Source organism: Sus scrofa, chromosome 9 (genome assembly GCF_054392235.1).
Source record: "Sus scrofa isolate SSC_HxYL_T2T_F1_AM1 chromosome 9, Sscrofa_HxYL_maternal_Yorkshire_Landrace_v2.0, whole genome shotgun sequence".
NCBI lineage: Eukaryota > Metazoa > Chordata > Mammalia > Artiodactyla > Suidae > Sus > Sus scrofa.
In genome coordinates this window covers 137,867,259-138,437,660 of record NC_139391.1, presented here as the reverse complement: position 1 = coordinate 138,437,660, position 570,402 = coordinate 137,867,259, and the positions used below count along the sequence as shown (strand labels likewise).

The 570,402-nt window shown below is 49.2% G+C and overlaps 8 protein-coding genes, 8 long non-coding RNA genes and 1 other non-coding gene across 115 annotated transcripts; 10 read left to right on the top strand and 7 right to left on the bottom strand.

The window, feature by feature from the left end:
• Positions 1-94,528: 94,528 nt before the first annotated feature.
• LOC146400227 (uncharacterized) lies at positions 94,529-99,582 on the bottom strand. The gene is made up of 2 exons (XR_014816877.1): positions 97,712-99,582; positions 94,529-97,399 (listed from the first exon to the last, which is right to left on the bottom strand). It is a non-coding gene; the product is annotated as an uncharacterized LOC146400227 (long non-coding RNA).
• Positions 99,583-100,870: 1,288 nt separating this feature from the next.
• LOC102159171 (uncharacterized) lies at positions 100,871-235,861 on the bottom strand. Of its 6 annotated transcripts, XR_014816873.1 has the most exons (7): positions 235,681-235,861; positions 235,006-235,198; positions 162,016-162,110; positions 132,768-132,982; positions 103,452-103,755; positions 102,289-102,342; positions 100,871-101,625 (listed from the first exon to the last, which is right to left on the bottom strand). It is a non-coding gene; the product is annotated as an uncharacterized LOC102159171 (long non-coding RNA). The 6 variants fall into 6 exon arrangements; XR_002336078.2 differs by lacking the exon at positions 162,016-162,110; XR_014816876.1 differs by lacking the exons at positions 162,016-162,110; positions 235,006-235,198; positions 235,681-235,861 and adding an exon at positions 139,297-139,456.
• LOC146400226 (uncharacterized) lies at positions 139,586-144,060 on the top strand. Of its 5 annotated transcripts, XR_014816869.1 has the most exons (7): positions 139,586-139,812; positions 140,166-140,223; positions 140,583-140,674; positions 140,926-141,329; positions 141,527-141,592; positions 142,099-142,221; positions 143,001-144,060. It is a non-coding gene; the product is annotated as an uncharacterized LOC146400226 (long non-coding RNA). The 5 variants fall into 5 exon arrangements; XR_014816868.1 differs by lacking the exons at positions 140,926-141,329; positions 141,527-141,592 and having other exon boundaries at positions 139,586-139,693; positions 142,099-142,146; positions 143,726-143,829; XR_014816871.1 differs by lacking the exons at positions 139,586-139,812; positions 140,166-140,223; positions 140,583-140,674; positions 140,926-141,329; positions 141,527-141,592 and adding an exon at positions 142,320-142,368 and having other exon boundaries at positions 142,130-142,215; positions 143,726-143,840.
• On the top strand, positions 143,682-143,750 carry MIR205 (microRNA mir-205). Its single transcript, NR_038496.1, has one exon. It is a non-coding gene; the product is annotated as a microRNA mir-205 (primary transcript).
• Positions 235,862-258,089: 22,228 nt separating the features above from the next.
• LOC110255540 (uncharacterized) lies at positions 258,090-281,483 on the bottom strand. 2 transcript variants are annotated; one of them, XR_014816864.1, is made up of 6 exons: positions 272,566-273,091; positions 270,219-272,472; positions 268,654-268,743; positions 262,069-262,307; positions 261,461-261,627; positions 258,090-258,983 (listed from the first exon to the last, which is right to left on the bottom strand). It is a non-coding gene; the product is annotated as an uncharacterized LOC110255540 (long non-coding RNA). The 2 variants fall into 2 exon arrangements; XR_014816865.1 differs by lacking the exons at positions 258,090-258,983; positions 270,219-272,472; positions 272,566-273,091 and adding an exon at positions 281,322-281,483 and having other exon boundaries at positions 261,251-261,627.
• On the top strand, positions 279,480-307,661 carry CAMK1G (calcium/calmodulin dependent protein kinase IG). 3 transcript variants are annotated; one of them, XM_021102018.2, is made up of 14 exons: positions 279,480-279,538; positions 280,368-280,512; positions 288,744-288,864; positions 293,996-294,124; positions 297,261-297,335; positions 299,495-299,633; positions 300,336-300,459; positions 301,438-301,513; positions 303,059-303,171; positions 303,847-303,925; positions 305,337-305,424; positions 305,612-306,033; positions 306,543-306,670; positions 306,820-307,659. In XM_021102018.2, exons 2-13 carry the CDS (start codon positions 280,419-280,421, stop codon positions 306,631-306,633), a joined length of 1,551 nt encoding a protein of 516 aa, XP_020957677.2. In that variant the 5' UTR covers positions 279,480-279,538; positions 280,368-280,418; the 3' UTR covers positions 306,634-306,670; positions 306,820-307,659.
• On the bottom strand, positions 284,920-306,389 carry LOC110255539 (uncharacterized). 2 transcript variants are annotated; one of them, XR_002336075.2, is made up of 5 exons: positions 303,203-303,400; positions 293,969-294,095; positions 292,474-292,589; positions 286,019-286,094; positions 284,920-285,449 (listed from the first exon to the last, which is right to left on the bottom strand). It is a non-coding gene; the product is annotated as an uncharacterized LOC110255539 (long non-coding RNA). The 2 variants fall into 2 exon arrangements; XR_014816867.1 differs by lacking the exons at positions 284,920-285,449; positions 286,019-286,094; positions 292,474-292,589; positions 293,969-294,095 and adding exons at positions 301,762-301,939; positions 306,264-306,389.
• A 326-nt stretch (positions 307,662-307,987) lies between the features above and the next one.
• LAMB3 (laminin subunit beta 3) lies at positions 307,988-470,056 on the bottom strand. 27 transcript variants are annotated; one of them, XM_084978494.1, is made up of 26 exons: positions 469,700-470,056; positions 468,153-469,071; positions 360,773-360,848; positions 360,188-360,421; positions 344,815-344,882; positions 343,343-343,497; positions 333,040-333,154; positions 332,458-332,531; positions 327,861-328,052; positions 326,810-326,873; positions 326,225-326,421; positions 324,041-324,161; positions 322,979-323,167; positions 321,633-321,788; positions 321,136-321,332; positions 320,690-320,801; positions 319,311-319,689; positions 318,068-318,228; positions 317,734-317,954; positions 317,266-317,463; positions 316,822-316,966; positions 314,000-314,207; positions 313,502-313,643; positions 312,955-313,131; positions 311,460-311,613; positions 307,988-308,514 (listed from the first exon to the last, which is right to left on the bottom strand). In XM_084978494.1, the coding sequence occupies exons 5-26, from the start codon at positions 344,840-344,842 to the stop codon at positions 308,378-308,380; spliced, it is 3,522 nt and encodes a 1,173-aa protein (XP_084834620.1). In that variant the 5' UTR covers positions 344,843-344,882; positions 360,188-360,421; positions 360,773-360,848; positions 468,153-469,071; positions 469,700-470,056; the 3' UTR covers positions 307,988-308,377. The 27 variants fall into 27 exon arrangements, with proteins under 27 accessions (XP_084834620.1, XP_084834631.1, XP_084834630.1 ...); XM_084978505.1 differs by lacking the exon at positions 360,188-360,421 and having other exon boundaries at positions 360,761-360,848; positions 469,355-470,056; XM_084978504.1 differs by lacking the exon at positions 360,188-360,421 and having other exon boundaries at positions 469,355-470,056.
• LOC146400225 (uncharacterized) lies at positions 346,218-358,772 on the top strand. Its single transcript, XR_014816866.1, has 3 exons — positions 346,218-347,037; positions 350,840-351,494; positions 358,621-358,772. It is a non-coding gene; the product is annotated as an uncharacterized LOC146400225 (long non-coding RNA).
• Positions 361,690-363,824, top strand: LOC102158978 (uncharacterized). Its single transcript, XR_299088.4, has 2 exons — positions 361,690-361,885; positions 362,007-363,824. It is a non-coding gene; the product is annotated as an uncharacterized LOC102158978 (long non-coding RNA).
• Positions 370,843-371,817, top strand: G0S2 (G0/G1 switch 2). 2 transcript variants are annotated; one of them, XM_003357604.5, is made up of 2 exons: positions 370,843-370,987; positions 371,135-371,817. In XM_003357604.5, exon 2 carries the CDS (start codon positions 371,165-371,167, stop codon positions 371,474-371,476), a length of 312 nt encoding a protein of 103 aa, XP_003357652.2. In that variant the 5' UTR covers positions 370,843-370,987; positions 371,135-371,164; the 3' UTR covers positions 371,477-371,817.
• Positions 380,528-426,325, top strand: HSD11B1 (hydroxysteroid 11-beta dehydrogenase 1). 13 transcript variants are annotated; one of them, XM_021102238.2, is made up of 8 exons: positions 380,528-380,624; positions 391,477-391,585; positions 401,740-401,853; positions 402,613-402,743; positions 403,589-403,700; positions 403,804-403,989; positions 423,854-423,997; positions 425,694-426,304. In XM_021102238.2, the coding sequence occupies exons 3-8, from the start codon at positions 401,766-401,768 to the stop codon at positions 425,909-425,911; spliced, it is 879 nt and encodes a 292-aa protein (XP_020957897.1). In that variant the 5' UTR covers positions 380,528-380,624; positions 391,477-391,585; positions 401,740-401,765; the 3' UTR covers positions 425,912-426,304.
• Positions 392,327-470,056, bottom strand: C9H1orf74 (chromosome 9 C1orf74 homolog). Of its 6 annotated transcripts, none has more exons than XM_084978543.1 (3): positions 469,700-469,858; positions 468,153-469,071; positions 392,327-395,018 (listed from the first exon to the last, which is right to left on the bottom strand). In XM_084978543.1, exon 2 carries the CDS (start codon positions 468,974-468,976, stop codon positions 468,185-468,187), a length of 792 nt encoding a protein of 263 aa, XP_084834669.1. In that variant the 5' UTR covers positions 468,977-469,071; positions 469,700-469,858; the 3' UTR covers positions 392,327-395,018; positions 468,153-468,184. The 6 variants fall into 6 exon arrangements, with proteins under 6 accessions (XP_084834669.1, XP_020919551.1, XP_020919548.1 ...); XM_021063892.2 differs by lacking the exon at positions 392,327-395,018 and adding an exon at positions 407,163-407,891; XM_021063889.2 differs by lacking the exons at positions 392,327-395,018; positions 469,700-469,858 and adding exons at positions 464,352-464,649; positions 469,911-470,056.
• On the top strand, positions 443,531-467,755 carry TRAF3IP3 (TRAF3 interacting protein 3). 27 transcript variants are annotated; one of them, XR_014816862.1, is made up of 16 exons: positions 443,531-443,756; positions 447,132-447,531; positions 449,902-450,001; positions 450,139-450,202; positions 450,581-450,605; positions 450,842-450,871; positions 450,960-451,055; positions 457,035-457,106; positions 460,347-460,487; positions 460,607-460,744; positions 462,291-462,515; positions 463,087-463,149; positions 464,814-464,873; positions 465,923-466,056; positions 466,762-466,875; positions 467,489-467,755. XR_014816862.1 is itself a non-coding variant. In XM_084978530.1 (16 exons), exons 7-16 carry the CDS (start codon positions 450,996-450,998, stop codon positions 467,579-467,581), a joined length of 1,011 nt encoding a protein of 336 aa, XP_084834656.1. In that variant the 5' UTR covers positions 443,531-443,756; positions 447,322-447,531; positions 449,902-450,001; positions 450,139-450,202; positions 450,581-450,605; positions 450,842-450,871; positions 450,960-450,995; the 3' UTR covers positions 467,582-467,755. The 27 variants fall into 27 exon arrangements, 25 of the variants coding, with proteins under 25 accessions (XP_084834656.1, XP_020919542.2, XP_084834651.1 ...); XM_084978530.1 differs by having other exon boundaries at positions 447,322-447,531; positions 462,380-462,515; XM_021063883.2 differs by having other exon boundaries at positions 462,380-462,515.
• A 3,720-nt stretch (positions 470,057-473,776) lies between the features above and the next one.
• IRF6 (interferon regulatory factor 6) lies at positions 473,777-493,404 on the bottom strand. Of its 10 annotated transcripts, none has more exons than XM_013979999.3 (9): positions 489,934-493,404; positions 488,957-489,040; positions 488,097-488,278; positions 482,658-482,862; positions 481,348-481,476; positions 478,402-478,560; positions 476,994-477,386; positions 475,905-476,023; positions 473,777-475,247 (listed from the first exon to the last, which is right to left on the bottom strand). In XM_013979999.3, exons 3-9 carry the CDS (start codon positions 488,268-488,270, stop codon positions 475,023-475,025), a joined length of 1,404 nt encoding a protein of 467 aa, XP_013835453.1. In that variant the 5' UTR covers positions 488,271-488,278; positions 488,957-489,040; positions 489,934-493,404; the 3' UTR covers positions 473,777-475,022.
• Positions 493,405-516,601: 23,197 nt separating this feature from the next.
• On the top strand, positions 516,602-542,493 carry UTP25 (UTP25 small subunit processome component). Of its 7 annotated transcripts, XM_003130420.7 has the most exons (12): positions 516,602-516,776; positions 517,553-517,592; positions 518,275-518,533; positions 520,347-520,517; positions 522,212-522,300; positions 524,739-525,149; positions 526,877-527,096; positions 530,251-530,453; positions 531,748-531,930; positions 532,063-532,175; positions 533,210-533,455; positions 541,913-542,493. In XM_003130420.7, exons 1-12 carry the CDS (start codon positions 516,670-516,672, stop codon positions 542,154-542,156), a joined length of 2,286 nt encoding a protein of 761 aa, XP_003130468.7. In that variant the 5' UTR covers positions 516,602-516,669; the 3' UTR covers positions 542,157-542,493. The 7 variants fall into 7 exon arrangements, 6 of the variants coding, with proteins under 6 accessions (XP_003130468.7, XP_084834240.1, XP_084834241.1 ...); XR_014816606.1 differs by lacking the exon at positions 530,251-530,453; XM_084978114.1 differs by lacking the exon at positions 517,553-517,592.
• An 11,290-nt stretch (positions 542,494-553,783) lies between these two features.
• On the top strand, positions 553,784-563,233 carry LOC110255537 (uncharacterized). Its single transcript, XR_002336062.2, has 2 exons — positions 553,784-555,973; positions 557,446-563,233. It is a non-coding gene; the product is annotated as an uncharacterized LOC110255537 (long non-coding RNA).
• Positions 563,234-570,402: the final 7,169 nt, after the last annotated feature.

Here is a 570,402-nt window from a genome sequence, read left to right as displayed (position 1 = left end):
AAAGATTAAGTGGTTGCACAAAAGTCACCCACGACTGGCAGGGATTTGAATCCAGCTCTGATTCCTGGCATCCTGCTCTTTAGCACTCTGCTCTGGTAGCGTCTCTTTGGAAAGGAATGATCCTTTTCATCAGGCTTTCCTGTCCTGAGTCAATTACACTCCAGGCCAGCCCATCAATGCCCCCCTCCTGTTATTATTCCCACATCATGCAGCTCCCCATTTACAGAAGAGCTTTTCCCTGTCTATCTTCCATAAATAGATAATCGAATGCATTATGTATGGATTTTACTTTTTTTTTCTTTTTTTTTTGTCTGCAAGTCCTCACAGCAAGGATTGAACCTGTGCCTCAGCACCAACCTGAGCCACTGCTGTGACGTCGGATCCTTAACCCCCAAGGCACATGGAAACTCTGGATTTTACTATGTTAACCCTCATAGGAGAATCATATTTTTAACATTTTGGAGGACAGTAATGAGGACTAAAGGGGAAATGGTGTCGTGAGTGACGCAGAAGCTGACGCCGAGCATGGCCCCCTGAAGCTGGTCAGCAGAGCCCACGGGGTAGACTCCGGGGCTCTGGGCAGTTTGAAATGCGGCGCTGTCTTTGTGGCTGAGAAGGAACGCGAAGCCTTTACCGGATCCAATGGATTCTTCTCGGGTGGCGGGACGACACCTAACCGGGCAGAGCAGATGGACCCACAAGGCCTGAGCACGCCTGTTTCCGGATCTAAGAAGCATACAGAATTGGATAAGAGCGAACTGCAACCAGATTAACGACTCCAACAGGATTACAGGCTCCAGCCCGAGAGCATAAAGCAAGAGCATGTATCGCTGGTGTCACTCTTTCCCCTCTGCAGGTTCAAAGCCTATAGCCAAGTCCTCGCTGTCTTGTCCAGTTATCAGCTCTTCATCTTGCAAAAGAGTTGAATTCTTTTTTTTCACCTTTTCATGAAGTCAAAATTTGTTTGCCTACTGTGTGCCAGATTCTAGGGAAATAAAAGTGAACAAAACTAGAACTTAAATTCTGTCTATTCCTGTCACTTTCCTCAATCACTTTGTTCTTTTGATTCTGTGTGATTATTTCAGGAAGTTTCCGTAAGGAGAAAAGATAAAATGTGTCATCAATCCACCATATTTACTCCAAAGTCCAAAGGCCGGGCTAAGGGTTTACTCTTCTGTCTTGGATATACAAATATCTGTGAGAGGGCTTTGGGGTCACAGGACTAAACACAGCCTAACATCCCCAAATTAATGGACTAAAAGTAAGACTTATTGGAACATTAAAAATTATGATTATGATTTATAAAAATGCTGTTGGGGGAGTTCCTCTCATGGCTCAGTGGTAATAAACCCAACCAGCCTCCATGAGGACTTGGGTTTGATCCCTGGCCTCGCTCGGTGGGTTAAGGATCCAGTGTTGCCATGAGCTGTGTTGTAGGTTGCAGCCGTGGCTCGAATCCCATGTTGCTGTGGCTCTGGTGTAGGCCGGTGGCTACAGCTCCAATTAGACCCCTAGCCTGGGAACCTCCATATGCCAAGAGTAGGGCCCTAACAAACAAAAACAAACAAACAAATTAAAAAAATGAACTCCATCGTTGTTCTTTTTATGTATAAGAATTCTCCCCAACCTTACCCCAGATGTCCTGCTATTGCTTTGATATTTGAGGGTCTGTTGAAACATTCTCACTCCTGTGTGAATGAGTATCCTTGTTGTCTGCAGAGTAAAGTCAAAACTCCCTGGCATGGTAGGCACGGAATCCCAAACCCTCTATGACTTGACTGCAAACAACATTTGCGCCAGTCTCCCTCCAAACACTGACCACACCTCACAGTTCCTGCCACAGCAAACCCTGTGTTGCCTTTAAGCCTGCCCGAGCTGGTCCCTCAGCCTGAAATGCACTCCCCTCTCCCATCTTATAAGACCCCGGTTACCAGCTCAGCGTCACTTTCTCTCTGCAGCCATCCTTCCTTCATCCTGGTCAGAACCAATTCTTCATTCGTGTGCATGACAGGGACACATCTTCTTTCTTCTGTTTGGAATGTTCTTGGCTTGGCTTATTGTTGATGGTTAACATCGATTTCTCATTCCATTGTGTGAAAGCTTCTTGAAGGCAAATGGGAATTTAGTGCAGCAGGAGGGCACTAAATAAATACTTGTTTAAGCGAGGTTTTTTTTGTTTTGTTTTGTTTTTGTTTTTGTTTTTGTTTTGTCTTTTTGCTATTTCTTGGGCCGCTCCCACAGCATATGGAGGTTCCCAGGCTAGGGGTTGAAACGGAGCTGCAGCCGCCAGCCTACGCCAGAGCCACAGCAACGCGGGATCCGAGCCGAGTCTGCAACCTACACCACAGCTCAAGGCAACGCCGGATCGTTAACCCACTGAGCAAGGGCAGGGATCGAACCCTGCCTCATGGTTCCTAGTCGGATTCGTTAACCACTGCGCCACGACGGGAACTCCTAAGCGAGTTTTAAAGAGAGAAACATAACTAGAGCGGAAAAGGAGATGAGCCTGAGGTCAAATTCGGGAAATCTGGGAAGTTTGCCGTAGAGGATTTCATGCCACCCAGAAAGCAGTGACCCCAAATTGGACACCAAAATTGTTGGGCCATGATAATTTGGCAAACGCCCTATCGGCCTGGTCTGCAGGGTGAGAATGCGTCCATCCTTCTCTCCAGGGAACCATTGCCTCCTTTGGTGATAGGCCTGTTCAGAAGGAGCTGAGCCTCTCTCTTAAGTGCCCAAAACATTTTGTACAAAATTCCCTCTGAGAAACAACCACGCTGTGCTACAAAGGCTTCTTTACCTGTCTGCCTGTGCCACTGGACTATGACCTTTATTTTTTTTCAAATAATATCTCGATATTATTTGAATAATATTCAAATAACAGAAATAGGTTAGGCAGTATTCTTGGTCCATCACTGAGCTCTGCAGGATTCCTCCATGCCTTTGTGGTTGTTGCTAAGTTAAATCCTATGTGGCTGGTACTGTATTGGGTGCTAGGAATAAAGCACCTTTCCTGTTCTCAAAGAACTCAGAGCTAATGTCTTTTCTTCTGTGTCTCCAGCACTTAGCTTAGTGCCTGGCACATGGCGAAGGCTGCTTCTGAGGCATCCGTGTCCTCTGCCTGGCTCTTTAATGCTGGGGAGCCCCAGGATTTAGTTTTTTGGATGCTTATTGTCTTCACCGTCACACCTCTGAGAGCCTCCTCTAGTCCCAAGGGCTTAAATTCCAGCCTAAATACGTATTATCAGTCTCAATCCATACGCTAAACTCCAGGTGGATGCATCCAGCCTCCTCCGTGAAGTCTCTACCAGGATGTCTCATAAGCATCTCCCACTTCAAATGCTCCAAACGGAGTTCTGATCCACTTGCCCATCTGCCCCTGCCACGCCGGCCTCTCCCTCGGTTGTTCTACTTTTCTGTAGATCTTCCTGGTCTCTTGAGCTAAACTTCCTACACTCACCTTTGACGTCTCTCTTTTTCTAGCATCCCCCACCCCGATTAATCAGTCAGAAATACTGCTGATTTTACCTGATTACGTATCTATGGGTTTGTTCATTGGGTTCCCCACCAGGAATCATCTCAAGGAGGGTAGAAATTTTGCTCATCTTTTTTTCATTCCAGTATCCCTGGCACTTGGCATATGACAGATGCTCAATAAATATTTGTTGAATCAAATTTAAGCAAATATTTCTGGAAAGAAAGAAAAAAATGAATGCATGATACCTCAAACCTGCCCTCTAGATAAATAAATGTAGAGAACGACAGCCACTAGGCTTTCATTCAGCATGAGCTGACAAAGTTGTTTTCTGCTAATATTTTAGGGACCCTGAAACCAAACATGTGATGCTTCTATAATAAGAAGAAAACAAGAAGAAAGCTGTTTTTAAATTCTTTCATCTTACAAAGAAGAAACTGTCAGACGTATTCTGACCCAAAGAACGGCAGAAGTCATAAACGGATAAAACTTTTCTGATTGAATATTCTGTTCAAATATTGGCTTCTGCTGCAACATGAGATACTATCTATCCCAACAAAATCTGAATGTATTTTTTTCCAGAGATTGGAACCCACAGCTCTACCTATGTGTCTCTTTTTTCATGCAAGTGCTAATCAATGGCAGAATATTTTTAAAAATGTACGGAGGATGGAGTTCCCTTCGTGGCTCAGCGGTTAACAAAACCAACTAGGAACCATGAGGTTTCAGGTTCGATCCTTGGCCTTGCTCTGTGGGTTAAGGATCCCACGTTGCTGTGGCTGTGGTGTAGGCCGGTAGCTACGGCTCCGATTCGACCCTTAGCCTGGGAACCTCCATGTGCCGCAGGAGTGGCCCAAGAAATAGCAAAAAGACAAAAAAAAAAAAGAGAAAAAAGTACAGAGGAGCTACCAGTGTAATACCAGAGTTTCTTCCATGGGATCTGAACCAAAACTGGGTTACATGTGATATGCGAAAGGCTAAATTATAGCATTAAAACTTGTGCACACTCAAGTGTACCAGATGGAAAATCCACTACAATTCCTGGAATCCGGCCAGGTTATTTTGACTCTTGATCTAGGGAAGTGTTTCTGACAAATAAAATGGGTCCCAGAAGCTGGACCATGACAATGTTCTCATGCCCTACAGTGTGTATATGAATTTGTTCTCTACCCAACCTCACCAAAGAAGAGTGCAGTGCCTTTCCAGCACTGGCACAGTCGTATTTCAACAAGAGAAAGTGAATCATCATTACACATACAGATAATATTGCCATTTTAAGCCTCTGTATGGAATCACACCTGAGCCACGGATGGCCTCCCGCAGAGCGATTCAAGAGGAGGTTTAGCGGTAAATGTCAACTCCTGTTACCTAGAGGGCTGTACACAGATTCCATGGTGAGGAGTTGAAAGGCAACACATTTCTGGAGTAAAGTGAATTCTGCACACAGACAGAAGGCTCCAAAACCAAGGGGGAAAAAGCTGGGGGTTCCGCAGGTTCTCTGGGCTGCATTTGATACTTCAGGTCTTACCTTTCAATGCAAAATGAGTAATCGCCTACCTGAGTTTGTGCAGGCCAAGAGAGCTTTAACCAGTTGCATTCTCATCTCCCAGAGAGATCGTTCCTGGTACCTGTGACTATATGTTAGCGGCCGTCCTCTGAGAAGCAGGCACCAAGGTGAGATTACATACGATGAAGGAATTTTGTCAGAGAGAAAACAGGAAGGGAGCCAGGGAGCCTGCCAGAAGCATCAGACCACATAACAAGTCCGAGCCTCCCAAAGGAGCAGAGAGGAGCGAAGTATCCTAGACCAGCACGCAGTCTCAGGAAGATTCAGCAGGACCATCAGGGAGTCATCAAGTCACAATTTCAAAGAGTGCAGTATCTCCCAGGGTTCAGTCTCCTTTACTCTCACTGTCAAGCTCAGTGACTGGCTGGGAGCCACCGCAGGGACGTTGGTTGGATGCAGAGAAGGAGCTCAGCGTTTATGGAACCGATTGGAACCCTTGGTCAACTACCCTCCCTGGAGTTAGAGATTTACAAGGGACATTCTTGTGTTTGCTGCATGAGAATTCCATGGCATAAGGACCTTTCATCACAGGGCAGTAAAGAAAGTGCATCCTAAGTACATGGTAAGTGTTCATTCTCTCTTTCGGAGCAAGGAGCTGTCACTCCAAAGAACTATCTCCAGCTTCTGGCCCTAAAAGATACAGATACACTTCTCTCGAGTGACGACGTATCCTAAAGCACTAGTTACTGCAGGGTTAAGCGCCACAAACCTGTGACTTCTAAGCACCATCGTCGCCGTGGAGCTGGATCCCTGAGTCCACTATCTCCCAATCCATCCCCAGAGAGGTTTGGGATTAATCCATAAACTTTAACATGAAAAGGAATGAAATGTCACCCTATTTCTAAAGGCCGGAAGAATTTGTGAGAGTCTGGTTGTTTGAATCTCCCGGCCAATGAGAGATAATCTTAGCTCCTGCGGTACTTCTGCTTTTAAAATGGGAGCAGTAACTGGAATAGTGGGAAGAGAAAGGCCTGAGTGTCTAGAAAGGCTTCCTCAGAGGGGGGTTCCCCAGATGGCGGTGGGGGGGCGGGCAAGGAAGTGGCTTGTCTCCTCTGCTTCCTGCAGGATGCCAGACTAGAGGTCACAACTCTGCAATTTAGCATCATACTCCTCGTGGGCATTTGTAATGGGGGGGGGGAGGAACAGGAGGGAGGGAGGCACAGGTGAAAGGCAATAGGAGTGCATGGCAGGGGGCTGAGTACTTTTCCTTTTGACTCCCCAGGACACGTATTAAGAGGAAAGGGAATTGTCCAGCTCATCTCAGAAGGGCATCTGTACCTCTGGGGCCAGTTTCAAGCAGTAAAAGCTGACCAGCTACAAAGTCAGGGGAGACCTATGAAGCTATGAAAATGAGATACCTGGAGTTCCCGTCGTGGCACAGTGGTTAACAAATCTAAGAACCATGAGGTTTCGGGTTTGATCCCTGGCCTTGCTCAGTGGGTTAATGATCCGGCGTGGCTGTGAGCTGTGGTGTAGGTTACAGACGCAGCTCAGATCGCACGTTGCTGTGGGTCGGGCGTAGGCCGGGGGCTACAGCTCCGATTGGACCCCTAGTCTGGGAACCGCCATATGCCGCAGGAGCTGCCCACGGAATGGCAAAAAGACAAAAAAAAAAAAAAAAAAAAAAAAAAGAAAGAAAGAAAGAAAATGAGACCTGATGCCATTTGCCTGGACCTTCCTTCACCTGCAGGGAGGAAGGGCAGGAAGGATGAGCTAAAGGCAGGGAGATGATATCACAGCCTCTAGGCAACCAATCCCAGCTGGGGTCTCCCTGCTCTTCCTCAGGGGTCCTGGACTCCACACGCAGAGCCCACCTGTCTGACTGCAGGTTCTTGGATTGATTCCACCCAGAGCACCGAAGGGTTCCAGGCAGCGGGGCCAGGGAAGAACCCAAAAATAGTGAAACAGGCAGAGACTCGACAGTCGACAGTCGTCTTGGATGACAGCAAAGGATAAAGGAAGGCACAGTGGCCCCGCTCACAGCCGAGAGGTCGGATGAGATGGTCAATGCATCACCTGCTACTGCTGAAAGGTTGACCCAAATCCGCTTACGTTTTTTAATCATCTTGCATTTTAGATCTTTAAAGTACAAATATGGATTTCAAACATATCAAGGGAACAAATTAACTTAGAAAAATGGTAATGCTTTCCAAGGTTGCACCTGCCATGAAATTGCTCCAAGGTTGCATTTTCCCCAGGTCTCGGGTGTGTCATTAGGCCAGATTGATGACCCCCCGCCCCTGAACAGCTCCCCCAGTAGAGGGTTATTGTATGGAAATTAATGGAAGGTTGGGAACATTTTTTTTGCAGCTGCAGTGGTTGGAGTCAGTTTTGATTAAGCGATAGAAACCCAGCAGACAGGAGAGATCTCTTTGCTTTAGCTGCCTCCTTTATTAACTCTGGAGTCAAGCTTAGTCCTCGCAGCTTCTCCATGTGTGGGTGTCCTGCCGCCTTTTGGATGGCGGAGTTTACACTGACTCGTCGCTGTGTTTTTACACCGTTTCCCCACTCGATGTCCCCCCTCAGGACGCCTCGTTCATGGGAAACTTAAAACCAGTCTATTCATTCCTATTTTCTGTCTCCCTGCCTATGACCGTGTCACCACATCCCTCCCGCATCCCTGCTGTGGAAGATGCAGAAAGTGGTACTATTCCCTACCCTCCACCCTTCCAGCCTACTTATCCCCTTAAGAGAACCTACTGAAGCAGCCTAAACCAGCCATCAGAGTCCCGTGGCCTCGGGGGATTTCAAGGTGCAAATTAAGCCTTGGACAGGCTGCTCTGAGAGCTGACAAGTGAGGGCTGACAGTTTGCCTCTCCTCCGGTCTGTCAAGAGCTTTCAAATGTCCCAGGAAAACTGGAGCTCTGGCAGATTAGGAGTTGATCTGCTTGTCATGCAGGGTCAACGTCAGACGAAGGCAATCGAGGGCAACAGGACATGATGGGACCGGGAAGTAAAGGATGGTTTAGCTGCAAATTGCCTGCAGAGGGTTGGAGGAGGGTTGGAGGAAGGGCGCGGGACCGGTGACCTTCTCTAGGTCTTTCTGTCTCTAAATTCTAAGCCTTTGTGTCTTGCCCTGCTTTCCACCTTCATTCAAGCTTTCATTCCTTTTCTCTTCCAATTCATATTTACCGAGTACCTCTCTCTCTGTGCTAGGGGCTGAAGCTGGGGGGAAAATGGCTGAGAAAAATCTAAGTGGAGAAGACAGGCAGGCAAACAAACAAATACATCATAATTGGTACAGCACGGGTAAGCCTTCTAGCAGAAATCCACTGAAAAGCCATGGCTCAGCAGGTTCAGGATCTAGTGTTGTCATAGCTGTGGCTGTAGTGCAGGTTTGCTCCCTGGCCCGGGAACTTCCACATGCTTTTTTTTTTTTTTTTTTTTAATTAGAGACAGGCTTTTTATATTTGTTTATTTATTTGCATTTTAGGGCCATACCCAAGGCAAATGGAAATTCCCAGGCTAGAGGTCAAATCAGAGCTACAGCTGCCAGCCTACACCACAACCACAGCAACGATGGATCTGAGCCTCATCTGTGACCTACACCACAGCTCAAGGTAACACGGGATCCTTAACCCACTGAGCGAGACCAGGGATCGAACCCCACGTCCTTTGGGTACTATTTGGGTTTGCTACTGCTGAGCCATTGTGGGAACTCTGCAACAGACTTTCAAAAAATGCTTTGAGAGAATAACAGAGGAAGCAATGAAAGCTGGCTGAATGGGGAAAGGCAGAGGGCGGGTTCGAGAGGAGACCTCTTCAAGGGAGGAGACGTTGGAAGTGAGTCGTGGGAATCCACCTTCCAGAGAAGAGGTGGAGGAGACAGGGTTCTGGTTGGAGGGACCAGTAGGAGCACAGGTAAGAAAAGGAGGAGCACGAGCACAGGAAAACAGGTGGTTTCTTGTGGCCAAAAGAGAACCTGCAGGGACAAGTGACAGGGGGTGGGTCTGGACAGCGGAGTTGGAGCTGGACTGTCACTAGGGTAATAGACATGCCAAGGAACTAGGACGGCATCACTGCTGGAAAACGAGACCTTCTGGAGGTTTTAAAGCAAACACATTACATGATTATGCTGTTTTAGGAAGGACAGACCCACAGCTGCATGGAGGAGACGGTGACATGGGAAACCTCTGAGGATGCGGCCAGGCGGGGGGGTAGGGGGGGCAGCGGAGGCAGGGGAGGGGCGGGGGTCCCACAGTTGTCTGGTGAAGCCCCAAACTCACGCGTGCAGCAGCAGGCCTGTGCTAAGGCTTCCGTCTCTCTGAAAACCATCCCAAGGTCTTCTCCACGCTCATCAGCCAAGGACATGAGCTTTCTTTCTTTTCTTTTCTTTTTTAAGTTAACTTTAAAAAATTGCTGTCTTGTCGTTTAGGAAGTTCTCTGACACATTGAATCACATCTCCTGCCTCCAGCAAGTGAGGATGGGGTCAACCTGAAATAGACATTTGCCAGTGGTCAAGACTGGCCTGCTGGCCCCCGGGCTTGATTGATGCTTCCAGGACAGCCTTGGAGTGGGCTGCACGGCCCACACCATTGACCTCATGAATCTTTGCCTTAATCCAGGGAGAAAATTAGCTCCCACCTTTGAAGAGCGGCGTCCGCCCCGGAGCTACAGTCCCTCTGCTGAACAAGGGCAGGCCTGATCTTTCTTCCCTTGATTTCGTCGCACAGTGGCAGCTCCATTTGGGCCCTGGAATGATCCTGGCATTCCTCAAACCTGTCTCACCCCTCCAGGCGCCCACCCACTCTACCTCTTTATCGTCTAGCCTGGATCTAAGGCTCCACCTCTCACATTCCCTCTACCGAGAATAATTATGTGTCTGCTGTTGAGAGCCCTGGCTGTTATCAGGAAGAAGCAATAGCCAATTGGCCATTACGATCTCAAATTCCTCCTGCTGAAATCAGTGTGGGGATTAACGCTGGACAGCTCCAAAATGATATACGAGGAGCCAATCTCTCTTCCCCGCCTGGGGCAGCCACCTTCCACCTGGCACGGTAATCCTCAAAGCTCATTTGGGAATCCAGCTCATCTTGGTCCCTTTAATAGCCTTAAAGGGACAAGCTATTCCCCGGGGTTGGTAATTTATGATCCCGCTATCATCCTCTTGCAAGAAAAGGAGGGAGGTTCCATCTCAGGGCTGCCCCCTGCAGAGGGCTTCGCCTACAATCCCTGCTTCTTTTTTCATTTTTTCTTCCCATCTCTCCCTCCCACAAACATTGGAATACAAAGATGACGAAACTTGTCTAACCAGTGGTAGGTATTGTTATAAGAAGAAAGGTGTGATTATTTCAGCTCGTGAAGTGCGTGGGGTGCTTGTACTGTTTTAGTTGCTCTAAAAGTAAATAGTTCCTGCTGCTTGGAAAGGCTGGGGTCATGCCAGGTCATGAAACGTCATGTGCTGGAGAAGCTAATTCCCACGTAAAAAGCATGAAACGGCGTCACTTTGATGAAATGCTTTACAACTGAAGACTCCCAACCTCTATCCCACATTGAACACGTTATGTCTACACTATCCTAGCTTGGCAAAACCATCATGGATTCGGGGTAGCCCGCTGCTGTTAGGACTCCAGGACGGAGAAAGGATAATCTCAAGTACGTTCGCAACCCAAGAGGTCGTTCACATGGCTCACCTTTTCTTTGTTCCGTGCCCCCTCTGAACATAATTCTGAAGGGCTCAGGCATGTGTTTGGGGAGCCTTCCGCTGATGGCAAAAGTAGATGATCTAAACAGCGAGCACAGACAACCGATTTGCAAGAAGCATGGGGACACTGATCACAGGGACACAGATGAGCCAGGATATGAGCCTGCGATGGCAAACTGATAAAAGACAGCAGTCACAAAGAGGATTTCACATCATGAAAGCCAACGCAAGACGGTACCGTACCTGACATGTAAGAAAGCAGAGCATCCATCCCTCCTAAGAAAGAGCGACACCGGAGAAATTCCTGCCTCGGTAGCCGCTTCCACAGTCTCAGCCTCCATCAGACACTGAGATGCTAAATATCACGAAGACTTCTCTGAGCAAGACGACCCTGCAAGAGCTGCAGGATCAACTTTTAAGGACGCTTTAACGGGAGACGAGGATAGACTTGTTTGAAAATCTTGGGCGGGGGGGGGCGGGGGCAGAGCTGGAGCTATAAGCTTTCCTTTTCAAAAAATTCTCACATATATAGAATCATTTTCTATAATTTCAAGAGCCTCAAGAGATCCCTGAAGCCCCTACTGTAAGCTGCAGCCATGATGCCTGCCAGAGAAACGCATCCATTCATCATTCATTCAAGGACGTTACAGCAAGTGTCTACAAGGAGCCTGGTCCAGTGTTGGATGATATTAGGGCATAGAAAGAGGACAGGGGGAAGCAGCCTCTATGCCCTCCATAAAGTTACAGTTAGGTTTGAAAGGACCATGAGGAGGTGCCAGCTGCATCTAAGTAGAATGGCCTGTGGGAGGCGGGTGAATTCCACCCCCCTCCCCATGTTCATGTTCACAGACTAATGCATGCGGGAATGGGGACCTTCTCCACAGAAAAAGACCTCCTTTCTCAGGGCTGGAGATTCGGGGAGAAGTAGACATCTGAAATATTAGGAGAAAGAGCCTGAGGGAGACCAAACATTGGAGGAGCACGGGACCCACCCCCAGAAAGAAATCTACTCCGAGGGAAGAAAAAAATCCACTTGGAAGATGAGGTAGATTTACCAGCATGGGGCTGCGTGAAGAATAGGACCAGTTCTGCTACGTCACGAGCCTATTGATCGGGTCATTTCAGCCTCCTGGACACATGTATATTCCCCCCAAGTTAAAGTTTGTATATGAATGTGCATCTCTCAAACCTCAGAGGTCCAAGCAGCCCTGCTGCCGTTAACCTCTAGAAAAGGGGAAGGAGTCATTTCCCTTCCAGGGAGTGAGAGGCAAGAGCTGGAGACCTGGCACAGGATGGACAGTCAGCTAGCACCTGAGCAGGAGCAGCAGTAGGTAGGGTGGTAGCGCAAGTGAACTCTGCAGTCAAGATAGAAGGACCACCTGTACCACGGGGAGAAAGTTCCGTGGCTGAAGAAGGGATGCACGAGCCCAGGGGGCAGCATCCCAGGATGCACAAGATTGTGGCTGGAGGGCTTGGGAGTGGCAGCCCATGCGACTGGCCTGTACCAGCTGGTGGAGGGAGGTGGGTGGAAACGGGCATGGACCACAATGGCAGCGATTGCATGTTTGCAAAGCTGTGGCAAGAGCAAGGGCAGTGATGTGAGCAGTGGTACCAGAAGCCTGGTTCACGTGCTCACAGAGTACTACTGTGGGAAGAGAAATCTAAATGGATAGTGTTGAAATCCAGTCACTTTGTGTGTAGAGGCTTTTGAGCTGGGTATACATGTTGGTACCATTTTATTAGCCACACAGGCTGGTGAACAGGTGTTTAGATGACCCACGGAGGTCATAACTGATGTTCAAAATATCTACCAACCTGAGGGATATGGGCATCAACCAGGAAGAACAAACACCAGCCAGAGGACTAGAGTAGGGTTAAGGAGGCCCCTTAGTAATATTATTAATAACTTATTAATAAGTTAGAGCAGGGGTAGGGATGCCCTTTACTGACCTCATATGTGAGCCTTGTAAGTTAGAGCACGAGGAGTCTGAGGTAGCCCCAGAGTAGGGGCCAGTACAGCTGGGATGATGGTAGGGGCGGTTTACTTAGGGATTCAGAGCAATAGTCAGTTACGAACCATCATAGAGGTCTTACCATATTTTAACAACCTGTATAACCACCCTGGAATATAACCAGCCAAAGATCAACTCTGGACAAAGTTAACCAAGAATATTGAGCATCATGTCATTAAATGTCAGTTGAGAATCTAAAAGAGCCGAACTTGTAGAAACAGAATAAAGTGATGGGCACCAGGGGCTGGGGGTGGAGGAATTGGGGGGGGGGGCGGATGGTCGGAGGGAAGAAAGCTGGAATTAGAAGGTGAATATACGTTCTGGGATATGATGCATAGAATTGAGACTATAGGCAGCAATATTACATTACATCCTTGAAAGTTGCTAAGAGACTAGATCTTAAATGCTCTTACCACAAAAAGGAAATAATTACACGACCTGATGGAGCTGTTAGCGAATGCCACGGCCCTCATCACGTTGCAATACGTGTGTGTAACAGATCAACGCATTGCATGCCTTAAACAATTTTATATGTCAATATCTCAATTTTAAAGGAGGATAGCATGAAGGATTTTTAGGGGGTTAACAGAACTCTTTTGTATCCTGTTTATGGTGATGGTTATATAAATCTAGTCGTATGTTAAAATTCATGAAATTGTATGCTAAAAAACTCAGCTTTAGTGTATGATCACTGAAAAAAATAAAAGTAAATGATTCCCCCCTCAAAGGTCCTTGAGAGGCACAGTCAATACATGCTATAGGGTCTCATCAGGAAGAGAGCTCCCATTGGCTGCAGAAGACTGGAACAGACTGATGGTGAAAGGAACTCATGTTGAGCTAGACATTCCAGACCTGGGTCCTGGTCCAACCCAGCCCCTCCTCTAGTCCTGCCACCTCAGACATCCCTGTTCAAATGCAAAAAGATACATAGGGAAGTCTCTGGGCTAAGGAGACATGGATCCAACCATGAAGACAACCAATGCCGGCTAAGAAGCCTGAAACCTAAAGCCAGGCTGCCGAGGAAGATGATGTCACCCGGGGGCATGGGGTAAGAATGACAGAGGGAAGGCAGTCTTCAAGCTCCTCCATAATGTATTTCCTAAGCAGGTGTTTGGCCAGAGTTCTGAACGTTGTTATTGTCACGTGGCCAACGAGATAATGTCAACAGCAACCTTTAACAGCTTTTGGTAGGAATCATATAAGTCTAGGCAGGAGGAGACATAGCAGTGGTTTGATTTCTATCCGAGTGACTGCCACCTGCCATTAGGCAAAAAAGGAAAACACAGAAGAAAAGATAACAAGGCATCCTAGGAATACAAATCAACGAGATGACGATCGAAGGGCTTGTACGCAGCCTGGGAGAGGAACAGAGAGCGGGACAAAAAGAAAAAAAGAGTGGCCACATTCCCACAAACAACTGCTGCCACAGGTCAGAAGACTGCTGGACAGATGATAACCATTTGTTTTAGAACTGGAGTCAAGGAGGAAGTGGCAGAGCATATTTAATGCCCTGGAACGTGCCTTTCCCTCTCCAGAGGCTGGAAGGAAGACGTGTGATGCCAACAGCACTGCCTGAATGACAATGAGGGCGTGGCGTCAGGTCTGCACATTTTCCTGCCTGTGTGGCTTTACTGCTGGCAGCCACCTGACGGAACAGCCTCTCCAAAGGTCGCTTCCTCCCTGAAGCCACCCAGCACTCCCATACACAGCAAGATCTCCCTTCCGAGCAGCGACAGCACTTAGAGTCCAAGGTCCGCCTCCTGACACTTATCTGAACACTGACCTGTATTGTTCTTGTCTTTTGTTCCTTGCACTGGTTTCATTCCTCAGCTAAATTCTAAATGCCACCCTGGCATTGAATGGGACTTTTTCCGTTAGAGCTGAGGGTGCACCTGTCCCTCTTTTTAACAACACACATAGCACTTTGTATTCTGCTGGGCTCATACTTAGGAGGCATTTAATAACCCATTAGTGAAATTCACTTAATGGGACTTATTCATTCAGCAAGCATTTATTGAAGGCACACTATGATCCAGGCACTGGATCAAAGCAAGGGAGAAAGTAGGGCCTCTAGCACCTAGTGGCTACTCCGCAAATCTGCATTCTGATGCTGGGAAGCACAGGATGCTGGGAACGTACAGGGACTTCCTAACGCAGATCTCCTCCAAGTGGTGAAGCATGGGAAGCAGTAGATTTTCAGACGGTCATCGCGTTATGCCCCAAGAAGAAGTAACACCAGAAACCGTCACACCACCATGGAGACATTCAGAACCACAACTGTAAAACTAACTGTCCACCATATCAGCACCAAACTCAGTTTGCTTCACGTCGCTGACTTGCCTCAGCCTGGCCAAAAGTCTTCAGAGAGAGTCAAGAAACTATGACACCCTTAAAATAAGAATAATAACACTGTGAAGAAGAAATAATAAGAAAACGTTTGGCAGTTGACTAATGGACAGTCTCAAAAAAAGTAAAAAGTAAAAACTAAAAACAGGTGGAAAAGAACAAGAGACGTAGGCGCTGGTGTTGGTCATCTGGTATTGACTAAAAGGAGTTCCAGAAAGTTAGAGCTGAGAGACAGAGGGGAGGAGATGTCAAAAAAATAACAGAAGGCGATTTCCCAGAAATGAACAGACACATCAATTGCAAAATTTAAGTGTCAACAAAATCCTAAGCAGTTTAAATAAAAATGAAGACCCCAACTAGACAGACTTTTTTGAAATTTCAGACTACTAAGGCTAAGGAGAAATTAAACATTCCAAAAGAATGGAAGAACAAATAAACTAGGGCATTGGTAAAACAAGAATCAGACTGACACCAAGCTTCTCATCAGTAACACTGCATATGCTAGAAGACAACCGAGCACTGTTTAAATTACCTACTTTATTTCACTTTCGCACCAAACCTGTGAGATAGCTACCGGGAGACTCGTCTTCCCACTTCTGGTATTTCCATCCCTGTGGAGACAACTCCACGTAGATAACACTTCTGGACCCTCTCCACCCCGTCTCAGGTAGCAAGTGATGGCATCTGACTCGCGGCTTTGGAAGAGACATTGGACTTGTGTAATCTGGGGTGTTCTTCCACTTCCCTTTTCTTGGGAACGAGCTTCCCCAAGGAAGCGTGATTCTGCTCTGCCTCGACAGACAGTAAAGCAGCCAGTCGCGTCCTCCCAGTAAGTCAGCTTAGTTCCATAGTTCAGCACTGGGAAGCATCTGGGATGCTCTCTTGCTTGCAGACACACTGTATTTCATCTCTTGGGAGGCACCATCGGTGGGAAGGCCACACCAATACCTTGTGTACCGCAAAGAAGGAAAAACAGGCAGTTCAGCCATACAATCCTTTCTGTCGCTTTGACTTTTAATACTTACTGAATAAAATTGTTTCTTTTAGACATACGTTTGTGAACTATCACTCTTTTGTATACATAAGGAAGGAAAAGAAGTTGGCTATCGTATTTCTAAAAAACTTATATTCAGAGAGTAACTATTTTGACTTAGAGATTCTACATCCTTGATTTACAATATAACGTAATCCTCTTTGCTGCTGAGATCCAGATCAGCTCATTAATCCCGCCTTTTCTTCCAAGCTCTAGACATCTATTGCACAGACTGTGACTTTTCCACATTTTACCTTTTAGGAGGTGTCAGTGGAAGATTTTTAGATGACACCTAAGACCTATTCCTTCCTTAAAGGGTCCTTCATAGCTTATTGACAGAAACAGCAAGGGGTGCAGCAGCCTGGTCTTGCCATCAACCCAAGTTCACGTGTGCAGAGGCACTAACAGCTGTGTTGCGACTGCCTCCGCACCTGCAGCAGTGGTGAGACGTCTGGGAAGATGTTGAATGTGAAGAGCAGCCTCAGTTCAAAGACGTTAACAGTAAACCAAAAGCACCTCTTAGAATCAATCTCGAATCCAGCAGCAGCCGTGTTCTTTCATATACCATCTTGATCACTAATAAAAGGAATGTTTATCTTCTCATTTGCTTTAACATTGCGTGGTGTTTTCCAGTTTGGCCAACCCTCAGGTGGGAAGGTGGGCCACCATTTATTGGGTCTCCTGGAATCTCAGCAGTGCTATTATAATGATCCACCTTTTGCACATCCAAAAAAAAAAAAAAAATGAGGCTGAGCAAAGTTAAATAACTCACCCAAGGGTTCACAACTTAAGGGTAGGATTGGCGGGAACCCTGGTCTCCTAGGCGACAGAACTAAACAGCAAGCAAACTTCCTTGTGTAAGCTGCCCGATGAAGCGAGTTTTAGCAGATGGATAGGAACTGACCTGTGAGGAGGACACGCCAGAATGAAGAGGCTCAAAGATGGAAGAGCGTGGGGCCCTTTCAGGACCTCTAAGGATCCCTCGGGGCTGGCAGGCAGGAGGAGAGCGGGTGGGGTGTGTGATGGGAATGGTTGCCCTTTGCGAGGATGATGGGCAGTTTTGTAAAATCGGTCCTTTTTAATTTATGTAAACAATGCTGCCCTGGGAAGGCTTCGCTGCTCTGAGAGTCTAGAGGAAGCTTCCCTGCTCTCTGCTCCCATGGTAACGTGCACTCCATCTTTAACTTACCCCATTTTACTAGACTCCTGATTGAATTATCTCCCCCACCTCCTGTAAATAAGCTCTGGGAGCAGAGATTGAATCTGTCTGGGTCACTGTTTTATTCCTAGAATTCAGTGTGGGCCTGGCACAAAGTAGGTGCCCCCACACCGGTTGGTATACGAATACACAACTCAGTTTGTGGTAGGCAGGGGTTAGCCAGCAGATGTGGATGTCACCCAAACATGACAGGGAGCCACTGGAGAGGTGTAAGGTCTGGACCAACATACCCTGTGTTGCATTTTAGTAGAGCGTTATCTCTAGCTGTAGGGTCAAGAATGAATTGGACCTTCCTGTTGTGGCTTGGCGGTAACAAACCGGACTAGTCCCCTTGAGGATGAGGGTTCAATCCCTGGCCCCGCTCAGTGGATTAAGGATCCAACGTTGCCATGAGTTGTGGTGTAGGTCACAGACATGGCTGTGGCTGTGGCGTAGGTTGGTATGTACAGCTCTGATTCAACCCCTAGCCTGGGAACTTCCATGTGCCATAGATGTGGCCCTAAAAAGATCAAAAAATGAAGAAATAATGAATGAATTGGAAGGAACCGAGTAAAGGCAGGGAGGCAGTTAGGAGGCTGCCTCAGTGGTCCAGCCATGCAGTCCTACAGCAAGAAGATGGCAATGATGAGAAAGCATTGGCATTTCAGTAATGCACAGTTGAATTCATGAGAGACTTGCAGAAGAAGAAGACCGAGGCAAAAACCCAGCACACCACCATTCAGGAGGTGGTGGGGAAGAGGAATCAGAGAAGGAAGCCAAACGGAGAACTTTTTAGAGAAACAGGAAGAACAGGAGCGTATGGTGTCAGAGACACCAACGGAGAAAAGAACTTGGAGGAGGAGGATGTGGTCAAAGGATGACACTAGGGCAAGAACTGAAGTAAGGTTTCCGTGGGAGTCGAAGTAAGGGCTCAGAGCAGTTTGCACGCACTGGAGGCAGAGGCCATGGCAGTGGGCAGAGCCAGAGCTGGGGACCAAGCCTGCGTGAGATAGCATTTGAGGGAATTTTCTAGGAGCTTCAGGGCAAGGGAAGGAGGGGCTGGAAAGGGCAGGGAAGGAGGGAGTAATCCAGGGAGGATGGCTGTTGCTCTGTTGTAACTGAACACAATTGCACGTGTAAGCAAAGTGGGGGTGAGCAGCCATCACGTGGGGAGAGACTGAAGGCCTCGAGAAGGCGGTGTCTTTGATGAGGGCTTTGAGAAACTGGGAAGTCGAGGCAGGCCCGGTGGAGACTAAGTGTCAAGGACAAGGGACCGTCCAGGCTTTGGGTGCTGACCTCGTGGGAATGAAGGCAAAGGGACTGTCTCTTTGGGAAGGAAGTCTGGATGGACAGAAAGAGAGAAGGGGAGCGAGGGAAGCAGGGGAGAGGGAAGAGGAGTGAACCCCACTCTTGCCAATCACAGAAATCCCTCTTCCACAAGGAGCTGCAGATGAAGGCGTGATGGAAGGGCTGGAAATAGCCCCCCAAAGGGCTTTCCCCTGGGGTATGCAGAAGAAATCCCCTCCCCTGCCCTGGAAATACGCTCTGGGCGGTTCCCCAAGTCCTCAGCCTCACTAAGGCCATGGGTGGAGTCTCATAGAGAAGTGTGATGCGGGTTATTTTTCAAGACCTGTCAGAGCTTGAAAGCAGAAGGTAGAGGCTTTGGAGGGTCTGCAGCCCCATTCACTTGAACAGGTGTAGAGAGGCTATCTCCAATTTCGACAGATGGACCTGAGAGCAAACCCAGTGGGCTCTAACCAGATCCCACGATCAGGGCGTTTCTGTTGTAGTTCAGTGGGTTAAGAACCCCACAGAGGGTCCGTGGGGATGTGGGGTCGATCCCTGGCCTCCCTCAGTGGGTTAAGGATCCGGCATTGCTGCATGCTGTGGCATAAATCCTTGAGGCAGCTGGAATCATTTGCTGTGCCTGTGGCCTAGGCCGGCTGCTGCAGTCCCTGGCCTGGGAACGTCCCTATGCTGCAGATGCAGCCTTAATGAGAGAAAAAAGATTCCAAGATCAATACTCATAAGCCAGCCATCCACAGCCTATGCATAAGACCTGGTCATTAAATTATTTCCCATCCTAATCACACCAAACAGTTGTGATTCCCAGCACATGTTTGCGAAGCATTTGGTGTCGCGTGGGACCGACTGCTGTCAGGAGGAACGCATTCCAGGTGGGGGGCTCCCCTTTATTTCACCCGTGGCAGCCTTTCATGACATTCTCTAGCACGTAGCTGCATCCTTAGGCTGGGGCCCACTTCCCTCTAACCTCTGTCCTGGACTAATGGATCCCTTCTCAGCAGCAAATCATTCCTGCAGCCTGTATTCCCTCTCTTCTTCTCAGGACTTGCTCTGTGGGTATAATTGGCTGTATTCAGCTCCCTCCTGTCCATAACACCATAGATCACACAGGCAGAGATGGATCCCCAGTGAACCAGAACAGGCTTATGGCTTCAGGAAGGCATTAACATACGCATATTTTATTTCAACATCCTTGGGGTATAGGGCCGCCAAGGCTTGTGTCTTCCCAAACAGTCCACCTGGCTAAATAGTCAATGGCTAAATAGCACGGTGTCTAGGTTACATCTGGAAAAAAAAAAAAAAAATCAAAGACCACTTATAGAAGCAAACAAGGTGGAAATCTTCCCTTTCTGTGACCCCTTTCTTTGAGGGGTGGATGACATCTGAGCTTCTGCTGCAGAACGAGAACTCAATTAAAATAGTTGCTGCACATTGCGGCTGGAATCACTTTTGAATGTTCCCATCCTATAAACATATCGTATGGTGATATTAACGTGGAACCTGCTCGCTTTATTGCCTCAGTCCCTTCACAGTTCATTTGTTAACCAGATGCCCGGCATCCATCCCCTTTACCGCGCGTGCGTGTGTTTTATCACGCAGGATGCATTATCCATCCCGTCCAGAGCTCCTGGTGGAGGTTTTCCCTATCAAGCGTTTCCTTATGGTTCACAGCATATGGACGGCTTAGTCTGTCATCAATCCTCAGTGGACCATTTGTGTCCTTGATAATAATAACAGCATTAATGGATGTGTTCCCATTTCAGGATATATCATTATCTCGAGCTCATTTAATTAAACGGAACCCCGGCATTGTCTCTCGGCTCCCTATTGTCCATCATGCTCTTCTCCCACACCCCCAAAGAATGTGTCCCTGAGCCGGTGAGGCTCATTTTTTTTCTTTTTTTTCTTTTTTTTAACCTTTGAGAAGCATAGAGGGTCCTTGGGTGAGAGGTCAAGGAGAGCAGGATTGGTAATGAGAAGGGGTTGACAAGAGGGAAACAGGAAAAGACCACAAAAAGGACCAAAGATGGCTCTTATCAAGAGTTTATAAAGAAGATAAAGTTATAACGAGGCATCTACCTTCTAGCATCCACTCTCAGTATTTTGCTATTCTGGTTTTATCTAATTCCCTCCCCCATCTTTTTCCTTGAGTAAAGAAAATCCTAAACACCCCATCAAGATATCTATATGAGCAACTAGAGTCAATATCCTGGGATAAACCTTCATGGAAAAGAATATGAGAAAGAAAATATATAATTCTGACTCACTTTGCTATAGAGCAGGAATTAACACAACATTGTAAATCAAATTATACTTCAATAAAATTTTGAAAAATCTTTTAAAAAAAGAGGAGTTCCCATTGTGGCACAGCGGAAACAAATGCAACTAGGAACCATGAGGTTAGGAGTTCGATCCTTGGCCTTGCTCCATGGGTTAAGGATCCCGCATCACAGTGAGCTGTGGTGTAGGTCGCAGACGTGGCTCGGATCTGGCGTTACTGTGGCTCTGACGTAGGCCAGGCAGCAACAGCTCCAATTAGACCCCTAGCCCGGGAACCTCCATATGCCCTGGGTACAACCCAAAAAGACAAAAAAAAAAAAAAAAAAGTGCTCCATGGTCTTATAAAATGAGCACAGAGAGTCAAGTCACAACGCTGCCACCAGCCAGTTTTTTGACCTTGAAAAATGTTACTTCTTTTGGTTTTAATGTCCTCATGTATAAAAGGGCTGCAAGAGCAGACTTCTTACACAGTGCTTTAGAAGAAGTGATAAAATAACGTAAGTGTCCCCATCCCGTGGTTGGTATTCTATTCACACCCACTCTTTCTCTTTCTTCCTGCTTTTCAACCTGAATTTCCGCAGTGGCTGCTGTTAATATATACTGCAGGTGTGTCCTGCTCTAACAAAAAGTGTGTTTCTAAATAAAGGGTGTAAACGAGGTTGGAGAAATGAGTCATATTTTAAATGTGGTGCAGAGTTGACTTTTTCAAGTCCTGTGCTGCATTCTTCTGTAGAGCGAAAATCACCCACCCATCCCTCTACCCAGAACACGCATGCCTAGAGCATAGACGGCTGGACAAGAGCTGTTCCGAACCAGAGCTGTAGACCTCCTCTTCTGTGTGGTCCCTGAAATAACCATAAGGTCACTGTTAGGAGTTCCTGAGAGTTTACTCTGCATGTTGCGCCAGGGATCCTCGCATCCTCTGTGAGACAGAGGCCGTATTATCTCCTCTTACAGGTGAGGAAACTGAGACACGAAAAGGTCATACAGCACGTGCAAGGGCACACAGGGAGCAGCAAGCCCACGTTTAAATACAGACAGTCTGGCTCTCCGGAGTCACACCAGGAGAGGGGTTCACTCTAGAGGAAACCAAAATGACGTGCTTAAAAACTCTACGCTCCCTGGCCAAGGCTTCCTAGATTATATCTCAACATTGCCTTTCACTGCAGTTGCAGTCAGAATGGGGCTATGGCTGAAATCTGCCACCTGGCCCCTTATCCTGTCAGAGAAGCGAGATGGGTGGCGTTCGGGATTTCATCATAAAAGTGTTTAATTCCTCGGCGTTCCCACTATGGCACCACGGGATTGGTGGGGCTTGGGGAGCAGTGGAATGCAGGTTTGATCCCCAGCCCCGCACGCACAGTGGGTTAAAGATCCAGCACTGCCACAGCTGCAGCTTAGGTCACCACCTCGGCTTGGATCTGATCCCTGGCCAGAAATCCATATGCCTCAGGGCAGTCAAAAGAGGAGAAAAACAACAACAACAACAGCAACAACAAACTGTTTAATTCCTGAAGGTCTTCCTACAGACGCACTGAGACGAGCACCTGAGAGCAGCTGACATCTAAGGGAGCACAGAGTTTCACGAATCCCATTGATGGGGTCTTCAGGAACACACAGGCCCTGAATCTTGTGGATAAAATAAAATGCACCAGATTTTTTGCAGGGAACAGAACCATTCTTTTTTTTTTTTTAAAGAATCATCAAAAAGAGGAGAGTAGGAAGTTCCCACCATGGCTCAGTGGTAATGAACCCAGCTGGTATCGAGAGGACGCTGGTGCAATCCCTGGCCTCGCTCAGTGGGTTAAGGGTCCTGTGTTGCTGTGAGCTGCAGTATAGGTCATAGACGTGGCCTAGATCCTGCATTGCTGTGGCTGTGGGGTAGGCCGCCAGCTGCAGCTCCAATTCATTTGACCACTGGCCTGGGAATTTACATATGCTGCAGGGGGAGCCCTAAAAAACCCTTCTCCCCCCCACAAAAAAAAAAAAAAAAAAAAAAGAGAGAGAGAGAGAGAAGAGTAGAAGTGGTCAGAAGCATTTTCCAAGGTTTGGTGTATGGCTTATGTTTGAATCATGCTCTTCCAACCCTGTCTTTGCTGCTGGTTTTGCCCCAGGAGAAAAACAGATAAAGCTGGGATTGGGAGGCTGCTGGGGCTGAGAGGAAATCTTCTTTCCAGGGGCTCAATTCGAGGGACAGTTTTAATGACATCCCCACCGTCTAGGCGTTTTGGGTTTCCCATACATTGGGAGTGCTTTAACTTCCTTGGAGACCAGGAAGCTGAAAGTTGATTGAGAACCGGCTAACTTTGCACCGTTTCTTGGAGCCTCTTAATCACAAAGGCAGGTTCTCCAAGCATTTTTAATACTGTGCAACCTGGTAAATCTTTGCAGCTCCCTGGGCCCCATAGTGCCCTGGGGCCTGTTCTTATCTCACACTCTTCATGGAAAATGATGGCATGTCCTTTGTAGTAGACAGTTAGGACAAGTACTCAGGGTGACAGGAAAAAGAGAGAGACTTCGGCTGTTTGGATGGATGCTGGCATAAATAACTTCCTAAAGCTAAGGGTCATCTACTTTGGGGGAGGGATTAAATTTGTGGTAACATTGGGGTGTACCTGAAAAGACGAATTCCTAAGAGCAATGCTGATAAGATAGGTTAACCTTGGAATCAAGTTCTTATCTCTGTTTTCACATGGGACACGAACAAATATGTTCAACTATTAACACTGACCTCCCAAGGTTTCCATGATGATTAAAAGAAATGAGAACATAAAAACCAGAATTGGCACTTGTAGAACACTGGAAGTGAGAGTGTTTTTATTTTGTATTGTTTATTGTCTTTTTTTTTTTTTTTTTTTTTTTGGTCATGCTTGCTTTTTTAACAACACCTGATCCTTAACCCACTGCCCCACAAGGGAACTCCAAGGGTGTTTTTTAAACTCGGCACCCAGGCACCTCTTTTTTCCAGTCTGTTGAAACGATCCTGCAGGAGGTTGCACAGAAGAGACAATGAATGATCCGAGTCCCAGCTTCTGTCATTGAGTCTGAGATGTTCTTGCCGCCTTAGCGCTTTAGACAGGGGGAAGCTCCTCCAGTTTTCAGCTCGGACCCTACAGGCAACACCACCAAGAGGTGCAGAGAATTTTCTGCTTCATGGGTTGAGTTTTGACCCATAGGAGGCAAGTAAGGTCTCGCGCTTCCTCCCCCGCCAGAGACACAGGAATTTGCAAGGCTTTCCAGAAAGGCTGCCAGAGACCAAGCCATCAGCTACGCTTGTCACAAAGCCAAAGCCAGTTCAGGGACGCCTCCCCTTGGGTTTTCTCTTCCTCCTTCGCTGCCTCAGTTCCTTCCATCCTCAGGGGATGCTTCCCTTGAAATGCACTCCCTTATAAAGTGCTGTGTCCATCCTTAGTAGCCCCCAGGGCCCAGGGAACCCAGGCTGAGACAAAGGATAAAACTTAGACAGACATGGTTAATCACCAGCCAGGTTCTGGTCTGTTCTAGATGCTGGGGAGAAATTGATATTCCTTGAAACATTGTCTCAGCTTTGTGTTCATGGAGTTTCCCCATCTAGGCAGATGTAACTACAAATGGCCCCGAGGTGGGCCCTGAAGAGGAAGAACTCAGCTCTCTAGACCGTGTGATAAAGGTGCTTGATGCAGCCAAGGTCAGGAAAGGCAGCCCTGGGGGCTGTGGGCGAGCAGGGGTTAAGCAGGTGCAGGCTGACAGGGAGCAAAGAAGGGCAGGGGTGTGTGTGTGTGTGTGTGTGTGTGTGTGCGCGCACACACACGTGGGGAATGGAAGAGTGATGTGCCAGACGTGTTTACACGGGCTCTGTGGCTGAGCACTCAAGGGATGTCACCCGGAAAGCCATTTCAACAGGATAAATGCCAGGGCCCTGCCGTCGGCCTACTAAATCAGAGTCTTGAGTGGAGCCCAACAAAATGCTTAAGCCTCTTCCTTTTGCCCCGTAGCCAGGTTTGGAACCCACTGAATGAGACCCGCAGGGCCTGCCCTGAATAAGGTGGTTTTGTTCCTGCCGTGTCCTCTTCCTGCTGCCCGAGGCCACGCCTTTTTTGCGATTCCCCTCTAACCTCTTCCCTTCCACAATCCCAGTCCATCCTGCATGGGTGCGCTGGCGCGCGCGCGCGCACACACACACACACACACACTCCTACTACCCATTTCTTTGCTTGTCCCAGAAGCTCTCAGCCATGCTTCTCTCTGGGCCCGTCTCCACAGCCGTGCCCCATGCGGAGGGACTTCCTTGACCCCTTTTCCAGCAAAACTGACCTGATCCACTTTGTAAGCCCTCGGGAGCCTGCTATCTGCTCATGGAGAAAGTTTTCTCTGGCTGCACATCCGTCAGTGAACGCGCTTCCAGATCATCATAACACTAAGAGCTCACATCAGGATATGGCCCTGTCTGGTACCAGAGCTTAAAAAGATATTTTCAGCCTTGTATGTTTGTTCGTGTTCCTCACAGAACTTCCAGTGCGGTGCCACCCACTCTAAAGGGACGACCCTTCATCACTGACCAGTTATGTAGCAAACTCGCCACTCCGCCCAGGCAATGCACTGCCATCTTGCAGAAGGGGCTTTAGCGTTTTTAGGAAAGCAGAGGAAGGCTTGACATTGGGTTCACCTTAAGGCAAGTCTCCCTGTCTCCACTCCACCAAGCCTCGATGGGGTGGAGACAGGGAGACCGGTAATTTGGCAAGAGAAAACAATTAGCACTGCCTCATATGGGAGACGGGATCTTAGAGTGGCTAAGATCTCCGTGTCTGGGCTTTTGAGTGAGAGCCTTGAGTTCAAGGCCCAGTGCTCCTCCAAGGTATGGACCCTGCGGTCTGGGCTCGGCTATGTAACCTCTCTGACTCCAGCTTCCTCGACGGAAACTTGCGTTATGGGTGACCATTCATAAAGTAGATGGAGAGACTAAATGAGATGATACATTGAAACCACTTAACAAAGTTCCCAGCACGTGGTAAGCCCACTCCTTTCCTGCTCTTATTACGCCCCAGAAGCAACCGGCTTCCCTGCTGTGAGACAGGCCTTAGCGACTGGAAGGTGGGAAATGCGGGTGAAATGGCTCTGTTGGGCAGGAGAGGGGAGAGGAGGAGGAAGAACCGGGGAGCAAAGGGGGGAGGGGGACAAGCTCCCGGCTCACCCACGTGGCGGCTCTTCTGATTCCACAGGCCCAGCCAGGCCATTTTGCAGCCCCGCCAGAAGGAGTGGAAATTGAACTGCGATCTGGAGAGCCATCCGTTCTGACCATTAGTCAAACACCGGGAGCCAGTTAGACCTAATTGTCTTTGAAACATCCAAAGACCAGACACACTTTTGGAGGTCAGGCTGCGCTGCTGAAAAGGAGACAGAAGTACCTGGATGAAAATAAAGGCTTAATAGGTTCATATAGATGGTGAAAATTAGTTTTAGGGGTCTCCTTACGGTGGTTTCTTAATGATGTGAAACGTAATAATGGCTTCAGCCATAAAAAAGATGAATTACTTCTTTTTCCCAGCAAAATAATGAAACTTTGGTAAACATCCCAGGTTTATCACTTAATTTCCCCCCAGCTCACAGGGAGAGAGAGGGGGGAAAAGAGAGAGAGAGAGGGAGTCAAGCATATTCCCCAACCCAGCCCCCATTTTTAATATTCCAAGCTATTAGATTTCAATAACCCACTCCCTGGCAACGTGTGTCTCATTTCCCTGGACAGACCAAATAGGCAATAACAGCCTCTCGGTTAGAACACTAATGTTGTAATTTAGAACTTCTGTCAAGATGAAAGATCTTTGCTGGGATCCTCAGAGGACCCACAGCAACACTTCAACCCAGGCCCGGATAATGAAGTTTTCATTATTAAATAAAGATATTTTAGGAATGTCATAAACCATAAATCCACTCTCCTCTATTGCCCTGCCACCTTATTGTGTTTATTTCTAGAGAAAGCCCACCATCTTTCTACCGCCCCCTCACTCCTCCAGACCTGGCAGACCTTGCCTCTCAACCCCTTCGTCCCACTGTGACGCACTGAAGTTACCATGGTGACAGAGAGCGTCTTCTCCCACTGCAGACCCACGGAGGCGGTTGCGGAGGAGGTGAGTCCCAGTTCCCTCTCCTCGACTGCTCCTTCCTCCCCACCTTGTCCCACCACCCAGCTGAGAGACAGACTCCAGGCGGCTTTATCTCACTTCAAGGAAATGCTAACATGTGCCATCAGGTCTGGATGTTGTTTAAAATTATGGCCCAATCAATTTTGAACGTGAATTTAGCGCTGCTTGGAAGCATGAGACTCCGAGTCCCAGGGAAATGAGTCATCTAGTTATCCATTTGCCAGATGTTGGGGTGCATTTCTTCCAACCCCATCTAGCTCTAATACCCACCTCAAGAAGGCAACCCAACTGGCATGCTCATGCCCACCTCAGGCCCCCACACGCACCCCCCCCCCAAGGCTGCTGATCATCTTAGCAGACAGAATGAAGAATGGGGGACCCTTGTTTCCCAAATCCAAGTGGCCTTGACAAGGCTCAGAAGACAGAGGGAGCTCAGACACCTTGCGTCTCAGTGGGCTCTACAGGCAGAGAATCATGGTGTCTGAGGTTGGGGACTCACTTAGCCATGCCCTGCATACTGTCAGACTACACCTGGCAAGCCAGCTGTCTTAAAAACTTAGGAGCAATTTTCTAGTCTATATTGCGGGAGAGAAGCTCTCATTTGACCCTAACCAAAGGTCTCTTTGCTGTGAGTTAGGCCCCTATTTAAGAGAGATAAACATCTCCTGATAATAAAACATAAGACTTTGTTCACAGAAAGGGAGTATTAATACCCAAACAGGGCTTTCGTTTGGACCTGTATTTTTGTTTATACCCACAATCCAAACGGATGCAAAAGAACTATTAGACTATGCGAATCAAGGAAGAATTTGTAGCTATGTGCCACAACAAAGCTTGTGGTCCCATGCTTCCCAGCCATCTCTCTGAAGCGTCTTAGGGATTTAACGTTGGACAGAGTTAGCTCTAATATAAGCAGAAAACAAGCAAACAAACAAACAAAAAAAATCACATTTTTTTCCCTCTCCATTGTTCAATGGGCTTTAGGAACAGTTGGTCTCAGCAAACAAACAAACGAACAAACCCACTCCTTCCTGAAAACATCTGAGCGTCTAAATTATGACTTCCGTATTTTCTTTGAAAGTCTGTGCAGGAGTGTACACATCAGCTGGGGACATTCGGGGGGGGGGGGGGGGGGGAAGAGCACCACAAACCACAGCATCCTATCAGCCCTTGAGTTAATCGAAAACAAATTTCCCCTCCCAGCACTAAACAAATGAGGCGTTTTTGTGGGATAACACTCACGCCTGTCTGTAATGGGTTGCTAAGATTCCACTAATTAAAAAAAAAATCTCATTTGAAGGTAGTTAATGGTTTCTGCATTTCTACAAAGCGCTAGTCAGAGTACATTTCCTTGAACTTCAGAGTCTGTGCTGATTACTACTCAATTAGTTTTGATTCAATTCACTGAAGAAAAATGTCCATTTCATTAGTGTGAAGAAATAACCATTGGACACCAACTGTATTTCCCGGCATCGCTATGGCAACCAGGATGCCACAGCTTTGAGCTCCGAATGTTAATGCCTTCTCCGGGACTGTGTTTTGAAGTCAGCACGCAGCCATTAAGCCTTGCTGTGTGGGGGTGGCTGGCTGGTGCCACCTCGCTCCTGGGATTGGCAGCTGGGAAAGTCTAAGCGACTCCCAAGAAGGCTGCCTTGCTGCCACTCACGTCCCCTGCCACTCCCCTTCGATTGATTGCTGCTTCGCAAGTCCCTCGGGCCCCTTTTTACGTGACTTGCAAAAGTCTCGCTAGGAAGTGAAAAAAGCGGTCCATCTTCCAGATGTGTTTTTCTACAGGTTGCCTGTTTTGTGGACGGGTGACTGTTGTCTTGCGGGATTGACTCTTGAGCTCTTCATTATAGATTCCAGCCAGCCCAGGCCGGCCCCACTTTGACAGAGTGAGGGGAGGAGCTGGGAGCTATCCTGGCAATTCCGTCAGCCTGGCAGGCAACCTGGAGCACCCCGCCCCCTTAAAGGGACCTCGATTCCTAACCTGCACTCCCCAGGCCGAGGGAAGCAAAGGATGGGCAAACAGATGCTAGACGACTGTCGCAAAAGATATGAATCTGTTTGTCCGGGGTAGAAGGCAGAAACTTGCCAGCATGAAAAAGGGTAGATGCGACCATAACTTAAGTATTAATGAGGGCAGATAACCAAGTTAGATGGAAACAAAACTTTCATTTGGGAGACCGAATTTTCCAGGTTAAATGGATAATTACCTATACTTCCCCTTAAGCTCTGAGAGCATAATCCTAGACGTCAATTAATAATTAAGTGCTGTGTACGACGTTCAAGGCTCCGTGCCTCAGGATACAAAGATTAAAGCCAAGGGCGCAGACTCTCAAGGAGCAGTTTAGTCGGTGGAGAGCACACAAACTACTAACGAAAGCTATTTACTGAGACTGGATGTGTGCCTGGCAACGGGAGGGGGGAGATGTTAGCCCTTTTTTATAACCACGTCCACCAAGGCTCCCAAAAGTACCTGGCTAGTCAGTTACTAGCTTAATTACAGCAAGGAATTAGGGGGATTGGCTTCAGACACAAGTCTGTCCGGCTCCACAGTCACTTTCCATACTGCCCCGTGTACACGGGAAGAGCCAAGTGGGAAAATGCTTAGGCCCAGTGAGTGCTGCGACAGGAAACACCTGATCTGTCAGGAAAGCAGCAAAACCCTGTTGCATTTAATGAATTTAGCTTCCCTTTTAAGCAACACCAGCACATCCTAGCGCCTCCATGAACCAGATGTTCCCACAGAGTCCTTCCCAATCCACTCCTCCCGCAGACCACTCTGGGGCGGGGGCGGGGGCAGGACCCTGCTGCAGGAGCTGCCAAAGGCAAGCCCCAGACAGGAACAAGCGCACAATAAATTACCTTGTCCTCAGTGTCCCCATCGCCCATCCCCAGCCGCCCCCTGGGATTCTCTGCATCTGAGCTTCTTTGGAACCGTCATCATGTCCCCACCAAAAACACTGATCGAGGAGTTCCCGTCGTGGCTCGGTGGTTAAGGAATCCGACTGGGAACCATGAGGTTTCAGGCTCGATCCCTGGCCTTGCTCGGTGGGTTAAGGATCCAGCATGGCAGTGAGTTGTGGTGTAGGCTGCAGATCCCGGCTCGGATCCCGTGTTGCTCTGGCTGTGGCATAGGCCAGCGGCTACAGGTCTGATTAGACTCCTAGCCTGGGAACCTCCATATGCTGCAGAAGCGGCCCTAGAAAAGACAAAAAAAAAAAAAAAAAAAAACCCACTAATCAAGTTTTCACATACACAGTGTTCTGACCACCCCAATTTTTCTTGCCCCTCTGGCATGTGTGTAATTTTCATTCTCTTTTTGCAGTTGCTTGACATGATTTTCTGTCATCTTTATCCATCTTCAGACATGGCGTTCAAGACACTCAGAACTCAGGGTGGGTCCCCAGCCTTCTCTTTGCCTGTCCAGGGCAGTAACACTGGGTCTTGGTGACAGGGGATCTTGGTTCGGGAACGGACGGAATGCTGGTGGCCTCTTCCAAGCACAATCCAGAGCAGAGCGTATTGACGTCTGCAGTGTTTATAACCTAAAATCACACTGCAGATGAAACATGCCATCTGTAGACTGGCTTTGTTGCTCCAGGAGCGTTTGTCAAAATGCATTCTAAGGAAACCTAATCCCTTGGGATGGTAAAGTCTGTTAATAGAAAGGGGGAGGGAGGCAGCTTCTGTGGCCAATGATGTTTCCAAATGCTGGGATAAACAAAGTTCAACGGGTTGTTGTTGTTTTGTCTTTTGTCTTTTTAGGGTCGCACCTGCGGCACAAGGAGTTTCCCAGGCTAGGGGTCCAATCGGAGCTGTTACTGCCGGCCTACACCACAGCCACAGCAACGCGGGATCCAAGCCACGTCTGGGACCTACACCACAGCTCACGGCAACACCAGATCCTTAACCCACTGAGCGAGGCCAGGGATCGAACCTGCACCCATGACGGTTCCTTGTCAGACTGGCTTCCGATGCTCCAGGATGGGAACTGCCATCAGGGCTTTTCGCTAGAGCTCTAATACGCTAATGAACCGTAGGACTCTCTTGGAGGAAAGAATAGCAAGGGTTATCTACAGAACCATTTTAACCCAGGAGCTTGGAGAGGTTAGTGTTTTGCAAGTTCTGGAAAACCTAGGGGAGGGTCCACCTAGGAGCCTAATTTGCATAAAGCTATCAGAGGATGTGGCACAGGCCTCTGGAACTTTTTGCAGAAAGACTTCTAAGCTTTGTGGGAGAAATGTGTAGGCCTTTGGAACTGATACTTGAGCCCAGAACAGGGAAACCAAAGGATACCAAAGGATCCTAAAAAAAGAATACTAAAAAAGCCATAGTCAAAAATAGCTGCTCTCAAATTCCAGAAGGAGCGGCCCAGATGGGCTGGAAACAAACAAGCCAGGATGAGGTAGGATAGAGCTAAGTGGCTCGGAGGTATTGAAGTGCCAGGATTCTTGTTTCTAGAGAAAGCCTCTGTATAGAATTGGACATTTTGAAGTACGAAGGACAGAAACTGCTAATTGAACCATTTTGAGCAATGGACACATCAATCATCTCACCAAATAGGAGACTTTGGTGGCTCCTATCTTCAGAGCCTCTGGGATTCTCTTAGCTTGTACCACATTCGTTGCTTCTTGAATTTCCTATCATCTCTCTCCTTGATTTTTCCCTCTCGACTTATAGAGTAAGTAAGGATAAGTTATTAGAGTAAGAGGTGAAACTGACCGTATTAACGGCCTGGACCCAGCCAGAAGCCAGATTGGGACTTGAACCCAAGTGCCAGGACTTGAACCCGGCTTAAACCCAGATTGGGACTTGAACCCACGGTTTTAATTTAGAATCACTCACCCTGTGTCTGGACTCACTGAGGTTCAGAAGGAATTCAGCGAGAGACAAGGTGATAGGCAAGAAATCTTGTGAGAGATGCAAGCGGGGAGGCAAGGAGACTCTGCCCTGAGGATCCGGATCCGAAGGCTACAGTTTTATCAGCCAAGGGGAGTGGGGGTTGGAAAGCCCGCCTCTTCCTTTCTGGGAGTGGCAGCTCCTCCTTAGTATCTGGTAAGCTGTGTGTTCAAATTCACAGAAGGGTGGTCCTCAAACTTCCGCCCTTGGTCTGAATCTGAATGCAGGTCTCATCGCATCTCCCACCCAACGACCTGAGGCAATTCTCAAGCCTCCACTAAGGAAGCAAAGCTGCCTTGTGCTGATGGCTTTTTTGAGCAATTTATTTACTCACAGCGATCTCCCAAGGTCCCCTAAGTGTCCCTCTTTAAATATGGTCCTTTACATGTAATTTACATCCTTTACATGCAGTTGAACTTCTACAACCACCTGTGTCTGCTCCATCCCTATCAGAGGGATATGTGAGAGGTAGATTTTCTAAGTTCTTGAGTGTCTTGGTATAACTTATTTTACCCTCACGACTGATTGATAGTTGGCTAGGTCCAGATTGGAAATCTAGATTGAAACATGTGTTTCCTCAAGATGCTGAAGTCACTGTTGGCCTGTGGCGATGTTGCTGAGAAACCCAAAGCCAGTCTAATTCTTTTCCCTTACACACAATCTGTATTTTTTCCTGCATTGATTTGTTTGATCTTTAAAAAAAAAAAAATAGATATAATTGACCTATAACCTTGGGAGTTTCAGGCATGCCACATAATTGTTCAGTCTTTGTGTGTATTGTGAGATGATGACCACAGTAACTCTTGGGAACATCCAATGCCACATAGAAATTTTTGTTCCTTGTGATGAGAACTTTGGAGAACCACTCTTCCTAGCACCTTTCAAATATACAATCCAGTGTCATTAACTATAATCGCCATGCTGACACCGTACATGGCAGCCCCAGGACTTTGTTTCAGGGCTGCAAGATTGTAGCTTTGGGTCCCTTGCACCCATTTGCCCCGCCCTCCACCCCTGGCAGCCCCCTATCTGTTCTCTGCCTCTATGAACTTGTTTCTATATAAGGGAGGCCATACTCTATTGGTCTTTGTCGGACTTATTTCACTTAGCATCACGCTGTCACATACAGCAGGCTTGCCATCTTTTTATGGCTGAATACTATTCCATTATATATATTGGAAATTATATTATTACATATACTAATTATATATTACATATATATAATTATATATTAATTATATTATTACATATGTATAAATAGTTTCTTTATCCATTCACCTATTTATGGGTACTTAGGTTGCTTCCATGTCTTGGCTGGTGTGAATAATGCTGCAGTAAACATGGGGGTGCCTCTATTTTTCTGTAAGTGTTTTCCTTCAGGTAAATACCCAACAGTGAATTGCTGGATCAAAACGTAGTACCAGTTGTCACTTTTTTTGAGGACCCTCTATACTGTTTTCCATAGTGGCTGCACCGATTTATTTTCCCACCAGCAGTGCATAAGCGTTCCCCTTTCCCCACATCCTAACCAACACTTTTTATTTTTTGCCCTTTTGTTAATAGCCACTCCAGCAGGCCTAAGAGGATCTTCTTTTAACCTTAACCGGCTGAAGTTTCACAAGTGTGTATCTACTTTGGGGCTCATTGGAGCCTCATTGATCCCTTCCAATCTGAAAAATCAGTCTTTAGCTCAGTGAACCTTTTTTCTAGTGTAGCTTTGGTAATTTTCTCTCTCAATTTCCTGTATTATTTCTTCCTGTTTTTTTTTTTTTTTGTTTGTTTGTTTTTTTTTTTTTTTTTAGTGCTTAGAGCTTTGGGGTCAATTTCTTAGGTTACCTGTACCTTCTCAAATTTTCTTTGCTTCTCCCTAATTCTAGATTCTAGGCATGTCTTTAACTTATCTTCCCACCCTCCTACGGATTTTTTCTTTCATTAAATCTCCGGTTGTATTGTTCAGGGCAACACTACCTGCTGCTGTAATAAATAACCCCCAATGTCATGTACAGCTTGAGCAATACAGTCACTAATATGGCATTAACTGCATGGTGACTGAGGGTGACCAGACGTATTTGCGAGATCACTGCACAACGCATACAAATGTCGAATCCCTATATTGAGCACTGAAATGAATATAATATGGTGCACCAATTATGCTTTAATTAAAATAAACCAAACATATAAATGAACGAACCCCCCAAATTTCAGTGGCTTCCCGCATTAAACATTTGCTTCACTCATGTAACTCTTTAAATACTGGTGTCTCTGTTCATCACGTAGCTCCTCCCCTGAGGAAGATGCAAGGTGGAAAAAGGAACTGACGAAGAATGGATATGTGTGTGTTACAACGGAACCACTTTGCTCTACAGCAGCAACTAACAACATCGTGAAGCAGCTACACTTCAATAAAACTTGAAGAAAAGTAAAATTTTTAAAAATACATTTTAAGGGGAGTTCCTGTCATGGCGCAGTGGTTAACAAATCCGACTAGGAGCCATGAGGTTGCAGGTTCGATCCCTGGTCTTGCTCAGTGGGTTTAGGATCCGGCGTTGCCCTGAGCTGTGGTGTGGGTGGCAGATGCGGCTCGGATCCCGCATTGCTGTGGCTCTGGTGTAGGCCAGCGGTTACAGCTCTGATTCGACCCCTAGCCTGGGAACCTCCATATGAAGCAGGAGCAGCCTTAGAAGAGGCAAAAAGACAAAAATAAATAAATAAATAAATAGATAAAAATACATTTTAAGGCAGTTCCTGTTGTGGCTCAGCAGGAACAAACCCAACTAGTATCCATGAGGATGCAAGTTCGATCCCCGGCCTTGCTCAGTGGCTTAAGGATCCAGCTGTGGTGTAGGTCACAGACACAGCTCAGATCTGGAGTTGCTGAGGCTGTGGTGTAGGCTGGCAGCTCCAGCTCTGATTCGACCCCTAGCCTGGCAACTTCCATATGCCACAGGTGTGGCCCTAGAAAGCAAAATAAACACATTTTTAAAAAATAGTCAAGGATCCTGACTCCTTCCTTAGCCAGGCTCATCCATCACCCACTCAGCCTCACAGTCCTTTGTATACAGGCAGAAGAAGGGGCAAAAGCAAGAGAAGCTGATTGTCAACAGCCTTGACACGGAAATGTCACACAGGCACTTCCGCCCCCATCCTGTGGGTGAAATAGTGATTTGGTCTCACCTAGACGCAATCTGGAGGGAACTAGAAAGTGCAGTTTCTGATTAAACAACTGCTTCTCACGATAGCTACATATTTTGGAAGGAGTTTGTGCTTAGCTACTGACGGTTAGCAGCCTTGCTTCTCACATTTTCTCATTTCCATGAGATCACTATCTGCTAACCGGTCCTTCCACAGAGCACAACTTTGCTCTTTGTTCAGTCTTTCCTCTGGGATCAGCTGTTCTTTATTATCGTGGCTACTCTCCCTCGCGCCCCTGTTTCCTGGTCTGGCGATCCCTGGCTTGTTTAATGCTTTTGTTTTTATGACCACACTCACAGCAAAGGGAAGTTCTCACACCAGGGACTGAAGCCGAGCCACAGCTGCAACCTACGCCACAGCGGCAGCAATGCAGCATCCCTTATAACCCCCTGTGCAGGGCTGGAGAGGGAACCCTGGCCTCAGCAGTGACCCGAGCCACGGCAGGAGGATTCTTAACCCAGGACCCCACAGCGGAAAATCCTCTGTTTCTTTTTTACATGAAAGAATTGAGGAGAAAGCTGATTACTCTGAGGAGTTGGAGACGATTTCATTTACTGCATATTTGCAGATATGGTTCTTTCGACAGGACTCTTTCTTGATGCGAAAGCTGACAGCTTTGTTCATGGGTCAGCTTTTCCACCAGCATTTTCACTCTAAACTCTGCGAAACAGAAAAGTAGCGTCAGCAACCCTCAGGCTGCAAGCTCCACAGGTCCAGAATAAGAAAATCTCTACTCTGGGCCACCCCTCTCATTCGAGAGTTCCTTGGGGAGTTCCCACCGTGGTGTAGCAGAAATGAATCCGACTAGGATCCATGAGGATGCAGTTTCGATCCCTGGCCTCGCTCGGTGGGTTAAGGTTCCAGCAGTGCCATGAGATATGGTGTAGGTCACAGACGCAACTCAGATCCCGAGTTGCTGTGGCTATGGTGTAGGCCAGCAACTGTAACTCTGATTGGACACCTAGCCTGGGAATTTCCATATACTGCAGATATGGCCCTAAAAAGCAAAAGAAAGAAAGAAAAACAAACAAACAAACCAAAAAAACAACAACAAAAAATTCCTTGGGGAGTTTCCATTGTGGCTCAGCAGGTTAAGAACCCAACGTTGTCTCTGTGAGGATATGGGTATGATCCCTGGCCCCACTCAGTGGGTTAAGGATCCAGCATTGCTGTAAGTTGCAGCACAGGTCACAGATGTGGCTCAGGTCCAGTGTTGCCATGGCTGTGGCACAGGCCACAGCTGCAGCTCTGCTATGACCCCAAGCCTGAGAACTTCCAGATGCCACAGGTGCAGCCATAGAAAGAAAAAAAAAAAAAAAAGAGGACCTTGGCTGCCACGGAAAGTTCCCTCTTAGAAAAGAACACTGGCTATTTCCCTAGAAAGTAAATACGAGTTTACCTGTCAGTCTGTGCCTAGGAAAGGCAAGGAGAGAACGAATGCTGCTGGCATAGGATTCCACAAGTCCGTCTTGGGTGAACCTTCCTGTTAGCAGTGGTCCCTCCCTCTGCCCTCCTTACTCACCAACAGCAAACAGCATGCGTGTCCGGGTTCTAACTGCCAAGCCCACCTCGCCTGCACTGCAGCCTCATCCAGCAAATGACTCCCCCCCCACTCTTTCATCTGTTAACCTGCTGCCCGCCATCCCCTCCAATGGGCTGAAATCGCTCAGCTGGTGAGCCTACCAGCTGTCACTACCTTGCTTTTGCTATTAGGTGTTCATTTCTTTGTATACTTTCACGCTGGAAGTTTGATGAGATCTGACGAGGGGAAAGGTCTTAGCTTGCCATCCTAAGCAAGATGAGAAAAACCCTCGTAAATGTCCCTTGGCGAAAGTGCACCAAGTTTTAATGAAAAAGGAGCCCTATAAAAAAAATTAAAACTAGCAGCGGACAGGACTCTAAAAGAATTTGGTCAGCTTTTAGAGAAAATTCTCTCTCAATTTACATGGCCTGGCTCTCTATGTAGTCATTCTTTTTTTTTCAATATACTGAGACCTTACCCTCGACCACAGGCCAGGCCGGGCACCAGGGCAAAACCCAAATCGACATGGTCTCTGTGTCTCTCTCTTCACAAAACAGAGACTTTATGGGTGGAATTAGCATTTGAACTTCAAAAGCAAGTTCATTTTTCGCTCTTGAAAGAAGTTCAGGGCACTCTGGGAGCAGGTGGACAAGACACAGAGTAACCTGAGACACGAAGTGGAACTAGCCGAGTCAAGGCAGGGGGTGGCGTCAGAGAGGTCTCCCGGGAAAGGACACAGCATGTCAGCCTCGAAGAAGTGGCACCCACCTGCACGAACCAAGAGCCTCAGGTACGACCATGGACTGCACTGGAATGTCCCCCATCCATCAGGTGTGGCAACACCCTCAACTCAGGCATCCCCCACTCTTGGAAGAGCCAGCAGGAACTCTCCCCCAGATCTGGGTCCTTCCCTCCATTTGTTCCTTACAGCTTATATGTGCCACACTGACAGCCCTGGGCATCCTCTGGGAAATCTTTGGCCCCCTTCCTGTATCTCCCACCCTTCTAAACTCCCTGAAGCCAGGGGTTGTGTTTCAGTCACATTACCTGCCCAGGTGACGGGCAAGTGTTAGGTACACAATCAATATGTGTCGAGTGCTGAATGCGAAATGAAGTGGCAGAATGGTGACGCTACATTGATTGCCCTCGGTTGTACACAAGTCTGATGTGACTTGGTTTCAAAGACTGGGAGCTGAATGAAGAATTTACGTATTCACAGCTATAGGAACTTGGGCCGAGCATGTATGAAACATAAAGCTACAGAGAACATCCCTACAACTCCCGTGAAACTGCTGCTGCCTGCAATGATAACAAACCCTGAGATGACAAATTAGCAGGAATCAGGCAAGTCTTTCTTAGGGTACCGATGATGGTGCGAGCTTCACCTCACCTGTTTACTTTCCCCTGCAGGTTAAGTGGACATCTGAGAAGAAATAAATTCCCTCTGGATGTTGGAGGAGTCCTGTGCCAATGATGTAAATTTGCTTTAGATGGGACCAGGGAGGCAGGAGAATGAGAATTGGGATTGCTTCAATCAATGGAGACTAAATTACAGGTTCTTCTCCCTGCATAGCAGTGAGTTTATATCATTTTGTTCATAGAAATAGCTTTTGCTACAATGAGTATACTCGAGGTTTTGATGGAGCATGTCAGATGGAGCCTTGGCGTAAGTGAAGCAAGATATAAGATCCACTGCAGGGGAATAAGGGGCAAGAGACCAGTACATAACATGCAAAACACTAAAGAAAGATTGCATATTTGCAGGAAGTGTGAGAACATTGCCTCCTGGGTATTTAAGAGCACACCGAGTACAGCCAGGGCAGCAAACAACTGAGCTCAAAAATAACACAGAACGAAAGGGCAACCAAGTGAACAGGGTTGTAACTTTAAATGACTTAGTGGACACCGGGAGACCCTACTCTGCTGTAGCAATACTTGCTTTGTCATCACTGCTCACTCCTTTCGTACCCAAACCTGTATCTTGGACACAAAAAAGGCTGAGAGCCTTTAGCAAGCCGGATTCAACGATCCCTAGTCTAATATTTGCACTGTGGTGCTAATTTTTAATTTGGGTGAATAAAAAGCATCTTTTTTTCTTTTCTTTCCTTCTTGCCTTTTTTTTTTTTTTTTTTTTTTTTTTTTTTGGCCGCACCGGCAGCATGTGGAAGTTCCTGAGCCGGGGTCCCAACCCACAACAGTGACAATGCTGGATCCTTAAGCCAATGTGTCACAAGGGAACTCCGACAAAACGCATCTTTAAATTTTGAACCCTTTCTTTAATCACTGACACTGAATAATTATTAAACTTCCACAACTGAACATAATCCCTGTTATTAGGGAGACCTTATATCCCCGTTTGTTTGGGACACTTCCACTTTACATCTGATGCCCCAGATCCTGCACAGTTTAACATGTATCCGAGAATTTTTCATTTTTTAAACAAAGCATTAAGGTAAACTAAGATGAGTTTGGTAATTCTGTGCCTCTGGTTTCTGCCAGGATCTTGTCTAATAGGTAGTTAGCAGGTAGTAGTTTGTAGAGTGTGCATGCAGTTCTGTAAGGAGTTAGTATGTAGTGTATGGAGTTCTAATTAACATATGACTAATGATAACCCAACCGACTTTTCCCTCCGCTTTCACCAAGACATACACTACTGATACTTTCCTTCCAAGGACTGCATGAAGTCAGTCACTGATAAAAGGAAGCAGGTTCAGATTAGGTACCGGGGCAGTTAGCTTGTCTGGCTATGAGGGAAAAGTATTCAGTGTTGCTGCCCCTGCTGGCCAGTCAGTATACCTGCAGCCAGTGGTGCTATGACCAGGACCATGGCCAATGCCCCCGGCTGCAAGGTGCACGATGATATCAGGACTGATAAGTTTGAAATAAGTGAAACGTGTGCAGTGAATACAGACGTGACTGTCCTGCCACAGATCACAGGGAGAATAGTCTGAATGCATTTGTTCAGTGGTACTTATTTATTGTATGATATAAACCTACAATTACGTAATTTTGTTTCGTAAGGTTTAGTTTTATTTTGTCTTTTTCAAAGCAGTGATCTCAAAGGAGTGAACATTTAATGAAATCTTAAATACTAAATTTCTATTTCTTAAGAAACGTGGTGATAAAAATGTCAATTGCACAACATTTTGGTTTATTGTTATCGTTTACCTGACATCGCCAAAAGACACAAATATTCTGAAGAAGCATCAGCATCTACTTTATTTTATTTTATTTTGTCTTTTTAGGGCTGCACCCATGGCATATGGAGGTTCCCAGACTAGGGGTCCAATCGGAGCTGTAGCTGCCAGCCTACGCCAGAGCCACAGCAACTCAGGATCCGAGCCGCATCTTCGACCTACACCACAGCTCACGGCAACACCGGATCCTTAACCCACTGAGCGAGGCCAGGGATCGAACCTGAGTCCTCTTGGAAGCTAGTCGGGTTCGTTAACCACTGAGCCACAACAGGAAGTCCAGCATCTCCTTTAAATGTTAGTGATTATTTTTAAAAGACTATTCCCCAAAAAAGTCAATTTAGCAAGTTCAGCTGCAGAAGGTTCATTTATAACACTAGAATGCATGACTTTTCATTGGGATCAAATGAGTATTTGCCTAAATTAATTCCACTCTCGATTCCAAGTCTCTCCTGCATATGTGTAAAAGTGAAATGATAGCTATTAAAAGTATTGGCTCCATTAGCCATCGAACTTCACTAAGAGATAATGCCAGTTCTACTTTGGTGTCATGAGATTCTTCAAAGAGAAAAATCAGTTAATTCCAATAATGTCTTTTAAATCCAATTCATGACATCAAAGTAAAACTTTCCAAAGTTCATTCTGTCTTGGTAAAATATCTTACCATCAAAGTAAATGCTATTAAAAATCTGGATTAAAAAATCCAACCTTGAAGATAAAGTTGCTTGTATTGACAGTGCTAATATGACACAAATTTTGATGAAGCCCAATATGGTGGTTAAAAAAAACCCCAAACACGTGTTCTAACTAAATTAAGAACCCGCGGAGCAGGTTTGGAGGAAGAGTTCTGGTTGGAGTTGGTTGTAGTGCACGTACGATTCATGAACGTGCCCAGGCAAAGCTTTGATAGTCGTCTTGCCAAAACAGAAGCTGTATTTAAAATCAGCCAAAGGATAAACTTTTGCAACAAAATTCGTGTTGACTTTCTTAAAGAATGTTTCCGTTACAGCAGTGCATGCTTTCGCTCTTCACTGCCTGTCACCATCAGATTTTAGAAATGTTTTAATTTTAAAGAACTGCTTTGTAGATCCAGCCAAGCAACTGACGATAGTATTGAACCTTATTGTAAAACAGGCCTCTCAATGGAGGCTGCGTTTTGTTTGAAAAGAGTTGTAAATCTTTAATCAGATCTTCAACTGAGGGCACACCAAATAACTTCAGCCTTTGAAATGTACAGCAAATTATAATTATTGAAAGAAAATCTTGAAACCAGAAAGATGATGAATTGTAACCCCATAAAAGCAACAGAAGAAATGGATAAACTTAAATGATAAGAGATGAAAAGCACAAAATATTAAACTTTGAAATTCTATAATTATACTTGGGAATATCCTTACCTTTGGGGAAAATCTTCTAATGGAGATCCCTTAGATTTTTCTGAATAAATATATTGCAGATAACGTCTTTTTCCCCCCTTTCTTTTTACGGCCACACCCACAGGATATGGAGGCTCCCAGGCCCAGGACTGAATATGAGCCACAGCTGTAGCAATGCTGGGTCCTTTAACCAACTGTGCTGGGCCAGGAATCGAACCCACACCGCCATAGCAATCCGAGCCGCTGCAGTTACATTCTTAACCCCTACATCACGGAAGGAACTCCCAGATAACTTCTTGATAGGTTTTGTTTTGTAAAATTAGTCTTGAAGCAATGGAGGCAAAAGGACAGTCCATGCAAAAATATTTAGCAGAGAGTATTTATATATTTATATATTAAAAAACAGAATTAAGGATATCTTGCGTACAGCAGCATTTACTCCGAGCTTACCAGATACACACCTCAATACCTGAGGTATTTTCTCAACTAAAAATTATATAGTCTAAAAAAGAAGTTATAAACAATTAAAAATTTATCAACCATGAAATACAGCTTTGAAGGATACCGCAATCAGTTCTATGAAAAAATTACCAATAGGGCATAATTCAAAAGTTTGTTGTTCAGAAAAATATCTGTCATAGTATTAGACACTGATATAACCAAGAAGAAGTGAAATATGTAAAGACATACTGAGAATAATTATTTGCTTATGTTATTTCTACTGTTTATATAGTCACTATAAAGAAATTTTATTTTGTTTTAGTGCATAATGCACATTACTCTTATTTTTAGAAATTCTTATCTTTGAACATAATTGTCAAATAGCATTCATATCCACCCATCCAATAAATCCATTGGTGACATAATAAATAGACATCTCCAAAAGTTATATAAAATTAATTACCTAGTGTTTCCTTTCACCCCTCTGATTATATAATTACTTCGGAGATAAGTCTTGTTTCCCAGGGACCAAGTGGTAGGAAATTCAGAAAATAAGAGAGACACAATGAAATCACAGAAACATTTGCATTTTAAGCCAGAAAGAAACGAAAGAGATGATGCAATTCAGTCCCATCAAGTCCCAGTAGAAAATGTAATTTTATGGAAACTTTCAGTCTTCACTCCAGGAGTAAGTGCCTACTTTATAAAATGCATGTTTTGTCACCATGCAGATCTTGGTAAAAATGAATTTTTTTTTTTTTTGGTCTTTTTGCCTATTCTAGGGCTGTTCCAGCAGCATATGGAGGTTCCCAGGCTAGGGATCTAATCGGAGCTGTAGCCGCCAGCCTACACCACAGCCACAGCAATGCAGGATCCAAGCCACATCTGAGACCTACACCACAGCTCACGGCAATACTGGATCCTTAACCCACTGAGCGAGGCCAGGTATCGAACTCACAACCTCATGGTTCCTAGTCGGATTCGTTAACCACTGCACCAGGACGGGAACTCCACATCTTGTAAAAATGAATGTTAAAAATAGCCATTTGTAGGCTATATAAATGTTTTAAGTATCCCTAAATATGGTCTTTGAATAAAATTGATTATAAAAACTGGAATCCATCAGCATGTAAAACTTTCATGCAAAGTCTACCTTTTCTGTAGGTGGACAAGGACACATCAGTAAGATGACAGTCATGGGATTGGCTCAAGTGGGAAGAAAATCTTGATTGGGAGCTAAGAATTGATACCAAAAAGCCACATTTAAGATTTCTATTAAATTCAGAAGTAATAGCTATTTTCTTTTCTTTTCAGGCCACCCCATGGCACATAGAGTTCCTGGGCCAGGGATCAGATCCAAGCAACGCCAGGTCCTTAACCCACTGTGCCCAGCCAGGGATGGAACCTGTAAGCTGCATCTCAGCGTTCCAGAGATGTCTTGGATCCCGCTGTGCCACAGCTGGATCTCCAGAAATGATGGCTTTTTAAACATGTTTGTGAAATTTAGCAGTGGCTGTAAAAGTAATGGAATTAGTATTTTCAACTCCTCTTAATGTGTTACCTTGAACAGTGAGATTGTTTTATTAAACAGAACTTTTAAAAACATGCTGTCTTTAGGGTTTTCTTTTCATTAGCACATACCCTCATCTGTTCGTTTAAGAGGACTGCCCTCTCTGCAAACAGGCAGGTTTTTGAGGCTGCGTTTGATTGTGTGTTAATAAAGCATCAGAAAAAATCAGCATTTTTAAGAGCCATGGTAGGATCTGAAAGTAGACTCTCCTCTTTTCTGAATAAAGTCGAACTAGTTGACTGTTTTCTCTGACACACCTTGGAGTCAGGAGGAGTGCTCTGTGGATATGGAAGCTTTGAGACCTTTGGAAAACAACTGTCTTCTCATAGCCATTAAGCTCATCTACAAGGATATCTCTTGGTAAGGAAAAAAATATTAAGAGTCCACTGTGTACCGAATAATTTGCATACCTGATTTTACCAATTTCTATTGACAATACTCAGCTTAAAGATGAGGACATTTTTAGCTTAGGGAGGCTTAGTAGCCAGCCCAGATTCTTCTTTCTTTTTTTTTTTTTTTTTGTCTTTTTGCCTTTTCTAGGGCCACTCCCACGGCAGATGGAGGTTCCCAGGCTAGGGGTCGAATCGCAGCTGTAGCTGCTGGCCACAGCAACGCCAGATCCCAGCCGCGTCTGCGACCTACACCATAGCTCATGGCAACACGGGATCCTTAACCCACTGAGCAAGGCCAGGGATCGAACCCACAACCTCATGGTTCCCAGTCAGATTCGTTAACCACTGAGCCACGATGGGAACTCCAATACTCCCTTTTTTGTTTTACTACCCGGCTTTTTACCTACTGTCTTTCACGTCTTCCCATCACTTCAGTCTCAACTGGAAGGACAGGGGGTGCAGTGGAAGAGGAGGAAAGGAGCCCACATATTTGACAGCCTTCGTGAGTGTCAACAGCCCACGTTCACTGGACGGTCAGCTGAGGGTAAAGCCATGTCTGTGTGATTTACACCTGGATACTAAGCACCTCACTCCACACACGTGGCTTACAGAGCCCAAGGATATTTAAAAAGAATCAATCATTTTTGTTAAATGCTGAATTCATGCGTAAAAGTTTAGTTGGTGCGGAGAAAGAAAAGAAAGACTGAGAGTGGACATTTGGCCCTGTTGACTTAGTTAAACGAATGTTTCCACTGTTTTTTGCATTGATGTGTGTTGACTTCATCCACTCATTCCACGTCTGTTTATTTGCCGAGTCCTAGGCAGGAGGGTGTAACAGTGAGCAATGGCCCTGTCCTCATGGAGGTGACATGCTGATGGCCAAGTAATTTCGTAGTCAGTGTTGAGTCCTCAGAGCTGCCCCCTGACGTGGATGAGGTGGGTGTTAGCGGTAACCTGCTGGCTCTCTAAAATACTGCACAAATGTCTAACCCAGGCCATTTAGTTCGACAAAGTGCCTCAATGACAGAAATAACATAACCATCTGAGCATGCTTTTTATTCCAGATGTCCTTCTGTTCTCAACATAATGTGATACTTTAGGATCATTTTATCCATCAGCTTTCCTACCAGCAAAACATACGCACACCCCATCATCGTCACCCGTTCCCTTCCACACCCCCACAGTAGCGCTCAGTGCAGATCGGCCCTGCGGCGTCTTTCACGGGCTCATCATGTGCTGAACAACCGGGCCTTGGTTTCTATGATTTCCGGTCTTGCCAATAATCTCCATAAGCAGTTATTTCTACCCTGGATTTCCCGATGAGAAAACCGCAATTCAAGAGATGATTTAACCCAAGATCACAGCTGTGTTCAGGTGCGGATATATACCTGTCTTGGTCCTGCCCGTACTTCTCTACGTCATGACTTGAACAGAGCTTCCCCGACTCATTTCTCTTCCGCCTTTAACCCATTCTCCACACTCACCAAAGTTGTATTTCTTTTTTTTTTTTTTTTTTTTTTTTTTTTTTGTCTTTTTGCTATTTCTTGGGCCGCTCCTGCGGCACATGGAGGTTCCCAGGCTCGGGGTCGAATCGGAGCTGTAGCCACCGGCCTACGCCAGAGCCACAGCAACTCGGGATCTGAGCCGCGTCTGCAACCTACACCACAGCTCACGGCAACGCCGGATCGTTAACCCACTGAGCAAGGGCAGGGACCGAACCCGCAACCTCATGGTTCCTAGTCGGATTCATTAACCACTGCGCCACGACGGGAACTCCCAAAGTTGTATTTCTAAACACAGGTTGGACCATATAGCTACCTCACAAAGAATGAATGGATTGCCCCCGCTTTTAAGAGAAAATGTGCAAACCTCAACATAGAATAAAGGGTCCCTCTTGACTGTGCACAGACTCCTTTGCCAGCTTCTCCTGGGCACTGATTCCCAGGGCACAGCAGGCTGCTCGTGCACACACGTCACCTCCGCCCCATTCTTTTTCTCTCCCTAGTAAAACCCTTTCCCACCTATTCGTCCTTTCAAACCTGCCTCCAAGCGTTTCTCCTTTGGGAAGCCTTTCCTCGCTTTTCCAGAGTTGTTTCCTCTTCCAGGGATCCACTGCGCCATTATTTCAATCAGAAAGTCATTTGTCACATGGGTTTGTTTACTTGTTATCCCTTTTGTTTACTTGTCTTTCTTCCTCCAATCCCCACCCCCAACTATGCTATGGGATCCTTGAGGTCAGAGCCAAGTTCTCATTCATCTTTATCCCTAGAGCTTAGCCCTGGACCTGCGTCACACAGGAAAGTTCAAAAAATTTCTAAAGGAACAATAAGTGACTGCCCTCTCCTTCTGGGTCCTTCCCTCCTGAGCTCAAACCCAACAAAGCAGGAAAAGAAACACAGCTGAAGCATGGCCAGAAGGGCTCTCTGCAAAGTGCTCCTAGGTAGCAGCTACGGCCAGCCTTGTGACATTACCCAGCAGAAATGTAATTTACAGATTGTCTGGATGTGACTGGATAATGCAATAATTGACGAACTGATTGTCTAATGTAAAACAGTCTGGCTCTGAATAAGACACTCTCAGAGATGAAGCGAAAATGATGTCTACAGAACCGGGTGTGTAAACGCAAGCAGGGTATTAAGCACATTCCTTTTGATTCCTAAAGAGCCGAAATGAGAAGAGCTCTTTCCACCCCCCAGCCTCTCTCTCTCTCTCTCTTTTCACACTAACAAGCTTTGAGCAATTTGGAGGAAAGGTGTGAGATTGCTCTCACAGATAAATAATAACCAAAAAAATTATAATGTTGATGTGATTATACCTCACTGACTAAAGGGAATTAAAGATAGATTCTTTTTTATTAGTTTACTGATCCGGGGCATCCGACTCCTCATAACTGCTCAATATATCAAGCTAGTTAATCATTCTTGTCATTATCTTTAATGTCTTATTAGAGGGCTTCATTCATCTGGTTTTTATCTGTTTCATTGGAAGCAGTTTTAATCTCATTTCAGCAGCTCTGATAAGCCTGTTAGTTTGCACAAATTGGTTTTGGTGACAATGCGTAGATAGCAATAATGTGCGATTTCCAAATGGAAAAGAGAAATTTCTTCAGGTCCTAAAAAGCAGGTGGAGTGAGCAAAGGAGCTGCGAAGCGGGGGAGACGGTGGTCTTACTTTCCTAAAGGAGAAATGAAGCGGGGAGAAAACACAGTGAGGAGAAGGGGAGAAGATGAGGCAGGAAACTCAGATGCATTGCTGCAAGCGCCCCCCACCCCTTTCCCCCGGCCCCGCCCAGCCCCACCACTCAGGAGCGCCAGCGGCGATGGCTGCATCCGACCACTAGAGGGCCGACTTGAGTCAACGGTGGCCCACGGCCGCGGTGGAAGACTGATGCTTAGCAGCAGCGCTGTGCCCCCAGACCTGGGGCCCCCGCCTCTGAGATTCCACTCCGAGTCTGTTCCCAGTCCAACCAGAGGTCTTCCCTGGAAGCCCTTCTTGGGGTTCCCTTCCCGCTCTGGGGTACTTCATAGCAGCCTTTCGTTGTGCCATCTATCCAGCCAGGGGAGCAAAATTCCTCACACCCCCAACCCATCTCCACCCCCCGACCCCACCCCCACCCCCAGCCTTAGACTGGCCTGACTCTGGGCTGCTTAGAATAAAGGAGACAATAAGCCCGTCAGGCTCAGTGACTCAAAATTGCATGAAGTGTAGATGTTAAAGTAAATACAGCTTCCGCAGATTTCGAGTTACCTTCTGGGGGAGGAAAATCAATAACTTGCTGATCTGCGCAGCAAAGCTGGGAATGGATGTCTGATTTACGAAGGCAGCGTCTTGAATTTCCTGACTCCTGCTTCTCGGGTCCTGGCAGTAAAGCCAGGAAATGAGGCTTAGTCTATTACGGTCCTGGCCCCTTTCTGGGGAGTGTTGATGTGGGGGTGGATGTCTGGAAAGATTTAAAACCAAAATCACTCTCCAAATGGACTAAACTCTATCTGGTTTATACTTCACACAGACACACACAAAAATAATAATAATAAGGAAAGGAAGCGTTTCAAGAGGAATGTGTCTCATAATAGGCTTCGACATCACTTGTTTCGGAGGCAAACAAATACCAGCCAAATACAGACAGTCAATTATCTGGTGGTGTATGGGGTGGGAGGGTGCTGATAATATTCCAAAATCCCAAACTGCCAAACACTTTGCAGCTCCGTTTTCAGCCCTTCTGCTCTTCGAGGACCGTTTGGTGCATGTTTGTCTGATTCATTCTCACAACTCCAAATGTTGATACAAAGCCTGCTTGTGAAATTCTGAGGCTTTTTTTTTTTTTTTAAGAAACTCAGGAGGCTGCATTTCCCTCAAACCTAAGAAAAGGGTGAACCCTGTCTGTTTTAAAATCTGCAGCTCTCTATCAGACAATTGCAGGCAGCCTCAGCTAAGAAATTCTCCCAATCCTTCTATATCCCATGTTCTGATTTTCCTGCTTTAAAAGCATATCCAGCTTGTAACTACTCCACGGAGCAAAGAATTGAGGATGAAGTTTAATGCCTTGCTTCTGATCCGAGCCTCCAAGGCAAAAATAGACTCCCAAGACCACAGAGCAAAGAAACTGATTTCCTACAACTGCTTTGCGCTGACATGCTCGAGAGCTGAGCTCACACTCACCAATGAGTTGCCACTGGGCGATTGTTGCAAGTTTTTTGTTTGTTTGTTTTGTCTTTTTGCCTTTTCTAGGGCCGCACCCGTGGCACATGGAGGTTCCCAGGCTAGGGGTCTAATCGGAGCTGTAGCCACCGGCCTACGCCAGAGCTACAGCAATGCGGGATCCGAGCCGCGTCTGCCACTTACACCACAGCTCACTGTGATGCCGGGTCCTTAACCCACTGAGCAAGGTCAGGGATTGAACCGGCAACCTCATGGTTCTTAGTTGGATTCATTAACCACTGAGCCACGACGGGAACTCCTGTTGTAAGTTTTAATGTCTAGAACCCGCCCAACCAGCAGCTAGGTGTACATTTCTATCCTCTGTCAAGTTGTTCCTTCATAAGGGGGTGATGGCACAGGCCACCTGGATGCTTGCCTAGGGCCATGTGAAAAAAGTTTCCATTAACTACCCAACCCCAATGCGGGCATAGAAGTTGTTCTCCTGGCCTTTGGAAGCCAGGCTTGGCCAGGACAATCCAGGACCTAACACCACTAAGAGGTCACCAAAGAAAGTCATGGCGCCTGGGGTCAGGACTGCCAGTTCAGGAAGTTCCCATGGAGATTTAACTTATTCATGTGTGTCTTTATTCTTCCTCTAAACTATGCCATTGAAGTCTTTGGAACAAAATGCACTTCCCACCCGTGAGGTCCCCCAACAGCCAGTAGGCACCATCTGTATTTGGATGCGTTGCCTTGTGGCAGAGCCAAGCCTGCTCGAGGTGGGCAGAAGGACACCACACGCGGCTAGAGAGGAAGGGCTTCGTTCCTCTCCTTTTTCACGTCCTCACGCTGATAACCAGAAAACCACGTGTGGGAGCACGCATGGGCGTGTCAGATGCCGTGTGCACAGGAGTCAGGTCTGTTAATAGCCTGATCCAAGTGAGCAAGGGCTCTCGGAAAACAGGAGCCTGGAGAAGCAGACACGTGGCAAATGGTCCATCTGCCACGCCTAGCATCCAAATGTTACAGACCTGGTGTCAGGAGCGCAGATGTAACTGCCGACTGGGGTTCCTGCCAAACGTCTTCAAAACTTTCCCTGGTGCAGCTGACTCCTATTGAAAAGTTTCTCCCTCCTTCTCCCCGTTGAGATAGTGTCAGGTTTCTCTGAGCTGTGCGGAGAAGGAGAATACAAATAAAAGGGAGCTGCGTTTCCAGGCTCCACAGCCTGTGCCAGGGCAGTCGCAGAACAGTGTTTCGGTGCTTTGTCTGTGACCACGAACACCTCCTGGATGCTAGCTGGTGTCTGCGGACTCGGCTCCTCCACTGACAGCTAGTGTGGAAGCCACGGGGCAGCTCCGCAGGAAGAGCCTCCCGTTACCTCTGCTGCTGTTGTCCTCGAGAATTCCCTGGGGTTGCCTGGAGCTGGCGACATCCGGGGAAGCCGATGTTTTTGTTGTGTCCTTCTCTCACGGCCACCCCCTCGTCTAAGAATTTGGGTTTAGTGCAGGGTCTGGGCTCTAGAGGATAGAGGTCAGAATTTCCTCTCCCCCCTCTTTGCTGCACTGTCCTTGCTTAAGACTTCAACTGTCTTTCTCTAGGACCTGCTCCTTTCTCAGCATATCCTTGGTGTCTCCAACAGGTAGACACCAGGGGACAGTGTGAGGCTTCCCCCCAGGTGCCCAGTTTTAGTATAAAACAGCCTAGGCTCCATCGGGGACCTCCCCCAGCCCCTGAAGACAGACACAGACGGACCCCACACCTCCACATCCCAGGGCTCAAGGTACTCAGGAGTGTTTCTCCTCTTCCCATTGGATAATATCTATGGAGTCAGATTTAATATTTGGGAAGATGTATGCAACCCATATACAACCGGGACCAATTCACAGCCCACTCTACACCTAAAGTCGCGTTCAAAAAAACTCAATCTCTTCAGCTTTTGAGAGAATTTTAAAATTCAACGGTCACTCCAAAAAATGTCAAAGGAACCCAATTCATAGCTCCCAGTAAAAACGTCTTAAAAGGATCTTGCCCCATTTGTCTGATTCTCAGTCTCTCTTGCACATCCCCGTGGGTCTGAATCCTTCCCCTACAGAGTCCTGCGGGAACTCGTCTGTGTGCGTTCCTGCCTTTCCTCCTTCTCCCCTATTCTCTCATCTCTACTCTTTCATTCCCCCCATGAGTAAATCTCAGTTCTTTTATAGGCACCCCCACACCCTGCCGCGTCCTTGCGTCTCCTTTCTGCCTCTCAACACACGTCATTGGCATTCTGCATCTGCATCTGCATCATCGAAGTCCAAGAACTGAGAATCAGAGAGATGCAGGATCTGCCTCTCAGGGTAGAATTCTTTACAGAGAACGGAGGCTGGAGACCTGAGGATGCCACACCGACTCGAAGGGTTTGGGTCGGGAAGGGTCACTGCACCTCTCACGGTAATGCTTTTTGTCTCCAAAACGCAAAGATCAAGGTTGAACTTAAAGCACATGCCTCTCCCCACAGGTGCTAACCAACCGAGAAATAGGCACTCCAGGCATAGGGAGATCCAGATATCAATTTACCTGTTGGTGACACCGGATTGCCGAGTCTCAGACCTGTGGTCAAAACCAGGCTCCCTGCAGCTGTCGATTGCCCTTAGCTCCTGGGGCTCTGATGAGGGAGGTGGGGCCTGAAAGCAGCCCCCACCCCGCCGGCCTCCTAAAGGAGCCTCGTCTGCCAGAGGGCCCAAGAGACAGAAAACCATCTAGACCTTCCCGCGGGCTCAGGGTCGGAGGGGAGGGTGCGTGTTGGTGGTGAGAAGATCTGGAAGAGGTTGAGAAAATTACCTGCAACAATGATAAGCCAGAGTTTCTGCCTACAACAGGCTCATACTTTTATTGTCTTTCCTTGTGCACAAAGTATCAGAAAGAAAAATACGAGAGGGAAGAGTCGGAAACAGAGTACTAACTCTGATTCTGCCCCCACGCGTTCTGGCTTTCACGTTGGGCTTTGCCCCCAGAATTGCCACATGTTCCCAGCAGACCCTCCATCCCAACCTGGCCTTCAACGGTCCAAGCTCTCATTTGTCAGGAGAAGAGGACGCTGCCTTCAGAACAGTTTTATTAAAAAAAAACAAACAGCCTTGCTCTGAGGACCAAGCGTCGTGGAGAGGCTGGAAAGTGCAGAGGAGCTAGGAATACCCCCTGGAGCGCTGACTGCCTCTGTTCAAATCGTGGCCCCATCACTCAGCAGCTGTGTGGCGTCTGGCAAGTTATTTAACTTCTCGAATTTAACCTCTCAAACACTGTGGGAGTTCCCAGACGAAGGATTGAACCCTCGCCACAGCAAAGCCACAAGGGTGATGCTGGATCCTTAACCGGCTAGATCACCAGGGAACGCCAATTTCTTCATCTCTAAAATAGGGGATACTCACATTGTACACTGATTGGAGAATTAAATGACTTAGTGTATGCAAGACTCTGAGAGGAGTATCCAGCACATAGGAAAACCACGAAAGGCCTGGCAGCATTACGGTTTAGTAAATTCCAGCTCAGAAACCAACAGAACATTATAAGCTCATCACAACCATTTTATGACCCTTTCTAATAACATGGGCTTGCTCATGCTTAATTGTTAAATTTGAAAATTAGCATGAAAGTGTCTATGTGCCGCTTTGAACCATGTTTAAAAATAACAGAGCATAGAATGAATTTCAATAAGATGCAAGTCGACTATCTTTGATAGACTCTGAAAGATTTTAATTTTTCTTTGTGTTTCTATGCAAGAATTTTCTATAGTAGCAGAAACGAGTAGTAGTACTCGTTTTAGAGAAAAATGTTTGTTTGGATTTTTTAAATCCTTCTGCTGTCAGGGGCAGATGTAGTGAGCAAAGCATCTCTAACAAAATCTTGCTTTTCCAGTCAGGAGCTGGCAAACCTAAGACAGACAATAAATTCTATTTTTGATGGAAGAAAAACATTCCTTTGTCAGGCATAAATTACTCTATTCCTATCCCACCCCGCGAACGTTATAAACGTGTCTCTCCTTGGTAGGTGTTTCTCCTGAGGCTGCATTCCACCACTCCAAGGCAGGTGTCGAGGTGTGCTCTTCCTTTGAAGGTCCATCCATCCTGGAGACAGTTGTTGCTTAAAGCAAGAAGCCTTGTCAGCCCCGCCTGCCCCCATCACCCAATCCGCCACATCATATTTACCAAAGTATTGAGTATTGGATGACAGAATGTGCTAAAGGCCAAAGACGACAGCTAAGCCCACTCGTCTATTGCTGTTCCATTACCCCCTCGAGGTACAGTGCATTCCTTGAATAAGAGAACTGAATAATCCTAGCCCCACGTTGAAGCCTCAGCCTCCAGTTCTGTGACTCTCTAGAACACTCCTGGGATGGAAACTTCCACCTGGATGCTTCTCTTTGAGGTTTCTTGCCAGTTTCAGGGAGGGTGACTTTTTCCAGCATTGATGTGTTTCGATAGCCAGAAGCGCTCACCTGCTATGTGTGTTCCTGGATGCAAACTGTGAGCTTCAGCATCCAACCCAGGAGAAAAGGACCTCCCTGGGCACGTGGGAAGCTCTCAGGAATGGCACTGTCGTGAACTCGGTGGCTCGGAGCCCAGCCCCAGAGAAGATGGCTCAGTGGTAGGCCCTTTGCACACAAGCTCTTCTTTGTCTTACCCTTCTTGCTCCCCCATTTCTTGCTTTTTTATACTCCCTCTGGACTCATCAGAGTCATAGAATGTTATAGCTGGGAAATTGCGGAGTCCTGCCCAATACCACACAGCCAGTTAGAAATTAGTAGTCTTGTCAGAAGTCAGCCTCTGTCCACTGGTGCCAAACAGAAACACAGAGACAGAGTTTTGGGTGAAGGAGAAAAAAATTGTTTTGTTGCTCTGTCAGGCAAAGGAGGGTCACAGCAGGCTCATGCCCCAAAGGCTGTGCCCTCCTTCAGGAGAGATTAGGGAGTGGTTTGGGAGGAGAAAATAGGGCCACAGATAAGGATCAGAGTAGAGACAAATTTTCATTCTTCAGAGCTGGTGTGGAGTGGCCCCAGGACAGGTTCTGGGGGTCCTCCTCTCTGGTTGTCATTTCTTAGGGGTTTCAGTTCTGCAGACTCAAAGATATTGTCACGGATATCCCTTGAGGAGGAACCAGGACCCCGCCCCAAGGCTGCACTCTTGTTTCTAGAAGGCTCCTCCCGGGTCTCTGCGTCCCCTCCCCTCCCTGATTGGCAACTGAACTGTTAGCAACTTTGGAACTCAGGGAAGGTCCTGGAGCCTGAAGCTTCCTCCTGAGTCTACTGGGCCAGACAGAGACAACACAAAATAATCACCGAGGTGCAGAAAAGAGTCATTTGACTTTATCTCAAAGACATTTTCTGACCACCTGCCCTGGGATGCCAGGTGCTGTGGGAAGGCAGAAACAAAAAATAAACAGCAAGGGGGTTCCCGTCGTGGCACAGTGGAAACGAATCCAACAAGTATCCATGAAAATGCAGGCTCCACCCCTGGCCTCACTCAGCGGGTTAAGGATCTGCGGCTTCCATGAGCTGTGGTGTAGGTTGCAGACGCGGCTGGCATCTGGCATTGCTGTGGCTGTGGTAGGCCTGCAGCTGTAGCTCTGATTAGACCCCGAGTCTGGGAACTTCCATATGCTGCGGGTGCAGCCCTAAAAAGAAAAATCTAACAAACAAAAATAACAACAGCAGCACCACAATAACAATAGCAACAACAACAAAAACCAAGGACGCTGCTCTCATGTGACTTAAAATGTAACAGGGAAAAATGGAAGAATGAAGTAAGCAGCTTTTTTTGTTGTTGTTTTTGTTTTTGTTGTTGTTTTTGTTTTTGTTTGAAGTAAATGTTGAAAATTGATAAAAATTTTTACAGCTTTTTTTTTTTTTTTTTAAAGGCCTGGGCACAATACAAACATCAAACTGTAGTGAGACAGACCCTTGACCTTCCCAGCGACCTCCCCTTCCCCAACACCAACCCTCAAGATCAAGACCCTCGGGTGAGGCTGTAATGAGCAAAAGGCAGAGGAAGTGCATTTATCTTGGTTAATAATCTCAGTGATTGCAAGGATGCTAGGAGGAAGCTGGTGTTAATAGCACTGGGAGAGGTTCAATCTTCTACCTCCAAAGTCCCAACGCTCGCTTGCTGCAAATACAGGATGTGAAACCTACTTTGGCCCCAAAGCTAATGAATGTGCTACCACTGCACAGCCCTCCCCGCCTCTCCCACGGCCTCCCTTCCCTAGACTCATCTCCCAGCAAAGCCTCTACCCGTGGGTCCCATTTGGTGAGTAATTATGAAGATTTCTGAACGATGCCAGCCCCTCCTCCAAGCCTGACCTGGCTGCTTCACCATCCCAGAACAAACACACATTTGATCTATGAGGCTACTTTCCTGCCATGAAAGGACGTGTCTCCCAAGTGACCTCTTCCTTGGTCGGTGGAGAAAAAGTGTGATAAAAAGCAAAAGCCATGTCCTTTGAAGATAATTCATATATTGGCCAATAGATGCGATAAAGAAGCTAGAAATCCAGCCTAGGCTACAAACACCTCCACATTAAAGGCATCTGTGTTTAATAAAACTAATAAATCAAAGGCTGTTAGGTGGCGCCTCCTGGCTATGTTTTAGGGCTATAATTGGTGCAGGTGGATAATACAAGAATAAAAGGCACTGAGTCAGCAGAGAGAACACTACCCTCTGAGGGGCCCCTGCCGAGTATTTTTAGAATTCTCTCCATGATTTGTTTGGGGAAGTTTATCAGAAGTAGAGTCCCTTTCCTAGCAAAGTGCCCGGCTACCAATCCACACCCACAAATGGGGAGTATGCCCTCTCTTTGGGGATCTAGAAGCACAACGAAAAAACCAGAGAGGAAGGAAAAGGAAAGGTAGGAAGGGGGGGACCAAGTATATTGATTTGTTGGGCCTCTCCGAGGTGCATTCATGTGTATTTTCTGGTTTAATCCTCACAACTACCCCCATCAGATGCGACATCCCTTTATCAGGTGGGAACACACATATCAGTGAATTGATTTGTCCGAGGGCAGAGCTGGTTGCCTCCCAGGGAAGTTAAGGAAGCAGCTGAAGATGTTTGGAGTATCCCATCTTGAGGAGACAGGCGAAGAGAGCAGCTCTTAGCTACTTTAGGTCTAAGACTGCGCTTGAAGAATGGAAATGCTTTGCAAAGGACCAGAAGAGAACAAAGGATGCAGGTTTAGGGACAGGAGGAATCAGTTGGTAACAGTCGTCTCCTAGGGCTCTTGGACCAAAAGGAAGGGGTAGGAATTCCTGGCCGGGGGAAGTACCTGCCAGACAGCTTGTGCCAAGACGTTGTAGGAAGAACATTGGACAAGATCCCTGCCCAGGCACTGGTACATGCAAAAGCGTGACTTTGAGCAAGTAACAACCTCTCTGATCTTCAATTTGCTTTAGATAATGGAGATAGTAATGAGTAATTTGGGATATTTGGGGAAAGCAAATGATGTATATAAAAAGCTTGGTTAAAAAAAAAAAAAAAAAGGCTTGGTAGGAGTTACCTGGTGGCTCAGCAGGTTAAGGACCCAGCATTATCCCTGCTGTGACATCAGTTCAATCCCTGGCCCTGGAACTTCCACATGCCACAGGCATGGCCAGAAAATAAATAAATAAAATGCTCGGTAAACACTAAAGTGCTATCAAGTATGAGGACTGTTTGACTCCATCTTTCTGGAACTTTTCATGTGTAACACAGCCCAAAGACAGAAGGATGGATGAAATAACTTCCTACAGCTCTTTGTGACCAGAAGTCGATTATTCAGAGCTTGGGAGTCAAGGCACTTCTAGGGATCATTAGCTTTACAGTTCTCAGAACCCCTCAGCCTGAGACGGAGACCACTTATCCACCCCCTCCCCCGTGAAACGACCCAGGAACGTATTTGGCTCTGTCTCTGTTGCTGTATGGGAGCTAGGGAACAGGTCAAGGTCAGCCTCCTTTGCTAGGAAGGAAGATAATTTGGATGCAGAGTTAGAGGGTCATGATACTGATGATTTGGGGCTAGAAGCAGTTGGCCGCTGCTTCAGAGGCTATTTAATGCCATGAGACTTCAGACCCCATTTTATTTATTTATTATTTATCTATCTATCTATCTATCTACTTTTTATTTATTTTGCTGGTGGGAATGCAAAACAGTACAGTCGCTTTATTTTTTGTTTGTTCTAGTAGCTTTTTTAAAAAAAGTTGTATTGACGTGCAGTTGATTTACATGGTTGTGACAATTCCTGCTGTACAGCAAAGTGATCCAGTTACACGTGTACACAGTCCGCTCTCTTTCAGATTCTCTGCCCACGTAGATGGTCACAGAATACTGGGTAGAGTTCTCTGTGCTGTAGAGCAGCTCCCCGTCGGCCAATCATCCATAAACCTCAGTATGTACGTGCCAATGTCCCAAAGCCCTAGTCCATCCTTCCCCCAACCCAGGTCCCATTTTAGAGGGCAACTTACAAAAAAGGGAGAGATGGTGGCTTTAATTATTACAGCAGATTGATTAGTCAGGGACAGATGGCTCTTAAGGTCTATTCCCTACCTTTTCACTAACTTAACTAGATACAACCTAAGTTCACCTCTTAATCAATGTTGTGAACAGTTATCTTTTATTAAATGAGAGATACCATCCATCTTTAACAAGAAGTGGTAATACAACGTCAGTTTCATTCCTCACGTGATGTCTTTCTAGGATACGGAGAAGCATAAGCTAAAAAACTTGGGAGTTCCCATCGTGGCGCAGTGGTTAACGCATCTGACTAAGAACCATGAGGATGCAAGTTCAGTCCCTGGCCTTGCTCAGTGGGTTAAGGATCCGGCGTTGCCATGAGCTGTGGTGTAGGTTGCAGACACAGCTCGGATCCCAAGTTGCTGTGGCTGTGGCGTAGGCCCGTGGCTGCAGCTCTGATTCGACCCCTAGCCTGGGAACCTCCATATGAGGGAGCGGCCCTAGAAAAGGCAAAAAGACAACGACAACAAAACAAAACAGAAACTTGAAGAACTGTACAGATGTAGATGAATATAAAAATAGAAATTGATACAGCATGCTCCTTAGCATGATACCTTCATACTTAGCCTGATAAATTAGAGTGGCAAAGGAGCACGAGATCTCATCTGTCATTTGTTTTAACAGTGAGCAACTCCGAGTGCTTCATAACTACGTCCCTGTTCTCTCAAAACTCACATCAAAGCGCCTTCTGATTTTTAATAGCATAATAGCAACTTGGCTTTGTGAAAGAATTTGGGCATACTTTTGATACATGTCCCCACAGAAGTCACCAAAACTCCTTTATACGTCACCAGAAGTGACTGTATTTTTTAAGACCCTTGTGGATTCAAAGCTAAGTCAAGCGGCCTGGCATAGGAGACTTCAGCTCCCAGTACAGAAGCCCTGCAGAGAGAGTTCCGTCTTGCACAACCCGAGGGCATTCTAAGAGCCTTCTTCAGAGCCTGAAGTTAGAAGGGGCCGCCTTGCTCGGCCAGCCTCAGCCTCTTGCATACTGGTGGTCACTATCAAGGGCACACTTGTGCAAAGCCCCATCTTCCGTCTGGGATGGCACATACCTGCCTTACCCCTTCTTTCCCTTGGCTGCTTACTGTCAAGGTGAGGAGATGGGGCCATGTGTCAAGTCACAAAGGGCAGCCCGCGTTTGCCTGATTCAGTGCTACTTGAGTAGGATACATTTTGATGGTTATAAAAATTCCAAAGAGGGAAAACCTCTCCAACATAGGGGAGATGGAGGAAGTTCTGAACATTCTTTAGAATTCTTTGAGCTTCAGGGATCTGCCCAGGCTTTTGGTAGCCTAGGGCAAATGGGTGGCTTGTAGCATCGTGTTCTAAAGCCAATTATCCTCTCAGTGTTCTAAGCAATTTCCCAATTGCCTCTTGGACATCTGACACCAGTTTTAGCAACAGGAAATTTCAGTGCCGGCAAACGTATACGGCTTGGTACAGCCCTGGATTTTAAACTTGAACTTAATGGCCCAAATGTAATAAATCCCTGCCTTGCATTGGGAAGTTATTTCTACTTTTTACAGATAGTTTCCGTCCGGGGGCTATTTCATCTTCATAGGATTTCTGAGATCAAACAGAAATGATTAACCTCAATTTACATCTGAAGTAGCTGATGTCCACAAAAGTTATTCAAAGACCACATACAAGTCCTGAGCAGAGGCAGGCCTGAGACCCAGGGCCTCCCAACCCCCAACCTAGGTGGGGAGTCATCTGACATCAAGGCAACAGGATGCAATGAATGGTCATGTGTCAATGTCCACAGAACCTTGGAGAAAAAAAGAATTATACAAGTGCAACGTATTATGTCAATTAGTATAGGGGCGATTCCTTGAAGATGCATTTCCATCAGAAGCTCTCTTTAGGGGCTCCCCAAATAGGAGGTGGCTCTGTAAAGCCAGCTTTTCCTGTGATGCAGAAATCATAGCTGCCGCTCGGCCATGCAGCTCTTCCTCCGAACAGGGACCTGAATGCAATGAGAAATGACTCTCAACTCCCAAGGAGTCAGATCATGGACTGTACCCTTGCCTTACACCTGCTGCACCGAAAATGACGCCAAACTTTAACTTCGACTGGAGCTGATGGCTCTGGAAAGAGATGACACAGAAGGAATGGGTGGAGTCTTCCGGGGGTGACGGGGCCAAGGAGACAAGAACATTTACTGAATGTCTTCCCTGCGCCAGGCTGTTCTGCATGTATCCCACCTGCGCCCCGTGAATCAGCATGGACCAGTGTCCCCTTCTGACAGATGACGAAGCCTTCCAGAGGTTCACAGAGGTAGTCCAGGCCACGTGGATATTAAATGGTGGGCTCCCCACCAGCACTCAGATACACCTGATCAGAAGCCCAGGCTTTCTGCATTCTCAGTCCTAAGTCAAGGCAGCCACTGAAAGAGGCCGACAGAGAATGGAGGCAAGACTTAGAGAAAAATCTACCTCTGATCACACTGCTCCACCAGAGTTTAATGCAGGAGGCCAGGGCAAAGCGAAAAATGCCAGAGCCCCTGTTCGAAAAGTATTAAGAATTTTAAGACAGCAACAGCAGAGACTTAAACCAAACACAGGAACGTTCTGAGCTCTGGGCCCTCTTTAACTGCACAGCTTGTATGTCTCGGAAGCTGGCCCCCCTCCACAGAGTCTGGGGCGTAACAAACGTGAAAGCCAAGAGTCTTGGAGTTGGGGGGTGAATCTGGAAATATAGTCTCATGGGAGGAAAAATAGACCGTGTGGTCCTCAGGAGACCCCCCCCCTCCCTCCCATCATGGGCCTGCCCTTCACCCCCCCCACACACGCACCCCCCCCCCCCACACACACACACGGAAGTGCAAGCACTGCCTGGGGGAACTCACTGATCAAGCCTGATAAAAATTACATGGCAAGGCCCTGGGGGCAATTGTAATCCTTTTTCTAATCTCAGGAAGATTTGAAATAGCATCCCAGTGACACAGGGAATGAGAGAACATCACCCCTATTGCAGCTGTCACTTGTATCTGCAATCGGGTGAATTATAGAGATTAGCCACGTCTAAGAATTACTGCACTTTTTGCATGGTTCTGTGCATGGCCCTTCTTAAGGTGGACTTGCTCAGCTTTGCAGTCAGACCCTGGAGAAAGCTTAGGAAGTTCCGTGCTGCCACCCAGTGTTCAAAGCGCAGGTCCAAGAGAAGCCTGGACCTGCAAACATCCCAGGCTCTGTAGGCACTGGAGCCATCCTGAAATGCAAAGCAGGATATTGCAAAGGCCCCAGGCAAGCTTATTTCAGAGGTCACCTCCTACACCCCATCAAAGACATTAAAATGTACCCACATCCCACACTAAAGAAATCCATGTAGAACTATCTAAGACTTGAGTCGTTTTTGAGTTGCTTGACATGTTTTGTGGTGATTTAAACATTTATTTGGATTTTGCAGTTTTCTTTTTGGGTTACGGACTCGGTGTGGTGGCTCTGGGGGAGAATGAGAGCTCTTAAATATTTACTCTGAGTCAGAAATATCTGAAAAGCTCCTTGGGCTCTGCCTTTAATACCTGCTCCTGCGGGTGGGCATGAAGACAGAGGGACACCACGGAAGAGGGAAACCATGGAGATACTGGATCTGATCACCTCTGACGACCTGCATGCAGCAAATATCTGTCCTTTGCTTGTGTCTGAGTAAAGGCGTGGCCTCCATCTGTTGAATCTACCTCGAGGGGCCATGGATGAGGCAGGGCCAGAATCTAGCACACCCTAGGGTCAAGATTCCATTGTTAGAAGAGCTAAAACAAGGGGAGTTCCCTGGTGGTCTAGCGGTTAGGACTCAGCAATTCACTGCTGCAGCCCGGGCTCAATCTCTGGTTTGGGAACTGAACTCCCATATCAAGCCACTCCATGCCACGGCCAAACAAAAGGAAAAACCAAAATGGACCAAAACACAAAAACCCCTCGGTCAGGGATGCTGTCCAGGGCAATTCCCCAAAAAGACCCCACAAGGATGCGTTCAGCTCCTACATGGACATTCATGCTCCCGCGTCTCTGACTCTTAAGCCGTGGCAAATGACTTCCTGAGCTACACCCAATAATAAATGGTAAAGGCCCTGGCACAGTGCCTGCCACAGAGACAACATTCAAATATGAGGCCCCTGTTCCACTGGCTTTGTCCCCGGGGGGCCGGTGTGACCACAGAGGCGAGACCAGAGGAGGCAGAAATGACCAACTTTGTGTATGTAAATAAGGGCAAACTGGACCAAGGAAAGCCGTGACACTTTCAGACCAGGATGGAAATGAAAAGTGGTGGGCATTTAACCCATCCCCAGGCTCCTGGGCAGAAAGAGGTGAACCTACGTTAGTCACCTTCTGGCCTGAACCTTGCAATCCTGTACATTCACAGATTTAAGGTTTCTGTGGGTCTATGAAATAATCTCTTCCTTGTACCCCTTTTCCTTTTTTTTTGCTTTTTACTGCTGGACCTGCAGCATGTGGAAGTTCCCAGTCTAGGGAATCAGAGCTACAGCTCCCAGCCTACACCACAGCCTCAGCAACACGGGATCCGAGCCGCGTCTGTGACCTATACCACAGCTCACAGCCACGCCAGATCCTTAACCCGCTGAACGAGGCTAGGGATCGAACCCGAATCCTCATGGATCCTAGTCAGGTTCCTTAACCACTGAGCCACAAAGGGAACTCCTCCATTACCCGTTCTTTAAGCTCTTGAATTTTATCTTCAACCACACTGATCAAGACCCGATGTCCCCCATTAACTACCTGTAACTGCATTTTACCAGGTGGCCCAGCCTATAGAAAAGGGTTATGGGATCAGGTGATGCAGAGCGGGCTGAGCCTGTATCGCAGACTCAAGCTCCATCCAGAGCCCAGTCTTCTTGACAGCTTTCCCAGGCAGGGCTCTTTCAGGCTCTGCCTCAGTACTTACCTATTCAGAGAGGAAGCTGAAGCTTTTTTCTGAAACAGTCTGCTTCCTATAAGCAGTAAGGAAGTACACCTGCTAGAAGGTTCTTCCTTCTACTTTCCCTTTAAGATTTAAGCCAAGGGCAGCCTGAGGGGTGTGCAGTTGACACTTCTCTGCTGCTGGTGACCAGTGGGAGGCTACACAGCCTTTGGGGACAGCACAGTGAGCAGACCACCTGCCATGGAGAGATGGCACCAGCAGCCACCCCCACTGCTTCCCCTCTAAGACCTCCAAGGAGCCCAGGCTTCTGTGAAAGAAGTTAGTCTACTGGCTGCAAACCTCTTTCTTGCACTCCCGCCAGGGCTCAGTCCTGCTCCGAGGAGCTGGGCTCTTCTCTGTGGAGAGGTGATCCAAGCAGCACCCGCCAAACAGCTGAGCCCTGGACTCCTCAGAGTCCTGCGAGTGTTCGTCCACACACCAAATACCGAACCACTACCCAGTCCTGTGGGTGGTGTTTGGGGTTGTAAATGCGGGCGGGTGTGTGTCTAAATGCTGAAAGCTCAGTCCTGGGCTTCTGAAATCTAGAAGAAAAGACCATCCAATGTGAAGGAAAAACCACAGCTGGCTTTGAATTCTACACCATCTGCATTAAGAAAAAGAAAAAAAAAAGGTGGGAGGAGGAGGAGAAGGAAGAGGATGGGGGAGGAGAGAGGAGGGGGGGTGGGGGGGAAGTGGGGGCGAGAAAGGGAGGAGGAGAAGAAACGGGAGATGAAGAGGAAGACAGAGGGGGAGGGGCGGGGAGAAGGAGGCGGGGGAGGGGGGAGAAAGGGAAGGAGGGGGCCCCAGGTGGGGAGGGAGAGGGAAGGAGGAGAAGCAGAGGAAGGAACTCGGCCCTGAGTCCCTGCACCGGTTGGAAGGTGGGCTTCCCAGAGTAGACGGTAGTTTGGGGGAATCTCATGCACATGTTGGAGAGATTGTGGGCTGCCTCGCAGCAGGGCACGGAGCTCAGGCTGGGTTACGGAGGTGAAGCGACCAAAATTTACAAAAACAGAATATAAACACTCTGAAAATATCTCCATTTAGTTCTTAAAAAAAAAAAAAAAAAGCCAAAGTAGTCTCCAACATCCATTTCTCATTTTGCCGTGTCGTGGGATCCTATCCCGCATCAACAGGTGTAACTCCAAGCATCAGGACTTGAATGACTGCACACTGTAATTTGTGAACACCGAGGTCGGTTCCCGTTTTTTGTACATTCCAGTAACGATGCTATAACGTTCTTATCCACACATATTTGTACCCTGGCCTGGTATTTTCTTTTCTTTTTTTTTTTTTTTTTTTTTTGGCCTCATAGTTTCTGAGGGTGAGTTCCCAGCCATGTAATTGCTAGGCCAATGGGTGTGACTGCTTTTTAGGGCTTGAGATATAGGGGACAAAGGGCCCAGGGAACCTGAAGTCAGTTCACAGCCTCCCCTGCAGAGCAGATCATTTATCACCCAACATGCTCAGAACCCTGCCCGGGGTTTTAAGGTTAAAAGTCTGATGAGACTTTTAATCCTTTACCAAACCGATAGGTTGAAATCCCATAGTTGTTTTAACTCACATTCCTTTGACAACCAGTAATGTTAAATATTTTTCATAATTTTTTTTTCTATTTACCTTTTGTTTTCTTTTTTTAGGGCCACTCTAGCAGCATACAGAAGTTCATAAGACAGGGGTCGAATCGGAGCTGCAGCTGCCAACCTACATCACAGCTGCAGCAACACCAGATCGGAGCCACATCTGCGACCTACACCACAACCACAGCAACACCAGATCCTTCACCCCCTGAGTGAGGCCAGGGATCAAACTCACATCATCACAAATACTCGTCAGGTTCCTAATCCACTGAGCCACAACAGCCACAAACGTCTTTGTTTAATTACATGCCGTGGTGTGTCCTTTTTTTCTATGTCAAAGTGCTTGTAATTTCCTTGATATATGTCATAAATCTGTATGTTAACCCTGTGTCATAGTTACCACAAGTAATTTTCTCAGTTTGGTGCCTTTTATATTGAGTTTTTATTGCAAAGAGGTTTTCAAAAATATCTGTGGTTAAATCTGTCATTTCTGTTTTGTTTTTGTTTTTAGAGTATCTGCCTTTTGTTTCATGCTTCGTATCACGTACTGTGGCTTCAGGTCCTCATCCACTCTAATATTGTACAAACACTCTTGGGTGGGGCTCTTAATCCTAAAATATGTTTTGCCTAAAATATATGTCAAGACCATTTGCTAAAAGGATTCTGTTAAGGCAGCCACTTGAAACACCAGAAGACGCAGCCTCCTCCAGGGCTGTCGTGAGGCTGGGTCCAGAGGCTTGGCAGCCGTGTCTCTAATTGGGGGTTCGCTTGAGGTCCTAATTCATTGTGAGATTTTTAAACCAAGTGAAGAGGAGAGAGAGGCGCGACCGCCTCACTCTCTTCCGTGGAGATAAATATGACTCAGCTCTAGCTTTTTAACGGTGGAGCAAAATTTAATTTAATTTTCCTTGTCATTTATGTCCCCTGCTCTTTGGATCACTGAGCTGTGGGCAGAGATTTGATGAAATGGGGTCCAAGCCCGTAGGGTTCTTGACTCTGACTTTAGGCTACGGCCAAGGGGAATCAGGGAGTGAAGGGCTTCAGAAAGGAGATCTTAAAGAAGTTACTGCCGGAGTTCCCGTCATGGCGCAGTGGTTAACGAATCCGACTAGGAACCATAAGGTTGCGGGTTCGATCCTGGATCTGGCGTTGCTATGGCTGTAGCATAGGCCGGCAGCTCTAGCTCCTATTAGACCCCCAGCCAGGGAACCTCCATAGGACAGGGGTGCAGCCCTAAAAAGACAGAAAGAAAAAAAAAAAAAGAACAAGTTCCTGCCAGGGATGCAGGGAGCATCGCCCACACCTCCCCTGGAGGGGTGGCCCTGGACAGATTGGGCAAGTGTTTCCTGCTGAGTTCCGGCTGGCGCCAGGTGGAAGCAGGACACCCCTGCTGGTGCAGAGGGCACTCCACTCACCGGGCGGTGCCAGATGGCTTCGCTGTACTCCGCACGCCGGAAGATTTGGAAGAATGTACTTCCATTTCCCCCCAAATCTGAGTCCCAGCCTTTCCACTGAATGGGGAAATGACATGCTGAGCAGCCTCCCTTCTCTCTGGGGCTGCAAAGCTTAACCGGGAGCAGAGACTCTTCTGGGGTCAAGGCCCCACTGCCCAGGGTCTCCCTCATTAAAGGAGGAGGGTGGACTGCGCTCGCATCGCCGTTCCTTAGCTCCACAAGCGGGCACCGAGGGTCGTCCCCACCCCACTGATTATGCCCCCCTTTCCTCGAGTGCGTCCCCCATACTCAGCTACTGAGACCATCCTTCCCAAGGCTCAGCTCAAAAGCTGCCTCCAGCTTAAAGCCTTCTTCTACAGCTTTCCAGCCCCCCATCTTTCTTTCCTCTTCCTCCCCTCAGCTTCCTCTACCCCGCAGGATGGTCTACTGGCTCTGCAACCAAATGGACTTGGCTCTAAGTGGATTCTTTCCCCTAATCGCCTGGTACCTTTGGGACCTCTCATACACTGACATAACCGGTCTGAGCTTCAGCATCTCCCTGTGGAAGATGAAAATGTTCCAGCCTTCACAGGGTGTTATTTGGTGGGTTAAATGCGTTCACTCATGAGATGAATAAGAGCGGGTCTCCGGCTTGCAGGTGCTTTTATTAATTGGTAAAACCATACCACATGCCAATACCACTATCCTAAAAGGGATACAGAATGCTTCCTGGGTACAGAGGAAAAAGAGGTCTTATCAATCTGAAATGATGAGGAAAAGTAAGCAGAAGAGGGGGCCTCAGCCTCTTGAAAAGGGGTTAAGAGCCCGCCACGCAAAGCTCGTGGAAAGGACAGATCTGATTCAAGGAACTCTATGAGCCAAAGATGAAGGTGAGAAAGCAGGCTGTGTCCAGAGAATAGGAACTAGCAGGCTCCACCAGAACTACCTGAAAAAAATCAAAGGTTTCTGAGCATGGACCGATAACATTGCAGTATCTTTAGAAAGATCGACTCGGTGATTGTGTACCATACAGTTTAGGAGAGATGCACTGGTCAATTAAGAAGGTAATTCAATTCTCCATATTGAACAGAACAGCCTTCACTCTGGAGTCATTAGTATTGACCCAAATTGCAATTTGATTGGCTCTGAGAAAGTGGATGGACCTATCAAAGAGGACTTATTCTCAGGGACTCGGAACATGGGAGGGCCATCAAAGGAGACGGAAATGCCTAGAGGACCACTTTTATTTTTTATTTATTTATTTATTTATTTATTTTTTTAACGGCTGCACTCACAGCGTTGGGATGTTCCTGGGCCAGGGATCGAATCCAAGCCACAGCTGCAACCTACGCCACACCTATGGCAAGACTGGATCCTTAACCCACCACGCCACAGTGGGAACTCCAAAGACCACTTTTTGACATGCTGAAATGAAGATCTCAGGAAGAAGAACCATCCAGTAGGAATGAGAAGCAGGAGAATGGAGGGTAAGAAAATGATTGCGCCCAAGATAAAACTTGAGCGTTTATCCACATCAATGAGATACCGGTACTTGTGTGAATGGGCGAGATGCCCAGAGACAAAGGATAGGCATAGAAGAGGACCAAGAGCAGAACTTATCTCTACAATTTAGGAAGCAGGAACAGGAAGCAAGCCCCCAGGGTGAAACAAAATCACATTTACACGTGACGTTGTCTCTTCATTTGCAATATTCCCTATGAGTCCCTTTATTTAAATCACCATCATTCTTCAAGGTCTAACATAACTCTCACACAAAACAATTACTAATGGCTTGAATTAACTAAGCACGTGCTGGGTACCAGTCACCGCACGAAGCACTTTACATGTATGATCTCTTCCCCGTCATCATATGATGCAGGTACAGTACCCTTTCACATATGAGGAATTAGGAATCAGTGGGGTTTAGTCTTTGCCAAAGCTTGACAATTAATGAACAAAGCCAGGTTGCCTGCCTTCAAAATCAAGCTCTTAACTTCTTGGCTCTACTGCCAGTCACTAGTCTCCAGGATACCCGGGGTAAGATCCAAACATCTTTATTTTCTGAAGTTCTATGGGGGATCCTGGGAGCACCAACCTGAGAACACTGCCTTATACCGCAGTGGTTAATAGCATATCTGGGGAGTTCCCATCGTGGCACAGTGGTTAACGAATCCGACTAGGAACCATGAGGTTTCGGGTTCGGTCCCTGCCCTTGCTCAGTGGGTTAACGATCCGGCGTTGCCGTGAGCTGTGGTGTAGGTTGCAGACGCGGCTAGGATCTGGCATTGCTGTGGCTCTGGCATAGGCCGGTGGCTACAGCTCCGATTAGACCCCTAGCCTGGGAACCTCCATATGCCGTGGGAGCGGCCCAAGAAATAGCAACAACAACAACAAAAAAAAGACAAAAGACAAAAAAAAAAAAAAAAGCATATCTGACCTCCGTGCTGACAACATGTGAACTAATTGCACAACTCTTGGGTCTTAGTATCCTCGATGGAGATAAGGTTTGCCTTGCAGAGTCAATGGAAAGGGTATTTAAAGATCTCTGTGCTCCTAGTACTGTTGCAGGCACCTTCCTACCTCCCCTTGAGCTCCCTGCACGCCCTGAATCTATTCCAAATGTCTCCCAGTAAGTCCAAGTTCTCAGGCACCCCGTATCTATGGCATTCTTTTTCTAGTGCACTGCCCGTCCCCAGGGAAGCAGCATTTCACATTGACTTCCTGGCAATGGAGTATCAAAAGGGCTTGAGTCCTTGGGGGGAATAACCTGGTTATATGAGCTGTATAGCTGAGCCATGAGATGGGCCTGAGCCCCATTCCATTCTTCTTTCTGTCTGCCCTCCTGACATGCCTGCATACCTGTTCCCAGCGGGGTGCTGAGCAAGGGGCTGCAGGCTTACACCTCAGCTTCCAAAGACTTGAACTGGAAGGTTTCTGGTGCCTTGAACGGCAATACGGAATTGCCAAATGACCCAGCCATTCCTTTCCTGGTATATATCCAAACAAACACAAAAACACTAATTCAAAAAGATACACGCACCCCAATGTCCACTGCAGCCTTATTTACAACTGCCAAGATATAGAAGCAACCTAAGTGTCCCTCAGCAGATGAATGGATGAAGAAGATGTGGTATGTATATACACAACGGAATGCCACTCAGCCATAAAAAGAAGAATGAAACTTTGCCACCTGCAACAACATGGATGGACTTGGAGGACATTATGCTAAGTGAAATAAGTCAGACAAAGAAAGACAAATGCTGTGTGGTATCATATATGTGGCATCTAAAAATACAACATACTAGTGAATATAACAAGAAAGAAGCACACTCACAAATATAGAATGAGCTAGTGGTTACTACTGGGAAGAGGGAAGGTGGGAGAGGTCGTGTGGGGTGGGGGGTTGTTTTTTGTTTTGTTTTTTGCTTTTTAGGGCTGCACCTGCAGCATATGGAAGCTAAGAGTCGAATTGGAGCTACAGCTGCCGCCCTACACCTCAGCCACAGCAACTCAGGATCTGAGCTTCATCTGTGATCTCCACCACAGCTCACAGCAATGCTGGATCCTTAACCCACTGCGGGAAGCCAGGGTTCGAACCAGCATCCTCATGGATACTAGTCAGATTCATTTCCACTGAGCCCCAACGGGAACTCCGGGGTAGGGGATTAAGTGGTACAAACTCTTAGGTATAAAATAAGCTATGAGGATATATTGTACAACATGGGATAGAGAGCCAACATTTTATAATAACAGGAGTATAACCTTTGAAAATTTTATGAATCACTATATTGTACACCTGTGACATATAATATCATACATCAACTATACTTCAATTAAAAAATGGGGGGGGAGTTCCCATTGTGGCTCAGCAGTAATGAACCTCGACCAGTATCCATGAGGATCCAGGTTCAATCCCCGGCCTCACTCAGTGGGTCCGGGATCCGGCCTTGCCGTGAGCTGCGGTGTCGGCTGCAGACGAGGCTTGGATCCTGCATTGCGGCGGCTGTGGTGTAGGCCAGCAGCTACAGTTCCAATTCGACCCCTAGCCTGGGAACTTCCATTCGCCGCACGTGCAGCCCTAAAAAGCAAAAAAAAAATATTGAAGACTGTGCCATCTAAAGGCTTTTTCCCGCACCAGCACCACTCCTCCTCTTCCCATCCAAAGCGGATGCACTGGTTTTAATCATGTGTGGGGCCTGGCCCCCTGAAAGGAGCTGCATTCCTCAGGCAAACCCCCTATCAAGACCGTCTCTTGGATCGGACCCTCATCTGAGGCTGCCAAACCTCACTCCTGTGCTCCCCTTTCAGGAGGGGAAAGCATATGGCCTGTTAATTGTTGCCAAAACTGATCAGAAAACAGAAATCTGTCCTCATAAAAATTGCACAGTACCTGCCTCCCTTTCCTCGCTGACGATATAAATGGAGCTCGAGCTCGGGGAGCTGTTTCCTGAAGGAAATATTTTTCCTCCAGATCCAACTCCTCACTGTCATGTCTCACCTGCTCCCACGCCCTGATCACGGGGCGAGAGAACTATAAATAACTGAAATTATAATTTTATTAAGAATTGTGTTTTAGGGGGTTCCTATTGTGGCTCAGCGGTAACAAGCCCAACTAGTATCCATGAGGACGCGGGTTCGATCCCCAGCCCTGCTCAGTGGGTTAAGGATCCGGCGTTGCTGTGCACTGTGGTATAGGTGGTGGATGTGACTCAGATTCCACGTTGGCTGGCAGCTGCAGCTCTGATTCAACCCCTAGCCTGGAAACTTCCACATGCTCTGGGTGAGGCCCTAAAAAGACACACCCCAAAAAAGAAAAAGAATTGTGTTTTATACACAGTATTATCCAGATCTTCCCATTGAATTCCATTGATAATTTTCGAACCTTCCTTACAAAGGTGGAAAAGAAACCACAGTCCTTTTTTTAATTTTAATTACTCTCTGAATGAAATCTAAAAGTATTTTAATTATTAGATTTATGCCTCAAGATAAGTTCAGTGGTAATTACAGGATGCCTTTTTTAAAAAGTCTAATTCCAAATAATTAAATCTCGAACACTTTGGATCATTGTGATCATAATTAGAATAGAGGTGTCATATTTGAAACCAAAGTTTGGCTTTTTGTTTAACCTTTTTTTTGCTCCTCATCAAAAGGGAAGGCTTTGGAAAGAAATCTGTTTCAATCTCTCTAATGCTGGTTTAAAACAAAATCAAAGACATAATTGTCCGCAGGAATGCTTTTTCATTGCAATATTGGCAGAGGGAAGGCCAGCCTGGAGCTTTGGGCTCACTTGAGGTTCCAAGGCATGCTGACTTTTCCAGGGTCATTTGTCATCCTCGGACACAAGGAGAAGTCAGACAACCAGGCAAAAAGATGAAATAGATGCAGCTAGAATATCAAGGCAATCGAGGGACAGGTTCGGTGAAATAATCCATCTCTCTCATCCACAATTTGTCAACCAGTTTGGGAATAACTTTTTCTGAGTTCCGCTTCAATTTAAGATGAAGGAATGGAGTTCCCTGGTGGCCTGGTGGTTAAGGACTCGATGTTGTCCCTGCAGTAGCTCAAGTTGGAACCCTGCCCGGGAACTTCCACGTACCACAGCCAAAAAAAAAAAAGCAAAACAAAAAAAAGATGAAGGGATGAAGAAGGGCTGGGATGACTTTGAGGCTTTAGAGGAAGCTGCACACAGAGCAGAAAATCTAAAGCAAAATCCACAAAATAAGACTTCTCACTATGGCTGGGGGGGGTGAGGCTGGCAACAGTAATTTATTGAGAGAAAACGAGCTTATCCTTTCCCTGTGTTGATGAGCTGTAGAGAAGCCCCAGCTGGGATGGCTCAAGTGGCATTTGGGTTGAGCTTGCCACCCTGCCAACTGTTCCGTGCTCTGTCTGGGGATTTGGGAAGTGGTAAAAGCTGGGGTGGCTTTGCGGTTTCCAGGAGGAGCTGCAGGGTGGGGGCTTCAGGAAGGAGAGGAGACACACATCTTGAAAACGTAAATAAACCAACCCCAGAGGTCTTCCCCTGGCTGTGGGCAGAAAAGCGAGTCCTTGCTCACTGGAAAGCACTTGAAGGCCGGAAGGGTGAGCATGCAGGAGGAGGGAAGCAAACACAGCGACCCAGAGGAGGCCAGAGAGCAATCATAATGCTCAGAAAAGTGTCACATTAAACCTGCAGCTGCCGGCAGTTGGAAGGGAGAGAGTTCCAGACAATAGCTGAGGGAACAAGTTGAATCTTGCTTTCATTCCTGTGGTTAAAACAAGTCTGTGCGACCACGGGGAAAATTCCGTTCTCCTCAGACCTTAACCCCTGCTTACCTGGGCTGCAGACACTTTTTGTTGAAAGGCCCCTTAAAGTGAGAGCTGGCGAGGTGCAAATGCCCCGCCGCCCTCCGGCCCCAACCTTTCCTTCATGTTTGAATCCTTGCAGCTTGAAAACGAGCCCTTTTCCTTCCAGGAGCCTGGTTCCTGGGTCGGCTAAAGCATAAAGAATAAAGCAGGGTTCAGGAAAAGGACAGATGGCTTTGTTACTCTCTGCCGCCTGCCCCCGCCCCCGCCCCCCAAGGCACATGTATTTCCCAAACTTTTTTTTTAATTTAAACATTTTTTTTATTATAGTTGATTTACGTGTCCTGTCAATTTCTGCTGTAGAGCAAAGTGACCCAGTCACACACACATATATACATTCTTTTTCTCCCATTATCCTCCGTCATGCTCCATCACAGGTGACTAGATACAGTTCCCTGTGCTGTGCAGCAGGAGCTCATTGCTTATCCACTCCAAATGCAATAGTTTGCATCTACTAACCCCAAACGGCCAGTCCCTCCCACATTCCCCCAAACTTGAGGTCCATGGATAGCAAATGAAATTAATCTTGAGTTCAATAAATTTGTTGTTGTTTTGTCTTTTTAGGGCCACACCTGTGGCATATGGAGGTTCCCAGGCTAGGGGCCGAATCACAGCTACCCCTGCCAGCGTACACCACAGCCACAGCAACGCCAGATCCAAGCCAAGTCTGCAACCCACACCACAGCCCACAGCAACACCGAATCCTCAACCCACTGAACAAGGCCAGGGATCGAACCCACAACCTCATGGTTCCTCGTCAGATTCATTTCCGCTGGGTCGCAATGGGAACTCCTCGAGTTCAGTCAATGTTTATCGAATGCTTACTACGTCTCAGGCTCCAGACAAGGCATTTAAAGAGCCCAGTCAAGGTCGAGCTGGTTCAGAACTTCCAAGTCCGGAGACACGAGAAAGTCCAAGGGCGGCTACTTGCATATAGTGAACATTGTGCGCTGTGAACCTTGACCGTGGCCTACCTTTCCTTCTTCGGGTTTCCATGAGCCCAGCTGGCAAGGGGCCTGCCTGCTAGAGTCTTTCTCACCCATTACCCCAACATCGGCTCCTTCCTCCACCTCCCAGACAAACTGTAGGTCCCCTCACTCCGGTCACTCTCCTGTTGGAAGACAGAGAGTATCCACCATTGTCTTGGGTCCAGGGGAAGATGGAGAAAAGAAGTATCTTTTCTTAACGCCTTTGATTCCCAATTTGATCAGGGGTGGAAGGGGATGCAGGGAGGCTGGTTAGCACACCCAAGAGAGGCAGAATCCACCCAGAGAAGCGTGGGAGTTGGGATCAAGCGTGTGTCTCCACTGAGAGCCATGATGTAGTGCTGGGGAAGGAGGAGAGATGGTTGCCCCCTAACAGTCAAGGGAGATGATAACTTATTTACCGTCAAACGGGGAAAGACTTGTGACGTGACAGGTCTTATGTGCTCATCTTCGAAAAGCTTTCAGTAAACTCTCATATGTGTTTAGCAATATATACAGAGAGCTAGAGGCATAGATTAGTGCCCTCGGGGAGCTAACACAAGTAGTATGCTTACAAATTTTAACATCCAGTTCTCGGGGGGGGGGGGCGTGGGGTGGAGGGAGCCCTGATTTCTAGCTCTTGCTGATTCCCATGTTGCAAACACTCTCCCAATGGCTGATCTGAAATTAGCGACATGAGAAATGGGCAAGAAATATGGCACCGTCATTTCTCATTAACTAATATGAACTGGCTCAGAACACCAATGGCATATAGTCTAAAGCACTGATAGTCTAATACACTGATACAGGACACACAGCCAGAAGCCCCGGATCAACTGACTTATCGGCATCCAATGGAAGTACTTAAACCAGGACCCAGAGGGGAGCATGTTTTAGGGGTGGTACGAAAAAGGGGCAGTATCTGTATTTCCCCTGCAGCTTCCTTGGAAGCATGGAGGTCTATGGGGATTCCGAGGCTGCAGAGATGCTGGGGATTATCAAGACCCATCCCCGATTCCTGCCCTTAGAGACGGGGACCTGGCGTGTGCGGGCAGCAGTGATGTACACAGCCTCTGCTTCAAACATACCACTTTCATTGATGGGTCTAATTTCTCTGCTACTAAGCTGGAATACTGAGCAGGACTCTTGCATATAAAACTAGATTATTTTTAAAAAGCCAATCAATCAGAACTCATTGGAGCCCTCCAAGCACCCGTGGGAGACAAGTGACTCTTCAGACACTGATGGAGAGTCTGTGAAGGTGCCATCAGCGAGCGTGAAGGCACTGACTCTGTCTGAATTTGTTATTCAATGTCTTGCCCCAGACACAAGCTTTCTTGCAGAACAGAAACAAACCCATGAGTTAGCCAGGCTCTGCTTACCTTCGCATTTGAATCATTGTGAGAAATAAGCTCTCTCTAAGAAGAAAAAAAAAAAAATGCATTCCCATGTGAAGAACCTCAGCAGTAATTTTCTGGGTGGGAGAATTACCGCTGCATCTCTTGGGCAAATGTAATGGGACAGCAAGTCTTCGGTGTTGAGGGAGCTCCAGCTCCTTCCTGCCTGTAATTCATGATCCCTGAGACAATTATGAGCAATGAAAAGGCATAAGTCAAAGGAACAGCAAGTAAAGCTAGATTTAGGAAAATAACACATTACATTTAAATATCCATATATATTTAATCTGTGTTTAATAATGCAAGGAATGCATTAGTCAAGGCTTAGGCAGATTCCACTTCGACGTTAGTTACAGAACAGCCTGGCTCTCTAAAGTTTCCCAGCCTTGGCGCCAGAGGAATGAAAACTTCTGGAGGAATGAAGCGTGTCATTGCAAACCCGGGGGCACTGCAGACATGCAAATGGAAGGATTTCAGAGGTCACTGCAAAGTCGGGCTTGCTGCAGAGAAGAGAACTGGGGGTGAGCAGGAAAACTGGAAAGCTTCCGTCTCTGAACTAACTGGCCTACTCCCTTTGCCGCCCTCTGCAGGGCAGGGCAGGGAGTGAGAGGTAACCTCACACTGGAGCAGAAAGGCCAGAATCTCTATTCCAACTGCTATTTTTATCTCACATCTCCTCTCTTGTCCTTGGGCTTGAATCCGAGCCCAACCAGATGGAGAATGGCTGCGTGAACCCCTGGAGAAAGTCAGAACAAGTCCCCAGAGGACAATGCCCGGGCTCCGAGGCTCTTGCTGCCATCTGGAGGGGTGAAACAGGTGAGTGCACTCGAGGATGAAGGAGGATGCCTAGCCTCTAGTGCAAGCAGGCTCCTTCAGAAGCTGGAACGGGAACCAGTGGGAACATAGTGCAGTATTGGCCAAGGGATATCTGGCACCTGCAGAGAAATAAGGGGCTGGACTGCCAAGAAGTAGGACCAATCCTCCTGCTTTGATTTGACCATCACCCGATGCAACAATGACCAAGCCCCAAGTACTCTGAGCTTGTTCTGACTCCCTTATTCACTTTCCCCAGACACGAGAGCCTCACTCTATGCGCTAAGTCCCTCACAACCTCAACTAAGGCTGCCTCAGCAACAAAGTTACAGCCAGAAAGTATCTCGAAGACTAACCCGATCTTCTGATTTTACGGATAAGAAGACTGAAGCCCACAGAGGCGATGGACTCATCCAAGTTCACCTTTGCTTTCAGTAAGTGAAAAGGAGGATGAGAGCCCCCAAGCCTCTCACCCCGGGGATCCGTCCACATACTCCACCGCCCCTGCCCCTCGTAGCACTGTTATTGGCTTGGGGGATCGGCAGTAAAGGAAGGCAAATTAATCAAATGCCAGGCACTGTGCTAGGGCTTGAATATGTATTATCTCCGAAAGATCAAAGACCCACCTACTTCAACAAAAATCGACAGTTGAAAAGAAAGCTGGGCTCTGATTCGGGCTCAGCCGCTTTTCCACTGTATGGTAACAGGCAGGTCACTCTGCTTTTCTCGGTGCTGTTCCGCCCTGTCACCTCTAGAAGCGCCATATATCATCCCCCAGATCAGGGAATTTGTGCTAGTCTAGTACAAGCAGAAGGAAGAGGTGAGGAAAAGGAAAGCCAGATGGGGGAGGGGAAGGGCTGTGCCGCTCACAGATGCCGGGGTCAGGTGGGGGAAGGAGAATGGAGATGAAGGTCCAGATAGGACCCAGCCTTGAGTGAGCCATGGACACCTCCTTGTCTGTACCTGGGAACTGCTCATCCTAACTCCATTCCCCGGGAGGGTCATTCCATGCATTGGAACAATGGAAACCTATTCCCAGAAAAGAATTGTAGGAACTGCAAGGGCCATCCCTGCTCCCCACCCGCAACGGGTTATTTCCACCTTCCTTCCAAGAACTGGGTCCCTAAAGATTCAAATGATCCGAAATTTCCTCATCCCACACGGGGCCCCTCCTTTGGAGGGAAAGCGAATTACCTCTGCGTGTCTCTTTAGGTTAAGCACACCTTTGAGGAGCGTGCTCATTCTAGCAGTTGGCACTTGGGAAAAAAACCATGAGCTGTGACTCACTAGTCGTTCGAGCCAAGTATTTTGAATTTGCTCAGGGCAAGAAAATGGCCAGAGAGCAGGATGGGGAGGGGAGGGGAGGACCCACGTAGGGGAGGGCCGAGAACTTTCCAGCTCTGTTCCCGAAAAACGCAAGTAGAGGGAGACTCTCAGAACATATGCTGCTGTTCTTGTTGTGTCCCTGCCAGGAGCCTCCTAAGTCATTGTAAAAAGGCTGCTTTCTGCTTGCCTCGATCGTGTATCAGGGGCTTTAATAAATAATGGGAGGTTGTAGGACCAAAAGGCGGGAAACCCTAAAGGGAAAATGATGGAGGCATAATTTAACAAGTAAGTGAAAGAAGCCATGAAATCATAGTTAAATTATGCTGGCACTGGCAAAAAAAAAAGGATTCCTACTGCTAAGTGCTTTCAATAAAAGATTGAAATTTCTCTCCTGGCTGAACAGGCATCTCCCAATCCTAAGCACAGGAGTCTGTGGCCTGTGGCTCCATGTGGCTCCCTTAGTTATTGAGCTCAGGCGAGAGCTCTGAGGATGGGGCACTTCAACATGCTTCTCAGAACCGCCTTTTCCCCAGGATGAGTCCACAAGTCAGCATTTGATTCCCTGTCTATAATCCAACACTTGCTAGTGGCCTCAGGAGCCACTTTGCTATTCTAGGCCTATTTCTCCACAGACTCCCATTGGCACGTTGTAGGGGTCCTACCTCAGAGGAGGGGAACCCGAGGTTACCCAAGTTGTAACTTAAAAATAACTCTTTGGGAAGTTCCCCTTGTGGCTCAGTGGTAGTGAACCCAGCTAGTATCCATGAGGATGCGGTTTTGATCCCTGGCCTCACTCAGTGGGTTAAGGATCTGGGGTTGCCCTGAGCTGTGGTGTAGGTCACGGACGCAGCTCAGATCCCGTGTTGCTGTGGCTGTGGGGGAGGCTGGCAGCTGCAGCTCTGCTTTAACCCCTAGCCTGGAAACTTCCATATGCCATAGGTGTGGCCCTAAAAAAAGCAAAAAAAAAAAAAAAAAAACCCACAACTCTTTGTATGTACAGCTTTCTACTTTCTCAAGTCCCATCACGCCCATTAACACTTTGCATTTACTATAATGCCGCCGGTAGGGAGGCTGTATCTTGTTCATCTTTCTGTGTTCAGAACTCACAAAACTGCACATTTTACAAAATTGAGTTGGATGGATGCACAGATGCATGCATGCCTGGAGAGGTGGGCAAATGATGGGATTCCCATCTTATAGCTGAGACGCTCCAAGAGGTTAAGAGACATGCTCAAGACAGAACTAAATAGAGTAAGAGTTGTAACCAGCAGCCACGCTTTCAGAAAGTCAGCCCTGTGCTCTTTCAACACAACACGCTGTCTCTCTTCAAGGCCCCACAGTAAACTAGATCAGAGCAGCAGTCACACAAGCCAGGAGCAGACACATTTTTCCTCTGCTGGGATTGTATTTTTGACTGTGGCATAGACTGCTGTAGAGTATTTGAAGGACCTTGAGGGTCTTTCTATCTGAAGGAAGTTTCTAGAATCCTCTGGCAGAAGATCCACACAGAAGCCAGGCCACTTCACAGTAAGGCTCTCCCTTTCCTTGTTTCCAGGGATGTTTGCTCTGGTCTTGGCAGGAAAACTTGCTGCCATTCAATGTTTCAGACATGCTTGGGCCCCAAGCCCCAGTGGGAGAAGCATGTGTATCAACACGCCAGGGGAATAAAGTCATGACAGAGTAGATTTGTTTGGACAGGCCGGCTTAGCGGTCTGACGGGGTGTGCAAGACATCTAGGCTACCCTGCATTTGAAAAAGGCGTTACTTGGCAAACATATCAGGTAGCTGGGGGGATAAATGTACCCAGGCTCTCTGGATGCCCGAGACTATAGAGGTGGGTTGGAGCAACTGTCAAGACGGTGAAGGGATCTCTGAACCCGTCTCCAGTCAGCAGCAGCCCAGACAAGCTATGTTTGCGTAGGAGAATCTTCCAACCAGGAGAAGAGACAAGCAAATCACCTTGAAGGGCTGCCCTCACTAACGAGAAGCGGGGGTGCAGGAACAGACTGTGGCGTGGGCTTTGCGGTCAGAAAGAACCAGGTTCCTTAGGTAACTTACAACTCGCTACCTAGGTAATTTTAAGCAAGTTATCTAACCTCTTTGAGCCTCAATTTCTTCTTCGATTACACGGGAATATTTGAAACTATTGTATCCCTTAGTATTAAATTCAGTTAGAAGGAACAAAAATTCTAAAACCACAGTGACTTTAGATGTTAAAGAGAATAAAAATAACTGCCATGCAGGTAATTTTAGATGAGTAGGATGGTTCCAAACCATCAAGGCTCCAGGCTCCTTTTAGCAGATTGTTCCACCTTCCTGCAACACATGTTTACACCACATGGTTCAAAACGGCTTTGCAAGCTCTAGGCAGCCTGTCCCCCAAGTCCGCAGGCAGAAGGGGGGGGGGACCAGCCCGTCTTGAGGAATATTTCTCAGAAGTTCTCCATAGCCCTTCGCCTTATAGGCCACTGGCCAGAGCTTAGTCCCATGACCACATCTCAATGCAATGTGGGAGGTGGGAGATTTAGTTTTTATTTCTAGTGTCCATGGACCCAAACTGAGAGGTTTTGTTTCTTATTAAAAGAGGGAGTTCAGTCTTGGGGCCACAATCAATAAAGTGTCTCACGTCTAATTTACAGGAAAAACGGAGATGATGGCTGTAAATCATCTATGTCAGAGCCTAGCACATGGGTAGCATTTGGTAAATGCTAATGACTCTTGTGGTTAAGGTTGATGTATCTTTGATCAGGAATAGATTTCTGTGGGAGATCTTGGCGATGCCCAATACATGACTTCATCCCAGAGACACTGTGTAATCCTATCAATTTATCAGAGTGAAGATGCCGATGAAGTCAAACAGTGAACCTGGAGAATACTCAGAGGAGAGAAATGCAGATGAGTAAAGCATCGTTAAATGCACTTACAAGGGAGAAATTAAGGAAGCCATGGAGGTTTCAACCTGAAAGCAGGTGTGTTTCAACCTGAAAGCAGGTGTCTTTCAACCAGAAAGCAGCCAAGCTCCACTTTCCTCCACTGATGATACAAGCAAAGGAAGAGATATGAAACAAGGTCAAGGTTGGATGTCTGAGGTTCTCAGGTACATAGGTTTTCATGCAGGGGAGAGATGGAGGAGGTGAAGGGGGGTATGGTCAATGTAAAGAAGAATCACTTCACTGGCACCTTGTGCCTGGTCATCCAGCAGGTATTTCTTAGAAGGAGAAACCATGTCTTGCTGGAGGAACGTAGGAATGAAGAGCATATCGGTCAAGGTTCTTCTCCAGAAAGAGAGAGACTGATTGATTTTAAAGAACTGGCTCATAAAATTGCGGAGGCTGGCAAGTCCCAATCAGCACACTCCACCTACAGGCTGGAGTCCCGCAGAGGACTTGATGTTGTAGTTTGAGTCCAAAGGTGGTCTGCCACTGCCTGGGGACCTCTCTCCTCCCCTGAGGAAGACGGCATTTTTCTTAAGGTGTTCAACTGACCGGATGAGGATCAGCCACAGGATGGAGAGTAATCTACTTTATTCAAAGTCTCTGGAGTCTGTATGTTAAACTCATCAAAAAATACCTTCAGAGTTCCCACTGTGGCTCAGCAGGTAAGGAACCCAACTAGTATCCGTGAGGATGTGGGTTCGATCCCTGGCCTCGCTCAGTGGGCGAAGGATCTGGCATTGCTGCAAGCTGCAGCCTGGGTCACTGATGTGGCTCAGATCTGCTGTTGCTATGGCTGTGGTATAGGCTGGCAGCTGCAGCTTGGATTCAAACCCTAGGCTTGGAACTTCCATATGCTGCAGGTGGGGCCATAAAAACAAAAAAATAAATAAAAATACCTTCATAGCAACATCCCAGACGTGTTTGACCAGATATCTAGGTACCGTGGTCTAGCCAATTTGGCGCATAAAATTAACCATCACAGGGCGTTCCCTGGTGGTCTAGTGGTTAAGATTTGGCACTTTCACCACTGTGGCCTGAGTTCAATCCCTGGTCTGGGAACAGATCTTTCATCAAGCCACTGCATGCTATGGCCAAAAATAAATAAATAAACAAAAATGGGCATCACAAAGAACTTTAGAGTCTTATCCAGCAACATGTTCACTGTCAGTTGGGTAACACTGTTGGCTATGAGGTTCTTTTTGCTTAAAAATCCTTTGGTAGAGGAGTTCCTGTTATGGCTCAGTGGAAACGAATTGGACTGCATCCGAGGATGCAGGTTCGACCCCTGGCCTCTCACTGGGTTAAGGATCCAGTGTTGCTGGGAGCTGTGTTGTAGGTCACAGAAACAGCTCAGCTCCCTAATGGCCATGGCTGTGCTGTAGGCCAGCAGCTAAATCTCCAATTTGACCCCTAACCTGGGAACTTTCATATGCCCTGGCTGTGGCCTTAAAAAAGACAAAATAAATAAATAAAATTCTTTGGTAGACAAAACAAATAGATTACTCAAAGAAAGACCTTGACATACTTTAAAATACAAAAAAGGGCATCGATGAAGGAGTTAGGCTCAAGAAACAGGTAATGGGTTTTCGTTTCAGAGTTGAAAACAAATTAAAACCAAAGAGCAAGGCGGGGGCTAGAGGATTGTGCCTTCAGACTGGACAGCATGGAAGAGGTTGAAATGATAGGAAATGATGACAACTAGGAGGTGGCTGATGGAGAACACTGACCGATGACAAGTCTGTTATTGACCACAGGGGTTGATGGATGTTCCATAGAAATTAATTGCCTTTTTGCCCTCACTGCTCCCAGTGGAACCAAGGTAGCGGGAGGAGGAGGTGGAGTGAGTGGGCGAATACACTGAGGGTGTGAGCAGGTGTGTTTCTGTTTGAGACGGACTTCAATGAGAGAGGAAGAGCAGGAGAAGGGTAAGAATATCAGTCTTAGAGTTCTCATCATGGCTCATCGGGTTAAGAACCTGACATAATGTCCATGAGGATGGGGTTCAATCCCTGACCTCACTCACTGAGTTAAGGATCCAGCATTGCCACAAGCTGCAGTGTTGGTTGCAGATGCAGCTCAGATCCAGCATAGCTGTGGCATAGGCTGGCAGCTGCAGCTCTGATCTGACCCCTAGCCTGGGAACTTCCATATGCTACAGGTGAAGCCCTTAAAAAGGAAAAAAAAAAAAGAATACCAACATTTAAGAAAGTTGTAGTTTCTTTTTTTAGGGCCACACCTGCAGCATATGGAAGTTCCCAGGCCAGGGATTTAACTGGAGCCTATGCCACAGCCACAGCATCACCAGATCTGAGCTGCATCTGTGACCTATACCACAGCTTATAGGTATACGGCCAGGGATCCTTAACCCACTTAACAGGGCCAGGGATCGAACCTGTATCCTCATGGATATTAGTGAGGTTTGTTACCACTAGGCCACAATGGGAACTCCAAGTTTTATTTTCTTGAAATGAAAAATAACATGAAATTGAGGGAATCACAATGTCCGCCCTGACTTTCCATCACCAGAGAAGAAGAAGAGACCCACGGGTGATTCAAGCGGTTCTGTGCAGACGTTGATCACTCTCCTCCTCTCTGGCCACTCTTCTTGGAAGACCCAGCGTGGGTCACTCTCTTGGGCTGGAGCACTGCCTCGCCTGGCACATGGAGCAGAGACCAGCCCTGGCATTCAGAGCTCCAGGCCATATGGTCACCAAGGACTGCTTCAGCACAAACCCAGGTCCTGAGCAGAGTCCGAGAGGACTCCTCCCAAGCCCAGTCTTGGTCATGCTAGTGTAGCTTAGAAGACTCCAGAAGCTTCCATGGCCGAGTGAACTCAGTGCTGCTATCTCTGACTATCACGACATGGCCTTGACTTTCCGTTGCAGCCTTACCTACTGCTCTGCCCCCACCCATGTCCAGCACTCCAGCCAAACCTCCCTAGTTCTGACCCCAGGAAACTTCTCAGTGTTTGCCTGCTTCTGTGCTCTTCCTGGTTCTGTGTCTTCAGGCTGGAATTCTTCTTGCCCCTCAGCCCATCCACAGAGCTTTCCAAACCCAGTCCTGTGCTGCCTTCACTGTAAAGTCCTTTCTTTTTCATTTTGGTTGCCAGAAGAACAAATTCGTCATAAAAATACTCATACACATCAGGAAAATATAAAGCCAAAATTTCCTCCACACCGTAGCTCCTGCCATCACTACAAAGAATGACGGCCTGGCATCTCCCTAGTGCCAGGCATGAGGCTTTGATTGGCTTGATGAGCATTTAAAGCCCTCTAATACCTCCATTTATATAAATGGATAAGATCTCTCCAAACTCTGAAGTCCCCTGGTACTTAATATCCCTCTTAGGTACTTGTTCTGTATTGTATTATAGACATGGGTAAATTTATCTGAATTGACCTCCATACTCACACCTTTCCTCATTAAAAAGTAACTTATCTGAGGGTCTCCTCTTTCTCCCCTTTGCAGAGCTTAGGAGGACCGTTGGTTCCATTTTTGGTTTAGCTCATCAACCCTCTTTGAGCACCTGTCCTGGGCCCTATTCAGCTGAGACCGAGGAGGAAAAAGAAAACACAACCCAGGAACTTGCAGCTTCGGTGACCTTCCTCTTTACCAAATAACAGACATAAACACTTGTGCAACTGTTAGGTACTAACCACTTAGCGGCAACAGATTCTGGCTCTAAGGAGGCAGCACTCATTTAGACTAAAAATTGCTTGCCCAGAATACTAAGAGTACCCACAAAGCATCATCAAAGATGAACCAAAGACACTGAATTCAAAAATGGGGTGCGGGGAGGGAATGAGAAGGAAAGCGGGTGGGGGGAGGTTCGTACTGAAGTCCTCTAGAGGAGAGTGACTGAGGGGCTCCAACTGGAGCACCTGGGAGGTTATTTATGATGTCCTGAAGGCTGTCAGGAGCATTCTTCCGGAGAATTCTGCCTGCAAGGGGAAATCATTGAAAAAAGAGCCCTGCCACACAGGAACAGATAAAGCCTTTGGGCTTCTAGTTGAATCTTTCTGACCCTAGAGATGAATTTCTTTTTCTGTTGATCTTTCCTGGTCTTCAGTCATAGAATATTATTTATATTTTCAGCCAGTGTAGCATAAATATAGTGCAGAGGCTTTGATGTCAGAAAGACAAGAGGTCAGTGGCAAGTCTGAGGTCACTGGGTACCCGAGCAACAGAGAGCCTGAATTTCCTCATCTCTAAAATGGGAATAACAGTACACAACACATAGAGCTATGGTGAGATGACATTTAATTCCATGTGGGGAATGACTGAGCTCAGTAGGTGACACAAAGCCAGTGCTCAATGAACAGGATTTTTAGTGGTAGGCCCACCCCCTCTTAGTCCAGCACAACCATCTTCAAGAGAGGCAGAGTCCATCTCCTGCACCTCTGTGCTCCTAGACACTAACCAGATTCCCACATGCTAAGAGTATTCATTAACTCCCACTGAGTTTCCTGCCTCTGCTTGAAAAATACTTCTCCCAAAGGAGATGAAAATATTCAAGTTCCTACACCAGCTCATCGTGGCAGGAGACAAGTGGGAAGGGTGGACAAAAATAGCCTCCAAAGTTTCAAAAGGTGGTTTAAGAGCCAGGTAGGGGATGGAAAGAATGACCTTTGCCATTAGGCTCTGTGTGGGCACTTGAAATGCATTGCCCCACCCTCACCTTTTTACAGTTTTCTCGAGACAGGGTTAAATATGGAGAGAGACTTTACATTTTGGAAAGAAGGTATTTTGTGAAACATGGCCTCTTGTGCAGGAGGCCAGAGACACAGTTCATGAGCAAACATGGTTATGAGTAGTGATCTGAAATCCGGAGAGAGGGGATCTCAAATTTTCCCCCCGGATCCTGGGGTGGGGGTCGGGGAGGAATATTTCCACCAAAGAAGAGATGACTGCGGATGATCTGCTCCAGTTTCCTTGAGCCATGCAACGGCGTAGCTTCACACCAAGTCCCACTCTGTACACAAGACGAAACTTAGGGGAGATGAGATCAATATTGAAGCTCCATCAGATATCTCATCTCTTGAAGACCTATCTCATTTCCTTTAGTGGTGGAAACAGAGCTAAGCTCTGTCTTTCAAAAAGTTGTTTTGCATCTTTTGATGGAGGAGAATTAAATTGAATTAGATGGGTCTGGAGTGGTTATTATTGGACCCATTAGATTTGGCATAATGGACGTATATCTCGAGAAAACATTTACATAAGGAAATCAAAGCTTGACTCATTTTATCTGGTGCCATGACCTCTATTGGAGTCTGACAAGCAGAATTTAGCTGAATATTTCTTAAGATGGTACTCAGAACAGTAAAATGCATCCCTAACATATTTATCTAAATTATTTCCTTTTTCTCAAAGGAAAAACTTCCAAAAGAGAGAGGGGGAGAGGGGGAGAAGGAGAGGAGGAGGGGGGGAGAGAGAGAGAGGGGGAGAAAAGTGAGAGAGGTTTTTTCAAATATTTATAGGTATATTTTCCATTTGAGTCCTTATTTGAATTTTACTCTCATTTAGAATACAAATCTGACGACTCCATCATTAATGCCAGCTCTGGCAATGGTCCATGAAAAAACACCCATATAACACAAAATCTAGATGCAAAGAGGATTACGATGTCATATTTAAAAAAAGGCAGAAGAGAATTAAAATAAGAGACCTATCTAAAACTATCAAAAATGAAATTCTCTTTGGAACAAAATGGTCTCTTCCAGAAACGCAGCCATTTAAAATAAGATTAAAGAGATATTTTATAAGAACTACAGCAGAATACAAACCATCTCTCCAGGAATGAACTCAAGATGTGCATACAATGGAAAGCAAAAGCAAAAGAGGGCGTTTTGAGGTTATCACACGGAAGTTCTCCACTTTGCTCAGCAATATCTCAACCTACATTCCTACATCAATAACATCAGGGGTCCATGTTAATGAGGACAATTCCAGGGCCCCAGGAGTCCAGAATCAGAATCAGAGTGTAGAGAGGGGAGGCAGAGATTCTGCATTTTTGAACAAGCCCCCAAATGATTCTAAAACCCACTGGTTTTGAGAACCTCTGGTTTAGAGCATCTCTGAGAAGTACCGATGGACCAGGATAGAATTCAGAGCATCCGTCAGATCCTGAAACCCATCAACTCTTTTTTCGGCCGTCCTGCGTCTGAGCCCTTCTCATCTCTAACAACCCGAGTGATCTTAACCTTAGTCATTGAAGTCACAAGTCCTCCTCCCAGTTTTCCCATTTTTTTTTATTTTTATTTTATTTTATTTATTTTTTTGTCTTTTTGTCTTTTTGCTATTTCTTTGGGCCGCTCCCGCGGCATATGGAGGTTCCCAGGCTAGGGGTCTAATCGGAGCTGTAGCCACCGGCCTACGCCAGAGCCACAGCAACGCAGGATCTGAGCCACGTTTGCAACCTACACCACAGCTCACGGCAACGCTGGATCGTTAACCCACTGAGCAAGGGCAGGGACCGAACCCGCAACCTCATGGTTCCTAGTCGGATTCGTTAACCACTGCGCCACGACGGGAACTCCCCAGTTTTCCCATTTTTAAAATGGGACAATTTGCTTCATCACAGGTTGCCCTGAGCCTTGAGGAGGCCATGGTCTTATATAAAACTTACTCCTTCTTACCATTACTCTCCTTAAGCGGGCAAGAGTGGGATAATAAATGATAACTTTGTTAAACTACAAGCAAGACCACTGCTAGGAGAAAGAATACAGAGGTCTCAAACTAAAGTAGCCCAGAAAATAACTAGCCAGTAAACTTCAGCGTGATCATCTAACACGTGTCAAGAGTAAATAAGAATCAGTCGGTTGGCACACACTGACATGAAAAGAGTATTTACGGGAATGAAGAGGTAGAATTAAGTAGGGACAAAGCCATGGTGATGTGTGAAAGATCAGACCAGGGTGGCTTCTGGGAAATATGTGGTTTTGTTTCTCAGCGGCATCTGGATGATGTGGATTGGTGAGTGGGAACACAGGCAGGTGACTCTCTTTGTAGAAGCTCTGGGGACTGAAATCAGAGAGGAAAAAAGAATGTTCCAATGGCTTATGTCTGAGATGAAGCATGTCAGATGGAGGAAGTTGAGGCAGAAATGGCAATTAGAAATAGGATCAAAAAAAAAAAAAAAAAAAAAAAAAAGGACAATTCTGGGGCCAAAGTTTATTTCTAACTCTGAAGCAAATCATCAGAATGCCAAAAGAGATGGAATTTTAAAATATTTCCCTCATCACACATGATGCAAGTTTAATTACTGGAAACCACAGCCCCCGTTCTCCTTAAGGGGTTCAGGTTGCAGGGTGGGGGAGGGGGGAGAGAAGGAGGAGTTCTCCAATGGGAACTGCAAACACCAGGACCAAAAGTAGCTGCATTTCCAAAGAAAAGAGCTCTGGTTTCCTTTGCATAAACTCTTGGAGTTTAAATTTAAACTGAGAGACCCTCCCCTTAAAGCTCAGATACAAGGATGTTCTTCCTAGAAGTTCTGTCTGTGCCCAGCTTGTACTCATTCTGTTCCCTCGGCTGGGAATGCCCTTCCAGGAAGAACATTCATGGACGTCTCTGAGCTTCGAAGTCCTCATTATCCCAATCTAAGTGTCAACCCCTCCACTTCCTTCTTCTTCATCATTCCACCACTTCCTTCTCTCTGACTTGTGTTACTGTTAGGTATTTGCGTGTGAGTCTATGTTGAGAAGGTCCTTTGAGGTAAGGACTACTACCTATTCACTATGTGTCTCTCTGGATGACTTCTTCCATCTAGTTAGGATGCTCAAAACACCTCATGACGATAACCTTCTCATCCTATACCATTGCCGGACTTCAGGATGTTGTTCACTCTGAACTTATAGAACATGATTCACCAGACTCAGCAGAGGCAGAACTAGCCGTGGGATTCTCTGATCCTTACAGTAGGATCTAAAGAAGGCTGCTTCCATGCCAGCAAACCAGAGGATCGCAGGCAAGGGCTGCCTTCATCGGAGACTTCTGTTAGGAGGGACCATCTATCGTTGAAGGTTGACACCCTGGGACCCCTGTCTGGACTTGCTCTGCCGTCAGACTTGCCTTTTCTCACACAGCTGCATGTGGACAGGTCGGATGCCTCCGTTCCGTGTACATTGGCAGATCTGGCTGATATATGGAGTGTTCGCTATTGGCTGCTGTTGTAGGCGCTCCCTCCTGACTAAAGTCATAACGCAGATGACTCTTACTTAAGGAGAGTAAGAGCTACCAAAGGTCTGAACACGGCTGCTTTGGGCTCTAGGAGGAGCTGGTCAGGTGTGACTCCCGTTCGTTTGCTCGTTTTCACCCAGGAGTTCACTTTGAACATCCTAACGAGTGAGTCTCTATTGTTAGGGATTCTCAAGCAGGAAAACTCAACTCCAGCTTTTGGGCTTAGAGGACCCAAGGATTGTCTGGGCTGGAGGAGAGTTTGAGATCACTCAATCCAGCACCTCCTTTCAAGAAGAGACAAAGTCAGAGAAGGGAAGGGATTTCCCCAAAGGTACATAATCTCTTACTGGCAAAAGTAGGACTGGCGGTCTGAAGTTTTCAGCTCCTCCTGCAGGTCCTCCATCTTCAAGGGAACCAACGCTTCATTTTCCCATATAAAGTAACCCAGACCCCCCCTCCATCCTTCTCAGAGTGCAAGTTCCCAATTGGTACAAGTGGGTCGAGAGAACCCCTTCTATAAGAAGGTAGCGTGTGCAAGGGCAACTCACTGGAACGAGCAAACTCGCCCTGCCAAGCTGCTGTGCCCTCCCTGCTTCTGGGCGTGTGACCCTCTTCCCTGCACGCCAGCCCACCTCCCACCTCCTGGCTGTCTTCATGCATCACCTTCTAAGAGGGCAATTCTCCACGGTCCCTCCCCAAACCACACCCTGCATCACACACCTGTCGACCATCATATCCTCATAATTTCTGTGAATTGAGATTATGGTATTTATTTATCTAGTTATTATCTCACACCTGAATGTAAGCCCCTAGAGCTTAGGACCTTCTCTGTCTAGTTCTCTGCAGTGTCCCCAGTACCTAGAAGACTGCCTGGCACAGAGCTGGTACTTGGTTATTGCCTATGGTATCAATGAGTGAATGAATGAACTGAAAAGCCATGGCCCTCTGGCTGTCACTTACAGATACACAGAAAGAGACTGCCTACAGAGGGAGGGGGACATGATCTTTTATAGGGACCCCCACTGGGGAGGGGCACCCAGAATGTTAACCCTGCAGCCACATTCTCTTAGTCAACTACACATCAAAGCGGGAAAAGAGATACGCTTGGGCCATTTTGGCCATTTCATCTGATTTACTCAGAGAGCTGGTATGGAATTTCAGTCAGGCTGGCTGCACCTGTTGGTGCTACACACACACACGCACACACAGGGCGTGCACACACACAGGCACATTTGCACTCTCCTATGGCTCCCCACCTATTAGAGCCTCTACCAAAAGCTCTAAGCTAAAAATGACAGTGTTAAGTTTCTCAGAGGAATCCACCTCGCCATGGAACCCCAAAGAACAGAGAGGCTGTTGGGAAAAAGGAGACTCCAAAAACAATGTTTTCACTGGAAACACTTGCTTAGTTCAAGAACCAGCAAAGAAATGCTGAAAACACGGGGACTTCGTGACATCCTTTTTTTTTTTCATACAGTTATATCCCCTCCACATTAGAGATACATCTGGCATTCGGATGTAAACACCTTCCAAATTTAAAAAAAGAAATTGGTTTTTTTTTTAATAAAAAAATGCCTACAACGGGCAATTTGTTTCTCATGAAGCACTGCACATGTCCGACTAGCGCGGAGGATTTAAAAGGCAACAATTTCCAACTCCAGTGTCATTTCTGTCTTCCTGTTTAGCTCCAAGCTCAGTATGTGATCTTATAAGTTGGCAGGGGTAGCATTGCACCTATTAGCACTCGTCGACCAAAAGTAGATTGTTCAGGTTGCAATAAATGTTTTTTGAATTGGATTTAGGCTGGTGAGAAAATAAATTAAGTCAGAAATTCTTTGAGGCAAATTACATATTGAAATGAACAGTTTGATCCACAACCCCTCCACCACCGCCTCCCTCAAAAATAGACAGGGAAAAAAAAAAAAAAGAAAAAAGCAGAAGTCGTGTCTTTCTAGGCTGCGAGAATTTCTTCAGCTGTTACATCTGTGAACACTTTACAAGGCAATGTCTGCAGTTTGATTTTTTACAGCCCGTGTTTGATTGGAGCTTGCGTGACATCTGGGGCTGTATTTTTGGAGACATTTCCAAGCTAGTGATTTCCAGTTTTTAATCACCAGAGTATTTATTTCCTACCACAGCATAATTGCGCATGGCTTCACATTTCTTTTCTATGGTAGCGGTGCAAAATGAAAATCAGGGTGAATCAGGAACTTGATCTTGTATCTGTCAAGGCTCGATGGTTCTTTACCTGCTCTAGAGGCTAAAAGCCAACATGCCAACCTCACCGTGTTGGAGAAACTGAACACACGGCCGTTGTCAAGGACAAGATACTCTCAGTCATAAGAACAAAGGGAACAGCAAAGGTTAATGAGGGAAGAGGCCACACGCCCCAGACAAGCACACAGCATCCCGCGCCCCTGCTCAGACCTGGATCACGCTTGCAGCCACGGTGCCACGGGCGGAAGGGTGGGCTACGCAGAAATGATTTTCACCCCTTTCTACCGAGAAAGGAAGACGCCACAATGGAGCAGCCTGCTCCTCCACAAGGGAATGAATAAGCTCTTGCTTCTCATGGTGGGTTAATCTCGGCTAGTGTAAGAACCAGAAGGGAGGCGGCTCGCCTGTCTGCCAGCTCCCCAGGGCTTCTCCCACCCAGCATTAGGGGATTTGGGGGTTGGGTGGCTGGTTGCTATTGTTGAGTGCTTTTTCTATGCTTTGGCGGGCATCTATTTAAATTCAAGAGGTAGCAGCCACGAGCCCTGTATCTGAGAAGGTAAGTGATGTGCTCAGGGTCACACAGCTATTTTGTGGCACCGCTTTGTAAGATTCCTTTACATAAACCAAAGCAGGTGAGGTGAGGTGAACGAAAAAGCCGGTAAGTGAAGGCCGTGTGTGTATCAGCGCTGCGTGGCACACAGGGGCTCTGAGTGAAGGTGGTGGATGGTGGTTTTAGGGGGCCCCCCTACCCCCTCTTTACGGCTTCACTTTTCCCCAAGCCCTCCTTTCCTGCAAGCGAGCTCCGTCTGGGCAAGTCCTGAGCTCCTGGAATGCATCTCTGTCTTCCTTATCTGGGAGCTAATCACTAAATAGCAGGTGGCGAAGAGTCTGTTTTCACCTCCCTTGCCCCGCCCTCCTCTCTTTTACTCATTTCCTCAAGGCGAAGAATCTCTGAATCTTCGGCAGAAAACTCCCTGACGTGTCCACACCTGGAAGGTCACCTCTCTTTGTTTGCAGAGCAAGGAGCAGGGCAGATGGAGAGAAGAAGCCACTGTCTAGAGAGGGAAAGAGAGACGTCAGCCTTTAAATATTGAGACATACACGCTGTGAGGAAGGGTCCCATGCAGGTATCTTAAATCCACACTCATAGCTCCTCTATGTCCTCACTCACCTCTACTCCCAGCCAGTGTCTTACAAGACAGAGTAGTTACCGTGTGTCAGTTCAGTTATCAACACTCCATACAAATAGGCTGACAGAGGAACCAGGTAAATTACCTTTGCGGGCCTGTTTGAGGTTGAAGTAACAACTAGACAGCCTAGAGGCGCCCAGAGATTCGCTTCCTTTTTGCTCCTACAAATGTTAGAAACTGGCTCTTCAGGGACCCCGACATCAGCTTCCGGGTTTCCCTGAGTGTTAGGAAGTCCCAGCCTTTTTTTTTTTTTTTTTTTTTTTTCAAATGAGGCTCACCCACACGATGGATGGCAATCTGTTTTACTTTATTTTTATTTTTTAATTTTTTTTTGTCTTTTTGCTATTTCTTGGGCCACTCCCGCGGCATATGGAGGTTCCCAGGCTAGGGGTCTAATTGGAGTCGTAGCCACCGGCCTATGCCAGAGCCACAGCAACGCGGGATCCGATCCCACGTCTGCAACCTACACCACAGCTCACGGCAACGCCGGATCGTCAACCCACTGAGCAAGGGCAGGGACCGAACCCGCAACCTCATGGTTCCTAGTCGGATTCGTGAACCACTGCGCCACGATGGGAACGCCTTTTTTTAAGCTGTGCATTCTGTCCTCCTCATGAACTTTCCATCTGGCCTTTGGGGCGTCCACCAGGGCCGTCTCCCATCTTTAGCTACCATGCGTCTCTACACCCAGAGGCCAGGGTTTGTGGTCTCCTGAACCTTAAGCTCCTTAGGCGCCAAAATGAAACAAAATATTAGACACAAGGAAAAAAACATAGACACAGGGATATAAAATCGATTGACTGATTGATCATCTTTTTAGGACCACACCCACGGCATATTGAGGTTCCCAGGCTAGGGGTCAAATCGGAGCTACAGCTGCTGGCCTACACCACAGCCAGAGCAACACCAGATCTGAGTCTCGTCTGCAACCTACACCACGGCTCACGGCAACACCGGATCCTTAACCCACTGAGCCAGGCCAGGGATCGAACCAGCGTCCTCATGGGTCCTAGTCAGGTCCGTTTCTGCTGAGCCATGACAGGATCTCTAAGAACGTAAAATTTAAACCCATGGTTTCCAATCTGCCGGCCCCAGAACCCCACAGGGGTACCGTCAGTACCTATAATTATATATGAATCCTACTATTCAGTCAAGCCCTTCTGATAACTTCTAATGTCTTCATTTATTCATTCTACAAATATACATAAGGTGCCTCCTTGGTGCCAGGAACTGTGCTGGGTGCTGAGTATACAACAGACAGTGAACAAGGCAAATCAACTATGGTGTCATGGGGTTTCCAGCCCAGCGGTGAAGACACGCACAGAGAGTGTCAGAAACACCCAGGGAAAGTAGTAACTCAGATTTGGGATAGTCTACGGATAAGGTGGTGATTAATAGCATTCAAATGTCCTCCAAGGAATAGACAGTGTCTATTATCAAGGATTTGCTCTACCAATGCATTCCTCAAGTGTAAGTACCTTTAGCTGTAGGCCTATAAATTTTTTGAGGTTAAAACGTGCTCTCAGAGTTCCCATTGTGGCTCAGCAGTAATGAACCCAACTAGCATCCATGAGGATGCAGGTTCAATCCCTGGCCTTGCTCAGTGGGTTAAGGACCCAGCGTTGCTGTGAGCTGTGGGGTATGTCACAGACACCGCTCCGATCTGGTGTTGCTGTGGCTGCGGTGTAGGCCTGAGAACTTCCACATGCCACGGGAGTGGCCCTGAAAAGACAAAAAAAAAAAAGGCTTTCCATACAAAAAAAAGGTTGGACACTGCTGATGTAAATCAGCCTAAATGATGTCTTTTCTATCCCAGATGAACGAATTAAATAGCAAGAAGTGATATTTCACTAGCATTCCAGCCACTCTCCCCCGACTTGGGCGAGGTCGGAGGGAAAGTCTTGCGGCTGGTGTCGGTTCGCTGGGGAGCTGCGGGCCTGGAGCTGCGGGACGTGACTTGTTGCTCTATTAGACACGCTAGATAATCTCCTGAAACGAAGAAATAAAGCAAAGCTTAGATGAGAGGATTTTCTTGTCAAGAATTATGAATGCAAAACTAACCCAGAACATACAGCTGTATTTGAACAGGGGCCAGGCAAAGATAATGGACAGGAAGACTTGTTAAATGTGAGACCCCATTTAAACCCAAACCAGCCAGCACAGCTTGGCTCCCGGGGGCCTCTGCGTGTGTATTCAGAAGCAGACTTATCACAGGGTCATCAGTACGATATTTGATAACGTGGTGGGCGCCGGATCTACAAATGTCCATAAAATCATGGCCCTTCAAGGGGCTGTTTTTAGCAAAGAAAAGGTAAATGGGAATGATCCCTTGCCGGATTATTAAACCGTAGTTTAGGCTCTGTGACACTGGGCAGAACAGCGGCGAGAGGGGCAGACCAGGGTGTGCAGAGGGCAGGGGATTTAGAGTCAGGAGCCTGCATTGTAACCTGGTTCTACATCTAATTCGAATCTTACCTTTGACAAGTCACTTCCCCTCTCATCCTCAACTCAGTTTCCTGACCTATAAAAGGACAAAGGTCATTTCCAGTTCCAAGGGCTACGAGACCAGGCCCCATATCAGAAAGGATTTCTAGTTCCTATTGTAGCTCAGCAGGTTAAGAATCCGACTAGCATCCATGAGGACGTGGGTTTGATCCCCAGCCTCACTCAGTGGGTTAAGGATCCAGAGTTGCCGCAAGCTGACGCAGAGGCCCAGATGTGGCTCAGAGCAGCCTTGCTATGGTTGTGGCATAGGCTAGCAGCTACAGTTCTGATTCCACCCCTAGCCTGGGAACTTCCATAAGCCTCAGGTACGGCCGCAATTAGCCAAAAAAAAAAGAAAAAAAAAAAAAAATGAAAGAAAAGAAAAAAGACAGACAGACAGACAAGACTTTTGATAAGATCCCTTAACTGATTTGGTCACAGCATTCTTCCTATAGAACTTATCACAGCAGGAGAGAAATGCCACCAATTTATGGTAGACCTGGGTTAGAGGATAAGATACTTCCTGACAGGAGCTCCCTGGTAGAGCAGTTGGTTAAGGATCTGGTGTTGTCACCGTAAGCAGCTTGGGCCACTGCTGTGGAGCAGGTTCCATCCCTGGCCCAGGAGCTTCCACAGGCCACAGGCACAGCCAAACAGACTCCAGGGGTATTCACAGGTCTTCTCCAGGTGACCCCACAAGAAGACCTATTAAAAGAAGGAGATCAAAAAGCCAAAGGGTGGCGCTCCCACTTAACCCCATTCAGTGGGTTAAGAACCTGACTGCAGCAGCCTGGGTTGCAGAAGCAGGTTCCATCACTGGCCCGTCGCAGTGGGTTAAAGGAGCCAGTGACATAGGTCACAGCTGCAGCTTGGCGGATTCAATCCCTGGCCCGAGACCTTCATTTGCCATAGGTGTGGCCATTACAAAAAACCCACACACAGATGTGTGAGGACAGTTCTGGGGGCTGCCTGTAAAAAAAGGATCCTCTTCCTTGGCAGCTAAAGATGTACATGCATGAAGCATACATCTCCCCACACCCCTCTCCAGCCAGCACCCCACTCCCATCGTGGCCACCAAAAAAGAAAGAACACAGCGAAATCTTTGGCACAATTAGACCTCGCCCGTTTTCCGCCCTGGTCCTCCACTGAGGTCATCGCTTCATCTGCCGCCAGCTAGAGCCGTGGCTGTGCGCTAGCGCTGCTTCGTCTGACTCAGGCCCCGTGCTCTGTGGCAGCAAACCCAGCGGCCACCGTTCCCTGGTGATCCCTGGCCTAGTTCTTCCAAAAGGCTGCAGGGCAGTCACAGAGCCCTGGGGGTGAACGGACTTTCCCGGGTGAGTCATCAGCCTCTGGCCCAGCGACCTCCTCATCCCCTCTCGGAAAGTCTCAGTGTAGACGTGCTAGCAAAGACCCCCCACATTCTGCTCATTCCAGAAGGACTTTTAAAGAGTGAAAACCAGGTGTCTGACACCTCCAAGAAGTGTCACACAGGCCACGCCCTCCAAAATCAGCGCCTTGAGGAGACAGAGCATGGGGGGGGGTGATTTGCATTTTAAACTCAGACACACCCCAGTCAGACCAACCCCAGTAGGACACCAAACTTCTCATAGCTCCGCACACCTTTCTGATTTTTTAAATTTTTTTCTTTTTTCTTTCTTTTTGTGCTTTTTAGGGCCACACCTGCAACATAGGGAGGTTCCCAGGCTAGGGGTCAAATCGGAGCTGTAGCCACCAGCCTACACCACATCCACAGCAGCACGGGATCTGAGCCACATCTGTGGCCTACACCACAGCTCACAGCAACACCATATCCTTAACCCACTGAGCAAGGACAGGGATCGAACCCACAACCTCATGGTTTCTAGTAGGATTCTCTTCCGCTGCGCCACAACAGGAACTCCCATCTTGCTGTTTTTTAATGCTGATTGTGCTGCCTACTCTTTCTGAAGTGCCTTGCCCCACCCCACAGCCTTTATTCATTCACTGAGCAAAATCCTGCTTATTCTTAACACTCAGCTCAAATATCACCTCCTCCAGGAAGGCTTCCCGGAGCTTCCCAGTCCGCATAGATGTCCTCATGGTGCTTAGCCTAGTGCTCTACGTATAGCTCTGTCATTGCATCTACCATACTGTATAACTGCCATCTTCCTCTCCTAGATTTTGGATTTCTTGTCAACTAGAACCAATTCATCTTATCTTTTTTCTTTCCATATTAATCCATATTAGTCTAGGATGTTCATTGAATGAACACATGATCTGGTTCATCCACTTATCTGCAGTGCATTCTGGGCAATTTACTCCTCTGGGCCTCCAATTTCTCATTGGTAGATTGGAGCTAACAATCTCTCACCCACTGAGATGTTGTTCCGATGAGGAGGCAACATACGCAGCGGCCGACACCCTAGTGCTGACACCGAGGCTCAGCGAGTGCATGCACAGAGGCTGCACAGGGATGACGGAAAGGAAAGGCAAAGCAGCCAGTTCATTTCAGAGTGCTGCAGACTCCCCCAGTCAGTTTGCAGCCCCTTTCCCCAGGGATGTGTGGTCCCAACCTGTAGCTCCTTTTCCTGCAAGGAAGCCTAGAAATCTTTGCTTTTTGCTTTGCCTTAAATGAGAAAGAGCAGATCATTCCTGAGAGTTTCCTGGGAGTCCAGCATCTCGAGCTGGATTGAATGATTAGCACATTAGTTACTCCTATTATTTCTCCCTATAAGCCCAGACCTCCTACCTTTGACTCCAGTCCTTCAAGGGCTGATGTCAGGCTTTTGCCCAGGGAGCTTCTGAGGATTTATCTGCAAACTTTGGGGGAAGAAAAGAGGAAACAGCAGTGATTGGAGCCTCCTGGAAACTTGACAAGTGGCCAGACACTTGGAGGATTTGCTTGAGGGGTCCAGAAGTTCCCCAGAGAGGAGCTAAGGAAGCAGGGCAGCTTAGTGGAGGGCAGGGAAATGGCCTGGCAGCAGGTGCTGTGGCCTGGCCCCAGGACCATCCCCACGTGCCTCCAGTCCCCCCAAAACACACCATCACATGAACCCCGCACACTCCTCCCTCTGGGAACATGCAGGGCTCGCCACCCGTCAAATCCTCCCAGATCCTCTGGTGAATCAAGGCTGAATCAAGCCCTGTGAGTCAGCCAGTGCCCACGCGAGTCAGGGTTAACTGACTCAACAGTCATCAATTGAGCAAGTGCCAGTGCCAGGCTCTGCGCGAGGCACCACAGGCCAAGGCTTCCAGAACGTGCGTGAGAGCCTCTCCCCCAAGCCACCCCATGAGGGAGAAATGGTTCCCGTCAGAGCGTCGCTGAGGCAAGGGCTTGGCGTGCAGGTCCTGCCAGGGAAAGGGAGTCGTGCTGAACCGGGCATGAATCACGATCGCGCAGCTCACTCATCACGGACACACAAGAAGGTGCCGAACCACTCTCAGCGACCCACGAAATGGTGGTCCAAGCGGAACCTGGGTGTGAGGGCGAGGTGGCAGGGGGAGGGGAGGGAGGGGTCCAGGCCTGGGGGAAAGCAAAGGGAAGGAGGCCCTGCCACTCTTAAGCCTGCCCATGGCCAGACAGCCAGGAACCACTTGAGCACCTCCCCTACGGTAACCCCCCGAGTATCCCAGGGTCCCGGCAGTGAGGAGGACAGAGCTTCTTCAGGGAAAGCGATGGAGAGTGTCGGCGGGGCCTGGTCTGGATTTGGCGACAGGAGCTTCTGCGGAGGTTTTAAAACACCCCTGAAAATGCTTGGCGTCTTCTCGAGGCGAGGTGAGTTGACATCCCTCCCCCTGAAGCTGCACGGGCTTCTGACCTGTATGCAGCACATGAATGTGGCAGAAGGGGTGCTCTGTGGCATCCAAAGGCAGGTGGAAAGAGGCTTTGCAGCTGCCACCACACTTGCTGGACCCCTTGCCCTCTGAGCCTTGAACCCTGAGCCACTGTGTGAGACGGGCCTGAGGCTGCCGTGGTGTGAGGAGGCTCAAGGATGTGGAGCGGCCACGTGCGTGTGTTCTGCGGGCAGCCACACGGAGGTCCCGGCGCCCCGCCAGGATCACAGGTCGGCCTTGTGACTGGATGAGCCCCCGAGGATCCCAGCCCCCAGCCTCTGAGTCCTCCCAGCTGAGGCTTCGGACCCTGCGGAGCAGAGCTAAGCCATTCCCGCCCATGTGAACCCCTGGCCCACAGCATCCACGAGCAGAACGTAACGGTTGTTTTATGCCCCTACGTTTGGGCAATGGGTGGTGAGGGCCCGAGCTTAGATCCAATGGTCCTGGAGATGGGAGTGGATGGAGTTAAAAGAAGACAGAGGAAGGTGCAAACAGGAGGATGAGGTCATGAGAAAAGGACGGTGACCGGAAGGACGCTGTCTGCACTGTTTTCTTTCGGGGGGGGGGCGGGGGGGTGTGAAACAGGATCCGAATGTAATCACGTTTCACAGTTGATGCCGAGGCTTCTCTGGCAGGGGCCCAGCCTGGCAGTGGTCTTGCATCCCTCACACCTGCCAGTCCACAGCCTCACTTGTGCGCCCCCCTGCCCCCCCTTCCTGCCACTCTACTCAGGGGAGACAGGAACCTCCAGCCTCTCAGAGGGCCTCTCCCGGTGGGAAGCCAAACCACTTCGCAGTGGACAGCGCGGCTGCAGTGAACCCAGTTTGAAGGCTTGAAGTCGGGAATCCCTTCTTCACAGCAAGAGAGAGAGGTCACTTCCTGGTGGTTCAGACACGGGCAGACACATCTGCAGCTTCCTTCCCTGTATCATGTCCTTGGGTCTTTTGGAAGACGTGACAAGGATTGTGTCTCCCCACCACATTGCCCAGTTATCCCTGAAGAGAGACAGTCACCATCGAAAAAAGGCCCCAACGAGCGCGGAAAGTGCCACTTTCATCATCCCAGCTTCCAGGAGTTACCTGCAGCAAAGAGATCCTTACTCTGAGTTTCTGCTATTTCCATTGCTTGGGAAAAAGACCACTTTCTCTCCCCTCCACCTCCCCAGACTGCTAGGAATATTTATTCCTATGGAAACAGCTTCTCCTTAGAGCTCAAGTGCACCGAAGAAACACCTTTGACACCTCTTGCTCTAGGAGGAAAGGGGGGAGGCCCCTCAACAGCTCACCCAGCGGTCAGCATCCAAGACCTTGGAGTCCTTGCGGCCAGGCCGGGTCAGAACTCACTACAGTCAGGGTAGAAGTAGGGAGGCTTCCCAGACCTGCAGGACTCACCCGCTGACCTCCATTCGGACTTTCTGAACAGCCTCCGTTCCAAAGGTCCATGCATGTTGTCAGAGGCCTTTCCATCTGTCTTGGTTGGTTCTGATTTGAAGCTCCTCCTTCAACTTAGGGGCTGGATTAGACCTGAAGTTCAGCCTCTTTGACCTGGAAGGGACTTTAGAATCTCCTGGGTCAACCCCCAGCAAAGGAAAGTAACTCGTGCTTGGGCACACAGCAAAGGTTCTTTTGGGTCAGAGTTAGCACCAGAACTGGGGCCCCGGCTCCCAAGACAGGGCTCTTTGTACGGCACTCTCTGTGCTGTCAGACTACCCAACTGCCTGCTGCCTGGGGAGTATGGATTCAGAGAATCCACTTGAGCCCAACCAGTCACCAGATCCTGGGTTGCAAAGACCCTGTCTGCCAACCCCAGCTCCTTCCTCCTGCCCTCTCCACTCGGATCCCAGCCCTCCAAACCTCAAGGATATTTCAGAGGTAAGCAAAAGCCATCTGCCCAGGGCAGGGTTCTACTCTCAGAATGAAAACTCCTGGTCATTTCCGAAATTAAGACTTTTTCCATTCTCCTCCCCATCCTGGCTCTGACTTCCTGTCTGCTTTTCGAGTTCTTTAGCTGCATAAAACAATTCACGTGGCCGAGCTTCCACAGAGACTGTTTCCTATAAATGCAAACATGGGGTTTGGTCCATGTGCTGTTTGGGGATTTTTTTAATAAACCATATCCCCTGAACACATTTTCAAACAATGTGAAATACCAAGAAAAGGAGAACGTGGTTATTTGCAGACAGTGGAGAAACCACTTAGGCATAAATGTTATCGTAGAGAAAAAGTCCTACACTATAGCTGCTTGGGTGTCTGTTCTTCTCACTGGAACTGACTCCCCAGAGGTTTGCATCATGTCTATTTTCAATTCTGCATCCCTCACAACACCCAACATACCCCTTTTCACATGCAAGGGCCTCTGTAAATATTTGTTAAATTATTGTTCTTAATTTAGTGAGAGCCTCCAACGTAATAGGCAGAGGGATAGATGTTTTCATAGCTTTTAAAAAATTGATTCTCAGAGTTCCTGTTGTGGCTGAGCAGTAATGAATGGCTGACTAGTGTCCATGCGAATGCAGGTTCAATCCCTGGCCTCACTCAGTGGGTTAAGGATCTGGCGTTGCCATGAGCTGTGGTGTAGGTCAGACATGGCTGGGATCTGGCATTGCTCTGGCTGTGGCATACGCCAGCAGCTGCAACTACAATTCAACTCTGAGCCTGGGAACCTCCATGTGCTATGGGTACAGCCCCCCAAAAAAGACACCCCCCAAAAGCTGATGCTCATGACCACCTATCAGTTACTTATCACCACAAACCACCCTAAAAATCTGACTCCAATTCCAATGTGTGCGGGGTTTCCCACACCAACCAAGCAACTCTCAGCACCAGCTGGGTGTCCCCCAATTCAACGCACTGATGACACTCTCTACCTGGAGACAGCATCGCCTCCCACAAGAGTGCTCAGTCCCACCAGACTGCTCCCCACTTGAGACGTCCATCACAAGCTCAGGTTGTTGCCTATACTTCTGACGGCCTGGCTACAAACCAAAGGTTCCCGCCACCCCCTCCTTGGGTTTTAATTAACTTGCCAAAGTAGCTCACAGAACTCAGAGAAACATTTTGCTTGCTAGACCACTAGTTTATTTTTTACTTTTTATTTTTTTTATATTCAACGTTCCATTCACAGTGGATTTTTTTTTTCTTTTCAATACTCTCTTCATTTCTTTTTTTTTTTTTCACTAGTTTATTATAAAAGGCTATAATTCAGGCATAGCCAGAGGGAAGAGATGCCTAAGGCAAGGCACGGGAAAGGGGGGCAGACTCCCATGCCCTCTCCAGGAGCGCCTCTCCCCCACAATGCCAAGTGTTCACCAACTGGAAGCCTTCTGAACCCTATCCTTTTGATTGAATCATTGGCCATTAGCAACTGGTTCAACCTCTGGCCCACCCTCCTCCCCAGAGGTCAGGGGGTGGGACTGAAAGGTCCAACCCTCTAATCTGTGGTTGGCTCCACTGTCAATCAGCCCACATCCTTCTGGCTTTGCAAAAGTCACTTTATTAACATAACAAGAGACACCTTTGTAGCTCTTTATACTTGGGAAATTCCAGTGGTTTTAGGAGCTCTGCACCAGGAATGGGTCTAAGACCCAATACATATTCTTATTAGAAATCACAATACCCTAAAGCTCAGTAGCTTCACTCACCTTCCTTCTAGCACATCTTGTGGGTCCCCAGGGTGGCTTGCCAGAGCTGCTAGTCCTGGCTGGCTGCACTGGGCCAGTCTCTGGGGTGGTTAGGGGGAGGGCAGCTGGGGGAGGCTGATCTGAGATGGCCTAAGTGGAGGTGGGGCCTCTCCCTGCATGATTTTTCATTTCCCAGCCCGCTGGCCCAACCTTCTACCCGTGGTGAAGACGGCAGGGCTCCAAAAGAGCAAGCAGAAGCACATGCAGAGCCATCTGAGGTTTAGGCTCAGAACGGGGTGCACCTTCGCTGCAGCCACACTTTGACTTTTTGTCAGAGTCGGTCACAAGGCCAGCCCCAGACCCGAGGCCTGGGGAGAGCAGTCCTACCTCTCAGTGGAAGCAGCAACAAAGTCATGACGCAAAGCACGGAAGGATTAGGATTGCGGCCGCGTTTGTGATCAAGGCACCGTGTGAGTGCCGTGTTAAGATGAAGGGGGAAAAATGGAGAGAGGTTAAAAGATTTAACAAAAATGTTATAAAATTTCCTTGTGGTGACGGCTTCACAAATTTACTAAAAATCACTGAGCTGTGCACTTACAGTGGCTGACTTTTTATGGTATATAAACTATTCCTCAAAAAGCTGTTTAGGAGTTCCTATTGTGGCTCAGCAGAAACCAATCTGACTAGTAACCATGCGGACGCAGGTTCAATCCCTGGCCTCGCTCTGGTGGGTCAAGGACCCGGTGTTGCTGTGAGCTGTGGTGTAGGTCGCAGATGCAGCTCGGATCTGGCGTTGCTATTACTGTAGTATAGGCCAGTGGCTACAGCTCCAATTCAAACCCTAGTCTGGGAATCTCCATTATGCCATGGGTGCGGCCCTGAAAAAGACAAAACAAAACCAAAAAAACACATACACACACATACAAAACTGTTTAAAAAAGACTGGGAAAAAATTAAAATTTTACTGATGATCATTCAACTAATAATTGTCCAAATCTACATGTAAACACAGGTATTCTAGCACAAAACTCAGTGATCTTTCTAATGCACTGTATTCATCGCACCTAAAGTATTAGATTCTCAGAATCAGAGCATCTACCAACTGGATGTCTCCTACTAACATTTTGCTCATCCCTCTTTCCTTAAGCAGCTGAATGTGTAAGCCTTCTGAGGCAGGTGGGAGAATCCTCTTCCTGGGTTGAAAAACAGAAACAGCACTGCAAGAAACCTGAACCCTATGAAAAATACACCTCATCGTCTCATGTGCTTTGGGGATCCAGAGTAATCAGTATTGGAAAGAACGCGACCTACTGCTCTTTCTAGAATGCAAAGCTGGAGACAATTGTTTCGCTTAGTTCTTGACCATATTCTAAGTAGGCAGGACACTTAATGTGCTTAGATTCTGGTAGTAACACTGACGGCATTTGTCCTCTATTTTATAACTCGGTGTCCAAATCTAAGTGTTTCTTTGGGGGGGCAAACGCGTTGTATTCAAAGTGAACTTTTTTGGTGGATGAAAAGCTCTGCCGTGAGGACTCAAGGGATAACGACGGTTCAAGAAGAAAAGGTGGGCGGGACAGTGGGATCCTGCTCTCGCGAGCATTACGGGATCCGGGATCCGGGATCCAGGCGGACGATGAACACTTGACAAGGGGTGTGGTTTCGTCCTATCCTTTAGACGTGTTTCTGGAGAGAAGAAGAGGAAATCCCGAGGAGATGCATCCAAACTCTCCGTAAACAGAGCTTTGAAGAGCAAATTGAGCAGCTTTCGTCAATCACACACAGACCACATCAAAAGCTGCCTGGGGAGACTCACTCACCCGAGGTCAGGCAGGGTCAGGCACACGTTATCAAACGCTCTTTCAAGATATTAGGAGCCAGAATCAGAGCGAGGAAAGGAGGCAAAGAGGAGCATCAAACACAAGACCATGAAAGGAAAGGAAGCAAATAAGGCAGCGAACGCAGTGCGGCAGCAAAGAGGATGCGGAAGGAAGATGAAGGGAGAGGAGGAGCACAGGACGCCATCGGGGAGACGGCAGAAGGCAGAAGCACTAAGGAGAGCGCAGCAAAACAGAACAAAAGTAAATCAACAGCTAAAGAGGCAGAGAAAGGAACGCTCACAAGCAAAGGGGAGAAACAGCCTCTGTAGATACGGGGTGGCGAGGCCGTGTTGGCCGCCATCCGTCCCGAGGACTGGCACGCTACCCAGACTCCCGTGGAGAATGGGCCAGAGGAGACGCACTTGCTGCACAGAGAGGAGCATCACCAGGGCCCCTGCAAGGGGGTGGAATGGAAAACAAAGGAAACATGAACACTTCAAACGTCTTCCTCTCCAGCTCCCCAAATTACCTTTGAGCCACTATGAAGGGCTCTTTGATCATCCTGGCTGGCTTCGCTCAGGTCCTGAAAATCAGAGGGAAGAGTCATTAGTAACCCGCCCAGTGTCCACCCACGCCCCCACTGGAGTGATTTCATCTTTTATTATAACCAGGCGAGGGCCGTCATATATCAGCTCAGGCTATAAATCTGTCTTCTTCATAGATCAAGTTCGATTTTCCAACTAATTGGAGGGAAACAAATCCACTCCCGGCTCAGACCGAGCAAATTTCCCCGTCCTTGTAAAAGGGCCTGGGTCCGTCTTCATCAGGACATGAGGGTCCAGGTGCCTTGGTCTCCAGCGAGGAGCTGTGAGGAGCCCAAGGTCAGCACGAGGGTCCCAGATGTGAAAAAAGGAAGCCTTTGCAACACGGAGGCAGGGAGAGTAAAGGAGAGAGGCTTTCTCCGAAGCAAATTTTGCTCATTGTACATTTTCACCCCACAGAGAGCTATTGGAAATAACCACGCATTGAGAAGCAGGGTCTTAGAGATCGCCTGGCTCCTGGCGCTCTGGGCACATTTGTTGCCATAAGGCAAGATACTGGGAACGATTTGCTAGAGGTCCTAATCCTTAATTGCAGGGTTTAGATACAAGCTGAGAGAATGACGGTGCCAAAATTTATCGCGCCCATCATTTGACATGCATCATTTCATTTAATCCCCACAACAAACCCGTGCAGCAGACATTCTTTTTATTATCCCCATCTTACTGATCAGGAAACAGAAGCTCAGAGAGGTTATACAACGGAGTCAAAGTCCCAGAGTGAGAAAAGGCTGGAGCAGAGCTGTAATTCACCCCGCAGCTGGGCTTGCATGGCCAGCATCGCTCAAGAGGTGATGGAAGAGAACTTGGTTCTTGTTCCCTGGGAGGAGCGTGCAGGACGGAGAGGAAGTGGGCCCTTTAACAGCCTCGGCTGGTCAGGCAGGATTTCAAATAAGATGGTAACAGTCCCTGTCGCAAAATAGAGTTCCATTGATGGACGACAGGAACCTTTTTGGAGCTTTGGGATAAATGGTGCAGCCATTCACCAAGCAGAAGACAGCATTTCTAGAGGCTGCGATAAGTGTAGGGAGCTCTCTAAACTCTTCTATTTTCCTTTATAAAAGCAAAAGACCAGAAAATTAGCTGTACTTACAGGGCCATCGGCACCGAGCTGCAACATCTTTCGCGTGGGCCAACATGGCGAATGACTCCCCAGCATCACTGAGTGTCCAAAGGTCCACCTGCCACCCCCAGCTCCACCTTAGCACACACGAGCATGAACAGCCCACCCCACAGGGAGGCAGAGTCCAGAGCCCAGGCTATGCTGTCAGACAGGCCATCGGACGGAGGTATGTTCAGATCTTGTCTCTACCACTTGGTATCTGAGTAACTTCAAACATGTTTTCAACGTCTCCAAGCCAGTTTCCTCATCTGTAACATGGGGGCTCCAAAAATACCTGAGACCCAAGCAATGTTAGAGTAAAATTAAAAGATGAACGTAACATCTGGAACGATGCCTAGCATATAATAAGCGCTCTTAAAAAAAAAAAAAAAGCTATTATTATTATATTTTCTATCCCTACATCTTCCTTATCTGAAGCTAAAAGAGGAAGAGGCAGACCAAGCGAAATTGCTTACATAAAAGCCAGATAGAGCCTGGCTATTCCACCAGAGGCAATAATTATAAAGCTGCTTCAGAGCACAGAGAGTTCCAAGAACAGAATACACATTTGGAACAAGTTCATTAAAAAAAAAACTGCTTACTCATAAAAGCTGCTATCGTTATAGCCTGACAAATGGAAGACAGGACACCGATAAATAAGAAGCCAGCAGTAAACAAGCCAGCTACACCAAGCTCTACCAAGAAGTCGCTTCATTTCTCTCTTCTCATCCGCCAACTATTTCTTAACCTTTTATGGGATTATAATGACAAATTCGGATAGTTTTATGTGCCTGTTTACTAAGTTTTCCCCAAACTCCAAGGAGAAGGAAGATGCCTTGGACATCTCTGCCAAAACTCCAGGAATGGAATGAGGCAGCAGTGGTGCCCGGGAGCCTGCCCTCACGTCTTTGCCCAGCAGAGTCGATGCCAAGCTTTTCCCACCTCTTCAGCCAATCTAAACACTTCAAAACCCTCTGCCTCTCTGCTCCAGTGCTACCCCTCATGCCTTGTTGGTCCACACCAAGAACTGTCTCCTGGCCAGTCTGTGCCCTGCTGCCTCGGCCCAGCCTGAGTAGGTCACCTTCCTGGTAGTGGAATGAGTGCTGGATGGAAAGGCAGGAGGTTTATAATAACACAGCACGAGCCACTTGGTAGCTGGACACTGTCACTGAACTTCCCTGAGCCTCTGTTTTGTCATCTATGAAAACGGGGATAACAACTTCTCCCTCACAGCGTGTCTGTGATGCTTCAATAAATGCATGGTTGTGAACCTTCCCGAGAGAATGTCTGGCACTTGTGGCAGCTGTTGCAGCCAGTCAATGACCTTGACCAAGCCCCCCTAATACCTGAACTCTGTCCTATGAACCTGGGGGTGGGATGGCAATGGACATCCCAGTCGCCATGTGGTCACCCTCACAACACAGTAGAATCAGAGACTTCAAATCACTTTCAAAGAGTTTGTTGGTGGAGAGGTGACCTGAGGATACAGGGCAAAGAGAGCTGCGTGCTGTCACCCCTCCCCGGCACTCACTCTGTCCCTTCCCTGCTCCAGCCCCGACAGACTTGGCCATGTGCTTTTGCCAAAGAAAAATGCCAGAAACATTAGAAAGGAAGCAGGTTAGTGGTTTTACAGAGCCTGGGGCAAAACGAACTTTTGCCAGCATTTACCAGAAACCATGGCAAATCTTCTAAATTCTTATATAATGAAAGCCAGTGATTTTCATCTGTTTCTTTCCCAGCCAAACCCCACCTACTTGACTACTGTTTTTCTGGAGGTTAAAACAAAAACTATGTGTCACTTAGTTACACAAACCAACAACTCGTTTAGGCTTTGAACCTTTTCTTTCTTTTGTAAAAAGGGACTGAAAACTAAGTAGTACAGTATGGGAGCCACATCCTTCCGAAGCAAAAATCCCTGGAGCACTGGCTTTCTACAGGAGGCTGCTGGAGCGTGGAAACAGCTGGCTTAAATCTGAATATGCAAAAGCCAGGTTTTTAGGCATCTATGCAATTCTTCTAGAAATCTAGAAATTATTCTAGAAATGGAATGCCTACTATGTGCAAACCGCCATGCCAGGTGCTGAGATACCGAGACAGATCTGACTCGTGATTATTTCCTGTTCATTAGAAACACCTGATGGGGGAGTAAGTAAACAATGCAGACCCCCAGGTCCCACCACTAGATACTCTAATTCAGTTGAATTGGGGTAGGACCCAGGCCTGTCATTTTTTTTTTTTTTTTTCCCTCTGCAGGTGAATTTCCTGTGTAGTCCAGGTGGATAAACACAGGCTACAGGAAATGGTGCAGGTGGAGAAGAGTCAGGGTCCAGGCTGGAAAAGGGCAGGGGCCAGTCCTGGTGCATTTGATTTGTTCTTTCCTTTCATATTCCTTCATTCATACACATCAAGGACTGTGTTAGGTGCTGGGGATACGAAGGTGGCGAAGAGCTGGCTCCTGCCATCAGGGAGTGGACAGAAGAGAGACGGGTGCAGCTATTCTGTGTGTAGTTCTGTGATGAACTTGAACTCAGAGGCAGCTCTTGGACGACTCTGGGTGAGTCACAAAAGCCTTCTTGGAGGAGATGATGCCCTAACAACGTCCTGACAGATAAGCAAGAGTTAAGCAAACACAGGGGCAAAGAGAACATTCCCAGCAGAGGGAACTACCCCTGCAAAAGCCCCGAAGCAAAAGAGAGCTCAGTGAGGAGCTCCTGCTGTGGCACAGTGGGATCAGTGGCAGCTCTGCAGCACCAGGACCCAGGTTCCATCCCTGGCCAGGCACAATGGGTTAAAGGATCCAGCGTTTCATCCAAGTGAAGCTTGGATCTGATCCCTGTTCCAGAAATTCCAAATGCCATGAAGTGGCCAAAAATGGAAAAAAAAAAAAAAAAGAGAGAGAGCGCGAGTTTAACAGGATCCAGGGACCACAGCAGTTGTGCAGAACAGAGCTGGGAGCAGAGAGGGACCGACGTGCAAAGAGTGTCTCACAATTCAGACCACTGGGTCACCACTCCCTTGTCTCTGATCCCCGGCTCCCAGCTCAGGGCCTGATATGTGATAAACAAGTAACAACCATTAGGAGTTCCCATCGTGACTCAGTGGCTAACTAATCCAACTAGGAACCACGAGGTTGCAGGTTCGATCCCTGGCCTCGCTTAGTGGGTTAAGGATCCAGCGTTGCCATGAGCTGTGGTGTAGGTTGCAGACACAGCTCGGATCCCGCATTGCTGTGGCTGTGGTGAAGGCCAGTGGCTACAGCTTTGATTAGACCCCCTAGCCTGGGAACCTCCATATGCCGCAGGAGCGGCCCTAGAAAAGGCCAAAAAAAAAAAAAAAAGACAAAAATAAATAAATAAGTAACAACCATTAGTTAGATAAGTGGAGAACAAGCAGAGGGCTGAGGACAGAGCTCTGGGGGAACACAGACACTTCAGGGCTAATGACGAGAACCGGCGCACAGAGGCTCAATCACAGAGAGGAGAAACCAGGAGATCCGTGGTCCAGAAACCAAGGGAAGATGGTTTTCAGAAACGGGGGTGAGTGTCAAAGGCTGGAAACAAGCAAAGGAAATACGTACAAAAGGCCAGCTAACAATGAGGTGATCACTAGCAGGTTGGTAAGAACCAGGCACGTGGGCCAAGGGAGAAACATGATGACAGTGAACTTGGAGAGGAAAACCAGGGAAGCAGATTCATCTGTGAAGAGGCCTGACTGAAAGGGCAGGTGAGAGGCGAGATACTAGCGAGGGTATATGTGACTAATAGAAGGTTCGATTTCTTTTCTTTTTTTCATTTTACCTGAGTTAGACTTGAACATGTTTTTGTTTTGTTTTTAAACATGTTCAACTGAAAGGTCCTTTAAAAAAGCCTGGCCATGTGGGACAGCGTGCTGGGATGAAAAGAGCAGGCCTGCCTCTTGCTGTGTGACTCAGGGACTGCTGCATAACCTCTCTGAGCCTCAGTTTTCAGCTATAAAACACAGCCAACCACCCTTGACTTGAACACATGTTATCATAAGTGAATAAAAAGTGTCTAGTGATTGGCTCCTGTACATTTTCAAGTTCTTTTTTTTTTTCCATCTTTAATTGAAAGAGGAAGGGGGGTGGGGGAGATGGGCTGGGGTTTGGGACTTAAATGCTAAGCAATCGGGTTGTGACGGTCACTATACAACCACAAACGTAATAAAATTCATTGAGTTAAAAAATGCAAAACTATAACATTTCTAACGTAAAAAAAGAAAGAAGAGGTCCTCTTAAAAGTTGGTGGGTGGGGTTGGAAGCCTTGTATTCTTCTCTTAGGAGTTTAGTGGCTCTTGCAAGTTGCTAAACACCATGCATTCAGGTCAGTCTTCTCAATCAAATGGGCACACAAGTCCCTGCCTTATAAAGCTGGGACTTTTACATTCACTGAGAACAGAACAGTAGAAAACAATTGGAAAAATTAAAAGTGCCATTGATGGGCTATGACTACTGTCCAGTTTTATATCCATGCAATGCAGAAAGGGCAACCTCGAGGTGGGAAACCAGTATTTCCTTAGAGTCAGCTTGAATCATGGACTCATTATTAAAAGCTGTAAGACCTTAGGGAAGCTGAACACAGAGCGTCTGCATTCTGATCTCTAAAAGGCTTAAAATGCTTTTTAAGTGTATGAATTTTCTGAAGGTAGTAAATGTCAACAAACGTGACTTTCTTGTCTACCGGCTCTGGAAATTTTAAAAACACTCCAATCGCTGTGAAGGCGAGGGTTTGATCCCCGGCCCAGCACAGTGGGTTAAAGGATCTGACTGGCTCAGACTCCGTCTCTGGCATGGAAACTTCCGTATGCCATGGGTGTGGCCATTAAAAAAACAAAACAAAACAAAACAGAAAAACAATACTGTCTTCCATCTCCTTGGAGAAGTCTGGGTGGAATCTGGCTTGGACATCTGGAATCTGGCTTACAAAGGAAAGATAAGAAGATTCAAAGTTAAGCATGAGCAATGATCACTTGAACGCCCAAGAAGCAAAGGCAATCTGCTTCTAAATTAAGCTGCTGCTGAGGACTCTCTATGGCGATCTTTTTAGCCTTAACTACAGGCTATATATGTAACTAAAATCTTCATTCTACCAACTCTTGCCCCAAACCAAGAACACACCGCTTCATTTCTCTGATGTGACTACAAGATCCTTAGAGGAATAAGAACAGAGCCTTAATCATTCTTTTTTCTCCAGCTCCAAGTTCAGGGCACGCTCCACCCTTAAGAGTCCCTTTATTGGTTGGCTGATTTGAGTGGAAGAACGAGAGGAATCAAAAACTAATGACACCAACTATAGGCAATTACTTGCTATACAGCAACCAAGGATGGTAACAACAAGAAGCAATGGATAAGTAAATGACAGGGACCAAACTGTATTTGAATGTTGTTTTATAGGTTCTTGGGTCATCGAACACCACGGATGGAGATTCAGGGCCAAAGAAAATTGTGTTTATCATTGGATACTCTGATGTTCTCAAGGGCATTATGTTAAAGGGAATAATTGTCATATTTGTATTCTCTGTGTTACCTATCATGGTGACTTCATAAAGTGAGTCCTTCATAAGCACTAAAAAAAAAAAAGAAAAGAAAAGAAAAGAAGTCACTCCGAGTCACTGGACACTCGGGCGTCCAGTCTCCACGGCACTCTAAGCAGATACCATTGACAGAATGATTCAAGTTCATCAATAAGCCACCGTGTCTTCATCTAGAAAACAGAGACACTTCCGACGTGCCAAAGTGGGAGAGGGGAACAGAGTGAGGGTTTGCAAGGAGCTGGCCAGGCCACCAGGCTCAGGGTAGGAGATGAGCACATCAGGAAAGCTTTTAACGGATGGAAGCGCCTGGCAGCCCAGGCAAGGGAGCCCAGTGAGAGCAAAGTGTACGCAAGGGTAACAGCATGTGGACAGTCAGATTTTATAGCTAAAAAGAGAAAAAAAAAGCCTCAAGTGAATTTTCTCCACATTTCACTAAAATAATATGTTCCAAGCCTGAGAACTTTTTCCTCCTGTCTATGACCCCAAACTCATTTCTCCAACAGAGATCTGAGCTACCATAAATCCCACCGGGGGTCAAATTGGCTGACACACTTTTAACTACAAGAGAGCACAGCACAAATGGCGTCATTATTATCCCCAAGGGTTGCTCTCTGCCCTTGCTAGAGGACAAAAGAAAAAGTCATTTTTTTTAGCCTATAGAAATATATAGGATTTGTGAATTTTTGAGGGACAGACCCAAGAACTCAAAAGCACACAAATTGTGAAAGTAAGATATGACCAGGCTAAAAGGGAACCATTTTTCTGCCTTTAAAAAAAAAAATCTCTTTATCACCATCCCACCTAAGAACCTAAAGACACTGTTTCTAAGTAAAGTCAGTTCTGCCTCCAACCACCTGTGTCTGACAGCCCTCTATGTTCCTCTGGTTCTGTAACCACATCTCTCTTAGGGAGAGGGCACTCGGTCCCTCACTGAGTCCGTGCAGTCTCTCCTGGGCAGGTACAATGCAGCAAGGCAATTCTGACGTGACTACCCACAGTTAGCACAAACGTCACCAGTTCGGGCACAGCCTCCAATAAATCAATGTTATTTGCAGCAACATGGATGCACCCAGAGAGTGAGCGAAGTTAAGTCAGACAGAGAAAGACAGATATCAGGGAGTTCCCATGTGGCTCAGTGGGTTAAGAATCTAACATAGTCAGAGTTGCCGTCATGGCGCAGGGGTTAAGGAATCCAACTAGGAACCATGAGCTTGTGGGTTAGGTCCCTGGCCTTGCTCAGTGGGTTAAGGATCCAGCGTTGCCATGAGCTGTGGTGTAGGTTATAGACACAGCTCGGATCCCGCCTTGCTGTGGCTGTGGTGTAGGCTGGCGGCTACAGCTCCGATTCGACCCCTATAGCCTGGCAACCTCCGTATGCCGCAGGAAGCGGCCCTAGAAAGACAGAAGAAAAAAAAAAAAAAGAATCTAACATAGTCTCCCTGAGGATGCGGGTTTGATCCCTGGCCTCGCTCAGTGGATTAAGGATCCAGTGTTGCCGCAAGCTGCAGCATAGGTTGCAAATGCAGTTTAGATCTGGTGTTGCTGTGGCTGTGGTGTAGAGCCATAGGTGCAATTACGATTCGCCCCTATCCCAGGAACTTCCATATGCCACAGGCTGCTAGAAAAAAAGAAAGACAGACAAATATCATGAGATCCCTTATATCTGGAATCTAATTTAAAATGGCACAAATGAACTTATTTATAAAACAAACTCACAGATTTCAAAACCAATTTTACAGTTACCATAGGGGAAGGTGGCAGGGTGGGTGGGGGGGGAAATTGGGAGCATTGGAATGCATATACACACTATTATATAAAATAATTAACAAGAACCTACTGTACAGCACAGGGAAATCTATTCAATAGTGGTAATAACCTATATGGGAAGAAGACTGGAGATATAGATATATATATGTGTATTTGATTCACTTTGCCGTACACCTGAAATTAACACCACATTGTTAAGTCAACCATACTCCATTTTTTTTTTTTTTTTTAAAGAGCATGGTCTCCAACAAGACTGCCCTGAGTTCAGACAATAGCCATAGGTTCCAGGGTCCCCAGGCCACCTGCATGTCTGACCAAATGGCTACAAGTACAAGGGTTCCTGCAATTCCCTCAAGCTCAAATATTCAGAATGACTCATAGAACACAGGAAAGTGCTCTATGCATGATTAAAGTTTTATCATAAAAAAGACAACTCCCCAGGCCAGACAAATAAAAAGATGCACCGGACAAGGCTGGGCAGGGCCCTGAGTATGAAGTTCTGTGTCCTCCCTGATGGAAGCAGGAGGCACCACCCTGCTGATACATCAGTGCGTTCACCAACCCACAAGCTCCACCAAGCCTCAGTATCCAGAGTTTTCACCAGGGTTTCCTTCTGTAGGCATTATTCATGGAATCACTGGCCATGTGTTTAAACGTAATCTCCAGCTCCCCTCCACTCCTGAAGGTTGGGTCATTATCATGTTGCTTAAAGCCCAGGTACTCTAGTCACATGGCTGTCTTCCCAGCACGGTCACCCCCCCAATCTCGACAGTACCCAGGGCCTCACCGTGAATCACTTCATTTGCATAAACTCTAGTGTGGTCCCAAGGGCTCACCATGGATAGCAAAGACACTCCCATCATTTTGGAAATCCCCAGGGTTTCAAAGCTCCATCCCAGGAACCCAGGACAAAGACCAGACAAGTACTTTGTTATAAAAGAGCAGAGAGGATTCCAGCCTCTAAAACCACTCAGTGCTGACACTCTAGACCCAATGCTTGTTCACCTGCCGCCAACTTCAGTAAGTCAAACACTTCCTTTCTGGCATGTCAGTCTCTTCATCTCTGGTACCATCACGCCTGGCTAACCTCATCTCCACTATTCCCCATCACAAGATGCGCATCGTACTCCCCCTGGTCCATCTCAGTCTCCCCAGATAAGTCACGGAATGCTGAGATAGGCCTGGGAACCTGGACCAATAAGACCAGAAGAGGACCTAGGAGAGAACCCTCTCTAATATTTAAGAGTGAACAGAAGAAGAACAGCCTACAGGGAAGTCTGAAGACGCAGAAGAATTCAGCTGCTGCACGTACCCACGGAGGCCCAGGAAATGAGCTTGAAGGACTGACAGCGTCAGTCACTATAGGCAGGTCAAGGGAGATAATGGCTTCAAGGTTTCCATTGGGTTTGGCAGTAAAGTAGTCGTGGATGACCTTGCCAAGAGCGGTTTCAGGAGAGTGAACAGGGCAAGCGCCAGATTGCAGGAGGGAGAATAGAGAATGGGAACTAAAGAAGCAGTGAAGCAGATTCATACTCTCTTTATGGAGAAAGTAAGGGCTGGAAGGTGCCACAGGGCCCGAAAGGAACTGGATACTCAGGATGAAAGATTTGAACATGTTCAGGGGCTGAAAGGAAAAGGCCGAAAGCAAAAGGGACAGGGTGACTGTAGAGGGAAGAGAGAGGAACACGGATCAAGCCAGGATGCTAGACACTGGGAGAAAAGCGCTCCAGACGACAAGCGGCAGGACCAGCCTAGATGGTGATGCCCTCCTTGCATTGTAAGAGAAGTGAAGGAGGGAGGCGTGGAGGTTATCGGAGCTATTTGTAGGTGTGATGGCTGTACGTTAGGGGAGGCGGGGGAGTGCTCCATCTTTGGTTTCTACTTTCTCTGTGAGATAGGAAGAAATCTCACATGCCTAACTTGTACAAGTCAAATATTTGAGGAGAGGAGGAAAGTGAAGATGCCATGAAAAAACCAGTCTAGAGAACTAGAGAAAGAACTGGCAAGGAACCACAGAACGGTCATAGGGCAGCAATGGAGAGCCAGGAGAATCCAAATTACAAAGCCGTGGTGAAATTAACCAGCACATCTGGGCAGGTTTCTCTCCAAGATTTAGCAACACCAGTAGAGAAAGCTGGTAGCTCTTTAGGTCCAGGGGTGAGATTCTGCCAGCCACGTATGAAAGAAAGCCATGGAGCCATGCTGGTGGCTAGACAGAGGCTGAAGGAACACGAAGCTGGAGAGGGAATGAGGAGGGTCTTCCAGGTACAAAGAACAGAGAGAGAGAGAGAGAGAGAGACAGAGAGACAGAGAGACAGAGACAGAGACAGCAGTGATCCGGGGTCCCTACGTTAAAAGCTAGAAGTAGTGTGAATTATTAAGTAGAAGAGGCAGAAGCGGAGCAGGTGTGGTCAGACATTAGGATGTGACCTAGGAGATGACAAGGTCCAGAGTGGGGACATGATGTGGACGGCTCAAGTACAGCAGAACTCAAGGTCATTACATGCGAGAGGATCCAAAAGTGGGGAAGTGAGAGTATTGGGGCGTGCCCCCAAGAACACTGAGCCAAGCCAGGATGAGGCGAGGAGTCCCAATGCAGGGAGAGAATGGGGTGTCTTTGGTGAAAGGGGGAGGATGACTGAGAGACTGTCACGTGATAACCAACAAATACAGAGTGGAAATCACAAATCGGAGGCCCATGGGCCAAACATGGGCCAATCAGAACCAGGTTTTACCTGACAGGTGCAGAAATTTTTGCTTATTTGTTTTACGATGAATTACTTCCCATCATTTAAAAATCAGGAGAGTTCACATGAAAATCTGGATTCTTTAGAAGGTTGCTCTTAAGAACTAGGACGATCTAAGAATTGCCATGTGATCCAACAACCCCACTCCTGGGAATACATCCGGACCAAACTCTAATTCACAAAGACACAGGAGCTCCTGCTGTGGTTCAGCAGGTTAAGGATCTGACATTGTTCTGAGGATGGGGTTCAATCCCTGGCCTTGCTCAGTGGATTAATGATCTTGCGTTGCCACAAGCCTCAGTGTAAGTCACAGATGCAGCTCAGATCTTGGGTGGCTGTGGCTGGAACTGCAGCTCCAATTTGACTCCTGGCCTGGGAACTAAAAAAAGATATACGCACGCCTCCCCTTTGTTCATAGCAGCACTATCCACAATAGCCAATACATGGAAACAACCTAAATATCCATAAACAGATGGAGATATATATATATGTGTGTGTGTGTTTATAGACATTCAGGTTATTTCCTAAATATATATATACCACATCTTCTTAATCGATTCATACACACACACAGGAATATTACACAGCCATAGAAAAGAACAAAATAATGTCATTTTCAACATCGTGAATCAACTAGAGATTCTCATACTAAGTGAGGAAAGTCAGAAGGACAAATGCCATATGATATCACTACATATGGAATCTAAAATACGGCACAAATGAACCTATCTGCAAAACAGAAGGAGCCCCATGGACATAGAGAACAGACTTGTGGTTGCCAAGGAGGAGGTGGAAGGGAGAGGCCTGGACAGGGAGTTGAAGGTTAACAGATGCAACTATTACATTTAGAAAAGATAAAAACAAGGTCCCACTGTATAGCACAGGAAACTGTATCCAACCCCGGTTACCAAATCACCAAGAAAGGACTCAAACTCAGTTTCTCATTCCTGTTTTCCTCCACTTTGCCCACGGATCACAGAATCTGAGTAGGCAGAGCCTCTGCTGGCTTACACACCTGTTACCCAGAGCAAGAATCTTCTTTTTATTTCTCTTCCTTTCCAAACCCATAAGCCCTGTTTCTTATTCACTTGGGGGTGTACCATTGTTTTCTCACGTTTTCAGTTTCGTTGGCATACAGCTGATTTACAATGTTATAAAGATCCTCCTTCTGCCACCCCTGCCAGCGGTACACGTGGTCACCTTGGGGGCAGCGTGAGGCCCTGAAAACCAGGGGACAAGTGGCACACGGGGCAGATGCCTGAACACGCCAGGTCTAATTCCAAATGTCACCGGAACATGGCTCAAATACGCGGACAAAGGAATGGACACGCTTCTGCCTCCTCTTCCCTCACCATGTGGATGCCTGTTCCCATCCAGGACAACTCTGAGCAACACACTTCAGGCAAAACTGTAGGTCTTAAATGGATTTTTGTGAGCAGGCCAAAAACCCTGACCACCCCGTTAAAGGACCATTTTCAAGCGGATTGTGTTCTAGGTTCTAAACACCTCACTTGGAAACCTGAGGCACACAGCTCATCAGTATGAAGTCTGCCTATACAGTAAACCAGATTTGAGAAAACATAGGAGTTCTGATTTGTTTTTGTTCAAGAATCCTATCAGGGCATCCCCGTCGTGGCTCAGTGGTAACGAACCCGACCCGTATCTATGAGGACATGGGTTCGATCCCTGGCCTCACTCAGTGGGTTAAAGATCCCTTGTTGCTGTGAGCTGTGGTGTAGGTCACAGACTCAGCTCAGATCCTGTGTTGCTGTGGCATAGGTTGGCAGCTGATCTGACCCTTAGCTTGGGATCTTCCATATGCTGCAGGTGCATAAATAAATAAATAAAAAATAACTATCTTAAAAAAAAAAAAAAAGAGTCCTATCAATTAAGGCCTGTGGCTTAGGCCTATGGAGTCAACAAAGGCTCCCTTCTCTTTTTAAGCTAGAGAGCCTCTTCCCTGATGTTTGCGCATCTTACAAAAGAGCTGCTTGCCTGTCCCTTTCTGGACCTGACCCAGCCTCCTCCAGAAATGGCTTCGGAGGTGTCAGGACCCCGTGGACACAGAAGCCTGTGGCCTTCGCTGCAGACATTGGTCCCTAACTACAGGGTTATTGGAGTGTACGTGTGAACGCAGAACTCAGCGCGGAGAGAAGGCTGCCCAGGCGGCCCCGCACTCCACAGCATCGCAGGGCATGTGCCATGCCTCTCTGCACTGGCCTGTCTCTCTGCAGACCTCGCTGCGGAATCTTAACCCACTTGATCTGTGATCTTGGCACAGCTTTCTGTCCAGATTTCCAAAGGTCTCTTTTCCTCCTCTTTACCTCTTTGCTGTCCTCTCCTTCTCCAAAAAGAACAATAAAAGCAATCGGAGAATTCAGTTTCTCATCTTGTCTAGCTTCAGTCTAAACAAGAAAACATCTTATTGAAAAAGGGGGTGCAGGCGGGGGGGAAGAGAAAGGTGATATTTAATTTTATTGGGGGAGAACAGATCATGACTGGAGAATGCCCGGGGCTAAATGAGACCATCAAACCAAGAGCAGAGCAGCGAGCCGCGTGCACGAATATGAAGTAATATCTTTCCACGCTGAGGGAAGCTGACACTCAATTTCAGAAGCTTCAGGCGGGCGGCTCAGCTCGGAGTCCAGTGAAATCATAGCTGCCTCCTCGGAACCGTTTCCCACTGCTCCCACTCTCCACGGTGAAAGCTTAAAAATGCAAATGCAATGAGGCCAGCGAAAGAAAAATATCCAGGCTAACTGTGCTCTGGAAAAGTTAAAAAAAAAAAAAAAAAGAATAAGAAGAAAGAAAGAAAAGCCTATAGCTCAGAGGGCAATCTTAAAGTCAATGAAACAGCAGCGCTAAATGATGCTTCATTCTGATGGATAATGTGAATTGTGCTTCTCCCTCATGAGTTTAGAAGCATTTAAAGAAAAGGGGAAAATCACCCTCTTCAGGAGATTCATTTCTCTTCTGGAAAAAAAAAATTGTCTGATTTTACTGTCACTTTGGGTTTGATGAAGAGTAAAACCAGAGCTTATTCTAAATGTTTATGGCTGAAAATTACCAAGGTCGGGGGCTGGGGGAGAAAAAAATCCCTGAAGAGGTCAAGTCCCACCCCATTTGCTCAGGGAAATTCAAGCCTAGAGCATCCAAAAAGCCTATAAAAATATTTCTTCGGGGATACAGATTCTAATAATATGTGCAACATTTACTGAACACTGAGGGCCAAGGATGAGCTTAGCACTTTATGAGAATTATCTCATCTTCACAACCCCCTTCCCCACACATACCCACGCAGGAGGTCCTATTATGCTACCCATTTTACAGGTGAGGCAACTGAGGTTCGGGAGATTGACTAACTTGCTCAAGCTTTCATAGATAGAAAGAGACTGGGCAGGACAGAGTTCAAGTTCAGGTTATCAGCTCCAGAGCCTAAGTCTACACCATGCGGTGTAGCCCACAGCACTCTCTCAGGCCAGTTCATTTCAACGCAATTCAGGAAGTCTCCCCAAACAGTGACATTACTACAATTCAGCAAATTAAGTCTTATATTGAAATTTCTTTGAAGACTGCATTTCAAATATAAAGTCATCAGTATTTGATAAGCAGGCACTTACAACCCTAGGCTGAGGGACAAAATAGGGACAGCCAAAAAGATATGTGCCCCTCCTGTGCTTAGACTGTAATTGGAAGACTTTTTTTTTTTTTTTTGCTTTTTTCTATGGCTGCACCGGCAGCACACGTAGGTTCCCAGGCTGGGAGTCTAATCGGAGCTGTAGCTGCCAGCCTACACCACAGCCACAGCAACGCTGAATCCTTAACCCACTGAGCAAGGCCAGGGATCAACCCTGTGTCCTCAAGGATCTTAGTCCGGTTCATTAACTGCTGAGCCACAAAGAGAACTCCCTGGAAGCCCATTTCTATTAAACCATTTCACTCAAAAGAATAACCTACACTGATTTGGAACCTAAATTCTTCTTGGTGTAACTCAAGTACATTTTCCCACTTTATGATGAGATATTACAGCCAAGATGCCAACCTCACCACTTTCTCTAGTTCTTATGTAAAACCGCAGCTCATGAAACGATGCTCTACATTGCTAATTATTAGAGAAATGCAAACCAAAATACAATGAGGTATCACTTCACAACGGTCAGAATGGCTATCATCCAAAAGTCTACAAATAATATATGCTAGAGAGGGTGTGAAGAAAAGAAACCCTCCTTCACTGTTGGTGGGAATGTAAATTGGTATGGCCACTATGGAGAACAGAATAGAATATCTTTAAAATATTAAAAATAGATACACCATATAATCCAGCAATCCCACTCCTGGGCATAAATCTGGAGAAAACTCTAATTCAAAAAGATCCATGAACCTCGATGTTTACAGCAGCACTATTTACAACAGCCAAGACATGGAAACAACCTAAGTGTCCATCGACAGATGAATGGATGAAGAAGATGTGACTGATACACACACATAGAGGAATATTACTCAGCCATAAAAAAGAATGAAATGATGCCATCTGCAGCAACGTAGATGGACCTAGAGGTTATCACATTAAGTGAAGAAAGTCAAAGACAAATATCCTATGATATTACTTATATATTAAATCTAAAAAAATGATACAAATGAACTTATTAACCAAATAGAAATAGACTTGCAAACATAGAAAACAAATTTACAGTTACCAAAGGGGAAGGGAGGAGGGATAAATCTGGAATTGGGGGATGAACAGACACAGACTACTTTATATAAAACAGATAAACAAGGACCTACTATACAGCACAGGGAACTGTATTCAGTACCGTGTAATAACCTATAAAGGAAAAGAATCTGAAAAAAGAATGTATACATGTGTATGTGTATATAACGGAATCACTTTGCTATAACCTGAAACATTATAAATCAACTATGCCTAAAAAAAAATAAATAAAAATTATGTAAAGAGAACTGAAATCCGAAACTGTCAAGTACATGGAAGAATGAGAGCTGGCACACAAGATTAACGCAATCGTTAGGAAGACAGGCTGACACGATCTTGATCATTTGGGGCTGTATGTACCCTGCAACCCAGAATGTTTGTTCCCAGGTATTTTCTCTAGAGAAATGCTCGCACACGGGTACCAGAGGTCCCACGTGTGAACGTTCCTAGCGGCAAAATGTCCATAAAAACTGAAAGCTGGAAAGAGCCCAAAGGCCCATCAACAGCAGAAACAATAAATAAAGGGTGGCTTTACTCTCAAGGGAAGAGTCTGATCTACTGAAAATGAATTGATTACAACTGCACGCATGAATCAACATCATGAATCTTGTAAGCATAATGAGCTGAAGAAGGACGTAACAAATGAAAATATATTTTATACATACCATTCAAAAAGAGATGAAATTAAACTATGTGGTTTAATAGGTAGTAAGGTGCTTTTTTTTTTCTTTTTTTTTTTTTGGTCTTTTTAGGGCTGCACCCGAGGCACATGGAGGTTCCCAGGCTAGGGGTCAAATCGGAGCCGCAGCTGCCGGCCTACACCACAGCTCACAGCAATGTGGGATCCTTAACCCACTGAGCGAGGCCAGGGATCGAACCCGCAACCTCATGGTTACTAGTCGGGTTCGTCTGCACTGCGCCACAACAGGAACTCTGGTATCCATTTTTTAAATGTTCATTAAACAGTACATATGAAATGGATACCTGTTACATGTTTGTATGATTTATATGACTACTCTTGTGTATGTAATACAGTACTAAGTATACACTCTGACTCAATCTGGGTCATGGAGTTAAGCCTCTGTTTTCATGCGGTTACAGAAATTCCGAAATCATTGGCACTGATCCCTCCTCCTCATGAAATTCCCTCCAGAGGATGCCCCATGAGACCAACCAGCCCCTGCTTGGATACCCACAGTTACGGGGAACTCAGTACCTCTCACAATAGCCCATTGTGTCTTTGTTTTTCAGGGTTGATTTTGTAGGCAATGGAGCTTCTGATGTGTTCATCTGTCTGTTTATTAACTGCAGTAAGATTATACATAACAGAAAAATTCACCATCTTAACCATTTTTAGTGTCCAGTCTTCTGGCACTAAGGACACTCAGACTGCTGTACAACCATCACCAGCATCCACCTCCAGAACTTTTTCATCTTCCCAAACCGAAATTCTACCCTCTTTTAACCACTCCCCAGTTTCCCCTTCCCTGAGTCCCTGGCAACCTCCAGCCGACTGTCACTATGAATTTGGCTAGTCTAGGTACTTCATCTAAGCGGAGTCTCTCCACGTTTGCCCTGTTGTGACCAGCTGACGTCACACTGCGTGGTGTCTTCGAGGTTCACCTCAGGTTGCAGCGTGTGTCACAATTTCCTTTTTTAAAGCGGAGTTATGTATTTATCCATATTCACCCACAGGTGGATACTCAGGTTGCTCTTCCCTTTCGGCTATCGGGAAAAATGCTGCTCTGAACATGGATGGAAGCCCATTTCTTCTCAACTACTGGTAAGTTCTCCCTTATACTCAATTAAAATTTTTTCCTTGTAAACAACCTAAATATCCACCAACAGAGGAGTGGTTGAAGAAGATGTGGTACATACACACAGTGGAATACTACTCAGCCATCGGAAGGAAAGAAATAAGGGCATTTGCAGCAACATGGATGGACCTAGAAATTATCGTGCTAAGTGAAGTTAGTCAGACAGGGAGACACCAACATCAGATGCTACCACTTACATGTGGAATCTAAAAAAAGGACACAATGAACTTCTTTGAAGAACAGATACTGAATCGCAGACTTTGAAAAACTTATGGTTTCCAAAGAAAGACAGGTTGGGAGGTGAGGGGATGGACTGGGAGTTTGGGATGGAAATGCTATGAAATTAGGTTGTGATCATTGTACAACTATAAATGTAATAAAATTCATTGGGTTAAAGAAAAATAAATTGACCGAAAAAAGAAAAATAAATAAATAAATAAATATTTTCCTTGTAACTTTTGCCTATTGGTCATTCTATTACCTTAAGTTCTGGCAAGGCAAACCCTCTGCCTTTTACCCACAAGGAAACCTCAAATATTGGAAACCTCAACTTGGAGTTTCTGCTGCGGCACAGTGGGTTAAGAATCTGACTCTAGTGGCTCAGGTTGCTGCAGAGGCATAGGTTCGATCCCCAGCAATGGGTCAAAGGATACAGCATTGCCAAGTCACAGCCGTGGCTCAGATTCAGTCCCTCAATCCCTGGCCCAGGAACGTCCACATGCAGCCATTAAAAATAAATAAAGAAGCGAATAACCACATAAGACACCCTCGACATTTTAGTTACCTCTTCTTTAGCCCAGATGTCACAAGGTTCTTTGTTACCCCAATTACCTTTCATACGACGCACTCTCTAAGCTTCTCATCAACCTCACGTGCTTCTCTGGATACATCTTGAATGACAATAACTTTTACAGAAAACACATCCCACTATTGTTTCATCTTCTGTTTATTGCTCAATAAAAGGCCCTTCACCTAGAAAGCCCTCTCCTTTCCTCGGCAAAACCAGGTCCCCTAATTCAGTGGCTGTGCAATTGATTTTTCGAGCTTCGATACAGCAGATTAACATTTTACACTTGATAAGTCTCACCTGCTTGAATTTGGTTCAGACTCCAGGCTGTTGAGATCACTTTCATGTTCTCCCATATGATTCTATGTCATACAGAGAAACTGGAAACCCTATTTGTTACCACATTCCTTCAGCGCATTACCGTATATATTGAACACGACACGGTAACGGCGAAGGTAAAATCTTACTGACCTCTCCTTCCACGCTATTATTTGTTAACACGCTTTAAAACATAAATTCAACTGACTAGAAATTCACTTAACTGCAATATTGCTTAATATACCTACCACAGTCCTATCCACTAGGACCCCATGGAAGACTTTGTCAAATACGTTGCAGAAATCAAGCGGTGCTGGGTTTATGGACCACCGCAGACTGGCCAACGTAGTTGGTCCATATTGGGTCAGTTGATGGTAGCCGTGTCCATGCCAGCTGCCAGAGGTCACCTGATTCTCTTTGAAGCTTGCAGAAAGCATGAGATTCATGTACTGTCAGGGAGTTTTATCAGATGTAGTATCACGTTACCTGGGAGTTGGCTTCCAAAACTACTTTTTCTCTCTTTTTGAACATTAGAAGAATATTTTTCCATCTCTAGTATTTCTGGGAACTTTTCTTCATGATTGCTGAAAATGAGTTTTAAGATTTCATCTGCAAATGCCTCCAATACATGAGGTGCAACTGCCTGGACTTAGCAACTGTGATCTGACTCAAAGTGACTGGCTGCACGCTGGTATTTCCCACCCACCTCTAACTCCTACTTAACATACATCTCTTCTCTGACTTCCCCATTCTTTTCTTTCTTTCTTCTTTCTTCTTCTTTTTTTTTTTTTTTTTTTTTTAGTGCCATACCATGGCATATGGAAGTTCCCAGGCTAGGGGTCGAATCAGAGCTTCAGCTGCCAGCCACAGCCACAGCCACAGCAAATCTGAGCCATGTCTACGACCTACACTAGAGCTCACAGAAATGCTAGATCCTTAACCCACTGAGCAGGGCCACGAATCAAACCCACGACCTCATGGACACTAGTTGGGTTCGTTACCACTAAGCCACAAAGGGAACCCCTGACTTCCCGCTTCCAAATGAAGGCTGCACTTAAAGTCCCACTGGGCTTCCATCACCTCCCATTTATCCATTAGCACTACAATTTTCTCAGGCCATTGGCTCATCTATTCTTGGGAATTGGAATTTTCATTGTCCTTCTTGCAATTTCAAGCCCTTTTTCTTTGGTTAGCAAAATAAGATCTGCAGTCCCTAGCAGATAAGAAGGAAAAAATTGATATCCAAATACCAGAAATAGATATCCAATACATCAGATTTTGACTAGCTCTGCCATCACACAATGGAAAAGGTCTCCGCGTTAGCTGTGCAGCTACTATAAAAGCTGCCTTAAGAGAACTCAAGAAACCGGACTGCATCAAAATCAGACCTATAAATTAGCCCCCATTCACTGCCATTTTATTGATCTGGGGAATATCAAGCCTCAGTTTTTTTTGTTTGTTTGTTTTGGGTTTTTAGAACCGCACCTGTGGCACATGGAGGTTCCCAGGCTAGGGGTCCCATCGGAGCTATAGCTGCTGGCCAACACCACAGCCACAACAATGTGGGATCCAAGCCATGTCTGCAACCTACACCACAGCTCATGGCAACACTGGATCCTTAACCCACTGAGTGAGGCTAGGGATCGAACCTGCAACCTCATGGTTCCTAGTTGGGTTTGTTTCCACTGCGCCACGATGCGAACTCCCAAGCCTCAGTATCTTCGTCACTTAAATGAACTCAATGTTCAAAGAGACAGACGCGCTCCTGTCCCCGTGGACCGGGAAATTCTCAGGCGTGTGGAAAGACATCACACCATACGGCATAGAAGAACGTAGGGTGCTTAGCACCCATAATAGCAGAGCCCTAAATTTAATTATGCCCTCAGTCATCCTCCTCATGACATCCCAAAGCAACTGTACATTCCCCAGTGCCCCTGACTGAGACCCACTGAAAGGTGACCTTAGAGTCAGTCCCTTTAGCTCTGGATTTCTGGGCCTGTAATTCTTTGCAGACCAAGACGTTGAAGTTTTAAATCGTTAATAACTTTACGTTAGTCAATAACTTATTACGTTATTGAAAGTCATTTTCTGGATAAAACAGTCTGTTCATTTTCAGCAGACACACAACACTTTCACCCAATTTTTTTAAAGGAGCAGGAGCAACTAATTACAAATCTGGATGTTCAGGAAAACTAGGACACAATGCATCATTTCAGTCCATTCGATGAAGAGCCTAGATGAATAAGAATGTAGACCAATTCTTTTTTTTTTTTTTTTTTGTCTTTTTAGCTATTTCTTGGGCCGCTCCCGCAGCATATGGAGGTTCCCAGGCTAGGGGTCCAATCGGAGCTGTAGCCACCGGCCTACACCAGAGCCACAGCAACGCAGGATCTGAGCCGCGTCTGCAACCTACACCACAGCTCACGGCAACGCCAGATCGTTAACCCACTGAGCAAGGGCAGGGACCGAACCCGCAACCTCATGGTTCCTAGTTGGATTCGTTAACCACTGCGCCACGACGGGAACTCCCGAATGTAGACCAGTTCTTACCATAGGATCACAATAAAGAAAAGAGAGCTGCTAAGTCTATACGTCACTTTCCTTTGTTTTGAAGACGTGAAGCCCAACAAGCTTCTCACTTTCTACTGTACCTGAAAATTCTCCTGTAGATCAAAAGAATTTCTCCAAATCCAGGAGAATTATCTTCCTGCTTAGAACTTGTCTCAGAGCAAATAATTTGGTCCATCAACACTGTGCCTTACAAGGAGGCTTATTTTTTCATCCTTGCCCCTTACAATACTTTCCTGTCCCCAGCCCCCACCGTCACCACCCAAGGAGAGCCAGAGCCACGACCCGCTGGCCGCCGCCCTTCAACAGAACTGGCACAACTAACTACTCCAGGGCAATGCAGAGGTCTCCACAGCCAACATGTGCAGAAAGTGTTTTCCTCTCAAAAGAGGAGGCGACCCTCCTAGAGACATATCGGGCACCTTCCAAGGCTTCTGAGCTAGTCCAAGCAGAAAGAGGTGCTTATGAAACCGAAGTCGCCTCTTTCTTTTTCTTTTTTTTTTTCCTTTTATTTCCCCTTGGTAGAGGGTAAAAAATAGAGAAGGCGTGGTTTTCAAACAATGCATTCTGGCAGACTTCCTCCCCCTTCCCAACAGTTCTAGCATCTAGCATCAGCAAAACGTGTTATGTCACGTTTCCGTGTGGAGACAAAGACAGAAGAGATTCACTGTGCAATGGGTGGGGCTTTGAGACTCTTGGCTTCTCGTTCAGTATTGCTCTGTCCTTTCTTCCCGGATTTAGGGAAAAGACTGTGAAGGCTGGGGGCTGCACAGGAAAGAGTGAAGGGACAGAGCAGGTGAGCAGCTGGAATGGACAGAGCTACCTCAAAGGCACTGGAAGTTGCACCCAAACCTCCAGCTCATTTTCGTTTTTCTGCTCATTATCTGGCTGTAGAGAGTCAGCCCTGGGGCAGCTCCTCTCCCAGCAAATAGATTCAGGTCTCCAGCCTAGATTGGAACCGGGCTTTGGACAAAGGCTACATAATCCCATAACTTCTTCTGCCACATACAGAAGAAACAGGGCATCTTCGTCTTCTTTAAGGACCAAGCCAGCGAAACCATGTTTATACTGTAGCAGGTGGGATCCAGGTTAGATAACACAGTCACTGGCAATGAGTCCTGCAGCAAAGGGATGCTATGAAATGTCTCATCCAAAGTCTTCTCGCTCCTGGTGTCCAGCCTGGTGTTTTCAGGAGGCAGTAGCTGGTAACAGCTTAATTTGTCTTCCGTTTCTTTCTGCATTTCTTTCTTTTTTTTTTGGTCTTTTAGGGCCACACCCATGGCACATGGAGGTTCCCAGGCCAGGAGTCGAATAAGAGCTGTAGCCACCAGCCTACACCACAGCCACGCCAGATCCAAGGTGCATCTTCGACCTACACCGCAGCTCACTGCAACACTGGATCCTTAACCCACTGAACCTGCATCCTCATAGTTACAAGTCAGATTCCATTTCTTGATTTAACCAACATTTCTTCAGCAGCCGTCTCCCTGCTTGGACCTGGGGCGGGAGAGGGGAAGGGAAAACTTCTCCTTTGGCATCTAAGCTACACCAGTACGACCGCAATGAGAATGGACAAAAATGCTCGGAGTCAAGGCCGATAAGGTGATGGAGTTGACAAGTTTTGATGACAAATAGGATGGGAAGGGGAGGAAAAGAATCAGGGGTGACTCCTAAATTTCCAGCACGAGCAACTGGGTGAAAGGGGATGCCACTGATAGGAAAAAGGAGCACAGAGGTGTTTGAGGGAATGAGTTTGGGGCAAAATATGATGAGTTCAATTTTGACTTGTTGAGTTTGAATTGCACCTAAGAAACGCAGCTGCAGCTGGAGATGTTCAAGAGAAAGTCGGACACACAGGGCTTCTTCTGCTTAGGACCGAGATGCGGCAAAAGACACAAACATGGGAGGCAGAGCATAAGGTAATTTGTAAAATGAGAAGAAAGGAGGGATGGAGAAGGGAGGTGTATCTTTCCAGCCCTCAGAGAGATAAGAAGATACAAACAGAAATCTCACCATGCTTTGGAACTGATCACTAGCCTAGATTTCCAAAAAAGACGCTACATTAGCGAGGAAAACCCCATGAAGTCATTAAAGACAGCCTTGATTGGCCCAAACAGTCTGCATCTTTCAATAACAGCAAACGGATCCCTGGGCAGATGCGGCTGCACAAACCCTCCCTCTGCCCTCTGCCAGCCTGGCCAGCGATGGTATGACCTTCCAGATGACCTTTCCAATGACAGAAGATCCTAGGAAAAAGAAGGCTTTACCAGCAAAATCCCTGAGCTCTGCCAAACAGCACTACCAACCCCAGCTTCCCAGAATGGAGTCACAGGGTGGGATTTTACCAGCCCATTCAAAGAAATTTTTTTTTTTTTTTTTGCTTTTTAGGGCCACACCCGCAGCATGTGGAGGTTCCCAGGCTAGGGGTTGAATCAGAGCTACAGCTGCTGGCCTATAGCCACAGCCACATGGGATCTGAGCTGCATCTGTGACCTACACCACAGCTCATGGCAACACCGAATTGCTGACCTACTGAGCAAGGCCAGGGATCGAACCCACATCCTCATGGATCCTTGTCAGAGTCGTTTCTGCTGTGCCACGACAGGAACGCCTAAAAATTGCTATTAAAGGAAAGTTGACCGGGCTTTATCCCAAGAGCTTTAGCATCTGCCCAACCTTCCTTGGGTTTGCCTCCACCCATGAGGCAGCACCCCAAGAAGCAAAGAGCTTCTCCGCAAGCCTAGCAGAGAGGACCCCAGGGGAGCATGGTTTAAGGCACAGAACCTCTGTGGGTGCCCTTGGAAAGAAGGCCTTTAGCAGGGATGTGGGATGACATGGCAGGGGCTGGGCTGAGCACAGAGCAGGGAGAGGGCGGGTGCCATGGTACCCAACCAAAGCCAGGGCGGGATGGGGCCGCCTGCCAAGTGATGAATCTCCCTCAGGTCCAGATGCTTCGACGTCAAACCAAGCCCACCCCTTTGGGGCTAAAATCTGTTTATTCTTGGCTACGGAAGATTTCGGGCTTTCAAAAGAAGAGAGGAACTGAGAAATGAGAACATCCTGAGGTCTTATCAAATGACTCTTGAACTCTTCTGTCAACATAAAAAGCACCAGCTACACACGAATATCCTGTAACAGCCTCAACAGCACAAACACGCTTTCAGGTCACCAAGAAAAGTGTTTTGCAGAAGTGACACTAAAACCGACGAAAGAGGAGTTCCCGTCGTGGCGCAGTGGTTCACGAAGCCGACTAGGAACCATGAGGTTGTGGGTTCGGTCCCTGCCCTTGCTCAGTGGGTTAAGGATCTGGCATCACAGTGAGCTGTGGTGTAGGTCACAGACGCAGCTTGGATCCCACGCTGCTGTGGCCCTGGTGCAGGCCAGTAGCTACAGCTCCAATTAGACCCCCAGTCTGGGAACCTCCATGTGCCACGGGACCGGCCCTACAAAAAGGCAAAAAAAAAAAAGACAAAAAAAAAAGACAAAAAAAAAACAAAAAACAACGACAGAAAAAATAAGAAGGCTCATTTTTCAAGGCTGACTGAAGGCACACATCACATCCCAAGGGACCAAATTAAAAAATCACACCCAGAAAGGGGCTCCCTGGAACCTTTTCTAAGGACAGGTTTTTCTTCTCTTCCTTTTCCCTTTTATTTTTGGATTTTTAAATAAACCTTTTATTTTTTCACTTTAGAAGAGTTTCAGATTTACCTTCCTTTTTAATATCCCACAATTTAAAGGAAAATCAAAAATTGATTAATCAGTCCTGATAAAGGTGTTTTTAAGAACCACCACCAAGGCTATCTAACTTTGAAGAAACCTGGCCTTCAAGGAAAAGCTTAGTCTGACACGAGAAGCCAGCAGTAAACCTCACAGGGGTGTCAGTGGCCTCTGCGTCAGCTGAAGCCAAACGCCAGGTATTTTTACGGGTCAGAATTGATATAAAAATATTCCTTAGCTTTTAGCTCCTGACAGTTGGTTGGCAAGAACTCTGGCATGTTTTGGTTCACCCTCACCACTCGGCTAGGTCACCGGACTGTGACAGTGACAGGCCCGGAGGGGAAGAGAAACTAGGGCAATGGCTCTGGGGAAGGGCCACAGCTGGGACCAAGAGGTCCTCTAAGTCCAAGCCCAGCATTCCAGCCCCGATGCCGCAGAGATCAGGAGTCCAGCATGATGCAGCTAGAGACACCTGTTAGAGGAGCTCCCGACGTGACTCAGTGAGTTAAGGATCTGGCATTGCCGAGAGCTGTGGTGTAGGTCACAGAGGTGGCTTGGATCCCACCTCACTGTGGCTGTGGTGTGGGCCAGCAGCTGCAGCTCTGATTCAACCCCTAGCCTGGGAACTTCCATGTGCCACGAGTGTGGCCCTAAAAAGAAAAAGAGACAGAGAGAAAGGGAAACAGGTTAGAGAAAAAAAGAAGAAAGATAGAGAGGAGAGGGAGAGAGGGAGAGAAAGGAAGGAAGGAGAAAAGAAAGCAAAATGCCTAGTAAAGTCCTGCTCGTAAGGCGTCTGCAGGGAGCACGTCCTTCCTGGCAACACAAATCCCCCTTTGAAGGGCTGTTTCTCCAGCCATTTCCTACAGGAAATACATTCTGCAGAGCCAAGAGGCGCCCCCTCTGGGCCCTCCTCCGCCAAGCCCGAGGACAAGCCTCGCTGTCCCCACAGCTGGTTCCCCATCCAGGTGGCAATCAACGCACCCAAGCACAGGAAGTCACAAGAAGGGGATGTGGCCCACACCCCCAACCCCAGGTGACCAGGCCAGATAATACCAGGAAAGACGTTCAGTCCCCTGGGTCCCTTTGTCACCTAGCTCTTGGGGTCACAGAACTGAACAGACCTGTGCTTCTCAAACCTGGGGGTCTGTGAATCTGGGGGTGCAGATTCTGCTTCAGTAGGCTTCAAGGGAGGAACCCGAAATGCTGCCTTCCTAACCAGCTCCCGGGTGCTTCTGCTGCCTCAAGGACCACACTGCAACGGTCAGAGCTGGGATGGCCAAAGGGAACCTCTCTCTCTCAGTGCTCTTCAAACCAGGCTCCTGGGAAGTGCTAATAAGGTTCTGGAAAGATCAGGAGGAAACCAAGACCCTCTCTGTACCCCAGCTTCAACCAGGATGGCCTTGCTTCTCTGTTATAGAAATTGAAATTCTTCGTAAGATTTCATTTGATAAAAGGGTTCCTTTGTCTTCTAAATCTGAAAGCTACTGCTCCAATCCAACAAGCTTGCTTTACAGAAGAGGAAGTCAAGTGAGCGTGAGAGAGGATAACTGAGTCACATGAAGTGACACAGCTAATTGGTGGCCAAGCCACATCAGAGCCTTGGCCTCTTCTTCCCCACCCGACTCTTCACTCTCTTGGAGAGAAGGCTTTACAAAAGCCATGACTCAGCGGTTTCTCCTCTTTCTCTTAGGTTTACCCAGGTAAACCCACCAGAATCCCACAATGCTCTGCCTCTGCCCACCAGAGGCTGGCTCTTCAGAGCTGCCCTGCCAGCTCCACCTGACAAGTCAGGGCAGCCAGCAGAGGAGGGAAGAAGCTTCCCGGAGCAAGGTGAAAGAGAGCTGCATTCCCAGAGGCAAGAGGGGTAGGCTGTGGAATCGTTGCACAGATGGGCAGGCATGTGCCTGCAAGACTTCAGAATTCCTTGTCTCCAAGGAGGGGCCCAACTGACTCATCAGGGCACTTCCAGACAGCTTACTTCAAGCTGATTTGCAGCAGGCATGCTAGGGCAGCGGCAGAGCCCCAGCTGAAAAGGGAAGTTTGTCATAGACGGGAGCAAAGCGGGAGCTGGGGGAAGTGAGTGGAGGTCGAGGAACGTCTAGTACCAAATCTGGGAGCAGGAACCAACAGATACTCTGAGGCATGCAAGCTGGGGCCAGGGCATGAGTCAAGACAATGTGGTGCCTGGCCCCAAGATCCTACGATCTGGAGAGATTGTGAAGAAGCAAAGAACACATGTGAGACCCTTAGAGACCAGTACAGAACAAGACAACTAAAAGCTAGCCTGGAGGGTTCAGACTGTAACAGCCACAGCAGGTCAGCGCAAAAGAGATCACATGAGCTAGAGCGACTCGGGCGAGGGGTGGAGGGGAGGTGATGAAGGCCACAGAGCAGCAGAGAGGATGGGCAGAGGAAGGCAGGAAGAGAGAATTAAGTCACGGATGGTGACGGAGGTGGACAAAGGAATGAGCAGGTGCTAGAAGCAGCATCTGCAGGGGTGCAACGTGAATCACGTCTTCCAGAAAAGCAAGGCAGGGCCTGGGTGGCTTGGATCCTTAGCAGAACCACTGCCCATCCAATCCAGTTCGAAGCTGCCTCTGCCTCTCCACAGGGCTTTTCTAATTCTCAAGCTATTGGGCCGCTCCAGGAGCTCTGCAGCTCTACAGGCCACAGGAGAAATGCTGAGTTCCATTTTGTGGAGGTCTTGAGCCAAGTTCAAGGTCACATGTCAAAAACCATCAATATCCATGTGTTGTTTCTGGCTCCGGCTAAAGCCTCTCTATTCAAATCCTGGGATACACTCCGGGAATAGAATCAGGTCAGCCCCAGGAAGGACATCAACCCCAGAGATTCAGAGAGACAACATGCTTTGTCAGAAATATCAATTACAAGAGAGAAATCCAACACCATTTCTTTTCTACTCACGCCTGGCTCTGGTCGGACCCCAACCAAGCAGCACAAGTGAGTCTTGTGGGAAAATTGAGTCAGGGATGAGATTTTAACATCTGTATTTCTGAGGTAGATAAGTCCCCTGCTTCCAGAGGATGCCCAGCTCAGACTACAACCCTAAAGATGGAACTGCAAAGCCTCCTGCTTCCTGCCTCACCACTTCATCGCCCACCTCCACTGCCCCGTCTCCTGACCACTGCCCTGTGTTCAGCCCAAACGACTCAGCAGCCTGGCATTCTTCAAGCTCACTGGGATCCCCAAGGGTTACAGATAACAAGTCATGGAATCTGATTCCTTGACCCCTGCCTCTCTCTCTCTGACCCATCCTAGCATCATAACCTTCCTACTGCCCTTCCGCAACCTGCTCCGGGTCCTTTCCCAGGTCTCTCTACAACCTTCTGAGGAGTTAAGCTCTGCCTGAAGAGTCATCTAAGGCTGCTAGAGCTGTAAGGAGCCTCAGAGTCTGTCTTCGCCAGCTCCATCCCTTTGCCAAACAAGAAAACTAAGAGCTACAGATGGGAAGTGACTTGTCCAGGGTCACACAGATCCTTGGTAGCAGGGGTGGGCTGGAATCTTGGTCTTTTAACTCCCAGACCTCAAGACCTTTAATCACCTTATGGCAAGATGGCATCACTTCCCAAGAACCTACCCAGCCTCCACACAACCATATCCCTGAAGCCATTTGCAAGTGAAGACACATGTCTGATGGCCACATGGTCCATAAGGGATCCTGGTGGTGGGAAGAAGAGCCTGGCTCAGCTATTTGAGATTATTTTACTTCCCTTTAAGACTCAGCCAGCGATGATTAAGTTGCTGACCTAGATGGCACGCCGTTATTGCATAGTCACCCCCAAAAAGGAAGCAGAGGCATATTAAAGGGAAGTCTGTGTGAACTGCATCACTAAAGAGTGAAAGGCAGAGCAGAGCTTATTAACACCCTGGCTACATCTTGCAACAATTGTGTGATTAATTCAGATCACTCCCTGATGCTTCTTTTCAGACTTTCAAACCACTCATTGTCTGCAACCGTTTTGTCAAGCCCCAAGCAACAGAAATCCCACGCTCCCCACGTCTTCAGTTCTGCTGGAAAGAATCTGTGTGGGTCTGGCAGGCTGTCCCGAGTGAAATGAGCTCTCGGCTGAAAGCCCAGGACACCTGGGTTTATTTGTTATTTACTGAGTAACCTTGAGCCCGTAGGTTTACCTCTCTGAATTTCACCTGCGTGGGAGAATTAAGCTGGAGGCAGAGAAAGAAACAAGACAAACTCCCCAGGGGCCTTGCAGGGTAACGAGCCTGTGACACTGGCTAACGCCAACATCCTTCACTGCCTCCACTGAGAGCAGAATGAGAGCATGGGAAACTAATATTTATTAAGCATTCGCCTTGTGCCAAGGATTGTGCGGGGCTCCCGCCAGCCTGCAATGTGGGATCAGGTGAGTCTCAGCTGTGGAAAGAGTGATGAGAAATGCAAAGGAACTCAGTTTAGTGAACACAGAGCCGGGATTTAAATAAGGTTCTCCTACTCAAAAGACCTTACTTTCTGCGGCAGACGACAGTGCCTTCAGCCAAAGATGAGTTCGTATGAGAGGGCTGGGGGGAGGGGTGCAAATTGAGAGAGAGAGACAGAGAGAGACCCAAGGACACAAATCATTCAAATACCAACAGTCAAGGTTAAGGAAATGAATGATGAGGACTGGAAGGCAAGGGGTAAATTCACTGCCTTCTTGAAAGGACCTAAGACTCAAGGTCCAGCAAAGTAAGTAATACAGGGCTTCCAGCCCAGGACTAAGAGTTTGGTTTTGTTTGTTTGTTTTTAAGAGGAAGCTAAAATCCAGAATCTTATGCCAAACCACCTAATTTATATCCGTAGCACCTCACCCATGCCCAAGTTCCACCTAAGACCCCCTGTTTGCAAACCCCCAATGGTGAGAATAATCTTCTCAGCATCGGAGTGAGAAAGACAGAACCACTTCACTCTGGGACCCTGGGAAGGCCTCACCTCTGATTTCCATTTTGGAGAAAGTGAACTTTCTGGAATGTTCCGAGCTAGGCTACAAGGGCACTGTGATTCCACCAACCCCACTAAATTGCGGGGGCTCATACCAGTAATTCTTTTCTCCCCTTGGGGGAGCTGAGGAAGCCATGCATGCATGCCACTAAAGCCAGGAAGAGTAGCTTTTTTTTCTAATAAGCAACAAATTATTTGAGGGGGACTTGGTTGAAAACTCGTTCTACCTCTGTAGTTATATCCAATTAAACCATAATTACAGGGAGTCAGCACGCATCAGAGCTTAGTTGGAAAAGAACAGAAACACCACAATTCTTCAAAACGCTGGCCGGAGGGAAACCTGTAATTTCTGTAATTTCACCTACCGTCGTCCTGGCAGGACCTTCATGGGAAAGATACAGGCAGCTCTTGACTTTCCATCAGAGGACAATCCAGCCGGGGCCTCTCGGCCACTGTGTGGCGTTGGCTCACTTACGGTTCAGAAAAGGCAGGCGTACAGAGGTGTCTCTTATTTCCTCTCAAACAGGCTGAGAACTAAGGGCAGACACTCTCCAAACCCAAAAAGAACGAGGCCCTCGCCCTGTGGAGAAATCGGAAACACACATGGTGAAATCATCATCATTCTTTTATTTTTTCTCTTGAGGTGGGGATGAAGGGGACACCTAGATGCATATTAATGAATTGATAAGTAAAATCTACAAGGACACCCTTTGGAAGCATGTCTAAGTCCTTGCACAAAATCCCATTTGCATGTCCATTTTCCATTCTCACTCGGACCCATGGTCCAGGAAGGCACGTTGCAGGGTTAGGGTTAGGGTCTCCAGCTACAACACGCGGCGGAAGAGCTTCATTAAAGCTTGGAAGGTCTGCCATGCGCAATATTATAACAGCCCATTTTGCTAAATCATATTCTTCTCCCGAGAGTCCGTGGACGTGTCCGTTTCTGTTGAATCCTTTCCGCGCCTGCACGAACTCCAGGCTTCACTCTGAAGGGACCGTCTCACCGAGAACCTACCAGGGGCAAAGAGCCTCGGGGCTGTGCCGAGGCCAAGGGTGACTCTGCAGAAGCAACATGCGCTATAATTCCTCCTAATCCCCACCTCGTTTTTGTCGCAAAATACATGCCTGCGAGGGAGGGAAGTTTTAGTCAATTCATCACGCAGTCGTTACACCCTGACCCTGTGTGCGCGGCCTCGTGCTGGCTTCTGGGGGGAAGAAGAAAAGGACTAAGAGCCTGAATTTGTGACGGGAAGAGGAACAGCAAAAGCCTTGGCCCTGAGTCGGGAAAAATCGCTTCTCAGATCTTAATCCTAACTCTTCTTAATTAGGTTGCTTCACATGAGTTACGTAACCTCAGTTTCCACACCTGTAAAGTGTCTGTGTGTGAGCCTTACAGGCAACCCTGGCATCCGCATCGTAACAGGCGTTCACGGCGGGCAGAGTGTAATCAAAAGCACTAAGTAGGAGTTCCTGTTGTGGCTCAGTGGGTTATGAGCCCGACTAGCAACCATGAAGTAGCGGGTTTGATCCCTGGCCTCGCTCAGCGGGTTAAGGATCCGGCGTTGCTGTGGCTGTGGCATAGGCTGGCAACTAAAACTCTGATTAGACCCCTAGCCTGGGAACCTTCATATGCCACAGGCGCAGACCAAAAAAGCAAAAACAAACAAAAAGCACTGAGTAGAAAAAAACATGTGGACATTATCTCCTGGAAACCAGCAGCAGCCCAGTGAGGCTACAGCTTGGGTTGCAGGACCAGAAGGAGGCACCCTCTAGGGCCCACAGCCTCCCTCCCCTAAAGCGCTGAGGGCTACCAAGGAGCAAAGCAGACAGGAGAGCTGGCTCTGGGGAAGCATCGCGGAGAACCAGTGATGGGAGAGAGGTGGGGTCAGGGGTGTGCTGGGAAACGCTTAACAACCAGCTCTCAGCAGGACCCTGACTTGTAACCTGGTGTACATACTCCCACCTGTGGCTGATTTCCAGTTACCAACAAACAAATTTAGCAACCATATGGGAAACTATTTCCTGAAATGGTAACAACTGGCTCTCACAGCTGCAGTACATCTCTGGGTTGGGCTGAGGAAAAGTGGGGGATGCCAGCCAGGTCCTCGGCCCCAGAACCAGGTACACCCAGCAACTCCCGAGTCCATAAAACTGTACATTTTAACATTCTGGAATCTCAGTTGTGACAAACACAATGACTCCAAAATCCTATACATCGTTAGAGGAATATTCCCGTGCATTATCCAAGCATTACTATTATGCCCGTATTACAGACGAGCAAACAGTGACTCCGACTTGACTAAATTGCATAATTAGCAATGAATGGGGTCTGAGCCCTCACCCCACCCCAGAGGGAACCTAACACCTAGCTCCTTCCCAGTTCAGGAAGCCTGAGAGCCCTTCTCAAGCTCCTCCCCATCCTGAGTTTCCAATGATGCTGAATAGACTTAGGGCATCAGTCCTCCCAGCGTTTGGAAAGTGAATCCCACAGTGACCATTGCAGCTGGCGTTCTCTTCTTCCTTATCCCCCTCCCATCCAGTTCCCTACCCCAGTATCACAAACTCCAAACTCCTCGCCCACGTCTCTCCGACTCAGGAAGGGACGCAATCTCATCACCTCCAAACCATTTGCTTCAGTCCTGCTTCATGCTCCTGCTTATTAAATTGTAGGATTATCCCACTCTGCTGCCGCGGCAGGGCTCCTGGGCGGGTTTATTGCGCTGTTGCTCAGAACTGCTGAACTCAGCACCAGCACTGGCTTCTCCAGGACGGGGGCAAGACGGATGAGCTGGCACCTGCGAGCCTCCGAGGGCAGAGACCTGTGCTCCAAGCCCCAAAACGATTCCCCACCCGAAGGTCTGGTTTCTAATTATTTTGCAAGTATGAGAGAACCACGCTTGGCTTACTTCCCCCTCTAAGAGCGCAGAAAGTGTCGGAACCTTTCAAAGAAAAGTGTGCAACAATCCAGGCCTCCCCCGCTTTTTCTAGCTCATCCATTTTGCCCACCTAATCGCCTTTCTGTGACTCGTAGGCAAACCCGGCTAATCCTGCGCTTGTCATTAGCGGCAGAGACACGTGCGCACACACGCATGCGCACACCAACCCTGCCCGGTGCTGCGCTAAGCATTCTGATGGCCTCAAGTCCGCCCATCTCTCGTTACCTGCTCACGCGTCATTTTCTCCCCATTAAAACTTGCCCCTCTCCTGCCGCTCTACCTCTTTATTTAGCAAATTCTAACTGGCACCTCATGAAACATACCAAACACGCGGTGAGGTAGCCAGCAGAGATTGCCAAACTCGATTACCTGCGTAGATCCATCTTGCCTTGGTGCTGATGAGGAAGCTTGGCTTATATTTTTTTTACCTCCTAGGCAGGGTGGGCCCTTTCAGTTTCTTCCCATCCTTCACTCCAGACCCCCCAGGTAGTAAACCTGCGTCTGCCCAGTGACCCAGGGTGGAGCTTGGGCTCATTTATCTTTTAGGAAGAAGACTCGCTGCCCACCCCTGCTCAGCCCTGCCACCCGGAAGAGTCCCTGCACCAAATTCTCTCTTCTCCAGTTGGTGCACTTCCTCGAGCATTTTTTATCTCATCTGGTAGCACCTCCTTTGTGAAGCCTTCCTGATCTATAAGACGAGGGTGGAGGCTCCTCTCTCTTGGCTGCTGCAGTGTTCCGGCCCCTCTCTCCTGTAGCACATGTCCCCATGCTGGCCCCTTCACTGCACTGGAAAGTCCTTGTGTCCAGGGGCTGAATCTCAGACATCCATTTGTCACCTGCGTCTGGCACATAGTAGGTGCACAATGAAGCGTGTGTGACAATATGAACCAACAAAGACACTTTGTCTCCCCTCTGCATTCTCCAGACCCTCTAGTTCTTCAAACGATAAGGGCCAGGAGTCAGGGATGGGAGACCGTGCAAGCTGTCTCCAGCTCAGTGATTTTAGATTCCCCCGGTGTTTAACAACATGGACCGCTTCAGCTCATCAAAGCCTCTTCAGTTAAGAATCTTCCCCCCCCACCCCCGTCCCCTCTGCCTTCCTAAAGTGGTATTCAGATGGTAACATAAAAACATAAAATCTCAGGAGTTCCCTTTACGGCTCTTCAGGTTAAGAACCCGACAGAGTGTCCATGAGGATGCAGGTTCCATCCCTGGCCTCACTCAGTGGGTTAAGGATCCGGCTCATGAGCTGTGGTGGAGGCCGCAGATGCAGCTAGGATCTGGCATTGCTATGGGTGTGGCATAGGCCAGCGGCTGCAGCTCTGATTCAACCCCTAGCCTGGGAACCTCCATATGCCGCAGGTGCAGCCTTAATAAAATAAATAAATAAATAAATAAATAGTTCATGGTTTAGAAAGAAAGACCAGAAGTCAGTAACTAAAAGATGATGTGTGACAGAGGTGCGCACAGATCACAGGTCCTAGGTGCGGTATGGGGTGTGGCGTCAGGAAACAGGGCACAAAGGGCTGGCTAGAGAAAACCAGCACCAAACTCAACTCCTGGGGGACAACACGTGCACCAGGCAAGTCAACTAAGAAGATGCAGTGACGTGGGGGGGGGGGTGTACTGATGATGGCGGGAGGGGCCTCAGGCTGATGTGCCAACTTTGGCCCCAGCTGCTCAGACAGGTGTTCTTAGACCCCTGGTGGGTATATGCAGGAATAGCTAGTCCTTCCAAGTTGAGATGAGACAGCCTCTCTCAGGGGAGCTACACTGACTCCAGAGCTATCAGGTTTCTTTCCCGCCTGCCTCTGTTCTCTGTGGTCCACTTCTAAGAAGGTATTTCCATGGGGAACTGGTGATGGGAAAAGAAATTGCCCCTGATTCTACCCCATGAGACCCCAAAGAACACACGCAGACAGACCTCTTTCACAGGGCAAGTCCCCCTGTTCTTGAACACAGCTGTACTAGCCCTCCCACCATTCCCCGTCGTCACTTCTCCAGACTAAACAGCCCCTAGCTCTTAATCCTTTCTCAGAGTGACCTCTTTTCAAGTCCACTCATGTTCTGATCAATATTTTCTCACTTTCAGTCTCATATGGAACTTTCTGAAAATGTGAAGCCTGTAACAGAGCTGAGTATAATCTGAGCAGCAGAGAGTAGGAATATGACCTCCCCTGTTTTCTATCTCATATTTCTAGTAGCACAACCAAAGACAGAGTTTGCTCTTTTGGCAGCCACATCACAACATGGAGTCTCATAGTTTACCAAGCACAAACTCTAAGTCGTTTTTTTTTTTTTTTTTCTATTTATGCTGTTGCTAAATCACATCTTCTCCACCTACATTAGCGCAGTTACTTTCTGGGCCGAAGGACAGAACTAGGCAAGTGGCAGTGAGTTAGCATGCACTCCTCCTGCCTTTGGGCCCTGAGAAAGCTCTCAGGGAGAGGTCCTCCTGGCTCCTCCATACATGGAGCAGAGCTGGAGGCCTGGGACCAGTGGAAAGCAGGTCACAAAGGCTGCAATCCACAGGCAGCCCAAGGCCCAGCCCCCCACCTCCAGGCATAGGCCCTGATGTCCCCAGCAGGTTCCTAGGACTAAGCTGTCTCTTGGTGTCACTCTTTCCTTCCTGTTTCACCCGAGAGGCCAGCCCACTCCAAATGTTGTGCAACAAGGCTCTTTGAAACCTCAGTGGCTTCTCCCCTGTGGAAAGACCTACAGTTGACTCCACGGTCCTTCCTGGAGGAGCTCAGGCGAAGGGTGAGGCGTGGGAGACGCCGCCGCTACCAAATTAGATGAGCTGATAACCAGCATCTGACCTGATCGGGTGCTGGAACCCTTGGGAGACTTTACCATCTTTCCACAAAAACCAAAAGTGTGCCAGGCAGATACGGGGCTGGAGGTCAGGGCGGAGGCAAAGGTCATGTATTTTTAGGACCCAGCGAGGCGTGTGGGGATCAAAGACCCTCCGCAGCAGAGCAGCCCCGGCTCAGGCATGTTCAGGGAGGAGTCAGGATCAGGGGTACACAGTCCCACCGAAACACGCAGCCCCGGGGCGGAGAAAGTGAGCAAACATCAAAACAGCCAGCTCCTGAGCAAGGATGGGAGCCCTGTGCTCCCAGCCCAATCCCCCTGCCCTCCCCGCTGCATTCTCCCCTGCCCGAAAGCCACAGACCCTCTTGGGCGGGCAGGCGGGGCAACCCTCCATAGAGCCTGGGGACTGCCCCTTAGAGGTGCGGGACTAGAAATGTGCGGGCAGAGAAGACACGGGGGGCGCTTGCCTCTCAAGCTAACTTCGGAACAAAGACCCAGTCCAAGGGGCAAGGGGACAGGAGACAAGAACAAAGTCACCCTGATGTGTCTCCCAGCCCCCTTTCGACCCAGCTTCCAACAGCCCACAGGGCATCCTCCTGGCACCTCGTGAATCAAGCTGAGAGGAAGACAGAAAACACCGCTCATGAGAAAGGGCAAGTGAGAACCATTCATGTCTCTAGCTTACAATTTGGTGCCATTTCTCTGAACAAATTTAGAGGTCAAAGATAACCCCTGGAGGGAAAGAACCTGACCCGCAAGATTGTGCATATTTTCTGCCCTCGGTGCCCCTCGCTCCCCCTCGCTCCCCTCACCGCACATTTTGGGGCTGTGTATTCAGCGGCCAGTCACCTGCCTATAGTCCGACACGGGCCCAGGGCGAGCTTCTGAACCAGAGGCCGAGGGATCCTTGTCAGAGCTTTCATTCCAGCCAGGTCCTAACCAAGCCCCCATGCCCCTTCCTCTTTCCAGCATCTGCTCAGATGTCACCTTCTCTGTGGCACCTTCATCTCATAGACGAAAGTTCGCAGTTTCCTTCGGGGGAAGGCATCCATGGTGTTTTTCTCATTGGCCTGTTTTTTCCGCCCATCTGTGTCTGTGTGGATCTGAGTTGGGAGTTCAAGGGCCAGCCCAGCCCCTCACTCACCTGGTTCAGAGCAGATGCTGTCATGGAGAGAGGCAGGGAGGGGCAGGGTGCGTGAGTGAATGAATGAGTGAACAAATGAAACGCGGGGGGAGATGGACTGGGAACAGGGTCCCTAACCCACAAGCCTACATCATCTCATTCACCGCTGCTTCTCTCTCCACCTGACTCGCTGGGACATGGAAGCACCGGGGCTGCGATGAGGCAAACTGCGTCCAGCTGGCAAGGAAACCAGGCGGCCCGAGGTGTGGGGAGGAGCCCGTGTACTTAAGAGAGCCCGCACGGGGCACGCGCCCTCGCTCGTCCCCAGAGGAGACTTTCCTTCTCCCAGCAAGCGTGCGGGATGCTCCAGGCGTGCCAAGGCCCTCCGGGACCAGGGAGTTGGCCGCAGGCACCCACGGTAAACAGCCCTCTAATGACGGAGGGCTCGATGCGGGAGATTTCAGTCCCGACTCTACACCGGCTTCAAGAACTTGAAACAGACATTCCCCCCAGAGCCTCAGTTTTCCCATCTGTTTGGTAAGAGGCTGGGATTGGCTGAGGTCTAAAGGGCCCCTGAGCAGATAGAATTCGGGTTCCAGGAAAGGCTGTGGGTCAGGGCTGCAGCAGGAGACCCTACAGTCTGGGTTCACTAATTCCCTCCTTTTCCAGGAGGAGAAAGCGGTGCGGGGGGGCGGGGGGTGAGATCTACCCCCCCCCTCCCCGGCACACATCAGATTTGCCTTGAGAACGAATGGAAGTCAGGCTCGGATGCTAGTGGGAGAAACGCCACCTCTGAGGGCCTTCACCTGCCCTGCCCTCCAGGTGTGGCATGGGGAGGGGAATTAAAGTAATGAGTGGTTGATAATGCAGTCTCCTTTATGTTTCCCCAGGAGTTTGCTGGCTCCGTCTCCAGTTCCTTTTGTCTCTTCCCACATCCCCTCACTCAAGGTAGGCTTCTCCCCACCCCATGGAATGAAAGAGAAGCAGGTCACAAAGCCTCACAGGTTATACAAGCCGCTCCCCCTGACAAGGAGCAGGGCAAACTTGCTCTGCACTAAATGCCAGGACACCCCACTGGGTGGGCCTCTCCTCGGTCAGACCTATGGGTCCCTTGATGGGCTGGCAGATCTCTGCTGGATCCTGAAGTGCCCCTCTCAGAGCTAGGATCTCAGGGACATAGCTGAAAGCTCCAGGGGCCATCCAGTACACACACACACACACACACACACACACACGCACAAAACACGTGCACACACAGCCTCTCCTAGCCAAGGGAAGATCTGAGCTTTCTTTTCTTCCTTCCCCAGGTCTCTGGGAGCCTGGGCCTTCAGAGACAGCCCTCAGATCACCTGAGTCGCCCAAGGATGGAGACCTCCCCCCCATTTTCCAGAACAATAAGGTTAGATGCAGAAAGGCCTGGCCATTCCCAGCCACCACCCCCCGACTCCTCCCCAGGTGTGGGTGCTGAGAGGTGGAGCCACAGCCAGGCCTCTCCCCATTGGGCGGGCTCCACAGGTAACCTGAAGCTGTGCTGCCAGGTGCATAAATAAAGTGTGGGGCTATGGTACCACCTCCTTGAAAGGGGCCGAGTTCTTCCTCAGCCTCGCCTTGGAAAAACCAGCTTCTCTCCCTTTCATTGTCTGTTCCCAGCTCCTGTGCTGCAAGCTCATCTGAGCCCCCCACACTCCAAACTCTCTCTTTCCGGGTCCTTGAACTCCCCTCTCTGCCAATCCACTTTCCTCTGCCTTCGTACTCTTCACCATTAAGGGAGAGGGGCTGTCCGGGACCAGCCCCCACCGCCCCGCAGGACCCACTTCTGTTCTGCACGGGCCTGCTCAGCTGAACTCCCTCTACGGCAAGGGCTTCTTGTTTCTTACTCGCTGTCCTCCAATCTTCGGAAGGCAAGAGCAGTCCAAGGCTTGGAATTCCTTTCCTTCTCTCGCATGCACGAGTCTCCAGCCACCTCTTTGTTCTGAATTCTCTCATGAAAGTTCTTTCGAAACAAGCTCAAAGAAGGCCCTGCCCTCTGACGGTACAGACCCTGATACCTCCAGGTGAGTCTGAAATCTCCGGATCTGGGGGGCTGTGAGAAACCAAAGCCAAGAGGCTCCATTAGGAGGGTCACTGAGCACGAGAGAGAAGAGGGGGGATCTGGGGAAAAGCCACGTTCACTCAAAGTGGAGCGGCCGCTTCCTCCAAGGTGAAAAGAAGTGAACCTGCCGCATCTTTAACCAAATCCAGTCCGTTCTAGGTTTTCTTGGAGACTTCCAGTGATCCCAGGCAATAAATCTCACCGATAATGGGAACTGGCGGTGAGGTGGGTGCTAAGCAATTAAGTACCGTGATGGTCGTTCTGGTCTGCTTTCAGGGAAACGTACCCAGTTAGAGGGACAGGGGTTTGGCTGGCTTTTCAGCCCTGGGCTGGAGGGTGCGGCTAGAAGAGGAGCTTCAAGACCTGGTGATATTCTTGGGTTCTCGTGTCCAACACCCAGTCCTGAAGGCGGATGGGGGCACAGGAGAGGAGTCACTGGGTGAACTGACTCTACAGCCAAGTACACGTGTGGTTTGCTTCTCTGACCAAACCCCAGGTTGCCAGGGGCCAAGTTACAAGTCCCTGGGACATCCAGCTGGCCAAGGCTTAGTAGACAGAAGAATCTCGAACTTGAGGTCCAGCGTAGGTCAAGGCTGCTGATTCAGGCCCTAGTGCATCTTCTGTCTTGTAGCAAGCACAGGGCTAGAGGGGGAGGGCGGGTGAATGGGAAAGGGCTGCCCTGTCTGGGCTCTAATATCAGCGCTCCCTGTCGTTTGCACAATCTTTCACAGACACGGTCGTCGCTGGAGTGTCCGTCTTGGAGGTTAAGGACCCCAGAGGTGGGTGAGGCTCTCTGCACGTGCCCGTTGAGGATTTGAAGAATCTGGTGGACTGTACCCATTGGGAGGGTAAGAGTGGGGTAAGATAGGTCTGGAGGGAGAGGAATTGCCCCCTACGCTCTCCGAGTTGGGGTTGAAATCCAGAGAGAAAGCAAAGAATCCTTCTGACCCAGATCTATGGCCTCCCATCATCTCCTGGCATCGCTTATCAGCGCCAAACAGGTTGGTCCCTTTCTTCCTATGACTTTGTGAAATGGTTCAAAGGCGGTGCAAGGGGCCTGCATCTCCAGATGACTCACAAGTGGGGCACGTTTCTCCCTGGGGTGAAGAACCATAATTACAAAGGAGAGTGGGAGAGGATGGGCCAGCCCCCTTCTGCCCGGGGCCCCCCCACCCCACTCCACACACCCTGCGTTCACCTTGACCAAGGGAAGCCAGGCAATAGCTGGAACCCCTGAGCCCTTGATGAAGAGCTTTGGAGAGGCCCAGTGCCCGGGGCTTGTGGGCGGAGGAAGAAGCCATTAGAAGCCACTGCCTCTCTGTGTCGGGTCAGAACAAGCCCGGGAAGAAAGTATTCCAAACAACAGGGTGGAGCTGCCCTAACTCACCCCGTCTGCAAGTTGGTGCTGAGAACAGCCTTTTATGGGGCTTACTTGGAGCCCGGGGCAAGTCTGAGCACAGCGGGGAAGGGCGGAGAGGCAACCTCACAGCAACGGGGAAGGCGTTTCTTTTGGGAGGACAGAGAGCTCTCAGAGGAGTCCCATCCCTCGGTTTAGTTCAGCCTCTGGGAGCCACCGTATCGCCCCCTGCCCCGCCTCCAAGCCCCCGGATGATGTGGTTTCTTGTCCCTGCAGGTTGGGGAAGGATGTGGGGCCACTAGAAAGTGGCCACCCGAGGTGGATCCCTAGGAGCAACACCAAGGAGGCTTACCCTCCTCTGCCTACCCGGGGCCCAAAGAGCACGCCTGCCTCCGGCCAGGTGTTCTTCCCCCCAGTTCACACCCGCACACGGGCCGGCCGCGCAAAGCGCTGCTCAGGCTCTTTGGAGGGTGCGGGCTGGAGAGGAACTGCTCCGCCCCGCCTTCCAGGGCCCTGGTTCGAAGGCGCGGGAGACGCATTTTCCCAAAGCGGAAATCTCAGAACACCTGCCTCCCCAGCACGGGGGGAAGACGCCCAGCAGCCCAGCTGGGTAAAGGCAGAGACGTTTCCATGCGGATGTGGGTGGGATGGTCCCTCAAGGGTGAGAAACAGCAGAGGTCCCAGCCGGGCAGCGCCGGCCCACCCCGCGGCCCCGTCTGTGCCGCGGCCCCGTCTGTGCCGCAGACACAGGGAGGTTCCGGCGAGCTGGCTCTGGGCAGCTCCGGAGGGAAGTGGTCTCCGCCAGAGGGTGTGAGGACTCGGATCTTCCCCATTCCCCGCGACCGTGACTCCGATCGTGGAGGCTTTCGGCCAGGCAACCAACGACCTGGTGTATCGAGGCCAGGGTTGCCCCGTGGCCCAGACTCAGCACAAGACCTCGGAACAGTCCACGTGTTTCTCTTGTCCTTCATTCCACCGGAGTCTGTCTCATACCCAACCAGATTTCAGTGGAGTGAAGCTCAGGAGGCGTGGAGCTGACACCGCAGCAGAAGCGGCGACAAGAAGAGCTCTGTGATGCATGCGGTCGCCCGCCGACTCCCGGGCCTTCGACGTCACCGCCCCTTTGGGTTACAATGGAGACCTGAGCTCAACGACTGGCTCGGGTTCCCTCCCTACGTGGGTCCTCCAGGCAGGTGGCTGGAACTCTATTCCCAATCAGCAAGGAACCCTCTGCCCTGCCCCCCCCAGAGGACCCGCAGGACCTGCACAAGGGGGTTAAAAAACGACGAGGATTTAAAAGAGCATTTATATCGTAATAAAATAAATGTAAATATGATGGACGTGAAGGCAGCCTGCAGATATGCGAGACGCGGCCCAGGATCGACCACCGTAAGGGCGTAAATTGCGTAAAGGTTGATGCACTTAAACACATTTGACACATAAAAACGTCAGGTCCAGCATTAATCATGTACCAATCGTGACTGCCTTTAGGGGGTCTCTTCTCCCCAAGACATAGGCTTAAAACGCTCACCTTGATAGAAATCTGGTGGTCTGGGGGGGGCGACAAATAATGCTTCTCAGCTGTCAGGGTCTTTGATTTGCTTGGATAGATTTAGCACGGATTTCATCGGCGTTACAATCCTGGGTGATGTTTCTTTTTTTTTTTTTTTTTTTCCTCCACATTCTCTCCTTTAGGGAAGGAGAAGGTTGTGGGGAGGAGGAGGGCGGGCCCCCAACCCGAAGGAAGCCGCACCTGGTTACTGGGGAGATGTCTGAGCCTTTTTGTGAGTTGCTCCAGTAAACAGGGGCTCCTTCGGGGAGCCCGTGGCATAAAAAGGCGCCTCTGAACAAAGCCAGGTCTGACAAGCCTTCAGAAAAACCGGTTTTCACCTCCAGCATGTGCTCTGGGCAGCAAAAGTCAACAGATGCTGGTGGTCTGGCCGAGATTTTCTTAGGATCCCCGCTCTAAAGGAGACTCCAGCTTTGCAGATGGAGGCCTGTCACCTGGGTGTCCAAGCCCCCTCCCCCAGCCGGTGATCTGAGGGGAGGGGCCTCTACACACACACACACACACACACACACACACACACACACGACACTGCCCCTCAGGGATAAAGGGCTCTCAGACTCAGAGCAGAAGCCAAGAGAAATAAGCATTTCCCAGAACACGTTCCTGCCTCAAAACTCACAGGTTCAAAACCTCTTCCCTGTCGCCCTCACCCCTTTATGCTGAGGCCCAGAGACAACAACAAAAGGGCAAGGAGGCCAAGCCCTGGGCAGTTTTTGGAAACATGTTTACCCATAAAAATTATGCAGTGAATGAGGTTGGGGCCCGGGTCAGAGCACTCAGGGCTAATGAGCCCGCAAATGCCTTCCGGTCAAGGTTCTGAAAGAAAAGTCACAAATCAGACCATTTCCGTCTGCAGCTTGGTCGGGCCCTTCCACCGGGGATCTTTTGAGAGAGGGAGTGTGTGTGTGTGTGTGTGTGTGTGTGCGCACACACGTGTGCATGCACGCCTGTATGTGAGGGAGGCCTGGCTCAAGGGGGACCACAACTAGCAGAGGGCCAGCTGCCAAGCACCAGCCAGGGCACAGAGCTGTGGCTACGCAAGGGGCTACTTGATGCCACCCCAAAGCCATTTTCACAGCTGGGACACAGGGTCTGAACGGGCAGGATGGTTTATTTCTCATTCAGAAGGAGCCTGAGCCGGGCTGGGAGCAGCCTGCCGGGGAAGCCCGCCTGTGCCGGGAGCTGGTGGGAACTGCTCCATCCATCTGCCCCGTCCAACCCCCACTATTTTATGTCCCATATCTTCATTGCAAAGCATGGCTCACCACCAGAAAACAGAAAATGATTTAATCAAAATACCCTTGCAACAACAACAACAAATAATATCGCCCTGCTTGCTTTATTCATGATCTTTTATTGAGGCGAAAGGCAAATATCATTGAGCCAAACCCGAACAAATATATACAAGCGCTGGTAATTCCATATTTTGTGTTAATGGTGTACACGGTAGATACGACGCGAGAGGAGTAAATTACAATCCCATCAATAATACATCGCATCCAGGCTCCGGTTTCCCAGGCAGGAGAAAATGCATATTGGTAAAAGGCTCTCCAAATATTAAAAGCCACGCATATAATGAGAGAGTGTGTAGAAGTTACCCAGTCCCCCAGGACGGGAGTCTGGGCTTTGTCGTCAAGGTCCTTTATAAAAGAAACAGCGTGCGTTGACACATCCCACAGCTGGGGCTGCCTGAAGAAACCTGGTTCACGATCCCGGCAGATCTCTGGGTGAAGCTTCAGTCGCAGAACCACCTGGCACCCAGGCCACACGACTTAGGGAACTGCATCTATTTGGGCTCCCTGGGTCTGTGGTCAATGTCCAGGGTCTGTAGGGTGACCGACCAAGGTGGACAGGGGTCTGCAGAGAGGCCCCAGTGCAGCCGCAGTGCCAGAGGGAAAACAACGCGGCTCCCAGGCCCCCTCTCGCCCTGACCCTGACCCTGATCATGACCTGTGTGTGACCCTCCAAAAGAAAGGAGGGAGGAAGCACTGACGCCAGGACAGGAGCCAACTGCCTGCCAAAGATTAGAGGGTTATGCGGGACTTTTTTTTTTTTGCTTTTGCTTTTTAGGGCCTCACCTGCAGCATATGGAAGTTCCCAGGCTAGGAGTCAAATCGGAACTGCAGCTGCCAGCCACAGCCACAGCAACGCAGGATCCCAGCCACATCTGCAACCTACACCACAGCTCACGGCAACGCCAGATCCTTAACCCACTAAGCAAGGCCATGGATCAAACCCTCATCCTCATGGATTCTAGTTAGGCTTGTTACTGCTGAGCCACAAAGGAAACATCTATGCTGGAATTTTTTTTTTCCTGTCTTTTTTTAGGGCTGCACCAGCAGTGGCATATGGAGGTTCCCAGGCTAGGGGCCAAATCGGAGCTGTAGCCACCAGCCTACACCACAGCCACAGTAATGCAGGATCTGAGCCGCATCTGCAACCTACAGCATAGCTCATGGCAATGTCAGATCCCTAACCACTGGGTGAGGCCAGGGATCGAACCCACCTCCTCATGGATGCTAGTCTGGTTCATTAACCACTGAGCTATGACAGGAACTCCCCATGCTGGAATTTTTTTAAATGATTTTTATTTTTTCCATTATAGTTGGTTTACAGTGTTGTGTCAATTTTCCACTATAGCGCAAGGCGACCCAGTCACACACACATATAACATTCTTTTTCTCACATTATCCTCCATCAGGCTCCACCACAAGTGACCGAGTTTCCAGTGCTATGCTGGAATTTTAAATGTTCCCAGTTCTTCAAAGTCAGTGCCTCCAAATGCCCCTGCTCCTCTCCCCCAGAGAAGCACCTGACAGTCTTATTTGAGATGGAGGAGGAAGCCTTTCTGTCATGGAAATATCAGGCTCATGGACGAATTAGGTGACTGCTTACAAGAGGGCCCGTTCGTGTCACCGTCACATGCTGTGTCCCCATCTTTGACCTCCCCAATGAAGGAAATGATGGGGAATCAGATGGGCCACCTCTTTAATCAGACCCAGGAAGAAAGAGCATCCACAGAGGGCTGAGCGGCTGTCAGGGGCCTCCGGCCAAAGGGAGACAATGCAGGCAGGCAGCAGCCTCTGACCCCAGCTCAGAAATGTAAAGGCCGACCAGACACTAGAGCGTGAGTGGAAATAAAATCCTGCTGAAATGGAGGGAAGGACTAAGCTTTCTGGAGAGAGACACCCACACATCAAAGTAAACAATGCAAAATATTCCCTTTGTCTGGCAGCAAGGAACAGCATCTAGAACACTTGTCATAGCCTCCCCCACCTCCTCCCCACAGCAGTCCCCCCACTCCCTCCCCACCCCACCCCACCCCACCCCACCCCACAATTCCTTTTTCCCCTTTGGAGGGGTGAAGAAGGCGATTTTTTCCTCCATGCATGTCAGAGAGCAGGGCTGGGTGGGACACCTGGTGGTGAAAAGGGGAATTACATCCACATCAGATTTCAAGCATCACTATGGGCCAAAGGACACCTGTGCCCTGGGAGATCAGGGAAACCAACAAAGCAAGCCGCTCCCTGCAGCACGTGGTATTGAAGTGGACTTTACATGTAGTAGCCATTGGGTAGACCCTGACCTATGTCTCTGCTATGGCAGAATTTTTTGTGCCCGGGAATAAATATAAATCACTGGAATCTATAAATAAGCAAATAGACACCGTGATTTGTAAGATAACTCCTTCATCATTTAAACTTAAAGTCATGTTGAAAGTAGGTACCATCCCAGGGGCCTCATCTAGCTGAACAGCCAGGAGAAGTTCCCCGGAAGAGAATCTATAGATGAGGAACTCTCACCAAAGACAATCAAACACTGACTGCTCAGGGCTAATCCAGCTCCTTATTTGCAGCCAAGTGCATTGCTGGCAGCAGGCTGCAGTTTCTGAGTCAGTGTGTGAAGTGGTTAAGAGGGGTCAAATTAGATCTGGTGCCAATTTGATCTGGCCAGGGGACTCTGGGCCAGCCACTTAACCTCTCTCAGACTGACTTTCCCCATCTGTCAAGTGGAAGTAAAGATAATAACGGCAAGGACTTACTAGGGCCAGACACCGCACGCTTTGTGTATAGTAAATCATGGAATGTGCCCGATCACTTTATTCTGTGTGATTGATAGTTCAGTTTTATGATCATAAAGCTGAAACAGAGGGAAGGGACTGGCCCAAGGCCACCCAGTTTGTGGGCAACAGAGATGAGATCCAAACCTGGGCTCCCTGGCCCTGGGGTTCACACAGGGGTCTATCACTCTAGCCGATCACAAGCTCTTGTGTGAGGATGAGCTAGGACAATGCATGCAAAGTGCTCAGCGAGTGCCGAGTAGAATCTAAGGTCTCAAAAATACTATTTATTATTGTAACCGCAGTATCAAGACAAGTAACTTTGAGAAGCTTGTCTAGTGTCTGCTGACCAGGAATTAAGTAACTGCAGGCACGTGTTTGGCTGCCAGCAATCCAGCTCTGAGTTTGCCGTGCAATTTCCTCACAACCAGAGTCGTCTACTCCAGCTTCTGGCACAATCCTCTCTTCCTCCCGTCAACTTCATCGTAGGTGGATTTTCACTTTTTAGCTTCACGTTTGGTGCCCGTCTCCTACTGTAGGGACCTTGAGGATTTTTTTTTTTTTTCAAAACACGCAGAGCATAAACAAGTAACCATTTTTCCAGAATAAGTGCCATTTTGAATTTTCACTCCATGTTCCTGGGAGCAGGTGGAAAGTACAGGAGAGAGAAGCTGGTGATGAGCGGGATGAGAATGGCGGAGGCGCAAGACGCCGCGTTTGCCTTTTCCCAGAAACACGTCAAAAGTGCATGAAGAACAATTCACACAGAGCATCTGCTGAACGCTGGCAGAAGACCATAGACTTCCAAAAAGGGCAGGAAACCCTCCATGTAACGGAGTAGAACAAAAGGAAAAAGAGAGAGAAAAGAGAGGGGAAAGAAGGAATCAGGACGGGACCAGCAGAAGAGAATCTGCACCCTGGGAGGCCGCCTCACTGAGGCAGAGAGCAGCAGGGATGGAGGCGGAGCCCCAACGCCTTGGGGAAAGTGCAGCAGCCGGACTGAGGGCAGCAAAGCAGAGAGAGAGCCACACAGACCATATCCCAGGACACCACAGGCTGAGACACTTGGGCTGGAGCTGGGTGCTGAGACCAGTGCTCCAGAGGTCAGTTCTGGGGAGAGGACTACGGCTGGCTGTGTGGACACAGCCTGAGGGGGCCTGGGAGCCGTGCCCCACAGGTTAGAGTGCGGAGCGCCATAGCTGAGGGCGCGTGGGAGGAGGCCTGGGCCCGCAGGAGAAGCAAGGTCCCATCACTGGGGAAGGGAGAGAAGAAGGGGCACGACCACGAGAGGGCATCTTTCTCTGTGCACATGCAGGCTCTCGGATGTCAGAGAACCTCTTCTGTGGGCTACGGGGGCAGGAGCAGGTGCAAACAGCTGTAGCCATCTGGGACTCCAGAGGGTGGGTATGGCCCAGCACCACTAGGGGTTCATTAAGAGGAACCAAGAAAAATTACAAAATTCATTTGCAGAAACGCAAGCTGAGTTAAAGGCATTGAAGTGCAGAATGATTAATGCAGAGGAATGAGTAAGTGACTTGGAAGATAGAATAATGGAAATCGCCCCATCAGGACGGCAAATGAAAAAATATGAAAGCAATATATGGGATAAAATAAAGCAGGCCAGACTATGCATAATAGGGATTTCAGAAGGAGAAGAAAAATAAAATGAGATTGAAAATATATTTGAAGAAATTATGGCTGAAAACTTCCCAAATCAAAGGAAAACAGATATCAAGATACAGGAAGCACAGAGGGCCCCAAACAAGTTGAACCCAAACAGACTTACACCAAGGCATATTATAATAACAATGGCAGAAATTAAACATAAGGAGAGGATTCTAAAGGCAGCAAGAGGAAAACAAAGACTTAATTATAAGGGAACCCCTGTAAGGCTATCAGCTGGTTTCTCTATAGAAACACTACAGGACAGAACAGAGAAGCAAGATATATGCAAAGTTCTAGAAGGGAAAAAACTGCAGCCTAGAATACTCTACCCAGCAAGATTATCACTTAAAATAAAAGGAGAAATTAAGAATTTCTCCAACAAACACAAACTAAAAGAATGCAGCAATCCCAGACCCATTCTAAAAGAAATACTGAAAGGTCTCCTCTAAATAGGAAAGAAGGAAGAAGCTATAGACCAGAGGAAATCACAGTCAGAAAGCAATCTCTTAAATAAGCCAATAGATGGATCTAAAAGAAAAAAAAAAACAAACTATTTGTGAAAGCAGCGACAAACACATGGAACGGTAAGAGGATAAACGCGAAGATGTGAAAAAGCACATCAAAATCATAAAATGCGGGGAAAGGAGACTAAGAAAGTCTAGACTCTTTTTTTTTTTTTTTTTTAAGAATGTGCTTGAGTCTATATGTCTATTAGACTACAGCAAGCAAATATAGGAAGGGCTTAACATACTCGAAAAACAGGGCAACCATAAAGCCAAACCAAACAATACATTCACAAAAACCAGAAAGAAGAGGACACAGCATAAAATTAAACGAACTCATCTGACCAAAAGAAATAAATAGATAAAGGAACAAAGGAGAATCAACTGGAAAACAAGGTTTAAAATGGCAATAAATACATATTTATCAATAATTATCTTAAATGTCAATGGACCGAATGCTCCAATCTAAAGCTGTAGGGTGGCAGACTGGATAAAAAAAAAAAAAGCCCACAATATGTTGCCTACAAGAGACTCACCTTAGGGCAAAGGAGACATATGAATTGAAAGTGAGGGGATGGGAAAAGATATTTCATGCCAATGGAAAAGACAGGAAAGCAGGAGTTGCAATACTCATATCAGACAAAATAGACTTTAAAACAAAGGCCATAAAGAAAGATAAAGAAGGTAACTACTTCATGATAAAAGGGCATATACACAATGGAATACTACTCAGCCACAAAAAAAACACAAAATAATGCCATTTGCAGCAACATGGATGCAACTAGAGATTCTCATACTGAGCAAAGTAAGTCAGAAAGAGAAAGACAAACACCATATGCTATCACTTCTATGTGGAATCTAAATATGGTACAAAAAGGAGTTCCCGTCGTGGCGCAGTGGTTAACGAATCCGACTAGGAACTATGAGGTTGCGGGTTCAATCCCTGGCCTTGCTCCGTGGGTTAAGGATCCGGCATTGCTGTGAGCTGTGGTGTAGGTCACAGACGTGGCTCGGATCCCACGTTGCTGTGGCTCTGGCAAAGGCCAGTGGCTACAGCTCCGATTTGACCCCTAGCCTGGGAACCTCCGTATGCCGCAAGAGCAGCCCAAGAAATGGCTAAATAAATAAACAAACAAATATGGTACAAATGAACATACCTACAGAACAGAAACAGACTCACACACATGGAGATCAGACTTGTGGTTGCCAAGGGGACGGGGAGGGGGTGGGATGGATGGGGAGTCTGGGGTTAGTAGATGCAAACTATTACATTTAGAATGATAAGCAATGAGGCCCTGCTCCATAGTGCCAGGAACTGTATCCAATCACTTATGATAGAACATGATGGAAGATAACATGAGAAAAAGAATATATATGTATATATGACTGGGTCACTTTTCTGTACAGCAGAAATTGGCGGAACACTGTAAATCAACTATACTTTAATTTTTAAAATTTTGAAAAGATAAAAACTGGTGAAGAGCTAATAAAAAAAATTTTTTTGAGCTCCCAAAAAAAGTAGAACGTTTAAGAAATGAATCAAGAAAGAAATTGAGAAATAGCAAACAGGTCATCACCAAGGGGGCAGCAATAGCTCTGAGCTCAGTATCCTGAAGCCAGAGGCTAAAGTTTGAAGCGCACCTTCATTCTGACGCCTGGACTCAAAGTCCCATTAAAGAGCTTGCAGCTCTGACAGCGGGCATGCTATGCCCCCAGCTGGAGCTCGTGCCCCAAGGGTTTTCAGAGATGGACACAGGGCTATTATACCACTCAGCCCCACCAGCCACCTGGCTCTCCAATCACCACCCACTCCCAGAGCGCCCAGGGCCTCTCAAGGTAGAGGGTCCTGGCTAGAGACCCCTTACCTGGTAGGTGCCAGCACCAGGAGGTTCTCTCTGCAGCGGGACAAAGAGACCACAGGAAAAGCAGAAAGGTTTACAGAACGGTTTCCCTTTGTCGCATCACCTTACCCCAGACCATTTGCTTTCTAAGGAGAGGCTGGAACAGTGTCCCTGTCTGTAACTGAACCACATGACTTATGTTTCAGTACCACGCCATTGTGGCACATAGCGCAGCAACCCAAAGGAATATCCTCGCCCAAAGCCCCAGCCCCCTTGGCTCTGCCTTTTACCCGAATTGCATTATATCTACAGCACTTAGGTCCAGAGTCCTTCCTTTCTCAGTGACAGCAGCAAGTCTCCCGGGCCCCTCCAAAGGGCCTCTGTATAACATGTGTCGCCCTTTGGAGGTGAATGTTAAATATTGCTATGGATTCATAAGCCAGCAGTGCTCCTTTGACTTGAATGTGCACACAAGTCACCTGGGAATCTTGTCAAAATGCTCCAGCAGGTGTGCGGTGGGGCCTGAGAGGGTGCACCTTTATTAACTAGCTTCCAGGTGACACTGCCTGGGGCAGGCTTCCACACTGGACAGCCAAGAACTAGAGGGCTCGAGATTCAAAGCCAAGCCTCCCCACCCCACGCCTCTCGGTTCAGCACAGGGCCAAGACCCACATCTCAGCTTTCCTTTGCTCATTTGCCTCTGGTTTTTCTTTCAAGTCCCTGGAATCTTTGCCACTCCAGGGAGATGCAAGAGTCGCAGAGGGCAGGATGGTGGTCGGGGCTTCTCATGGCAGCTCAGATTCTGACATGTGATGAGGAAGGTGGGATCTTTTCTGGACATGAGACTGGCTCAGGCGATCCCAACTCAGAGACATCACATCAGTTGAGTAAGAGTATCCCCAATGCCTAGTGGATAAGGTGGATTACTATGAATAAAATCTTTGTGAACCAGGAACTATGATGGGGCGAAACCTCAGTTATCTTGTTTTGTGACCACTCCTCTGGAACTGGGAGCCATGAGTCGACTTTGGCTGCCAGAAAACTCAAAGCTAAACTTAGCAATTTTTAAGATGAAGGGAGAGAGAAGTCAGGTAATGTACCAGAGATCAAGATTCTGGACCAGACCTTGAACTGACTTCCTCCTCACCCCACCTCATACACAGAGGAGGGCTACTTTCAAAAAGCCACTCTAGTGCCTTGCTAAGAACCTTCTGCTCCCTTGCTGACATGTGGACTTTTCAACACACCGAAACCCCATGCCTCCATTTAGTTTTTTGTAAAATGGGAACCACAGAGCTGATAAAATTCAAAAATTAAATATTTAATCTCATATATATTTGTAAAATGTTACATTTAGCTACTTTCTCAGTGTTTACTGGAGGAGTGAATACCACAGAGAAGTGACAGTTCTGAGCTGTAATGTGCTGCCTCATGAGGTCACTGACTGGGTGCCAAGAACTCAGGCTGAAGCAGGACAGACTTGGGTTCCAATCCAGGGTCTGCAGGTTTAATAAAACTATCTGCCCTTTATCGGACAAAAAAAAAATTACAAAGCAAATCATGTTCCTCATCTCTGAAGGTCATTGCAGTACAAAAAGCACTCAGTTAATGAGAAATAGGAATAGTATTAGTATTATTATTATTATTTTACTTCTCACTGGTAGTAGGACACAGAGAATGAAAGACAGCAGGACCAGGAGAGCTGAGGCAAGACTGTGAGGTCACAGCCAGAGGAGATTAGAAACACAAAAAACCCAGAGGCCTCAACAAACTAGGAGTCTAAAACCCAATGGGCAGAGAGCCCTCTGTGCATTCCAAAGGGCAAATCACCCACTGGTCCAAATGGATGTTGGAGGGACACGTGAGCAGAGGGAAGACATGGTGACCAACAATCAGCAGTAGCTCCAAAGACCAAACACACAGAAAGGAGGGATTCAGGAAGAGGCATTTCCCACATTGAGTTGGAAATCCAGACAGGTTTGTGGGCAAGAAACACACTCACTACTGGAAACGAGCAACTGGAGGCTAAGAGCTGACCTTGCTAGAGGCAAGTGTCTGGACTCAAGAGTCCCTCTGCTTCCTATCAGGCAGAGACAGCTCAAAGCCTGAGATGAGGGCAGGGAAATAACAGAAGTAACAGCATCTGGCTGGATTGCAAAGAGAATATTAGGGCAGCGACTGACAGCAGATTCTGACACAGCGCCATTAACATATTCCTGACCCACATTCATTTTGTCAAAAGATGCTTTTCAAAATTGAGTCTTTATGGAGGAGACATGCACCTAGATCTGATTTGTGCGGGCAACAGAGCTGCATGCAAAATAAGAGGTTAGAGAGGACCTGTTCTACAGCACTCTGCATCGAGAAGCAAAGCGTCCTATTTTGTATTCAGATTCTGCTTTCTGAATAAACTGTCAAGTCCTTCTGCCAGATTTTTATGGATAATTAGAAGGTTGCAAGAAGCAGATGTTATGAAACTATCTATGACTAGTCCTTAATGGTGGATGACAAGAACCCAGCACCATTTCTTAATTACACAAGACATGGTGAGAAGCATTTAAAAAAAAAAAAATAGAGGGAGAACTTGTCAAAGGCTGACAAGGTATCAAACGATTAATCACCCACCTTGAACCTGAGCTCTTCTTTACTATTTATTCAAAACACAGATCCCACCTCCCTTTAGCTGAATCATTTTATAAGGTGTGCATTCTCCTGTGTTTCAATAACTAAAATATCATTCCAGGTCTTAATAACTAAAATATGAGCTCCTGCATAAAATCGGTGGATTTTCTGGTTAAAACTTCCCTGACGAGGAAATTTGCATTTTATTAAATATAGACACAGTTTGGCTACATCAGATCCTATTCAGTGAGATAAAAGGAAGACATAGCGCCTGGAAAACTGGGCTCTTGTCCCATGAAGGCGATGGCACAGCTCCCTTTTTCTGAGCTCTTGCTCTGTGGCAGGCGCAGTACAAGCTTTTGGCCATGCGTCATTGCATGCCATTCTCACAACAACTCTAAGTGGGCATTTTCTTAGCCCCATTTTTTAGAAAAAGAAAGTGGTAATAACACCAGGAACAATGATATCAACAGAAGCCACAACAGCTGCTAGCACGGGCAGTTGTCTAGCATTTACCTGTCCTTTCAGTCTGTGCTGCATACATCACCTCACTGAATAGGGCTAGCGCCGTAATGACTTGTGTGTGTGTGTGTGTGTGTGTGTCTTTTTAGGGTGGCACCTGTTTCATATGGAAGTTCCCACCCTAGGGGTAGAATCGGAGCTGTAGCTGCCGGCCTACATCACAGTCTCAGCAATGCCAGCTCTGAGCTGCATCTGAAACCTACACCACAGCTCACGGCAACACCGGATCCTTAACCCACTGAGTGAGAATACAGAGATCGAACCTGTATCCTCATGGATACTAGTTGGATTTGTTTCCTCGGAGCCACAGTAATGATTTTTATTTCCATTTAACGGAGGAAGCAACTAAGGTTCCAAAAAATTAAATAACACTTCCAAGGAATTATAAAGTCAAAATTTCTCACCTCAGTCTTCCTGACTCTTAATAGAGGATATTGAATCCCTGGGCTATGCTGCCATCCACTCGGCTGGGTGACTGTTGTGGGTTGAATTGTGCTCCCCCAAATTCACACTGTGGAGTCCTAACCCCAGTACCTCGGCGTGGGACTGTATCTAGAGACAGAGCCTTTACAGAGGTAACTCCCGTAACAGGAGGTCGTGTGGATGGATGTGTATTCTCCCAACACAATATGATTAGAGAAGAGAGGACCAGGACGGGCACGGGCGCAGAAGAGAAGGCACGTGAAGACTCAGGGAGAAGACGGCCTTGAGGAAACCAAGCCCGCCAATGCCTTGGTCTTGGACTTCTAGCCTCCAGAAGCGTGAGGAACAAATTTCTATTGTTTAAACCACTCTGTCGGTAGTACTGATTCTGGCAGTGCTAGCAAACGAATACAATGTCCTCATTAAAATACCTAACCTGGGAGTTCCCATCGTGGCGCAGCGGAAATGAGTCCGACTAGGAACCATGGGGTTGCAGGTTCGATCCCTGGCCTCACTCAGTAGGTTAAGGCTTGGCCTTTCCGTGAGCTGTGGTGTGGGTCACAGACACAGCTTGGATCTGATGTTGCTGTGGCTGTGGTGTGGTCAGCAGCTGTAGCTCTGATTGGACCCCCTAGCCTGGGAACCTCCATATGCCCCAAGTGTGGCCCTAAAAAGTAAAAAAAAAGAAAATCGTAACCTGTCACCTGAAGCTAATGTGACTTAGCTTATATTAGCTAAACTAACTGTGGCTCAACTATACTCCAACTGGATGGATAGACAGATAGATGGATAGATAGACGGATAGATGATAGATATACAGACAGACAGACTGAGCTGCCGCAAACCTGCTCTGGAGGCGCAGGTTTGATCCCGGGCACAGCGCAGTGGGTTAAAGGATTCAGAGCTGCCTCAGCTGCCTAGGTCAGAACCTGTGACTGGATTTAACCCCTGGCCTGGGAGTTTCCCTATGTCACAGGTACAGCTATAAAATGTTGTTGTACAACTATAAATGTAATAAAATTCATTGATTAATAAAAAAAAATTGAAAAAATAATAATGGATACTCTGAAGGGGCAGGATAGAGCTCATTAGACTTTCCATGGAGTCTTTTGTTCCCGAATCACAAATGAGGCCCCAAAACGCAAATTCTCCAGAAAAAGGCTGCCTATTGACCTCAAGTCACAACGAGCTGTAAGTGGTTAAATCAGTCCTTTTCCTCGAGCTGAGCTTATGAAGAGCCTGAAAGGGCAGAGGGAACAGGAAGGAACTCAGAGAAGAGACACAGAACAACTGAGGACAAGGACTGCTGCTCTCGGTTCCCCCGGGGCTGCGCCTGGCTCTTCGGCTCTGTGTTTCGGGGAGTCTGTTAGAGTTACCAAGTTCCTACTGAGAAAAGAAGAGAGACGGGGAGTACCAGCCTCTAGAGAAAAAGAGAAAAGTCCCTTTTAAGTGAAAAGGGCCTCCACCACGTCGAGAAGCTTTCTTAAGTTGGATAAACAAGACCACAGCCAAGAGTAGCTAGGCCGCGATGACAACTCACTGTGCTGGCTGCCATGGCAGGAGAACCCAAGTGCGTTTCATTCTGCCTCCATCTCCGACGGAGAGCCTATGAGGAGCAAGCCTTGGGGTGAGAAAAGCAGAGAAGGCTGTGGTCCCATCCTCACTCTCCAGGGTCCACCATGGAGGGAGACCCTCAGACTCATAAACAGGTCACAGGGTTCCAATGCAGCTGAGGCAAAGAATGGGGCTACAGAAGAGTAGAGGAAGGGGGTGCAGCACCCACATTCTACAGACAGAGAGCAGGAGAGAAAGGTGAGTCAGGGAAGCGTCCAGAGTGAGGGTGTCTCCAGCAAGGCCTGAAAACACAGGGTTAGCCACACAATAAATTATGCCATTGAGGGAGTTCTCATAGTGGCTCATTGGTAACAAACCTGACTAGTATCCATGAGGAAGCAGATTCAGTCCCTGGCCTCGCTCAGTGAGTTAAGGATTCGGCATTGTCATGAGCTGTGGTGTAGGTCAAAGGCTTGATTCAAATCCTGTGCTGGGGCATCGGCCAACAGCTGTAGCTCCTATTCGTTCCCTAGCCTGAGAGCTTCCATATGCCACACATGTGGCTGCAAGTCACAGATGTGACTGTGGCATAGGCCAGCAGCTGCAGCTCCGATTCAACCCCTGGCCTGAGAATCTCTATATACCATAAAAAGAAAAATTAAAAATACAGGTATTTCAGTAGGGTTTCTCCACAACCAGATAAGGAGACATGGATGTCATTTAAGGATTGCTCCTGGGAGAGTTCCCGTTGTGGCGCAGCAGAGACAAATCCAAGAACCATGAGGTTGCGGGTTCGACCCCTAGCCTTGCTCAGTGGGTTAAGGATCTGGCATTGCTGTGGCTGTGGTGTAGGCCAGTGTCTACAGCTCTGATTAGACCTCTAGCCTGGGAACCTCCATATGCCGCGGGTGCAGCCCTAGAAAGACAAAAAAGAAAAAGAAAAAAAAAGGATTGTTCCTGGGATCAATACCTGCAAAATAGAAAGGACAAAAACAGGACTGGGCAGAGGGAGAAGCTGAGATGTGATGCAGGTCCAACAAAGACCTCAGGCACTTCCCAGAAAGTTGTGGAGCTGGGATGACCCTTCAGAGTTATCCTGACTGGAGGTGAATGGGTTGAGTGTTACGCACTTACAGTGATAAGTCATTGCCTGTGGCATTTCTCCAGAAGGAGGCACGACCTTGGAGGAGGCAGTTTTCTCAAGTTGAGACAATCCCTCCCAAAGAGCCAGCAGCCGAGGGTCATCTTCAGCAACTGGTGGAATAAACTCTCTCTTCCCGAAGGGGGATCTGGGCAGCACAGCACAGCACAGCCCACCCCTTATGCGGCTTGGGTCCACTTTTTCACATAAGTTCTAGAAGAAGTTCCTCCTGGAGTCTAGTGAGCCCTTCTTTTGGAAGACACTGAGAAGAAGCCTGGTGGATGAACTGCACAGCCCCCACCACGCGCAGATGGCTTTAGAATGCCACCAACATCCTACGTCCCTCTTCCTCCACCATCCACCAGGATCACCCCACCTTCAGCTAGTGCCATTGCTACCCTTGGTGGCTTACTTGGTGGCATAACTCTAGCCCTATTCCTTAGCTTTTGGCCACTGCGCCCTCCTCCTGCCAGGGCTTTTGCACTTGCCCACCTCCTACGGTCAAGTGCTTAGCTAAGCTGCTCCATGGTGTTGCCGCCTTGGCATCTGTTTGGTTTGGCCAAGTGACCCGCAGTTATCCTAAGTCGACACGAGCCGTCTTGTGCAAGCACGTGCCCTCAGCAGTAGCCCACAGGGTCATAAGCAAACGTAGGTTCCTGATATTGTGATATTGTAATATTAATAGGACTTTCTCAACAGCCCTTGGGATGAACAGTCTCGCCTGCCTCCCAGCACTTGTACGTCTTATTCACTCTCTAGATAAGGAACACCCCCCCGCCCCGCTTTGTGGGGCTTACAAAAACCCTACTCTTTTGGTTTGGATTGACCAGTCCAGCCCTAGCCCAGGAATCCCAAAGCACCCCACCCACGAACCCTTAATAAAGACATGGACCCCAGTCTTGCCTCTCAGCGTCCTGCCTTGATCTCCCTGTGTAGCAACCTGAGACATGCTGTTTTCCATGAAAGCTGAGCAGGAGTCCTAAGGGGCCATTGCCAATAAATAGGGTGACAAGGAGGGAAACTGTGAGCCGCATCCCCAAATTCCTTTCCTCAGAAGTATGAAAAGGTGGAGTCAGAGTGATACCAGGACAGGAGGAAAAGACCCAGCCCAGCCCTCTTGTCACAGTTCCATGTGGAGAGAGCTCCCTGTGTGCACGTTTTTTACAATTATTCATTCAGTCACAGGAAATAAAGCTCCTTCCTGAGTTCTCTGAGTTGTTCTAGTAAATTATCAAACCGGAGGAGAGGGTGGTGGGAAGCTTCTTTTTTTTTAATTGGAATAACGGTTGATTTGCCATGTCGTGTTGCTCTTAGGTGTACAGCACAGTGATTCAGTTATATATATATATATATATATATATATATATATATATATATATATATATTCTTTTTCAGATTTATCCCCAATAAAGGTTATTACAAAATACTGAGAGGAGTTCCCAGTTCTGCGCAGCAGGTCCCTACTGTTTATCTGTTTTGCAAACAGTAGTGTGTCTTTTTGTCTTTTTTGTTGTTGTTGTTGTTGTTGCTATCTCTTGGGCCGCTTCCGCGGCATATGGAGGTTCCCAGGCTAGGGGTTGAATCGAAGCTGTAGCCACCGGCCTACGCCAGAGCCACAGCAACGCGGGATCCGAGCCGCGTCTGCAATCTACACCACAGCTCACGGCAACGCCGGATCGTTAACCCACTGAGCAAGGGCAGGGACCGAACCCGCGACCTCATGGTTCCTAGTCGGATTCGTTAACCACTGCGCCACGACGGGAACTCCCCGCAAACAGTAGTGTGTATATGTTAACCCCAAACTCCAATTTATCCCTCCCTCCTTTCCCCTTTGGTAACTATATGTTTGCTTTCTGTCTGTGGGTCTATTTCAGCTCTGTAAATCAGTTTATTTGCATCTTTTTTTTTTTTAGATTCCACGTATAAGTGATATCATATGATATTTGTCTTTGGTTTACTTCACTTGGTATGATAATCTGTAGGTCCACCCATGCTACTGCAAATGACATTATTTCATTCTTTTTTTATGGTTGCGTAGTATTCCGTTGTGTATATATACCACGTCTTTATCCATTCATCTGTTGATGGGCATTCAGATTGTTTCCATGTCTTAGTTATTGTGAATAGTGCTGCTATGAACACTGGGGTCCATGTATCTTTTCAAACTATGGTTTCCTCCATATATATGCCCAGGAGTGGGATTGCTGGATTATATGGTAGCTCTATTTTTAGTTTTTTAAGGACCCTCCATGCTATTCTCCATAGTGCCTCTATCTAATTACATTTGGTGGGAATCTTCTAATTTGTAATCAGCTGGGCAGAAGTGTGGGTAACCTGAGTACCCCACTTGTGACTGGTGTCTGAAGTGGGACAGTCTTGTGGGGTGGGGTCTATGCTAACTTTAGATAGTTCCTGTCTGAATTGAATTGGACTGCTGGACACCCAGATGAAGTCAGAGAACTGGTTGTTGGTATTAGGAAAAAACCACACAGGCCCTCCCACTGCCGTGCTCCTGTGGCTGTGTCCCCGTCCAGAAAGGCCCAGCCAGGCTGGAAGATGGGGTTTTCTACTGCTTTCCCAGCCCTCTTGGGGCCTGGCACCAGGATGGCCGGTAACAGAGGGGTCTGCATCCTCCCTCCCCTCACAGCTCCTTCCACCTGCGCCATGAGCACCCAGCCAGGCTGGGGGCCTCTCACTCTGCCTCCATCAGGACCAGATCCCAGGCCACAGTCCAGCTATCCCTTCTTCAGAAATGACATTCGATTTTCCACCTCCAGCTCTGACCATTCTGGAACTTGGTCTCTTCAGTGTCTGGCTAGTCTTCAAAGGCCTCGGCAAGTACAGATTCCCAGCCAAGCGTACCCTCTTCCTCCACAGCAATTCCCCCTCCCAACGTGCTGCATTCTTGTTGTTGGTTCATTAAATGCTTATTGCATTCTTCGTAGGTGCCAGGCACTGCTGTCGATGTTGGAGACACAACGTCAAAATAGGATCAGGACCCTACCTTCAAAGAGCTTATGATCCAGTGGAAAGTGGATCTGCCTGACCGCAAAGAAAGGGTTAAAGGGGAAAGAAGGGGTCTCAGGGTCCTGTGTGATACGTCTACCTGTCTCACTGCGTATAGAACATGGAAACGCTTGTGATGTGAATAAATAAGTGAATCAAACGACCTACTAGGACAAGGGCACAGCATCCGCAAGGCACCTCTCTCCTGGTGGATGCCTCTGTCTGCAATTTCAATGGGGGCTTTGAGATTCTCTGAAAACACTCTTCCTTTTCTCTGGGTTACTCAAAGGTAACAACTGACTTTTCCTTTTTAAGTTACCAGCTCTCTCTGCTCATAACATCACCATCAAGCTTTTAGAGACAGAAAAGCTAAAAACTACTCACTGCAAATGGCCACTGATGAGTCAGAAACCCTTAAAAGCTGTAATCAGGGGGCCGGTGTGATGCATACAGTTCTGCCTTAGGTAAGCTGGAGTCACCTACAGAAAAGGGTAATGAGCATTCCATCAGCGTGAAGGCTGTGCCACCCCCCCTTCCCAAGCACCTGGCTTCCCCGTTAATTTACCTGTGACATGTTGCTACACTTAATCGCGTTTGACAATTAGTAACATTTCAACACCTCTTTTAATGGAACAATTAAGAGAGTGCTTGTCTTGGTTGCAAGAAAATATATGAGCTGATTTTTCAGAGGAAAAGAAAAAAGACCAAACATAAACCCCCAGTGGTAATTCGGTTACAGACAGCTTTGAAGCAAGCCCTTTCTCGTTTCACATTTTGCAAGAATTATGTGCCAGCACGCCTTTCCATGTTTGTTTGTTTGTCGCTTGGTTTCCCTGAATGAGCATTTCTCTACCAGCCAGCTCTAGGCTGTTCGTGCAGCCACGTGATATTAATTACAAGGAAGAATGGATGCTAAACAGTTGCTGTTACTCATTCCTCACTCGTGTTGTTGCATCGATTGCTTGGGAAAGCAGATGCCCTGAAGGCAGTACTTCCCACAATCAATGCTGGGGGGAGGGTGGGGGGCAGGGAAGGCTCAGAAGAGGCTTTGAGCTTTTGTCCTGGCTCCCAGTTCCCTCCAAGTAAGAGACTACTGGGAAAGGTGGACCCATGAAGTCCCCTGGGAAAAACCTACATGACTGCAATTTTTATTATCCAACACCTCCCCCGTCACACACACACACGTTAATAACAAAGAAAAATTATGCTGCTCTGTTATTACAAAACTTACCTTATGACAGTTTACAACGTGAATATACAATATTGCCACTGCAGACAATTCTGTAAGAAGCATGTGCTTGAAGACTCATGAGAGCACAGAATTCATTGACACTGGCAAAGATGTGTGCATTTCATTTTCCAACACCATAACCGAGCAGAGCAAGGAAGTAAGTGGTCTCGGAAAAAAAGCGTGTTGGAAAAAGTCCCAAGAATATGGTCGACACCCGGGCTGAGTCCATTGCCCACCAGATTCAGGGCAGATCTCGCCTTCCCAGCCCACTCCCGGCATTGTCCTAGACCCACTGCATGCCCGCTACCCCTGACAGTGACCACTCCCTCCTGCCACTTCATGGCCACCTGCTCTTCCTCCCACCTGCAGGGTCCACACCTCTGCTTGCCCCAAACCCCCCCCGTTCCTCAAACACAGCTCCCAGACTGATCTTCATGAGGCTTCCTCGGACCCCCTCCCCCTTCCTCTTGGAGCCCCCATGCTTGGATCCTTCCTGCCTCACTCATTACCTACTGCTTTGTCTTACAGGCATCTGGACCATACCATTTGCGCATGGCTGAGTAGACTGTAAACTCTGAGGCCAGGAAGCATATGCGATTCTTCTTTAAATGATCCATACACCCCCGTACAGTACATGCTTATTTATATGATCAATGATCATTTTAACTGTCAGATATTCTTCAGTAAGTATCTTGATGAATTAAATTGTATTGAATTGTCAGAAAGAGAGTCTTTTTTTTTTTTTTTTATGGACACACCCATGGCCTATGGATATTCCCCGGCTAGAGACTGAACCCAAGCCTCTGCAGTGGTTCTTAACCCTCTACACGACAGCAGGCTTTCCTAGAGTCTGACTTTGACAAAATTATATTGACTTGATTGACACTTGCCTATTTCACCTGACCCAGCCTCCCCAAAGTGCCTGTACCGGGAGAAAGGCCAGGAGAGCCTTTCTGCTCCTCCAGCTTTGATGTCAACCCCCCTCCACCAGCTTAGGTTGATGCATCATCCACTCCGGAGTGGCAGGATGTTTGTAACCTGAGCACTGTCACAAAGGCCCCCGAGGGAGAGATGCAATCAGAAGAGCAATAACGACTTCCTGCAGAGCTGGAATGAACCAGCTCATCTCTCAGGTCGTGAGGGCGACCATCTTCTGAGATCCACCACAGATTGATCACAAGCCTTTCTCTGCTTTCCCCCCACACTGTTCCCTCTTGCCTGGTCCCTGCCCACCCCCAACACTGCAGCTTGTACCCAGGGCCCTGGTGGACTGTCTGAGCATCTAAACAGAACTTCCCCAGGCCCCCTCCCTCTCCTGGGCCCAGCCGGAAGGAGGCCAGTCGCCAGTCCCAAAAGATGAATTTATTTTGCTCCTGCCCTGAAAGCCTCATCATCGGCACCTTCCGCACACACACACCTGCGCACGGCTAAGTGCACATGCTAACGCCACACCTTGCTAACTGCATTCCCCTTGCTGGTTATTATTAAGGTCTTGCTTTCGGGACAGAGAGCGAATCAACCACATAATGATGAGGGAGACGAATGAAGCACATCACTGCAGCCACCGTGCCATGACAACGACTTACATAAATCAAAAGTTCGGTCATTGACCTATCAGATCGAGCGGTGAATAGGGATTTTTCAGTTACGGTGATTGTTTTGTGATAGATATTTTTAATAACTCTTGTACATAGATGTCCTGGAAACTAAAGATGTGTTTCCATAAGGGAAGCAGCAGAAGGCTGTGCAAAGAACGTGGCTGTGCGGTGAGCTGGAGCTGATGCGAACTCAGCCGCTGGGGAGAGAAGCCAGCTCCCTCCTCTGGCTTTCAAGTTCTTCCAGCACATACCCTGTGTAGAAGGGTCTTTGAATTCCTGAGGCCCCTTTCTCACCGTCTAGGTTCCGCATTCAGACAAAAGGCAGCAGGCTCCTCCCGCCTACCCCTGGCCAGAGGGAACTGAGCTGCTGTTTCCGGGCGCATCAGCCAGCCCTTGACCCTCTGGGGAAACATGAGTTTTTCCTCACTCTGTGAGTTGCTACAAGGTATCTTCTTCTTTCGACCCTTGGTGAGATGGTTTGTCCATGCCTGGGACTGAGTGCTGTCATCTCCAGCAATTTGTCTCAGGTTAGAGCACAAGCTGTTTGCACGTGAAACCATTTTGCCTTGTCGGTGACTCGTGGGTTGATACGTAGAAAGATTGAAGAATCGATTTCCTTTTGGACACATGGGATTCAAAATTTATTTTACTCCAGTTGCCCAATGGGGTAAACCTCAGGAAGTAGGATGTCCCTTGAATCATGCCCAGACTAAGGCAGCAAAAGCCTAGGGAGACTGAGATCACTAGATTCAGAAAGGGGATTGGGAACAAGATTCCTTTCAAGGGCAGTGGCTAGAAGCATGTGTGTACATGTATGTGTGTGTGTTTGCATGTGTATGTGTACCTGTGTGTATGTGTATTTCTAGGCATGTTTCTGTGTGTACGTATGCGTGTGTGTGTGTGTGCATATAAGTGTGTATTGCAGATATGTATGTGTCTGTGTAGATACATGTGTGTGTACGTGTGTATATGAGCATACGTATTGTGTATCTGCATATGTGTATGTACGTGTGCATCTACATTATATGCATATGGGTATGTTTCTGTGTGAATGTGCATGGGTATACACGTGTGAGTACATGCATGTATTGTGTACCTGCATATGTGCATTGTGTACATGTATACATGTGTGTGTTTCTGTGTGCGCATGTGTACGTGTGTATCTATATATGTGCATGTGTGTGTACACGTATACGTTTGTGTGTGTAGTGTACACATATCTGTGTGTGTGTATCTGCGTGTACGTGTATACATGTGTGTTTGTGTGTATGTTCCTGTGTATGGGTGTATCTGTATATGTGTATGTGTGAACGTATCTGTATTTATGCACACACACGGATGTTTCCGTGTGTGTCAGTGTGTACGTACGTGTGTGTGTGTGTGAAATGCAGGCATGATGTCTCCTGGTTTGAGTCCCTGGCTCAGATAATGGTTGCATCTGAGACTAAGAGGATGAGGACGCCGAAACGCAGGCCTCCCCAAACCACGGGCCTCCGCCTCCCTCTCCAAACAAGGAGCCCTTCACTTCAACCTCGGGGAGAAACTAATCTTCTCTGCTTGGAGAGAGACTGGCCACGCGTGAAGCGAGTTGGCGTTGGCTCCTTTAGAAACGAACAGATAAACAAACAAATGGGAGTTTGGAAGAAGGAGATGGTTTATGAATAAAACAATGTTTTATTAAGTTGCTATTAAATTTCAATTGAATAGTGCTTGGGACACAGAGGCACAGACATATTCCTGAAACTAATTGGTTTTCCACATCTGCCTTGCTTCCTAATTGGACTAATTACCGCACTGTAGGATAATGTTCGTGGTACTACAGAAAGCAAGAAACCTTGATTTACAGTGAGAGGAGCGGCAATTAGAGGGAATTAATTCATAAAGCAACATCTAAATAAATCATATTATGAGAAGACAGCAATGTAATTATTGTGACTGGTGGGTCCCTGGTGGGAGAACATCAAACTTAAACCTCAAACCTAGCAGCTGAATCCCCCCCGGATCCGTGTAGCGTCTCCCATTTCATCAAGCGTGTCCTCCCTCTTCTTTAAGGCCTAATTGAGGCGCCACGTCAAAAACAATATGGCCCGACACATCTCCTTTTTCGCAGCGGCGGAAAAAACAGCAAGTTCTCACCACCTCGTATTTGTCCTTTGTCAGAATTAAATATGAGCTCAGCACGACACGGGTAATGTGTTATGGCTGCGGTTTCAAAATGGGATTCTTTGCAAACTTAAGTGTCATTATGAATCTTTTCTTGACATCCAGTGGCATTTTTGGGGTTGTAGCTAAGAGGGCTCATTAGTAAGAATAGCATGCGAAACTCCGGTATTTCAATCACTCATCTCCCCCTTGCTGAGAAGGCATAGGCGCAGGTCCTGCTTTGTTGTAAGAGGACTGAAGGCCCCATGGCCTTCACACCAGCCCCCTCCCCTTGACGGTACACATGCTCTTTATTTTCCTTTGAGTTTTTTTGTTTTTGTGTTTTCAGTTTTCCTGTCCCTAAAATTCAGTGATTTCTGGAATTCTCCTACGGTGCAGCAGGTTAAGGTTCTAGGGTTGTAACTGCAGTGGCTTGGATTGATGCTGTGGCATGGGTTTGATTCCTGGCCCAGGAACTTCCATAGGCCACAGGTGTGGCCAAAATGAAGAAATAAAAATCAGTGATTTCCTCCTAGGAGGAAATGGCCCCCCGCGGTCTGCTCTAAACAGGGTCTCCCCACCCTTTCGCATGAAGGCACGTGTACAAAATAGTGTTTGTGTAACAGCAGGGAAACCAGAGAGGCTGTTTGTGACCAAAGACCATTTGGCTTTCTGGGTCCGGGCTCTGGCCATACCAGGGCCTCCCTCCTGCCTTGGCGACTGATGGAATCAGCATCTTGGCACCCCGCTGACCCAATGGTGCCATGGATACCCACTGGAAAATTCTTCTCCAGAGAAGCTACTCTCACTACTCCAGAGGCGCTTCCGGCAGCTCCGGTGGCCTGGAGGAGCCCCGTCCTGCAGCCCCGCTTCACGGGACAGCAGCTCATTACTCTCAGCAGGAAGCCCCAGCCCTCTGTCCACGAGGAGGCCTGCCTTTGCTGATCACTGTCTGCCAGTAGAGAGGCGGGGTCCACTCCGAGGAGAAAGTCGTAGGAAAATAACCTCCAACGTAACGATGCACCAGGCGAGGGCTCTGAACCTCCAGAGGAAGCGGAACTTACTCTATGCACGTTAAGCCAAGAAGTCAAAAGTTTAGGACTTTCTGCTGTGATGAAGGGGGTTCATGATCTCGCTTGTCTCTGCAGTGCTGCCAGGGCAACCCCCAGCCCAGCACAAAGGGTTAAGGGTTCAGCGCTGCCGCAGCTGGGGCACAGTTCACAGCTGCAGCTCAGACCCCATCCCTGGGGCCAGGAACTTCCATATGCCGTGAGTGCGAGGGAAAAAAAAAAGTCAAAAGCTTAGCAAGGGTCAGAGCATGGCTTTAAAAGAATATTGTTGACTTCCAAGACTACTTGTTAACAGCAAGTGCCTTTAGAATCAAGAAGACCTGAACTTAAACCTATTTCTGCGACGTTTAAGCTTGAACATAGCATTAAACTGCCTTACCAGTGTTCTCATCCTCAAAACGTGGATACTAATACTTGCTTCATGAGATTATTCCAAGGACTAAGTAATAAAGTCTTGAGCACCCTCCACCCTCCAAGGCCTAGACTGTTTCAAAAAAAAAAAAAATTACTGGGAGTCTCGATGGCCTCGCGGGTTAGGGCTCCTCTATTCTCATGGCTGTGGCTCTGGTCTCTGCTGTGTGGTGCAGGTTCAGTCCCTGGCCCAGGAACTTCCACCCGCTTCCTGTGTGGCAAAAAATTTAAAAATTTTAAAAGAGAGAGAGAGAGAACCTAAAATGAATGTTGCAATTCTCATTTTTAAAAATTACTCATTGTTTACTATTATTATTATTATTTATAATTACTGCCCCCATCCAACTCTTCTGTTCATTCCACTGTAACCTCGCCAAATCATCACCCATCTGAATTCCCCTAAGAAAAGAAATTTACTTTGCTTTGAGGCAGTCCATTCACTTTCCAAGCAGTCCCATAGATCCTAATTTCAACTTCTGGATCAACATTATGTCCGTTCGTCTGCGTCCTTTCAAAATGATGCCTTTTGCCCAAATTAACATGGCAACACCATTCTCTGATAGCCAAGGGAGCTACCTTTCCCTGTTAGGACTTGATCTTAGAAGAGCTTTCAGCTAGGGATCAATGTATTCTTCAGATCCAAAGCAACATCTACCCTGGTCTTGTGAGCATAACTCTACCTATATTTAGAAAAACAATTGTCAATAGAGAACAACCTGTCATTAAAGAAAAAAAAATGAGTTTATTTCTATTTATCTGCAAGCATTGCCTTAGGATGCAAATCTGAAAGCACAAATTTCCTTGTGATATAGGATTTCATGCTGGAGCCGTCTGGATTCCATGAGACTACATGGGTAATCAGCTAATATTAAAATTGAATGTGAACAAGTCTACGTGAAATGCAAGGCCTCAAACAATACAGAGAGCAGGGGATGCCCAGTGGAAGACCTGGATTCAAGGAGTTCCCGTTGTGGCTCAGTGGGTTAAGTATCTATCCGGCATTGCCAAAAGCTGTGGTGTAGGTTGCAGATGCAGCCTGGATCTAGTGTTGCCAGGGCCGTGGTGTAGGTCTGCAGCTGCAGCTCCAATTTGACCCCTGGCTCGGGAACTTCAATGTGCTACAGGTGCAACCATTGAAAAAAAAAAAAGAAGAAGAAGATCTGGATTTGTCTTTGTGGAACAAGGGTTCCAGCAACACCAGCAAGCTCATCAGGGTGAGGGGATTCTCGGGCAGAACTTCATTAGATGCACACGGGGGGCCTTCTCTCTACGTCTTGTGGCCGAAGAAGGGGCCAGAGGGCAGCTGAACCCCAGCAGAGACGCCCACCATCTCCCTCTGCTCATCGTTTTGTGGGGAGAGCGTGGGAGCAGCTTCATATTGGGAGATACACATTTGGAGCTCAAGTGTCTAATGGTCTAAGCTTAGGTGCTGACTGTTAAGGGGACACTGAAAGCCACAGGTGCCTGATGGCTGCGGTGCTTAGGGCCCTCAGGATCTGTGGGAAGCTAAGTTTTGTCACACCCCACCCTCCGTAGAAGGGGGAGCCCTTGATCCCAGCTAGTTCAGTATCAGGCAACCTGAGTGTCTGAGCTCAGGCATTGGCTCTTTCTCTTGTTTCTCCAGACTTTCCAGCTCTACATCCTAACAGCCACGTGATTCTAGGAAATTAACTTAGACTCTTTGAGTCCTCACTGTCTCATCAGTAAAAGGTGAGTGATAGCCACGCTTATCCCACAAGACTGTGGAGTAAGCAGTAAATGAGATGCTGCATACAAATGGCTCTTAGTCACCAGGAGAGATGCCCTGGGCTCTCAGGCTGTTTAGGACAACGCATCTGGGAACGTCTTCCCTTTTGGGAAGAGGAGGCTGGCAGGAAACCCTCCCATCTTTTTCTTTGATGTTCTATAGTCACATCACATTAAGCTGTGTCGAATCACCTTCTTATGATGGAGAAGAATTTACATAATATGATGTTGGAGGGCACGGTGCTGTCGACACATCACACAGTCCTCCATTCAAGAGCAAAGCTGCAGGGCCAATGACCCGCTCTTAACACAACTTTCACCCAATACACCCTGGAAAGATGAGGGCTGTTTCAGGCAAGCAGACAAGGATCCATCCTGATTTGCGACACTCAGTGCCATGGCCAGGAGACCTTGCAATTGGTTCCCCAGCTAGTATGGAAAAGTGTGGTGAGATAATGTCATGTCAAAAAGACACAAGCCAGGAGAGACAGATTTGTCCAAATTTGCTTGCCATTTCCTTCTCTTTCTATCTGTCTTGATCTCTAACCGTCTCCATCTCCATCTTTCTTTCCTTACGTTTCCTCACCCATGGAATCCGGCCACCAGGATTGGAGGAAGGCCAGGTCCATGCCGAGGTCTCTGGTGTGTTTCAGCCTTCGGCCCCTGTGCAGATCTCAGCCAACAGCCAGCATCAGCCCCTCCCCACGGGAGGAGGTGATGGCAGCTCCCCAACGTCAAGTCTTCCAGCCGAGACCCCAGATGCAGCAGAGCAGAAAAAAGTACAGGAAACCAGAGATTATTCTGTTTAGTATGTTTTAAATCTTGATTTATGTTTTAAATATTTAGACATTTAGTGTTCAGATTTCCACACACATTGTTACCCCAGGCCCTCAAAATGTAAGAATTGACAGATTGATCAGGAAAGAGACAAAAGGCAGGGAGTCTAGCTGCCGAGCTCCTGCAGGCACTCAAGTGACAAATGGTAAGGCCGTAATAGTGGTTAGGAGCTTTAAAAGGAGCAAACAGTAGTGAGAGACACGTTAGAAGTGTTGAGCCTAACCTGCCATGGGATGATAGGTTTGAGAACAGCTCCAGCGACTTTTAAGATTCCCCGGGTTGGTCCGTGGATACAGGAAGGGATGGTGGGAGAAGCAGTAGATCTGGAGAGGGGAGGGCACATAGTGAGTTTGGCTCCATGCACTTTGAGTGTGAGGTGCCGGCAGGCTGGGGAGGACTGTGGCTTGAGACTTGGCAAATATTCAGGCATGGATTTCACGCAATCCCCAGAAGCGGAGAGAAGGGCTGGGCAGCACCTCAGAGGAAGAAAAGCCAGATAACTTGCTGCATCAGTCAGGATAAGTTCAAGTAGCAACAGCCCCCAAACCTCAGGAGCTTACAGCCTCAAAGGCTTATTTCTCACTCACACACATGCACTGTGGGTCCCTTATGGTTCTGCTCTATGCTCTCTAACCAGGATCACTGCAGATGGAAGAGCATGTCTGGTGGGGTCGCAAAGGGGGAAAAGATCATGCGAATTCACACAATGGCTCTTAAGTCTCCTTGGAAATGACCTGCGACCTGCTGCGCACATTTTACTGGCAAAGCAAGTCACGTGGTCAGCTGGCCGTCAATGCAGGAAGGAAGAACTGCCTCTGCCGCTGCCTCTGCCAGGAGAGGCAGGGATTATTTCTGAAGCATGATATAATCAATGACAGGCCATTCCAGAAAAAAACATGTCTTCTTACCCTTATTTTTTCAACTCCACAGCTAGAGCTGTCTAGCCTGGGAGTCGGGGGCAGGACAGCTTTTCAAATAATTAACAGTAATTAACAAAGTTATGGGATGGGGGAGAGAGGAATTAAGGTGCAGATATTCCAAAGGGGAGCAGAAGCAGAGACAAACGTTTAGAGATGAAGCAGAGAATGCATTCTCTGGGAAGCATTTATTTATCATCTACTAAATCCCAAGTACCGGGAAAAAAATATTCCTATAGACCCACCGATACACCCAATAAAATTAAGAATTCATAGTCATAAGGAAAACAAACTTCTTTATTAAGCAATTTCTAATGGCTTTCTATCCAACTTGAGGAGAGAAATTTAAAAGTGATAATTTCAGGAGTTCCTATTGTGGCGCAGTGGTTAACGAATCCGACTAGGAACCATGAGGTTGTGGGTTCGATCCCTGGCCTTGGTCAGTGGGTTAAGGATCCAGCGTTGTCATGAGCAGTGGTGTAGGTTGCAGATGAGGCTTGATCCCGTGTTGCTGTGGCTCTGGCGTAGGCCAGCAGCTACAACTCTGATTAGACCCCTAGCCTGGGAACCTCCACATGCCACCCAGGGCGGCCCTAAAAGAAGACAAAAATAAATAAATAAAGTGATAATTTCATTTAATAATTTAAAGTGATAATTATTACGATCATTTTACAGATGAGGAGGGTGAGGTTCAGGTGTTTAATAGCCTTTCCAAAGTTACACAGCTGGCTGGGGTCAGAGGCTGGATTCCAACCCACTGCAAGTTCTAATCCCCCACTGAACCATCTCTCCTCAGCCTTCAGGGGTCTGCCCAGAGTGAGAAGGAATTCAGGCACAGAGTGTACAGAACAAAGGCTAGAAAAGAGGCTGGAGCTAGTTAATACGAGGCACCAGTTCATTTTGTGTGTGTGTGTGTGTGTGTGCGCGCGCGCGTGCATTTTAGGGCCACACCTACAGCATATGGAAGTTCCCAGGCTAGGGGGCAAATCAGAGCTGCAGCTGCTGGCCTACAGCACAGCCACAACCACGCCAGATCCAAGCCATATCTGTGACCTACACTGTCAAGAGACATGTTTCTACAATATTTTCTTAGCCTCTTTGCTGAAAACTCCATCTTGTCCTGCTTCACTTTACCCCATCTTCCTGTTTGAAAAACAGTCGCAGTGCTGGTGAATGACTTAAGCTTACGCACAGAGACCTAGGCATAAGCTATTCATAGGGTCAGCTGAATGAGGACCTAATGTGTTGGTGTAGGCACACCGGACCTGCGCAGATGGGCACAGCATGATATGTCGTCTTAAGAATAAAAGAAAGGAGCCTCATGGCCCTGAGAGGTTTATGAGAGGTTGTTAGCAGGATATGCGTTAGCAAGGAGAACCGAGGTGCACACCTAGCCACACCATCTGCAGCAGCACAGTGGTGATTCTCTAGATGCTGTGCATAGATAGTTGACGCCAAGCTTCCTCCATGCTAATGATTGTTAAATGCCTAAAGGTCAGAATGAAAGCTTAATCGGCAACCGGCTACGTGACTTTTTAAATAACTTAAAAAAACCTTTATCCTGAACCTACAACCCCCTCCTCACTCTTGTAATCCTCAAGAGCACAATAAAAGCAGTGTGGTTTCTTGAGGCTGTGCTCTTGGTCCCTGGGACCTTGAGTCCCCGGTTCCCACCTTTACTTAAGATAAATGTCTCTTGTCTTGTTTTATGTTAACTTTTTCCCTTAGATTTCACAGCACCCTTTCTCCAGCCCCAACCTGCTGAGCTGGTCTCGGCACTACACCACAGCTCATGGCAATGCCGATCCTTAGCCCACGGAGCAAGGCCAGGGACCGCGCCCGCATCCTCATGGATACTTGCTGGATTCGTAACCCACTGAGCCACAATGGGAACTCTCCAATTCACTTTAGACGGTATCAAAGAGAAAAGGCCCAGGCCCAAAATGGCATCACTTGTGCTGAAACCCATGACACAAAACCTGGAGTTAATACCTAACCTAACTGCAGTTTAGACCTTCACCAGACTGGGAATCTTAATCAACCAGCTTGGGATTTTCTGGTCAGTACCAATAAGGTAACCCGTGACGTGGCCCCTCTCCATCCCCCCAGAGGAAGAAGAGGCAGTAAATGTGATGAAACCCTTGTCTTTCCCTTTCCCCCAGGAAAAAGACACCCTGGCCTAAAAATAAGCCTTATTTTCTTTTGCTATCAGGTCCCCCACCCCAGCCTTCTTCCTAGAAAAACCTTCCACGTGTACAACCCCCTCTGCAGAGATCTCCTGACTCCAGCTTTGACGACTAAGATTTCCCCAAAGAAAGAAGAATACTGGAGTTCCCGTCATGGCCCAGTAGTCAATGAACCCGACTAGCCTCCATGAGGACGCAAGTTCGATCCCTGGCCTCTCTCAGTAGGTTAAGGATCAGGTGTTGCCATGAGCTGTGGTGTAGGTCACAGGCTTGGCTCCCACACTGCTGTAGCTCTGGTGTAGGCCGGTGGCTATGGCTCCAATTGGACCCCTAGCCTGGGAACCTCCATTTGCATGCAGCAGGTGTGGCCCTAAAAAGACAAAAAGACACAAAAAGAAAAATAAAGAATACACGTTTGTCCCAATCCTTATTCCTATCTGAAAACCTGTTTTTCTCCTTTTTACTATAAAACTCGAAATTCTTTCCAACGGTGAGCTCTGTCTTTAGGGCATGAGCCTGCTGTGACCCGCCTTTGCCTGGCAAAGCAATAAAGCTGTTTTTTTCTCCTTTACCCAAAACTCTGTCTCTCTGTTTAAATTTGGCTCTGGCAGAGAGAGGCCAAATTTCACTCACACATTGAGCAAAGCCACTGGACCCGGATTTTAAGTGTGGGTTCGGAGGGCAGTGGCAAATTGAGTTGGTAGAGAAATCACACCAGCTTTTGCGTTTCAACTGGGTAACCTTCTCTCCACGACTTACCTAATTCCCCAAGTGTGTTCAGACCACATCATGGGATACTTTGCATCCCTCTTCAAAATGCCGTATTCCGCCTTCTATCACACATGCAGCAGCCTCATCTCCCACCTGAGATGGTCAACTTCCTAAGGGCTGTGGCAGTGTCCTCTTCATCTTTGTGTCCCACCACCCGGCCTAGTAGCATCTCAGTGTGTCTGCCCAACTAAGGACTGTTTCCGAATAAGTCTCCCTATGGGCAAGGAGAGCTGCCCTCGATTGTATTTTGAAGAGGGGTTAAGGGGGCTCCTCCTGGGGTGGGTGTCATTGAAGAGAAGGAAAGATTATTTCCAGAACATTAAGGGTTGCAGTTATTTGAAGAATCAAAGACAGCCTTCTCTGTCTTTGCATTTAAAAGCAATGCCATTTACTTACAAATTATAGGGCTTTTGATGCAAATGAACTGCTTCTGGACAGTTTCCTCTCTCCCAGATTAGCTAAGAAATGTAGGAAAATTGACCAAGGATGCAGAATGCTGCATCTGACCTGAGGCCTATTAAAATAAAGCTCCTATTTAATTATTCCTATTTCTGAAGTAAGAGGCAATTAGAACCGTGAAGTGGCAGCAAGGGGTGGGCCCAGGATTTTGCCTTTATTCATGTGAATGCTGGGCCTGGAGGTGGCCCGCAGAGCACACTGGACCGGACAGTAGGGAAATTACTGAGTGCGGGGGCCTGTCCCAGGCCAGACCTGACCCAGACTTCCGGAAGAATTGTGGTAAATTACTGAGCCCCTTTGGCCTTCAGCTCCTCTGTTAAACAGGGGGACCTATCCCTGGCCTTGTCATGGGAAGACTGGTGAGAGAGTATTAATCTAGTGGCCGGTGTTTGACAATTCACAATTTATAAAGGGTTTTTGCATCCATTATCTCATTTGATCCTCAGAAGACACTGTGAAGTGGGAATTATCATTATTTGCATTTCCAACAGGAAAACTGGAGCTGCTGGAGGTTACGCAGGGCAAGTCACACGGTTAGTGATGGAAGGGTACTGCTTCTAACTTCAGATTCCAGCCCGCTGGCCTTTCTCCCTCGGAGATAGAACAGTGATGAGGAGTATAGGGGAGAAAAATCTGTTTTTCCTCTATCCATTTTCAGTTCTCCAGCAGGGACCCTGTACATGAGACTGGTCAAAGCCAAGTTAACCAGAGAGAAACAAAGAGGTTATTAACAGGTGCATTGCTCATGGACACAGCGGAGCATCCAGCTGTGAGTAACTTAAAGGGATGGTTCAAATTGGAGCCTACGCACCTTTCTTAGGCTAAGCGAAGGAAAAAAGGGTTTGGGGCTTTGGGGTCAAAGGGGAGATGGGAAGACCAGTTATAGGAAGGCGACCAGAGAAAGTACATAAACTTGTTGATTAGTAAAGTGTGATTGAGTAAGATTTGTTATGCAGATTTACATTGATGATAAGAATCTCCTGGGTTAGACCATGTGGAAAATAATCTTTTTTCAAAAAAAAAACTGTATCTATGTGTATGACTGAATCACTTTGCTGTACAGCAGAGACTGGCACAGCTTTGTAAATCAGCTCTTTTTAAAAAAAAAAAAGAATTGCAACATTGTAAATCAACTATTTTTTTTAAAAAAAGGAGAACTGCAACATTGTAAATCAACTATATTTTTAAAAAGAAGAATTGTTGAGTCCTCTTCTTCCTGGGATGGGCAAGAGAGACCTCTCTGCAAACGCCAATTTCCTTTGTAAAAGGAAAATTTGCACCCTCTTTGTCAGAGCTTTTCCTGAATCTGCTGATTCTCAATCACCTTTTAACTCAATCCATATGCCAAGGAAGTATATTTGAGGGTGGCACCTTCTGTCCCCTTCAGAAGATAAGCCATACCTAATAACAGTAGGCACCTAAGCACCAGGCAGGGCTCAAAGAACCCTGCAAATTCGTGTAGGCTTCCCAGCAACTCAATAAGGTAGATACTATTATTATTTTCACTTGACAGGTGAAGAGACTGAGATACCGAGAGGTCAAGGTCACATAGCTAATAGGTAGTGGAACTGAGATAAGAACTTAGGAGAACTGTTCTAGAACACATATTCTCATAGGTGGAGCAATGAATTACCTATTCCTGCGGCAGAGAGGAAGGAATACGTGTTGTTATAAGTATATGATAGTCCTTGAAAACTGAAAGCACATACATCGTTCCTGACACCCCCTCCTTCACCCGGAGACTTTTCCTTCTAACCATTATGTTAACCAGGATGTCTACCACATTCCCAATCATTTCTCTCAGCAAAGTTATTAGTTCTCCTTGTTTAAAGACTCTCATCCCAGAGTTCCCATTGCGGCACAGTGGAAACGAATCCGACTAGGAACCATGAGGTTGCGGGTTCAATCCCTGGCCTCGCTCAGTGGGCTAAGGATCCAGGCGTTGCCGTGAGCTGTGGTGTAGGCTGCAGACACAGCTCGGATCTGGTGTTGCTGTGGCTGTGGCACAGGCCAGCAGCTGTAGCTCTGATTCAACCCCTGGCCTGGGAACCTCCACATGCCGCAGATGCGGCTGTAAAAAGCAAAAAAAAAAAAAAAAAAAGACTCTCATCCTGTCTGCCTCCCTACCCACCCTACCCACATGCCCACAGAAGAGCCTAAAGTCCTCCTTGACCTTGATCCCCTCTTGCCCAGCTCTTGCTCTCCCTGCTTCACACCCCACCTTCCCAACTCACTGGAAATTTCCTTGAAGGGGCCACAATCGCTGCTTGCACATCAGGGCAACTTTCCTTCAGTTCTCTCTTCCTCATTATCTGCTGAACACTTTTTTTTTAGGGCTGAACCTGGGAATATGGAGGTTCCCAGGTTAGGGGTCGAATTGGGGCTGCAGCTGCCGGCCTACACCACAGCCACAGCAACACGGGATCTGAGCCGTCTGGAACATATACCACAGCTCAGGGCAACCCCGGATCCCCGACCCACAGAGTGACGCAAGGGATCGAACTCGCATCCTTATGGATACTAGTTGGATGCATTTCCGCTGAGCCACAATAGGAACTCCCAAACACCTTTTTTTATTTATTTATTTATTTATTTTTTGTCTTTGTTGTTGTTGTTGTTGTTGTTGCTATTTCTTGGGCCGCTCCCGCGGCATATGGAGGTTCCCAGGCTAGGGGTCCAATCAGAGCTGTAGCCACCGGCCTACGCCAGAGCCACAGCAACGTGGGATCCGAGCCGCGTCTGCAACCTACACCACAGCTCACGGCAACGCCGGATCGTTAACCCACTGAGCAAGGGGCAGGGACCGAACCCGCAACCTCATGGTTCCTAGTCGGATTCGTTAACCACTGCGCCACGACGGGAACTCCCAAACACCTTTTTTTTAAAGTTCCTTGCTCTTGCCCCAGTTTACTCGGAGGGCACCGCCCCAGTGCTCCCATGGCAACCTGAACATTTTCTTTTCTTGGGGCATCATTGTTTGAGCAAATTAACTGAGAGCTGCTCGCAGGAAAAGGTTATTTTTGTTTATCTCTGTTTTACCTAGGCACTTAGTAGAGAAAGGATTCAGAAAGAGTCTCCCTAAAATGTGTCACTTTGGCGTGTGGATTAAGTTGAGCTGAAGGCAGTTAAGGTCCAAAGATTCCAGAAGAGCTCTTTAGCTCTTCCTTAACTGCCCAAAAGAATTTAGATAGGGGTCCTGGTCCAGGAAGAGAGTTATCCCCAAAGATAAAAACAAAGAATAGGAGCTTCCTGTGATAAACTGGGGTTGGGGGGAAGCTAGGCAGGGCCTGGACATCAAATTCCTCTCTGTGTCCCATCGTCTCCTTCTGGCCTGGCAGGCATTGTTTACCAAACATTTACTTTTCCCATCGTCCTGTAAAGTGACGACCTCCCCTTAGAAGCCTCAGCCCCCCCACCTCCTTCCTAGCTCAGAATGGCATAGTCACTCAATTGTCTGCCTGCCTGTGGGTCTCACATTTGTATGGGGCTCCTGTACATACATAAGTAAATTTGTTTTTCTCCTGTTAATCTGTCTTATCTCCATACAATTATTAGACCAGGCAAAAGAACCTAGAAGGGCAGAGAGAATCTTTTTCTTTCCCCACAGATGATGACCCGAATAGGATTAACTCTACTGTCTAGACACGGCTCACTCTGAGGCTGCAGGGGACCTCTGACAGCAAGCCAGCAGAAGGCAAAAATTCTTTTATTGTCAGTCTCCCGACCCGCAAGGTACAATGGAAACAAGAATGGTGAGAATCTTCCTTTTTTTTCTTTTTTTTTTAATTTTTCTAAATTGAGCTTAGCAGGAGAAAATATTTGTGAAACTGATTTCTTAGGTATAGCAACACTGGTAAAGATTTGTCATGAGTACTCTTAGTTTTTATTGATCTTTCCCTCCCAGAGATGGTCATTTTTTTTCTTTGTTTCTGTCTCCGGTCATTTGTCAGAAGGAGGAAACCCATAGGGTAGAACACAGGCTAGAAGTCAGATGTCTGAGTCAGCCTCACAGGCTGCTGAGTTCATGATTCTCACCAGACCAGACCAGCGTCTGGGGAGACAAATTTTGCTGTGGGCTAATGTGCACATGGGAAAAGGCTGTCGCAAAGGGACGTCTTAGAAGCCAAAGCCGCAACGTTGGTGAGCATGGGTCAAGCACATAAAAGCTGTTAGATTGCTCACCACTTAACTCGCACACTCTCATGTTAGGATAAATTGGTCCTGGAGCAGGTTAGACTGACACTAGGTTATGCGCCAACCTCAAGAAAAATCTGTACAACAAAGTACTCTGTCCAACACACACAACCTTCAACCCCAGGGACACATTCCTCTTAGGTATTTGTTTGGCTAATTTAGTAGAAATGCAAAAGGCAATTCAAAGTTTACCTGTTCCTTCCAACCAATCCCCAAACCTTCCCTGTTTACCTCAAAAGGCTTGTAAATATTGGTCTTAGGAAACCAATAATGTGCCTTTGAGATGTAAATGTCAATCCTTATCTAGACCATTCCTAATTCCTAAAATTGAAGGAAAAAAAAAAGAAAAAAGTTGGGGCAAGGGAAGAGGCTTTTTAAAAATAAAACTTCAGAGTTCCTGCTGTGGTGCAGCAGAAAAGAATCCGACTAGGAACCATGAGGTTGAGGGTTTGATTCCCGGCATCACTCAGTGGATTAAGGATCTGGTGGCATAGGATGCAGATGCGGCTTGGTGCTGTTGTGGTGTAGGCCAGTGGCTATGGCTCCAATTCAACTCCTAGTCTGGGAACTTCCATATGCCCCAGGTTCGGCCCTAAAAAGTCAAAAAAAAAAAAAAAGAAAGAAAGAAAGAAGGAAAATAGTGAGATTTTCATTGTCAAAACCCATACCCATTCCACAGCTGCAATTTTAAATCAAAAAAGGTAACACTAAAACATTAACTGCTAAACATGTCTGAGTTTACCTACTTTTGACCTCTTATTACAAAAGAACAAAAGACATGTTGGTCTCTTAGTAAACATGTTTTGTGCCACACTGAGAAATTACTGTGCGATCTAAGCCTGTGTTTCTAGAAATTACCAAAAAAAATTATAAATTTGCCAAGCCATAGAATGCTAATATAAGACAGTTTACAACTGTTTGCGTCTTTATTTTCACTAGAAAGTAAGGATTTTTAGGGTTAAAAAGTCTAATATATGTAACTAAAATTACTAGAAATAAGGAAAATATAAGGAAAATAGCATGTGGTTTTGGCCAAGAAAGTATGAGGGCTGGAGATGCATTTTTGCTAAGGAAAAAGAAAGTAAATTTGTCCTAAAGTAAATGTGGTTATTTTAGAATGGGAAAGATAAGAATGAAGGACAAACTGCAGGTCCTAAAAGGTCGGAAAGAGGAAGAAAAAAAATAGAGTTTTATTTTATATAATCAAGCTGGCTACACTGAATTGTTATAAATGTAGATTTATAAAGATTTTAAAAGATTTTAAAAAGTAAGTTTTAATAACAATCGTGGAACTCATGTATATGGAATGACTGGCCAATGGGAACCTGCTCTAAGACACAGAGAACTGGACCCACTATTCTGTGATCCTCTCTGTGGGAAAAGACTCTGAAAGAGGGTGGATGTGTGTACGTGTATGACTGGGTCACTCCGTTGTACAGCAGACATTACCACAACCTTGTAAGTCAACTATACGTCAATAAACTTTAAAAAATGAAAAAAAAAACAATGGTGTGCTTTCGTCATTTCCTCTGTCATTGTTTTACTCTGATGCTTCTGCAAAAACGTTCCTGCAAAACTTCATCTTTAGAGGGTTCCATCTCTAGAAATGGAAAGGACTTTTACAAGTGTTTTTGTCTGAGACATTGCTGGTTCATTAGACCTTTGTTGGGGTTTTTTGTTTGTTTCGTTTTTTGCTTTTTAGGGTTGCACCCTCGGCATATGGAAATTCCCAGGCTAAGTGTCTGGTCGGAGCTATAGCTGCTGGCCTACACCACAGCCACAGCCACAGCCACGCCAGATCTGAGCCACATCTGTGACTTACACCACAGCTCAAGGCAACATGGGCTCTTTAACCCACTGAGCGAGGCCAGGGATCGAACCCACAACCTCATGGCTCCTAGTCGGATTCGTTTCCACTGCACCATGACAGGAACTCCAAAATAAACCTTTGTGAACAAAGATGAAACTATTGCTTTTTTCCCTGCCTAATCCCTCCGGAATTCAGAAACTCTCAGTGAATATTCTTATTTTCATGGCAATATAGTTATTTGCATAAGTTCACAAAGGATCTGGAGTTTAAGATACCATGGAGCCAATAAAGTCCATTGGAAAAATAAGCCTAGGACCTATTAACAGAGTTCCCAGATGAGGGAGGAGAGGCACTTCCTGAAATGCTCAGAAACCTCGAGATACTTGGGGACCTCAAAAAAAGAATTCACCCAGATCCACAGGCATTGCCAGTCAAGTCTGATGGCAAAACCCTTGCTTGTCTTCTTATCCTAAGGAGCCTTTTAAAAGACCAATCTGAGGTGCTTTATGAAAAGCTCCAGCAAAGCAGATATAAAAGAGCCTATATGGTCAAACATTACTCTTGCTGAACGTATGCATATAATCAAGCCACAGTTATTGAAACTAAATTTAATTTTCAAACAAATTAATCTTACTCTGGTTATCTCTGATAGAAACGTGGGTGATTCTAGAAGGAAAAAGTATGTTTCAATAGAAGCTATAACACAGAGTTGTGGAGAGCCGTTTCATCCGTTCATTGTCTTTAAGATTTGTTTTCTAGCTGTAAACTGGAAGAGACCCTGAATTCACACCCTTTCTGCCAATACTTGGTTATAACTCCTGAAACTAATGTCTCCAATTTTTCTCCCACTTTTTTTTTTTTTTTTTTTTTTGTCTTTTTGCTATTTCTTGGGCGGCTCCCGAGGCATATGGAGGTTCCCAGGCTAGGGATCCAATCGGCCTACGCCAGAGCCACAGCCATGCGGGATCCGAGCCGCGTCTGCAACCTACACCACAGCTCACGGCAACGCCGGATCGTTAACCCACTGAGCAAGGGCAGGGACTGAACCCGCAACCTCATGGTTCCTAGTCGGATTCGTTAACCACTGCGCCACGACGGGAACTCCTTCTCCCACCTTTTTAACCTGGAATCCTTGAGAACTCAAACTGCCCCTTTTCCAAAGCTAAAGCTGGACAACTTTTTACCAACTTTGGAGAAATCACAGCAGCTCGTGTATGGACCACCTTTGTTCCTATTTCTAATGGACACGCAGAATGATCACCAGATATAGTCAAACTGGAAACTACTAAGTATATCAGATTAACACTGGCTGCCCTCACTCCATCTGAAGATACCATGAGCTGGACATCTGGCAGTCTTCTCAACTGGCTGTCTTCAGAACTGTGAAACTGGAACTATAGTCTGCTCCAACCATTAGCTGTTGTTTTCTTTTGTTTTCATGTCAATGCCTCTTATTAAATACCTGACTGCCTGACTGCTTACACCACAGGCCTCACTTTTGAATCCAACCTGCAGCACTGCCTCCTAAAATGAGACACAAATGTTTAACTGAATAGGCTATTTTCAGACTTAGAGATGGGTTCAATAAAATGGAGCAATCTACCAACTCAACTTCTAGACTATGAAATTTCCTGGGTCAGTTTCAAAGGCAGGACTGAAGGATTTCAGAATGCGCCTTCCCAAAATGTGCCATTTTAGCAAGTGGATTATTTTGAGCTGAAGGCCAGGTTCAAAAGGCTCAGGAAGAGTTTCTACCTTTCCCCTTAACTTCCTAAAAAGAATTTAGATAGAGGGCCTGGTCCAGGAAGAGAGCTATCACCACAGACAACTACAAAGAATAAGGGCCAGGAGTCGTAAACTGGGACAGCCAAGTAGGGCCTGTCCTGGCGATCAAATTCCTCTCAGTGTCCCATTGTCTCTGTAAGGCATGGCAAGCATTTGTTTACCAAACATTTGCTATCCCACCTTCCTATAAATTGACTTCCTCCCTGTTGAGGCCTCAGGTATCCTCCCCCTCTCCTTAGCTCAGAAGGACACATAAGCCTCAACTGCCTGACCTCCTATGGGTCTCATATTCATCTGGGGCTCCCGTCCACAGGTAATTAAACGTTTTTCTCCTGTTAATATTTACCTCCATTTAATTACTAGACCAGCAAATGAACCTAGAAGATGAGAAGAAATTTTTCCCTTCCCCAACAGTAGATATTTGATGATGCTTTTCTGGGCCAATAGTGTTCTTCAACACTCCATTACAAGCTAGCTTATCAGTATCTTCCTTCCATGATAGAAATAGCTTTAGAGAGTTTTTTTTCCTGATTATTAAAGTATTTTCATTGTAAACATCTGCCATTGTTACAAGAAAATGCAAAGAAGCACATAAACATCACTGATAAGATCTTCTCCTTCGGCTAGTTTTCTACAATAGCAGCTAGCTGAGAGAGGAGAGTACCCGTGACAGGTTCATTCAACACGAACAGGGCCACGAGGAGGGGAGAGACCTAAACCACGGAGCAATGCCCTGGCAAGGCTTCTGTGAGTTAGACACTTCTCTGGATATGTTCCAGATCAGCAGGGAAAAGCATGAGGTTCCTGGCTGCTGAAGAACGTGGGCACCGGAGAGAGGACGGCAAAAGCTGTAGTAAGACTATAAAGGAAGAGGCTTTTTTGCTGCCTTCAGAGAGCAGAACCAGGACACAGGTAGAAAATTCGCAAGGAATCCATCTTTGGCTATTTAATCAACTTCCTAGTAACCAGAAAGATCTAGAAAAACAATACACTGCCTTCCGAGCTAGTAAGCAGCCTGGGTACAAACAGCTGCGGATGCTAAAGAAAAATTATTCATGGCGCTCATCAAAGATGGGAAGGCAGACGTTATTCGAGGGAGTGGGGACTGAAACAGGGTTTTAAAGCAGGGGAGAGAGAAGAGGTTCAACTCCAAATACGAGGAATAGTGGACATTTGGAGCCAAAGAGCAGGGAGGGAGTCAGAGGACCAAAAATTACTCATTGGAAATATCAGGGGGTAAGAGAGGGTCTGGCTGAACCACCCTGACAGGATTCCTGCTGAAGGCCTGCGAGGGTGATGCCAGAGTGACCAGACGTCACCGGAGGAACTGGTGGAGGATGAACGCGATCGCGCCTTGAGGGTGCAGGATTCTGGTTCAACTGACTTAGCAGACTTACTCTACAATTGGACAATGAAAAGCCGAACACAGAAACCCCAAATCAGAGCCTCGCTGAGAAGAGAGTTCGGAGGAGGCCAGTGAGAGTGCTGATGATGGAGACAATCTTTGTTACTGAGAGCGATGCACCGCTTTCCTCGGTCATTCAGTACGTCATTCCATCAATACTTACTGAGCACCTGCTACTTGGCAAATGATGTCTAGGTGCCGAGGAACCAAAGTCAAATGAGACCCAGTGGTCCACGTCCTCCTCCATCATGTGCAGATGCTGCTAAACGGGTGTGAGGGTAGACCAAAGCCCTTCTGAGATCCTGTCTAAATACAGCCTCCAAGGGGTCTTAGTTCTGGGAAGTCTGGTCCCAGCAAACCTCACAAATGGGTTCCAGCTTGAATGTGAGTGGAGCAGATGGGAGGGCTCCTTGGGAGATACTTCTCTCTCCTGTCCAAGGGGGCCTATTGTTTCACCTCTGGGGGAGGAGCTAAGGAGCGGCTGGCTGCCTTCCTAGTCAGGTTTAGGAAAATCCACTTTCCAAGGTGGTTTGAATTTCTACAGGGTTTTCTTTAAGATAAATCATGGGGCAAACTTGGCTCTTTAGTTCATAAAATAACCTGCAGCTGTGTTCTTCAAAATTGCAAGCTCTCCTCACATCCTGACAATTGGATTTGCCCTTGGAGGAGGCTGCCTGTTAGAGAAATCCAGCCTCACATACTCAACTCCCTGGACTTTTGCTTGCTCAGCGTAACCCTTTCACACAGCTACGTCACCCTCTCCCCAGCTCCTTGAGGCCTGCTCAGGACTCTTTTCCAACATTACAGCTGACCTGAGACACCTGCACAGAGACAGCTTCATGGAACATCTGTGTGGTCGTAGAGAAAAGACTTGTAAGTAACTGAATTTTTGGCTGATGAGAATTTGAGGCGCAGGTGAGGTGCCCCCCTCCCATGAATTGAATATTCAGTACTTTGTACCCTGGCAAAGATCCTCATCCAGCCTACAGTCTAGGAACTCAAAGAGCACCCCCATCATGGTCCCCTCTGCCCAGTTGCTGGAACCCCAGATCGGCTGTTTTATCCCAGCCCACTCGGGGCACCAGATCCCCCTCCTTTTTCCTTCTTTCCTGGTCTCTTCTCTTTTGCAAAACATTCTTGCATTGTCCTCAACTCAACAGTCTTATTCTATTCTTCTCTTCCATAAGACTGCTGAGTGCAATTGTTATGTCATCCTAAATAATTAGCATGCGTGCCCGTGCACACATTCACACACATACATTCACAGGCACACACAAGGGTAGTTTTCCTTTTGCTTTATGGCAGGGAGGGTTTAGGTTTTTGGTTTTGGTTCTTTTTTGCTTTTTTTTAGGACTGAACCCACAGCATATGGAAGTTCCCAGGCTAGGGGTCGAATCAGAGCTACAGCTGCCAGCCTACGCCACAGCCACAGCAACACAGGATCCGAGCCTTATCTGCAAACTATACCACAGCTCACGGCAACGCCGGATCCTTAACCCGCTGAGCGAAACCAGGGATCAGACCCGCAACCTCACGGATACTAACTAGTTGGATTCATTTGCACTGCACCACCATGGGAACTCCTGGGTTTGGTCTTTCTAAAGCTAAGTTGCTAGTAGGAAGAATGTTTGTATTTTATTCAAGAGAAGCTTACCTTCCTGTCCCTAAGAGAAATTGACTTTTAATGCAGCAAAGAAAAAGCCAAAAAGTAAGTTGAGTTGTTGACATTAAAAAAAAAAAAAAAAAAAAAGCAGGTAGGACATTAGTATTCTGCTTCATGTCCATGGATCCAGTCAGAGCAGCTTAATGACTCCTGGCTCAGAGATGGGTTGGGAGTGCTCCAAGATTGGCCAGAAGACAGCAGACGACACCAGGAAGCTGTAGAAGACACCGGAAGGAGTGATGCCTGTGCTGGATCCCACCCGAGTGTCCATCTCAGGGCCTTTCTCCCAACCACTGCTGCTGGTTTCCGTTTCCTGCCTGGATTGAATGGTCTGCTGCAGTTCTGTCCAAAGTCCCAGATCAGAAGTGGGGTGAGTTGCCTGAGTGCTATTTGCAGACAATTCCTTGAGGAGGTTGCTTCAAAGAGCAGAGGGAAGAGAGAGGTAAATGGCAGGTCTTCGTGATGGAAAGCCTCCTTCTGAAGCTGAGAGTTGAATTCCCATCAGCAGTATGGACATGAACATTTTTCTCTGCAAAAACGTGCGCCACCTAAAGGGCAAGTTGAGGCTAAAATCCAAGCTGGCACAGGGCTGCACTGATGCAGAGCGGGCATCTCTTCTCAGTCCCATAAAGGCACTGATGTCTTAGCTGTGTCATCACAACCTTCACGGCCACAGCCTGTTTCCGGCTTTGGAGAAGGCTGGAAACAGCAGGACCAAACCTTGCATCATGACCGTGTTCAGTCCTCCCCACCACCACCCTTCCTCCTCTTTCTAGACAGGAGGACTGAAGGCAGCTTTACAGGGAGAAGCCCCAGGGGCTGGGGTGTCTGGGGAATTTGTTTATCGTTTGGCGGCTGCCTCCTACCTGTGCGACTGTAAACAAGTCACCTGATCTCCTTGGATCTGGGTTTATTCTTTCCTAAAATGAAATCCATCACAGTCCTACCTACCTCGATGTGTACTGTGACAAAGAGCTTCCCTGCCCATCTCGTTCTCTGCCCCTCCCCCACCAGACTTCAAGTCAGTGAGGACTCTGTTCTTTGCTGTATCCCAGACTCTGCCCCTTCAAATGCTGCAGGGTATCTTCCCAGAGAAAACGTCCTTGGGGGCTCGCTGGTCTGGCCCTGGCGGTCACTGGCCCTGGGCCATTTGCCCCCTCCGCAGCATTCTTCCAGAGCGGGAGGGCAGAGGCAATACTTGCTGAACTTGGGCAAACAATTAACGGCTGGACCACGATGCTGCCTGCCTTTGTTCTCTCCATTCCTTCATCCGCTCCCTTCTGCTCAGGCCCTGACATGATTGAGGAAAGGCTGAGGTCCTCTTAGCCTGGGTGATGTCATCCTTACCCTGCAAATACGGTAGGTTCCTTTTGCCCTTCAACCCAGCATGGCTTGCAGGGCAAAGCCTCTGGTGAGATCATTTGCTCAAGGGTCTTCTGCAGCCAGGTGGGTGCTTCCAGAGCTTTCCACCGAGAAGCCCTGGGGACTGGAGATTTAGCAGATGATCAGGCACCAGGGCTTCCAATTTACGGTTCAGAGAAGGGAAACCCTATTAATCTGGGACCTTTTATTCCACTATAAATCCCAGCCATGTTTAACTCAGCCTCCATCAAGGTCCCCCCTATCTGCCAACGGCAGGGCTGTAATATAAAGCTTGTCAATTCAAGGAGAAATTAAGATCCTGCTTAGTATTCCGAGGGTGGTCCCCTTTGCTAGCTTCCTTTCTGAAGTTCCTCCTCGCGCCCATTGGTAGGAGAAGGAGCCCTAACTCAGGTAACTTAAGGTAACTTAGGGAAGACATAGGTAGGGAGGAACAGGACCGCTTTTTCTTTTAGAGCTAAGAACCGAGAGGCAGACGTTTAGTGACTTGCCCAAGGTCTTGTAGCAGGTAAGGGGTAGAGCATGGATTTAAATCCTGCCCTCTGAGTTCAAATGCTGTCTTGTTTCCAGTGATAGGCATCGGCTGCCCCAGAACCGAGCAGCCACACCCCACCCCTGCAGCACCGGAAGGAAGCTGCAGAGACCCTGGCGGCAGAGTTGCTTTGGGGAAAGCGCAGAGCGGAAAAAGGAATGCTGTGTTCTGAAGGGAACTTAATTGATCTGATTTATCTCAACACGGATAAGGAACGACCAAGGTCCTCTGAGCACAGGGAGTCCTCCCGGTTTACTGTCCTCTCCCTGAGGCAGGTATTAAAAAGGTATAAAAGATTGGATTTTTATCTCTTGATGCCTACCTGGTAGATTAATCTGTTTCCTGATCACACAGACTCTCCCCTCGGCCAGCCCAGGGAAGGGAGGGACCGAAGCCCTTTCCCAAGGTGGGGAGGAGGCCAGAGGCGAAGAGAGAGGATTTGGGGTGGTTCCTGTTTGTTCCTAAGCCAAGTGCCCATGTCCCATTCTAGGCTTCAGGGAAGGGAGTGGAACTAGTTCTCAGGGGTTTCAAAGAAGAATCGTGACTGACGGGCAAGTCTGAAGCCTGTCTGAGTTGGAGTGAGTCACAGGGGTGGGGGTGGGCGGTGACAGAGCTTTTTAACTCCTTCTAGGGAGATGTGTCTCACCAGCTATCCAAATCAAAGCTCTTCCAACCCTAAAGCAGATACAAATCACACTGGATTTTATTCAAAATGCAGGTTCCTAGGCCCATCGCCAAAGCCTCTGATTCAGCAGGGCGCGTTGGCGAACCAGTGCCAAGTCCCACTTTTACAAAGGTTGTTGAGCGTACTGAGAAGCACGAGTGAGGAACAGGGCAAAGCCGTGCCACACATCCGGGGGAACCCAACCCCAGCCTTGTCCTTATTGGTCCGATATCGTAATCAGCTGAACACAAACCTGTAATCGGATGGAGGGTGTTAAGTGGAGACCCTCCCCTGGTGAAATTCTATATTCTTTTATTTAACCAGTACTTTTGAGGTGCCTTCTAGGTACAAGACCCCATGTTAGGTGCTAAGGCTGCTAAGTCTAGGTCCAATTTGCCTGGAAGATAATTATTCAAACAAGCTGTAATAGTGACATACTAGGGATGTTAGACCAGGGAAGTACTGTAAGCAGAGAGGTAACGAAAGTCCAGTCGCAGCTTCCCTTTCATCAACGTCCTGTGGCCTGAATCATTCTGGGCAAGCCCTTGGTATGCGTGTCAGTCTCAGTTCTGTCATCTATAGTATGGGGTTTTTCTACAGCATCTAGAGTATCACACTTTTCCCTGACGAGTCCTTGAGATGGAGTCTGTGTCGCCTTTTGTAAAATGTCTATTTTCTCCCAAAGGTGAGAAGTATCACTGGGATTCCCCGTCTCCCTTCCCTTCTGAAGGTCCCGTCGTGCTGAAAGGTGCAAGGACTTGCTCGTGGCTTTGAGTTTCCCCCAGGTCGACGGTGCTCAAGTCCAGGCCTGGCTGACCCCCAGGAGGACAGAATTCACTAGCTGAGGCCTTTATACAAGACTCTCAGTCATGTGCACTCCTGGATGCGCCTCCAACTCCGTGGCCGTCGTCGCTCTATTGCTCTCGCCTGTTCCTTTTCAGTGCGGTTAACGGGGCAGACCATACGCTTCCCTTCTTTATGACTCCAAAGGGTGGGCCGAGTACCAGCAGCATTCATTTCCACTGGGTGCTTGTTAAATGTAGAATCATGGGCCCTAACCTACACCTCCTGAATCAGACTCCAAATTTTAGCACAATTCTCAGACGATCAATGTGCTTTAAAGTTTGGGGGTGCCTTGGCTTGGAACATAAGTTGATGTTTTTACCCAGCTGCGTAGTTCTTTCATTCTAGAAATGATGACGCTACACCTGTACTGCTGAATGCCCCAAACAGCAGGGGAAGCGTCTATGTGAAATCTTTGAATGAGACAGGTTACAGGTTAATAAGAAGTGGCAGTGACTGACGCACACCCCCCGCAGACAAATCTATGTGGTGGAATATAGGGACCTCTCTGACACAGAGGACAAAGGGCTGTGGGAAAATGAGGAGCGCGTGGTTGGCATGGGCAGAGGAGAAGAGACTCCACAGAGGGGGTGGTGCTTGGGCTCAGTGTTGAAGGATGAGTCAGAGCTGGACGGGTGGAGCCATGAGAGGATAACATTCCCAGCCAAGAGACAGAGATGGTGGACGTCAAAGCAAGAGGAGTCCCGTTCTGCGCTTGGCCGGGGGCCCGAGCCCCGCTCTCACCACGGGAAAGCCCGCCTCCCCTTGGTGCTCAGCCAGGAGTCACTACTGCGGGGCCCTGGGCAAACCATAACTCCTGTCTGGGCTCCAGCTTCATCTCCAACTTGTGGCTTGGATTACTACTAGGCAGTTTTCAAAATGTGAAGCCTTCCTTAAATCTTCAGCAATGGCCAAAGGGAAAGGAGAAGAGGCAGCACTCTGGGCCGTTAGAACACCTGTCAAGTGTTCTGCAGCCACGGATTCAAGTGTTCTGCAGCCACGGATTCAACCAACCAAGTCCAACAGTGGTTGGTGGGACCCAAGGATGCAGAGGGCTAAAGGTACCGCGCCATTCTACAGAAGGGGCTTGAGCATCCACAGATTCTGGTATCCTTGAGGATGGGGGGAGAGGCGGTGGTCTTGGAATCAATCCCCACGCCCCCCAGACACTAATGGATGACGGCATTTGTTTTCCAGGGGCTCCCTGGAAAGAAAGGAAGGAGTCAAAATGAGTGGGGCTTAACGTATTTAATAAGTGTGAAAACCACTAAAAGGGTGGCCTCTGAGGTGTCAGGCCAGCATTAACACCAAATGCTTATTCGCTTCTTTAACAACTCGCCATGTAACCACCCAGCTTGGACTTCCCCCCTTATACCCGGAATACTCCTCCCACCATGTCCTTGGGCTGTAAATTTCTTTTTATTTTTGTCTTTTGTCCTTTTTTAGGGCCGCACTAGCAGCATATGGAGGTTCCCAGGCTAGGGGTCAAATCCAAGCTACAGCTGCCAGCCTATACCACAGCCACATCTGTGACCCACACCACAGCTCATGGCAACGCCGGATCCTTAACCCACTGAGCAAGGCCAGGAATGGAACCCGAAACCTCGTGGTTCCTAGTCGGACTCGTTTCCACTGCACCACGATGGGAACTCCTTTCCTTTTTTTTAAATCAGGACTCCTTGGGAGTTCCCATTGTGGCTCAGCAGTAATGAACCCGACTAGTATCCATGAAGATATGGGTTTGATCCCTGGCCCTGCTTAGTAGGTTAAGGATCTGGCAATGCATGAGCTGTGGTGTAAGTTGCAGATGAGGCTTGGATCTGGCATTGCTATGGCTGTGTTGTAGGCTGGCAGCTGCAGCTCCCATTTAGCCCCTAGCCTGGGAACCTCCATAGGCCAAGGGTGCGGCCCTAAGTTAAAAAAAAAAAAAAAAAAGCAGAACCTCTTTCCTAAGTGAAATCATGTAAGGAAAACATAGTATGAAGAAGACATCAAAGGAATAAACAGATTTATGGGCAGATTAAATCTTCATTATTCAGCAATACTTTTTTATATGTGGGTCTCCTTGTTTTTATCACCATCCTGGCTCCAGCCCTTCTGTAGGTTCCCGGATTGAAGAAAAAAGCAGTGACTCCAACGAAGGGGTTCAAGCTGAGATGAAGGTCGTGGTTAAGTCCTCGAGCTAGAAAAGCAGAGAGCTTTCCTAGAGGAAGGTACAGTGGGGGGTTGGGAGCAGAGGCTTAAAGGAAGTTGGAAAAAGAAAAAAGCAGAGCCACAGATAAAAGACGCCAAAGAAACAAAAACAAGAAGACAGGAATAGAAAGAGAGCCCCCCAAAAGGCCAATTAAAGAGTCTGAAAGAAAATTCTAGGCAGCCTTGGTGTCTGCTGCACACACAGCCGCCTCTTAAAGAAAGTGGCCCCATGCATCCTTTCCCACTTGCTGTTACAGGCCAGACTGTGTCCCCCCAAAAGATACATTCAAGTCCTAACCCCATCACCTCGGGACACGACCTTATTTGGAAACAGAACTGCTCTCAATGTAATTCATTAAGATGAAGGCATCCTGGAGTAGGTGGGCCCTTAATCTAATGTGACTAATGTCCTTATGCAGATCAAAGACACAAAGACCGAGACGCAGGGAAGGAGCACTATGTACGACAGCAGAGACTGGAGCGTCGCAGCTGCCAGCCAAGGGTTGCTGGCCACCACCGGCAGCTAGGAAGAGGCAAGGAAGGCTCCTCCCTCTCTGACTTCAGAAAGGCACCCTGATCTTGGACATGCAGCCTCCACTATCGTGAGACAATAAACTGCTCCTCTTTTTAAGCCATTCAGCTTGCGGCACTTCACTAAGATGGCCCTAGGAAACCCGTACACCTGCTGTGGAACCGGCAGTAGATTTTGCTAGAGGAATTACCCCTGCTACCTAGAAGCCCAGCTGGGCACAGGTGTAGACACAGAGGGCTGGGTACCTCTGTGCCAACCCAGCATTCTGTCTAAGGGGCACTCTCTGTCTAGTTGTCCAGTTTATTGACAGCAAAGCAAGCCAATCACAACTTTTCCTTGGAGCCACAAAAATGTAGGGGAGTTCTTACCTTCCTGTGGCTTGGCCAGATGGCCCTCTCAGGGGAGCTGGGGCTCAGGATTCACTCAGAACTTTTGCTCTGACTAAGGACTCTTGGGAAGTGAATGGTGGGTGACAGGAGTGGCCACCTCTGCAGGCTGGAAGGCCCTGCGCTGCCCAGGATGTCTCCAAGGGGAGAAGCCTTTCACACTGAACTTGTCCACACATCTTACGTGGTGGGACTGCGCCACTATTGCCCGGTCCCACAGGGAGCCTCGTAAGAGACGGAGGCCAAGGCCATGTCCACAGATAGGTTTTCTCCTTCACTCCTTGACTTCTCCTCCACCACTGCCACACATCTTCCATGGAATGTTCTCAAGGATGTGTAAAAAATGTCCTTAACCAACTTATCCCCTCCAGTGAGAGAAGTCATCCTGTTTACGATTCTAGATTCTCCCAGATTCACGCCCTTTGCAGCACTTTTCAGAATGTAGCTCGGTCGTGATTGGTTTTATTTTTAACCTCTTCTGCTCGCAAACAATTTCCTTCATGGCAGAGCCCACCACCTTGCTCATCTTCGAAACCCTAAGTGCCCAGGAGGATGCCTGGCAGGTAGGAGTTCCTCACGCGCTGTCTGGCGAGCAAGCTAATGGATTAACTCGTGAGTTATTACTGCGGATCAGCATATGCTCTTTCACTGGGAGTCAGGTATCTATGACCTGGCACTTTCTGGAATTGTGAGGTATCAGTCATGAAAGCCACCTGCATGTGGTTCAAATAAGAGAGAGAGGGAAGGAAGCACATCAGAGGGGTCCCGAGTGAGCAGCCTCTGTGGCCCAAGGGTCTTTTATCCAGGGAAGTGACGAGGACCCAGGAAGTGACTAGACCCCTATGTGAGCCCATTACTGTGGGCTCTCCCCTGATCCTACTTTTTCCACTCTTACCCAAAGGCCATGGTGCTAAAAGAAGAGAAAAGAAACTGAGCTACGGAAAAGACCAAGTGCTGAGCTCCAGACAGAAGCTCCATAAAAAGACCAACAGGAGAGTACGAACTGCGAAGGGCACACTTGGCTTGAAGACCCCGTGCCGTGAATCACATCTTGTAAGGCAGGCCCTGGATGATGAGGCAGCGGAGCCGTGGTCTGAGCTCCGTTCCACTACTGTGTGCCTGCCGGCAGGTGGTCTAACCTCTCTGAGCCTCCATTAGCCCATCCCTAAGCTCAGTTAAGCATCCTCCTGCCCAGGTCCACTGGGGAGACTGTGAAACAACACACGCTAGACACCTTGAACTCTTCTAAAGAGGGGCCCTAGAGAAATTTAAAGCAAGAATTTTCTCTGCCTTCGAATGACTCCCAGAGCTCCAAGGACAGTTATTTTAGAAAGCCGACTGATGGATTAAAGTTTATGAACCTGAAAGAGTGTGTACCTTTCTCTATAAAGAGCAAGGCATTTCAGAGTGTTTTGCCTGCATTTGAAACTCAAACACTCACACTGGAGAAACCTATTAGTAAATAAAGCTTATCTTTTGTAAGATGGAAGCAGTGTATTTCTAAAACAGCACTGTTCAAAATTCTTTTGTTCTGAAATTTAAAATGAAAGCTAGACCTAATGTTTCACTGACCTCCTGTGGGCATAAGAAAGAAGTACATTCATTTCACAGAGCTGGATTTCCTGGCCTGGGCTAAGGAAGAACTTCTGAAATCGGCACACCTGATGGCAAGTCCAAGCTGCATTTACAAGCCTTCTGAGAATGAGTCTCCCCACACTATTTCCTCTTGCCCCAGGATCCTTCAGGCCCTTGAGGCAAGCTCTTCCGATAAGCTAACCTATACCTAAGTCCATTTCATAGATGCAAACAGTAGCAGAGCAGGCAGTGGGCCACAGGCAACATCTGGAGAATGACTGAAACACAGCTTCCTAAGCTTCACGCAGAGATTCTGATGCTGTGAGACTGGGGTGGACCTGGGAATCTGCATTATGTTCCTAAGCGCTTTTGATGATTTTGATGTAACACTTTCTTTGGATCTCACTTTGAAAAGGTCTGTCTTGGAACTTCCTGTTGAATGTGAAAAATAGATGTTAAACAAATAATCACACAAATAAACAACCAATTAACAACTGGCGGAGAGGGGGTTCCTGTTGTGGCTCATCGGTAATGAACCTGATGAGAATCCATGAGGACGAAGTTTTGATCTCGGGCCTCCCTTGGTGGGTTAAGGATCTGGCGCTGCCACGAGCTGTGGTGTAGGTCCCAGAGGTGGCTCACATCCCACGTTGCTGTGGCTGTGGTGTGGTGTAGGCTGGCAGCTGCCGCTCTGATTCCACCCCAAGCCTGGGAACTTGCAGCCCTAGGAAGCAAAAGAAAAACGAAAATGAAAACAAACCAACCAAAAAACCAATTGGTGGAGAACCTGAGAAGGAAAAAGCCAAAGCAGGATGTGAGGCCAGACACGCTGTAGCAGGTGGGGGGCGTAATTTGGCCTGAGGGGGTCAAGGCGCACTTTCCCGAGGAAGTAAAATTCCAAGTTCTGAAGCGAGCTGACGGAAGAACCGAAGAAAGAGGTGTCAGCAGGGAAACCACGTGAGCATGTTTTCTGTAAGTGGGAAGATGCTGGCCGGGGGGACGAGAGGCTAGTGTGGCTAGAACTCAGTAGGCCCCGGAGAGGACACAGAGTTCCCTTCTTCTGGAATGGCCTCTCCATCTCTCCTCCTCCAGAATACGCCCTCCCTCGCCCCCTCTCTCAGCCCTTGGCTCTTCTCCTGGTTCAGCTGGAGACCACCCTGTCCCAATGCCTTGCAACCTGCAGGTAGTTACGAATCCTACTGTACGATTTTGTGGGTTTATGTTTTTACTTTCTCTAAACCCTTTAGGGAAAGCAACCATAATCAGCTATAGCCTGTGCATCTATTACAATGCATGACATAAAACAGACACTGAATACACTTAAAAAATGATCATGAAACCCATGGAAAAAAAAAAATAGGATTGGAGATCTATCTGTATCGTCTATGTGGACGTGGTTGCACACAATGTCTCTCTCCAATGCACGCCTGGTACACACACCCCTGCCCATAGAGCAGGCTCTGAAAGTGGGGGGCAGCAGAAGGGACGGCCAAAACCTGGTCACGCTAGATCCTCCTGCGTGATTTTAATCCACTCAAAGGAAAGAAGTGAAGACTTCCAGGAGTTCCCTGGTGGCCAAAGAGTTAAGGATCTGGCATTGTCCCTGGCCCAGGAACTTCCCACCAGCCAGGCCAAAAACAAAACAAACCAAACAGAAAAAGAAGTAAAGACTTCTTAGCAATCAGGGCAGAAGAGACAGTTACATTTGTTCCTTCGCAAACTCTCACTAGTGTTACTAGGAAGGGATTTAAAGCCGAAACTCTCAAAGACAAAACAAAAAGGCACAAGCAACACTTTAGAAGCTGGAAAACACACCAAAAAAGCCTTAGTGACTTAGCAAATTTGAAAAAGTTAAAACCTAAGCTGGTAGTAGGGAAATCCAACAAGAGAAGCAGTTTATATCGAGGAAACTCCAAACGTTCAGGGGTTGGCGGCACGAGGCAATCCTGGAAGTCGGAATGAATCTGAACTAAAAACAGGGGGTTTGGTCTAACATCTGCTCAGAAGCAGCTACTCTTAGAAATACACCTTGACTGAAAACAGCAAATTATAAAAGAACTATGTATCATATGAAAGCACTGTTATAAATCAAGCTCAAAACAAGAAAAACTAAACATATACATTGTTGGTGGATATAGTCATAAGTGATGTGTATATCATACTATTTTTTTAAAGCAGAGCAGGACAAAATTCACGATGGTAATTACCTCTGGGTTAGATGGTAAAAGAGGCAAGGAGATGAGGAAGAGGAAGACAGATGTAGGTGCAAAAATATTTCAAAACCTAGTTCTTGATTTTTTAAAAAATACTTGGGGATATTCTTCGGTTTGACACCAGAATACAACAAATGATAGTTCCTTAAAGGTTAGTTGTAATGTGGAATCTGAAATCATTTCAATGAGCTTCATGTACTCCGTAATACGAAAATCCACTGTTTGCTTGAACTTTGAATAGTCCTCTTATCCATGCATGATTTTATAACAGTATGTGTTGGTTATTCGGAAAATATTAGTTCACTGCAGATCCTCCAACTGCTTTTGTTTGTTTGTTTTTTGTCCTTTTAGGGTCACACTGAGGCATACGGAGGTTCCCAGGCTGGGGGTCCAATCAGAGCTGCAGCCACCAGCCTACACTCCAGCCACAGCCACACCAGATCCGAGCCCCGTCCATGACCTACACACACAGCTCATGGCAACGCCAGATCTTTAACCCACTGAGTGAGGCCAGGGATCAAACCTGCATCCTCATGGATACTAGTTGGATTCATTATCGTGGAGCCACGACAGGAACTCCCCAGATCCTCCAAATGCTGACCTAGTTCATTATACAATATTCCCCCCCCCCCAAAAAAGTCACAACTGCTAATATTACCATCAATCTCATCAGAAAAATCTTTAAGAGCTAGGGATCTGTCAAGCTTACCATGGTAGATAGAGGTTTTTCAAAATTCCAATTTTCACTTGAAAGCTTAATTTTATCTTAGGCAAGAATATTGTCAGTTGTTCTCCTTGAAATGACTGGCCCACTTCATGCCTTTTTTTTAGAAAATATCTGCTAAATACCCAAGTGTGAATAATGATAGACTGCCTATCAGTCATTCTTTCAGGTAAAAATGATGTTCCTTGAAAAAAGCTGCTGGTTTAGCCCACAGTTCAAAGCACACAGAGCTTTTCCTCCGATGCTCATGGGACGCTGGCACACAGCAGAGGTGCCCTATCTATGCATCTTACTTTGTCACACAAAATATTTTGAAGAGCCAAATGAAGGGCTTAATGAAAACCAACCTGTTTTTTCCATCATCAACGTGTTCTGGTGAAAAATACGATTCCTCGTACAGTTTGGCGCCACTGCTTGAGTCCTGCTAAGGTGCCAGCATTTTACAAATCACTCCTTTTTCACAACCAGGGCAAATATCAACTCAGTACAAGGGGAAAACAGCATCTTAGGTGTTTTGTTTTTTTTTAGGGCCACAGTCAGGCACATGGAGGTTCTAAGGCTAGAGGTCAAATTGGAGCTGTAGCTGCCAGCCTACGCTACAGCCACGGCAACAGAGGATCCGAGCCACGTCTGCAACCTACACCAAAGCTCACAGCAACACCGGATCCTTAACGGACTGAGCGAAGCCAGGGATCGAACCTACATTCTCATGGAGGCTAGTCAGATTCGTTTCCGCTGAGTCACAACTGGGTCTCCAACATCTCAGTATTTGTTTTGAAAAGTGTTTTAACCTCACAGATCTCCTGAAAGAGTTTTAGGAACATCAGAGATTCAAACACCACGCTTTGAGAACCGCTGTCCTAAGCTATCCATCATGTAAAGAATCAGTTTCTCCCCCATGCATCCGGAATGGCGCCAGTTATGTACGACTCTGGGGAGAAGTCTGAAAATTTTTACTCAACTCCCATTCTTTATTTTGTGGTTCAAATGCAGAATCCCTTGTGAAAAAGACTTTGTGCATCTATCTCTTTAAAAAAAAATCAAATCAAAATGAATGACCTGAGGTAAATCGGGGCTGTTGGACCACAAGCCAGACGCCTGCCCCCAGAGGCTCCGTTGCACCTGCCACTCTCTCCTCCGCGTTCTCACCATGATCAGGACTGACCAGGAGACAAGTGAGGCTGCAGCATTCAGGACAGAGAACGTGTGATATAGATTCACCTTAGAGGTCATTTAACTAGAGGCTTAGACTGGAAATCAGATCTGGTGCTTATGCTGCAGGGTACAAGGTGGCATCAATGGCACAGGCTTTACCATGCCCGGTTCAAATCCCAATTCTGTGCCTTATCATCTGTGGGACCCTGACTGTCACTCAACTAAACTTGGGTCCACTCGCCCATGCGCAGTAAAACCCATCTCCTGACAGTGGGTTGTGGTGAAGGAAAATGCAGCTTTTACCATAAGGTGCCAGTACAAAGACATCGGGGGGCTCCAAAACCTTGAACTCCCCAAAGGTTTCAGCCAAGCATTTGCAAAGGCCAGGTGGGGGAGGGGAGTCCCCCTCTCCGGCTGGTTGATGGCGGGATGACAGAGCGGTGGCCCAGGGGTTCACATTATCAATCCTTAGGCGCCAGCAGGTCTGGGCAACACGTGCTCATGATCATCAAGTAGTTAATTTCTGCCACTTGGTGGAGGTTTTAGTATCGGAAAAACAATTCAGGAAACATGTATCAGATGTTATCATCTCGGCACTTCAGAGAGGAGCTTTGGCTGAGGATGTGGGGGAGGCTCTGTCCCAGGAAGGCCCCACGGGGTCGTGCTTGTTTACATGGCCAATGCATCCAACCTCTCTCCTCATCTGTAAAATGCTGACCATCGTATCTGTCCTCTCAGGGTAGGTATTTTAATAAATATTAAATATTTATTATTTTTAATAAAACATTTAAATATCAGTTTAATTAATTTTTTTCTTTTCTTTCTTTCTTTTTTTTTTTTTTTTGGCTTTTAGGGGAAAACCTGCGGCACATGGAGGTTCCCAGGCTAGGTGGCAAATCGGAGCTGTAGCCGCCGGCCTACACCACAGCCACAGCAACTTGGGATCTAAGCTCCATCTGCAACCTACACCACAGCTCATGGCAATGCCCTATCCTTAACCCACTGAGCAAGGCCAGGGATCGAACCTGCGTCCTCAAGGATCCTAGTCAGGTTCGTTCCCACTGAGCCACGACAGGAACTCCTTAATTAATATTATTAATAAAAATCTATTTTAAAACTTTATTTTACTAAATAAAACAATGACTTTCAAAATAATGGCCAGCTCTGACTTTGAACAGAGATCACCTCTTAGCATGAAAAGCACCAAGCACTGGTACGGTAACCTCAAGGAGGTTATGACTTAGCTGGAGCTTAACATACACGAAGTAAGAGGTGGCGACACCAGACTAAAGGGATCTTAGAAAAGAGTCTCCTCTTTTCAGCCACATCAGAACCCCCTTGGAACACATTTCCATCCCACATGGCCCCTGGGATGATTCTCCAGAAAGCCAGAAGGAAGGTTTACAAGGCAGAGCAGCAGAGACAGAGCACCGTCTCCACCATAAATGCAGATCGGGACTTCCACAGGCCTGCCCGCCCAAATAAGGCTCTCCCGGACCCTATACCAGCACGCTAGAGGTTAAGGGTCTTGTCCTGAAATCTCATGTTTAAAGGGAAAACCTAGTTTGAGTAGGTGACCACTAACCAGGGTTTAAGTGGTTTTACCAGTAGGATGACCTGAGGGAGCCGACTTCCGGAGGCTCCCGAGGGCTGGATGCGGGCCTCTACTCACATATGTTCAGGGGAAAGTCAGGAAAGGCCTTGGTACCATGGGGGACCCAGCTGGGCAGTGAGGCCCCAGCCTCCTGGGACACTTCCAGCACTGGAAGTTTCAGAACAAGGAACTGAAGGAGCCGATACCAGCAGGCGTCACCTCCTTCGTACCTCGTACCGAGGGAGTTTGTTTCTAAGCACAGAGAAGAGAGAAGCACTGCTAAGGGCAGAGCCTGGCTTCTCTGAGCCATGCAGTCCGACCCTTTGCGGTGGGACGGTGGACAGCCCTTCAAACCCTCCCAGCAGCAGCAGAGGATGGGAGCTCCGAGCCACGGATGGTGGAGGGAGCCGAGGGAGGGAAATGGGCCACGTGGACAGTGTGACTTTCACTCCCAGAGGTCACCAGGAGAGATGACACAGGCACTCCTGGAAGAGAACGGCGATTTAGAAAATCCTCTGCACCCCTGTTCCACCATCTGCTGCCGAGCAAGAGGAATGAAAATGCAGGGGAAACCTGTTGACAAGTTAATAACAGTGCTAAAGTCTCAAAGGGTAAGTGGAAAGCAGTCTGTCCTTCACGTGGAACAGAAAGGCGGGAGCGCAGTCTTATGGCACAGGTCGTGCTGGCTCTGAAACCTGCCACTGCGACCGGCGTGATGGTGCAGGCGTCTGGGAGGTGTCAAGATTATCTATGAAAATGTCTAGCTCTGTGCGTCCAACACAATTAGCATGTAACTCATAATGCTGAGTATCGTCATTCTATTATCACAGCCATTAGATTATTGTTAAACAGATAAACGGATGCTTTCAATGCCACGCGAATGTACTAGATGCCGAGAACACAATTACCATTCAATGAACGCTGCTGAAGATCACCAAAAGCACCACATACAAAGTAGACGAAAGGGAAACAGAGGAAGAGGAGCGGAGGAGGCGGACCTTCCCATCTCGGTCAGCAGGCGGGGGAGACCCTGCTCACCATCTATCTTTCCCTTATTTTCCGGCCCTGGGGAGACTGGCTGGTAGGACCATCTGTTTCAAGCTCTGGTATTCAACCGCAGGGATACCGTCCCAGGTTCGAACCCGCCTTTGGAACCCAGACACTTCGGAAACGAGATCTGCTAAATGGAGGTCAAACGGCCTGGCGCAGAATTTTTCTTCCTTCTGCTTTTGGAGGCAAATTCTGGTGCTCAGCCAAGCTTCCACTAAGACACGGCCATACAGTGGCAGGGTACATATAAATTCCATCCCAGGCTCAGCACCCCAAGAACAGGGTCAGAAGGGCATCGGTTTTAGGGCTCCTAGTTGAGTATTCAGCTGGATGGCTGAGGTGGGGTAGAGGAAGGGCCAGGAAAAGCAGCCAGCCGGGTCTCTGTCTCCCAGCCCAAAATACGCCTTTAGAAATCTGCAGTGGCTCCCCACTGCCAATTTCCACAGAACAAACTCCTTCGTCTCTTACGGAGTCTTACAGCTTTGCCCCATCCTTCTGATCTCACCTTGACGCACCCTCCCCAACTCTCCCTTTGCCCTGGGAACTTGCCCCTTGCTGAACACTCAAGCTTTGCGCATTCTGCTCCCTTCACGATGGCAGCCCTTCTTCCTTTTCTTCCAAAGCGTTTCCAGTATATCTGCCAAGCGCCAGCTGGGTGAACTGGCCCCTTGATGGCCCCTTTGCTTTTTGTTCCCTTTAGTATATTCACATGGCTCTGAAAGTATCTGTTTATCTAACAACAACGATACTTGGTATCATCAATTAAATGCTATTGTGTTCTAGGCATTTAGTACATTCACGTTGCATTGAAAGTATCTATTAACCTGTTTGATAAGAATCCAATAGTAATGACAATACAGTAATGATAATTAGCATCATTAATTGAGTGCTAATTGTGTTTGAGACATAGGCTAAAGATTTATGTATCTAATCTTGACACTTCACATAAGCCTGCCAATAGCAGGGACAGGATTCAATCCCAGGAGACAAAACTCAATGACATGGACTCTGCATTTCTCGTTTCTGATCCTTCAAATAAATGTTTGTAAAAGGAAGAAATAAGCACATCTGGGGAACTTTCACTCACGTTAATCGCCAGCACCAGCTGAATGTTTATCATTCGTGGGGAGCTATGCTTAGTATTCACTTGCTTTCATTTCATTTAATTTTTGCCAAAATACCAATGACATTGGCACTGTTACCATCAGCATCCATGATAGTACCTATCACATAATAGATGCTCAATAAATACATGTGGAATATGAGTTCATCTCCATTTAACGCTATGATAACTGAGGCTCAGAAATAATGAGTATTTGGAAGACACAGGATAAGAAGCTGTGCACTTGAGACTGGAATCCAGGCGTATTTGTTCCAGGCCCACAGTAGGAAGGCTGGCAGCAAAGGTCTCCTTCCTTGACACTAGTCTGAACGAAGAGCAGCCTTTGAGATTTCCTGATGGGCTACTGGGGTTTACTGAGGTGAACATTCTCCATAGTAGGCTTCAAAACCGAGGTATAGCAGAAATGGGCCCTGAGCTATTGGGGAAGCCTAACTTCTGGTCTTGCCTCTTGTGCCAAACAGCAAATTGCCTCCAGGAGTTTGATTTCAGCAGGCTCAAATGCCAAAAGAGAGAGAAGTAAAAAGTGTGTGTGAGTGTAAAGTTAGAACACTTTTTTTTTCTTCTGTCTTTTTAGGGCCGCACCCGCAGCACATGGAGGTTCCCAGGCTAGGGGTTGAATTGGAGCTGCAGCCGCCAGCCTACACCACAGCCATAGCAACACAGGATCCGAGACACATCTGAGACCAACACCCAACACCGCAGCTCAGGGCAATGCTGGAATCTTAACCCATTGAGTGAGGCCAGGGATGGGAACCTGTATCCTCAGGGATCCTAGTCAGACTAGTTACCCACTTTTGTTACCTGCTGAGCCACAATAGAACTGCTAGAACCCTTTGGATTCAGACAATTCCACCAGGGATTACAGTAATTAGCATGACAAAGGCCGTATAAAGGGCTCCTGTGGGCTCCCTGACTCTCAGGCAAGACAGACCACAGTGCAGGGAGTCAGCAGTCACCTTGCAACTCCCTCCATCAGGCAGACAGTCTGATTAAGCAGCCTCGCACCCTCCCTGGTCCCAGGCAGTTCTGGATCCCTAGAGAAGCTGCCATCATCTCTCTTGCTCTGATCTTATTAGGACCATAATTGTACATTTCCCTGCTCACGGGTGATGATGAAAGAGTATCGTTGTTTCCATAACGCGCGGTCCGGGGACTGAGGCTAGGGTTCCACACATGACTTCACACTGCAATGATGCGGCACAAAAAAGCCATCCTTCATCGTGTAAAAAACACTTTCCATACCGCAGTGTCTCTATTTACAACAGCCTCTGAGATATTCATGCGACAGATCATACATTTGCCTGAGTCAATATATCCCTGACACTGGGAAGCCTGCCATCCCTCCGTTCCATTTGGTTTGACAAAGCCTTTCTGTGTCGCCTGTGCTCTGGCTGACGGCATCACCGTCCCTCCTTCCCACCGGATGGACGACGTCCAGATGAATGAGTGCTTCATAAATTACTCTCTTGGGAGCAGAGCCCCCAGAACTCAGTCAGGCCTGCCCCGCAGTTGAGCAGACAGCAAGAAGGCGTGGCGTGAAGGGCAAAAGCTCCTAGAATTCCAGCTAGAAAAGCTCAGTCCAACATTCGAACTTAACAGAGAAGGAAACTGAGGCTGGGCGTGGCTGAGGAACGTGTCCAAGGTCAGATGGTTAATTATGAGTAGATATTGGGACTCCCAGAGAACTTGACCATTGGTTTTTTTGGTTTTTTTTAAACTATCCAGGAAAGATGGAGACTGGTGGGACCCACTTTAATCTCAGACAGAAAGGGGAATTCAGTTCACATCCTCTCTCCTTAGCACCCAGCAGATGCCCTGAAGGGAGCACAGAGTCACAGATAAAAGCCTCTGCCCTGGCAAGTCCCACTCTTCATCCGGTGGGTCAAGGAGCCAGGTGGCCATGGATTTCCCTTATGGCACAGCGGGTTAAGGATCCAGCATTGTCACTGCAGCCCCTTAGGTCACTGCCCTAGAGAGGGCTGGATCCCTGACTCTGGGAATTCCACATGCCTCGGGAGTGGCCAAAAAAAAAAAAAAAAAAAAAAAAGAAGGCAGGCGACCAAACAAAGACCAAACGAAGACCCCATAGACTAGATATGTGTGTCCTATGTGCCCTGCCAGCCCTGAATCGACCCCTTCTTCTCCCTGGAGCCCTGAACAGACCTGCCCCCTTGAGGAAGCCTCCCTTTCCCACTGCTCCCGTCCTACGTCCCTCGCGCGCAGGACTTCCAGGCGAGTGTCAGGGACCAGAAACCCTCCCATCCTTCCTCTGCCTCTCCCTCTGTGCTCCAGCCGAGCAACTGCCCAGGGCTACATGTTCTCCCCGCACAGCGTCTCTCCCCCTCGGTGCCTGGTAAATGTTTATTTAACAAGTGCCCTCCACGAAAAACCCCTGCTTTATGGAATTTACTTATTTCCCTGCACTAACTACCCCACCACGACCAGTTCCAAGGCACCCGCATGTCTTTGAACCTACGGACAAGAAGGGGAGTGGTACGTATACATCATATGGCATGTCCCCCACAGAGAAAAAAGAGACGGAGTAACCTCAGGAGCATAGAGATCAGCAAAAAGCAGCCAAAAGCAACAGGAAGTTGTGACTTTTGAGTATATGTTGCCTTGGCATTTCCTTTTATTGAAGTATAGTTGGTTTACAAGGTCGTGTTAGTTTCAGGTGTACAGCAAAGTGATTCAATTATATATATTATATGTTGTGTATATTTTATATATTATATATTTTATATATGTACATTTTGAATATACAATTCTTCAGATTCTTTTCCATTATAGTTTATTACAAGATATCAACTACATCTCCCTGGGCTGTGCTGTAGGACCTTGTTGTTTACATATTTCCTACATACTAGTTTGTATGTGCCAATCCTCAAATCCTCATTTATCGCCCCGCTTCGTCCTCTTTGGTAGCCATAAATTTGCTGTCTATGTCTGCGAGTCTGGTTTTGTTTTGTAAATAAGATCATTTGTGTCATCACTTTAGATGCCACATATAAGTGATATCATAGAATATTTGTCTTTCTCTGACTTGCTTCAGTTAGAATGATAATCTCTAGCCCCATCCATGTTGCGGCAATGGCATTATTTCACTACGGCTGAGTAATATTCCATTGGATATATGTACCACATCCTCTTTATCCACTCATCTCTTGGTAGGCATTTAGGTTGCTTCCAAGTCTTGGCTATTGTGAGTAGTGCTGCTCTGAACACTGGGGAGCATGTATCTTTTCAAATTAGAGTTTTCTCCAGATAGATGCCCAGGAGTGGGACTGCTGAATCCTATGTTATTACTTTTGTTTTTAATATAAGTTTTCAAATTTCGAGTTTTATGTAATCTAATTTGTAATAAAGGCAGTATGTAACGCTTGGCTGCAAATTTAATAACTGGCGCTCATGAGCTGGTCTAAGCTGGCTCCAGCACAGCGCTGCTTCTCTATCTTCCTTCCTGGGCACCTTGTGACCCCGTCAGTTCTGCCCTCTTTATCCTTCACCTGGACTATTTTAATAGCCTCCTCACCTGTCTCCCAGCTTCTGGCCCTCACTCCAAACTGTCCAGCTTCATCTTTCTTGTCTCCCTTGCTCCTAGATGGCAGCTCTCCCATGCCTCCAAATTAAGCATGAACTCTCTCTCTGAACAGTCAAGGGCCTGTCCAACAAGCGCCCCCAACATTCCTCTGTCGCCTTACTTCCCAAGGAGCGTGCCGCTGCTCCCATGGTACTTCAGAGGCTGGCAGGCCTGGGTTTGGAGCTGATTTTTGCCATTTATCAGTTGGATAACCTAGGGCGAGTGACTTAACTTCCCTGACATTTAGCTACCCCATGTGAAAAATGGAAAAACTCATAGAGTGGTTAGGAGAATTAATCAGATCACACATAATATTCCTAAGGCAGTGACCAACCCATTTTAGGCAGCCAATAAGAGCAATGACACCAGCTTCTATTTACAAGCTTCTCCTATCTGTAAACACTGGTTCTTTATTGCATTTTGTCTCATTGTTATCCCCACTAGGTAGATAAATAGAGATGTTTTGGCAGTCATCTCCGATAAATTCAGATTCACATCTCCTACATAACCGTTACCCTCCAGCCAATCTGTTTCATTTCCCGCTCTCCATTTGCATTCACCTTTCACCACATCAAAGCTTTTGCTCCTGCACTCTGCCTCTCAAAAACTCATTCATCCATTCAATAATAAGAAAGCAAAGAACCCAATTAATGGGCAAAAGAGTTTGAATAGCCATCCCCCCCCCAAAAAAGCAAGCTGTATAAATGGCCAAAAAGCACATGAAAAGATGCTCAATATCATCAGTAATTAGGGAAATGCAAATAAAAATCACAATGAGATATCACTTCACATCTAGCAGGATGTCTATGATTCAAAAGATGCACAACAACAAGGATATGGAGAAACTGGAATCTTCATCTGTTGCTGGTGGGAATGTAATAAGCGGCAGCCACTTTGGAAAAAAGTTTGGCAGTTTCTCAAAAAGTTGAACACAGAGGTAAAATATGAGCTGGTATTTCCCTTCCTAGGTCATACACCAAAGAGAATGCAAACATATGTCCATATTAAAAACTCATACATGAAAGTTCCTTACACCATTATTCATAGTAGCCACAAGTGAAAACACCTCAAATGTCCATCAACTAATAAGTGGGTAAACAAAATGGGGTACAACCATACAATGGAATATTATTTAGCCAAGAAAAAGAAATGGAATACTGACTCATGCTGCAACGTGGATGAACCTTGAAATTATGCTAAGTGAGAGAAGCCAGAAGCAAAAGACCATGTACTGTATAATTCCATTAATATACAATGTCCAGAATAGAGAAATCTACAGACATAAAATGTAGATCAGTGGTTGTCCAGGGCTGGGGAGTCTAGGAAATAGGAGCGACTGTTCATTAGCACTGTTTTTCCATTTTGTGATGGCAAAATGTTCTAACTTGCAGTGATGGTTGCTAACCTCTGTGAATATACTAAATTTCACTGCATTGTACACCTTAAATAGGTGAATTTTATAGTATTTGAAGTATATCTCAATAAAGACTTTTAAGTAATCTTTGAAGTAAACAGTTCTGTTTACAATTGCATCAAAAAGAACGAAAATTTCACCAAGGAGGGTAATGAGCTGTACACCAAAAATTGTAAGACAGTGAGGAAAGAAACTGAAAAAGACACAAATAAAATGGAGATATTCCAAACTCACAGACTGGAAGAATTGATATATTTACAATATTCATACTACCCAAAGCCATCTATAGATTCAGTGCCACCCTATCGAAATTCACAATACAAAAAAAGAAAAAAATCCTAAAATTTGTATAGAACTACAAGAGACCTCAAATGGCCAAAGTAATCTTGAGAAAAAAGAACAAAGCTGAAGGCATCACAATTATTAATTTTAAATCATGTTATCGAGTTATAATAATAAAAACAGTATAGTATTGGCATAAAAACATACACATAGATCAATTGAACCGCATTGACAGCCCAAAAATATACAGACATCTATATATATGGTTATTTAATATATGACAGGTGAGCAAAGACTATACAAAGGGGAAGCATAGTTTTTTCAATAAATGATGTTGGGAAAACTAGACAGCCACAGGCAAAAGAGTAAAACTGGAACTTTATCATATACCATGCACAAAAATCAACTCAAAATGGATTACAGACTTGAGTATAAGACCCAAAACCGTGAAACTCCTGGGGAAAAAATTATAGGAGGAAAGCTTCTTGACTTTGGTCTTGGCGATAATTTTTTTTGGATGACACCAAAAGCAAAAATAAACAAGTAGGACCACGGCAAATTGAAACACTCCCGCACAGCAAAGGAAACCATCAAAAAATGAAAAGGAAACCCACCAAATGAGAGAAAATATTTGGAAATCGTATATCTGATAAAGAGTTAATAAAGAACACATATTGCTTTTAAAAAATCTGATTCAAGACAGGCACAGGAACTAAATAGATCTTTTCTAAAGAAGACATAACAGATGGCCAACAACTACATGGAAAGCGCTCAATATCACTAATCGTCAGGGAAATGCAAATCAAAACTATAACGAGGTATCACCTCCCACTTTTTAGAAGAGATATTATCAAAAAGAATATAGAGAGCAAGTGACGTGATTGGTGAGGATGTGGAGCAAAGGAAACCCTTGTGCATTGTTGCTGGGACTGTAAACTGGTGAGGCCACCATGAAAAGAGTACAGAGGTTCTTCAAAAAACACAACCACCCCGTGGAGCGCCTACTGCGGCTCAGCCCGTTAAGAACTTCCCTATGCCGAAGGCCCTAAAAAAAGGTTCATTTATCCATCAAAGCGTATCACAGAGGGAAGCCCTTTCCTGGCACCTACCCTCCTGTCCTCAGTTGGCTGCAATTGCTCCTACCTCCTGAAGCACCAGAATTCACTGGGTGAGGTCTGCCTCCTATCCTATTTCTTTGTGTACCATTTTTACTATTAGGCTAAATAGCTTCATATTTTGTAAATGTGTAAAATGGAGCAGGCTCAATAGAATTCTTGCAAGATCACTCCCATTTGTATGCTTTTACATTTTTTCGTGCAGGGAAAAAAAGAGGATGGCATTTCAGCCCACCAGGAGGCGGTTGTGCCTGACCTGGGCCCGGTCATGAGGCATGTTGCACACACAAAAGTCACCCAGCAGCGTTTGTGCGTTCGTGTGGGCCGGTGGCTGGTGCATCTCTAATTGGGCAAAAGCGACTGCAGGGTGACGTCTGAGTTTTACACACTGGGTCGCAGGTGCGACATTAAAAGAAAAAAAAAGAGAAGTAGAGGCCCTCTTCCACCCGCCCCCAGGAAGAGTGAGCCCTAGTGCATCCCAGATGAACAGAGGATGGCTTTGGCACTCGGTGCTCCGTGGCGTAGAGGAAGCTGGTACAAATCCTGTGTTTAGGCTCCAAAATGATGACAAGCATGATGGGGCCCTGGAGAGAGAAGCGGGACCAGGAGGAGGCTTCATGAACCCCAGAGCTGCAGCACCGGGACAAAGGAGAAGTGGCAGTGGGAAGGGGTCCCGCCTGTCTAGGGCAAAGAGATGAGGAGGCCTCAGCAAACTGGGAGACTCCGCATCTTCTACGGAAATGTGAGCCTGTTCTGAAGAGAGCTGCCATGGAGGGCTCCCTGAAATCTAATTTAAGTCTTTTCCTCCAGCAAGGATCAGGCTGTGAAGACAGAGGCAATCCATTTTCACAGAGTGTGGCCCCAAGTGGGCAGCCGCTGCCAGTGTGTCCCTGCTGCCTCATTTGCTGGTCACTGACACTGAAGTAAAAATACATACCGACAGGCAAGCATGCACATGCGTGCACGAGCGAACATGCACACCCGAGCACGCCCAGCCCTCACCAACAGCTGGCACTCGTGGATGCTAAAGCTGTTGCATGAATGCAAGGGACGTGGATGCGTCCCTTGGTCTCCAGCCAGAGGTTAAAGACAAACCCACAGTGCGCTTCTTCCCCGAGAGAAAAAAAAAAAAAAACCTTTCGTACATCGCCACCTAATGGTGCTTTTACCTCATTACAGTCTTGGATCTGTTCCAGATCAGCAGGTGGATGGGACCAAGGGTAAGACTCTTAGTGAAAGAGGTAAACTTGGACTTCATCTTCCGTATGGACATCCCAGCTTGCCCACTTCGCTCACAGACTTGTGTGCAGTGCTGGTTACCTGCCTCAGGGCCCCATTCCCAGTCCTGGGCGTGTGACCGCGGCCTCTAGCAGTTCCTCCTGACTTCCCCGGCTCCACTTTAGCACAAGGCTCTGATGTCTTCTGACACACCCTCCCGAGGACTGCAGCCTCCAGCGGTTATCATCACTTTCCCAGATGCAGGATCAGGCTCCAAGCATAGATTTCATCTACAGCGCAATTTTTGCCCCGGGCTTACCTGCTACATCCACCTCCGCCTTTTTGTTTTTCTCCCCTGGTTTCTAGGGCTGCATCTGAGGCACATGGAAGTTCCCAGGCTGGGGTGAAATCAGAGCTGCAGCTGCCAGCCTACACCACAGCTGCAGCAATGCTGGATCCGAGCTGCGTCTGTGACCTCTACCACAGCTCATAGCAAGGCCGGATCCTTAACCCATGAAGCAAGGCCAGGGAGGGAACGCGCATCCGAGCAGTACTAGGTTTCGTTACTGCTGAGGGATGACAGGACCGCCCCCCTTCATCCCCGTTCTTTCTCTTCTCTTATCTTCCCTCTTCCTCTTCCCCCTCCATCTCTCTCTTGAATTCTTCCTCAGTAATTTCCTACACGTTCTTTTTTTAAAAAAATATATCCAGGATTTTTTTTTAGCTCAACTGCCACTCTTTCTTCTAATTTTATAAGTACTCCACCTAAACCATCAAGGCTCCCTTAAAGTCAGCCTGTGCAAAACTGACCTCATCACTTTACCCGTGTATTGAGTGGACGATCCATGAGGCCTTAAGTCCACCAAACGATTACAACATTAACCGCCCGATGTACGTGGTCCTGTCTGCCTTTGCCCGTTAAGAGCATAGCCGAGTGGAGCGGAGGATGCTGGACAAGCTCAAGATGCCCCGCATACGCTGGGCACAGGACAGACCAGTGGTCGCGGTAAGCGCTCTAGACACAGAACCCAGTCTCCTGACTGCGTTCAGCCTTCTTCACACTATGCCAGCTGCTCCTTCCTTCCGATCAGATGCCCCGCATCCTGCTCCCCCTCTGAGGTCATCCTCCCAAACCAACTCCACTCCTCGCCTGTCTCTGCCACATGGCCCGAGTCTGAGCTACTACAGACTCTCAGGATTTCTTGGTACACGGACGGTTCTGCACGCTCACATCCTGCCAGACCCCTTGTACAAACTCCTCCCCTTTAAGAGTTGATCGGCCTTGTCCAGATAATATACAGCATCCATCCCAATACCACCACCCCAGCCCAGAACAGGCATCCTCTCTCCCACACGTAATTCAGGGCAAAGCGTGACTCTTTCCTCCTCTATATTACCTGCTCACCGCACAAGCCCACGTTGATGCCAACTTTTGCTAACTTACTAGAACAGGTATTTTTATCATTCCATTTTCTGCCTAATATCAGGGATTATATATATATTTTTTCTTTTTCTGACTGCACCTGCGGGACATGGGAGTTCCCGGGCTAAGGATGAAACTGGAGCTGCAGCTGCTGGCCTGCACCACAGCCACTGAACCACCAGATCCAAGCCATATCTGAGACCTATGCTGAAGCCACTGATTGAGGCCAGGGATCGAATCTGCATCCTCACAGATACCATATCTGGTTCTTAACCTGCTGAGCCACAAGGGGAACTCCTAATATCAGGCACTGTAAATACCTAGTAGGGTCTCACCGCATACCTAAGTTGTGGCCACATCCGTTTCTACCCTCCCTCAATATCCTTTCAAACTGAGCTGAGAAAGAGCTTCAGAATCCCTTTTGGCAACTACTCCGACGGCTATAGCCAGCCAGCCACGGCTGGCATGTGAAATGAAACTCCTTTGAGCCCCCAGCTTTGTCATTAAACAACTGCATGGACAGGTCTAGTCTGTTGGACTTTGCTGAACAGCAAGGACAATGTTCCCACATACTTTTTTTTACCCAACCCCGGGCTCCAAGGAGGGCCTCTGCCCAAGTAAGTGCTCAAATTACAAAGCACATTTTTTTTTTTTTTTTTTTTTTGCCTTTTAGGCCTGCACCTGCGGCATATGGAGGTTCCCAGGCTGGGGGTCCAATCAGAGCTGTAGCTGCCGGCCTACACCACAGCCACAACAATGCCAGATCCAAGCCTCATCTGTGACCTACACCACAGCTCACGGCAACGCCAGATCCTTAACCCACTGAGTGAGGCCAGGGATCAAACCCATAACCTCATGGATGCGAGTCAGATTCGTTAACGGCTGAGCCACGACGGGAACTTTCACACACGGTACCACATTTAATTAATTCTCACGACAACCCTGGAGGGTAGGTACGATCACACTCCCAGTTCCGCCGAGACACAGAGCCTCGGAAGAAGCAGACAGTTTGTCACTGGCCCCCGTGGGGCTCAGCTCAGAGTCTGTGTCGGGTTTTGTGGACTCCAAGTACGAATTCTGAGGATGACACACAAGGGCGCTTGAGGGTTTGTACTGGCACCGGGTCACCCTCTTGCCAGGCCGGCTGTCCTAGAAGGGCTCTCGGGCCCGCGAGCACCGAATTCTTTGCCTTCTCCGTGTTTGAATCCACTGTCGCTGGCTCTTCTTTCTTCCTGGTAATGAAGCAAAACCTGGTGGGTTAATTAATCCTGCCTGGTGCTGGGCAGGAGTAATAGGATCAAGAAGAAAGCCTTTCCCTCCTGTGCTCTCAGGGGTGCCTGGCGGGAGCCCATGAGGAGATGGAACACAGCCTTCAGTCTGTTAATTGTTCCAGAGCAAATCATCCGTCAGAAGGAAACAGGAAAAAAGAAAAAAGAAAAAAAAAGACACCGCTGAATTCAGAGTCAGAACAATAAATAACATTCAGCACTATACCCTGGAGAAAAATAAAGCTGCTGGCATTCTGCTTCTCAGGGAAAACAAAAAATGCTCAGTGTTTGTGCAGACGTGTGGAACACACAGTGTGATGCAGTGGAAATATGGCAGCCTGGGTGGACTGGTGGTCTATTTTATCCACCCAGGGCCCACCGAACCCTACCCTCCACTCAGCACCCCGGCCCCAGACAGCTAGGGAAAAATGATCCTGCAAATAGCAAATGAATTTCCTAATAGCAAATCCCTTTGGGGGAAGAGGATAGAGGGGCCAATTGCCACCACCCCACACCAGTCTCCCTGCTTCAACCCCTATGCTCCCAAATCCACCCTAAGTGGCTCCCCAGAGCCTTAAGTATAAATCTGGGCCCTCTGCAGGTTTGCTGCCACACACCTCCTGCTTAGGCAGCACCCAAAGGCCCCTGGTGCCACACTCAGGACGCGGCTCCACTCTGAACCTCGGTCTCTTCTTTCCTCTCTCCGTCAAGTGTGCCTTTTTCTCTCCTGGCTAAATCCTCCTTAGTCCTCAAGGACCATCGACTGTCACCACTGCCTCTCCTCGAGCCTGTGCTGCCAGAGCCTCTGTGACACTCTCCGTCACCCCCAAAGCGACAATCCAGTGCCGTGGTCCTGCAAACAAGACACCCGAGTCTCATCAGCCAGATCTGAGTGTATTCTGGGCTGTGTTTTGCTTCTGTGATCTTGGGTGAGTTTCTTGACTGCTGGGTGCCTCCGTTCCCCGCTTATAACATGGGGAAGAGACAGTAACAGTCCCTACTTCATAGAGCTGTGTGAGATTAAATCATTTAATACGTGCAAATTACTTAGAAACTGTGTTCGTTGTAAGCTGTTACAGCCATTAATTATGTTTCCCTGCAATCATGTCAGGTCCATCTTCCTCTCTCAGCTGTGCCTTCATTGATGGAACGGTTCCTATCTCATCTGTTCCTTTATGCCTAGCACTTAGGGAACAGTCCCCAAATACCTGCTTCCCTTGTCCTGTAATTTAAGCATCCCTCCCCACTGCTTGTCTTGCAGTACTTTCCTAAGGGAAAAGTAGTTCCCTGCCTATTGATGGCACACATGACCATGTGACTTGTTTTGGCCAATGAGGTGTGAGTGGTGCTGATGGTGGACAATTTCAAAAAGAAGCTTCAAGAAACACTAGATGACATCACCAATTCCCCTCCCCACTCTGCCATAACAACTGCATGTCCCAGGTACAGGTTGCTCCTTCACCCAAGATCTGAGAAGCTGGCACATACCTTGGACCAGGACCACAGCTGACATGCAACTAGTACGTAACAAGAAGAAGAGCCAAGTGTTCGACTGTAAAAGCCACTGAGGTTCGGGGTTTGTTCCTTAACACGAGAACCCAGCCAAAGCTGACTAATTAGTCTCAACAAAGGTTTACTGAATAAATGGATGCACTGACCAAAGAATAAATGAGTGTGTTATGGTTTGTACAGTTCCTAGCAAGAATGATGGCTCTGTGTGGACATCGCCAAACCAACTAATTGAAGCAAATGCTTTCTAAATAGTAAATGTGTTTTCTCATATTTATTTATTTATTTTAGATAACTTTTTTTCCTTTGGTCTTTTTTTTTTTTTTTTTTTTTTTTTTTTTTTTTTTTGCCTTTTCTTGAGTCGCCACCACCGCATATGGAGGTATCCAGGCTAGGGGTCCAATCGGAGCTGTAGTCCCTGGCCTACACCAGAGCCTTAACCCACTGAGCAAGGCCAGGGATCAAACCCGAAACCTCATGGTTCCTAGTCGGATTCGTTAACTACTGAGCCACAATGGCAACTCCCTGATATTTACTTTGAATATAACTCTTTGTAATTAAAAAATGAGATAATGATTCGGTAGTCATTTGGAAACTTTCAGATATCTATTCCCCAGACCCAAATGAAAGTAAAACTGGCCATGGAAAGAATAGCATTTTTCAGGCAGTTAAGGTGTGTCAAGCCCTTTACATCTGCCAGTTCAGGAGAACCTTTCAAGAGTCCTAGTAATAAACTATATTTCCAGCTATGGAAAGAGAGGCTCAGAAACCACGGTCATCAGAGAGAACGAGCGATGATCCAAATGGGAATCCAGAGTGGTCTGCGTACCAAGCCCCTTCCCTGGCCACTAAGGGATGCTGTAACCATGAACTGGTTGAAGACCACCTGAGAAAACTGGCTATCCAATAACATTCCTCCTACAACCCAATATTCTTCAGTTTTTTCCTTGGGCACAGGACCCCCAAATTCAACAGAGATCCAAGGGACACAAGCTGAAAATGCAATACCCCTGGGGGGGATCAAGCAAACAGTCATTTACTCTCAGGAAATGGATCTGTTTGATCAGATTGTTTACATATCTCAAAATTAAAATCTGCCCAAAAAAAGCAAAAATGCTAGTTTGGGTACAATGGGGAAGAGAAGAAGTGGAAACAGTAGTCTCCACCCAGGTCTTTAAACCTCAACGCTTACCAAGCAGGTAAGATTGTAAGTGAAGACGGCTGGGTGGGCTGCTGGCCCACGTGCCTGGTCTAGAGGGGACAGTGGCTGGTCTGTTCCATCCATTGCTACTCAAGGAATGCCAGGCTGCAAAGAGCTGGAAACTTGGATTTAAGTGAAGTCTCCAAATGTTTGTTTTTTTTTTTTTTTTTTTGTCTTTTTTGTTGTTGTTGTTGTTGTTGTTGCTATTTCTTGGGCCGCTCCCGCGGCATATGGAGGTTCCCAGGCTAGGGGTTGAATCGGAGCTGTAGCCACCGGCCTACGCCAGAGCCACAGCAACGCAGGATCCGAGCCGCGTCTGCCACCTACACCACAGCTCACGGCAACGCCGGATCCTTAACCCACTGAGCAAGGGCAGGGACCGAACCCGCAACCTCATGGTTCCTAGTCGGATTCGTCAACCACTGCGCCACGACGGGAACTCCCAAATGTTTAAATGTTGGCAACAAATTCAGGTTGTTTTTGCAATTCTGTATATTCTACCCCCACCCCCAGGATGTCACATGAGTTCTGACCTCTGTGTCATCACTTTGTGGCACAGAGGACACTGGAGAGAAGTGGAACCTTGGAAGGGAGGGGAGAGTCTCAGAGTCTCACTCTCAGGAGGGAGGGGAGGGCAGAGGGTGGTACCGGGCACGCCCAGAAGGTAAGTGGGAGGTCCCAGAAAACAAACTTCTTTTAGCCCAGTTGGCTTGGCGGACTTAATGGTTTTTCCCCATTTCAACACCGCCTCAAGTAAAAACAAACTCTGATAAGAAAAAGCCATTTGTTCCCAAATAAACTTCATTACTCTGCTAAATATCTTTACTGGATTTCATTTGACCCCAGTCATTTTCAATTCAATACTGCACTCGGCCAACTTAACCTTTTAAAAGGAGTTTTATTGATGGTGTGCTATGCAGGCATTAACAGTTCTCAAAAAAAATTTTTTTTCTTCAATAGAAAGAATTAAATTGCTTTGCTTAGCGATCTTAATTATCTGGAATAATTAGCTCCAGTCAATTCTCCAACAAGAGCTCTCTGGAGAAATCAGTGTTTGGGGAAAGGGATAGAATGAGGGAGCCGAGCCTGGGACAAAAGTAAGCATTTGGCAGGTTATTTGGAAATATCTAATTAACCCCGAGAGTGAGGCTGACAATCAAAGCCACTTCCTTAGTGCTTAATTATTAAAGGCAAATAAGGAAAAGTCAATATGCAGAGAGCTAGTCTATCGGGCGCTGGCAGGCAGGAGCCACTTGGAGCCAAAGTATTCAGTTAGCCCCAAATACACAGCAGGTGTATGCACACGTTCCAAGCCCTTGTTCCTTTGGGACCTTCCTCCTACCCTCTCAGTTCAGAAACTCCTAGTGGCCCATCATGACATCTCCCCAGACCACCTGTCTCCCCAGCCAAAGCTGTTCCCTCCTCTTGCGTGCTCCCTTAGCTCTTTGTATGTAAAAATCATTCCACTGTGTAGTATTAGGTGCTTGTCTGCCCCCCTAAGTTGTAGGCTTTGCAAAGCTTGAGTAAGTGCTTATTCGCCTCTGTGTCCTCAGGTTCTGGTGTATTTGGAAGAGAGTAGGTGCTTGATAGATGGGGGCTGAATGAACCTCTGGATCACCAGCTTTTTGTGCCAAGTCTGGTACACAGCAGAAACTCAGTCAATTCTTGTTTCCTTCTTCCTTTCCTCCTTTTCCCCATCTCCTCCTTCCTTCCTTCTTGCCTTGCTTTCTTTCTATTTTATCTTACTCTGGAGCCCACAATTAAAAGTATTGATCCGAGAGCCGCGGGGCCCAAACAACAGTGTTCTCCTGTGTGAGTCTGTCATTTTGACTTGTGATTGACTTTCAATAAGCCGATGCAGATCACTGGTGTGGCTGAGAAATCCCAGGGCAAGGGCAGCTTGGGGTGACCTCCATGCAGAATCCCGCTGGGAGGGAAGAGTCTTGATTTGTAGTCACTACTCTTAGGCTTGTGGTGTTTGAAACTTCAGGCAGCAAGAGAAGAGTTGAAAGAAGCCTGGGAGTTCCCGTAATGGCACAGCGGAAACGAATCCCACTAGGAACCATGAGGTTGCGGGTTCAATCCCTAGCCATGCTCAGTGGGTTAAGGATCCAGCGTTGCCACGAGCTGTGGTGTAGGTCGCAGACGTGGCTCGGATCTGGCGTTGCTGTTGGTGTGGTGTAGGCCAGCAGCTGTAGCCCCGATTAAACCCCTAGCCTGATAACCTCCATATGCTGCGGGTACAGCCCTAAAAAAAAAAAAAAAAAAAAACTGAAACAAGCCTGGAGGAGGAGGAAGAGAGGGAGAGGAAACCTCGATGACAGCCAAGGCGTCTGCTGATGTAACACTGGGTAATTTGTCAAAACCAGCTCTGTATCTGCCTTGAAGACTATGAGACTCCTGGGGGCCATGCGGAGTGTTCAATTTAGATATTTGCCCTTGAACCCAGAGCCAGGCCAGGGCTGAGGGAGAATTAACTGGGTAAGCAAAGTAGAAGTGTCTTCCCAAAGGAGGGAACACCATGAAACAAAGGCACGAGGGTGAAGCAACGTGACGAGAAGAGAAATCCAGGCCAAGCAATTTGGCTGTGCACACAACAGGGCTGCTCCGCTAGAACACGCAGAGAGCAGGGGAGATGCCAGGCTGGTGAGGTCCAGAGGAGACACCCGTAGTCTGTGATGGTTTCTGGGTTGCATGTGGCCAAGAGTGGTGACTTCCACAGCTGACCAGCTCCTTAGTTTCAGTCTCAAGGTACGATGCCTGCCGGACGTTTACCTTTACGTGCATGTCCAAACAAGCACCCTGGATTTAATACGCACAGCAGTCAAGGCTTTCTACGTCCCCATCAGCCTCCTCCTCTTCCTAGTCCCCCTCCCAGCTGCACCATCATTTTCTCAGTTGTCCACTGCAAAATCTTGGACATCATCCTTGACCCCCTCTTACCCTCCTTCTCAACCAGCGAGTCCTAAGAACTTGATCTCCTAATGCTTCTTCTCCTTTCTTAATTTTTAATTTTTCTTTTTTTTTTTTTTTTTATTTTTAGGGCTGCACGTATGGCACATGGAAGTTCCCAGGCTAGGGGTCTAATCGGAGCCACAGCCGCCAGCCTACACCACAGCCACAGCAACGCAGGATCCTTAACACCCCGAGTGAGGCCAGGGACTGAACCCACATGCTCATGGTTACTAGTCGGGTTTGTAACCCACTGATCACAATGGGAACTCCATCCTAACGCTTCTTGAATCTCTGCCTTCTTCCCCTCTCCTACATCACTGCCTTCATCTCTTACCCTGAACCACAGCCACTCAGCAAGCCCCCTTACTTCCAGCCTAGCTCACCTCAATCCCAGCCTTCCTGCCCATCACTCTTCTGCCAGGGGGTCATCACTGGATGCCTAGAGTGTATGGGATGGCATCCAAACTCCCAGACACACATACAAGGACAACTGAGATCTGACCCTGCCCACCCTTCTCGCTGGCTCTCTGCCCATGACTGTACTGCATTTTCCACTTTGGTACATCCAAGTGGCAGGGAACCCTCCAGACATTCCACACCGTCCCTCCCCTCTGCGGCTTGCTCCTTCTCTCCCCTCTTCCTGACGCTCTTGCCACCTCTCCTCATCTGGCTCTTCCTCGCCTTGCCATGTTAAGTTCTGGCATCTTCTCTTCCAGAAGAACCTCCCTCCAAAGCCCAGGCTCCCCAGTCCCCCTCCTTGTTGAGCTCCGTCAGCTCCCGAGGCAGGCTTCTGCCCTTCAACTTTTATCATTATGCCACCATTATCAGATTACACGGATCTGCCTCTCCAGGCACTGACTTCCGGGAGGACAGTTGCCACCACGTCCCATACGTCACAGTGAGTCCAGATCTTGTGGTGGTGTTTGGCACTCAGCAGTCACACATATGTTTACTGAGCTGCACTCCAAGCTATGCCCCCTGACATGGATCTTCTGGCAAAAAGAAAAGCTCAGCCTGAGCCAAAGTGTGCCTGCTTCCGTACACAGCAAAGAAAGGTCAGGGGAGCAGCTGAGCGCTGCTGAGCGCTCTGGGAAGCTGTTGTTGTGGTCGCTGTCATTGTTGTTGTTGTTGTTGTTGTTGTTAAAAGTAAATTTGAAAAGTGAAAGGAGCACTTGCTATGGAGTCCAGACCTATCCGGTTGAGATCTTCGCTTTCTCGTTATTCTCTAACGCACCTTTGAGAGAGACATTTAATCTCTTTGGGCCTTACGTGACTTGTCTGTACAATGAGGACTTATTAGCTTAAATGGAAAATAAAAAGTTTGTAAAGCCCCTAGCACAGTAGCCGGTACAAAGTTAAGTGCCCTGTAAATGTTAGTTCTCCTTGTAGATTCCATTTTTCTAGAGAAATAGGAAATCCTAGTAGCCTGAAATAGACTGACGCCGGTTATCCGAAACATAAGCTCTTTTTGTTCTTTTGCATAACTTAAAAATGTATTTATCATGGCTCACTGTACTTAGGAGTACTAGCTGGCTTTCTCCTCCTAAGGAGCTATTATATGCCAGGTACTATGCAAGATTCCTCGAGGTAGAGTGTCTCCTTGGTCCTCACGGAGCGGGGGAATGACAGTAATTAACACGAACTGAGTCCTCACTGTACATTAAGCACTGTTCTGGGTCCTCTCAAAGTATTAACTCACTCGGGCTTCACAGTGATCTTATGAGGTAGGAAGTATAATCCCCATCTTACAGATGAGGAAACTGAGCCTTGGAGCTGAAAACAATTTGCCCAAGGTACATGTTACAAAGTAACGCTGGATCCTTAACCCCCTGAGCAGGGCCAGGGATTGTATCCTCACGGATACTAGTTGGATGCATTACTGATGAACCACAACGGGAACTCCAAAGTCCACTTTCTTACGCTGTTTGGGAAAACGTGGGAACTCTGACGGGCACATGGAGGAATGAGCAAGACGAAAATGGAGGAGGAGAAAGTGCCGCAGTGGGGCAGTGGGGCAGTGGGGCAGCCGACGCCTCTGAGAGCCAGGAAAGGGAGCACACAGGAGTGAACAGACCCAGAATTATTTTGTCCGAAGAAGAGGAGGCCGGGAAGAGAAGGAAATGGCAGTATTCAGCCCAAGGGTGATAATAAAAAGAAACATACAGAGAAAGTTCAAGAGGATAGAACGAGCTTATGCTGCAGGAAACAAATGACTGGATTTTGACAGGATGAAATTGCTGTTGTGATGCAGAATAGGTATTTTTCTCCCTGCTCTACTCCACCGCCTGGGATGGCACGTAGAGAAGATTGGTTAATACAAGAGAGCATTTAGTAATTTTAGTAATTTTCTCAGGTGGAGGGCAGAAAAATCATCTCACATGGTAGGCCGTAAAAGCTATGCTGAGAAGAAGCCCATGTGGCCTGAGAAGCCTCGAGTTGGCTGTTGACTGTGATCTTCTCACACTACTGCCCCGCCCAGAACGTTCACACACCTGCTCATACACGCATATTCACACACTCATATATAGCCACAATCACAAATGCTTACGCTTGCACTCACACACACACACACAGGCCTGTCTGGACAGGACGTAGCGAAGGCTGGGAGAACGGATGGGCACTAAGGCTGAGAGACCTAACGGGGGTGCGTTTAGCCCTGAACTCCCCACACCTCAACCTTCTGCATGACTTTGTCCATATACCTCCAAATCGTCCCCATCTGGAAGGAGCCCCTTCTGACAAGTCCTATCTGCAGATCTAAATGGAGTTGCAACATTTCGGAAGAGTTCTCAGGACACTGTCCAGAATTCTCTCCTTCATTCCGTCCTCAGGAAGGAAGTGGCATAAAACCCTCAGCCTGGAGGGGCATGGTGGTCTTGGGCACAGTGTTCTCAGTATCATCCAAGGGCACCAAGGGAGCTGGGAACAGCCTCCACTGCCCAAAGGGGTCTTAGCAACCATGTTTCTGGGGCTAGTTCCTCTGGCCAGAGCTAATGAGATTAGGGGCTGAAGTCTTGACACTGACGTCATAGCTCCTAGAAGCTGAAGGTAGAACCAGAAAGGCAGAGAAGCGCTGACACAGAATCCTACTGACTGTGAGACTTCCAAGCGAGGGACCACACATTGAGTGCTGAGGGTCCTGGCTCTCTCTGCTTCCCACCCCAGCTGAGACTTGTAGGTTGAGTGCTCCCTTAGATTTCAAGAGATACCACAGCCAACTCCCTGTGACCATCTAAAGCTAGCTAGCTTTGATTTCTTTTACTTGCCAACAAAAACACACACACCATTCTAATCCCATTCCAACACCCACTCCTGCCCACGCCTCCAGCAGCAGTGATCTTTTCAATCTCAGCACACCCACCCACACGCTTTCAATGGCTTTATTGTCTTCTTTGTATCATTTCTCTCTCGCCTTTAGTACTAGACCATGAGCACCTTGAAGGTGGAAGCTATTTCTTTCATCTTTATCATTTTCAAGCCCACACGCACAGTGCCTGCACACAATAGTTCTGGATAAGCATCTGTTGACCAAGTGAAAGAATGCATGACTGAACATGTGACTGAATAAATAAACAAGCTCTAGGGCTGCTAAGTATTTCTTCTGTTTTTCTCAAGGAATTCATAAGAGTGACCCCAGAGTCTAAACATCCCCAGATGTAAATCAATTCATCTTATTCCATTTTATTGATTCGTTGACAAACAACCATGTGCCGGACACAGCAGATACAGAGATGAGCAAGATGTGGTCTCTGCTTACGAATCTGTGGAGCAGCCCAAATCCACCGGGCTGTGGAGCAGGTGGGGGTGTAAATGAGGCCAAGGAGCACAGCTCCCCACCCCAGGACACAACCCTGCACACCCCACTGGGGGAGCAGTAGAAGGGGGGGAGCCACATGTTGCCCTTTCACCCCAATCTTGCAACAAGACCATATTAAAAGCCATTTTTCAAGGCTGAGCAAGATGTTTATGACCTGATAGGCGACGGCTGGCAAACTCATTTCATCATAAATACCACAGCAGATAATATACTTCAGGATAAATGATGCATCTGCCTATGCCGGGATGCTCGGAGTGAGGGATGCTCTCCCAATATGGGCTTCTTAAAGATAAACAAATTATGGGCTGTAATTACCCGACACTTGATTTTCTTTTTTATGTGCTTTTCTTCACCCTAATCACACTCAGGGTGGGAAGATGGAAGCTACGACTGGCACTTAAAGAGGGGAAGAAAAAGGGTCTGTTCCCTCATGGTGAGGCGGATGTCAGATAAATGCCTAAAGAAGGAGCTGCCATTTCCTTGGCTCTGGGAGGAAGGGAAAGACTCAGCAAGCAGGAAGATGCACAGAGAGCGGAGAAATCGAAGATGCCTAAGACAATTTCTCTGTCTCCCTCTGACACATACACATCCCTCTCTCTCTCTCTCTCTCTCTCTCTCTCTCTCTCACTCACACACACACACACACACACACACACACACACACACACAATGCAGATAAAGTTCTCCAGCTCCAAACTGCCTCCCCTGCAGAGCATAGGTTCAGATTCACTCATTCTCTCGCCTGCTGTGACTCCTGAACTTGACCCCTCCTCTCCTTTCTAGGTGCAGTCTTTCCTGTATCCCCTCCAAAAGTTTGCTTAACATTCAATTTTTTTTTTCTTCTTTTTAGGGCTGCACCTACAGCGTATGGAGTTTCCCAGGCTAGGGGTCGAATCAGAGCAGCAGTTGTAGGCCACAGCCATAGCAACACGGGATCCAAGCCACATCTTCGACCTACCCCATGGCTCATGGCAACGCGGAATCCTTAACCCACTGAGCGAGGCCGGGGATCGAACCCGCATCCTCACGGATCCTAGTTGGGTTTGTTAACCGCTGAGCCACAAAGGGAACTCCTGCTTAACCTTCAACTTTAAAATCACTTCAAATCCTTCACCTCCCAACAGACTCCTGACTGCTTTCATCAATTATTCCACCAAAATGTTTCCTCTATGGTTTCTGGGCATGCTGTTAAAATTCATACTTGAAAATGATAGCTCACCTTACAAAACAGACCACATCTATTGGGTTCATATCTTGTCCTGAGAGGTCAGAGAAATATTTCAAGGTGGGAAGGAAGTATGTCATTTAAAAGTAAATCAGGGGAGTTTCCCACTGTGGCTCAGTGGAAATGAACCCGACTAGTATTCATAAAGAGGTGGGTTTGATCTCTGGCCTCGCTCAGTGGGTTAGGAATCCGGCATTGCCATGTGCAGATGTGGCTTGGATCCTGAGTTGCCATGGCTAAGGTGTAGGCCGGCAGCTGCAGCTCTGATTTGACCCCCTAGCCTGGGAACTTCCATATGCCGCAAGTGCGGCCTAAAAAGCAAAAATAATAATGATAATAATTAAATCAGTCAACACACAAGAGGATCATGGTGTGATGCGGGAGAATCACCTCTGGTTTGGACGCCAGAAACTCTGGGTTCAATTAGGATCTTCGCCATTTCTTGTGTAAGTGCTAACTCCTCACTTCAGGTCGATTTTCACTTAAAATGGGAATCACCCATCTGGTAGGCTGCTTTGAGGCTCAGATACAACAATAGTTTCCAAAGTCCCTGTCACCTTCTGGGTGTTCTCTAACTATTAGTTCATCCCAGCTTCCGAGGTCTGGGTGACAAGGGCTACAAAACGCGCAGCATCCTGCGCCGTGCTGCTAAAGGTCTCCTCCCGTGAACGACCATCTCCGGAGGCAGGAAAGGCAGAAGTGGTTTCCTTAATTTATTGATGAGGACACTGGAGCACAGAGAGGTTAAGAGACTTGCCCAGGGCCACGTGGAGATTTAAAACCCAGATTCTTGAGTCTTTCTGAAGAAGGCATATTCACTTGGGAAGATCAGGTCAAAGGAGGTTCCCTCATGAAATCTTTACAAACCCTGACACTTCCGAGCAGAGCAGCAGCCCACACAGCTGGTGAGGGGGGAGTCCTGCAAAGGAGAGCTTGGCAAAGAGAAAAATCCAGCTGATACCTGATGCCAGGAATGCGATGGATGGGGTTAATGGTTTGGATCTTAACAAAATGAGCTGGGGATGGGAGAGAGGAGTATGTTGGAATCTAGTGGTAAATGTGTTAGTTTCCTAGGGCTGATGTAACAAATTACTGTAAACGGGTGGCTTAAAACAATATACCCTCCCACAGTTCTGGAGGCTAGAACTCTGCAATCAGGAGGTCAGCAAGGCCATGTTCTATTTGAAGGAAGAACCCTTCCTTGCTCCGCCCTCTATTTGAAGGCTCGAAGGAAGAACCCTTCCTTGCTCCGCCCTGGCTTCTGGATATTGCCAGCAATCCCTGGCATCCTTGGCTTGGAGATACATCATTTCTCTGCCTCCATCGTCACCTGGCTTCTCCCTGGGCTTGTCTGTCTCTGAGTTTCTCTTCTCCTTAGCAGGACAGCATCCTGTGGGATTAAGGGCCCGGCCTACTCCAGTATGGTTGCATCTTAACTGAGTTCGTCTATAACACACTTATTTCCAAACAAATTCACCTTCTGAGGTTCTAGGTGGGACATGAATTTGGGACGGGGTGGTCACTATTCAGAGCAGTTCCAGAAGGAGAGGAGGGCCAGGCAGAGAAGGGATTATGAGAGGCCCGCGGAGAAAACGGGAGAGAAGGGGGTGGGGGAGGGGAGATGGAAGCGGGGGGTGGGGGGGAGAAGAGAGGAGGAGAGGGGAGGAGGGGGAGCAGGAGCGGGAGGGGACCAGGACTAGGGGGTGGTGTGAGGGGAGGGGAGGCAAGAGGAAGCGAAGCTGGAGGAGAAAACACTAAAGAGACAAAAGATGAGGTGGGAAAGGCAGAGAAAAAGAACCAGGAGCTCCTGCCCACAAAGTGTGAGAAACAGAGGGGAACACTTTCTCTCCCTCTCCTTCTTTTTTTTTTGTCTTTTTTAGGGCCGCATCCGCAGCACACAGAAGTTCCCAGGCTAGGGGCTGAATCAGAGCTGTAGCCGCCGGCCTACACCACGGTCACAGCAACTCGGGATCCAAGCTGCGTCTCGACCTACAGCACAGCTCACGGCAACGCCGGATCCTTAACCCACGGAGCAGGGCCAGGGATCAAGTCTGCGTCCTCACGGATGCCAGTCAGGTTCATTTCCGCTGAGCCTCGATGGGATTTCTTTTAATTTTTTAAAAAATGTCTTTATTAAAGTATAGTTGATTTACAGTGTTGGAGAGGAATATTTCCGTGTTTAAAGAATTACCCCTAAATCTGCACCTTCTCTCTGACCGTATGTCCAGTGAGCAGCCCTAAGCTGTTCATGCGGCCTCAGCTGCACCGTGGAGAGTGATCCGAGCATTCTCTTTGGGGTCACTAAAGGACCCCTGGAAGAGAGAGCAGCCAGGTGGGCTCTGGGCTCCCTGATCCCTTTTACATTCTCAGCCACTCCCGTGACTCTGGCTCCAGGGGCTTCCAGTTTTGTTTTTTTCACGGAATGAATTTTATTACATTTATAGTTGTATAAACATCATTACAACCCAATTTTATAGCATTTCCATCCCAAGGGCTTCCAGTTTTCAAGGCAAGAACCTGGATAATGGTCAAAAAAATCTTTTTTTCCAAAAGCCAATTCCAGGGTGGTCTCCTGTTCATTCAGTTCCTACTGAGAAGTCATGAGCCACCCAGGAGATGTGATGACACTTTCTTAAGGAGCTCTGGCTCCTGGTCTCTGGCAAGCTGCCAGGCATCCCTCTGTACCTATTATTCATCCACACTGCTATTTTTCAGACCCCATATCCTGATTTCTGATATTTTCCAACTTCCTGGAATTTCCCAAAGGGAGACAGTCACTTCAGCATCAGCCAAAACAGACACCAGGCAAGAAGGATCATAAATTAACAACAGGAAGGTGGACTTGGGTCTGCCAGGGGACCACTGGTATGTGGATGTGCACACGAGTGTGTCTGTGTGTTTGTGTGTGTGTGTGTATTGTGTGTGGTTTTGCGTGTGTGCGCGCACACGCGCACGTGATGGCTATCGTGCAGACTCTCACAGAGAAAGAGGTGGAAGCAGAGGAAGCCCATCAATAGAGACCTAACAGTTTCCAAGCTTTGGGGCTCTAGAACCCGCTATCATCACACAATGCTCGTAATGGGAATTCGTATAGAACAGGCAGACTTTATAAACTAGAGTCTTCTCTTGCTTTTGTCTTCTCTTGCCAGACTGAAATTGAGGTTGGCTTTCAGGGTAGCAGTTCTCATTCCTTCCCCATCACAGAGAGCTCCACTTTAAAACAGATGAGCCATAAGCTTGCAGGTCTCCCCAAGGAAGTCTCCCAGCAGCCTGACTTGGCTGGCAGCGTGAATGGGGAGACGCAAGCCGACTCAGTGCCACCTTTGGCCGCTGAGCCATTCCTTTGGAGTAGCAAACAAAAAGAGCCATCTCCTCGCACTTTCTGCATTTCTGAAGCTTCTGAGCTTCTGGAATTCTCATCTTCTTCCTTCCCACAGCAGCAAATGTCATAAAGTATACACACCCATTCCAGGAACAACCACAGAAAAGGCAGAAGGCTAGGAGACATTTATCTGAGTTGGCTACTCAGTGCAGTTGATGTCATACTTGTTACAGTGGCTACCATTCATTTTTCCATGCCCTTACTTACTCTTTCATTATTTTTCTTTCCCACACTTAACACTGGACTATGCTAAGCACTGGAGGCACCAGGATGAAAAAACAAAACAAAACTTAGTCCCTAATTTTGATTCAGTGTTGGAACAATCAAGAAAAAAGAACCCTGGAAGCTGAGGTCTAGGGGGTCATAAATTAGAGGGATGGGTGCTTCTACCCAAGGGCCCATGAGGCTCGGGACGGCTCTGGGCGAAATCACACAAAACTGTTCGGAGTCCCTCCTCTGCCAGACCCCTAGCCCTCCCCGGGTCACCTACTACGACTTAACTCCTTCTCGCGAGCTGTAGCATTTCCACCAGTTCATGGTTCACACAGCTCAAGTCTCAAGCAGCTTAAGAAAAACCTAGAAAGGACTGGAAGCTTGGACATCTGAGCAAGGAAGTGGTTACTCCTGGTATCCTGACACAAAGGAGACTGATGATCTCAGGGTTCCAGGCTGAAAGAGAAAAAGCAGACGGCCCATGCACGTGAAACAGTAAGGTAAAACTGACATGGGTGCGAGCAGAATTAAATAAAGCCTGGGATGACACTGCGTGCCTGGAGTTTTCCCGCCGGGGTGTCCTTCAAAGTAAGAAATACCAGCCCTGTAGATTCTGACTTCCAACGCCTTTCTGTCTTTCACACGGAGATGTTCCCTGCAGCATCTTACCAGCCACGCTCTTACTTGAACACAGCGGAGACGAACTCCGTGGGCTTGTGGAGTTTGTGTGTTTTCTCGCCTACCTACTCCCTCCCTCCTCTTGCCCTGTTCCTCGGGGGAGGAAATGGCAAGGCTCCCCCGCAGCGGGCCTCTGGGCGGGCTCCGCCAGTGGCACCCCCAGTGGTACCCGGAGGAAGGGAGACATCAGGCTGTTTTTTCTGTTCTTGCTTTGCCTCAGGCCAGATCTCTGACGCTGGCTGCATCTCCTTAGCGCCACCTCCCACCAGACAGGCTGATTCAAGCTTACCTGTTCAGCCCAGCCTCTGGGATCCGAAAGCCAGCCACCTCCCACCGTGACTCCAGTCCTAGGAGTGGCAGCAACGTCTGCAACCCTTCATCTTCAGGCTGCCTCATCGCTCCTTGTTGGTCTCTTTGGCTTTTCATTACCCTGTGTTTTGGTCCTGATATTAACTTTCTCCCACTGAAAAGCCTGGAGTAGTTTCTGTTTTCCTATCTGAAATTGGATCTCTTTCTGATTGGTCTGAGTAGAAAACCAAATTATTAGAAGGATGTTGGGCCATTTGCAGAACTGCCAGGAATGAGAGATGGTTTAGAGCAGGACCCAGAACCACAGAAGCACTGCGACGCGTCCTCAACGGTTACCTCTGGAGCTAATGCCGCAAGCCCAGCACCACTGGCAACAGACACCAGCTCTACCCTCTGCTGCCTTGGAAACTAGCTCCCCGATAAAGTCCAAGTGGTTTCATCGGATTGACTGAGCACATCCCATTCTAGCCATAGGAGACTGAAAACTGAGTATCTGGCCTTCATAGCAGAGTCGAGATCTGCTTCTCAGTAAGTCTTTGGAGTTAAGACTTCTCAAATATGAGAAAGGAGATAATATGTGGGAGAGCCAAAGGGGGGGATATTTATGACAGGAATAAGACCAAGATTTGAAGGCCGAGTAGCAAGGTCAGCATGTAAAGAGAGTCTAGCGTGATTGGGTTGATGGCGGTCGGAAGACTAGAACTCCTTGTGGGAGCCTTTGTCTGTGGGCATGATCATGGGGCCTTCACATTAACACTGGACAGTCAGCATTTACAACCATATGTCACTGCCTCAGCACCAACCCTTTTATTCCTGTGAGGGCAGCCCTACTCATCCCCTCAGCTTCCGGCATCCCTTCCGTGGGAAGTGGGCACCTGTGGTTGACATATGCTGCTTCCAGCTTCCTGTCAAAGAACCTCTCTCTTCATTTCTTAAGATTTTATCCATCTCTATTTGGCAGGAGAGCAGATTTCATTATGGTCATTATCCATATGGACAAGCAGCCAAGATTTAATGTCTGTTGGTAAATAATTGCTTTCCTAACTAATAGCTCTTGATGGCCATCTAGAGGGAAGCGAGACCTTCTTATCCACCTGATTCCATCTGCTGACACTCAACACACACAAAAGCCAAGACCTGGAAGCCCACACACCCCTCGGACAGCCTTTCGAGCACCCGTAACCGGGATGGGGAAATGGAAGACTAACCCTCCACCCTCACAATCCAATCCACACTTCTCCTCCTCCACAGAGCCCCTCCCGATTCCAGCACGTGTGCTGTTTTCCTTCCCCTGACTTCCTACCGCGTCACATTACACCACTTAACATGGGACCGTGTCCTACTCTGGACTGCTGGTCATCTATTTTGCTTGCGTGCTTCTTGTTGATCTAGCAAGATTGCAGGCTCTCCAAGAGAGGATCAGGTGTGAGATTCCCTGTGATGAATCAGGGAGGCTGACAGAGGGACAGACTTAGGATCGGCTCAAGAAACTCACACTGGAGTGAGACGGGGGCAGAGGACACTGACTACAGAGGCAGAGTCTGGAGGCAGCTTCCCTCCAAGGTAGAGCTGAAGTGCAGTGTTCAAGGCTGTTGTCACCGCAGACGTGGTTCAGGTCAGTCACTGAAGGGAGATCCACTTATGGGGAGAGAGGACAAAAGACAGAGCATAGGGCGAAGAACACAAGTATCAGTCGGTATTCAGGACTCAGGCAGCCGGAGGCAGTCACCATCCGAGGAATGTCTATTGCCAGTCGGCCCTAAGCACTGGGGCGGGGTGAAATCCACCAGTCCTGTGCATCTAGGGAGAGACAAGACAGGACCTCCAAGCCACCAGGGTGGAACTCGAGTCAAGTAACCCGCTGTAGATAGGTGGGACTTGTAGGCAGAAGAGCCATCGAAATTCCAAATTGAGGTCGTTCAGACAGAAGACAGACCTGACTTCAGAGGCTGACCTTGCCCAGCTGACTTCAGGGGCTGACCTCGCAGCTCCTCTGTCCTCCTTCTGTACCGCAGACGGGACTTCTCCAAGTTTGAGAGCTGGCTCGCTCTCTCTCTTGATGTAAGCTCTGTGGCCAGTTCTTCTCTTTGTAACTGGTCCCAGATATCTGCCTAACCCTGTGAATTAACCCTTGATGCCCGAGGTTGCACTGTCAAAGACTCCAACTGCATTCCCCTTAGACTCAAGTCTGCAGTGGCAGAGGCTGTAGAAATCGTATCTTGGTTGGCACTTTTTAACCCCACAGTAACTGGAATTACGTTAAGTGCATTCTTGAGGCCCATCTGTTCCAACACAGCAAACCAACTCAGCTCCCTGAAGTGCACATGGGGGGGATGTGGAAAATTCCCTGCCAATAATGTCAGGCCAGATTCAGAATCCATCTAAGCCTCCCAGTTACCCTCTCTGTCACTCCCTCCTTGACCCTTCTCTTAAGATCAAGGAGAGCTGGGTATCTATCTACCACTTACAAGCCTGGGACCATGGATAAGTTAATCAACCTCTCCCAAAGAAGGAGATAATAAATCCTGTGGCTAAGAGGCCTCTGCCCCCATCACTGAGGGCCAATGGGCCAGCCTGCTCTTCCTCTTACCTTGCACATCAAACAGTAGGATCTGAGAACTGGTACTCAATGCACACTCAGTGACTTGAACACTTGACTGTGACGAAGGACATCAAGTTGTCAGCAAGGTCCCGTTTATAGCAAGTGGGAGGACCACCAGCAGACTGCTTCTGGGTACCAGGGATGCCAGCATTCGGTATTTGTGGGAAGCGCTAGTAGAATGTGGATTGCCAGACCATTTGCAAGGGTAGACACAAACTCTCTTGAAGGATGAATCACCATATAAATATGTAACATCATAGCAGCATTAAGGCATGAGTCATGCTCAAAGGATGGATGAAAGAATGGGGAAGGGAGCATCAAGGAGGCAGAATAATGTAGGAGCAAGAATCTTTCTGCTCAGGCTACTGGCCCACACTCTATTTCAAGGTTTTAGTATGTTTTTAATCATTTTGCTATTAATTGCACAAACCAAGAGCAAGTGCCTGGTGGAAGAAAGCAATGATTCAAGCATGAGAGTCATTTTCCTATTGATTTCCTTTCTCTTCATTTCCTCTTGACCTCAGTAGAGAAGGCATAAGTCTTACTATTCAAAGAAACCACATCTCAGGTCTTGCTCATGGACTTTAAAAAAGTGCTTAATATTTTCTTCTTATGTCCCAGGGAACTATGTTTCAGGGGTTTAATCAACTTTACAGCCCCTAAATATTTAGGATTTATGGGAAGCATTTAAACGCAGTGGGAAAAAAAAAATAAAAACAGAGGGTCCTAAATTTAGGGTAAATTTCTATTCTCGTTATGGGTGTTAATTTATGATTCAACAATGATTTCAAGGCTTTTCTTCAGATCCTCTGAGGCTTGTATTTTCTTATTAGTCAACCTGATTTTATTCTCAGTGTCAAATGAATCACACATTCAATCACCCAGAGCATAACGTCCACTGCCCCACACACAGAACCAGAGTCTTAGACTACAGAATTATGACCCGCCCCTGGGAAGAAGACCATGGTAGGCTTGTAGCATCTCATTCCCCCTGGTGATGAAAATGCCTCATCCTTCAAAAGACAGATTCTTGCAGGAGACCATGCTACTGGGAGTTAAGCCTCGAGGCCAGAGTGTCTGAGCTGCTCTAAGTAAGGCTCCTGGCTACCACAATATCACAAGGAGTTCTTCCAAAGCAATAAAGTGGTTTCCAGAAGCACTGATCTAATGCTCACTAAAGTGACTTTAATTTCTCGGTCTCTGTGGTCATGAATCCTTTGCTTCTGCTTCCAAGGGGGGAAAGGAGCTGTGATTTGGAGCTGGAGTGATTTGAATATATATATACAGTCTTTTTAGGGCTGCACCCTCAGCATATAGAGGATCCCAGGTTAGGGTCCGAATCAGAGCTATCGCCACCGGCCTACACCACAGCTGCAGCAACACCAGATCCGAGCCATATCTGTGACCTATATCACAGCTCAGGGCAACACTGGATCCTTAACCCACTGAGCGAGGCCAGGGATGGAACCTGCGTCCTCATGAATGCTAGTCAAATTCGTTTCCGCTGAGCCACGAGGGAACTCCCTAAAGCCTGCTCTTTAGTAATCGAGTGTCCTCACCCGCAGGTGAGAGATAAGAAGGGGGCTAGAACTGATCGGGGAGATGGGACTCAGTGCAGGATGTGGATGGCCGGGAAAATCTTGACTCCCCCACCTGATCGTCACTACTCCAGCCTGAGTCTACAGACACTCTGAAACACCTCTGCAGCTGTCATCTAAAGCATGGCAGTCTCAGGAGTTCCTGGAGTCTCAGGAGTTCCAGGAGCTCTGATGGCAGAATCAGAGATACAGCTGCCGATCTATGCCACAGCCACAGCAACGAAGGATCTGAGCCGCACCTGACCTACACCACAGCTCAGAGCAATGCCAGATCCTTAAGCCACTGAGGGAAGCCAGGGATCAAACCCACATGGGATACTAGTCAGGTTTGTAACCCGCTAGTGAAGTCTGAGCCACCCGATGTGGAGATTTCTGATCAGGCAAAGAGAGAAGAAAGTTTTCCAAAGCATATTTAAAAGACAGTACCTTAGCCCAAGGAACGAGAGAGAGAATTCTAGAACATCAACTAGCTGGATAAAGCAACTATTTTAGGCAGAATCATTCAGTGGTATGGCTCCAATCTGTTATTTAGGCTGAAAGATCCTATAAAAAAGAAAGAAACAACACTGATTCGGTACCTACTATGTGCCACACCCTATGATCGGATTTCCTCACATTTGATTTTATCCTATAAACAACATACCAAAATATTGTCTGATTTTTACAAAACAGAAACTGAAACTTAGAGATTAAGAGGATTAAGCCACACTCCTCAGCTAGTGAAGTGCAGAGCTAGAAAGCAAACCCAGGTCTATACTCTCCCTCAATTCAGGGGCATTTTACCCCAGCACTTCTGCCCTGGTCAGCATCTGCCTCTGGAAGACACGTGCATTGATGCTGATACATCCCTTCCCGGGCAGCAGCTGGTGATGGCGAGTGTGGTACACCTGCCTTCATCCTCTTTCTCTCTTCCAGCCCTTAACGGCACTTGGTACCTCACTGAAAAGAAAAGATTGAGCTGGCCACACTGGTTCTCGCCCCAGGCCCATCCGGGGGAGAGATGACTAGCACACTGCCCTCTCACCACCTTGGAACAAGGCACTTCCCACTCCCAGAGACCCCAGAATCTCTCTGGAGCCCCATGTGCTCTTGACGCCGCTGAGCTGCTCCTTGGAGGTGAGGCTGCCGAAGAGGAGGCGCCGAACCGGGACCCCAGTGGAAGTCCCCGCTAGACTGCTGCTGCTCCAGCTTAACTCCTCAGGAAAGCAAAGCCAGTAACTGTCCATCCTCCTTCCCTTCTAGGAGAGAACCTTGCAGAGAGCAGAGACTCTTCTTAGCTCGCAATAGCTCTGCTTCTTGTTGTTGTTGTTGTTCATTTATTTTCTTTTAGACTCAATGAATTTTATTATATTTATAGTTGTACAGCCGTCATCACAACCCAATTTTACAACTAGTTCTGCTTCTTATGATGAGCATGATCCACTGAGGTGCAAAGAAACTGCTAAGGCTAAGCTGCCGTTGAAATGCTTGAACGCTTGAGAAGCAGGAAAAAAAAGCCACTTGATGCTTTTAAGAAACCACTATTAGTCACACAGCCTCAGATAAGCCCAGGGAGACCCCAGTAAAGACAGATGATTCCGTTTGCAGCCCCCATGGTCCTTGGTTCATTGATTTATGATTCAAAGACTGGCGCCGGTGGCTCAGCCTCTTCCTCATCCTGATCAACATCCATCTAACCCACTGACTTCGAGACCTGCCGGTGGAAGAGCTGCCAGCCGTCGCGCACAGCAGTGCCAGGAAGACATCCTCTTCTCTCCCTCTCTCCGTCACTTAGCTTCTCTGGAAGAACATGGTTCATGCCACAGACTCGTGACGCACACGGCGGCCAGGAATAAAAACCTACCTTCTTCAGGAGTTCCCATCGTGGCGCAGTGGTTAACGAGTCCGACTAGGAACCATGAGGTTGCGGGTTCGGTCCCTGCCCTTGCTCAGTGGGTTAACGATCCGGCGTTGCCATGAGCTGTGGTGTAGGTCGCAGACGCGGCTCGGACCCCGCGTTGCTGTGGCTCTGGCGTAGGCCAGTGGCTACAGCTCCGATTAGACCCCTAGCCTGGGAACCTCCATATGCCGCGGGAGAGGCCCAAGAAATAGCAACAACTACAACAAAAGACAAAAAAAAAAAGAAAAAAAAAAAAACCTACCTTCTTCAAATCCAATCCAATCTGTCCCTCTCAGGCTGAGCTGGGGGGCGGGCGTGGGCCAAAGGAGCTAAAGGTGAGATGCAGAGCTGGTACAACAGGGGAGAAAGCAAAGTGTGGGGTCCCTCAGAAGATACGCTCAAGTCCTACCCCTGCCGATACCTGTGAACGTGACCTTCTTTGGGAACTGGGTCTTCATAGTTGAGCTCACACTAGGTTAGCGGGTGAGCCTTAACCCAGTGACTGGTGTTCTTGGAAGGAAAGGAAGATTTGGAGACACAGGGACAAGCACAAGAGGTCGATGGAGGCAGAACTTGGAATAACGCGGCTACAAAACAAGAAATGCCAAGGAATGCCGGCAACCCCCCAAAGCCAGGAAAAATCAGGGAAGGATTTGACCATAGGGTCTTCAGAGAAAGTCTGGCCCTGTGAACACTTTAATTTCAGACTTCCAGCTTCCAGAACGAGGAGAAAATAAACATCTGTTGTTTTAAGCCACTCAGTTTGTAGCGATTTGCTATGGCAGCGCCAGGAAACTAATATACACACCATAGGGGTAAGATGGCAAAGTGACATTGAAAAAGCAAATCATGAAAGAAGAAATGCAAATACAATTTCCAAATGTAAACAATGCTCAACCTCAATGGTAACGAAAGAAATACGGCTGAAAACAAGGATACACTCTTTTTATGTTTCAAATGGCAAAGACTAAAAAGAATTACAATGCCTGGAGTCAGCCAGAGAGAGGAATGACATCTATACGCTGCTATGGGGAATAAGCGGGAACAAATCTTCCAGAGAGAAACATGGTACTATATATCAGAAGCTGTAAAATCATCGTATTCAAGGAAATAATTAGGTAGGTGTGCAAAGATCTATGCAGAATACTATTTTCATCAAAGCATTGTTTATAAGAGCAACATAAAAAGGGAAAGAAATTTAAACTCCAAACAATGGGGAATTGTTAAATAATTTATGTTATGCTCACATGATAAAATTATTATGAAGCCATTAAAAAGGATGATGTTGATATATATATATTTTTTTTACCAGTCCTCATTTTGTTAGGTGTTGATTCTCAATTAGGCTATAAAATGATTCAGGGATGCGAGGCAAAGCAGGTCATGGTCAGGGAGGCGCAAGTACCCTCCACACTTCGCTGGTATCTGCGTGCGGCTCACGTCTGAGCTCCTTCTGAGAAGGACGGTCAGCAGGCCGTCAAAATCCCAGCAAACTCCCTTTCATTACCCCGACATACCTGCTGTAATACCAGCAGCAACCTCTTTGAGGCGCTCCACCAGGGTCTCTGGGGGTGAAATCTTGCATCTTAGCCTGCAGGGGGCTCCCGCTGTTCCTCCATCCGGGCATTTCACCTGCGCGGCAACAGCTGCCGCCATCTTGGCGGCCTGGGGCCTGCGCTCCACGTCGACCCACGTTCCTCAACGAGGAGGCTGCCAAGTGCGAAAAGCACAAAATAATCAGATACAATTGTGTGTGTGTGTGTGTGTGTGTGTTCAGAGACAGAGAAGGATACTTGGGACATATACACTAGGTTCATTGGCTGCCAGCCTCATGAATCATTTGTTTTCTCACTGTTCTAATTTTTCAAAAATGAAAATAAAGATCGACTACAAAGGAAGGAAATGGATGTGAGCGCCTTCTCTCCGTGTCGCCGGAGGGCAGCGTCGGGGCACAGCCGTCCCGCAACCCCGTTGCTGGGACTCCCTGCTCCTCTCAACTGCGGCGCTCTCCCTGGGAAACCCAGGCCGGCGGCACCGCGGGCGCTTTCGCACGCGGCAGCCCAGCTCCCTGGGGAAGCGTCCACTTTGCCCCCGCGGGGGGAGCCCCGGGAAGGAAGGGCCTCGGGCCCACGTGCGTCTCCAGGGCCCCGCGCTGAGCCCCACCCGCCCAGGCTGGTTGGATGGGCTCTCACCTCGGCTAGACCTCAGCCGGACTCGGCAATCGGGAGCAGTCAGCCTCCTCACTTTCCGGAGAAGGACACGAAAGGCCCAGAAAACCCAAAGGACTTGTCGGAGGCTACGTCAGAGGGGAAGCCGGACCTCCTGACGCCGAGACAGGTGTTGCCACTACATCCCAGGGCCTTTCCCGGAAGTAACCTTCCTCTGGGCCTGGGCCCAGCCCCGCCCACCCCGGCCCCAGCCCCGCCCACCCCCAAGCCCCGCCCACAACGGCCCCAGCCCCGCCCACCCCGCTTCTTTCTTCTCTTCCCCCCCCCCCCCCCCGCGTAGTTTAAGAGGAAACTGAGCGTTCCCCTCAGAACCTCCAGCGAGTCTGGTCCCCGACCCACCGGAGCCCTCCCTCCCACCTACCCGTCCCTCAGGCCCTTTGGCCCAGTCCCGGCTCTGCCCTTTGCACACCCCCGTCCCCGCCGCCGCCCCAGCCCTGGCCCACCTCAGCCGGTCCCTTCCAGCGTCCTTCGCCGCAGCCTCCACCCCAGTCAACTCCCAGGCCCAGCCTCCCACATCCAGGGGCCCGGAGAGAGTGGACTGCGTCCGGAGGGAGCCTCGGGCTCACCGTCCACCTCCCAATCCCGTGTCCCCCCAAATGCCTCCCCCAGATCTGGCGAGCGCTCAGCCTCCCCACCGGCCACAGCTCCCCCGTGTCTGCTTCGGCCCGACGGTGGCTGCTCCTGACCCCTCAGGTGCCACCGACGTCCCCCTGGGAGGCCCCCTTGCGCGGCGGTCCGGCCCCGAGGCAAGGCGGACCCCAGCCGGCCCGGCCCCTGTCCCCGGGGAGGGCCTGCTCGGCGCCTCCCGCACCCCAGGAGGCGTCATTTCCGTCTGCGGAGACGTGAGGGCTTCGGGTCTCAGAAGGCTCGGCGGGGCTCGGCTCAAGCCCGGTCCTACCCCCGCGGAGAGAAGCGGTCAGGGCTGACCCAGGAGCAGGGCCGAAAGCAAGCGCGATGGAGACGGAGTGGCGCTGGGACTGGGGTGTCTCCACCCGACCTCCGCAAAACCAAGTTCCTCGGGGGTCCTGGGGCGGAAGGGGGCTGCACCGACAGGGCTGAGCACGCTGCTGACGTCCGCCAGAGCAGCTCCACGCTTTACTTCTCTTCTGGACGTCAGACACCTTCAGACTGTATTTCAAAAATGGACACCAACGGGAGTTCCCGCTGTGGCGCAGCGGATGAAGAACCTGGCTGCAGTGGCTCGGCGCGCTGCAGAGGCATGGGTTTGATCCCTGGCATGGCACAGTGGGTTACAGGATCCAGCATTGCCACAGCTGCAACATAGGTGGCAATCCCTGGCCGGGGAACTTCCGTGTGATGCGGGGTGGGTCCATTAAAAAAAAAAATGGGCACCATTGTTAAAATCAAGGTTTAAAGAAACCACACTGAGCTGGGGCACCGAGGACTGAATGTAAGGACCAAGGTGGAGGGTCAGATTTCATGACCGGAACACGCAGCCATTCATTCATTCAACAAATGCTGAGTCACTACCGGGTCTCAGGCAGTGAGCCGGGGTCAGGCGGAGCTGACTTAGCACAGAGGCAGAACGGTCTGACATTCAGGTTAGGCCTGGTTCTGGAAATGGGGCGCCGGCCTTGCTTGTGATCCAGTTGTTTAAAAAGCCATCTCACATGGAGAGCTGAGGACCACGACCACCGTCTGTTTTGCTCACAAATGTGAGGCGTGGGTAGAGCCCCAGGGACAGTTCGTTTCTGCTCCATGCAGAGTCACGCTCACGTGTCTGGTGGTTGATGCTGGCAGTCAGCTGGGACCTCCGCTGGAGCTGTCAGCTGGAAGACTTAAACGCGGCCCAGACACCGACTTGCTTCCTTGCACTGCAGTGGCTGGGTTCCAAGAATGAGCCACCCAAGAGAGAGGGCGTGGAAATTGCCAGTTTCTTAAGGCCAGCACCCAGAAACTAGCATTTTGTTACTTACCCTATATTCTGTTGGTGAAAAACTCACAGAGCTTAGATTCAAGGCGAGGGGACAAAGACCCCATCCACCGGGGTCATGTTTCAAAACTGCCACAGTCTTCACATTGAGGGCAAATGGCCCCAGGTTGGGGGTGGGTGGGCTGTAAACCCAGCCGTCTCCTCCCCTTCCTTCGGTAAAGCACAGTGGTTAAAAAGGTGGGTTATCATATCATCACTCGTATGTGGAATCTCAGCTATGGTACAAATGAACCTATCTACAAAACAGAGACAGACGCATGGACAAGGAGAACAGACTTGTGGTTGCCAAGGAGGAGGGGGTTGGGGTGGGATGGAGGGGAGGTTGGGATTGGCAGCCGTCAGCTATGGTACACGGAGGGCACAAACAACAAGGTCCTGCTGGGAAGCACAGAGAACCATATTCAATGACCGATGAGAAACCATCATGGAAAAGCATATCTTTATTTTTTATTTTTATTTTTTGTCTTTTTGCCTTTTCTAGGGCCACTTCGCGGCATATGGAGATTCCCAGGCTAGGGGTCCAATCAGAGCCGTAGCCACTGGCCTATGCCAGAGCCACAGCAACGCAGGATCGGAGGCGAGTCTGCAACCTTCACCACAGCTCACGGCAACGCCAGATCCTTAACCCACTGAGCAAGGCCAGGGATCGAACCCGCAACCTCATGGTTCCTAGTTGGATTCGTCAACCACTGCGCCATGAGACGAACTCCTGGAAAAGCATATCTTTAAAAAGAATGTATTGGAGTCGCTTGGTGGCTCAGTGAGTTAAGGATCTGGCGTTGTCACTGCTATGGCTTGGTTCACTGCTGTGACACGGGTCAATCCTTGGCCCAGGAACTTTTTGTGTGCTGTGGGTGCAGCCAAAAAAAAAGAATGTATGTATGTATATAATTGAATCCCTTTGCTATAGGGCAGAAATTAACACAACATTGTAAATCCACTGTACTTCAACTTAAAAAATCGCTTCAGGAGTTCCTGTTGTGACTCAGTGGGTTAAGAACCCGACTAGTATCCACAAGGCCGCAGATATGACTCAGATCAGTGCTGCTGTGGCTGTGGTGTAGGCCAGGAGCTGCAGCTCTGATTCCACCCCCGGTCTGGGAACTTCCATGTGTCTCAGGTGTGGCCTTAAAAATAACATTTAAAAATTAAAGATTAGTTTCTATATTAAAAAGTGTGGGTCATGGCACTGTTCACCCCCGGCCACTTGTACTGACCAGGGGAGCAACATGGAACATGCTTATGTTCCGAGCTGTGGCAGCTCTTCGTAGACCAATGGTGCCCACCTTACCCAGTTCCAGGAATTACTGACAATCCAGGCTAAGCATGCTCAATTCTTTCCATTTCTTCATCTATTCTTTGACTGATTTCATTTCTAGGCCCCCCCTACGGAGCAGGTCAGCATCCCTGGGAAATGTCGGCCTCTCAATGTCCCTTGGAAAATGCCACCCTTCTGTCGGTACTCGCATCACCTACCAGCACCAAGTACCAAAGCACATCCCCCCTCCACTGAATGGCACAGTCTGGCATCTCCCTCAGTCTCCTGGTTCCATCAGCATAGCTCGAGTTGGCAGGAACCTAATGTCTTCTCTCCTGTGTTGCCGTTAAACTCTGGCCCCTCTTTCAGAACAATGCGACGCCACTGTCTTTAAGAGGAGAGCCTGGTGCTTAGGCAGCAGACAATTGAGACCAAAGAGGGGGATGTCACATTATCCACAGGAGGGAAAAGTCACAACACACATTACAATTTCCCTCTCACAGGGCCTTTAGCTAAAGGTTCCTGTTGCCAGCAGGCTGGAGATAGCCAAGCAGGGAAGAGCTAGGACCTGCACAGTGATTTTCATCAAGTTTAAAATGGACAACAGGGGAGTTCCTGTCGTGCCTCAGTGGTTAGTGAACCTGACTAGCATCCATGAAGACATGGGTTCGATCCCTGGCCTCGCTCAGTGGGTTAAAGATTCCGCATTGCTGTGGCTATGGTGTGGGCCAGCAGCCACAGCTCTGATTGGATCCCTAGCCTGGGAACCTCTGTATGCGCAGGTGCAGCCCTAAAAAGACAAAAAGACAAAAAAAATAATAAAATAAAATGGACAACAGTCTTGAGAGATGCCACCGTCTGATTTGACTTCTCCACCCAGACCAGCCCTCCTGGTTTGCAAGAGGGGAATCCGGCTCCTAAGCTGACAGGTGGTGGCACAAGTCTGGAGTTCCTTGGAAAACACCTAATTAAGCTCCAGAGTAAACTAGTCGTCAAGGTGTTTAATTGGCAGCATGTGAATATTAGGAGCTAATTAAGTTGTTCCCCCATACTTTAATTAATGTTGGTCATTCGGTCACTGCACGGCTGGTGCAAGTCCAAGGAGGACAGAAGGCCAGCATTTCACCCGTGTTCCCAGCTGTCCCAGCACCAAGGCAGAGCTGAGCAGAGGGGCAGTGCGTGGGGTTATGCAGCTCCTTCCACAGCCTGAGTCCCAGAAGCTACTTTGAATTCACTTAACGAACAGGTATTGAGGTCCTACTTCATGCCAGCCAGGCACAGAGGGCAGTGGATTCCAGCTAAGCCTGTGTTCACATCCCACCTCTGCCTCTTACTGGTTGTATCGCCACACACCACTGGGCCTTTCCAAAGTTCAATGTTCTCATTTGTAGGATAAAAACAAGAACTACCTATGTCAACTAGTTCTTGTTTTAAAATAAAAATCAGATATCCTCAATCCTGTGTTCAAAACCTCCAGCGATTTCCCAGCTCAGAAAAAAAGCCTAAGCCCTCTTGGTGAGCCCCTCCCCCCTCACCTCTCCACCATCTACCTCTTCCTTCTCCCTCTCCTTATTCCAACCTCCCCGCCCTTCCTAGGACTTGCCAAGTCCCCTCCTGCCTCAGGGCCTTTGCACTTGCTGCGTCTCTACCTACGTAACTGACCCTCAAACAACGCAGGGCTGAGGACCCCAACCCTCCCCACGGTGGAAAATCGAGTCTAACTTAAAACTGGCGCTCCATACACACAGTTCCTCCATGTGTGCTGACCCTCCCTCTGCGTCTGCCACTCTCTGCAGCCACAGCTCAGCATCCGTGGATTCAACCAGCTTCGGATCCATGTAAACAGCCACTACACTTTTGATTCTTTAAAAAATCTGTGTGGAAGTGGACCCGGCAGTTGAAACTTGGGTTGTTCAAAGGTCAACCTTAATATGCTTCTTGCCAGATATCCACATGGTTCACACCCCCCGTCTTGCTCCAATCACCATTTTCAGCAAGGCCTCCTCTGATCTTCCCATTTAAAAGTCTAAGTCTCCCCACCTAAAAAAAAAAGCTGGCGAGTACTCTCTCCCATATTTGCTTTATTTTCCCCCTTCTCATTTAATCCCATCTATAGAATATATTGTGCTTATTTATTTAGAATGCCTACCCATTTCATCATAAGAAGAAAATTCAATGAGAGCAGAAAACGTTTTGTCTGTTTTCCTCCAGCTGTGTTTCCCATGCCTAGATCAGCGCTTGGTCCATGATAGGCACTGGATCAGTATTTGTTGAATAAATGAATGAGCATCACCTGAGGTAAAGCAAGGTGCATGTTCATTGATTTCCTTCTCTTGATTCTGCAACGAGAACTGGTCCCTCTGCCTTTACAGACCTCGAAGCCATGAGGGAAATAACTCACCACACACACTTGCTGTGCAAATAATCTTCCACTCACATCCCAATGGCAGGAGCAGAGGGAGAGTGGACAATAGACCCCATGTGCCAAGACTGATTTGCTGCAAATCAGCCATGCACGGCATTTATCCAGCACCGGCTCTATGCCACGAGTTCTGCCATGTGCCATGGAGATTCAGACCAGGATGGCAGACCCCGCCCACCTTGTAAGAAGCTTGTAGTCTACAGCTCAGCAAATGTTCCTGCAAAGAGCCAAATTCTAAATATTTTTGGCTTCGTGGGTCATGCAGTCTCTAGTCACTACTCAACTTTGCCATCGCAGCCCCTAAGCAGCCCCAGAGAACAGGCCAGTGAATGGGTGGGCTGCCTTCCAATAAAACTCTATTTACGGACACTAATATATGAATTTCATATCACTTTCCTGAGTCACAAAATAGTATTCCTCTCTTGACTTCTTTTTTTTTTTTTTTTTTTTTTTTTTTGGCAACCATTTAAAAATGTAAAAACTATTCTTAGCTCACAGCCCGCCCCAAAACAGAAGAGCAGATTTGACCTGTGGGCTGTAGTTCTCCGACCCCTGGTCTAGACAGGGAAAGAGAAAAGAAAACACGGTTGCTTGTAACTAAGGTTTAAACGATGATGCTACAGACTAACTCTCCTAAACGTTTATGGAAGACGGAGGCACCTGGATATGGATGAGAGCGTCAGGAAGGGCTTTGGGGAGAAGGGGAGACGCGGGCCAGGCACTGAGACATTTCAGGGTCGGGGAGGCTAAGAGGAGGCCGCCTCTCTGGCGTGAAAATGAACGGCAGTGATAGTGACAGGGATGGAGCAGGATAACTACAGAGGTGGTTGCAGAAGTCCCAGTGAGGACCAGAGGTAGCGAGGGAAACAAAAAGAAATTTGGGGGATCACTGTGTAAGTTGGTAATCACTCAAGAAAGCCGTCAGAACCAGGCGGGTTTGCTTAACTACGAACCCACAAGGAAAAGCATGAGATATGCCTCGGGTCATTAAAATGGGGCCTGCATTCAAGTTCAGCCAGACAATGGCCCTTAGGACCAAGGGCAGGATTTTAAGGACTGCCTCTCTGCTGATTTGAAAAGCACATTGAGGGAGTTCCCGTCGTGGCGCAGTGGTTAACGAATCCGACTAGGAACCATGAGGTTGCGGGTTCGGTCCCTGCCCTTGCTCAGTGGGTTAACGATCCGGCGTTGCCGTGAGCTGTGGTGTAGGTTGCAGACGCGGCTCGGATCCCGCGTTCCTGTGGCTCTGGCGTAGGCTGGCGGCTACAGCTCCGATTAGACCCCTAGCCTGGGAAACTCCATATGCCGCGGGAGCGGCCCAAGAAATAGCAAAAAGACAAAAAAAAAAAAAAAAAAGCACATTGACAGTCCTAGTTTAATAGGATTTATAGTTAAAATAGTTTATATAGTTAACAGGACTTACAATTTTATTTATATATATACAGTTTTATATACAGTTGTATATATACAGTTATATATATATATGCACACTGTTTCATATATGTATACACACAGTTATAGTTGTAGTTATAGGGTCAAATACTCTCGTACCAGATACGAAGGAGGCGCCACGACTCAAGAAAGAGGAAGAGGCCGTCTTTTCCGACCCCGCTTCCCTTGGGTGATAAAACTGCAGCCTGCCTAATCCTCAGGGTGGAGCCTTCTTGCCCACCCCCTCGGATCTCTCACAAGCATCTTCTCTTAATAAATCGATTTCTTACCTACCACTTTGTCTCTCGCTGAATTCTTTTCGTGCTGAGGCACAAAGAACCTGAACCTCACTAAGGCCAGATACCGGGTGAGTGATTCTAATTTAAAAACTGTGGGTTCAAGTCCCACTCTGGATATAGGCTGGGTTCAAGTCCTGGCACATGGGTTCAAGTCCCAACCTGATTTCTGGCTAGGTTCAAGTCCTGTGTGCTGTCGGTTTCAATGGTATAATAACAGTAACAATAGCAACTGTACATTGAGTGTATAGGATGTAGCAGGCCTGGCTGTCAGGATTTTATAAGCATTGTTTAATTTAATCGTCATAGCAAGTGAATTTACCCCCCTTCGCAAAGGAGGAGACCAAGGCTCGGAGGGTTAATAATTTGCCCAAATATACAAAGTCAGCAGCAGAGCCAGATTCTCAGCCTAGGTTGTCTGCCTCCAAAGCCTACGCTCCCTCCCCCTAAATCCCACACTTTGATCTAAATTCCCTCCCATTTCCTGTGATCAGATGCTGCCACGTCCCTGGTGTGCCTGCATTCATGTAAATAACCATTTCCTAAATACACTCAATGAAAAATCAATTACATAGCAAAGTGGCTGAGGTTTGGATAAACAATCTAATTGTTCCCTCTGGGGCTGCTGACTGAGCAAGGCCTGCTGAGAGAAGAAAGACCGTTAACATTTATTAAGAGCTCTGCCTCAGGCACTGAATATGCATTCCCTTCCTCCCGGACCAGAAAGGGTCTGAGCCCCTGTGGCCAAGCCCTCAGTGCATCCCAGGGAAATGGCTGGTTTCTACCATGACGATGCAGCCGAGTGAGAACCCCATGATCCAAGGAGACCTCTAAGGCAGACAGGAGAACTTGAACCCTAGGGGTGCCTTCCGGGTGCCTTACTCAAAGGGACACACCTAGGTGCCTGATACATAAGGGTTTGGATGGAATTATATCCCTCGAGGAAAGCCACCCTACTTAAACCCCTAGTTGCCCTTCATGAATCTGTTCATTATACTTAAGACGCTCCACTTAGACTTTCTTTCTTTCGAGTCGGGACACTACACTGTCCTGGGTTAATATGCAAAGATTGCAAGAAGCCGTCTTCCATCAAACCTTATCAATCATTAACACCTTACCGTAAATTAGTTTTCAAGACTTTTCAACCAGGCAGGTAATTGAAATTGAACAGTTGGCTAGAGACCATGCAAGATCCAAGTTTAAGACGTAGCAAGGGAAGGTTGAAGATAGTAAAGTGACTTTTGGTGAGAAAGACCCTGGTATGCAAAAGGACTGAATTTGCATAAGCTCCTCCTCCTTCCTTTCCTCCATTTCTTTCTTTGTTGTTAGCTGTTACCATTATTTATTTCTGGTGAGCCAGGCAAGGTGTGTGGCTGGTGAAGAAATAAGATATAGGAGTTCCCATGGTAGCTCAGCAGAAACGATCTGACTAGCATCCATGAGGACACAGGTTCGATCCTGGCCTCCCTCAGTGGATTAAGGATCTGGCATTGCCGTGAGCTGTGGCTGCAGATGCAGCTCGGATCTAACGTTGCTGTGGCTGTGGCCTAGGCAAGTGGCTACAGCTCCGATTCAACCCCTAGTCTGGGAACTTCCATATGCTGCAGGTGTGGCCCTAAAAAGACAATAACAACAACAACAAAAAGAAGCAGAAAAAGAAAGAAATAAAATATAGTTCCTAACCTGAAATTCACAAAAAGCTGCAAGAGCATACAAAAAGCCCTGGGACACAAGAGCATACCTCTCAGTTCTGGAGTCAAGTGTTTCAAGGTCTGATCATCTGACTATGGAAGTCGTGGAGTGCTGAAGGAGCCCTGAACGGGAAGTGAAGGGGCAAAGGTGCTAACCCTGGATCTCCTGAGTGGATCTGCTGCGTGACCTCCCACGCGGACCTGCCCCTCCCTGGGTCTTGGTTGACTCATTCATTCATTCCTTCATTCGACTTTGTGCCAAGGCCATGCCAAGCTCTGCAGATGAGTATAGTGACAACATAACAGATATAATTCCTGTTCTCATTGGGCTTATAGTCTAATGGGGAAACAGACATGAAAGAAGTAATGTCACAGATAATTTCCCTACACAGTGATTAAGCTCGTCTAGACCAGACACTTTCAACTCTGGCTACAGATTAGAATCGACTGGGAAGGAAAGCTTGGGGGGAAAAAAAGATGCCTATTTGGGCATCATCTCCAAAGGTTATGATACAAACCCATAGGACTCAGGCATAAGTATTTTTATAAATCCCCCCAAATGATTCCAATATGCAACTAGGGTTGAGAACCACTGACATAAATAATTTCCTCTTTTTCTTTTTTTTTGTCTGTTTAGGGTTGCACCCATGGCATATGGAGGTTCCCAACCTAGGGATCAAATCAGAGCTACAGTTGCTGGCCTACACCACAGCCACAGCAATGCCAGCTCTGAGCTGCATCTGTGACCTGTACCACAGCTCACAGCAATGCCGGATTCTTTTTTTTTTTTTTTTTTTTTTGCTATTTCTTGGGCCGTTCCCGTGGCATATGGAGGTTCCCAGGCTAGGGGTCGAATGGGAGCTGTAGCCGCGGGCCTACACCAGAGCCACAGCAACGCGGGATCCGAGCCGAGTCTGCAACCTACACCACAGCTCATGGCAACGCCGGATCGTTAACCCACTGAGCAAGGGCAGGGACCGAACCCGCAACCTCAGGGTTCCTAATCGGATTCGTTAACCACTGCGCCACGACGGGAACTCCGGAAAAATACATTTTTTTCTCTCCTCCACTTTTGAAGGATAATTTCACAGAATTCTAGGTTGGTGGGTTTTTCCTTTCATCATTTTGGGTATTTCACTCCTCTCGCCTCTTTCTTGGATGATTTATGACAAGAAGTCCTCCTTAATTCTTATCCTTGTTTCTTGTTCTTTTATAAGAAGTTATTTCCCATCCCTCTAGCATCTCTCAAGAGTTTCTCTTTATATTTGGTTTTCTGCAGTTTGAATATGAGATGTCCAGGTATACATTTTTTGTTATTTATCTTCTTTGGTGTCCTCTAAGTGTCCTGAATCTGGGTGTTGGTGCTTGTCATTAATTTCGGAAAGTCCCCGGTCGTTATTATGCCGCGTATTTCTTCTAGTGCTTTATCTCTTTCTTCTCCTTTTGGCACATTCCAGTTACGTGTATGTTATACTTTTTGTTCCACCCAGATCAGTGATTCTCAAGTATGGTCCCTGGACCAGCAATATCAACATCACTTGGAAAGTCGTCAGGAGTGCAATTATCAGGCCCCACTCCAACCCAGATCCACTTATTCAGAAATTCTGGGGATGGGGGAACGTGAGTTTAAGCAAGCCCTAGAGATGATTCTTTATGCACTAAAGCAAGCAAAGGAGCACCAGGATATCTGAAAGGGGTGATAGGAAAGGGAAGAGCAACAGCTGGGAACGGGCAATGTGTCTCAGAATTTTGCCCTTAATATTCTTCCTCACATATCAGTGGTTCAGTTATTGGAGAATTTCATGGTTTAAAAGAGGGCTCAAGGAGGAGTTCCCGTCGTGGTGCAGTGGTTAACGAATCCGACTAGGAACCATGAGGTTGCGGGTTCGGTCCCTGCCCTTGCTCAGTGGGTTAACGATCCAGCGTTGCTGTGAGCTGTGGTGTAGGTTGCAGACTCGGCTCGGATCCTGCGTTGCTGTGGCTCTAGTGTAGGCCAGCGGCTACAGCTCTGATTCGACCCCCTAGCCTGGGAACCTCCATATGCCGCGGGAGCGGCCCAAGAAATAGCAAAAAAAGACAAAAAAAAAAAATTTAAATATATAAATAAATAAATACTAGAGGCCTCAAGGAAAACATGAGTCCAACTCCAAATGAAGTGCCACCCTCTTTGGCTCCTTTAACTTGGGTCCCAACTAGTGGATCCAAAATCAGGCTGCATATCACCCTGATTGCTCATTTAAAATGAATACTAGACCCACAGAACCAGAACCTCCCAGGTTTAAAGACCATGGAAAAAATACCTATAATATGATTCCTCGAATTTCTGACTCTGTTAGTCCATAACCTGGCAACAGGGGACCATGGCTAGAGCCCTATAACTGGACCTGTTACAGGGTCCAGTTATACTCTTCACGAAAGCTCAGTACTGCCCCCATTCCCCACCAATGCAGATATGGCTTGGGCCATATCTAAACAGCCTCTGCCTCACCCTCTCTCCTTCCCTCTATCTCTTCTTACTTTGGGTTGACCTGAAGTCTTTCACACCCCTCAGAGGTGGTCCAGAGCTCTAGAGCTGAATCCTGGGCCTCATGTGACACTCCCGCTCTCCTTTGATGCCATCGGACACTGGGCATCGCGCTCTCAGTACCCTGGCTGAGTGTCCTCAGTCTCCACTCCCACCAGGATGTGATGCTTTCTGTTCCTTCTACTCCACCCAGCCCTACTGAGCTTGGCCCATGGAAACATGGCCCACTCATAAGTTCTGATTAGTTATCTTAGTACCGCAAGTCCCTGTAGGACTGACCCAACCCTGCTCCCTAGGGGCACTGCTGGTCCACGTGCCTTTACTGACTGTATATCGTAAGACTGTTACCTGGCGCCATGCCCCAGTACACAGGCTGGTACCTTGCTCCCTTAGAAAGACTACCAGTGAGGGCTCTCCTCCTGCCTGCCTCCGGAATGTTCCAGTCATCAGCCATCCCAGACCCCTAGACCCTCCATCTCCTGGGACCCTGTCACTTACCTGGTGCCAACGAACTCTGGAATCACACAGAGTCCTGTGCCCCTTGGACATGGGCTGGGCTGGCTTGGCTAGGCATCTCCACATGTCGGGGGGGAAGGAACTGGACTCTGGATTCCAGCCTGTCCCTGTAGATGGACCCACTCTAGATCCCACGATTTGTCCAGCCCCTCTCTCCTTGCCTCACCAGAGTGAACAGGGAGGAACTCACTCCCAGGCTCAGCGGGTGAAGTGTGGGCACCTGAGAGGGAGGGTCTTCTTAAATTTGGCACCCTCAACTCCCCACTCATCTGGTCCCAGCCCTGCCTCCTGCTCCAGGGTTGCCCTGAATGTGTCAGGCAAGCCCCTAAACAAGACCAAAAATAGGACACTCAGTCCCAAGGCTTCCAAAAAGATATTAGCCAGTATGTATTATACAACCCTAGGTTACATACACAGAGAAAGCAGAGTCGCTGCCTGTAAGGAAGTCATAGCATGGTGGGGAAAGAAAACATGTAAATAAGAAGTGAGAACACAAAGTTGCCCGGGACAAGGGCTCAACAGAGGTATATGCGGAAGGGCAGAGGCCCCTGGGATGAATTACAATGAGAGACAGAAGAGAAGGCTTCAAGAGGAAGGCAGTAGTTTTCCACGACTTTGGAAAATGTTCAGACCACATCTAAGGGGAGAACGTGAGAAGCTGACAGCAGCTAGAAAACAGCATGAGTCAGGATGTGGTGTGTTCTGAGACTAGCAGGTGGCCAGCGTCATTAGAGGGTTAGAGATTTGGAAAGAATGAGGAAGATGAAGTGGGAGAGGGAGAGAACCAGGTTGTGCAGCGAGCCTCGAAGAGCTTATTAGGGAGTACTGGGCCTCCACCTACAGCACATGGGGCGTCTTGGAAGCTTTTAAGGCAGGGGAGGAAAATAATTAGATTTCAGCATCACAAATAAAAATATCAGAGGCTGAGGGCAGTGAACAAGATCAGCAAAGAGGGAACCGGTTAGGAAGCGGTGTTAAGGACAACTGCCAAGTACTGGATGATTTTCTAAGTCAGGTGCATCAAATTCCTGAGGGTGTTAGATGATGGGCTGGAGCCGTGGACAGCACCAGGGAGCTGGTCTTAACAGGCATCCATCAATCCCCAAGTATCCGGCAAAGCACTGACCTCTGCAGAAGGAGAACCTCCAGAGCCACCTGTCAGAGATGTACGCAAGACTGGCTTAATGGACTTGGTGACCCATTTCCCCGGATGTGCTCAAGCCTCTGCTGCTTTGACAGGCCTCCCTTGGGAAGAAAAATCTCCTTTCTCCAGCACAGGAGGCAAAACACCTACCTGATAGAGAGTTCTTCGGGTTTGGGATGAAACAGCTTCACTCTAGCAGGCCCTTAAAAAAGAAGCCAGACAACCTCCAAGCTCCTTCCCCAGCCTATCAGGCTGTGGTCTGAGGATTCCATGATTCACAGAGACAAACACTGGAGACTTTGGTTCTTGGAGGGTTCCTTGCTACAATGTGTCGGTGTCTGTAACACATAAATTCCGTGTCCTCTTATCAACAGTTCCCTTCTCTCCATCCATACTAGGAACCCCCAAGCCCAGCCTCCCGCTTCTCTCATTCTAGATCATTGCTAGAACCTTCTGCCTGGTCTTCCTGCTTTCATTTTGTCTCTACTTCTTAGTCCATTTTCCAGAAAGCGGCCAGAGGAGAATTTCCGAAATGCATCAATCGGCTCAAGGCATGTGCCTGCCTAAGACCCTTCCTGCTGCCTTCAGTGATGCTTTCGAGGGGCTCACTGGGCCCTTTATGTTGTGCTCCCACCCCCCTGACCTCTCCAGCTCTCACCAGCCCTCTCCCCATCCCCAAGCTCAGCAATAAACAACCTCTTCCAGCTCCCCAAACCCCTTGAACCTCTGCACAGACCATAAAACCCGTGAAACTCTGCACAGACCAGCCCCGTTGCCCAGAGCAGCTCTGGCCAATAGACAATCACCAGAACTTGAGCCACTTATGCCATCTTAAATATTCTAGCGTCCACATTGAAAAAAAAACAGAAAGAACCAGATGACCTTCTCATTAATAATAAATTTTATTTAACTCGGTCTAACCAAAATGTTATCTTTCAACATGTAATGAGGAGAGTAAAATGCTGAGATAATTCATGTTCTTTGTCAGACCAAGTCTTGGAAACCCGGTGTGTATTTTACACCTATAGCACATGTCGACTGGGACTCGCCACATTTGTTTAGTGCCTAATGGCTACAGAAGGCTGGTGGCCACTGTATTGGACAGCGCCATCAGGAGCATTCTGCACCTACTCCACCCAGGACACTGTGCCTGCTATTCAGGTCTCACCGGGAAGGGCACCGCCCCTGGTTGTGTCCAAGTGGCTTCCTCTGTGTGCCCACAGACTCTAACAGTATCTATGGTGACTCACACAGAAGGGCTAAAGCCCCGTGTCCTACAGACTTGCGGTTGCCAAGGGGGCGGGGGAGGGAGGGGGAGTTTGGGGTTGGTAGATGCCAACTATTACATTTAGAATGATAGCAGTGAGGTCCTGCTGTACAGCACAGGGAACTGTATCCAGTCTCTTGGGCTAGAACATGATGGAAGATAATATGAGGAAAAGAATGTATATGCATGACTGGGTCACTGCTGTACAGCAGAAACTGACATAACATGTAAATCAACTATACTTAATACAAAATTTTTAAAATAAAAATAAAGCCTGTGTTCTAACCTGAATCCAAGACCGTAGGCTCCAAGAGGAGAAGAACCCCGCTTGTCTGATGGAGCACTGAACGCCAAGGCTGAGCCCAGCAGCAAAGGTATCACATTGCATGCACCAAATCGGCAACTGTTGAAGGAAGGAGAGTAAGCTCATGTGTCCTCACCCATGCCTGGGAGATACTTAGACGCCTTAAAATTCCTTTAAAAATTGCCTTTTGCCTCATCCCCCCTTTCCACACCCTCTGCATGTCCACACGCATGTGTACACACACACACACGCACATTTGCCATAGGCTCTCAAACTCTCACACAAACTCACGCTCACACACACACATCCACACCCTCACAGGCACTGCATACTTTCACCCACATAAACTTGCACCCACACACATTGCAGAGAGATTGATGGGAGGCCCAGAGAAGTCTTTTCCTAGCTCCACGTCACCCAGCACAGCGAAGGCAGGACTGGACCGATATCCCAAAGTGAGCGTTCCCATGTGGACAACCCCACTGCCTCTCGCTGGACAAGCAGAACCACAAGAGGCACAAAGGTGTCTGGGCGCATCAGTGATGATCCCTGTTTACTGCCAGCCAGCGACCGATGCCAGAACCAACCATCAATTAGGCAGATTCCTGGGCTTTTATGAGGTTAGGACAAGTCTGCCTGGCTGCACGGCCTCTGAGAGAAACACTGCTAATTCCCAGGGCAAGCAGGGCTTTGCTGACACAGCACTGGGCATCCAGGGAATTAGGGTGGACTTGCCAAGACTTGGAGCCTTATCATCCTAGCAGACTGAGGGGCTGGACATCTCAACAGAGAATCAGATCATGACTAGTCTCCTAGAAGGAAAGTAGGACGTGTAGCCTGGGTTATGAGAGGTACGCATGATGTCTTAGAAAAGTAGAGTCTTAAAACCAGGGCACACAGTTGTGCTGTGTGACCTAATGAAAATAAAAGACCTCTCTGGGCCTAGGACCAAACTCTGCCATTCTCGGCCTTTTTAATTGCCCTTCTCCCACTTTATAAAAAAGCGTGTTTCCTTTATCCACTCCTAACTGTGTTATGGTGTACTCTGTAGGATGTTAAATCCTTCAGGGAACCAAACAGAAAGGACCATTAAAACATAATTTTGCACGGGTGTCCTTATTGATGAATGAAGGCATTATAACCCCACCTGAGGATGCCATTCCTTCCCTGTTTCATCCAGTCTTTATCCTCACAGAAGGGGCCTTGAATCACATGTACTACAGCATACGGACGGTGGGGTTGTTGGCCTTCTCGAGTGAGGTCATTTCTGCACGCCTTACTGCTTGGCAAAGGACCCATTGCTTTTGACAGGTTCCCCAGGAGAATGAAGAAACGACAACCTCGTAAGAAATAATAAAGACTAAAAAGGGCTTTCCCTCACCCTCCTTCTTAAAGAAAAGCAATCCTTTCCAACTATTCTCAGTGCTTAACCCCAGGATGAGACAAAACCAAAAAAGAAAAATATGACAAAACCTTTGAACGGACATACCGGCATAGGTTTGTAACTCTGATGCCTTTAAAACTCAACTGAAATGTTTTTAGGGCCACTGAAGTTGACACGTTGTACTGAATATAAGCCTCAGATAAAAATTTTATGTGCTTTCGTTTCAAAGCAGTGTGCATTATTCAATAGGTTATTAAAATCTATTCTATCAAATAATAGTGAGATTTGTATTCCAATCAACCCTGAAACTATAAAACGTTTAAATATTTTTCCTCATCCACATCCTATTAACTAAAAAAAAAGAAAATTAAAAGCTAGTTGGACAATCTAATTTTTAGCAATATATACCTTGCTGCTTCATTAAATGTATTTGGAGAGTTTATCTCAATGTCTAATGAAATTAAAGGAGTTGTTTCTGTGTTTTCATGCAAAATTTAGTTATTCCCAAAAATTAATTCAAAGGTCAGAAGTACACATTTACTAAAAAAAGAAAAAAAAAAAAACCATACCTTTTACTATGCTTTTTGTTTTATAAATAACTCAGAATTTGAGCAGCACATAAGACTGAATCATGACAAACTGATGAAAAACAGCATATAGATTTGTTCTTGTTTCTACAACTTTTCATGAAATAGATTAATTCTATTCTTCATGATCTTAATCTTGACCTTTTTTTTTTTTTTTTTTTTTTTGTCTTTTTGCCTTGTCTTGGGCCACTCCCGCGGCATATGGAGGTTCCCAGGCTAGGGGTCGAATCGGAGCTGTAGCCACCGGCCTACACCACAACCACAGCAACTGGAGATCCGAGCCACATCTGCGACCTACACCACAGGTCATGGCAACGCTGGATCCTTAACCCACTGAGCAAGGCCAGGGATTGAACCCACAACCTCATGGTTCCTAGTCAGATTTGTTAACCACTGTGCCACGACGGGAACTCCCAATCTTGACTTCTTTTAGTAAAATCTTTTTACAAGGTTAGAAGTAATACTTCTTATGATGATTTCCATAATATTCCCCCAAAACATTTTGTAATGTTGATTTGAATTAAAAATTTAAGTCAGGTTTTTTTTTCCTCAGAGAGGGTAGGTCTGGTTTGCAGACTGGCTTGACAAGGAAGACTGGCTTTGCTAAAAAGATTGTGCATTTTCCATAAATCGAATGGGCTAAAGCTGAGTTCTAAGGTTTTGACCAAAGGATTCTTAAGCATGTAGTAAAATAAAAGCATTTTATTTCTTAAAAATGCCTTGGGGAAAGTGGACTGAAATTAACAATATTTTAATTTTCCAATCCTTTTTTAAAAATAATTTGAATTAGACAAGGTGAAAAAAATAACAGATATAATTGGCAGTCTTTGAATACATTTTAGCAAACTCTTTTGGATATTCCCAGAAGCTGAGAAAGTGAACGGTTCGTATATGGATTATGAATCCCTTAGGAAGCTTTTTCTCTTTCAACAAAATTGAAGGAGGAAATAATTTTCGATGATGGGTCCCTCTGTGATTTGTAGCCTTTAGCCCAAAAAAGAGTTCAAACAATTCATGAAGTTATCAAAATAAAACATCTCCAGTTTTTATCAACTTATTCATGTTACCAAGTTTTGTCAATGTTCACAACTATAAAAAACAAAGATAATTTTCAAAAAGAATAGAATTGATTTGGCACACTTTCTCATTCTAGCAATAAGTAATATTTGTTATCTAATCAGGAGAGTCCCATTAATCTCATTAAGAAATGTAGTCCCAGGGGTTCCCGGTGCGGCTCAGCGGTAACAACTCAGCTAGGATCCCTGGCCTCACTCAGTGGGTTAAAGATCTGGCATTGCTGGAGTTCCCGTCGTGGCGCAGTGGTTAACGAATCTGACTAGAAACCATGAGGTTGCGGGTTCGATCCCTGCCCTTGCTCAGTGGGTTGAGGATCCCACATTGCTGTGGCTGTGGTGTAGGCCGGCAGCTACAGCTCCAATTAGACCACTAGCCTGGGAACCTCCATATGCCACGGGAGCGGCCCAAGAAATGGCAAAAAGACAAAAAAAAAAAAAAAAAAAAAAAAAAGATCTGGCATTGCTGAGAGATGTGGTGTAGGTCACAGATGTGACTCAGATCCCAAGTTGCTGTGGCTGTGGTGTAGCTCCTGCAGCTCCTATTCAGCCCCTAGCCTGAGAACTTCCACATGCCCTGGATGTGGCCCTAAAAAGCAAAAAAAAATAACATAAAATAAAATAAAAAACGCATTTTTACTATGTAATTTAGTATTGACAAAATTTATGTTATATTTACATTATTTGATTATTTGTACACTGATAATAGTTATAATGATCACTCATTCAAGAAGTAATTTTCACATCTAGAACTTTATGGAAATACATCATATTAAAAATTCTTACTATACACAACCATGTGCATATACTTAAAAATGGTTAAAGTGGTAAAGCTTACATTTTTTTACCATAACCGAAATACATTTGAAAAAAAATTTCTGATACATACATATTATATACCACAAACAGTATTATTTCAGAAATGAATATTCAGTAGTCAAGGAAGGATTATCAAGCATAAAAATGTACTACCTTAAAATAAAATTCTGTAGGAGATAGAATAGAGAGACAAGTTTAAGGAAGAAAATGAAATAAAATTTCCCAACATCAAAGGGACAGTTTTGCTTATAGACTTTTAAAATGCCCGATGATGGATATCAAACCACTATGGTATTTAGATTCCATTGAATACATTTAACAAGTGATAATGGGAAGTTCCCATCGTGGTGCAGCAGAAACAAATCCAACTAGTAACCATGAGGTTGCGGGTTCGATCCCTGGCCACGCTCAGTGGGTTAAGGGTCTGGCGTTGCCGTGAGCTGTGGTGTAGGTCACAGACATGACTTGGATCTGGCGTTGCTGTGGCTGTGATGTAGGTCACAGACACAGCTCAGATCCGGAGTTACTGTGGCTGCAGTGTAGGCGGGCAGCTAGAGCTCCGATTGGACCCCTAGCCTGGGAACCTCCAAATGCCGCGGGTGAGGCCCTAAAAGACAAAAAAGAAAGAAAGAAATCCAGTTGGGTCAGGTTTTCAGGGCATAGACTGGTTCATTCATTTAGGAAGGAGAGAAGGCAGGGACCTTTATTTATTGAACATTTGCCATGTGCCCAGCACTGAGCAGGAGGCTTTATGTACATAATCGTATTTCTTAATAAGAATAATTAAGTTGATGATATATTGTTATTAGTATTATTATTATGCTGAATACCTACTGTGTACCAGACGCTAAGCGGCAAACTTCACGTGAGCGATGGTAGTCAGTCCTTCCAATAATCCTATGAGGGAAGAATCATGAGCATTCCCATTTTACAGTTGAGAACAATGAGGCTCAAATAAATCAAAGCTAAGCAACTAAAAAGTGAGAAAGCCTAATCATGACACCAAAGTCCCCAGTTCTGACCTCGTCTCGTCATGTCCCCTTAAAATGAAGCGCTGAGAGGTTGAACAACTTGGGAAGATAGAAATTAAATCCCAGGTCAATCAGATTCGTTCCTTCCTTATTTTGTTCCAGAAAGTCACCCCAGCACTACCTGATAACTGCAAATATTCACATTTCTCTAGAATTCTTCAATTACGTATTCACCTGGCTTCTTTGCCAATTTTATAACGCAGACAGAATCGATTTTATTATAATAATAATTCTTTTATTAAAATTGATTTTTAAAATTATTATATCATTATTATCCCCCACTTTTTTTTTTCAAATGAGGAAACTAAAAGACCCAGACTCTTTCCTCAGACAGGCCCTGCCCCTCAGCATTGTGCAGACTCCTGATCAGGGCACATCTGACAGCTGTGAAAACTAAGCCAGGCAGCTGATGCAACAGCAGGGATCCCCAAAGCACCCAGGGCTCACACAGCTGAGCTGGGGTCGGAAGCCCTGCACACGCTTCCGGCTCATGGGTGTCACAGAAGGCGGGGCCTCCAAACTGACACGAGCCATCAGGGGGGACCTGTCTGTCCACAGTCTCACTCACAGTCTGAATCGGGGAGCCTCTGGGCCCTGGCCCAGGAGTGGAGGGAAACAGGATTGCCCGAAGGTCTTAAAAAGAGAGGCATCTGGGGTTCACGCCTCACCCCCACTCCCTAAAGAGGGGTACTCGGTTTGTTGCTTTGAAAAGGAAGGGTCTTTATTGGTTTCTGCAAAAGAGCCCATACTCACTAGCTATGCCCCAGGCAATGGCTGGTAGGGGGTGGCATTTAAAGCTAATATAACACCTGCACAAATCCAAATAGTGATTTGATCCGGAGAGAGCCGAGCTGTGGAGGAGAGTCGTATATGGACAGAAAGGCAGCCAGAGGAGACCCCTCTCGCAAAGACTTGGAAAACAGACTTGTGGTTGCTGAGGGCGAGGGGGAGGGAGTGGGATGGACTGGGAGTCTGGGATTAATAGATGCAAACCATTGCATTCGGAGCGGATAAGCGATGAGACGCTGCTGTAGCGCACAGGGAACGCTGTCTAGTCACTCGTGTGGAACATGATGGAGGATAATGTGAGAAGAAGAATGTGTGTGTGTGTGTGTGTGTGTGTGTGTGTGTGTGTGAGACAGGGTCACTTTGCTGTACAGTAGAAAATTGACAGAACACTGTAAACCAACTATAAAGGAAAAAATAAAAATCATTAAAAATTAAAAAATTAAAAAAAAAAAAAAAAGAGAGTAGGCCTCCTCTGTGCCTGCCTGCGGAGACTCCCAGAGTTCCCCTGCCGACCCCATTCCGCTGCTCCCGGGATTGGTGCATCCCAGGGAAAAATAAATGATCTCCTACTGGTGCTTTGGGGGGGAGGGGGTTCTTAAGGATTAGAAGAGAAGAAATAGCTTTTGTTTTCTTTTTTCCCAGTTGGCTAAACATGACATTCCACCCACAGGCTTAGAAAACAACTTGACTAGCAGTGTGAGCGATTAGACAGGACAACAGCCTGGGGTATTCTCTCACGGAAGGCGGGAGGTCCAGGCTGTCTTTTCTTCTCAAATGTGTGGCAATCATCAGAAAAGAGCAGCTGTCAAACTCGCCTCCTGGCCCAATGGGGCTGCCAGGCTGCTGCAATCTTTATTTAATTGGTTTATTAATCTTATAACGCAATACAAGCCTCCGTCTCTAGGCCTCCCTGGTTAACCAGGCCTGGATTTTGTAAATATGTTTAATTAAGCTCCAAAAGCCACGAGCTTTCTCTCCTCTTGGTTCCACTCTCCCACCAGGCCAGACCCCAGCCAGAACTGAAATAAATAAATGGCCTGGCTTCCCCATCCATCGGCTCCCTCTGGGGTGTGGTGATGGGAGGGCAGGACATTTGGAGAAAAGAAATGCCCTTCCCCGCCTCAGAGGTTGGCTGTGCTCCTTGATGGGAGGGCTGCTGTTCTTGCAAAAACAAGAATTAAGAACTCTAGAGGGAGAGAAGAGAAAAGAACACCATTCAAATTTGATACATAAATTTCTCCTTCTTCCTTACTTGTTGGGAAGGAGATCTAGTTCCCAAAGGGTGAGCCCTTCCCTAGGACTCTGAGAACTCCTGAAGACAATGCTCCCACCACGGAGAGGAGGGAGATGTAAATCCGGGGGGAGAAGGTGGGACTGTCCAGAGATGGGGCTGGGGGGGGGGTACATGATCCACACCTGTATATCAACAGCTGTGTGCGTGTCTGTCTCAGCCAATACACTGTGATTCCAGCAGGCAAGGACTAGCACCTAGCACAGGGCAAGACATGTAAGTTTTGAAGGAAAGTAAGTGGGTAGGTGAGGAAGTGGATGGCTGGGTGGTTGGTTAGCTGGATGGTTGGATGGTTGGATGAAGGGAAGGATGGATGGGTAGACGAACGGATGGATGGATCGATGATGTGACAAGGATTTGGATGAGGGACTCCGCTCATTATTTCACAGCTCCTGTGGCTCCAGAAAACCAAGCCGTTCTTCCATTGGAAGAATCTCTTTTCTAGGGGAGCTCTCAGAGAGCATGTTCAGAGACCAGCTTATGTGCAATCTGCACAGCTCACCACCAAAACAATACCAACAGGAAGAAAAAAAAAATCCCAATCTGTCTACCAGCTGTTTTGAAGACAAGATGCTAAACAACCCACTGCTTGGGTTATAGAGATTATCTTTATTTATTCATCTATTTGTTTTTATTGAATTGCGTCCACCAGGCTCCAAGCACCCATAATAAGCAAAACTGCAACATTTCAATCCACAATCTGGACATTTCTAAACATCTGGATATTTGGCATCCCGTTGACCCCCCCACTGGTTGTCTTGTGGCCATTTAGTCATAGCCCAGAGCAGCAGTAGGGCAAATGAGGAAGAAGAAATAAGAGTGCTTGAGTGATCGAATGTTCTAGAATGCCCATCAATGTCCAGATTGCAAATACCCTGACCCATGGTCAGACTATATCCCAACTTTCAATTTGAAAAATACGGTTGCACTAGATATAGGGGTAAAGGAGTGAGTTTGAGGGAGAAGGGAGAAAAAGTGGAAGAAAGGACAGAGAAGGAAAGACAGCAAGTGAGCTGAGCAGCTGGTTGGCAACACATCTCAGAGCAGTGAGTCGGGAGACAGCTAACTGCCCCACGGGGGGTTCCCCAGAGGGTGCTTCCTCCAGAGCCACGCAGACTTGCTTAGGCTGTTCTCCACACCCCAATTCCAAGACCCAGATGGAAATGGCCAGAGCACCAGGCTCTCCTGGAGTTTATCTTATCCCAGGTTTAGTCACACACCCTCTCTTCCTGTCCAGCAAGGTGGGCAGGAAAGGAGAGTTGACCGCCCCATTCTGCAGGGAAGAAGATTAAGGCTCTGGAGGAAACAGGAGCCATCCAGCGATGAGCTTAAAGGCAGAGGGAAAATGGAAGCTCCCTGCCTCCGGGGTCCGTTTACCAGAGGAGGAGCACAGAGAAGGCGTATCTGAACTCATCATTTCCTCACTGCCCACAGATGCATCCAAAAGAGGCTGGTCAGCAGGGTGAGCTGGAGACTGCTTAGAAGTCTGGAAAAGATAGGCACCACTTTAGCCATGACTCCTGAAACACAGACACACACACATATACACATGCACATGTGTGCCATATGTCCGAAAGATTCATTTTATTTTAAAGCCATAAAGAGAAAAACACCCTCTCTGCAAGGTCTCCATCCCTGCCTGCCAGGCTTCATCTCCTCTCAGCCATTCTGGGCTTGCTGGGGTGTGTTTTTGTTTTCTGTCCAGGGTGACTGATTACAGAAGAGCAAATTAGCTCCCACTGCTTTTAAGATGCATTTTCTCTCTTAAAGAGAGCATCGCTGCTCTCTCGCCCCTGCCCGCCTGCCGGTTGGCTGCGGGCACTGCAGCATTAGAATGACATTCTCGGAAGGGAAGAGGGCACAGGCTCTTGTAGACTCAGCAGCACCCTGCCTGGTGTGAGCCAGTCCTGAACCCAGGCTCCTCCTCCTGGCCCCAGGGCACCACTCTGGTTACTCCAGGCTATTTTTACCCATATTTGTACCTACATCTGTGAACCCAGCTGCCTAGGGTAGAGCAGGATGAACAAATAAAAGACAAAAAAAAAAAAAGTGCTTCTCTGTGGTCCTAAGTGGAGGCAGGATGGTAGGCAAGATGGCTTCTCTTTGTTTTGGGTGGGATTTGTTTATTTGTTTGTTTTTTCTTTTTAGGGCCACAGCTGTGGCATATGGAAGCTCCCGGGCTAGGGGTCAAATCAGAGCTGCTGCTGCCGCTACCGCTACAGCCATGCCAGATCTGAGCCGTGTCTGCAACCTATGCCACAGCTTGCGGCAATGCCACATCCTTAACCCACTGAGCACAGCCAGGCAAGACGGCCCGGTAAGGACCCTCACCGCTTTATGTGTGTCTCAAACCAGCATGGCCTCTCTCAGGTTGCTCTGATTCTGGAAGGCTTAGTTCAAGGTCATTATACCTAGAGTGCTGGCCTAGGAGGGCCAAGGTGGAATTTGCACTCTTCCTTTCTGTCTAGCCCTTCCTGCTGTTCTGCTCCTTTGGGGGTCCCAGCTGATAGATCCGAAGCACAGCATAGCTTTGCTCTAACTAATTGCCAACAGTTGGCTGCAGCTACATTCGTTATTCAAAAAGCCTCATTAATCTCCTAATGCTGGTGGAGCCACGGCTGCTAACAGTGCCTCTCACCTCCCAGCACCCAGTGCCTGGGGGGCATCTTGGCTCCTTCTGGCTGCACATCAGCAGAAAATAGCTTCCTTCAAAGCTCGACAAGTGCCTGGAGACAGGGATCCAGGCTGAGTTTGAACCTGGCTAAGCTTTGTCTCTGACTGGTGTGGTCCTAGGAGGCCTGACCCAATTCTAGGTCACCCATGGGTTACAGAGCCTTGGAACAATTCAGGTGGGGGTAAGAACGGATTACAGCCATACTCGGGGAGGGTTAGCTGCAAACTCTCAGCTGAGCTAAGCTGCCCTCACACAGACAAATTAAGGAACCTCTCCCTTTTTCTCTTGGATACCAGGACGAACTCTACCTTGAAAGACTTTGCCGGGGAGTTCCTGTTGTGGTTCAGCAGGTTAAGAACCCAACTAGTATCCATGAGGATGCAGGTTCCATCCCTGGCTTCGCTCAGTGGGTTAAGGGTCCCCCATGGCTGCGGCTGTGGTGTAGGCCGGCCGCTGCAGCTCTGATTTGACTTCCAGCCTGGAAACCTCCATGTGCCACCAGTGCGGCCCTAAAAAAAAAAAAAACAGACAGGCCTTGGAGAGTGTTTGGAGATATGAAGGAGGTGCGTTCTAGAAAGCTCGTGATGAAGAAATCCTTAAGAAGTTCAGAGCTTCATGCCAAGGCTTGTCAGAGGCTCAACTCGGGTTTCTCCTGTGGCTCAGAGAACATGATTTAAATGTTCTCCTGTCTTTCTCCTCGAAGTTCCGCTTCTGTGAGTCTGTCTTTCCAAGACTGTAAATGCCTAAGGGAAGGGACCTGTTATGTCTTTCACATGTACTTGCCGGCTCCCAGTACCCGGTCCTGACATCCCACCAGTCATTTCAGCTAGACTCACGCCTGGACTCAGAGGTAAAGGAGAGAGTGCACAGAGGGAGGGAGGGACAGAGGAGGGAGAGAGGGGAGGAAAGAGGGCAAGCGTGCTCTGGGGGCAGATCTCTGAGCAGCGAGAATACTAAGGATAAGATGCTTAATGAAGACTGATACCAGCCCATACATCCAGTCGCTACAGGGCTGGTCCAGATGGGTGAGCTGTCGCCAGCCCTGTGGCTGAGGTGGCACAGCTTAGGGCATTTTCCTCTTTCTTCTAACATTTTAATATGAAAAATTTCAGACAGAAATTTGAAAGCATTATATAGGGAATGCTAATTGCCTGATTAATATGGCAACATGGCAGGTATGTAGGTATCTTTTTTTTTTTTTTTTCCCCTGTTTCTGTTCTTTAAGTGGTCCAGACCCTCTGGCCTCCATCAATTCCATCAATATCACCAGCTGGCTTCCAGCTCCCTACCAAGTAGTTGTTAGAACAAGACTGCCCTCTGCTGACCACAGGCTCTCACTTCTCTAGGACAGCAAGCTGTGATTCTGTGCAGTCGGTAAATGACACCTCGGAGCCTCACTTCCTCCCTGGTGGAACGGACATCATCAAACTCTGCTCTTCCTGGGGGGGACGTGGGCCTGTAACGCGGGAAGTAAGAAAGAGAGCAGTAGACCCCATGGTTTCAGACACACCCACGTTTGCCTTCCTAAAGCAAAAATGAACCCATTCCCAAGTGATTTGTTGACTTCACGTAAAAACCCTGGGCCTCCATCTGTTTGATGTTAATTATCCTGAGCCAGCTGATGCTTAAATGTCTTTGCCAATGAGGAAGGTAAGACAGAACAGATCACCCCAAACAGTGGCCGCCCACAGGGGCAAAAATCCCTGTGTCACTGGGAGCTGAGAGAGCAGGATCTCTCCCCAGCCTTTGCCACCTGCTTTATTCAAGATGGGTTAGAGCCCTGGTTCTCAAACTTGACCTGTGTCAGAGACACCTGGGACACCTGTTAAAACCCAGATTGCTGGCCCCACCCTCAGTCTCTGACTCAGTATGTGTGGGGCGGAGCCTGAGAACTTGCCTTTCTGATGTCCCCAAGTCAGCCGACCAGACTGAGAACTCCTGGGCCAGGCTGTGCTGTGGTAAAAAGTCCTGGATCTCAGTGGCTTTGCATCATGAAAGTTTCCTTCTTGTCCATGCTGCTTTTGGAATAAGAGGCAGTACGACTCTGCTCCATGCAGTCACTGGCAGACCCAGGTTAACAGACGGCCCGTCATCCTACAGCTGCGTCTTCTGGAATATCTGACCATCTTCACGGCTCTGACGAAGGGAAAGAAAGTGAAGAATCACATTTGGGCTTTTAACTGTCTCAGCCCAGATGTGACGACACTAATCACATCCCCTCACATTTCACTGCCCACTGCTCCTCTCAGGGCCCTGCCCAGGCTCCAGGTGGAAGTCTTCTATGTGCCTAAAAGGAGAGGGAGGTGGGCTGGATGCTGGTGAACACGTACAGCAACCATGCCACCCAAGCACATCTCTTCTCACTCACAGGAACATGCGCAACCAGAGCAAAATTGGAACGGTGGTTACTGGGGACACACTTTCAGCCCCTTACATGTTGGTCCTAGAGCGGTAGTGATGACGATGATGACAACTATGATGATGGGGATGATACTGATGACAGTGATGTTGATGACAGGGATGATGATGACGATGATGGGGATGACGATGATGACAATGACGATGGAAATAATGTGATGACAATGATGATGATGACAATGATGATGATGGGGATGATGATGACAATGATGATGACAATGATGTGATGACAATGATGATGATGACGGTGAAGATGATGACAATGATGATGGGGATGATGATGACGATGATGATGACAATGACAATGATGACAATGATGATGGCAATGATGTGATGACAATGATGATGATGGGGATGATGATGATGGGGATGATGATGATGATGGGGATGATGATGATGGGGATGATGATGATGGGGATGATGATGATGACAATGATGATGGCAATGATGTTGATGATGATGATGGTGAAGATGATGACAATGATGATGGCAATGATGTGATGACAATGATGATGCGGATGATGACAATGATGATGATGGCAATGATAATGATGGTGAAGATGATGACAATGATGATGGCAATGATGTGATGACAATGATGATGCGGATGATGACAATGATGATGATGGCAATGATAATGATGGTGAAGATGATGACAATGATGATGGGGATGATGATGACAATGATGATGGGGATGACGATGATGACAACTATGATGATGGAGATGATACTGATGACAGTGATGTTGATGACAAGGATGATGATGACGATGATGGGGATGACGATGATGACAATGATGATGGCAATGATGTGATGATGATGATGATGGGGATGATGATGATGACAACGACGATGATGGGGATGATACTGATGACAATGATGATGCGGATGATGACAATGATGATGGCAATGATGTGATGACAATGATGATGATGGCAATGATGATGATGGTGAAGATGATGACAATGATGATGGCAGTGATGTGATGACAATGATGATGGGGATGATGACAATGATGATGACGGTGAGGATGATGACGGTGAGGATGATGACAATGATGATGGCAATGATGATGATGGCAATGATGATGATGGTGAAGATGATGACAATGATGATGGGGATGATACTGATGACAATGATGATGATGGGGTGATGATGATGACAATGATGATGGCAATGATACAGCGATCATGGCGATGGTGATCATGGCGACGATGATGACAGGCAATAATTACTGAGTGTCTACTACGTGCCAGGAACTATTCTAAGCGCTTTTGGCTTGTTCATTCATTTGTCTCTCACAACAATCCTATGCAGTTTTCCCACACCACACAGGCAGTGAGAGACACAGCCGGAAATGTAACCCAGCCAGTTCCCCACGAGATTCCATGTTTTGAACCCCTGTTCTGCTCCATCACTGTGCTGCTAATTTTACCTGAAAACAGCACAGGAAGAGGCTTTATGTTTTCAAGGGGCAGTCCTAGTGAGCAGTGACTAAAACAGCTTTTCAGTTTAGAGCATCTAAATGAAAAAAAGCCTTTCTCCCACTGACAATGATGGACTCTTAAAACGTCCCTTAGTGATGCTAGGGAAGACGGTTCCTTTATCGTGTTTTTTTAAAGAGTCACCCTCCACAAGAAATTGGGGAAGGAGGAACTAGAAAAAAAATACAGTTGGGAGAAGGAAAACCAGAAAGTTTGTTTTCCTCCTCATCACGGAATGGGTAGGACTTAGCTGCAGAAAAGGCCTCTGGCTGATCCAAGAATGGCCAGCAGAGGATGCTGGTCTAATGCCTTAAAGAACAAATTGTGAGCTTTGGAGTGGCCTTCGCTTGTCACTCTTGATATTCAGAGGGAGGGAAATGCTGCATCATCAAGAGGGATTTGTGTAACCCAAAATACAAGATACTCAATGGTCCTTGTTAGTGTCAAAAGGAGTCAGTCCTTGGCCTCAAAATGTCAGATTTCTTCCCTGGGGTTTACAATTTTCTCATTTCCTGTTTTTCTTAATAAAAGTTCAAAATCTCCCTGGCAATGATTTCAAAACACTACAGTTTTCAATGCAATCTGAAAATACTGGCTATTTAGATCAGACAGCTATCAAAGATCCAAGGTCAATTATTCTATCCATTTCTCTCCCTCTCTCTCTCCCTCCCTCTCACTCCCCCTGTCCCCACAAAACACACACACATTCACTCAACATTCACAATTTCTTTCTTTCTTTTTTTTTTTTAGGGCTGCAGGTGCAGCATATGGAAGTTCTCAGGCTAGGGGTCAAATCAGAGCTACAGCTGCCAGCCTATAGCATAGCCAGAGCAATGCAAGATCCAAGCAGCATCTGTAACCTACACCACAGCTCATGGCAATGCCGTATCTTTAACCGACTGAGCAAGGCCAGGAATTGAACCTGCATCCTCACAGATACTAGTTGGTTTTGTTTCTGCTGAGCCACAGTGGAAACTCCCAACATTCACAATTTCTGCTGACAGTTCAAACCCTTGTCCTCAACCTGGGTTTGACTGAGGAGACAGATGGCTGGAAATCAACTGAGTACTCAACCAGTTATTCAGCACTGAAGGACTGTGAAGAGTCTCGGCCTGCCCAGGTGCGTGCCTGGCATTCCCAAGGCACAGTGCCCTGGAGCAGTGACTAAAGCAATGCTTTCTGATGGAGTCTCCAGGTGGTCAAAGGCTTGGGAACATGTCTTTCTTTCTTGAGTCAGATGGCCCAGCAGTGGGAATTGTGCTTTGAAAAACAAGCAAGAACCCCTCACTTCTCTGCTAATTCTGATGTGTAAAGCATGTTGCAAACACAGCTTTCGGAGGGGACCCCCTGGGCTCTGACTACGGATTAAGTATGAAAAAGTATGGATTGAGGATTTCACACTGTCAGTAAGTCCACATCTTTTTTTTTTTTTTCAAATCCACGTGGAGGGAGAGCATCTTCTGTCGTTCCATTCCAGCTCATGTGCATGGCAGGCTGATCCTGGTCCTTCCTTATGGCAGCCCTGCCCAGCTGCATAAGGTTCCCACCTCCAGTTTGGTCCTCTCCATCCCTGTGAAGATGTGTTAGTTTGCTAGAGCTGCTGTAACAATGCACCACAAACCGAGTGGTTTGAACAACGGAAGCATACCGTCTCACTGTTCCGGAGGCTATATGTTCAAAATCCTAGTGTCGGTAGGGTTGATTCCCTTTGGAAGCAACGCGAGAGAGTCTGTTCCAGGCCTTTCTCCTGGTTTCTGCTGGTTTGCCAGCGATCCTTAGCGTTCCTTGGCTTAGAAAGACATTATCCCCATCTCTGCCTTCATTGTCACACGGTGTACCTTCTGTGCGCTTATCTGTACCCAAATTTCCCCTTTTTATGAGGGCACCAGCCATACTGGATGAGTCCTCATCCTGATGACTTCATCTTGACTAATTAAATCTGCAGCGACTTTATTTCCAGATAAGGTCACATTCCGAGTTATTGGAGGGTTAGGACTTCAGCATGTGAATTGGAGGGAAACACAATTCACCCCATAACAGGAGACTATACCCTCCCACAAGCACCAACCCATCTGCCAGGCCAGATGAGGATGCCCATGTCCAGGGTATAAAGAGAAAAAGAAATCGTTTATGAATCAGATTCTAGATCTAATTTGGTCAGCTCTCTAGCCTATCAGTATGGATCGGAAGTCTCGGAGTTCCCGTCGTGGCACAGTGGTTAACGAATCCGACTAAGAACCATGAGGTTGCGGGTTCGATCCCTGCCCTTGCTCAGTGGGTTAAGGATCTGGCGTTGCCGTGAGCTGTGGTGTAGGCCGCAGATGTGGCTTGGATCCCGTGTTGCTGTGGCTCTGGCGTGGGCTGGCAACTACAGCTCCAATTCGACCCCTAGCCTGGGAACCTCCATATGCCATGGGAGTGGCCCAAGAAATGGCAAAATGACAAAAAAAAAAAAAAAAAGATGGGAAGTCTCATTGAGTAAGAACCCAAATGTCCCTGTCTCTTCCACTCTCCCCCTCCAATTCACACCCAAACTAAAGCCTTCCTCAAAGTTGCCCCAAGCATTACTGTAAATCCTCGGAGAGGGGGGTGGGGGGTTCGTGTCTGCCCTTGAGCCAGTCCCATTGCTGGTGCCACGGCTGCTTGGCTGGGCTGCTGCTCTGAGATGCCTGGGGGGCTTCTCCACCTGCCTCTCTGGCCTCGCCTGCTTCTCCCTGGAGCCATGCAGGTCCTCCCTGGTCACCAGCATTGATCCACCATATGCACCAGCGCCGGTGTCACGACCTTCTCACTACCTACAATGCTGTGCGTGGCCCACTGGGGAATGAAGTGGAATCGGTGGAAATGGCTCTTTCTTTTTCATGGAAACACTGTTAAGAGGCTGTTTGTGCCCTAATGCTTGACAGCGTTTGTTGAAGGAACCCTTTCTTTTTTTAGTTAGAATCACATCGTTTTTCTGGAGAGCACATATTAGCACTGAGCCTACGGTGATTTCAAGTAACTGCCACCGGGCTATATTCCTCCCGTCTCACAAGGAGTGTCCACCCCAGGATCAGGCTCATCATGCCTCCAAAGGACTTCACCCAGCAGTCCCCTTGGCTTCCCTGCACGTTGGCTTCTCCAGAACAATCCTGGTTCACTAAGACCTTGCCCTGCCCCTTACATCCGATCTCTTCAGCACACATACATTCAGGTTCTTTCCAGAGTCTACTCAACTGCCTTGCAGAGACTTCTGGGAGGTCTACCTCATCAGTTTCCCGGATGAGCCCAGAAGCATCTTTCTCATACTCATCATTTCCTAAGAACCCATTAAGTTCTAATCATGTAGTAAGAACTAAGGCTACAGAGACAAATACGGCATGGTCCCTATTCTCAGAGAATTGGCAGTCGAGCTGGGGAGACAGTCATTGGAAAAATATTTTCAATCCAAAATCACATCTTGAGTGATAGAGGCACGTAGAGTGATGGGGTATCCTAGGGCTTTTCGTCCAGTCCAAAGATATCATCTCAAGGAGCTGAAGTCTGAGATGGCTTTTAAAGAAATAGAGGATGGATTATCCTAAGCAAAAAGAGAGCACCAACAAGAAAAGTCCATGAAGCAGGAAACGGCAGGTAGGTGCAGGAAGAGGAGTCAGATCTGTGCTGCACCATAGAGCCTGGATTCGACCCTGCAAGCAGTAGGGAATCACAGGCAGACTTTAAATAAGAGTGACATGTTCAGATGTGCATTACAGATCAATCACTCCGGCAGGGCTAGTGAAGAATGGGAATGGGAGAGAGACAAAACTGGAGGAAAAAGAGCAGTAGCGCTCTTATCATAATACAGACATGCAATGATAAAGTCAAACCACGAGGGGACAGGTAAGAAGGGGCAAATTCAAGAAATAGTTAGGAAATGAAATCCGTAAGACCAAAAGATTTACTGGATGTGGAAGGCTGAGCGAGGCTGGGGTGGGAGGGTCACATGTGACCCAGGCTTCCAGGTTGGATGACTAAGAGGATAACTCAGGAAACAGGTGGAAGAACAGGTGCAGAGAGATGTCAAGTTCAGTTTTCTGGCTTGACTTCACTGCACCCCATTCTTCACACTCCCAACTTCACCTTAGCCATATGCTGAACTTGAGGGAACCCGAGGACCCCTGGGGGAGACGTTCACTGCTGCCCGTAAGGAATTCACATTCTAATGGAGAAAAATAGACACGTATGATCTAAAGATGCCCAGGCTCAACTACCTATAATTCCACAGCCCATTGTCTACAATTCCAAAACCCCAAAAGCCCCGAAAACATGAAAGAAAAAAATTGAATACATTTGAAGTAAGTTCATTTGACAGCAAAAACTAAACACAGTTGACTTGTGCTCAGCGTTGGCCCATCAACTGTGGCCAAGGGCAGGTTCCCATGGACGTGATGGCTCCCGTTGGAGCAATGTGACAAGAAAATGAGCATTTCCCAGTAGAAAAGGGGTGGGAGTGTGTTCCCAGAAAGGGGAAAGGGGTCATAGGGTCCCACTATGACCATAAGAACCCAAAAACAGTCAAGATTACTCATTTACAAGTACTTACATACAAGATTACTTACAATAATTGCAAGGTTATCCCTCCCATCCTAGAACTGCAGAAACCTTCAGAGGCTCAGATTTATCTGAAGTCACTCAACAAGGACTCAAACCTAGAATGAAAACCGTTTCTATGAGACGAGAATTTGCACAGGCGCACTAGGACCTGAAACGGTCTTTATTCTAAGACTTAAGACGCGCCTCCGCTGCATGTTTTGGTGTCCTCATGATGATTAAACACCACCCGTGGATGTGTCGTCATACCTGAGCTCTAATCTGCCCTTCTCCAACCCATGTGTTGGGAGCAGAATCTCTCCTGGGACCCTTTTCCTGGCGCGAGAAACGGTGGAATTCTCCTCATGGGAAAAGAAAAGCCACAGGACAGTTGTTGAATTTTAGAGCTAGAAATAGGTTCTAAGGAAAACATGGACAGGCAGTAGGTGCATGGATGGTACATCTGCATCTCTGCAAGTTCCGTTTCCAAATTTTGTGCATAACATGTCTAATAGCCGAGGGTGGCAGGAGGCCAATTCTCTGGAGATCCCATCAGGTGTGGTTTGGAGGGCTGGCTATGGATGCCTGAAATTCCTTGTGGAGAAGAGAGGACAAAGCAGTGGTCCAGGCCTCTGGCTCGTTGACTTGTTGACTCACGGCATGATCCGTCCTCCAACCGAGAGCCCTTCAACCCTGTGCTCCCAGCTGCAGACTCAGCCCCATCCCAGCAGGGACAACAGGCCCACCTTCCATTAAGAAGACCCTTTGGTTCAGTGTTCCTGAGGCTCAGCAGCCAGCCTTTCTCGGGGTGAATGTGAGGTCTGTGATTGAGTCCCCACCTTATTCCTAAATTCCCCCCACCCACCACCCCAAACCCAAGTTTCAACCTGGATTCCTGTGTTGGGAGCCCTACATTAAAACTCCGCCCAGGGCCTAATGCCTCTGGGACAAGGACCCTCCCTTGCTTTTGTTTCTACCCCTCCCCTGGGCGTGGGGTCTCACCCTAATGTCTCCCACCACATCGCACCCCTGGGCTACCAGCCAGCCTGTCTTCCCGAGCCCTGATTTACACTTGTTGAATGAATTCAGAAATGACTAGCTGCTGTCTGCTAGGCACTTAAAGACCAAGTATCTACTCTAAGGACTCAGTATTCAGTGAAATAACTTAATCTAACAATTGAAATTTTGAATACAATGGAAACATGAATAAGGTATTGCCCAATGCTGGGGGGTGGGGGGGTGAATCGCTTCGCCACGGGGGTTTCCTAGAGGAGGCGAGAAGTGAGCTGTTCTTGAGGCACACGTAGTAACTTGCTCACCAGAAAAGGAGAGGACACTCAGGCAGGGGAAGTGGCACATGGCATGGCCGCTTTGGCACGCTGCTGCTCCTGGACCCCCCGCGGCTGCTGCCCGCACACTTCCCATCACACTTGTGATGGGAACTTGTGAGGCCCGCACTGCTGCTTATAGGGACAATGGAATGCTGGACCTACGGTCCATTGCCCATCAGCCCCCTCTCGAGATACCGAGCCCTGCCTGGCCCCAATCCTCCTATTCTCAGCCAGGTGACAGGCTGTGGTAAGGTCAATCTCACCTTACAGAGAAATATCCAAAATGCTTGACGCGGCCTTGTTTCAAAAAGCTTCCTAGGGTTGCTTCTTCCAAAGCTTCCTTGGGTTGGAAAGCGAACAGGGTCTGCCTTTAGTGCTGCTCTCTCCTCCTGTCCCTGGAACCTGCTATGCCTGCGTCCAGAAAAGAAGGGAAGAAATGCCTCCCCCGACTCCACAGCCCATGTTATAGGCCTGGGCCCCAAACAGGAGCCCTTCAGGAGGCTAATTTAGGGCCTCTGGATCCTAGGATCAGTCCATGATTTTCTAGTGCTACCAAGTATGCTGGCTTTGCCACCACTGCAAGAAAGCAATCTCTTGTTCTTTCTGTAATCCTGTAGTTTAGTTGCTTTCCCCAAGGTTCTGGAAAAAGCCTCGGCAGACCAGCTCCTCTCTGCTGCCTCCCACCGGTTGGAGGAGATGAAAACACGGAAAGCTGAGATCAAAACAATGCCTAAGCTGACGCGTCAATGCCAGCCTGCTCCCAGGCCCTGCGCTGCAGACCTGCTTCCAATACGAGGTGCAGGAACTAGCCTTGGACAGGAGTCTGTCGCGTCTGCTCCCAGAGCAGGGCTCAGAGGCGAGGCAGGCCATTGTTCTCCGCCCACAGATGTTGCCCCAGAGGCCTGGCGCCTGCTGTCCTCTCCCCAACAAGGCGGCTCTTTCAATCCATCTCCCAAGGTCAAATTTAGACCATGGTACTGAGAACAGTCAGGCAAGGGACTTGGTGTCTAAATCAAGCAATTGTCTTCTTTCTCGGGAGTAAATGATTTCTGCTGGCTTCCACTTATCATCAGTTCTCTTATTTAAATGTTCCATCTCAGGAACAATAAGAGATGAGAACAGTTTGGTGGTGAGGCTGCCAGCAGCCTCAGGAGCCCTCCTCCTCCTCCTGAAACCTTGGGTGGGGGAGGGAGAAGGGGTGCACCTGCCCTGAGCAGGTGTGCAGGGAGGGTCACGGGAGGGAGGAATTGCCTGTTGCCACTTCCCCGCGGGCCCGAGAGTAGGTGCGTCCCCAGAATACTGTCTAGCTCTTAGGCCCTGGCATTTTGGTTCTTCAAAGTCTTGGCTGCCACCCTCCCAAGCCTGTTTATTTAGGAAAGGTTTAGTCTTTCACTGCCCTCCCCACGTGACCAAGTCCATAACCAGGGCACACACGGGGCTTGCCTGGGTACGAGAGTGCCCTGGAGCTCAGCACGGCTCCTCTTCCTTGGAAAGAGTTATGCCAAGAGGGGAGAGGACCTGTCACCAGCCCCCCTTAGGGTTTTAAGCTGAGACCTCAGTGTGCACGGAGATCCTCTGGCCCAGGCTCAGCCTGCAGGCATGCACGCACACACACATGGAGACACACACCCGGACACACACCCAGACATGGCGACACACACCCACACACACAGACACACACAGAGACACAGACACACACGCGCGCGCCAGCCGTCCTTGAGATATACCACCCTTCTCCGGTCCCGTCTGCTGCCTCCACCAGCTCTCAGAACTGCCCTGCTCTCTGCATCGGTCCCTGCTGCACCCCAAGGTCATCTGACCCCCAAAGGGTCTACTTCCGAGTGCTAACCCCCAGCTCTTCCCACACATCATCCAATTTCAGTTTTAGGGCCCTCTTGTTGAGGAAAGTTCCTCGGGCCTGTTTTACGTGTGAGAAACAGATTCAGAAATGTCACGATGCTTGTCCGGGATCACACCACCAGTCACAGAGCACCCAACATTCACCCCTACGTCTGCCCTCATGTCTGACTCTTTTTCTTTCTTTTGAGGGGCATGAGGAAGGTCCCAGGCCAGGGGTCGAATCAGAGCTGCAGTTGCAGGCCTACCCCACAGCCACAGCAACGCCAGATCCAAGCTGCATCTGCGACCTGCACTGCAGCTCGAAGTGGTGCTGGATCCTCTAACCCACTGAGCGAGGCCAGGGATCGAACCCACTTCCTCAAGGATACTAGTTGGATTCTTAACCCACTGAGCCACAACGGGAACTCCTCATGTCTGACTCAGCCTCTTCACTGTGGCTCTCAACGAGCGGAACACATGACAGAATTTCAGGGTCTATCCAGGGAGGCACTTCTGAAGGTCAACGATGCATTCAGCAGACAAATTCCTCAAGAGGTGGATTCTTCCAGAATGCTTCTCTGGGCACCGTGGAGACTGTCTCTTGGGTCCTGTTGGGTCTTCTCCATGTTGGGGGGCGGGGGGGAGGCTCGGTTCTCACCCCCGGAATGACCCCTCCCCCTGAAAGAGGACAACAGAGGGAGGGGACAGGGAGAAGGGTCACCCCATGCCTGGCACACTGCCCACCCCCCAGAACAGGCCCCTGACAAATACCTGTTGGTTTTTTTCTTGTTTGTTTGTTTGTTTGTTTGCTTTTGAGGGCTGCACCTGCGGTGTATGGAAGATTCCAGGCCAGGGGTCAAATCGGAGCTGCAGCTGCCAGCCTACTCCACAGCCACAGCAACACAGGATCCAAGCCACATCTTCGACCTACACCAGCTCAGGGCAACACTGGGTCCTTAACCCACTGAGCAGGGCCAGGGATCGAACACGCATCCTCATGGATGCGAGTCGGGCTCCTTTCTGCTGCGCCACGGCAGGACGCCTACTTGTTAGATCTTAGAACAGTGAGAAAAGAGCAGCCCTCACCATCCATGGAACGCACATGGAGAGTTTCCAGGCGAAGTTTTTTTTTGAAGAAGAGCTGGTCTGAGAAAACCTGCCCAGAAAAACGTCGGTTCTCCCCGGCAGCTCCAGGGGCACACCAGCAGCAGGTCAGGGCCAAGGCTGTCACTAGAGGGCGGTGGCAGCTCGCTCTCCGGCGTGAGCGGCCCTGCCAGCTCCTCTCTCTGGAGAGGCCAAGAACAGCAGTCCTGCTGCATTGAAACGCTGCCCGAGGCGGGGACGGGACCTGGCTCTGAACCCTGATTGCAGCTGGGAATAAACGCCGCACGGCCGGTCAGGTTTCACATGCTTCCTTTCATGTCACTTGCCCCTGACGCCTCGTTAGCCCAATTAGACAAAGAACAGCAGGATCTTTGAGATTTCCACTCCTTCCAGTTTGTTTAGAAAGAAAAAGAAATGCCATGGGAACAAAGACTGGGTCAACTTAACCCCAGGCCAGGGCAGCTCTGGGCGCTGTTTGTCAACACAGCGAATTTCACCACATTCTTTAGTGCAATTCTCACCATCATAACTTTTCCTTAATAGGCCAGTCTCGTCATTTGTTCATTCCCCAGAGTGTGAGGAAGAAACAAAACAAGGAGATTAAAATCAAATCGGACAATCGGGTACTTTGTAAATAGCCTTGACACCAGTTTGGATCAGGCAAGTGATGCTCATGACGGCCCACCCACAACCCTTGGTCCTGACCCCTGCTGTCGTTCAAGGTCACACTGGTGACCTTGGAGGGTCCTGACGGATTCCTCCTGCTATGGGTACAGAAACACATGCAGATACTGATGGACACAGAGGAGAAAAGCACTGCAATCGGTGCTGGGGACCAGAAACAGGTTCCCACATAGCAACGCACAAGGTAACTGTCAAAAACCCTCAGCCCAGAGCAGCAGGCTTCATCCTGCCCCCTCACGGCTTCCTGGAACATGGCAATACCAGGAATGGGCTCCTTTGGGAATGCCACTCAAGGCAACAACGGTGGCAGATTTTTTTTTAGCACATAGATACACAGCAAGCACGTGGGGCGGGGATCAGGGGAAATGTGCGGATCCACCGCCCGCTCCCAGGGCAGAGCCCGATACAACTGAGTGCTCGCTGAACCTTGACCCAGGCGGAGAAGGATAGAAAGATGTGAGCGAAGGGTGCAAAGGATGGAGGAATTCCGGGACAGAGGAGAAGAAAGTTGGGTGTAACAGGCGGCTACCTTCCTCCCTACGTGGAGGGGCTGCAGGGAAGCAGCCAGAGATGCTGACTGCATGACCCGCCCAACACACAACTCTGCAGACTCTAAAACACAAATCCAAAGAGGCAACACAAACCAGAAGAAATGACGTGTTTGCTGTATTCTCCTGGACTCTGCGTGTGCCCACGTGGAGGCAGCCCAGGGTAGCCCAGCGCTAACGGACTGAGCGCCTCCACCTCCCACGGTTCATGGGGTCACATTCAGGGCACACCAGGAAGCTCTCCTTTTAGGTTTTGTTCAGCCCCTTGATTTTGCAGACCTTTGTGGAACGGGCTCTCTGCCGGGCACTATGGCGGTTTTAGAGGTGCCCGAGGCATGGTTCCCACCCACCCTTAGAGAGCGTGTCACTAACCGGCAGCCTTGACAAGTATCAGACCAATTCCCTCCCCCGTGGAGCAGGGCGGGCAGGCACCCCTGCAGAGATGGGCTTGGGGAAAACAGAGAGGGTGGCCCATGTCGCCTGTGGACCCAGAGAAGGGTGCGCAAGAGAGGTGACTTTTAAAGCTCCAGCGGAAATAAAAAGAGGAGCGCATCACTGGCTACAGGAACAATGCGGAGCCTGTCTATTCCTGGAAGCACCAAAAAGGCTGGTGTTTTATTTTTAAAACAAGCAAATAGTAAAGTAGCACCTACCGCCTTGATTCACGCCTCTGTGCCAGCCTGTCTCTGCTGTCCTGCCGTTTCCATCCCCGGTCCCCACTCCCTGCGCCCATTCCATTCCCTATTAACCAGCTGCAGGTGGAAATGGGTTACGACGTCAGTGGTACGTGTTCCTTGGCGGCCCCTCCCCCTCATTATCCTTCTCATCCCACCTGGAAGGCCTTGTCCTGCTTTCGCAGCAGCAAGTGGGGTTCCTCTCCCTCTTGTTCTCCTGGCCCAGCCCCAAGGCCCTTCTCTGTCTCTCCAGCAGGTATGGGTCCTTTCTACCCCAGGGCCTTTACACGTGCTGTTCTTGGGTCTCTCCAACTTTTCGTGTAGCTAATTCTTCTTTCTTCTGGTTCCCGTTTGAAAGTCACTTCCTCGGGGATTCCGCCCCGCTCACATACACTTTCCTAATGCCCTAAACCCGCTTCATAGCATTTATCACAGTTGTAATTGCCTGCATTGGTTAAAATCCGCAAGGGCTGCTAGAACGCAGACTCATCAGGGCGGAGACCGTGTCCACTGTTTACCACTAGAAGCTCGGAGCCTAGCTTAGCGCTCAGGACAGAGCCAGTGCTCACAGCAATCCGCTGCGCCAACGAACAAGTGGAAGCTGTTCTCCTTCCCTTTTCCACCCTGGCACCTCATTACGTCTTGTCGCTGGCCACCAAAAAAGCTAGTCTGAGATGGAATTAAGTGCGAAAGGCAGTGCAGATCATGGGGAGGCGAGAATGTGCCCTCCGACCGGGAAAGGACTGTTCTGTCCTGGGGACCACACCTGCCCCTTCTGCTCCACACCCCAACCATGGGAGGACCCCAGATTTTGTTTCGCGGGGGGAGGGCGTGACCACAGGGGAGCAGCGGAGGGGAGGACTGGGCCATTTCTCCTGCGGCCAACATCACCTGGGAACTAAGCTTGAGACGCTCACCCAGCGCGCTTGGTGGGGGCAGAGGGCGCTTCCCGATGGGCAATGGCGCCCCCTGCAGGCCACTCTCTTCTCTCCACTCCTGCCCCACCCCCCCACCCCCCCCCCCCCCCGCTTGGTTCTGGCCCGCATCCCCTCAGTGACTGCAAAGCTTTTCCATCTCTGATTTCTCCCAGGATCAGACTCACCACCACTGGGTTCCCACCGGCACCCTTGCTTGAGAACCTGCAGGGACGCTCTGCTGCCTTTGGGGGCGAGTCCAAAGCCCTGGCCGCTTCAACACCCTGCCCAGCCAATGTAGCCTCCCACGGCCGTGCACGCGATGTCCCAGCCCGCAGCTCGTGGGTCCCAAGCTCTGCGTTTTTCCTAATCTCGCTGCCACCACTGCACCTCCTAAATCTGGCCCCCCTCCTCCTTCAGGGCCAGGCTGACTCCATGAAATTTTCCCACAAAACCTTGCCTGACCTCTCCAGCCCACAGCCGTCTCCCCACGGCCTCATCTAGGTGACAGAAGGCGTTAATGTCACCTGGTTCCATCCCTGGCCCGGGAACTTCCACATGCCCAGGGTGAGGACAAAAAAAAAACCAAAAGACTGCCTCCTGAACTCGGCAAAAAGAGGCCACCCTTTCTCCCATGGCCCCCAGCATCTGCCCAACCTGCTTCTGTTTCCACAGCTGAGAATTCATCCCTGGCTCGCCAGGGTAAGCGTGTCCAGGTGGCTGGCAGGGGGGATGCGGGTGGGCTGGCACTGAGAGCGCCTTGCCCAATTCAAACTTGCCTCAGAACACAAAGTCCCCTGCATTCCAAAGTGACACACTCTGAGTTACACAGAACAGGACTGATTGATGCCAGGGCTTGGACAGTGGAAGTTCTGTGAGTGCAGATTCTGAGTCTGGCCTCTATCTGCCACCCTCAGTACAATAGTCAGTGCTTGATGAATATTTAAGGATGGGTGCACGTAGGTGTGTGCTGGGGATGGAGGGCAGCAGGGGCTTCAGAGAGGCAGAATTCAGCTCCCTACAGAGATAAACTTTCGAACATCTGTTAATACCAGTGGGCCTTATTTGACTCTCTCAGGCTGTGATCAACTCCCCAGGGCCAGCGGCCAAACAGGAAGAAGGCGTCTGCTCCTCAGGGATGCTACACCCAGAGAATCTGAGCGATGCCCGGGACGTTAGACTGCTAACAATTATATGCTGCTGTTCTTGTTATCAATCCTAATAAGAGTTAGCATTTATGTAACTTACTCTGTGTACCAACCACGCAACCATGAGCAAATCACATCTTATTTACTTGGCTCTCAAAGGCCTTTCTCTTCTGGTGGAAAGCCAGGTTCATCAGCAAACACTGACCGAGTGCGACCCTATGCCAGAGACAGGAAGGGGGTTAGGGAAAGGAGGCAGGAACAGAGGCAAAAATCACTGACCTAAGAACCTACGATTCAAGAGAGGAGATAGGAATGGAAACATAAACTAGAATTCAAGGCAGAAAAAATCAAGAACTGGAGTTCCTGTCGTGGCTCAGGGGTTAGCAAGCCTGACTAGCATCCATGAGGACGCAGGTTCGATCCCTGGCCTCGCTCACTGGGTTAAGGATCTGGTGTTGCCTTGAGCTGTGGTATAGGTTGAAGATGAGGCTCAGATCTGGCGTCGCTGTGGTTGTAGCATAGGCTGACAGCTGCAGCTCTGATTAGACCCCCTAGCCTGGGAACCTCCATATGCAGCAGGTGCAGCCCTTAAAAAAAAAAAAAAAAATCAAGAGCTAAGGAGCATTGCAGACAGAGTTTTGAGAACAGTGTGAAGGAATGGTTACTTCTGAGGGGCCAGGAAACCATGGACATCTTCATGGATGAGGTGGCATTCGATGTGGACTTTTAAAATCTATAGCATTGCCCAGGCAGAGGGCGAGGGAAGGGCCCTGTATCCTGATAGATGTGCCCAAGCAAAGCCAGGAGCTGGGGGAGTAAGTGGCAAGTCAGACATCGGTGTCTCCCAGGGTGTGGCTGGAATGTCAGCTGCAGGGCATCCAGGGGAGGGAGACAGTTTTAGACCAGATCTGGAATGCCTGCAGCGATGGGTTCAAGTGGACTTTATTCTATAGGTATTGGATATTTTTGAGGTGGAAGCAATTTTTCAGTGTGATAATTCTCGTGAAAATAAATGTTGGAGAGAGTATCACGTTAGCTCACATTTACTGACTTCCTAACAAGGGCCAGTCGTTGTTCTAAGTCATTTGCATTCTGCCTCGCTCCACCCTCTACTAGTGTACAAAGAGGGGTGATTACCTGCATTGAACCGATGAGAAAGCTGAGGCGCAGAAGAGTCAATCCATGTGTCCAAGGCCACACCCAGTTAGTAGCCCAGGTGTCTCTCAGCCTGGAGGTCCTCTCCAGAAGCCTCTCTTAAATATTTCAGGGGACTCCCTCACTCAGGGACCAAAGAGAGTCTAGTCTATTACAATAGCACCCGAGAGAGGGGCCGAAGGGGCTTGAATTAAGATCATAGAGATGAAAAGATGTAAGAGGCAGCACTCCCTGCCTGCCTTTTGTGGGGGGAAGGGACCATGTATATTCTTCAGTCTCCGCATGAAATCCTGGAGAGCTACACGAAAGTAATTAACGTGGCCGCTTGTCCAGGGAAGGGTAGTGGGGAAGGGGTGGGTGGGGAGAGGATGGGTGAAGCGATTCTGATGTATGTTTTTTTTTTTGTTTCGTTTTGTTCTGTTTTTACTGCTGCACCTGCAGCATATGGAAGTTCCAGGCTAGGGGTCGAATTGGAGCTGCAGCTGCCAGTCTATGCCACAGCCACAGCAACGCCAGATCCCAGCTGCATCTGCGACCTACACCACGGCTTTCGGCAATGCCAGATCCTTACCCCACAGAGTGGGGCCAGGGATCGAACCTGCGTCCTCACGGAGCCTATGGGGGGTTCTTAACCCACTGAGGCACAATGGGAACTTCTCAATGTATGGTTTTTAAACAGAGTTCTGACTTCTGACCCATATGACGATATCATTTATTCAATAAACACAAATGATACAAACTGGAAAGGCACGATATAAAAGCTAAGAGTTCCCAGGAAGAGGGAACGGTCTCCGGGTCCAGTGGGTTAGGACGGAGAAGAGGAGGCTGGATTTGGGGATCAGCATGCTTCGCTTCGAGAAGCAGGGGAGAGGAGACCTACCACAGACACCGGGTGCAACCCCCCAGCAGAGGGTCCTCCTGGAACATTCCAGCATTTCTCTTACCATTCTGTGAGGCATCGAGCCTGGAGGGCACCCAGGGCTCTGCAGTCCCTACTTTCAGCCGATGCACACGTCCTATCGCCCATGACAGTGTTTTAAACACACACACCAGCAGCCGAGTGTGAAGACGGACAGTGAGGCAGTCTCTGATTTTCTGTTCTCGCCCCTTTCCAGCCAATGGAAACCTTTCATCTGGTGTCTTGCTTTTGCCTTTTATTCTTCCTTTCTCGCTTTCCATCACAGACATCAATGCAAACAATTGCGCGCGTGCACACACACGCGCGCGCAGACACACACACACACACACGACATCAAAGAGCTCTTTTGCAAAAACATTTTTTTTGCTGGATCTGCTCAGAGGGAAGGAAAGGCAGAGGAAAGGAGAGAGAGAGGCAAGCCGCCCCAGCTCCTTTTCCTCCCCTTTAAGGCTGCCTGGTTACGGTCCTGGGAAAGAAAACCCCTGCATTCCTCCCCTTTAATTCGGTTTATTGTCGAAGCGCTGGAGCAGCTAATCCTCACAGACCTGTAGGAGCTGGAGTGGGAGGACCACAAGCACCATTCTCTCCGAGTCCCGGGGTAAGATGAACCTGCTTCGTTATTTGCTTTGGGGAGGTTTCCCTGCTGAGCGGGAGGCTGTGGCGCCAAGGGAGTGGGTCGGAAGAGCCGCCCTTGCAGGCAACTTGGGGGTTTATTCCGGACTCAGACGGTATCAAGGGGAAGTTGTAGCTGCCCAGGAAGATGAGTCTGGGTGGGACCTCTGCGTCTGGGTGGGACCTCTGCGGGGAGCCATCTGGCCATCCCTTCAGGGTTGCCTTGAGTGGGACCCGTTTGCACTTCTGGGCAGGGAAGGAGAACAAAATATCTGACCGTGCCCCCCCTGCAGTGCCTGCCTGCAGGCTGCTGGCCAGGGACAGTCTCGCAGGCTGTGAGCAGGGCGTCAGGACCTCCAGTGTGCCCGCAGCCCTCCCTCCTGCTCAGCCTTCACCTCTTTGACCCCATCTGTCCAATGGGACGATGCCCGTTCTGATTCTGCCTACCTGCCCTGGTTGCTGGGAGGACTAGGAGAGCCAGTGGGCAAAAAAGGAGGTTTGTAAACAGCCTGTGGCTCTGCAGAGCCCAGGAGGACGGATCAGCCTCAGGCCCTCCCGGCAGGGTCCGTGGCCCAGCTCCCGACCCTGCCCCCGACTGCGTGAGCATGCAGAGCTCAGCGGAGTCACCGCGGTCTGTCACGAGGTCCCTCCTTCACCTTCCCCAGGGGCATGTCTGTCTCCCTTCTGTCTTTCAACTTTCTTAGTCCGGTTCTCAGCTAAAATGGGTAAAGGAGGTCTGACTCCACCCCCCCCCCCCCATTCACACTGTGGCCCCTTCTCTCCACGTAACTTTGACGCACAAACATTAACCCTAGGGCTCCCGGAGGCGGCTGGCAGGGCTCTCGCTGCTGGCCTGGCTGTAGTGCATGGCTGCCCAGCTGCTTGCTCAGGAGCCAGACCGAGTGAGGAGGAGGAAGATCTCTGAGAAGGGTCGAGGGAGTCAAGCAGGTTCCGTCTTGGGTAAGGAGATGAGCTTTCCCAGATCAGAGGCTGGAGACAGTCGGGCCCCTGGCAATCCTACCAACTTCCGCTAAACTAGGGCCAAAGACAAGACCCAACACAAAGTGCTTGGTAATGCCTGATATGCGGCCCGCACTTAACAGGGAGCCCTGGGCTTTTAATTAGTCATCTTTCAGCCAAGCCCCTCGGGCTCGCAGGGCAAAGAGCATCTCTCCTCCACAAAGGTGGAGGAGGCCGCGGAGGCAGAGCTGAAGCCTGGTGGTCTGCAGCTGATGCGGTCGCGTTTGAACGCAGGTCTTCTGCCATCACCAGTGACCTTTCCGAGACACTCCAGACAGACAAGGCCCGGGTGTGGGTATGGGTGTTTGTATGTGTTGCAAGAGCACGCTATAAAGATGGGGCAAACTTCGGGAAAAGAGGTTGGAGGTGGCGCCAGCCAGAAGCCACTCCGGTGACAGAGGTATTTCTAGCTCCAGCCTCAGTATTGAGAAATCTGAGCTGTTCCTGGGATCCAGCCTTCCCCGGACCATCCGAGCCAGCCGGGCACCCCAGAGGGGCTATGTCGGTCGCTGGGATGGCATGAGCACATCCTAAGGATGAGGGCAGAGGTTTGTGGAATCCTGACACCCACCTCCAGGACAGAGGCAACAGGTCCTGTGGTCGGGGACAAGGAGACGGCTGTTGGGGTCTGACGGACAGGGGCCCGTGCTCTGCTCCGTCACTTCCTAGCTATGTGACGTGGGGCATTTTTCTTAACATGGCCAACCATAAGCACACCTCCGCCCATAAAGTGGGTTAACAATACCTACCTTGAAAGGCATGAAATGAGATAAGGCAGGTAAAGCGCCAAGCACAGGGATCACGCAGGGGAGCAGTGTGCAGCCAGCCGCAGAGACCTTAACGCCTGGGAGCAATTTTGCCCGGAACCAGAAAGGATCCCCCTCTCGGAGGAGAGCAGCTCCCTGGCTCCCGCACCCCGAGTCACACAGGCACACGTGCCCTGAGAGGGCTGGGGCCCGCCGCTGCTGCAGCCCGCCCGTGGCGGCGTGAATGAGCTGCAGCGTGAATGGGGTGGCGGGGGGGGGGCGCTGGCTGCAGCCGGGCTGGGCTGGGCTACAACCGCAGGCCCGTGGTCATGGTCACTGGCAAGGGGGCTGGGCTGAGTGGCTGCAGGCGTGAAAACACACGGGTGATGGTGACGGGGCGGGAGCTGCTGGGCTCTGGAGGTTTGTCACACCCGTGTCCTGGAGGGGGGGAGGCTGCTACCTCGGAGCTTCTGGCCGCAGCATCCTGAGCTCAGCCAGTCCCCGGGGAGAGACGCCTCCTCTCACCTTCCAGAAGGCACAGGAGAGAGCCAGCCCCACCCTGTACCCAGGAGGCATGTCCTGCATGGGAGTTAGGCTCGAAGGCAGACCCAAGGCTACACCCGTGGCCCTCCGACACTGCCTAGGAAGAGGGCCTGTGGAGACCAGCCCCTGGAGCCCCCACCCCCGGCAGGGGTGTTCCAGTGTTCCCGCGCATCTGTCTTCTTGGCTGAGTACCAGATGAAGTGGTTGCTTTGAATCTCGAGGCCGTGATGCCTGAGAAAGTCTAAGTCTTCTAACGCTTTGGAGTAACTCTGAGCTGCAGGTCACACTGGGAGCCGACCCGCTGAGGGACCAGCAGCTGCCCTGCCCTGCCGCGTGCTCCCGGCTCTTCTCATTGTTCAGTGTTCGTGTCCCCTCCCTCGGCCCAGGGTCTCATCCATGTGTCTATAAAGTGGGCCCCATGCACAGTCCTTTGGAGGTCGCGGGGTGCTGTCTTGCCCGTGGATATACTGGATGCCCACGGGAATCCCAGGACATGAACAGAGCGGGGTCATCAGACAGGCAGCGGAGCGAGGGGAGGGTAAGCAGCGCGCCCCGCGCTCTCAGGGCCTCGACCCCCAGCCACCGGCAGGAGCCCCTATTTCCTCTACAGTAAACCTCAAGCAGCATATGAATTCTGGCTGTCAGGGCAGCAGGAGGGATCTAGTTCAACTTAAATGTGGGCTCCAGCCTGACCTAAACGGCAGGAGGCAATTGAAAAACGACCTTCCTCGGTGATTTTGCGAATAGAAGCAGGTGTGCAGAGCCGGCCTTGGAGAGGCCAGGCTGGGGGAGGGCTGGGGATGGAGCCGGTGTTCCTTGGAAGCTCAGTCCAGCTGGAAGTCTCCAGGAGCCTTTAGGGTCCAGGGCCTGGGCTGCAGCCAGGCCCTGGGAATGGGTTCCCACACAGGCCTGGCCACGAGCCTGGGCCACCCCGAGGAGTGCCGGGCTGTGAGTGATGGCAGCAGGCTGCTGGAAGTTCATATCTTGCTCAAATATATAGTCACAAAACCTCAGAGAGGGCCTCGTTCCCACTTTCCCCAGTAAGCTCTGAGCAACCCTCGCTCCTCTGGATGCTAGAAGTTGTTGCTAAAGAAAAGAATTTACAAGCACAGTCTAGCAAAGGTGGGGCCCACCAGGTGAAAGGGCATTAAGCAGGTGTCTTTAGTAGCCCTGTGAGCGCTTCATAAGCTAACGTGGACCATGAATCTCTAGGAAGGGGCAGGCAGCAAATCCACGGTGCTTACAGAGTCCCTGGGACTAATATTCCAGAACCCTAATCTAGTGCGGCCTCCTCTTTCCACTAAGGAGGAAGATGGAAGCCCAGAGATGCACAGGGATCTGCCTGGGGCTGCACAGCTTCCTTGGTGCTGAGCCAAGACAGGAGCCAGAACTTGACCTCTTTCTGGGGTACCTCTCAATCCAGAGGACGATGAAGAGTCCCGTATAGGCCAGCGTCCAGGAAACAGGGGGCCTGGGCTAGAAACTGTCCCAGCTTTAGTCTTTTTGCCCCTTTACAGCCAAGGGTTTCTATGTGGCCGTGATTCCACACGCCCCACCTGGAGGCAGGAAGCACCTCCTTATGAAAGATGAACCAGCTGATACCCTCTCTCCCGACACCCCAACCCTTTCAGAGTCGTGCTCTTACCCAGAAGCAGACGACAGAGCAGTCCTAGGGTAGGCCGATTCCTCTGGGGTCTGTGCAAGGGTCACACCTGGTCCTGCAGAAAGGCGCTGAGGCCTGGTCACTACGCCTCCAAGTCAGTCCCACCTCCTTGCTCAGAAGCCTCCAGTGAGAGCACTGGCTCTTCCTACAGGCAGAGCTGAGAGCCATTGTCTGTGGGTTCAAGGCCGCAGAGCTACTACTCAGAGATTCTCCCCTTCTCTGGCCCCAGTGCCACTATTTTATTCATGTCCAGCTTAGGAACCTGCTGTGGGTTTGGGAAACATGCACTGGGTTGGATTGAGCTGAAAGCCTCCAGATTCAAACATGGTGCCCCTGAGATTCTGGGACATCTCGTCAGGTGGGGGTGTCACTCTGAAATAGCCCCACCGACTCGTTTTTTGGTTTTTTGGTTGTCGTTGTTGTTTTTTAGGGCCACGCCTGCAGCATGTGGACGTTCCCAGGCTAGGGACTGAATCAGAGCTGTAGCTGCCGGGCTACAGCACAGCCACAACACCAGATCCGAGCCGCATCTGTGACCTACACCACAACTCACTTCCCCCCTGGATCCTTAACTCCCTGAGGGAGGCCAGGGATCGAACCCAGTCCTCATGGTGGCTCAGTGGGTTAAGAACCTGGACTAGTATCCATAAGGATGCAGCTTCCATCCCTGGCCTCACTCGGTGGGTTAAGGATCTGGCGTTGCGTGAGCTGCGACGTCAATTGCAGATGCGGCTCGGATCCGGTGTTGCTGGGGCTGTGGTGTAGGCCAGCAGCTGTACCTCCAGTTCAACCCCTAGCCTGGGAACCTCCATATGCTACAGGTGCAGCCCTAAAGAGAAAGGGCGGGGAGGGGGGGAAGCACCTCAGAGCAGAGTCCTAAGTGGCTGTGCCTCCAAATAGGAGACTCTGGTTTAGGAGGCTGCGTGGACCAGGGCAGTGGACCAGGGCAGGCAGGAGTGGGAGTCCTGAGGGAGGGTCCAGGCCAGCGTGGGGTCCTGAGGTCACTTGGTGCCTCCAGGATATTGCGACGGCTATGAGGAGGTCCCTGAAGATACGTTCACCTGCATTCTGCCCCGGGGCCAGCACTGCCCCTGTGAGCAGATGGAGCCTGGGAAGGAGAGGAGCAGCTAGAGAAGCGTGCCTGCCTCCTGGGCTCGCGGCCCGAGCATCTCTCACCAGCATCTCATAAACAGCCCGGGGTCAGTGTCCATCCCAAGGCTGTGCAGCTTGCCTTCTGGAAGAACTTTTTTCTCGGTAGTTTCCCCCCAGTTAGGAAATTTTCTCCCAAGAGACCAGGAAGCCCATGACCACAGTACTGCGCAGGAACCAGGAGCCAGGCGTTGTCCCTGGGGGTTACTTTAGACCCAAATGAGAGCGACACTGGAGTTCCAAGGCCCCTCGGACTGTTTACTCTTCCTGGCTTAGAGACGTCCGGAGAGGAGGAAGAGGACTTTCAGGGAAGAAGCAGGATGCAAGAGCAGAACCCCACGCCCACCTCGGAGCCCCCTCTTCACCTCCCACCGCACAGGGCCTGGGCCCTTGAGGCTTCTCCAAGGTCAAGGAGAGGCAGGAATAAAGTAGGGTTTCAGATCGGGCCCCTGAGCTTTCCACGTGGCTCTGAAGATGGAGCTAAATTGTTAGGATGGCGTGTATGGCAGGAGGGGTGGGCGGGAAAGATGTTTTCTTCTAGCCGAGCTGAGGCTAAGAATACTATGTTTTTAAGCTATTTAAGAGCGATGGAACGAGGGAACAGTGAGTACCGGTCTGTTGCTAGGGTGGTGATGCTTTCTGGCGAGTGGGCCGTCATGCCACGGGGGGCTCCGGAAGAGGGAGTGACGCCCGCCCCACTGATGGGCCTGCACCCGAAAGGAGGCTCTTGATTGGCTCCTTACCTGGGAAAGCGGCACCGGCAGCCCTACTGTTTTCTGGAGGAAAGAGAGAGAGAGTCACACAAACTAACCTTGGGGATGGGCTCCTTTAACCCTCCAACCCTTTGCCCTCATCCCTATATCCCTTAAGACTTCTCAGCCAGGGCGTTCCCCTCGTGGCACGGCGCAAACACATCGGACTAGGAACCATGAGGTTGCAGGTTCCATCCCCGGCCTCGTTCAGTGGGTTAAGGATCCGACGTTGCATGAACTGCGGTGTAGGTCACAGACACGGCTCGAATCTGGTGTGGCAGCTGCCGCTCCAATTCGACCCCTAGCCTGGGAACCTCCATATGCCGTGGGTGCGACCCTAAAAAGACAAAAACAAAAAGACTTCTCAGCTGTAGTGAGTCAAGACAGTGAGAAGCATTCGGGCCAAGCCCAGACGCCAAACACTCTGATAGGTGGAAGCTGCTGGATTTGGGGCTAAGGATCTGCCGAAGAGTACCTGGCTAGAGATGGCCCTCTCTTCTAACATTTCGTCTTCCCTAAAGTAGTCTCTGACAGTCGAGTTTCATTTGTCTCCACCCTGTAGACAGCACACTTGAAGTTCAAGGTCAGCTCACCATTGCATTGCTGGCAACGCCTCCTCTGGCCAGTGCCTGGCGCCCTGAAATGCTGTGGTCCCTCTGGGCTTCCATCCTGCCAAAAGGAGAGAATCAAGATACAGGCCTGGAGCTAAAAGGATGCACCTGATCTATGCTCAGCTGTATCGAATGCTAAGGAAGGCTTGACAGGTCTCACACGTGCTTCTCGTAATAACAGCCACCAATTATCATACAGCCAGGCTGCGCATTTATACACACGACTACAACGTGCCAAGAAAACTCAGTTTCTTTATTTCCTATAAAATCTTCCCCATGAAGTCCCACCCTCACCAGGCAGCAAAAAGGGCCGTGGCAGCAAATTTTACATTTGACCTCGTCCACTCCATGCCACGCAGGGCCCCTTCAGGCCCCTTCCCCCTCTGAACCGTTGTATTTTATGCCTTCTGCCAAAATGCTTCTTCACCCACTGGAGGCTTGGCTGGCTCCTGCACTGACTTCCCATCTCAGTTTGGGTGTGACCTGCTCAGAAAGACCGCCCCTGACCTTCGTCTCAGGAAGACCCTCCCTGCAGCTCCCTGGTGGCTGAGTGGTTTAATGACTGGGCGTTGTCACCGCTGTGATTTGGGTTCCTGCTGCGGTGTGGGTTCAGCCCCTGGCCTGGGAACTTCCAAATGCCGTAGTTGTGGCCAAATTTTTAAAAATATTTTTTAAAAAGAAAGACCTTCCCTGACTGTCTCTATTACAAGCTCAAGTTTTGCACTTTCGTGGTTTCCTGGCGCCTTGTACTGTGTGTGTATTAGCTCACGTGCCCTTCGCCTGGCTCCTCCAGCCTGCTGGCCCCAGAAACGCAGGGCTGTCCCTGTACTGTCTGTCTGACCACTGAGTTATAAGCTGAGTTACCATAATGATCTTACCTTGCAATGTAGTGTAACAGGAACTCATTCATCTAAAAACATATTAAAAAACACTAAACAAGACACTAGGAGTTCCCGCCGTGGCTCAACAGAAATGAATCTGACTAGCATCCATTAAGATGCAGGTTCAGGAGTTCCCGTCGTGGCGCAGTGGTTAATGAATCCGACTAGGAACCTTGAGGTTGCGGGTTCGGTCCCTGCCCTTGCTCAGTGGGTTAACAATCCGGCGTTGCCGTGAGCTGTGGTGTAGGTTGCAGACGTGGCTCGGATCCCGCGTTGCTGTGGCTCTGGCGTAGGCTGGTGGCTACAGCTCTGATTCAACCCCTAGCCTGGGAACCTCCATATGCCGTGGGAGCGGCCCAAGAAATAGCAACAACAACAACAACAAAAGACAAAAAGACAAAAAAAAAAAAAAAAAAAGATGCAGGTTCAATCCCTGGCCTTGCTAAGTGGGTTAAGGATCCAGCGTTGCCATGAGCTGCAGTATAGGTCAGAGACGTGGCTCAGACCCTGAGTTGCTGTGGCTGTGATGTAGGCCAGCTTCCACAGCTCCAATTTGACCCCTAGCCTGGGAACCTCCATATGCTGCAGGTGCAGCCCTAAAAATACAAAAAAAAAAAAAAAAAAAAAAAAGACACTAGAACCAGGTATTGGGAGGCTGGAATGCAGCTGATACAGTGGGGGAGACACAGCTTCTGTTCTTAGTCTTGACTAAGAAAAATCTAGAATGCAAACGATTCGCTCTATAACCTGAGCTAGATAATTGCATCTTCGGACAGTCATTCTGGTCCATCCCTATAAAAGAGTCGAGATTTGCTCTATATACGTCACTAGAAGCTAAGGCCACCTCTCTGGTTTGCCATGTCCCAGGTCATCGATCAGAGTCCCAACAGGAAACCAAGGATATACATGGGTCAACAGGGAGAGTGTCCCAAAGGTGTCATTCAGAGAGACACCGTCCAGCACCTGGCACGTGGAGGGTGCTGGCTCGTGGAATGCATATGGTAACTGGATAACTCTGAAATAAAGTCAGGACACGATCCAGCTTAGACTTTAATGAATAACTATCTTCCCAGCACTGTGCTCGATGCCGTGGGAGTTACAGAGGAAACACAATGCTCATTCATCAAGTATTCATTTATTTAACCCGTAACAGTAGCGAGAAGTTAAGAATAGCAGTAACTGGGGGAGGCAGCCGAGCTGTGACAATGGAAAGAAGGTTGGCTGACTCAGTAGTTTGACTAAATGCCTCGGCCGCCACTTGATAGCATAAGGAACAGCTCAGATCCCTCCAAGGTGGACGGGCCCTTGTTAATCTACACACGTGTGCATTACTGCCCTTAAATAGACGTGTACACAGTGGAGTTTCAACTACTAGCTTCTAAACTCCTGGAGCCTAGGGCGAGCATGACGGGCATCGAGCAGATGCTCAGCGAAATTTGTCGTGAATTTAAAAAGCAAGCGGAGGCGTTCCGGTCGTGGCTCAGGGGTAATGAGCTCGACTCACATCCATCCCCGGCCTCGCTCAGTGGGTTAAGGATCCTCGTTGCCATGAGCTGTGGTTTAGAGCAGCAGCTGCAGCTCTGATTCAATCCCTAGCCTGAGGCCCTCCACATGCCACAGGTGCGGCCCTAAAAAGAAAAAAAAAAAAAAGTAGATAGATACAAAGAAAGTGGATAATTTTTTGCCAATTATCCAAGGTTAGCTCCTAATCCTTCCTTCTAGTTGTTACATGATGGATGTGAGTATTTTAGCTTCTTTTTCCACCTGTTCTCACCCGATTTGAGACATTAGCTGATCAGCCCCTTTCCTCCCTTCCTCAAACCAAGCACCCCTGGAAGCTTCAACTCTGGAGGCCATGGGTCGGAAGGAAGACGAGGACTGCAGTTCCTGGAAGAAACAGACCACCAACATCCGGAAAACCTTCATCTTCATGGAAGTGCTGGGATCGTGAGTCGGGGGCTGAGAGCGGGGGCTGGGCTCCCCGTGGTGGGTGGCTGGGAGGGAGTCAGCCTGGACCAGCAGCCAGTGATAGAGCCAGGCGGGGGCTGCCCCAAGAGCATCTCCACAGCCATCGGGGCGTAGAGCAGGGGCTTCAGGGGGCAGGTTAGGGACAGGCCCCTTGAGCTAATACAGAGGACAGTCCAGCTCTTTGCCCACGGGTCTGCATCCTCACCCCCAGCGCCCCCGCCCCGCTTGCGGATCTGTGACAGCTTGTGAGTTCTGCTCTGGCCGCAGGAGAGAGGCATTCTGGAGCACTTCGGGCGATCCAGTGGCCCTAGAACCCTCCTGGGCCAAGTCACCCGGCTGGCTTCCTCCTCTCTCCCCCAACCCCCCTCTCCCCGCCCGTGAACAGGTCAGACCCGCTGTCTGCTGTGGGTGGATTCGGGTGCAATGGGCACACACACCTGACTCCGCTCCCATCACCACCCTCCTCTCTGGTCTGTATTTAAATACCATGTTGGAAAAATAAAGTCACACTGTAGCCTCGCCTGCCTCCGGCCTGTCGGGGCCTCCCCTTGACAACGATTACACGGCCGGCAGAGCAGAGACGGCTTGTCTGGAGCTGACGCTCCACGTAGTCTGGCCTCTCCTCCTGGAGGGCGCAGCCTCTGACGAAGCCTGGCAGCGGCCCTGGGCCACCTGCTCCCGTGGCCTCGGATCCCCAGCTGGTCAGCTCATTAGCCCTGGCGAATTGGACCGGGACGCGAAGGGCCCTGAGTGCGCTGTCCCTTCGAGCAAGCTTGCCCTTTAGCCAACTCCGGCTGAGTTTGGCTCCCTCCGCCTGGCTGGGAGGCGGTGACCCCGGGCAGTGAGGCCGCCCGCCGTCTCCCTGGAGCCACAGAGTTGCTGGCTCGGGCCCGAGAGGAGGCCTCTGCGCCCTTCCATCCCCAGCAGGCAGGGTCTCAGGGCCGCCCTGATCATCAGAGCATCGGCCCTCGGAAAAGGGCCTTTGCCAAGATGGGGGGCGGCGAAAGACGGGGGTGAGGCAGGAGAGAGAGAGACAGCAGGCATCAGTGAATCGGAAATGATTTGCTAAACGTCCCAAAGCCCAAGAGGAGGAGGAAGAAGGAAGCCCAGGTTGACGAGAACCGTCCACGGTCTGCTCAGACGGGCGCCGAAGGACAGTCGGAAGCAGCGCTCGCTGCCCTCAGGGAGCTCAGTGGCCGGCCACCCGCTTGTAGGGGACGTTGGAGTCACCCGGGTAGCTTCTGCCTCTAACTGTCAGCTTCGAAAATGTTTAAGAACAGGTGACATAATAGAATGGGGACACCAATGTAACTCCCTCCTAGATTCAACGGTTCATGACATTTCACTGTATTTGTTTTACACACACACACACACACACACACACACACTTACTTCACTGGACAATTTGCAAACAATGTAAACGAGTTGCAAACATGATGACACATGGCATCTGCCTCCTTCGGCCTGCACCGCCCAGCACGATATATCCTCTTCTATATCCTCGACAGCTCGCCCAAGAAAATGAGTAACTCTCTAATATTTCAGTCAGGGGAATTTTTGAAAAGCACAGGTTCCGGGTCCCAGACTACTGAAACTGGAATTTAGCTGGGACCCAGCAGCCAGGAATCTATATTTTAACTGCTGCTGGTGGTCTTAAGGTGCCCAGCCCAGCACTGGTTGGAGGGGAGTGGGCAGACAAGACAGGGGGCCAGTCACAGCTGGTGCATCGGTCAAGGCCACAGCACAAAAGCTAAGAAGGCAGCTTGGGGATGTGCAGCATGGGGCCGAGCAGCTGCAGACCCCCGAGAGTCACCCAGGCGACGTGTCATGGAGAGAGGGCAGCTGGACAGAGCTGAGTCCCCTGCTCCAGAAGCACCAGATCCCATGACAGGCCCCTTTCCTCGAGTCCTCAGCCCTTCTGGAACAATCCACCAGGGAAAACAGGCTTTGGCTACATCTGCCCAGACACCGCCCATCATTCCAGGGCCCCGGGCAGCTGCGGGACGCTGGGCAAACCAGTCCATAGAGGGGACAGCACCCAAGCCTCAGGCCTCCTGCTTTCACTGCCCAGGCAGAGATTTTGCCCCTTGCTTCCCCACTTCTTCCTCCACCCCGCAGGCTCCCAGCAAGAGCAGAGAGCTATTCAGAGCAGAGAACACAAAGCAAGTTCTGTTACAGCCAATGCTCCCGGCTCTGAAGCCTCTGCCTGTCTCGCCTCCTGACCCAGGCAACCTTGGCTGCTTAAAACTAGCTCTCTGCCCCCAAACCTGACAGATGGCACAATTAAGTCTTCTACTTCCTCTCCCCTGCCCCCCCCCACACTGCGTAAAGCAGCCTGAGGCAGAAGAGCAGTAATGACCGCAGCACTGCGAAATCTTAGCAAATGTCACACGCTGCCACGGAAAGGATGCCCCAACAAGGCCTTAGTTTGATCTCGTTTTATGAGCCACTTGGACATCAGGGGACCATCCATGTGTGGCTCTAAAGATATAGGTGAAAGGGCAACTCTGAAAGTGGACCCTAGAAGGTCACAGGTGGAAGGGATTTTTGAGACCGTGGGGTTCAACTCTCATCTTACAAGAAAAGCAGGATCTTTTTTTTTTTTTTTTTTTTTTTTCCTTCTTAGGGCTACCCCCGAGGCATATGGAAGTTCCCAGGCTAGGGATCAAATTGGAACTATAGCTGCTAGCCTATGCCACAGCTCACAGCAATGTCGGATCCACAGCCTGCTGGATGAGGCCAGGGCTTGAACCCGAAACCTCATGGATAATAGTCGGATTTGTTTCCACTGCACCACAACAGGAACTCCGAAAGCAGGATCTGGAGATGAGTAGAACACACAGATAATCCCCATAGCCAGGGTCTCCCCTATAGCCATCCATCCATCCCACAAACCCTGAGTATTTTCCACGAGCAGCCAGGCACAGGCCCTGGCACCCGCCCACATGCTCTCCCCCTCACCCCCGCCTCCCACGGCAAACCAGGTGGGCTACTCCCGGCAGCCCCACCTCTGCCTGCTATTCAGCACCTCCGGGCTTTTTCTCATGCTTCTTCCCCAGCCGCACCGGAAACATCACTTCCAACTGTTTTTTTTTTTTCACTAGACTAACTCGCTGATCCCTTGAAACTGAGCCCAGCGTGTTCGTAATCTGAGCCACGAAGGATGTGCTTCTCAGCCATCCCAAGAAGTCACCAGCACACATCAGGGAGAAGCACCCTTTTCTCTAGCTGGTTGCCTAGAGCAAAAACGTCCTCCTAATTACTGCATGCAAATGTGCCGTGGCTGCGAGATGATGGCATCTGCCAGAACTGTACAGTGTATGACCTGCCCAGCTGTAGCGGAGGCCCTGGCAGGAGGATGCATTTTCTCTGGTTTCCTACTACATCCTGCTGATTTGTCTGTATCTGCCTCTCACACTAGATTCTAAGCTAGACCAACACGAATGCCAGCGCCTGACACAGAGAGCTTCTGTCCTCTGGACGGGCATTCACTGAATGCGCAATAACATTTTTCAAAGTGAATGTTAATTGCTTACTTGTCTGTGTTTGTCTTTCGTTTACAGGCTCCTTAAGAGCAGAAACACTTACCTCTTTATCTCTAGCATCTAAGACTCAGTAGGTGCTCAATGAATCTTGATTGGAGTGGATGAATGCATGAATCGAGCAAGCTCTGAAGGCTCCGATTAGCTCAGTTCTGAGTGCAGCTGGGGAAACAGGAAACTCAGACGCAGGGAACACCGAGTATTTTCTAAGGCAGATTCTGGGCGTCCTTGCACAAGCTTGATTGCCACTGGTCCTCATGCCAGAACACCCCGAGCGGGGGTAGGGGACGGTTCAGCTATTTCCTCCCTTCAACTCTGTCTCCTCGGTGTTCTCCCGAATGGGAGTCAACTCAGAACCGTAGTCACAACAACAACAGTATCTACCGCACACGGTTTATCAGGCGTCGGGAACGCCTCCGTGCACTTTACACACATTAATGCGTATGTTCTTCTTAACAACCTGTGAATCAGGTGCTACTGACATGCCGACTTTTCAGATGAAGAAACTGGGTATATAGAAGTGAGGTGGCTTGCTACCCGCCCCCGCCCCAAACTGAGGTTCTACCATGGGCCATCAGGCTGCAGCATCCATAGCAGGCTGACTGCTGTGCTGGCCCTGTCTCCAGGGGACCCCCTCAAGCCAAGAAGCCTGCAGTGCAGAAACCTACACTGCCTTCTTGCGGGGTTCCATCCTCTCCAGCTGCACACAGCCTGCCCCCCGCTGCAGGGTTCTTCTTCTGTCCCCACAGATCCCGTGGAGTGAGAGATGCGCAGCCCCCTTGCCCCTGACCACTGGTTCAGGGAGGTCAGCCCTATCTAAGAACCGACACCGGAGTTCCCGCTGTGACTCAGTGGGTTAAGAATCGGACTAGTAGCTGAGGATGCAGGTTTGACTCCCGGCCTTCCTCAGTGGGTTAAGATTTGGCATTGCTGTGAGCTGTAGTGTAGGCCGGCACCTGCAGCTCCGATTCGACCCCCTAGCCCGGGAACATCCCTGTGCCACAGGTGTGGCCCTAAAAAGGAAAAAATAAAATAAAATAATAAAATAAAATTAAAAAGTAATAAAATTAAAAAGTAGTAAAAGAAAGTAATAAAGTAAAATAAAATAAAATAAAATAAAACTGATACAGGAGTCTCTCCTCTCTCACTGAGCCCCGTCACCCAGTGCTACTTCCAGCTGCCACACAGTGAGCCACACAGCACTGCGGTGGGACAGCCAAGTACACTGACTCTGCAGTGGCCTCTCTTTAATGGGTTTGCCAAGTAGAGAAATCTCTAGAGCCGAAGCAGAGTTTCTGGGGATCCTTTGCACATTATGGATCTAGGACATAGCAGCCGCCTAGTCCCTGAGTCTGTAGGAGAATCTTTTTTTTTCCACGTGAGCGATGAAGGCAAGCACACGAGGGCCGTCAGATAGGGTCTGCCATGGAGACCGCTCCGCAGGCACCCGTGGTGACCGTGAAACGGCTTAGCAGCCCTGCCTTCCTTCCTGTACGCTTGGCACTTCTTCCAGCCAGGCTCTCTAGCCAGCCGGTACTAACCTGTTTCTCTCTGTGTCTTCTACTCAGAGGTGCTTTTTCAGAAGTCTTCCTGGTGAAGCAAAGGGTAACTGGGAAACTCTTTGCCCTCAAGTGCATCAAAAAGTCACCGGCCTTCCGGGACAGCAGCCTGGAGAATGAGATCGCCGTGTTGAAAAAGTGAGTGGGTCCTGGGGTTGGTTGAATAAAACTCTGGGATCGTAACATTCCCCTCACAAATGACCTTCACGACGGACTGGGGCTGGATTCCCACACCCAAAAGTATTACTCCCTTGATGGGACTGATGGGTCAGTTTGATCCATCAACTATATTAGCCAGACAGCTGTCTTGGCTGAGAGAGAGAGAGAGAGAGTGTGTGTGTGTGTGTGTGCACGCGCGCAATTGGTAGCAGAGCTGGGTTGTGCACACAGACCACAGGGTAATTAGCTCAAAGGACCAAAAATCAACTGAGAGCCAACACCCAAGAAGAATCGGTAATTAAGGAAGCAGCAAGATTTAGAAATTAGCCTCAATTTGTTCTAAAGCAAAAGTAGGCTCCGTACCCAACGGCCACGATGGAGGCAGCACTGACAAATCATCAAATGTTTACAGTGGGATTCATGCAACAAGCCCTCGGGGACCCCCTCCGAACCTAAAGAGTATTAGGCATCAGGACCACACGAATGAAGCCAACAGAATTCTTTCCCCTCAGGAGCCCACGTTTTGTGAGCAGAGACAGGTGCCATGGCAAATGCCAGTCCCTGTGGATGTGAGCCGCACTAGCAAAAGGCAGGCTTTGGAGGAGACAGAGATTCATGCTGCCGATATGTGTGTTTTTTATGAGCATGGATTTTAGGTGCATTTTCAAAGAAGAGAGACCTTGATGGATGAGTAGAACGTGGTGGCGGCAGGAGAGGAAGTACAGAAAGGGGAGTGTGGCCAAGAGAAGCGTAAGCTTTACCACAGAATCACAGCAGGGCAAGGGACGTTAGGGGCGAGTTAGAACTGGAAGTCCCTGAACTTAAAGTGATTACCATCAAGGGACAGGAGATGAAACTAAAATGGTGCATGAACATGATCTAAAGGGTCTTGGATGCCATGATGAAGAACGTGGGCTTTCTTCTGTGGGCAAAGTCATCAAAGGATTTTAAGTCAAAAACGCCATGATCTAGAGTTATAGTGTAGAGCCATCCCTCTTAAGCAGGGTGGTGGAGCATGGATTGGAGGATGCCGGCCCAGAGGACAGGAAACCAACTGCCAGACTTTCTCAGTAATCGCGGCAAGGGGTGAGGAGGCAGGGAAAGGTAGTAGCCAGATCATGCCAGGGCAGAAGACTGGAGGCAAGAGGCATTTCAGAGAGAGAGGCGATTGGGTTTGGGGCATGGCTGGTAAGAGTGTCACCAAGAAGAGCTTTAAAAAGACCCTGAGCTTGAGCAGGTCTGTGCCCAGGACTGTGGTTGCTAGCAAATGAAAAGGATGTGTAGGCTGAGAGGAAACAGAAATCGGTTACAGCAATCGATAGCAACCTCTCGACAGAGAGGGGTCTGGTAGGATGCTGGCGATGTAGGTCCAGGCTCCAAGGGGATTAGGGCAGAGAGAGATGAAGCTCCCTGAGAGCAAGGACTGGGATGGCTTTCTTATCACTGCATTGGACCCGCAGTCCCTAGCAGCATAGATGCCCATAAATATTTGTTCAGCAAGTCAATCATAGACAGATTGCTATTAGCATTGTCAGCTTCTAAATGGAGTTGAATCCATCAGGTTACCACTTCATGGGAACTGTATTTTTTTAATATCTTAAAGATGCCAGCTAGTATTGATTCTGCGTTTACTATTCCCCGAGCACCGTCCCAAGCATCTTACGTGCATTATCTCTTTTCATTCGGATATGATTCTATGGGAGAGATACACTTTACAGACAAGGAAAGTGAGGCTTAGAAGACCTGAGTGAGCCAGCCAGGGTTACCCAACTAGTAAGTCGTGAGTCGGATCTGAACTCCAGCCTAACAGATGTTGAGGCTAAGCTGTTAACCCCTGTGCTGCAGAGCCCTGAGTAAAACTTCCTAGTGGGTTTTCTCCTGAATGGGCATGCGCAGAATTGCTGCCTGGAAAGCCAGCCCCTCAGCTAATAGGATTATTCTTCTTGCCTCTTAGTAATCGCAGACAAAGGTAATCTAGGGCAGGGTTTCTCAACCTCAGTGCTATTGATATTTGATTTATATTTTTTAAAATTACATCTTCTTTCTCTTCTTTTAGCAGCTGTCCCTTTATTTATTTATTATTTATTTATTTATATTTATTAGTTATATATTGGCTGTGCCCATGGCATGCAGAAGTTCCCAGACTAGGGGTCAAACCCAAGCCACAGCAGTGACAGCGTTGAGTCCGTCATCACTGGGCCACCAGGGAACTCCATGCTATTGACGTTTTAGACCACACAATTCTTGCTTATGCTGAGGGCCATCCTGAGCATCCTAGGATGTTCAGCAGTATCCCTGCCTCTATCCGCTAAGTGCCAGTAGCACCTCCCCCCTCCCCAGGAGTGACACTCAAAAATGTCTCTAGATCCCTCTAGATTCCCTGGTAGTCTAGTGGTTAGGATTCAGTGCTTTCACCACTGCGGCCCAGGTTCAATCCCTGGTCTAGGAACTGAGGTCCCACATCAAGCTACTCCATGCCACAGCCCAAAACATTAAGTTAAATTAAAATATAAGTGAAAAGAAACAATTTAAAAACTTTAAAATGCCCCTACATACTGTCAGATGTCCCCTGAGAGACACAATAACCCCTGCTTGACAATCACCAATCTAAGGCATTCCACAAACTGACCCTCAGAAGAGCATCTGTGCTTCTTCCCACACTCTCGGGGACAGGTCCTCCCCCGTTACCCGTGAGGCGGCTGCACTGAGCCAAGTCCCTCCTGCTGAGGGGTGGCGCCACGTTTCCGAGGGACATCCAGACACCCATTTCGTAGAATAACCTAGTGATGGCTGCTCCTGTAGCTCCCCTCCGTTCTTTTAACTTTCTCTTTTGGTAAAGTTGAGATTCCTGGGTAACAGTGAAGTGTTTGTGCCCTGAAAACCGGGGGGTCAACTCTCCATTCACAGTTATGAATGGAAGGCCATTCTGGGCATCGTCCCTGGAGTTTCCCTGTGGCTGCCCTCTTATTAGAAAGGCTTCGCAAGGACCTTATCTTCCTAAACAATGTCATCGAAAGTCTCCCACAGAAACCAAAGTCCAGCTGGGCTAACTCTGCACTCTTGTCTGGACGACCTGAACCATGTCCTTCTCCCCATGACCTTGACTCTTCCTCAGGATCAAGCACGAGAACATCGTGACCTTGGAGGACATCTATGAGAGCTCCACTCACTACTACCTGGTCATGCAGCTGTAAGTGGAAGGTGACCTGCTTCCTGTCTTATGGGGCCTCAGAAGCCTAGAAGAGCTTGGTCAGTGGTGAGAGAAGCATGGTGATTAAAAGACAAATCAAGAATTCGTCCAAGAGGCTCTGAAATGCCAAGAGTTCTCTCTGGTTGTGGACGTGACCTGAGTGGACCGAGGGGTAAAACTAGGGTTGATAATTGCTTGGCATGTATCAGTAGAGCCTTGCCACTTGTTAAAATATTTCCTATCAGTCAGCAAAGAGCTGTGGCCCCTACCTGTCCATCCTTCCCCCCTGCCCCATTCCCCTCAGACTTTCTGGACTACCCCAGAGCCCTACAATTGAAGGGGGGTGCATAGCAGGGGTCTTCCAGAACCCTTCTCTGGCTTCCATGGCTTGAGTCCATTTTGACCAGTCCATGTCCACTGCAAAGGGTATTAAATAGTTTAACATCACCCCACGGTAAAATAACCATGAGAGGAGAAGACGCAGGTAGATAGATTCCAATTCAGTGTAAAAATGACTTTCTCAAAACAGAACCACCCAGTGTTAATAATCTGAGACTGCATGTGTGTCCGTGGGTAGGAGAGAAACGGTACCCATTAGAAAAGTCCCCACGTCATTGTCATATCCAAATAAGAGCTGTGCCCCAAAGCGACCACTCTGGGGCTGGTCAGTGCTCCTGAGGGCTCTCCCCCAGCCTTCGGCTCAGAAATGCTTCTGTGTATAAAGCGCGCGCACACACACATGCACACCTCACTCTGCCATCTCAGCAGTGCTGAATGCAATAGTTCTGACTGATAGGATGATTCCTCAGAAACGTTTTTTCCCCACCCCGAGACATACGGAGTTTCCAGGCCAGGGGTCAGATCTGAGCCATAGGTGCAGCAATGCTGGATCCTTATCCACTGGGCAGCGCCAGGGATCAAACCTGTGTCCCAGTGCTCCTAAGACGCCACCAATCCCACTGAAGCACAGCAGGAACTCCTGATTCCTCAGAGATTTTAATAACTAACTTAAGCTGTTAACTCCCAGGCTCACCTGAGACCCAGTCAGTAGTGGTAGCAAGACTCAAGGGAGTGAGATTGGAAGGTTCCGAAGCAGCACTAACAAGTGAGCAGGGACCATGTGGCACCTTAATGAGGCCAGTTCAACAGGATTAGGGCAGAATCATCCAGACGGCTATGGGGAGGTAGGAAGGTGAGCAGGTTAAGAGGTTACCAAAGTACTGCCAAGCCTTCTAGAGTGCCGGCCTCGGGACCCAGGATGCTGCGAGTCAGGCATTCATGGTGGTGTTCAAAGAGCATCTTTCTCATGGGCCTCCAGCTCCCCCAGCAGAGCCCAGAGCTTCAGGACAGAAGCCAAAGGAGTAGGATGGTATCTTGATTGGAGAAATTCTACTCCCTTACTGTGGCATGGTGCTGTCATGTGTGCATATACACAACTCATGTCACTTGTAGAAGCTATGGAGAGTCAGTTTCCCTAAGTATATAGAATTATTAAGAAAGGGACAAAAGAGGAAACAGTCTGTCTTAGGAGGGAAAGGAGAAGGAGAAGCCACTGATATATTCCAGTACTGACTAGAAAATGGGCAAAAATATAGGGGACATTCGAGACATGGGGGGTTGGACTTGATCTTAAAGCCTCCATGAATCTTCAGAGACCATACCCTGTGAGTCTCAAAACACTCCTGTGACGCCACCTCATGACGTCAGCGTTAGGTAGCTCAATTTCCAAAATGAGGAAAGAGATGCTGGCCTAAGCCCGGTTACACTCCTCTGCACACCTTCTCTTTCCTGCTCGTCTTATTGCAGCTTCACCTCTCCCTTTCTTTGTGGCTTCCTGTGTCCTAGGCCAGGAAAGAAGGCAGCTAAGAAGTGCGTCCACTAGACACAATTAGTGGCTTCCTGCAAAACCCTAGCTAGAGGCATCTTGCATTTTAAAGGAAGTTTCCAGGGAGAGCTCAATGGTTGGCCCAAAGAAAAGACTCTTTACTGATATCATTCCCGGTAACCAAAGGATGTGTTCTGGGACTGGAGTGGTTGTCCCCGCACCCCTGGAATCACGGCCTGTGGGCACCTGCCTGTTCTGACACAGCCGTGTCCCCATGGCTGCAGAGCAGACACATTCGCATCCCTTTGAGCTGAACTCGCCCCTGTGCCCACAGGGTTTCCGGTGGGGAGCTCTTTGACCGGATCCTGGAACGGGGTGTCTACACAGAGAGGGATGCCAGCCTTGTGATTCGGCAGGTCTTGGCAGCAGTGAAATACCTCCACGAGAACGGCATTGTCCACAGAGACTTAAAGGTGCCAAGGCCGGGGTGGGGTGGGGGTGGGGGTCCTCAGTGGGAAACAGGGGATGACGCTCCAGGAAGGGGCACGAGTAGCCCCACGGCTACAGAGCAAACCCATTCCCATCCCTTTGAATGGGAATGGGTTTGTTCTGTAGCCTCGGGCAGTCTAAGCTCTATAAAATGAGAGTGTTGACCTAGCTGATTCCCAAGGCCCCTTTCACCCTAGCTTCTAAAACAAATATTGGGTAACTGAACAATCACTGTTAATTTGCACCTCAACCTCTTCCTGAACTTTTCACTAGACCCTGCCCTTTTAGGTACCAAGATAACCAGCCACAAAGTCAAATTTAATACATACTTTTTGAGAACAAACATTGCACCAGGCATGTCCCAGACCTTTGAGAGATCAGAGAAAATGAACTAGGGTTGGTTTCTTCAAAACACGAAATGATCTTAAGGCAGCTGGGAATGAGAAGAAGGAAGGGTTAGTACATTAGTAGTGATACTGTAAAGCAAAGTCAAGGCCAAAGCAAAATATAAAGTGCTGGGTTATGGAGAGTGAGGGTGCAGGTAGGAGGGAGGAAGGAAGATGAGCCTGGTCTTGAGGTCAGGAGCCCAGGTGCAGCTTCCCAAGAAGTTATATGTCGGGAAAAGGCAAGATGCAAGTTTCCAGTGGGAACACCCCGCATGAAACGATATTTCGCTTCTCTTCTAGCCTGAAAACCTGCTGTACCTCACCCCTGAGGAGAATTCTAAGATCATGATTACCGACTTTGGTCTTTCCAAGATGGAGCAGAGTGGTGTCATGTCCACGGCCTGTGGAACCCCAGGCTATGTGGGTGAGTGTGCGGACGGAAGGGAGGTTGACCTGTTGGCCACTTTCCACCGCATGGGCATTATTCAAAGAGAAGGAGTCTTGTGAGGAGATGGCGTTTCATCTCGGGGTGATCCTGCTAGAACAGTCACTTATGAGGTGTAGGGCTGGGCAGTACCTCTGGAACTACCCCCCTGGGCCTGCCACTGCCCCTGTCAGAGTACTGGGGAGAGAAATCCTGGGATCCAGAGGAGAGAAAGCCCAAAACTCAGAACATCCACTCCCGCCCCTTCCCTCTCACCGGGTTGGGGCTGGGAGTGGGAAGCAGAGCCCTCACTCAACAGAGGCATCTTCTCATTCCGCAAAAGAAAGGATGAATCCCACTGGATACTGAGTCCCACTGGATGCCAGTCCCTACCATCTGGGATAAATACCGAAGACAGCTCTCCACTGCCCCAGGATGCCCAACCAGAGAAAGAGATGGCTCATAGTCTCGTGAGCTCTTGATCTGATGGGGCAGACCAAGCCCTGCCCTCAAGGGAAATAGACACTGATAGGAGAGTTATTACCTGCCCTCTGAAAGTTTCCAAATTAATGGGACTTCTGCCTTCAGGGAGATCCCTCGCCAGTGGCAGAGCGAGACAGCCCTGGCCTTGTAGATTTCCCCATGTGGAGGGAGACACAGAATCCCTGCCCTGGGATCCCCACTGGCTTCCAGAGAGTCCTGGGTCTGATGGGGGAAACAGAGCCCTGGAGATGCCCAGTCTGATGGGGGAGCCCTAGACCCTGTCATGGGACCTCCAGGTCTGGTGGAGGAAGAGTGAGTCTGCTGGGAAAGACACAGTCCCTGCCCTAAGTGGAATTTTCAATCTTATGGAGACAATGCCATCCCAGGGGCCACCCCAGTCCTCTCTCCTAAGCATCTTCTTGACCTTTGGCCCTCACCCTCAGCCCTCTGCTCTTGCCTCTGCTCAGTCTTGACTCTGCCTTTGGTTCGCTGCAGCTCCAGAAGTCTTGGCCCAGAAACCCTACAGCAAGGCCGTGGATTGCTGGTCCATTGGCGTCATCACTTACATATTGTGAGTAGAAGCTGGCATCAGTTCCATTCCTGAGAAATCTCAGAGTCTGCTCACCCTTTGCTCTCACCTCTCCACCTCCACTCCTCAAGCAGCACCCACCTCCAAAGCCTGTGCATGCACACATGTGCGTGCGCACGCGTGCACACACACACACTCATGCACACTGCTCCAAAAGTTCTTTCCCTGATCTTCACCAGGTCATAAAACCAGAGCTCGGGGAGTTACCATCCTGCTCAGTGGTAACGAACCTGACTAGGATCCATGAGGACACCGGTTCCATCCCTGGCCTTGCTCAGTGGGTTAAGGATCCGGCATTGCTGTGAGCAGTGGTGTAGGTCCCAGATGCTGTGGTTGTGGAGTAGACTGGCAGCTGCAGCTATGATTCAACTCCTAGCCTGGGAACCTCCATATACCCCAGCTACAGCCCTAAAAAGCAAAAAAAAAGCAGAGCTCAGTGTGAAGCCACTGTTTAGCCGCATGGCATTCCCGCTTCCTGCGCCCCCACCCTCACTTTCTGTATATAAATGTATTGCATCCCACTCTCTAGAATGAGCAGTGAAAGCGAGAGAAGCCAAGCTAACCTTGGAAGCCAAGCGGGCTCAATGTTCGCATCTCAGCTTTCTCTCCTGGCAACGGGAGGCGGAGGCCAAGTGATGGCCCGGGTGAACCAGCCGCCACTCTCTGCACACATCCGCAGGCTCCCCGCCAACCTCCATCCCTTCCCCACCACCTCTTCTCACCTATTGAAAACTCTGCTCTTGAGAAAATAACCTCCGACTTGTCATCTGCTTCTTATTGTCAATTCATTTCTCTATTTCCTCAACTTATGTCGAATAAGCCTTCATTCACCTACTCAAGAAATAGCCATGGACTATGTGCTCTGTGCCCATCAGTGGTCTGGGTACTCAAGAATGATAAACAGGGGTTCCTGTTGTGGCTCAGCGGGTTAAGAACCCAACATAGGGTCCGTGAGGATGCAGGTTCAATCCCTGGCCTCACTCAGTGGATTAGGAATCCAGCGTTGCTACAAGCTGGGGTGTAGGTCACAGGTGCAGCTCGAATCTGGTGTTGCCCTCGTGGCTGTGGCGTGGGCCACAGCTGCAGCTGCAATTCAACCCCTGGCCTGGGAACTTCCATGTGCCACAGGTGCGGCCATAAAAAAAAGAAGAAGAAGAAGGGAAAAAAGAAAGAAAAAGAGTGAGAAGCAAAAAAAAAAAAAAAAGCCTAAAAAAGAAAATCCCTCATGAAACTTAGGTTATCGTGGATGTTACATTAAAGTGGTCCTTCTTAGAGATATTTTATACATCGTCTAAGAGTCGGGAGAGGTGCATGGAGAGGATGTGAGGCCTTTCCGGGCTGCCTGTGCCGAGCTTTGGCTCCCTCATAAACATCTAATGGAAGCTGCATCGTTCCCGAATCAGAGGCAGATCCAGTCCCCACCCCGCCGCTGGCTGGGGACCCGTGCTGCCTGCCTGTGTGAGTAGTGGGAGGCTGGACGGGGGGAGAGGCTTGCTCAGCAGCGTATACCTTCCTGTTCCACTGCAGGCTGTGTGGGTACCCCCCCTTCTATGAAGAAACTGAGTCCAAGCTTTTTGAGAAGATCAAGGAGGGCTACTACGAGTTTGAGTCTCCGTTCTGGGATGACATTTCTGAGTCAGGTAAGACCGGTCAGTGTGAAGGACAAAATACCTGGCTGCAGGCAGAGGCCGCCAAGAGCAAAGGGCTTCACAAAGGCTGACAGTCCTGGCTCTCGACATTCCTTGGGGAAACTTGCAGAGCAGGCTGCCCGGGAAAGTGACGCAGTCTTCATCTGGGTCAAAGGCCAAGTCAGTTATTCGCATCTCAGCTTCCTGCTCTTGTCTTCCCGGAGGCAGAACTGAAGCATGCCTGGGAAAGGGGGGACGTAGTTTAGAAGAGGGCCAGGAGGGCAGCGCCAGGCACAGGGCTGCAGGCAGGAGTGGCAAGGCCAAGGCCGAGTGTCGCCTTTCACATATCAAGACCCATGTAGGGCTCATTAAGGGCTGGGATGAGCCAGCGCTCACGCGTGTGTCCACGCGCAGTGCTGGCCCCTGAAGGGCGCAAATGGGCACCCAAGCGGCTTCAGGCACGTTAGTGCCTCATGACCAGAGACGTATCTGCGGTGTGTGTGGGTGACATGGCTGCATGGAGCCTCTTTGGTGGTTTGGCTTTTTTCTCTCTCTTTCATGACTCTTAAAATTCCTCTTTGGAAGATGAGCTAAAGATGCTTTCACTGCCACCCACAGCCTGCAAGTGACTTCCATCCATCATAAAACCTGATCCTTAGCTGTCATGTCTTTGATTGCTCCCCACAGCCAAGGATTTTATTTGCCACTTGCTGGAGAAGGACCCGAAGGAGCGGTACACCTGTGAAAAGGCCTTGAGACACCCCTGGTGAGTGAGGAACGGGGTGCCCCTAAACCCTCACCTGTGGCTCCCCCAATACCACGCTGACTCGTTCACAGAGTGTCTGCCCTGAGCCGTTTACTGGGGTGACATCTAAGGAGCACAGACCTGTACACCAGGTCCAGCTAGAGATGCAAACAGCAGTTAAGTAAGTGGATTCGGACCCAGCGGTGGCAGTGGGTCATCTGGTCAAGGTCAGGGCAGATGCAGCTAATCAGGCAACTTTGCCCTGTCCGTAAAAGCATCATTTCACTCTGGGGTCAAAGCCCGTTCTAGGTGGAGTGCTTTGAGAACAACCACAAAGCAACCGATTGGTAAAGCAGGTAAGTCTCGTAACACTTCCTTTTTCCACGCTATGCCCCTGCTGGAGAATTTCCAAGCACCTCAAGTCCAACTACAGCAAGCCTAGGTTTTGCCAAATCTGGCCGGACCCAGTACCTCCAACTTCGTTTCTCAGGATCCTCGACACACCTTTTCTGTTCCAGAAAGACTAACAGCTGTATTTCTCTCCCTGTTCTCCGTCACTTTCCAAACTCTCTCCACGTGACACCTTGTGTCACACTAACTCCAGTGGCTTGGATGCCCCGCCTCTTGCTTTGGGTGTAGCATCTTTCAGGATCCAGAGCAGTTTCCGCCCTTCTCTGAAGCCCTGGCTCCTGCAGTCCAGACAGACCGCCCCCTCTCTCCTGATCAGGTCCACAGGTCCCCATGAATTACTCTAGGTCATGCCTGAAACAGGTTCTGAACCTACGCTGTGAGCCCCTGGTGACCAGGGCCCTGCCTGTTACTTCTCGGGGTCTCTGAGTACCTAGAAAGCGCGGTGCACAAGACGAGTGGCTGAGGGACACTTAGAGCTGGGGGGATGGGAGCGTGAGGGGACAGGAACAGGGCAGCCTGTATTGGGTGGCCTCACTGAGGAAGGCTTTTAGGAGGGGGCAGATTCTGAGCCAGGTTTGGAGCCAAAGAAGGATGACAGCCCAAATGCCCTCTAACAAGCTTGGTGTACTGCGCTCTGTAAGAAGCCCGATGGTAAATGTTTCAGACTCTGCTGGCAGATCGTTTCTATGGTAACTGCTCAATCTGCGTCGCTCGGCAGTAGAGCCCGTTCGCAAATCAGTGGGTGTGTCGGGGTCCCAGGAGACCTTATGTACGAAAACCAGCCATGAGGCGATTCGGCCCTCGGGCTGCAGGTTGCCAACCCAGCTCTAAAGCAAGTTTTTGGTTTCATCAAAGCAGAGGCCCCCTAGGACCTGCCCAGGGGGACAGAGGAGCCCCTCTCCTGCACTTGTCCTGGGGCGTCCACTCAGCTAAACTCGGACCCGCAGGCACAGCCCCCTGCCCAAGCCCTGGTGGCATCTCTGGAGCCACCCCTCGCCAGGTGTCCCCTCTGCATCCACAGGATTAACGGGAACACAGCCCTCCACCGGGACATCTACCCGTCCGTCAGCCTCCAGATCCAGAAGAACTTTGCCAAGAGCAAGTGGAGGGTGAGGTCCTCTCCGGGGGGGGGGGCAGTCTGTCTGCGCCCCAAGGCTGGGCTGGGGCAGCTGGGGTGGGGGCTCTCCTCGGGCTTTCCCAGCAGACGCGGGAGCTCCCTGGACCCTCTCTGGAATGAAAAGTGGGCTCATCAGGAGGCCACGGGGCAAAGGGAAAGCTGGCCCTGTGTCTCCACAGCAAGCCTTCAACGCGGCAGCTGTGGTGCACCACATGAGAAAGCTGCACATGAACCTGCACAGCCCGGGGGGCCGCCCGGAGGTGGAGAACAGACCGCCTGTGACTCGAGCCTCCGATGCCTCGAGACCCAGCACCCCTGAGATCACCATCACCGAGGCACCCGCCCTGGACCAGAGCGTGGCGCTCCCTGCCCTGCCCCGACTGCCCTGCCAGCACGGCCCCCGGCCCACTGCCCCCGGGGGCAGGTCCCTCAACTGCCTGGTCAATGGCTCCCTCCGCATCAGCAGCAGCCTGGTGCCCATGGAGCAGGGGCGCCTGGCCACTGGGCCGTGCGGCTGCTGCTCCAGCTGCCTGAGCGTCGAGACCAAGGGCAAGTCCTCCTACTGCTCCGAGCCCACGCTTCTCAAAAAGGCCAAAAAACAGTATGTATTTTCAGCCAAAGCCCGAGGGCCAACCCAGCCCCAGCCTGGGTCTGAAATTGGCCAAAGGGCCTCTCCCACTGGAGGCAGCTCTGGAGGAGGAAGAGCTCTGGGGTGGGGTGGGGTGGGGTGGGGTGTCAAGGGAAATGCCTCTGGTCCTGTGCCCACCCCTCAGTGGCTGTGTGATTTCTCGTTTGCTCATCTGTAAAATGGGTTGACGGGATTACACTTACCGGCTCAGCCTGCTCCAGAGGTCCTGTGAAAGTTTTATGACACACGGGGATTATAAATGCCTGTGGAGAACTGGGTAGGTGTTAGCAGTGAGCTTAGAGCCCCTGGGCTCCCAGGGCCGGTGTTCGGGGAGGAAGCAGGGAGGCTGCTTCCATAAAGGCTTGTACTTCCCGAACCTCTTAAAGGGGAAGGCTGGGCGGACGCCACAGGCACAGGGGACTGTCCAGGCCCTTCTTCCTTCCTCCGACTCTGCGTAGCCTGCTGCTCCGTTTCCCTTCCAGAAACTTCAAATCAGAGGTCATGGTGCCAGGGAAAGCGGGGGGCAGCTCCCACTGCCGAGTGGGGCAGACTGGAGTCTGTCTGATCATGTGATCCCTGGAGCTCGCCTCTGTGTCATTACACTTTTCAGGTGAGGAAACCAGAGGCCAGGAGGGCCAGGGCCCTGGGCTCAGGGAGCTTCCATGCCAGAAAGCCCGGTCCCAGGGTCTCAAGGATGGGGGCCCAAGGGGTAACCAGAGGCGGCGACCCCACCCCCACCCTGAACCCCTTGCCTCGCAGGAAAGATGTTCGGCTCTGCTCTGCCCTTCCAAGCCTGGAGTCCACCCTGCACGGGAGGAAGGGGAGCCAGCCGAGCGGCACCTGGTCGGAAGCAGCAGCCCACGGGGGCAGCCCCTCCGGGAAGGCGGCAGCGTGAGCCCCCAGCCCAGGCCCGGCTGAAGCTGAAGCGGTGGGCGGGAAGCAGTTGGGGCCGGGTCCCCAGGGCTCCCGGGCGGCCGGCTCTGCGCCCCCACCCGCGCCGCGGCTCCACGCAGCATCCAGAGAGCTCCTGCCCAGTCCGTGTTGTTCATCGTGAAAGGCTTTGCGGGCTGGCCAGGCTGCGCCACCTTCTCTCGAGCAAAGCCATACGGGGCATCACCCAGACTCCCCGCTCAGCACACACTGGCTGCGGCCTCTCCCGTCTCCACCCCCCTGGGCCTGCCCATCTGCATGAATGACAGGCAGCTTTGCGGCCTGCCTGTGAGCTCTCCAAGTTCAAATCCCCTCTCCCGGATTAGCGCCCCAGCCGGCCAGCCTACCCCACACCCCCGAACCGCCTGCCTCCCAGCCCCAGGCCCAGAGCAGGACCCCGTGTCCCGGATGAAGAAGAAAGAAGCCACGACCTGGTGCTGTGAGGAGTGGCTGTCCTGGCCAGCCCCCCCCCCTCGATTCAGCCCAAACTGGAAGGCCCCCTTTCAGCCAGTGATTCCAAGCCTGTGTCTGCTCTTCTTTCTCTCCCCGAAAATCCTGAACATGGGCCGTTGTTCTTGTCGGGCTCTGGTTCTCCTGCCTCCCTGGCTCCCCTGCCCCATCCTGCTTCATGCTCTGTGTTGTGCTGAATAAAATGGACATATTTTTCTCTATGAGGCTTCATTTGGTTCTTCTCTGAGTCGGAAGCTGTTGAGGGGCTCCTGGGCCTGCATGAGGTGAAGGTTCCAAGACGAAAACAGCCCCCCGCTCTCTCAAGGCTGGGATGCATCCGTCCCCGGCGCACAGGGGCCGCGTCTCGCTAGGTCAGAGTGACGAGCAGGCTAAGACTGAGCGGAGCGGGCCAGCCCATGTTCCATACGCCCCAGGCCTCGGGCTTGAGCAGAGGAGCCCCCAGGAGCCCCAGATGGGAGACGGAAATGAGGGGTAAAGGTGTACTTCGCGGGGAGACAGAGCAATTTCCCTCTTCGAACCCCCAGGCTCCTTTCCAGAGATTTTTATTGGCTTTTCACTGGGACATCATTTTTAGTTACGGTTTTGTGCTGGTCCGGGATTCAGCCTCCATGGAGAATGAAAGGCAAGGACACAGCCCAGCCAAGTTCCCCGCCCCCTCCCCGCCCCCGACCTAAGCGCTCCGGGTCACAATGACAGCCGCCTCCACCGTCGTTGTCCCTCAAGTGTAGCTGTGCCACCTGCTCAGGCTCAGCCGCAGCCCAGAGCAGGCCTAACGGCTGCACACCAACGGCGGTCCAGGCTGTGCCTTCGGCTGCATAAAGGTCTCCTGGGGCTGGAAGGTACTCCGACCCAGGCTGACGCCCCCAAGCAAAGAGAGCAGAGGAGCAGGGCCGTGGGCTGGACGCCGGCCGATGCATCACTTGCAGGTGGCGTAGTAGAGCACACGCTCGTTGATGTAGCTGCGGATCTGCTCCACGTGCTTCTCCAGCCCCGTCAGGTCCGCCGAGCGGAGCAAAATGGCCTGGCTCCCCCGAAGCAGCTCCGACTCCATGTCTGATGGCAGATGGAACAACCGGGGCAAGAAGAGGAGCTGGTGAGACACCTGGAAGCCTCCTACCCCTTCCTTCTCCACCGGGAGGAAGCACCTGCGCAAAATCACCTCCATCCCAAGAGGCATCTGGCCCATAAGGCAGCTCCCTCCAGCTTCAGGCCTCTCCAGCTCCTATCCCACTCGAGAGAAGCGCGGCAGGGGCCAGACCCAGGAAACCCTGACCCCAAGGGTCCCCACGCCCCTGCTCTTCTCTGCTCCAGGCAGAGGTGCCCCAGCCTGGTGAGAGGCCACTGGCACCAAGAGCAGAAACCCACTGCTGTTGGACTCAGCTGCCATCCTGCCGGTGATGTTCATGTGGGCACCAGGGCAAAAGAGCTGGCCGGCCGGAATTCTTCCCCACCTTCTTTCCCCAGAGTGCCACCCCAGCTGAACCCAGACCTCCGCCTCCGGTCCGTTCTACAAACCACCACCAGGTTATGAGCAGAGGAGGCGAAGGCCTCTGGGGGGTCTGGTCCAGCCTGTCCCTCCTGGCATCCTGTGCAGGAGCCTGTTCGTGAGAGCTGGTCCCCAGCCTTGGCCTGCACTTTCCAGGGTGAGGGCGGGGGAGCACTGCCTCCCAAGCCTCCGCCTTTGGGTGGTTCTTCTTGTGAAAAAGGCTCCCTGTTAAGCTGGAATCAGACCACATCTTTGCTTCCACGCACTGTCCTGGCCTGTCTCCTGGGGTGGAGGCTTGTGTTCTGTCCTTCACGTCTGCGGCCCCGTCTTCCCCAGATGCACCCTCCCTCGTTCCTTCACCCAGTCCTCCTCTGGTATAATCATCGGGCCCTCCTCCCGTCCCAGCACTGGTCACCCTCCCCACTCCCCTTGCCCCCCGCCCCCGTTTACAGCTGCTGTTCTGTTCCCGGGGCCCCATCCCCGAAGCATCCCTACACGTGTCCTCCTCGCAACTCTGCAATCAAAGGCAGACGCCTGCGAGCCGGTACATGCTCGCTCCACTGCTACATCCTAAGCCTTTTCTGGCTCTTAGGTACAAGACACACCAGTTACTACATTTTTTTTTTTCTTTTTACAGCCACACCTGCAGCATATGGAAGTTCCTAGGCTGGGGTCAAATCAGAGCTGCAGCCACAGCAACACCAGATCTGAGCTGCATCTGCAAACTTCGCTGCAGCTTGAGGCAACACCAGATCCTTAACCCCCTGACGGAGGCCAGGGATCAAACCCACATCCTCATGGATACTAGTCAGGTTTGTTACTCCTGAGCCACAATAGAAACTCCCCTAAATTTTTTTTTTGTCTTTTTTTTAGGCTGCACCCACAGCATATGGAGGTTCCCAGGCTAGGGATTGAATCAGAGCTGTAGCCCCTGGCCTACGCCACAGCCACAGCAACATGGGATCCAAGCCGCATCTGTGACCTACACCATAGCTCACGGCAATGCCAGATCCTTAATCCACTGAGCAAGGCCAGGGATCCAACCTGTGTCCTCATGGTTCCTAGTCAGATTCGTTTCTGCTGAGCCACAACAGAACTGTCCTCCCCCAAATATTTTTAGTATCAGTCTGAGCAATTACTTCCCTCATTTGCTTTGGCTGCTTTGTATTTATTAGCTCTTTTGGCAGGAGCAAGACACCTATGGGCTTATATCAAGCTTATAGTTACTCAAAACTCTTGGGTCTTTTTCAGGTGAGCAATAATTCGTATGCTTTTCATTGGGTCATAAAGCATCTTCGGCTACATCCGCCACTGAGAAGCCAGGCCTCGCCTGAGCTATGCTTGTGAGTTTAGGTCCACACAAGGCCAGTGTGAGAGAGGCCTTTCCTCCTTACTTAGTTTCCCCCTGTTGGTTTCAGCCCATCCTCTTGGTGTCCTGAAAGGGCCTTCGGATGCTGGTTCTGTTATCTGGCGTGTTGACTATCTATCATGCTCCGAGTGGATAAGCCAGTCCTTCATCTTCACACAGAACACAAGGGGCCCAGGCCAGTGTGCGCCCTGACCCAGCCCAGACACCTCCATGTAGGTCAGCCCCTCTCGCCTCCCCCTTCAGGGGTGACTGGCCGGGGCCTCAGAGCTACGCCCTGTCAACTCGCCAGCCCATCCTTCTCCAGAGTCCATCTGGCTAGCCAAACAGATTGTTGTCAAGAGCTTTCTCTAAAACCCAAAGAAACTCAGGTTGTGGCAGTCACAGGGCACACCAGGTCCGGGACCCCGTGGTCACATCTTAGAGACTGAGCCTGGAAATTTCGGTTCTCCATTCCCAGGAAGCCCGGAACCCTTTTGAAAGCTCCCTTCGTTAAGTCTGGGCATATGCAACCCCCTCGGATGGTTTCCTACTGCCCCCAGGGCCGAGTCTGCCCTCCTCACCCTGGCATGGGGCCAGCCGCAGGGACCAGCCACGTGGGCCCCACGCTGCTCCCTCCCACCCGTTCTGGTCCCCATCAAGCCTCCTCTCCAGCTGGTGGTCCTGCCTGCAGCCTCAGAACGGGCGCCCAACCTGCCTTCGCGTCCCCCCTCTTCCTTGCAGCCTCTCCCGGGCCTACACATCCTTCCGGTCCACTTCAGATTTTATCTTTTTTGAACGTTACCTTCCCTGAAGACTTCTCTCTGACCTTTCTCATCTACGCTCTGAAGCCCTGGCGCTCTGATGATTCGGGCTTTCACCCCAGACCTCCTGGTGCTGTTACATACGGGCTCATGAAGCTGGAGCCAATAAGAAAAACGGGCCCATGGGGACCGCAGGCTTCTCGAGGGCAGGCCTCGCCTGTGAGCATCCCCGGACCCCTCACCGCTCCGTTCGAGGCCTCACACTCCCTGGGTGCTCGGGAAATCCGGCTTGACCTCACTCCCTGAGCCCTGCTAGCTTCCACAAGAGCGGGCCTGGGAAGCCCTGAGTGAGAAGCCCGGCCTTCGGGGTGCCCCGCGCGCAAGCCCCAGGAAGCGCCCTCACCCTTCATCCTGTCCATCATGGCCACGGCCTCCCCGAAGAGCTCCTCCGCCTCCATCTTGACGCTCAGGATCCGGCCGCCCTGCTCGCCCAGCCTGGGGCTCCGGCCCAACCGGTCCTTCAGCTCCGCGTATTTTTGCTTTATTCTCTCAAATCCCTGAAAAAGGAAGGACGGTGGCAGCAGCAGCCGCAGCCTCCACCCTCATCCTGCAAAGTCCGAAAGACTTTGGCTAAAGGACTTGACATCACCCAGATGAGGCCACCGAGATGAAGCGGGCTCCTCCCACTGTCCCCAAGGGGTGGGTTCTGCCTGTTAACCCCTGGGCCTCGAACCGCACCTGAACTCCCACGTTTCCCTCCTCACCTCCAGGGCAGGGCCAGGCACCCAGCTGTCCCCACACAGTACCCTGGGCAGCTCGGCCCTGCAGACACCGAGGATGGCTCTTTGCTCTTCTCCCTGATCTAATTCTGACAGCGATGGGGCTCAGGCTGGGCTAAGTCAAGAGTGTCTGTCAGGAGTTCCTGTCGTGGAGCAGTGGTTAACGAATCTGACTAGGAACCATGAGGTTGTGGGTTCGATCCCTGGCCTCACTCAGTGGGTTATGGATCCAGTGTTGCCATGAGCTGTGGCGTAGGTCACAGATGCGGCTCAGATCCCGTGTTGCTGTGACTCTGGCGTAGGCTAGGTCCAATTAGACCCCTAGCCTGGGAACCTCCATATGCCCCGGGAGCAGCTCAAGAAAAGGCAAAAGGACAAAAAAAAAAAAAAAAAAAAAAAAAAAAAAAAAAAAAAAGAGTGTCTGTCAGAGAGTTCCTGCGGTTGTGCGACAGAACGGGTGGCATCTCTACAGCACCAGGACACAGGCTGGATCTCCCACTGGGTGCAGTGGGTTAAAGGATCTGGCATTGGTCACCACAGCTTGGATCTGATCCCTGGCCTGGGAACTCCATACACCGCAGGGCAGCCAAAAAAGAAAAGAAAAAAAAAAAAGATTAAAAAGAAAAAAAGATTTAAAAAAAAAGATGAAAAAGAAAGATGAAAAAAAAGATGAAAAAGAAAGATAAAAAAAAAGATTAAAAAGAAAGAGAAAAAAAAGATTAAAAAGAAAGAGAAAAAAAAGATTAAAAAGAAAGAGAGAGAAAAAAAAAAGAGTGTCTGTCTGGGCTGGGTAGCCATTACAGAGGACAGGCTCCAGATCAGGTGTCAAGACACCTGCTTTGCCCATGAGCTTGAGCCCTGGACAGTCACCCACTTCATCTGTGAAAGGAGAGGGACTGGACTAGCTCTTTCCAACATCCCTGAACCAGCTCCACCAGAGGCAGCCAGAGGGAGACTTCGGGGGCCTGGCCAGGTCTGCATTAAAACTGAAGCCCCTTCCGGATATTTTAGAATAACTTCTACCCTGAGTGCTTTGGAGCCTATAGTCCTATAAAGCGCACAGCGTCCTCTCCTGCTCCCGCTGGCTGTGCTTCCCAGGGCTAACTGCCGTCTCTGTACCTCCTGGGCACTCAGCGCCTGCTCGCTGGCCTCCTCTGCCAGCTGCCGGGCCTGGGCCGCCTGCGCCTGCTGCAGCCTGGCCTGGAGGCTAAGCTCCTCCATCCGCGCTCGGAGGCCACCCAGCTGCTCCATCCTGTCCATCACCAGTCTCTCTGCTGGCCCCAGCACCTGCTGAACCTTTGTGGAGAGAAACAGACCGGGGTTCAGGGTGGGTCTCCTAGGTGGTGGTCTTCATCCTTCTTTCCTCCAACTCGTCAGGGCACAAAAGCTCTCTCCAGTCAGGACGCTCCCCCATCCCCTCTCTGCCCCCGGCACCCACAGTCCTCCCCGCTCTTCCAGCTCTGCTGTCCCCCCACGCCTGCTGTAGCTCAGAGCTCACCCCGGCTTCAGCACCAGACGTGAGTCCAGAAAACCACAGGCTCAAGGCCAGGCCCCAGGCCGGTGGCCCGCCTTCCTGAGGACCCCAGCTTGGTTTGCACCCAGGTCCCTCTCTGGCATGCCCGATGCCTTGCGCCTGAGTCTATTCCTTCCCCACTCGACGCCTCACCTCGGCAACCCTGTCCTGGATGAGCTGCAGGGAGCGGCGGGTGCCGTGCATGGTGTCCTGTGCCTCCTGCAGCGCCACGGTGCCCTGCTGCAGGTTCCCCACCACATCCTCCAGCTGGCCCTCGGCGGCGTGCGCCCGGCTCCTGGGGCAAAGGGAGCACAGGGCAGGGGAGAAGGGGTGCCCAGTGAATGAAGAGACGTGCGGTCCAACTCACTCCCCAGTCCCGCAGAGCATCCTTCCCGGCCGAAAGGCGAGTAACAACTCGGGAGCTTTTCCATCCTCGGCCTCCACCAAGCAGGTAGGTCGGAGGCAGCCTCTGGGCTCCGTTCCTAACACGGAAGATGGGGCCGTGGCCAGCTGACCCTGGGCGCTGCCTATCACCTCCCTGCCCCCGGCACCACTCTGACTTGCAGAGGCTCCCCTCTTGCTTCTAGTCACAGAGTTAGGGTGCAAAACCTCAGCCTTGTCCTGGGAGAAGTTCAGGGCCCAGGGCCACACCTGGCCTGCTCAGCCTCGGCCTGGAGCCTGTGAGCCCGCGCGATGTCCTGCTTGGTCTGGGACAGCACCAGGTCCACGTTGGGGAGCCGGGCCGCGATGGCCTGGATCTCGTTCATCTTCCGCAGGACCGTGGCCGAGTCCGTGGGCAGCCACAGGGCCAGCACGGCCTCGCTGACCTCCTGGATGGTGGCCGCGTCAGTGTCAGGGTCTGGAAGACAAGCCGTCCGTCAGACTGGGGGAGCCCAGCCAGCCTCTCAAAGATCAGACGCCTCTCCAGCTGCGCGGTACCCGTGGGCAGCACCACCCTGGCATCTCTGCCCCTGCTGCCCAAGGAGCTTCTGCCCCCTCCAGGCACACTTGGGCGTCCTTGCCCTGAGAATTTCCAGGCTTGCTGCTGTGGGAGGATGGCTGCAGGCACAGCTGTGGCAACTAAGTGGCGCCACAGGAAACTGGGGAGGAGGAGGAGGTGCGAGACAGCTGGTACTGAACAATGTACAGACACCATCCGCCCTCAAGTGGGGAGACCAGCCAGGAACTGGAACCGCTTCCTTGGCATTCATCCCCTTCCCCGTGCCCCTCCTCTGGCCAGAGGGCTCATTTCTGCAAAGCTGGATCAAGACGGTCAGGGCTTTGTTGACACCTCACCTCTGAAAGGCCGGCCCAGGGCACCCAGTCCAGAATCGCAGCCTCCACCCTCTGCCCACACTCCTTATCCCCCTTCTTGGCTTCATCCTTCCCTCTAACATTTACCACCACCCACGTGCCCAACGCTTAATTCATTTAGCAGGTTTCCTGTCGTTTCCCCACCAGACGGCAAGCAACGTGAGGGCAGGCACCGGCTCTCATCCACAGCTAGCCCAGCCCCTGGCGCTTGGAGGCACTCCATCTGTGCGGTGAATGAATGACTGAAAGGGCTCCAGGCCCTGGGCTCGCCTCTGCTATCCCAGCAACCTGGGCAAGTCCGCTGGCTTCTCTGAACTCAGTGTCCTGGTCTGTGAAATGGGAATAACAACCCCCAATCCCAACGGAGGAAAGGAAGCAGTCACTGAGCATCAGACTGGACCTGGTCCCTACCTTCATGATGCTCAGAACTGAATGGAACAGGGAAGCACAGCCCTGAGTGACAGGCAGCAGGTGGCTGGAAAGCACAGGCTGCTTCCGACCCACCTGCCACCCCCGGACCGGGGATGATGCAGGTGGGGTGCCATCCAGCCTCACTCGGCTTCACTCGGGGGAACCTCCCTTATCTGTGAGTCTAGGCCCCAAACTCTGGCTGGTCCCTTCATCCCCAGTTGTCAGGCACTGTCTCTGCATCCAGGGGACACTCTCCCCCATCCTGGGGCTCCCTGGGAGGCTGAGTAGCTGGAGCACCTCAGCAGACTCTCCCCACATTCCTCCAACCTGCCACCTGCACTCACGAGGGGACTCTGGCCTCTTGGAGCAAAGACACCACAAGAGCAGCAGGAAGCATGACGGTCGTTACACCAGACCCTCAGCTCATGTTAACTGGGGCCCCAGCCAAGCAAATTCCCCGGCGGGGACAGAAGTCTAAGAATGTCAGTTCATATTCCTGAGGCACCTGGACTTTTACATCAGTTGCTTGATTCCTGGATAAACCTGTGAAATGCCATCTTCCTGGTGGGCATAAGCGAAAGGTGAGGCAAAGAGGAAAGCAACTTGCCCCAAGGCCTGCAGCCTTCCTGAGTCCTGTCCAGGGAGCCTCCCCATCCCCAGGTTGGCCAGGGAGGGACTGGGTTCGTTTATTCATTCAACCAACACTGGGCACTTTTCTGGGCCTGGCCTTACACTAGACTCCAGGGACACAAAGCACCAGACAACCATCTCTGGCCCCTCGGCGTTTCGGGTCTAGTGGAGAGACCAGCCGTACACTCATGGATGGATTCAACGGCCGCAGCAGGCTCAGGGCAGGGCCGAGAAGACCAGGCTGCAGAGGGCTTTGGGCAGGTGACGCCATCAGGTGGTCGGGAAAGGCCTCTCCAGGGAGACATTCAGACCCAGAGCGGGAGGCAGGGCAAGAATCAGCAGCTTGGAGACAGGGTTTCCAGGCAGAGCTCGAAGGCCTCCGAGGCTGGCAAGAGCCTGGCCTGTTCCAGGAGGGTTCGTGAGCAAAGGGATGAGGACAGAAGGGATGAGGACAGAGGCCACAGCCGGGGGTGACAGAGGCCGTGATGGGGAGCTGGGAGTGGACTGCAAGAACAAGAGGAAGCCAGGGAGGACTTCAGGTATGAGGGGGCTGTGACGCCACTTAACACATTTTTCTTTTTTTTTTTGTCTTTTTTGTCTTTTGTCTTTTTGTTGTTGTTGTTGTTGTTGCTATTTCTTGGGCCGCTCCCGTGGCATATGGAGGTTCCCAGGCCAGGGGTTGAATCGGAGCTGTAGCCACCAGCCTACGCCAGAGCCACAGCAACGCGGGATCCGAGCCGCGTCTGCGACCTACACCACAGCTCACGGCAACGCCGGATTGTTAACCCACGGAGCAAGGCCAGGGATTGAACCCGCAACCTCATGGTTCCTAGTCAGATTCGTTAACCACTGCGCCACGACGGGAACTCCTCTTAACACATTTTTCAAAGAGCTTTCAGGCTGTCCTGCAGAGAACGGGAGGTGAGGGGGCAGGAAGGAGGTGGGAGGACACCCAGGGGCCACGGCAGCTGGCCGGAGAGTGACGGGGCCGGCCGGGGGGCGTGGAGACCAGGGAAGGAGGCAGCTGATGGGTGAGTGGGCTCAGGGACAGGGGGTGGGGCGCTGGGGACAGGCAGCAGTCGGAACTTCGGCCCGGCGGAAGGTGGGTACGGGCTCACCTGAGAGGAAGTCCCGGACCTGCTGGACGAGGAACTGCGTGCGGCTGACATCTTCCTCCATCCGCGTGCGGCTGGCGCTCACCTGCGTCTCCAGGCGCCGAGCATCGGCCTGCACCTTCGAGGCGGCTTCCTCCACCGCCTGGATCTGCTGACACGCGCTCCGGCTCAGCAATAGCCAGAGCCCCAGGAGAGCCCCCCAGCGGCCCCCAAGGTTTCTGTGGGCACCTGCTACGCAAGATCGACCTGGGAACCATGTGTAACTAACTCGCTTTGGCCCTGGAAGAAAGGCTGTGAGATGCTGGCCTCAAACGCTCTCTCTCACTTGCTGTGGGGCTGCCTGGGAGTCACCTGACATCTCTGCGCTTTCGCCTCCTGGCGGCAAAACAGGAGCTCTGTCCCCTCTGCCTCTCCTAGGTGTGCCCACCCCACCTCAGGGGCACCTACCATCTGTCTGGTCTGCTGGAGCTGGACGTTGAAGCCCCGCAGCTGCTCGGCCACCTGCCCTGCCGTCCGGAAGGCGCCCCCTGCCCTGGGGAGAGCACCTTTGCACTGGGAGCCACAGGTGGTGCCATTGTCTCGGGGACACAGCTCGCCGGGGCATGCTCCTGCGGTGCAAGGCGTCTGCCTGGAGCCCCCACAGAGCTGTGGGGAGATGCAGGCGTCAAAGAGGGTCCCCAAGGCTCCTCTACAACCACTCCCATCCCACACCTGGGAAACCAACAGCCAGACATCTCCATGGCAACTGGGCACCAGAAATTTGTTTCCTTGGTAACTGCTGAGCATACCATGTGGGGCCAGGGGTCGGGATGGGTTCGGTAGGTTATGTCTCCTCGGTGGGACGTGTGGAGCAGCAGGGGGTGAGTGACAGGTTGGGGCCGGGGGCCAGGAAGTGGGGCTCCAGGACAGAGTCACCTTGTTGATGGCGGATGTCAGATCCGGCAAAGAGGCCATCTCCAGCTTCAGGGCCACGAGCTGGGGGCCACCGGCGCCTGCTTCTCGCACCACCTGCTGCACCAGCCCCTCTGCCTCTCTGCGGCTGTCCCTGAGCCGCAGCAGCAGGCGGGAGCTGTCCGAGACCTTCTGAGTGGCCTGGGATGAGCGCTGGTAGGCCGCGCTCAGCAGCCGGAAGGCTCCTGCGGGAAGAGGGGGAGTCCAGCTGACCCTGGCTCCGGAGGCCTGGAGCCGGAGAAGCAGCAGAGGCGAGACGAGGCGTGGCGTGGTGCGGGGTCTCGGGACCCCTCCCCACCTGAAGGATCGGCAGTGCTTATTTTTTCAGACTGCTCCTTCTTGCTCTGATACAGAACAAGGAGGCGATTGAGGTTTCTGTCCAGATTCTCCAGGTCTCCTGGGAGCAGAAAAGTCTTCTCCTCCGGGAGCAGATCCGGCTGCAGGGCCTGGAGTGTCTGCCTGAGGTGGAGAGAAGCTTCCACTAAGATACGGGGGGCGGGGGCTGTCTCCCCAGAACCAGCCATCCCCTCAGAGAAATCACCCCAGTCAGAAAAAAAGAGAGGTCTTCAGCCAAAGCCACAGGCTGAAGCGGCTTCTGCTGTGCAAAGGCTGACACAGCCTCCCTCCCTCTGTCCCTCCTGCTGCAGCGGATCCATCAAAATCTCGCCCTCCCCAGGCCTCCCAAGCCCTTCCTCCTGGGCCCCCTGCAGGCTGACCCTTCCTTCCTGCTGCAGCTGACGTCAGCCACGGCCTGCACCGCCCAGGCTCCCCCCAGAGCTCCCTTAGCTGCTGCCTGCTGGCCGCCTCCACCTGCAGGGTGTCCCCCGCCCAGGACCACTGAGCTCTCAGGGGTCCTCGCTCCCAGGCCTCTGCAGCTCCACGCACCCCATCCCCTCCCACCAGCCTCCCAATCTCCACATCCGGGCTTTGCTGGGCATGGACCGTCCTTCTGGAAGGTCCCTGCAGGCCTATGTGCCCAACCCACTGAAGGCTGCCAACACCCTACAGAGCTTTGGGACCAAGGTCAATTGCGCATACAGATGGCTGGATGGCTCTGGGCCCCGCAGTCAGCACACACTTGGGGAAGGCAAATGCATTGTGAAAACCTCCAGAACCAAACCTCACCGAAACAGCCCCTCCAGGGGCAGGAGGGGGCCCGGGGGTGGGACGCCTCCCACTCCAAAGGCAAAGGCGAGTTATTTTTAGAGGCCTGCCTCTCGGGTGCCCCCGGCCAGGTGACTAATCCAGACCTGACCCTCCCTCCCACAGGCAGTGCCGGGCACTTGAGAGAGCGGGGCTCGGGCTCGGGGCTGCGCTCCCCGCTCTGTCTCCTCACCCACCTATTTCCTCATCCACAAAACAAGTAACGACACCCTCCACACCGACCCCCGGGACAGGTGGGACAGATAAAAGAGAGGCGTCCGTGGAAAGGCTCTGTGGGCAGGAGGGCCGTGGGGGTGGCAGGAAGGGCCCTATGTGCTCATGTGGACCCGCGTGGCCTTTCTCGTCTGCCCCGAGGCTTGGCAGGGAGAGCGAGTAACCTGAGGGAGAAGATGGCCTTGGCCACCTGGGCCACCTCCCGCTCCGTGACCACGGCGCCACCGAGGACCGCTTGGATCTGCTCCATCTTGCTCTTGGCGTCCTGCATCTGGGAGGCCAGGCTGAGGTCCTCGAAGCCCAGCCCGGGCCGCAGGCTGGCGGTGGCGTTGCCGAGGCTGCGGAGGCGGAGCGCCCGCTCCTGGAGGCCAGCATCGTAGGTCTGGAAGCAGGGGTGGCAGGCCACGCACACCGGGTATCGGTCACAGTAGCCTCGCTGGCACTGGTCACAGCGTGGCCCGGTCAAGCCGGGGCGGCAGAGGCAACGGCCCGAGGCCTTGTCGCAGCCCGGCCCCTCGGTTCCCCGGAAGTCACAGTCACAGGCTAGGGCGGGAGAAATGACAGTCAGAGGCCAGGGCTCAGGAAGATCAGGTGTCTGGTGGTGAGAGCCTAGGCAGGAGTTCTGGGAGTTCCCAATGTGGCTCAGCAGAAACAAATCCAACCAGCATCCATGAGGACACGGGTTCGATCCCTGACCTCGCTCCGCAGGTTAAGGATTCAGTATTGCTGTGAGCTGTGGTGTAGGTTGCAGACAAGGCTCAGATCCTACATTGCTGCGGCTGTGGCGTAGGCCGGCAGCTGTAGCTCTGATTCCATCCCTAGCCTGGGAACCTCCATATGCTGCAGGTGCGGCCCTAAAAAGCAAAAAAAAAAAAAAAAAAAAAGGAGTTCTGTCCTCAGGGTCTGTCAGACTTAGAATAAGACTGTCAGGGCCGGAATGAAATCCCAGTACAGGAACAAGGCCAGCAAGCCCTCAGGCAGCGGCTCCTACGTCTAGTGCCAGGCACCGTTCTAAGGCTCACTTTCAGGGGTGCCCACTAACACCTGCGACCTTCCGTCACACCCACGCTGCAGCAGTTCGCACACTTGTTTTCCATTCTTCTAGCTGAAGTAGCTGAGGCAGCACACCCCTTTCTCAGATGAGGAAACTGAGGTGCAAAGAGGGGTGATGACACCCCAAGGGACAGAGCTGAGACCAGCCCCAGGTCTGCCTGCCCTTGTCACCACTTGTCTAACTGAGAGCCCCTGGGGACTCGCTTTCTCCACCCATGCCGGTGGGAGAGGGGAGGACAGTGCCTGGAGGTGGCTCCTGGGAAATGATCCTCAGGGAAGTGGGGACACAGCGGCCCTCCTGCCACGGCGACATGGGCCCGTGGGGGTGACCTGACGTCAGCCAGGGGCAGCGGTGGGGAGCGAGCGCTCCCACGGGTCACAGGGCTCACCGCTGTGTCCCAGTGGGGGAATGCCCTCCCGCACCGCAGGCTGCACACGCCCCCACGAGCCCAACCCCCCAGTCCCAGAGGCCCCTGCTCAGCGCTCGCACCTCGGCATCCCGTGGCCACGTCCTCGTAGGTCCTGTCGGGACACAGGCGGATGGCCGCAGTGCTGCAGGTCAGGCCACCAAACCCTTCCCGGCAGGGGCAATGCCCTGTGAACTGTGGGAGGAGAGCCCAGTCAGGGGGCTGAGTCTCCCCCGTGCCCCCCCAAATCAAGGGCTGCCGCTGGGATGCAAGTTCTGAGGTCCAAGCCCAGAACCTGGAGAGTGGCATAGCCCATAGCACACAGCACAAGCCCTGCAGAAGGTGTGCGAACGTGCCACTGCCAAAGGCTTAGAGCCGCAGACAGAGGGACACTTGGTGGCCTCGCCAGAGGAATGGGGACAGAAGCAGCCCAGCCCAACCTTGGAAAGGCCCAGAAGGGCAGGCAGAGAGGAGGCAGGTTGGCGGGCAGGACCCCTTCCCTGCCAAGGGGCCCCCAGGTCCCAAGTACCTGGTTGCACTGGGGGCTGAGGGAGTTGTGTGGGTCGCAGGCACACGGCTCGCAGCCCCGGCCGCTGGCCAGCTTCCAGTGGTGGGGAGCACACTGGTCACATTTGGGGCCCACCACGTGGGGCAGACACAGGCAGCGCCCACTCTCCTCATCACAGGGCATGTCCCGCCGGGCGCCCAGGACGCTGCAGTCACAGCCTGCACAGGAGGGAGCGCTGCTGGGCTGGGGGGAGGGGCCACCCCAACTCCCCCCAGGGAAAAGACCCAGGCAGGGCTGTCCCCTCCAGATAACCCTGCTGACTTAAGGTCACCCCACTTGCCCACCAGTCCCAGCACCTGGCTGTCTGGCCACCCACCTTCCAACCTGGGCCCGTGCTGCCACCTGCTGGAGGAGAGTGGCATAGCTCCCAGCACTCAGCACAGTGAGCAGGACCAGTGACACGTCTGGAGGCCCAAGGTCACCTGCCCCACGCCCTGGCAGCCGGGCCCCCTACTCACGGTGGCAGCCTTGCGGATTGGCGTAGGTGAGCCCTGTAAATCCTGGTTTGCAGAGATCACAGCGTTCCCCCTGCACATGCTCCTTGCACACACACTGCCCGGTCACGGGGTCACAGGGAGCACCCGGCACGGCTCCATCCGGATCACACTCGCAGGCTGTGAGACAAAGGCAGCCGTTGCAGGAGGGATAAAGAGAAAAGCAGAGAGTTAAGAGCACGTGCCAGAAGTCAGACTTCCTGGTTCGAAGCCTTGTCCCACCACTCACTGGCTTTTACAGCCTCACAGCCTGGGTCTGGTTATTGAAGCCTCTGTGCCCGGTTTCCTCATCTATAAAACAGAGAGAATCCTACAGCACTCACAGGAGGACTAGCTGCAGAGCTGCCAAGCTCAGCACCTGTTCAGCGCCATGAAGGTTTTCATGGGCTTTATTTACTGAACAACGACGCTGCGGCAAACACTGCGCTGGGCCCTCTGCCTGCTGCCCCGTGTAATCCTCGCGATAATCCTGAGAGGCTTATCCCTACTGAACAGATGAGGAAACTGAGGCTCAGAGATGTTCCAAGGACACACTCAAGGTCACACGGCAACTACGTGCTGGAGACAGAAGTCCGAGTCACAAGCCCTCCTCACTCTTGCCCTGAACAGACACCAACAGGAAGCGAGCCACCTTCCTGCCATCCCCACACTTGGGTCCTTGCGTGGCTCTCAAAACAGAGACTCTCCATTCACCTACGAAGTCTTTTCCAATAAACCCCGCCTGAATCTGAGGGCTCCCATCCCTTTGTTTTCTCTCCACTGGCCCTCGCACTGGAGGGGTGACTTATTTGTTCATTCAAGGAACATTCCTGGAACCTCAGTTATTTGCCTGTCGTTGTGCTAGAGCACCTGAGGATACAAGAATAATCCCTGCCGTAGTAGGGTTCTTGTTGGCAGTGGAAACAGAAAAATAAGGAGCAAACCACTTTATAACATCTATGTGGACAAAGTACTTCGTCCCTCTTTTCATGTGTGTATGCTTTACAGTACCAGTGTGTGTGCGCGCGCGTGCATGTGTGTGTTTCTTGACAGCAGGAACTGTATCTGATATTTATTTTTTCCTCTCCTATGCCCCCAAGTAAGGGCTATATAATAACTGATTGACTGAGTGATTGATGGTCCAGAGAGCTTAGGTGACTTGCTTAGAAGGGCACAGCTAAGTTAAGACAATTACCCGCAAGTCCTGAACACAACCAAGTCTTCATGCTTCCTGAGAGCATGTGTACCCCCAGGACATGTGCCTGTGGAGCCCAGAGCCGATGGAGAGTAAAGGACAGACGATGCTGTGGGTCCCCGGAGGCCCTACTCACGGATGCAGGTCTCCTGAATGGGAGCCCCAGGACGCCGGTTCCGGAAATAGTGCAGCTGACAACGCTCACAGTTCTTGCCCTCCGTGTGGTCCCGGCAGTTGTCACACACACCTCCCTGTGTCCCCTGGCTGGCGGCAAACACAGCGGGGTCGAAGTGACACGTCTCTGAGTGCCCGTTGCAGTCACACCCTGCAAAAGGAGAGTCCCTGGGCTATGTGACCAGTCCCATGCCGTCTACAAAGCATGTACCACGCTAGCGCCGACTCACGGCGTTCCGGCAACTCTGCAAGATGCTCAGGCCTGGGAAACAGGTACACGGGAGCCCAGGGAGATTTCTGTAGTTTATTCCAAGAAAGGAAAAGAGAGAAGTCGGGCCTCCTGACTAAACCAAGAATAATGTCCATCTTAGGCCAAAGAGAGAGCCCTCTGAATGGTCCATGCTAACCCTCCCCCACTGCCACCACAGATCTCCTGCTGGGTCACTGCCTCTCTGGGCGGGGGGACCCTTGTCACCCACATTTATGCAGAGAAGGACCCTCTCTCCAGGAGTATATCTGAAGTAGAAAGAATGACAACAGGGAACTAGATACATCCCACACAGGATAAGGTCACTGGAGAAGCCAGAAGAAGAGGGACCCAGGGATAGCACGGAAGGTGTGTGGCCTCAGACGCATGGACCAAGCCGTGGTCCCTCCAGGCCTGGTAGAGGAGAAGGGTCGGGGCAGTGGGAGGATGCAATCAAATGCCCTCTCCTTCCCCAAAGAGCAAGGCAAGCTTAAGTTACAGGATGCAATTGGGTTTGGTTAAAGAAAAAGACTCGGGAGTTCCCTTGTGGTGCAGTGGGTTCAGGATCCGGCGTTGTCACTGCAGCAGCTCCAGTCACTGCTATGGTGCAGGTTCAATCCCTGGCCCTGAACTTCATGCCACGGCCGTGGCCCAAAAAAATAATTGAAAAAATAGCAAATGAAGACTGGATTCTCCCTGTGTCCCAGGTGAGGTCACTAAGGCCCAGAGGGGCCAGCACCCACCCCCCACTGCAGACAGCTGGTCCCAGGCTCATACTTTGGCATTCGTGGGGGTCCTGGTCATGGGCAGGGCTCCAGGGCCGGTTATTATAGAAGGGCGCGCAGCGCTCACAGTTGGGGCCGGCTGTGTTGTGCTGGCAGACGCAGACCTCGTGGACCTAGGAGAAGGGCCATCGGTCACCAGGAATAATTATCACAGGAGAGTCCCAGGGACAGACCTGCCCTCTCCGCCCTGATCCTCCTGCCCAGCTCAGACCCCAGAAGCCAGCTCAGACTCCAGCTCCAGCCCTCACTCAGCTCCTGCGACACTCTCAGCTGCCTGCTTGCGGGGTGTGTATGTGTGTGCATGTGTGCACGCGCTACTCCTCCAGTTAGGTTTTTTTTTTTTTTTTTTGGCTTTTGTCTTTTTAGGGCCACACCCAGGGCATATGGAGGTTCCCAGGCTAGGGGTCGAATCAGAGCTACAGCTGCCTGCCTACACCACAGCCACAGCAACATGGGATCCAAACCGCATCTGCGACATACACTACAGCTCACGGCAATGCCAGATCCTAATCCACTGAGCAGCAAGGCCAGGGATCAAACCCGAGTCCTCATGGATAGTAGCCAGGCTCATTAACCCCCGAGCCAGGATGGGAGCTCCTCCAGTCAGGCTTTTAAAAGCTCCGCCTTGCACCTGGCCACGCCCATGCTGCCCAGTCCAAAGCAGCACCTTGCTGTGAGTGATTATAGAAGCTTGGGGGCCCTCCAGAGAGTTCCATTCCAACAATCTATGACTGCAGTTGTTTGGCTAATGAGACTGCAATGATGAATTGTTACTAGACTCATTAAGGTATAAAAATAGAATAGCTATTGTGTGCTAATTGTCTTCCAAATTAAGCTCAGCACCACCCGCAGGCTGGCATCCAGGCTGTGTGTCTGGTTTGCTCCACCTCGTCTCCCAGGGCTCCTAACAGCGCAGCCGCAGCCAGGCTGAACCACTGCTCCCTGGACAAGTCCCCATCTCCACCTTCTGGCCTCTCCCGATGTTTGTCTTCCCGCCTGGAGGTCCCTCTCTCTACACACCAGCAACCTCCCGCCAGCTGCAACGGCCCCTCCTTCCCTGACCCTCTCATTCCATGAATTTCAATCCTGGATGCACTTCAGAGTCAGCTGAGGAGCTTTAAAAAAAAAAAAAAAATACTGACGCTCAGACCAAATTCAGTCTGAATCTCAGGGACAGAGCCCAGGCCCTGGTGCTTTTCAAAGTGGTGATTCTACCGTGCAGCCAGACCGGAGAGCCGCTGAGGCTGGGCAGGCCCCTTCCTCCCCCACATGCCAGAGTACATTGTATTCCTCCTAGGTCAGCCTGTGCTCTGGTCTTCCGTTTATGGGCCCTAAGAGAGGGCACTTCCCAGGCGCTGATCTCCCTCTGGCCTCCTCTGCAGCCTGAGGCAAGAGCGGGGCCAGAAGCGGAAAGGAGAAAGCTGACCGATGCTGTGTCACCTGCATGTCCCCGGCAGGCCGCTTTATGTGATTTTGCCGTGTGCCTCTGTCCCTGGGGCAAAGGCTGCACTCCCAGGTGTGAAGAGGAGAACGGAAGGCCCAGAGAAAGGAAACTTGACAGCTCTCTCTGCTTCTCTCTCCCCTCCTGGCTCTCAAAGCTGGCTCTCCAGTTTGACTTCACAGCAAAGTCCCCGGTTGCTTGTTAAGCTGGACCTGCGGGCTTCCATCCATGATGCCTCAGACTCAGCTGGTCCGGGGTGGACCCAGCCTCTGGGTTAGACTCTGCTCTCGCTCTGCCCCCGTCTCACCTCCAGATGGGACTTTCGAGTCCCCAAACCCATGGCTCTCAACTTGGCAGGATGTGAGAATCATTTGGGAGCTTTGAATAAGAGTAATAAAACCAGAGTGACTGAGGATGGAGGTCTGAGCAGCTTTTTCAGTGCCCCAGAAAATGTCATGTGTAGACAGGGCTGAGAAGCGTGGCCCTCAGCTCCCCACAGCGTCCGCACATACATTTATCTGTGACTGAATAAAAATCTTCTCAAACCATAAAGCAGGTCGAAGGAGGTGCTTTACAATCTGATCTTTGAAAGAGTAATCCTTCAGGCTCTTTCCACCACTGCTAAAATACTCAAGACTCTCATCCCCAGAGCAGTGTGCTCCCTCCTTCGCAAGCCCCCGAGGGCCTTGGCCGGTCCTGGTTCTCCCTCCCCGCTCCCTTCCCCGGGGCTGTCACCTGCACAGAGGTGGAGGGGCCGGCAGCAGGGGCTCTGGGGTTGGGGGCGCAGCGGTCCGCGTGGCCGTGACAGAAGCAGCTCCCCTGCAGACGCAGCTGCGACACAGCATAGTAGGCGCTGGGCGGGTGACGGCCCCTCTGGGGCAGGGGGGCCAGCCTGGTGAAGTTGACTCTCAAGTTAGTGATCTCCCCCAGCTCTGGGGGCCGGAGAATCAAATAAGGAGGGCGGGCAGGCGGGGGAAGAAAAAAGAAAGGAGGTTAGAGGCAAAGAGAAGGCAGGATGCTAAGGAAAGGAATTCCGGTCTCACCCGCCCACCTGCCCTGCCATCTTGAGGCCATTCCGGGAACCCTCCTCCCCAGCCCCCAGCCCTCCCACAACAGAGAAGACCCCTCCACTCTGACTCCCGCCTCTGAGTCTCTGGGGCCATCACAGCCCCCTAGCAGGCAGGCGGGGCAAGCGTTAACTCCCCCCGGGCTGGCGGAGCCAGGACAGCCCATCTGGTTCCCGAGGTCCACCATCTGGGGGGCGAGCCGGCTTTGCTCCCCACCCGCAGTCCCACAGGCGGGAGGAGCGGCCACACTGACCTTGGATTTTTTGACTCTGACTTGCTTGGATCCCAGAGGCTAAATCCATAAGCTTGAGTTGGACCTGGAGAGCGACAGGAAGGGGGCGGTGACTGTGCCCCAAACACTGGAGGCTTCCTCGCTGTTCAGTGGCCCGTCCTCCTCAGACTGCGGCGAGGGCCTTCTTCTCTGGAGCCTGAGGGGCTCCCCAATCACCGTGGGGGAGCAAGGTGATCACTGGGCCCTGGATGCCTGAGTGTGTGTGTGTGTGTGTGTGTGTGTGTACACAACCTCTCCTCTCCAACTGAAAAGAGAGCTAGCCCAAGAATTTCCTGATTTCCCTGTGTCAACAAATTACAGTAAGACATGTAACATTCATATGAGGGTCCAGAGACCGGGGTGAGGGAGCGGGCCCAGAGCCCACGGGTGCTCGGATGGGGTAGGATCACCCCAATGTCAACTGTGCTTTTCCTTTTTGATTAAAAAACAAAAAAACAAGAAACCCACACTCACTGGATGTGGCTTCATCTGCACATCCCAGGAAGGGTTTCCACATCCAAACCTCCCGCGAGGCGGGAGAGGCCCGTGTTCTGACGCGGGGTCTGGGATGGGGTCAATGCGCACGGGGCATGGGGCACGGGGGTAACCAAGGAGCGGCCACGGCAGGGATGGCAGGGACGGAAAGAGACGCACAGCCCACGGCGGGGCTCCCCGAGCCTGAGCCAGAGAAAGCACAGCCCCCGCGAGGGCTTTCCAGGGAAAAGGCAGCGATGACAGGAATGAAAAGATCCCACCGTGGCTGGGAGGCTTCGGGAAGCGCGCGGGTCAGGTGTGCAGGGCACTCAGTGTGTTTCTGAAAAGTCCCTCCTGGGCAGCAAAGAGGGTGCGCAGGGGATGTTTGGGGGTGCCCAGAGGGGTCGTTATCGGGGAGCTCAGGAAGGACCGTAAGGCTTCCTTCCCTGGGGGAAGGGGACTGGTTCTCACGGATTCTCCCAAGTCTGGGTGGCCCTGCGAGCCATGGGATGTCAGAGACTTCTGCCGAGCCTGCTTTTTCAGGGTCCCCTCTGCCTACCTTGGCCCCATCCAGGCGCCCGTCAGGCCTCTGGGGCAGAGGCTGGCACCGAGCGTCCTGCCAGCTCTGAGGCTGGCCCTGGCGGACCCGCGGGAAGGCAGAGGTGCAGTCGGCAGCCAGGTACTGGTACACCCGCCAGGTCTTGCCGAAGTCGGAGGAGCGCTCGATCAGCAGGCCGGCAGGCATGGGCCCCTGCGGAGACACACAGCACGGGGGCCTGGGCGACCTCGCCAGGGGACAATCACCGAAAAGGCTCCTAAAGAGGTGCTGGTGGCCCGAGAGCCCCAGCGAGGATGCAGAAAGGGGGCCGCTTGGGGCAAGTGGGCTCAGGGGTACCCAGGCCTACCGCAGGCTCCAGGAGGTTGCCCCGGGGGAAGCACCGAAAGGAAGGAAGGCAACTCTGCTTCCTGAGACCCTCCTGAAGCAGCTCCCCAGCTCAGCCCACCAGCCAGGCGGCCACTGCACTTCCCACAGCCAACCCTTCTCATCCCCGCTCTCCATCTTCTCCTGCCTCCGTCCCTCCCCCAGCTCGCTCTCACGGCCACGGCCACAGTGCAGGCCCCGTCACGCCGGGCCTGGATTCCAGCCGGGACGCAAGCCCAGGCTCGGGCCGGGCTCCCCCCGCCAAGCTCCTCACTTCACTTCTCTCCCTGCAGGAGACCCTCGCTGCATCTGCGTCGGCCTAAACATAAAATGCAAGCCCCTGAGCAGGACACGAGGGTGTCTTTTTCTTCTTCCCTCTGTGAGTTCAGCCATTTCTCAGGGCCTTGAAGGTCGTTTGGCTGACAGTTCCCAGCTAGGAACACCCAACCAGACAGAGAGAACTTTCTAAAACAAAGTAGGCTACGACTCTCTGCTAGAAATCTTCCCAGGGCTTTCCGCTCCTCGTGTTTCTCCAGCTCTACTGAGACAGGGACGTGGGAACCCGTGTCTGTGTGTAAGGTGTATCAAGTAAGAACACGTGTCCGTGCCTGAAGTCTTCAAGTGCAGTGACTTGACACACACACAGCCTGTGACGCGACATCCCATCCTCTTCCGTTAGGACCTTTTGGGGTCATGTTGATATTGAAGGCCTACTCTCCGAACACCTTTCGGGTATACAGTACAATACAGTTCCTTGCGCTCACCGTGCTGTACATCAGATCTGCACAACTCGGTCCTCTTAGAGCTGGGAGTCACACCCTCTGATCCACAGCTCCCAATTCCCCAGCCCCAGGCCCGGCAACCACTGTTCTCGCCTCTCTTTCCCTGAGTTCTGTTTTTTCAGATTTCACATATAAGTGAAAACCTACAGAATGTGTCTTTTTCTATCTGCCTTATTTCACTTAGCATAATACCTCTAGGTCCATCCTTGCTGTCACAAAAGGCAGGATTTCCTCCATTTTTATGGCTGAATATTCCGCTGTGTGTATAGGTGTGTGTGTCGCATGCTCATTATCCATTCAGCCACTGATGGACACTCAGGTTGTTTCCACATCTTAGCCATTGTCAACAAGGCTGCAAATGAACATGGGAAGGCCCCTATCTCTTTAAGAAGGTGATTTCATTGCTTTCTGACATATGTGCATAAGTGGGATGGCTGGATCATATGGTAGTTCTATTTATAATTTTTTTTTTTTTTGTCTTTTTGCCTTTTCTAGGGCCGCTTCCTGCGGCACATGGAGGTTCCCAGGCTAGGGGTCGAATCGGAGCTGTAGTCACTGGCCTACGCCAGAGCCACAGCAACGCGGGATCCGAGCCGCATCTGCAACCTACACCACAGCTCACGGCCACGCCGGATCGTTAACCCACTGAGCAAGGGCAGGGATCGAACCCGCAACCTCATGGTTCTCAGTCGGATTCCTTAACCACTGCGCCACGACGGGAACTCTGTTTATAATTTCTGAGGGTCCTCCATACTGTTTCCGAAGTGGCTGCCCAAGTTTACCTTCCTGCCCAATGATGTACAAGGGTTTCCCTTTCTGTACATCCTCACCAATACTTATCGCTTATCTTTTTTAAAATTTTTTGTCTTTTTGCCTTTTTCTAGGGCCGCTTCCCGAGGTATATGGAGGTTCCCAGGCTAGGGGTCGAATCGGAGCTGTAGCTGCAGGCCTACCCAGAACCACAGCAACAAGGGATCCAAGCCACATCTGCGACCTACACCACAGCTCACCGCAACGCTGGATCCTTAACCCACGGAGTGAGGCCAGGGATTGACCCGAAACCTCATGGTTCCTAGCTGGATTCATTAACCACTGCGCCACGACGGGAACTCCTTCTGCTTATCTTTTTGATGATAGCCATTCTGACAGGTGTAAAGTGATGCCTCACTGTGGCTTTGATCTGCACTTCCCTGATGGTTAAGGATGCTGGGCATCTTTTCGTGTACCTTTGGCCATATGCACGTCTTCTTCGGGGAGTTACCCACTCAGCCCTCCGCCCGCTCTTCTTGGATACATCTGAGCTCCTTGCCACGGGGAAAGAGACCCTGCGCCACCGAGCCCGCCTGCCTCCTGCCAGCGTGTGCCTCCCCCTGTTCAGGCCCTTGGCCACACCACACTCACCCTCCTCAGAGCCTCCCCTCAAAGCGTCCTTTCTTCTGCCTGGAGAGCTCCTCCCCCCTCTCATCTTTTGTTCTCGGCTTAAACGCCACTTCCTCGCGGTGGGCTTTTTATACCTCCCTCACATGCGCTCTTCTGCCCACACTCTGCCCACCCCACCCCATTATTTCCTGTTCTAGGGTCTCATTTGTTGCCTTCGTAAATTCCACCCATTATGCATTTCTTGGTTTCTTGCTTTTTATTTTTGGCCCACGAGACCAGGGTTCCCCAACCTTGGCACTGGTAACATTCGGAGCTGAATAATTCCTCGCCGTGGGGTCTGTCCTGGTCATTGGGAGGTGGTCAGGGCATCCTTGGCCTCTACTCACCGGATGTCAATGGCAGGCCCACAGCTGCGACAGCCAAAACAAATCCACGAATTGCCAAATATGCCTTGGTTGAGAAGCACTGCAGTAAACCGCAGGCTCCCGTGTCTGTCTCATTCACCGTTAAACCCCCAGCATCTTGCACAGAGTCGGCATTTAGCACATTTGTGTTTGGGGGATTTGGTGGGGAGCTTTATTGGCTGTACCCATGGCATGTGAAAGTTCCCAGGCCAAGGTTCGAACCTGCGCCACAGCAGTGACCTGAGCCACAATAGTGGCGACACTAGATCCTTAACCACTAGGCCACGAGGGAAACTCTAGTACATCTGTTGAATGAACGGATGAATCTTTCTTCTACTTGCCCCTCCCCATTCAGATCCGCAAACTCATCTCTCATCAGCCTGAAGCCTTCCAGAGCCTCCCTCGCACCACCGTACACACATCTGGCCCCCCAGACCCTCTGTGCCTTCCTCTGCCCCCTCCCCAACTATATGCCTTCTTGCCTCTGGCCTCCTGGCCTGTGCGCTTTGCTGTTCTCCTTGCCTGGAATGAACCTGACGCTCCACCTGGCTGTTACTGGCCTAGGAAGTTTCATCTTCCCCGCGTGTACCCTGTGGCCCGCCTCCCCCCCAAGACAGCTCAAGCTGGACGGCCTCCTCCTGGGCTTCCCAGAACCGCTGCTCAGCAGATCAGAGCACACATCACACTCTCTTCCTGCTGGCTCCTTGTCTTCCCTGCCTCCACCACAGCAACTTGAGGATCAGGATCTAATTGTGTTTATCTTTTTAATAGCATAGAGTCAGTGTTTAATACGTATGTGGAAAGAAGGGACAAATGAATGAGCGAGGCCTGAAAAGAGCAATGAGACTACGAGTATCCTTCCAAACGAATGCTGCCCTTCAAAACTGTCAGCGTTACAGAGTGGGCATGTATGCAAATGACACGGGCATTCCTCAAAATACTCTCGACCTATTCGTGGGGCGAGGTTTTTAGAGCAACTTCCTCGGTCACGTAGGAAATTAGGTCCCCAGCTGCTTTACAGCCACAGCTCGTTTAATTCCCGAAAATGATACCCTCCTTCCTAATCCCCTAATCTTATCAACCAAACCTGATCCTTCAGTGTTGGACTCTATCTGGAGAAAGAATGAAATCAAATCTCTGAAAGGGATCAAAAAAAAAAAAAAAAAAAAAAAAAAAAAAAAAGACCTTTCACAAATGAGAGAAAACGTTCCCTCCAAAAGGCTTCTCTGAGAAGGCTGGTCTACGAGCAGAACCTGAGACGCAGGAACAGTGCGCGAGCAGACTGCTGCTTAAGTACATGTGGATGGGCCAGTCTTCACTGCTTGTTAAACTCAATCTCATCAGCAAAGGTATTAAAACAGAGTCGATAAAGAAAACACAACTGTAGAATAAGCGGCCAGGCTTAGGAGAATTGGTCTTGGCAGGGCTGAATTAATTAGACGGACTGCGGGTGGTGGGGGCAAAAGAGCCAAGATAGGGAGCCTGGAGGCGCCACTGTTCTCCATGAGGTGGGACTTCTGCTATAGGCTCAGGGTCCATGTCGCCCCAGCCTGGGGAAGTCCATGCCCCCCAGCCCGAGGAGACAAGGACGCTGTGCTCCCCATGCATCTGGGCCCACGTGGCCCAGTGTCCCCCTCTCCCATCCACCGCCACACCCAGGAAGCGCACCTTAAAATCCATCGTGATGGCTTGAAGCTGGAATTTGCTGTCCAGGTCCAGCTGCAGAGAGACAGGGTTCACATCTGGAGAGACAAAGAGGAATTTTACAGCAGAAGCTCCTGGGCTCCCGGAAGTCCAGAACTCTCTGATCCTGATGTTCCACTCGCCCTCTCGGAGGGAGTGGTGCCAGTGTGCTTCTACCCATAGCGCCCGCTCTCGATCCTACCTCTTCTTGGCCACATTTCCTTCTCACCATCACGAGTGGGAAGAGTTTCCCCTAAAACCTTAAAGAGTTTCAACTTCTCTGTGGGACACAGATCTGTTCCCAAAGCTCAGTCCCTTCAGCCCACTGTGACGAAGCAGAGGGAAATCAAGGCATTTCTCTCTCTTCTGGCCCTTTCGTTAACCTCCAATAAATTCTTCTACCTACAACGTCTGAAAGACCTCAAGTCCAAAGACAGAGGTCTGCGCACCCCTGGGTCCCACCACCATAAGAAATGCCTGGGAAACCCCAGGGCTCCCGGGCACCCTCCCCATCCCGCGGGAGCCTCCACATGTTTGGGCTCCCGGAGGGTGGGGGCAGGTCCTTACCGTTCTGCGACTGCCACCAGCGCATGGGGCCCGAGGACGAAATCACATTCTCCACTCGGTGACTGTTGTAATTGTGAGGCAACCTGGAGTCACACTTGCAGCATTTCATCTTCCACTGTGGGACAGGGAGATGCCAGGGACTCAGGGGTGGGGCCAGAGTGAATCCCCCCCCACACACCCCACTCGTATCCTGAGAGCCCAGAACATGCCCTCGTGGAAATCCTGATTCAGCGATTTCACCAATGCACTCTGAAGGATCAACCTCTTAAACAAGGCTAGCGGCCGTCTTTTAATGAGTCCTTCGTGCCCCCGCCCAACACACAACTAGTAAATAGTAAACGGATATGATTGGGAAAGAAGTATGGGGGGTAAAAAAAAATAATTTTCATACATGACAGTGCCTCAGAGAGGAATCTGAAAAGAATGCTAAGAACAAAAAGAAGAAACGATGAGAGACACATTAACTTAGCATCTACTACATGCGAGATGCAGGCTGGACAGTCTTCCATCTCCGCTCACTTCATCCTGGCAGCCCAAGGACAATCGAGTTTCTAAGGATCAGGGAAAGGGGCCTGGAAAAAAGACATGGGAATTTGGGGTTCCAGACCTAGCTCTGAACCCCACTTTCTAGGCTCAGTTTTCTCCTCTGTAAACTGGGTGGAGGTTGAAGTAAAGCCGCTCAGTCATTCAACAAATATTTACTGAGCACATACTGGGTACTAGACCCTGTTCTAGATTCCGGAGTTAGAGCAGTGAGGAAAACAAAAATCCTGCCATGTGGAAGCCAACACTCTAGTAACATTTAGAGGATCTCAAAAACCTGGGTCTGGCATCTCCTACCCACAGGAGAGATGCAGAAGGTTAGCCAGGAGTCTTCTTCCCACCCCACTTTCCAGCTCCCACCTCCGATCTCAAAATAAGAGAACCGTCACCCCTCCTGGTGCTCAGGGGTGTTCTCATCATGTCCCAAAGGGCTTTTTCGGTTTTTTTAATTTTTTTATTTTTTTTGTCTTTTCTAGGGCCACACCTGCAGCATATGGAGGTTCCCAGGCTAGGGGTCGAATTGGAGCTGTAGCCGCCGACCTACGCCAGAGCCACAGCAACGCGGGATCTGAGCCGCCTCTGCAACCTACACCACAGCTCACGGCAACGCCGGATCCTTAACCCACTGAGCAAGGCCAGTGCATTAACATTATTGCTAGACACCCCCATCCTAGGAGGGGAAAAAGAGGGGTGGGGTGGGGTGGGGAGTGACGAACATGGATATTAAGTGATCGGAGGCCCTATCACGTGCCAGGCGCTGCATCAGGAGCTTCAGTGCAACCTCTTTAAGCCGCCCAACCACCTACATGGTAACATGACTGCCATTTCACAGGCAAAAGAGCTGAGGCCCCAAGAGGCTTTCCTGTCGACGGACAGGCAGCAAGCACCAGCGCCAGACGGGCCCTCCCCACTGCCCCCACCCCCTCTTCTCTTCCTCCCTCCCTCTCTCACCCTCTCACTTTCATTGGGACACCACGCGGGTGCACAGACATGGTGGAAGCGCGGTAAAGGGTGATCGGTCCTGTCTCCTAAGGACCTGGTCTGACCCTGAGGCTGACCATGGGGGGAGGCCCAGGCAGAGAGAGCGCCTTGGACAGAAAGCTGGCTTGTCGGGCTAAGCCAGCCCCGTTAACACAGAGACTGCAGATGTGTCAGTGGCTAAAATAAATACCTGAGCACTTAAAATAATCCTTTCTGGGCAAAAGACACCGCTTGATGGAATCTGAGCCTCCTCCAGAATCCTATTTTGGTCCCTGGCAGCAGGCGTGCCCTCCTCCGCACTCTGCCCAGTCTCTCGGGGGCAAACTTTTCCACTGCCCAGCCTCCGCCTGCACGCAGCACATGGCCCTCGGGGAGACGCGGGCCAGCTGCCCCCAGAGCTCCCCCCAGCCTGCTGGGAACGGATCCTGGCCGGTTCCCTGGCCGAGAAAGTCCAGACACAAGGCTCGTTCTCCCTGGACCACGGGACCCAGGAGCTAGGACAACTCCACCTGGGAAATGCCCTTGCTGTCCCTGAGTGATGGACGATCGCGTAACGCTGCAAACGACTAAGTGAGAGAAGGTTTTGAATTACGTGGGGGAAATGCCTACATTATAATGTTTTTGGGGAAAAAAAAGTTGGACATAGGCTTGTATATAGGTGATCATCCCAAATATACATTCTTTACCAACTAGAGAGTGTGTGGAAGGGAACGGCCCAGCAGACGAGGCTGCAGCAAATGAAACAGCTGATGTGCAGCCATCTCGACCCACAAAAAACGGCAACTGCCCACTGTGTAACCTATGATCTCTGGAAAATGGGATGACAGCTAACTTTTTTTCGTGGATCTTTTCAATCATTTGATTTTTAAAGTTTTTACTGAAATAGAGCTGATTCGCAATGTTGTGTTAGTTTTAGGTACAGAGTGAAGAGATTCAGTTATACATACATATATATTCTTTATATATATTCTTTTATATATATTCTTTTTTTAACATTCTTATTTTCATAATTTTAAACCTTGCTACCTTGGATATGTGCTCACCTTTATATTCAGGCATTATTATAAAATAAGAAAAACTCAAAATGCCCAGGATGCTCTCGTGGCGTGTTACCCGGCCCCTTTCCCGTCTTCAGAAGCTGCCTGGGGTACCCACGCCTCCTCCACGCTCCTTCCACGTGTGCAGACACTCGGGGAGGGATCAGATGGCCTCATAAGCTTAACATCTAAGGGCTGCTTATCATAGTAACACCAGCTAATGGAAGGATTTATCTCAATCCTTGGAGATGGGCTAAGCCAACCGGCTTGGGACAGGTATTTTAAGTAGCTCTGCTTGTCAGCCAGCTAGAGGGAGAGAGGCCCCAAGAGGGCGGCTCAGGGCAGAAGCCCACGTGAAGACCAGTGCTCACTTCTCTCTCTCTCTCTCTGGGCCTCAGCTGCCCTGCTTTATCCTTGTGTGTTTACAGGTAGTGCATGCATGGATGTGTGGGTGTGTGGGCGTGTGTGGGCTTCTCAACGTGAGGCTCTTCCCCTTGTGTGGGTTACATGCCTCTGTCCCTCCCAGAGATGGAAACTCCCCGCTGCAGCTGCTGTCCCCTCCGGAGTCATCTGGCCACCACACCGCTGGCCGCGCTACCTCAGAGACACAGCGTTAGGATCCATTCGGCCTGTCAGGCCTCCAGCCAGTCTGGCTCCTGCTCCCTCTCCGCTTTCCATCTGGAAAGTCTGGGCCTCTTCCCTTACCCAGGAGCTTTCTAGAAGCTCAGTGGTCTGGCTAGATGACAAACCCTCCCGGAGAGCTATGGGAGGCCAAAGGAGAGAGCAAGAACCAGCAGGGGCCTGAGTGGCGGTGGAGAGGGCAGGAAAAGGACAGCAATGCACATGGAAGCTCTGTGTCCTTGCACAACATGGAGCTAATTCTGGGGAAAAACAGGAAAACAGGCTGTGGTTAGAGATGGCCCAGCTGTCTCCCACGAGCAAGCCAGAGACTGCCTGCACCCACCGAAGAAGTCAGGGTCATGGCTGCCAGCCAGGGTCAAAAGAAAGGAAGCCAGGATTAAAAAAAAAAAAAAAAAAAAAAACAGTTGTCTCCACTTGGGCCTCCTCCTTGGTAAAATGCAGGGGTGGGATATGAGATCACGAAGTTCCTTCTTGTTCTAACATGGCATTAGCATTCTCCCTACTCCAGCTTATCTGCTCAGAGGTTAAAGACATGCCAAGCAAGAATGCAAAAGAAACCAGAGACAAAAAGAAGGCACTGACTGCACTGGAGAAATACATTCCCAACAAAGCGGGCAGAAGAGGGAGCCCTCAAGGCCTTGGTCAGCAAGGCCGCCACTAGACCCCACTGTGATGCACAGGCCTCCCCGGTTCTATGTCAGTGGACGTTGCCAGCAAAGATCAGCGATGAAGTCTTCCGGGGTGGGGGTGGGTGGGCAGCGGAAAGCCAGCTCCGGTGCCATGAGGCACTTTCAATTTCATCTTCTTCCCATCATGAACCGACACCTTGACCCAAACCTTAACTCAACGCAACCTTTTTCTCCATCCAAACTAAGTTTACAAAGCTTAGTTTCTTTGCTTTTTAAATTTCTTTTTATGGCTGCACCTATGGCATATGGAGGTTCCCAGGCTAGGGCTCACATCAGAGCTGCAGCTGCCGGCCTATACCACAGCCACAGCAACACAGAATCCAAGCTGCATCTGCAACCTACACCAAAGCCTGCATCAACACCGAATCCTTAACCCACTGAGCAAGGCCAGGAATTGAACCCATAGCCTCATGGAAACTAGTTGGGTTCTTAACCCACTGAGCCACAATGGGAACTCCAGAAAGGTCGGTTTCTGAAGCTGATGACGGAGATGATGGATACTACACACCCCGAAGTGACAGGGCACGAGGCTCTGTCCTGAGCACTGTGCATCCGGTATCTCCTTTTGTCCTTCCAAAACCTCTGCAGGAGGCCTACTGTGTTAAATGCTGGGCATCCCCATTTGCCAGATTAGGAAAGCAAGTCTTAGCCCTGTCCGAATCCACAGGGCTGGGAAGACAGGAAGCAGGGGTTTCTCTCCTGGGTTCCCTGCCTCCAAACCTTCGCACCCTGTTCTGATTCAAGGGATAGAGCAGACCCTTGGTAACCATGGGACATTACAGGAACTAACACTGGTTTTCAGGATGTTCCCTCTCTTGTCTCCTAGTAAGGGTAGCCTCAACCCCAGCCCAGACCTCTCCAAAAACAGAAGTGTCCCCCTAGACCTGATTGCAGAGAGTGGACTTGCACGCCTGGACCTCTGAAAGCTCTGCCAGTGATGATGCCTCCTTGGCCCCCGAGAGGAAAAAGCAGGGTAGGTCTTGGAGACACCATCCGGAGACTTCTGGGGATCTGACCCAAGGGCGGTGGGGGTAAGAAGCCAGGCCAGCAAGACTGTGAGGCCACCCAGGTTTGTGTCCAGGCCCCCCCGTCTCACCTTTCCTCTCTCTTCTCTCCTTTTAACCCCCCAAGCCATGCTCTCCAGCCCACAACAAGTGGGACTCAAGAATCTCACATTCCACCGACTCCAGTTCGGCTCCCCTCTGAGAGCAACTCTGCCCAGTGTCCTTCCCCTTTCCTTCCAGCCTCTCAAAACTTGCTCATCCTGGGTCTTCCTCTTGTGGGACCCTCTTCAAAAGCCACAGCTAATTTTCTGATAAGCAAACCTTTGCAGAAATATAAACGATGAGAGACTGATGCGATGCCATTTTCAAGGATGTCTGCATTTTAAACTAGGAACTCAATGACGCTTCGTCCAAAAGAAAAAATCCACAACGGTAGCAACTTTGAAAGTGTCAGACCTGCTAAGAGCTTCTGGGAGATAGGAGGACAGATGTTTTGGTCAGAGACAGGCTCAAAGTGCTCGTGAGCAGAGGACAAGGACCTCAAGAGGAATAGGAACACATCCCCGGGTCCTCTGCCTACACATTGGCCACATCAAAGGTCAAGAAAGCAGAGGACTGTCCAACACAGGCAGGCAGTGTTTGTTGGCGTGTGTGCATACATGCATGCATGCATGCGTGTGTGTGTGTGTGTGTGTGTGTGTGTGTGTGTGTGTGTGTGTGTTGGGGAGGAGGGGACATCAACTGGCTACTGCTCCTAAGCTGGTTTCCAAGAGATAAAAACGACAGCTCTTCGGTTTACACGCTAATGAACCTGCGGAATGCACTGTGTAGGGCTGTCATTAAGGCAGCTGGGTAATTACGTTTCCCCAGAAAGGGAGGAGGACTGGTAAATACAGCATTTAGGGAAACAGACACAACACTGGGGGGGACACTGTCAGGAGCAGAAATCCGGGAAAGCTGTCAGGTGACACCCACAGGTTCCTAGGAGTGTGGGCCAGCCCAGAGATGACCGAAGGGCATGGCTCAGCCTCTGCCAGCGCCCACCTGACAGAGCCCGTCATGGACCCTCAGGGTCACACACAGCCCAGCCATCACTGAGAAGCTGGCGAGAAGTTAAAGCTGAGCAAACAAAGGCTGACCAACCCAACACCTGCATTTCATGAACGGGGAAACAGCGGTCTAGATGGAAGCCATGACCTTCCCAAGGTCACATTTCTATTCTGAGTGTCAGAGCCAGGACTAGAGTCTTCCCCTCCAGTCGGGTGACTTCCTGGCTGCCTCCAGATTGTCCAGCAGCCCGCTGCACAGCAGATGGGCAGCGGTCATCTTGGAGGCAGAGGCAGAGCCAGGGCTGGCCCAAGGGCAAGGGGAATTCGGGAACTCTGCGAGTGTGTGTCCTGATGCTGGCAGAGGTGCTCGGGGGCGTGATTCACAGATGGGGCAGCCTCTGTGGGCAGAGGTCCCTGGGTGGTGGATGGAACAGTGAGCCCCTCAGACACTGGGCCAGGGGTCCCTTGGCTCCTTCCTTTGTATGGCCCTCAAACAACTCGTCAAGTGAGTGCTGTCATCACTCCCATCTTCGAATGAGGGGCCGAGACTCGGGGAAGGCACAGAAGGGCATGAGGGTGGCGAGACATCGGGACATTCTCCTTCACCCCTTGGGCTCTAGGGAATAAAGGTGCAGTGACTTCACCCAGAGGAGACCTGGGAGCTGGAGAAGAGAGAACCAGGGGACAGGGCGGGACTGCAGCCTCAGCCACTTTGATAAAGACCAGCCTGGGTTCAAGCCCAGAGAGTTAATGGGCAGTCCCGGGCCCAGGAGGGCAAATTGGGCAGGGGTGGGAGGTACAAGTCCTAAATCCATCATAAGGACTGGAATACGGATCCAAGGCCCACAGGAGCAGACCAGTAAGACCGATAGGATTTAGCCAGTGAGACTAAATTAGGCAGAGAAGATGACACACCAACAAGCTAAGATTGACTCACAAAAGGAGCCAGAGATCAGGAGCTAGGAGGGACAGTTTTGGAGCTGGAAGGCGTCCCCACCACTCCCGAGGTTCCCTGGAGTTGGCAGGGGGCAGCAAGCCATCTGAAATGTCCAAGAGTCATCAATCCCCACGGCACTTGCATTCCTCCCACAGCGGTAGGCAGGCAGCAGGTGCTGGGAGGGCTTTACTGGGCTCAGGGCTCACTGTGTCACCGCACATGGAACTAGAACAGAGGCACTCCCTGGAGGCTTTGACTTAACGGAAGAGGAGCCGGGGGGGGGGGGCGGTGTGTGTGTGTGAAATGGCAGCACTAGATACACAGCCCTGCACCATGCCAGCTACACCCCTGCCTCTAACTACTCAGAAAACCCAATCCCTGTGTGTTTCCATTGAGGTCTGGGGGTCCCAGCACACACCCAAACCTTCCCAACGGCTCCTGGGGATAATGAGAGCCACCTCACGGAGTATCGTGAAAATTCATTGAGATAACTCATACCAAATTCTTAGTATAATGCCTGGGCCACATACTATGTGCTTAATAAATTAGAGTTACTATAGCATCATTTAATAAGGAAATAAACATGAAAACTGATATTGGAACACCTCTGAATCAAATCTGGATTCCTAATTTCCATCACACAGCTGCCTGGGCACCCGGTGAGGGGTGCAGCCGTACAGAGAAGGTGTTTTTCCCTTCAGTGTGGGCACCCAAAGGCCTCTAGGAGGAGGTTAGGCAGGGAAGGGGAGGGAAAGAGAGCAGGGCAGAGCGGAGGCAGGTGGCGGAGAGACGCTGGTCCTCAGCCGTCGGCTCCTCCCAGAGAAAGCGGCGGCAGAGCACGACCCTAGAGACCTTTCAGGTAACACAAAAGAGGAAAGCAAGATTTAGAGAGGGCTCATATCTCTTTTTTTGCTCTTTTCTTTTTTTTTACGGCCACACCCACAACATATGGAAGTGCCCAAGCCAGGGACTGAACCCAGGTCGCAGCTGCGGCAATGCCAGATCCTGTAACTCACTGAGCGGGGCCGGGGGTCGAACCTGAGCCTCCGCAGTGACCCGAGCCACTGCCGTTGGATTCTTAACCCACTGTGCCACAGCTGGAACTCTGAGAGGGGTACTACCTTGCCAAGATCGCACTATAAGTTAGGGGTGGACCTGAGACCCTGCTCTCAAAATGCCGTATCTTCCACTCTTCCAAGACGTTGTATGGATTCATTCCCTCTCACAGAAAAAGAAAAGAAATGTGTTCTCGACTTGCACAGCCACAAAATAGCTGATATTTCACCCTCCCCAGGGTTGTAAAGTCTAGACTTCTCTTTTGCAAGCACCCTGTTTTGCTCTTGAGGGGCTACTTAAGAGCAGGGGAGGTGGTTGGCTCCCTGGAGCATCTGAGAGAGGCAGAGGGCAGGCCAGGGTGGAGCCAAGAGCCCCAGGCCTAGAGGGAGGAGGCTGCCCAGACAGGGCCAGGGCCGGGGCCCAGAGAACAGGGGTCTCTGGTCTCTCCTTGCTTCCCGTCCTTGAAGGCAGGTCAGCCCGAGGAAAAGAATCAGTGGAGGACACCCTGGAATGCTGAGACATGGCTCAGTGGCCCAAGATCAGAGGTATATATGGGAAGGGGGCAGCTGAAATCATTCTGTTGCCTAGAAGGCCCAGTACTGCCAGGCCCCTGTCGCCTGTGGAGCAATCTGGGTCCACAGGGAGGACCGCCTGATGCTGGCCATCTTGCCCAATACTGTCCAGTGGGCTCTCCTACATCCAAGTGGGTAAGATGCAGCAAGCACAGCTGTCTCTGCTCAGCCCCTCCATAGCCACTACCTAGTATCATCTGTGGTTAAAAGGAGCCAAGACAGGAGTTCCCACTGTGGCACAGTGGGTTAAGAACCCCATTGCAGCAGCTCAGTCACTGCAGAGATGTGGATTCAATCCCTGGCCCAGCGTAGTGGGTTAACGGATCTAGCATCACCACAGCTATGGTGTAGGTTGCAGCTGTGGCTCATATTGAATCCCTGGCCCAGGAACTTTGATGTGCTGCAGGTGTGGCCATAAAAAAATAAATTTTTTAAAAAGGAGCCAAGAGAGGAGTTCCCTGGTGGCACAGTGGGTTAAGGCTTTGCCACAGCTACGGCACAGGTTCAATCCCTGGCCTGGGAACTTTCACGTACCACCACTGCAGCTGGGAGGAAAAAAAATGTATCCAAGAGAACACTGGGGACTAGAGGGCAATGAGGCCAGAGGCAGGATCAGACACACCTCCGTGGTCCTGAGCACAAGGACATTCTGGAAAGAGGACACTACAGAAACTCAGGTCTTCTTCATGGCAATCCATCGCTCTGACTCCCTCCCTCTCTCAGTCTCTCTTTTCCCCCCAAAAGATGCACTCGCTCGGGGAAAATCACTCCCTCACGCTCCCCTTTATCCAAACCTGTGTTTTGAGGGCAGAAAAATGGCCAAAAAAGTTAGGGAACTGGAAAACAAGAGGCCACGGAGTGACTTCACCTTGGTAACCGCAAAATGCAAGAAAAGACCCCCCTCTTGTGGAAAGGAAAAGAAAAGAAAACCTAAATTCCTGCCAGAAAAGTCTAGAAGCAATGTGAGTGAAAAGTCACAATGGCTCCTAACAACAACCAGTTACCCAGACGGGCGACGCTGATGGACCCACGTCAAAGTGTCCGGGTCCTGGATTCGCTCGGCTGTTTCCTTATCAGCTGAGCCACGAAACTGCCCTGCTGACCTCACGTCACTTCCGCCTTTATCTCACTGATCTGACGGAGGCGTGAGTGTCTCCCACGGCGCCCAGAGTAGTGGGACATGTAGGCCAAACGCGTGGAGGCTGAGAGGTAAGCAGGCTGGCTCTTTATGCATGACAAGTGCAAAACCTAGAAGGATAAACTCCCGCTGACCCTCGTAGAGGTTTTGCCAAGTCCAGCCACACCCAGACCCCAGCGCCGGCCAAAGATGGCGGCCAGAGCGTGGCCAAGGCCCAGCTCAGGTCCTCCTTCTGCAAGAACCAAGATCTGTACAACGCACCCCATCTGTGCTCCACCAGCCTTGAGGCTGTCCACCCAACAGGGCCACTTAGACTCCACACACCTGAAGGATCAATAGCTATCAGATTGCTTATTCCCAAGACGTGGAAAGCGGTCCCGGCCAGGCCCAAGGGCTGAGAAAAGACTCCAGCTTTCTCAAGCAAGGAGAAAAGAGCTATTCAGCTAGTTCTGAGTACATCTGTTCTTGCGAAACAAAGGTGAACATTCCTAAGTGGCAGAGGTCCGGCCTTCTGCTTTTCTCGAACCCCCATAGCGCATGGGGCTGGGCCTGTACCAAGCACCCTCCAACTATTCAAGGAACAAATGGCAGGCTCACCCACCCCCACCCAGCTCGCCTTCCTCCAGCCCCTGGAGGCCGTGGAGACAGAGCCTACCTCATCATACTGGGTGCAGTAGGTCTCAGGCTTGGTCAGTCCGCAGGTGGAGGAAGCTCGGAGAAACCGCGTCCTCCCAATGAGCAGGTCCCCAACAGGTGGATAGCAGGCCCCGCGGGAGCAGGCTTGCTGGGTACACAGGACACTGTTCAAGACTGAAACACAGGAGTTCCCATCATGGCTCAGCGGGTTAAGAGGCCAACATAGTGTCTGGGAGGACACAGGTTCGATCCCCGGCCTGGCTCAGTGGGTTAGGGATCCAGCATGGCCACAAGCTGTGAGGTAGGTCACAGATGTGGCTCCGATCCAGTGTGGCTATGGCCATGGCACAGGCCTTCACCTGCAGCTCTGATTCAACCCCTAGCCAGGGAACTTCCACGGGTTATAGGAGCAGCCATAAAAAGGCAAAAAAAAAAAAAAAAAAGACAAATCACAGGGGTCCTGAGGTGCAGCCTAGAAGAGAGGAGGGTCCAGCCAGCCACCCCAGTGTCCCTCGGAGAAGCAGAGGTCAGCTGCTAAGACTAGATCCTCTCCTCCACCCTCTTCGAGGTCCCACCAGCCAGCGGTGATAATAATTGCAATACTGATGCTGTTTGATAAAAAAGCTGATTCTTATATTTCATAGCCCACAACTTAAAAGAAAAAAGGAGAGGAGTTTCCATTGTGGCTCAGCAGCTTAAGAACCCAACATAGTGTCCAGAAGGATGCAGGTTTGATCCCTGGCCTTGCTCAGTGGGTTAAGGATCCAGCATTGCTCTGAGCTGCAGTGTAGGTCACAGATGGGGTTCAGATCCCATGTTGCTGTGCCTGTGGTGTAGGCCAGCAGCTGCAGCTCCGATTTGACCCCCAGCCTGGGAACCTCCATATGCTGCAGGGGCAGATGTAAAAAGAAAAACAAAAGAAAGAAAAAAGGAGAAACACGGGCAACCAAAACCCTCAGATGATCCTGAAATGCGGCTTCCACATGTGGCTTTTAGAATGAAACTGCAGACACATGCTCGGCCACCAGGACAAAGCACACAGCTCTTCCCATGTGTAGCCTGGTCTTTCCGCAGCCCAGAGGAGCACTGGCTGCCGGCCATTTGCCAGAGACTGGCAAAGCCTGCCTTTTGTCTGCTCCTTTATCCATAACAGGGCCCCCACCACACTTGCGGATATCCAGCTGCAATTCACTGGCAAATCAAGACCTCAAGCCGTGATGGACCTGCGACCAGCTCGGAGTGAAGGACAGGAAGTAAACCACCAGGCACTGGGTGCCACCAAGCACCCTCGGGGAGGAAGAAGAGGGCATCTGGGAGCCTCTCAAGATCAGCTCCTCGAAGGTCCCCAGGAAGAGAGAAGCCTCACAGGCATCTCAGTGTAGATGCTGGGTCCAAACCCAAGGACCGCAGGGTGGCAGGTGATGCCCACACTTCGGGAGACTTTGCCTCCTGGCTCCATGACGGGGCCTGGAAGGAGGGAGGGACACTTACCAAAGCACAAGAGAAGGAGCAGCCTCATCTTCAGCCACGGGGGTGACGAGGGCCACCCAGGACGTCACCTGGGACAGAACAAAGTAGCCCGGGTAAGCGGCTGCCAAGGCCCAGGGCGCACTAGCCCTTTTCTGCTTCTGGCCTCATGTTTTCTCAGAAGCCCGCACCTAGGGTCTTGATCCAGGATACTTCTGAGCAGCAGCTGCATCTGCAGCCAAAAGCTTGGAAAATGTCAGAGGTGTGGCCCCTGGTCCCAGCTGCCATGTGACTCCCAGGGTGCCCTGGGATAATGCCACCTCCTCCAGACTCCAGCTTCCCCCTCTGAAATAGAGGGAAGGGGGCTGACCCTGCCCTGCCCCACTCGCGCATAAGGACAATGTAAAAGCAGAAAAGGACCCGGCCCTTTGCAGGCGAGGAGCGTCAGAGCAGTCTGAGGCCTTGATGCCACCGGCCCCAAGAAAGAGGACTGGCCTTTCTCGGGGTTTGGCCCACCCAAGGCCCCAGGGTGAGTGGGTCAAGAGGCTGAAGGCCTGGAAAGGAGCCGTCTCTTGCCATTGGCAGGGTCTTCAGCACCAGCCAGGGCCACCCCGAGGGTGAGGCTGTGGGGGCCGCATGTCTGGGCTGACCAGGTGGTGGAATGGGATGCGGAGAGAGGCAGACGTGGTAGTCTTTAAAAGTCAGGGCAAAGATTTCATCTGAACTGGCCAAAACCCAAGAAGTCTCCAATTAAGGGCTGAGTCTGTACATGGCGGGGGCAGGGGCGGGAGCGCAGAGAAGGGATCCTGAGGAGGCTGCAGGTAATGCTTAAAGGGCCCAAGAGGCAGGCTGTGCCTCGCTGAGGCATGCCCCGAGTGCCCACCTCTGCCTTGGGTCAGATGCTCGTTCTGCTCCTATGAGATCCACAAATCCCTTTGGCTGGGATAGAGGGACTGGGGGGTTGGCAAGGCAGGAGCAGAGGAGAACCGGGTTGCTCCTGGCATCTTTAAATCATGCGTCCTAGTGCTTCAAAACCTTTTCTTCCAATCCCCTCCCAGAGGAGGCAGGGACCCGGGAAGAGACAGGTGGTCTGAGATCACACAGCCAATTGAGGCCCAAGAAGGAGACCCACCACCCGCTTTCTCCAACACCCTCTCTGCTCCCTACCCGGGGCTGGAACCATCCCCTTCTCGGCCCGGAAGTAGGCATTCTGAGCAGCTCTTAGAAGAGCTCTAGCCCACCCCGCCCTCCCCCTCCTCCTGCCTTTGTGCCCAGCCCCAGCTCTGAACCTGCTTTTCTTCTAAGTCACCAAGATGCTTCTCAGAAGTGAGACAGCAATCCAAACAGTGGCAGAAAAAGCTAGCCCTTGGCTCCGAGCTAGCTCAGCTGAGCTCCCAGGAAGAGGAGTCAATCAGGCCCTGCAGCTAGGTCCCAGGCACCCAGAAACACAACCCCTGTCCCACATCCTGCCCCAGCACCGGGCAGGTGAAGGCAGGTAACATACCTCACTCAGCGCCTGGGCGGTTCCTTCTCCAGATCACCTCTCTGAGAGCTGCCCTTGAACGTGGGGGTCTCCTCTCCTGGCTCCCAGTTTTTAAACAACGGCCTCACCTCTGGAGACTCCCTGGCTGGGCGTCACCCACTGCAGGGCGGGCCTCAGGAATCTGGCAGCCGGCACGCCCCTCTGCCGTCACTGCGCCCCCGCCCCCACCCAGGCAGGACCGGGCAGGTGCGTTGCTCCCAGAGACCTCGCGGCAAGCTCGGCAATGCCCGCCCGCCTGGGGGTCCCTTACAGGGAGGGGGAGGGGGGCTGCACCAGGCAAACGCAGGTGTCACTGCAGACCAGGATTCCTGGTGTGGGGAAGGGCCCTTGTGAGAGCCACTGCGCGTGACACTTCCCCGAGGCCCTCCTCCTCTGAGGTCAGCCTCCTCCAAGCCCTGGAGCACCCCTGGACAGAAGACCCAGCGGGGAACGCAAGCTTAAGGGCATGTCCATAGGGTGTCACAGCCCCAGACTAGTCCGAGCAGAATGAGCATCCAAGACCCTGGAAAGCACCAGACGCCCCCCCTCCGCCCGCCCCCAAGAGAAAACAGAAAAGTGGAAAATCCCTGCTTCTTGGGGTATTAAAGAGCCATGGTTCGTCAGGAAGGGGTCAAAGCCAACTCACCCAAGGGAAGCTTAGGAGGAACAAACAGGAATGTCTCCCCTCCGGCTTCCTCTCAGCCTTGGCAGGAAGCCCGAGACAGGTAAGTGCCTGTGAGTCACGGCCCTGCTCCGGGGAGGGCTGCTCGCCCAGCCCCTCCCGCCCTGGGCAAGCAGGTCCGCTGGAGGGCCCGAAAACACACCTGACCACAGGGGTGGCATGGAAGCCTCGGGCGTGACCCGCCACTTCCCCTGGCGCCCCGCCAGGCCTGAGAACACAGCTTCCTTTGTGGGCCCCCGGGCTCTGGGCTGAGCGCGCTGGGAGCGGCAGGCCCAGGCCCAGATCGAGACGCTGGTCTCGGAGGACCGCCGCGCCTCCCCTGCCCGGGCTAGGGTCAGAGGCTTTGAGAGAGATCCGGACACCCAGTCCAGATCTTGGCCCTGGAGAGCCCATGCTGGCTTTGCTCGGAACTACCCCTCGAGGTTTCAATTTCAAGGAGCCCCAACCAGCCGCTCCAGCCTGTCAGTGTCTCCTAAGCCAGGGCGTCTCTATCACTGGAGGGTTAAGTCCAAGCAGCCGGCTGGAGGACGCTTCAGGGGAAGATGTTGGGGTTTGTGGACTAAACGGTCACGTCTCACCCTCGGGTTCCAATGTAGCCCCAGAAGCTGACTTCACTGGGCAGGGGAAAGACTATGATTAGCAAATGGGCAATAAATCGTTTCAATGCATAACGGGTAGTCCAGTAAATGTTAGTGTCTTGACCCCTGTGAGCATTCCAGGGAAAGCTGCCTTAGCCAGCCGGGGTCAGCACAAGCAGCCTGGCTTCCTGGGCCCTGTCCCTGTAACAAGGACACAGAGACCCCCCCGCACCCCCAGAGAAAGGTCACTGCTCACACCCCTGGGCTTGGAGCCCACCCCCCACCCCGCTTCCCTCCACGTCTCCAACTCCCTGAACACAAGGCTTCTAGGAAGCCTGCCGCTTCGGGAGGTGCCCGCCCTGCCATCACCAGGGAGAGGATGTGACAAAGAACTCGCCAAGAGTTAACGCAGCAGAAGGAGCAGGTGTTGCAATCCCAGATCCACAGACGGGCGGGGCCCTCGAAATCCCCTCCCCCTCCCTGATGAGGCCAGGAGCCCAGGTGAATGGGTGTCTTAGGCCTCACAGGCTGGGGCAGGTCCCGCGTGTTTGGCTTCGCAGCGGGGAAAGGCTACTGCTCTGCGTGCTCCCCCACCCCGACCCCCGAGGTCCCCAAGTCCGGTTTTTGCTTCTGCAGACCCCAAGGAAGGCCCAGCCAGCCTCACTCCTCAGGCTCACTGAGCACTCCCTGTGGGGGGGTCTAATCCCCCCCAGACCGCAGGACCCCAGCACAGGCTTTGAACTTCAGAACCCAGTTTGTTCAGAGACAAGAAGCCCTAGAACAAAAGCAGAGGCTGGGGTTGGACCGAACCAAGCCTAAAGGTGACGTGGGGCGACACTCCAACACCCTCTCCTGCTCCCCACCGTGCTCCAGAGCTGGCCACCTCAGCTCCCCAGAGCCTAGAACCGATGCTCAGGAGCGTGGCCACCTGGGGCCCACCTCCTCTCACACCCACGTCAATCCATCCGGCAATTCTGCCGGCTCCCCCTTCCAAAGGCAGCCTGAATCCCCCTGCGTCCCCCTGGCCTGAGCCTCTCTTCCCAGGCTTCTGCAACAGCCCCAACTCCTAACGGTCTAGTCCCACACAGCAAGCTACATCACTGCCCGGCTCAGAGCCCTGCACCAGCTCCCACTTCAGTTGGGGTCCATGAGGCCCCTTGGGATCTGACACCGCCACTCCTCCTCCACCTCCACCACTACTCCCCAACCCCGCCACCCCATCCTCTGGCTCCAGCCACGTGGCTTCCTTGCTCTGCCTCCAAATTGCCAGGCTGCTTCCAAGTTAGGGAGCTGTTTTCTCTGCCTGGAAGGCCCATCCTCTCTCACCTCTTTGAACCCTTTTTTCAGATGCCACCCTCTCAAGGAGGGTATGGCATTTAAAATGACCACCAACCTCCCCCGCCCCAGCCTGCCCCCACTCCGAGCATATTCCCAACCCCACCTGCCTAGTTGTAGAGGGCTGGTTTTGTTTTGTTTCACAATCCTTACCACTTTCAGAGTTCCAGTCGTGGCTCAGTCGTTAACAAATCAGACTAGGAACCGTGAGGTTGCGGGTTCGATTCCCTGGCCTTGCTCAGTGAGTTAAGGATCCCGAGTTGCTGTGGCTGTGGTGTAGGCCAGTGGCTACAGCTCTGATTAGACCCCTAACCTGGGAACCTCCATATGCCACAGGTGCAGCCCTAGAAAAGACCAAAAAAAAAAAAAAAAAAGACAACCCCCCCCCACAATCCTTACCACTTTCTAACCAACTAGATAATCTACCTAATTGTCATGATTATTTTGTCCCCCCCCCCCGCCCACCGCCACTAGAATGTAACATTCAAGAAGGCAGAGACACTTGTCCATTTTATTGGCCACTGTTCTCCGAGTGCCTGCACACAGCAGGTGTTCGACATTTGTGAACGGAATGGATTCACACTGAAGTGGACATTGTTGACCTAATTTAAAGAGCTCCCCATGCCCTGTAGACATAGTTGCATTCTCAAAGGGGCAGTCTGGGCTTTTGGTCACCAGAGTGGGTGACTAATAGCGGCCATTCGTGCGTCAGTGAACTGCAGAGGGTGGGGTGAGGAAGGTCTCTTTGGAGGCGCCCACCCCCGAGTTACAAAAGTAGCGCCACGTCAGGGCAGGCAGTCTCCCACTCTGCCTGCTGGTCCCTGGTCCCTCAAAACGTCTCAGACAGGGGCTGAGGGTGGCCTGAGAAGCCACTGTCTCCATCATCCGTTTGTCAGGTTCTAACCATCCACGTTGCTAGGGAGACCAGCCAAGATCTGCTCAATGAGAGACCAAGGGATGTGGAGCGAGGAAGAGCGGGGAGGAGGGAGGGAGGAAGAGGAGGCTGCGAAGGCAAAGGAAATTGGCCCAGGCGGTGAATACCGAATCCCCCGGGTAGGAGGCTGGGGCGCCAGGTGACTAAGGCTCCGGCACCACCTGGCTGCAGTGAGTCATGGCTGAGTCCTCGGCTGTGAGACGGGGTGGGCTCGAGGATGGGCCCTGGGGATTTGCACGTGACTAAAGCTGGCGTGTCTCACTCCAGCACCACCGCTCGGCTGCCCAGACAATCGGTCACTCTTCCACAGGCTTCTCCAAGAACCAGAGAGAGGGGGCGGGGCCTTATGTTATGAGCAGAGGCAGGAACCCAGCCTCAGTCAGGGGCCAGGAGAAAGAACAGGAGCCTGGGCTGCTGTCGCTGGGTGACTCTATTCCAGAGTCCCTCTCCCCCCACCTTCAGCTTCCCACCTTGATGTCCATCTAACTGACAGCCGTGTGCATCAGCCAGGGCCCGAGGTCTGGGAGAAACCAGGCAGTCAGCCTAAATGGGCCACAGCTCACATTCTCCCGAGGGCTCACTCTGTGCCAGGCAACGCTCTAAGCCCTTAGATGTGGCACGTTTAACGCCCACGACGTCGCTGTGCACCAGACCCTTCATTCCTTCCTTGGCAGAGAAGGGAAAATGCGGTACCTCTTCTATAGCTTGGTCCCAGCTCGTAAGTGGTCATTTGAGCCCAGACTGGTTTGCTCAGCACTCGTGCTCTCAGCCATTACGTAAGCCTAAGAGGCCTAAACTCCCTGCCTGCACCCTTGGTAATCCCTGATAAGCGTCCACCAGACCCCACACTTCATGGTTCCCAAACCTAATCAAGACCCAGTATCTGAAAATGGGCCCCCTTGAAGCACTGATGTTGATGGGGGAGGCCCGGGGAGACACTGACGCTGTAGAAACATCCAGAAGAGACACCATTAGGTCCCTTCCTGTTTGTTTTCCAGGTAGATAACCTCTCTAGTGTGGGCACGGAGGGAGAAGAAGGTGTGGGCCTCAGCGGCTCCGGCTCATGCCAGCGGGGGTTCCCCCTCATACCAACAGGAAGCTGCTCTGGGTGAGGACGTGAGCAGCTTCCTAGAAGGGCTGGGAAGACAAGCAGAGTGAACGGACAAGCGTCACAGAGAGCCGACAAGATTAAACGAACCAGACTGAACACGATGACAGGATGACACAACGTCCCCCTCGCCGGAGGAAGGGGACTCCTCCCCCGAGGTCAGCCTCCTGGGTCAGTGGCCTCGGCTTCTTCTGTTCTACCTGCCACGGTGCATCCCCCAAGTGTCCCATTCTCTCCCTCCTGAGGGTGACAAGCCCAAAGGAGTCGAGCGCCGGCTCATGGCTGTCTCACGGCTCCCCAGAGAAGAGGGAGGAAGGTCTGGCGTTTTGGCCCCCTTCACGGCCCTTTCAAATTTCCGAGCTGCCTTGGCAGACAGGTGGGCTCAGATCACCCCCTCTGCACCTCCAGTCACTGCCTTCAGGGGACTAGGTTCCCGGGATCTCAGTCCAGCCTCTGCGACCTTTGGCCACAGCTTTGCCACGTGGAGCTGGCCATGTGGCCTGAGAGGAGAGACCTGAAGGCAGCAGGATGCGGCCACAGCAGAGGTCAGGAGCATGTGGGAATGGTGAGAGGGATGAGGGGTGGGGGACCTGCAGCATCATGAGGTGTGCAGTTCCTGCGCAGAGGGCGCCTCATGGGACTTTCAAATTCCAAATATCACCCCCTCAAAGGGTCACCCAAGAGACAAACTAAATTTCCTAATGATCAAATTGTTGTCTGAGATATCTGTCTTTCTCTTTCTGACTTATTTCATTCAGCATGAGACTCTCTAGTTGCATTCATGTCACTACAAATGGCATTATTTTGTCCTTTTCTACAGCTGAGTAGTATTCCATTGTGTATATGTACTGCATCTTCTTAATCCATTCACCTGTCGGTGGTCATTTAGGTTGTTTCCATGCCTTGGCTATTGTGAACAGTGCTGCAATAAGCACAGGGGTGCATGTATCTTTTTCAGTGAAAGTTTTGTCTGGATATATGCCCAGGAGCGGGGTTGCTGGATCATATGGTAGTTCTTCATTTAGTTGTCTGGGGAACCTCCATACTGTTTTCCATAGTGGTTGTACCAATTTACACTCCCACCAACAGTGAAGGAGGGTTTCATTTTCTCCACACCCTCTCCAGCATTTGTTGTTTGCTGACTTGTTAATTATAATGTCACTTATGTGTGGAATCTAGACAGGGCACAGATGATCCTACCCACGAAACAGAAACAGATGGTGGACATGGAGAGGGCAGACCTGTGTTTGCTGGGGGCGGGGGTGAGGGGGGCTGAAGGAGTTTGGGGTTAGTGGATGCAAACTGTTACATTTAGAAGGGATAAGTAATGGGGTCCTGCTGGACAGCCCGGGGAACTGTGTACAGTCTTTTGGGTTAGAACATGACGGAAGATAGCATGAAAAAAAAGAATGTGTGTGAGAGAGAGAGAGAGAGAGAGAGAGAGAGACTGGGTCACTTCGCTGCACAGAACATTGTAAATCAGCTATACTTTAATTAAAAAATAAAAAATTAATAAATAAAATAATGATACCCCCCCCCCCCAAAAAAAAATTGGCCTCTGAGGGCTGAGTCTGGAGAAATGAGCATCTTGCGGTTTGAGAGGGAGGGAGCGTGGGCACGTCTGGCTTCTTGTCTGGAATCGACCCCACCCAAAGGCTTTGAATCAGCACCTCCCTGCAGCGCTTGTGGCCACATAGGGTCCACGCACGGACCTGAACAGCTCTGAAAGCCCAGACCCAGCTCCAGCGCTGCTTCTTGGAGGAAGCATAAACTCATGAGAGCCCTCCTCTGGGGCTCGGTTTCCTCATTTGTAAATAAAGGTACTGGATTATACTGGTTCTCAACCCGGGCCGCCCTTGCAATTTCTTGCAAAACTTGCATAATCATATACTTAGGCTGGGCCCCAGCTAGAGATTTAACTGGCTGGCAGAGGGGCAGGGCCATTCAAAATGCTTTTCAAGCTCCCCTGCAGCCCCCTCCAGCTCTAGAATACACTGCTCTCAGGGGTGGGGGTTGAGGACAGCAGTGAAACGCCCAGACGTACAGAGGGAGAGAGACGAGGGTGCAAGTCTTGGTTTGGCACTCACCAGCCATGTGCCTTTGCACAACCAAAGCTCCTTGCATCCAGTGGGAATAATAAGAACCTACCTCACGGATCTTGGTAAAGATCAAGGGAGAAAATAATCCTCTCCACGAAGTGCCTGGCCAGGTGTGCTCCGTAAAAGTTCTGTCCCTACATGGGAGTCACACATGCGCGAGCAGCAGTCTTTGCAGCTGTACGTAACGAAAAGCAAATACCATTCCAACCAGAGTCTCACAGCTCGCTCACTGGGGCTGTGGGCTGGCTTGGGCTGCTCCCCCTCTCTCCCCCAGGGGAGCCCCAGGTCCCACGTTCCACTCTGTTCCTTAGGGCTGGATCTGGACCAGCAGGGAAGAGGGGGCGCTCAGGGGGCCACAGAACTCAGCTCCCTGAGAGCAGGGTGCTGCTTCCCACCTTCCTGGACAGGGAAGGACGGGGGTAGGGTGTTTACAGAGGGCAGAGGGCAGAGGGCAGAGGAGCAAGCTGGAGCCTGGCAGACTTACTGTTTTATGGCCTCCGAGAGTTAATAAGACCGGAGTCCAAGGCCTGATAAAGAGAGGAGTCAAAACTGGTCTGGACAGCAGTCTGTTACTTCCCTTGGGACAGCTGCCCAGAGAAGCTGAAGGTCACAGCGAAAAGACACTCTCCTTCCCCGGGGCCTCTGCTTACTTGGATGGATCTGGTCTACATCCTACCAGACAGGGGCGATGAGACCTTCTCCAGTCTAACTCCTTCCCGTTAAAACGTCATTCAACATCGACCCCCTTCTGATCTGAGATACGATAAAGAGGTTTAGGTAGCCCGAGGGACATGTTTATGAGATACGGTTTTCTAGGGGAGAAAATACAACAAATGTGCATGAAGTCCACTAACTCCAAAGAAAAAATAACACTCGTGTCCATCAACAGATGAATGGATAAAGAAGATGTGTGTGGGTGTATGCGGGGGTGGGTGTGTGTACATATATATTTATATAATGAAATACATATATATGTATAAACTGAGGTAATGCCATTTGCAACAACATGGATGGACTTGGAGATTATCATGGAGTAAGTCAGAGAAAGACAAACATTATATGATATTGCTTATATGTGGAATCTAAAAAACAGTACAAATGAACCTAATCACAAAGCAGAATCAGACCACAGACGTAGAAAACAGACTTACGCTATTAAAGGGTAAGGGGGAGGGATCAGTTGGGAGTGTGGGATTAACAGACAGATGTTCACTACCGTGTATTAAATAGATAATCAACAGGGTTTACTGTAGAGCGCCAGGAACTATTCAATATCTCGTGATAAACTGTAACAGAAAAGGATTGAAAAAAAGAATATGGATACACACACACACACACACCTGAATCACTTTGCTGTACACCAGAAACTACCACAATATTGTAAATCGATTATATTTAATTTCCTTTTTTTCCGAGATGCAAGTAGTTTATTTTTTTTACACCATGAGATCACTTTATTTTTTTATTATAGTTGATTTACAAGGTTCTGTCAATTTCTGCTGCACAGCAAAGTGACCCAGTTATGTATGTAAGAATATATATACGGAGTTCCCGTCGTGGCACAGCGGAAACGAATCTGACTAGGAACCACGAGGTTGCGGGTTTGATCCCTTGCCTTGCTCAGTGGGTTAAGGATCCGGCGTTGCCGTGAGCTGTGATGTAGGTTGCAGATGCGGCTTGGATCTCGCATTGCTGTGGCTGTGGCGTAGGCCAGCAGCTATAGCTCCCATCCGACCCGTAGCCTGGGAACCTCCGTATGCCACAGGTGCGGCCCTAAAAAGACCAAAGGGCGAAAAAAAAGAATATATATACATTTTTTTTCTGACATTATCTTCCATCATGTTCCATCACAAGTGATTAGATACGATTTCCTATGCCGTACAGCAGGATCTCATTGTTTATTCACTCCAAATGCAATGGTTTGCATCTACCAACCCCAAACTCCCAGTCCATCCCTCCCCCTCCCCCTTGGCAACCACAAGTCTGTTCTCCAGGTCCATGAGTTTGTTTCTTTTGTGTGTGTATTATTTTCAATGAAAGTTTTGTGTGGATATATGCCCAGGAGTGGGGTTGCTGGGTCATATGGTAGTTCTATATTTAGTTTTCTGAGGAACCTCCATACTGTTCTCCATAGTGGTTGTACCAATTTACATTCCCACCAACAGTGAAGGAGGGTTCCCTTTTCTCCACACCCTCCACAAATAAATATCTCCAGAATTTATTTGTAGATTTACTAAAGATGGCCATTCTGACCGGTATGAAGTGGTACCTCGTTGTAGTTTTGATTTGCATTTCTCTAATAATTAGTGATGTTGAGCATTTTTTTATGTGCCTATTGGCCATCTGTATGTCTTCTTTGGAGAAATGTCTATTCAGGTTGTCTGTCCATTTTTTGATTGGGTTGGTTTTTTGCTTTTTAGTTGCATGAATTGTTTGTGTATTTTGGAGATTAAGCCCTCATCAGTTGCATCATTTGAAAATATTTTCTCCCACTCTATAGGTTGTCTTTTTGGTTTTCTTATGGTTTCCTTTGCTGTGCAAAAGCTTGTAAGTTTGATTAGGTCCCAACGGTTTATTTTTGTTTTTATTTATATTGCTTTGGGAGACCGACCTAAGAAAACATTTGAACAACTGATGTCAGAGAATGTTTTGCCTGTGTCCTCTTCTAGGAGTTTGATGGTGTCTTGTCTTACGTTTAAGTCTTTCAGCCATTTTGAGTTTATTTTTGTGCGTGGTGTGAGGGTGTGTTCTAGTTTCATGGATTTACATGCAGTTGTCCAGCTTTCCCAGCACCGCTTGCTGAAGAGACTGTCTTTTGTCAAAGATTAACTGACCATGGGTGTCTGGGTTTATTTCTGGGTTCTCTATTCTGTTCCATGGGTCTGTATGTCTGTTTTCGTAAACTTCAGTTTCAATACGAAAACATAATTCTCAGAGAGCACAGGGAGAAAATATCCAAAAGGTTAATATCTCCCATTTCTATTTCTCCGTGGGCCCACATCTTCCACAATGAGTGTATTTTATTAAACTAAACAGTAAAAATAAAGCAAAAGTTCCAGGAGAGGGAGGGTGTTTTTTGTCCGCCAGTAAGTGATGAATCCGTCCTCTCTCTGCTCCCTCCGTGGCCCTGAACTCTGTCCACTAAACACGCAGACAGCCAGCGTTTTCTCCAATGTTGTAGATTGTCTAAGTTACCGTTTCCCCTTCTTAGGAAGTATTGCGGAGTTCCCGTCGTGGCACAGTGGTTAACGAATCCGACTAGGAGCCATGAGGTTGTGGGTTCGATCCCTGGCCTCGCTCAGTGGGTTAAGGATCTGGCATTGCTGTGAGCTGTGGTGTAGGTCGCAGACGCGGCTCAGATCCCGCATTGCTGTGGCTCTGGTGAAGGCCAGCAGCTGTAGTTCTGATTGAATCCCCAGTCTGGGAACCTCCATATGCCGCGGGTGCAGCCCTAGAAATGGCAAAAAGACAAAAAAAAAAAAAAAAGAGGTACTGCTCCCTGGGGCTGTTAGATTTATGTAAAGAAGGCACTTATCACTGGTCCTCAATACGTGTGTGAGAAAGTAGAGCAGCACCTAAACATCACATCCATAATATCTCATTGAAGCTTCACAGTAGCCCTTTAAGATGACTCTTTGAAAGATTTATTATTATGCCACTTTTTTACAGCCTCAGCATTATTTGGTGGCTTGTACAAGGTTTCAGAATGTTATTGACTGAACACGTTCCCCCCAGAAATCCATGCTGTGAAGCCCTAACTTCCAATACAATGGTATTAGGAGGTCAGAACCTTGGGCAATAATTAGGTTTAGATGAGGCCATGCGGATGGAATCCTCATGAAAGATTCAGTGCCCTTATAAGAAGAGGAAGAGACACCAGGGCTTTGGCTCCATCATGTGAAAATACGGCGCAAAGGCGGTCATGGGTTCTCCCCAGGACCCAATCTACTGGCCCCTTGACCTTGGACTCCTAGCCTCCAGAGCTGTGAATATGAATGTCCTGTTACTTAAGCCACTGTCCATGTTATTTTGGTTAGAGCAGCCCAAAGTGATGAGAACACAGAACTAGTGTTTAGTCAAGGGAGGCTAGGCTCTGCTGCAGTAATAAACTAACCACAACATCTCTACGGCTTCACACAACAAACCCCTATTTGCTGCTTGCACAGAGCACGATGCAAGAAAACGGTGAGAGAGGCCCTCTGTTCTGCACAGTCACCCAGGGACTCCTGGTCTGGTGTCTGCACCAGCCAGGACACGTGGCCTTAATGGCCTCAGCAGTAAGGTTAGAAGAGCATGAAGGAACTCCCCCGTTACTCAGGCTTCACAGTCATGCTGCTTACAACCTACCGGCCAGAACTACTCCCAGGGCTCCTAAGCGGTCCTCCTATGTGCTCAGAAGAGGAAAATGAGGTAGGACTTTGTGCATACATAGCACTGTCCACCACAACTAGTATATGTTGGGCCAATGGCAGATCTTTAAGCTTTTTCAAAATCCATGCTCTTTCCCCTATATGTAACCTCCGGAGATGGAGGGAATTTGTTTTTCATTAAAAAAAACAAAACTCAGGAGTTCCCACTGTGGCTCAGCAGGTTAAGAACCTAAATTGTATCCATGGGGATGTGGATTCCATCCCTGGCCTCATTCAGTGGGTTAAGGATCCGGTGTTGCCACAAGCTGCAGCATAAGTCACAGAGGTGACTCAGATCTGGGGTAGCTGTGGCTGTAGCGTAGGTCAGTAGCTGCAGCTCCAGCCCAACCCCTGGCCTAGGAACATATGCTGCAGATGCAGCCCTAAAAAGACAAAAGGAAAAAAAAAAAAATTCCTGTAGGATAATTTGTAGAATATGACACCTCAAAGAAACTGGTACGAAAGAGCCACGGTCAATGCTTTAGACTTGCAAAACCTAAAGGATTACACCCTGGAAAACCTTACACATAGACAGTGAGATTTCTGACGGTGCTGGCTACCCTTGAGGAGGAAAGCAACGGGTGGGGGGGGTGGAGGCAATTCATCGAGGAGAAGAATCGAGTATGTTGCAGGGTGACCAACTGCCCTCATCCTCGTTGGCCAGGACTCTTCTCACTGTAGCTCAGAAAGTTCCACCTTCCAGGACACTCTTTGGCCCCAGACAAATGCTTGGTCACCTGGTTGGACATGAGTACTTTCTCTCCCTGGCAATGTTTTTTTTTTGTTTGTTTGTTTGTTTTGCTGTCCCCATGGCACATGGAAGTTCCTGGGCCAGGGGCTGAATCCAAGCCACAGCTGCAACCTAAACCACCACTGCAGCAATACCGGATCCTAAAGCCAATGTGCTGGACCAGGAATCGAACCTGAGCCACCACAGAGACGATGCTGGATCTTCACCTGCTGTGCCACAGTGGGAACTCCCTCTCCCCGACAACTTTTGAAGGTGTCACCTGAAGCCGCTCAGGAAACTGCATGAAGATGCACAGTGATCTGAGAAAGTGAAGTTGGCCCTGAGTCAAAAAAAATAAATAAATAAAAATAAAAACAACAACAACAAAAAACCCTGGATGGAAACAGCACATGAGAACAAAACTCTCCTGCAGGAAAAAGTTCAGGAAGCTCCTGTGAGGACATCGGTCCCCAGCACAGCAGTCCTCTTCACGGCAAAGAGTATGGCACCACCCCTCCTGCTGCAGCCTGGGGTGCAAGAGGCTCTTCCCAGCCAGCACCCCAAGGACTCGCACTGAATCTATAGGTACATTAGCATCTGTCCCTTTTTCAAGTCAAATACCATTAAAACAAGTGGCCGCCATCGTGAATCTGTGCTATTTTTAAGACGGGTGTGTACACGCAAACGCATACACACCTGTACACACATGCCTTTGCACTTTTTCCAACTGTATTTCATCTTGTTAGCTTTGGTCTAGTGCTCCATTCGCAGAGTTGAATTTGGTAAAAGCACTTTGACCCATACCCTCTGCATCATCTCCTGGTTAAAGTCCAGAGTCCACAGACAGGGTCTGAAAAAACAGCTGCCTTTCTGGTCCTAATTCACACAGCCCCCCATTCCCTTGACCACAGTTCAGCTTGATTCATCTGGCTCTGACTGTCTACACTGCCCTTTCTACCTCTCACATACTTGGCTAAATCCTCAATCCAAGATTCAGATCAGATTCCTGGATAGTTGATGGCTTCTCTGCTGTTTTCTGCAAATTCTTCCCAAATTCTAGCCGAAGACCTTACTGATACAATTCAATTAGCAACCAGTTCTGTTTTGTAAATACATTGTATCTCAAATTTACATACTTACAGCTATTCAATGTTTAATTATTTTGTGACTTGCTCCCAAACCTCCACTGCAAACTCCTCGACGACAGGGGCAACGCTTGGCCACTCTTTTTATTCCTTAATGAGTGCCTCACCCATGGTTTGCATATAATTAATTGCTCAATAAACAGATATTGATTTATTGGTATGAATCCCTGGGCAAGGGGAAAAGCCACCAAAAAGTGTTGGAAGAAAATGATGCCACAAATATCACCCTATAACTCCCTCTCAAGACAACACAGAAATTCCAGAAAAAGAATTCTTCCCCTTAAGAATTAGAACCAGAGAAAATTCAGGATGAGTTGACCCATGAATCAGCAGACTTCCAAGGCTGTGCTTCTCCTCCCATCCACCATGGCTGATGCTTGGGGAGTAGAAAGGCCAGGAGTCAAACCGGCAGGACTTGTGGTATTTGGAACAGAAATACCTCCAAGGTCAGGCCATGGACCCAGATCCTCGTGGCACTCAAGCCCCAGCTTTTGGAGGCCTGAGAGGTGAGGCGGGGGATAAACTGGGTCCAGGGAGAGGAGGGCACAAATGGAGAGGGTCTTGGAAGCAAGAATTCCGAAACATGTTTTGAGGATTCTTGGTCACCCCCAGAGAATCGGGGGCGTGTGTGGGCAAAGGCCTGTCAGTCCCTGCCTGTCCTTAGGCTGATAAAGATAATGTGTCCCACCAGGAGTTTCAGGCCCAGCCCAGCCCTTGGCCAATGAGCACCAAGCCTATAGAGTAAGAACCCCTTCCCGTAGCCAAATGGGCCCAAGAGTCGCTGTTTGTCTAAGTCCATTGACTGAGGAACAGGTGTTCCAGGCACTAGCCTGAGCATTGAGGGGAGCTTCTCACCTACATTCCTCTGTGTGGCCAGTCTGTGGCTTTTCTGGCACTCTGGCCAGGGTTTCTGATAGGACCTCTTCTCCTGCCAGCTGCCATGGGGCCTGAGCTTGGGTCTGAATCCTCCCAGCAAACCAGTCTGCACATCCACACCCCTCTGCCTGCAGCTTCGGCCGGGTCCTCACCCTCAGAGCCTGGGCTTTTTTTTCCAGCTTCTCCTCACATCTCAGCAAACCCTTCTGACCTCTGACCAAGAAACACAAAAACATCCAGAACCGTACATTCACAAAATAAATATTTACAGAGCACCCACCCGCTGCCAGGCATCCGGTGACCCAGTAGCAAACAGGTCAGACACATCACTGTGCAGAGACAGACTGCTAATGTCATGGGACATTATCAGACATTAAACACAGAATTGCCAAACAATTCATTAAGTATGCAACCGGGGTGACCTCCACTTCCGTAGCCATCTGTCCCTCTTTCCTCCGCTCTCCCAATAACCACAATTCTGAGAATTCTAGAGAGATGCTAACAGAGAATGCACATTCATTCTAGTGGTTGCTTAGCCTCAAATACTCCTACCTGCCTTCTTACCATTCCTCCACGCTGCCCCGGTCTCTCCAGCAGATGGTGGCCCCAAACCCAAGCAAGCGGTCCTTTCTCCATTCTCCTGAGAACAAAGGACACAGCAGCTGAGTTTGAGAAATTACTGAAAATTTGAAGGTGACGCATGGAAATTACACCCTAAAGATAAGTATTAGCTTTCACCGTCTGCAGAATCCATCCAGCATCACAGCATGTTCCCACTGCCATCTCCCTCCTTAGCTCTAAGCCTTCGCCGGGTGGCTGGAGCCGGGGCCCTCCCTCCTTATAACCAGTCCGGAGTCCTCCCCTTTTGTGAGCTCACCTCTCCCATCTCGCTCCATGAAGACAGCTGATTACAGGCTAACAACCCAAGCGGGCCCATCTACACTGGGATTCCTCTACTCACTGCTACTTGCCACGCATCAGCCTGCATGCAGTCGTTCTTTCATTCCAGCAGTAATCACTGAACATGTGTTTTGTACCAAGCATTGTGCTAGGTTAGGACACAAAAAAGACAGCAGCAGCCCAGACAGACTAGAAAAACCCTGCCTTCGTGGAGGCGATAAACAGTAAGCAAGTAAATGAGAAATTAACTCTGACAATTACAGATTTCAATGCTTTTCAGATGATATGATAGAGAGGGGTCTCAAGATGCTGGGAGTGCCATTAGAAAGGACGGGAAGAGAGGTCTGTCTGGGGAGGTAACCTTGGGATGAGCTGAGAGCTTCAGCGCTGGACTTCCCACAGCAGGTGAGACATGGACTGAAGGTGCCAGCAAAGCAGACGGAACAGAATTTCTTTGAAAATTTTTATATCTAATATATTTTAAAAGACATGGAAATAGACATCTTGGACAAAATTAGAACGCTCTATGTCTCCCTTGCACATGTTTTAAAGTTTAATGTTGTTTATCTTGATTTATCCAGGCAGATGAGAGCACCCAGTCTTTTCAAGGATTAGAACCTCTAAAGTCTTACTCAGGCCCCAGGAGACACCAGAAAGGGGTGTTCCAGGAAGAAGAAGTGCAAGTGCAAAGGTCCTGGGGCAGAAAAGAGCTTGGCCTCTTCTAGAGCTAGGAAGAAGGGACGGCCACCGAGATAGGAGCTGAAACTGATGGGCAAGGTAGGCAAGGGCCTGGACTCAGAGATGGAGTATTTTCAACACTGGTTATAGCAGAGAATTCCCTGATTTTCTTTCTTTTTTTTTTTTTAAATTTCTGATGCCCTACACCTTGCTCCAACAGAATTAACTGGTCTCCAGTGGGATTATGAAAACCGGTATTTTTTAAAGTTCCTCAGGTGATTCCAGTTTGTAGCCGGGATGAAGAACCCCTGACACGGGGCCTCGCAACCAGTCAGAGAGACAGAAAAGTGAATGATGAAGAATACAGACCCCGGGATCGGACAATCTGGCTTTCAATCCCGTTTCTGCCACCGAGTGGTTGTGTGATCCAAGGCACACTACTTAAGCTTTCCGTTCCTCAGTTTCACCACCTGAAAAATGGGGGCAGCAGGGAACCCACTTTGTAGAGTTGTTTGCAGGATTAACAAGTTGAGACATCCAATGGTCTCAGAAAGCACGTATTAAGGATGCCATGACGTTTAGATTTAACCACTCTGTGTGCATGATAATGGCAGCTTGGCCCAGGCTGGAGGCACTGGGGGTGAAGAGGAGTCAACAGAGTTAATTTACATATTTGAAAGTAGAACAAACAGGACTTGCTGAAAAATTGGCTGACAGAGATGAGGAAAAGAAGGGAATAAAACGTGGTTTACGTGTTCGGGACTTTAGCAACTGGAGGGCAAATGGTAACATTTTGCCAAGTCAGAGAAGACTAGAAGAGGAACAAATTTTGAAGAAAAAAAAAATCCAGAATTTCATTTTTTATGTACTAAGTTAAAGATGCTCTTAGATATCCAAGCAGAGCTACCTATTAAACAGCTTAATATGTAATCCTGGAGCAGAGGAAAGACACATTTCAGAGTCATTAACACATGGGGGGCTGTCCAATACGGTAGCCACTAGGCACACTTACGAGGTTACTTAATTCAAATCTATGGTAATTAAATTAACAATTCAGTTCATCAGGTACTTTCGCCACATCTCAGGGTGGTGGCTAGCGGCCGCCACATTGGTCACACAGATCTGGAACATTTCCGTTGCTCCAGAGAGATGGACGGGATGGAGTCTCAGCCCATGGGAGCACAGGAGATCGTCTACGGAAGTGGTTCGCAATTCGGTCTCGCCCCAGGGATTCAGAATCAGTTCAGCTTGGGAGACTTCCAGGCAAGCGTAGTGCGTAAAACCTCTCGGGATAATTCCAAAGTGGAGCCAGGGCTGAGAACCACTGACCTAAGGGAATAATGCAGGTGGGGAAGCAGGACCATTATAGGGCCCTGGGGGCTCCAGCATTAATGAGAGTGACTCTCAAGCTTAGCTGAACGATGGAATCACCGCTAAGCTCTAAGTGTTACTGATGTCTGCGTCCTGCTTGGAGAGATTTCCGATTGAATTGGTCTGGAGTGCAGCCTGTTCTTCAGAAATTCTGAAAGCTCCCCAGTGATTCCACTGTGCACTCAAGGCTGAGAACCACTGACTGATAGAGAAAGATGTCGTGGAGGAGAGCTAGGAAGAAGAAACAAAAGCCATACGCTGAAAAACAGGAAATGGAGTTCCCCGGTTGCTCAGCAGGTTAAGGACCCAGCATTGTCACTGCTGTGGCCCAGGCTACTGCTGGGGTGTCAGTTTGATTCCTGACCAGGGGATTTTCACATGCTGTAGATACAGCCAAAAAAAAAAAAAAACCCCAAAAAACAAAAACAGGAGAGTGCAAAATGTCCCTGAAGGAAAGAGGGGAAAAAAATGTTTCTAGAAGGAAGAAATGTTTCTATCTGTTGAATACCAAATTTCAGTGTATTTAATAAGCATCCCGTTAGCTTGGGTGGGGGTGGGGGTGGGAATGGAAGCCAGTGGGTGTGGGTAAAAGAGCGAATGGTTGATTTTTTTAAATGGATACAGTGATTGTTGATAACTGTTAATAAACAGTTTCACTTGTAAAGAATTTTGGCAGCAGCTGGCTAGTGACTTGGGGTCGTGGACCAAGTTTTTTAAGATACAGATACTAGAGTGTGTTTGTATGCTGACGGGATGCTATAATAAAGAAGGCTAAAATGATTATTCAGAAAAGAGCAAGGAGCTGACAGGAAGCTGACTTCCTGTTCAAAATCCCTCCCCTCCCCGCTCCCTGCTTTCCAAGTCCTCAGGGCCGTTGCCCTTTCCTCAGTTCCGGTATTAGCCGTAGCCAGCGGTTCTCCAAGTTGAGCATGCGTCAGAATGACCTAAAGGACTCTTAAAAACCCAGACAGCTAGTCCTGCATCCAGACTTTCTGATTCAGTAGGTTTAGGGTAGGACGCAAGCATCTGCTTTTCTCACAAGTTCTCAGGCACTGTTACTACCGGAGGTCCTGGCAAGAACCTTTGAGAGCCACAGGTCTAAGGCCATCCTTTCTTTCATAAGTAGTCTTAGGAACAGGCATTCAACCCGGTGCTGGACAATGAAAGAAAGTCTCCAGAAAGATCCTAAGAGGAGTTCCCGTCGTGGCGCAGCGGAAACGAACCCGACTAGGAGCCATGAGAGTGTGGGTTTGATCCCTGGCCTCGCTCGGTGGGTTAAGGATCCAGCGCTGCCGTGAGCTGTGGTGTAGGTCACAGATGAAGCTCTGGTGTTGCTGTGGCTGTGGCGTAGGCCGGCAGCTGCATGTCTGAGTTGACCCCTATAGCCAGGGAACTTCCATATGCCCTGGGTATGGCCCTAAAAACAACCACCAAATAAAATCTTCATGGCCAGACCTAACCTCTCTCCAGAGGTTCCAGATTCATGATTCACATACAAGTGCCTGATGGCCATCTCCACACATGTCCCATAAACAGCCCAAACTTAACTCTCCCAAAGGGGACTCACTCTCTTTCTCACCAAATGTGTGCCTCTCTTCTCCAGACCTGGGAGTCACCTGCAACTCCTTTCTCTTCCAGGTCTGCCAGGTTCTCCTACAGTTTATCACTCAAACCTTTCCCTCCATCCCCACCGCCTCCTGCTGGAATTATTCTAACAATGCCCCACTTGCCACCTCTAGCTTGCTCCACTCGTAAGCATTCTTCACTCTGCCACAGCAACCTACTCAAGACGGCAACCTTGACGAACTGCTCGGCTGCTAAAATTCATGAATGTTTCCCATAGCCTAGAGCATAACCAGTGCAATAGAAGACAAACTGATAGCTATGGTTAAACACTGCAAGGAACTATGGGTTGTGCCAGCTCTGGGAACACTGCACTAAAGAAGAGAGAGTTCCTGCCCAAACAGAGCTTACAGTCCCGCAATGGAGACAGGCAAGAGTTAGGAAAGGGAAAGTGAAGTGGCTGTGTGGGCACAGGTAGCAAAAGGAACTAGCCTCATCTGAGCAGTAGGCCAGCCTCCCTGAGAACGTGGGAGGAATGGGACACTAGAAGGATGAGTCAGAGTTCTCAAGGTCAAGGGGAAAATGCAAAAGTGTCCCAAGGGGAGGGAACAACATGAGGAAGGAGCTGAAGTTACGAAAGAACTGCGGTGACACCTAGAACGCAAGGGTGGAGGGAAATTTTACATATATAACGAAACTGGTAAAACTGAGATGGACAAGATCAGGAATGAACTTGTAAGCCATGCTAAGAATCTGGGACATTATCCAAAAGGCACTCTGGGGATCCACTGAAGGGTTTTAAAGAGAAAGGTGACACAATCAAGTGTGCTTTTTTTAAAAATAAGATTACATTGGATTGGAGTGGATTGGACTGGATTGGACTGAATGGGTCAAGTCCTGAATCAGAGAGACCAGCCGTAAGACTCCTGTCACAGTCTAGGTGGGATGATGGGGGCTTAGACCAGGAAGGTGGCAGAGAGAATGGAAAGTAAATAACTTCAAGAGATATTTAAGAGGTAGTATGATGAGTCTCGGTGACTGTTTGCATATGACAGGCGAGAGAGAGAGAAGAGTAAAGGATGGCTCCCACATTTAGTACCTGAGCTACTAGGTAAACAGTAAAGCCTAGACTAAGAAAGCTAGTGGTGCCAGTTTATGGGGCAGAAATACTGAATTTGGCTTTAGACTTGGTAAGCTTGATACCTGCAAGATATGCAAGTGGAAATGTAATCTAGGCGGGGAGATAGATACATAGGTTTAGAGCTCAGATCTGTATGTCATCTACACAGAGGCGGTAATGGAAGGCTTGGGAATACACCCAAAGACAGCATGCAGCATAAGAAAAGAGGCTCCAGGACCAAGTCCTGAAAAATGCTGGTATTTAGGGGTTGGATAAAAAGCAAAAGGGGGAAGAAGAACTAAGGAATGCCCAGAATAGGACAGCAGGAAAAGGAGGAGAATATGAAATCATGGAAACCAAGAAGAATGTGTTTTTAGAAGAAGGGGATGGTTGACCGTCCCAGGCGCATCAATGATCATTTACACAGTCGTTCCTTTCCTGCTCCTACTATTTCCTCCTCTTTTCTCGCCATTTCCCCGCACTCATCCTTTGTGCTCTAATGCCAGCTTCATCTCGCTCCTCTTGGACCATGCGGTGTGTTCTTGTGCATCCTCCCTCTTCACGTGTGGTCCTTCTCTTTCCTGAGCCCCCAGCCCCAAAGCTTCTATTCCCTCCCCCATCACCTGGCAAACTTTATCCATCCTTCAATACCCTAAACTGCTCGGACATCATCTGCTCTCAGGCCTTCTTTGACCGCCTCCTCCCCAAACTGGATCAGTGCGTTTTTCATTGGATTGGTTTACCGGGTGTATACGCCCGTGATTGTGCTCACCCTGGTATATGCCCTCATAACTTACTTAATGTCTGGGTCCTCCATCCTCCGCTTGACTAGGAACTGCTTAAGGGCAGGGACAATTTTGTATTCTGCTTTTTTATAGCTATGCTTGGCACAGTACCTGATACATGGCTGGCTTCAACAGTTTCCGGACCTCACCGCTGCCTACATGTCACCTAAGGGAAACCCACCATCCTAGGCTAGGATAAAGGACCACGAGAATTGCTGCCATGGAGCACAAGGCGAAGACAACTGAAGAGGAACCAAATAATGACTGAGTCAACGGCTTCATTTGCACCAGACCCCTAAGCCGCTCACAGGGCCCTAGCTCAGGGCTCACCACATCGCCCTCAATTTACAGACTAGGACATGCAGGCTAGAAAGGTTAGGTCACTTGTCCAAGGTCAGACCCTGGTTAGAAGAGCCAGGACTTGAAGGAACCCGCATCTATTTGACTCCAGAGCCCTGTACTCTGAAGTCCAGTTAGCACTTAAGCTTGGAGGAGGTTCCTTGTGCAGATTCACACTTGTCAAGTACAGTTCTGGGCTGGGCTGTGTGGGCAGCAGGGTGACACTGCTCCCGGCCCATCCTGTCTGCTTGGGAAGCTAGTGGCTCTGCTTGGCCAGAAGCCACAAGGGACCAAAAAAAGGGAAAATGTCTGTGAAGGGTCCGTTCCATGGTATTGATGTGTCAAGGCCCTGGGGTCCTGGGAGCAGGGCGGAGGGATGCCTGAGAGTGAGCTGAGGGCTGCAATGTCAGACACAAAGCTGGGAGTGGAAGTGAAAGGTGAGGGAGGCAGAGGGGAGGTGCCAGGTCTTGGGCAATTTTAAGCCCAAGGCTCTGAGCCAAGGAAAGTCACTGTGCCTAAAACAACCTCCCAAGAGAGTCTTAACTCATTCATTTTGCAACTGTTATCCCAGTTCTGGCTTTCAGGTCCCTATAACTAGCCCTGATTGGACCCCTATTACATGTCCGCACCAGGAAAGGTGCAAGGATCTGGCCCTCTGCAGAGACAGGGCCGCAGGAAACGATGCGAGCGCTGAGGGAAACAAAACACAAGGCAGTGCCAACCTGCACGGTACAAGCCCCAAAGAAAGGTAGCTGGAATTCACAGAAAGGCGAGAGCAGGGTGTGCTGGCACAGCAGCGGTGGCTTCTTGGAGCACATGACCTGAAGGGAGGAAGTCGGAGTAGAAAGGGAACAGCACTTCAGGTAGGGAGAGAAAGGGGAGCAAAAGCGAGGCAGCGCAACGAGAATGAATGACTTCCTGGGCTGTAGGAACCCATCTGTGCAACAAAGGGTTCGCAGAAGTGGGCAGTGACTTTGGTAGCAAGGAGCTGGTAACAAAATAATAACATGAATAATGGAGGCTTATACACAACTAACCATCCAAAAGACCTCTGTCCCCTGTTCCCTCAAACCCCTCGGCACAGTTGTTGGAACAGCTGTACCCTCTTCTGTACTTACTCCTCGGACCACCGGTTGCCCCTGTGTGATTGCTTCTTCTGCTGATAGCTCTGAATGTTTTAACGTTTGGGAGAAATGGATTGATTGATTGATCGATCAATTGTCTTTTTAGGGCCACACCTGTGGTGTATGGAAGTTCCCAGCCTAGGGGTCCAATCAGAGCTGCAACTGCCAGCCTACACCACAGCCACAGCAATACAGGATCCAAGCCACGTCTGTGGCCTACACCACAGCTCAGGGCAACACTAGATCCTTAACCCAATGAGCAAGCCACACGGATACTAGTTGGGTTTGTTCCTGCTGAGCCATGATGGGAACTCCAGAGAGGAGGAATTTAGAAAGCAAAATAAACTAATTTTAAACTGACCACTCCTGCCTGCCTAGAAATGGCAAGAATTCCATGTTGGGATAGACTCAAGGGCTCCAGTCTGCCCAGAACTGCCCTAGCTGCAGTGCTGTAAGGCCTACATCTTGGAGAAACTCCTCAGCCCCAGGCAAACTGTGATGGTTTGGCCAGACTACGGCTGATCTGACCTTGATGGCTGCAACCTGTGTCTGACCAGCATGATGCAACACAGGGCTTTCCGCCCCTAAGGACACATCAGCACAGTCAAAGCAGGTGCTTAGTTTGCCAAGCCCTAGCCAAACTCCTACTCTACACACTGGGTTCTCTCTGCCACCCAGACAGAGAAACTGTGTCAGAAATTCTTAGGTGTGAGGTGACCCTGGATTCCTCAGCCCTCTGGTCCCACCATCTCGCACTCAGCCCCAGCAACCAGCTAACCCAGGAACACCAAATCCACCAGCGACCCCAATCCGTGCCGTGAGCCGCCCTCTCTGCCCAGCCCTGCCTAGCAAGCTGGTAGGGCCTGGGGGTCAAACTTGGGTTATCAGAGAGGGGAAGAGGGGACCCCACCCAAGGTGGTGATGTGTCCTACTGCGGCCAACCACATGAAGGGGGAACCCCAGATGAATGACAGCCTGCTGACCTTGGACCATGTGCAGTTTGCGTCTTCGAGTTACAGAAATACCGGAAATGCTTGCTGAAGAGTCAATTTCGGAGTTTTGGGTCCAAAGCTCCAAAGGGCTGACTCACCTTCAGAGCGGAAACCACGTGAAAGCCCCAATTTTGAGGTGCACGGCACAGCCTCTCCCAGAAGCCGCAATGTTTGAAAGTCTCCCAGATCTTGAGAAAGCTCATAGATCATTTCTGCCAGTTACTAGAGACTTCTCCAAAATCACAAGGAAGATTCAAAGAAAATGTCAAGACTCATATTCATCTGACTTGTTACATAATTGTCCTGCCTGACAAGGTTAAAAAGAATAATAGGCAGGGGACACAAGCCTCTAGGAATCATCCCTATTTGGCCCCTTGTCACCTCGACTGCTCGTGCACAGACGAAAATGTAGAATTTCAAAGAAGCTCTTTAGGTCACCTTGCCCAGTCCACACGCAGAAACGCTACTAACTGAACTACTAATAGCCAAAATGAAGGGCAGTTGTTATTACTGCCTTTTTAAAATTAAACTGGCTAGAAAATTGCCTCAGACCCCAAAGAAAGATTACTGCTACAATTTCTAACGACCCAAATATGTGCTCCCTGAAACAGCCTTCCCTGGGTTCCTGCCCGCAGAGCCCGGCCTGACGGACGTGCACAGGCTGTTGTAAGATTGCGTCACCGACCTCTGCAATTCTCCGTCCATCTGATTTCCCCTCCTCTCCCTGCTGGCTCCCTGGCTGTACTTGAAGAGGTCTCTCCTCTTCCCCTACTTGCTGACTCTGGGGTGTGGATAATCCAGGCTAAGCCAGAACACCCCCCGTAACGGTGGATGATGCTTAATCCTGGTTAATGTCAACCCTACCTTCCTCATGCTTCCAAGAACGCTCTCTATCCTTTAGCCTCTTACCCAAACTGTCTGCTCCCACCCTTCTGCTCCTAAACCGTTTCTATGCCAAGCTGAGCTGGTACAGCTGTGTGGCCCCAGATCTGGGGAAGCGGTGTGTAAATACCGAGGAGAGCATGAGATGTAGGCAAACTTTTATCCCTTCCATGCTCACCTCCTCCCAGGCCCCAACTGCACTTCCCAAACGGAACGAGGACAATTTGGATTTAATGGCAGATCCCTGAGACGCAGAAGCACACATACAAACGCACACACACGTAAACGCACATCTATGCATAAAGGGCACTCTCAACGAGTCTGTCCTACGACTCTAGCAATGCAAGCGCCTATTTTTCACCAGGAGGAGAAAGTCCAAGGACAAACTGCCTTCCACAGCCTGGAGACCCTTGCCTTCTACCTTCATCCCTACACGTGTGGGACGATGACAAACTTTCCGAATAAAAACTGACTTTTCAGTTGGGGACCACCCCGGGCGTCCTCATAAGGGGTCCTTCTCAGACTGCCCCCTGGCCCGAGGCAAGCTCTGGCCCACCCACACCGCCAACGGATGCGGACACCTGCCCGGGCCGCCGGTCCTCGTCCGCGCGCGCGTGCAGCCTGGCTCGCCCTCCCCCGCAGCCCCAGCGCCCTCGGGCACAGCTCTCGGCCGCCTCCCTCATGGTCCCTGGCCCGCTTCCACCCCCCCCCCCGCCCCCCTCTCCGCTTCCTCCCCCTGCTCTTCCTCCCCCTGCTCTTCCTCCCCGTCCCCTTCCTCCCCCTCCTCTCCGGCTCTCGCAGCAGCGGCCCCAGCGCCCGGAGCCCGGGAGGCGGGGCTCGGAGGGAAACTATAAAGTGCCCCGGGGCGCTGACCGGGGCCAGTTGCTGCGTCCTCAGGGCCAGTTGCTGCGTCTCCATCCCGAAGAGCCGCGGCTGCGGAGGCGGAGCAGGCGGAGGCGCGGGACCCACGCCCTCGGCGATTGCCGGCTGTGCCAGCGCTGCCTCCCGCTCGCGCGGGCCTTCAGGTGAAGCCAGCGGCGAAGGACGCGGGGTTTCGGGCGGGCTGCCGGGTCTGCGGGCCTCCTCCGAGGGAGCCGCGGGCGGGCGGCGCAGGAGGCGGCAGCCGTCCCCGGTGGCTAACGGGCCCCTTCCCTGCTCCGCTGCCCCCGCAGGTCACCCCGGCCCGAGAGCCCGGAGCCGAGATGGAAACGATCCAGGAGCTGATGCCTCTGGCCAAGGAGCTGATGGCCCACAAGCCCAGCCGCAAGCTGGTGAAGCTGTACCTGCTGGGCGGCCTGCTGGCCTTTCTCGGCGCGGTGCTCGGCCTGATGGAGACCGTGTGCAGCCCCTTCACGGCCGCCGGCCGCCTGCGGGACCGGGAGGCCGCCGTGGCCGAGCTGCGGGCCGCCCGGGAGCGAAAGGCGCCCCCGGAGCCGGCCCAGCTGGAGAAGGACAAGCGGCGGCAGACGGGCCGGGGCTGCCGGGCCCTCTCCCACCGGCTGCACGCCTCCTAGGAACCCTGCGGGGCCGCGGAGGGTGGCGGAGAGACGGCGAGGAGGGCGAGCCAGAGCGTCGCCTTCCGTTTGGACTTGCTTCTGAGAAGCCCCTGAGTGCTAGAACTGAACTGACACTCGGATCCACCCTAAGGCGTTTGGGATTGAGTTTTGCTGCTGTGCAGCACCGCGGAAGGCCCAGTCCAGAACGAGGCACCTGAGCGGAGTTACCTGGCCCTTTGCACTAGGCCGAGAAGTGCTGTCTACGTTATTATTGTTATACTGTGATGATGAGAATGATTTCAGTGGGTGTTCAGTGAACACCCTTGTGCATTTTGAAATAAAAACCGTTTTGTACTTTATCTCAGCCTCGGATTCCAGAGCAGCACGGTTCCCTGGGGCGGGCAGTAGGGGGCCGGGCATGCTGCTGAAGGGGGTCGCCTGAAGATCAGGCCATACCTGCTTCCCTGCCCAGGGCTCCCATGTGGATGCTACATGCTTACAAGTCTGTGGAGGATTTGTTTTTGCTTTGTGTTACCAGTGGGACGAGAGGAACGTATTTCTAAGTCCCACTGGACTCACCATTTGAAGAGCAGAGGATCGATCAACTTCTGGGCTAGAGTGAGTGAGAGACACTGATGAATTCTAGGGGAGAAAACTTATTTGCCATCTCACACCTGCACAACCAGAGGCTCCCATGACTGATGCCTCTTTCTTGCTAACTGCATTTTAGTGGGGAGGGGGGCGGGGGGGCGGGAACTGGCTAGCTGGCAGGCAAAGAGGGAAAACAGCCTCCCAAGAACATTTAACTGGGTTATCTGGCTCTACCCAGCCTTCCTCCTCACAAAGTCAAATCACAGTAAGAAACTCTAAGTTGGAGAAAAGACTGGTTATCCCAGGCCTGAGTCCTCTTCCTCCAGGGACAGCGCTTGCTCTGTAGTAACAGCTAGTCCAGTGCTCAGCTCCGGAAATTTTAAGCAATGGCTCTTAAAGAGGTGGCAAGGGACATGGGCCTGATGCCACTCTCCTCTCCATTTTAATACGTCTTCTGCCCTGTCCAGGTACAGATGTGTCACTCTCGCCATCAAGAGCCATGCATTTTCGCTAAACGTAACGATGCCCAGACTCGCTCCACCACCACCCTCTTCCGCAATAAACCCTTCCGTTTTATTTCTGCCAGCTCAAATCCTACCCAGTGTTCCTGGCCCGGAGCAAGTGCTGTCTCTGCCCCCAATCGATCCTTATCACTCCACATGAAAGCGGGGTCAGGAGAGGGTGAGATTTATCAAGGGGAAAGAAGACTATCAGTGGAAACACTGTCCTCCTAGTTTCCCAAATGGGAAACTTGACCTTATATTAAGGTGACACAGCCTCACCTGAAGCGTCCAGAAATCTCAGGAGTTCACCCACACTCATTCCTCCAGTTCTCCTTCGCAAGTGCCTTGTCTGTTAGGTTTATTATTCTCCCACCACCTGGTCCAGCTGTCAACATGTCAGACCACCTCCTGCACTCTCCAGCACACTGGCCCCCAAACATCCACTGCCAGGCTGGGGTACCCTCCCTTCAGTGCCGTTCTTCCTCCACTCAAAACCCATCAGAGCCTCAACTCCCGTGCCAGGTTTTCCTGCGTCTCCACGACCTGCTCGCCTCTCAGCCCTCCCTCTAGACTTCTCAGGCTGCTCAGATGAACCCCAGGACCCTCCTAGTCCCCATCTGGTCATTTGTTTCCCTTTGTCACAGTCACACTTGTGGTATACGGAAGTTCCCAGGCCAGGGCATCAGAGCTGCAACGCCACCAGCTGTAGGCTCCACCTATGCCACAGCCACATCAACAAGGGATCCAAGCAGCATCTGTTGTGGCTTGTGGCAACACTGGATCCTTAACCCACTGCACAAGGCCAGGGATTGAGCACAGAGACAACGTAAGGCCCTTAACCCACTGAGCCACAATGGGAACTCCCCTTCTGTTTGCTACACTTTTGTGCACATTACTCTTCGCAATGGAATGCCTGCCCACCCAGGAGCTCCACACCTTCCAATATCATATACCTCAAATTCCCCAAGAGAGGTGTGATTTCAAATATTCTGCCTCTTTGTCAAACTATCTATCAAATCATGTCCTCCAGTTTTTGGTTTAGAAGGTAACGCTTACATTTTTTGGTTTGCCTAAATATATTTATCTTTTTCACATTTGCCTAAATACAGGGGAAAGGCCCATACATTTTTAGCTTCAAGGTTTTGCCCCATGCCTATACATGTTCAAACTACCCAAACCAGTCAAATCCAAGCTATGGAAATCTTTTCTGTCCCCACTGATCTCATTTCTCTGAATTCTTGCCGGTCAGTCTGGGTCTCACACTGGATCATACAGTAATAGGCATTTTTCCCCGGTGTTGTTGTTGTTGTTGTTGTTTTGGCCATCCCTGCATCATGCATAAGTTCCTTGGCCAGGGATCAAACCCGCACCACAGTAGTAATAATGCCAAATCCTAACCACTAGGCCACCAGGGAACTCCTTCCTAGTTGTTTTATGGAGCCGGTTATCTCTCTCACGGTATAAGATCTTCTTGACATCTTTCTCTTTAATAGTGAATGAAATTGTCAAGTCCTAGGCAATTAGTAAGTTCTTGATACATACTTGCTTTCTCAATTAATCTACTTATAAGTGAAAGCAGCGGTTCTCAATGGGAAGGGGAGATATTTGAAAATGTCTGAAGGCATTACTGCTTGTCTGATAGTGAAGGAAGGACTTCTGATGGTATCAAGTGGGTTGAAGCTAAGGATGCCATTAAACATCTTTTGTGTATGTGTGTCTTTTGTCTTTTTTTTAGGGCCACTCCCATGGCATATGGAGGTTCCCAGGCTAGGGGTCGAATCAGAGCTGTAGCCGCCAGCCTACGCCACAGCCACAGCAACGAAGGATCTGAGCTGAATCTGCGACCTACACCACAGTTCACGGCAACACAGGATCCATAACCCACTGAGCAAGGTCAGGGATCGAACCCGCAACCTCATGGTTCCTAGTTGGATTTGTTTCTGCTGCACCACGATGAAACTGCCCATTGAACATCTTATAATGCACAGGGCTATCACTTACAACAAAGAATTCTCCCGTTCAAAAGTTCAGTAGGGCCAAGACTGAGAACCCTGGGTTAAAGGAAAATAGTATGCTTAATAGTTTCGTCATCAAGATTTTGAGGCAGTCTAGAAAGACTATGTCTGGTTCTGATCAAACCTAAGTCCCTCTCCCAGCACAGGAACAGAAACGGTCCTTGGTTCTATCCTGTTTGACGATTTTATCAGCAGCCTCAGCAAAGTGACAGAAGGTATACTTACCTGTTCTATTTGTGAGGCAGAGTTAAGATGGTCAGGATTCAAAAGCACTTAACAGGTTAGAACCATGCACTGAGGCTAAGCAACTGAAACTGAATAGGGAAGAAGATACAGCACAGATTTTAGGTCCAAAAAAATCAGTTGAATGACCACAAAATTATGAAGGTGTATGCTAGTGGTAGATCATATGAAGGTATTTTCACTGATTACAAGCCCAGTATAACCCAACAAGAGTTTGTGACAGGGCTGCTAAAATAAACTAACACCTTATTTATAGAAGTAGAAAGTCCAAAAGAAGGGAAGAGGAGGTAGGGTTTTTTGGGGGGGAGGGTTGTTTGTTTTTTAAATTTTATTTATTTATTTAGTCTTTTAAGGGCCACTCCCACGGCATATGGAGGTTCCCAGGCTCAGGGTTGAATCAGAGCTACAGCTGCTGGCCTACACCACAGCCACAGCAACACCAGATCTGAACCACGTCTGCGACCTACACCAAAGCTCGCAGCAATGCCAGATCCTTAACCCAGTGAGTGAGGCCAGGGATTGAACCTGCGTCCTCATGGATACTCAGGTTTGTTACCGCTGGGCCGCCACGGGAACTCTGGGAAGAGGTAGGTTTTGTTTTATTTTGCAGCCTGGCAGGTGGGACACCAAGTAAGTCAGAGTGCCTGGATTTGCTTGGCTTTAACTCCTCTGTTTGCTATAGCTCTAAGACCTCAGACCAGTTTACGTATAAACTCGATCCCTCAAGTTACTTCAGTTCTCTCCTCATCTATAAAACAGCACCTTCTGGGAGTTCCCGTGGTGGCGCAATGGTAACGAACCCAGCATGAGGATGAAGGTTCGATCCCCGGTCTCGCTCAGTGGGTCAAGGGTCCGGTGTTGCTGTGAGCTTCGGTGTAAGTTGCAGATACGGCTTGGACCCCGCGTTGCTGTGGCTGTGGTGTAGGCCAGCACCTACAGCTCCGATTCGATCCCTAGCCTGGGAATCTCCATGTGCCACAGGTGTGGCCCTAAAAAGACATATATACATATGTGTGTGTGTGTGTGTGTGCGTGTGCGTGTGTGTGTGTGTGTGTGTGTGTGTGTGTGTGTGTGTATATCTCGCCTCCAAATATTTGAAGGGCCGCTATATTGTCCAACAAAGTCCAACAAAATACACTTATTTTATGTGGCTTGAAAATGCAGAACTAAAACTAGCAAGTAGGAATACAAGAAAACAGATCTTAGATCATTAAGAAATCATAATAACAAGTCAAAACGTAATGAGTTGCCTTGTAATATACAGTAAACGCCCCTCTTTACTAAAAGCGCCCAAGCAAAGGATGTCAGGGACGGTGTAAAACTAGAAAGGAGATTTCTGGACCTGGAGGGAGGTCACTTATACCATCTCTGAGGTCCCCTCCAATTACAGGATGCGAGGATGATGCTGTTTGGCATGACCACCAAGCAGGGAATATATTTCTCCATTCCAGCCACTTCTCTAGAACCCACCACCTTCTCTGTATGTTCAATGCTTCCTTGTTCCTTTTCCTAGTATTGTGACAAATATTTTCCTTCTTGCTGGATGACTGTTAGAAGCAATAAATTTAATTTTAGAAATAAACTATTTCCTGATTAAATTTACTCAACCAATGGCTTTGTCTCTTAGAAAATACCTCAAGCTCAAGGCTGAACCTAATGGGTCTCACGGTTCATCATGGTGAATCATTTACCATCACCTTGCTCTTTAAAAACACCACAAAACTCTGATCGATGAACATGCATTGGTGTATAATTTTGTGCTGTATCAGATACCAACTTGTCCTGTGAGAACATTAAAAAGTTTCACACGTTCTCAGAAAAAGTGTGTTATAGAATCATGGTAGCCAGAACCAATACTAAATGCATTGGCTCAATCCACAACAACTCGCCTCAGGGAACACACTTTTACAAGCCAACCAATCAAGGACAGCCCCTTACTGCTGAGGATCATTTAACCAGGAACAGACTCACTCCATAAATATATTTCGAAGTGCCAGCCAATCAACAAATAAATATGCTTCTCCAGAGGTTGTCAGCCAATTTATGTCCAGGAGGGTACACCAAACTCTGAACTTCAAAACTTTCCCCAAACCGAAAGATACACGTACTGGGTTCCTTGTGTCCAAACTCTATTTGTCCTTCAGATCTGCTGCTAGGTAAGTCAGTCTCAACAGCAACCTGACTTTGATGAGTTTGACTGAGTTCTCACTGTATCGGTAATTTGTAACCAGGTTATGTCTTTGGATAAAATCATTAGACCTCGGTTTCTGTGTAATTAGAAATTTTTGTTTACAGATGTACATTCTGGTAAATAGTTACACCTAGGCCTTTGTGTAAGGTCATTAGACATTTTGTCTGGAGGGAATACCACTGAGTAAATGGACATAGGTCCAGTAAAAATTCATTAGATTTTTTTTTTTAGAGGTATACTATTTGATAACTGCCTTTTCCATTGAACCCCTGCTGCTCGTTCTGCTTTGGCTTTTATGATCTCTATGATAAAGTTTTATGCGTTGCCCCGGAATGCCTTATTTCTGATACACGAATAAGGAAGTGTTCCATACGAAATGGCCCAATAAGCCACCAATCCATCCAGGCTCGTCCTAAGGGCGACCAGTTTAGGAAGAGGTAAATGATCAAACGTGGCTTTAAAACTTTCATGAGCAAAGTCTCTGACCCATCAGTGTGTGAAAGAAGGTCACTTTCAGTCTATATTCTGAGGGTCAAAAATTGTCATGTCATTGGTTGCACGGCCCTTTCCTAACCTTTGTTTGGAAAGGGCACTCGAGATACCATTTGCAGGCACACTTTCTCACTAAGTGGCCTCCGGTGCCTTTCTTCAGTTCTTCTACATCAAATCTGCACACTCCTCAGGGAAGAACGCCTGCTCCCTGCATAAAGTTGCACAATAATTCTAACCCTTGCAAAAAAACTTTGATAAAAGGCAGAAACTTTGAATTTAGAATAACAATGGCCATCATGGGGGAACGCCTGACCTGTCAAAAATTGATACATTAATTCATTTAAAAGGCACCTAAAATAAATCAATACATCGAAGAGCCATCCCAGGAATCTAAAGAATCAGTAGTTAGCTTCTTTGGTTGTTATGCTGATGCCTAAAAAACAACATTCTAACTCTAGCCCGGTCTCTTGAAAAGACTCTAATAACTACCTTCTGAAACCTACCCTCATTTCATTTCTCTTCCTTCCACTCATCTTGACCTGACCTTCTACAGGAGCTGCCCTTTTTTTCAGAGTTTTCTTTGGAAAAGAGGCAATTACTTGTAAATTTGCTAAATCAGGAGGCAGCTCTAGGAGTTCCCGTCATGTTGCAGTGGTTAACGAATCCGACCAGGAACCATGAGGTTGCGGGTTCGATCCCTGCCCTTGCTCGATGGGTTAACCATCCAGCGTTGCCCTGAGCTGTGGTGTAGGTCGCAGACGCGGCTTGGATCCCGCGTTGCTGTGGCTCTGGCGTAGGCCGGTGGCTACAGCTCCGATTGGACCTCTAGCCTGGGAACCTCCATATGCCGCGGGAGCGGCCCAAGAAATGGCAAAAAGACCAAAAAAAAAAAAAAAAAGGCAGCTCTAAAGAATTTAAATTTAAACCCTAGTCTGGAGCCATGCCAAGAGTTACCATTAAAAGTTCCCCTAAATGTTAAGGCAAGGTAAATAGAATTTTCTTTTTTTTTTTAGCATAATTTAGGTACTTATTATTCTGGCCTACAGATCTTTGCCAACTAGTTCTGTTAATTATTCTCCCTCCAGCTGGAGAAAATTTTAATATTGCAGCTATATAAAATGAAAAAAAAGTGCCTTAAGAAGGCAAGAAAAAATGGAAAATACAGTACAGAAGATGATTCCAGAAGCTTGCCTTTTATTTATTTATTTACTTTTTTTGTCTTTTTGTCTTTTGTTGTTGTTGTTGCTATTTCTTGGGCCGCTCCCGCGGCATATGGAGGTTCCCAGGCCAGGGGTTGAATCGGAGCTGTAGCCACTGGCCTACGCCAGAGCCACAGCAACGCGGGATCCAAGCCGCGTCTGTGACCTACACCACAGCTCACGGCAACGCCGGATCCTTAACCCACTGAGCAAGGGCAGGGACCGAACCCGCAACCTCATGGTTCCTAGTCGGATTCGTTAACCACTGCGCCACGACGGGAACTCCAGAAGCTTGCCTTTTAAAGTTCCATTAGAGAAATTTCAAAATTATAAACTAAAAATGAAAATAGACATCAGGAAACTTTCAAAGAGCATTCTGGAGTAGACCCCCAACAGTTGAAGCAAAGGAGACTTGTCTTTTCACTTTTTCCCCCCTTTCAATGAGCTTAAATATGAATTAAGGAATTTAATGAGAAAAAACATTCCTTGAAATCCAAGGCTGGCAGTTTAGAAACTATCCAATGTGTGACTAAGCATTTTCAGAGAGCCCTAGAAAGGAAATAAGCTGGTCTATGGCCATACCACCCTGCATGCACCCAATCTCATCTGATCTCAGAAGTTAAGCAGAGTCGGGCCTGGTTAGAAAGTAAATAAGCTAGAAATCAATTGAGCATATGGTTCTCCAGATGAAACAACTGGCTCCTAAAGGAAAGCAAGACAAAAAGTCTTCCCTCTAAGAACTGGGAGCCTGTAGATAGAGATTCATGCAGATGTTGCAAGTATAAGGGTTGCTGGAAGAACTAATGTTCCATTTTGGCCAAGAGACAGAAAGATGACTATAAAAATCTGTCCAAGGGAGACCTCAGACCTGAACCATTCCAGACCTTCCCGATTTTGTCCCCAGTCTCAGAGAGAGCAATGTGCGACCTCGTCAATGACAAACCTCACCAGGGCAATATGCGGGTCCTAGTTTGGCTCGCAGCTCTATTCCCAGCTCCTGCCCCAGTGCCGGCAAGGAGCAGGTGCTTATTAAATATCTGTTGAATAGAGAATAAATAAATGGATAAAGAGAGTGAGCTTTTTTGTTGACACATTGTGTCTGTGCCTTAGTTCAAAAGAACGGAAGCCCCTGAATGGGGATGTGACCTCCATTATTAACTGGTGGGAATCAGGCTGGAATTACTGTCTCTACCCCATGTGGCTCCTGGCTCCCTCTGCCGTCCACCCCACTCTCACACCGCTGTGATCATTCTAATGACTTTTAAGTCACCCAGATGATTCTCTACGGAGGGGACACATGGCCCCACAGAGTACTTCAGACGGCTTGTCCTTCCTGGTGGGAAAGGCAAATCCATCCAAACCCAATCCTTGTTTTAGTACTTTCCATTGAGGCAAAGCCAGGAATCTGAGAGCGAGCGCTCGCTAAGGGTGCGATGGGGGTTCTGCCTGGCGAGCCTCTGGCATGTTTAGATCTAGCAACCCTTAGGAAATGGACAAGTCTCCAAGGCAACCAGGACCATTTCCAAGCACTCCCACCAGGAGGGGCCACTGGGGCCCTCTGTCCTTTGGGGAGGCCTGAGGCCTGAGGCCCAGGACTAGGCCACTCAGGTTTCCCTTTGGGGCTCATCTGCCAGCACCTCCTGGCTGCAAGCTCCGTTCTAACATAAAGGCCTTCTTCCTTGGTCCCAGTTTCACCTTCTTGTATCAGGTGGCAGACCAGTTGGTTCCAGTCCTGAATCAGGTTTTCTGACTCCTCCCCGAAACCAACCAACTTTTGAGCAGGAAACCCTGCCCCTCCCCAAAGATTGGGAAACTTCGGAGGAAGAAAGAGATGAGACAGAAGGGGAAGCAGAGGAGGAAGGAGAGGGAGAAAAGACGCAAAAAGAAAAAGGAGATCAATAAAAAGAAGTCAAATTTGGTTGAAACCCCAAGGTAAGACTTTTTTAAATCACAATAATATAGAATAGCATCACCATTTGGGTCAGGAGTAGTCCAGGGAGATCCTTAAAAAACCACCATTGAAATAATGCATCTATGTGGAAGAAACTGCAGGGCTGGGCTGAAAGGGTTTTCAATGTCAAATGCTGGTCAAAAAAAAAAAAGAGAGAGAGAGAGAGACAGAGAGAGAGAGAGAGAGAGAAATGCCCGATGAGCTTTACAGTGTGTAGGAGGGAAGATACGATAAGACACAGACGGAACCAGATGTCTGTTACTGGCACTGAGTACATTCTGATCATTTGGGGACAGAAAGTTGGAACAAACAGTTGCAAAAATAGTTTAAAAAATGTCTGCGTATTCTTTTGATATCGTACAAAGATTGCAGGTCGTAAGCATTTTTATGAAGCGGCTTTAAAGTGATGAAAAAGCACAAACAGGCTGTTTCTTGAGAGTTGCTAAGGGTGCTGCTATCTGCGTTTTGCAGCCAATCATCAGCTACTTTAATATGTTTAATATTGAGATCTGGAGCTTTGAGGAGGCAAATGTTATCTCAAGGAGTCTTGTTCAAGGGACCAAGGGAGGCCTAAAGTTGTCAATCCAAATTCTTCCCGTGCTCTTCGCCTATTCCTGAATTCCTGTGCAGCTTGGGATACTGGCCTTCTGAGCTTTAAAAGGACCTGTGCCGACAGAATTCTTTTAGAATTCTTTTAGGTTCTCCATTAGTGAAAAGCTGACAGGAACAGGAAACTCCATTCCCCCCCGCCACCCCGCTCCCCCCATTTACCAAAACACTCACTTGCCATCAATAGACAGAACCATCCGGAAAATTGCAGTTTAATGGTCCCGTCACTTGGGGGGATTAAAATAGCTCAGCTCATGCTTTGGAAAGTGCCTATAGACAATGATGGTGTGTTTTCACAGCACTTGGCTTTGAAGAGTTCTGCTCCCTCAACTTTTCCAATAGAGCTTAACAGTTCAAAGGGCCACACTTGAAGTGGTTTGTTTTTTTTCTTTTCGGGGCCAGTATTTCTCTCTGGATTTTGTGGGAGTAAATCACAGTCGGAAGCTGAAAGGAGGACGGGAGAGGTGAGGCGAGATGGAAGAACCTCACTTCGGCTTGCCTGCCAAAATTTGAAAGGAATTGCCTTCCCCTCTTTTGTATGATATGAAAAGCAAATCCAAAAATCCCAGCTCTTCATACTAATTTCTAGTACAGCTAAAAAAGCTCTGGGCATCCAGTTTCTGAGTTGGAACACCTCTTAAGGGTAATCTAATTTAATTCCTCTTGCTTGCCAGGTGAGGGAATTGAAGCCAAGACAGGGGCAGGGCCTTGTCCAAGATCACAGATGTGTCAGAGGTGGAGGGAAGACTGGAACTCAGTCATTTTGGCTCCACCCAGGGGCCTTTCAAGAAACCATCCAAACTTTATACGAAGTGCCCCAGACATGGCATTTTAACTGACTCAAGAAAATAAAATATTCAGTTAAAAGATGCTGAAGTAGCCCTCGCCTGGCAGAACGGAAGGGAGAAGCGTTTCCTAATTGCTCAGCTGTTCTGGCATCTGTTTTGAAACTGGTAGGGAACTAGAATCGAAGAAGGATTTCAGGCAGGTTGTCATGAGAGAACCAGAATTCTTTACATTCCTACCCTTGATCCAGCATTTTATACATCTCATCTCTTTATCTAATTACATAGTATCCTCATTTTACAGAGAATATTTTTTTATTATTTTTTGCCTTAATTTTTTTTAGGGCCACACCCACAGCATATGGAAGTTCCCAGGCTAGGGGTCAAATCAGAGCTATAGCTGCTGACCTACACCACAGTCACAGCAACATGGGATCAGAGCCACCTCTGCAACCTACGCTGCTCAAGGCAACACTGAGTGAGGCCAGGGATCGAACCCGCATCCTCATGGATCCTAGTCACAACGGAAACTCCACACTTTTTTTAATTTGCTCAGATTCATAGAGAGAATGAGGTATTATTATTTCCACATTTTTCTCTAATAGGCCTGGTATCATGCTCTGGAGTAGCGTGGATATTTATAGTCAGGTTGTTGCAGAAACTGCAAAACAGTTTCAAAGCTGAGACAAACAGCACTCAGAGATATGGAAAAGCAAGGTTTATTCAGCACCTGTGCAGGCTCAGAGGAGTCACCTCCAGAGTCTGAGCACCAGGTCTTTGTTCTCAGTAACTTTTATACACTACAAGGTCTGGATTTTCCCATGTAAGCATCCCGGACCTCCCCCATCCCCAAGCAGACCGTGTTCCTCCCTAAGAAACTGAGCCAGCAAGGTTACAGAAGCGGAACTGATGAGCAATGCTGGGTACCTGATTAGCAGGGCTTCTGGCTTGGACAGAGGGCACACGGTTGTTACATTATTACAAGAAGGGTGGTCTAGTGACGAGCATAGCTGGAAAGGCTTGCAGCTGCCTTCTTAGCCAAGGGGGGGTTGTTCTTTAGTTAAAACTCCATTTCAATGTGACTGTGTCAGTCTGACTCAGGCCACTCCCCCACATGGACCCTGCTCCAGCCATTTCAATCTACTTGAGGTCACTCTGACATCTCAAAGCTATTTCTAGACTCTTTACCTAAACACACACAGTTCCTTCTGCTTGGGACCGCCTTCCCCCAATTTCGTCTCCTTATCTTATACTTACTTTTCAAAACTTAGCCCCAGGGTCATTTCCTCCCAGAAGGCTTTTCCACTGCCCTGGCCAACTTGGATGCCCCACTCCAGACTCTGGTAGCACCCCATGCACATTAGTGTTACACTATTGTGGGCTTTGCTTTCACTATGGCTATTATTAGCAACAGTGATGCTGTTATTACGCTGTTATGAACTTTGATTTACTTGCCTACCTTCCTTATATTTAACTATAATATCCTTGAAGAAACATGTCAAATATCATTCAGCTTTTATATCCCTGGTGCTGTGCACAGTTTGGGCATACATTAGTGCTCAACAAACATTTGGGAGAAAGGGATAAATGAACAAATGAAAGAGTTCTCCTCCTTTTCTTCCATTCAAATGATTTAATAGGAGTTCCTGTTGTGGTTCACCAGAAAAGAACCCAACTAGTATACGTGAGGACTCGGGTTCGATCCCTGGCCTCACTCAGTGGGCTAAGGACATGATACTATACCTAGAAAATCCTAAAGATGCTACCAGAAAGCTGTTTGAGTTCATCAATGAATTTAGCAAAGTCGCAGGACACAAAATTAATACACAGAAATTGACTGCTTTTCTATATACAAACAACGAAGGATCAGAAAGAGAATTTAGGGAAACAATCCCATTTACCATTGCATCAAAAAGAATAAAATACTTAGGAATAAACCTACCTAAAGAGACAAAATATCTGTACTCTGAAAATTATAAGATGCTGATGAAAGAAATTAAAGATGACACAAATAGACGGAAAGTTTGGAAGATTCAATATTGTCAAAATGACTCTACTAACAAAGGTAATCTACAGAGTCAATGAAATGCAATCCCTATCAAGTTAGCAAGGACATTTTTCACAGAACTAGACCAAAATATTTTAAAGTCTGTTTGGGAGCACAAAAGACCCAGAATAGCCAAAGCCATCCTGAGAAAGAAAAATGGAGCTGGAGGAATCAGGCTCCCTGATTGCAGACCATACTACAAAGCTATAGTCATCAAACCTGTATGGTACTGGCACAAAGTCAGAGATATAGATCAGTGGAACAGGATAGAAAGCCCAGAATTAAACCCACACACCTACAGTCAACTAATCTTTGACAAAGGAGGCAAGAATACACAATGGAGAAAAGATAGCCTCTTCAAGAAGTGGTGCTGGGAAAACTGGACAGTCACATGTAGAAGAAAGAAATTAGAACCCTTCCTAACACCATACACAAAAATAAACTCAAAATGGATTAAAGACCTAAATATAAGACCAGACACTATAAAAATCTTAGAGGAAAACAGGCCAAGCACTCTCTGGCATAAACTACAGCAACATCTTCTCAGACCCATCTCCTAGAGTAATGAAAATGAAAACAAAAATAAACAAATGGGACCTAATTAAACTTAAAAGTTTCTGCACAGCAAAGAAAACCCTAAATGAAACAAAAAAACAACCTACAGAATAGGAGAAAATATTTGCAAATGAAGCAACGGATGGGGGATTAATCTCCAAAATTTGTAAACACCTCCTACAGCTCAATACCAAAAAAAACACAACCCCATCAAAAAATGGGCAGAAGAACTAAAAATACAATTCTCCAAAGATGACATATAGATGGCCAAAAAAACAAATGAAAAGATGTTCAACATCACTAATTATTAGGAATGCAAATCAAAACTACTATGAGGTACCACCTTACACTGGCCAGAATGGCCATCATCAAAAAGTCTACAGACAATAAATGCTGGAGGGGGTTTGGAGAAAAGGGAACCCTATTACACTGTTGGTAGGAATGTAAATTGGTGCAACCACTGTGGAAAACAGTATGGTGATTCCTCAGAAAAACTAAAAATAGAATTACCATTTGATCTAGCAATCCCCACTCTTGGGCATCTATCCAGAGACAACCATGACTCGAAAAAATATATGTACTCCAATATTTATTGCAGCACTATTTGCAATAGCCAAGACATGGAAACAATCTAAATGTCCCTTGACAGAGGAGTGGATAAAGAAGATGTGGTACATATATACAATGGAATATTACTCAGCCGTAAAAGTAAAGAAATAATGGCATTTGCCGCAACATGGATGGACCTAAAAATTATCATCCTAAGTGAAGTTAGACACTGAGACACCAATGTCATATGCTATCGCTTACATGTGGACTCTAAAAAGAGGACACAATGAACTTCTTTGAAGAACGGATACTAAACCACAGACTTTGAAAAACTTGTGGTTTTCAAATGAGACAGGTTGGGGGGTGGAGGGAGGGGCTGGGGGTTTGAGATGGAAACGCTATAAAATTGGGTTGTGATGGGCGTTGTACAACTACATATGTAATAAAATCCACTGAGTAAAAATTTTTTTAAAAGAATTGACTCAAAGATCTAAAAAAAAAAAAAAGCAAAGGGAAAAAAGACTATAGACATGGATATTTGGGGGTACCCCAAGGATAATGCTGACATCCCTCTGGATTATCCTGCAGTGGAGTCACTCAGCTGACAAGCTCTGCTCTCACACAAAACTTCCAACAGCCACAGAATGGACTCCAAGGATGGCCATACATAAAACGAAAGCCTCTGACATTGACAGCAGAGACCCCAATTTAGGTAATCCAGCAAGAGCAGCAAGAAATCACTAGCACCAGCCCTGGCAACAGCAATATCCCCCCAGGGATTAAGGCAGGCAGTGTATCCATCAGTGAAGATTGGGAAGTCAGGGTTTTTAAAAGGTGGAAGAGAACAGAAAGGAGCTTTTTAAAATAGAAATACAACTGGAAATTTAAAAATTAAAATGAATCACTGAAAGATAAAATCAACAAAATCTCCCAGAAAGTATGACAGATCAGTTAAGAGATGAAACATAGGACAAAAGCGAGAAGCTTACAGGATCCATCCAGGAGCTCTGAATTCTTCTAATAAAAATTCCAAAAGAGGAGTTCCCGTCGTGGCACAGTGGGTGACAAATCCGACTAGGAACCATGAGGTTGTGGGTTCGATCCCTGGCCTTGCTCAGTGGGTTAAGGATCCGGCATTGCTGTGAGCTGTGGTGTGGGTCGCAGACGCAGCTCAGATCCCACGTTGCTGCGGCTCTGGTGTAGGCCGGTGGCTACAGCTCCGATTCGACCCCTAGCCTGGGAAACGCCATATGCCACGGGAGCAGCCCAAGAAATGGCAAAAAGACAAAAAAAAAAAAAAAATCCAAAAGAAAGCACAGAGAAAATGGGATGGAATACATGAACCAAGTAGGTAATTTTTCCAAAATTTCCCATAATGAAAGGTTTGAATTTCCACACTGAAAGGACCTAGTGGGTCCTCAACACAAGAACAAACAACAGCAAAAACTCCCCAAATGTTAGGACCCCAGGGGGAAAAAGAATCTGGAAAGTTCTACAGAAAAGAAAAGCACTTCACAAACCAAGGATCAGAAATCTAGACAGAAACTGAACTTCCACGTATCAACACAGGAAGCTACAAGCTAAAAGGCGATACACCAGTGTCTTCCCATTCCAGCAGAAAGTAATCTCCAACCTTGAAATCCTTACCCGGCCAAACAGTGAACAGGGTAAAGTAAGGACAAGCAGGCAGAGCTGAACGCTGGGCTGTACGCGGCCCAGGTCCATGGATTCAAGCCCACTAAAGATGTTCGATGAAAATAGCTCTCCTGCAGCCAAGGTCCCTGCAAAAGTTCCCCCACCATCCACCAGGAACCTAACCAGGAGAAAAAGGTCGGAGTTGCCAGGCGGACGGCAAAGAGAGGCCCCAGCTACCAGCCTATCGAGCTCCCCGTCCAGACTGGAACAGGAGGGAAGATGGATAGATCATCCAATGAATGCAACCAATTTATTTAAGTTACATTGCCCTTCACGTCAGAGGACGTGGACCACTCAGTAAGCAAGCAAACAAAACCGGGGTGGTTATTAACTTATTAACACCCAGAGGAGGGGAAAAAAATAGAAGAAATGCAATCATAGTATATTACATTGCTGAGCTATAAAAAATGATTCATAATAATGAACGCTGATGGCTGATTTAATTAAAATTGTGGTTTAATAGTGTTAGGAATCTAGAAGAGAATGAATACGTGTGGGTGTGTGTGTGTGTGTGTTTAAAGCAAAAGTTCTAATTTTCCTTAGTAGGAAATCAATTAACAATCTCTAAAACTGCAAAATCAAGAAATAGCAATACATGTTTTAAAATACTGAGTTTGAGGAGTTCCCACTATGGTGCGGTGGGTTCAGAACCTGACTACAGCAGCTCCTGTCACTGTGGATTAAAAGGATCCAGCATTGCTGTGGCAATAGGTTGCAGCTGCAGGTCAGAGTCAATCCCTGGTCCAGGAATGTCTATTGCCGCAGGTGTGGCCATAAAATAAATACAAATTTAAAAATAAAATACCGAGTTGATTCCCAGAGGAAAGAAATAAGATTTTAAAGTGAGGGTGACTCTGAAGGGGACGAGGAGAAAGGACAGCAAGAGGTGCCGTCATCATTACAAGCCTTCTGACACCGTGCGATGCGGTAACCCTCCTTAGGTATTATATTAATAATACAAAAATTACAAGGAGGAAAAAGGAAGGGAGAGGGAGGGTGGAAGGAAGAAAATGGTTCGGTCATAACAGCATTCACGGATTACACTCTACCAGTGAACATGGTGATCGCCAGAGCCATTACATTAAGTCTCAAACAAGCTACATTTAAAGTATTTACCTAATTACCCAGAGGGAGTTCACCAGTCTGTCTAAAGGTTACTGCACAACCGCCTGGAAGAGCTTCGCAAAAATACAGATTCCTGGGTCCCGCACTCGATGGTTCCGAGTCAACGTGCGCTGGCGGGGCCTGGAAATGTGCCCTTAGTTCCCCAGATGATTGCTTAGCACAGCAGGTTCAGGAACCGCTGAACTAGAGCGGAAATTGTGAGTGTGGATAGGGAGGGGCGAGGGAAGGCGGCTTTTGTGATCCCACATTTCTGCGCACATGTCGGTGTGGTGTGCGTCTGTCTTCTTCCCTCCAGCCCGCCTTCCTCGTCTTTTATCCTGACCCGTAAGTCCCCCTCACCGCCGCCAGAAATGAAGATGCCCATCCCCGGGATTTTAACCCCAGCAAGGCGGCGCTTTCTCGCCCGGCCCCGGGGCTCCCTCTGCTGGCAGAAACCTGTTAAAACTCTTCAACCTGGATTCCGCGCCGTGTTCCTCTAAGGCCATTTTCCCAGGCTGTTTATCAAGCCCTCAAATTTCAGGAAGCTCCCATCAGACAGAAAGGGAAAAATCCAACCAGCCCAGGAAAAACTTTCCTGCCCTACAAATGGGAATACATAAATAAATATCAGGAAGGGCGCAGCCTGAGGCAGAAATAACAATAAACTGTACATACTGCGGCCACATCTGAAGAAAAGGCGAGCTGAAGGAGTTCTGCTCCCCACCTTCTTACCCCCCACCCCCGAGAGAGATGGACGGACAGATGCGCCTCGAAATCGAAGGAAGGAAACAGCTTAGGCGAAAAGCTCACTGAACGGGAAAGCGGAACACGGGAACACGGGCGTGCTCCCCTTCCCTTACTTCCTGGAGTCTTCTGGAGCCACGGGCCGGATCCCACAAGCCAGCCCCTCCAAGCGACTTGGTCTACAGGCTCCGTTAGATCTTTTCCCACAAGCTGAAAACATGCTCAGCCCAGCACAGCGTCCGGCACAGAGAATATGCTGGGAAGTATCGGAATGAAAACTCATTGCTACGCTAAAGATCAGAGCCTCTTTCGGACCTGCATGCCTTCCACGCTCCTCGGGCGCCCCCACCCCCACGCTCACACCGAAGATGCTTCTCTCCGCGTGACACCGCTCTTCAACCCACAGCCTTCTGGCTCCAGTGCCTTCAGCACTCTGGCCGACCTCCAGGGCCTCCTGCGTCCAGACCCCGTGTGTTTCTGTCACTTCTCATCCTCCTGGCCTCTCAGAAGCTTCCAAGCTGTGACCTCACCCATGTCATTGAGACCACCCTCCCCCCGCCCTCAGGATCTCCTGCCCCCAAGGCTTCTCTTTGTGCCCCTGCCTCAGCCCCCTTTTGTAAGAGCCCCCTGTGCCCTTCACCCCCTCCCTGGGGGTATCATCTGCTGTGATTTCAACTTAATAGGATTTCATTCTCCCAGATCTATCTCTCTAGCCTAGACCTCTCTCCCAGCTTTCAAATACCAGCAGACATCTTTATCGGTATATATAGGAGTCACGTTCCCTTAAATGACTTGGAAAATGCTTCCTAGCACCTACTGTGTGCCACACACAGCACTAAGTACTGGAGGTTCACTGGGGTAGACCAAGCATCTGGTCTCCCAGAGCCAAGTGCGATGGGGAAAAATGGGCAGAGGAGTAACTGTGAGTACAAAGGGATGGGAGCTGGAGTTCCTGCCGTGCTCAGTGGTAACAAACCCAACTAGAATCCATGAGGACACAGGTTCAATCCCTGGCCTTGCTCAGTGGGTTAAGGATCCGGCATTGCTGTGAGCTGTGGTGTAGGTCGCAGACATGGCTCGGATCCCACGTTGCTGTGGCTCTGGTGTAGGCTGGCAGCTGCAGCTCCAATTCGACCCCTAGCCTGATAACCTCCATGTGCCACAGGTGCGGCCCTTAAAAAAAAAAAAAAAAAAGTGATGGCAGCTATGATGAGAAAAACACCCAGTGTTTGCAGAGCACCTTACATGTCTAAGGGAGAGCCGGGAGGGTGACTGCAGAGGGAACAGGAACAGGGTCAAGTGGCAAGAGGTTCCTGGGAAAGGATTTCAAAACTCATAAAGAGCTTGTAAAGCTAAAAATAATGAGGCTGGACTTTATCCTAAGAATAATAAGGAACCATTGAAGAACGGGATGGGTCAGAGCCCACAGGGCACTGCCACGGTGTTGGCAGCAGTCAAGTCTTCAGGTGGATGGTAAGCCAATAAGGCTTTCACTTCATTACTATGTCTCATAAATTATGTACGGCTTCATATATTCTTTTGTACATGTCAAACCTTTTTTTAAAAAAAATAAGGACACGGATTGGAGAAAGAAAAGAAAGAAAAGTTCACCGATGCAGAAGATAGCAGTGGCCTGAGTTAGGACAGTCATAGTGGCGGGGGGATTAGGAAAGGGTTCTAGAGACATCTAGGAGGTGCAGTTGACTGGGCTTGGTGGGTAAGGGGATGCGGAGAGCTGGACAGGGAGCAGTAAAGGCCTTCCAAAGCTCTGGAACATTAAATGGGTGGAGGGCGAAGCCCTTGAATGATCACAGAGTCACTGGAGAACAGCTTAACAGTCTCTTAAAAAGTTAAATATAAATCTGCCATACAACCCAGCAAAGCCACACAAAGGCTTTCACGCCAGTGTTCACAGCAGCGCTGTCCATAATAGTGAAAAAAGGGGAAATCCCAAATGCCCGTGAATTTGTGAATGGATAAACAAAACGTGGTATATCCATACAATGGAATATGATTAGGCAATAAATAGGAAAAAATTCCGATGCATACTACAGTATGGATGAACCTCAGAAGCATGATAAGCCGAAGAAGTCAGGCACAAAAGATCATGTGTTTCCACTGCTATGAAAGACAGAAAGTAGATTATCGGTTGCCGAAGCCTGGGAGTGAGGACGGGGGTAACTGTAAATGGGTCAGAGGAATCTTTGCGGGGGAGGGGGTGACAGAAATGTTTTAAATTTGGATTGTGGTTTCCCAGCTCTACAAATTTATTAAAAATCACTGAATTCAGCATGTTGAGTGTGAGGTGTTTAGGAGGCATTAAAAGGGAGAGGTTGGGTAAACAGGTGCTTATGTCCCCTAAAGCTTAGACGACAATGCAGACCAGGAGATGGAGGTTTTTAAGACTCGTCCACGTAAAGAGAGCAGTTGGAGCCATGAGAGTGAAGGCAACTGCCCGGAGAAGAGACAGAGACAGGCTCAAGGCCAACTCCAACGCTCAAGGAGTCCAGAAAGAATGGAGAGCCTCTAAAGCACACCCAGAGGGGAGTTCCTGCTGTGGTGCAGTGGGTTAAGAGTCCACTGCGGCGGCTTGGGTTGCTGTGGAGGCGCAGGTTAAATCCCCAGCCTGGCACTGCGGGTTAAAGGATCCCGCGTTGCCACAGCTGTGGCTCGGATGCAATCCCTGGCCTGGGAACTCGCATATGCCTCGGGTGCAGCCATAACTACATTTTTTTTTTAAAGCAGCAGCAGGCAGAGACGTAAGAAAGCCCAGAGAACACAGGGCCGGAGTTCAGGGAAGAGGATGCGCGGGGGCGGGGGAGCGAGGCGAGCGGAAAGGGCTCCTGGAAGTCAGGTGGGTGAACAGAACCCCGCAGTGCAAGGCAGGCTGGGCAATCCGGCGGGCGTGCGGGGGGCGCGGGTCCAGCGCTGCGAGGACGCGGCTGCGCCCAGCAGGGCGCGGAGGTGAGCGCTGAGGGCGGCCCGGGGCTGCGGGAGCCCGAGGAAGGCAGCGGACCCGCGCTTTCCGCGTCAGGCCGCCGGGGAGCGCAAGGGGCGGTGCGCAGGCCGAGCTCGGGGATGGGGCTCGAGAGGCCGCGGGGCGCAGAGGCTTCCGGTCTGGAAGCGAGAAGGGCCGGAACTCCGGACGCAGGCGCGGGCAGGCCCTTGGCCTTGAAGGACGCGGCTCCCGCTTTCGGCGGCGGCGGCGGCGGCGGCGGCGGCGGCGGCGGCGGACCCCGCCCGCTGGAAATGCAGTCGACCCCCCCACCCCCGGGGGGGAATTGCCCGCAGGTCCCAGCTCCGCCGGCACTTCCACGCCTCCTGCCGTTTTCTCACGCAGGACGGTCTGCAGACGCCCCCCCCCCCGCCCCCGACACACACACACACTTCTGCACCGTGTCCGGGTTCACGCGGATGCTTCTTCATCTGCCTGGAGCACTTCTGCTCTTGCTCCCGCGTGGGTCAAGGCTGACTCCCCCGAAGCCGTCCTACTTGCCCATCCCCACGAGGAAAGGGCTGCTCCCTTCCTCCAGCCCCACTGTTGCAGAAACCACAAAAACCGTCGCAGTGGAAGGAGACAAACGGCACTCGGAGATATGGAAAAGCAAGGTTTATTCAGCACCTGTGCAGGCTCAGAGGAGTCACCTCCAGAGTCTGAGCACCAGGTCTTGGTTCTCAGTAACCTTTATACACTACAAGGTCTGGATTTTCCCATGTAAGCATCCCGGACCTCCCCCATCCCCAAGCAGACCGTGTTCCTCCCTAAGAAACTGAGCCAGCAAGGTTACAGAAGCGGAACTGATGACCAATGCTGGGTACCTGATTAGCAGGGCTTCTGGCTTGGACAGAGGGCACACGGTTGTTACATTATTACAAGAAGGGTGGCATAGTGACAGCATAGCTGGAAAGGCTTGCAGCTGCCTTCTTAGCCAAGGCGGGGGGGGGGGGGGGGGGGGGGAGTTGTTCTTTAGTTAAAACTCCTTTTCATTCCCCCCTCTTGATGTTTTGGGTGCATCTGCACCCTTTAGAGATCACCATCAGTCATAACCCTTTGGCAGCCTCTGATAAACAGCAGGTGGAAGGCTGTTTTTCTTCTAACCATGGTTCTTATAAAACCTTTTATAATACTTATCAGGAGAGGTACAAGGCAGGGAATAAGCAGGCACCCTGCGAGTATAACCATGACTATTCCGACCATTGTCTTAATTCCTTCCAATCAAGAGAACCATTTACCAAAGAGACTGTCTGCATCCCATCCTTTCCAAGTTTGTATAGGTACATGGGCTGGTTTAGTCATGTGGTCAGCAATTTCCTTTACCACCTTTTCGGTGTCATCTATTGGTAGGCAGCAATTACTTAAGTTAAATTTTCCACAAACCCCTCCTTCAGAAGCAAGTAAATAATCCAAGGCCAAGCGATTTTGGTAGATTGCACTGTGCATTTTAGTTTGTTGTTGGGCCAATATAGTCAAGGCCCTTGCAGTGTCATTTGTTATAAGTTCCAAAACCGCCTGTAGTCTGATGATGCTGTTCAGCATATAGATAGGGGTGCGATATCCCCAAGAGCCATCCTCTGCCCAGGTGGCAGGCCCATAATATTGAATTATCCGTTCTGGGGGCCATTCATCATCTTTCCAGTTTCCAATTTGGAGAGCCCTCCGGTCTCTCTGGGCTCCCTGTGCCCTATATATAGGAACTCCCAGTTGTTCCCCTAGTGATGGTGGGAGCAGGAAGAAGGAAGGTCTGATTGTTCCCAGGACACAGGCCCCAGCCCAATTCGGGGGGAGTATGGAATAGGCCATTTTTCCGCAAATCCAATATAATCCCTTTGGTGCCCGCCACTGCATATTAGTACTGATATCTTCCCATGCTTGTCGAAGGTGGGAAAAGTTAGACAGGAGATTAGGCTTGGGCTCTGAGCGATTGGAGGATAACCACCATTGAGTCTTTTGGGCAGTCAGATTATAATACCTTAGGCCTAAACATGTTAGGCTTCCAACTGAAACATTAAACCGTCCTCCCCGCCTCGCAAGACAATTTCTCCCTATGATAGCAGTTCTGAGGAGCCCTACCTCACTGGTGAGTTGGGGGTATGCAGTCTCATTATGAGGCTCTAATGGGTCCAGTTTTCTGGCTTGTCAAGGCCAGTGGTCTCCTGTGTTCATTCCCCCGCATACGTAACAAGAGGAGACTTTGAGAGTTTGTGCAATAGTTTCTGCCAGGGCTAAGAACAAGTTCTTAGTTGTGGCCAGAATGGGAATAAAAGGAATGAAAGACCCTGTGAGAGGCAGCTTGGAGTGCAAACGTGATTCTCTGGAAATGTAGCACAGCTCCAGGGTCAAGGCCTCTTCCGTCAATGCGAATGCTTATTTTGAAACCCTCCTTCCATTTGGGCTCACTGGAATTGAAAATAGTGAAGTTAACTGGGTTACAAGCCTTAGTCTGGCAGTCTGGAGGGGCTGTACCCTTTTGAAGGGCAGCTGTTTTGTCTCCCTTATTCCAGGTTGCCCAGGCCACATAACTCCAGTAAGTGCATTTCTGGCAACCGCTCCAGGTGGTCCCCCAGCACATATATTTATGCTGGAGCCTGTATTCTCTTTCCCATGAGGGGCTTCCACATGGTCTAGTAGAAGTCCATGACCCATTCATAGCTTCACAGGCATCAAAAAGTATTGATACTGGCAACGTGGGGTTGGTAATTTGGGTCCCATTAATTAGCTGCCCTGATTTATGAGAGCGCCGGACTTCTAACCATTCCTCAGTTGGTGAGTATCGTGGATCAAAGCAAGTATATTGGTCCCCTGTTGACAGATAGAATAAGTGGTCCTGTTGTGAGTACAACTTCCATGAATTTCTCCGCAACAGGAGAAATGAGTGGAGCAAAGCAAAGTCCATGTAACCCCTTAATTTGATCGGGTTACTCGAATGCACAGGTCACATGAGGACATGGATCCTGGCAGAACCAAAGGGGACCAGATTAACAGCAACAGGCAGCAAACATACATGTTGGTCATAAGATAACAGTATATAACAGTAAGAAAGTGTCCTCTGGAAGGAAGGTAAGGCAGTTTATTTTACTAGGCTGCCGATTCCTCAAGCTTCAGCCGTGCGTTGACTGACCAGCTTCCGGTGTGGTCAGGGCAGGGCTTTGAGACTGTTGTCTCCTCCTCCGTATTGTCAGGCGAAGAGGTCTCTCCGGATTGGGGGCAGTCTCCCACTCTCCACGGTCGTCAGCTGGGCCAGCCGGTTTAACTCTGGAATGATGGATCCAAGCATCTATTCCTGTTACTTTAAGAGCAGTGGGGGTGGTTAGAATTACAGTATAGGGGCCCTTCCATACCGGCCTCAAAGGCTCCTTTTTCCAGTCCTTTATCCACACCTGGTCCCCCGGCTTGTGGGGGTGAACTGTTATACCTAAGGACACAGGTATTCTGTCTGTGACCCCATTTATGTATCTGAGAAATAGTGAGCCCCAGTCCTTGTAATTGTTTAGGTCATTCCGAGTCTCCCAACTCCCTGGTGTTTCCTTTTAAACTGATTAGTGGAGGCGGCCTCCCATATATTTTAAATGGCAAGAATCCTATTCCCTCTCGGGGTGAGCATCTCACTTTTAGGAGGGCCACCGGCACCATGTCTACCCAGGGCAAGCCAGTTTCCTGACATAACGTTGCCAGTGTCTGTTTGAGGGTCCGGTTCATGCGTTCTACTTTCCCTGAACTTTGAGGGCAATAAGCAGAATGTAGTTTCCGTCAGATCTGTAAAGCTTTTGCCACCTGTTGTACCGTTTCGGCCACAAATGCTGGTCCATTACCTGACCCGATGGTCAGAGGCATTCCATATCTGGGAATAATGTCTCTCAGGAGTGCCTTGTTTACTTCCCTTGTCTTTTCAGTTCGGGTAGGGAAGGCTTTTACCCATCCTGAAAAAGTACAGATAAAAACTAGCAAATATTTGTACCCCTCACTAGGGGTGACCTCAGTGAAGTCCACTTCCATATCCTCAAGTGGGGACAGTCCACAGTGTTGTGCCCCAGCTGGTGTTGGGCCCCTGGCAGGCATTATTCTGCAAACAGGTTATGCATCTTTGGGAGACAGAGGAGCAGAGTGCAGGAAGATGAGAAATGAGATAGTACCGGCCCAGTAGGGTCTCCAAGGCAGTTTTGCCCATGTGGGTTAGCTCGTGTTGTTGGTGGACTAGTTTGTAGGCCAGCTGTTCTGGAACATAAACTCGGTGGTCCTGTGTGACCCACCATCCCGTCTTAGTTTTAGTTCCCCCTTCCTCCCTTATCCATTTTTCTTTCTCTGGAGAATATCTGGGGACAGCTGGCACTTCTGGGGCCAGCAAGACCTTGTTTGTCTGGCTGTTGTCCCCGGGCTGCCTGTCTGGCAGCTGCATAGCACTACGGTTTCCTTTTGTCACTGGGTCATCCCCCTTTTGGTGGCCTTTACAGTGGGTAACTGCAACTTCTTTAGGTTCCCATACTGCCTCTAGGAGCTTTAAGATTTCAGTCTGGCTTTTTAATCCCTTTTTCTTTAGCAGTGAGGAGTCCTCTTTCTTTGTATAAGGCTCCATGGACATGTAAAGTTGCAAAGGCGTACAGTGAGTCGGTAGAGATATTAACTTGCCGGTCTCGGCTGAGCTCCAGTGCTCTGATTAAGGCCCATAATTCTGCTCTCTGTGCTGACCATCCTTGAGGAAGCACCTCTGCTTCTATCACTTTTAAGTCAGATACCACAGCATATCCTGCCATCCTTTTCCCATCCTCCATAAAGCTGCTGCCATCAGTATATAAAACCAGAATCAGGATTTTGGAGTGGTTTATCAGTCGAGTCAGGCCTGCTGGAAAACACCTCATCTAGTACCTCCAGGCAGTTATGGTCTGGGGGCCCCGCTTCATCTGGTAGAAAAGTGGCTGGGTTCAGAGTTCGTACAACCTCCAGTTTCACCCATGGATTTTCACATAGTAACCCTTGATATTGAGTCATTCGTGCATGTGTGAGCCAATGGTGGCCCCTGGTATCCATTAGGGTTACAACTGAGTGTGGGACTTTAACATTGAGGTTTTGTCCCAGAGTCAACTTGTCAGCCTCTCTCACCAACAAGGTGGTAGCTGCCAGTGCTCAGAGGCAGGGAGGCCATCCGGCCGCAACTGAGTCAATTTGTTTAGACAGATATGCCACTGGCTTCTGCCAAGGCCCAAATTCTTGAGTTAAGACTCCCAAAGCCATCCCATTTTTCTCATGAACAAAAAGGTTAAATTCTCTAGTTACATCAGGAAGTTCCAAGGCTGGAGCCTCAGTGAGTTTGGTTTTGATTGTCTGAAATGTTGTCTCCTGGCTTGGTCCCCATTCAAGGGGAGCCTTTTTTTCTCCTTTTAGAGCCTCATACAGAGGCCTGGCCAAGTCTGAAAACCCAGGGATCCATATCCAGCAGAATCCTGCTGCCCCTAGGAACTCACGAACCTTCCGGCGGGTGGTAGGGACAGGAATGGCACAAACTGCCTGCTTTCTTTCGGTCCCCAGCATTCCTCGGCCCTGCAAATGTTGAAGCCCAGATACTTGACTTGTTTTTTACAGATTTGTGCCTTTTTCTTTGATACCCGATACCTTGCCTCCATCAGTAGGGAAAGGAGAGCTCTTGTTCCCTCTAGGCACTGAGCCTCCGTGGTGCCAGCTAGTAAGAGGTCGTCAACATACTGTAGCAAAACACAGCCCAGTTTTTGTCCAGGAGATTCAGCCAGGTCAGCGGCTACAGCGCCGCTAGAAAGAGTGGGAGAGTTTTTGAATCCTCGTGGGAGTTTAGTCCAGGTGAGCTGTTCCTTTGTCCCTGTATGTGGATTCTCCCATTTAAGAGCAAACAAGGGCTGACTGGCAGGCGCCACCCGGAGGCAGAAAAAGGCGTCTTTTAAGTCCAGGCAAGTAAACCACTCAGCAGTGGAGGGGATTTGCTCTAACAGAGTATAAGGGTTAGGGACGGACGGGTGTGATGTGACTGTTGCTTCATTTATGGCTCTCAAGTCCTGTACTGGGTGGTAGTCCTGTGTTCCTGGTTTTTTCACGGGCAGTAAAGGGGTGTTCCAAGGGGACGGACATTTTATTAACAGTCCGTGCTGAAGCAGCCTATCCAGGTGAACCTGTATTCCCAGTCAAGCTTCTCTGGGAATTGAGTATTGCTGTAGCTTTACCGGTTGAGCTCCGGGTTTTAGATCAATCAAGACAGGAGCGTGGCGTTTTCCAAGTCCTGGTGGGTTTCCTTCAGCCCAAACCAATGGGTATTTAGTCTCTAGTTCTGGGGGAATGGTCCCCATTTCTGAAGGGGAAGAGTACAAGCGCCATTCCTCTTCTCTTTTTACAGCAAGAGCCATGATTAAAGGAGAGTGGGGTTCTGTCAATTTGAGTTGGGACGATCCATCAGTAGAAAAGGAAATTTGTGCCCCCATTTTAGCCAGCAGGTCTCTTCCCATCAGGGGGACTGGGCAGTCAGGCAGGTAAAGAAATTCATGTATTACTTCATGGCCTCCTAACCGACATCGTCGAGGACCGCAGAAGGGCCTGTGGGTTTGGTTACCTGTGCCCCAACAATGGTGGTTTCTTTCCCAGAGAGGGGAGCCATAGGTTGTGTAACCACAGAAAGTTCGGCACCTGTGTCAACCATAAAGTCTATGGGGTGGCCCCCTACTTGAATTCTGACCATAGGCTCTCAGGGGCCCCGTTGGAGAGGGCCTGGTCCCCCCTAATCAGACTCAGCTAGGCCGATCAGGTTGGTGCTGAATGGCTCAGATCGATACCGGCTATGTGGGGCCTTGGTCTTTTTCTCAGGTCGGTTGGGGCATTCATTTTTCCAATGTCCCTTTTCTTTGCAGTAAGCACATTGGTCATGTTCCAGGGAACTCCTTTTCCCTGGCCTTGGGCCTTGTCCCCTACAGGGTGGTCCCACTGGGGGCACCGGTTTCGACAGGGCGGCTGCCAGATGAGTCACTTTTTGTTTCATTCTCTTTTCTGCATCACGGCCGGCCACCTGGTCTCGGTTAACAAAAACCTTGTTGGCTATTTCCAACAGTTTAGGGGCATTCTCTCCTGCAAATCCTAATTTCTGTAGCTTTTTACGGATATCTGATTGGGCTTGTCCCACAAAGGCAGCATTTATCATCCGTTGGTTCTCAGGGGCCTCGGGATCAAAAGGGGTGTAGGTTCGGAAAGCCTCACATAGTCTCTCATAGAATTTGGCTGGGCTTTCATTCGGCTCTTGTAGTACCTCACTGGTCTTAGCTATGTTAGTAGGTCTTTTAGCCCCAGCTTTTGCCCCCTTTAGGAAGGCCTGCCGGTACCTCTCTGGGTTACGTTTCCCTTCTTCAGTGTCATAGTCCCAGTGGGGGTTTTTTTCTGGGAAGGCTTCCCTCACCCAGTTTGCCAAGTCTGCTCGACCCCCACCCCCACATTGGCCTGAAGCCATTTTTTGGGCTTCTGTTACAATTCGCCAGCGCTCTTCGGTGTCAAACAGAGTAAAAAGGAGTTGCCGGCAGTCTATCCAGGTGGGACAGTGTGTCTGGAAAATGAATTCTAAGAGATCAATCGGCGCCTGAGGCGTTTCAGAATATGAGGGAGTATGGTGTTTCCAGTTGAGGAGATCAACAGTGGAAAAGGCTGGTAATAAAAAAAAAAAACTCCCCCCTCTTGTATGGTCCCATCGGGGGTGTCTTGCCGTGGTCCCCGTGTCTCCCGTAAGGGCATTTGCAATGCTGGAGTGGCTGCTTCCTGAGCTGACCGGAGACGCCTGCTCCTAGGTTCGGGAGAATCTGGCTGCGGGGGTGATATCGCCTCGGGAACTTCAGAAGCAGAAGCAGGAGGAGAAATAGAAGGCGGTGGGCTATCTGGCATCTGGGGACCTTCGGCTCCTGGAGGTGGGGCCGGCAGCACATAAGGTGGTGGCATAGGGGGCGAGTCCTCAGGTTCCCCTTGATAAATAGGTGGCACCTTCTTTTGAGACAAGGTTTTCTTCTTGGACTGGGCTACTAGCACCCTACATGGTCCCTGGTTTGTGGTGCAGAACCGAACCCATGGGGGCCTCAAATAGGCAATTTCCAACCATTGGTCAATGTACGGAAAGGGGTCTGGGTGTCCAGGGTCTCCTGTTATAACATTATATACTGCTGCAACTGTGAACACACCTAAGGTCCCTTCCGGAGGCCAGCCAACACCAAAGGAGGGCCACTCTAGGGTACAGAGGGTATCCAGTTTTCCAGGACTCAGCTTAACACCATAATCTCTAGAAAATCCTTTCTTAAAATTCTTAACCATACACTCTAAGACAGTGGGCTTGGAAGCTGATTTACCCATTGTGTGAAGTCCCACCCTGTGCTGGTGACGTAAGACAAACAGCAAGGACAAGGCCTTAGGTAACAATCGCTTCGTCCGCCTGACGGCTCCCCCAGAGGAGATATTTCAGGCGCCTCTTGGCATAGGTGGGACTGTATAGACCCCAACGTCAGGATCCCCCCGAAGAGGGCCACCAGAAGCCGTATGAGGTCTCCGCGGAACTGCAGGTTAGGACTCACTCTGGCTCCGCAGTCCAAAGACGGGGGATCACGGGCTCCCGTTCTCTCCAGTCACACACACACACACACACACACACACACACACACACACACACACACACACACACACACCAGAATTGACAAGCCTCCCGATCCCAAGGGAGCAAATCCAATAAAAGGACCGGAGTAGGGGAAGAAACCCTTAGTAATTAAATGGTTTCCTGGCGCCGTTGGTCACTTGCAGAATTCTGGGTTTGCTCTGTGACCGGGTAATGTTTATGGTTTGGTTACCTGGTTTGAAGTTGCAAAAGGTACCAACGGTGTATCTTAAGATCTTTCTTTGAGGATTGTTCCTTAATGAATTCTTGCTGCAGACATAACCACGGTGGTTATTTCTGTATTTCTGAGTATATTCATTCCGTGATAAAGTCTGAATTACTAAGGGTTTCTCCCCCTACTCTGGTCCTTTTATTGTTACTAGATTAGCTATTAGCTGAATATGGGTTTTCAGGCTGGCTTTGCTTCAGGTGCTTGTTCTTTCTTCTTCTCCATCAGAAACTCTCTTCCCAGCATCATCTCTGGGTCCTTTTATTGTTACCAGATCAGCTATTAGCTGAATATGGGTTTTTCAGGCTGGCTTTGCTTCAGGTGCTTGTTCTTTCTTCTTCTCCATCAGAAACTCTCTTCCCAGCATCATCTCCATAGTTCCTGGTCCCTGTAGCACTTATGAGACCTACGTTAATAGCCTAGAGCCTCTTTTCTTGGCACTCACCAGTTCTTCTTTGTTTGCTGTTAAAGTAATAAGTGCACATTCCATTGCACTTGTCTGAGAGTCTTGACCGGTCATGGGTTTCCCGCCATCTGGGTTCTGGCTGGCTTGCATTCCCCTTTGATGTTGTAATATTGTTCACTGAACTTGAGTGTGGGGTTTATAGGGCTTGTTTGCTTTCTTTTCTTTTTTTCCCAAGATGTGCCCTTTCTCTCTCAAGCTTATTTTTCTGATTTGTGCTGTTATTTTTAATTGCTTCCGACTGGGAGGTGGGGCTGAGAGTGAGGTTTGCTTGACTTTGGCTCTCTTTGCTGTTACTCACACTTGCCCGCACACACTGCCGCTGCCTTTTGATATACCACCCTTGAAAGGCCGTTGATTCCTGGCGTAAATGGCGTTCAGAGGAAGATGGGCTCGGGGCAGGGACGCTGAGGAATCTGGTCCTGTACAGTCTTGAGCTTGGCCATCTGGAAGTCTCTTCTTGCTCAATGAAATGGAGTAAACATTGTCCATTATGAAATCTACCACGCAGGCTGCCAGGGACGAATGGATCCCACCCAAAGCCAATCGCTGCTCTGACAGGGAAATTGGCTAGCTCTGCCTGAGACTACTCCAGCCTCCTCCGTCCCTGATGTCACAATTCAGAGGCTGCTGCCTGCCTAGGAGGTTGTAGAAAGCTCTGTAGGTTCTCTCTGTGTGTCCTACAGGGCTCCTCGGGCCAGGTCCCTGTCTGATGGCTTTTATGAAAAAATATCTCCTCCCTATTCTGGGGATCTTCTTGGCCTACTACTACTATTCCGCAAATGAGGAATTCAGACCAGGTGAGTACCGATGTGTCTAATTTTGGAGGGATGGATTTAAAAGCCCAGGGATGGCTAGAGTGTTTCTGAGGATCGAAAATGAGTTCGTGATCCCCAGACTTGCTGGGCAAGAGGGGACCCGAGGGTGAAACTGTATTTTTATAGCTTCCAGCCAGAGGCTGGGTAACTGGGGTGTGGGGAGGGATAGTCATGGTGCTAAAAGATTGCCAAATGGTCTCTGTTTTATTTGGCACCTTTAGTCAAAAGCCGTTTCAGATCGCCTACAAAAATGAGGGTAATTCCAAAATTTACAACGTGTACAGATAATTGGGCTCTATGGAGAGACAGAGCAGTGGGAAAAGAGATAGCATGCTGGAGTTGATGACTAAGAGAAGCGAGAGAAAATCCCTGGAATCACTGTGAGCACATGTGTTTTGATGACTTTTTGAATTTTATTTCAATTGAGCAATTGGATGAGCCCAGAAATGTCTGGAACTCCAGGGTTCTAGCTGAATCCTCTGTCCACAGGGTTTTTGTTTTTTGTTTTTTGTTTTTTAAAAGACAGCAGGAAAGGCTTGGTTTTGAACAACCAACCCAAACTCCCATTTCAGAGCATGTTTATGAAAGACTCGAACTATTCCTTCATTGATTTACATGGTTTGAGATGAGTTGATCTGGGCTCATAGCCTTGAGACATTGAGACAAGGCTGCCCACCCCCAGAGCAGGGGAAGGACTTCTGCGGCCGAGTGTGGTCCTCACTTCCTTGTGGGGTTTCCCAGAGATGCTTCGAGGAAAGAAAGTGATTGTCACAGGGGCCAGCAAGGGGATCGGAAGAGAGATGGCCTATCATCTGGCGAGGATGGGAGCCCATGTGGTGGTGACAGCGAGGTCAGAAGAAACTCTCAAGAAGGTGAGGGTCCTGCACCCACAACTCCGTGTACCCATATGTGCCCAGACGTATCCTCTTTTTAAGCCTCAAGAGTTTTTTATTTTAATTTTCATACTATAGCCCATAGTCCAGTAATCCTACTTTCTACTACCATTAATTTCTCCCTTAGAATGTCCTCTCTCCCCTACTCCTCAGCTTCTAAATTCAAATCATATCCACAGTGTCCTGGTTCACCCAGATGTATTCTTACCTATACTCACAGAATCTGGCATATTTACATACCGATGGGCACAGGATTCAAACACCCACAGGAATATAAAAATAGGCATTAAGTGTTCTTCCCAGGCACACGTACACAGACACAAAGTTCTTGGGCTCTAAATGCTCCCAGGCATGCCAACTCATGCAAATTTAAACATGGAGTCACAGACATACCGACAGGTGCTCAGATCCCAACCTTCTAGCAATTACTCATGAATTCAATTCTTGTACCCAGGCAGACACATGCCCTCCTATATCCTCAGGGCTCACAAACCCAAAGATACACAGATACTCACAAACCTGGGGTTACCTACACAGAAACTAGCATCCCTACCAATAATGTGTTCAGAAACTCCAGAGCACAAATCATGGGCTCCAACCCCAGCACAACCCCAGCTTTGTTCCAGAGAGCATTTAAAACAGGACAAATATTTGTGTTGGGTTGCATTTAACACACACACACACACCCACAGGCACACACTCCTACCCATTTCTTATCAAAACAGGGCTGTGAGTAACCGCTCATGTAAACCCCCATCACGTCAGAGACGGTGCCCCAAAGGTCTTCGGCAAAGACTGGGAGCACGGCCACTGTACCCCCACAGGTGGTGTCCCACTGCCTGGAGCTTGGCGCGTCTTCAGCACACTACGTTGCTGGCACCATGGAGGACATGACCTTCGCAGAGCAATTTGTTGCCAAAGCTGGAAAGCTCCTGGGTGAGACAGCTTCTGGACTTTTCCCTGGGGGTCACAGGGCGCTTGGTGGCCGGGAGGCGGAGCAAGCTCAGATGGCTTCTCTCAACGCAGCCGTCTCTTGCAGGGGGCCTGGACATGCTCATTCTCAACCACATCACCCACGCCTCCATGACTCCGTTTAGTGACGACATCCACCTCGTGCGCAGAAGCATGGAGGTCAACTTCCTCAGCTACGTGGTCCTCAGCGTGGCCGCCTTGCCCATGCTGAAGCAGAGCAACGGGAGCATCGTGGTGGTCTCGTCCCAGGCGGGTGAGTGGGGCAAGGGCGGGGGTGGAGGGAGGAGAGGCAGACGTGCAGGGAGGGGAGGGGCTCAGGATGAATTTGCATTTTTATCAGTCTCTGTGCTGGGAAGTAACCGGATAGAAACTGCAAAGGTTAAACACCCGCTGATAAACAACTTGCCCCTGGGCGTGGGCAGCCAGATAAGCCAGTCAGAGTGAGGAGCAGGCACGCTAAGTAAAAGAGGCAGGGTTAGGGACACAGGAGGCCGTAACCAGGAGGACTTCTTCAAGGTAAAGGGACCCTCAGATTTCTGGAAGTAACAGAGGCAGAGCAGTGGGTCAGAGCACTCTCCTCAAGACTGTTGGTTTGTGCTCATCAAACGGGGGTTCAGAGGGTTACCTAGAGGCTGCTGGAAGGACAGCCTGTCCTGAGACTCAGGGAGAGACCTGGTCCCCACAGATAAGAGAATTTTGCTTCCTCCATGACCAAGAGGTGCAGCCTGAAGAAAATGGTTGATGCAAAAGTAAAACTGACAGGTGAAATGTCTTAACAGCATACAGTTGTCTGATAAGGGGGTTAAGCCAAGGCAAAATGAAAGGAACACTGAAAACAAACACCATATTATAAGAGACCTGTCCATACTGGGTGTGTTCTCCAAAATCTGAACTTGCTTCATCAAAAGTCCATTTTAATCAACGAATGGGGTCAGGAGAGAATGTGCGCAGAGAGCAGTTCATGAGCGAACTCTGCAGAGTGGTTCTCCTAGGCTTTGGATGGTGGCGGCATTCGAAGTTATCACGAGTGAAAAAAAGCCAGAGAGTTTCCAGCTTGGAGGATTCCTAGACCCATTTTATAACGGGTCCAGGAGAGAAGTCCCACACATGCTTGTTGATTCAGCGGTGATAAGGATGTGGCCAGAGACATAAATCCCAGGGTCAAAATTAGCCATCTACATGTGGTTCCCAGCAGTGTTAAAACAAATTACCTAGAGGATTTTGCAATTTCTTAAGGACTTCAAAACCATTGGTTAATACTGTAAATGAGAACAGCATCAATGTTGTAAAGAGTTCTACTTCCTGGACGAGAACGGCCTGCCTGGGGACGGGATGAAAGGGCAGTGTGTCTGTGCTACCCGCCAAACAGAGTGATTGATATGCATCCCTGTGCTTCCTGGACAACACAGACTCCCCACCCCTCCCCAGACACAGCGTCTCTCTGGGCTGAAAGGAAGGGAGAGCTTCCGGATGCATACTGAGTGAGAGGGTGCTGGGCACATGCCCAACCCATCCTAGGACACTGGCCAAAACACTCACATCAGTCATGGTGTAGGTGGCTTTACGGTCTCAGCTGATTAATAGCAGGTCCACTCTAGGCCAAGGCTGTGCTTCATCTTTGGTTGGAGAGTTTAACTTTCTACAATGTACACACAGCCTAAATGTTCCCCGAAGGAACGGAATTCCTATAGAAGTTCAAGGGCATGATGAAATTCTGATAACCTCTGTTTCCACACCTCTTCTACACCTACCAAATGTCATCTCACAATTTCCGTGGACTCTGGGAGGTAGAAATCTGGTCAGACCACTCTCCTTCGTGTCTGTTGTTTATATTGCCAAGAGTCCGGCCAGTCTGAAACCTGTCTGTGAATTTGTAAAGCACAAACACTTTGCTTTCTCTCCCTAATGAAACAATGTGTCTGCTCTAGGCTGTATTCTTTTTTTTTTTTTTAATTGAAGTATAGTTAATTTACATAGGCTATAGTCTTTCAAGCAGTCAGCAAGCAAATTCATCAATCCTTTCTCCTGAAAAATCTGAATTCCACAAACATGGGATGCTAAACCTCAAACTCATGCGAAGGTCAGCCAAAGAGTCCTGGGATGGCTTTTGAATCATTCCTTCCAGGGACTGCATTAAGTTGTCATTGAATTACAGTGATCAGCCCTTGTTTTCTTTTTTTTTTTTTTTTTTTTTTTTTTGGTCTTTTTGCCATTTCTTGGGCTGCTCCTGCAGCATAAGGAGGTTCCCGGGCTAGGGGTCGAATAGGAGCTGTAGTCGCCGGCCTACACCAGAGCCACAGCAACGCGGGATCCGAGCCGCGTCTGCAACCTACACCACCGCTCATGGCAACGCCGGATTGTTAACCCACTGAGCAAGGGCAGGGACCGAACCCGCAACCTCATGGTTCCTAGTCGGATTCGTTAACCACTGTGCCATGACAGGAACTCCAGCCCTTGTTTTCATGCCCAGTGTATTTTCAGGCCATGCGTTACCTGGAAGTCCCATGCTTTTAATATGTTCTTTAAAGTCTCAGCTATGTCTTTCGCATCAGCAGAGACAGTGTTGCTGGCTCTGGGAATTCCCTTACCGTCCACCTCCATCCACCCCTCAGCACCCTTTAGGGCACCTACAGCGGCTGAATGGGTAATTTATCCCTCACCCAACAGTCCTAATTTTTCTAAGAAAGAAAAATCTTTACCCTTAAATCTAATTACCTCAGAAATAACGTTCAGGGACCACAATTTCCAAGGTGAGTGGAAGTGTTTCTGCAGGTGGATATACGTGTGTGCAGGGGGCGGGGGCGGGTCCTCCAGGTCTGGACTGTTTGGAGGCACGTGGGGAGAACTGTAAGGAGGCGAGGTGTGAGTGTGAGTGTGTGTGTGTGTGTGTGTGTGTGTGTGTGTAGATATGTCATCTACAGGGCCTGGAAGAAGGCCCAAAAGGAGAATCAACAGCCTGGGTATAAAAATGTCAGTTTCACTGTTGCCTAAATTCAAGAGACTGTGCGGGGGAAGCACGTGGAGGAATGAAACGCGTTGCTGGACTTAACACTGGAGTTCAGTGTTGGTTCTGCCCCTCAAGAGGGGTGAAGGGAGACTTGAGAGGCGAAGAGAAACCGCTCTTCCGACGGCAGTGACGACTCGGTGCGGACTGAGAACACGTCAGTGCTATCCCCGGACCACTCCTCCGGTTCACTCCCTTGAAAGGGCTGGGCGGGCAGAGCTCCCTAACCTGTTAGACCATTCTTCTCGTTCAAGACCTCTTCCTGCTGAAAACAGCAGGTTCCACCATCATGCATGCCCCTACGTTTACTTACCAAGGAGTCGGAAAAGACTTAGAACAAATACATTCTATGTGGAAATACACAAACAGAAAACCAGGTCTCAAAAGAATATAAAAAACGCCAGAATGAGACTCAATACAGATACTGTGCTTAAGTTTCTAATTTGGCTCTTGAGTTTCTTAACAAAAAGAAAAAGAATAGGATCAGTATATAGACAAGATTATATTCAAAAGACAGAAGCACTGCAGGAAGCAAATAATTTCTGAAATAAACCTCTCATAAAAGATTATAAACTGAGGGCACAAAATGATGGAACGAGCGATGCCTCCAACAACTTTTTAAAAATGTTTCCGTGATTATAAAACCTATACATATACACATGGATTATGAAAACTGGGAAGATGAAGAGAAGCATAAAGCTGAAAATAAAAATTGTGGAGAATTTCCTTCTAGACAGATATAGAATAATTATTTTCCAGCTGCCAGGTATTTAGGTTATGTTACTGAGCAGAAGTCAGGTCTGCTCACCTGCTGTGCAGCAGAGCCAATCTGCTGACCCCCAGGTGGTGGTGAAGGAACATACAGCATTTACCGCAGGGCACCATGTAAGGAGAACTGACAGCTCATGTGGAAAAGACTCAAACTCTCTACTGGCTTGGGGGCAAGGGTTTTGGCTTTGCGGCAAGACAGGTTGGGGAGAGAGTCATGGGACGCATGGTCAGCTCGTGGACCTTCTTCTGATTGGCTGCGTTGAGATGACAGGGTGATGTTTCGAGAATCTCCGTCAACCTTCTTGTTCCAGCCAGTCTGAAGTCTACATGCTTGTGGTCAGCAGAGTCACCATCCTCCCCCTGAGTCGGGGGCTTAGTTCCTGCAGAACAACTCAGAGATGTGCATCACATTATTATTTATATTCCTTCAGGAGGAACCAGGGGTCCTGTGACTCTTGACCTAATTAGTAACTGCTCGAGTCTGCTCTTTGGAACTCAGGGAAGACCTAAGAGACGAAAGCTTGTTTTTTTCTACAAGCAAGAAAGGGGAGACATGCAGAGGCTTTTGTACCTGGGAAGGCGCCTCAGGGTCTTGCTTGTTTTCAATCCCCCCTTTTCTTTGATGCTGCCCAATCTCAAGGGGAATGGGGGTGCAATAAGAAAGGATATCAAGTTGTGGATGGAGAGATGAATCATAAACTCAGCAGGGAAACTCAGTTTTAGAAGGACTTGGTTTCCTCAGTGTATTTTAAAAATGCTAAAACAAGAGTTCCCATTGTGGCTCAGCAGTAACGAACCCGACTAGTATCCATGAGGACACAGATTTGATCCCTGGCCTCACTCAGGCAGGCATTTTGGCGAGCTGCACTGTAGGTCACAGGTGAGACTCAGCTCTGGCGTTGCTGTGGCTGTGGTGTAGGCTGGCAGCTGCAACTCCAGTTGGACCCGTAGCCAGGGAAACTCCATATGCTGCAGGTGCAGGTGCAGCCCGAAAAAGACACACACACACACACACGCACACGCACACGCATACACACACACACACACCTAAAACAAGTATCTTGCACATAAATCTGTGGCTTAGTCGATAAATTCTTAGTACTAGATTTACTGGATAAAATGATGGAACAATTTTTAAGGCTATTGGTACCATTTTCCAACTTGCTAGATAAAATAAAAAAATAAAGAACCTGACTTTTTCAATAGACAAAAATAAAAACCAATTTGAATGAATATGAGCATCATGTTCCACTGCCACCCTGAATATACAGATGAGTTTTCATCTCACACCTACTCTGCAGAGTTAGCTAAGTTTTCAGCAAGTGATAATTTTCTAAGTAAAGGAAAAAGGCACTTAGTGGTTATAATTTGAATTCTTCGCTGACTTGTGAAACGGAGCATGAGGTTCCTGTCCTCTAAGGGCAACAGTATTCTGTTTTTTCGTTACACTTATATTCTTATTTCCTATAACAGCACCTGGCACATAGTAGATATTTAATAACAGTCAGATAATGAATGAATGAATTTCATATTTGTGTGTTTGTACGTCATTTAAATTTTTTATTCTATGAAGTTGTTTTTCTATGTCCTTGCCCAATGAGATATTAGCAAAGCTTTTCTCACAATAAATACAGCAAATCCATGTCACATGTAGCTTCTTGTTGCAAACTTTGACAGACATATCTATGAAGCACCGTTAAATTTAAAGTTAACAAAGTGAAAAGTGGATTTGAATGGTGCGACTAGATAGCTTTAGATGACTGGGGCTGACCCAAGGAGGATTCCTGTTGAAATAAGCACTGATTGCATAGGAGAAGTCCGTTTAAGGTACTTTCAAGATGAAAAACGGATAGGAAGAAAGATGCATAACTTTACATCTCAGAAATTATTCTATAGATAAACTTGCACAGATGTTCCCCAAATTTGTTCATTCATTTATTCAAAAAATCTGAATGGAGGGTCCACTCTGAGCCAGGCACAATTCCAGATGCCAGGGCTATGACAGTGAGCAAGAACGTCAGGCAAAGAACCTGACACCACGAGCCCATGTTCCAGTGCAAGCCGATGTCACTGCATTGTTCACATTCTCTGAAAGCAATGTGAATAGCCACCACTAGGGACAGTTTCCTAAATTGTAGTGAGATACTATATAGATTTTTATGCATAGTGACTACAAAAATTCTAAATTCGAGAAGCAGCGACAGCCTGACTTGGAATAGCAAGACTGAAATGAGGGTGTCCACACAAGGGGCAGCTGTTGTAGCCTAGTGTAAATCCTGGTGGAAAGTCTAAGAGCCCAAGTGGCTGAGGAGGCTGCCCATGTGGCACTTAGCATGGGGTGTCAGAGCCTAAGTGCACTGGAGAGGGTGTCCACATAGAGGCCCAGATGCGGCCCAAGAAAAATCATACATGTGGGCACTCACCAAATATGCTGACAGTAACAGAAACTAGGTTCTCACTTTCAGAATCACAAATATGAAAATGAAGAAAATTTGATTGAACTCTGTGATGCTGAATTGGAATTGGAGGTGTTGTGTGACTCAACAGTTTTTAATATACATGGATAGATATGGAAATAAAGATACAGGTGTCTATATATGTGTGCATATATTCCCTAGCTCTGTCATCTGAGAGGCCCTGAGAGCACAGTCAGCACCCAGATCTTGGTTTATAAATATCATTCTCCACCAAAAGAAACCACCACTTCTCAGAGAAATGGTTGATTCCAGGGAAGTGGCCAGAAAGGTAGAAGATGAACCTGAAAATTTTGTTATGCCTCTAAGTGAGGAATAATGGGAGCATGTTACTAGAACACAGAAACTTTTTATGAGCTCCGACTAGCCAAATCTGGGACCACTGGGAGAGTCAAGTGAATAATAATGATAATAACAGATTATAAACCATGACATGCAGAAAGAAGCCATAATGATATAAATACATGGATGAATAAATGCAGGGATGAGAAGTTTCTTCCACAAGGTAAAAAACCAAATGCTAAATATAGAAGGAGCAACTAAATAAGTAAAATCACCCTTTGGCCACTGTCATAGTAATAAGTCATCCAGGAAGCATCAATGGGTGGTAAACTAAGTGGGTAAAAGTTTACTAAAAATCCCACTACATAGTCTCAAAGTACCACCTACTCAGCAACAAAAAACGAACAACTTGATTCAAAAATGGGCAAAGGACTTGAAAAGACACTTCTCCAAAGAAGATACACAAATGGCCCACGGGTATGTGAAAAGGCTCTCAACATCACTAATTATCAAAGAAATGCAAATTGAAAAGAAGGTATCACCTCACAACTGTTAGGATGGCCAACATCAAGAACAAAAATGAAAAATAACAACTGTTGACAGAATAGGAAGACCCTGGACCTTGCGCCCTGTTGGCAGGACTTCAGAATGGTGCAGCTGCTGCAGAAAATAAATGGACGTTCCTCAAAAAATTAAAAACAGGATTACCATATGACTCAGAAATTATACTCCTGGGTATATACTCAAAAGAATTGAAAGCAAAGTCGTTTTTCCTTCTTTCTTTTTTTAAATTGAAATGGAGTTGATTTACAGTCTTATACTGAAGTCAGGTGCACAACCTAGTGATTCAGTATTTTTAGAAATCTGAGTGTTGAAGAGATATGTGTACCTTCATGTTCATGGTAGCCTTATTCACAATGGCTAAAACATAGAAGCAACCCAAGTGCCCATCCACAGATAATAGATAAGCAAGTTGAACTGTGGTACATACAATTCAGCCTTAAAAAGTAAGGAAATTCTGATGAATGCTACAACATGGATAAACCTTAAGGACATTATGCTAAGTGAGCCAGTCACAAAAAGACAAATACTACATGATTAAATTCATATGTTACTAAGAACAGCCCATATCCTAGAGAGAACATAGAATGATGGTTGCCAGAGACTCCAGGGAAAGGAGGATGGGGAGTTATTGTTTAATAGGTACAGAGGTTCAGTTTTGCAAGATGAAAAGAGCTCTGGGGATGAATGATGGTGATGGTTGCACAACAATATGAATGTATTTAATGCCACTGAACTGTAGGCTTAAAATGGATTAAGGTAGTTTTTTTTTTTTAATGCTATTCAACAAAATACTTATTGACTACTAGGGAAAAAGAGCAATTTTACGGTGGACAGACAGACACCACCTGAATCAAAGGATCGAAGTTAGTTGCGAGTAATGAAATAAATTGAAATCATGTATCATCTGGTGAGATGCAGTGTGAAGAGAATTACTTGCGTGATCCTGCCAAAAATACATGCCTGAATCAAATCATGAGAAATCCATACTCAGGGGCACTCATCAGCAGTGGGCTAGGAAATGTTTACCAACTAGCTCTCTAGACGGCAAACATCAAGAAATACAATGCATAAATAATTTCATGACAGCCATATTGACGTGAGACCAACCTGCTGGCAAAATTCATGAAAACTGCCAAATCAAGTCTCACGATCCAGGATAAGCCCACTCAGCATTACCATCTTGAACAAAATGACTAGCAGTAAGTACTCTTTGGCTTTATCAATGTCATGAAAGTAAGTCTAGGAAAGACAAGGGTATGTTCCAGCATAAAGGAAGCTGGAGTTGTGATAACTAAATGCAACATGTGATCTTCAGTTGAATCCTTTGCTCTAAAGAGTATCATTGGGACATGTGACAAGCTTGAATGGGACTGTGGACTAGATGAGAGAGATACATCCACGTTCCTGGAGTAAGTTGAACGGTGACCCTCAAAAGATATGTCTATATCCTAACTCCCTGAACCTGTGTAGGTGGCCTTATTTGGAAAAAAAAAAAAAGTTCTTTGCAGCTGTAATTGCATTTATATCATTCAGGATGACCTAGGTGGGCCCTAAATCCAATGACAAGTGTCCTTGTAAGAGACAGAAGACAAAGACAGAAGCAGACAAGAAGAAGGCTGTGTGAAGATGAAGGCAGAGTCTGCAGTGATGCAGCTATAGAGAATGCTGACAGCCACTAGAAGCTAGAGGAGGCAAGAGAAGATGCTCCTTGCCCTCAAGCCTTTGGAGAGAGTACAGCCCCGCCAACACCTTGATTACAGGCTTCTGGCCTTCTGAACCATGGGAAAATACATCTGTTGTCTTAAATCTTTTGGCTGATGATAATTTATTCCACAGGTCTAGGGAACAAATAAATAACTTTCCTCATTTGGATGGTTATGTAGGAGAATGTCCCTATGCATAGGAAATGCATGCTAATAAGATCAGGAGTGCTGGGATAGCAGGTCAGTGATTGCCTCAACTGTAGCATTTTCTCTCCAACAGTTCAGGGAAGGGGGAAGGGAAAAGGCCACTTGTACTCTTCTTGCAACTCCTCCTTTGGTTTGAAATTATTTCAGAAGAAAAAAAAGAAATCCTCATCCTAGGGCTCTAGGAACTTGGAGGAGGTGAGGGTGGATTTCATGGGGCTTTTCCATGGGTTCCTCAGGGATTTCCTGCAGGGGACCCCCTTAGCATAAGCAACACTTCCTCTAGCTCACTCCTTTAAGCTTCCTCCTCAGCTCCAGGGCTTCAATCAGTCCAGCCTTCTTGACCCAGTCCACCCACCATCCCTTGGGAAGGTGACCTCAGGCCAGTCCCCCACCATCCCTCCAGGTCTCTGGAAAGCATGCTGTGTGTGGATATATTTGATCCCACAATGCACTCAGCTTTGCTCTCAAGCTAGGGCAGTTCCAGCCCTGCCTCCTGCCTTTAGACTTCCAGGAGTGAGTCAAATACCAATCCCCAAACTCCAGAGGAACCTTGGTAAAGGGCTCCAAATAATCCTCTTGAAGCTCCTCTGATGTGGCTCAAGGTGAAGGGAATGTAAATCCTTCCCCTGACCTTGGTGGATGAACCTGACCCTTGGTGGATGAAACTGACCACAGTGGATGAACTGGACCCTTGGTGGATGAGACCGACCCCTAGAGGATTAACCTGACCTTTGGTGGATGAACCTGTCCCCTGAGGGATGAACCTAGCCCTTGGTGGAGAAACAGACCCCTGGTGGATGAACTTACAGTCCACTGACAACTCTCCTCTCCAAGCCTAGCTGTTTAGGCAGCTTTGTGGGAGATTTGGCAATTCTGGTGGAGCTGCATTAGGCCCACCCTTCAACAGTGGGGGGGCCTTAAAATCTGTTTTTTTCTTCTTTCCTTGGGAGATGTGCTGAGGCTCTAAAGCAATGGGAGGAGCTACGTTCCCCAGGCCCTGGACCTGCACAGAAATGCTCTTGCCAAAATCACCTGATGCAATTTAGAAACAGGTTCTATCTTCTCTCTGCAGGATTTTGTGCTGTCTCAACACCACACTCCTCCCTTGTCTTCCACCAAAACACTTCCCTGGGTTTCCTCCAACTGTTCTTACTGCCCCCTTCTCTCTAGTGGGTTTCCTTGGGATTCTTTTCAGCTTAAGCCCTCATCTCTTTTCACCCAACGTGCTCTGCCTGGGCAGTGCCAGCCATCCCCACTGCTTCAGTTATTCTTGAATTGTGAACTGTCTCAATGCTTATAATGACACTTCAGATCCAAAAGCCTGGAGTAAAGACATGGATTTATCTTTAGACTCCAACTCAACTCAAACAACCAAAGAGTTTAGACCATGAGGGTCCTAGCTAAAAAAAAAAAAAAAAAAAAAAAAAAATTATTTTTAGAATGAGCTAGAAAAAGTGGGCAGGAGCCAGGATGGGTTCCCAGCCTCAAAGCCCTTGAGCCCTAATGAACCTCAAATTGATGAACCTTCTGCTCAATAGAAGATGTGGCACATTTTCCTGGGGCCACTGTGAAAATCTAAAGGCACATAGGAATGAAGCTTTTCAATCCTGTGCACTTTCTTCCTAGCTCTCAATTAAAGCAGTTTGAAGTCTGCCTTTGAAATGGAAAGAATTCCAAAGTCCCAGCAAAGCAGCTGGGGATGGAGGGTGTGGAGTGGATGAACAAAGGCAGTGAGGCCTGCTTTTGACCTCTTCAGCTCAGCTAACAAGCTCCAGTGCACAACTGATCTGCCAGCCCTCTGGCTCTTGCTGTTTCTACAGTGGCTAAGTCCTTGTGTTTCTGGGACAGAGCTAATTGCAGTCTGTCCTATTTATTACCAAGTCTGCACTCTTGACGAAACCCACGTCCCATATTTTGCTTCAGAAAATATGGTCACCATATCTGTTTCTTTGTGGCATAAAGTTTCCAGAAGATAAATCTAACTGCCATATGTCTATTCTGTTGTGATGGCCCCATGCTCCCCATGCTTTTAGTTTTACATAAACTAAAACTTATCCTTGGGCACTCGGGCTTCTAATCCCTTCACTTTCATGACTGCTTCCTGCATATTAGAACAGTCCATTTATTTACTTATTCATGTGATTTAATTAGGTTGGTTTTCTGGCATATTTTTTTACGAACAGCAGAAGTCGAACAAGTGGACCTGGTAGGGTGCAATTAGTAAACAAATTTATTCTTTCCTTCAGACTGTTCCATGGTGAGTCCTTCCCTGAACCTGGATGTGACCAAGGGCAGGTGGCAATTTCCCTAGGGTTATACAAGATCCTCTGCTTCCAGTCTCAGGACGGGTCTCACTTCAGTAATGAAAATGTCCAGGAGTTCCCATTGTGGCTTAGCGGGTTACGAACCCAACTAGTAACCATGAGCATGCAGGTTCAAGCCCTGGCCCCGCTCAGTGGGTCAAGGATCTGGTGTGAGCTTCTGTGTAGGTCGCAGATGCAGCTTGGATCCCACATTCCTGTGACAGTGGTGTAGGCCGGAAGCTGTAGCTCCGATTTGACCCCTAGCCTGGAAACTTCCATATGTAGGTGCTGCCCTAAAAAAAAAAAAAGAAAAAGAAAAAAAATTTAATTAAATTAAACTACAAGTCCAGTCCTTTGTAATTTAACTTGAACTAAAGCTTCTCTGCTCACCCAGCTTGAACCTGCTACTGGAGGAAACCTGGGCGAGGAATGAGAGATGTGTCCAGCCTTTCCTCTTGCTCCCCGTCTTGACCCACCAGGCTCCCTCTAGCCCTTCCTCTAAAAGGAAGGGGAGAAGGCAGGGAAGATGAGGTCAGGGTAGAAAAGCTCTTACTTGGCGGGTGCCCAGCCATTGCAGCACTGGTCTCCTCCAGACACAGCGTTTTCTGAGAGCTCGTGCTCTCTGCGCTGGGAGGATGACCACACTTGACCGTGGCGTTGGGTGCTTTCATGGCTTCTTTGGAGGTCCACGCTGGGACAGTGATGGCTCTTCCTGTGAGCTGGGCAGCAGCTGCTTATATTACCTCCTTCAGACCCCAGGAATACAGGGCAAGTACAGACAAATGCATCCAGCCCTTAGGCTGACCTTTTGGGCAGGATCTGAAATGACTCCAGGGCAAAAGGGATGAGCCCGGGGACAAGGCCTAAAGGATGGTGGGCAGAATGTCGGCTGGACTTCAGGCCCCCCACAGGGACACAATTTACACTAGCTCTGCGGTGGCCTTGCCCAAAACCAGCACCTCTCTCTGGGTCAAACCCAAGCCCTTGGAGTTCCCGTCGTGGCGCAGTGGTTAACGAATCCGACTAGGAACCATGAGGTTGCGGGTTCGATCCCTGCCCTTGCTCAGTGGGTTAAGGATCCGGCGTTGCCGTGAGCTGTGGTGTAGGCTGCAGACGTGGCTCGGATCCCACGTTGCTGTGGCTCTGGCGTAGGCCGGTGGCTACAGCTCCGATTAGACCCCTAGCCTGGGTACCTCCATATGCCGCTGGAGCGGCCCAAGAAATGGCAAAAAAAAAAAAAAAAAAAAAAAAAAGCCAAGCCCTTAGCACACCTCAAACTCCTGGGGACCCAGATCTCACAGGACTAACCTCTTCTTCTCGGAAGATCGTGAGACCCTGCTCGTGGCCTTGCCCTGAGACCTGTCCTCTCTGACTGCTTCACCTTCGGCCCTTTCTAACCCCTCAGGATGGTTAAGGGTCTACGTGCTGCAAATTGGATTTTGTTTTTAGGATTGGGAGGGGCGGTGTCTGTGTTACCACACACCCTGTGTAAGGTGCACAGGTCATCTGGAGCTCCCTTCAGAACACAGAGGCTCTTGCTAATTACTGTATCAGCAGCCTTTGACCCTCCGCTGAAATTAGAATGGGAAAAGTCAAATCCTAACCTCCTGTCCCACATTATTTATTCTATTTTGACCAGGGCCCCTTAGCTCACAGATGCATTTTGAAAAACAAAAGTCCACCTTTTTAGAGGTGCTTTGCCCTTTTCAGCTCTCTGAAACTTCTAAATATATTTTATCTACAGCAGCATGCAAGCTTCCTCACACAAGCTAATTAGCATGATGTGGGAAAATGTTTAAGAACAAGACGGAGAAGGGAAAACAGACTTTAATGAAATGCACCAAGACTGTTCTGGAATACTGGGAACCTAGGAGGTGTCTTTCCTCTTTCCTCTTTTTTCTGTTTTTTCATGTGTTTCAGCTTTCCTTCATGGAGCCTAGAGTGCTTTACGATCCTTTATCTGCAATTCTAAAATCCAAAAAGTTGAGGGGGTGAGGGTGAGCACTGAAAACCAAGGGTTTTTCTCACAATTAATTCTATATAGTTAATTTCACTTGAACTAAATTGAGGCTACGTAAAGCCTTGATCTCAGTGTGAAACTTCAGATATTTCAGTGCAGAAATAATAATGTGTTTGCTTACAGGATGCCTCCCCAGACCACACTGGGAGTGTTGTGTAATATCCGGTACACGTCCCACACTGTCTCCTAGATTCCAAAACTATTCTATAACACATCAGGCCCTAAGGGTTTCAGATAAGTGCTTATAAGCCTATAATTTTATAGAGGAGAAAATATGGTAAACTTTGTTATTATTTTACTCATTCTACTGGTTTGTCACTGTAACTAACTCTAGTCTTTGTTCAAGACCCAACCCCCCCCCCCGCCCCGGTCCTGCCAGCCCTTTCTTTCATCAAAGCCTAGTTCAGGAGTTCCCATCGTGGCCCAGTGGTTAACAAATCCGACTAGGAACCATGAGGTTGCGGGTTCGGTCCCTGCCCTTGCTCAGTGGGTTAATGATCCGGCGTTGCCGTGAGCTGTGGTGTAGGTTGCAGACGCGGCTCGGATCCCGCGTTGCCGTGGCTCTGGCGTAGGCCAGTGGCTATAGTTCATTCGCCCCCTAGCCTGGGAACTTCCATATGCCTCGGGAGCGGCCCAAAGAAATAGCAAAAAAAAAAAAAAAAAAAAAGCCTAGTTCAGAACTTACCTCCTGCAGGTGAAGTTTCCTAGTTAGTCCGGTATCTTTCTTCCCTGGAATATTCACTTGAGATATGGGACATGTATCTTCCCTGATCATACCAGTTGGGCTTTTGTTTTTCTTTCTTTTTATGGCAGCACCAGTAGCATATGGTAGTTCTCAGTCTAGGCGTCACATCAGAGCTGCAGCTGAGGCCTACACCACAGCCGTAGCAACACAGGATCCGAGCCACATCTGCAACCTACACCATGGATTATGGCAACGCCAGATCCATAACCCACTGAGCAAGGCCAGGGATAGAACCCACATTCTCATGGACACTTGTCAGATTCTTAACCCACTGAACCAAAATGGGAACTCCCTAGTTTGGGCTTTAATGAGACATAACAACTCATAATTTGTTGTGTGTGTCTTTTTGTCTTTTTTTAGGGCCACACCCATGGCACATGAAAGTTCCCAGGCTAGGGGTCCAATCGGAGCGGTGGCCACTGGCCTATGCCAGAGCCACAGCAACATGAGATCTGAGCCATGACTGCGACCTACACCACAGCTCATGGAAACGCCAGATCCTTAACCCACTGAGCAAGGCCAGGGATCGAACCTGTGTCCTCGTGGATGCTAGTCAGGTTCCTTAACCGCTGAGCTACGAGGGGAACTCCACAACTGATAACTTAGTGACACTGACCCAACTGTCATTGTGAAACTTCAGCTCCTCCAAAGACCCTTCGCCTCCACTTCTGGGAATTTCCAGGTCAGCTTCAATAAGCTTATGCCGCCAGGCATTTCCTGCTCCCATATCCACTCTTAAAACCATCATAAATATAGTTTATGGCGAAAGACCCTCTTCCCTCCTGAACGCTTCGGCACAGCCCTCCACCAGAACACCAACTAGAAGAATCTCCCCACATGGTCCTTATGGGAATTAAATCTGAGAATTGAAAGGTTTTCAGAACAGTGGAAGGTCACAGAATTTGAGAGATGAAATATAGTTATAATGGATGCCACTTCAGCTATAGCCTTCAGCTGAAAAACGGACAGTTCCCATAGGTAGTTCGGTTACAGGGTACCTCATGCATAATTTTCAGAATAAAGATGAATAACTTTCAGTAGTCTGTTCCGTCTCAAACCTGGTCTAATAATTCAGCATTTTTCTTCACCACGTAGAATGTTTTTTGAAACCACACTTCTATCTGATGAATTTTTCAAAGACTCTTCTGCCATGTCTGGCTCCTTCCTAACACCCTCTCTCTTCTTCTTCTTTCTTTTTCTCTCACTTCTCACCTTCTTCTCAGGAACAATAACAACATCCCTCTCCTTTTCTCCTCCAAAACACCTGAGAATCCTTTTTTGTACTCTGAGCATTGTAATTAAGAATAGAAAATGGGATACACCAAGCTCCATTAAGGGGACAGAAACCACAGGTACAGGAATACAGACTGTGGGGCCATGTGGTCCCTTGCTTCTGCATTTCTACCACTACCAGGACAGAGCCATTATAAAACGCCCATACCTTCATTATCACCTAGAAGGGCACAGTGGGCTGAAGGATGGCCCCCAAAAGATATATCCACCTGGAACCTGTGAATGTGAGCTCATATGGAAAAGGGTCTTTGCAGATGTAATTAAGGATCTCAAGATGAAATCATCCTGGATAATCTGGGCAAGCCTAAATCCAATGAAAAGTGTCTTAAGAAGAAGAGCAAAAGACACACACAAAATTGTGACGATGGAGGCAGAGATTGGAGTGATGTGTCTACAAGTCAAGGAACACCAAGATATAAGAGCAGGTATCAGAAGCTTGAAGAGAAAGAAAGGATTCTCCAATAAAAGCCATTTATGGCAAACCCACAGCCAATATAATACTCAATGGAGAAAAGCTGAAAGCCTTCCTGCTCCAAACTGGAACAAGAAAAGGATGCTCACTCTCACCACTGTTATTCAACACAGTATAGGAAGTCCTAGCCACAGCAATCAGACAGACAAAAGAAGTAGGTGTCCACACTGGAAGAGAAGAGGTAAAACTGTCACTCATGTCGTACAGACGACATGCTACTGTATATAGGAAACCTTAAGGACTCCACACAAAAACTACTCAAAGTGATCAACGAATTCAGCAAAAGTAGCAGGATACAAGATTAACATTCAGAACTTGGTTGCATTTCTGTATTCTAACAAAGAAATATTAGAAAAGGAATATTAAAAAAACAATACTTTTTAAAATCACATCCAAAAGGAGCTCTAGGAGTTCCCGTCATGTTGCAGTGGTTAACGAATCCGACCAGGAACCATGAGGTCGCGGGTTCGGTCCCTGCCCTTGCTCAGTGAGTTAACGATCCGGCGTTGCCGTGAGCTGTGGTGTAGGTTGCAGTCGCGGCTCGGATCCCACGTTGCTGTGGCTCTGGCGTAGGTCGGCGGCTATAGCTCCGATTCGACCCCTAGCCTGGGAACCTTCATGTGCCGCGGGAGCAGCCCAAGAAATAGCAACAACAACAAAAGACAAAAAGACAAAAAAAAAAAAAAAAAAGAATAGATAAGCAATGAGGTCCTGCTGTATAGCATCGGGAACTACATCCAGTCTCTTGCGATAGAACATGATAGAAGATAATATGAGAAAAAGAAAACAACAACAACAACAAAAGACAAAAAGAGACCAAAAAAAAAAAAATGTGAATGCTGATTTAACTCCTGGTTTTCCAACTCATCAGCTATGCAACGTTAGGTAATTAGCTAGCCTTTGGACTTTAAACTAGCGTGTCAGAGCTAAATAAATGTTAGCTCTTACTTAGCTAACATTTTAGGATTAGTTTGTCTGTTCCATGTGGCTGCCTGTCCCTGCGTACTTGACCTTTTCCCTGACTGGAAAAGTGACCCCAGTCCCTATTTTATGTGACCTTTTAGTGCAGATTTCAACAGCAGCTAATTAGAATCCTGGTGCTGCTTATTTCAGTTTCTTCAGAGAGAGACCATGATACGTGTTCAAGCCGCTGTGCATAGTAACTAAGACTGGCCTGACCTTCTCTGGACGGAAAGGAAAATCTTTTGGAAGGGGATGCGTGTAGGAAGAGAGTGGAGAGCATTTCTAGCACACCGAAGCTTTTTACGTCATGGAGGCTCAAATCTACTTCTTTCTTTTTTTTCTTTGTCTTTCTGCCATTTCTAGGGCTGCTCCTGTGGCATATGGAGGTTCCCAGGCTAGGGGTCAAATCAGAGCTGTAACTGCCAGCCTACGCCAGAGCCACAGCAACGAGGGATCCAAGCCACGTCTGCAACCTACACCACAGCTCACGGCAACGCCGGATCCTTAACCCACTGAGCAAGGCCAGGGATCGAACCCACAACCTCATGGTTCCTAGTCGGATTCATTAACCACTGAGTCACCACGGGAACTCCCATATTTATTTCTTGCTCTATAGCATATGCCTTTGAGTTCATGCTTTAAAAAGTATCTTTTACCTTGAGGTTATATATTCATCCATATTTTATTATTTTATTTTTCACATATGCTCTCTAATATAATTTGAATTTATTTATTAGAATGGCATTTTTCTCTTCTCCAAGTAGCTAGCTATTTGTTCCAATGTGATTTTTTTGAACAGTTCATACTTTTCTCACCAATTTGAAATGCTAATACTAACAATAATAGCATTTATTAAATGCTGCCTATCTGCCAGCTTGTGCCAAGTCTATTACATGGATTATTTCAGTTTAGGAATATTATTATCCACATATTAAAGCTAAGGAATGGCTTACTTGGGATTCACACCCAGGTCATCTGACTCTAGAGTGCATACTTTTAATCATTCTTATATTCTTATAAACAATTTGGATTTATTTTTGGCTTAAACAATAAGGAAAATCACTGACATAACTGGAAGTCCAGATGCAGGGCGGGCTTCGCAGTTGACTTGGCTCAAGTTCAGTGTCCCTGTGATGCTCTTGGCTCTGCCCTCTTCCACGTGTGGCTTCATCCTCAGGCTGCCCATGAGATAGCGGTAGGAATTTTAGCCCCCATATCCATGCAGAAAAATGTCCAGCAGAAGAGAAACGGGATATCTACTTTCAGAAACTCTCCCAAGAGGGCAAAGAACTTTCCCAGACACTCCAACAGAATTTCCCTTGAGTCTCATTGGTCCAAAATGGGCCCAATGCCTATTTCTGTATCAGTTATGGGCAAGGAGCATGGTATTAAATAAATTATACAAGCCCGCTATGAGAGTTAGAGATGGTATCAGCTTTCCTTTGGCACCTGGGCTACATAAAGGTGAGAGGGAATATCAGCATGGATTAGGTCAGCTCTCTGACACAGAAAACCTAAGAGCACCATGGGCATAATAAGTTAAAAGGTAAATCAAGTCTAGAAGCGGGCAGTATAGGGCCAGGATGGCAGCTCCTTGGTCACCTGGGTTCCTTCCTTTCCTCCAAATGCTCTGCCATTCCCATCATGTGGCTTCTACTTCATGGACCATAATAATTTTGGAGCCCCAGCCCTCATATCCACCTTCAGGAACCAAGACAGAGGAGGGGTTGAAAAGGGAGAGACTGATTTTTTATTCGAAGGACATATCCCAGAAATCACATGACACACTTCTGCGTACAACTTAGGGGACAGTACTTAAGTCATTTGGCAACATCTGGCTGAACGAAGCTGAGAAATGTGGGCTTTATTCCAGATAACCACGAGCCCAGCTACAAACCAGGGTCCTCCTACTAGGGAAGAGAGGCTGAATACATACGGGGAGAATACTGCGTTCTCTGCAACAGGTGGAAACATGACTTCAACTGGGGCTCTACCACAGAGGAAGGAAAGGGAACTACATCCTGGTGAGGCAACGACAATGCATCCCGAAGCCCTGCTTGGGTCTTTGGTCCAGCCTTAGACGTGTCTGTAGCCCAGCAATATCAGAAACGCTGGCTGGACACAAACTCTGATTGTCACACACCCATTCCTGGAACTTGACTGAAGAGTTATTTCAAGCCAAACTTTATGATTGAGGTTAAGGATGGAGTGGTTACCTACAGAGACGTGTTTGAATAAAAAACTACTCTCCGTCCGAGAATAAGATATGGGACCCATGCACAGGAGGAAAGGCAATCAATGGAGATCAATTCTAAATGACCCAGATTTTAGAAGTATGAGACAAGGACTTTAAAGTAGCTGCTTTAACACCGCTCTGCAAAGAGCATAAGGTCTCAGGACACTCCTGTGCCCCCCTCTTTGAAAGGGCATAAGAAATATGTTATGAAAACTGTAATTGTAATGTATACATGTAAGGATAACCTGACCCCCTTGCTGTACAGTGGGAAAATAAAATTAAAAAAAATAAAAAAAAAAAAAAAAAAAAAAAGAAATATGTTATGCTATCAGGCTTATGTCCACATAGCCTCCCAAAAGCTGAGTGAGAATTAACCAGGCTGATAAAAGAAAAAAAAAGGGGGGGGGAGGGTAGAAAAGCAAAGAAGGGGGTTTTCACTTCCGGTGCACAGAAAGTAAACCAATGATAGGTGGCTGTGTAGGTAGAGAGCGCTTGCCAAACCCCTGGATTCCAGCGCTCTTGGGACAGAAGCAGAAGAGTTAGCAGCTGTGGAATTACATGGTTCTTTTGTAATCCCGCTTATTTGCTGCCCTTTCTAAAAATCTAACTAATCCAGAGTTCCCGTGGTGGCGCAGTAGGTCAAGAATCAAACGGCAGCTGCCTGGGTCACTACAGAGGCACAGGCTCAATCTTCAGCCTGTCACAGTGTGTGAAAGGATCCAGTGTTGCCACAGCTGCAGCGTAGGTCACAGTGGCAGCTCAGATATACTCCCTGGCCCAGGAACTCTCATATGCCAGGGGTGTGGCCATAAAATTTTTTAAAAAATATTTAACCCCTTTTCAACGAACGCTTTCCTCCTGCCACTCAGTCTCTTCAAAGGGAATTTCTTTGATACCACAGTAATTTTTGTCTTCGAGAACTTCAACACGGCATCATCTCTTTAGGGAGTAAAGAGAAACTAAGGCTCAGGATGTGAAAGGACTCCACAAGGGTTACAAAGACCTCTACAGACAAAGCCCAAACCAGCTCTGTCCGAGCTCAAGTGGGTCCCCTTGTTAACGCATTTCTTTTTCATTTAGGGAAAATGGCGAATCCACTTGTTGCTCCCTATTCTGCAAGCAAGTTTGCTCTGGACGGGTTCTTCTCCTCTATCAGGAAAGAATATTCAGTGACCAAGGTCAACGTGTCAATCACGCTCTGTATCCTCGGTCTCATAGACACAGGTAAGGTCAACAGACTGGAATAAATGGCCTGTGGATCGAGTGTCTCACCATTGTGAGGTCAACGGGGGGCCAGACTCCCCGACATCATCGTGGGTCATGCACTGAAAGCCTGTGAGAGCACTAGGCCCCCTTTCATGAAGCCTCTGTCACTAGTGGAGCCCCTGAATGCTCTGACCTTTCCTTCCTCCCGTTCTGACCGCCACGCGTGGGCTGAGTGACAGCTCATTCATCACCTGACCCTCTTCTGAACACCTACGTCCTCGCGAACACTCAAGAGCTATTACTTCCTTATATGAGACCTACCAAACACGAGTTCAGGTTTCTTCATAATACCGCCAGTAGCAAGACACACAGGTATCATGAACCCTTGGATATAATGCACTGAGAAGGACACAGTGTCACGGTCGGGGTGGTCCTGCCCAGAATGTGTCGCCTCGCTCCAGTTATGAGAACAATGGGCAAAACCAAATTGGGGAGCATTCCACAGACCTATGGAACAGGACTCTGCAAAGTGCCAAGGCCAGGGAGACAAGGAAAGCCAGAGGAAGTGTCAGAGATGCGAGGGAACCTCAGAAGAAGCTAGTACTAAGCATACTCCCGGATGAGACCTTGGGACATGAAAAGGACATCAGTGAAAAAATCAAGTCTGCAGTGTAGTCGGTGATACTGTTCCAACCATAGCGTATCTAGCGTTGATAATTGTACAGGGGTTACGTGTGACCTTGTGATAAGGGGAAGCAAAGGTGAAGGATATAAGGAAAAACTTTGCACATTTTTTTTTTTTTTACTTTTCTATAGGTCCGAATGCAAGGTGATCTAAAACATGTGGCAGGAAGGATAAGAAAACTTTAAGAGTAACTGAGGGAGTTCCCGTCGTGGTGCAGCGGAAACGAATCCGAGTAGGAACCATGAGGTTTCGGGTTGGATCCCTGGCCTTGCTCTGCGGGTTAAGGATCCGGCATTGCTGTGAGCTGTGGTGTAGGCCGGCAGCTGTAGCTCCGATTTGACCCCAGCCTGGGAACTCCATGTGCCACGGGTGCAGCCCTAAAAAGCTAAATAAATAAAATAGATAATTTTTTTTTAAAAAAAGAGTAGCTGAGCAATTGAATAGATGGAGAGAGAGGCAAAGACAAAGACACACAGTGAAACAAGCAAGGGATAGAGAGAGAGAGAGAAGCTGGGCAAGAAGGAGGCGGATTTGGGGAAGGAGGGAGCAGGAACAATAGTTTCCTTCCAAGGGAAAGCGGTGGGTGCTGACAAGGGGGCGAAGGCCTGGGATCGTGCCATCTCTTCCTTTTCCAAGTTGCAGTCATGATCACATGGCATGTTGGTTTTGCCCACTGGCACCTCCATGAGCTACTGGGTCCCTGTGTGACTTCTGTCCTCGTTCTGCTCCTCTGTATTTCCAACCAGAACACCCCAAAGAGGAGGAGGAGGACTCAAATCTCTCCACTAGCGACTCTAGCTGCCCCCATAAATCTCCATCCAGAAAGGCCGGCCCCATGTGAACACTACGCCTCTCTTTGCCCAGCGGGCTTACATACCCAGTCTTCCCCACGTATTCCCAACAGGGTCCTGCGGGCCTTGCGGAGCGAGCACTTGGCAAACAGCCTCTGAAAGCCTGGTGTCTGCAGGCCTTCCACCGTGTAGAGCCTACTTGCTTGGGTAACCCCACTCTTCTCCTGTCATTCTACAGACACGGCCATGACAGCAGTGGCTGGGATACTCAACGTACAACCATCTCCAAAGGAAGAATGTGCCCTGGAAATTATCAAAGGGGCAGCTTTGCGCCAAGAGGAAGTGTATTATGACAGCTCAATCTTGACTTCTCTCCTGCTGGGAAATCCAGGGAGGAAGATCCTGGAATTTCTGTCCTTACGACATTATAATATGGAAAGGTTTACAAACAACTAGGCCCTTGTTTAGGGCTGGGCATGATAAGGGGGCTTGCAGGTATTCTGCCTGATATTTATCTGAGCTCCATGATGAAGGCATCTCCCCAGAGAGATAAATGAGTGTCCCCACGGGGCTGCAAGTCACACATCGCATCTCACAAGCTGAAGTTCTTCTAACACTTGTACAGTGGAAACGCAATTATAATGAATGTCATGAACCCGCGGTTTTGAAATTCATAGTAAGTGTAGGTATAATTACAAGGTAGTTACGTCACATTACCTCACGGGTAATGATGTTATGAGGCTTAACCAATACTAACGATAGTAAAGGTCACACAGACCTTATCAATCCACACCTGGTGGCTGTAACTTCGGTTCATTCAGTACAGTTCCATTAAAATCGTAACCTGTACATGTGGATTTTTTCAATGTACATTTCTTGTTTGGTTTGTGTGTGTGTGTGTGTGTTTGGTTTTGGCCACGCCCACGTCATGCAGAAGTTCCCAGGCCAGGGATTAAATCGCACCATCACCACCGTGACAATGCCAGACCCGTAACCTGCCGGAACACGAGGTAACTCCAGCATTTCTTTCTTTTTTTTTTTTTTTTTTTTGTCTTTTTGCCATTTCTAGGGCTGTTCCTGTGGCATATGGAGGTTCCCAGGCTGGGGGTCGAATGGGAGCTGTAGCCGCCGGCCTACGCCACAGCCACAGCAACGCGGGAACCGAGCCACGTCTGCAGCTTACACCACAGCTCACGGCAGTGCTGGATCCTTAACCCACTGAGCAAGGCCAGGGATCAAACCCACAACCTCATGGTTCCTAGTCGGATTCGTTAACCACTGAGCCACAACGGGAATGCCAGCATTTCTTATTTTGTGATCTGAATCTTTTGTCTGCTCTTGAGTTGAAGAAATCACCCTACTCTTTGTTTAGTGAACATAACGTCTTGGCTCTTTTGTATCCTTCAGATCCTCTGTATTACTTCATATTTGCCCCTCTGGGCATGAATCCTAGGGCAAACCCATAGAAGTGGAGGTCCCTGGAAACATGAGCCATAGAACCTACACCGATTTATTGTACTCCGAGTGCACTGAGCTTCTACACTTTACACGTGAATGCTCCGCAGCATTTTAGAGGTTTGTAGAGGAAGGAGTGGAGTTCAAATCCAGATTTAGTCATTCATTCACTCAACAAATATCTGTCAAACACTTACCAGGCATCACGTGACTACAGCCAAAGAGGAACCAAAACATTAACAGCTCAGCAAAGCTGTATATTAGCCAGATCCCCAACAGATAAGAGATGGCAAACTGGATAATTTGAGTAGAGTTTAATAAAATGGAGTGTGGGCAAGGCTGCAGGGAATCGCCAGAGGTAATGCAGTGTCTTAGGGCTAATTGTAGCTAATTGCAACCCTAGGCCCACCATAGGGACAAGAGGAGAGAACTGTTAAGAAAGCTCAGATAGGGAGTTCCCATTGTGGCTCCAAAGGTTACGAATCTGACTAGTGTCCATGACGATGCAGGTTTGATCCCTGGCCCTGCTCAGTGGGTAGAATGTTGCATGACAGGAGCAATGACATTCAGTTCAAGGGCGCAACCAGATAATCAAGGACCGTGAGGAGGGATCTGGGGAAATAAATACCCCAGCCTCGCTCTCTTCCCTCTCACTGATTTCTTTTTTTTTTTTTTTTGAAATGAACCCATGTCAAAGATTTTATTTACCTCATTAATTTATGAGGGAAACTGCTAAGATGTTACAATCAGCTTAAAGAAGCATTCATTCAAAGTGGCTTGGCAGGCTAATGATCCAGCAGTTGTCACTCCAGCCACTGCCAAGGCATAGGTTTGATCCCTGGCCTGGGAATTTCTGCATACCACTCCCCCTGTCCAAAAAAAAGTTCATCTCACTGATTTCTTACTGGTATTTTCTACTAGGTGAACAAAGGGCCAGAGTGCAGATTGACATAAACCACAGAGGGCAGCTTCCCCATGCACAGAGCAGTGATGGAAAAGGATAGAAAGAGTGTTTGGAGGGACGAGTGGAGTATATCCAGCACAAACCCGACACCCCCAAATGTAGAGTTTCCATGGGAAGTGATGTTGGGACACAAGACATGGGCCTGGACCTGCAGTGGCAATTTCCTTTTCTCGCCTCCTAGTCTAAATGGCTGGACAGGAGTTCCCGTCGTGGCTCAGTGGTTATCGGATCCAGCTAGGAACCATGAGGTTTCGGGTTCGATCCCTGGCCTTGCTCAGCGGGTTAAGGATCCAGCGTTGCCATGAGCTGTGGTGTAGGTCGCAGATGCGGCTCAGATCCCCGCGTTGTTGTCGCTCTGGCGTAGGTCGGCGGCAACATTTCCGATTAGACCCCTAGCCTGGGAGCCTCCATATGCCATGGGAGTGGCCCTAGAAATGGCAAAAAAAAAAAAAAAAAAAGACAATAAATAAATAAATAAATGGCTGGACAGCTGAACAAACTGGAGTTCATTGAGCTGCCAGCCACATGGACAAGGAGCTGGATCTGGGAGTGTGAATATGGCTGGATTTTTCTTAGAAAGAGGTCCTTCCCAGGCTATATGCCCACTGCAAGGGAGCAGGAGAGACCTCACTGCACCTGTGCGTGAGAAGTTAGACCAAAATCACACAGCATCACACACACACACACACACACACACACACACACACACACACACAATGTGGTCTAGGGGATGTCTTGCTTTCTGAGCAATCAGATTGACACCCCTCAGTCTCCTGTAGAAATGAGGCTCCCCCTGCAGAGACTTTGGTGACGAGGCAGAGTGCAGTCATTCCTTTACTGGAGAGTGGGGACAACATCAGAAGCTAGTTAGAATTCGCCTGGGCGGAGGGTAAACCTCCTACTGGATGAGGCTTTCCTCCGAACCCACCATCCCCGAGTGGATGATCCCGGAAACTAGGTCTGAGAACCAAAAGCAACTGGCACACTCATCGCTTGCTGTCTTCACGGGCCTGGCCATTACCATTCCCTCGTCTTCAGCAGCACGGCTGTACTGTTCCAAGCAGCTCTGTCCAGGAAGACAAATGCTGCAAACCCCTGCACAAATGCTCGGCTTTTTAACGGACAACATCAACAGATTCTTTAAGATTTTTGGGAAGCCTCGCGTCCCATCCCTCCCTTCACGTGCTCACCAGTCCCAAATGCTGGCCTCGGGATCCTTTCCCAATTCTAATCAAGCCAGCACACTGAAGGCCCACCCACACTAGACTCGTAAATACTCTGACTTTGCCTCCTCCCATCATGAAAGGCTGCTAAGACGCCATCGAGGGAGTGCGGCCTCTTGCCTGAGTTAGCAATAAACTCAGCTCTGTGTCTCACCAATAGGTGGTTGTAGCGATCTTTTCAGGGGGCCCTTTCCGAGAGGCTCTCTCAAAGGCCCTCGAAGTCTTCCCCACCTGGCTCTCCTACCGCTCAGCTCTCTGCCCTCCTCTCCAGAGCCAAGCTCCAGTATCAGTGGTACCAGCAGCATAATGGCCCTTGTTAGTGAACAAGATCCTGGCCTGCCTAGCTCACTCTATCATGAGCTCAAAAGTATGTGTGCAGGAGTTCCTGCTGTGGCTCTGTGGCTTAAGAACCCGACATAGTCTCCATGAAGATGCGGGTTTGATCCCTGGCCTCACTCAGTGGGTTGAGGATCTGGCATTGGAACAAGCTGCGGCACAGGTCACAGATGTGGCTTGGATCCAGCGCTGCTGTGGCTGTGGTGTAGGCTTCAGCTGCAGCTCCGATTAAACCCCATTGCCTGGGAACCTCTGAATGCTGCCAGCGCAGCCATTAAAAAAAAAAAAAAAAAAATACATGCAATGAATGTCTTTTTTCACACTGCATGTGAAATTCAGATGTTTGTTGTTGATTCCTCACCCACAATGACAGAAGAGCTCAGCATTTCTTTGTGGAGTCCAAAGGCAAGGCCACCCCCCCGCTGAATGTATAGAAGGAGCAGTGGCACCTTCTCCTTACATTTCAGGGCGGGGAAGGAAGGCTGGGTTTACATTCGACAGGTGGACACCATTTCCCTCCAGGCTTCCCTGGGGCCAGGTCTCTTTCAAAGTCCCTCCTCCTGGCTCCACCTCTCCTGACTCCGACCCCCAGGGTGTTCAGCCCCCACCCTCCTTCTGCTCCCTCATCTATCATGCTGGGTGGACTCTGACTCCAACTTGAGGTCACTAAGCAGCAATATTTTTAACAAAAATATTCTCTTACCACCAGAAATTGTACTAAAGCTTAGAAAAACTGAAAAGTCACCAAACATTACATTTGCGAGTAGGGCTAACGCTAACCAACAAAACTGTAGGCCACTTTACTATCTGCCTGTAGGACGTCCAAACTTTGAAATCACCCTATCATGATAACAAGGGGTGACGTGGATGTGCACGAACTCACATGGAAGGACCCTTGAGACATACTGTTAAGAGTATTAGACAAGCTGCTTGCAACTAAGTGCAACACAATGCCATTTATGTGCAGACGGGCTTGGGTGAGTGTGCGTGAGTGCGGAGCGGGAGGGCTAGTGTGCACGGAGCACTAGTCTCAGCCCTGAGACCAAATCAGGACTGGCTGGAGGAGCAGACCTGTGACTCATAACGGCGGGGCTATGGGTTGAAAGGTGTCCCTAAAAGACAAGTTGCAGTCAATCTCCAGAACCTCAGGGAAAGGTTCACTTCACTCGTGAGTCTGCAGTCCGGGCAGGGCTCAGAGGGGACAGCTCATTCCTGCTCCGCTCGGCACAGCTGGGCTGGCTCAGAGCCCGCATCTGCAGGCTCCACCACGCAGGCGGCTTGTGACCTGACTAGCTGGAGCCGGGACAGCCAGGGGCTACTCAGGCATCTCCAGCTTTCTGTCGTTTCTCAGGACAGCAGCTTTAGGGCCGCCGGGCTTCTTACCCTGTGCCCCATGTAAGAAAGCGCCTGTTGCGAGAGACTCCAAAGGCACCTGTCCTGAGAGACAGAGGCAGGCAGTCGCTGTATTGCGTTGCATGACCGCCCAGAGACTGTCAGTGAAGCAGCTGTGACGATCCACCCATTCCAAGGAGAGGACAGACACCCCACCTCTTGATACAGGAGTGTCAGCATCATGCGGGAAGTCCCTGGCCTCAGCCCACGTGTCAGCGAGCCCTGAGTCCACCTTCATGTCTGCTTGCACTGCATTCCCCTGTGAGTAACAGAAAAACCCCTGACAGTGGCTGAATCAAGTAGAGGTTTCTTTTTCTCCCAGGACAAAAAGTCAGGGTGGGGGAGACCAGCACCTCTGGCAACCAGGCTCCCTCTCAATTTCCAACTAGCCATCCTCCACCTTGTCACTGTGGCGTCATAAGGCAGTTCCTCCACTTTTAGCATCAAACAGAGAGAGCGGGGGTGGGGGGGTGTGAAAGGCCGAAGGTGTACACCCGCTGACCTGCCCACCATGAAGGCCCCGGCCAGGACTTCAGCTCACATTCCATGGGCCAGAGTCATGTCTTGGGACCACCCCTCCCGTCAAGAGAAGTTAAGAAGGGGAATTTTCAGGAGTTGCCATTGTGGCTCAATGGGTTAAGAACCAACATAATGTCCATGGGGACGTGGGTTCAATCCCTAGCCTTGCTCAGTGGGTTAAGGATCCGGTGTTGCCGTGAGCTGTGGCTTAGGTCACAGATGCAGCTGGGATCCAGTGTTGCTATGCCTGTGGCAAAGGCTGGCACCTGTAGCTCTGATTCCACCCCTAGCCTGGGAACTTCCATATGCCATGGGTGCAGCCCTAAAAAGAAAAAGAGATAGAAAGAGATGGAATTTTCAGCTGAGCACATTTCCTCCCCAAACAAATATGGGCTTCTGCCAGGAGCCACGAGTGTTGGTCACGAACATAAATCACCTCAAAAGTAAGCCTGAGATACAGTCAGAGCAGAAGGACACAATCCCGAGGATGCCAGGCTCCTGGCGAAGGTGACAGGATCCACTCCCACGGGCCGTCTGCAAGGTCCCCACTGGTCACAGCTCCCTCCGCGTGGAGAACGCCCTGGGCCTCCCACCTCTTCCAAGTCCCTTTGAGAAACAGTGAATCTTCTCCTCAGTAAACAACTGATGAAAGGCCCTAGACATCAGGTAGCAGGGCGCCCTGAGGTGACCTCAGAGGCGGTGACAGTCATCCGGCTGTTTCTGAGAGCTCCTCTCCAGGACGTCCCACCTTGCCACCCGGAAACTGTCCACACAGGCTGGGCCCCTCTCCTTGGTTGAACTGCTCTGGGCCAGCATATCAGCCCTCCTCTGGGGTCCACGACAAGCTCCAAAGATTCTCCAGAGCAGTGGTCTCCGAAACTTCGGATCCCACACTTCAGCATTAAGAAGTGATTGGCATATGCATTTCTGATAGATACGGTTACTATTTATATAATATATGCACTACTATTTACTAACATAAACCATGCAAAAATAGAAACCTTCAAAAGACAAGTTTAAAAAATAAAGAGAAATCTAATATTTTTCTCCCCACACCCCAGGAGTTCCTCCAACGCGGCCCCTTTGGAGATTACGGCTCTAAAGTTGGGCAAGAGAAAGAAGTCGGCATATGTTACACTGTTCACCAGTCCTCTGGGAAATGAATTGCAGGCCAAACCTTCCCTGGCTCAGAGCGAGTTCCCTGAGGGCACTACATGTTGAGGAGAACACACTGCCCTTCTGGCAGGGCCTGCTGCTCAGGGAATTTGCCAAGACCCCACGTTCTGCCTCACGGGCGCCCAGGCCAGAGCACTGGGCCACATCCGCTCCTCCAACTCCAGAAGCATCCCTTCGTTTCTCCAGGGAGGTTCGCCACCCACACTAACCTGCAGCATGACGGGAAGAGGGAAACGCGTCCGTGCTCACGCTTTCTCAGAATGTTTCCAGCAGCTCTAGCTCAGTGTCAGCCTCTGGGCAGCTCTGGGTCTCCAGCCCACCCCAGAGGCCCACCAGTTCGTGAAGGATGCCAAGGAAAGTTAGGGGAGCCCCCCCCCACTCCACCCTCCCCCTCTGTCACCCCCCCAGCCACTCTTAACACCTCTTGAGTGGTTTTCTAGTAAGACTTAGAAAATGTCTAAATTCTCTAGTTTTTAAAGGCGGGGGAGTTAGGGGACGGGGTAAGTGTGAAAAGACAGATGAGAGAGAATTTTCCAAAAGGTACAAGAGGACTTAGAACTCCAACACCCACAGTCAAAAAAGCCAGGAGAAGCAGACAAATCCGCACAGATCCAACACACAGGATGAGCAGCGGCCCGGAGTCAGGGCAGTGCCACAGGAGGGAGGGGCAATGGATCCTAGAAAACCGACAGGACGGCAGGAACACCGGCTGAATGGGGAGGCTTGGGAGCGGGGTTTCTGGGAAGGAAGATAAGGATGCAGAAGCCAGGGGAGTGGCGGCGGGGCGAGGGGGCATCTTGGACCTGGAGCCAGAGGGTAGAAACAGGGGACAGGTCAAAAGACCACACCAGCCACGGCTGAGGACTGAAGGACCCAAGACACGGCAGCGTGGGCCGACTGGGGACAGTTGGGTCGGGGTGCTCCGGGACCTCCCTCACTGTCCTCGGCAGTCCTGTGCCACCCTGAACCCCCGGCCACGGAGTGGATGCAAAAGCTACCGCATCCCAGGACCCAAGAGCCAAGCAGTGCTCTCCAAAGGCTTGTCCTTTCCCCAGAGCTCCCTTTCTGCCGCCAGGGGTGGCAGCGCCACCCAGTGGCTGATGGCGGCGGTGGGGCGGACCGTCTTCACCGCAATTACCTCCCGCAACCGGTGCCGGGTTCTGCTCAAGGGCTACCGCCCCCTCGTCACCTGGCGCCTGCCAAGGCGTCCCCTCTCGGGGCGGATGAACAGACGGGGAGGAGGCGGGGCGGCCCTCTAGCATCCGGTAGGGCCGCCCTGGCCCCTGCGGCCTAGGACACAGGGGCCTTTAGCGGCGGGGAGCCAGAGCTGCTCAGCAGCGACAGCTAGTGGTCACCCGCCAAAGCAAGGTGCTCTGCGCCTCCCGGGAGAGGGAGAGCAGCGTCAGGGCCGGCGGAAATCAAGGCACGCTTCCAAAGCCATCCTTGAGTAAGACGGAACAGAGAACAAAGCCTAACCGCTTTCGTCGGGTGTGCAAGGACCCTGGCCACCTCCCCTGACACATCAAGGCCACCAGCCCTGCTTTTGATTCCCAGGGGCCGGGAACTGCCGGTCCTCTTGGAGGCACTGTCCCCGCCTGCCTTTGCCCCCACCACCTCTTCTGCCCACAGTGCTCCTCTCTCCCCACAGTTGGCTTAACCCCTGCTCATCCTTCAAGACCCGGCTCGACATGACCTCCTCCAGGAAAACTCTCCTCCCTTCCACCAAGGCCCACCCTTCAAGGCTGGGGTGGGTGCTCCCCACGACGCCTCGATGAATTCCTGTATTTGTCTACCACCTGACTTTACCACACTCTAAAGTTACCTTTAAAAATGTCTTATGTAACCACGGCAAGGGACTTACTATATTTTACTCATTGTGGCACCCATAGTACTGAGCACAGATCTTAGCAGGTACAAGGTATTTCACGAACGTCTAGGAAAGTAAAGGGAATACAGGGAAAGACTTTGGAGGAAGCTGAGACCCGTGGAGTCAAAACAACGTTGCATTTCAAAAGCAAGGCATAGATGGACCTAAATGCCATTTCTCCGGATCCCTGGCCACTATCCCAGACCATCCTGGTCTTGCCCCTTTGCTAACACCCAGCCACACCAACCCATCATGCCACCACGCTGTTAGGCCCCCACCTCTCTGCGCTCTCCTGACTCTGCAGCAGTGCCCTAAACCCAGCCCTGTGTCCTCCTGCCTGCTTCCTGCAAAGCTTTCTCATCAGGACTAAGCCACTTCTTCATGAGACTGCCCCAACCAACCCACTCCTGAGATTTTTATCCTCAAGGAAATATTTTATTTCATTTTATTTTATTTATTTATTTTTTGTCTTTTTGTCTTTTGTTGTTGTTGTTGCTATTTCTTGGGCCGCTCCCGCGGCATATGGAGGTTCCCAGGCTAGGGGTCGAATCAGAGCTGTAGCCACCAGCCTACGCCAGAGCCACAGCAACGCGGGATCCGAGCCGCGTCTGCAACCTACACCACAGCTCACGGCAACGCCGGATCGTTAACCCACTGAGCAAGGGCAGGGACCGAACCCGCGACCTCATGGTTCCTAGGCGGATTCGTTAACCACTGCACCACGACGGGAACTCCACAAGGAAATATTTTAAAAGAAGAAAACACATAACTGCAGGCATAAGATGCTCACCTGCAGCAGTGTAGTAAAAGCTAAAAATTAGAAATGACCAAAATCTCCATGTAAATAAGACTAAGTTCTTCCATGTAATTGCCATATGAATCAAATTATCAATCACTTCACACAAAAAAACAAAAGAGTATAAATAGGTTGGGATGATTTTTTTTGTTGTTTTTTTTTAATTATTATAGTTGATTTACAATGTGCCAATTTCTGCTGTACAGCAAAGTGACCCAGTCATACAAATATATACGTTCCCTTTCTTATATTCTCTTCCATCCTGGTCTATCCCAAGAGACTGGATGGAGTTCCCCATGCTGTACAGCAGGACCTCATTGCTTCTCCATTCTAAATGGAACAGTTTGATGGCTTTTTTACCTCTCTTATTAGCACACACTTCCATGTACCTACTCTGTTCAGGTACTGTTCTACTATGTGAATATGAACTCATTGAATCATCAAAACAGCCCTACTGAGGTGGGTGCTATTATGGTTCCCATTATTTATTTCAGAACATATTTGATTAGGTCCAGCATAATAGAGAAGTAAATGCCCTTCCAGACAATCATTTGGGAGGAACTCTGTGAGGCACCTCAAATATTCTTCTTCCACCTAGAGGAGTATAACACACTTAAAATAACCCAATCAGTTGACCTGAGTGAGTTTCAAGTTATATATTTTAACTTTTGCCATCAGCCCATGGATGAAGAGGTTCCACTTGTTTATTAATTTTTTGAAGTGATAATTTAAATTATTTTTTAGGCGTACTCTGGTGGCCTAGCAATGAAGGCTCTGGCATTGTCATTGCTGTGGCTCCGGTCACTGCTGTAGCACGGGTTCAATCTCTGGCCCAGGAGCTTCCGCATGCTGTGGCTGTGGCTAAATGAATAAATAAATGCTTCTATTTAATCCTTTGGAAATACTTATGAAATTACATCAGATAAAATTATATCAGACCAAAATGCACTGAAACCACGCCTTCATAGGCACACAACCGCAGCTCCCAGACAGGATCCACTTTGTCCACCATGAATGGGTCACAAGGGCAGGCGCTCCAAATGGCAGACACTGCTTACAATAACAGAGCTAGCTACCGTTTACTGAGTGCCACGTGTTAGATCATGCGGTCCTCTAATAATCCCTAGGGCAGGGATTATCTTTACAGCTGTTTTATGAGGAAACAGATGTAAAGAGATTCGACAACTTACTAAACTGCAGAGTTTCCCGTCGTAGCTCAGCAGTAACGAACCCGAGCAGCATTCATAAGGATGCAGGTTTGATCCCTGGCCTCGCTCAGTGAGTTAAAGGACCCGGTGTTGCCATGAGCTGTGCTGCAGGTCACAGACGCAGCTCCGAGCTGGTGTTGCTGTGACTGTGGTGCAGGCCAGCAGCTGCAGCTCCAATTGGACCTCTAGCCCAGGAACGTCCATATGCTGCACCTGCAGCCCTAAACAGCAAAATAATAATAATAATAACAATGATAATCTACAAAACTGAAACAGGCCATAAAGGTAAAGCCAGGCCCCCAACTCAGGCAGGCCTACCTCCCAGTGCCCCTGAGCTCTGTGGCCCTAGGCTGCCACTCAGGCAAAATGCTTCAGAGTGAGCAACAGCCCTGGAGAGAAGGAGTCAGAAGTGATAGGTAAGGCAGCCTCCTTCCAAAACTGAAGGTTAACACAGCTCTGAATCTATCACTGCAATTAGAGAACATCAGTATAACTCATAGTTAGGTTTCCTCTGTCTATTAAATGGTAATAACCAGTGGTTAAGAATTATACTGAGCACGGCTAGGGAGAGGTAGCTGCCATTCAATATTAAGGAAATTATTAAACAGATCATGGTACACTGATATTACAAAAGAGCATGACAACACTAAAAGGTAAAAACATGAAGACTACAAAACAGTACCAAGTGGGAAGCAAACACTTGATCACAGATTCACGACACAAAACCTTTAAAAAAAAAAAAAAAGACATGTGCATACAGATAAAAACTAGAAGTCAATGTGAAAAATGTGAACCCCATCTGTGTTTGGGTGGTAAGATGAGGTCTTTTTCCATTTTAAAAATTCTTTTAAGTGCACCCGATTGTCATTTTTAGAAAGCTGAAAAAAGAAAAGAAAATCTGAATGCTTTTCTCCACCAAGCTGCCTCGGTTATTAGTCTTCAGAGCCGCTGGAATGTCCTCTGCAGAGCAGGCTGACAGCCATCTAATGCATCAGTGCTTTGTGAAGGCAGCTTGGGTTCTACTTTACTGCATCAATTCCTATATTCCCTGTTACGGCTAATAGATTGCGCTGAATATAAACAGATCAGAAAATAAGGGGAGAAACATGTAAGACATACAGAAAAGGCTCCAGAGGATGTTACAGTCTGGAATGTGAGGCCAGCTGTGAAATAACTGGGATCGTTTCACCAAAGCTGTGGCAAAAAAAAAATGAGTTTGACCTAGGAAGGAAAACTGCCAGTTTCAGAAGGAACGTAACATTATGAAATAAACTCATTTTACTAGAGAGCAAACATCTCTGGAATTACACTGTTAGTGAAAACAGTTATTGTTGAGGCTTTCAGAATTCTTGGCTTAAGTATAGGTACTGGTTCTGATGACCTAGGCTATCATGAAAAAACAATATATAAATGAAGTAAAGTAAGATTTGAAAGAACAGAAGCTTCATATCTTTATTTTTGTTAAATGATTTTTAGTAGCTCAGTAATGTACACAAGTACATTGTTTTTAAATAAATAATATGGACTTTTAGTGATAAACTGGGGGTTCTCAGAGTCCTTTTTTTTTTTTTAATTTTTATGCTGCACTTGCCAGGGGTTGAATCGGAGCTGCAGGTGCAGCCTACCCCACAGCCAAGGTCCGAGCCACACCTGTGATCGAAGCCAGCCGCAGCTTGGGGCCACACCAGAGCCTTAACCCACTCCTCAGAGTCCTATTATTGGACAATTCACACTTGTGGAGAGAAGGAGAGAAGGGCAGAGCTTTAACTGAACTCTAAAAAGCAATAACTTTTGAAAAGAGGTATGGTCTACCTAGAGGACAAGTCATGATGCTATCTGACTTAGAGATAAGCCTTACTCTGCCTTCTGGCAGGCCCAAGGGGACCCAATCTGAAATGAAGTCCAGACGAGGGAAACTAAATGGCTCTGAAGATTAACATGTAGTTTTTCCTTTTAGTCCAAACAGAGATGGGTGCCTGGGAAATCCTCCTTGTCTGGCCAACCTTCCTCTTGCTTTTCTGTCTGTCCTCTCTCTCTCTCTCTCTCTCTCTCTCTCTCACACACACACACACACACACACACACACACACTGTCTCCATCTGTGGGCCCTTCAAGGTCAAAGGCAGTGAGACCATCCTTCTTAGAAGCCTCAGATGAAAAGTAACTTGTCGTTTGCTCAGTGGGACCCACAAGAATGGATCCAGGGTTAGCTGAGCCTTGGGGTTAAGTCTTTCGAAGATTCTCAGCGTCTATACTACAGATGAATCTCATGACAGTTCCGATCATCTCTTCCAGCGTAACTGTGAGGCTTTATTACAATAAAAGCTCCTCTATCAACAATGACGACACAAAGTAACCACAGAGAAGAGGAGGGTTGAGAACTCCGTCCCACCAGGAATGTGAAGCTGTAACTCCGCTGAGAGAGGCAACCTTGCAAAGGGAGGTGTTAAGAAAATATTTATCTTCCTCCTGATAAGGTTAGACTGTATCACCTCTGAGCGTAAGTATTTGTCCTTAGGAGGTGTGTACGGACAACTGATTAAACAGCTACCAGCCAGACACCTGGAAGACTAAAGAGGCCAGTCTGCAAGTCTGCACTGGGGAGAACCTGAGCAGGAACAGACTTAAGTATGTCCCCCTGAGCTGCTCTGCAGGACTTGCAGTCCCAAGCTCCCCTCACCACCTATCCCTGCTACTTCCGCAAAATGTGGGTTGCCAGGGCCACCTGGTCCTATCCTGTCGATCCTGCCGAATGTCTGTGACCTTACTGTAAGACGAATAACCTGGACTTGAGGAATGCTTTGCGGAGGGAACACTGGAGGGAGTGGAGGGAGAGATTCCAGGCAAGAACAACTGCTTACGGGCAATGTCGCCTTTCCCGAAAAACGAATGTGGAGGAGTTCCCGTCGCGGCGCAGCAGAAACAAATCCGACTAGGAACCGTGAGGTTTCAGGTTCGACCTCTCGCCTCGCTCAGTGGGTTAAGGATCCAGCACTGCTGTGGGCTGTGGTGTAGGTTGCAGACTCGGCTTGGATCCTGCATGGCTGCGGCGTAAGCTGGCAGCTGTAGCTCCGAATCGACCCCTAGCCTGGGAGCCTCCACATGCCAAGAGCGCAGCACTGAAAAGCAAAAAATAAAAAATAAAAAATAAATGGAGTCATCCAGCAGAGGAGAAAAAGGAGAAACAAGATCAGAACTAGCAGCTCCCATAGGGGGACCTCCATATAGGGTTAACTGCTCAGTGCTGCTTTCTGGAGTGTGTAGGAGACGTCATATTAGCATACGGTTTAAAGATTTTTCTTTCATAACTGGGTTCCCTTTCAATACCCCAACCCCACCATAAAATCTGAGAGCCCTACGTGCCCTCACATGATGTCGTGAAAGGCAAAGCAACAGTGTTGCCTGGCCTGTGCTATCCGAGCATGGGAGCCGAAGGCAGGCTCAGCATCTATTAAGGAGACTGTGCTCCAAAGGTCAAGACATTACTATCCACAAAAAGACCTGGAAATAGTGAGAAGAAGCACAGACTGCTGGCCAGTAAACGCCAGGTGACCGCCTCAGCAGGGACCTGATGGATGTCCTCTCCTTTGCTAACGTACACTAGACAAAGGGGACCCTCTCGGAGAGGCGGACAATTAGACTATGTATCTCTAATTGAGTCTAATTTGGTAAATCAGAGTTTCTATTTTTTCTCTTTCTTTCTTTCTTTCTTTTTTTTTTTTGGCACCACCCCTGGCATGCAGAAGTTCCTGGGCCAGGGATCAAACCCACACCACAGCTGCAGCAATGCCAGATGCCAGGTCCTTAACCTACTGAGCCACCTGGGAACTCCTAAATCAGTTTCCTAAGTCCATCTTATCCAGATTTTCAAAACACGAGCACAGTTACACAAATAACTCTAAATTTATTTTCATTTCCACCGAATTATATTTCCTCTCCATGTATCCATGCGTCACGGTTACAGATGTGCTTTCTCTTTTTTAAACTGATTTGGAGAATAGCTAATAGTTTATGGTACTGATTTTGTTTTCCATTGGTATGCCTACCTCCCCCCACATACACACGCAAGATCCAGTTATCAATTCTACTCTAAATTCTAACTAATTCTATTGCTTTCTCTCTTTATCTTCCTTTTATTCCCACTTCCTTTCCTTGATATTCCTGATCAATTTTTTAGAAATAGCTAATTTTTTTTTAAGGGCTGCACCCACATATGGCATATGGAAGTTTCCAGGCTAGGGGTGGAATCACAGCTACAGCTGCCGGCCTACATCTCAGCAACATGACATCCGAGCCTTGCCTGCGACCTACACCACAGCTCATGACAACACCAGATCCTTAACCCACTGAGTGAGGCCAGGGATCGAACCCACATCCTCATGGATGCTAGTTGGATTCGTTACTGCTGAGCCACAACAGAAACTCCATAAATAGCTAATGTTTTAAACTTTCTTATTTAAGTAATGAAAACTCCATAAATAGCTAATTTTTTAAACTTTCTTAAGTAACGAAAATATTTTATATTATAAATATAGAAATATTTAATACTATGCCTTAGCCATACCGCTCAGATTTTGTTATATTTTCATTAGCATTGTTTTCAAATCTTTTTTTTACAGTCACACCTGCAGCATATGGAAGTTCCTGGGCCAAAGGGCGAATCAGAGCTGCAGTTGCTGGTCTTCACCACAGCCATGCAATACCAGATCCAAGCCACACCTGGTACCCATGCCACAGCTTGTGGCAATGCCAGATCCTTAACTCACTGAGCCAGGGACAATGCTGGGTCCTTAACCCACTGAACCACAACGGGAACTTCTCAAATCACTCTTCTTTTTTTGTTTTTCATTTTTTTCAAATCACTCTTAACTACAGATTTGGTTTTCTCTATATTTCAAGAGTAAACAAGATTTCTTTTCCAACAGGTTAAAGTGCTTATTTCTTCCAACTTTTGCTAATTATTTCTTTTTTTTTTTTTTTTTTTTTTTTTGTCTTTTTGCTATTTCTTTGGGCCGCTCCCGCGGCATATGGAAGTTCCCAGGCTAGGGGTCGAATCAGAGCTGTAGCCACTGGCCTACGCCAGAGCCACAGCAACGCAGGATCCGAGCCGCATCTGCAACCTACACCACAGCTCACGGCAACGCCGGATCGTTAACCCACTGAGCAAGGGCAGGGATCGAACCCGCAACCTCATAGTTCCTAGTCAGATTCGTTAACCACTGCGCCACAACGGGAACTCCTGCTAATTATTTCTAATTTAACTGTACTATGGTCAGAAAATCCTGCTGTAAGGGATAAAATGTTTTAGTATTTTCTTTTTTTAAAATGAGTTTGCTTGGGAGTTCCCGTCATGGCACAGCGGAAATGAATCCGACTAGGAACCATGAGGTTTCAGGTTAGATCCCTGGCCTTGCTGTGAGCTGTGGTGTAGGTCGCAGATGCAGCTCAGACCTGGCGTTGCTGTGGCTGTGGTGTAGGCTGGCAGTTGAAGCTCCAATTAGACCCCTAGCCTGGGAACCTCCATATGTCAAGAGTGCGGCCCTAAAAAAAAAAAAAAAAAAAAAAAAGCAAACTAAAATAAGTTTGCTTTAGGATCAACATGGTCAATTTTTTGACACTTCATGGGCATTCAAAAAGACGTACATTCTCTGTTTTCAGAGTCCCCCTGCCCTTTCTCTCCACTCTCCATATAGATAGGTATGCCAACCTTATTAACTGTATTTTCCTCAGGACATAGTGCTAAGAGCTCAAGCTCTGATGTCAAGCAAACTTGCGTCACCTTGAGCTCACCTTTCCAAACCCCAGTTAAAGTAGATGTGGTAGCCCAGTGAATGCATAGCTCTGGGGAGTTCCCTGGTGGTCCAGTGGTTAGGATTTGGCACTTTTACCACTATGGCTTGCATCCAATCCCTAGCCTGGGAACTGAGATCCCACAATAAGCTGCTGGAAACTGCAGCCAAAAAAAAAAAAAAGAAGACTGCACAGCTCTAGAAGGGATTTCATTCTCTGTACACATTTCTGATTTTTAATGGAGCCCAAATAACCCTGGTCCCCGGGAACTCCTATTACAATCGTCTGTCCTCTCTTAGGCTCTAGGGTCCTGAACCCCCAGAGCCCTCTCACACTTCTGCGCCTATAACGGACTCATATCCTGCCATCGTGGGCGCCCCGACCCCTCTGTCCTCCGCTCATTCTCATCTCCGAGTGTCGAGCTCCAGGCCCAGGCCCTTGCGCTCCGGTCCCTCATCCTGAGAGAATGTCGTCGGAGGGTCCGGCCCCGGCCCTTTGCCTGCCTCCTCCTTGTTCTTTGTCCCCCCAGAGAATGGAGGCGGTGCGGGCAACGGCCAAGGCTGCGCCGCGCTCCCCACACGCGCGTCGTTGTTACAGCAGTTATTTCAAAGGCTCACCACGTGCCTCACATGGGACGTCTGGGGCTTCATGGGAACCGTGTCAGTCACCCACTCAGACACCGAGGGGCCATTCAGACGCGGTGGATTGCACAAGGCCACACAGGGGCTCGGCCAGCTTGTCCTCGTCCGGCTCCTGGCCACCACGGGATCCTGAACTTCTTGGGGATTTCCTGCCTATAATATGTGTAAGTTTCCTTTTAAGGCACAAACAAATTCCTTTCCGTTTTCCCCCAGATTTCCTAGTTCAATGAAATACTTTTTTCAGCTTCTGCCCACTGTTGCTCCCTTTGCCCCCCAGCCCCCACCTGTCCCCTCGGCCGACTCCCGGCCCACTCCCTGAGAAAGGAGCGAATTCGGAGCTGGTCTCACGTCAGAAGTCTGGAGGATACCAGACTTTAGAAGAGCAGAGACCCTTCACCACAGCAGGACTGCAAAGAGGGAGCTAAAGGAAAGAGCAAATCCTCCCCAGAGAACGAGCCGATATACCTGAAAACCTACACAGGGGACACCTCTTCTGGGTCAAAAGGCATTTTTCTTCCCCACACAGAGACTGCAAGGTTTGAGTCTGACCAGTGACCCATCCTGGTGTCATCCTGGAAAGGATTTTGACTCGAAATTGTCCAAGAGCGCAGACCGATCGAGTAGCAAGGGAGAGGGTGGCAGTGGTGCCCGGGGGTGGGAGGAGTCCCGAGCTCGGGCCTGTGAGCCTCAAGGGGTCAGGGGCCCCTCAGATCGCGCCAGCGAGCAGGAGAGGAACTGGGGTGAGCAAGTGCCGTGGCTGTGGCTGCTTCCTGTTTCAGCAAGGCAGCTGCGTAAAAGGCGAGAGAACCTCGAAGGGAAATGCTGAGGGGCCCAGAGCCACGGACTGAGATCACCCCACCCGAGGCCAGAGCCGAGGTCTGCCCGTAGCCGGGATGCTTTCCTGAGCTGCTGGCGCTGCAGCCGGGGACCCGAGGTAACGGACAAGGAGGAGGCATTTGCGTCCAGGTTGGGGGCCCCCGACGCTGGGTGGGGCAGAAGAGGCTCTGGCTGCCAGCCTCCCCGGGCTGTAAGGAGAGGCCCTGGAGTGGACGGTGTAGGTTAGGAGTGTGGGGCTGGGTAACCTGGAAAGTGCCCTGTGTTGGTCTCCAGGGGCACAGCGTCCGGGGCTCTCTGCTCCATCCATCGGATTACACTGGCGGTGAGGCAGTGACCTGGGGTTCAGGCTCCCCAGTGACGGGGCAGACATTTTACAGCTCCCTTCACAGCAGGGACCCAACAGCACGAAGCTGCCTTTGCAGCCGCTGGGCGCCAGCCCTTCTCTCCCAGCTCACACTGAGAGCTCTGGACTAGGCAGGCCAGTCCATTCATTCATGCAGGAGGCCATGCATCACACACACAGCCAGGAAGTAGAAGCAGAGACCTGGAAAGGCAGCGACAGAGAACTGTCAGGCGAGGACAGTGTCCTGATCCCCTGGCAGTGAGGACAGCCCCCGTGCCCCATCCCCCAGCCAGTACCACGTCGTCCCAGGGCTGCAACTGGGCCCTGCCATGCCGCAAGAGCTGCCTGGGCAGTGGCCCAGTGACCTTTTTTGAACCCCACAGGGGCCAGTTCCTTTTTTCCTACAGCCCATCTCGGTCAGTCAGCCGTCCCACGTGGCATCTTGTGTTTAAGCAAATCAGGAAAGCTGAGTATGATCCCACCTAGCTGTGCCATGCCAAATCCCACCTGCTGTGAGGGCCTGGGGGTCTGGAAAGGCTCCCTTCTTGAAAGAGCCTTTTCTACTGCAACTCCCAGCCTGGGCAACAAGTGCCAATGTCTGTGCCCGGGAAGCAGGGCAGGGCAGCCATGTGTTCCAGCGAATCAGTGTAGGCACGGCCGGCACACTTTGCTCTGCACACAGCCCTCCCCTCTTCACAGTGGGAGGTTGAAGGATTCTTCACAATCAAGAGGCCTGCCTCCTCTACAGAGCCTGAGGGTGGCCTGGAACCAAACAGGGAGGCGACCCAGCACCCCACATCTTAAAGGTGGGATGCAGGCAGCCTGGACACCCGTCCTTCACCCCGCTCTCCTTTCCTTTCTGCTGGGCCTAATGTTGCTGGCGGGTGTGCCCAGACCAGAGGGGCCTTTCTCCCTGCAGCCCGCACCCAGAAGTCAGAGGAACAGAGCAGCAGTAAATATGATTTCAGCCCCGGGGCCAGCATCCCCTCCACGCGGTCAGCAGGACTCCTTCAAAGAGAGAGTGGTCGGGGGGCTGGAGGATGAGGCACTCTTGGTCCTAGAGTGCTGGTTTGCTTCGGCCCCTTGTCTTATAGCACTGAGTCCTCAATATCCAAGATCGGTAGCGCTGGGATAGTAAAAACCATACTATTATAAAAAGCTAATGTTTATTACATGCTACGGCCCAGAGGCTTGATGTGTATTTTTCTTTAATCCTCAGAACCTTGTGAGTTAGGCTGCCACTTTATAAGTGAGGAAACAGAGATGCAGAGACGTGTAATAGCTGGTTCAAAAGCATGTGGGTAGCCGCTGACAGAGCCAGGACAGGAGTCCACAGAGTCTGAATCCAGGGTCGGGGTTCCCCGCTTCCCACATCTACAGCAGAGCAGCTGAGACACGGAGTGTACCTGCTTGTGCAGTCATTCCTGATTTAATCTGAATGAGCCTCTCCCATCCTTTCCTAAGTGTTTAAATGATGAAAGTAGCAGGTGGGAAGTGAGCAGGTGTAAGTGCAGGAGTGAGGAGAAAGCCTAAAGAAAGGGCAGGGGCACCAGCGGTGGACCAGGCACTGTCCCTGTCACAGCCCCGCCGAGAGCAGAGGGTGGCCCTCTAAGCCTGGAGAGTCAGGTGCTGGAGAGCGGACGGGGCCTGACTGCATACGACCCCCGTCAGCGTGCGAGACTGCCTCACCCCTGGGCGGGCAGAAAGGGCACACGGGCTGCTACCTGTTGAGTCTGTTTGACCCATAAATAAACCCAAGGGGCCAGAGCCGGCAAATGCCTGCTGGTTGGTGAAGCTGAGACACCCTTCTCTGACCCACCCAGGAAGTGGGTTCCCCGAGTGGGGGCACAAAGAGAAGCGGCAGCTGGAAGGGAGAGTCCTTCTTCCCTCATCAGTCTCTGGTCTGACCCCAGGGATCAGTGGAGGCAGGCGTCAGGGTTTCCTGGGCTCAGAATCCAGCTCAGCCAGGTCCAGCCCCAACTCAGCCAAGCTACCAAGGGTTCTAGGAGAATCAACACATTTGCAGAAGGGAGGGGAGAGAGAGGAGGGGGAGAAGGCAAGAGAGAGAATGGCACAGAGACAGGAGAGGGGATGAGATTTGGGCTAAGTAGGGTAAGGCCCTGTTGAGGGGCAGCAAGTGGGGCCTCTACATCGAGCCTGGTTCCCTGGGGACTTCTGGTTACTGTTTTTTGTTTGCTTGCTTTTGTTTCACTTTCATTGGCAGCAGTCTCCTGCAGGTATAATCCAAGTGGGTGCTGGCTTCCATGGACAATCTGCACCTCGGCTGAGGAAAGCAGACTTGGCCCCTAACAGGGAGGTGATTTAAAAAAAAAAAAAAAATGGAATCTTCCATCTTGGAGAGATACTGAGCTGAAAGCTCGGAAGTGGGTTTGGCCAGTGATGGGCAAGTCTCAGGTGCTTAGCCAATGCAGATTTGATCTGCACCTGAGAGTCAGAGCCCAGTCCTGGGCCAGGAGTGCCTAGGGACCACTGTCAGGACCCCATGACTGCAGGCAGGAGTGTCGGGGTTCCCTCTTACACCACGCTCAGGACCACGCCCAGGACCAGGCTACCTGCTAAGGGCTAAGCAGAGGCCAGTGGGTGCAGGTCATAGGACCAGTTACACCTTGCAGGGTGTGGTTATTCCTCTAGGCCTCGAGAAAAGTCACCCGCCTATTTCAGTACAGGTGAGCCAAGAGAGCAGTAAAAATGCTGGCTTTCCTTTCAGACTGGGGAACAGGGAGCCTAGTGAACTGATTCTCTAGAAGTTCTTGTAAAAGGAACACACCCCAATCGGCTATCCGAGAGGCTATAAGCTTTTAGTGATTTTTATCCATGATTTTTCATGTTCCCCTAACTAAAAGAAGTGTGAGAAGTTTGGTCAAGGAAGACATGGCAGCCAGAGGGCTCTTGCCACTTTGTAGGAGAAACACAGCCAGAGAAGAGCAGAAATCAGTCCAGAGTCAGGACCCAGGAGTCATGAGTCCCAGTGTGACGTCATCTCCTCCTCAGTTGTCAGCCCCCACATACGGGACGCTGTGCTATTTCTGCCCCCTCGTCCAGGGAGATGGTCATTTTTCTGCCCATCTCCTGACCCCTCCCCTTCGCCTCCCTCTTGGCCCTTGGCAGACCCGCGCAGCTATTCCAGGAACGGGAAGCCAACACAACAGGTGCTCAGGAGGTCATCATGCTCAGCCCAGACCCCAGGCCTGCCCCTGGCTTGGCCCGGTGGGCTGAGAGCTACGAGGCCAAGTGCGAGCGCCGGCAGGAGACCCGTGAGAGCCGCCGCCGCCGCCCCAACGTGACCACTTGCCGCCAGGTGGGGAAGGCGCTGAGGACCCAGCAGAGGGAGCAGTTCCAGAAAGCACGACAGCAGCAGTTTTTCAGACTGAGGCACCTGGAGGTGGAGGAGAAAGGCCAGGCAAAGCGCTCGCAGACCAGGCAGCCAGGTTCCTCCAGGGCAGGACAGGCACCTGACCTCAAGGAGCCCTGGCCTTGGGCCAACAGGATCTCTTCCCCTGGACAGCAGGTGGGCCGTGTCGATGGACATACTGCTCTGGAGGGGGTGGGGTGGGCTACTGAGGCAGTGGGTGGGCTCCAGGTCACTAAAAAGTGATTTAAATTGAGTCCCTTCTTCCTCAGTCATAAGTAAGTCTCCCTTAGGCACTTATTCAGATATTTCTGTGGTTGGGTTTTTTTGGTTGAATGTTTGTTTGTTTTTGTTTTGTTTTAAACTTGCTTTTTTAGGAGAAGAAAAAAAAATTTTTTTTTTTTTTTGGTCATTTTGCCATTTTTTAGGCCACTTCCGCGGCATATGGAGGTACCTAGGCTAGGGGTCAAATTGGAGCTGCAGCCGCCGGCCTACACCACAGCCGCAGCAACCAGGGATCCGAGCCATGTCTGTGACCTACACCACAGCTCACAGCAATGCCGGATCCTTAACCCACTGAGCAAGGCCAGGGATCGAACCCGCAACCTCATGGTTCCTAGTCGGATTCGTTTACCACTGAACCGTGACGGGAACTCCAGGAGAAGAAAAATTTTTTAAACAACCCCATTGCTAATTCCTAGTATCAGTTCAAGTCTAGTCTGTCTCAACAAATCTAGTGCATTCAATCAGCCATTGTTCCACAGGTCTTACTGTGGGCCAGGTACACAGGCCCGTCTTCTTGCTGCTCCCTGGAAACACATGCACACAACCACACTCACACACAATCACAGATACAACCACCCCCACACACAAACACACACACACACACACAACCACCCCCCCCCACACACACACACACACTCCTCCTCTCCATTTCTCTGTAAGGCTGTTGCACCACCACCGTCTCGCTTTGGTGTGGGCCATATATCAATTCTACTAAATTCATTCATCTAAAGCCACATCTGGTCCAGAAAGCCCCAGCTTCCTATGCTTCTCCAGGCCACCTCTGCTCTCTGCGGTCCTTATGAGATTATAAATCTTCTAAGATCGTGTGACTCTTAGAGGGCCCAACAGTCTGGCCTGAAGAGGAGCCGTGTTGGCAAAAATCAGGGTATGCTGAAATGAGCTCAGCCAGCAAACCATCGGTGTCCTCCTCTCCATGCTGGGAGCACACAGACGGCAGGGCGGGGTCCCAGATCGCTGGAGGTGCCTCGTATTGCGCTGCACCCAGAGCAGGTGCCCAGTCAGGCCCTCTTAACCAGTGCCTCTGCTCTCCAAAACTGTAAAATAAAACCAACTGTGCACTTTCTTGAGCCTAACTGTACAATAAAACCAACTGTGCACTTTCTAAGGCAGGAAGGTTTCAGAATGCTTTTGTTGAAAAAATAATTTTAGGGAGAAAAACAACAGAAATCACAGTTACCTAAAGAACTCCTCCTGGGCCGATCAGGCATTTAAGGTTTCTTTTTTTCTTTTTTCTCACAGCCTCACAGAGACAACACCAAGTCCTTAACTCACTGAGTCACAATGGGAACTGCTGTCATTTAAGGTTTCTTGAGATTGAGTTAGTCTTCAAAGTTAGTTGCCATAGGCATTTCTTACTTAGCCTTTGTCGTGGCACGGCGGAAAGGAATCCAACTAGGAACCATGAGGTTTCGGGTCAATCCCTGGCCTCGCTCAGTGGGTTAAGGATCCAGCGTTGCCGTGAGCTGTGGTGTAAGTCACAGATGTGGCTCGGATCGGTGTTGCTGTGGCTGTGGTGTCGGCCGGCAGCTGTAGCTCTGATTAGACCCCTAGCCTGGGGACCTCCATATGCTGCGGGTGCGGCCCTAAAAAGACAAAACAAGACAAAACAAACAAACAAAAAATATACATATGTATGTATGTTACAAACAGAATTGTCGAGTTCATAGGAAGAAAATGACCAAAGAGCAGAGTAAAACCGTGCCAGCTCCTCCCACACCCTCCCCCGAGCAGGGAAAGGCTGCTCCCTTTCCCTGCTCTTCACACAAAAGCTCGGCACTGTTCCAGCCCTTTCTGAGAGGAGGGAGGCATCTCTGGAGGGCGGAGGGCACTTTGGAGGTCATCTCCTCCCAGCTCCGCACTGGACAGGAGACCGAGACCCAGAAAAGGCAGGCCTGATCCCGGGCCCTCCGGCCCCTCTGACCAGCTCTTGCCACGGGCCACGCCAGCGGCTGAGAGCGGCTAAGGTAGAGGGGGGTCGAGAGAGAGAGAGAGAGAGAGAGAGAGAGAGAGAGAGAGAGAGAGGCGGCCAACCCAGCCCCCCGCTGCCCATTCCCACCCTCCAGGACAGGGGAGGCAGGGCGGGGACCAGCTCAGAGCTGCGAGGGGGTCCTTTGGTGTTCTGGACCCAGCGCTTGGTCGCTGGGTCAGCTTTCTGCAGTCACATGCAGAATCCTGTCCCGGAGGCCCTGCCTAGGCTTTCAGCCTCCCCCACTTGCTTCCCAGGTGTCCGGGACCAGCGCCGAGGTCTTGCCAGCCCAGCGGCATCCTCCCTCGGGCGCCCGGAGAGACTCTGCCGTCCAGAAGCTGCCCAAACAGCACCGCGGTAAGAGCAGCGCCCTGTCCCTCGCTGGGGCCTGCAGAGATCTGGCCTCAGAGTCCCAGCTCGCTGGCAGCGGAGAGTCCCTGCCCTCAGCACTGCCCGGCCCCCGGCTCTGAAGCGCCTTATCCCCTATCTCTCAGGCACTCAGACGAAGGCAGAAGAAACACAGCCAACGACTAAGAACGATGCCAGCCAGCAAACCAAGTGAGTGCCTTTCCGTTCCCGACCCCACCTCCTGCAGAGCCTGCCCATCCCTCTCTCCTAAGCTTTCACCTGAACAGCCTCACCTGGAAGCTGGCAAGAAACACAGTGAACTCCCCTGGCCACCTGAGTTAAAAAAACGGGGAGTTCCTTGGTGGCCTAGCAGTTAGGGATCCCGCACTGTCACTACCTTGGGGCAGGTTTGGGCCTGGCCGGGTTACCTCCGCATGCAGTGGGCACGGCCAAGACAGAGGAGAAGGAAGACCTTCCCCATCCTACGGGCTCTTCAGAAGAGGCCGGAGGCAGGATCGACCCACTGCCTCGTGACATGCTCATTTCTCTGAGCCGCTGCCAGTTTTGTTCTCATCTCCTCTCTTCCAGTTACGGAGTTGCGGTCCTGGATAAGGTAAGACGAGGCGTTGGATCGGATGGCACCTAAGCTCCTCCAAGCGCTGGCATTCTGGAATTCCGCGGTAAATGCAGCGGGGGTGGACGGGCACCCCCCTCCTGAACAAGCAGAGACATGGGGCCTGGGGGGACCCTGAGCCAAGGCAGAAAGTTTACTCGGCCCAAGCCAATGGCGGCTCTGGTTCCAGTTCCAGGATTGCAGAGTCCCCACACACTCCTTTTCTTTCTCTCCAGGAAATCATCCAGCTTTCTGAGTACCTCAAAGTAAGTGCCCTGAGAACTCGCCCTCAGCTCCTCACCCACCCGCTCCCTCCTCCTCTGGGTTCTCTTACCCCCGCATTCTGCCCCCCAGGAGGCCCTGCACAGGGAGCTGGTTCTGAAACAGAAGATGGTGATTCTCCAGGACCTGCTCTCCACTCTGATTCAGGCTTCTGACAGCTCTTGGAAGGTAAGGGAATGAAATCTTTGTCTGAACGAGGCTCCTGGGCCTCCGTGTGTCCCCGCTTCATCCTTCTTTGCAAACCACCCAGCAAGGGAAGAGGCTCTCTCACTCCTGAAGAGGCCGGGGGTGATAAGACACGTCACAGTCCGTATGTGGAGATGAGTCCAGGGCCACCAACGGAGGGCCATGCCGCTACACACCCAGGGAAGGCCCAGAACCAAAAGGAGAACGTGTCCGTTTGGGAAAAAAAAAGTTAGATCCAGTTCAGAGCACCGATACTACGACTGACTCCGGGAAAGGTGCACTAGTTTCGTAGGGGGCGCGCCCCAGCGTTCACTCCAAGCCGTCAGGGACCCACGCCTCGGGCCAGACGCGGACGTCGAAGGGGAGGCACCTTAAAGATCACCCAGGCTACTGCTCGTAGTCCCCCTCGGGGAAACGGAGAGTCAGACGGGTCGGGGACTCATCCGAAGTCACGCTGCTAAAGTTCAGGCCTCCCGATTTTAGTCCATCCATTCAACGAACAGCTGCAGAGCAGGGTCTCTGCCCGGAGCCCTGGAAGTCATGAGACAGGGTTCCTGCTTTGAGAGAGCTTCTGGGTTTGTCAGGGAGACACATACCCAAGCAACGCAGAGATGAGAGAGAGAAAAAAAGATGTTTTCAAGATATAGCAGAATACAAGGAGAAATGAATGACTCCAGACGGGGGAGAATCAGGGAACTACGGAATGGTTATACTAATACCTTCCAGGCAAGTGTGCAAACGGGAACCATGCTCTCGGCAGAGGAGAAAACGCAAAGACCCAGAGGCAGCGCATAGTCCAGTGCAACAGGGTTCCCGCTTTTCAATCTCAGGGTCCCTTTATAGTCTTTCAAAAAGTTATTAAAACCCAAAGAACTTTTTTCTTTTGCTTTGTTGGCCACATCTACAGCATGAGGAAACGCCCGGGCTGGGGATCAAACCCAGGCCCCAAGAGCGACAAGGCCAAGTCCTTAACTGCCAGGCCACCGAGGAACTCCCCCAAAGAATTTTTATATTTACCATTTAGAAATGAATATGTATTAATTTTAAAATAACAATAGTAAATCCATTACATGTGAACCTAAACTATGTATTTTTATGAAAAGAAAAAAGTTTTTTTTTAAGTAGTGAGAGGAGTGCCATTGTTTTATGCTTTTGCAAAACTCTTTACTGTCTGAACGGAAGACAGCTAAAGTCTCATATTTGGGTCTGCGTTCAGTCTGTTAATACACTGTTTGGGTTGAAGCATCTGAGGAAAATCCACCCTCACAGAGCCATGAAGCTGGAAAGGGAAGGCCCTGTGATCCTGGATATTCCCAGGAGCCCTTGAACCCCAGGCTGGAATGTTCAGGGAGCTATAAGCAGTTTGATGCCACCAAAGCAGAACGCTCTAAGCATCTTTGATGCACAGAGAGAACACGCAACCTTACGGGCCTCTGTGCACAACTGACCTTACCACCCAGGGGGCTGTGCTTAGAGAGACAGGACGGGAGGGGGTGGAACAAAACAGAACTTTGCAGGGATGTAAAACAGGCTTCTGGGGTCCTCCCTCCGCACGTCGGTCCCGGTACCCAGCTTGAGGTGTCTATGTTTGGGGCTGCTGCTCATGAAGGAGTTGTTTCCCTGGCAGACTGGGAGCCAGAAGCAGACAGCTGGGCGTGCCAGGTGGTTTCCGGTGCTGAACGGAACTGAGATGGTCTCACCCGTTTATGCAGCTGACATCTGCTAAGTTCCAACTGTGCTACAGGGACGGAGAGGACTCTTGAGGAGTTCCCCCATCAGCCAGGAAGAGAGAGCCAAGCGATAAATAACTCTACTGCACTGTCCTAAAGCCGGCAGAGCACTTCCCACAAAGGGACACAGAGAAAGGAGGAAGGAGCAGCCGTTCAGCCCGAGGTGGAACAGGGGAGGCGCCAAAGGAGAGGAGCACGTTAGCTGGGCCTGGAAGGACCGAGGAGGAGTTCTGCGGCGTGGAAGCAGCACGAAGAGGGCAAGACGGGCAGGAAAGGCAAAGGGTGTTGAGGGTCCCGCAGTCGGAATGATTACAGCCTGTGTGTAACACACTCCTGAGTGTCGCAGAGCCTGATGGAGCTGAAGGGATCGAGTCAGGGCACCTCCAACAGTGACACAAAGGGCCTCAGACAGGTCTCAGGAATTAAGGCACCCAAACACTTCCTGTTGAATGTGGGATCTCAAACTTAAATATTTACACAGATTCCCTTGTAAAGGAAATTCCTATATATCACGGACCCCTGAGAATGCAGGCCGCCCTGGTTTGAAAAGCACTGCTGCAGGCAACGAGCAGGGCAGGAATGGGACCAGGCTCTCCTCGGCCTGAAAGTCAAGCTGGTCTCGTCGAGGTACGAAGACGGCTGTGGACGGAGGGGGAAGCGCTTGGTCAGATCTGTGTTTTTAAAGGTTCTCTGACAACAGTGAGGACCCTGGCTCTGAGTGGACAGGTGGTGGCGAAAGCTCTTGTATCCCAGGTGAGACCGATCAGAGCTTGCGTGACAGCCAGTGTGGAGCGAATGGGGCGGAAGATGTAAGAGACACTTCTGCGCCGGACTCGGAGGGCAGCTCGGCTCCAGCTCCAGCTCAGGAGCAGGTCCCCCGCTGGGGCTGTGCCTCTCTCCCTCCCCTGTGCTCCTCCCTCACACCCGCCCTTCTCGTCTTCTTCCTCTCCAACAACCCCCCAGCTTCCTGTTTTTAAGAAAAACAGGCTCAGAGTTTTCAGTTAACGTCTCTTGCTTCCCCCAAAACAAGACGATTCGACCCCGTACCCTTCCCGTGGAAACCTCAACCTCAATGGAAAGACGGTCTCAGGCAGCAGTATTTGGGAAAAGGAATTGGAAGATGTGGCCAGAACACAGATGCTAATACTCAGCCAAGTTCAGGCCTTCTTTTGTCCTCCATCTGGCCTCCATGATTTGACTCTCCAACCTCTCTGGCAGAGAAGCTCACTGCAAACTCTGCTGAAAGCCAGGGGTCCACTCCCTCTATTGTCTCCACCTCCGTGCTGACTTTGGCCTTTGGGGTGTGATGGGCCTGGGGCAATGCAGAGGCTCCTAAGCCGGGTCCAAGCTTCAATGCAGAAACAGTTCCGGCAGTAGAGAAAGCCAGCCCTCAGGACGGGGCAACGGAAAACCCAGAGCAGGGCACACTTGGCTCTGAAGTCTTGCAAAGTGGAAATGAGATCTCGAGATGACAGTGCAGCAGGGGATTGGCTGCAAGCCCTAAGCAACCTATGCTGGAGAGAGGCGAGCCGTGGGCTGGCGCATCTGCGGTGAGGTGGGTGCATTTCTGGAGAGCAGGTCAGAGGCGGGGAGAGCCAGGCAGAAGCAGGAGCTGAAGCCCTTAGACCGGCACCAGGTGTGTATGGCCTCCACCTGCTCCTCTTACAACCGGGGTCCTGTGCTCACTAAGCCTTGGGTTCCCGGGATGCAACTGCCAAAAAAAGAGTCCACAATAGGCCTGAAAAAGTGCCTCTCCCCCTGCCGTACCACCGGGCTTCTTGGGGGAAGCTGGGGCCCAGACCAGGAAGCTTCATGCGCCATGTGCAACAAGTGGCTGCACTTTCCTGCCTGCCTTGGGGAGTCTGGGAAGGAAGAGCTGTGGACCAGAGATGTTTTCTAGGCCCAGACGTGGGTGGCCCTTCATCCCCACTGAAGGGGCTATCCTGAATTGTCTTCTATCACAACATGAATGGAAAAGTAATATGGGGTGTGGCTAAAACCCAAAAACAGCTGGAAGAGGCAAAACTATGGGATTGCAACCATCCAAGTAAGGAGAACGGGGCTGCCCCTAAGGGCAGGCGTCTGAGGGGAGGGTAAGAACGTTGCCTTGAGCTTGCCTGTTTCTTCCCAAACCAGAGCAAGAGAAACCCTCAAACTCAGTGGGTCTGGCTGCATCCTGCATGGTCAGAGTTTTTATGCAAAGGAAAACACACAGACCTGAACCAGGGGCTGGGGTGCCGAGGGAGGCGATTTAGGGACCCATGGATCAACAATGAACAGGCTACTCAGGGGAGCAGCTCTTCCCAGTTACTCCACCTCTTTGTCCACCTCTGCATCTGTCTGGGCTTGTTGCAGCTGCCAAGTCCCTGACTCTCGGCTCTCGCATGAGACATTAGGAAAAACAGTAATAGCAAGAGGCACTTTGAAAAATTATTTTTGGCAACGCTGTTAGCTTTTGCAAGGCGCAGCTGAGTAACACAGGAAGCAGAAGGGTGGGGGCACCCCCTGGCTCCCATGGTTCGAAGAATCGGCCAAACAAGATCACAACAGGAGCTGGGAGATACCACTTCCTGCCTCTTTCCCCTCCCCGGTCATGCCCGGAAACTCACAGTGGGGTATGAGCCTCAGAACAGTCTCCTTTGCCCCCGGGGCATCTCAGACCAGAAACCACAGAAGGGTTGGAAACGTCCAAGCAGCCTGACAAAGGGGCCGTGGCTCTCAGGCCTGGGGAGAAATGCAATTCCTGCACCTCTCAGGTGTCCCATCGGGCCTGGTTGGCAGAGGCAGAGAAAGGACATGAAGACCGATGACGGCTAAAGAGACCGTCCGTCTGTTTTCTGGGAAACTAGCTCCCACCCTTGCAGCCTCCCTGTCCTCCACCTACACACACACACACACACACACACACACACACACACACACACGACCTTCGATCCAAACCCCTACAGCCTCCCTGTCCTCCACCTCCCCACACACACACACACACACACACACACACACACACACACACACACGACCTTCGATCCAAACCCCTACAGCCTCCCTGTCCTCCACCTCCACACACACACACACACACACACACACACACACACACACACACGACCTTCGATCCAAACCCCTACTTGGGAAACTGTCTACAAGACCAGAGCAGCAAGGGAGCTGCCAGCTACGCAGCAGAGAGGCCAAACCTGAGACACAGACGCAGCCTTGCTGCCTTCCTCCGCCCTCGCCACCCTCTCGGAGGATCCAAAATGCCACTGGAGCGACCCAGCTCGTGGATGAACAGAATGTGCCTTTCTGGGAAGTCCTCTTACTGCTACTGCCACCAACACACACACACACCCCTGCCTTAATGTCCCTCCTTCCTGCTTTCTTAAACAACTTCTCCTCTTGAATCATGGGGGGATGGAAGGGCGGCAAGGAGGGGACTGATTCCACTTGCCAAGGCTGCTGTAAGAAAGTATCACAGACTGGGTGGCTTAACCAACAGAAATGTATTTTCTTACAGTTACTGGAGGATGGAAGCGTGAGATGGAGGTGTGGACAGGGTGGGTTTCCTCTGAGGCCCATCTCCTTGGCGTGCAGACGGCTGCCTTCTCCCTGGGTCCCACACAGTCCTCCCTCTGCGTGTCCTGGCGTCTGCGTCTCCTCTTCTCATGAGGACACAGTTGTACTGGATTAGGGCCCACCCCAGGGACCCCGTTTTAACTTAATTACTCCTTTAAAGACCCTGTGTCCAAACGCAGTGCATTCTGAGGTTCTGGGGGCTAGGAGGTCACCACGCGAACTCTGGAGGGAGGTGAGGAGGTATAACAGGGGGTAAGGGAGGGAATGTATGTTCCTCCTGGGAGAAGAGACCCCTTTGGTCTTATTGGCCTTTAGAGGTCAAGGTCCATGTACAGGACGGAGAGGAGGTGAGGAGTACAGAGGTGCCCAGACAGACAGGGGAGAGGTGATGAAGGGAGGAGAGGAGAGCTTAGACGCTTTCCTTCCACGGACTCCTGCTATGATACCCTGCGCCACGTGATAGAAAAACCTCAAGGGACACGGACGACTGTGGGGACCAGGACGATTCTTCCGTCTCCTATTCCAGAGAGACAGTCTTTGTCGTCTTTCCCTATCCCCTAAAACACCACAGATCATATTCCAGGCAGCAGGCTGGGAATACAGAACAAAAGTCCTTGCATGCTACATTTTGGCCAAACTCACTAACCCATCCCTTCTGCTCCAGGGCCAGCTTAATGAAGACAAATTGAAGGGCAAACTGAGATCCTTAGAAAACCAGCTGTACACCTGTACCCAGGTAAGCATTCTGAAGGACACATCTAGCTCAGGAAACGAGAATTAAATAGGAGAGAACATTTGAACCTCAATCCTACTCTCTAGAAATGTCGCTACTAGGAATTAATGCACCTATTCCTACCCACCCGAACCTGGCTTCATCATTTTTCACTTTAGCCTCCAATTTACCAAACACGATCTCCATCCTCCCCCGCCTTTCTCCCCATGTCTTTCCCTTTGCACCTTGAAAAAAGGAAGCCCAGCACCAAGCACTCTGCCAGCTCCAGGGGAACATTGAGAATTCCTGGGAACGCAGGGAGAAGCCCTTGGCAAAGAGTCAGCCCACCTGGAGAGAACTTCACCGGTCCCAGTTTTTGAACAGATGAGTTAGATATTACAATGAGGACTCGCAAAATGACTTTCATCCCATGAGCAACTTTTTTTTTTTTTTTTTTTTGGCTTTTTAGGGCCACACCCACAGCACATGGAGGTTCCCAGGCTAGGGGTCTAATTGGAGCTACAGCTGCCAGCCTACACCACAGCCACAGCAACACAGGATCCAAGCCATGTCTGCAACCTACACCACAGCTCACGGCAATGCCAGATCCGTAACCCACTGAGCAAGGCCAGGGATCGAACCCACAACCTCATGGTTCCTAGTCGGATTTGTTTCTGCTGCGCCATGACAGGAACTCCCCATGGGCAACATTTACCTGGCAGCAATTCCTGGGAGAAAGTAAGAGACTGTGCCTCCTAGCTCCTCTGAGGTGTTGTTATCCAGCTCTGGGAATCTCTTGCTTGGCCTGATCTCGAATTATATGAAATGGAAGGAAGTCAGCTTTTACACTCAAGAAGTGATGGATTTCTGACAGGTGAGGAGAAACATCAAATAAGAGAATGAGGAGTTCCCATCGTGGTGCAGTGAAAACGAATCCAACTAGTAACCATGAGGTTGTGGGTTTGATCCCTGGCCTTGCTCAGTGGGTTAAGGATCCGGCGTTGCCATGAGCTGTGGCGCAGGTTGCAGATGAGGCCCGGATCCAGCGTTGCTGTGGCTGTGGTGTAGGCCAGTAGCTACAGCTCCGGTTAGACTCCTAGCCTCCATATGCCGCAGGCACAGCCCAAAAAGGCCAAAAAGAAGAAAAAAAAAAAAAAAAGGAGAGAGAGAGAGAATGAGGTGGACCTGCCAGACTGCTCCTACTTGATGTCAGGGAGGTAAAGCGGCCACGTAGTACAAATTTTGCTGATTACGTAATTTATATAATCTGTGGGTTTGCTGACTCACAACTCCTTTTTTCCGTCATGACCGACTTTGTCAGACTCTTATGACCAAATAATGCCAACCAGACTCATAAGAGACCGACGTATAATCCAGAATGCCAGTCCACTCATTTTCTACGGGGGATACGGCTGGCCAGTGACCAGCATGGTTAAATCCAATAACTTAGACATGCCATGTATGGTCTCAACCAGTAACTCCTGTTTCTGATTTCTAATGAGAGTTCCTGGGACATAAGACCGACTCAACATTTAAATCCAAATTTTCAGATGGTTCCAAAGCTAAAAGGAAACGATTCCACATTGGTCCCTAAATGTGCATTAGTTAGACTATCTCTTAACCAGTCGGGAAATCGATGGTAAAAGCTTCGTGCTTTCCCCCAAACCACAGGGGGAAAAATGAAAAGCATGGGAAGGGTGAGAACTCCAGGGAATTTGCAAAGTTGCTCTTGTATATTTTTTATTTTTTATCTTGAAGCCAGGAGAAATTCTAAAAATGCAAGTGTATTAATTTTTTAAAACTGAGTTTGCTGAAGCTTGTTCGGATCCATGAAGCTATACATATAATTTTATTTTTAAAAAAACACTCCCTGCCTGAAAGGAGTTTACAATCCCTTAAAAGAGACGGGTGAGTCAGTATATTAGAAAGATAGAGATGGGCAGGGGATACCTTGCAACACTGTCTAATCCATAAAGAGTTGGGGGATATGGAGCTCCCCTTGTGGCACAATGGGATCAGTGTGGTGTCTTGGGCGCGTGGGGACGTGGGTTCAATCCCTGGCCCAGCACAGTGGATTAAGGACCTGGCTTAGGTCGCAACTGCTGCTCAGATCTCATCTCTGGCCCGGGAGCTCCATATGCTGTGGGGCAACCAAAAAAAAAAAAAAAGAATTGAGGGATCATGTGGTTAACCATATTTATCAGAATTTATGTGATTCTCGGGCTGTATCTTTTACCCTGGTGAAAGGGTCAGGATGCCCTAGGGAGAAGCAGCTCTATGGGCAAAGGCAGAGGCTGAAAAGCACAGTGCTGGGGTGATGGCCCCGTGGAATCAAAGTCTGGGCTTTTAAGTAGGAGCTGTACCAAGGAGTTTGGACCTGATCCTTAAGACACTGAGAGGTTTAAGCAGATTGTGACAGGATCCAATTTGAGTTTTAGAGAGAATGCTCTAGCTGCACGACTGAGAAGGGTTTGATAAGAAGCATGGCCTGAAAATAGGGAGACTATACAATCCATAGGATACTGTTATTCGCGTCCGACTAAGGAGGCAGAAGGAGAGAGAGAGAGGCGTGTGCTGTTCAGGAGGTCCACAAAGCTCAATGGCCAACTGATTCCTTGGAGAGAAATCACGGATGATTCCCTGGTTTAGGGTGTGGGAGACTAGGTGATGATGCTGGTCACTGAGACGGGAGCAGGTTTAGAAAGACCATTTCCCAGGAGTGCCCAGGAAACAAATCCCAACTAGTATCCATGAGGACGCAGGTTCAATCCCCGGCCTCGATCAGTGGGTTAAGGATCCGGGGTTGCCATGAGCTGTGATGTAGGTCACAGACACAGCTTGGATCCTGTATTGCTGTGGCTGTGGCACAGACCAGCGGCTGTAGTTCCCATTCAACCCCTAGCCTGGGAACCTCCATTTGCCTCTGGTGTGGCCCTAAAACCACCACCTCCCCCCCCTCCAAAAAAAAGAAAAGAAAGGTGATTTCCCTCTGGAATACTGACTTTCAGGACCCTAGGGAAGGCCTAGGGGCCGATGCCCAGGGCCGATGCCCAGCGTGCCCAGGGCAGTTTGTTATCCCCCCTCACCTCTCACATCACCTGAGGGGCTCTCCCTGCCCACCTCCAACCTGGGAGAAGGGCCACCAGGTTACCAGCATCTCTGCCCTGTGGGCAAGGACTGACTTCTTTTCCCTTCTGCATCCCTGCTCAGGGTTTGGCACACAGACGCTCAATGTGTATTTGTTGAATTGAATCACATTTGCAGAACTACTCCCCCAGGGGAATGAAGAAGGTGATATTAGAGATGGAAGACCAGAAACACAGCTATGAGCAGAAGGCCAAGGAGTCACTGCAGAAAGTGCTGGAGGAGAAAATGAGTGCAGAACAGCAGCTGCAGAGCACACAGGTGAGGGTGCCGGGCAGTCCCTGGGGCTGGGAGCCCTGGAGTGGTCTGGGCGCCAGGGGAGCCCGCTGCACAACCACCGGAACTCCCATGGCACCACCCTCCCCTCTCATCTCCCACAGCGGTCCCTGGCTCTGGCCGAGCAGAAGTGTGAAGAGTGGAGGAGCCAGTACGAGGCTCTGAAGGAGGACTGGAGGACCCTGGGGACCCAGCACAGAGAGCTGGAGAGCCAGCTTCACGTGCTGCAGTCCAAACTGCAGGTACAGGCCCTGGGGGTGGGGATGTGGGGGGGGGAAAAGCAGGGTTTGGGGGCTGGGGCAAATCTAATTTTGACTTTAGCAAGGATGTCTGTCTGCACTGCTCATGCAAGTGACCTCAGTGTTCATGCAAAGGGCTGGGCTGGAATCGTCATCAGCTGCTGTCACACTCCAACCCCTTCACTACACCCCATCCCAACAGAGCATCCAGTTCAGAAATGCCCGCCACTAGCACAGAACAAATGTCACCAACTTACTGACAGGTGGAGTAGCAACTAACGCATCCTGCCAGTGTGGTTTTTTTAAGCCAGTACAACAGACACTTGGCATTCTCATCATTTCCGACCTGTGGTACCTTGGAGCAGTTACCCTCCTAAGCCTCAGTCTCATCTTGAAAACAAAAATAATAATAGCATCTCTATCAGGATTGTTGTGAGGATTGAGCGAGGCGATCCATGCAAAGCCCATGCCTCACACACACCAGCCCTCAATAGGGCTACTGTTTATCATAAATTTTACTTACTGGATTTGGAATTTTGAGGACCCATCTCAAAAGCTTCTTTTTACACTTTTACTGAAGCAGGGCTCTGAGCAGCCCGTGGGGTGGGTCTCATCATCCCAGGACAGAACCTCGCTAGTCACTGAATCGCAGCCACATCTCTCCTGCTATTCTGCCCTCTTCCTCATCTCATCTTACCTACAAGGCAACTCTCACGGAGGCTCTTTTCTTTCTTTCTTTTTTTTTTTTTTTTTTTTTTTCCTGCTATTTCTTGGGCTGCTCCTGCAGCATATGGAGGTTCCCAGGCTAGGGGTCTAATCGGAGCCGTAGCCACCAGCCTACTCCAGAGCCACAGCAATGCAGGATCTGAGCCGAATCTGCAACCTACACCACAGCTCACGGCAACGCCAGATCGTTAACCCACTGAGCAAGGTCAGGGACCGAACCTGCAATCTCATGGTTCCTAGTCGGATTCGTTAACCACTGCGCCACGACGGGAACTCCGGAGGCTCTTTTCTTTTTCACCTTAATTCTTTGCAAAAAAATGACTCTACCAAAAAAAACCAAATTTTTTGAGCGTGTGAGAAGAAGTAAAGACCAAATGGAGACGTCTAAAAGAGTGATCATTTGGCATTCCTTCATTTGGGCATTTACCCAAATGAATCCCTTGTGAAGAACAAAAATCTACTGCATTGGAGTTCCTGCTGTGGCTCAGCGGGTTAAGAACCTGACACACCATCTGTGAAAATGTGGGTTTGATCCCTGGCCTCGATCAGTGGGTTAAGGATCAGGTGTGGCCTCGAGTTGCAGCGTAGGTCACAGACGCTGCTCAGATCTGGCATCGCTGTGGCTGTGGTGTAGGCTGGCAGCGGCAGCCCCCATTCGACCCCTAGCCCAGGAATTTCCATATGTCACAGGTGCAGCCGTCAAAAGAAGACAAAATACCTAGTGCAGTATTTGATGTGTGAGGAATAGAGCACAGCAAAGGGTTTTTTTTTTTTAACTTTTCCTGTTTTTTCGTAAGACTCCTCTACCTCCAAAATTCTACAGTTTTCTACAGGGTCCCTCTTCCTCGGGGGCTGCCCCTATCTCCACCCCAGCGCTGACCTGCCTGTGCCGGTCCCTCCTTCTCCTCCCAGGGGGCAGACAGTAGAGATCTGCAGATGAACCAGGCCCTGCGACTCTTGGAGAACGAGCACCAAGAGCTGCAGGCCAAGATTGCGCGCCTGCAGGGGGACAGAGACCTGTGCAGCTCGGACACCCAGCACCTACAAGGTACCCTTCCCCTTGGGGGCCTGTGGCCGAGGCCTGTCCTTCCGGAGGAAGAAAGCTGGGTGGAAAGGCTTTAGCCTTTCACCTGTTTGACTTTATCACTTCATTCTACCTTGAGGAAAAGGCAAGGCTGCTTTAATCATTCAAGACTGAAAATGAATTTCGCCACACTAGAGGATCTCGTAGTATCAGCTCTTTTCCAGCCCATCCCTCTAAGCCGGGGCACAGGTGCTCTTGCAGCAGTCATGGGTCAAGGCCACGACCCTAACTGGAAAGGGAAAGGTCAGGCGAAACGCCAGGCACAGCACAGGTTTCCCAGTCACAGCCTCTGTCTGCTGAGAGCACAGGCAACCCTTACTCCAACCCGCTGCTGCTGCAGATGCAATGCAAGGTAGTGGGCTTCTGGTTTACCTCTTCAGAAGGGGACAAGAAGGAAAATGAGCACCATCCACTTGACACACGTCTATCAGAGGCCCTGGGCAAGACGGCCCCTACTCCCAATTTCCATCCTCAGGGGCAAGTTCATTATGTCTTAGACTCTTCCATTTTAGCTTTTGCCTTATTTCATTTTCAGATCAGCTACAGAAGTCAGAGGAAGAGAAACTCGCCCTGGTGACTAAAGTACAGCAGCTGCAGAGTAAGTCTCCTTTCTAGATTCTGAAAGTAGCACAGGTAGCTTTTTTGTGTTCCCCACAAAAGGCAACCCAAGGGCTGGGGGCACTGGTCCTTGGCACATCCTCCAAGTGCACAGCTGCATCTTCAGAACTTCTTCTGTGCCGTGGGGTCACTGCCATCGCTCTTCGCAAGTGCCACACTGGCCTCTGGTTTCTCTTGCTTGTTATTACTCTTCTCCTCCACGCCAATGACAACCAGCTGTATTTCCCCCAAAACTGCAGATTCCAAAAAAGTGTTAGGCTTTCTCGGGAATTCTTATTTTATAAATTCTTATTATGTTCCGTATTATGTCACAGAGACCTCTGTCACTAGGAATGGTTCGGTAAATAAGCTCACACTACAGAAGCCTCAGTCTGCTTCAGAACCACATGCTGAGGCCAAAGAGGAAAGGGGACTTTTCAAAGGAAAGGAGGCAATTTCTGAAAGGCTGGAGAATCTGGCTCTATCAATGGCACAGCCAGTTGCCCACCACCCTAACTTCTGACACCCTGACTGAGAAGTCACGTCAGCAGCAGTGGATGTGAGAACAAGGCAAGCACAGGGGAAGGACAAAGACCAGCAGAGGCTGGCCTCGTCCACTGCAGGAGCGGGATGGGCAGGAAGTCACTTCAAAATCACGCCTTTTGTTTATTCCGAACATACGGAGCCCTTGCCAGGTGCCAGGCACCACACACACACACACGATACAGTAAGGAAGAGAGCCCGCACGGCTTCCTCCCTAATGAAGCCTACATGCAACCTAAGCAGCCAGTACAGTGGAGTATGGGGTTCCCAGGAACAAGGACCTGCAGGTATTAATAACAGCTACAGAGAAAAACCAAAGCAGGTTAAAGAGAGAAGAGCTGCTTTTTCACACAGGGTCATCTAGGAAAGTCTTTCTTCTACGGTAATTCTTAAGTGGACACTTAAAGAAAGACGTGGTAGGTGAGCTCCTGCTGCACAGCACAGGGACCCCCGTCTAATCACCTGTGATGGAACAGGATGGAGGATAATGTGAGAGAAAGAATGTATATACTACGTACGACTGGGTCACTCTGCTGTACCGCAGAAAATGACAGAACATTGTAAATCAACTATAATGGAAAAAATAGAAAATCTTAAAAAAAGACATGGTAGGAAGAAACACAAGGATGGCACATTTGTAACAAAGCAGCACAAACTGGGTGACTTAAAGAACAAGCATTTATTTTCTCATGGTTCTGGAGGCGAGAAGTCCCAGATCCAGGGCCGGCGGTGTGGGGGCGCTTCCTCCCGAGGGCTCCAGGGGAAGGGTCCGTTCTGGGCCACGTCCCCTGCGGACGGCTGTCTTCTCCCCTCTTCGCATCTTCCAGCTAGCCACCTCTGCGCCCAAACTCTCCCTTCTCTGAGGATGCCAGTCGTGTCAGGTTAGGGCCCATCCTAATGCCCCAGTCCACCTTCTCCGGGGAGGACCCATCTCCAAACAGGGTCACGTTTTGAAGGCCTGGGGGTTAGGACGACAACATGTGAATCGGGGAAGGGGGGTGACAATTCAGCCAACTAGAGGTGGGGACACGGTTAAGAAGTACGCTTTCAAGCAGAGTTCTGAAAAGACACTCTTCACAGTCGGCACGCCAGCACAGGCAAGCTCCTTGTGTTTCCCGACAGGTCTTCTTCAGAGTCAATCCTTACAGCTCCAGGAACAGGAGAAACGCTTGACAAAGAAAGGTCAGCAAATTTATTTCCACAAATTCTGAGACAGTGCCCTTTCCTTGCCTTTCTAGAGGCCGTGGGAGGGGCCACAGGACCCCTTGGAGTCCCATCCGCTTCCGAAGCTGTTGGGTCAGGGCGCTAAGGGAGTGTTTTAAGGACCCACCACTGGCTCGGAGAACACTTTAGCTAGTGAGCCTTCTATCCTGAGAAGTATATAAACTTTGAAAAAGGATTTCTACTCCCTCCAACAAACGTGTCTGTGGAACATTTCAATAAATGGATTTTGAACTCAGGATTTTATGTCAGTTTTTACATTTGACTTTCCAAACCATATCCAGCACCCCAAGTATAACCAACCCATCACACGCAACAGTCACCTCACTCTCAGCCCTCAGGGTCTGCTGCCTTGGCATCCCAAGGATTCTTCATATACCTGGAGTGGGCAAACACGCCTCACTTATCCAGAGCACAGGGCCTTCTGTTTTCTCATCACAGTCACTGGGTGAAAGATAAGGCAGAAGTGATCATGCCCACACAGGATGGATTGGAAAATGAAGGTCTGTGGTCACGTGAATTAAGAGTACAGCTATGACAACACTCCAGGATTTCTGACTCCTAGTCCTGTGCTCTTTTCACCAAGATTCAAACTGCCATGTAGCTGAAAACATCTTTAACTACATGGAGATGAATTCTAGGCTATGACTGCCATTCTCGTATTTTGAAATGAGAACACAAGGAAAAGCAGCGATACTGAAGCATCCAGCAAACCCACCAGACTAAAAGATGGGGCATGCGACCAAAGAAATTAAATTAATAGGTATTTCCCAAAAGGATCCGGCATTTAACAGTTAAGATGCCCACCTTGCCCTCGAGGGGCTCAAATTCCAGCTTTCTGTCCAGGCTGAGCAGGGTCCCCATGGGAGTCTTTAAAAGTCACGAGAACTGCATTCCGCACAGCCCGACAGGGACAGGCCCTTCTCTGTCCCCCTAGGGGTTCTCAGTGGCGGGGCCCTTGCTCAGAGGTGCGGGCCTCACCGTCACGGAGAACCTGGCCCCTTTTTTAGATCAGGCTCTGGAGTGGAGTCCAAAGCCCTCCCAGAACGAAGTGGAGCCTGAGGGTCCAGGGAAGGAGAAAGACTGGGATTTCAGAGACCAGCTCCAAGAGAAAACGTTGCAGCTCCTGGCCAAGGAAAAGGAGGTGAGATGGTGACCTCAGGCAGTGGGGGGCTCATCCTACCACCGTGACAGGGCAACTGCTAGGGGGTAGCCAGACAGCAGGCCTCTCCTGGCCTAAGCTGGGGCTGGATATTCACGGGCCTGGATCATTTGTTCCTAGGCCGTCCTTATTTATCCCAACCCTTCCTCAAGGTTTTACTCGAGAGTTAGCTTTTGGAACGTCAACCAAAACTCAGAAACACGTTGAATAAAACACATTTACTCCACGAACTCTGTCCTACATTGAGTATCTTAAAACTTTATTACAGAGTCTTTCAAGTAACAAAACTCTTCCTGGCTACAGACACAGCAACACACACACCTGCAGAGGCAGAGTCACGTGCAACTAGCTCCCGCCAGAGATGTGCGCTAGGATCACATCCAGGTGGCTTGTGCAACAGGAACCTCACTTTGGGGTGTACACAACACCTGCACACACAACTGGCCCACAAAAGCACCTGCATGTAGACTACATCACAGATGCATTATCATCAGGCATTTAAACGAACACGTTATCGATAAACTAGTAAGAGAGTCGCAAGGCCAAGCGAAAGCTTGAGAACAGCTGGGAAGGAAGGGTGGTAAAAGCGCCCAGTGAGTAACAGGGTCACGGACCCAGGGCTCCATCCCCTCCCTGGGCTCCGTCCCCAGCAGAACTGGTGGTGACCTTGGTGGCCTCTCCCCGCAGTGCAGGGACCTGCATTCGGAACTAGACAACCTCAGTGACGAGTACCTCTCCTGCCTGCGCAAGCTGCAGCGCTGTCGAGAAGAGCTGAGCCTGGGCCAGCGGCCACCTCCCACAGTAAGAGGGGCAGTCCTCCCGCAGTGCTGGGGTGGTGGTGGGGGGGAACAAAGCCGCCTTGCGCCTGATCTTGCCAATAGGATTGATCGGCCCGTGCCAACAGCTACCCAGCCTGCCCCGTTCAGCGTGGTTTACACTGAACAGACAGGACAGCAACCACGGGAGGAAAACTCCAGCTCCTGTCTCCAGGCCTAATTTTCATGGGGTTCTGGAGTCCGAAGAGAAAATCTTACTATTAGCATGAACGCACGCCCGTTGTAGCAACAGGGACAGAGTGAGGAGAGCAAAGGTGCCGAGGAAAAGAAACACAGAATCATCTAATTTTTCTGAGTGATTTTCCGCTTTTGATTATTTGTACCAGTATTTATGTACCTTTCCCCGCTGGCTGTGGCTCCCTGGGCCAGTGACCTTGGCTTAGAGGCCAGGGACCCCTAGTAAAGTGGTTTGATCCTCTGGGAGTAACAAAGTGAGAAACGGGTATAACATGCTTTTTCTCCTCCACCAACCCAAGGCTTGCCACAGGGCTGGAACAGGAAGAAGGAAGGTCATTTCCGCCTGTGTCTTCTCTGACCAGCCCACGGCCTTTCTCTCCTCTCCCCCTCCCTCCTCACAGAGACAGTGTGGTCGATGGCTCCCCGCGCTGATGGTACTGACTGCTATGGCACTGGCAGTGTTCCTGGCCCACAAGGACAGCCTGATGATCTGAATAACTGGTGACAGCTGCCGGGGCTGAAAATCAGAGGCAAGAAACGCCACAAAAAGACTCAGAAGGCTTGAGTACCTTTAAAGGTTTGGGTTTGTCCAATTCAACTGAGATTTCTGACTTTATTGTTTTTCTACTCTGCTGTAACAACAAACAAATAAACTTCACCTGACAGTCTTTGTTCCTCAGAACTCTCAGCTCTTTGCTGAGTGACACATCACTCAGAGAGAAGACACTTAAGCCACCCGGTCTACTCTCCCTGGCCCAGGTCCGTTGGAGGTAAACCAACAAGCAGCAAAGCCCGGCCCTTTGATCCCTGGCAGACACTCCGCACACAGGGCAGGGATGGGTACACTTCCACACGCGGGCACGTTACTCGTCCTCCGGCACCTTCCCTCCTTCTCCACAATCCTTCCCTCTATCTTCCATCCAGTGAAAAAAACAACAGACATCTCAGCTAAATCCAGAGGACCCCTTAGCACAGAAATGGAAAATGTATTACAGCATTCTTCCCCAGTGTCTGGTACTTGAGATCATACCTATTTGCCGTCCTTAACAAGAGCTGATCACTTACCGAGCACCTTCTATGCGAGGAAAGAGTTACAGTCAGAGGGCCACAGCAGGCAGGGTGACCACCTCGGAGGAGATGCTGAGGTCAGCAAAGTCATTCTGAGTCCTACATCGAGTTCTAAGGTCCTTCTCCCAAGTATTTAGAATGTCCCTCAGGGCCGGGAACAAGCTCTCTGGGACGCTAAAGGAATAGAGCAAGACTGGTGGTTGACTGTGTCGCCAAGAGATCCGGGCAGTGAATACCCGTAGTGGAGTCAGGGCTAAGCAATTGTCACCTCCCTGGCTCACGTGAAAGGTATAGGGGACAGGATAGCCCAGGAGGATCCCAAACACAGTACAGAGATTCCAGTCTGAGGAACAGAGCCTGCTGCTGGAGACTGCCAGGGACAGGTCCGTCTTCAGTCCCTGCAAATGAGCGATGATCTCAGCCAGGAGGGCCTTCAAGTCCTGAAGCTGGTCCAGGGAGCAGACGGAAGGGTGAGGCTGAGCGCTGGAAACATCCACAAAGGCTACGGAACCAAGCAGCACCTGCTCCAAGTGCTGACACACACGCTCAGGACAGACAATCAGGCTGTCTTCTCCAATCTCAAGAATGTGAAGCCCCCGGGTCGGGAAGCCCAGGCCCTGCAGCTGCTCCAGATAGCTCTGGAGCTCTGCTGCCCCTGCACAGTTGCAATCATAGAGCAGAGCTGGCTTAAGTCCCCTGGCCACAGCCAGCACCTCTCCGGCTAGATGAAGGCACACGGCTCGGGGTGGGCCCCGGCTCCTCCCCATGCCCAGGGTCTGCTGAGCAGCTGCCACCAGCAGCTGAAGACTCAGTGTTGACATGGACTCTGGAAGCAACAGTAAGCATGGCCTCCTTAACTAGTCACAGTTCCCTCCCCTGGGCTGCATCTCTGAGCTCCAGACACTTGAAGAAGGGCCTAAAAACAAAGCAGTAGCAGGGGATTATTAGCACCAGCCAGTGACATACCAGGAAACCTGACAATAGCCTTCCCTTAAGTCTTACAGCATCTTCCAGAGGTCACTTCCCCTCCCTCTGCTTTGGAATGCTAACCCAGCCCAGATAAAACGGCATCACCAATGGCACCCTGATTTTTTGGTGACTTAGTCTCTCTTAGTTCCAAATTCAACTGTCTCTCTGGCCTTAAGGTTATATTTACACTCTCTCTGGCTTCCCTCCTAAATTTTCCTGTTGTAATTTACCTTCTCTGATTCACACCTGAAGGAGGTCGGGGCCGAAAAGAAGCAGAGCATTCTCTGGCAAAATTCAGAGCATTTCACCTAAAACTGTCCTCTGAGACAGAGTAGGTTCCACATGTACTCTTTTCATTGCCAACTCCTCTTTCTCTTCCGGCCAAGAATAGTTGTAAGAATAGCGGTCTGATTAAACGATACACACTAGAATGTGGACTACCAAACATCTCATGTTGAGACACAAAGTAAATAAGTTAAATTGGCTGGAACTGCAAGAGGCTTGTCTTGCAACTTCTGCAGGCCCCGCCTCCCCCTACTGGTGGACAGTCACTGGCCCTCGGACGACAGGCTCACCTCAACCCCCACGCCCTTTCCTGGGCACAGTACAGGGATTTAGTAAATGAGGCAGAGGTCTCCCTTGCACACACAGACGTCCTTCTACTTCCCCTGCAGATTCGCGGGCTCAGGAACCCCTTCCAGTTTCCTGCCCGCTGCCCGGAAGGCCGCGAGACCCTGTGCTCCGCCGCGAAGCTAGAAGTCCCGCCCGCAAGGGGAGGTCCCTTACCGCCCGCAGGGGCCGGGGAGGCGAGGTCTGCCTGCTGCGCATGCCCAGCACATGCCCTGTCCCGCCGCTTTCCGTAACGTCACCCGGTCCTCTCGCGCTCCCCGCGTAGGAACCACCGGCAGGCCGCGCGGCTGCATACCGGAAGTGCTGGTGCCTGAGGTCCGGCCCCTTCCGGCCCGGCTGATCCCGGCCCCGCCCCCCTGCGCCGGAAGAGGAAGGGAAGGGAGTGGACGGAAGGAGGCGGGACCGGTTGAAGCCGCCAGCTCTTCGCTTGTGTGTTGTTTTTAAGTCCAGTGTCCCGTTTGACCAGGGAGGCAGAAGCGGGGCACGCCGAGCAGAAACACCTTTGATTTGTGTCTGGAGAAGGACGCTTTCCCCTGCAAACGAAATATCTCAAGGCAAGCGACGTGTTTTGCGTGATACTTTCACCTGTGGGTGGTGCTGCAAAGTTTTTTTTGTTTTTGCTTTGACCTGCCTAAATCCTAAATTTGAGAGGCTGAGGTCTGAGAAGTGGGTGGAGAAGTGTCCTGGCCAAGGTTTGCTTTTTGTCTTTTTGCCTTTTCCAGGGCCTCTTCTGAGGCGTATGGAGGTTCCCAGGCTAGGGGTCTAGTTGGAGCTGTAGCCGCCGGCCTGCACCAGAGCCACAGCAACGCGGGATCCGAGCAGCGTCTGCGACCTACATACACCACAGCTCACGACAGCGCCGGATCCTTAACCCACTGAGCAAGGCCAGGGTCGAACCCGCAACCTCGTGGTTCCTAGTCGGGTTCGTTAACCACTGCGCCACGACGGGAACTCCAGGTTTGCCATTTCTAAGCACGGTGTGAAGGCATGAGTCTTCACCCTGGACACATGTGTACTAGGCCTGCTTTAGGTGCTGGAGGTACTTACTGCAGTGTACATAACAGACAAAAACCCCTCCTTCCTGGAGCTCAGTTTGGTCGAATTCTGTTTGCTGACTTCAAAGTGAGAAATAAGAGGCAGAGATGCAGACACTTTTTTTTGTTGTTGTTGTCTTTTTAGGGCTGCACCCGTGGCATATGGAAGTTCCCAGGCTATGGGTGGAATCATAGTTATAGCTGCCAGCCTCCCCCACAGCCACAGCAATGTGGGATCTGAGCGGTGTCTTTGACCTACACCACAGCTCACAGTAACGCTGGATCCTTAACCCACTGAGCGAGGCCAGGGTTCGAACCCATGTTTTCATGGATACTAGTCGGGTTTATGAACCGCTGAGCCACAACGGAACCCCCTAAACACTTTTCAATCAAATCATCAGGTAAAAACAGTTATTTCACTGAAAGTTTAACTTCTTTACCAGCATTATGACCCATCTCACAGAGGGAAAGAATTTCTTGAAAAAATTTGTCTCTGAATAAATGGCCGAAGTTCATTGATAGATAATAAATAGGCAAAGGCTAAGGGAACTGCAGGCGCCTACACAGGCTCCATCTTAGTAGTATCTGCAGACTGTGTAGAGACCCCTGAGGAATAAAGGTGGGGCCAGCCTGCAAGGAGGGCAAGCTTGTAGGGGCTCCCATTCTAACCCTGGTTCTTAACTCAGAGGGACTCAGAAGCAGAGACTAGAAGCTAATTTTAGGACTTTTTTCCTTCCCCATATTTATTTTAATTTCTCACAGTAGTTAGCAGTCAGTCCCTAAAATGACTTAGTTCATTTATTCTAACCATAAATATCTGAGAACACACTAGGTACCAGACACTGTGCTAAGAGCTGGCAGCAAAGTCCAAGACAAACAGTCCCTATCTTCAGCAAGTTTACAAACTTGAAGTAGTCAGGCAGGACACGAATGCTGAACAATTGCAAGGGAATTGATTATTCTGAAAGAGGAAGTATAGGGTGCTATGGGAACATATAGCCAGGGACCTAACTATATGGGTGAGAGGCCAGCCTAGATCCAAGCCTTGCCCTCCCCATTTATGCCTACAACTAATCTAGTTCAGTGGGGTGGACAGTGACAAAAACAAAAAGCTGGTGACACACCTAACTCCCTTCCCAGCCCTAAGCAAGGTGAAGGCAAGGAAGTTAAAAACACCAAGGGAGTGAGTGGTGTCGCCACCAAAGGGGAGAGCCGACTGAGTCTCCAAGAAAGGATACCTGGCATCAGGACCAGAGAGGGAGCCCTGCGTGCACTCTGCCAGTGTTCTGAAAAGGACGGGGATGGGGGAAAGAAGAAACTGCTATTTTTTTTTTTTTTTTTTGTCTTTTTGCCATTTCTTGGGCCGCTCCTGCGGCATATGGAGGTTCCCAGGCTAGGGGTCGAATCAGAGCTGTAGCTGCCAGCCTACACCAGAGCCACAGCAATGCAGGATCTGAGCTACGTCTGCGACCTACACCACAGCTCACGGCAACGCCGGATCGTTAACCCACTGAGCAAGGGCAGCGATCGAACCTGCAACCTCATGGTTCCTCGTCAGATTCGTTAACCACTGCACCACAACGAGAACTCCGAAACTGTGCTATTAAGACCGCATAACCACTCATCCGTTCCTCTGAGCATAAACTTGTCACTACAGTCACATACTAAGAGTTCAATCCTTTTTGGCACTTATTATCTGAGCCCCCATCCAGATGAACAGCCTGGCTGTTAGCCTCTCCCAGAATAAGGAAGAGGGACCAGTCTAGACCCAGCAGTTGCCCTCTCAGTTTATTTGCTGTGAGTTCTTTCTTTGAGCTCTGCAGAAACAGAGGCAGCCAGACATCAAGACCAAATCCCTCACTTCACACACTCAACAAAATGCCCCCCATATATAGTTTCTATACCTTGCATGTGTCCTGGTCTCTAGAAGCCCAACTTTTGCTCATAGCTAAGCACCCAGATTTCCCTTGGTCATACTTTAGTAACAGCAGATCCTCCTAGGTCCCCTGGAGATCCTAAAACCACAGCTTAAGCATTCTAAATGAGTAAGTCACACAGCCACCTGTGACTGAGGGGAGCTTATGGTCTTTGAAATAAAGCTGGCCCAACTTTTCAGCCAGCTCAACTTCAGCCTCAGGGGGGCGGTGGCTTGGTTTAAGGGTAGCAGACCGAAGTGGACTTTCTTAATATGGCATGGTACAAATAGATACCAGTATTCTGGAGGATCAGGGCCTGCACCCAGATTACCATCTTGTTTTCTACTTAGGTCTTGGAGTTTAAATTACGTATAATTTCATCTTTTTTAAATGAGTAAAAGAGTCAGATAAAAGCAAAGTTAACAGATGAGACCAGTTTGCGGTAGTCATGGCTGCAGTGTTCTACGCTACTCTTCACCTTAACTGTTCACACCCAGCTACCTCCACAGGAAGGGAGACAAGCAGGTGTGTGCTAGGTGAGCCTTTTCCAGAAAAGCACTGCCCTGCCCTTCTTCACTCTGACCTTAACACATTAAACACCCCTTTTTTCCCAAGTGCAGAAAAATCCAAATGAGAAGACTGAAAAAAATCTCCATACCACAAGGAACTCTCCTTGCCTCCTCTGTAGTCAGAGGAGTCGGTCTGGGATACCCAGCTCACTCAGGTCTTCCTCAAAGACGCGGGCAAAAAAGGAGTTTCTGCTGTGGCTCAGTGGGTTAAGAATCCGACTGCAGCAGCATGGGTCACAGCAGAGGTGTGGGTTCCATCCCAGGCCCAGCGTAATGGGTTAAAGATCTGGCATTGCCACCGCTCAGGCCCAGGAACTTTCATGTGCTTGGGATGTGGCCATAAGTTAAAAAAAGAAGAGGGAGAAGGAAAAAAAAGAGATCTACCCTCTCGGAAAGCCATCACCGAGTCATGGACTCTCATCTAAACACACACACACACACACACACACACACACACACACACACACACACACACACACACACACTAGTACAGACATACCTCATTTTATTGCGTTATTTGTGCTTTATTGCACTTTGCAGATACTGTGTTTTTTACACATTGAAGGTCTGCAGTGACCCTGCATCAGCAAGCCTATTGGCGTCATTTTTCCAACAGCATTTGCTCACTTGCTGTCTCTAGAACATTTTGGTATTTCTCACAATATTTAAAACTTTTTCATTATCTTTTTGTATGGCCATCAGTGATCTTTGATGTTACTATTGCAAAAAGATTATGACTCTCTGAAGGCTCAGAGGAAGGTTAGCATCTTTTAGCAATTACAGTAACTTAATTAGGGCATGCACATTTGTATTTTCAGCGGTAATGCTATTACACACTCAACAGACTACAGTGTAATGTAAACCTAACTTTTATACACACTGGGAAACCAAAACAATTTGACTTGCTTTACTGCAATATTCACTTAATTGTAGTAGTTTGGAACGGGCCCCTCAGTATCTCCAAGGTATGCCTGCATGTAAATGGTGGTAGGTTGAACACCCGACAACCAATTCTACAGGCGCCCTAAGCCTTCTATGTTAACAGCTTCCCTTTAGAAGCTCGATTTATGAGCTTTTACTCTACAGGCTGGGTGACTTTCAGACTTTGGCACCTATTTCTATTTAGATATCAAGTTTGGTTCCTAAGCAACCAGCCGGGGCCCCTCCCTCCTCCTTTGCCCATCCGGGAGCCAGCTGACTGTACTAGTAGAACAGGTCAAACGAAGATCAATCCTGGGCAAATCAGTGCCTGAGGGGACTTCAATGAAAGCAAGGAAAAAAAAAAGCAGTGCAAGATCAAGGCAGAAGGGTTCCGTTCCAGGCAGTGTTGCCATGTACAAGTAGAATGAAGTCATCAAGGCAGAGCTTTAAACCTGGTGTTATTTAAGTATCATTCCAACTCCTTCCCTTCACAGTAATGAATCTGAAGCACAGAAGTTAAATGATTCGGTTCAAGGTCACACTGTTGGAAACAAGGCGGCAGCTTGAACCCTGGTATCCAAACTCCCAGGCCAGCTCTCCTTCTACTATGTTACTCTACTCTCAGGAGGTTTAAAAGAGGAAAGGGAAAGCATGGAGGGTGATTTTTCCATAAATTAAATCAATTTTAAAGCCAGGCATATTTGGAGAGTCAGAGTACTAATATGGTTAGAAGAAAGGTTTAAAAGTTGGGTAAATCTGAATAATAAAAAATATCAATATGTACAATATTGTAAAAAAAAAAAAAAAGAAGGAAGATGGCATTCGTGATTACTGGGCTGGCAGGGCAGGGGGCATTTGCATGCTAGGGGTGGGCTGCATGGGCTGCCAGCTTTCCTGGGTTTGGAGGATGCGGTACAGCTGCTTCAGCTGGGCGACGATGTTATCCTTGATGTCGGGAGTTGAGATCTGCAGGCGGACGCTGCCACTGTCAAAGGATCGTGTAAAATCACCAGAAAACATCTCATAGATCATTCGCGCCACCACGGGAATGACCTGTTCAGACAGAGAGCACACAGGTATCTGCTGAGAAGAAGGTATTTTAAACAGCAGGAGGGGCCCAAGATGGAAGAACCAGAGAGGCCATGGGGAAGCCCCACCTACCCACCCCACTCTAGTGTCTAGATATAGAACATGCCTTCATTTCGCTGGACCATCCTGCCAAGACGCACTTTAGAATTCAGTTCAGATGAAGGTAAAGAACCTAGAAGGAGCATCTCATCACATGCCTAAATAAAGAACTGCTTGTTTGGCAAGACTTTTACCCAAATCGCATCTATTGCCTATCTTGTTGCACGAATCCATGGCTAAACCCACATGTTCTTGCTGCCACTTCCCAGGATAAGTTCTTCTAAGTAGTTCAAAAAGTTTTTCCGAAAGAACTGGAAAGGGCCATATCTTGTTAGATTTCAGGAAGACTCTGATGTCAGTAAGAGAATAAAGTCTCCAAGAGTCAGTCGCTCACTTTGAGGACCCTGTATTCTCCAGCCTGGGCCAACTGTACAGTGTACAAAGCTTGAGTCACTCCTCCATCTGATGGGATTAAACCTACCCAGGCAGATGGAGCCTTGCTCAGAGCTCAACCCCACAGCCCTGGCGGCTTGAGCATTGATAAAAAGGCCAAGAGATGTTGACGCATTATTATCCCCTCACCTGAACCAAGATGAGTTTCCTTTCCAGGGGTTTTCCATCTGGCCATTCTTCCCCAAAGCATAAGTAGATCTCAAATGGTGGCTGCTTCTCTATCTGTCCTTTCTGGTGGGCGATAAGATCTGCAGAACAGGAAGAGGAGTGTCATATCCTGGGTTATTCCAGATCCTCTAGCAGGCACCATCTTTTGTGCTGTCCAATATAGCAGCCCACGAGACACAACATGTGGCTATTAAATTTATTTACTTATTTATTCGTCCTTCTGTCTTTCTAGGGCCACAGCCACGGCATATGGAGGTTCCCAGGCTAGGGGTCGAATCAGAGCTGTTGCTGCCAGCTTACTCCAGAGCCACAGCAATGCCACATCTGAGCCACCTCTGCGACCTCCACCACAGCTCATGGCAACGCCGGATCCTTCACCCACTGAGCGAGGCCAGGGATCGAACCCGCAACCTCATGGTTCCTAGTCAAATTCGTTTCCTCTGCGCCACGACGGGAACTCCTGACTATTAAATTCAAATGAATTACAATTAAATAGTTCTTCGCACTTACGAAGGCAATAGCCACATGTGGCCAGTAGTTACCACACTGAACAGCTTAAATCTAGACACTGTCATCATTTCGGAGGGCTCTATTGGATATCATTTAAAGTGGAACTGGGGTTTAGACCACACGGGAGGATTCACGTCTCAGTGCTCTCCCTAAATATCTCTGCGGGAGTTTGTCACTCACATCTGCCCCAAATGAGAAGGGTATGTGTTTTGCTGCTGCTGCTGAACAGGGTCACCTTCCAAAGTGAAAGGTAAGCTGGGAGATTTGGGGAGCAATGACAAGGCTCTCCCTCTTCTGTCAAGAAAGGAGCCACAACCAACCTAAAACTGGCTTCAGAGACATAGCTTTGGAGTAGAACACCATCTTTGTTGCCCAGTTCACTTTTATTTTTTCAGAATCAAGGTTCTCTTCTACCTGGACTTCCTCCAGAAGAAATGTTTTGGTTAAGATCTTTGCAGAGCCAGGAAAGGGGGCCAGGAAGGAGGACGTCACACTTGCAGGGAGCAGTTCCCACCATCCATCTTCTGCAAAAAGACTCACCGCTAAGGAACGTTTCCAGACAAAACAGTTTGACCTTCTTTTGCCTCTCAATCAGGTTGGGGGCAACCAGCGATGGGGCACATGGCCCAGACCAGTACACCTTGCACTGGCACAGCCTGATGGCATAAATGGCGTGGCCGCTGACCTCCAGGATCAGTCCTCTGTCCATGACATCTAGCAGCTTGCTGGTGAACAGCTTCTGCTTCTCGTTGGTGATGTGCTCCGGACCTGGGAACTTGACCTGCTCCAGGCTGACAGGACCAAAGAGCTCCTCCTGGTCAGGCATGGGGCCCAGGTCCCCGTAGAAGAGCCGGCAGCCCTGGGGGTTGCTCACGGTCATGGTCTGCCCATACTCCTTCCCACGGTACTGAAATTTGATGTCCAGGTCCGTCACTGCAAGGCGAGAGAGGACAGTGAGAGTCCTGCTCTGGCGCTCTGCCTGCCCTTCCCTAAGACTCATGCAAGTCCATCAAGATCAAGCCACCTTTCGATCAGCTTCAGGAAGGCCACTGCAAAGTTATCCTTCCTGCAATAAAGGGCCACATCAACATATCCCTGGAATAGTCACTCAAAAGGCTGCCTTGAAGCAAACAGTTCAAAGTCCAGCTATACTATCTCAGTGCAGTCACCACACCCTAACAGCTGGAATTTTCCCACCGAAGTACTGGGTCCTGGTCTCCCCATTTCATACTGAGTCTTTACATCAATAGGCATTGGAAGGAGCTAAAAACTAAGGCTTCTGCTTTGTGTATCATTTTTGACTCAAACCAGAGGAACAAGAAGAAATACCAAGCCGTCTTTCTGATAATTACACAGATGAACACCCACTGTTGAACTATTCTAATAATACATTATAGAAGGACATCGTTCATAGCAAGGAAAATGTTCACTCGCCAAGTGAACCCTATAGGTATCATCAAAGCTATCAGCCTCTTGGACCAAATACTGGTACTCACCCCTGCTCCCCCCACCCCCCGGCCCCCCGACCATGTGCAGTGTGAAAGGGAGATGGGCAATGACACATCCTCCACTGAGATCAATTTGTGCCCAATTCACAAAGAGATTTTCCCTGGGTCCTAAAAACCCTCCAAATCCACCGCCTTTAACTTCCCTCTGCTACCCCTAGCCTTGTCCCCAAATCCCCTAGCCAAGCTGATACACCCAGGCCTTCCACCGGGGAGTACCCTAGAGTGGCACAGCAACCAATCAGAGCATGCCCAGGGCGAGTGCGTCTGCAAGAGTGTTTCTTTCCTTCTTCCCTGGTGACTCATCGGCCAGCCAGGAACCAGACACGGAGGCTGCCTGGAGGCCTGTTCTATACATAGCAAAGAAAAGGCGGCAGAAGGTGGACAGGAAATGACCTGTAATAGGAGCTGAAGATCCAGAGAAAAAACCAAGGCCCACTCACTTGGGAGAGAGCTGATCCACAGCTCTGGAGAGCTATAGAAAGGCTGGATAGGTGCCTGCGGTACTTCCATCTCCAGAGGTTCCGTTTTGGGCCACACTGCTTCAGGGCTACAGTTGCCCACACTGCAGTTGCCCACACTGGCTGGTGCTATGGGAGAACCTAGAAGACAAGGATGTGGGTGAGCCGGCACGGCACCACCCAGGCATATCCGCTGCTATAGGCTCTAAAACCTAAATGGTCAACTGATAAGAGTCCAACACTGGATCATGACTCAGTGCCTCAGCCCACCAAGAAGTCCCCCAACAAATACCAAAAGAAATAAGGTTCATTCCCCTGCTTCTACTGCCTAATCTTCTTAGTTCTCTGGTAAATTCATAATTCTGAAAACATGCATTTGCTGACATGTGAGTTTTCCTGGAGTTAAATTAGAATAGGCATGAACGAGAGATTCTCTGTTGACCCAACATTTGAACAGAAGTGAACGCAACTGAATTAGTTGATTAGCTTTAGGGGTCAAATCAGAGCTGCCGCTGCTGGCCTACACCACAGCCACAGCAACTCGGGATCCGAGTCGCATCTGCAAGCTTGAGGACAGGGATCGAACCCGCATCCTCATGAACACTGTGTCAGGTTCTTAACCCACTGAGCACAATGGGAACTCCTAGAAATTCCTTTAAAAACAAGTATCTTTACATGCATAAAACAGCTGGAAGATACTGAAGAACTTGGAAAGCTCTGTCTCCTCCGGGGAAGGAGCCGGGATGTTCGGAGACAGGATGGACGGAAAACCTTTCAGTTGATTTGCTTTTTGTACCACTACGAACTGTACACCAGCTAAGAGTATTATTTATTCAAAAGTACCCAATTTCAGCTTTTAAAAGGAAGCATGAAAAGTGCATCCTATTTCTCCGCTATTGTCAAAGCTGGCTCAGTCCAAAATCTACAGATTTTTCCTCCTAGCCTCACCTTTCCGGCACCTATTCTTCAACAGCTTTTCTTCCTCAACTCCACAATGACAGAGGTGAAGTGTGAAGTCTCTTTGCCCCTTTGTGCACAAGTCTGCTTAAATCCAAGTACCCGCCTTATTTTTGTTTTCAATACATGTTCACATTGTTTCCATAAAGGATCCAAGGTGGCCCATAGCATAAGGCCGTACAACAGTAGCGTTAATCAAATTTGAAAAGAAATAGGAAATTGGGATCCTAGAAATAGGTCGCATGCTGTTAACGGGTGAGAATAACAGAATGAGTCAGCCAAGGATTTGAAAAAGGATCTCACGTTTCCAAATGCCTTAAAATTTCACTAACTGGGAACGCAGTTTGTGGTAATATTGACTTGAGAGAGCGCTATGATATTTGTCTTTACTCACTGCTTGGTCACAAAGTTATAAATGACAGGCTAAGTGACAGGACAAGTAGATAGATGATTAAGAGTCATTTCCTGATATGCAAGGGGTAGGGACATTGCCTAGAGTAAGTACTCCAAAATCCTAAAAGAGTCGTCTTCTTTTTTTGCTGCACCTGAAACATGCAGAAGCTCCTGACCCGGGGATTGAATCTGTGCCACTGTAGTGACATCACCAGATCTTTAACCCACTGAGCCACAGGGAACTCCTGGAGTCATCTTGACATATTAAATTTTCTAGATGGCACAAGTATCTCACTTGACCCTTAGCAGCTAGATGGAACTTAGAAAGGCAGTGAAAAGCTGCTCAACTGAAATATGTCCTATGAGCAGGAGCATGTCAGTGGATAGTGCAAGTGCAGAGGCTGAAAGAGCAATTCACCTGTGTTTGAGCATCCTCAGAATGTGCAATGGGAGATGCAGTACCCGCTCTGCCACATAGTAATCCTCCAACCTCTACACTCATTTTTCCTGGGGAGCTGAATTCAAAAAGTCTATCAAAAAGGGGGGGGTGCCTGTCATGGCTCATCAGTTAACAAATCTGACTAGCATCCAGAGGACGCAGGTTCAATCCCTGGCCTTGCTCAGTGGGTTACAGACCCGACATTACAGTGAGCTATGGTGTAGGTCAAGGATGCAGCTCGGATCCTGTGGGACTGTGGCTGTGGTGTAGGCCAGCACCTACAGCTCTGATTCGACCCTAGCCTGGGAACCTCCATATGCCACAGGCGGGGCCCTAAAACGCAAAAAAAAAAAAAAAAAAAAAAAAAAAGATTAAAGTCTCTAATAGATACATTCTACTAGAGCCCAGTATTAAGTGCTGCAGATGCTGCAAATTTTCCATGATATAGCCTTGGGAGAGCAGGCCCTGTTAAGGAACTGATGGAAAATTTATACCGAGGGAAATAGTGGAAGAGTCTACCTATAATTCATTAAGATGATGTCTGCGCTCAGCCTGAAGGAAATCAGCAAAATGTAAAACAGCTAATGTTGGAGTTCCCGTTGTGGCTCAGTATCCTGACTCGTATCCATGAGAACATGGGTTCAATCCCTGGTCTTGCTCAGTGGGTTAAGGATCCGGCATTGCCGAAAGCTATGGTCGGTGTAGGTCACAGATGCAGCCTGGATCCTGCGTTGCTGTGGCTGTGGGGTAGGCCGGCAACTGCAGCTCCAGTTCGACCCCTAGCCTGGGAACCTCCATATGCCGCAGGTGTGGCTCTAAAAAAATTTAACAATAAAAATTAAAAAAAAAAAAAACCTAATGTATTTATAAGTGGGTTTAAGAATGAATTTAATTTTTTAATTTTTCTGAATCATCAAGATTCAGACGGTGTTCTCTGTACCTAGAAACCACCCCACCGGGACAGCTGGGCCTGTGGGGTTCCTTGCCTATGACCCCTCTACCTGCTAACAGACTGGCAGCTTGGCCACAGGGCCCGGCCACTCCTCCCAGTGCAGTGGTGCCTGAGGGGTCGGCAGTTGCGAAATCAAAGCCCCTAGCATCCTCCTCATCCCTCTGTCCCACCCAGCACCCCCACTCACCATTGATGTTCAGGAAGGGGAAGGTGTCCTGGATGGGAACGTGGTGCTGTGACTGGTCCAGCTCATCTTCCTCATCCTCATCATCCACATCATTATCCTTCTCATCCCAGGGAGCAGAGCCAGTGGATCCTACCCAAGAAACAGATGCACAGGCCTGCAAGTGAGCTGCTCAGGTGGCGCTGTCATCCCTGCCATTGACCAGCACAGGGCTCCTCGGGCTCAGTGTGCACCCTCAATGCCCTAGCCAAAGAGTGGGAGCCAAGGGGGTTCACCCCACTTCCAACTCCTCCTACAGAGCCTGAAATCGAGCGCTCGCCCCCTCCCCTACCCAGGAGCGGCAGACCCTTCTTCTTTCTTCGGGAAATCTTTTCATTCCTACTCTACACCTCTTTCTACATAGCAGACCACAGCCCCTCTCATTTGTAAGCCTAACGTGAGGACAGACCCTTCCCTCGTGGCAGGGCCTCACCACATTCATTGGAGGTGAAGTCTAAATTTTCTGGCTTAGGCGTTCCCGTCGTGGCTCAGTGGTTAACGAACCTGACTAGCATCCATGAGGACACAGGTTCGATCCCTGGCCTCGCTCAGTGGGTTAAGGATCCAGCGTTGCCGTGACCTGTGATGTAGGTCACAGAGGTGGCTGGGATCCCACATTGCTGTGGCTGTGGTGTCGGCCAGCAGCTACAGCTCCAATTTGACCCCTAGCCTGGGAACCTCCACATGCCACAGGTGCGGCCCTAAAGAGACAAAAAGACTAATTAATTAATTAATTTTCTGGCTTAGTCTGCACTAAATAGAAGGTGATACTCTCTTAGCAAAGGCATCCTACAATTTAAGTGATCACCCGCCCATCATTTATAAAGAGAACCTAATAGCTTTTACGATGTCATGTCAATTGATTCTTAAAAATAGCCTCTGAAGTAGGCAAGATGAGAGCCCAGATTTTACAGTGGAGGAAATGAGGCTCAAAAGGTCATATGACTTGACTCAGTGTCTCACAAGCAGGGAAGTGAAAGAACTAGGTATAGAACTTAAACCTCCTGAGTTTTAATTCCTCCTTCTTCCGAACTCTCTGGCCTCTCTTCGCAGCGTGGAGTCGCGAGAGAAGCTGTTTTTACCGAGCCCTGTGCTCCCTCCACTTTCTCACGCTGCCCTGTTCCACCAAGTGAGCAGCAAGACTCTGCTGAGTCTTGATCGTTTGTTCTCTGGGTCCTTCCTGGGAAAGGCCTTTCCAGTCTTAAACTTTGTAAGCGAGGCAATTTTCAAGTCAACTGTGTCTTTCAGGGTCCAGCCCGGCAGCTGCGCCTCACCTGGGTTGACGACGGAGCCCTGGGGCTGGGGGATGTCGCACACTTGATAGATCTTCACGGGGTTCATGGGCACCTCCTTGGTGCCGTCGTACATCAGGTTGAACTCCCTGCTCTTGTTGAGCGCACAGCGGAGCTGGGCCTTCCATTTCGCTGGGTCGGGGTCATCAACCCCCTCCTGGTACTTCCCCGTCTCCACAGCCCAGGCCTGGAAGACAGGAAACTGCCCTGAGTGCTTTGGCGGCCGACCAGAAACACTGCAAAGTGGGCCCAGCCGTTCAGACGCACACGCACCCCCGCCCGACCGCCCATCATCCCGACCCCAGTGTCCACGAACGCAGCCGGAGAGTCCTCCCTGAGGCCAGGGCAAGGCAGGGCCTGAGAGAAATTCAGCCAAACGCAAACACAGTCTTTCGAAAAGAGGCGCCTCATCTCAAGTGTCGCTGCCAGTACCACCTGTCAAGACCACAGTGGCCATAAGAAAGGGTCAACCACGAAGTCGGAGCTCCTGCCGAGGCGCAGTGAGTGAGGAATCCCACTGCAGTGGCTCGGGTCACTGCAGAGGCTCGGATTTGAACCCTAGTCCAGCGCAGTGCGTTAAAAGATCCGGCGTTGATGCAGCTGCAGCACAGGCTGCAGCTAAAGGCTGATTCAGTCCCTGGCCCGGGAACTTCAATATGCCCTTATTTATTTATTAAAAATAAATAAAGAGGAGTTCCAGGTGTGATGCAGTGGATTAAAATCCAACTACAGTGGCTCAGGTGACTGCAAAGGCACAGGTTCTCTCTCCAGCCTGGCTCAGTGGGTTAAAAGGATCTAACCTTGCTGCACCTCTGGCTCTGACTCAATCCCTGGCCCAGGAACTTTCATGTGCTACGGGTATCACCATAAAAATAATAATAATAATAAAGTAAAATTTTTTTAAAAAAAGAAAGAAGGAGTTCCCCTCGTGGCTCAGTGGTTAACGAATCTTCCTAGGAACCATGAGGTTGCGGGTTCAATCCCTGGCCTTGCTCAGTGGGTTAAGGATCCAGCGTTGCCGTGAGCTGTGATGTAGGTCACAGATGTGGCTCAGATCTCACGTTGCTGTGGCTCTGGCGTAGGCCGGCAGCTACAGCTCTGATTGGACCCCTAGCCTGGGAACCTCCATATGCCATGGGAGCGGCCCCAGAAAAAGGCAGAAAAAAAGACAAAAAATAAAAATAAAAAAGAAGAGGAGTTCCCATCATGGCTCAGGAGAATCAAATCTGACTAGCATCCATGAGGACACAGGTTCAATCCCTGGTCTCACTCAGTGGATTAAGGATCTGGCGTTGCCGTGAGCTGTGGTGTAGGTCACAGACTAAGCTCAAATCCTGCGTTGCTGTGGCTGTATTGTAGGCCAGTGGCTACAGCTCCAATTTGACCCCTAGCCTTGGAATCTCCATATGCCAAGGACGTGGCCCTAAAAAGACTAAATAGATAAATAAATAAAAGAAAAGAAAAACAAAAGAAAAAGTCTGGAACAAATATACACTGAAATATCAATGGTAACTTTGGAGAGCAGGATTTCAGTTAATTTTTTTTTTTTTACTTGTTTTTGACATGAATTATTTACATAATACGAAGGAAGAGGGAGATGGCGTACGATATGAAGTGTTTGGCCTTGCTGTTCCCCCTGGCTTGTCTTCAGTCCGATGCACAAATAACTATAGACCAAGTGCCTTTAGGATAACAGCTTGCAGGAGGGTAGGAAGCACGCTGTGGGGGGTGAGCCTGCCTCGGCTTGAGGCTGAGGGTCTCAAGGACCAACAACCACCCCCACCCCCACCCCCTGCCCACCTTCCCTGCTTCCCCAGACTTCGACATGAGAAACATTAGGCTGGAAACACCACTGGCTAAAACCACTGGGGCCCCGGCTCCCTGGTTTTCACTTTCTGGATCTAACAGGCATTTGTTTCTGCTCACAAGACGGCCACGCTCCCCCGCTGCCAACGTATATGCGTCCGTCCATCTCGAAGCTTTCTTCAAAGGTGTGTCGTGATACAGGTGATACAGAAAATGCAGATGTCGTGATGTGGAGTTAACAGAGGACGCTCAGGATCAGGACGTGCTCGGCAGCCTGTGCAAGCCGGCATGGTGTGGGCCTCCTTCGGTCCCAGCTCCGGCCTCTGCTCCTGGCTACAGACTTCTCCCTCAAGCCGAAATGGAACTTTTTGTCCCCTCATCCATTGAGACCTCTGGTCACCCTCAGGCACGCCCTGCAAAGCCTCACAATCATGAGGAAGATTCTTCTAATCTAAATCCTTCTCCTGGCGTTCCCATCACGGCTCAGTGGTAATGAACCCAACTAGTACCCATGAGGACGTGGGTTTGATCCCTGGCCTCGCTCAGTGGGTTAGGCTGTACTGTGTTAGGTCGCAAGCACGGCTCCGATCTGGTGTTCCTGTGGCTGTGGCAGCTCCAATTTGTCCCCTCGCCTGGGAACTTCCATCTGCCGCCGCCGGTGCCGACATAAAAAGACAATGAATCGATCCATCAGTCCTCCTCCAATTCACTGACTTCTTCCTCCATCTTCTCAGACACGGGGTCTCCTCTCCTTGTTGTTGTCGTTGCTGTTGTTGTCCGTGCCCGGGGCATGCATGTGGAAGTTCTCAGGCCAGGGATCAAACTCACTCCACGGCTGCTGTGACAATGCTGATCCTTAACCCACTGGGCCGCACGGGAACTCTTACTTGTTTATCAGTATGGAATGAAGAAGTTTGAGACAGCTGCTGCCTCCAGTAATTCAGCAAGCGCCCTTCCATCCAACGCCCCATAGGGATTTCAGCCTCACTGGTCCCTGGTGCTGGCTGCTGCTTCCCCACGGTTTTTTCCTGTTTCTTTGATCTTCTGTGCTCAGTCCTCTTCTGGTCCCACCCAGCAGCTGGGGCTGTGTTGACTTTGGCATGGGGCTGCAGATTGCTGTGGCTCCCTAAATCCCTGCCCCTCCAAGGAAAGGGGCCAGACCAACACAGAACCATAGCCCCAGGCTTCCTGCTCCCAACCCAGCAGTCCCCATCCCACTTAGACAGTGCCAAGGACCCGCGGCTGACGCAAGAGGCTGGTACCCAGCCCACGGCAGTCGTGGGGCTTTAAGAACATTCTTGGTTCAAACCCATTCGGACTTCTGCTTCTGAGATTTTGGTCACTGGGCAGGTCTCTATTTCTCTTCCTAAAATGGACACAGTCCCTGCATTTTTGTGGTAATTTACGAGTCCCTTCCCATACATTGTGTCACTCAGTTCTCACAACAATCCCGTGAGGCAGGCAAGACTGGTTTTATCCCCATTTTACTGAAGGGGAAGCTAAAGCCCAAAGAGCCTTGTTTGATTGATGGTAGTAGGATCTGAAGCCAGGTCTTCTGATTCCTGGTCGGAAGGGGCAGTATGATAATGAGGGGGCCGGGGGGGCAGTCAGGCCTGGGTTCAAATCCCGGCCCCATCGCTTATTGACCGTGTGATTTGGGTTACCGAGCCCCTCTGAGACTCAGCTTTTGCATCTGCAACGTGAGGGTAACGCCTCCCTTAGAGCATTGTCAGGACTCAGCGAGATGACGGCTATGGAGCGGGCACCCACACAATGCCCCCCCTCCCCCGCCCCCCCCACCCCCAATCCTACCAAAGGCCTGTCTGAGCTCGGATCTGTGAAAGTGCTCTCACTCTCCTCCTGACACCCAGGGCCCTCCCTTAGCATTCTGCAAACAGATACGCAGATGTAAATTAGACAGAGCAGCTTCCCACAGGCACCCCTTCCTCAAGCTCTAAGCACCCAGATCGCTCTCATGAGTGGGGCTTTCAGGAACCAGCCTCTTGCCCCCTGGCCAGCACCACCAGACACTTGAACAGCATATCCAGTTTCAGACCAAGATCACAGAGAGAGACGGGCTGGGCCCGGGCAGGCCCTCCCCCTCTGATGCCAGCTCCAACACCGGGTGCTGGTTTATCGGTGTTTTCCTTCTCTCTTTTCTATCACTGTTGAATTTTTACATCAGAAGCGTTCAGTCACTCTCTGTCCTCTAAGGCCAGTTTCTCCCCACCTCTCATCGCTGCACCTGGTGTAACAGCTGGGTAGAAATAACTCTAAGACAGCTCTCCACTGAGGCATGAGCTCACCATTCCTGATCTGATCTCGGCAAGACCCTGGGGCATCAATCTTGAGACGCCTGACTTCGGCTTATCGTCAGGGAAGACGTGGGGAAACGCACTTTGTGTCTTGAGGTTAGAGGAACTAAAGCTACTCGTGAGATGGACAACTGACCAGAACAGAGAAGCTGGTCCGGAGCAGAGGTACAGGTTCCGGGCTTACAAACCACCTGACACCCCTTCCCACCATCAGCTTCCCACCTACTTCTGTCTTAGACTTTGTTTTCACTTACATTTCATAAAATGCCATGTGATTAAATTTTGTTGTCAGTTAACCAAAATAACTCTCAAATCAAAGCTATTCTCTCTCTCTCTCTCTTTTTTTTTTTTTTTTTTTTTGGCCTTTTTAGGGCCACACCCAAGGCATATGGAAATTCCCGGGCTAGGGTTGAAATCGCAGTTGTAGCTGCCAGCCTACACCATAGTCACAGCAATGCGGGGTCCGAGCTGCATCTGTGACCACAGCTCATGGCAACACTGGATCCTTAACCCACTAAACAGGGCCAGGGATCAATCCCTCATCCTCATGGATACTGGCCGGGTTCATTACCACTAAGCCGAAATGGGAACTACCAGAGCTGTTATTTAGTTAAGAAAACATACTTTGCACGGGGAACTATATCCAACCACTTGTGACAGAACATGATGGAAGATAATGTGAGAGAAAGAATGCATGTGCATACGTACAACTGGTTCACTTTGCTGTACAGCAGGCAGTGACAGATTTTAATAAATCAACTTTAATAAAATTTTTTTTTTAAAAAAGAAAACATACGTTAAGTAGAGGCTGTGGATGGAGCAAAATATTTTAATATCAAAAGAAAAACTTGCAGAGGGCCCCTGACACCCAGCCTGCTAAGACTCAGCAGTTCTGCCCTGGAATGAAGAGCCAGTCCCAGGCCGAAGCACCGATCTCCACGGCAGGAGCCCTGAGTAAATGCAGGGTCCATTGCTGGCGGACCCTCGTGAATCTAGGAGTAACCACAACACACACGCACTTACAGGAGTTTAGCCAATCACACCTGGGATCCTGTGGGCAGAGAGTTGAGTACTGTGGACCAGTGGGGAAGACTATACGGGCTCAACCATTACAGACGTGCCCCGACATGAGAAATGACTGTGCCTGCCCCCCCCATCATAAACATTCTCTCTGTCACATCAGCATTGTGGATCTGGTACGTTCTTCATGCCAACACTGAAAACAGAACGGAACCAAACGCCAGAGAGGTCTGAGGGAGCTGGAAAACAACTGGAGTCAGACAGTAAAAGCAGACTTTACCTTGAAAATGGTATTTTCCTCCTCCTGTTGGGGGCTATGCCGGGTGGCATGTTTCCAGGGAATCTGGAAGCGTTTGGAGTCTCTGTGCAGCCAGATGAGCCCAGGGTACAGGCCACTGTCCACTTGGGCTACCAGCCAGGGCTTCAGCCGAACTCTTCGGGGGTGGAGGGCCATGATCTGGGCTGGGGGGAGGAGGAAGAAGTGAGGAGAATTAGGCCAGCCCCCGGGAAAGGTTCCCAGCCCCTGTTCCCGTATGCTGGAGCTACAGTTTCATTAGAGTACAGCACAGAAACTAAATATGGGAATAAACTGTGCCAGGTGGAGAGGAAAAGAAAAGAGGTTAAAAGGTTCCTTTGATTCTTATTCCAAAGCCATTTATACTTCATGCTCCAGCCAAGTCAGACTTATCATGAAAGTAGATCGAATTTCTTCTATTTAAATCCCGAAGCAGAAAAATAAAAAGATGATGTCATTCCTGCTGGGACTGCGTCTTTCCTGAAGCAAGGGCTTTGGAAGAGAAGAAAAGTTACTCTTTCCAGTCTCATCTCGGGAGAGGGAAGGAAGAAGTATGGAAACAGCAAAAGGATATGGATGCTCCTTGAGTAAGAACTTGAAGCGCACTCTTTTCTGTTCCGTTCCTTTTGACCAAGCCCACAGCTCCCAGGGCATGGATCAAACCCGAGCCACAGCAGCCACCCAAGCTGCAACAGTGACAACGCCAGGTCCTTAACCCACTGGACCCCAGAGGAACTCCCAAAGCACACTCTCTTTTTAAATGAAGGGGCATGGGGGCACTTTAGTGCACCTGTGGGGAGAGAGGTAGGCAAGGGCCAGGTCCTGGTTCCAAAGTCCTCACTTACAGAGATGAGCGCGCAGGTGGATCCACGGGGATCTGAGTGCTGGGCCTCGAGTCAGTCTTCTTTTCTCTGGGCCACCCAAAGTTTCTGCACCAGGAAAAAAAAAAAAAAAAAAAAAAGGAGGCGGGTGGGGGAGGTCTGAGCTGGTCATCCACAGGACACTCCAGTGTCTGGGAGAAGGCTTGAAGCCCTGGAGCCACTTTCCCTGTAACTGAGTCTGGTAAAGCTCAGAAGCCCAAGAATAAATCAAATGCCACAGTTCCTAAGCCTGAGCCCTAAAAACACTTGGAAGACAAGCTCAGTACTGAGAGGACGGCCTCCTCGCCTGGGTCTGTTTATCGCCCCAGAGAAGCCGGGTTAAAGGGACGGGTGGCAGGAGGCAGCCTGGGTAAAGTCTGCAATTGATTCTCATAAGAACACAAGGGGCTGGCACCGCAGGTGACAGCAGAGCCAGCACTCAGAGCAGCAAACAAAGGCCCGCCCAGACTGGGTGCCTGAAGGAAAAACCAGTCACTGGAGAACTGTTTGCTGGGGATGTTGTGTTTAGCTTTTGCTGTTCTTATTTCACTTTGTTTTTGCTTCCAGTGACAAAGAGACGCCTGCAAAAGAACGTTCACCCAACAAATATTTGTTCGTCAGCTCCCGTGGGCAAGCACGATGTCAGTTACTAAACATGATGTTTTCATCAGACTCCCTGAAGAAATCCACACTGGAATTGCTCAAACCCCACAAAGCCCTGAGAAAAAGAGGATAAATAAGGGACCTTCACACCCAGAGAGTGTCCCACCTGGATCATGACTCAGACACCAAACCAGCTGAGTAAGCCGAGCCTCCCCCGCCAGAGGAGCTTCGCTGAGGGGGTGGCACCAATCCATTGCCACTTACCCCACTAACCCCCCAGCCAGGCCCCCAACAAATAGGAAAGCTCAGACCCAACTTGGCCACTGGCCCTTTAAGAACAAGGCAGGACCTGCTCTTACCTGAGCCTTCTGACCCAGTTACGGAGACCTGCAACTGAAACCTTCCCCCGGGAGCCCGGCTAACCGTGGGCAGGTCACCGTGGGCAGGTGAGGTGGCACTGGGTGTTCTCAGCCTGGGTTTAGGTCGCTTTTGTAGGGCAGCAAATCAAGCCGTCAAACCAAGAGCATTTTTCCCTTATAAGGACGAGGGCGTGCGGATTCTCCCCAGGGCAAGTTCTAGCCTCCTCTTCCTTAGTCCCGGCCTGCCCGAGCTTAGGGGGATGGGGAGAGGGAAAGGAAAAAAATGGAAAATGGGCCACAAACTGGGCCCCCTAGGTGAAGGGCTTTTGAGATTTTTTTTTTTCTTTTAAGGGACGCACCTGCGACATATGGAAAGTTCCTGGGCTAGGGGTCACATTGGAGCTGCAGCTACTGGCCTACACCACAGCCACAGCAACACCAGCACCGAGTCCAAGCTGCGTCTGCAACCTACGCCACAGCCTGCAGCAACACCAGATCCTTAACCCACTGAGCAAGGCCAGGGTTCTAACCTGCACCCTCAGAGATACTACGTCAGGTTCTTAACCCACTGAGCCACAACAGAAACTCCGCTTTTGAGGATTTTTAATTCTGTGCTGGTCAGTCCTGTGTTGGGGCCTGGCAGACACATGAAGTCCACCTCTTGACGGATCATGGGCTTTGAAGAAAAGGGTTTATCCGCGTTGCTCCACAACACATCAAGAAAAAATTAAAGCAATCAGGCCAACACAAGGAACTGCACTGAGTGATGGGGACAGAGAAGCAGCCACCCATGGAGACGGATGATTAAGATCTAGGGACCTGCGTTCTTAGCCTTCTCCCAAGATGGCAGGACCCGGGAGAAACCCTGCCCCGGCCTCCTCCACACCCCACCTCCTTCAAGGCGAACCCTCCCTACCTTCTGAACCTCAGCCAGCGGCGCCTCCACCTGCCACCCAGTAACTAAGGCTATAAAAACAGGCAGCGAGGGGAAAATTGGAAGCAACCAAAATATCAGAGAAAAATGGCTCAAGAGACATTCATAACCTGCAATATCAAACAGCCATGAACATCGGAGCATCCTGATGAATTTTTATTGGATTTGGGGAAATGTTTAAATGGGCAGTTAAGGGGGGAAGGCAGCATACAACATTGACTGTAGAGAAGCGTCTCCATCTTGTAACATAACGTAGGCACTTGCACACATATGCACAGAGACTTTAAAAAGGGAAAGAAACAACACAGCGGTGCCGTAAATGCTTAATGGTTACCTGGCGGTAAGATTATGGCTGAATTTTATACTTGCCTATATACTTTTATAGATGACACATTTTCCTACAGTGGCATGTTTCAATTCACAATTTAAAAACAAAACACAAAACACTCCAAGCAGTATTTTTTTTTTTTTTTTTTTTGGCCACACCTGTGGCATGTGGAAGTTCTCGGGCCAGGGACTGAACCCTCGCCACAGGTGCAACCTGTGCAAGTAGCATTTTTTAACCACAAGAAGCCGGGACATGTCTCGCCCAATAGAAGGTATAAAAGCTAATAAAAACCATGGTAACAACACTCCTCTATGTCCACATAAACTTTATAGTTTTATGTGTTCCTCTACTTAACATGTCTGATTTCATCCTCGTGATTTAGAAGTGACATTATTACAATCCCAATTTTAGAGCTAAGTTAACCGGGGCATAGAAAATTGTTTTATTCAGAGCCTGGACCCAAAGCTTCAGAGGCAAGAGCGCGCTGTGCCGAATCCTGCCACTACGCCCGGCCTTCCAAGGCTCTCTTCTTCTGTACAGAAAGAGAGTAAACCAAAAACATCAGCAAAGATCCAAGCCACATGTGGGGGGGGGGGGTCAATGAAGTGGTGAGGGAGGAGACCCACTAACCATGACCCCACCTTCAAACACTCCTAAACCAGAGCTCCCTTTCAAAACACTCTTGCCACCCAAATCCCAATGCTCACAGAACCTCAGCCTCCTGGAACTCAGCTCTGTCTCTTAAAAGTCAAAGCCAGTGTCTCCAACAGGTATTGAACCACCCAAAGAAGAAAGACGCTAACCCATTAACTCCCACTGGGCCCTGAGCAGGGACATTTTTCAGGGCATGAACCACCCTCTCTCACACCCCCATTCCAAGGAACAGGTCCCCTATAAACACTGCCACCTCTGCAGCCCCTGCCCAGACTGGCTTCCAGGAACATAGCCACCCCACAGCCGCAATTCAGCTGTCAACGGTTTTGCTTAGAGTAAAACACAGGCTAGGTGGTGGGCCTGCTTTTTCCCTTCCTCCTGGAGCGCCCCGAAATGCCATCTTCCAAGTTCCCCGGTCTTTCCTGTTTGGTTTAGCCTCTTTCGGGGTAAGCTCTGGACCTCTAGCCGTAATTCCCACGCCCTTTCTCCCTGCTCAGCTGAAGTTGGGGGCGGGAGACAGGGAGCTGGAGGATACTGGGTGCTGCTGTCCTGCATTATACGTATATCCAACCCCAAAGTACTCTCCAGGGTGGGCAGCCGCCCAGGCCCTTCCCTGGCTTCCACTTTTGGCATCCACCAAGACAGCGGGGTTGGGGCAGAGATGACCCCTTGACCACAGAGCAGACTCCCTGTAAACAGTGGCACCCGGGGCTGCTTTCCAGCCAGGCCTGAAGGCTTTCCCCACGTCTCCACGCCCTCCCTCCAGCCCTTTCAGGCCAAGAGGGCCTCACCCCCAGAGCAACCACACCCAGCGCCACCCTCTCCAGCACCTAGAGTGACGACTTGTAATCCACGGACGCCTCCCAGACCCGGGACCCGGGGCCTGACTGCGCTAAACAAATTCCAGGAGTGAAAACTAACTAGTTAAAAGTTACTGGCCGCCCCTACCCCCAATTTCCCGGGAGCGCGCACCACGATCCAGGGCCAGCCGGCCTGGGAAATCCCTTCTTTGGGACCCAGGGCCGGCGGGCAGCGGCTGGTAGGACCAAAGCTAAGGAGGAGCCTTGGCTGCCCGACGGAGGGTGGGCAGGGGCAGAGAGCAGCGCACCCCAGTAGGGCGGGGGGTGGGGGAGGGAGTCGACAGAAGGGGGGGGGAGGTCTGGAAGGGCCCAGCGCTCCCAGGCTAGGACGGTCCCAAAGCCACCTGGAGCACAGAGACCGGCCCCCTGCCCCAGAGGGTATCCCCAAACAAATAGACGTCCTTACGCAAGCTTTCCTCACCCCACGAACTCTGGAGGGGACACTTCTCCACCAGCGGGCGTGTCCTCCTTCGCGCAATCTACTCGCCAGAAGTTGGCGTCCCCACCTTTTCTCAATCCGCCGGCCAGAAGCGGACGTCCCTCCGAAACAAGTCCCCACTTAAGACCACCCGTCGCCACCGCGCTCTTCGACAGGTCGGGCGAGCAACACCTGGCTCCGCGCAGGTAGGACTGCGGGTTCCGCTCCCCGTCGCGCACCGGCCCTTACCTGCCCGGCCCAGGTGCGCCGCGCTCACGTCAGCGCCCCGCCCGGGGACGCCGCAGCCCCTCCGCCGTCCGGCCACGCCTCCCGGGTGTGGTCACGCCCCCCTGCGCTGCCGATTGGCGGGTTGCGAGAAATATGATACCAGGTGTTCCTGGGCCACCCAGGCCCGCCCAGCCCCTTCCCCACCGCCCTCCCCCGCTTCTAACGCGCGCTGAGAAAGTCCCCGGCTCAGATCTAGACCTGACCCTTGGGATCGGTGGTCTTGTGAAGTGGAAGCGACCGGAAGGTCCGATCTAAGTCGAGAAAGTGCCTCCCCTCCTCCACGCCCCATAATCACTCTGCAGTACAGAGACAGTTATAACCACAAGGAAGAGTTTAGAGAGATGCGCGGTCGGCCTGTGCGGAGTAGGTGCGGAGAAGAGACTCAAGATTCTTGGTGCCTTTGAGGAAAGCGCCCAGGGAATTCTGCCTCTGCATTGCCTCTTACTCCTGTGACCCTGGGTTTCAGTTTCCTCATCCAGTCAGTGAGAAAAATAGTCCTGCCTTTTCCAAACACTGTCTGGTAATGATTAAAAGCATGGCCTTTGGAGCCAACTCCTGGGGTTCAAACCCGAATTCATCAGTTACTACGGCCTTGGGGAAGTTTTTTAAGCTCTCTGGGCCTCAATTTCTTATCCATAGAATGAGGTAAATAACAGTACCCACCTTGAAGGGCAAACAATTATTTCATATAAACTGCTTGGAACAATACTTGGCATTTCCCGAGTGCAGTATAAATGCTCACAATTTTTATCAGTGTAATAATAAAAAGTGCTATATAAAGAGTACCTCAAAAAAATAAAATAAAATGACATCTCCTACTAATTACCGGAAGTTCAAGCTATGTCCCCTAAGGGGTGCTTGATGAAAGCTCCCTCACTGGAGTTCCTGTCATGGTGCAGTGGTTAACGAATCCGACTGGGAACCATGAGGTTGCGGGTTCGATCCCTGGCCTTGCCCAGTGGGTTGGAGATCTGGCGTTGCCGTGAGCTGTGGGTGTTGCTGTGGCTCTGACGTAGGCCAGTGGCTACAGCGCCCATTCGACCCTAGCCTGGGAACCCCCATATAATGGGGGAGCGGCCCTGGAAATGGTAAAAAGACAAAAAAAAAAAGAGAGAGAGAAAGAAAGAAAAAAGAAATAAAGAACGTTCCCTCACATTTCCCCCTGAAGTGAACCCCAGTCCATATAGAGCAAGATGCTGTCAAGCAGTGACCTGTCGCAGGTGAGAAGGGGTATAGGCGAGGTGCTTAGGTTTTGGAGTTGAAAGCAATGAGTGAGAGGCCGTAAGGGAGTAATGCTATAGACTGAATCGTTCCCTTCTCCCCCATTCAGATGCTGAAGTCCTGTAACCCCCAGTATCTCGGAATGTGATCTTGGAGAGAGGGACTTTTCAGAGGTAATCAAGCTAAAACAAGGTCATTGGGATGGGCCCTAATTAAGTCCTCAAAAGGAACCAGCCTTACAGATACCTTGATTTTGGACTTCTAGCCTCCAGAACTGTGAGACAGTAAATTTCTATTGTTTAAACCACCCGGTCTGTGTGCTACTTTGTTCCAGTAGCCCTTGCAAACGAATGTAAATGGGTTGGAAAACTCCGGATTGGTAACCCTGTGGATTTGATTCCTCGTCCCAGTTCAGCCTCGGGACATAGCCAGCAAAGACCTGAGCAGGCAGCCAGGCCCAGAGCCTGACCCACCAGCCTCTGTCTCAGCCACTGCTTATGGCCACTCTTCCCTGCAATTCACAGAGGGGAAGGGACAAGCTGTCCCATCAGCACAGCCAGCCTATTGCTGCTGATAAGCTCATCAGACAAGCAGCATCTTCCATCTGGCCCAGAGCTGGGCTCCTGAGACCAAGTGAACCATCCACTGCAGGTGTGTATGAGGTGGGGGGGGGGGGGGAGACCATCAGGAGAGTGTCACTGGAGAGGAGCCAAAGACCCAGTGGCGTTCATGTATGAGCCCCACACATTCACTTTTGCACTAATGAAATCCCCATAACTAAGGTGATTTCTTAAGCATCTTCTTTGGAAGACATATATGTTAGAACCAGAAAATCTGAGATGCAAGAGCCCTTCAAATCCTCTAGTCTGGGGTGAAACTGGCTTAGAGATGTTTGTTTAACCCACACAGTTTTTGACACACCAGGAGATTCCACATAAACATCCAGATTCCCTTAAGAGTCAAACGCTCTGAACAGTCTGGGTCAGCAGTTCCATCAGGCCACAGCTGCCCATGGAGAGGGGGTCTACGCTCAACAGGACAACCCACCCTCTTGGATTCACTCATTCACTTTAACTGCCTGATCCTGTAGGCATATGAGTTTGCAACCTCAAGTCCAAATACCTCTTTTTTAAAGGTGAGAAAACTGAAGCTCAGGGAGGTCAAATGATTTGCTCAGGGTCACGTAGCAAATTAGCCACAAAGCCAAGGCTAGAACCCAAGCCCAGGGCTCTTGCCACTTTGGACCCCGTTCAGCACCCCAGCCAGAGTCTCTTCTGACTGTGCCACTCTGGCTGTTCATTCTTTTTTTTTAAGTCTCCCATGTATGGAGACACTTCCGACACTATGGTGAACAAAGTCCCAACTCGCCAGCCACTCTCCTGAAGAATCAACGAGAGAGGATAAAGCGGGAGGAATTAGGGTTAAACAACAAGAGAAACTCCCTGCCTCTTCAAAGGAGGAGAGCTGGCACCAGGCCACCCTGATGTTTTGAGACACACCTCATCAGCTTGGTCTGAGAACTAAGAACAGCATCCTGTGAGCCCCTGCAGTGGCTCCAAAGGAATTAGTTCTGTGTTCTCAAAAGAGCTGTCTCGGGATGCAGACATCCCCAGTGCGGCTTGAGCCTGCAGTAATTCCCAGTGTTTCGATCAGGTGGGGCATTGCTGACTCACTTGTGAGTCCAAGTTTCAGGCAGTGGGATGTAGGTTTCAGCACAGGAGCCCTGATTCACAACCACGGGGCATCAGGGAATTCCCTCTCTGGTTCTGCGGCCACTGACTTGGTGAGGAGGGGTCCCTCTCACCACCCTGAGGCTTTAGCCTCTATTATCAGACGCATTTGGGTCACGTAACAATAAATCCCGCTCTCTTTCTGGCAGAGTAGAGGGCATGGCAGCTGGAACCTTGCCAATGGCTTGATACTGTGGAGAGTTTAGTGTCCCTGTTACCAGTGATAGCACATAACCTCTGAGAAGGGGCTGCATGTCTGAGGGGCTGCTAAAGAAGGGTGGGGACGTCAAGCTAAACAATTCAGTTCTGTGCTTTGTCAGAGGAACTCAGACCCCAGCCAGCCTCTGGAAGAGCATTCTGGCGCTCATCAGGGCAACCCCTGGTCCCTCCTGCGCTCTGCTTTATCTCTGGATCCATCAAGTGTTTCAAGGTACTAGGACTGCAGATGAGCCTAACATGTTGCCTTAACCACAGTCTAAATTTTTTTTTTTCTTTTTATGGTTGTACCTATGGCATATGGAAGTTCTCAGGCCAGGGGTCCAATCAAAGCCGCAGCTGCAGCCCATGCCACAGCCATGGCAACACCAGATCAGAGTCACATCTGCGACCTACACTGCAGCTTGCAGCAATGCCAGATCCTTAACCCACTGAGGGAGACCAGGGATCGAACCCACATCCTCATAAAGACAATGTTGGGTCCTTAACTGGAGGAGCCACGACAGGAACTCGGACAGTCTGAATTGTGATGCATACTGGTTGTTGCCTTTGCTGCTATGGGGTCATCATCCTAATTTCAAATACGTTGCCCTGTTGGGACAGAGCAGTGCCCTAATTTGACTTCATGGTCAGATGGCCTAGCCTGCGACCATCTGCAGCTGTGAAATGAGACCGCGGGCATGAAAGCGCTCTGAAATGGGACAGGGCTGTCCGGATGGGAGAGCTCGTTACTGCCGTCATCTGCCCTTTGTGTCCTCCTGGAAATCATTCTCTTCGGGCCCCAGCCAGTCCTTGAGGGCAGCCAGGCAAGGCCAGAGGGGATCTCTTATCAGCCGGGAGCTCCTGGCACACGGCTGGGTGCAGGGTGAATTCCACGAGCCCCGCACAATGTGTTGACTTCAGAAAAATGACTTATCTGGGGAAACAGAATCTTTGGGGAGCAGCGTGGGGAGAAACTGGACTTGTGTTCCATGAGAGCGATTGACCAAATGTGTTTTGTCTCTTCTCTCCCCCCCCGGTAAAATGACAATGAAGGGGAAAAAAGATATTAACACGCAAGGTTAAGAAAGGACAAAAGCATACGGGCAGGGAGATAAGAAGAGATGAGAGATTTCAACAGACAATATTAGGAGATGAAATATTATTTCAACACAAAAAAAGGAGTGGGGAGGGCTGATGTTTTGATTACAAAGCGTTCAATACTGGAGCTTGTGCTGTGGTATAGGGGACTAAGAATCTGGCTGCGGTGGCTCCAGGCTGCTGCGGAGACACAGGTTCGATCTCCAGCCTGATGCAGTGGGTTAAAGGATCCCGTGTTGCTGTAGCTACAGCGCAGGTTGCAGCTGTGGTTTGGATTTGATCCCTGGCCTGGGAACTTCCATATACTGTGGCTGTGGCCATAAAATAAATCAAAACAAAACAAAACAAAAAGCCTTCAGTACTATTTGGTTTTCAAAGCAGATATGCATACTATTTAAGAAAAGTATTATCATAGGAGTTCCCGTCGTGGCTCAGTGGTTAACGAATCCAACTAGGAACCCATGAGGTTGCGGGTTCTATCCCTGCCCTTGCTCAGTGGATTAAGGATCTGGCATTGCTGTGGCTGTGGTGTAGGCCTGCGGCTACAGCTCTGATTAGACCCCTAGCTTGGGAACCTCCATATGCCGCAGGAGTGGCCCTAGAAAAGGCAAAAAGACAAAAAAAGAAAAAAAGAAAGAAAGAAAAATATTATCATGACCTGGGGTCGGGGGGCACAGGGCCATGCCCTTCGCATGTGGAAGTTCCCAGGCCAGGGATCAAAACCCTTGCCACAGCAGTGACAGCACTGGATCCTTAACCCAATAGGCCATCAGGGAACTCCCTATTTTTTTTTAAAGAAAAGGTGCTGGGGAGTCAGGAGAGAGCTGGGTGTCAGGGTGTTCTTTGGTACTCAGTGATAGCGGAACTTGTCACTGTCACTGTCTGAGCCTGAGCTCGTTCATCTGAAAGAGCTGAACAAATTCCGCAATCACCTTCTCATTCTAACAGTTCCGAGTTCTTTGAGCAAATTCTAGAGGCAGCACTGATGTCCTTAGAAGAACAACCCATGCTTTGGAATTAGTCCAAACTTGTCCCAAGTGTCCCCTCTCTGAGTTCCTAGCTCTGTGAGCTGGCTGGGCCTTCGCGTGCCCATCTCATGCATGAGGACACTGCCTATTTCTCGGGACTGACCAAAGGATGAAATGAAATACGTAAAGCAAGCGAGTAAAGCCGAAAATGTTCTTTTTTTCTCCACGGCAGCACCCTCCCGGCCCCTTTACACAAAGATCTGGCACAGTTCTGGGCACCGGGCATTCATGTCATAAAGACCTGAAGGAAGCAGAAGTGAGTTGCTGTGTATTTATTCTTGGGGCAGCGAGGATGTGACATGCCTCATTTCTCTTGATGGGATCCAGGGCAAGGGCCAAGCAGCGGCCTCAGCGCCTGGTGAAGAATTCCTCTGAGCAGATGTCGCTGACGAAAGGACAGACGAAGGAGGGCACAAACGAGGGATTCTTTGACCAAGCACCAGCCCCACCTCCACCCCCACCCCCCACTGTGGGCCCCTTCTCGTCACCTGGGCCGCACCCCAAGCCTCGGCCTGGATTAGGCTCCTACTCAGTAACCGGTGGCTCCTCGGGAGGTAAAGATGGTGTCCACGGGGACGGCCACGCTTCTGAGGGCTCTGGACTGGCCTCTAGTTTCCATGCTGAGTTCTCCACATCCCTTCACCCACTAGCTGAACAGCATTCAGAAAGCTCATCCAAGCTGGACCCCTCCCTAGACATCTATCGCCTGACCCTCACCTCTGTCCCCACGGCCTGAATCCCCGTTTGTCTGGGACGCGAGGCCTACAAGCTGACTAAGTGCCGTGGAGGGTTAGCCCAGCCCAGGAAGGAAGGGAAGGTGTACGTGCAGATAAGAGGGTTCAGTGTTGATGGCCTGAAACCCCCGGCCGGGAGCGCATCAGAGTCAAGAGCAGAACAGGTTCAGATCTTTTCTAAGGAGGAACCAAACCAGAGCCCTGGGTCCACAACCCACACGAGACCCAAGCATCGTTCCTTCACTCATCCTTCCGGAAATATTTACTCAGCGCCTCCTATATGCCAGACAAGATCCCTGCCCTCAGGAGCTTACTGCCTCCTAGCGTGGTCTTCTATTCCTCCTGAAGCCCGCTGTTTAAACTTCCACGTGTGTATCCTTCTGCTCTCGTGATGGTCCTGCCCCCCAGCTTCCACCCCCACCCGAAGCTATCCTATAGCCTTTTGCGAGCCCTGACAGGTTAACTCTCCTACTGTGATTTCAGAAACATTCTCTGAGAGTTCAGCGGGTTAAGAACCTGACATAGAATCTGTGAGGATGCGAGTTCAATCCCTGGCCTCACTCAGGGGTTAAGGATCCGGCGTTGCCGCAAGCTTCAGTGTAGATCGCAGATGTGGCTCAGCTCTGGTGTTGCCATGGCTGTGGCTGTGGTGTAGGCCGGCAGCTGCAGTTCTGATTTGACCCCTAGCCTGGGAACTTCCATATGCCACAGGTGTAGCCATAAAAAGAAAAAACAAGAAGGATGGAGAGAAGGGGGAAAAGGGCCAAGCAGGGAGACGAGTTGGAAGGCTCCTTGCTGGTCCTCAACTCTCTGTCTAATCACCCCTCTTACTATTCCACTACCCAGCATCCCTAAAAGACTCCTCATCCCTGAACACACGGGGCGGCTGCTAACCTATCATCTTGATGGAGTGCCGCCACTTGAAATAATAACTGGAATAATAGCAGATACTTATCCAGCACCAATAATTCCATTCAAATAGCTTTTTTAAAGTATTGTCTCATTTCACTTCCACTTCTTTTTTTAGTTGTCTTTTATTTTTCATAATTTTTCAATTTTTTACTAAAGTCCAGTTGATTTAGTGTTGTGCCAATTTGTACAGCAAAGTGATTCAGTCATATATATACATACGTACGCATGTACATACACACATATACACATTCTTTTTTAAAAATACCATTTTCCATCACGGTCTGTCCCGGGAGATGGGATCTAGTTCCCTGTGCTCTCCAGTCGGACCTTATCGTCCATCCAAGCTAAACCTAACTGCTTGCTTCCTCTGACCCCAGAGTCCCAGTCCATCCCTACCCCCTTGGCAAACACAGGTCTGTTCTCCATGCACTTCGACATTATTTCATTCAATGCTGACAGTTTGTCCCCATTTGTAGGGAAAGCTGAGGTTCTTTACAAGTTGTCACTGAGTCCACAACAAGATGGAGAACAATCCCAAGTGGTCCCTTTGGCCTCCAGTGAACCATTTGCCGCTCTGAGGGTCTCCAGCCTATGTGACCCTCTGGGCATATTTCTTTACAGGAAATCCGCACAATGGGGGAGGAAGCTGTTTAAGATGAGCTTTAAAGCTCAATATCAAAACAGAACAAAAAGTCATTTTGGGTAAAGAGACTAGCATTGCAAGTGTTCATAGGTACCACATGGGGTGGTCGGGAAACTAGTTTCCCGGAGGGTAGAATTTATAGGATGAATTAGGCAGGAGACAGATCGGAAGGCCTTGAATGTCATATTCAGCTGGACTTTCTTGGAGTTCCCATCGTGGCTCGCGGAAACGAATCTGATTAGCATCCATAAGGACGCAGGTTCAATCCCTGGCCTTGCTCAGTGGGTTGAGGGTCTGGAATTGCTGTGGCTGTGGTGTAGGCCAGCAGCTACAGCTCCGATTTAACCCCTAGCCTGGGAACCCCCATATGCCGCAGGTGTGGCCCTAAAAAGACAAAAAAAAAAAAAAGCTGGACTTTCTCCTATTTGAGGAGGAAGTGAGGGAGCATTGAAGGGTTTTAGGTGAACAAACAAATACACAAAAATACTGTTTAGGTTCGAGCAGGGTAAGAGTGTCTGGGAATGCTGAGACTACCTGGGGAGCGTGCTCTCCTTTGAAAGGAAGCAGTCAGCAGGCTGATGGCTGCTGTGCAGAAACAGGCCCAGTTTTGCCACTAGGAATTCTAGATTTCTGTGTAAAAATCTTCCAACTTTTTATGTTTGCAACAAGTTTGTTCTAGTTTTAGTTGCATGAGCCATATAAAACCTCCCATAGGAGTTGCCCTTTGGGGGCTTCTGCCTAGAATGAAAATAAGCTCCAGGAGGACAGCGAATTTCTCTTCTTTCCACTGTGTTCTCAGCACTCGCTACAGGGCCTGGCACACCGTAGACACGTTTGCTAAATGAATATGTGTGGGTTAGTTATTAGCATTCCTATGTTACTCTTGAGGAAACTGAGGTTCACAGAGAATAATAGATGACATTGGGAAATGGCCATACTCAGGTTCAAGTTCAAATCTCTGAACTTGGAAATAGACAAAATGTCTTGCAAGAGAGATGGACTAAGATGGAATAAGAGTAGACAAGTAAAGAAGGGCCTTCATTAGACCCTCACATGACCTCCTGTCCGCTATCCACACCCTGCGGACAGTCCCAAGGCCCTGTGTGGGGCTCACCTACCTGGTTTTAACTCCCCTGGGAAGCTTCTGATCCCACACGCTGGGACCGTTTTCTCTTTCTTATCTTGTTCAGACCTAGGAATCAGGGAAGAGGTGCCCCACTCACCACCTGTTCCTCCCCAGCACAGTGACACCTGCAAAACGTTGAGCTGCTAAAAGTGGCGGTTTCTCCTGGACCTTTCAAATCCAAAGAAGGACCCATCAGATCTTGCAGGCCAGGGGCCTAGCTGATTAAATCCCTAGGGATACCAGGTAGCTTCAAAGCGTTTTCTGCTCTAGTTTACCATTTACAAACATTATTAGCAGAGCAGGGCATGGCTGCCGCATAAGTAGTAGAAATGAAAGGAGGTGGGAAAATAGTAGAGCCAGGGAAAGGGGATTTGGGGAAATAGAATATCAGTGTTTGCCGTTTCTCAGATAAGAGTCAGGGGAGTTCCTGTTGCAGCTCATCAGGTTATGAACCCGACTAGTATCCACGAGGATGCAGGTTCGATCCCTGGCCTTGATCAGTGGGTTAAGGATCTGGTGTTGCCATGGGCTGCAGTGCAGGTCACTGATGCGGCTCGGATCCGAGTTGCTGTGGCTGTGGTGTAGGCTGGCAGCTGCAACTCCAGTTCGACCTCTAGCCTGGGAAATTCCATATGCCACAGGTGCAGCCCTAAAAAGCAAAATAACATAACATAACATAACACAACATAAATAAAAGTCAGGATTTGTGCTAAGATCTACTGATGACATAAATTCAACGCTTCATTCCTTCCTTCCTCCCTTCCTCAAATCAGACAGTAGGTTTGTTAGTCAGTCAAGAAACATCTATTGTTCAGTGCTCAACACACTCCCAAATGGCAGGTTATGATTTGAATGATGCCCATGAATTGTCATGTTTTATTCATATACTCACATACTTTTAACTCATTAAGAAAGGACTAGAAAGGAAGGAAACACTTGCATGTTTTTACCAACTCCTACGATTCACAGGGGATAGTTGTTCTTCTGCCATACGATTCTAAGAGTAGTTGACCAATTTCTGGACTTTTTCCCAAACCTCGTATTTCAAGGAGCAGTCGTGGCTCAGCACTCTGCCTTCAGTACCGGAGCCCCCTGTGCTGGCATCGCGGGCCAGCCAATTCATCCCACACACATCCATTGTCCTTCAATGGATTTATTTTCAAAATCTCAGGGGATTTTTTTTTTCAATTTAATTTTTTTAAAAGTCTTATCCAAGGTCACTCAGCTGGTAAATGGTGAGTAGGCAGCTGGCCTGGCCGATCTGCCTGACTCTGTGCCCTTTCCGTCATGCAGGGAACCCAGCCTTGGAATGTTGATCTTGCCCACAGGCCTGAAGTAAGAGCCCAGGATGTGAATGTGTGTGACCATCTGTCTGTCCTGGGGGCGTGCAGAAGGCAATGCACTCTGTCCTTGACCCTGACCAACTGAGCCCAGGGGCTGGATCTGGAGTTTTGGGGTCCTGGGAATCTCTGTCTGAGGGCGTCAATGTCTGGAGGCCCCGAGAGTTTCGCTGTTTCGGAGCTGGAGCCGGCATGGCCACCTCCCAGTTGCTATTCTGCACCTGGCAAGTGGCAGCTTGTCTCCTCTTCCTGCCCAGCCCGGGAAACCGGCAGCATTTCTAGCTCAGGCCCAGACTCGCCCTGGCGGCCTGGATTCCTCTGCCCAGGCAGGGAGCTCCTCTCAGCCCAGTGACCACTTCCCTCTGTTTTTTTGTCACGGAGGAGTTTCTATTCCAACAGTTCAGGGGGATGGGGGCAGGTGGGTGGCCTGGGCTTCTCCCTGAAGCTCCAGGGTGGTGGGGTGGCTTTCAGGGTGTAAAGAAAGGAAGACAGGAGGGGAAGGAAGGGGAGCTTGAGACATGCCATCCCTGAGGCTGTCACCCTCAAATCCAAGGCAGATACAGGAGTTGGGAAGGCTGGCCTGCCTGCCCAGCAGCCCGGCCGAGTCCCCGCCCTGGAGAGCTGACGGGGGACTCTCTCGCATTCCCACAGGAGGGGGGGAGAGAGGCTGGGTCTGGGCAGGTCTGGAGAGTGCTGGTTCCCTATGGCCCTGGGGGAACACGCCCCAACTTGCTGAGCTCTCAGTAGGAGCCTATTGGTAGGAAGCCCAGCCTCTGATGGCTCATGGTGCTGTGTGTGTGCACGCGCACCTGCACACCTGTGTGTAAGCAACAAACAATTTCATAGTGCATCCACACACTTTCTGCTTATCTGAAATTCAGATTTACCTGTGTGTCCTGTATTTATCGGGCAACCCCAGTACAGGGGGCAGGGCTGGGGAGAACTAGACTGAAACCGACACTGCATCCCCCTGCCTCTCCAACTGCAGGGAGGCAAGCCCCAGTTTCTGGACACACACACACACCGCTTCCCTGACCTGCTCCCCACTCTGAAGCAGGAGAATTCCTGGGGCATTGCCTTTCCCACACGGTGCGGGGCCCTCTGACTTTGGACTTCAATTCTGAAACTCCCAAGGCTTTCATGTCAACCGGTAAGGCTCTGTCCTGGAGTCCCTTTGAAGATGAAAAGCTCCTGAGAAGCGCTCTGTTGTTGTAATTAACACAATTAAAAGCCATTTTGCTTGTAGTGCCATAGGAAACGGGGAGACTTCCCTTCTTGTAGGAAACACCTACCTCCTTCTGCCAGGACATGGGCAGCTTCTCCGAATCTAACACCAGGGTAGACGTCCCTGGCAGCCCAGCCGTGACTTAGATTTGGTGTTTTTTGTTTGTTTGTTTGTTTGTTTGTCTTTTTGCATTTCTTGGGCCGCTCCCGTGGCATATGGAGGTTCCCAGGCTAGGGGTCCAATCGGAGCTGTAGCCGCCGGGCCTATGCCAGAGCCACAGTAACGCGGGATCTGAGCCGAGTCTGCAACCTACACCACAGCTCACGGCAATGCCGGATCGTTAACCCACTGAGCAAGGGCAGGGATCAAACCCGCAACCTCATGGTTCCTAGTCGGATTCGTTAACCACTGCGCCACGACAGGAACTCCCTTTTTTTTTTCTTTTTTTTTTTTTCACTTGTCCAGATGACTTTCACCACAACAAGGCTCCCAGCTCTCTGGGCACAGTAGCCACCCTCTGCTGGAAGGTACCTGTCTGTGCCTTTTTTCCTAGGTGGAAAACACCTGATGAACATTCAAAGCTGGAGTTGGCGACCCGAGCTCCAGCCCAGACAGAAGAGATGCCAGCTGCTGCCCTCTCACCTGTCTACCCAAATGCCCTGACCACTAGGAGCAAACTCATCCTGGATTCCAAGAATCAGGCTGTCGTGGTGCAGAGCGCCTGGCGGGAGGGTGTGTTTGCATCTTCCCCGAAGGAAGCCGGTCCCAGGCGGTAACCAGGGCAGCTAAAGTTCACGCCCAGAGGCCCCCTCCGGAGGTCTGCTGTCCTCATGGTTTCTTTCCAGGAGTGCATCCTTCTGCTTTTTCCCCAGGGAGTGAGCAGCTCCTGCACAGGAAGATCCACACTGTTTCCTTCCCTGAAGGTGGCCCACGGCGTCAGCATTACTCACTGGCTTGTGCCAAGCGAATGTCTGTCTCCCTCTGGGTCCCCAGGGCGCTCAGCAGCCAGCTCTGGGGCTCCTGGCATGCCCACTGTAAGATTTTTATCTGGCCTGTTAACTCGATTGTCAAAACTTACCGAAATGTTCTCTGTAGTTACTGTGGCAGGACAAGACCTCCCAAGCCGGCTGAAGTTTCCAGAGTTTTAGACAGGAGACTCCAATGATGGCACATCAGCTAGAGGTTATAAAATGTCCCTGTCACCCCAATTCTGTCTTCAGTAGCTTTATGTTGGTCCTGCCGTAGACTCTTTGGAAATCATGAGAGAAAAGAAGAGCCTTGGACCTCAGAACCTCGGGGCCTGACCTGTCAGCCTGCTCTTCTCCCTGCAGCGCACCCCCCACGCCCACTCATCTGGGAGCAGCAGAGCCTTCTCCTCCCCCCTTGCTGGTTTGTTCAATTTCATAGGAACTTTGGCTTGGACAGCGCCATGGTAACAGCTCCTACTGAGCATCACAGATCTAGTCTCTGAGATTCAGTCACCAGAACCTGTTAGATGAACTAGATGAATGAGAGGCTCAGTGACAGACGGTTGTGACAAGGCCACTGATATGTCCTGCACCATAAGGCATAACCAGGTCTGACCCTTTGGACTGAGTCAGCATCATTGAGGGACTTGGCCAAATCAGAGGAAAGACCGGACTTCTTGCCAATCTACTCACTGGTGTCTTAGTCTGTTCTGGCTGCTATAACAAAATCCCATAGCCTGGGTAGCTTATAAACAATGGACAATTGGAGTTCCCGCCGTGGCTTAGTGGTTAACGAACCTGACTAGGAACCATGAGGTTGCGGGTTTGATCCCTGGCCTTGCTCAGTGGGTTAAGCATCCGGCATTGCCATGAGATGTGGTGCAGGTTGCAGACAAGGCTTGGATCCTGAGTTGCTATGGCTGTGGTGTAGGCTGGCGGCTACAGCTCTGATTCGACCCTTAGCCTGGGAAGCTCCATATGCAGCAGGTGCAGCCCTAGAAAAGGCAAAAAGACAAAAAAAAAAAAGGCATTTATTTCTGAGTTACAGAGGCTGGGAAGTCCATGAAGCTTTGGTGCCTGGTGAAGACTCACTTCTAAGTTCTTAGAAGGCCATTTCTTGCTGTGTCCTCCCATGGTGCAGGAGATGATCTTGCTCCCTGGAGTCCCTTTTATACGGGCACTAATCCGATTTATGAGAGCTCCGCTGTCATGATCTAATCCCTTTCCACTGGTGCCAGCTCCAGATACCATCGCCTTGGGGGTCAGTTTCCACATAGGAATTTGTCAGGAGGGAGGGTGGACACAAATATTCAGGCCATTGTACTCGGCGTCCTTAGGATTCCTACATTAAAGGCGATTCAGTCTTGGACGTTCCTTGGGGAGCAGCAGGTTAAGGATCTGGTGTTGCTGCAGCTGCAGTACAGGCTGCAACTACAGCTTGGGTTCAATCCCTGGCCCAGGAAATTCCACATGCTGCAGGAACTGTGCCTGCCCCCTACCCCCAAAAAAGAATCTGTCTTTTTAGTTAAAGGCTGAAGCACAGGGACAGCTTTGAAGAATAATTATTCTTCAAATAACATATATACGCTTCATAGGAAATAAAACTTGAAACCTCTTTCTTCCTTCCTTCCTTTCTTTTTCTTTCTTTCTCTCTCTCTCTTTTTTTTTTTTTTTGTCATGCCCACAGCATGGAGAATTTCCCAGGGCCAGGGATCAAACCCACACCACAGCAGTGACACAAGCCATATCATTCAAAATGTCAGATCCTTAACCTGCTGAGCCACCAGGGAACTCCTTAACTTTCTTTTCTGAAAGAAAGTGTTAGACATTTTTTGTTTTGTTTTTGTTTTTGTTATTCATTTCTGGCCGCCCCTCGGCATATAGAGTTCCTGGGCCAGGGATCAGATCCTACTAGCCACAGTTGCAACCTATGCTGCCGCCGCAGCCTCACCGGATCCTTTAACCCACTGTGCCAGGCTGGGGATCAAACCTGTGTCCTGGGGCTGCAGAGACGCCCATAATCCGATTATGCCACAGCAGGAACTCAAAGGACTAGAGTTTTCTTCCTTTTAAAATCAGGGCTACATAATCCCCTGCCTTTTTTTTTTCTTTGAATGATTTTTAATGTCTTTTTGTTTTCTGAAAAACAGACACCTATTCCCCAGGGTCTGTTCCTGGGTGGTTGGATAGAAGGTCCTCCTTGTATCCAAGCTGACGAGGCTCAACACTCAGGCCAGCTGCCCTCATCTCCTTTCCTGCCTTGTCCCGAATACATTCGCTGTCATCCACCTGCCATCAAGGGGACCGCGGTTACAGTGACTTTTGGATTGGAGGACACAACGATCCAGAAAGTCATCTGGTTCCATATCCCGTCATGTCTTCAGGCAGAGCTGGAGGTGAGCTGCCAAGTGAGGGTAACTCTCCGCTCTGCCCAACATCTGCTCACACGTGGCTTTGCCGTCTGCCTCTGTGGGATCAGCGCGGGAGTTCATGGGGACATCTTTAGTTACAAATCTGATTTCCAAAATGTTTGGTTCTAGGAGTTCCCATCATGGCTGGGCAGCTAATGTACCCGACTAGCATCCATCAGGACACAAGTTCGATCCCTGGCCTCGCTCAGTGGGTTAAGGATCCGGCGTTGCTGTGAGCTGTGGGGTAGGCCGGCAGCTGTAGCTCCGATTGCACCCCTAGCCTGGAACCTACACATGCTGCAGGTGTGGCCCTAAAAAGCAAAAATAAATAAATAAATAAATAAAATGTTTGGTTCTAACCAGAATAAATGCACAGAGGGGGAAACAAGGAGAAATAAAAAGCACGGGAAGATGCCAGAAAATCTTCCTGAGAAATGCATGGTTGTTAAATATGAGAAAGGCTGACATTCTTGGGGTTTCACTACATGAAGAGGAAAAGCTCTCCCCCAGATGGAAGGTAAATCATCACCTAAGAAAAAAGATTAAGCTCACAGACGACTCCCGCGCCCGGTGTAACAGGCTCAGTGGTTAAGCCTGTGATGCGATCTGCCAACAGTCAAAGGTGGGAGAACACAGCAGCTGCTGTGGATCTGGGCTGAGGCAACTCCAGATGGAATTTCATTCAAGATGATAATTCTGAACTTCATTTCTTAAAAAGTAGGGCCCTGGTCTACATCCTGCGGATTTTTCCCTTTTATTTATTTAGTTAGTTAGTTAGTTGCATCCACGCCATGGGGAAATTCCCAGGCCAGGGAGCAAACCCGAGCCACAGCAGTGACCTGAGCCACAGCAGTGATGGGGCTGGGTCCTTAGCCTGCTGAGCCACCAGGGAACCCGCCCCCCTTCTCTTCTCCTAAAGAAAAAGCATTCTCATAAACTGTCACAAAGGTTGATTGGTGGTGCTCAGAAGAGTCATGAATTTATTTCATGGGCAAAATGGCCTGTAAAGATGAATGAGAAAGAAAAACACCACATTTAAATCAGGACACCGCAGGTGGGACTAACCCCCCCTCCTCTCTGTCCTCTCGGTGTATGGCTCATACTTTCATTCAACAATACATCACCTCGTGATGTCATGGAGAATCATCGGCTTCTAGGACTGCTCCTTCCCTCTGGACTCTGAGCTCCCTGAGGCCTGGGCCCTTATTTCACTCTTTCTCATAAACTCCCTTAGCACTCGACACACGCCCAGTGTGCTGCAGTGCAGTCAGTGACGACTCAACAAATACCCTCCCGGTCTTGTACTAGCCCCACTGGCATATATGAAGTGTCAACCATTTAGTACTTAGTACACGACTGAGATTTAATCCAGACTCAACAGAGTCTAGTACCCTCAGTCTTTTTTTTTGGGGGGGCACACCCAAGGCATGTGGAAGTTCCCAGGCCAGGGATCGAACCTCCACCACAGCAGCAACCAGAGCCGCAGCAGTGACATGGCCGGATCCCTAACCTGCAGCACCAGAGGGAGGTCCCAGCACCCTTTCCTGAGAAAGATGGGTCAGTGAATGGGGGACAGCACCAGCTTTCCTACTCCCCAAGTGGCTGTTCCCTCTCCGTCGCCTTGCTGGTTCACCCTCATCCCCGTGGCCTCTGAAATTTACAAAGCCCCAGGGCTCAGGATCCGCCGGGATATTTACACGACCGGATCTCATTCAGTCTGAGTCACATGCTGACCACGCCCACCGGGTTTCCCGTGAACCCCGGATGGGCCCACGTGTCTCACCACCTCCGGAGCCTCTCCCCTCAGACGTCTGATAGGAAGCTCAAGCTTAACGTGTGACTGGAAGATGGTGACATTGGCTGGGCAGATGGACACAGGGGCTCTGAGCCACGGGAACAAGGGGAGAGCGGAGCAGTTAACAGCGATGGGGGGCGGGACCCATTAGGCTGGCCCATGTCATCCCCTCAGGTTGCTTCCAGGCCCACACAGGAACCCGCTTGGGTGGTGCTGGTGGTGTGCACTTCATAAACTGTATTCACCTCTGTCTCCACTTGCGATGATTCTATCAGGAGAGATTTGCAATGCTAGTTCCAAGAAATGTTGACAAGTAGGAGGAAGCATTTGATAAAAACATGAAAAAGTCAAGAGTTCTCCTTGTGGTTCAGCAGTTTTAGAACCCAACTAGTATCCATGAGGACGCAGGTTCGATCCCCGGCCTCCCTCAGGGGGTTAAGGATCTGGCATTGCCGTGAGCTGTGGCATAGGTTGCAGATGTGGCTTGGATCCTGCGTTGCTGTGGCTGTAGCTGTGGCTGTGACCAGCAGCTGCAGCTCCAATTCGACCCCTAGCCTGGGAACTACCGTATGCTGCAGGTGCGGCCCTAAAAAGAAAAAAAAAAAAAAACGAGAGAAAGGAAGGGAGGAAGGAAGGAAGGGAGGAAGAAAGAAAAAGTCTCCGAAGTCTTTGTGGGCAGCATCAATAGCAAACTGATCGTTGCAGAGAGGTGTCCAAAAGGAAGACGTCATATGCTTGTCACCCACACAGACACCACTGTGACTTCTCTAAAGGTGTAGTCTGTTCATACGGCCTCCTTGCTGGAAATCCTTTAATGGCTCCTCTCCTTGTGGGGGACTGGGCCTCAACTTCCCAGCACGGAAGGACTGACGCCTCACCTGCCTGATTCTCCAACCTTCCCCTCTCCCCCTCCCCCCCCACCTCAGCAACATGGACCACAGGCACATCTCCAAACACAACTTTCCACACCGCTCTTGCTCCCCCACTCTCCCTGGAAGTTCCCAGAAAACCCTGACTCGGTGCATCCTGCACGTATCTCCCATGACCCCTCATCTCTCTTCCATAGCAGGATGGGTTTATCCTTGCGGTTCCAAAAGCCCTCTGCACATCCTTCCAAGACAGAGTTTATTTAGCCCATGGCAATGCGCTTATTTGTTCACTGCTTTGTCTCCCCAACTAGACTATGAGATCTTCAAGGGGAAAGCCTGAGGTCTAAGCTTTTGAGGTCCTTAATGCCCAGCGTTATGACCTGAACACAGGTACTGTTTAGAAAATGTTTGATGAATGAATATTTGCCTGCAGAGACATGGCCAGACCATGTGAAAGACAGTGTAGTTGTACCAACATCCCACTAGAGAGAGCGATGGGGGCGAACTTTATCCCCTCCAGCTCAGCATTTTAGGCTTGTTCTCAGTCAGATGAAGACAGTCTGATAAAATATGGCAGTTTTAGGCCAGGTCTAGTATAAATCAACCTCTGATGAGGAAGCGTACTTATTAAAGGCTCTGGGTACCACGCCAGGCTCTGGGTTGGACTATGAGTAGTTCTTACAGGTACAGATGAATAGAATGGGTAGGACCGTGTGTAATATTTTACCATTTTTAAGTTACAGAGAGGGCACTGAAGTGCATTGCAAAGCTTTTCTTTTCTCAGACACAATCTCTTCTGAAATTACGCTGCCCAGGGGGCTCGTCGCCTCCTCCACAGTAAACACCATGGAATCCGAGGACCACCCAGCTTTCTCCTTCCTGTTGTTCTGTATCCCTCACAGCCCGTCTTGAGCACTCACACACGCTGTTCATGAAGCCAGCGGAAGCAACGCGCGCAGCCCAAGATCTAGACCCAAGATTAATTGTTTTGAGTTGGGTGCTGATGTTCGATGGACGTGACAGATGCTCAAGGGCAGCAGATCCCCTCCCCCCACCCCCACACACCCCCCTGCTGGTTCCTCAGCATCCAGCGTCTATCACAGGGCACCGTAATAGCCTGCATACTTATCTATACCTGGACGAGGCTGAGAATGCCTTGAAGAAGTCGGCATGGATCTGACTCTTTCTCCTAGCCTCAGGTGTTAGTATGTGGGCACGTGGCGTTTAGCACAAGTGAATAAACAGGCTCATTTCTTTTTTTTTTTTTAATGATTTTTATTTTTTTCCATTATAGCTGGTTTACAGTGTTCTGTCTATTTTCTACTGTACAGCAAGGTGACCCAGTCGCACATACATATATATTCTTTTTTCTCACATTATCATGCTCCATCACAAGTGACTAGATATACAGGCTCATTTCATGATAAGGATAGCAAGAGACTTATTTCGGCCAGCACTCTCAGGGAGAAGCTGGCTTGCTTTGGGGGTGCGGAGACACATGTGTCTTCATGTGATGGAGGAGCTAGTCTTACACGTAGGAGGCTGGCTGATTTAAGGCCTCTGGGAGGAACCAGATGCACCAGTGCACACACGCCTTCGCCAGAACCTTCCCAGTCAGTAGCTGAGGTGGCGAGCTTTCATCATTAGAGAGTCATACCTTTGGATGACTGTATGGCTCCCTGTCAACACATTTTGAACCCACGTGCCCTTGTTATCACTTATCACTTAAGTTTCAAAACACAAACATCTCCAGTATCTGACCTCTGTCCTCAAACTGTGCTCCCCTCCCCCCACCTTTTCTTTCCTGCTCTGCTGAAAATCTTAAGAGTCCTGCTTACTTAATTTCTTTCTTCTTGTTCTTGTTCTTCTTTTTTTTTTTGGTCTTTTTAGGGCCACACCTGCGGCATATGGAAGTTCCCAGGCTAGGAGTCAAATCAGAGTTGCAGTTGCCGGCCTACACCACAGCCACAGCAACGCCTGATAGGAACTGCATCTGCGACCTACACCACAGCTCACAGCAACTCAGGATCCTTAACCCACTGAGTGAGGCTAGGGATGGAACTCGAATCCTCATGGATCCTAGTTGGGTTCTTAACCCAATGAAGCACAACGGGAACTCTGAGTCCTGCTTACTTTCTGTCTTTTGCATTGGAAAGTAGTTTATCGTCTTGAATACATTGCTGTATATCAAACAAGCTCTTTCAAACCACATACACCCTAATACTTGCAAGGGACGAAAATGTGCATCACTCCATGAGTTCACAATGATACTATACTTAAAAAACTTGGGAGTTTCCTTCGTGGCGCAGTGGTTAACGAATCCGACTAGGAACCATGAGGTTGTGGGTTTGGTCCCTGGCCTCCCTCAGTAGGTTAAGGATCTGGTGTTGCCGTGAGCTGTGGTGTAGGTTGAAGACGTGGCTCGGATCCTGTGTTGCTGTGGCTCTAGCGCAGGCCAGCAGCTACAGCTCCAATTTGACCCCTAGCCTGGGAACCTCCATATGCCGCAGGTGCGGCCCCAGAAAAGACAAAAAACAAAACAAACAAAAAACCAAAACAAAACACTTGATCAGTCAGCATTAGAAGATCTACTGAATTGATGCCTTATGTTGGAAGTTAGTAACTGAAGGGAGAGAAGCAAGCATTTCTTCTGCCTTCCTATACAAACAGTACCATTGGGTAAACGAAATTTAGAGGAAGTCTGTCTTCACAGAAGGAGTCCAGCAAGTAAGTGAAGAAAAAAATGATGGTGTTAGAATATCTTCCCTTATGACAGGATTAGAACGTGACCTCTAATGAATGAATACATTTAGACACTAATTATCAATCACTGGAAACATCACAAAATGAAAGGCAACTAGATAAGCTATACCTCCTGATGGAGGCTGAAACAGCAACTACGGTGAAGTGTGATCCAAGTTCTAGATCCAACGATGTCTTCAGGAGAAATGCAGTGAACAGCAGAACACGTGAAACTAACAGTGTAAAAAAAAAAAGATGGCATTTAAAAGACAATTAGAAATTTGAACACTGACAGGTTACATGATGATATTAAATAATTGTTATCACCTACTTGGGGTGAAATAGGGCCACTGAGGTTATGTTGAAGAAAATGCTTATCTTTTAGATATTAAAAATTATTTACAGATGAAATAGGATGTCTGGGATTTGCTCCAAAATAATAAAATAAAAAAGTGGGTCAGGGGTAAAGGGCAGGAGTACATACGAAGCAAGATGTTCTTGGGGTGATGCTGAGGGATCGGTATGTGGGGGGCCTGGTACCATTTTGTCTACTTTGGTGTATACTTGAAATTTTCCAAAGAAAAAGTTATTTAACAAAGACACACTAACACCTTTCCGAATAGTTTGACAATCTTGTCTGAGAGACAGCCGTCCTCCCACCCCTTGAGATCATTATCCTAGGGGGTCTCCCCGAATGGAAAAATACCCAGGGAAAAGCAACATCAGCATCTCTTTACAAACTAGTATAAAAGATTATTTCCTGAACTGTTTTTCCCCGTGAAAATACTGAGCGCCTGAAGGGAAGGGAAAAGGAAAAGCTCGGAGGAGGGAAAAGGAAGGGCTGAGTGTGGGCAGAAGAAAGGGAAGAACAATGCTGCCTTCTTACCGTCTTCCTAAGGACTCTACTAATTGGCACAGGCATCTTCTTCGCGTGGGTTTTACTAAGAACTTTCCCTGGAGGCGGGAACAAAAAGGTTTACATTCTGAACGCACGGGTTAAAATTGCACAAGCGGCCCCTTTTCCATTGTCAAAGGCTAATAGAAACAGTTTCAGAGGCGGGCTCCTTCTCCATGGCTCAGTGTGCCAAGAAGGAGACCTCGTGGGTGGAGTCAGGGCCCAGTTGTGTCCGAAACCTGGGAACCGTCTAGACCTTTCCACAGGACAACGACGTGCAAACCAGGAGAGAGTAAGGCGTCACCTCAAGCCCTCAAGAGCATAGCTCTTTCATAGAAGATCTCTGGAAGAACACCAAGACACTGGTTGCCTCTGGGGAGGGAAGCTGGGGCACTTGGAATGGAGGGAGGGCAGAAAAAAAGGATGGCTTTATTGTCACCGCCAGGTTATGTTGTGGTGAGTGCCTTCAAATATATGATGACATTTTGCAAACAGCCTTTTGTTGACATAAGTGACTGTACTTTTTATCTTGAAATTAGACAGAAGACAGATGTCTGTTTGTTTAAGGGCTCCTTGGCTGGGCCAGCGGCTGGCACTACCTGCTGTTTGCATACTTTCTTGATTCTTCCTCCCTCCCCTCCCTACCCCACCCCGGTCTCCCTGAATCTAATTAGGAGGAGGAAACGGTGACTAAAACCACCAAGAACAGGATTGGAATAGTTCTATCGCAACTTCTAGAGGCATGACGTGGTATTGGACAGAGCTCCAATGCTCCCACAGGCGCTCCTCTAATAGCAAGGGCAGGGAATGCTATCTTTGAAAGCTCTTGTTCTACCTTAAACATTAAAGTGAATTCTGCAGTCTATGAAGAAGCACTTTGTTTTTACAGGACATGACACTGTAAGTTACTCTCAGGAATAGTGTCTCTCTGTGTGGATACTGCGGTCTTTAAGGAGCACACACCTTTCTGGAGTGTTAAGTCCAGTTGGTGTTTGTTTTTTCTCTTTGTTTCTTGAGGTTATTATTTGCTTACATTAAAATGTACCTGTTTTATTTTATTATTTTATTTTATTTTGCTTTTTAGGCCCAAACCTGCAGCATATGGACGTTCCCAGGCTAGGCGGAGCTGCAGCCGCTGGCCTAGCCACAGCCAAAATGTACCAATTTCAAACGTACTGTTTTCTTAATTATACAAGGTGTAACTATCACCATGATCAAGATATAGAACAGTTACTACCCCCCACCCCACCCCTGCCCTTTCTTTTTCTTTTTAAGGGCTGCACCTGCCATGGAAGTTCCCAGGCTAGGGGTCAAATTAGAGCTGTAACTGCCAGCCTACACCACAGCCACACCGGATCAGAGCTGCACCTGTGAACTACATGGCAAATGTTTAACCCACTGAAGGAAGCCAGCGATCAAACCTGCATCCTCACGGAGACCATGTTAGGTCCTTAATCCGCGGGGCCACAGTGGAAGCTCCAGTTACTTCCCCTTTGAAAGTGCTCCGTCCGGCTTCGAGTTCGGTCTTGGGACACCTGATTGGGCTTTACTGCTTTCTCTAACACCGTCTCTCTGGGTGACTTAGGAAATCACTTTACCTCTCCGGATGGAGTTCTGCTCTAGTACCATGAAAAATGTCGGAATAGATGAGTTACCGGGGATCCTGCAATACTTCAGTAAAATGAGGGGAAGGGGAAGGGCAAGGGTGCGAATCTCAGCCTTGCCTCCCCACACCTGTGGCACATCCTAGGGGAAAAAACCTGTGGTCGCAGCAGACTTGGGTTTCCAGCTCCTCTTTCGCTCGTGTGCACGTAACCCTTTCTAAGCATCCCTTTTCTCATTTAAAATAGCAGGCTTTTGAACAAGACCTATTTGTCAACTGCTGTGAGGAGTCTTGAGATGCTCCCGCACCCTTAAAGGCTGGTTGCGTTTTTATTGTGGCATAATATAAAGGCACTGCATTCAACCACCTCCACTACTACACGTTTACGCAGGCCGATTCTCACAACCGAAAGTGACGAGCAAAGTACCACGCACCTTTGTACCCACCTGGGGAAGCCGAAGCCTGTCCGCCTTCCTTCTGGGGCTCAGAGAAAAGATGGGCGTGCGTACATGTGCTTCCAAAGAGCGTCGCCAGGGGGCGGAATGGAAACCAGGAAGTTTTAACGCCTGTCGTACAAGCGCGACGTAAAGCGGGCCTGCTTTATGGCACGCTGCTTCTGCCGTAAAGCGCTGCCGGCGAGCCCGCGTGGGTCGGTTGGCGAGATTACTTCCAGGTGAAAAGCGGGCCCCTTGGAAGGGGGCGAAGTTGTGATCGCCATGGGCAAACGCGGGAGCCGGAGCCAGAGCCAGCTGATCAACACTCTGACTAAGAAGCAGAAGAAGCATCTCCGCGATTTCGGCGAGGAGCATCCCTTCTACGACAGGTGGGAGGGGCGCGGCTGGGGCCAGGGCAGCCGGCGTCTTCTCCCGCTGGGAGCCCGCGTGCTTTTCGGCGCTCGGTCCGCGGGTCCCCGGGACGGGGACGGGGACGGGGACGGGGCAGCGGCAGCTCCCGCCGCTTCCTGCGCGCCCCGCGCCGGCCTTGGTCGGCTGGGAAGACTGGCGGCTTCCGCCTGAGATGCGGTTCTTCACGGGTCTAACTTTGAGCTGATAACTCTATGCTAGACCGCACGCCTCCTTATGGGGCTGGTTTTCTGAATTTGTGTGTGTGCGTGCTTTCCAAGGATTGGTCCCACACGTGGGACCTTCGACATCACCGATCAATTCAATGACAGTGACGGAACTGATGTCTCGGTAGTTGTGGGTTCCTCTGTAAGTGTCCAGACTCTCAGTTATGATCCTACTTTAGTGCTCATCCCACCACTTTAGGCCGCTTTATCAACAATTAGAGGGACTTGCTGGAAGTGGTGAACCCCGAAGACTTTTATTTGACAGTTTTCCCATTTTTTGGATGAGAGCCAGGTATTGTGTGACTGCTATTTGTCATGTGACCTTGTTAAACTTTTTTTTTTTTATCGATTATTTTCTATTTGGCACATTCGTACAATCCTCGTCCCAGTACCTACGGAGTTTTTACGTGACTGTAGTTATGATGTGTTTATAATGTCTGCCATGTTCACTTAAAGTCCTATCTTTAGACATTTTTATTAATTGCCGAATACTAGTAGTTAAGAGTTTAACATTGCCTATTTCTTCTCAGGGTTTCCAGAAAGGAAGCAAAACCACAGATTTGTCACCTGGTAATGCTTTATGCCTTCTTTATGATAACTGATTCTGGGTTGTTACTTTTAAGGTTCTATATAATAGTACAGTTTGCCTGCACTTGCGTTCTTTTCGATTTTAGATGTAAGCTTTTATTTTGGTAATGTTGCTTAGCTTTGAATGCAGATGTTGGTTAAAATGCCATTGTGATAACTAATACAGTACCCAAAGTTTGACGTTGTCGTGAGAGATTAGCTTGTTAGGACCTGTTAAGCAGAGGGCTCTTGGTGAGTCTTAAGAGGGGAATGCCTTGTTTGCTTAACATACAATAGCGTGCGAAGTCATCAAAGGTCTTATTACCACAAATGCAGAAAAAAACTACTGCATTTTTTGTTGCAATTTTTCCTCTTGCTCCTTTAAATGTGCCAAATATCTGACACATAGGTTAATACAGACAACCTAAGCTCTGTTTTTAGACTTTCTCCTTGTGCAAGATTAGCAATTCAAAGAAGATGAAGAGCTTCTAGAATCATAGCTAGATTAGCTATCAAATAAATTTGGTGCTAGGCTTGGTTGAATAGATAAGATTGCATATTTGCAGAGAAGCTAATTTTTATTTAGAAAAGTCTCAGCCTCTTGCACTGTGGGCCTGATGGTCGTCATGGAGTAGCAACGAGAACAATATGAATTTTGTTTTTAAAATCCCCATTTTCCTTTTAGTCAGAGAGTTCAGATTCTTCGAGTTCTGAAAGTGAAGCGGAGAGTGAACCAGAACAAGTTTCTGGTTATCACAGACTTCTCGCTACGTTAAAGAGTGTTTCCAAGGAGGAGGAGGAGGAGGAGGAGGAAGAGGAAGAAGAGGAAGAAGAGGAGGAAGAAGGCAGTGTTGTAGATGAGGCAGAAATGGATCTTGAAGAAGGTGATGGCGACGTGAGTGCGGAGGAAGACCTGGCAGCAGAGTCTGCAGACACGCGCGAGAGTGAGTGTCTTTGCTGGGCTCCTCTTTGCCAGGACCACAGACAGCTGGCCCCGTGGGCGCGGCACCCTGTCCTGCGTGAGCCGGGTGAAAACACACGGACCCAAAGCAGAGATTCTTAACCCTGCTGGGCTCGGTGATACCTTTGAGACTCTGATGAAAACCTAGGGCTCTCTGGCCAGAAAAATGCAGAAATGACATTTTTGCTTATGATTTCCAGGACTTCATCAATCCTAGTTCAAGTTCCCCTGATTGAGAGGAAAGAGAACATAATTCTGTTTTTGTGATGGTCTCAAATTTTTTAAAGAGATTATTGTTCCTCCCATAGGGAAACCAAGTTTACGGTAAGAGCGATACAATATACAAAACTTTTTAAGCAGCAGATTCGAATGGAATGGCTAGGTCTAAGGTGTTGAAGGGACATGAAGTGGTCCCACCATGCTGATGGGATACCTGAGGGAAGACCCCAGGGAAGCACTGGGACTGAAAAGCTTAAAGGACCATGTCACACCCAGACTTTTAAGTGACTTTTCACCTTTAGATCAACTTTATTGAGGTGTGATTTGCATACAGTAAAGTGTGACCATCTCAAGTATGTAATTTGATGAGTTTTGACAAATGTGTATATATTACCAGCACCAGGACAAAATGAAGAACCTTTCCAACACCTACAGAAATCTCTTCTGGTGCTTTTACAGCCGGTTTCCCAGGCCTGGCGTCAGGCAAGCACTGACCTGCTTTTTTCACTGTCGATGAGTTTTGCCTGTTCTGTCTAATTCATATGAATGGAAGTATACAGGAAGCACTCTTTTGTATCTGGCTTCTTGGCTTCTCATCCAATGTGATTCCTGTATTAGGAGTTTATTTCTTTTTATTATTGGAGTAGCATTCTATTGTCTGATTATACCCTGGTAACTTTTTATATTCTATTATCTAAATGCTGCTTTGCCTTTCTGAAATATAGAAAGTATTTTTTTTCTATACTTTAAGGTGTTACACACCGTTCTTAGTATTTTAATTCATCAGTTGCACTGGGATGAAAAAAAATCATAGCTTTAGACTTCAGGGGTTTTTGGTTTAACTTGGTTGGTTTTCCATTTTTCTTTCGTATTTTAGATTTTTAAAGATGAAAATTTGTTTTTTAGTTATAATAGTGGAGTATATTTTGTAAAAATTTAAGAGGATAGTGTAGTGTTCCTGTATCTGTCACCCTGAGATGAACACTTTAACATTTGATATAACCTTCTGAAGTACTTTTTATGACTCTGTGATTGACTGTGCGTGTGTACATGCATTCGTGTGTATGTGTCTAATGGTCTCATACAGTCCTGTAACTTACGTTCTCTGTCTTTTTGTTTTTGTTCCCCACCCTCTTTTCTTTTCTTTCTTTTTTTTTTTTTTTTTTTGGATCACACCCGGGGTATTTGGAAGTTCCTTGGATCGAATCTGAGCCACAGTTGCAATCTCAGCTGCAGCAATGCCAGATCCTTAACCCACTGCCATAGTGGGAACGCCTACTTTTTTCTCTTTAATAATATACGTGGACCTTTTCTCATGTAACTGGATTCACATTAGCTTAATCATGTAATATTCCACTGTAAATGATACGTGATAATAATTAATGCTGTTTCGAACATCCTTACATATATTAAATCAACAATCAGGCTTCATTTTGAAATGTAAGCCTTCCACCTGAATTTGCTTAAAAGTAAAGATGGCACTGTGCTAAGGAATTGCATTTTACTTGTCAACAGCAATGTAATTACGTAGTAATTCAGTAGTAAGTTATTTTATCAAATGTCTCTCGAAATTGCAGGGGGGCCCTTACCTGCTGACCCTGCAGGAAAAGATGGGCACGGGCTACCTGGCACATCACAGGAATCCCCCGAGGAGTTTACAGACGTGAAACACGAGTCACTCTTCAGCTTAGAAACCAATTTTCTTGAAGAGGAAAGTGGAGGCCACACTTCTCTGAACGCATCACAAGGTCAGAGCACAGTGTGCGTCGTTTGAATTCACCAGGGGCTCCGTGTGGGTGGCTGTGGGCTAGTACACCTTAAATCTCTTGTTACTGGAGTGAGCAGCAGCAAAAACAGCCAGATGATCAGCTAGATCTAGAGCTGGAGAGAAGTATTTCTCCAGGTGTTTTGTGTTTTCCAGTGGCTAGGGCGGGGTTGGGAGTGGCCGACTGTTGAGAACAGAGTTTCTGAGTGACAGCGGGGAAGGCCAGTTCCCCAGGTCTCATGTGTTGACACTTGGGGCCAGGGGAGGACTTCTGGTTTTCCTGCCCAAGCCGGGAAGGAAGGGAAGCGGAGGAGAGGACTGCGCCCTTTTCTGTCCGCCCTTCGCTTGTTCTTGCTGAGCGGAGCGGTCATTTCCCGTATATGTGGGACCCAGGCCTGGCTGCTCTGATCGATTCTTATTACTGGGGAGCACCTCAGAAGCCACAAAGCTCCACCCTGTCTCCCCCGTCTCTCTCGGCTTCTTGGCCATGCCCCTGGCCCCATGGCTGTCACTTGGACAAGGCCTGCACGTGGTAGGCTCAGGCAGGGCTCTGCTCTCTCTCGGGTGCCATTTCTCAGCCTGGGCTTGGGTGGGCAAGTCCTGTTGGTCTCATCCTGTGTCCTGACTGCCTTTTGTGGGCTCAGTGCCATTCTTCAACCAGCTCTGCCACTGGAGCTGAAATTTTAATCCACGTGGAGTTCTGTTGGCTATTCTGGAGAAGGAGAGGTGGAATTTGAGCATAAATCCCATTCTGAACCATGAAAACTTAAAAAACTCTGGAGGAATGATTAAGAAGCTTGACTCTCCTAAAGTTTCTCCGGTTGGTTCGCCTGGACCGATATTTTAGCACCCATAGTTCTTGTCTCCTCTGTGCACCCTTATCTTAGGTGTTGCTCGAAGGCGCAGTGAAATTTTACTGCTTGGACCCTTGAATGGGTTGTTTAACTTTGCTCTGCTGCTTAATGGGTGGGGCTGGGAGAGAGGATTGGGCGACCAGCGCAGACCCCCCCGGAGGGTAACCCTGAGTGCGTGTGCTGCTGTTCTGACCGTGTGTTCACCTCCGTCGGAGCACGTCTGTGTGTCTCTCAGTGCAAGTTAAAGTAGACTCGAGAGCGGCCCTCGGGGTCCTCGGTCTGGTTAGATGAGGTAGGACACGCGCATAGACGTGTCGGGGTAGATGGCGGGGGGGCGAGTGGGAGGTTGAGAGGAGAGTGATGACTGTGTGGAGGGGACCAGGGATGGCCTCTTAGTGGAGCCACCACTGTGTTTGACACAGGCTCCTGGAAAATAATTGTGTATTGTGAGTCCAACTGATACTGTTTGGACATACAGAAATGAGGTGAAGGAGAGGACAGAATTTTTAAATGAAACCCCCAGTGGCAGGAGTTCACAAATTGCATTGGGAGGTAGGTTAGAGCTGTATGCCGTAGTGCCCTGAATTGCACCCTGAGAAGGTTCTCCAGAGGTTTTGATCTGGGAAGTCATTGATTAAAGAATTACATAGGGAGATGAACCTGTCAGAAACGTGGAAGTGCTGGACTGGGATAAATCGTGGGTAAAATGGATGGGAAGAAGGATCATTTGTCATCATGAAGAATAGCATGTCATCCACGGGGAGAGACTGAAAATCTGTGCCATTTGCTCTAAGGGTTATAATAGTCTCTGTTTCTCAATTAGATCCATTTGTACAGCATGTGCACAAAGAACTGAAAGAAAAAGAAATCCAGGCTGTTGCCACAAATCCCAAAACTACTCATGAGCTAAAAGTAAGTGTTGTTTGGTCATCCCAGTCACAAATGGAGAAGAGCAGCGGTCTTGGATTTTAGTGGTCTGCTGGAATGTTTGATATCTGCCAGTGGCAGGTGGCCTGATGGGGAGCAGGATGGAGGGAGGCTGGAAGAGCCTGGGAGAGCGCAGGTGTGGTTAGAAAAGGCACTGAGAAGCCGGAGGGCGGGGCCGATAAGATCCTAGTGCTTTGGAGACGGGGGCGCCAGGGTGAGACCCGTGTTGGCAAGGGGCTGTCTCGTGACCTAAGGCAAGCCGTCTGCCTTTTCGATCTGCGCTATTCTCATCTGTTCGAGGGGGACGGTAACACCTACATCAAAGTAATTCCGTTTACTGGTGTTCGCAGAAAGTGTTGAGTGAAACGGGAGCTACTGCTGTTGATTTGTTTGAAATGTCTGAGATGGGTTCACAGCTAAGTTACTCGGGTGTGGAGCAGTTTTTGCTGGTGCTTGTTTTGCATCACTGATTTTTTTTTTTTTTTGGTCTTTTCTGGGGCCACAGCCACGGCATATGGACATTCCCAGGCTAGGGGTCGAGTCGGAGCTGTAGCCGCCTTCCTACACCACAGCTCACGGCAACACTGGATCCTTAACCCACTGAGCAAGGCCAGGGATCCAACCTGCAACCTCATGGTTCCTAGTCGGATTTGATAACCACCGCGCCACGACGGGAACTCCGCATCACTGATGTTATGAAGAGTTGCCATCCTTGTTTCACTGAAATTCTTACTGAGATAATTATTACAGATGGAATTGTAGGAAATAATACAAAAATAGCCCATGTGCCCTTTGTCCAGTTGCCTCCAGTGGTAACATCTTGCAAAATATGGTACAATATTGTAGCTCGGGAATTTCCATTGATAGAACCTACCTGTCTTATTCAGAGTTCCTCAGGTTTGCTGTGTTATTTCTATTTGTCCCGTTGTATCATATCTGCAGGTGCCCCTGTCCGGCACAGTCACCACACAGAGCGTTCCCAGCACCGTGGAGATCCCCGCTGCTCCCTGGCGCTGCTTTATAGCCACACCACCTCTATCTCCTCATTCCAGCCCCTGATACCACTGCTCTCTTCTCCATTTCCGTAACTTTGTTTCAAAAATAACGTATAGGAGCTCCCACTGTGGTGCAGTAGATTCAGAATCTGACTGTAGCAGCTTAGGTTGCTGCAGAGGCGTGGGTTCAATCCCTGGCCCAGCGCAGTGGCTTTAAGGATCCAGTGTTGCCACAGCTGTGGCTCAGAATTGATTGTTGGCCTGGGAACTTTCATATGCCACAGGTGAGGCTATAAAAAAAGTATTATATTAAAGGTAGGCTGTAAAAAAAGTGTTATACAAATAAGATCATACAGATTTGACTTTTTTCACTCAGCATGACTCCCTGGAGATTCATCTCAGTTGTTGGCATATATCCAAGAGTTAATTCTTTCTTAATGCTGAAGTCATCCTTTCTTTATTGCTGAATTAGGCAGTTTTGTTACAGTACAACAATTCCCAAACTGGTATTTTACAAAACATTACTCTTTAGGAGCCTCATAGGATGTCTCAAAAACAGACACCCCCACCCACCAAAAACCCCTCGTTGCATGCCCAAGTAAAGTTTTGGAAGACTCTGGGTTAAGTGGAGTAGAACAGAGTTCTCATTACAGGACTCAGCAGGACCCTTAGGGTCTAATGTGCACGTGACTCTCCCTGAGCAGGACCAGGTTTTGTGGTGTTGACCAAAGTTATTTGACCACTGAGCCCCCTTTCTTTGTCTGGAATAAATTTGACTCCCTACAGCGTGGTCCACAGCTCATTTGGTGACCCACTGATAGTGAAAAGCACACACGGGTTTTAAAGGCAGAAACCTTGGCCTCTAGCAAGTCCCTGTGTGGCACAGTGGGTGAGGGATCTGGCATTGCTGCAGCTGTAGCCCAGGTCACAACTGAGGCAAGGGTGCAGTCCCTGGCCTGGGAACTTCCACATGCCATGGATGCAGCCAAAACAAGAAACAAGAAACCTTGGGCTCTAGCTTAATTCTCTCCTAATTCGTCTGCATCTCAGCATTTCCTAAACGGCAAGAAAAGCATTACAGAGTTTACCTGGTAAGGTTGTTGTGAGCACTAAATGGGAGGATGGTGAAAGGCCTTTGGTAAAAACCATACAGTAGTTCGTGACTGTGAGGTACTACGATTCTTTTCTTTTCTTTTCTTTTAGGGCCGCACCCAAGCCATATGGAAGTTGGCAGGCTAGGGGTGAAATTGGAGCTGCAGCTGCCAGCCGACACCACAGCCCAGCCACACTGGATCCTTAACCCACTGAGCAAGACCAGGGATTGAACTCACGTCCTCATGGATACTAGTCGGGCTCATTAGCACTGAGCCACAACTGGAACTCTCTGTAATTCGTTTCTAACCTGGCTCTTGATTATCTCTCCCCCAGTGGCCCATCCTGGGCCAGCTTGTCTTTTCATCCAAGTTTCAGAAGTTGGAAACCTTTAAACCTCCAAAGGACATTGACTTAAAGTCGCTTCATCTCCAGAAGCCTCTGGAATCCACCTGGACCAAGACCAACAGCCAGTTCCTCTCAGGTTCCCAAAAATCAGGCAGCCCTTTCACACCCCTCCAGAAAGAGCTCTTCTTAATTATGAATTCTTACCGGGACCTGTTCTACCCCGAAAGGACCGCCCTGAAGAACGGGGAAGAGATCCGCCACGTGTACTGCCTGCATGCGATAAATCACGTCCTCAAAGCCAATGCCCAGGTGCTTGGCAACAACAGCAGACGCCGAAGCCAGAAACTTGGGGTGGGTGACGATGATGACTTCAGGGACCAGGGGCTGACAAGGCCCAAGGTGAGTGGCAGCAAGAGAACTTTGCCCTCAGGGAGGCTCTAAGGTGATACCAGGTAGGTCCTGGCCCTCAGCAGGCACTCAGGGGTTTTAGTGGTTGGAATAATGAATGAATCCCCAGGAGCATGTTACGTGGGCCAGGTAATACCAGAGCAGGGCCGCCTGCAGTTCAGTGGACTGTTTGTAACAGTGGATCTAACTGGAAACTTGCAGAGGAGATACCCCCAGTGATAGCTCTCCTTAAAGATAAATCCTGACCCTGCATGAGCAGCACTCCACTGTAACGCTGCCTCCCCCCAGGGTGGAGGAGCCTTTTACTCAATCCCTGCACGTTACACCTGTGGACAGAGACCCAGATGGGTAGAGGGCCTTGCTCAGGAGAACCAGGGAGAGAGTAGCAGAGACAGGCCTAAACCAAGGATTCCCTTCACCAAGCCACATGAATACATACACCTTGGAAAATAAAAATCCCTGTTTTTCAGTTGTATGATTAAAGTGATGCTTGAAGTGATGATTACATTTCTATGGGCTTATAAGCCAAAGCTCCAGTGGACGGGGGGCTTAGATTGAAAATGTCCTTTTCGTGATGTCACGGGCTGGATCCTGAGCCTTCCGTCCCCACCCCCAGCCTGTGGCCCTTAGCCCGTGTCTTTCTATATTGAAGAAGCCTCGTCTTAGATTGTTCTCGTGGGGCGTCATAGCATCTGAAGGTTTGACCTCTGATGTGCCTCTTAGAGGTTTCTAGGTCCAACCCTTTTGTTTGGTAGTTGGGGAAACTGAAGCCTGGACACGTACTCGGTGTCTCAGCTGGGACAGTAACTGGCCTGCTTCAGAATCAGTCCATTGCACTTCACTGAGCCAGACTCAGTCAAGGCACCCCTCGGCCTCTGCTGGATGCCTTTCTGGAAACTACCTGAGAATCTCGAACGTGAGGATAACGAGCTTAGCCGTTTCCATTTAGAATTGCCAAACAGAGGAAGAGGCACGTTGCCTGCGAAGCACGTTTAGACTGTGGTGAATTGCCTGATCTGACTCGGGTTATTGCCATTGATTCAGTTCTTCACGAACAGGTAGACATTAATCATTTACAAAGTAGCTTCGGCGGGGGGGGAGGCCTTTTGTTTGTATCTTTCCTCAACAGTTTTACAACATGAAGCATTTTTGGAGATGTTTAGGAAACTGAGTCCTCCATGTCCTATGAAATGACCTTATTTCAGAAGTGCTTTAGCATCATTTCTGAAAAATGTCCTAGAAAAGTAATGAGGCATCAGTCCTTGTCCTTTCTGGCTTTATTTGTTCTCTGCTTATCGCATGTAATTCATTTCTTTATTCAGCATATTCCTTGGGTCTTATGGATCAAAATACTGTACTGAGTTCTCTGGAAGACGGAAATGAGTAATAGTTTTGGTCCTCAAAGAGCTTTGTGCGTTTATGTCCTTGAGTTCTTGGTAGGGGACGCCCCTGGTAGAGGCATTGGCTTATCTTAAAAGGTATTTCCACCTCTGCATGAGAACTGCCTCCAGAGGAGCCATGAGACTGAGGCCCGTAGGGCACGGTGCTGTGGGCGGCATGAAAGGAGCTCAGTCTTCGGTGCTGAGCCACATGCTGTGTAGAAGGGCGATGTGGACGTGGCCCCGGCCAGGGGCTGTGGAGCAGAGGGCTCCTTGGCCAGCTCACCTGGAGCTGCTTCCTTGCCCGCCCTCCACGGCCGCCCATCTCTCCCTCTGCAGGTGCTGATAGTGGTGCCCTTCCGGGAAGCTGCCCTGCGGGTGGTGCAGCTCTTCATCAGCCTCCTTGAGGGCGACAGCAAGAAGCAAATAATTGTAAGCAACAAAAAGAGGTTTAATGGAGAGTATGGCTCAGATCCGGAGGAGAGACCACCCAACCTGAAGAGGCCTGAGGATTATGAAGCTGTGTTTGTTGGCAACATCGACGACCACTTCAGAATCGGTAACTCCTCCTTGTCAGAACTGAGACCCCGAAGCACTGAGGTTGAGGTTCCCACAGCTGGAGGCCGGGAATTGGGCGTTCTTTCAGAGGGTCCCTGCCGGAACCAGGGTGCCTTCGAGACGTCTTGTTGCCAGGGGAGAGTTTCGCCTGGCTGACGGGCTGGAGCGTCTCTGAAGGCACGTGTGAAAGGCACGTGCACATTGGTAGCAGGTGTCTCGGCACACCCAGAGCTGGTGGCTTCTAGTCAGTGCTGCAGGGGTTCTTGGGGAGTTGGAGGTGATAGGGCTGGACGGGCCAGTCTGAGGAAGATGAGTCAACTGGAGCGTCTGTGCTGAGTGGCAGATTTTACTCCCACCTGCCATGTGAAGTGCCACTCCACCTGACACCTACTGACCCTGCTCAGCTTTTCGCACTTTCGCTTCATTCAGCTCCCATGTGCTTGGTGGGTTGTACGTTGATAAAGTTCTTGGAAAATGGGTATTAGTTACATATGCTCATTCACCAAACATTTATTAAGCATCTGCTGTTTACCAGGCACTGTTAAGCTGGGGATGTAAAATTCGAAGATACGATTCCTACTGTTAAGGAGTCCAGCCTAAAGGCAAATCAGACAGTATGGGATGAGATGTGCTATGATCCGAGGATGCAGTGGGTGTTCTTTTTTTGCTTTTTAGGGCCAAACTGGCAGCATATGGAAATTCCCAGACTAGGGGTTGAATCAGAGCTGCAGCTGCCGGCGTATGCCATAGCCACAGCAACTTGGGATCCGAGCCGTGTCTTTGACCTACACCACAGCTCACTGCAATGCTGGCTGCTTAACCCACTGAGCGAGGCCAAGAATGGAACCCGCATCCTCGTGGATACTAGTCGGGTTCTTAACCCACTGAACCCCAGTGGGAACTCCACGCAGTGGGTGTTTAAAGCAAATATCCTTGCTCAAAATGGGCACAGAATGGTTAGGGAAAGCCTGCTGATAGGGGTACCATCATCACTAAATTGAAACCTGGATGGGATTTAGCCAGTTACAAAATGGGGTGACCAGAGCAGGGGAGAGTTCGGACAGGAAACTGCATGTGTAGAGGCCTCAGTGTGAATAAACGGGCGTGACTGAAGACTCGGGGGCTTTAGCATGGCTGGGGTGTACAGCACAAGGAGATGAGGGCTGGCGTTTAGTTTTGAACACCTGTGGGTAGTCAGCAAGCAGCTGATGGCTCAGTCTTTGTTTTGTTTCTGTTTTTATGGCTGCACCCAAAGCATATGGAAGTTCTCTGGCCAGGGGTCAAATCCCAGCCACAGTTGTGACCAATGCCACAGTTGTGGCGACACCAGATCCTTAATCCATTGCACTGGGCTAGGGATGGAACCCTTGCCCCTGGCAGTGATCTGAGCCACTACAGTCAGATTCTTAACCCACTGCGCCATAGCAGGAATTCCCTTTTTGGGGTGTGGTGGGGGGGACTGCACTTGAGGCATATAGAAGTTCCCAGGCTAGGGGTTGAATCAGAGCTACAGCTGCTGGCCTACACCACAGCCACAGCAACGCCAGATCCTTAACCCACTGATCAAGGCTAGGGATCGAACCCACAAGCTTATGGTTCCTAGTTGGATTCGCTAGCCACTGAGCCATGGTGGAACTCCCTGTTTACTTTATCTCGGGAAGTTTTGTCCTTCCTCATCTTCTCCATCTACTTTGTGCACCCTCCAGCCCCACCTCCCTTCTGGCAGTCACCAGGCTGTCAGGTCCCTTAAACTGTCTTCTTTCTTCGTTTATGGCCACACCTGAGGCATGTGGAAGTTCCCAGGCCAGGGATTGAACCTGAGCCACAGCAGTGACAATGCCAAGTCCTTAACCAAGGAACTCCCTGTCCCCATTTTTTTTAAAATGTATTTTTCTCTTTGTCGTTCTGTTAGGGTGATTTCTTCTCCCAGTCACTGATCCATTCTTGTATATCATCTAGTCAGCTGTTGATTCCCTGTAGTGTATTTTTCGGCTCAGTTATATACTTCAGGTCTGTAAGTTCTACTTATTACTTTCTTATATTCTCTCTCTCTCTTTTTTTGGCCATACCTGTGGCACGTGGAACTTGCCAGGCCAGGGATAGAACCCACGCCACAGTAATGACAACACCAGCCCCTCCACCTGCTGAACCACCAGGGAGCTCCTGTCTCTTTCTTGAGTTCCTCACTGTGTTCATTCATTCCTCTCCTGAGTTTGGCGAGCATCTTTATGACCGTGTCTTTGAAATCTTTAGCGGATAAAGTACTTATCTCTGTCTCGTTTTTCTTTTCTGGAGTTTTATCTTGTTCCTTCTCTTTGGAGCGTGATCCCCTGCTTTCTTATGTTGCTTAACTCTCTGTTGCTGTGTTGGGCAGAACAGCTGACTCTCCCTGTCTGGAAGGAATGGTCCTGGGTGGGAGACGAACTGTATTGTTTAACCTTCCCCTAGTTCTTGGTTGTCTCTCGAATTGACTCTCTGCTTGTTTCGGTCCCATGACGTCCCGAAAGAAATTCCCCCACCCCACCCCCCTCTGCCCTGAGCCTCGTGCTGGAGGGGTATCCCCTGTCATCGGCTTAACGTGCCACTCAGTTGGTAACTGAGAGCTAACAGTGACCTTGGCAAGAGTCGTATCAGTGGCATCCTGAGAATCGGAGGCACATTGCAGTGCACTGAGGAGTGAGTGGGAGATTTTAAAGCAGAGGTAATTTTCTGGAAGGTGTACTGGTGAAGCAGAGGAAGAGTGTGGGAGCTAGGAGGGACCCCAGGTGCAGGGGAGGGTGGTGATGAGTTTTTTAATAATTAAAGCAGTTCGAGGGAGTTCCCATCGTGGTGCAGTGGAAACGAATCCGACTAGGAACCATGAGGTTACGGGTTCGATCCCTGGCCTCGCTCAGTGGGTTAAGGATCCGGCATTGCTGTGAGCTGTGGTGTAGGTCGCCGACACGGCTGTGACTGTGGCCGGCAGCAACAGCTCCAATTTCCAATTTGATCCCTAGCGTGGGAACCTCCATATGCCTCGGGTGTGGCCCTAAAGAGACAAAAAAAAAAGTGTGGGCACAGTTGTATGCGAAGGGGGAAGATGGACGGGTGAGGGGGGGGAACCTGGAGAGGTGGAAGCTAATGGCTTGATGGTGACTAACGACGCGTGTGCACAGGAGTGGCCATACTGCAGAGGAGCATCCGCCTTTACGCCCCCTTCTACTCTTCCGACATCCTCATCGCCTCCCCTCTGGGCCTGAGGACCATCCTTGGTGGAGAAGGAGAGAAGAAGAGAGATTTTGACTTTCTGTCTTCTATTGAGCTTCTCATCATTGACCAAGCTGACATTTACCTGATGCAGAACTGGGAGCATGTCCTGGTAAAGCCGCTTGTTTACATTTAGAGACAAAAAGCTCAGGCGTTTTGAGTCCTAAGGGTGAGGGCCGTATTAAAACTCAGTTAGTTTGAAATCAGGGAAATATTCCACATTTTCCAATTTGAAAAGGGAAGCTTTTGTCCCCTTTTCTACCCACAGATTAGTCAATTTAAGTATCCAAAAAGATAGAAATTCTCGTCAGTGTTTTCAGACCTCCAGAAAAGATTTCTTCATCTTAAAGGTTGCTTCTGCAAATAGACTGCTTTAGTGACGGCTGGTTGGTTGGTTGGTTGGTTGGCTGAAACTCTTCCTCACCAGGAATGTCTTTGAAATAATTCCTCCTACAGTTAACGCTCATTCCCTTCAGTGGAGAGCGGAAAGCAAGGCATCGATCTCTTAATATGTGATGTTTGCAGAGAAGTGTAAGATGTCTTTGTCCCCCACTGTAATCTGAGCTGTAATATCTTTCCCTTCTCCACCTACTCTGCAGTGTTTTTGGGTCTAGGATTGAAAAACGGTGCTTTGGAACAATCCCTGTTGCAGAACTATAGGTTTGCTTTTTAAGGCATATGAGAACCTACCTTTCCTACAACTTCAGGGCTTGGAGGAAGCGTGGAACAAATGAAGCAGATAATTTCTTTATAAACTAGGGGATAAATGGGAGTTCCCTCATGGCCTAAGCGGGTTGGGGTTCTGGTGTTGTCACAGCTGGCTTGGGTTGCTGCTGTGTCGTGAGTTTGATCCCTGGCCCAGGAACTTCTGCATGCTGTTGGCGTGGCCAAAAACAAAGCAGGGAATAAATTTATAGTACTTGTTAGCCTTCAGTACAAGGTAAAAATACAATTAAAATAGAAGAGGTGTGTCGCTGCTTGAGTCGGTTTTTTTTTTGAGGAAAAGGCATGGTGGTAGCTCTGGGAAAATCCCCTGATGTTTTAGGAGCCGGGTCGTGGAAGGACAGCAGGTCTGTTTTCTGTGTCCTTTCCCCTCTTGTCCACGTCTGGAACTGGGGAGCCTGTAGAGTGACCAGGGTGACATTTCAGAAGTTCCTGGAAAAGAAATATTTCTATACATCTTGATCCTTTTGGAAAGTCCATGAGGTAGCAGCCGGTTTGAACTTTTCTCTTGCGGAGTGTTCGCCTGGTTATAGGCAAGTCACATGCTCATCTGAGTGTCAGTTTTCTTGTTGTAATTTGGGAGGCGATGGTACCTACTTCGTGGGATTAAGTAAGACGATAGACTCAGCAGATACTTAGCAGTGCTTCACAAATGTTAACAGTAGTGTTATTTCTGCTCGAAGCATTTGATGAACCACATGAACCTCCTGCCCTTGGACTCACACGGGGTGGACTTTTCTCGAGTGCGGATGTGGAGCCTCAATAACTGGTCCAAGTACTATCGCCAGACGCTGCTGTTTGGGGCCCTGCAGGATGCCCAGATCAACTCCGTGTTCAACAAGTACTGCGTCAATGCCCAGGGCCAGGTGGGCGCTCCTTATTCCTCCGAATCTTCGTGAAGCATCAAGTCTCGTGGGTGGTGAGGCAGAAGGAGAGGATAGCCCTGGGGCAGCAACAGGGGTGGCTCACCCCCTCATGTTCTCCTTGCCTCCTGGCAGGTGGCCGTGAGGAACGTCCCGGTGACAGGCTCTATCAGCCACGTCCTGGTGCAGCTCCCCCACGTCTTCCAGAGGATGGAGGCCCAAGACCTCGCTTCCGTGATTGATGCCAGGTACCCGTCCCTGCCTGGTCCCATCGGACCCCTGGGGGCCACAGAGAGGGAGTTGACATCTCTAAAATTGGATTCCATGTTGGCTTTGTTGATTCCATTTATCCAAAATGGCAATAATGGAACCAGTCATGCCATTGACGGAGGAGGACACCGAAGCCCAGAGAAGTGGTGCCCTGTCCCGGTTCTTCCTGCTGGTTCGTGGTGGGATGGGTCAGTCCGGGGTTCTTCCCTAGACGGGGATTTTAAATTACATTATGCGGAGTTCCCATCGTGGTGCAGTGGTTAACGAATCCGACTAGGAACCATGAGATTGCGGGTTCGATCCCTGGCCTTGCTTAGTGGGTTAAGGATCCAGTGTTGCTGTGAGCTGTGGTGTAGGTCGCAGATGCGGCTCAGATCCCACGTTGCTGTGGCTCTGGCGTAGGCCGGTGGCTACATCTCCGATTCGACCCCTAGCCTGGGAACCTCCGTATGCCGCAGGAGAGGCCCTAGAAAAGGAAAAAAGACAATAAAATAAAAATAAAATAAAATGGTGTTTTAAAATAAATAAAATAAATTACATTATACTGCTTAATGCTCAGTCCTCCCATGTCCGCAGCTTAATTGTAAGCACTTCGAGGCAGGAACTGTTCTTCTGATTCTCGGTTTCTTTCCCCTGTCTGCTCACTGTGTCCAGTCAGCGAAGCCAGGGCAGCAGAATGCTGCTTAGCCTGTGGTGGGTGCTCAGTAATTATTTGTTGACTGACCGACCCCGAGTGAACGAACGGGCGGAGGATGGGATCTCAGCCGTGCGAAAGATTCCCTGGGCTCTGTGGGCGGCGCGTGTCTCCTCTGTGACCATAGTGCTCGCGGCGCTTTTGATGTGCTTCGTGCAGGTTATGCCCTCGTCATCTCCGTGCCGCGGGCCAGGCCACACTGTCTTCTCTGGGAGGGCAGATGGGGCAGGAGGTTGTGACTTGCCCGGGGTCGCGCAGCCAGCGGTGAGCTGCCGGCTCCGTGAGTCCGCTGACCTACCCTCTGTCCTCCCCGACCAGGTTTGCCTTTTTCGTGAACAAGGTCCTGCCTCAGTACCGGGATGCGGTCATGTCTCACACGCTTCTCTACGTCCCCTCCTACTTCGACTTTGTGCGCCTCCGAAATTACTTCAAGAAGGAGGAGCTGAGCTTCACTCACATCTGCGAGTACACCCAGCGGCCCGCCGTCTCCAGGGCCAGACACTTCTTTCGTCAAGGAGAGAAGCAGTTCCTGCTGCTCACAGAGCGCTTCCACTTCTACAAGAGGTAATGGGGGGCCGCGTCCCCGCGTCCCGGCTGGAGGGCCTGCTGAGCGCCCCCTGGGCCGGGCCGTGGCCAAGGCCCTCCCTCCCTCCCTGCGCCTCCTGCAGAGAAGCCCAAGGGTTTGGGGGCTGGACAGGCTTTTCTTGATCCGTTGGTTGGTGGTCTCCCCAAATGGGCGTTTAGGCTGGCGAAGGTGGCGGAACGAATGAGTGGCTGTAGCGTAATCGTGTGCCTTTGGGGTGGGTCCCTACTCGGGGTTCTTCCCGCAGCTGTGGGTGTGGCCTCAAGAAGGACGTTGCAGAGGTGAGCAGCTCCCGGCGGCTTTGGGCATGCCGGCACCAGAGCTGAGGGCCTTTGTGAGGTGGAGGGAGACGCGCCCTTTGGCCAGAAGAGAAATTCAGGAGCGGGGGTTGACTGTGGACATGCCGGGGAAAGGAGCCCTCAAGAGCGGGCCCCACCCCCTTCCCATCTCTCTGGATCAGAAAGGGTTGCGTAGGAGAGGGGGAGCCTGTCGTGGAAGCCCAGAGAAAACGCCGGGGACTGTGCGGTCTGTGGCGAAGCAGTGTTCAGAAAGTTCTCGTCTGTCCTGAGGCCCTGCGCACGGCTTAACTGCCTCACCAGGGAGAACTGGGACTAAGGGGCCTCCCATGCAAGAAGCCAAAGGGCTGGAGGCTTAGAGTCGGGTGTGTAAGGGCTTCAGCTTTCCTATCGTGTGACTTTGACAAAGTAAGTTGGATTGGCCTTTTCTTTCCTTTTTTTTTTTTTTTTTTTTTCTAAATTCTAATTAGACTTTTGGTGATATTGAGCCTTCTGTTACTGTCTGGGTTAGTTGCAGCTCTTTTTGCCCCCAGAGCTTGGTTGTTTTATTGTTTTGCTAATTCTCTCTGCTGTCAAATGGAAAAACCCCTTTTAAGCCCTTATGCAGAGAGAGATGGAAATTGCATCCTGTAACCTTTTCTGATGCACAATAATGCCCAGTGAATTTAAGTTCTGACTTCACTGTTTTACTAATCCTCAATCATGTACTAATGAGAGGCATGTTTTCTCAGAGAATCCCTAACATCTAAGCCAGAAATTTTTTAAGCTTTGGAGCATATGAGATGATGCGCTTTGACAATTGCATTTCTTGCATCGCATGCGGATGTTACGATGGCATCTCCTTCCCAGGGTGGGGAGGGAGGGATCCCCTCCCTCCAGGGCCCAGCAGGCTCGCACGACGTGGCCCCTTCGGGTATTCTGCTCCTAGGGGATCTGCGCTTGGAGAGTTGAGGGGTGACCGCATTTGTGTTTGCTGAGCTTCGTCCTTGGCTACCTAGACGAAGCTCTTTGGCCCAAGAGCATGAATGAATGCCTGCTTGCCGGTGTCACTGTTTGCTTTGTCCCAGTGAGCTGTTTGCATTCACAGTGGAGAGTGGGATTTGGGGGAGTTGCGTTCAGCGGCTCTTAAGAGCCCTTAGTTTTCCAAAAGCTTGACACACCAAAGCAAGCCCTTTAAATGAAGTGGGTGGTTGGAAAGTGTCCCAGGGGCATCGTCTGTGGCAAGTGTGGACTAAGCCGGAATGAGGACTGCTCGTGCGCAGCAGCTTCCTAAGGAGCGGGCGTGAGGTCGGAGAGCCTTTCCCTTAAGTAGCACCGTGGTCTCCGTCTTACACTGTTCATTTAGTCACTGTTTTGCCCCCAGAGGCACTGTAAGAACAAACCTAACACGTGCCATTTACACGCCGGACCAGGTTAGGGGTGTTCAAGGTGAATGGAAACAATCTGCCACTGCCAGTTCTCTCAGGCTTCCCGTCCCCATGGCATTGATGGGTGTTTTGATCTGTGATGCCTCTGTGGTTTCATTTTCACTTGACCTTGGGAAAAGTACATGTATTTTATTTTTTTAACGATTTTTGTTTTTTTCCATTATAGCTGGTTTACAATGTTCTGTCAGTTTTGGTGTATTTTAAACTTCAGTGTTCAACTCTAAAATTCTGTATTTATATTCTCTGTTCAAGTAGTCAGTGTTAGAAATATTACAGTTCATTTGTGAACTAGCAGAATTTTCACCTTGAAGATTTGTTTTCTTTGGGGGAGGTGAAACCAGTACAATCTTCGGCTGGGCTGAGCCTTTGGTCGGGATGGCCCTCCCCTGAGCACTGCCACTGGGTTAGCACAGCAAGGCGGATTCGCAGCCAGGGGTAAGCGGAAACTCCAGGGCTGGGGTGTCTGGAGTTGGGAAAAGCCGAGGGATGTGTCTGAGGGTCCCTGCTCCCGTGAGCACCCCTGTTACAGCAGCAGCAGACCTTTAAAGAAGACATCTGGAGTGGCCTCAGTGAAGAGTCCTGTCAGGGTGTTAGGCCACCTCTGTAGGGGTCCCTGAAGACGCAAAGCACAAGCAAGAGAGGAGGACGGCGGGGGAAGGGCGCTGAGGGTGCTGGGGAGTCGGTACTAACGGCCCCTCCATAGAGGCGCTGGTCCCACTCCCTTTGCAGGAGATGCCTCGTCTCCGCTGTGGACAGATTGGTACTAAGAGAGATTTTCTTGGTTTTGAAATACAGTTTGTATTGGAGTTGGTTTTGTTGTTTTGCTTTATAAATACTCTGATTATAAGAGCACTACACCATTACAGAGAACTTGGAAAATCTAGGTAAAAATAATGGACCCACCCATAATCTGACAACAATATTTTGTCATTATGCACATTTCCCCCAAATAATCATTATAGCTGTTTTCTCCCACTAATCCAGGAGTTAGTCAAGAATTATACAGTGCATGTGATTAGTATGTTTCTTTAGTCTATTTTAATAATAACAGTTCCCGAGCAGAGGTACTTTTGCTCCCCAAGGGGCATTTTGAAATATCTAGAAGACATTTTTGGTTGTCAGAGCTGGAAGGTTATTCTCGTAGTTTAGTGGTTCAAGTGGGTCAAGGCCGGGATGCTGCCGACCGTCCTCCAGTGCACGGGATGGCTCCTACAAAAAAGAATTGCCTGGCCTAAAATGTTAGCAGTGCCAAGCTTAAGAAACCCCGATCTAGGCTCTTCCTTTTGTTCCTTTTCATGATACTGACATTTTTTGAAGAGTCCCATCTGGTTTTCTATAGAATGTCCCATAGTCTAGATTTGTCTGACTGTTTTCTTGTTATTTAGACCAGTGTTCCCAAACTTGGCTCTGTCATTAGAATCCCCTTGGGGGTTTTTAAAAATCCAAATGTCCGGGTCATACCCCAGCCTCAATTAAATCATGGTGTCTGGGAATGGAGACCAATTATAGGTATTTTTAAAAACAAATTGTATTTCCCGTTGTGGTTCTGCAGATTAAGAACCTGACCAGTATCCATGAGGATTCAGGTTTGATCCCTGGTTTTGCACAGTAGGGTAAGAATCCGGAGTTGCTGCAAGCTGCAGTGTAGGCCCAAGCAGGTGAGGCTCAGGTCCCAGGTTGCTCTGGTATAGGCCACAGCTCTAGCTCCAGCTCCAGCTCAACCCCTAGCCCTGGAACTCATATGCTGCATGTGTGCCCCTACCCACTTCCTCCCCCCCCCCCCAAAATAGGTGATTCATTCAGAAACAAAGTGTGGGGACCACAGATTTAAACTTTTCAAAAAAATTTTTTTATTACTCAATGAATTTATTACATTTCTAGTTCTACAATGATCATCACAATCCAATTTTATAGGATTTCCATCCCACACCCCCAGTGCATTCCCCCACCCCCCAAACTGTCTCCTTTGGAAACCGTAAGTTTTTCAAAGTCTGTGAGTCAGTATCTGCTCTGCAAAAAAGTTCATTGTGTCCTTTTTTCAGATTCCACATGTCAGTGAAAGCATTTGATGTTGGTGTCTCATTGACTGACTGACCTCACTTAGCATGATAGTTTCTAGGTCCATCCATGTTGCTAAAAATACCGGTATTTTGTTCCTTTTAATGGCTGAGTAATATTCCATTGTGTTTATGTACATCTTGATCCACTCCTCTGTTGATGGACATTTAGGTTGTTTCCATGTCTTGGCTATTGCAAATAGTGCTGGGATGAACATCGGAGTGCATGTGTCTTTGTGAGTCGTGGTTTTCTCTGGATAGATGCCCAGAAGTGGGATTGCTGGATCAAATGGTAGTTCTCTGAGGAATCTCCATACTGCTTTCCACAGTGGTTGCATCAATTTACAATCCCACCAACAGTGTAATAGGGTTCCTTTTTCTCCACACCCTCCCCAGCAGTTATTGTTTGTAGACTTTTTTTTTTTTTTTTTTTTTTTTTTTGGTCTTTTTGCTATTTCTTGGGCCACTCCCGAGGCATATGGAGGTTCCCAGGCTAGGGGTCCAATCGGAGCTGTAGCCACCAGCCTATGCCAGAGCCACAGCAACGCAGGATCCGAGCCGCGTCTGCAACCTACACCACAGCTCACGGCAACGCCGGATCGTTAACCCACTGAGCAAGTGCAGGGACCGAACACCGCAACCTCATGGTTCCTAGTCGGATTCGTTAACCACTGCGGGAACTCCTGTTTGTAGACTTTTTGATGATGGCTATTCTGGCTGGTGTAAGGTGGTACCTCATCGTGGTTTTGATTTGCATTTCTCTAGTAATGAGTGATGTTGAGCATCTTTTCATGTGTTTTTCGGCCATCTGTATGTCTTCTTTGGAGAACTGTCTGTCTAGATCTTCTGCCCATTTTTGATGGGTTGTTTGTTTTTTTGGTATTGAGCTACAGAAAGTGTTTATAAATTTTAGAGATTAATCCCTTGTCATTCGATTCATTTGCAAAGATTTTCTCCCTTCTGTGGGTTATGTTTTCGTTTTGTTTAGGGTTTCCTTTGCCATGCAGAAACTTTTAAGTTTAATTAAGTCCCATTTGTTTATTTTTGTTGTTACTGTCATTCCTCTAAGAGGTGGATCTGAGAAATTGTTGTCGTTTATGTCAGAGTGTGTTTGGCCTGTGTTTTCCTCTAAAAGTTTTATAGTGTCTGGTCTTATATCTAGGTCTTTAATCTATTTTGAGTTTATTTTTGTGTATGGTGTTAGGGAGTGTTCTAATTTCATTCTTTTACATGTGGCTGTCCAGTTTTCCCACCATGACTTACTGAAGAAGCTGTCTTTTCTCCATTGTATATTCTTGCCTCCTTTGTCATAGATTAGTTGACTGTAGGTGTGTGGGTTGAATTCTGGGCTTTCTATCCTGTTCCACTGATCTATATTTCTGTCTTTGTGCCAGTACCATATGGTTTTGATGACTGTTGCTTTGTAGTATGGTCTGAAGTCCTGGAGCCTGATGCGTCTAGCTCCATTTTTCTTTTTCGGGACATCTTTGGCTATTCTGGGTCTTTTGTGCTTCCAAACAAACTTTATAATATTTTGTTTGAGTTCTGTGGAAAATGTCCTTGGTAATTCGATAGGGATTGCATTGACTCTGTAGATTGCCTTGGGTAATATAGTCATTTTGATAATATTAACTCTTCCAATCCAAAAACATGGTATGTCTTTCCATCTATTTGTGTCATCTTTGATTTCTTTCATCAGTGTCTTATAGTTTTCAGAGCACAGGTCTTTTGTGTCTTTAGGTAGATTTACTCCTAGGTATTTGATTCTGTTGGATGCAATGGTAAATGGAATTGTTTCCCTAATTTCTCTTTCTGATCTTTCATTGTTAGTATATAGACATGCTGTTGATTTCTGTGTATTGATTTTGTATCCTGCGACTTTGCCAAATTCACTAATGAGCTCTTTAACAGTTTTCTGATAGAGTCTTTAGGATTCTCTAGGTATAGTATCATGTCATCTGCAAATACTGATAGTTTTCCTTCTTCCTTTCCAAGTTAAAGTTTTTTTTTTTTTTTTTATAAGAATTCTACATAGAGGACGTGGTGTACTTCCCACGGCATCGCCTTGAGGGGCACAGGGTGTCATTTTGTCCCATATTTGATGATGCTAAATGTAATCACGTGGTCAGGTGGGTCTGCTAAATCTCTACATTGTAAAGATACCCTTTCTGTAGAGTTAATAAGTGATCTGTGAGGTATATATATATGTATCCCTTTTTTAATGGTTACGTCATGTTACAGTGTATGGTTGTATCATTGACCCAGTTTCCTTTTGACGGGCATAGATGTTAGTTGTTGTTTTCTGCTGGTATATGCAGTAATGCCAAGAGATCCATAGGCATAACCGCTGGCGTAGTTGCCTGGGTATTTCCTTAGGATAAATTTGGAAAGGAAAACTTGTTGGTTCAGAAGCTGTACACAATTTAAAATTTACTCTGTGTTGCCACTGTCTGCTCCCTTGCATCTCCTCTCCCCCCGCCTAATACGCACAGTAATGTATACTGCATTGGCCCATTTCTGTAAAACCCTTGTTGCCGCCAGTGACTGGATAGTCAAAATGATACCTCAGGGTTTTGATGTCTTTTTCTTGCTTTTCTGTGTTTTTTTTGTAATTGTCAGTTGAATGTAGCGCCCGAATAAATAGTTGCCTGGGCACACCTCTCTTGTCAGGCCACTAGATTTCTGAATCTAGCCTGGATTTGGTTGTTACCATAGTTACCCTCTGTGCACCACAGACTGCCAGCTCCTCTAGCAGACAGTGGCTCAGGGTGGAGCCCTGTGCCGGAGGGTCTTGTCTCAGGGTCCTCTCTCAGCTTCCATCCAGCCCGACTCTGTGCTGGGGGAGGGCTGCCCTTGCCCATTCCTCCCTGCAGGGCTGGAGGTGGTGCAAGGTTCTCCCACTTCAGTGCGGTCGTGGGCAGGTTCTGTCCCTTCTGGGCTTTGGAGCTGGGGCTGTCTTGGGCTTCCTGCACCACTTCCCCCATGCAGCCACCTCTGCTTGTTTGGTGAGGGGTCTTGGTGGTGCCACCTTCCTTCCAAAGGAAGATTCGGTCGGCAATGGGCTGACGCTCATCCTGGCTCCCTAGAGCTGGTTGCACATCTCTTCCAACTCCAGTTTCAGCAGTGTGGCCTTGGTAGCACGGAATTGGCAATGGCGAAGTATTTTCACCACAGAAATCGGCAGAGGCTTGGAGTCAGCACCTTCCCTTCCCCACTGAGAGCCAATTGTGAAACAGCTGCGCACCTTTGGATCGGTTCAGCCGGTCGCCTTGTGACACCAGCTGTCTAAGCTCAAGAAGAGGAATGCCATATTGTCGATTAGCTTTGTCTTGCTGGTGTGGGAGCAGGATTCTCTTGAGTTTTCTATTTACTAAGCAGAAGTGGAACTCAGTGTTGGTTTTTGTTTTGTTTTGATAACTGCTGAGGCAGAACTGAGTCTATACAACTTCGTTAGCTGTTTGAATTCCTCCTTCACGGAAAGGGGATGTGGAAAGCTGGAGCAAGTAGTGGATTGCAGTTACATTTTGGAAGAGGAGGGTCTCCAGAGCGATCAGGATGAGCCATGGGATAATCCTCGTGAATAAAATAGAATTCCCAAGGGAATCTAACATCAAGCAGTACATGAGAAAGTCCAACAGGGAAAACCTGGGAGTTCCCGTCGTGGTGCAGTGGTTCACAAATCCAACTAGGAACCATGAGGTTGCGGGTTCGATCCCTGCCCTTGCTCAGTGGGTTAACGATCTGGCTTTGCGGTGAGCTGTGGTGTAGGTCGCAGATGCGGCTCGGATCCCAAGTTGCTGTGGCTCTGGCGTAGGCCGGTGGCTACAGCTCCCATTCGACCCCTAGCCTGGGAACCTCCATATGCCGCGGGAGCGGCCCAGAAATGGCAAAAAGACAAAAAACAAACCAAAAAAAACCAAACCAAAACAAACAAAAAAAATCTGAGCCTTGTCAATGTATAAAATCTGTTTCGGCTGGAGTCCCAGAGGGAATGGTTGACCTCAGTCTGAACCATGAGGCAAGTCCCTAGGGTCTGTAACCCTCACCCCACCCCCACTGTGCCCCCCAGTGCAGCAGGGGAAGAAGCAGGAAAGCTGTTGAAACTAATTGCTTTGCCATGATGCCTAATGGATCCTCAGGCAGGATTTTGTAAGTGAATGAACTTGGGACATCTGCCACGAAGTTAACATGTCTCCAAAATGACAAGAAAAGACTGCTCAGAGTACATTTACAGTTTATGCGGTTTATTTTCTGCACTGGGTCTGACCTCATCTCCATTATGAGAACATTGTTATGTCTGATTATTATAAGGAAAATGTGAAATCGGAAGAGCCTGCTTTTAAAGTGTTCTGCCACAGATTTTCAGTCTCAGTCTGCTGTTCTTCCCCCTCTACTTCAGTCTGCTCAGAGTAGACGCAAGAAACGCAGATTCATTTTATCATCCTCTTAAGCCAGACACGAGGAATTCAAACATGTTGTCCCAAAAGTGAGTCTTTGCGGCTGGAATCAGAGTTACCTTTTGGTCTGTCTGTCATTTGTACGTTAGCTTCCTCCTCGAGCATGAGGCAGCAAAAGTGACTGGGTCCCCGTAAAACTCGAGAGTGACTTTTCTGTGAATTTTTTCATGTAGACAGAGCCTCTCTTTCTCCTTCTGACAGATACACAATCAAAGGCATCAGGAACCTGATTTTCTATGAACTGCCAACGTATCCCCACTTCTACAGTGAGGTCTGTAACATGCTCAGAGCCACCACCAGCGGGGAGGAAGCCGCCTGGACCTGCACTGTCCTCTACTCCAAGTACGACGCCCAGAGGCTGGCTGCTGTGGTTGGCGTGGAGCGGGCTGCGCAGATGCTGCGGTCCGAGAAGAGCGTCCACCTCTTCATTACTGGGGAGAGATGAGAGTTGGGCAGCGGGCGGCCGGGCGGCCGTGATACATGATGCTGGATTCTGTGCCCCTCGGGCCCGATGCTGGTCACTTATCCCAAGGGCTGCTCTGAGGAAGGAGCAGCAGGCAGCGTCCTACAGACACTTCTTCCTTTTCAGATGATAGAGCCCTGAAACGTTCAGTGTCAGCCACATTTTGGTTAAAGCGCATCTTTCAGAGGTCAGGAAAGAGCTGATGGGACTCCGAGAAGTTAGTAGAGGAATCTTCCACTTGTGAATCATTTTGTAAGCCATACATTCTTGTACCGTGATTTCACTTCTAATTTATTACACTTGGTGAATTCTTCAGGTTTGCCTGTTTCCGTTTGACACTTTCTTATGGCGAGGCATGCATTTCTTTGCATGTGAGAAGCGGTTCTGAGAAAGTGGAAGACTTCTTGCTGCTGAATATCATGTTCATTTTGGATCACACAGGTTTTGTAATTTTTTCCCCAGCCAAACTTCAAAACCTTAAATATTCTATTTTAATTCAACCTAGAAAAGTACATTTAATCACTGATCTTTTTAAAACTCATAATGAATGTTTTAGTTAAAGTATATACTTAAAAATCACATTATTGAAAGTAACATTAGGAGTTCCCATTGCGTGGCTCAGTGGTTAACGAATCTGACTGGGAACCATGAGCTTGTGGGTTCAATCCCTGGCCTTGCTCAGTGGGTTAGGGATCTGGCGTTGTCATGAGCCGTGGTGTAGGTTGCAGACGCGGTTCGACCGAGAGCCTGGGAACCTCCATATGGGGCAGGAGCGGTCCTAGAAAAGGCAAAAAAAAAAAAAAAAAAAAAAAGGCCATTAATTTTGCCTTTATTTCAAGACATAATTTTATGAAACTCTTTTTCTTTCTTTCTTTCTCTCTTTTTTTTTTTTTTGCTCTTTTAGGGCCACACCCACAGCACATGGAGGTTCCCAGCAGGCTAAGGGTGGAATTGGAGCTATAGCTGCCGGCCTACACCACAGTCACAGCAACGCGGGATCCAAGCCACGTCTGCGACCCACACCACAGCTCATGGCAACACGGATTCCCCAACCTACTGAGCAAGGCCAGCAGTCGAACCCACATCTTCGTGGATCCTAGTCGGATTAGTTAACCGCTGAGCCACAAAGGGAACTCCTAGTTTTATGAAACTCTAAATGTCGCAGGTTCATCTTCAGCATTACTGTCTTATACCACAGTCACTGTTTAAGGCATATAACATAAAATGAAAAGAAGTTGCACTTTTAAAAACATTTTTATTTTGAAATATTCTCAGACAGAAAAATTATAAGTATAGAACCTAAATCATTTGAGAATAAATCACCAACTTGATGGGCCTGTGGCTTCTAAAAATCACCCCTGCATTTGGTTATGTATTTCCTTTAAATAGGGAGATTTTTCTGTGTAGCCTCAACACAATCACAAATCAGGAAATTGCTAGTAATCCTCCGACCCCATTTGGATTTTGCCGCATGTCCCAATAATGTCCTTGAGAGCAAGAGGCAGTTCAGCGTTAGGTACCCGGGTTGCCTTGTCTGTGTAGTGGCCTTTGTTCTTAATGGCGCCTCCTCTTTTCCTTGCTTTCGACCTTGACACTGTAAAAGATGACAGGCTGGTTACTGTGGATGCGTTTCCCGTTGGGTGGGGTTCGTTTCTGCATCTCTGGCTGGAGCAGCACAGAAGCCCTGTCCTCTTCGCCGCGTCCCTTCAGGCGGCATGTGACTTCCTCTTGTTCTAGCACCATGATGCTCACTGGCCTCTTGCTTAAGGGAACACTTGCTAGACGCTTCCTCTCTAGAATCCCTCTTTCTCCCTTTATTAATTTATAGTAATACCATGAGTAGGGACTCATTCTTTCATTTTTTTATTCAGTGGGTTGTAATTGTTTACTATGGTTTCTTTGGATGCTTAAATGGCCTTTAAGCTGGCTCCTGTGTCATTTTGCTATGTCCGCATGACACTTGGGCATGTCTTTATTTTCTGACACTGTAAGACATTCCAAGTTTGTCTTATCCTTTCCCTACTCCAGCACTGCTTTCTTTAGGGGAAAGGTGGTTTTTTTTTTTTGTTTTTTTGTTTTTTTTTTTTTTTGTCTTTTGTCTTTTTTGTTGTTGTTGCTGTTGTTGCTATTTCTTGGGCCGCTCCCGCGGCATATGGAGGTTCCCGGGCTAGGGGTTGAATCGGAGCTATAGCCACCAGCCTACGCCAGAGCCACAGCAACTCGGGATCCGAGCCGCGTCTGCAACCTACACCACAGCTCACGGCAACGCCGGATCGTTAACCCACTGAGCAAGGGCAGGGACCGAACCCGCAACCTCATGGTTCCTAGTCGGATTCGTTAACCACTGCACCACGACGGGAACTCCGGGGAAAGGTATTTTAAAGCAAACAGTTGAGTGCTAGGTGCGATCAAGACTGTCGTGGAGCCGCTGGTCCCAGGCCATCCTGTGGTCAGAGCTTGGGAGCATTTGCCTGTGTACATTTATGCACATACCTGTGTGACCACAACGTCTACATTTATTTCTCTATCCATATATTGAAAACTGAGGTTACCCGTGACGCCACAGGGGTCCTTTTGTTTTCTCCCTTCCCACATTTGTAAACTCCTTTCTCAGAAATGTGGCCCCCGTTATCCCCACAGAACCACCCATGATTGATACAGATTATCTTCTACTTGGACAAGCTTAGAACTGTGTATCAAAAAACAGAAAGTGGGAGTGCCCATAGTGGCGCAGTGGTTAACGAATCCGACTAGGAACCATGAGGTTGCGGGTTCGGTCCCTGGCCTTGCTCAGTGGGTTAAGGATCCTGTGTGGCTGTGAGCTGTGGTGCATGTAGGTCACAGAGGAGGCTCGGATCCCACGTTGCTGGGGCTGTGATGTAGGCTGGCAGCTATGGCCCTGATGTGACCCCTAGCGTGGGAACTTCCAAATGCTGCAGGTATGGCCCTAAAAAGACCCCCCCCCAAAAAAAAAAGTGAAGTCACTTTTGAGATACTCTTCCTGCTAAATATTTAAATAGGCTTTTTTTCCCCCCTCTCTCCTCAACATGGGAAGTAAAACTTTTCATGCTGTATATATATTATGGGTTGCTAAAATTTTCCAAATTTACAGTCTTAAGCCAGCCAACCTCAAGCTACAAAGGACTGTTTCATCCATAGAGTGCCCTGTGGTTACTGGCATATTCGTGCTGCTGTTTACCATAGAGCCCATATATTATGAGAAAAGAAATGAGCTTACTTGTCTTGTTGGGAGAGAGGAGGAAGAAGGGGCCCTGATTACTCGTCTTGTGTTTCCATACTCCTTTCCCTGTGAAATTGTAGCTCATCTCTTGGCTTTCATTTTCACTATTCACAAGACTCAGATCTCCACCTCCTCTGAATCACCACTCACGGGTGAGCCGGGATTCAAGTCTTCGATGGAGCCCCAGGAATATGCATTTTATCAAGCATTCCTGCTGATTTTGACGCTGGCTTATAGCCAGCTACCTGCTTCTTGCCCACCGAGAACCCTGAGGGTTTCCGGTGGAGCAACGCGGTATTGCTTCTGTTCCTGGCTCCGCACCTGGGAAAGAAGGTAAGCCTTGGCAGTGGCCCTGGCTCCTGAGCTGATTGCGGAGTCGACTCTGGAGTGCTTTCCTGTAAAGGAAGCTTTCACTTCAGGTCTGTCACTCACACAAAATAAGGGCGAGAAGAGAGTCTACGGGACTCTAGATAATGACACCTGCGCTGGAATTAGACGCCGCCTTGATGTTTCTCCGTCAGGCTTAGCGTCAGCAAGCAAGTGCCTGTACGGTGCTGGTAGAAAATAGACAAAGGAGCGGGATCGGTCCAGGGAAGAGGTGGAATTTTAAGGTAGGAAGAGAACTTAGCCAGAAAGTAAGAGTTTTAAACTTCTTTTTCCTCCCATAGTAAGAACAACTAGCTTGGCACTTTTTTTGTTTTTGAAGGGGGAAAAAAGCTTTGAATCATGAACGCTTTCTACAGCTGGCTGCACCATATGCAATATTCAAAAGACAAGAACTAGCTAATCATAGGGAGCCAGCGGCAGCTAAACAGCCCTCTGCTGGCTTCCAAAGGGCTTATAATTGAGTGCAGATGGCCCCGGCAGGATGGGTGTGCATCCCCGCTGACTCCCCACGCCCCAGAGGGCCAGGGGGGCTCGTGACGCCTCCAGCCCTGATTGTGCCCTCGTGGGGGCTGCTGAGGAAGGAGGAGAGGCAGGTGGTGCGAGAGCCCGCTGGCTGCCTTCTGCCCGGCCTTCCCGTGACCGCGTGAGCAGATCTTCAGGCTGCAGAGTGTAGTTTTGATGCGTCTAGGGTCTCGAGATACAGAGGGCCTGGGGGTAAGGGAACAGGGTTGGGAGGTCTTTATAATCATCAGAAGAGCCTCATTGTGCAGCCTGCAGGTGGCTGCCGTGTGCCCGAGCCTCCCAGGAGGAACGGGAGGGAAACGCACAGACTGCTCCTTTCAGGGAGCATCCTCTGGGGTGGGGCCCTTGCAGCTGGGCGCCCCCCATCCCTTCCCCATCTTCGCTCTTTGAAAGTTAGGGTAGAGTCATCTTTGTACCAAGTTTCTACTCCAGGCCTCGTTTGAAAAGCTTTTCTGGCTTTGCTCGCTACATAGAATTTAAAACAGATTTCAGTCCATTTTTATTGCTAGTCGGTGAACTGGGAGCAGGCGCACAGATGATTTAAAACTGAGGTCAGGAGAGAAGAGAGCTCCCTTGCTTTTCCTCAGGGCCTGGCCATCCCTCCCAGCTAACCCCTCCCGTCCAACTGGCAGCAGAAAGTGCATCTTCTGAAAACTTGTATTTCTTCCTCCTGTGCCGCATGCCCTGGCCAGAGCTGCAGTAAAACCCTCTGCATTTTATGCCGTGTTTCTGAAGCCAAGCACCCGTTCCTGTCCCCTCATCAGATGTGCCTGGTCTCGGGAGGACCTTCCTCTCTTCGGATGCGGGAAGGGATTCCCTCTGCGGGGCTTGCATTTCAGTGTAAGTCCTGATTCCCTTTACACCTTTAGCCATAATGCCGTCACTCCTGCGGGAGATGAGGCCATGAGAAAGAACGGAGCTCCAGGCGTGCATCGAACGAACGAGCTGCTCTCCCAGCAGAGTCCCGGGCTCCAGAGGGGTCAGGATCGCCCAAGCCTGGCTCGTCCTGCGCAGAGAAATCTGAACTTGGTTGGCAGCTCCGCCCAGGTGTCCCCCTTACTGCTGGGAGGGACCCCTGCACGCACTTGTCCTCCTCCTCCCCCTCACAGTGGGCAAGGATGGCACCTTCCTGCCCAAGCTGTTCTGGGCTCCAGTTCGGGGCCTCTGCAGCTGGTTGTGACCCAGTGGGAACTGTAGCCTCAGCTGACAGAGGGAAGGAAGGCAGTTTTTGCTGCTTGACTGATTTGGAAGCTGTGCTGTATTTCTGCCCATCTGTTCAAACTGAGCCAAGGCCAAAGCTGTCCAGCTCTTGCCAACCGAGGGAATGACACGGAGCCTGGTGTCCTACAGGCCCCCCGCCCCCCCCCACACCCCCGCCACTGTCCTCACTGCCCTCTGCAGCCCCTCTTGTCTGCCAGTTTGACTCCCCACAGAGAGATGGCCCTGGGCTCACAGCTGCCATTTGCCCACAGATGTTCGTGGGTTTCTGCCTTTTGTGCTCAAAGCCAGCCCTGAGCCACCAACCCACTGTGGCTCTGCACAGGTCCACCTGGCCGCCTCTCAGCTTTCTCGTCTTTAAGACATGGGGGCTCATCCCTGCTGCCTCAATAGGGACATGAGAGCAGTTGGAAGACTGCTGTTGTTTGCACTGTAATCACCTCCTACTTGCATAGTCACAGGACCCTGGATTCCGTTGGGTGACAGGTGCCCAGTCCCCCTTGCATTAAGGTTTGGCCAAAGGTGCGAGCGCACTAACTTGGGGTGCACCCTTAGGAGAACTCTGAGACTCAGAGGAACACCCTTTGCTCTCGTGTTTCCCTGTTTTTCTGCCTGGAATGCAGAGTGGTGGCTGATGCTACCGAGGGTGAAGCTGTGTGCAGAGATGGTGGAGCCCGGAGACAAGAAGGCTGGCCCTCTGCTTACATCCTGAAGCTGCTGTTCCCAGCCCTGCGTGGTCTCCCTTTGCTCTCTTCCGTGAAAACCTAAATGGCTCATTTGTTTCAGCCACCACGGCCAGGCTCTATCGTCAGCAACTCTTAACTGATAGGACAAAAATGGGATCGTGAGTCCTGAAGTCCAGAGGTTCGGCCTCTTCTCTCCTCTTCTTATCTCTGCAGGAACCAGCATAGGGACTCTGCTTCAGGGCTGATGCTCAGCCACTTGGTGGCAGTGGAAATTTAGCGCTAAGGTGTCTCTAGGCTTGTGCTGTCACTTCCTTCATCTCTAATCCAGCTGGAGCCTTAAGGAAGAGGGAGGAGGCATGTCTTCTCATAGGATTTATGGAAACTGATGGTAGCAGAAAACAATTGGCAAGGAGTCAGACTTCAACGCTCTGAAAGTCGGTGACCACCTGTTTTTCATCTCTGGTGTCTTTTAAAGCAAAATCAGGAAGTGGGTCTTGAGCCCCAGTTTGGGAGGAACTTGGGGGTCTTGTGATCCAGTCCGTCATTTGACCCATGGGCCGCCTGCAGGTCGTCTCAGAGGCTGTCTCCAGCCTTGCTAGAATGCTTCCAAGGATGAGCTAGCTACTCACTTGTGAGTTTTCCGTCTGCCGCGTGCCTGGGAAACGTCCACCCGTCAATCCCGACTCTGTCCAAAGTTCCGCAGTCCAGGTCTTTCTCTTCACTCGTCAGCGCTCAGCCCTGTCGGTGACACTCTTCCGGATGGTTCCGCCCATGGTTTTTTTCCTGAAAAGCTTATCTTTCCTTTGGGTCTCCTTCCAGAAAGCAACCCGTGCTTATTAAGCAGGCAAGTCAAACTGTGAAAAACAATAAAAAACCAAAAGTACACCTACTCGGTGATAATGATTAGTAATATCTTGGTATGTTTTTCCCCAGATTCCTCTCTGCATTAGCGATAATAATAATAATAGACAACAGTTAATATGGAGAAACCCTTGCTTTAAAAGGTGGTTTTGGGAATTCCCGTTGTGGCTCAGTGGTAACGAACTCAACTATTTATTATCCGTGAGGACGCGGGTTTGATCCCTGGCCTCACTCAGTGGGTGAAGGATCTGGTGTTGCCATGAGCTGTGGTATAGGTCGCAGATGCGGTTCAGATCATCTGGCTTTGCTGTGCCTGTGGTGTAGGCTGGTGGATGTAGCTCTGATTCGACCCCTAGCCTGGGAACCTCCATATGCCGAGGATGTGGCCCTAAAAAGACAAAAAAAAAAAAAAAGTGGTTTTGTCAGTAATCTGCTCTGCACAGTGCCTGGTGTATTACCCTGTAAGGTAATGTTTTTGGAAGCACTTAGTACACATGCCGGAGATTCTTCTAAACTCTTTACGGGAATGAAACTAGTTAATCCTCATCTACTCCTCTGAAGTCAGCACCATCACGTGCTGTCCTCTGTCGCGGAGTCAGAGGCTTGGAGAGGTGAAGGAACTGGCTCGGTGACACAGATAGAATTTGAATTCAGGTGGTATGAGCCCCGAACCTACATGATTTTTCACTAGATAATTACTTCTCTAAAACCAAAAAAGCACTCAAGAGATTGTAGCTATGATTACTACCCTTTAAAAAGGAGAGGGCTCCTGAAATTGTCGAACTCTTAAAAAGACTGAGGGGATTATGACATTTTCTTTGGGGAGGGGGGATCGTTATAGACCAACACTAATTAAGCTGTTTTCCATGCCATCCTTCTGGATTGCATGACATTCTAAAGGGCAGTCTATGTGCGGAGAGGCTTAATGTCTCATATAGCAGAGGATTATTGAAGGCATGTTTTTAACTCGTTTGCTGCTCTGTTTATCCTTGGTCCATTGAGCTTTACGCAGAGAAATTAAATTTTTAATATCAGGCCAAATAAAAATTAAGAAGATATCTTTTCTTGAAACCCCTACCTCCACGGAAAAGCAGCAAAACCATGGTTAAAATCGTGGGCACTGAAGCCAGGCTGCTGGGGTTCAAATCGGGTTTGCTGCTTTCTAGTGTGTGGTTTGGGGCAAATTCCTTAAACTCTCTGTGTCTCAGTGGCCACATCTGTAAAATGAGCATAGTAGTAATAATACCTACCTCTAGCGTTGTTATAATAATTAACTTACTTGCTCCAAGCAAAGCACGTTGAAACAATGCTTGGCAGTAGTCACCGCTTAGTCAATCATAGCTTGTATTACGTACAGACCTTCCCTCCCACGTTACAAAACCAAAAACAAAGGAAAGTCACGGGGCATCAGCTGTTACTTTGAGGTAGTCTTGCTTATAAGCCTTAATCTTTTTAAGTGAATGAAAAAATATCTGAGAGAGAGTGCTTTAGAAAGCCATTGTGGGGATTTTACTCGGCCGACTTCAGGGCTTAAGGACAAGGAAGCCTAACCCTTTTATGAGTTTTAAACACCAGGTGGCGCTGTAAACAAGTTCAGTGACAGGCTCTTCCCTCTGGCTGCCTCTGAGCTGCCGCTGTCCTGTGCTCTCTGGAGCTGAAGACACCCAGAAACCAAGCCTCTTTAAAAAAAAAAAAAGAAAGAAAAGAATTCAACACATAAGAAATATGGAAATTCAAAGACAGTTACAAAAACTTGTTTGTTTATAAATTAATACCTTTTAAAAATCGATTTTACAGATCATGTTCATATCAGGAAACCATTTCTGTAGAGCAGTGTACATTATGTTTTAAGAAATGGAAAATCCCGGAGTTCCCATCGTGGCGCAGTGGTTAACAAAATCTGACTAGGAACCATGAGGTTGCAGGTTCCACCCCTGGCCTCGCTCAGTGGGTTAAGGATCTGGCGTTGCCGTGAGCTGTGGTGTGGGTCACAGACGTGGCTCAGATCCTGAGTTGCTGTGGTTGTGGTGTAGGCTGGTGGAAACAGCTCCGATTCGACCCCTGGCCTGGGAACCTCCATATGCTGTGGGTGAGGCCTTAGAAAAGGCAAAAAGACCAAAAAAAAAAAAAAAGAAGAAGAAAAAAGGAAATGGAAAATCTACTAGGTGCGATCCATAATTGAACTCACAAGTAACTTTTAAATTTTGCATTTTAAGTACAAACCCCAAATCATATTTTTTTTTTTTTTTTTGTCTTTTTACCATTTCTTGGGCCGCTCCTGCGGTATATGGAGGTTCCCAGGCTAGGGGTCGAATCGGAGCTGTAGCTGCCGGCCTACGCCAGAGCCACAGCAACTCGGGATCCAAGCCACGTCTACAACCTACACCACAGCTCACGGCAACGCCGGATCCTCAACCCACTGAGCAAGGGCAGGGATCGAACCCGCAACCTCATGGTTCCTAGTCGGATTCGTCAACCACTGCGCCACGACGGGAACTCCCCAAATCATATTGATTTGATAACTTCCTTTGGAGATACAACCAAATTTGTATAGATGAGCCCCAGGTCAGATGGTCCCCTGCTTCCCCTTCACCAAGCTCCGGCAACCCCTTTTGTGCAGAGAATCGACCGGGCACATGATTTAGAATTCTGATTGCTTGTCCAAACCTTCATTCTAGAGGGTCAGAGTTTTCCTCTTAGAGAAAACCGCTGCGTGCTTTCCTACCCTCTTACCCATCCAACTCTTCCAGGTCTGGCTTGTCGCTCATGTCCTTCTTGAGACCTTCTACTCTACACTTGCCCCAGAGCAAATGTCCTCCTGACATTCCTTTTCTCTTTGGTCTTCCTCCCGGGAGCGGTATTTCCTAGACCAAAAGAGAGCAGGAGGCCATGGGGAGAGGCGAGTTCGTATTTATTGAACACCTGCTACAGGCCAGGAACTGTCCTGGGTGCTTTACCTGCATCTTCTCACAGCAACCCTAAACCTAGTATCTGTCACCATCTCGCTGGGGAAGCAGATGCTTGGGGATGTTAGAAGAGTCTTCCAAGGTGGCCCATGCCACATGTTTTGTTCTGTCATCCCCATGTGATTGATTCTGGCAGGGAGAGGGGTCAGGACCAGAGGCTCAGATGGAGATGAATTTGCAGGCGAGCTCTCCCTCTCAATCTGTGGCCACGTCTGGCCCTCTGTTTCGTCAGCACAGCACCTCTTAAGCATGAGTTCTCCTCTCTGACTCCTTCCTCGGCTTTACTCGGTTCAGCCTTTTTAGCCTCTTCCTGGTGTAGTCCAGACTTTGGAAGCTGTGGGCCTAAGCTTCCATCCCAGCTTTACCTTTTACTGGGTATGTGACCCGCGGCAAGTTTCCTGCCTTTGTCTTTCCTCAGTTTGCTTATCTGTGTGATGGAGAGAATGGCGTCTTTCTTGAGGGTGGGTGGAAGTTGTGAGGATGATAGGAAACCACATACGAGCTTGTCTTCCTTTCTGCCGTTTGCTTGGACTGCCTGCTGCTTCATCCATGCTGCAAGGATTTACCAAGCACCCACCATGCACTAGGAGTTCTTTGGGGCACTTGGGACAGACATGCTTCCTGCACTTGGAGAATCAGAGTGCATGGGGGAGAAAGAAAATAAACAACTTGAAGCTGATAAAAACATAATTTCAGATGGTGTTAAGTGCTGGAAGAAAATAAAGCAAGGTCAATGGAAAGCGATCTTTGGCCCTCCTGTTTCTTTTGCGCAGGACGCCCAGTTGCCACTGTTGAACTCTTGCCTTTGAAAGCCTCCTTCAGATGGCCATCTCTGCAGAATCATTACAGCTCACTGTCAGATTTCATCACGGCTCCTCTAGGCTTTCCCGTTGGTTGTCCAAATCTATCTGCGAGGCAGAGGACAGCCCCTCTCTCTCGCTCCTGTTGCATTTTCCAAACCATTGTCCACCCTCGAGAAGGGCTCCTTGGATGTACTGTGAAGGACAGCTGACACTGCCCACCCAAGGAACTACCTGGTGTGCCAGTTTTCAAGGGGCACAGCCTCAGGGTGGGCATGGAGAGAGGGAAGAAAAAGGGAGCAGACATTCTGGAACCTCTGCAGGGGGCCAGAGGAACAAAGTTCCAGATAAATGGCAAAATGAAACATGCACTCTGTGGGTGTGTGTGTGTGTGTGTCTGTCTGTCTTCTCAGCGTCTGGGATGAATGCTGACAGGAGGGGGAAACCTAGGCCACCTCATTAGTTCTTCTAACCCTTCCTGCACTTTATGAATAGACCTTTTCATTAATCTCTTTTCTAACTCACCTAAGTGTGCCATTGTTTCCTCTCAGTGTGCTAGGCACTGCTCTAACTGGAAATATACATCTTCCCTCTTTTTTTAAAAAAAGGCTTTATTGAGATATAATTTATACATCATACAATTCAGTCACTTAAAGTACAGAATTCAGTTGTTTTATAGAATATTCACAGGTATGTACAAACGTCCCCTTGGTCACTTTTTATTTTTTTTATTTTTTGTCTTTTTGCTATTTCTTGGGCTGCTCCCGCGGCATATGGAGGTTCCCAGGCTAGGGGTCGAATCGGAGCTGTAGCCCCCGGCCTACGCCAGAGCCACAGCAACGCAGGATCCGAGCCGAGCCGAGCCGAGCCGCGTCTGCAACCTACACCACAGCTCAGGGCAACGCCAGATCCTTAACCCACTGAGCAAGGGCAGGGACTGAACCCGCAACCTCATGGTTCCTAGTCGGATTCGTCAACCACTGCGCCATGACGGGAACTCCAGCCCTTGGTCATTTTTAGCACATTTCATCAGCTTCACAAAGAAACCCCATGTCCTTTAGCTGTCAACTCCTTCAGCAACCCCTGCCCACCTCTCAGCCCTGAGCAACCACTATGGATTTTCCCTGTTCTGGACATTTCATATGAGAAGACTCATATAGCAAGAGGTCTTCTGTGACTGACTTCTTTCATGCACTGTAATGATTTCAAGATTCTTCTACATTATAGCATGTGTCAGTACTTCATTTCTTTTTGGGGCTGAATAATATTCCATTATCTCCTTATGTCACCTTTTATTTATCTATTTGTTGGCTGATAGACATTTAGATAGTTTCCGCCTTTCTGCTGTTACGGGTACACGTTTTTGTGTGGACGTCTGTTTTCATTTCTCTTGGAGTGGAATTGCTGAGTCGTGCAGTTATAGTTCTGTTTAACCATCTGAAGAACTGCCAGACTATTTTCCAGAGGAGCTGCCCCATTTCGCAATTCTCACTTTTCTACATCCTCACCAACATTTACTAACTTTTAATTCTAGCCATCCTAATGGGTATGAAATGGCATCTCATTGCGGTGTTTTTTTAAATAGATTTTATTGGAGTGTAGTTGACTTAACAAAGCTGTGTTAGCTTCAGGTGTACAGCAAAGTAAATCAGTTGAGTCATTGTGAGTTTGATTTGCATTTTCCTTATAGCTAATGATGCTAAACATCTTTCAGTGTGCCTGCTGGCATCTGTATCTTCTTTTTCGCTTCCATCTACTTTATGAGGGAGGTAATCCGTTTTACAGATGAGAAGAATGAGGCACAGAGAGGTGAAGTAACTCACCTGAGGTGTTTAGCCGGTGAGGGTATGAACTCTAGCAGGTGGCTTTCGTGTCCCTGAGCACGGCAACACACTGCATTTGCATAAAAGAACAAGAAGATGGGGGGAGAGCAGAGCAACAAGGCAGAGGAGCCAAAGGACTCTTAAGAAGAGGAATATCTACTACTCAATTTTGTTTTATTTTTTTGCCTTTTTAGAGCCACACCCACGGCATATGGAGGTTCCCAGGCTAGGGGTCTAATCAGAGCTACAGCTGCTGGCCTACACCACAGCCACATCTTCAACCTACACCACAGCTCACGGCAACATCGGATCCTTAACCCACTGAGCAAGGCCAGGGATCGAGCCCACAACTTCGTGGTTCCTAGTTGGATTTGTTAACCACTGAGCCACGACGGGAACTCCTCTACTACTCAGTTTTAAATAGTTTATATTGCTGCATCTAGGTTTCCTTCTTCTCCCCAAGTGCATGGTTATTTCATGGGAAGGGGGTCAAATTCTCTCATGTTTGGGTTAAAGCCAGAGTGACAAGAAAGGAACAGCCATAAGATTTAGGACAGATAATTTAACGGGCGGAATGTTAGAGCCGGAGCTGAACACGATCATATGGAGCCCCCACTAATTCACGGGAATCTGGGAATAATCCAGATAGTTCAGACCAGTCTTCGCTGACTCCAAAGGGACTGGAGGACCCCAGCTGGGTTTCCTTGATAAAATGGGTTAATGGAAGTGTGGCGAGATGTGTCTCCACCTTCTCCAGGCCCTACTGCCGCAGCTCCGAGCCTCTCCTGCGAACAGACTTGTGGGTGCCCAAACCCACTCTCTGCTCCTTTGCTCTTCGTATCAGCAATGAACACGCTGGCCTTTGTTGCCAACCTTGAAGAGACTGTACACTCAGCATCATTCTCTGAGATATTTCTCAGAGACGGACCTATAAAAATTCAGAGCGCTTAGAGGACACCCCTTTCTTCCTTCAAATTCATCCCAGGAATCCTCCCCCCTGTAGTCCAAGCGCCTGCCCACCCCCGGTTCACTGCCAGACTGCCTGGTGCATCCCTCTGATGTGAGAAGCCAAGCAAGGTGACGCAAAGGAAGGGATGAGTCTGTGAGTCAGGTCTGTTGTCTGCATCTCCATTCTGTGTCCCCAGCATCTGTCTGCTGATTTATCAAGAGGACCAGCCATGGTTAGGAATGATGGACAGTCCTCGGAGGAAGCAGTGCCAGAAGCATGATGAGCAGAAATGCTGAACAAGATGCTGGCTGGAGGGGAAATCAATCTCCCAGGCTGATTAGTTTGGGTGAGAGCCAACAGAGGCAGAAACTTGTTACAGCTACGCTCATCTTTCTTGCTTTCTCTCTCTCTTTTTTTTTTTCTAGATCCTAGAATAAAATTAGATTAGCCTCAGAGCTCAAGGTAGCTAACCGGCCTTAGCATATCACAGCAATGTCTCAACGCAGATGACTATTAAAAAATACATACAATTCCTCTCCCCATTTGGTCTGTACAATACGTAAGGACGGAGCTCTGATCTTTCTTCCATAATTCACAGAGCAACCAGTACAGTACTGGACCCAAAAGGTCGCCAAGCAACTTGCTACAGTAAATTGACCTCAAAGTAGAAATAAAAGGAGTTTTCATATTTTTTTAGTAATCTGTCAGCTGAGAAATGAAAGCCAGATGAGTCTAATTCATTATGATGTGTAGAGAATAAGATAGATAATTATGAACAGGGAAGCCTACCGTGAATTTTGGAGGATAGGGCTTCTATAAAATGTTTAAAAGATGATTCTCATACTGACGTATAGTCAAAGATTTATCTAATTCATTAGTGAGGAAAGCAGCAGGATGACAAAGCCCAATCAAAGGAGAACAGAAGCGGCTGCTTCATATGATTCTGAGAGTAAAGAATGTGGAAGTTGGTTTGCAAAGTAGATAAAACTAGTTAATAGTCTACGTGGCAATAAGATCGGACCCTGTAGGGTTTTGTTTTCAGTCTGACAGATTTCACTTGCAGCCTAGCAGTAGGCTTAAGTTAACATCTAACTTTATGGAGTCTGGGCCCGAATCCTTCGTAATTAGTAAGTCTAACTAAGTTATCTCTCCCGAAGCATTTCCTTAGGTGGGTTTGTTCGGCAATGTGATGGCATGACATAAATGGCACGCTTAAGACTTGTTGTCTTATTTCCAAGTTTTGGATAATTTTTCTTAGCACACAGGCTTCACTCTTTGTAAGATACTGTCTGCCTACAAATAAAGCCACTGCCCATGATCACCTGTAAGCCTGGCGAATGGCTCTCAGAAGTTATCTGACCCGCTGCAGACCCTGCCTGTGTCCCTGCCCCTCTCGTGCCATTTGCACAGCTCCCTCTGTGATCTTTTAGCTCCATGGTAACAACCACCTATGTGGAATGAATACCTCTTCTGCCTGACTTATTTTTTGTTTTGTTGTTTGCTTTTGAGGGCCGCACCCTCGGCATAGGGAAGTTCCCAGGCTAGGGTTGGAATTGGAGCTACCGCTGCCGGCCTACACCACAGCCACAGCAACGGGGGATCCGAGCCGCCTCTGTGACCTACGCCAGAGCTCACAGCAATGCCAGATCCCGACCCACTGAGTGAGGCCCCATGGATACTAGTTGGATTCGTTTCCGCTGTGCCACAGTGGGAACTCCTGTCTGACTTATTTTAAGCCCTATGTATGAGCCCGTATTTCTTACCATGGATGGGATTTAACGGTTACAAAACAAGGGTTTTTTGCTTTTTCCCTCACAGGCCAAACGCCATCCTTTTGGATCCCACTTAAGCTCAGGTGGCCTGTGGCGGCAGCATCCACTGCACTGACTGTATCGTAGCAAGCGGTGTCTGACAGCGAGCGAACTGCTTGTGGCCTGACTTGGAGTTCGTCCCTGCCCTGTTGAACCAGGGTCCATAAGCTCAGCAGCAGAGCTTTGGAGGCCTCCCTGTCCGCACCCAAGGATGTGGCTTGGGAAGAGCCAAACCAGCCCTCTGTGGCGCAAACGTCAGCTGAGGCAGCTGAAGGGTAGCACTTAGAACTGTCAGTGCCGCCTGCTCCAGCAGCTGGACAGAAACAAGAGCACTTCACCGATTCAGTCCCATTTGCTACCACGAACCCTTCAGCCTCCTCAGAGTCTCCCCGCTGCTGCTTGGGGCCCCGTGGGGTGTTTCACACCCACACGTAGAGTGGTCCTCTGTTTTTCTCCAGTCCTGCCCCAGCCTGCTGGCCTGAGTGCTCTGAGCGTGCTCGCATATGGCTGTGAAGCCCCCTGGAGGCCACCCCATACCACCCCTCATTGTGCCAAAGCCCTTGCCACAGGGCCTCCATGCCCTGCCCAGCGCTGTGGAACCACTCCCTTAGTTTTCATTCTTTCCTCTCTGCAGCCTTTCTCCCCAGGACCCGGGCAGGTGTCCCGAGTCCTGGGGGAGAAGCAGGAGGGGTTTCTCTGCTCCTCCCGCATGGACCTGGATCTGTGCACCTCTTCTCCCCTTTGCTCCTGAGGATGAAGTCTTTCCTGGGAGGCTCATGGCAAAGCCGTCTTAGGAGGCCCAGAGCTGCGATGCTTCAGATGCACCCAAACCTGTCTGAATCCGGGGTAGACAAAGTCCAGGTCTAGGCTGAGACCCCGCCACTCCTTCCAGTGGACAGGTGTGGGAAGACAGGACCTCAGCCGGCAGCTCCAAGAGGCTCACAGCTGCTTCCCTGGCCAAGAAGAGGATCACAGGACAGTGTCCTGACTCTTCTGAATCCAGCCTCCACAGTGAGCTGTTGTTACTCAGGTGGAGAGAGCGTGAGAGAATGAGGAGAGAGGCAGGACGGCGCCGGCCCAGCAGCCTCTCGGCTGTGCCGTTAACAGTCTGGGCACGTCATTCCTCTCCTCGGCCTCCCTGTCACGTGTCAAGTCAGTGGTGCTCTGTCTAGATCAGAGGTCAGCAAACCTTTTCTGGAAAGGGCCAGGGAAATATTTCAGGCTTTGTGGGTCACACCGTCTCTGTCCTAACAACTCAGCCCTGCAGTTGGAGCACAAAAGCAGCTGTGGACAATACGCGACTGTGTTCCGACAAAACTGATGTATAGAAGCAGGTGGTGGATTGCACTGGACCCACAGGCCATAGTTGGTCAACTCCAGGTCTAGGTGATTTCCAAAGGCTCTTTAAGTTTCAGCAAATCCTTAAGGCCAGAAGTGAATACTTTGATGCCAGAGGCATGAGGCCTTTGAATGGAAGATCCCAAATTTCACCAGTAGTTTCCTTGCTTTTTTTCGAAAACGTCTTCCCTTCTCTCTTCCCCAGCTAGGACCTGAATTTCAGCGGCATTTATCGAGAGCCCAGAATGTACCTGGAGGTGCTCTTGATGTAGGGGAGTCTATTGATACAATGACTGACACCTCCAATGACTCACGATGTAAATGAAGGCAATAAACAGGTAGTGACGTCATAGGAAACAGAGTTATCGCTCTAGTCCGTCATCGAGACAAATCAAGTTGCAAGGCAGCTCCGTTTCACATACCAGAGGGCATCAGGTTCAAGGACGTCGTCATGTAAAACGGGAGGAGAGACAGGAAGCTGGCTGGGCCGTCGAAGCGCATTCCCGCGGGACCCCGAGAAGTCCCGACTCGGGCTGGGACTGGTCCGCAGAGCAGTGCCGAGACGGGTTGCCCTGGAGGGCTGAGGGGCAGCTCGTGGAGGTAAAAGCCACACTTTTGTCCTGACTTGCAGAGAAGTGGGCAGTAGGTTAGGGTGCAGAGCATGCGAAGGGAGCGTCTCGTTGTGGAATGCGTAGGTGAAGGTGCCGGTCAGCGGGAAACCACGGGGAGCGGGCGTCTCAACACTCCCCGGCCGCGGTCCCCGGCTCCGCAGAGCTTCCTCGTCTTATTTCAGGGAGATGAAGTGTTGGTCGAGGCGATTCCTGGACCACACGCAAGATGCTGTACCAAGATTTCTGTCTTTGACATGTTTATTTCTAAAATGTCATCACGACTTGCTAGATCCTTTCCATAAAACCGGCAGTAAACATCGCTTGCCTTCAGCAGCAGGGCTAGGTGGCTCCAAAGGCTTGTCGTAGCCACGCAGACACATGGGTGTCACTGGAGGAGCAACAGCGCAGGTAATTCCAAACACCCCAACTCAGTTCTCCTTGACTTCGGGGTTTAGTCCATTTGCGCAGGAGTACATTTATATTTTTCCTATTTTATGGAATCACTGAAGCTTAGAATTTTACCGGAGCCCTTCATTTCACCCTCACTGAAAGGCGAATTTAGAGAAGGAATATTAAGTGCTTGCTTTCGGCCACGGACTTAATAGAAGAACCAAAATTAGAAGCTAGGTCTTCTGATGCCAGAGGTGGAGCTGTCAGGACTGCATTTTACACTGTGACCCAGGGTGTGTGCGAGAGCACGCCTGCAGCCCGAAGCGGACCTTTCCTCTTCTTTTCTATTCGGTTATCTCCTTTGACCAAGTGCTGGTCATGACCCCCTCCGCTGACGTCACAGCCCCCTAAAAGGTCCCAGCTCAGCTCGGTTTTTGATAAACACTGCTCTGGGTGACAGTATTACTCATATGCCATCACAGCCGCCACACACCAAACAAAAACGAATGCTTTCTTACAGCAGCGCGAGCAACATTTCTCTTTGAAAGATTACCACTTTGCATGAGGAAGGAGAAAGAACTGGGATCATTTGGTTTTCCTGGGCCAAAAAAGTCTAAATATGCATAAAGGGAGCCACGAATCTGTCGGATATTTTCCAAGCACATCCAAAGCCCACGTTCTCCGTGATGGCTTTCCAGACTAGCTCGCCGAGCTCGGAACCTCTCGACACTGATGGACATTTTTGCAGAGTCACTAATGTGAAACCCCATCTTTATCGCCTTCTTTCTAGGAAATGGCAAAGAAAGAAAATTCCCGCGGATGTCTGGAAGACACTCCCTGCTTATCCCCAAATCCGTGAGAGGGATGGAGGCACTGATGCAGGGGCAAGATGACGTATTAGCTGTACCCATCCCGATGCTGCATATTTGAGTGCTGAAACTGTAATAGCAATGCAACGAAAATGTCAAAATCGAGCTGGTCCGGGATGGAACCTAGGCTTTCACAGGGACGTATAATTAGATGGCCGAGGCTATCTGAGAAATTTTTCAGCCTCTGGGCAGCTTTAACCTCCGGCTAATTCTCCACCCCAAATATCCTTCAGAGTTAGGCATTGTCACCAAGGAGCTCTTTGAAATTCGTTTTGTTTTCTCAGCCACCAGAGCTGCAGGAGGTCGTGACCAGGGGCGAGGAGCAGAAGGGAAAAGCACAGGAATGGAAAAGCTTTAAGACTCCTCGTGCCAGAGAATCAGGCACCACATTGGAGAATAGCAGCCTGGGACCGTAGACTCTCAGAAGAGCATAAAAGACGGCCCTCAGGCCTGATCCACGCCTTTCCCAGCTTGAACTGCTCTTTCCTAAATCGGTTTCAATTTCCTCCATCTCCAAGAGGCGGCAGCAGAAAAGAAGGAGCCAGGAAGGCAGAGGCCCAGTGTTTTTCTCCCCAGCTGCCCTAGTGGTGCTGACAACTGAGCTGATGGGAAAATGGCTGCTAATTAAATCACTTCGTAAGAAAGAGACCATTTTCCATCTGAATGCACTCTGCAGTTCTCATGTTGGGTCATTGGTTGTTCTAATAAGCTGGAGAGGTTGAGTTCCAAGGTTGCAGCCGCTGCTGGTCCACAGAAACAGGGAGCGTGTTTTGGCCGTGCCCTTGCCCCGTGGAGGTGCCCAGGAAGCCTGACCGATGGCATTCCTTGTGATCATTCTGTTCATGGGAGACCTGGGGCTGAGATCTGTGTTTCCCAGTCCACGGGTTTAGGATGCTTCTGTGCCGATGGGATAAAACAAAGCCCCAAACCAGCTAGAAAAAGCCTCCGTGCCTTTTAACTGAAAAAGGAGCAGGAAAGGACTCCTTTTCGTGCAGATCTGCTGTGACGAGGGAAGGAAGGTACTCCTCCAGCCGTATTGGAACAGAAGCGTGGGAAAGCTCGGCCTCCTTCAGCGCCATGGTTTTAGGAGAGCTGGAGAGCCCGGGCCTCCCGGTGTGAGGCTGTGGACTCTGGAATTAGACCAAGTGTCAGTTCCAGCTCTAACACGTAGCAGCTCTGTGACCTTGGACAAGCCGAGGCCATCTCTTCACCTCCCCCGTCGGAAGACAGTGATAATACTCACCTCTGGGGTAGCAGTGAAGAGTGAAGATGGCTGTACTTCTAGAGTGCGGAGTCTCTGGAAAGCACTCGTTCAATGGTAGAGAGAGAACGCTTTTTCCACTTGCCAGATGCTGAGGAGGCTCAGAGAGATCGGGTAGCTTGACCGAGGTCATGAAACTAACGAGAGGGGTCGGGATTCTGCTGGACTGTAAATCCAGGCACCGTGTGGTCTCATTGTTGGAAGCAAACACTTAAATGCATATGGTTTTATTGGCTGTGAACTGAGCAGAACTCTTCTGATACACCTGACTACACGGATTATACTCCCTGAGGTGTATTTTGGCAAAAATGATGCCAATTCCCTTTGGTTTCCAGGCCCATCTTGCTCAAGGGTTCCATTACTCTGAGCCCATATCTTTCTGAACGCTGGAACATTTGGTCTCTTGGGTGCCCTGTACATCCAGAGTCTGCGGCTGCACTTTTTTTTTTTCTTTCAGCATCTAAAAAAGATTTCCTCTCTCATTTCCTGAGACCCAACAGAAAACTGGTGGTCCTGGCTTTCTGCCTTCTCACCTCCACTTCTCTCTCAAGTTTCCGTTTTAGTTTGGCTTCAGTGGAAAATTCCACTGCGGCCTTCGGTGGATGAATGCAGCCTCTTTAATTATATTGAATTTACAGAGATCAATTTTTATAACCCTAACAGGGTTAGTCCCTGAGTTCCTGTGCTTGTTAGATGATCATGGACCCATTCCTGGGGGCCCAGGGGCCCCTCAGGGGGTCTAATCGACAGTGGCCGGTCATCTGTCATGAGTCATTTCTGTCATGCTGGAAAAGAGAAATTTATGGCTTTGGTCAGTATCTTTCCTTAGGGCTCAGCATCTCCTGGCTCCATTCTCTTGTTGGCACTCTGAAGCGGCAGCATTTTTTTCTTTTCTATTGGAATAAATCCCTCCAATAATTGCAGAAACTGACGGCCTTGACCACGAAAGAAATGCGAAACTGTACCATAATTTGGGCTGTGTTCTCTTTCTCCCTCCGTCTGCGTTTCCTGCTTTCCCTCCTTCCTCCTTCCATTCCGCCCTCCTTTCACTTTCTTCGCTCTTACCCTCTCCCCTCCCCTCCTATCGTCTCTTCCTGTATTTCTGTATTCTTTTCAGTTCAATAAATGTTGATTAGATACCCAATCATTTGGGCTGGATAACTGAGCACCCAAAAATGAGATGGTCTCTGTCTTCAAGGAACCCACAGCTTACAAACGAGTAGAAACTTCCCCTCTCTTGCCTTCCTTTTTCCAATTTATATTAAGGACTGAAATAAATCTAGATATTATTCAGGGTCAGTAAAGATTGTCACAAAAAGTAAAAAACTCTTTGAAGTTATGTGTGAATTCGTCACTCACGCATTAGTATGAATTGATATAATAAGATTGCTTTCTCTCTCATACCTAGTTAAGCAGCTGCTCTGTAAGAATAAAGATTCTGGTTGGAGAAGGAGAAGTGGGGGATTCGGGGTCATAAAACCATGTCAGAGGTGGGCAGCCTCAGGAAAGCACTTCAAACAACATGAGCACACTGTTTATTAAGACAGAATTTTTTTCACCCCAAGGCTTGACAAACATCTCTGTGACCTCTTGTTATAATTTGAACCAAGACTGAATCAGAGAATTTGGATGGCTTATAATTTTCATTTCTTCAGCTGTAAAAAAATGTTGACCCTACTCTCAACAACAGTAGTGGAGCTTGTTTACTGCCGTCTCCCCACTAGACTGGACGCTCTGTGGGATCAGAACACCGTCTGTCTTGTTCATAACCGTGTCCTCTTGGCCTAGAACAATGCCTGGGCTACGCGTAGTAGGTGCCCAATAGATAACAGAATGACTGAATGAATGAGCGGAGTGACAGCGTACAAACTGCAGTAGGAATATACAAAGGAGGAGGAAACTACATCAGGTCGAAGGTCTGGTTTAGAAAGAGCTTCATGGAGAAGGCTTTTCAGTGAAGAGTTAAGGGACTAGATGCTTAGGGTTCAAGGACAACCCAAGGAGGAAATAACTTTGCTGAGAACCAGGAGGGTACACAGCCAGGAAGAGTCACACTCTGAAAGAATGAACCCTCTAACCCTCTTTCTCAAGCAAATGAAAGTGCAGTCAGATGTGTGCCTGTGTGGCTTGGTGGGGTGATGTGACCTCCCCTCCGACCAGTCTGGGAACTGTCAGGAAAACAAACGTAGCTTCAGGCCAAGAAGGGATCGCTAAGAGAACTGCCCAGTGGCTACAGCGTCACTTCATGCTCCACAGGCAAGGCCTGTCCACTGACCATTGGAATTCTCATGGGAGATGGTGGGTGCAGCCTCGCAAGCATGGTCCTTGCTTGAATCCAGGATCCTTCCCAGATTTGCTCTGTGGGGTTGTGCTACCCAGAAGGAGTGATGGGGTGGCCCTGCAGGCTCCTTCCAGTGAGTTCTTCCCAACCCAGGCTGGCGTGGGGATGAGTCAGCCTCAAGGTAGGGAGGAGATCAGATGCCCTTCCGGGAGCCCAGTCAACCCCAAATCCAGGATTACCCCGAAGACCTGCTTTTCAGCTCCCTGGGTGACGGCAGGCTCAGTCTTCAGCTGTGCATCAGGCCACCCCCCCAACCTAAACAGCAAGCTTATTCCTCCTTCCTGGTGCCCTTTTTTTTTCTTTCTCCTTTGCCTCAGAAATAATGAGATGTCATGAGTCTGCCATCCGTCACCCTGTCAACTGCAAGTGGTGACTTCTGATTAGTGGGGTACCACAGGAGCAGCGGGGGTGACCATGGCCACACCGGCTGCTCCATCTGGCAGCCTGACACCCCCAGCAACCAGCGTTCTGTCTGTGTCAACAGGACTCTGTCTGAGGATGAGTCATGTGGCCGGACATCATGAATTCAGCTCTTTGCTAGTGCAGCAAATGTGGGGGTTTTGGTTGTTGTTTTTTGTTTTTGCCAGCGATATTAAGATCAAGCTGAGTAATAGGATGTGTCCACACCAGAGGAATGTCCATTTATTAGCTTCTGTGGGAACACACACATTAAGAAAATCACATTTCGCATGGCTCTGCAGCTGAGGCAACTGCTTGTTAAAAATTTCCACTCAAGCAACCTCGAGCTAAGGATTTGTATTCCAAAGAGCTGGACCTATTTCACCAAAAGGGTTTACTTGAGAAGTAGAAAAATCCCAGAAGCTCAGTGAGCAAAACGACTCTGCCTTGTATAAAATCTCTGTGGGAAAGTCCATCTTAGAGGAGGAGAAGAGCCGGAGGCCTGCAGAGAGGCCAGGGCGGACACGCGCTGTCTTCAGCAGAATGGCAATTGGCTCTTTCTAGTGGCAACATGGGATCGGCTTTAATTGCCCACGAGGTTACCCTGGGAGCACGAACAGCCTTCTACTCATCAGGAGAAGGAGCTGCCTACTGGGTATCAGGGACTGGGGGAAGTTTTGTTAGTCCTCCCCAGAAACTCCTCATCTGCCCAACTGATGACTAAAATCCCACCATTTCAGATTCGTTCCTCGGCTTGAGATTTGTCTTTGCCCGTGAAAGACCTCAGCAGGCAGCGTGACACGTTACCTGTCTCAGAACTGGGCAGAGCCAGCCCGCGTGGCTGGGGACAGCGGCCCTGTTACGCATCATCCTTGAGAAGGGTTTGAAACTCTTTCTTGAGAACGCGTATTGAGGGGAGGCTCTGGGACCCAGCAGAGAGGAAAGAGAATATAAATACGGTAGAGAGAGGATACCTATGGTTCCAGGAAGGGAAGACGAAGTGGACTTGAAGACGCATGTTGCCTGTGGCGTAGACCCACAAAGGAACACTTACTAAGCAGAAGTCCCAGTCTTTTCACTAAGGAGCTGACAAATCTCAGACACGTTGCAGTGGGCTTCTCACACAGCCTAGACAGCTGGTCTTCACAAAACCGAAGCAATAGGCTTAAAAGTCTCTTCCAAGAGGGCCTCCCTTTCCAGCAGGTAGGTCTGAAGTTATATTTAAGGTAGAGCAGGAACTATGCGTATTGAGGGGAGGCTCTGGGACCCAGCAGAGAGGAAAGAGAATATAAATACGAATATAAATATGAACTGTCCTGAGCTAACTGGCCGGTAGCTCAGGACAGTTCAACTGCCTTCCTGCGCTGAGGACCGTTGCTGTATGTGGCACAGTGGAGCTGAACCGCCCGTCTGCTTCCAGTACCAAGTGAGATACGCTGTAGCGTAGCTAATGCAGAGACTTAAACAGATAAAGAAGACACCGCTGTCGTCAGAACGCTCGTGTTCTCCTGTCCATCATTTAACCCTTAGTTTCCTACTCTTTAAAAGGGAATGACGGGGAGTTCCCATCGTGGCTCCGTGGTTAACGAACCTGACTAGCATCCATGAGGACGCAGGTTTGATCCCTGGCCTTGCGCAGTGGGTTAAGGATCTGGTGTTGCCGTGAGCTGTGGTGTAGGCCTGCGGCTACAGCTCCAATTAAACCCCTAGCCTAGGAACCTCCATGTGCCGTGGGTGCGGCCCTAAAAAGCAAGAAATAAATAAAATGGGAATGATCATAATAATCCTATCTCATAAGGTTGTTGCGAGATAAAAGGAATTAACACATGTAAAGATTTTTAGATCTTAGAACAGTGCCTGGCAGAGCATAAGTGCTTGGTAAATGTGCGCTCTTGAGGTTGGTGGTGGTAGTGGTAATACTTGTAGAATTCAGTTTTCCCTGTCAAATTGTCACAAGGATTATCGCCCCTATAACTGCTGGAGAGAGTATAGGGTGACCCGTTCCTGCCACACACCCCACTCCTCTCTCTCTCTCTCTCTCTCTTTTTTTTTTTTTCCATTTTAGGGCTACCATGTGTGGCATATGGAAGTTCCAGGCTAGGGATTGAGTTGGAGCCACAGCTGCCAGCCCACACCACAGTCACAGCAACTTGGGATCTGAGCCACATCTGCGGCCAACACCACAGCTCACAGCAACGTCAGATCCCTGACCCACTGTGTGAGGCCAGGGCTCGAACCTGCGTCCTCATGGATACTAGCCAGATTCATTTCCGCTGACCCACAATGGGAACTCCCCCTACTCTATAAAGGAATTCGTGGCCTGGTGGAATGGATGTTGAGTACAAGTACTCGGGCCTCTATTTAGGCTCATAGCCACCAGAACATTCCACCATTCTGCCAGGACCCAGATATTCCAAATCCGTTTCTTTCTTTCTTTCTTTCTTTTTTGTCTTTTTACCATTTCTTGGGCTGCTCCTGCAGCATATGGAGGTTCCCAGGCTAGGGGTCTAATCGGAGCTGTAGCTGCCAGCCTACGCCAGAGCCACAGCAACTCGGGATCCGAGCCGCGTCTGCAACCTACACCACAGCTCACGGCAACACCGGATCGTTAACCCACTGAGCAAGGGCAGGGATCGAACCCACAACCCCATGGTTCCTAGTTGGATTCGTTAACCACTGCGCCACGAAGGGAACTCCCCAAATCCGTTTCTGATCGCCCATCTCCAGGGGCCAGAGATTATAAAGCATATGCAGCTCCAAGATCTCCAGGGGCCGTGGCGATTTTAACCTCTCTACCTGCAGTCGACTCTGTCACACGCCTCTGAAGGCTTGAGCTGCTGCCATTCAGATGGACACTCAGAAAACACCTGCTTCTTCTGATCTAAACTGTCTGTTCTGGTGGTTTCGTGAAGCCACAACCCTTGGTGGGTAGGCTACACTCAAACCACTGAGCAGAGAAAATGCCCAGGCATTTGGCCCGGCTTTATGAGAAGAGCCATCTCTTTTCAGCTGAACAGGAAGAATCTTAAAACGGCGAAAGGGGAAGGGAGGAGGCTAATGAGAGGTCTGTCTCCTCACAGATGATGTGGGCTGCTCCCCACGTGGTCTGCAGTGGCTGGAGCCTCTTTTCCACGTCAGTGACAACCAAATGCCTTGGAGATAAGGCAACACTTACGGGACCTGAGAAGAAATGAAAGAAAACCTAATAGCAGCCAAATAGCCCTGCCATCTATTAGGAGATTATTACAGGCTGCGGCAGCCTTTAATGAGATTTTAACAGAAGAAATCTAGTCACGTTCCTCTGGGGCACAGAGATTTTATTATGATGGGAATGATTAAGCGGGTAAGCGGCCCTCCCTGGGAGCTTCAATAAAGAGGAAACGGTGAGCCCTGGGCCCTGGCTCTCCAACGTCTCTGACTCCCACTCCAGATGAAAACTCTGGGGAAAAAAGGGCTCCATACTGTTTCACAAGACATTTCAGTTTGGTACCTGAGCTGGGGGCCACGAGAGCCCTTGGGAAAACTGCTCTAGCTCTTTGCGTGGCGATTTCCACTTGTCATGGTGCTTTTGGTTGTCCTAAAAGGACAGCAGCAGATTCTCAAGAGATGCTTAAGTCCGAGGGGCTGGTGGCAGCATTCATGCGGAAGAGGCCGGAGGCTGGCGGAGTCAGGACCTGAATCCCGTGACCCGGTGAAAGCACTGGGGCTTTCGGAAGAGGAGGTGAAATGAGTCAACGGTTCACGAGAGGAGAGGGAAAACGGGCTGCGAGGAGGAGGTCAGAGGGAGGGCGGAAAGCACGAATGCAAGGAGCCGACAGCTCGCAGGCGAGGGGGTTTTCTATTTACTTCTCCCCCCCCCCACTTCATTTGTGCACCAAATGAAAACCAAGAGGCACGACCTTCTCAGCGCTGCTATTTCTGTGACCCGGGAATTTGTTTTGTTTGAAAAGTGTGCCTCTGATGCCTCCTTAGGGGAAACCGAGGAGCGTGGGCTCCCGCTGCGGGGCAGGTAAAGCGTGTCGCCCCTCAGGGAAGGGACCCTGGACCGTGGGGGGCAGGGGGTGGGGGGGGGAAGGGCAGGGCAGTGGCCTCCCTCTGACCAAGAGTCTTGGCTCGACCAAACTTCAGTCAGGACCCCGGACCTTCTCCCGGGGCGCACATTCCACATTTTTGCAAGAACCCTTGCCCTTGATACCTGATCAGCCTCCATATCACGTGGGGCTCCTCCTCCTCCAGGAACCAGTCACTTGGGCCTGTCTCTCCAGTGAGAATTCTGACGGGTCAGTTTGGCAGAAGCTTCCAGCCTCAATGCCGCCTCCTCTAACTGTGCCTCTGCCGGCCCCGCGGGAATCCTCAGCTCCCACTGCCACTCGCCCCCGCCGCGTGTGGAATCGAGCCCGGTGCTGTGCGAAGGTCTCTTTCTCACCCCGCAGCCACCCCGAGGTGGATCTGTTTTGCCCACCGTGGCTCCTGTCTAGCTCTGCGTTTCCTTGCTGTCTGCCCGGTGATGAGTCAGGGAGACTGGTCCCTCGGCAGCTAGGGCACAGCCTAAGATCATGTCCCTTTTGTGGCAGAATAACAACCAGAAGAGCTATGGACGGTGCTAGTGGTGGCCCCCCTGGGGCCCGTGGTAGACACCAGCCGTTAGAATATTTAGTGTCTGACAATACATGACACATGAGCCAGCAGTAGAGCAGCACCTCTCTTAATGGCTCACACTCTCGGAAAGAGGTTTAATAGAACTGAGGATGAAGCTAAAATGACATGGAAGATAAATCTCAGGAACATACATCTTTGGGATGGAGAGCTCATTTTGTTAGCATATAGTGCTATTACTACGCTTCGCTAACATTTATTAAACTCTTACTAAATGTCAGGTGCCATTTTAAATGTTTTACATATGTTATTCAGTCCTTTGCGTACCATCTGTGATGATGAACCTGTATGTTGTTTTTTTTTTTTTTTAATTCCCTATCATGGACAACTATTTTGTAGAATTTGATAAAAATGTATTATGAGAAAAGTGAATATTTTTATTAAAAATTCAGAATTCAAGGTTTTTTTTTTTTTGTCTTTTTGCTATTTCTTGGGCCGCTCCTGTGGCATATGGAGGTTCCCAGGCTAGGGGTCGAATCGGAGCTGTAGCCAGAGCCACAGCAACTCGGGATCTGAGCCACGTCTGTGACCTGCACCACAGCTCATGGCAAAGCTGGGTCTTTTAACCCACTGAGCAAGGGCAGGGATCGAACCCGCAACCTCATGGTTCCCAGTTGGATTTGTTAACCACTGCGCCACGTCGGGAACTGGTTTTTTTTTTTTTTTAAACTGTTAGATGTTAGAGATATAAAATGACTCTGGCAAATTGCCATCAAAGTTTCTCAATGCTTCTTCTTAATTGCTGTACTTATCTCCCCATGTGCCAGTAACTGGTACCTGTCTAAGAACCACATGTTACAAAAATACAAAATATTATGTTAAGATAGTACAAAGAGGTTGTATCATCTCATTTAACCATTTTAAAAATTCAGTGCTATGGCTGATAATTCCATTCTGCAGATGAGGAAACTGAGGCACAAAGCAGTTATCTTGCTAATGAGACCAAACTAGATCCTGTAGCAGATAATTTTGCAAAGAGGAAAATCTCTATCTTATGACCATATGGCCTATAACCAGCAAGCCTTCGTGAAGAAGCGTGAATGGGGTTTTATAACTAGGCCTCTATGAGGGAGACTGTTAAAAGAATCGGTCAGATGTT

Excerpts from the sequence above, each read along its gene's own strand:
- CAMK1G (XM_021102018.2), top strand. The coding sequence starts at position 280,419 with ATGGCTGCCCAGCTGCTTGCTCAGGAGCCAGACCGAGTGAGGAGGAGG. Across the intron at positions 280,513-288,743 it reads TCAAGCAGGTTCCGTCTTGG|CACCCCTGGAAGCTTCAACT; the intron begins GTAAGGAGATGA and ends CCTCAAACCAAG. Across the intron at positions 297,336-299,494 it reads TACTACCTGGTCATGCAGCT|GGTTTCCGGTGGGGAGCTCT; the intron begins GTAAGTGGAAGG and ends CTGTGCCCACAG.
- LAMB3 (XM_084978492.1), bottom strand. The coding sequence starts at position 344,842 with ATGAGGCTGCTCCTTCTCTTGTGCTTTG. Across the intron at positions 323,168-324,040 it reads GGACCCCCACGAATGCCAAA|GGTGTGACTGCAACGGGCAC; the intron begins GTATGAGCCTGG and ends CTCCTTTTGCAG. Across the intron at positions 311,614-312,954 it reads AGGCGCTGAGTGCCCAGGAG|GGATTTGAGAGAATAAAGCA; the intron begins GTACAGAGACGG and ends TTCCTTTTTCAG.
- G0S2 (XM_003357604.5), top strand. The coding sequence starts at position 371,165 with ATGGAAACGATCCAGGAGCTGATGCCTCTGGCCAAGGAGCTGATGGCC.
- HSD11B1 (XM_084974641.1), top strand. The coding sequence starts at position 391,535 with ATGCGCGGGGGCGGGGGAGCGAGGCGAGCGGAAAGGGCTCCTGGAAGT. Across the intron at positions 401,854-402,612 it reads AAATGAGGAATTCAGACCAG|AGATGCTTCGAGGAAAGAAA; the intron begins GTGAGTACCGAT and ends GGGGTTTCCCAG. Across the intron at positions 403,990-423,853 it reads GGTGGTCTCGTCCCAGGCGG|GGAAAATGGCGAATCCACTT; the intron begins GTGAGTGGGGCA and ends TTTTTCATTTAG.
- TRAF3IP3 (XM_084978518.1), top strand. The coding sequence starts at position 447,190 with ATGCTCAGCCCAGACCCCAGGCCTGCCCCTGGCTTGGCCCGGTGGGCT. Across the intron at positions 450,002-450,138 it reads GCTGCCCAAACAGCACCGCG|GCACTCAGACGAAGGCAGAA; the intron begins GTAAGAGCAGCG and ends CCTATCTCTCAG. Across the intron at positions 450,606-450,841 it reads GAGTTGCGGTCCTGGATAAG|GAAATCATCCAGCTTTCTGA; the intron begins GTAAGACGAGGC and ends CTTTCTCTCCAG.
- C9H1orf74 (XM_021063889.2), bottom strand. The coding sequence starts at position 468,976 with ATGTCAACACTGAGTCTTCAGCTGCTGGTGGCAGCTGCTCAGCAGACC.
- IRF6 (XM_013979999.3), bottom strand. The coding sequence starts at position 488,270 with ATGGCCCTCCACCCCCGAAGAGTTCGGCTGAAGCCCTGGCTGGTAGCC. Across the intron at positions 481,477-482,657 it reads GGGCTCCGTCGTCAACCCAG|GATCCACTGGCTCTGCTCCC; the intron begins GTGAGGCGCAGC and ends TTTCTTGGGTAG. Across the intron at positions 478,561-481,347 it reads CCCCTTCCTGAACATCAATG|GTTCTCCCATAGCACCAGCC; the intron begins GTGAGTGGGGGT and ends CTTGTCTTCTAG.
- UTP25 (XM_003130420.7), top strand. The coding sequence starts at position 516,670 with ATGGGCAAACGCGGGAGCCGGAGCCAGAGCCAGCTGATCAACACTCTG. Across the intron at positions 518,534-520,346 it reads GTCTGCAGACACGCGCGAGA|GGGGGCCCTTACCTGCTGAC; the intron begins GTGAGTGTCTTT and ends TCGAAATTGCAG. Across the intron at positions 527,097-530,250 it reads CGACGACCACTTCAGAATCG|GAGTGGCCATACTGCAGAGG; the intron begins GTAACTCCTCCT and ends GCGTGTGCACAG.